At 38.2% G+C, this 576716-nt stretch overlaps 3 protein-coding genes across 13 annotated transcripts; 1 reads left to right on the top strand and 2 right to left on the bottom strand.

The window, feature by feature from the left end:
- Positions 1-203204: 203204 nt before the first annotated feature.
- Positions 203205-238434, bottom strand: ARL6IP6 (ADP ribosylation factor like GTPase 6 interacting protein 6). The gene is made up of 4 exons (XM_010985621.3): positions 237373-238434; positions 235794-235847; positions 224542-224674; positions 203205-204651 (listed from the first exon to the last, which is right to left on the bottom strand). Exons 1-4 carry the CDS (start codon positions 237860-237862, stop codon positions 204558-204560), a joined length of 771 nt encoding a protein of 256 aa, XP_010983923.1. The 5' UTR covers positions 237863-238434; the 3' UTR covers positions 203205-204557.
- A 153-nt stretch (positions 238435-238587) lies between these two features.
- PRPF40A (pre-mRNA processing factor 40 homolog A) lies at positions 238588-284706 on the top strand. Of its 8 annotated transcripts, none has more exons than XM_031451405.2 (26): positions 238588-239187; positions 240294-240425; positions 251852-251932; positions 253120-253150; positions 254955-254971; positions 264862-264972; positions 266375-266495; positions 266738-266791; positions 268426-268450; positions 268985-269359; positions 271415-271523; positions 272022-272086; positions 272406-272570; positions 273395-273503; positions 274361-274511; positions 275317-275450; positions 277860-277974; positions 278145-278236; positions 278342-278458; positions 278769-278906; positions 279188-279283; positions 281343-281429; positions 281525-281621; positions 281708-281769; positions 282410-282541; positions 283675-284706. In XM_031451405.2, exons 1-26 carry the CDS (start codon positions 238786-238788, stop codon positions 283765-283767), a joined length of 3111 nt encoding a protein of 1036 aa, XP_031307265.2. In that variant the 5' UTR covers positions 238588-238785; the 3' UTR covers positions 283768-284706. The 8 variants fall into 8 exon arrangements, with proteins under 8 accessions (XP_031307265.2, XP_031307264.2, XP_031307268.2 ...); XM_031451404.2 differs by having other exon boundaries at positions 278133-278236; XM_031451409.2 differs by having other exon boundaries at positions 238589-239061; positions 278133-278236.
- Positions 284707-287805: 3099 nt separating this feature from the next.
- Positions 287806-567045, bottom strand: FMNL2 (formin like 2). 4 transcript variants are annotated; one of them, XM_064484782.1, is made up of 27 exons: positions 566486-567045; positions 406820-406903; positions 385722-385802; positions 380462-380538; positions 371657-371740; positions 368337-368489; positions 351995-352103; positions 348375-348451; positions 346255-346348; positions 326937-327011; positions 322737-322847; positions 320000-320149; positions 318260-318361; positions 316109-316421; positions 315596-315802; positions 310503-310627; positions 309696-309898; positions 307891-308125; positions 306730-306798; positions 306544-306624; positions 305131-305260; positions 302442-302605; positions 300968-301069; positions 298562-298660; positions 297743-297866; positions 294184-294277; positions 287806-292301 (listed from the first exon to the last, which is right to left on the bottom strand). In XM_064484782.1, coding segments are annotated over exons 1-27 (3261 nt in total). In that variant the 5' UTR covers positions 566603-567045; the 3' UTR covers positions 287806-292300. The 4 variants fall into 4 exon arrangements, with proteins under 4 accessions (XP_064340852.1, XP_031307263.2, XP_064340851.1 ...); XM_031451403.2 differs by having other exon boundaries at positions 294231-294277; XM_064484781.1 differs by lacking the exon at positions 294184-294277 and having other exon boundaries at positions 566486-567044.
- Between the last annotated feature and the right edge of the window lie 9671 nt (positions 567046-576716).

Below are 576716 nucleotides of genomic sequence, written 5' to 3'. Positions count from 1 at the left end.
TACAGTCTTTTTAAGGGACTTGCACCCTGCAAAATTGGAATGTTTAACTGCAGTTATTTATGATTTATAAGTGTTAAAATGCCTATGGGCTAAATACAAGAAAATAATTTCAGTGTTTTTATTATTCTCTCAGCCCCATAACTCATATTTGAAGAAATTGAATCTCACATTTCCTTTAAAATTTACCCTTGAGCCAAGACCAAGACTAGAGAAATTTCAGACTGAAGAAAAGGAAACTGTTCAAAGATTCAGAGGAATGAACAAAAGCGAGTTCTAACAGAGAGCTTTTGTAACCTTAATAAATATATACATAGAGATGCATGCGTGTAATTTATCAAAGGGATAAACACCCTTTTCAGAGAAGAGTCCCTTAGAACCTCAAGTGTCTCCATGTGTCTTATAGGGCACAAGGAACACCACTTTTTTTTAATTAGTATACTTATTTTTAGAGCAGCTTTTGTTTAAAGAAAAATTGAGAAATATTGAGAATTCCCATATACTTCCTCTTCTCCCCACAAAATGCAGTTTCCCCTATTATTAATAGCTTGCATTAGTGTGGGACATTTGTTACAACTGATAAATATTGGTATATAATTATTAACTGAAATTCAGTTTACATTAGGGCCCACTCTTTGTGTTGTATAGTTCTGTGTGTTCTGAGAAATACATAGTGTCCTGAATCCACCATTACCATATCATACAGAATAGTTTCACTGCCCTAAAAATGCCCTGGACTTCACCTATTCTCTTCCCCTACCTCCTCCCCATGAATCCCTGGCAACCACTGGCCTTTTTACTGTCTCTATACTTTTGCTTTTTCCATAATGCTGTATAGTTGGAATCAGACAGTGTGTAGCCTTTTCAGACTAGCTTCCTTCACTTAGCAATACACATTTAAGTTTTCTCACTTCTTTTCATGGCTTGATAGGTCATTTCTTTTTATTACTACCTCTTTTTTTAAGACAGAAAGAGTAATTCTCAGAAAATTAAACCAAAAGACATTTATTGAGGGATATAAAATAATTCTAGGTGAATAGATGAATTTACCAGCAGGGTAAATATTTACTTGCCAGAAGTTGTTTATACAGGTTCTTCATACAAGAAGTCGCTACACAATTTTGTTAGAAAGAAATTCCAAATATAATAGCATCCCCAAAATAATGAAAAATGGCAGAAGCATAGCTAATACACATGGTCTTTCACTCCAGGTAATGATCAAATTCAAGTACCACTAGAGCAGAGAGACAGGAAGGATATAAATGTGCCTATTTTCAGAGACCTGTCCATTTGCAAATAGGTACAAAGAAGCTCAGGACGTAGGAAAGTAACCCATTTTCAGTTATGCCTGTGTCACTGCAGAATCCCCACCCTTACATAAAGGAGTTCCACGTTGTGCAGCTTAGATCTCAATAAATATTGCTAGAACAAGCACAGGACACTAGTTCCTGTCCTGACCCTTACTAGCTCTGATTTCAACGACTCACCTTTCCTCTTTGAGCTACCTTCATCTGTAGCATGGAGGAAACACTGCTGCCCCTCCGGATTGAGAACTATTGTGAGCGTCAAAGGAGTTGGAGACGAACTGAGGAGATAAAGGTGATGCAGGGCCAATACTAACAAACCTCTAAATGTTTACTCTGTTACTGTTGTAATAATAATGTTACTAATAATAATGATCAACTCCCCACCCCAACCTGTCTTCTAACTTCTGGCACTTATCCCAGGTAAGATGGCATCAGAGAGAACATCCTAAAGGAAACTGTTTAAGTAGGGAAACAAAAGACTCTGTGAACCAGAAAGTCAATTAGCATCATAGGAAAGGACAGTAAGTTATGCAGAAAAGAAAGTGTCAAAACTTTTCTGAAAGGGAAATTGCTCTGGTTGCAATGTGTAGACCAGGGGTGAACTACTAGGCTTCCAAGAAAGCAGACCAGTCAGAAAGGCAGAACACACTTCCTCGTGGCTGAAGGGCAAAGTAGCATGACCTAAGTGTCTCCTACAGGACAGTTTCACAGCAGCAAGAAAAGGGGGGGGGGGGGGGAACCTGGCTGAATGCTGAAATCTGATTAAAACTGGTTTCTTCCCATCACTTTAGCCATAGAAGTGCACTGCTCTGTCTTAACAGAGACAACTGTTGAAAGCACAACTATCCCTTAGATTGACTCAGATAATCCAAAATAGTCACATTAACTAAACCAAATTAATTCCTTTCATTTAGCTTATTTCTTAGGGAAGGGTAGGAAGTGTTACTAACATATGACAACAGAGGAATAGCAAACTGTTTAGAACTACTCTCTCCTCAAAAAAAAAAAAATTCACTTCTAGACTAAAAGGAAGATTTATCTTTGGAGTCTTGATTTGTGATACTTCAAAGGGAACCAAAAAATCAAAGCCTTAACAAATCCAGGAGAAAGCCCAACAGGAACCAAGCACACTAGGGTGATACGGTATTTGGTATACGCCTGCACCAAACAGTTATAACTTTATTCTCAAATGAATGTATAACCAAACCAAAAAAAAAAAAAAAAGGTAAACACTGATAGTCTACAAACAGCTTCTAATAAAGTTAAGAGTTATAGTCAAAATGGTATTAATTCACACTTGAACAAGTTGTCTGTATTCCAGACACAGAGAAATAGAGCATTAAAATAAAGAGATGAAAAGACATAGTCAGACACAAAACCTAGATAAACATTTCTTTCTAGTGGAAATAGAACAAAAACAAAAGGCAGTAAACAGAACTAAGGCCTCGGACTTCACGGAGTTCTGGCAGACGGTGACTGCCTGCGATTCAGCCCCTATCATTTAACAGGGTCAAAAGTACTCCTTGTGAAAAAGGGAACTGCAGCCCAGCTCATTGTTTGAGGACAAGAGTTGGAGGTGCGATAAAAAACACAGTCTTCAGAAAGGGAGCTCAATGAAAACTATTACCAACCACCACCTGTGGCTATAGTTTTGAGCCAGCTGTGGGATGAGGAAGGTAAGAAGATACACACAGAATCTAAAGGGCAGGGAATGAATCAAGCCACCCACTAACTCTGTGACTCTCTCTGAAATATCCTATCATGTGTGACAAAGAGGGCTGAAGTGACAATAAAAATGTGATTCTAAGCTAGCGACCCAGGGAATAAGAAAAAGTGAGAAGTGGTAGGAAAAAACTTCCCACTCAGAGCTAACCCATACACGACATTAACACAGAGGAACAGGAAATCACTATACAATTTTATGAAACAGTCTGACAAAGGCTGTGGACTTGATATATTTAGGATGCTCGAAAAGATAAATAAAGGAATAACTCCTAGTTAAGAAAAAAGAAATTATAATAAAATAGGGGAAAACAGGAAGGAACTCTAATTTGGAAAGATGCATGCACCTCAATGTTCATAACAGCACTGTATACAATAGCCAAGACATGGAAGCAATCCAAATGTCCATCGACAGATGACTGGATAAAGAAGTTGTGATATATTTATACAATGAAATACTACTCAGCCATAAAAAGGAATAAAATAATGCCATCTGCAGCAACATGGGTGGACTTAGAGATCATCATTCTAAGTGAAGTAAGCCAGAAAGAGAAAGAAAAAAACCATATGATATCACTCATACGTGGAATCTAAAAAATAGAAAAAGAAAAAAAAAAAAGAAAAAAGAGGATACTAATGAACTCAGCTACAAAGGAAACAGATTTGCAGACACAGTAAACCATCTTATGGTTACCAGGGGAAAGGGGATGGGAAGGGATAAATTTGGGAGTGTGAGATCTGCAAATATTAGCTACTATATATAAAAATAGATAAAAAACAAATTTGTTCGGTATAGCACACAGACTATATTCAATATCTTGTAATAACCTTTAATGAAAAAGACTATGAAAACAAATACATGTATGTATATGCATAGGACACTGCTGTACAATAGAGATTGACACATTGCCACTGACTATACTTCAATAAAAAAAAATAGGGGAAAACAAAGCAAATATGGAAGGAAATGAAAAGATATTTTTGAAAAGAAAAAATGGTCAGTGATGAAGTTAAGAGGGCCCAGTGAGAGATGAAACAGACATCAAGAGAATGAGAAGACTGAAGTGAGCATGAAAGAGTCCTCAAGAGGTACCAAGAGAGGCTCCAAAATAGGTTTCAGGAGAAGACAATGGAAGCTGTGGGTGGGGAAGCAATATTCAAAGAGAGAAAAAAAGGAGATATTACCAGAATCAAAGAGTATTCCATTCAAAATTGTGTTTCAAGAACCATGCAGAAGGAGAAAAGAAAGTCACATCCAGACACATCATAAAGGAACTGCAGAATATCAACAAAAAAGAGAAATGCTTGTAAGTAACCTGGGCAAAAACACAGTTTACCTACAAAAGAAAGTACACATAATAATAAACTATTATAAACTGTATAAAAGAGTAAAATTACCCTCCAACCTTAAAACCCTAAAGACTATTATTAGACCAGTGTCAGTGATGGGGAGCTCAATCTGAGACTATCCAGGGGCACACGAAGGAGACTGAAGTCGCCCTGTATCCCAGCAGAAAGGAACACACATCCTCTCTTTGGGAAAACGTTCCCAAGTTAAGCCCCAGGATGCTCACAGAATCATTTCCAAACAAATATGAACTCACAAAGTTAATCAAACCAACAAGAAATCAGATCATATGAGCAAGTGTCGGTCAAAATAAGAAGCAATCCCCAGAAACTTTATATACTTATGTCATTAGAATAAAAATTATAAAATAATAAGCATAAAATGTTTTAAAATTAAAGATGTAATCACAAAAATGAGCTATCAATGTTGCCAAAAGTGACCCGGCAGATTTGAAAAAGAACCCAGTAAATTTTTAGAAACTGGTTTTAACTTTTATTATTTAAATCAAAAACACAGTGAATGGTTTAAACAGCAGAATTCATGAACTAGACAAATTTTAAGAAATTACCCATGTGTGGCTTGGAGTTACAAATAGATGGGATAAGAACTGGAGAATAAAGACCTCAGCTTCCTTGTCCCATAGCACGTCTGAGGCACAATTATATAGTTCCCCACAGTCCCCACCCCACACTGGGAGTGAGCTACAGCTGCCCACAGCAGTAACCCATCCATTTATGCATGCTTTTCTTTTTTCACTCTTCCATGTTTGCTTTTCCCCATTTCATTACTTTTGCTACCTTGGATCACTTTCTATATACCATCTGCTGTAGGAAAACAGCTCAGCTGTGGCACGTGGTGACCTTGCAGGTATTCCTATAGGTAAGGACTTGACCTACAACTTAGCATTCTCAGTGGAGCATTAGTATTGCATCTAGAGCAAGAGAGGGTGGGAGGTCTGTCAGGAGCTGATACGAGACTTATCTCGCACTCACCTTCCTATGGGCTATCTTGCACTCACCTCCCTATAGTAGGATGATTTCCCACTACTTTCCGCGTTCTGATGAGGCAATGGACCTTCTGCTCTGGTGGCATCAGAAGAGAGCTGAAGAATATAAAAATCACTAGTAGCAGCCCAAGCTTGGACCACAACTTGCATTACAGTCTTCTGGGTCCTGTTGCTTCAGTGCGTTTGGACAAGGACCCAGAGGAGTTGACTCCTTGGCTTATTCTTCACTTCACTGTTTCATATAAGTAATCAACTGTCTGATCTAAAAGTGGCTCATTGTATCTCTACCATTTGACTCATCAGGCCTTGGCTTTGCCCTCTGTTGTATATGTGAGCTGGACACCCACCCCCAAGTCCTCCTCTTAGGGTCTGCATTTGAAGGAACTGAAACCAAGATAAGCAAATAGCACTCTTATAACTGGTCACAATATGGTCTTTAAAAATCTGGATACAAACGTAACATACAGATTTGAATTTGTAAATAGAGAGTGTATGTGAATGTGTGAAAGCAAAGAAAAGCCAAAAGGGAAAATCCCCAAAATGTAAACAATAATTACATCTAGGAAGGATTATTATGATTTTTATTTTTGTCTCTCTACTTTTCATAGCTCCTAAATTTTCCATCATAAACAGTATTGCTTTTACAATTTAAAAAAACTTCTTAAAAAAATTGGGGAGAATATTTAACATACACATTGTAAGAGTATTTAATTCTTTACATGTAGATGTTTTTCTATGTCACCATGTAAAATGCAAACAATCTAAAAGTGGACAAAGAACATGAACAACCTAATCACAGTAGAAATAGATGCTAATGAACGTGTGCAAGGAAGTTCAACCTTAATCAAAGCATTATTAACCAAATAGACAAAAATAAATTAAAACAGTGAGATGCCGTTGTTTGTTATTAAAGTGGCAAATTAAATGATCATATCCAATGTTATCATAAGTGCAGCAGAGAAGGCACTCTCATATTTTATTGTTAGGAGTGTAAACTGATCCAAATTCCTGAAGACATTTTAAAAAGCCTTACAAAGCCTTAAATGATCATTCTTTTAACATGGTGATATCACGCAAAAGAATTTTCCTCTGAAAAAACCCAGAGATATTTACAAAAAGTTCTGCAAAAAGTGTTATTTCTAAGTGATGGGATTATTATGCATGATTTTTATTTTCATTTTATTCTTTCCTGTAGTTTTCAAATATTTTCACTAAAGATGTACAGCCATGATAAGCAGAAAAACAAAATGAAAGTTATTTCCTGTTTTAAAAGATAAGTCATGAATCAACAATTAAACTCCACAGAAAAAGCACCGCCCTTGTGTTTTTCCTACTTTCCATCCACTAATGTGTACAGGGATGATATATATGGGTGAACTAATTTGCCACAGCAGGCCATGAGCAGAGAGAAAGTAGAACTCCCTGTTTGTTTCTCTGCCCTGACATGAAATCAACATAGTTTTTCTCTAAAATCAGAAAATGGAATGACTTGGCAGCAGAAGAACTGAAGGTAATTGTCTCTCTCTTTGGGTCTTAATACTCAGTTACATTTCAGATGTCAGCTCCAGGCTCTTTCTGCATTAACAACTGCTTATCTGCCATTGCTAAAACACATAATGGATATAACCAATCACCACAAGAAATAGTTTAGCACATGCTTCATTCTTCACACAATGGATAACACAATGAATCTATGAGGAGAAAGATAATGATGTTTTCTTCTCAGATCATGATAATTTTGACTTAAATTTAAGAGCCAGAACATTTTAATGTCAACTCTCTTCATTTGATAGATTAGGCCTTTTTTGTTCTAACACCAGTACTGAGATATTTTGAATTAATGTTAAGATACTGAACTCCTGGAACATGAGGTACTTTTTTGCATTTTCCAATAATAAAAAATAATCTAATAATGTCTTAGCTAAATCAGCATTTCTCATACTTTAAAGTGCCATATTTCATCAACTCTAAGATGCCATAACCTGTTAAGATGCATCATCATTTTATGTACTGTAAAAAAACACTGCAAAGTAAATGACGAGAAGGTGCATATCTCAATTATAAGATGCATACCAATTTCAGAGGTGTTCAAAGATGGCAGGGAGGGGAGTGTATCTGAGAATCTATGCAGAGGTCAGGTGTTTCAGCCACATTCAGTGCTCAATCAATTGGTTATTTTTCTGCATTCTGATTTCTGAAAGAAACTGAGGAGTTTATAAACATATGCAAAGCTTAACTAGTCAATAACTAGCAGTAGTAGTGAGACTTAAACTCCACATCATGTTATATTGCCTATAATCAGTGATGTGCTGGAGCCAGGCTCAGAGCAGGATATATAAGCAGGCTATTAAATTGTCAAGACTCTTGTGAGCCAGTTGTTACAGCCAACTATCAAAAATTAAATTATGCTAACTTGAAATTAAATAGATTATATGAAAAGTTAAGGTAATAAATATTCAGAAAGTATCACCTCCTAATTACTTCACTACCTTTTACTGTTATCTGTGCTCTGAAGACTACGTCCAATATGCCCTTAGAGCAGAAATACTAAATAGTAGTGAGCCATTGCACGACTCTTTCCAGTTCTGCGTTCAGTGAGGCCCTTCATAGCTTGAAATCAGCCATGGTGGGAATATTTACAACATAGAAATTGGTAATTATTACAAATCAGGCATTCCCCATCCCCAGAAAGTCTATTTTTAAACATTTACTAGCATAGCACTGCATACAATAACAAAAAGCAATAAAAAGTTTGGCTCCAAAATGGATATACCAGCTACATATTACACATTGATTTACATGTATACAAATGAAAGCAGTCGATCATGGAAAGAATAAGAGGCAGGAAGCTAAAGACAAAAATCAAAAATCTAAACATTGACCTTAAAACAAATTAAAAAGCTTTCAAATACACATATATATATATTGTGTGTGTGTATATATATATATTTATACAAGATTTGTATTATCTGAATTATTCAGGAGAAAAAAGATTACTTCAGTTTTCAGTTTTCAAATTTCAGTATTCAAATGCCTGAATGACCTTCTTACCTTGATTGCTTAATAAAATTCAGAATGCTACACACTGCAATTTTTTACCATATGGAACCTCTAATTTGAGTGGGATTATAATTTACCCATAGTTTCCCACTAAATGAGAGACAATATTACTATCATTTTTCAATGACAATAACCTGGCATGAATTTGACTATATAATGTTGTCCTCAGAATGATCCCACCCCTCTTATCTACAAACCAGTGAAATCCAATTGGGTCAAATAAAATTTGTATGCTGAATTCTGATGACTGAGGTAACAATATTTTAAAATTTTCTATCATTTCATGAAGAGTGATATTAAGTGATGTCTGTATAAAATAGGAAAAAAACAAAAACAAAAACAAAAACCCAAAAAACACAACCTCATAACATGTCCAATTCAGCGGTTCACCCTCCTTAGCCTCCTATCTGAGAACTTGGGTAACCTGAGGACGTTTATTTATGAGAATCCACGTAAATCCTATTAGGCTCTTCTTAATACCCTATGGCACTTTAGAGAGAATATATTTTATTTTACTTGCATTTAAATAATACAATTTGATAGTCTCATATTGTATAATCTCATTTCACTCAGTTCACTTTTTAAGAAAAACGAGTTGCTTGAAGCTTTTCTACAAAAGAGACCCTATGTGAACCATACACAAATAACTTGCAGAGAACCAGTTGCCATGGCTATACAGAAAATGTAAGACACAATTGCTATGAGGAATGTAGAAAAGTCCAAGTTGCAACCTGGATTTATGACACTAGATTTTTGATCATATGAATTAATGAAGACAATTCATCACCCAGCTCTTACCCAAGGAAACAGGGGCAAATACTTCTTTTTATAATTTTTTAAAATAAAGAATATGTGAACATTTATAACTAAATTATTAAAAAAATTAGTGATATCAATGTCCCCTGCATTTGACTCTGTCTTTGTTTCCTAATACAATATTGCTTCCTCCTCCTTAATGTAACTCAAGTTTTCACTACAGATTATTTCTGATCCTAGAGTCCTTAAACACTGGGTTTGTCAGTATGAACAAAGAGAAACAAAAGAGTGACCGAGCATGGCCCCTTCAGAAAATGTCAGCAAGCCCTTGTTACTGGGACAAAGGTTGGAGGAGAGAAAGTTGGGAGATAAACCTAGAAAACTACATTAGGACAAAGTCATGAAGTGTCATGAATATGCTGTGGTAAGAAGTTAGCATTCTCTTGTCAGGCAACCAAGAGTCACCAAGTATTATTCTTTAAATAGGGCACAATTTTTTAAATGCTTTAGAAGCGTCAGTTTGGCAGTTGAGCAGAAATGTTTGAGAGAGAAAAGCTTGTCTGAATCAAGGATACCAACTTCTTAAGACACCACTGAACTGCAGTTAATCTAAGTGAGAGACAGAAAGAGCCTGCACTGTGAAGCAGACTTCAAGAATCATAACATGGACATTCCTGTTTTCCATTTTAAAAGTTCAGTCATACTTGTGATACTTTAGGAGCTTTGTAGCTTTACCGAGGCGTAAAGAGTTATGGGTCTCTGTCTCACTGCCTCCCCACCCCCTGCTCCTCCAGAAGCTTCTCCCCGCACCATACACACCTCTGCAAGATGTAGATGCTAATGCTGTCTCCCCTGTCTCATGTATTTATTTCTTGGTAAGCAGCCCAGTAAGCCAGTCCACCTTTTCCAGTCCCTGGAATTCTGGAGAATAGTATTTTCTACATTTTATTACACATATACCTATATTTCTATTCCCTGGGTATAACTAGTACAAGCCTATTTTTTGTGTGTGGTAGGAGGTAATTAATTTTAATTCATTCTATGAGGTACCAGGGATTGAACCCAGGACCTCCTGCATGCTAAGCATGTGTTCTACCACTTGAGCTATACAAGCTTATTTAGAACCCTTTCTTTAGTTTCTGACAGATTTATTTGCTTTAAAATAGTACACATAAAAAAACCACATGCCTCACTTGTACATATATGATGCAGATCTGTAGCACCCTGAGAAAATAATAAAAGCGTTTCTCTTTGCCTCATGAGGACAGGAAGGCATGGAAGGGTTCCTACTGTAGAGAAATTTTTAAAGACTTATGTTTTGAAGAGGTTTCTCAAGAACTATACCTGAACTAATGAGAAAACACTGACTCAAGGGAAAGGAAACAGTGTTTTTACAAGAAGAGATCAGATTTCCTTCTGATTCTTCATTGAAACAGGATATTGTAGTTAGAAAAAGAATTAATGTGAAACAGTCAAAATCTTTTTGAGTAGATGACCTTCAAAGGGAATGATTTTCAATCTTGTTTACATCCCCCTCACATCAAAGTAATACCAAATACTATTATCAGCAGTAACAATAGCTCCTTATAGTAATAATTCTTATTTGGAGGATCTGGCTTTGGTTGGAGTGGTTCATATCATAATCTAGGGGTCGGAGGGGAAATGAGTGAATGTATTTTGAAAAAGCTTCCAGGTGAAGCTGATAGAACTTTCCACCACCACCCTACCTCTTCCATAAATGATTTCCCCCACCTTTGCCCTGAGTTAGTGTCTGCTTTAAGTCTGGTCCATCAGAAGTTGATCTGAGACCTGGGACTCCTAGTAGGTTTAAGTTGCATTTTGGTTGGAGTGGTTGGACCTGTATTCATTCAGACCCATATTCATATTCACATTGTACTCTTCTGAGATGAACTGAATTCTTTGTTTCTTGACTAAAGGCAAACTGGTAGACTAAAAATAAATTCAATGATAGTCTGTTTAGGCCTACACATTGAATTTTTAAATGTATGTTTAGTTGTCTTTAGATAGAGCATAGATTTTTCTAGTTTTCGATAATCACCTGTACTCTCTTACACCAGGTTTCTCCATTTATTTGTTTTCTATTTGGTCCCTAAAGGGATTTAGTGTGTGACTTCCTGGTTAAAACAAGATACTTTATAAAGACATAACATACTTTACTTTAAAAAGCAAAGGTTTTCTAACCAAAACTACATGGCAAGGAATACCAAGACAGAGTAGAAGTTTTCTCAGGATGTGTAGTTATTCTATTTCATTGTTTTTTCATCAACTCCTTCCACATCTACAGCGAGACTCAAGAGGTGCAGAGTGAGTTTGAGTCATCTAGATAATTAATGTAAGAGAACAAAAGGCCTTTGTCCTAGACCTCATGGGATGCCTGAGGTTTGGGTTCAAATGAAACCTTGCCATCAGTCTTGTCTCTATCACTTTCTTGCCATTGCAGGTTAGTCACACTGTTCCCGATGGTGTATAAACCCGACAGTATTCACTGACTAGCAAGTTGCTACAGACTCAACGTTTGTGTTGCCCCTAAACTTATACGTTAAATCCTAACACCGGTACAACGGTATCTGGAGCTGGAGGTCGTGATTAGGTCATGAGAGTGGAGCCCTCAGGAATGAGATTAGTGCCCTAATAGGAGAAACTTCAGAGCTCCCTTCCCCTCACTGCCATGTGAAAACACAGCAAAAGATAGCCATCTATAAATCAGAAAGCAGGTTCTCACCAGGCACCGAACCTGCCAGCACCTTGATCTTGGACTTCCCAGCCTTCAGAAGTTGAGGAATAAAATTTCTATTGTCTACATGCCACACAGTCTATGGTACTTTTGTTATAGCAGCCTGAATGGACCAAGACAGAAATTAAGAATTTTCTTCCCCTTTGCCTTATTGTCCTAGATCAATATTTCTGGGTCCTTAAGACACTTGTTTCCACACCCACCAATATTTTTTAAAGTTATAGGCCAACAAGATGAAATTATTTAACGTTATAGGATGCCAACAATCTAATTTTGTTGGCAGAATTTGACTCAGTTTCTGCCAAGGGATTATTATTATTAAGAGTGACAGAAAAGAATGTTATAAATATAAGGGAAAAGTGGGAATACATTAAGGTGAAAGCATGATTAACATGATATAGAATTCCATGGTCTACAGTACAGGTGAATCTATTCTAAGCCCTTATTCCAATACCGGCAAAATGTTCTGGTTCTACCCTTACCTTCAACACGTATAAGAAAAAATAAACCCCTCTGATTTGAAAGAATTTTAAAACATTACCTACTCTTTCCTGGAGGAATGCTTATCACTCTGTGATAGCTTTGAGCTGGCATGATTAATACTCCAAGAGGTTATTTTCAACCATGTATTTTCCCGAGGATTCAGGAAGCTATCATTAGGTGGGCACTAATTTTACCAAATAGTTCAAAAACCTCTCGAACAATTTATAAGAAGCAACATATTATCATTCTTTTCCACTTAATTTTGATTTTCAAATGTATTTCTTTATTACATATAAGCACCGAGTATTATAAAGAATACAAATGTTTCTTCCATGTATTCAAGAGTGCATAAAACAGGCCTTTACCTACTTTCATTGGCCCCAACCTCAGTCAGTAATGGAGGTCTCTCTCCCCTTTGTTTATGTCTCATGCGTGGGGAGGAGGTTAGACAGTGCCAGGCAGAGCATCCAATGGCATACACTAAAGAATGTTTTTCAAACTGTGGGTTTCAATCTATGACATCAATTTAGTAGATCACACCAGACACTTTTACAAGAAAGAATAAAATCGGAAAGAAAAGAAAACATAAGCCGACATCATAAATATTGTTTTTTATGAACATTTTGTGGTCCCGAGCCATAACGTAAAATATCTTTCTTATTGTAGGTTGTGAGCCTAAATTTTTTAAAAACAGTGCATAAGACATCGATGTGACTACTGCGTCTCCAGATGAGGTCCCAACACGGCCTACATCCTCCTTAAACTATCCACGAGGTCTCTTCAGTGCCAGACTTTTCTCAGTTACTCCCAGGCCTCATTCCGGGATGCACAAAAAGATGTGGCCACTCCCCCACACCATGAGAGGACAGCAGAGAGCTTTCTAAGGCTGTCTAACGTCCTGTCTGCCTAGACACGCCACACAGTTATTTCTACTCCACATGCCTTGAGTTCTTAGGAATTCAGGAGTGCTTCCCTTCATAGCTGGCTCTCTCTGGGCTTCACCCTTGAAGTACGGCATCAACTGCCACTGGCATTGAGTACCCAAACCCATCTTAGGGACTGAATTTCTACTCCCTCCCTTCCAACCTCAGGGACCAGAGTACAGGCCCACTTATCAGGAAGACATACTTAGAACTCACTTCCCTCCTTCCCTTAGACTCCTCTCTCCTCTCAGTTCTTGAGATTTTTATCTAGTCTGAGAGAAGAAAAATTGTCTTTGTCAGTATTTTTCACACCCATTGTTCGTGACATAACTGCATGCCCAAGTTCTTCAATGATCTGGCTTTTTATGCCAATACAAATGCCTGGGTTCTTCCAATTCAAAAGCATTTTTTCTCTCAAAATTATTGTTTTTCCCCTGGATTTACAAACCTTTTAAAACTAAAAGCCAAGAATTGACTGATTTTTCTATTCTTCTGCTATAATAACCTTTCCCTCAGGCAACGGATACCTGAGTTTTAGCTCTATAGGAAACATGCTGGGAGGTAAAGAGGAATGACCAGATATGAGTACTATTTCAAGTAATATTTCAACACTATTCCTAATTATTAAATTTAAAAAGATAGTAAGTTAATGCAACATTCAAAGATCTGTGTGTATTTGTATGATACTCTCACAGTTACCACATTCTCATATTCAAAACTTGAATGGAAGAATTCTTTTAAACTTTCCTTGAACAATGACATAATAATTTTTAAAAAACTCTCTGAGTACATATATTCCCTTTGGCTTCAGATTAGTGAAGCACTGAAACTTCTTGCTATGACTTGGTTTCTCATTTTATGTTAAACTGCAAATTTGGTATGATGCAAAATAATGTAACACTAAATTCTCACCCTGGGTATAAAATTTGAAAAAATAATTGTTTAAACTCCCCAATTTGTAAAAGCTCACACACAAAAAAGGATAATTTAAGAGCTGTCAGGCCAACTTTATTGTAAATCATGTATATGATATTGCCAAATAGATGACCTTTTCATGTAAACTGTAAGTAACCAATCTTTTTCTTCCACAGTTTAGTTATGTCTTGTTTTCTTCATCAGAATTGCACAAGAAGTTTTTCTTCACTATTATTATACTTTAATTTTGTCCTTGTATGTAAAATATGCCATATATTATTGATCAAGTGGTGGGGCTAGTGATAGTGCAGGAATAAGCCAAGATCAAAAACAATGAAAAGAAGATGTGATAAAAACCACAAAGGAAGATAATTAATTGCCATGACACCCTGTACTGATAAAACCATATTGTAGATTTATTCAGGCTTATGGAAAATTTAGTCTTGAATTATATGCATTTTGAATAATAGGTAGCCTTCAGAAAAGCATCCTTTGCATAAAATGCAAATGCCTAGTACTTGAGCTCCTTATAACTGTGGTAATGCATACTTCAGAGTTTGGAATTATTCTGATGATGGTTATTTTCCTCAAACTAGTATCAAAATGATTCAAATCACCTTATCTGTGGCTCCATTCTTTTCAAAATTCTTTCCTGCCAACATGACTTATCAGGAGTTGGGAAAGTGATTGCAGCTATTTAACGTTAACTACACATTGTTTTTAAGATGACTGTGACTTTTTGTACCATTTAGAAGAATGATGCATAACAGCTTTGTAAAGTTGCTTTTCCCACTCAAAAATCTGTTAAGAACCTATCAGTCACTGCCCTATTTCCTTGATTTATACTTAAGAGTCTTTACCACTACTTCATAAGTTAGACATTTATGTCAGTCAAGGTCCAACCAGGAAAACAAAAACCTTTCTAAGTATTTAAAACAAAGGTAATACAGAATAAGGATGGAAAGAAGGATTAGAGAGGCAATCAGAGGTTACAAACAGCAGGAACTGTCCACACAGGAGCTAGAGGAAATAGGGGAGAGGTATGGATTCCTGAAACCTAGGGTCTGAGCTGTCCTGGTGAAAGACAGGGGAAGAGGACAGGGCACAACCACTGAAGGAATGACACAGCAATCGAGGATAAGGTATAAACTGGTTAGAACCAACTTGGCCACAGATGGCAGTAGATTTCATTTCCAGTAGATCTTGAGCCTCATTATAATACTAATGTATTACATGGTAAATGATACACCCACTGGTGCCATGACAGTTCCCAGGCTGAACTGAACAGGCCAAAAAGTGGGCAGGGGCCCAATTCCTGGAAATTCCTGCCCCGGCATGGTTGGAATAATCCTCCCACTTTTGTTAGCATGTGAAATTACCGGCCCATAAGAACTAACCACCGCCACAAATTGTGGCCACTCTCCCTTCTGTAAAATGGACAGTATTCTGTCTATGGAATGTGTATCTCTTAGGGCTGCCTCTCTTGCTATCTGAGATAGCCTGGGACTGTGTATCTCCCTGAATAAACTTGCTTTTACTTTACTATGCCTCACACTTGAAATTCCTCCCTGCACAAGACAAGAACCTATTCTTGGGTAACACCAGCAGATGCCAGACTCACGGCAGGGCTCCCCAGGAGTTGCAGAGTGGCAGAAGAAACAAGCAGTGCCAGAAATGCCACCACAGTAGAGAAAGAAGGGGAGAAATACTCAGGCATCTCCCTTCCTCCAGGGCTCCAATCTCCTGCTAGTGCTTCCCATAGTCTTACCCCAGGACAGATGCCCAGGAAAGGCAATGGGAGGTGGGGGGAGGGATCTCCTACCAAATATAGAGAGAGAGAACCAAGCTGGAGGAGGGACAAGAAGGAAAAAAGAAATCTCCCTTTTTTTTTTTTCAAAGCAGCACAGCATTACCTCCCCCCCCCCTTCTCTTTGGATAGGGAAACCACCCCACCTCCAGTCAATAGCTGAGCTATGTGCATAACAAATAAAATTTGCATTCAGTCCCTTCCATGAGGAATCATTACATATAATCTCAGAAGACCATTTTCTGGAAGCTGGAGCTGCAAATCTCATCTACACCAGAATATAATCTTAAAAATAAATGTGAGAAAGATTTTAAATCTTTTTTTACTCATATATAAGGTTATTTTATCCTATAAGACTCAGTCCTAAAATGTTCTAAAATGTAGTTTTAGATATCTAGTCTAGCAATATAATAAATTCAGTATAATTGCTTCCTTTTGAATAAAAACCATCTACCACTTGGTATTAAATGGCAGCAGGAACAATGAGCATAATAAATTTTAATCACATTAACCTTTTAGTGAGTCATATGTAGGTGACTTTAGTCTCCAGATTTCTGGATTGATTTTTATATGGTTTATAAATGTAATTCTTAAAGTGAATAAGATAATACAGACTCAGTTCGTGCTTTTACATTGCCAATATTCTAATTACATATATATTTCCTGACTTTTCCTCTGTGCCATTAACATGACCAAACCTGCTAGAATTCAAGGAGCATGTGAATGACACTCCTTAGCTAATTGACAATCTCAGCAAATGTACAAATCAATTTCACTGATCAGCAAATTTATAGTTTCAGCAAACTATAAATTAAGAAGTGGGGCTATGACAAGCTTATTGATTCCTTGCCAACAATTTTCTCTAATATGCTGTTTCTATTCCATAAATTAAAATGTTTCCACTGTGTCCTCTAAAATTCATATTTAATTAACAAACTTCCCCACAACCTCAACTTTTTTTTTTTTACTAAACGTTGCCTTGTTTCCTTAAGAGAAAACCAGCTCTCCTTGTAGGTCTTTCAAGGGAAGACTGTTTATTCTCCAATACCTCATCCATTTCAGGGTCTGAATCAGGGTACCCCCAGCTCCTCACTGTTGCTCCAGCACCACACAACTCCTAACTCTCTTTTGTAAGCCTCTTCTCCTTTGAGGCTCACACATGCCATTGACTGTATTGTCCTACACTCCTGTTTATCAATGGGGACAGCAAGCTCCTAGTCAGCCTCCCTCATTCACTGAAGACTTTGGCACATCATCTTAACTTCTTCCACCATTCTAGCTATCTTCAATATCCATAGAGAGAACAATTCTCTGAAATCTCAGGACTCTGGCTCTTCATCTCACTCTCCTTCACTCACTTCAGCCATCTATTCCCATGGCAAGCTTGGAATTCATCATCACCTGGAACTGTCCTAACCCTAACATAATTTTCAACCTTTGATTCTTTAACGAAAGTATCTTACTCTTTTAGCTTGCTGGTTCATTTAGCCCCAATACACCAGTTTTCCCAATTCATTAGGATCTCTGGTTCTCAACTTTTTCTTTGCCAGAATCTCCTCTCTTCCTTTTCCTCCCACTCTAGCTTATATTTGAGGCCCAACATTTCAATGGCTCCATCATCTCTTACCTCACCATTCTTCTGAAATTCTAGCCCAGGAAAACACCGACCTTGGGTAACCCAAATGTCTACCTTCTCTGCATTTGTACTTGGACAACTGAGTTTTGTTGTATCAAAATCACAAAAATTGGTAGATTTGTGTCATATAAATTTAACATTATCTATCTCATCTGGAAGGTCAGCATCATCCCAAAATACCATTATACATTCTTAAGGATCTGCCCTGTTTAGCACTATTACTATTTTAAATATTCACTGCCTCAGACAGGTTGCTTCCCCACTTTCTTTCAACAGATGACGTCTCCTCCAACTTCAGGAAAATAAGAAAAGCCAAACAGAATGAAGCTCCTTTAGTGTCCAGTCTGTGACCCTATTTTATCTTTTCACTTTTCCCTTCTTCTCTCCTACCTCTTGTTACTACATGTTTTAGGACAGTAATTCTCAGTTTAGTTCCCAAATAAGCAACATCAAGGAACTTGTTAGAAATGCAAATTCTCTGGCCCCACTTCAGACCTACTGAATCAGAAATTCTGGAGATGGAATCCAGTAATCTGTGTTTTAACAAGCCTTCCAAGTGATTCTGGTGCATGCTTGTTTGAGAACAACTATCTTAGGCTGGTCCGGACCCCTCCCAATATCATATTTTCAGAAGGCTGGAGAAGTAGCACTAAACTTTGCCCACCTGCCACCACCTCATCTAACGCCTGGCTGTCTCAGCGGCCTCCTAACCCATCTCTCTACTTCAGTCTTGTTCTCCTGCAATTAGTTCTCCACCCTGCAGCCACTGTGATCCTTTTGGGTCATAAATTTGTTTGTGTCATTCTATTTCTTAGAATCTGTAAAAGTCTTCCCTTCACCACTTACATGCTATCCAACCTTTAAACTGTCTTACAGGCTTTTCAAGTTCTGGTGTCAGTCTCTCCAGCTTTGGCCTACAATCCATCTTCTTGAATTTTAATAGTTCAGGCATCCTGAAACCCTTTCTGTGCCTTCCATGCCATGTCTTTCCTAGTCTCTGGTCCTTTGTGGTTGTTGATTCTTCATCTGGGAACACTCTTCCTACTGTTTCATCCACTAGGTCTAGGTGTCCTTCATGTCTCAAGTCAAAACACACTTTACTGAGGCATCCTGACCTGGCCTTTAGACTCCACTGAAGTTTACTCCTGTACACCTTTGTAGCTCCATCTTCACCTTCTATCATAATTTCCACCTTTTTCTAACACCTGTTGTCTGTGCTAGACTAAAAGCTCCTCGAGGGCAGACTGTGTTCACCTTGCACACTGTATACCATATACCTAGCATAACACCTATCTCTGGCATAAGGTGGGTACTCAGTAAGTATCTGTTGAATGAATAAATAAATGAATGAATTTCAAAATATACATCGTTTTTGAGTCTTCATTTTCATTTCTTTTTAAAATATCCCTTAAGTGTCCCTTTTTCCCCATAACTCCTTCCATTACTCTTTTAAAGTCCTAGCCCCAAGTCTCGCAGTTTATGTGCAAGGTGCCCCAGAATGCCTTAGCAAACTCACAGGGCCACCATGAGATATTTTCAGTTGTCAAAGGAAGCTTAGCAACATCTATCATACACCACACAAACTACTACCTTGAAGGAGTTTAGAGTTTCAACATTAGATAACTGCATTTCTTTCCAAAAAGTCCTTTGTGAAGCTGGATTTTCACAGTAGCTGTGATAAAAAGGAAGTCTCACATGGTACAGAAATTAGGTAGAGGTGTCAAATTTGACTCAAAATTGGAGAAGATGTGCAGTGTCCAAATAGCACCAAGTTTTTAGCACATAAATACTCTTTAAGTTGGTTGGACCTAATTACTTAATAAGAAAAACTGTTAAGTATTTCCTTGAGCCCAGAGGCACTGTAAAAAATTATTAAAACACTACAGGAACTGAGAAAGTTTGTGAAACTCTGTCCTTGCCAGTTGTTAGTTTTTCTTCATGTGGACTAACCTGCAATCCTGTTTTATTTTTGTTTGTAGTCCCACTCTAGTAACTGCTTGTTAGGATTTCCTCTATCTGATTCACTGCTATTAGTTTTTTGTTTTTTATTTTTGACCTGGTTTCCACCTTTATTTCTCTCTATTCTACTCTATGAAATGATTCTCTATCCTTATATTAACACCATATGTTGGCTACAATGAAACATATTGTATAGAAAAAGAATTGGTTTTGGACTTGGTGTAGGCATGTAGGTGGGGCATGAGATATAAATGGGACTTTAAGACGAGGATCCTGATAACAGTGCACAAAAGGGAATGAAAGGGGCAAGAGGAAGCTGAAGACATAACCATTTCTCCCAGCAGCCTTCCTCACAAACTAAAACTGAAGGTTAGACTATAGCTTGGAGCCTTTGGCTATGATTTAAATTTCTTCCCATATTTTAAGGTCCCTTGCGTGTTGATATCCTGATAAGCCATTGTTACTCTTACTACCCACAAGTGGTTAAATACCTTCTATTCCCATCTTAAGACCCATTGACAAGAAGGGCTGACCCCAGCAAGACTCAGGCTGGGCTGGCCAAAGCACAATGTCATTCTGGTAAATTCTCCTTACTTTAACATCCTCTCCTGAGGAGCTTTTGGTATGAGGAAAACCAGATCCTCCTGGAGGCTATGGCATCCTCACATTCTCCTCCTTGAGCAGAAGCATCTCCAGGAACCTGGTCCACATTGCTTCTGTAGGCTGCAATCAGCAGCTAATAGTCTTTCATTGGACAAAAACCAACTCTCCCCCCAGAGTCTTGTACTCCAGTGCCTCCAGAAGGAGAACTGCAGCAAGGACCCCTGCTAAGCTGTTCTAGTGGGAAGAGCTCTGGGAGGAGGTCCAAGAGAACCGATTGTAATCCCTGTTCTGCAGCTCACTAGTTGTGAGACCTTGGGCACAACCCAGATACAGCCTCTGTAAGCTTTCTCAGATGAGTTGGTTAAATTAGATACTCTCTAGGGTTTCTTCCAGATTTAATTCTTATTTTTTAAATTTCAAGACATGCTAATTAAAATGAGATACAAACTTTACTTATCAAATTAGCAAAAATGAAAAGAATACTACTATTCACTGTTGGCAAGGCCTTTTACATTGCAGATGTGAGGTCAAATTAGTAAGAAACGAAAGGTGAACATTTGCCATCGTACAGAAAAACACATTCTCATGTGCATACTCTCAAGACTCCCCCTCTCCCACTCCCAAATTAACTAATTTCAAGGACATATGCAGCATAAATGCAATGATATAACTGTGTTAACGTACAACACAACATGGCTTATAACAATTAAAAACTTAGAAATAATACAAATATGCACAAGCAAGCCATGATTAAAGAAATTACAGTAAATCCATGCAATAGTACAATATAAAGCAACTTTATAATGTAGAGAAACATTAATAACATGAATAAAATTGAAAAGTTCTCTATATTAATTAACAAAAGGGAGTGATCTACTTAGTATTTCATTGATATCCAGAATGATCTCAACTTAGTTTTTTATAGATAGATAGATAGATAGATAGATAGATAGATAGATAGATAGATATAGCTAGCTATATCTATAATTACCCAGATCTAATCTGTCTGTGACTGCCAAATAAAGTCACATTATCTTTAATAGCCACATGACAATGTATGTGAGCACTTATTCTGCAGAAGTCCATGCTTCTATCATGTTTCCCATTCAGGAATATCTAGGACACTTGAAGGAACCCTTACTTCCTCCACAAATCAACAAGTGGTCCAGAGTAAGAAAGGTGGGTCCATGCCCAAGTATAACAGGCATGCAGGCTCCTCCCCTCTTCCAATACAACTAGGTCAAGTGCAAAATCTATAGAAATCTGAAGAGTGATCTTTAAAACCCAAACCTGATCATCCCCATTTCTCTTAAAAGTCACGGCTTGCCATTACTCTAAAAGCAAAGGTAAAATTCTTTAAGAAGCCTACAAACTCCTAAAGTCTTGCCTGGTATAGCTCCTTCGTGCCTACACAGCCTCAACACATACCATCCTCTCTTTACATTTCAGCCACCTGGGTCGTCTCTCAGTCTTTCATATTCTTCATGCTCCTTCCTGCCACAGAGCCTTTGCATTCCCATTTAATTCTCTTCCTCCAATGCCCTTGCCCCAGTGTTTCACCTAGTTAATTCTTTCTTATGTTTTATTTTTCAGTTTATCATTTTCTCAGAGAAGGATCCTCAAGGCTACTGGCTTGCTAAACTAGCCATATTTTACATGCTCATAGTATCATGTCTCTTTCTGTTATAGCACTTGACTACAGTTACAAATTTACATTTTAATAATATGACTTGATTAATAGAGAAGCTGTGTCTATTTTGTCCTCCTCCCCTGCTCCCCCTTTCTCATCTTTTTCTTTGGCTTTGGGTTCTTATGCCCATACGTTTCATTTACACCTAGAATAGTGCCTGGTATATATTTTTTGAATGACTAACCACAGTCTATTTCAGGATTCCTCCTAGTGGAGGTGGGGAGTCCTAAAAACCCACATAATAGAGAATCTTCACTCATCCTCACACCTGGAGCACAGGAACCTATCTCTCTTTTCATCCCAGAGAAAACAGAAGGTCTCCACTCACCCCAGATCAGGTCTGCTTGGTAGAGACATCCAATTATTTGGAGAAAACTAGGAAACTCTTTTCTCATCCATAAGGTGTGGCCTGAACTTCAAGGTCTAGAGACGCCGTGACAGTATTTTGTAGAACTTTCTCAAAGCATAGATTGTTCAGCCCTAACTATTATTCTAGATGAAATACCACTAGTCCTGACTCAATTCATTGTACAGTCTTCCTTCCAGGATTGATAAAGCCTCATGATCTCCTTCAAAAAATCTCCCGAGGACAAACAGCATTTTTCGCCAAAGGGCAGCCTAAATCCCCATGTAGAAAAAACAAATTATCTAATTCTATAGCACCCTAATTCTGCTAATGATAATCTGAATTAATATTACTAAATAGATTCAAGCATCAGCATTTGGACCACATATCTAGCCTCATCTGAGAATTCATGTAGCATCTACATGTATAAAATGGACACAATTTGGGGCAGGTATAGCTCAGTGGTAGAGTGACTGCTTAGCACTCACAAGGTCCTGGGTTCAATCCCCAGTACCACCCTCAAAATAAACAAATAAACATAATCCCCCCCACCAACAAAAACCAAACAAACAAATAAAATAGACCCAACTCATAAAAAGGAAGTTTTCCATAGATACAGGGCACACTTTCTATCATAGTTGAGAGAAACTGCTTACAACACTCCAAAATGGCACTTTCCTAACTTCTACAGTTCAAGATTCATTCTCCAGAGACCTCCCACTACATACACAAAGATGTGCATAGACACACACTCATGGAGAATTATTCCAGGGCTTGCTTCTCCTCACAATGAGTAGTCCTTGGACTCCAACTTAATCATAGCCCAAGACACTAAACAGAAGGAAGTGACAGTGGGAGACCTTCTGTAACTTGTAACCCCCGACCTAGCTCTCAGAGGTCAATGTTGTATGACCTCTTTTCAGTTTGGCTACACAACTGAGTGAGTTTCCCAGACTCTAGAAGAGAGAAGAGGGCTGAAGTAACTGTTTCTCTGGGACATTCTAACATATTGTTTAAATAATGGGATGTTTCAGCTCCCCTAGGATGTCTTCTGTTCATTGCAGAAAAACTAACTTAGTGAAACTTTCCGGGTTCATGACAGAAATTGTGTATTTACATACACTTTAAAATTTTTTTAAGCACAAGTGAAAAGTTCCCTAAAGAAAGGAGACTAAGATAGCCTGAGGGGCTCAACTATGGATGAGTAATAAATGAGTATCTCTTTTTTTACCTTTGATAGTTAGGTGATAGTTAGTAAAATGTTGAAAGAATGAGGTTATTTAAAAAAAAAAAAGTATCTTGAGGGAAAAAACTTAAATCTATGCAAGAAGTAAGTATTTCAATAATAATAATAGCATAGCATCATATTTCAAATGTTGCTAATATCAAAATACTACATTTACAACATTTAGTGGAAAATAGAGACAATTAGAAAGGATCACCTTGACAGCCCAGTGTTGGAGGGTGGTCTTCCTCTTTCCAAGTCCAAGACCTGCTCTCTTTCCACTATAAGATGATTAAGGTGTTTAATATGTTTCTAGAAAAACATCCATTCACAAGATTCCAGAGACGTAGCAGATATTCCCCCTGCTGAATATGTCATTCTCAGTTCTAGAGGGGTTTGAGAATTTGTATAAAAACTTTAAACCTTTACTCTGAAAACATAACTACTTTTCTGCTTGCAGAAATATTTCCAATTTTAATGGAAACCATCTTAATTTCCCTCAAGAATATGTATATCCTTCTAAATAGAATAAAAAATGCAAACAGGTAATTGCTTGTTGCGAATATAACTAAGAGAGACATTGCATAGGAAATGAATTTTTGCTAACAAAAATGAATAGATTCACTAAGAAAGCAAGCCTAAAGAAAATGAATTCTTACACAAACTTCAAAACACAAAGAACTGAATATCTCTCATTGAACATGTCCATCTGCAGTGAAGAATACACTGCCAGTTTAGCATTAATCTATGAAATTTATCCCTACAGAAACAGAGAACTCAGTTTGTCTTCTATAAACTCCATATGCACATGCCCTCCTTCAATAAAACATAGGCAGTTGCTTGAAACAAACTCTACCTTCTTTCAAAAAGTTAGCAGAAATAAAATTCTATACTAACTATACTCTTAAAACTATCTTTGAAATTTCACACAGTAGCAATCATTTAGTACTTAGACATATGACTGTGAAATTTATACATAGTTTCTACTATCCCCAAGCCATGGGATGTTTTCCTTTGCCATGTGGTATGAACAGTCAAAAATATTCGCAGCATCCTCTTATGGCTGTCAGGTAGTCAAAGTAACTAGTAGTTTAAAATAGTGATTCCATATCTGTCCAAGTTGAAGTGATTTTGAGCACTATTCTGTTCAAGACACCATATTAAGAACACTGGAACATTAGGGGACAGAATATAAACAAAAACCAGCCAAGGTCAGCCTTTTAATAAATTCAAAACCTCTAAATGAGGAAAGATGTAGAACTATATTTCTAAGACATCAGCAAGCAAAGGAGACATAAGGGAAGGACAAATAAATTCCATTTGGCAAGCGGGAAGAAAGGAGTAATTCAGGGAAAATGCCCTAAAGAAGCTTCCCTTTGAGTCAGATTTGGAAGACTGGATAGGCTTGATACAGAGAGAAAGGAAAGGCCATTCCAGGCTGAGGGGACAGCTTGATGAACAGCAGAAAGACAGGGAGGTGCAGGGCACACTAGGGAAAGGTGATTTCTTCTACTTGATAGGAACTAAAAGTGTAGAAGGAAGAGAAAGGAAGGAGTAGAAGATAAGTCTGGAAAGCTAGATCAGGACCACCAGATTATTAAGGGATCTGAGTATCATGGTAAGCCATGTACATTTCAGTTGGCTGAATAGAGGGCCATAGATAAGTTCTGAACAGATTAACGTAAGGTCTTTATCTTTGGAAAGGTTGGGAGGATTTGGTAAAAGAAGAAATATCATAGTAAATGGCTTTTTAGGCCTAAACTAGGTTAGGATAGTTGCAGTGGAAATCAAAAAGGGACTATTATAAAACAGCTGGAGTGAGAAAAAGAAATTCAAATGGCCAACCAAAATTTGAAAAGATGCTTAATTTCACTTATTAGGAGATACAAACTAGAACAACAAGGATATACAATTTCTCATCTCACTAGATAGGCAAAAAGTGAAAAATACTGGTAATACGCAATTATTAGCAACAACATGAAAAAATGGGGACTCCCTATGGTGTTAGAGGAGAATCTCAATAGACAAAACCTTCCAGGCAATAACTATCCAAATGTAAGGTGTACATTACCTACCAGTTACTCAAGTGTACACACACACACACACACATACACACATGAAAATATAATGTAGCTTTGGAAAACTTCAAAAACAGTCAACAACAGAAAACAATGATTGATTAGTAAATGACAGTATATTCATTCAATATAATTCTGTACAATCTTTAAAAAGAAAGAGGTAAATATATATGCAATGAAATAAAACGTTTTTATAACATGTTATTTATTGATATATTAAGAGGAGGTACAGTGGCAAAGGATGCAATTATGCTCCTAAAACTGAGTATGTGTTTGTGTGTGTACAAACACAATAGAGTCTGACAGATAAGACTAAAATGATGTGAAGCAGACGATCCAATTAAACTTAGAAAGTGGGAGTGGGAGAAAGAGAGGACCTGGAAAAAGAAAACTTGTACTTTTTACTTTATACAATTTGAAGCTCTTCAAATTTTTTACGAAGAAAAAGTATTAACTTTAGAATTTAAAAAAAAGAAGTTTTTAAAGAAGCAAAAATGTGGAGGGACAACAAAGCATTAGGAATCTTTCAGAAGGGCTTCAAATAATGTGACAGCATGACTAAATTACATTAATAAGTGAAATTTCTGAAGGTACTTGGTCAAAGAGAAGAAATTAAGAAATTCTACAATAATTTAACTGGTAATATCCATGATGGTTAAATGGTGCTTGTTTGCTGTTTGTTCGTTTGTGGTTTGGTGTGGTTTGTGTTTGGTGGGGTTTCTATCCCCTAGAGATCCTGGTACACAGAAATGCCAAACAGGACCAAGTCCACAGTCCCTCCTCATCAACATTCTGTAACATCCAGAGACCTTTTGTGAAGAATGGAGAAGAGAATTGCCATCATTCTAGTCTCTGTTTTTATGGGTTTGCATTTTTAGATTCCACATATATGTGATATTACACAGTATTTATCTTTCTCTGTGTGACTTATCTCACTCAGCTAATGCCCTCAGAGTTCACCCATTTTGTCACAAATGGCTGGATTTCCCGCTTTCTTATCACTGAGTAATATTCTGTTGTGTATGTATACCACACTCTAGGGGCTGAGGGTGAGGGAATTGGGGAGATACTGTTTAAGGGTACAAATTTATAACTAGTAGATAAGTAAGTCCTGGGAACTTAATGCACTGTGTAGTAATTATAGACAACACTGCATTATAAATTTCAAAGTTGCTAAGAAACTAAATCTTAATTTTTCCAAGCACATAAAACAAACAATAATTATGTAACATGATATAGGTGTTAGCTAATCATACTGTTAATCATATTGCAATATATAAATGTATCAAGTCAGCACATTACGTACCTTAAACCTTCACAGTTATCTGTCGATTACATCTCAATAAAAATCATAATTAATTAATTTCCCCAGAAAAAAGACAGAGAATTGCCCTCCATAGTATCAGATCAAAATCTCAACCCTTGCTGTATCTGAGGTACGATTTCTAGTTTCAAATCAAGAATTGGTTGTCATCTGATGCATGCTTCTACCTACATTTGAAGTCCAATCTTGGCAGCACCATTGTTCATAATGTGTCATAAAAGATAAACAGAATATTTATCTTCTGTGCATCTGTAATGAAGAAAGTACAACCAGAGCAAGTGGAAGAGAGGAAAGAAAATCAATGATGAAAGTAATGTCAGAAGCAGTTAGTGGTAAATGTCAGATTTCATATGTCTTGATATCACAGCTCATGTTTTCAAAGATATTTACTTTCCATAAAGCTACCTGAAAAAATTTACACTGTATCATAAACCTTCACAAATTCAGACTAATCGTGCATAAGACTGGTCTAAAGTAGCTAAAAATCAGAAGAATAAATTTATAATATATTAAGATTTGAAAGAAATTCAAAATATAAAGTTTCAGTGTTCTTGACTTTGTTAGATTATAAATTCAGTTTGTTCCCAGCAAAGTTCAGTTGGAAAATAAGTCCTAGATAAAAGAAATGATATGGTGGGAAGACTACTTAAAAGAAGTTTTGAATCAAGTTAAACCTTTGGATGACCACCTTCTTAAAAACAGAAGTTTTGTCCCTCATAGCTTCATTATCACTGAATTGTCCCTTAATATTGTGATTTTTGTTGAAATCAAGGTTCATTAAAATATACAGATGTACAACCTTCTTTTAACATATAAAAAATACTACAGAGGCCATTGCTTAGTATGTTACTCAACATCAACTATTTTGTTCTTTAGTTCTTAGTATCACAAGGTGCTGCCCAATTTATTACATACTTAACAAATGTTTGCATTTATGAGGACAACATAAAATTATACTTGTACATCATATATACTGATTTGTGTAAAATATATATGCTCTGAAATATTTGAAAACAACATATTCTCCTATTCAAAGTAAGTATACATGTTGAAATCTTGTTTACACTGCTGATTTGTTTAGCTTAGTGTGATACAAAGTTGTGTGAACAAAACACAAAATGTATTACAAAAATTTCTAAATTTGTTTATTTCTAGTCCATGATGTATATTATACATCCATCAGCAAATTAATGGGCAGAATCTCTCCTTTGAACTATCAGTTATAAACTAAAACAAGAACTGCGATATACTTTACATGATCAATCGGTATAAAATATAAATTTATTCACAGATGAACAAAGGAAAAAAGAATAAATTAAAACTATTGAAAAAAGATAAAACTATAATGGGTTTTGTTGCAACATATCAAATTTTCACATAATTTTATTCTAAAGTATACATTTACCCAACTTTAATATATACTTCAAAATATGAAATGATTCTGAATTATTTCCACTAATGACTTTTGAAACTTCTAACCAATATTACTCATTTCATTTCACACCTTGCACTCCTAAAGAAGAGCGGTGTCAAATATCCACCCTCACTCTGGATTCAGATGCCCTAAAGAATGGATCCAGGTCTCTGATCCCTTTATGTAGAAATGTAACACTAATAACTACTGAAGTCAGAAATTTTCTGTACCTCTTAACAGACAGGTATTAATATAGCTAATAAAAATTAACATTGAATAAACACTGATGGAGTCCCAAGGCATATGCCAAGTGGTTCATGGGTGTTATATCACTGAACCCTCCGAATAATCTCATGAGGTTGGTATTCTTATTATTTCCATTTTATATTATTTAGGTAGGTTAAGTACTCTACCTAAGGTCACAAAACTAGGAATTGACAAAATAATATCCAAACCCAGAATTTGGGCTGCAAAATCCACCGTCTTATTGTTACATTGAATTAGTACTATAAGAAATTGTTCCCCAAACTTTTCAGGAAAAAAAAAGTGCAAAAACAGGATAGGTAAAGAAAAAAAAAGTTATGTCTGAAAATTTCTAAATAACAGCTAAATAAAGTAAAAACTGAAAAAAATGTATTTCTTCATTCTATCTTGACATTTAGTTCATGTTTGAAGACTTAGATTAAAAAATCATTTGAATGAGGTAGAAAATATTAATTAAAGGAAAGTAATTTTTTAAGATTTAATAAAAATTTAGTCTTCACAGTTCATTCTTGTGGCAATTCCTGTTGCCTGGTTACCATAAGGTAGAGAAAACCAACCACATAAGAATTATCACAACTATACTAAAAATAATTAATATTTCTTATTTCTCTGTTCTACTCAAGTACTGAATTACAAAATAGAGCAAATAAAGCTATATGCCTAAAAACAGCCACATAATATATAAACTAATGCTTTCTTCATTCTTTGTTGAATCTTCTAACTTCCTAGGTATAAAAGTAATGAATTCATCTTTAGTGTCAGTGAGAAAAATATCTTATAGCATATGACCAGTGAGTCATCTAAACTATTCTGTTGCTGGTCATAGTGCTTTTTGATAAGTACTATGGAAATAAGAAATGACTAACATACAGTCAAGATAAGGAACATATGGAGGGGGGATATAGCTCAAGTGGTAGAGTGCATATAAGGTGATCACCTGTTGTTTTTGCTGTCCAGAGCTCCTCACACCTTTCTTCTAGTAACAAAACCCATCTTACCTGGGGGAGTTCACTTCTTATAGTTCAAGCAGAATTGAAGACATCCCAGATCACAGAGGTGGGCACAAGTCTCCTAACTGAACAAAGTTCATCTCTTTGGCTGCAGCAAATGGGGACATCATCCAAGAAGCCTAATCATACTTTTCAGTGAAATTACTTTATATTCAGTAATAGAGCTTTGGTGTCTGTCCTCTGGATTGTGACCTGTAAGGATACAGACTTGTGGTTACAATAGGTAAATTGCCCACCATTTGGGGAAATCTTCTTTGAGAATAAAATCAATAAACTGAAGAAGCAGAGCTGAGTGACAGAATGGCAACATGCGGAGCCGGCTCTTCCCTTGGCCTTTACAGTTACGTGAGCCAACAAGCTTCCTTGTTGCCTACGCTAATCTGATCTGAGTTTCATTTGCAAGCAAAAAAATTGATGGACACAATTCTCTCAACCATGGAGTGACTTAATTTCCTCTTGAATATAGTTATATTTATAAACCTGGGATTTATATTTTTTACACCACAAAAATCAACTTTACTGTATGATCGTTTAAAAGTCAAAATAGAAGTTAAAGAATTTTTTGAGTTAATGACTCAAAACTTTTCCTCTATTGAAAATCCTGCATTCTTCTGTGTATATAGTCAAACTTGCAATCTAAGAAATGTTCACTTTTAAAATCAGGTGTTGATTATATTAATCAGTTACTGAGGAGGAGCCAGGGATTTAAAGATGAGCTCTTTAAGATTACTACCAACTGCATAAAGTCATATTTCCTTTTATTTGTCTTTGAAGTATCTCAAGTGTCCAGTACTGGTAGCAAATTGGAATTCTGTGAGTAAACACACTCATGGCTGTATCTATACATTACAGTCAACAATAGCTGGGGAGAAAGATAATGGAAAAAAAAATCTCTTCCAAAAACTACCTTACTTCACTATTATGAGGCTTTAAATTCTATCAGCAGAGGTTTATTTCATTATGTTAAACCTTTCCACTTCCCTGAGTCCTCTTCTGAGAAATAAATAACACTGAGGCACTTAAATTTTAGTATGAATTACTCAGATAATTTTTCTCCATGACAGGAAAAAAGTAGGTGCCAAAAAGTTACAAAAAGAAGGTAAAATGTAAAAGGATCAAGAGAATGAGAAGAAAAGCCACTGAGAGAAAATATTTGCAAAAGGCATATCTGATAAATAAGTTTTATCCAAAATATACAAAGAACTCTTAAAGTGTACCAGTAAAAAGCCAAATAACCTTATTAAAATATAGGCAAAAGATACATAGATATCAAATAAGCATATGAAAAGAAGTTCAATGTCATACATCATTATGGAATTGCAAATTAAAATGAGATAGCACTACACGTCTATAAGAATGGCTAAAGTCCAAAACACTGATAATACCAATTGCTGGTGAGGATATGGAACAACCGGAACTCTCATTCATTGCTAGTGGGAATAAAAAATGGTACAGCCATGCTGAAAGATAGTTTGGCAGTTTCTTACAAAATTAAACATACGCTTACCATGCAAACCATCAATCACACCCCTTGACATTCACTCAAATGGGTAGGCAACTTATTCCACACAAAAATCTACACATGAATGTTTATAGCAGCCTTATTCATAACTGCCAAAACTTGGAAGCAATCAAGATGTCCTTCAGTAGGTAAATGGATAAATAACTGAGGTACATCCAGACAATGAAATATTATTCAGTATTAAAAGGAACAAACTATCAAACCATGAAAAGATATGAAGAAACCATAAATGCATATTGCTAAGTCAAAGAAGCCAGTCTGGAAAGGCTAAATACCAATTACATGACATACTGGAAAAAGCAAAACTATGGAGACAGTAAAAGGACCACTGGTCGAAAAGGGCTTGGATGGAGAGAGAGATAAATAGGTGGAGCATAGAGAATATTTAGGGCAGTGAAACTGTTTGGTAATGTACTATAATGGTCATCATGATACACACATCATCATACACTTGTCAAAACTCATAGCGTATACAACACAAAGAGTAAACCCCAATATTGACCATGTACTTTGATCGATAATGGGGTGTCACTGATGGCTCATCGATTATAACAAAAGTGTCAGACTGATGCTCTGGTGTGGGATGTTAATGATAGGAAAGGCTTTGCTTGTAGGGGGAGGGGCTGTGTAGGAAATCTTTGTACTTTCTGTTCAATTTTGCTGTGAAGCTAAAAACACTATAAAAAATAAATTCTGTTAATATTTAAAGTAAAAACAATAAAACAGATGATGACCAAGAGTCAACAAATGGTACGCATCACAATTTCCTTATTCTTATCGCTCTTCAATGGGAAGAATACAAGATTTAGGACCTACTATTTAGATAACAAATATTTACTGAAAACCTACTGTTTGGCTAGTACTGTGCTTGTCATCTTGAAAATAAAATATAAATAGCCATTTCCCACATGCAGCTTAGAGTCTAATAAAGGAGTAAGATAATAAAGAAATAAACATAATTAGATTACAATAAGTGATACAAAGGAAATAGATAGGGACCCAAGACAGAACGATGGTGGGGACAATCAAGAAAGAGAAGATACAGGCTAGCAGTTATAGAGATGTAGCACCAAACAAGCATGTTTATAACATGTGAGCACTAGATAATTTGAATATTGGTGAGATTGGTCCAATAAAATAAAAAGAAGTCTAAAATGCAGGAGAGAGGGAGATGGTAAATTATGAAGGATATCAAGATGGTATGAAAAGATGGAATCCAGAATATATGTAGAAGCCTTGCTCTTTGATAGGAAGGAAATTTCTCCATTACAGCAGGAGATGGGTATAAAGAAAAGAATATTTGCAGGCACCCTAGTGGGAAGGTATAAGCCATCCCTTAGATGAACAGAAATCTCCTTTGGGAGTATGTACAGAACAAAGGTAAAAAGAGATAAAATAAAATTCTGAAATCTAGTAAAAATGGTGCCACTTTTTGGCATGCAAAGAAAATGGCTTTTACTGTGGTAGCCCTTGTGATTTGAACCACGTCAAGAGAACAATTAAATCAGAGTTTATGGCTTTCAGAGATCATGCTAACAAAAGAAATGTCTGTTCATATGAATTAGACTGTATTTTCTCTGAGCTATTTAAAAGCTTGCCTTGGTAAGGTATATACTCGTTTCTTGAATAAACAGTAAGAAAATCAGCCACCATGGCTAGTGAGAAGACTAACCTGGATTTGGAATACCCACACTGGTCTGCACTCAGGGACACCCTCCATTGCGTAAGTCAGCACAACTGGGTAGACTAGGAGTTTCACCAACATCAAAGCCTGAAACAGTCTTGTTTCATAAGGCAAAGGGGTAGGAAAGAGGTGGACTGATATTGCCTCCTCTACGGTAGAGTTTTCTGGAACAGAGTGTGTGGACCTGAATAGGATTTGAGAGAGGGTTACAAAAAATAGAGAAGTAGGGAGTAACGGGAACTGAGGAGAGAGAGATACCTGGGGAGAGACAACACCCACTTGAGACAGCTGCTCTTAGAAGATCTGAGTGTATAAGACCCTTTACTAAGTCAGATAAAATAATTTTTGTTCCTCCAACATGATATGGCTTTTCTGAGATTCTTCTGGTCCATGTTTGATCTAGAGTAAACAAGGGAGACAGGAAGTATTTAGGGGAGTGACCAGCATTGGTTCACTCTAGTGGATTACTCTAGGCCAGACAATGTGGGTTACCAGGACTGGAGGGACTGAGCCACAGGTCCTGGGGTCAAAAATATGATGACTGAAAGAATTCTTGTCGCAGCTGAGTCACAGAAATATGAGGCAACATCTTCAGTGAGAGTTTTAAACAGAGAAGATATGAAATCATTTTTATAACAAATGGAAGAATGATACTCCAGTATAACACAGGTTGCTGGGAAGCATTAAAGCACATTTCAGAGAGACAAGTTTTGTTCTGAGCCTTGCCTCTGCCAATTATTAGATGTGGGATTTCTTTTACAATATGCTTAACTCCTTTGAACCTGAGTTCCTTTGATGGTAAAATGGGGATAGTAATACCTATAATACAAGGTTATAGAAAGGATTAAATGAGATTATGTGTGTAAGGCTCTTATACATATTAGATTCTTTTTAAAATATTTGTTTCTTTGCTGCTTTCATAGCTTTCAGGATTCTTAAGCTTTACTAAGCTGTAGGGTCTTTTATTTTTAGGTCAATACTCACCTGAGAGTTTTTTCCTTGTTAAAGTCTTAATACTAGGCAAGATACAAAATTAACATACAAAAATCAGTAGTGTTCTATACACTAACAAGAAATTACATGAAAAAGAAATTTTAAAAGGATCTCATTTACAAAAGCATCACAATTAAAAAACTTAGGAATAAATTTCACCAAGTAGGTGAAAAATCTTTATACTGAAAACTACATCGATGAAAGAAATCAAAGAAGACACAAAAAAATAGAAAGTTATCCTGTGTTCATGGATTGGGAAAATTAGTATTTTTAAATGTATATACTACCCAAAGCCATTTATAGATTTACTGAAATCCCTATCAAGATTCCAACGGCATTTTTTACAGAAACAGAAAAAAATTCTAAAATTCATACTGGAACCACAGAAGACTCCAAATAGCAAAAGCAATCTTGAGAAAGAACAGTAAAGCCAGAGGAATTCAACTTCCTGATTTAAAACTGTATTACAAAGCTCTTGTAATCAAAAGATTATGGTTTTTGAGAGCTATAAATAAACCCATGCATATGTGGTCAACCAATATTTGACAAGAGTGCCAAGAATACTCAATAGAGAAAAGACTGTCTCTTTAATAAATGGTACTGGGAAAACTGGATATTCAGCTGTAAGAGAATGAAACTAGATCCCAATCCCACACCACTTATAAAAATTAACTTGAAAAGGATGATTAAAGACTTAATTGTAAGACCTGATACCATAAAACTCCTAGGGGGAAAAAAAAAAACAGGAAAACAGCTCCTTGACATGGGTCTTGGCAATGACTTTTTTTTCTTCTTGGAGTATAATTGATTTACAGTATTATATTAGTTTCAGGTATACAACAGAGTGATTCAATATTTTTACAGGCTATATTTCATTTAAATTTATTACAAAACTATGACTATATTTTCCTAGGCAATGATTTTTTGGATATGAGAACAAAAGCACAAGCCTTATTAAAAAAAAATATATATATATATATTTATATATATCCAAAGGAAACTAAATCACTATGTGAAAGAGATATCAGCACCCCTATGACACAGCAGTATTATTTATAATCACCAAGACATGGAAACGACTTCAGTGTTCACCGACAGATGAATGGATAAAAATGTAGTGTATATATGTGTGTGTGTGTGTGTGTGTATATACGTATACGTATATACGTATATATACACACACACACAATAAAATATCATTTTTTTTTTTAAAAAAAGGAATCTCTGCCACTTGGGACATTGTGAATGGACCCTGAGGGCAATATGCCGAATGAAATAAGTCAGACAGAGAAAGACAAATACTGTGTGTTCTCTCATTTATCTGTGGAATAAAAGAAAAAATCAAACTCATAGAAAAAGAGATCAGATCTGTGGTTACCAAAAGCAGGGCATGGGCGTGGGGGAGTTGGGTGAAGATGGTCAGAAGGTACAAACTTCCAGCTGTAAGATAAATAAGTCTGGGGATGTGATGTGCAACATGATAACTATAGTTAACACAGCAGTATGGTATATTTGAAAGTTGCTAAGAGAGTAAATCTTAAAAGCTCTCATCACAAGGAAAAGAAAACTTGTACCTCTATGAGATGACGGATGTTAACTAAACTTGTTGTGGTAATCATTTTACAGTATATGTAAGGCAAGTCGTTATACTGTGCCTCTTAAACTTATACAGTGCTGTATGTTAATTATATCCCAATAAAACTGAGAGAAAAAAATTAGGGGAAAAAAGTATTAACATTGGACTATTATTTTCTAAATTCTTTCAGGCATTTTGAGCATTGAAAATTGTTCTGGGTATATGCAATTTTTTTTAAACTTTTATCACATTTGGAGGGGGTATAATTAGGTTTGTTTGTTTGTTTGTTTAATGCAAGTACTGGGGATTGAACCTAAGACCTTGTGCATGCTAAACATGCACTCTACCACTAAGCTATACCCTCCCCACCTTGGTTATATATCATTCTTGAGTCAGTGGACTAACCACTATATCCAGGCTATGTTTTTATTCAAGTTGGTCTTAGGACCTCTAAAAGTGTAAAGTATCAAACCAATTTCATTGAGATTTATTTCTACCTAGAAGACGGTATTTCCAGAATTAAAAAAAAAAAAAGTCTTCTAAAATACCACTATCTACTTGTTATGTTTATGTTTTAAATTTGTCATTGGTAAACTAATCATGAGGATACAATTTGGTGAAAATGCTTTTATCTGAAACAAACCAAAAAAATGGGTTTTTGGATTTCCAGTGGGGTTTTATATTTATTTGTTTTCTGAGTTATTTGACATTCCACCATGCTGCACCAAGTTTTCATACTTCTAGTACACAAGAATCACCTCGGGTGCATTTTAATAATTAAAGTTCTGAGGCCTTGACCCCAGAACACCTGATTCTTTAGGTCTAACACCAAAAATATGCATTTTTCACCAACATTCCAGGTAATATTAATGCAGATTAACGCTTAATGCTCATTTTGAGAAGCACTTGGAACCTAGACACAATGCACACTCCCTTTAGAAAAATTATTCATTTTTATCATGTAAAAAATCCAAAGAAACTTACATTTACTTTTGTACACAGACCATACTTGGTTCACTTCCAGAAAAAAAAGAAAAAGTCCTCCCTTAATTTGAATTTTTGTTCACTTTGAGTGTTACATCTTATGAATATATTTTACACAGAGTTTGAAATGTTAGTTCTACAATATTTTTCATGATAAAGGTCCATATGATTCATATATTTATATCACTAGAGGCTTTGACAGTTGTTTAAATTATCACTTGATAGTATAATAGCAATACTTTTACATTTTCCTTTGCCTATAAAAATATTCACTCTGAAGCACCCCAAATTACCAAGTCTCTTATACCTTTAGGATCTTTATGTGCAAAAGGAAGGACTTCCCGAAATTTCCTTGGGAATTTCCCCCAATGATACTTACTAACTACATCTTGTCTAATCCTTTCCATTGCTCCTGTAAGTCGTATTTCTTTACACATAGTAACAGAGGACATTACAAACATAAACTTGCAAGCTTATGTAGAATTCAAGCCAGATAAAACCTGGAAAACAACTATATGTCTTTCAGAAAAACGCCTTTCAGCAGCATTGAAAATGCATATTTCAGATACCAAATAGCAGATAAATGTAATGCTTTCCAAGATGGAACATAAGGTCTCAGTCTATTTTAAGAGGAAGAAAAGATTGGAAAATATCCCAGAAATGTCATTATGGGAACAGGTTGAACTACCCACTAGTATAAAAAGAATTTTTTTAAAAAAATCACATCACACATTTGGACACTAGAATAAAAAGTGTTAGATTTCATTAGGGAAAATATTCAAGTGAAACTAAGTTAGTCCTGAACTATAATTGAATACTACAGATTAGTAGATGGTATTCACAATCATGGGACCAGGAGGGACTTGGATATCCATCTGGTCATCTTCCTGTCTTCAGTCAAGTCCTACCACTAAATCATCCTAGATTAGTACACAATCTATCTCAGTTTAAATGCCTGTAGAGGAAGAAATTTTATAAATCCCTCATTTATCTGTTCAATTAGCAATGCACAGGTCTATTTCATTCAAATAAATTATCTTCTTTCAGTCAATCCAAAAATATTAAGACCCCACTATGTGTTGGTTTTCAAACTGGCCCCAGAAACCAGGGGCAGGGAGAAATCAAAGAAAGGCAGAGCACTACAGACTGGTAGGTGACAGGCTTAATAAGCAAGGGAACTTACAAGACTTGCCTTGGACAGCTACAAGACTAATAAATCTCTACACCCACCCACCAGAACCTTAAAAGCTTTTACAGAGATTTTAATGGCGTTCAGTCACGTATACCAATAGTCTCAGCAACACATTTTTCTCTCAAGGCTGCATCCTTGAAAACGACAACCACTGCAGGAACCAAGGGAAGAGGGTACATTCTAAACCCAGGGGAGGCAGATGAGGAGATTCCAATTGCCCTGGTCTGACTCACAGGTCAACAGGTGGTCATGTCCTCTAGATTAACTTGTCCAACACTACATCCAAGATACATCATTGCCAGAATCTTCATCCAAAACCTGAGAAATTTAATCAATTGCAGAGGCATCTTAGGTACATAAAGTCAAAGGGCAGATTTATTCCAATGAAGTAGACACTATGAAAAAGAGTGTATTTTTAAATGTTTGCTTGCACTACCCACTCCCATTTCAATATCCAACCATCTATAACTCCCAAATCATGGTATAAACATTACTGGGAACTTAAAGTGTTCAGCTCAGGAATCCTTGAATACTTGCTTCATTTGCAGCCTCTGAATATTTAATTTGTTGATATTTGATAGGCCAATGCTATTCACAAATCTATAACCTATAGATGCCATTGGCATGGATTTGTATTCCATCAGAGCTGACATATATATATTGTTAGAGCAGAGGGAAAACATTCAAACTTTTAGGGGCCCTCCTCAGCACCTCATTCAGGTGGGAGAGAATACTAGGCAGGAGATGAATTACAAAATGAATAACCACTACTTGTACTTACCAGAAGATCTGGGTTTTTGAAGAGGTAAGGCTTTGATGGACAGAAAGGAGGAAGTAGTGGCCACTCGACCAATTTTTGAGTTATGCTCTTGGAAGGAGATTATTTGTCCCCTCTATACTAATATATTCCAATATTAGAGCTTCATACATCACTGATGGGCCTTTTGAGCTCCTCCCTTGCTTGTCAGCAGAATCCAGCTCCTATACTCACCTCCAACTCTGCCTTCTCTAATATGATTCTGGAACAAAAGGATGAGGTTCTCCAAACACAGTATGTTTACAGGGCCCAGTGCTCTCATTCTATCACACACTTTCAAATGATTTGTCTTTGTCATGTTTCCCAATGTCAAGATGATCCACTATATATATTTTCCATTCATACCCAGGGGAAAGAGGTTGGGGAGGGATAAATTGGGAGTTCAAGATCTGCCAATACCAACTAATATATATAAAATAGATAAACAACAAGTTCATACTGTATAGCATAGGGAACTATAATCAATATCTGATAGTAATCTATAATGAAAAAGAATATATGTATATTTATGTATGACTAAAGCATTATGCTGTAAACCAGAAATTGACACAACATTATAAACTGACTGTACTTCAATTAAAAAAAAAAAAAGAGTAAAGTGAAAATAAATACATTTTTAGAAAAACAAAGAGTGAGCTAGTTTACCATCCAGAGATCATTGTTGAAAAAATTATTAAAGGATATGTCTCAGGAAGGAGAAAATTAACCACAGAAGAAACAAAAAAGTGCAAGAAGCAATAATTAGCAAAAATTACTAAAAAATATTTTGGTAACTCTAAATAAGCATTAAATACATATACAATAAAAAATAATATCTCCATGTTTAAGAACTCCTTGGGTCTTAGGCAAGCTTGTCATTTCTCTCACTTGCATAGAAATTCTAATCTAAGTTGATTCAAATAGCCCCACCCTCCCTGCTTATCGCATTGTTTCACCTTTGGCTCCTGAACAAGGAAAAGTCAGCTTTTGTTCTCTTGGTGACATTTGAAACTGCAACATTTTTGCCAGTCTTTTGTATCTAATGCTCATCTCATATTTTATTAAGATTGAGATTGCTGAGTAGGGAGATGGAGAGGGCATCATCAATATTTATTCCCAGTTTTACTTGATTTTTGAACAGATCCAACAACCCGAGAATGATGGCGATGTTTAAGAAAATGATCTAGGCTACAGTTTCTAAAGGCAAGATTAAGAGAATAATTTTATATTCAATGTTGTACCAGATACTTATCCAGAAAAAGAAAGTAAAAAAAGAAAAACAAAAGATATAAGGACAAAAAAAAAAAAGGAAAAACAAGATTACTTTATAATTACTCATCTAGAAAATCTACAAACTACTAGGAATAAGAGGATTTAGCAAACTTGTTAAAAATAAGATCAATATAAGAAAACCAAAAAAGGGGGAGCGAAAAGATATATGAAAATCAATGTTTTCATATCAGCAACAAACTATTACAATGTGATTTTCAAAAGTTCCCATTTTCATTAGCCATAAAAATTTTAAAGAGCCTAGTAATAAACTTAACAAAAGATGTTCAAGACCCATGAAGGCAATTTCAAAACACCGTGAAAGAAATAAAACAGATCTAAATACAGAAAAGGTAAAATATAATTTCATTAGAATGGATTTAGGCACACTGAGTCACATTTTACTAGGGCCAGTTTAACTATGCACAAGTATTAAATCATTTAGTCCTTAAAATTCTCTTATAGGGTGAGACCTATTACTACCTCCTTTCACCTAAGGCACAGAGAGGTGAAGTCAGTTGCTCAAGGCTGCACAGCTAATACAGGTTGCAACAGCATGTAAAGCCAGGTAATCTGGTTCCAGAGCTCCTACTCCTAAGAACAAGGATGAACTAACAGCCTCCCAAAAGAGGCCTTTAAAAAGATTAACATCTCTTCCTTAGGAGATGAGGGTTCCTACTGAACAATCTGAACACTGCTCTCCACTATCCCACATGTAACACCTGAAGGTGCACTGCCTGCCCAACACCTTCCTGGACACATGCCCTCAATTAACTCGACAAGAATGAGTCTCCTCTTTCTTTTATGCAGATCCAGGCAAGTACCAGCTTCCAGGTGTCGCACTTGAATGCAGGTTGACTGTAGAGAATCAGAAAAAGCAGGATGGACACAAGGGGCAAAACCCAAACATCTCTTTCTGGCCCAGCCAGGGTTCTGTCTCAACACAAGCTGCAGCTCACCAACAGGGGTCAGCTGTTAACTTATGGAGCAATATAAATGTATCCAGTTAATTTTAAAGTCAATACATCATAACAAGCCAATGCAGATTTCCAGAGGTAACTCATTAAACTACATGGCATAATTAGAAAGATAAACCAGTATCTTTCCAAAAACGGGGAAAAAAAAAAAAAACAGACCTAAATAAATGGGCACATACATCATCCCAGTATGAACACAGGTTTTCATGGCCCTTGACAAGGGGATGCTAAAAGTTAAGTGGAAAAACAAAGGGCCAAGAATAGCCAAAAAATTTTTGAAGACGTAGATCAGTGCCTGGTCCTACAAGATATCAGAGCATTGTAAAGTTAGAATAATTGAAATTGTGTAGTATTCATGTAGAGAAAGACAAACAGACCAATGGACAGAACAGAGAACCCAAAAACAGACCCGTGTATACTTTGACACATGTGGTGTATGACGGAGGCAGCATTTCAAGTCAGTGGGTAAATAAGAGAATATACACTAAATGACACTGGGGCAATATGTTCTCCACATGAACAAAAACAAAATCAAATCCTTAACTTATACTACATTTTAAAAATTTTCCAAGTAGACTAGAAACCTAAATGTGAAAAGCAAACTTTAAACTTTTTGAAATAAATATAGGAGATCTTTTAATGAATTCAGTGTGAGGGATAATTTTCTAAACAAGATGCATAAGCACAAACTATTTTAAAAATGGGCACATCTGACTAATTTAAGTTAAATATTCTGCCAAATAAAGAACTTGTTTTTTAAGTAATAAAACAAATCAGTCTAGGAGAAGATATTTCATGTATATGTGTGTATTTTTATACACATATATGTAATAATGCATATTTATAATATATAATTATATACAATCTATACTGGAATAATTATATTAGTAAAATATATTAAATTACAGCATTGTGTTGAATATGCAATATAATATTTATTTAATATGTATATTATAAATAATATATTATCTATAATTTATAGTATTTATATATATATATAAAGGATTACTATTCAGAATCCAGAAAGAATTTTTACAGACCAATTAAGAATGAGACAAAACCATACACCAATAAAATGGCAAAGGATATGAACAATTTATAGACTAAAATATCCAAATGTTTAACAACCATATGAAAGGCTCTTTGTTCTAACTAGTAATTAAGGAAATAAAAATTAAAAGAAATTGATTTTTCATATCAATCAAATTTGTAAATCTTAAATTAAGATCAAGTGTTTTGTAAATACAGGAAAACAGGAATTTTCATTATAGTATCTGCGGGAGTACAAATTGGTACGATCTCTCTGGAGTGAAATTTACCAATATCTAGAATATTTTAAAATGTGCTTATTAGCTCACCATCTAGCAATTCCCCTCCCAAGAGTATATAAGATACTAGGGAATTCTAGAGGAATTTCTAGAGAAACTCTCTTGCATATGCCCAAGAAAACATGTACAAAAATGTTTATAGTAGCAAAAGACTGAAAGCAATCTAAAATCAGATAAATCATAGAGTTTTATGTAATATAATGCCAGAGAGCAATAAAAAAATGAATGAATTATATCTACCTATATCATCTAGACTCATCTTGAAAAACTAACATTGAGTGAAAGGCAAGTTAGAGAATATTAAATATATTACAACATTGTCTAGGTACAGTTTAAAAACTTTAAACATTAAATGGCATAATCTATGTGCAAACTTAGTATAATGTTGCCAATAGGCAAGCTAGAAAACTAGCTTTCCACTTTATTATTGACTTATTTTGGGTAAATGTAATTTCTATTTCATGGAGAGTAAAGAGGGTTTTGGATCCATTACTGACTTACACTAATTTTTATTTTATTTCAATTTCATGGACAGTAGAGAAAGTTTATTTAAAAAGAAAACACTTCAGAAGACTTCATATCAAGTTCTTACAACTTAAACAAGTTTAAGCAAATGAATCTTTAAAAAGGCACATTATTTTAAAAGATGATGGAAGTTTAGTGAACCAAATATTTTACATTGATTATTCCTTACCTTCATCTTAACTAATTTTTTAAATCTTTCAAATAGTTATAACATCCCAAATTGAAGGAATGCTGTTAACTCATCTAATGATTTCTAGATTTTGCAAAACTCCAAGTCAAATTTGTGAAAGAAAATGAATTATTTACAATTTTAGCATTGTAACAGCATAATTTTAATTGAAGCAGATTTCCTTTAGCAATTTTTATTGTTTATTCCATGCATAAACATGACAACATTTCCAGTGGACTGAGAAAAACTCTGTATTTCTAAAACTATAAGTAAATTCAAAGCTGAAAGTTAATTGATGAAAAAAATGACAGTTCATAGCTTTTTAAAGAGAGTCTGGAATGTAAGCTTCACTAATTGTAGTTTCCTTGGAAGCACAGAGGTCTATATTAAATCTTGTGACATTTTAATCTATATTTAATTATCATAGATCAGCCTTCAAATGCCTGCTGATGAGAAAGAAAATCACACAGGATATGGTAACCAAGGAGTACAGAAAACGTTGCAAGGCATCTATTCCTTTGCTTCTGTGGTAAAACTAATCAATGTTCTCATGCAGTCTGTGAAAATAGATAACCTCATGATACAATAAAATCAGCCCTTCGGTATGGATCACTGCGTGAGAACCTCCACTAACTGTTAACAGCTACAGATTGCTTGAAAGCTTTTGTCTTCTTTGGGTATCACGTTACAGCAGCAAAGCTCTGAGGATGTTCATATTGTTGTGTGAGGGTCCCCTGAGACTACTGCTTCCATGACATTCAGAGTGATGGCCTGGATCCTTACAAATTGTAAGAGTCTGGTTTGCTGCCACCCATCATCTGCCTACCAGCCCATCCAAAGAAACTGCCTTTCCACAGTTGCTACTGAAGAAATGAACCACGGGTTTTCCTACTGCAGAGAAGGCCATATTATGAATCATATAACCCTCTATCTCCCTGGGGCCACAGCTGATTGGAAAATGGGGGGGTGTCTGACCCAAGGTAAGGCCACCTTTCAGCTGTCCAGTGGCCCTTAAGTTGGCTTATTATGAAAACCTTAATTGAGTTCATTAAAATCTCACTCCAGGGACAGAGAAATACAGTGAGAGGAAATACGGTGTCAGCAGTGGGAAATTAAAGTAAAAGATTGCTCAAATAGAAGTCATGAGGTGAAGGAGAGGACACCACGGGCCAGATCAAGTTATGAGGAAGAAAACAGGAGTGGTGGAGGATATTAAGAAGAAACACTGTAAAAGCAGCACATTTCAGCTGAGAGAGCAGTGGTGACAGCGGCCAGCCGAGTGTTACCACTGGGGAGCACTGCAGCAAAGCTCCACCACTGTGCTTGCTGAGGAAGACTCACCAGATACTGTCTGCGCAAGGCCCCACTTTACCAAATTGCGTATCTTAATCCTGAGCAACCGTTCTTTTTTAAAATTTTTTAATGTTTTTAGGTTTTAATGTTTAATTAGGTTAATTTCCTTATTTTTTTTTTTTTTAGTGGAGGTACTGGGGATTGAACCCAGGACCTCTTGCATGCTAAGCAGGCCCTCTACTACTGAGCTATACCCTTCCCCTTGAGCATCCATTTTTGTTACAGATATTCTTAAGTTAATACCCTATTACTTGATGTAGACTGAGTGATTTAGGAATGGAAACAATTGTTGCTTTTACTTACTAAGTTTTAAAGTAGGACAAGCACTGCAAAATTGATGAAACTCTATTACAGTCTCACAGTTACCTTCTCTTTAAACTCTTAGCTTACAGGATCTCCAATGTACCTTTATAATAACTTTTGATATTTACCACTACTTTTACGACAAAAATGGCAACTCAAACCCAGTGCGAAATACAAAAGTAAGCAAGAAACCTGAGAAGCTACTGTAATGTTTATGATATTCTCATTGCTACTCCATCATTCATGCCAGACTGGGATTTTTATCCTGGTGGTCTATTATTAGAAGCAGATAATGGAGAAGAAGAGTACAACACCCTTTAATTTTGTTGAGTAGCAGACAGCTGAGCCATGTCAATTATAAAAAAGAAAAAGAGAGAAGTATGCTGGCCCTATTTTTGAACTCAGTAAATATTTTCCATTTCTCACATCTGAACCATTCCTACGTTTAATATAACAACACCAAAAAAAAAAAGAGGGCAGAAAGCAGAAAACCTCAGAATTTTTTTAAGTGTAGCTGCACTAAGTGAAAAAATAAGGAACAGGTGACTGAACAAAAAATTCCCCACAATTGATACTGAATTCCCCAAGGAAGTTATTTATACTTGGGTCCAGAAACACATATTCGATTTTTACAGTTAAAAAAAATGCCATCAGAGTTTTTTATAAAGAATTCCTGTTTTTCATGCTTCAGATATCAGAGTCAATGATCCTGAGTGAAAAGAAATTTTTAAAAAGATTCTCTTTTTCTGAGATACATATAATGCTTAATGCTCACTTTTACTTGTTATTTCAAATTATGTAGTACCTACCATGTTTTAAAGTTTTAAGTCCTTCTTGTTATGCTTATGGTCATTCACAACATCATTCACTGACTCTAGATTATAAACGAAATTGTACACAGAATAGTTTTGTTTCTTTTCCTCTTCTTCAAATATAAAATGTAAAAAATTCTCCATTATTCTGTTAGCTCACATTTTCCAAAGCAATGATTGCAACTGATAAAGCATTTTTAATTATAAAACCACAGTAAATCAAACTAAAACAGAAACATGATATTGTAATTTAAATGTGAGTTTATCTTCCTGTCACTCAAACTTGTGTACACTTTATACCCTTGATACTCAGCTTTTCCCTTAAGTATAAATCTGGCACAATCAAAAGTTGACTTAAAAGTGTCACTTTTTCTGCCAAAATTTAACAAAGACATTGATAGCAGTATTAAAATTATTTTTATCAGTAACAACTGTGAACAGTTTTAGCCCAAGAAGAATTAATGTTTACTATTAAATTTTCATGTTAGCTTCATTTGATTACAATGACCCAGCTATGCAGCCATGTCAAAAATTAGTCTTTAAACAAGCATGCTTGAGAACAAAAGTGGGTAGCAAATTAGCAACAACCTCTATTAACCTTAATTAAATGTCCAAGCTGATTAAGACATTGTTTTTGTTGTCTGACTGCAGAGCCCTGCATTATTTATACCCAAAAGTCCTAAATACAGGCTCATGAGATGTTCTCAATAGTGCCAAAAATTACTTGATAAACTCCAGTAGTGATTTATTATTTTAAAACAAACTACGAAGTGTTAGGAATAAAATAAAACTACCTAAACATGGGAAAATAAATACACATTACACTTAATGGGAGAAAATTTTACATGTATGCCCTTCAATTTCTGAAACAAGGCAAGGATACCCACTATTACAGCTATTATTCAATATAGTACAGAATGTCCTTGTCAATAAATAAACTAGTTATTTATTAAAATACATATAAGAATTTAAAAGAAAAAAGCTTAGTCGATTAACAACTAACTGGAAGAAAATCAACAAACTACTAAACTATTAAAATCAATAAGAAAAGAAAGTGAGTTTACTGCATTTAAAATTCAACTGAAAAGTAATCATGTTCTTTTAGAGTAGCAGTAACTAAATAGAATGTATAATAGAAGTAAAAATCAATTTATAATATAACTCAAGGAACACTATAGGGTACCTAGGGATAAACTTAGCAAACTATTCATGAAACGTTTTTGGAGAAAATTTCAAAATCATGTCAAAAGACCAGTAAAAAAAGATCTGGAGAGATGGAGTAAGATAATATGCTTATAAATAAGATGATGAAATATTCTTAAAGTGCCAATTTTCCCAAAATCTATCTATATATTCAATAAAATTCATATTAAAATTCTAGAAAAAATAATTTTAGAATAAGGCATAGTGATTCTTAAATGTACATCAAAGAATAAAGATCTGTGAATAATTATGAAAATTAAAAAACACTCTGGAGTATTTACCTTTACAGACTTTACAACATACGTTAAAATCATGAAACCAGCATGATATTGGTGCACAAACAGGAAGAGACCAATGAAATACAGCAGAGAGCCCAGAATTCATGCAAAGTTAACATATGAAAGTAAAAGTATACAATCACAAGTCAGTAGGAAATGGACTAACAAATTAGTAGATAGTATTGAGAAAACTGGCTTATTACATGGAGAAAAATACATCTGGATACTTCCTATACCATATATGTAGATGAACTCCAAACTGGTAACAGACTTAAATATGAAAGTAAACATAAAGAGCTAAGTAGAACATGGGGTTGGATTTTTTAATAAAGTATGTCTCTACTACACAAATCACAAGAAAAAATTAATGGATGTATATTCTATATAAAAACTAAAGACATCTTTCAACAGAAGTAACTACAGTCAAAGTTAAAGAATGGTTCCATACTAAAAGAAATTGTTTGAAAGCAACCAATCCTACCCACAAGACCACCACAGAGCATTGAAAAGAAAATATCTGAAATAACTAAATTTGACAAAGAATAAATTACTACTATAATGAAATACTATAAATCATACTTAGAAACAAAAAACAGGAAACACAATAGAAAAATGGTCCAAGACTATGAATAGGAAATTCACTAATGGGAAAGGCCAAAGGAGTAATAAGAATATGAAGAGATGCTCAACCTCCTCAAGGATAAAAAGAAAAAAAAACTAATTTGAAATATTGTTTTATAGTCATTAGAATCGTAACAAATTGGAGTTTGAATAATATCAAGTGCTAGCGAGGATATAAGAAAATGTGAACACCCGTTGCTAATACTAGGAATGTAAGCTGGTACAGACATTCTAGACAGCATGAAATTATTCACTCTATCCAGTCCTGAACACAAACCTCAGAGAAACAGAATGTTCTATACTAGAGTGCTCCAGATATAGAACCATATTTTATACGGTCTAAACTCTAACATCTTTCCAGCAAGGAGGCTTTAGACTTTGCTAAAGAAGAGAAAATGGTATTCATGGGAATCCAGCCATTCTCTACCAAAGCTGGATCTTCTTATCTCCTCTTAATCGTTATCTATTTCAGTCTTCCCCACACATGTAAAAACACACTTTATCTTCCCCTAGCAATGGTAATTCAATGTCCCATCCAGTCACTGCTTGAAGCCCAAGTCCAGGATTGCTGAGTGAGATACAGTCTTCTCCATCAGGTCTAGATGTGGCTCCTCATGGGCCAGGATCCTATTAAACTAGAAGGACACCTATTTCCCTACATCCCACGTACAGTGGTTGAACAGGGACACAATGGTTACACAGTGAACACTCCCATTCAGAAAGGGGGTGGGTGGGGAATGGAGACACACAACAGACATATGTCTATAGCAATCCTGAAATCCTGTTAGACAGACATCATAAGAGTCCCTCCCTCCATCTAGGGGTAGATCCTTGAGTAGACCTCGATTCTGCTCTTTGAGAAGATTTCCATAGTTTTTTGCTTTCTAAAATAAATAATTAGATCTTTAGGGAGATTCCTCCTGTTCATTATTCAACTAAGCCACATATAAAGTGTTAGGGAGAAGATTCTACTTGAGGTCTATACCAAGACCTCAAAGCTGCCTCCTGCTTACGGTAAGTCAAAGGACAAGAATTATTTTAAGTTTCAAATAGTCAAAGTGATTTGATTCTGGGTCCATGGCTTCTTGGGCCATAAAGCCTCCTCAGAAACATAAGAAGTACTTAGTATTTTTACTTCTAATATTTCCATGTGCCATTCTCAGTCTTTTCATAGATCTCAAAATTGTCTTTGTTCTTTGCCTCTTTGCCCCAATGCCTCACGTTCTCAATTAAATACTGGCTATTGTGAGGCTCTCTGGAACAACAGATGAGAAGTTTCACCCTTAATGAAATCTTTTCCTGATTCTCTTTATTCAGCTGAGAATTTTTAGCACCTTCATCACTCAAAGTTTTCATTACTTTTTAATATCAACTCTTACACTGTAGGTATAGAAGCCATGATTATTTTTTTCAATCCTGCTGGGTCCTAGATATCTGAATTCTGTTTTCTTTCACTTCTGCTTGAAACTGCCGATTTTCTCCATATTCCATTTCTTTCTTATAATGCCTTACCAAAAATGGATATTAATAACCAATATAAGCTATTCAAATTTAATTTGCCAACTTCTTTCCCATAACTGCCCACTTAGTTGGCATAGGGTCTGTCTTCCAAGGTATAGCTGGTAACAGTTTAATCAAGTATTTTGTCAGGACATAAAATGGACCTCTGGTTGTCCAGCCTGGTGTATCTTTATTTGTCATATACAGACCAACTAGTAAGTCAAAACTACATGTTTTACACTTTTGTTTCAGCACAGTACCCAATTTCTAGTACAAATTCTTTATTTGTCAGGATACACTACGTTATGCTTTGGTATCGAATACTGAAATCTCAGCAGCTAACAAACACAACAAAAGTTTGTGCTTCCCCCATCATAATTTGATGCAACTGGGCAGTTCCCCTGGACTGTTCTCTGACCAGTGATTCAGGAACCCAGCTTCCTTTCATTTTGTGGTATTGCCACAGCAGAGTATCACTTTAGCTGCAGATTAGGGAGAGAAAGTGAACCAAGAATCTTACTGGAGATTTTAGGGTGCAGGCCTAGAAGCGTCACTTTTGGAAACATTTCATTGGCCAGAACCTAACTACAAAGAAGGTTAGGAAATATATGTCCTGGAAAAGGAACTAGAATGGGTGAGCATCCAACCAGTTTTTATCTCAACAAATTTTGCAAAATATGACAACAAAATAAATCATGTTTACTTTTCTCCCCTTAGGAAACAAACACTCTCAGTCTACTCTTTCCCTACTTCCGTTCTCCACCGCCTCCCCCAATGAGGTAATCAGTGTTAATACTTGGTGCATATCCTTCCAGATTACACAGATATAATACACATATGTATATGTATATATCTTTCCTTGTTTACCTCTCCATGATTCCCCTTCCTGCTCTTCCTAAGAAAAATGAGTATGAGTTTGATTGGCAAGATCCTCAGATATTGATTGAGCCACATTTACTAGTGCACTGGGCTACTACATTTTAAAGGCTGTGCACACCTATGAATATTCTGTTCTCCTGTCTACATCTTTTCTTCCACTCAGCTAAATACAACCAGGCTTCTAAGAATGTGAGGTTTCTAAATCATTTTCCTCTAATTCCCTTCCTCTGTCTGGTTATCATTCACTCTTTCTTTCACACCCTTTAACCTCTTCCTCATCAGCACTTTAAGACTTTATTCTTCTATAATGTGAGCCAGAGGATGATAAAACCCTAAGATTTGGGTTTAGAATTTTAAAGAAGATAAAAATATCATTTGGGTTTCTGGCCTAAGCTACAAGAGCCAACGCAGACTTACGAGAATTCTGCATTAAAGGTTGACTACTTGGTCATTTCTGAATCCCTCCTTTAATATTCAATAGCCTCTAGAACTCCATGAAAGAAAAAGGCTATACTATGCACTGAAGAATTCAAATGTTTATGCTGCCCCCTTGAGGTGTGCAGTGTGGCAGCCCTGGGAAGACAGTGATTGGCAGAACAGAGCAATGATTAGTGTATGTCTGAGTTCCCAGACATAATGCCACCAAATACCATTATAATCCAGTCCAGTCCCACAATAGACACTTTGTTTTGTTTTGTTTAATAGGAGGTGACGATAAACACATCATTCTGAAATTTGTTATCATTTAAAAGATTATACACATCTTCCTGGAAAATTATATCTAGATTCACATGTGTGTGAATACATATATATTCACACTGATATACATAAAGACAGTATTAATCGTCATTTATTCAATTTTTATTGAGGTATAGTTGATTTACAATGCTGTGTTAGTTTCTGGTGTACAGCATAGTGACTGAGTTCCACAGATATATATTCTTTTTCATATTCTTGTTCATTATAGGTTATTATAAGATATTGAATATAGTTCCCTGTGCTATACAGTAGAAACTTGTTTATTTATTTTATATATAGTGATTTATACCTGCTAATCCTAAACTCATAATTTATACTTCCCCCTACCTTTTCCCTCTCTGTAATCATAAATTTGTTTTCTATGTCTGTGAGTCTCTTCCTGTTTTATGAATAAGTTTATTTGTGTCATTTTTTAGATTCCACATATAAGCGATATCATAAGATACTTGTCTTTTACTTCATTTAGTATGATAATCTCTAGGTCCATCCATGTTGCTGCAAATGTCATTATTTCATTCTTTTTTATGACTGAGTAGTATTCCTTTGCATATATACCACATTTTCTTTATTGAATCATCTGTCCATGGACACTTAGGTTGCTTCTATGTCTTGGCTATTACAGTTTTGCTATGAATATTAGGATGCATATATCTTTTAAAATTCATGTTTCTCTGGATATATGTCCAGGAGTAGGATTGCTGGATCATACAGTAACTCTGTTTTTAGTTTTTTAAGGAATCTTCATACTATCTTCCATTGTGGGTTCACCAAATTACATACCCACCAACGGTGTAGAAGGGCCCCCTTTTCTCCACACCCTCTCCAGCATTTATCATTTGTGGACATTTTAATGATGGCCATTCTGGTATACAGTGATACCTCATTGTAGTTTTGATTGTTCTGATTTCCATTTCTCTGAGAATGAGTGATATTGAGCATTTTTTCATGTGCCTATTGGCTATTTGTATGTCTTCATTGGACAATTGCTTATTTAAGTCTTCTGCCCATTTTTGGATTGAGTTGTCTGGGTTTTTTTTTTTTCTTATTAAGTTGTATGAGCTGTTTATATTCTGGAAATTAAGGTCTTGTCAGTCTCATCTTTTGCAAATATTTTCTCCCATTCCGTAGATTATCGTTTTGTTTTGCTTGTGGTTTCCTTTGTTGTGCAAAAGCTTGCAGGTTTAATTAGGTCCCATTGTTTATTTTTGCTTTTAATTCTATGGCTTGGATAGACTGTACTAGGAGAACATTGCTAAGATTTATGTCAGAAAATGTTTTGTCTACGTTTTCGTTACACAGATTTCTAATGTTTCAAAATATAGCCAAGTTACCCTTCCAAATGTATGCATCTTATCTTAAAGTGACTTTTCCCTACCTGATCACCAAAATTTGATGTTACCAATCTCTAAATTTTTACAATCAGACTTGTGAAAAATTTGGATTTAATGATTGTTTCAAATTGCATGTTTTATTAGTGGAGTTGAAGACCTGCTTCATGTCAGAACAATGCAAATATTCTCCTAAATTCTCTTCCAATATTTTATAACTTTTTAAACATTTAAATGTTTAATCTAACTAATATTTTAGTACATGGTATGTGGATAAATCTAACTTTGTTTTCATTCAAGTGAATACTTATACTTAGTTTCAATGACCAAATAATGATAGCCTCAGCCAGGATGGAGCATGGAAATCTGACCCCATCAATGTGTCTCATCATTATTTTTGGAAGTCCTATAAACCAATTAATAAATCAATTAATTTGCTGCTGTTATCTCACAATGACCACCTGGTTTTTCTCTCCTATTCTTCAGTTCTTGTGCCCAAGCCAATACCCCTCAAGGCGACTTTGTAAAATTTTAATCACTAAATATTACATCATAGAATGTCAAGTGTCTTCTCTCCAGATTATTCCAAATTTGGACAATGTTGGGACTAGGATAGACTCAAAAAACAAATGTCCTCCTCCTCAACTTCAGTGACAAACCTTGTCATTTGGACACTGAGTCAAATCTCCTTTTTCCTCAGTCTTTTGGTGTCTTTCTTGAGTTGTTCTTATCAACAGAGAATCCCATGATGTCCTCATTAAAAAAAAAAAGTCTATAAATTCTGTCTTTTATTTATTTATGCATAAGAATTCAAAATAGATTTTCCAAAGAGGGACAGTTACCATATCATTGCCATCTGTTATTCTCAATGCCTTCTTTTTATGTATGAAATAAAATCTATAGATAAAATAACCTACCTATATATAGAATTTTAAATTACATACTACATTCAAATTATAATATATGAAAGCTTTAACTATATTTTAAAAGAAAAATAAATGGAAATCAGTTTATAATTAAAAAGTTTTGTATTTCAATATGAAAATGCTTGGACAAATTTATACTAAAAAAATATGATGAAGTAAGCTGATACTTATCTCTATTTATACAATCACAATGAATGAGACTACTCCACGAAAGTCTATTACTGGTGTTTTGTATTAGCATGTCCTTCAGTGATGTGATTTTCCAAAATAATGAACAATTCTTGGTAAGGTGATGAACCAAACAAAGTGTAATGTAATCTTCCCATGATTTACTCAGTAATTGCATTCTGGGAAAATTCAGTGTATACAACAACTTGCAAAAAAATTCTTGCTTATTGTATCTAAGCAGTCAAACTTGTAGAAACAGAATGTTAGATGCCAGGCACTGGGGAGAGAGAGAAATGGGGAGTTGCTGTTCAACGGGTACAACATTTCAGTTTTGCAGGATGAGAAAGTTCTAAATTTCTCCTATACCACATTAAGTGCCTATATTAACAATGCTCTGTTACTTCATTGAGAGGCTAGATCTCATGTTAGGTGTTCTTACCAAAATAAATAAATTTGGTCTATTTAAAAAAATTGTGTTTACATGTGTAAATTTTTTTTGCATCTAGCCTTAGATAGTTTAGATAGGTTGGTTTTTTTTTTACATTTTTTATCGAGTTACAGTCATTTTACAATGTTGCGTCAAATTCCAGTGTAGAGCACAATTTTTCAGTTCTACATGAACATACTTATATTCATTGTCACATTTCTTTCCCTGTGAGCTACCACAATATCTTGTATATATTTCCCTGTGCTATACAGTATAATCTTGTTTATCTATTCTACATTTTGAAATCCCAGTCTAGACAGGTTTTTAATATATACATGAATGTGTGGTTGGACAATCAATATTTATAGGAGTCACATGACAATTCTTCATTGTGTGGGAATGTCTCCATTGCAAATAATCTAGGATCTTTGGTAGCTACCTGTGGTATTCCCCCTCCTCCATCATTGTAAGAACATAAAAATGCCTCACAAATTTCCAAAATGCTCTCACAAATTTCTAAACACTCCATCAGGAGTGGTATCATATCTTTTAGGAACCACCAGTCAACACTACAATTTCCCTCCTCATCTGGGCTGTCACCACTAAACCAAACCCAAAACTCCCTCCTCAACTATTTACAAAACAAAAACTCCCATAATTAGCAATGGTTATTAAATCTACACTTTTTTAAAAGGAGAAGGGAAGATAATGTTTGTGCTAACAGCCCTGGGTGCAATTTAGCTTAACAAATGTGTTTTTGCTGTAATAATATAAAAATAAAGCAGAATACTCTTCAGTAATCAAAAGAAAAAATAGATTTTTAAAAATCTCTTCAGTGCTTTGATCATCTTGGATCTTTAGCACTTAGCACAGTGCACATAGTAAGTGTGTCACAAATACTAATTAAATGAATTATGTTACTGTTTCCTACCAGCAGACCCTTAATAGGTTTTCTTTCTCTCCTGCCTTTCAGTTTTGCTAAGCAGTATAACGGTTCTAAAATGTAGCTTCCTTTATTAAGTTGTTGGTGTTCCACTGTTTTTAAGTCACACATCTCCTTTAGCTGAAGTTCATATAAAGACAGTCCTCTTGTGTTAATAATAATAATATAAAATAAATATAAAATATAAATAATATAAAAATAAAGCAGAATACTCTTCAGTAATCAAAAGAAAAAATAGATTTTTAAAAATCTCTTCAGTGCTTTGATCATCTTGGATCTTTAGCACTTAGCACAGTGCACATAGTAAGTGTGTCACAAATACTAATTAAATGAATTATGTTACTGTTTCCTACCAGCATACCCTTAATAGGTTTTCTTTCTCTCCTGCCTTTCAGTTTTGCTAAGCAGTATAACGGTTCTAAAATGTAGCTTCCTTTATTAAGTTGTTGGTGTTCCACTGTTTTTAAGTCACACATCTCCTTTAGCTGAAGTTCATATAAAGACAGTCCTCTTGTGTTGCACAAAAATAATCATCTTTGTCAACTCTTCCAATGAGCTAACGTTCCATGATAAATTTAATTCACTCTACTATTTTAATCATTAAATTGTACTTTATGTTCATGTCTTGAGAGTGTCAATAGATCACTGGTTTAATGCAGTGTAATAAATGAGTTCTTAATTGATTATTGTTCCCATTAATCACTGCATTTCCACAAAGGTCTGTGAAATACACAGACATAAAGTGACCCAGAGCACAGAGTAAAGAATGGATGCCAAGCTCAGAAATATAATTTTGAAAACTCAGGAAAGATAAACCCTAGAGCATCACATATTAGATCATACTGATAGTTGGCATTTTTTTAACCCAGTCTGCACCATAAAGTGTAATTTGGTTTTAAGAAATGTCTATAATAAAAAAGTAGTTCCTCAAGGTATAATTCCCTGATCAAAATGGGTTTTTGCCCCTACACAGCAATAACGTTTCAAGACATCCCAGGTGTTTCAACGGATAGCCACTGATATTTCAAACTGTGACTATGTACTGCAATGCTATTTCTGCAAGAGATGGTGATGGTTATTTGGTATAAAGCAAGCTTAAAGTACTCCACAATATTAAAGGAAGAGCTTTTGGAAACAGTCAGCTACATGTTCCACTATCACTACTAAATAACCAATGACAGAGATATTCACCTATCCTTCTAAAATGCATTTTATTTGAAATGTCCTTGTAGGGGAGTGAAAAACAAATTCTTTTACTCTAGGCAGTTGACAAGAACACTGGAAATATTGAGAAAATTGTACTCATCTCTTCTGAATAGTAAATCAATTGCTTCACCTTATCTTGTTCTGTCATTCCAACACTCACAATGCTATTAGGGGTATCCATTTTAAAAGAATCCTTATCAATCTACTATACCACTGGGGAACTCAAAGGTTAGTAAGTCAAACTTAACTAAAGTCAAAAGGCTAGTACAGGGCAAAAACAGGATTGAAATCTCAATGTTTTGACTCCTAATTAAATGTTCTTTACATTATACCATTGTGACTCTGAGTACAAAGTACCCTAAACCATCATCCTCCTCTCTCAAAACTATAACCTTCTCTCTGTTCTCAAAGCCTGAAACCCTTGAAGGGTGTTGCATGTGAACTGTGTCCATGGCTGAGTGTACAGGGAATCATTAGGTTTCCTTCACCCCTATCTCCAGGACCTTTAGAAAATGCTTGATAAAATATTTTTTCATTTCATATAAATCGTTTAATGGTATATCACAAAAGTCCACATCTTATAATATATGACAGGTGAACAATGCTTTTATACTATGTTGGTGGCCAAGTCCCAACTTGTCCCCTGTGAGTGCTTTGTGGTGCTAGGGCCGGGTGTTTCAGTTCCAAATCTATCAGCGGAATTTGCCCACTGATGAGTCAAGTTTCACTTACACAGAACCCCTCAATGCTAACAAATGAAGTCATTTAGGACTTAGATCTTAGATCTGTCAAATAAAAGCCCTAATGAAGTGACACTACTGATAGAGCAATGACAGAATAGAGGCGGGTGTCTTGCTTCTCTCTGCTCCTGATTCCCCCCTTCTCTGGCCCTCTGTCTGTAGCTACAGAAGTAGGGAATAAAGCAAAGATAAAGTGATTATCCCTTAAAGTGTTGTCATGAATGCAAAATGAAATCTGATTCTAAGAAATTCTTAGAAGAAAAAAAAAATTCTTAGAAGAAAATGAGTTCAATAAACTGCTCATTAGTCTTTTGGCTAACTAACTTTTAGTGAATTGATCCTGCTCCGAAAGTACATTCATGCACCCGCCTCAGATGTGTGCATATTAGGCAGGCTCAGTCAATCAGTATCCTATTCCCTAACCATATATAAAATGCATGACCCATGCCAGAGTCCACTCTGGGAAGACTGTTAGATCTGAGGGTAAAGAAGCTCCCTCTTCCTTTTGCATATTAAGCTAAAAGGACCACACAAACCTATAGTCGTCAGTAGCCACTTTGTAGAAAGAGACTCTGAGAATGAAGCTAACACAGAGGAAATCAGAACCAAAGTACAGACAGAAATAAAATTTTAATTATATAGTTGAAAACACATAACAGGCTATTCCTGAAGATTGAAACCTGTAGACTTTTCAGCAGTATGAGGCAATACATTCTCTTTTTGAGATTAAGCTCTTCTGAGTTAAGTTTCTGCCACTTGCTGCCAAGGGTGGACTACAAGGCTATCGTAAAGCACTGAGAAAATTTTAAAGTGGTATACAAATGTTAAGGAATTTTTATTGTTGCCAAATAAATGCAAGAACTTTCCCCAAAATATTCTATTTGATCTATTCAAGTCTAATGATTCCATCATTCTTTAATACAACTTTCAACTCATCTGTCACTACCTGTATGTTGGATAAACCAATATGACCATTATACAAGTTTGAAATAAAATTTTAATGAAAACAACATAGAATTTTTCGAACACCTGCAAAGGCGATGGAAGAAATGAAAGGGTGATATGAATGCAGTATACTTGTGACATGGAGGAACACTATTCTGACTGCCAAATGCCAATGCATTAAATTCATTATGAAAATTATTCAGTTATTTTGACTAATAGGTGCTGCTGTGTATGTCCATGAATAGAGTTTGATTTTAGCAATTTATGCTCATCAGTACTCAAATTCAAAGATGACTAGTCTATAGCAAAAAATGCTTCTACCTCAAAGAATAGTATTATTATTCAAAAGCTCCTTTTCTGAAAATGATTGTATTCATATTCTCCAAAAAACTATTTTTTCACCTTTAACTCATCAATCACGACCCATGCTATCATCCCAAATTGTATTAAAGATTATTTTTATAGGAAAGCTCAATATCATGAATTTCAGTTCTTTAGATAATCTTTTTATATTCCAACTTTACTTTAGAAGAAAATTATTTTCAGGTCATGTTTATTTCATTTAGGATGAATGACAGTATTTATTTTAGTTCCTCATTCTGTATTCAGATCTCTATTAAACAGAGAAGTCGAGATTCACTTTTTGTGCAGATCAGTTTCTTTGGTCCTAACATTAAGAGGCTTATTTAGATGACAGAAAGCTATTTTCTAAACATTACAAATGTTGAATATGATTTTCCTCCCTCTTCACCATTAGCAAAGATACGAGGCTGGCAAAGCCACAGTAACTAGAGAAATGCTGCTGCTGGCCCCAGATCTCCATGAAGAGAAAGAGTGCAGTTGTAGAAGGAAATTTTGGTAGAGCTGTTCCTGCTGAACACAGACATACAGGCAGAGTGACATGTGGCGTCCTTTAGCCAAAACGCTTCTAATCCGGGATGAGAGTACAGAATACTGGCTCCCTCCTAAACATCCTGGAATCTCAAATCTGAAGAAGCAGATAGAAACTACTTCTCAAAGCCTGTTACTTAATCTTGTAGAATTTCAGTCAGAACATTCAGGTTAAATATTGACTAGAGGAAAGAAAAGCAGAATGGCGAGAGGAAATTTTATATCAAAGGGAAAAAAATGTTTTTCTCCAAAACCCAGAATGGCAATTAATTGCCCCTTTCTGAGTGTAGGACTCAGACTCAAAGAGTGAACTTGCAACTATGACTGAATTTTAACCAAGTTGCCCTGCTAGAATGGGCTTGGTTGTGTTATTCAAATCCTACCCATCTTTCCCAGCACAGCTCCAATCCCACCCCATCCAAAAGGATTCCTCTAATTTCCCCAGCTCCCTGTTGGCTATTCTTTTCTGAAACATAATGGTCCTTAACCTGTTACCTGCCTCCCATGACTCCTCTTTTACTTAGCTCTGTGTTATTGCTATTTATGTTCATGTTCTAGCTTCCCTGATAAATTATGAACTCCTTTAAAGAAGGTTTCCTGGCTAATTCAAGTTTTTAATCTTAGCCAAGTACCTTGCACAATATAATACTTCTTAAATGAATGACATAAAGGAATGAATGAATGGACAAATTGTTTAAGACTGACATTGACAAGCTGCTCCTTAAAGTGCCAGATAGTAAATGTTTTAGACTTTACAGGCCAAGAGACAAAATTGGGAATATTATATTAGTCCTAATATAACCACTTAATATGTAACCATTGTAAAAGTAAAGACCATGTTGGCTTTCACGCTGTATAAAAACAAAGAGCAGGAGAAATTTGGCCCACAGGCTGTAATTTGCGAAACTCTGATTTATATCATTAAAATAAAAGTATATTCATTAAGAAGGCTTGTTTTTAACAGATCACTTAAAATTACCTTGTTTTATTCTTGAAATGGTGTGTGGCATATAATTGGGACAAATAATAAGTAAATATTTTTGGCTACCAACAACCAAGCCTGATCATTCTATTCTTGTCTTACAGACCCATTTAAAACATCTTCAGCTCCATGCTTCTCTCTATGCTTTCCTTATTTGACTTTGTGCTGCAGCACTTTGTAAGGTACAGTTCACCAGATGCTTGAAAAGAAAAATTGTGTAATCTTCTGAGTATCCCCAATTGTAGGGAGAAAACCATGTACAGAAATAGAGACGTGGCAAAGGAAGGTAAACTCAGGAAACAGCAAGTAATCAAGTTTTACCACCCCATGGAGATTGGTGGTGGTTTTCAATAAGGCTAACTAGTACGGAGGACCAGGATGTACACTGGAATGCATTACCAATCTGTCAGACGAATTTTAAGTATAAATTCCTTCTAAGTATAAAGTACAACTTAAAAGGGATAGTCAAGTACAATTTAAAAGAGACCGTCATAGACTTCAACTTTGAGCCTTAATGGGGTACCTGGTAGCAGACTTGTCTTCCAGCAGTAACTAGAAAGCTTGACAGAATATATGCAGTAATTATTTTCAGGCCTGGGTAGTAGGCAAAGGAGGACCACGGTACCTATGGGAAGGGATGCAAACAAGATGGAGCTATGATCATCTCATTTTCTGACTGGATACACATTGAGGACTATACTACATAGAGGGAAAACACAAGTGGAGAACAAGAATATTGCAAATTAAGGAAATATAGATCAGAGTTCAGGGAGGTTTAAGACAGATAAAATGGATGAGGCAGAAACCAGAGAGAGAGAGAGATTTAAAAGACTCCAAAAATCTACATGGGAGCCCCTTTGACTCTTTTGCTAAACACTAATGGGGCACATGCATAGGGTAAAAACTTCACTAGGCTAGGCAAAGAACAACTAAGGAGCTGTAAGTTGAACAATACCCAGAGTGTGGATAGGGCTGGGAAGGATTTGAAATATGACTAGCTAGAGCAGAGAGACCTTGATGAACGGGGACTAAAGACCTCAGAGACTCACCCTTTAATTCAGAGCAAAACTCAACTAGAATAAAACTCCTCCAGATATGCACTATTAAGACTTAAAAATAAGCTTCAATATGATCAAGCTGATCTTAAGGTTACTTAACTGCCTGCTAAAACAGAAGTCACCACTTTTTTAAAGAGAAAACAAAATCCAGATCCTCAACCAGATCATTTGACCTATATATGTTCCCACTTTCTGGGTTTTACTGGTTGCACCCTCATACTTTAATCTAACCTGCTTTTCTGTTCAGATTAAGGCTGAACTTTTTTTAATACAGAGTTTCACAGGCTGTGTTGTGTACCACCATAGCCGGAAGCAATTACATCTGATTGTGTCTCATTTTGTGAAATTTACATTATTTATAGAATTCAAGTATTGTTAGCCTGACCCATTTATAAACATGATAAAGTTTTCCATCACCTTCTCATCTAATAGTTTTATTATCCATTGATAACTATTGCCTAGATCCACTAGTCCATCAGTAGTGGGGAAACGGTGATACTCAAGTCTACCACTCCTACATGTATTAGCTGGAATTATTTTGTAAAGAATTTTCCCATGTGTATTTTGTTCAGAGAATTTTCTGGTTTTCAGAATAATTAATTGGTTCCCCAGTATCCTCCAAAGTATTCATGGATTTTAACATATTTGATATATTTCGATCCACTGAAGTTTTTTCCCTTTCTGAAGGTAAGATTCTTTGGCCCAGTAAAGGCCCACGATGTTAGACTCTGATCCTTTTCACTCAATCCTAGCAGCTTTTAAAAAGTTTCTTGCATGCTTTCTTAAGATTTTCAGAGCTCATCTTGTATATGTCATAATCCAGATCTGGAATTAGATATTTCTCCCAGGATCCATAGTTTCTTTCAGTGGGAACTGGTGTTTAGAGACTACGATGTGACCTCAGAATGCTCATGGTTACTGTTTCTAAGTTTCTTCAGCAACTAGAGCTATATGAATCTGCATCTTAAGTGAAAATACATCTTGATTTCACCCTTGTAATTCTACAGCAAATTTACAATTTTTTTTACTTGATCTTATATTTATATCTCTTCTTTTTCATTGAAAATCTTGGTTCCTGATAAGTTAGATTACTTATTTACTTTAACCTACTACAATAACTTCAAAATTACATTAATAACATTTTTACTAAAACTATGATAAATTAAAACAGGTAACTGTATTGCAGTTATTTTTACTCTTGGTATATATTCCACTAGGGATGTACAGATATATTACTATGTTTTAAAAGTACTTGAAGTAATTCTTCTCTCAGTGGTTAAACTATCCATTCAATACACAGTTTCAGATTCAACTGTTCCATTTTGCTTTATATTTTTAGTTTTAAATTTTTTTAATTTTGCATTCTAATTATAACAAAATATTTACAGAATTCCAAAGTCAAATGTATTGATATCATCACTCATTTGTATCAGTGTTATTTCATATTCCCTTAATTTTTAATTGAAATGGTCTCTTATTCAGTTAATAAATAAATTTAGATGTGACAAACAAGGCATCCTTTACATACATTCACACCAGGACCAATACATTCCCAGCCCAACATTATCTTTGCCAGATGCCTCTAACTTCCCCATATAGGTAAAATTTTTCTTCATTTTTTGGTATGTTTGTGGGGTTTTTTTAAACATAAGCAACAAACATACATTACACATACATGTTTATATTTCCTCTATTGTGGGTAAAAGGTATTTTCTTAAACGATTGTTCTAACATTACTTTTGTTTATTTAACAGCTCCCTATCAGGTTCATTCCACATAGCTATAGGTAGATATGTAACTCTTTTACAGCTTCACATTACTCCACTGTGTGGAAATACCACAGAATATGAGGTTGTTTCCAGTCTTTAAACTGTTGCGATGAATAGAATTGGGTTTGCTTTTCCTTCTCATTGCCAATTTGTCTCCAGGGCCCTCTCCAACTCAACAGCCAACTAAACGTTTCTCCGGTAACCAAAAATAATAGTTGAGGTATCGAACATTCCTACTAAGTCTCCCAGCCCTTTGAACAGCCTCATCTTGCTTAATGGGGCAACATGACTGCCACAAGCACCTACTCCTCCAGTTTAACTATTATCCTAGAACTAACCCTGAAAGGAACTTTAGAGATTACCTTTATTTTCTAGATGAGGAAACTGCAAGCAGCTCACATGACTGTAACCAAGGTCTCACAGTGTCACCTAAGACCAGGTTTACCATGCAGTCAAGGAAGCTCAAGCTCCTGCTTCATTTGCACGGGCCACTTCCAAGACCCAGAGACAACCCCCAGCAATGTTTATATTACCATATGTTCCTGTGAACTTTTTAGAAGTAAATTACTTTAGCTGAAATTAGTTAAGACCACTGTCTCTTCCCACTCTAACTTCCCTATGGCATGTTTGTTTCAGGCATCAGTGGACATTTTTAAATCTGGCTAAGAGAATACTGAGTTAGGAAGGCACCACTCCTAATATGGATGGATCTGAAGCATGCCTCTTCTTGTTATAGTTAAATTCATTCATCAATTAATATATATATAAAAGTAAAAAAAAATTATTAATAAAATAAATGAGACAACTTAGATTAAAAATTAAAAGAACATTAAATAAAAGTTATACAAATGACTAATTAAATTAATAGAAATTATTTGGAAATTAAGAACTATAATGAAAAATTTCAGGTTCTGCCAAAAGCAATAATTCATTAAAAAGAAGAGATAAACTTTAAATTGATTTTCAAATACATTCATGGTGTGATTGATAAGTTAATTAACAAAGAAAAGTGGCTCACATGAATATTTTAGAAAAATTAATTTCTTGCCAATTTGACATAAAATACTACCACTGAACAAGATAACACAAAACAATACACCAGTAATACAAGAACAATGGCAAACCAGCTTAATGGATGTCATCAATTCAAGAAGTATTTAAAACTAGTCACTGCCCAAAAACTTTAAACCCCCTGAAATGTCACAACTCATATGAAAGAATTGGAAAACAGTTTTCCAACTTGATAGATTACTAACATCACATGATCTTATCATGACTTGAGAATGTAAGGAAAATCTGCTAACTCTAATAAAAGAAACCAATTTTGATCAAACATGAGAATCCTGTTCACAACAGATTATGTGATTAATCATTCTAAAAACTGAGGCAAAAGGAGAGTTTAAAGTAATCCAGGGTAGCTCCTGTCATTTTTAGGTAATCTTTATAACAATAATAGAAGTAAAAAGAAGTACTCTCTGTTCTAGATGCTATGGGGTAAATAAAAATGAGTAAGACAAGTTTCTGCTACTGATTTAGGAGAGTGAGATTATGATAAACAATGTTTGTTGAAAACAAATGTACTAAAAAACAAGAGCAATTCATATGTATTCAGAAAGTCACTGGTTTTTGTTTTTTTTAATAGCTAATGGAAGTGCTGGTTCTTAGAGAATGGAAATGATTTCAATGGGTAGGGATGAAAGATAGGTCATTTCAAGTAGAGATAATAAGATGACAATTAAAATGGAGGCAAAAAATTGTAGATTAAGTCAAAGAACAGCAAGAAAATCTGTATGACTAGACCAAAGGCTGTGCATTGGAAAGACATTTTAGAGAAATAATAGGTAGGGACCAGATGGGACATGAAAATTTGAAATTTCTTTGGCATTTCTGTGAGCAGAAAAATACATAATGTAAGACTGCTGAAGGAATGTCATTCAGGATGCATCATGGAGTGTGGATTTTGGGATAAAGAAACTTATGACAGTAAGAAGAGTTAGAAGACATTTACAGGGGCGAGGGTATAGCTCAGTGGTAGAGTGTGTGCTTAGCAAGCATGAGGTCATGGCTTCAATACCCGGTACCTCTGTTAAATTTTAAAAAAAATTAATAACTAAAAAACCAAATCTAATTACCCCCCCCAAAAAAAACAAAACCAAAAGGAAAAAAAAAAAAAGAAGACATTTACAGTGTTCCAGACCAGGGATGATGAAATTTGATCTATAGCTGTAGATGGAAGTAGAAGTAAAACTGTAAGTTTATGATGCACTGTAAGGTAGAAATCAATAGAACTTGAACATGGATTGGATATTGGCAGTGTGATTAAATAGGCAAGAGCGTTTCAAGTCTAGATACTGATTGCCAGGAGCTAAATCAAAAGTTCAAGCATTCCCTACGGTCTTTTTCTCTTTTAAAGTAATACAACAGCAAATTACATGGTTCTTCCCCCAAACTGTCTTTGTAATAGAGTAGGACCCTAGGGGGCCTTCCCAGGATAGGCCCCTCCCCCATACCCTCTGTTGTAGCTCCTCTTTGAAGCACCTAGATAACAGTATCTTATGCATACTTAAACTTTTTTAAGGCTAAATTTTTCCATGTAGCTAAATGCTAAATCAAAATAGTTTATCTTCTTCATGCTTAAAGTTCTGTTTGTATCATTTGGTTGTCTCGATTAATCATACCAAACAAGAGACACTAAGGGCCAAGATAGAAATACAAAATTTCAGGGGAAAAAAGAGAAAAGAAAGTTTCCAGGTTTTTTGAAGAGACAGAAGTGGTTGCCTTAAAGTTAATAAAATAGGATTTTGAGGAAGAAAAGCATGATTAGTTGAAAACTTCCCTAAAGGAAAATAGGAAGTTAGTACTTTTTGAGCACCTACTTTAGATGCCTCATCTCGTTTAATCCTCCCTACAACTCAAGAAACTAGTTTTCAAAGTAAGAACCATGAAATATTGAAAAATATATCCAGACTAACAGTTATTAAATACAGGGGAAAGGGGTTGAAATCCAAACCCAGATCTGTCTGGTTACAGAACCTGCTATGGAATACTGCCTTGCCAGCCTAAATTCTCCATGAACTATTCCATGAAAGAATCAGTTTCCTTTCCTACTTGTGGTCTGCTTCCTATGAACTTTGATGAATGGAAGGGAGTCTTTGAGATGCTAATAGGAAATTTGGGGGATAGGAGAGCATCTTAAATGTTCAGGTTTTTAAAGAAGTACTAAATCAAACCTTTAATATGTTAATATGCAGGGACTACTCAAAGCAGAGATATTGAATGCAGCATGTTCCAAAATCTTTTTATTCACGGAATCTTTCTCTCATGGTGCATTTTGTGGGATTGGTGTTCCTAGCTAGGTTGGACAATATGATCTGGCACTTCTGAAATAGGCTTAAAGGATGGAAAGTGGAAAGACAACTGTTACACATTCTTTTTAAAGTAGAAATGTTAGTGAAGAATATACAGCCTACTGAATTTTACTACGCAAGGAACAAACAACATACTTAGGAGTCACTATGAGAAAGGCACTTTCAAAAGTTGGAAAGCCTCAGGTTTCAGCAAATAAGCAAATCTTTCCCATGATGCCATGATGGGAACTTCACCAAACACAGTGTCTGATTCATCACACCCGGTCCTGTTTCAGGTGACTCTACCTTTGGCACAAACTAAAAGAAAGTGGTCAGCATTTGAAAGCAAAACACAAAAGTGAGTCAAAAGAAGGTAGCAGCACATAAAATTATAGAGATTTCCTCATAACTTTCATGATACATGTGAAATAGATGGTTTCCTTAAAAAAAAGGTATTTAATTATTTTTCTCTCCCTTCTCTCTTTGCATATTCAAATTACAAAAGTAATATATGATTGCTTAAGAAGAAATCCTTACTACAAGTATCATATAATTGTATCCACAGAGCTAGAAAAAAAATGTTAAAACCTCAGGGGAGTGAGAAAAAGAGTAAGGATAGAAACAAAAGTACTTTTTTTACTTTTCACCCTTCTGTACTGACAAAATAGGTTATAGCAGGTACAGCTAGTTGCTCTGTATGTAGTTGTAATTTGGTGTGCTTGTGGGAGCAGGGGAGTTCAGAGTCTTCCTACTGTGCCATCTTGGCCATACTTGGTAAGTATCTTAAATGTTAATTGCAAGCAGAATCTGAAACGTTGTAAGCAAATATTTTGTACTCTACACATTTTGTTACACTAAAATTTATTGGTCTATTTTGCAGTGTGAATGGATCTTTTATGAAGCGTGATTTTGTCATAGCATACATTGAACATCTGGAAATTATTGGTTCTCTAAGTCACGTGAATCTTCTAAATGCTGACACATTTCATTACATAATACCAAAAAAAATCACATTTGGTAATACCATCATCAGTATAACCAGAAAAGTCTTTTAATATTGGGCAGTTGTTCAGCTCATGGTGAAAGACACACGTTTTCCAAAATTCAAATTTTTGCCTGAAAGCTTGAATGCTATCTTTAGTTTAAAAAAAAAAAAAAATACTACCAGTGGTTTTCTCAAAGTGACAGATTCACTTCATTTGTTTTCAAGAAAATGTCTGTCAAATACCGAGTCTGAATAACAATAGTTTGTCAGTGGCTTTTTGAAATAAAATGGTATTACATGAAAAAAAAGCAGCTAGTTCAGGTGCACCTCAAACAATCTCAAAATATTTTCCTTGAGGCAACCAGAGACACCCATTGTGCTTTAAGATACTGCTTTACACTTACTTCTCATTTCTTCGGAAAAAATATTAAAAAGACTTGCATTCAAGGGTTGAGATTTAATAAAATTAATAGTTTTTACTGCTTTATCAATGACATTTAAAGTGAAACTGGCCGTTTTGGCTGTGAGTGACTAGCAGGAAAGAATACAATGATCATTATTGCAGTTTAGTGCTATTGCCTTGAATTATGCTGAAGTATCAGCAATTTAACCCATCAGCTTTTGAATCATCATGCCAAATGTCAATACAGGGAAAAGGGCAAATCACTTCTTAGTATTATTGTAAAAATAGTTTTAACTTCGTAGATTTCTTGAAAGAGATTTGGCAACCTCTAGAGATCTGTGGTTCATACTTTAAGAAGTCTGGTCTAAATGAACCAATAGGTAATCCTATCTTTCTTTCCACTGTGATTGGTTTAGAGTGGTTGGGAATCTGGGGGGACAGGCTAAGAAGGAGAGTGATGACTGTGATTGAGGAATCATATTTCCACACTTGCAATGGGCAGCCTTCTTAAGACCATGAGGAAAGCAAACCTGAGAACAAGCCATACAAAGTAGGATATACAGTGAGGACCTTCACAGAAAACCAAGGGCAGAGACCCCGTGGCACCTACTACTACACTAAACTTTCGGTTACACGTTTGAAAAACAACAGGCCCAAAATGGAATCACATATGTGAAGTCCCACATAATCAAACTGAGACTTATAATTTCAGCTCTCCCAGAGGTGGAATCTTAAACCAGTCAATCAGGATACTGATCCATACTAGTTAGGTAATTGCCTGAGAAACCCTTGCCATCCCCTAAAAATAACCAATCCATTTTTGGCCTAGTGTAACTTCTTTATTCCTGCTCCCTTCTGCCTATAAGTATTTCATTTTGTTCAGCTCCTCAGAGTACCATTCTGTCTGCTAGATTGGACACTGCTCAATTCATGAATCCTTGAATAAAGCCAATAAAATCTTTACAATTTACTCAAGTTAAATTTTGTTTAACACATGAGCCAAATAGTTTCTTCATTTTCAAGCTGATTTGACTTTGTCACTGTTCTAAACATTAAAGAAACAGCAGCAAATAAAACAGGCAAAATCCCTATTATCATGGAAACTAATTTGAGTCTTTCTCTTGTTATAGGTAATTTATCTCATTTACCTCTATTTTCTAAAGAGATATGCTTTGTTCTTATTCCTAATATTTTATTAATATTTTCTGATTTTAGTATTTCCTTTTTTCCTATTGTTTATGAAGTTGTCTCTGATCTCTTCTTTTTTTAAGAAAAGTTTGAGTGGTATACTTAAAGTATGTTTCTTGAACTATCCACTTTGGAATATATTTTCTGACTTTCTGCTAAAAAAGTGCACCTATATTTCCTTCTACCTCACACTTTTTCTCATCTCCCATTCTTTTGCTTTTTAGATTATTATTTTTATATTGTCTACATTTATTAAACTTAGATACTGCCCTATAACCACAATTCCAATAATTGTTGAGCCCTAATTCTAATTGAGACATATTAATACTCACTGGCAGTCTTCTAATATCAGTTTCCTTATTTCTGAGATCCTTAGCATGACTCGCTTCTTTAATGTCTGATTTTCATCAGGTAATTTTTTTTAAGGGCTAATTTGTGCTACATTCTTTTTTGCACAGTTGACAATATCTGTCTTTGATCTTTAATAAAATAAAAAATTGAGTCGAGACTTGTTCCTCTTAGATACCTGATGTTGTTTCATACACTCTGTCATTGAAAGTCACTGTGTCTGATGCAATCTAAATGTGTTAACTTCTTCCTTTTGCCTTAAGAATGGTTTCTAGATCCTTGAAATTCAGTAACTTCTCTAGAATAAAGCTTGCTATTGGTCCTACTCTACCATCTTTTTTCCTAGCACAGCCCTTCTAGCTGCAGTTTCCTTTATTTTAAGACATTTCTTCTACTCTGCCTTTGAATGACATTTATCTGATTCATTTATTCTTTTCTCTTCAGGAGCACCAACTGTTAGTTACTGGGTAGCAATGGGAATTTCTTCCATTGCCTGAGAAAATGAGGACTAAGACCTAGGACCACATTGACAATAAAAGATGCTGTACATCCACATTAAGCTCTGATAACAACCATAACAACCAACCGTTGGTACAAGACATCTCCCTGTGGAGTTCTTTGAGAGGACTGTTTAGCAGGACCAGCCCTGCTATCAGCAGCTAGTCAATCTAAGAGCCAGACTAGGGAGACAAGCCATTAACTTTAGGAGAGTCTAGTGTTCAGGAAGAAAAGCTACTTCTGCTGCTTTTCTTCCCAAGGGTCAGGGAAGAGGGATAGTTTGCCAGCCAGAATGACCGTGAGTGGGATGGAACTGCACTTCTAGGACATCCAGGAGAGTGCATATGTATAATAAGATATTAATTGCAACCCAAGTTCTTGAGTTCTCATACAGGTATGGCTTACTATACACAGAGCACATATATAAAATGGCTTGATTATATCCCTTTCCTTCACCCCCCAGTCTTTTAAAAATTATACTCTGGGGTATTTGTTGGTATTTGTTGTATCTAAACTTCCTTCCTAACTTGGGGGAAGCACATTGTGTGAGACTTGGTAGGAAGCAAATTCCTACCCACCCACTATGGCATCTAAGGGGAAGCAGATGGTTCAGCTCCCTACCCCTGCAGCCAGGGCACAGGCATGTGGTCCCGGCTCAGCCAGCTGGCTCTATGCCAAGGACTTTGAATCTGGAGAAAGTGATGCAAAGAAAAGGGACTGGCTAGAATTACTTGTGGTGGCATCAGCCATCAGCAGGGAGTCCAGTACTAGTCTCAAGCAGGCTGACTCTTTTACTACTAGAAAAACCAGAGTCAATGTCTATCACTTGCAATCAAGACCCACAGTTAGGATCTCCAATATTTTTTCCTTGTTTTTAATATACGGTTATCAGAGTAACTAAACAGTATGCATTAAATTAAAATAAAAACACAATTAACAGTGAAGCTGTAAAACATCTCATATACCTTGTTCTTTTTCCCTCATACACTCCTCTTTTCTTGACATCCCAAAAAGAGAACAAACATAGTTTGTTTTTATAACGAATAGATGCATAGTAAAAAGCCAAAATAGCAAAAATCCTTCTTTTCAACAATTTAAATTAGGTGATATGTAAATGAGGTTGTGTGTTCCCAAATTAGATTTTCCTAGATTTGTTTTATCATTATTAACCTTTGGCTTAGCACATAAGTGAATTGTTTCCAGGACTTGGATAGAGAAGCAAAGTGAAATGGTAATATTGATATACCCTTCATAATGTTAAGACTCATTTTGTCAAATCCATTCACATATTCTCCCCCAATCATAAGTCAATGACATCTACTGCTATTTTATGTCTTTTTTTCAAGGGGAAAAAATCTTTACCAACTCCTCATATTCTCACTCTCAAAAGTTCTGCGCCATTATCATGGCAATATTAAATGCCAAGCTCTTGTTTGAAAATACAGGCTATTTTCAGTAAGGTAGCTGAACTGCAGAGCAATCGATTCTCTGCCTTCAATGAGATTTAGACACTTTCGCTTCAATAAAAGTCTGTTATTAAGCCATCTCCCTTTCTAAAGTATTTCCTGGTGCCATTTTTTTTAATGACTCCCATTCTCATTTTACAAAACCTTCTTGAATCCTGTTACCTTGACAACAAGGTAACATATTATGTACTTCAAGAAAAGGAAGAACTAAAGACAGCAGAGTGGAATCCTGTGCTTCTCATCATTTAAGAACTAGGTTTAAAGAGCAGACAGTCATGGAGAAATATGATAGGCCAAGGAATATGATATAAGTGTAGTAAACTGAGGGAAACAACAAAGCCTATTTGTTGGGATTCTTTTCGGTGTCCCTTTGTCTTTAGACTTAAGGATGCTCCTTCCTTCCTGGTTTAGGGAGGGCACGTCTCACATAATGGTTTCTTGACTGTTTCAGGGGAGAAGGGTTGAGGTCAAAGCGACTTTCTTGCTTCTGCTGTTTTCTCTAACTCCTTCAGCTTAAAATAGTCAGTATGGCAGCGTGCCACGTTTTAGGGTAGTGTGTCTTGAACCCCTTCACCATTTCACTATGGAGCAAGCAATCGACTCACACTCTGGAGTCTATTTGATTCCAAGGGTTGTATTGCTTTTTGGTTGTTTCCAAATCACCTTTATTGTCAATATTACTAACATTTTTCACAATAGATTCCCCAAAGTTGAATTTTGAGTTTAAGGAAAAAAAACCTTTTTATGGTCCTTAAAACAGTTTAAGCTTGTTTTCCAAAACAATTCTACCAAATTAGATTCCCACCACAAATTTATAAATACAATATATAATCTCAAGAATTTTGTTGCATCTTTGTAGAATTAGACATTCTACAACTTAAAAAATATTTTATTAATATAGCAGGAAAAAAGTCATTTTATTATCATTTATTTTATTCATTAATATCCTTTCTCAGCAACTTCAAACTGGAAAGGAGATAGTACAATTTTAGAAAAATACAAAAAATAATAAAAGTATTTCCTTAATAAGATAGCAGTTTCTAGGGAAAACTTCTCCCCAAATCCTACAATATTTTAATATTTATAGCAGAGAAAAAAGTGAAAACTCATAATTGATCTCAAGTTTTCTAGAAGAAGAACTGGTGTTCATGCCTACATTCCTAACCTCTACACCTCATTGCCAGCTTTGCCATTTATTAGTCCAATGGACCTTGAGCAAGTTTGCCTTAGCTGTCACATCCGTACAGTGGGAAAGAAAACAGAACCTATTTCAGAGGTTCTTGTGAGAGGTGGGTAAATTTTTTTTTATGCAGAGCTTTTCAAAAAGTGCATGGCAAAGAGCAAGCTCCAAATACACCTTAGCTAGTGTTAGCTTCCATCATTGTCGCTGTTGTTTATCTAGTGCTTCTGAAAGTGTACAATGTGTACATTGTATATATACAAGATCAGGGGTGATACTCAGTTATTGTAGGGGGGACGAAGAGGTGTCATTAAATGGTACGAATCAGATGTAATGAGAAAATTATGCCTTCCTTTTTCAATTTTCACTTAATTCTTCTGATTAGAACAAGATTAAAGATTCAATTTTGGTGCCAAGAATGTCTTTATTATCTCTCCAAAAACTGAAAAATCTCCTATGAGAGAGAAAAATCTACCGAAGAGAGCAGGTTTCAGACTGGCAGGGAATAGTACTCAACTAGAATTTGATAAATTATTTTTTAAGCATATTTGTTTTCATAAATATCTTTCATTTCTACTGTTTTGCTAATGTTTTCATTTAAATAATATAAAGCTTTGTAGAAAATAACTTTAACTTAAAAATGATAGATCTATTTAAAAAAATATTAAGTAAATAACAGGTGATAAGCAGATGTGGCAAAAATCAAGAAGTGTCCTTGAAAGATTTAGTTTGGAAAAGACTACAATCCTAATACTCTAAATCAGAGGTCTGCAAACTTTTTCTGTAAAGAGCCAGGTAGTTAATATTTTGGGCTTTGCAGAACATGCAGTCTTTGTCACAACAATTCACAACAACTCTGCCATAGATAATATGTAAGTGAATGAACTTGGCTGTGTCCAATAGAACTTTATCTTAAAAAATACATGGCAGCTGGGTTTGGCCCCTAGGCCATAGTTTGCCAACAACTGCTCTAAACTATGAGAGAGATTAAGATCCTAAAATAAATGTTTGATTATAGTGCAAGTTTTATTTCCGAGATTTCACTACTGAAACAGAAAAATAATAATTCATTTGAGGTTGGGAGATTTTAAAAATAGTGATTCCTTATTAATCTCTTAAAAGGCTGTGGCAGGGATTTCAGATTTAAAAACAGCTTCAGAACTTTAAGATGAAAGAGGATGAATAAGCAGCACCTAAATATCCTTTCCTAATTCATATAAAAAAATACATCTTCAATAAATTTATGAGGTGATGGATATGATAATTAACTATGTTGTGGGAATCCTTTCACCAAGTATACATATATCAAATCATCATGTTGTACCTTTAAATATCCTACAATTTTATTTGTCAATTATACCTCATCAAAGCTGAAAAGAGCCCACAGTGTAATTATTGGTTTCCTAAAAGTGCACAGCAAAGTCACCCAGCTAAACCATTTCTTTAGTAATATGAATGTGTATATGTATTGTATCTTTAAAGGCCCAGCAATAAATAGTTTTGCTTTTAAAGATGAAAGATAATCTGAATATGATATCATAAATGTTTAATTTGTGACAAGCTCACCTTCACTGTAAGTGATTCAATTAAATTTATTTATAAGCTTTTAAAATAAAATATTTTAATTAAAAAAATTAAAAATACATGTATAGCATTTATCTGGCATGAGGCACTGTCCCAGCAGTTTACACATCTTAACTCACTTATCCTCCTAAAAATCCTTTGAGGATGGTAGTATTCTGTTCTCGTTTACATAAAAGGAAAGTGAGGCATTTAAAATACCTCATAAGAGGCAAAGCTGGTACCTGAACGCAGCCAGCAGGCTCAGGGCCCAGGTCCCTGTTCTGCTGCTGCTGCCGCCACTCAGCTGGGACATAGCGGTCAGTTGTGTTTTCCTGGAACCTGTAACTCAGCTTAAAGCCTGCTAAGTATGGCAGGAATTTTCTTGCCAGTGCAAGTCAGAGAAGTTCAAGGGCTTAAACAAGGAGGAATACTCCTTGAGCAGGAATGTGAGCGATGGAGAGCAAGTTCAGGCAACAGGTTCTGAAAGCTTTGGGGGCCCGAAGTAACTTGCTCCATGGTAAGCTGTGACACACAGAGCCTCAGACCGCTCAGGCCAAGGAGGATCTGGCAAGCTGTTCACAGTGGTTACATGAAGGCAGAAGCATGCTGGAGGATTTATTTCAAGTGCCTGTTAGGCCAGAAGGACATCCTATTACAACTAAATTAAATGTTGGCTTAAAACCTTAAAACAATACTTCCCTCCCAAGCTCAGAAGCTTATTACTTATAACAAACAAACAAAAAAAATGGCTAAAAATTGATCTTAAGGTTATGTATCAACGTGAGTAGTAGTTCATCTTCATAAATTCTGCCACTGCTACAGTTACGTTTTTGTAGAAACAATTTAAGAACGTGTGTAAGTTAGTTCTGATGCCCCTCAGACATGTCCCGTTAGCGTATAAGCACGGAAGACAACAATACCTAGTAGTGATTATGGAATTCAAAGAGGAAAACACGAGCCTACCATAATCAGCGTGAAGAAAGGCACGCCTTACACAACTCCCCTGCTCCAGCTATGGCAAGCATGACATGGGATGGTAACAGTGGAGCTACAAAAACAGCTTGGAAGGCTATTATCACAAATTGGGAAATATTAATCCATCCACTTTCATGACTGTCCAGTGACGCCTGAAGCAGCTGTCAGAGCGGCGTCTGGACATGTTGTGGCAGCACCGAGAACACCAGCAGTCCTGGTCCTCTACACTCCTCAGCCTCTGCTTTCCAGCTCCCTTCTGAATTACTACACTTTCTCCCCTCCCCAGTGCTCTCCCTTCCTCTCCTTCTCCCCACTCTCAGAACCTCTATCTTTCCACAGGAAGGAATGCAGTTGTCTTTCCTCAGACATTCACAAGAGAGCACACAAAAGAGAAATCAGAAGTCTCTACCTCGCCCAGTCTTTCTCCTTCCCACATATTCACAAAGTTGACTCTGTTATGGGAGGATGTTTCTGTTATCCTCTTAACAAATTGAACTTTAGGAAACAGGGAAAAATTACCAATGAGTATCAAGGATTAAAATAGTCTTTAAAATTTGACTTTTTAAAATAAACACCCTTTTCTAAAAATGAGGTTTAAGGAGGTTTTCAGAGACATATTCAAATTAACATTATTAAATTAAAATAGATAGGTGGTGTTTTTGGGCAAAGGATAAATACAAATAAGAAAAAAATAGGTAATACTGGAGTGAGTTCACACGAAAACACAACCCATGAGGTCACACATTTTTACGGATGCGCCACAAATTCAGATTTACAGGAGTCAGCTCAAGAGGAAAGCACAGTTTGTTACATGGTAACATAAAAAGAAATTATAGCAGCTTCTCAGAAGAAGCCCAGGTTATTTCTACAGACCATGGACAGAAGACAATATTCTCAACATTATTACAGGAAGCACAGTAAAAAGTTTCATAGTACAAATCTCCTACTATCCCCCAAATCAGAATTCATAACAAGTTATTCTACAAAGAAGTTCAGAAGTAGATGTTGAACAAAATATGGGGATTCAAGTGAAGAAACACTCAAAACATGTACAAATTACATAGGGGCTATGATTAGAGACATTTTAACTAACTTCGTTAGCTCTCCTTATACCATCAGAAAGCAGCTTTACTTAGACCCAGAGACCTATGTGTCAGCCACATCTCTGACAGAATAGGTCCTAAACCCATGACCCTTGGCCAATCACCTGCTGTCCCTGGGCCTCCCCAGTGCTTATCTTCTGCACGGAGAACATTCAGGGGAAATGTTTTTACTATCCACCAAGATATAGGCCTCTTATCTAGTGAACCAGGCTGGCCACTGGTGAGCCAGACCCCAAAACTGTGAGTGCTGAAAGTATACTTGCTTTCCAAGCTGATTTCTCTTTATATATCCTTATTTTATCCCTTATCAGACGTGAAAGCAGACTGTTTAATTTGTATAGCTAATCTGTATCATTCATTACACCTTTAAATTAGCCTTTATAAATATCAGACATCACACTGCAGCACTAAAAATGAATCACTGCATTGAACAAGAACTGAGCCAATTAAATACAGCATCACACTTTGCTTTGATAAAAAACAAATCCCAGCTAAAGAAGATCCTAGCATAGGAGCCATAATGAGATAACTCAGATTGAGGAGACAGCCTCATTATGACCTCCTGGAATTCTGTTATATATAATGATAGTGACAAAAATTCCCTTTCAGCATGATACATCTTAACCAGGTGCTTAATGCAAGGAGACTGTATATTAGTAAAATCTTATTCAGCTATTTGGATACTACTTGAAGATAAATAAGGCCCCCCCCAACACACACACACACCACACACACACCACACCACACACACACACACACACACACACACTGCAAATTACCGTGTCAAAATTTCTGTCAAAACTTACAACAAAGCTGGTTCTTAGACAAGGGATCTGGACAGGTACTAAAGAAGCTGTGGCCAAAATTAGGGAAAGAAAACAATAGGAGAAAGAAGGCAAAAAATCAATATTTGATAAGAATGATAAGAAGCTGAATATATGGAGTGTCATAGTTCAGGCACTGAAATAAACACATTAAATGCATTTCATTAACATTACTTCAAATTCATCCTATCATTCAATCTATAGCATAATCAGGCCAGAATGCATAAAAAGTGAAAGAACCCAAGTATTTTTTGTAATTTTGCAAATAACTCCAGTCTCCAGAATTTTCGTTCAAGAATCTGTTTCCAGAAAAGCAAGACTTTTCTCAGCTGTTTTCAGTGTCATGCTAGTTTGATTGAACCTTGGCAATTCCTTTTTTCACTTTCTTTAGAGTTTTGTTAATTAGTGCTGAGCGTTAGCAGAGCATACAGATAAGCTGAAAAATGACCAAAAACATGTTAATAGAGAATTGCCTATAATTCCCTTGCCACCAGTCAGAAATAATTGGTACCCTTCTTCAAGCTCTCCTGGGAGAATGACAAATCAAGAGGAAATGCCTTCTATTTCAAAGGATTTTTATCGACTCTGGATCATAAAGCATGGCAATTTGTTTCTGCTTCTTTATTCTAAAGAAACTTTAACAACAACGTTTCTAAAGGAGTACTGATCAAAGTCAAGGAGCTTAACATCTGTCAAAGTACAAATCCCTTGGCATGTAGAGAATCTGAGCACACAGAGCTGCTAAAGAGTCAGGCTCGCTCCTTCACAGAAGGCACACCATCTAAGCAAATCGCATTTTTTGGTATGAAGATGCTGCTGCACTCCAAACTGGCAAATGAAACAAACGAATAATCCATCATCATGTAGCAGTCAAGGTATAGGCTACTTACCTGTTGGAATTGACATAAACAAAGGGAAAAGGTAGATGCATTTTTTAAAAAGCCATTAACACAAAGAAATAACCTACCTCTTTTTGTTGTCCAAGCTAAAGGCATAATAAGCTTCCATGAAACTCAGAGACTACTGACCAAAACAGAGTGATGGATTGGCAAAAATCTTAGGAATCTATGTGTTAATAACAAAATATAGGATTGGTAACAACTAAATATTTACTCTTCTTGAATGTTTTTTAACTGTCCCACTATCCACAACCTAATATATCACCCACTTTTGCCAGTTCCTTCTTATGGATAACATATAAAGTGGCATTTTTACTATACTTTGTGCTGTAAAGATTTAGCCTTTCAAGGCCTGGGTCTGAGGCAGCTGCAATCCACCTTTAAGTGAGATTCTCCATGTGCTTTATTATACTTCTTGGAGAATTAAAACTACCACTTGAATTAGATACATATATTTGGAAATAAATCTCCATTCCACTTTATATACTAATTCTACAATTTTAACATTAAAATTTACTCTATTTTATAGCTCGCTGAAAGTCAAAATGGAACCATTTCAACATTTCAACTTCCAAAGAACTATAAAATACAGTAAATTTTAATTTTTGAAGACACAGAATTAGTATATAAAGTGGGAGTGAAACCTTACTTCCAAATATCCATATCTTATTTAAGAGGTATAATTATGTATCTTTTATATATAAGAAAATATTTAGATTATCTCAGTTGGGAAATTAAAAGTTAGCTACTATCATTTAGAATGCCTTTATTGAGTAGTAAGGTTTCTGTTTTAAAGACATCCAAAATCTTTTTTTACATAAATGAGTGTATCAGTTTCTTACTCTGCCAAAGGAACACATCTGATCCTTGTTTTAAATTTCACCAAATTATTTCTGCTTTTTGAAAAAGCTTATTATGACTTGCAGCCTGTCTATTGCTTTCTGAAACTATACTTTTCACCAAAGAGTGAGGGAATTCTTTTCGGCCTTTGGTTTTAATAAGTAAGGGGTGGGGGGATTCCATCTAAGCAGCTTACACATGCAATTTTTATTACAATGTCTGATACCATTCACTTTTAATGAGATTTCATAAAGTTAAGTTTTGTTCATATATACACATCATATGCATGACTCTTCCTACATACAGAGGTAATTTCTAAACATATGTTAGAATCCAAACAACTTTGTATATAGACAATCCATAAGGAGGCTCTATCAGGTTTCTGACTGGGGTAGTGTGTGTGATAAACCTTACTTTAAAGGAACCCAGTTAATAAGTATCCAAGTTTATAAAATGGATAACTTGGAGAATGATATTCAAAGACTCACTGAAAGATTTCCCAGTTTCTTTTAGTAGCAAATTCCTTAAGGGCTTTCATATCAGTAATTCAACCAGCATTTGTTGATTCCCCGCTATGCGCCAACTGTTCTAATGACTAACAGGGGAGAAAAGATGAGAAAATCCCATTATCTGTCCTCTTGAAATCTGATGGCTGAGACAAATCCATTAGGAAATAATAATAATGTTGTAATATATTATATATTTAGACTCTTACTTTGTCAAATAGAATTTAGGTCACCAAGTTACAACACCTGTGGCATAAGCGCAACATAAGAAGCACAAACAAAGCATAGAAGAGGAAAGAACAAATATGCCTCAATTTATCGTCAAATATATGAGAGCTTTGAATAAAAGAAGAAGTTTCTTATAGGTAACCCACAAACTGGAACCTGGCACAATGTCCAATCACAACTTTGAATATACTTATATAACTAAATTCTATAAGTGAGTTAATATCTATTAATAATTGTCAGATAAGTAGTTTATGCTATCTTACCATGTCTATTCTCAATCTAATGGGATGTTAATTTCCTAGGTGGCCATGCAAATGCCTATTTGAAATGGTATGTCAAAACATTGTCTTAGTATAGGGAACAAACTTATGTTTACCAGAGGGTAAAGAGGGTGGGAAAGGATAAATTGGGAATTCAAAAATGGCACCTCTTGGGGAGTGATGTAAATGTTAACTATCTTGATTGTGACAGTGGTTTCATTGGTGTATACATCTATCAAATTTCATCAAGTTGTACATTTGAAATATGTGTAATTTACTGTACAGGAACCATACCACAATAAAGGTGTTTAAAGAAAAAAAACATTGTCTCAGGAGAGAGCTCAGAAAAAAAAAATCATAAACTTTCTTGTGTCTTCTTCTCTACTTCCTCGTATAATTTGGGGGATTTTAATCCTTTGGGATTTCATTAGACTTCTAAATGAAGAGCAAAATAAAGCATTAGCCCTGCAAAGATTTGCTGGAATCATTATAGTTTGAAAATATTAGCTCCATGATTCAACCTACATATAAGATTGAAAAAAAATAGTTATGATTAATGCCTCATTTATGGTCTCTGTAAAGTCATTGTAGTCTACCTGGTACATTAATAGGAACTTGTAGTGGACATGTGTTTCCTTCTGACAAGAAGCAGAATCTCTTTGGGGAAGTACCACTGCTGTCCTTGGTCCTGATAGCTCTAGGAGTGAGCATGTAACTCAAGCCTGGCCACAGTAATTGGATCAGAAATGGCCATGTGATCCAAGTCAGGCCAATCAAGGTCATTGACAAAACTGGCTAGAGCTACAAAAAAAGAGGAACTAGCTGTAAGGATAATGTTTGTCTAGAGATGCTAGTGGCCATCTTCACCTCCCCACTGAAAGCCCCTACCTAGAATGAAGCTGATCCAGAGGAAAGCAGAGTCAAGAGATGGAGTAAAAGACTCAGATTACTGATAACCTGTTATACTTCTATAGGATAGAGCATGTTTGAAGCTAGATAATCCTCCCGAATATCCTGATTAAGTCAACAAATTGCATTTTATATATATATAGATACACTTACTTTGAGATGAGTTCTGGTAACTGCAACTAAGTCTTGCTTAATGCAGTGTTCAACAAATGTAAGTCTCCATCCCCTCCTTTCCTTTTCTCCTTATTTCTCTATGTAAGACTTGGAGGACTGCCAAAATGGATACATATAGACTATCAGACTGCATAACAACTATCTTGTGTGAGAGAGAAAATTTTTAAAGGAATAAATATTATTGCATCTGATATTTTTAATTACTAATTTTATGTCTGATTTGTTATTTACAGATAGAAAAATCACTGCACATCTCTAGTTTCTCTTTCAATAAAAGATAAAATAAATATCACAAATTTTAAAAAAAATCTCATTATGGTACAAGACAGATACACACTTTCATGCTTCACAAGCCTAACTATGGAAACTTCAGACAGCATAGACTACATTGTGCTATGTCAGTATTTAATGAGAACTCTACTGTTTTCTGAAAGTCCTAATTCCAAGATGTGGCCACTCTTTCACCTTTTGTGGCTTGAAAAGTAAATATGCAATATCTCACCTGTTCCTCAGGAAGTCAAAAAAATGATGTTTTTGATATTAATGATGTTTCCTTGCTAATAAACATTTGGTATTAGCTAGACGGTATATAAAATAAGAGAAGCCAAGGGGAGAAAAAAGGAAATAGAGCTGGTTGCTACAGATTATTCTAAGGACAAAATACAAAACCATTTGTGTTTCTACTGATGTTTCTCTAGCCGAAGGACAGTGGGTGAAAATAGGAAGCAAGCTACATTGTTGGGAAACTGTACCTTCATAATGTCAACACTTTACAGGAAAAGAAATCAAAAGGGACTTGCCTCCTTCCTGGCCCAGGTAGGATTTGAAGAGTACCATTTAATGAAGGAAAACCACTCTTTTTTTCAAATCCCCTCCTCTCTGTGATGTTCCCCTACAGACAGAATTTCCAAGAATATGCAACATATATTGTCTGTATATACTCAAGTCATTTCTCTTCTTTTGGTTTTACACCTCCTCTAGGTACACTGTCACCATTTCTTGTATCGCTGCCTACATAAAAGGAAAAGAATGCTCCTGCAGCCCTCATATTTGGCATAGACAATCTAAGCTTTAAACGATGGTATCAGTGTTCCCACAGGAAGCAAGATGTGCTTCCAAATACTCTTATACAATTAAAGAGATATTTGAGCAATGCTACCTCCTTTTTTTTTTTTTTTTTTTTTTGGCTAATTTTTGCCCTCTTTTTTCAGGGCGTTTGCTCAATATGTTTTTTTCTTCTTCTTTTTTTTTTTTTTAATGCTACATTAACAACCAGCATCAGAAAAGATCATGTGCAGCCTATCTGCTGCCCAAGTTAAGGTTCTGTTCAATATTTCAGTGTTTCCAAAAATGAAGCACTTCTTGTTTGGTGCTGCCTGTAATCTTGTTTTCAATTTCTATCTGCCTTGGGCATCTTCCTCCTGCCACAAATCCATATCAGCCTAACTGCAGCACAAGCAGTGCCAGATGCTAGAAATGCCATGATACCAAAGCATGTGACACAAGGGTGATCTGCTCTTTCCCTTATAATTAAATGAGAAAACTGAGGGTATATTGTCTCCCGCTTGGCCCCATCACAAATGCAGTCAACAGATGCCACCACACATGATTCATGTAAGTATGAAAGAAAGATGTAAATATGCCCCTTAAAATTTTTTTTCATTAAGGACTGGATGCCCATAAGGTTAGTTACTTTGTGAAGAAAAACAGGTGTTAAGGTAAAAAAAAAAAAAAAAAAGACAGAAACACCCAAGGTAACCAGCACTCTGTGGCCTCCGTCCAAAACCATGTCACACACTGGCCTCATGCTGTAACACACCTGTCATTTCCTATTGTGAGCCTCCCTGGCACTGAGTTGACAACAAGCCAGGATTAAACCCACCGGTAATTATTCACCTCATGTCCATCAGCCTGTTTTCTGAAAACTTCTCAAACCGCTCAGACTTGCCAGCGGCAGCCAATGTTTCCTTTGATAACTGCTACCTCTCAGCAAACCACATTCATAACAGACAGGCTATCTGAGAACACTTGCTTTCATCTCTGCACTCCCTGACTGCTAACGAGCTTCTCTCTAATAACCATTTAAACCCAACCATCACACACTGAAAGAAGGCTTTAAAAAATGGAAGCAAACAAACCAAGTGCTGCAAACAAGGTTTGCAATATAAATTATAAACATGAGGACACTGTGGATAAATTGCTGGTCATGCTGGGTACAAAGTGTAACAGTTTGGCTTAAGAGGACTAAGTACAACAAGAAACCTTGAATTTTACAATGTCACCACAAATTCAGTCCTTGATTCAGCCTCTGCTATTGAGTTTATTAATTCATCTTTAATATTATCAACTAACCTTACAAAATTATCTTCTCTCCTAAAATCGATGTAAACACCAAATAATCATCAGTTAAAGCTGCATTATCCTTCAAACATCTTGAAGGCTTGACGTTAGAGACTGAAGAACGATCAAAAGGAATTATGCAGCTACTAGCAATTTTCCCAGATGTATAAATTTCCTGTAAAAGGAAGTTCCAAATCTTCAGGTATGAATTCATGTTCTCAGGCAATTTATGTAGCATTTAATATCTCAAGTAACAATGTAATTATTTCATAATTAGCCAGGCCCACCTCTACTCACAAATGTATATCTGACATCTCTGTAAATTTGTATCTGCTGTGGGTTCCCATGGAGTCCTCAGCTTCCTATCCCTTACTAATAATCCAAAAGGAAGAAAATAAAAGGAAGAAGCAGTAACAACTATTCTGTTATACCTTCGGGTTGTACAGCATTTTCATCTCTCCTCAGTTCCATTCCTTGACTTTTTCCTCAGCCTTTAGCACTTAGCACATGACCGTCTGGACTTCACGACCTGTATTTTTCAGTGGCGTTGATAGCCTCCTTCCCAAGTCAGCCACAAATATCTCTGACCAACCTCGTCATAAAGCTCTGGCCCTAAGAAACTGAGTTCCATGAGAGAAGAAGTTAGAGTTTGCTAATTGTTGCAGTTCCCACAGCATTTGGGAAAACGATCAGCACATAATACACCACTGAGGCTTGAAAATCTTTTTGGTTTGAATGCAATGTATCTGAGACCCTTACCACAGCATTCTCTCCTCCCTGATCACAATCCTGCCATCTGCCTTCCTCCCCCTTTCCAGTCACATCTTCATTTTGCTCTTTTTTTTTTTAACTTAATAACCAAGCCTTTTACACCTCCTCTAGTCCATCATTGATCTCTCCACTGGCAACATAATCCCTACTCAGTCCTGGACTGCTCCTGAGTCACTTCCCTCCCAGTCCCATCACCACCATCAAAAGCCTCACCCTGGCACCTGCTGGCAAGCTTATCTCCAAATTATCTCCCCACATATACAAGCCCTTCACCTCTATTTTCTCTGTTTCTAGGCTGATTAGAATGCCTAGAAAAGATGCAGAAATGGTGCAGTGCAGTCCCATCTTGGAGAACTCCAAATGAACTTATTTGCTATCTCTCATCAATTCTTAGCTTACTCCCAGGGACTTCCCAGAATTTTCTCTCCTTAAGCCCCCAACTATTCACACTTCAAGCATGTCAGATTTGCTAAAGGTCTACTTCAAGAGGCTGATGTAACATGCAAGTTATATATAGTGATGCTATACATCAATGAAATACATTCCATGGAGATAAAATGGGGGGAAAAAAGATTTGAATTTCTCAATGCCTATTAATGTAATAGCCCAATGAAATCTTTTTTTGGTAGGTAGAGTTCAGTCATGTAGCCAACCCACACTTCAGTATGTGAATTTATTCCCAACAAAGGATTCATTTGAGAAGTTGAGTAAACATGTTACCTTAACTAAAAAAAGGGGAGGCGAGGGGAAGTGCTGACACATACTGTCATCTGTCAAAGGATGAGACCACCATTCAAACTCTGAAGCAAAAACCAAAGGCTGCAAAGCTTAACTGATTGCTCTCCTAGGTAAGGGAGAGAGAGCTATGCTGGTTAGCTACAGTCTCACTCTAATTAAGCAAACTGCTGATATTACATAGGGTTTTAAAATAGAGAGGTTGGGGAGAAGGAGATTGTATTAGTTACGAGGGCAAGAGTGGGATTACATCAGTCTTAAAAGGTGACTTACTGTTGGATAAAAAAAGGACTCGTGTTTGGTTACATAAACAAGAGTTGACTGATGTCGGACTTAGACTCAGGTTCACTGGAGTGAGACCACTGCTGATTGGCTGGCTTTCAAAGCATGAGGCTGTCACTGACTGGTTGGCTTTCAGAGGCAAGTTCACAGAAGCAAATTGTCATTAGTCAGCCAGATAGGTTTAAAACCAGTACTGGTGTTTCCTGGTTATCATGTCAGCTTTTTCTTGAGAGTGTGAAGACTTAAAATCTTTTTCATACCTAAAAATGTACTAGCTGTAGTAAATTTTGGTGTTGGTGGTATTTTTTTAATTCCATTTAGCATAACATACTATTCCCTCAACTAAGATAGAAGACCCAATTTGGCAGAGAGGCTTCACCGGGTTTGACAAAGTCTATCAATTGGTAGTGATAACCTACAGCAGCACACTGAGAGGCCCAGCAGGTTGGAGTGTCATCATTCAGGGGCAACGTTTGTTGTGGAGATTGTAACTGAACATCAGTACTATACCATATCTTTTCCGATTTTGCCCTAGAGCCAATAGCCACTCAGAGTTGACAGTTGGCTAGGCTGGACTCCATGGATGGTTATGGCAGAGATTAATTTTAACAAGAATAATTGAACTGGCTGCATTCTAAGGAACTGGCATCTAAAAATGACAATGTCCTGGATAGAATAAAGGGTACTCCTGGATGGAATAAAAGACAGCATCAAAATGCAGTGAAATCTTAATAAATTGAAACAGAGTGAAAGAATAAACTTTTATGTACAAAGAGGCAAGAAAGAGCACACATTTATATCCAAGAGGAAGAAAACTTTAATTGACAAATATGCCATTTTTTAATAACTTTTTCTCTGAAAGAAATCTAAATTTAATTATGAATTTTGCAATAGTGAATAAAATGTTTCCTAAGTTTAATTCTTTATGGTTATTAATTTAGTACTCAAAATATAATATTTTTAAAACTTCAGATGTAATATATCTTTGTCTTCAAAAATAAAGATGCCTTAGTCCAATAAATTAATACTTCTCCAAAAAAAATTATTATTGCATGCAGGAGTATTCACTTTTCTCTCAGGAAATGACATGTGCATTTTCCACTATTTTGAAAACAATTCTCAAGATCTAAGGCTATAATAATTTCTGAATCAAGTGAAACATGAATTTGAATTGGACACTTGCTTGGGAGTATAAGAATATGCTGCTTTTTAGTGAAGGACTCTGGCAAACATTTCAACATCTACATCTCAATTTATTTTTATCATCCTCAACTCATCACTACATAACCAATAATTCTCAAGAAGTTATTTTTGTAGCTTTGGTTTTTATTTTTTATTGCCCTCCAAAGGAAAATTATCACTGTTTATTAAAAAGATAAAGAGAAAATGGGGGTTCTAAGGAACTGATGGAATTCATTAATTTATCTTATTTATTTACTTTTTGCTATGCAATAATTCTTTTTTTGCCTTTTTTTAAATTGAAGTATAGTCAGTTACAATGTGTCAAATTCTGATGTAAAGCATAATATACATGTATTTGTTAATTTAAAAGATTGTAGAAATCTCCAGAAGTATTTCTCATGATTGTCAAGGGCTTGCTCAATTTTACTTTCACCTCAAATATCCAGTACTGAATCATATTTTAAAATTGTACATCCCTAGTGTTTTCTGTATGACAAAAAATCTTGGTATCTCTTCATCATCCATATGTGAACCAGAACTGTGCTTGTAATGACCTTTCCATCACAATGATGATTCTTTTTACTTCAGTTAATTCAGGGGACATTAGCAAGCACTTACCTCTATAGAGTCTTCTACTAGATACAATGATTGGAGAATAATTGACTATATAAAGACTGTAAAACTTGAACATGCACCTTGTCCATGGTAAGTGATCTGTAGACATGTTTGTAGACTGTTCAAATTGTCTTCTGTGTGATTAATAATTTTAATTAATAAAATTTCTTTTTCTCTCACCTGCGTGCTTTCTTTTTTATTTTAGCAACTGTGATAGTTTTTGTGAATATATGTAAACATATTTTGTAAAAGTCTAGAGATTACTTTTTCATACACTAATATGCAGGGCAAATAGTGCTTGTTAAATAAATAAAACTTGATGATTTATGAAAAAAAAATAAAGACAGTATAAAAATTTATAGATGAGCAATAACAAAATATAAGATTTAATATCAACATAGTACAAATTCAAAATATGAAGGTAAAAAATGTATCATTTATTCATTTTACTAAGCAAATTTCTTAACTTCTCTGACACTTATTCTCCATTTTTCTAAAATGGTGACATCTCTCATTTAAATTTTTATTATTAAAATAAAATACATTAGATTGTCAATTCAATTAAAGTGCTCATTCAATACTGGATGCATGACAAGTATTAGTAAATATGAGTAAACACATAGTAAGACTGCGTGTGGAAACCAGGGAGGGCTTCCTTAAGATGGTGAAATCTGAGCCAGCTCCCAAAGTAAAATACAAAAAGGAAAACAGAACATATTCCAGGTAAGAACATGAGCACAGCAACAAAAATGGAAATTTTCAAGACTAGCATTTAATTATATTCATCTTAGGAATTATGTACTATTGTCTAATTCTCATAAGACCATCTTAACTTTCTTTTTAATAATAATGAAGAAACTAAAGTGAGAGAGATCTTAAAAGAACAGCCTATTTATTACTTAGGCATCAGACAGACAACTGGATAAAGATGTAAGAGATACATAGATACAAAGATAGATAGATACAAACATCCATATATACACACACATGCACAATGGAATACTGTTCAACCATAAAAAAAGCAAAATTTTGCCATTTACAACAATATGGATAGACCTAGAGATAATCATAACAAGTGAAGTCACACAAAGACATATATTATATGATATCACTTATATGTGGACTCTTAAAAAAATGACATAAATGAACTTATTTACAAACAGAAAGAGATTCACAGACATATAAAATAAACTTATGGTTACCAAAGTGGAAAGGGGGTGAGGGAGGGATAAACTAGGAGTTTGGGATTAGCAGATTAAAAACTACTATATATAAAATAGATAAACAAGTTCCTACTGTATAACACAGGGAACTATATTCAGTATCTTATAATATAATGGAAAAGAATCTGAAAAAGAATATATATAACTGAACCACATTGCTGTATGCCGGAAACTAACACAATATTGTAAATCAACTATATTTCAATAAAAAATAAATAAATAAAATTTTAAAGATACCATTGTATAAAGCATCTAATATTTAAGTATAAATCCAATAATAGATGTTTAAGAGTTGAATACAAAAACACAGATATTTTTAAAGGCCTATATAGTAAATAGAAATATCATGCTCTCACATTTGAAGACTCAGTATTGTTAAAATGTCAGTTTTCCCAATATCAGTGCATATATTAAATGCAGCCTTAATCAAAATCCCAGAAGGTTTTAAGGAGGAGGTGGGGAACAAGCCAATTTTTTTATTTGCATATAAACTCAAAGAACCAGGTACAGTCCTTATTTCAAAAGTATTGAAGAAAAACAGAGCTGCAGAACTTATTACACTGCTATCAAGACTCAAGATATAAAGCTCCAGTAATTAAGATACTGTATTTGGAACACAGACCGATAGAACAGAAGTGATTCCAGAAAGAGATCCACTCTTTATGGTGAAAGAAATGCTGTGATGTAGGGAGAAAAAATATTTTTTCAGTAAAGGGTGTTCTGTTAATTATATACTTGCACAAAAATTAAATAAATTTTGACTCCATCTACATCTATTGATACAAGTACCAATTCTAGAAAGAATGTAGATCTAAATGTGAAATATCAAACAATAAAACATTTAGAAGATGAACAAAGAAAATGTTCTTAAGATCTGTGGTAAGCAAAGATTTCTCAAATAGGACAAGGTAAAAGATTAATAAATTACTATATTAAAATAGTGAAATTCTATGCATCCAAAGATACTGTTACAACAATAGACGATCACGCAAAGAAGTGAAAGGGAAATTTACAATTATATATCTGTCAAACAATTCAGATGCAGAATTTAAAAGAACTGCAAGTCAATATGAAAGAACAACCTATTAGGATAGTGGACACTGCACAGAAGAGATTCTCCAAATAGCTGATGAACATATGAAAAGTTGTTGGACTTCATTAGTCTTCAGGGATATGTAACTTAAAACCACAGTAAGATTTCGTTACACAAGACCAGAATAGCTAACATTTAATGACTAACAATATCAAGTTCTGGCAAGAACGGGAAGCGCCTGGAACTCTAGTACACTAATGTGATGGAGTATATTGATATAACCGTTTTGGAAAACCATTCAGTGATACATACGTATAACAATCAAACATATGCATTCCCTATGACTTAGAAATTCCACCCCTATATATTATATAGCAAAAGAGAAACAAGAATGCCTTCTATGAACATACACGAGTATTCATAGCAGTGCTATTCGTTGTAGTCAAAAATTGGAAACAATCCAAATGTTCATAATAAACAAATACAACAAATTGTGTTATATTCATATGATAGAATATTAAGCAGCAGTGAAAAAAATTACTGCCACAACAACAATGTTGGGAGAGTTTTACACATATAATGTTGAGTAAAAGAAATTAGACAAAAAGGAGTACGTATCGTACGATTCCTTTTATATAAAGTTTAAAACAGATAGAACTTAGAGATGGTTATGTAAGCGCCAGGATATTACAAGAAGAGTAATAACTGGGCGAAAGCACAAAAAAGTTTTCTAGCACTGGTAATTTTCTACTTCATAATCTGGGTGGTAGTTACACCAGTGTATCTTCTAAAAAATTATCAAGTTTAGGATTTGTGGACTTTTCCTCGTGTGTGTTATACTTCAATAAACAGCTTAAAAAGTAAAAAATGAGGGGGGCAGGGTATAGCTCAGTAGTAGACTGTGTGTTTAGCATGCACGAGTTCCTGCGTTCAATCTCCAGTACTTCCATTAAAAAATAAATAAATAAACCTAATTTTTAGAAAAAAGTAAAAAATAAATGTGACCGCAGAAAGTCTGACATTAAAGAAAGATTAACTCCTATTAGCAAGAGACATTAAGAACAGGCCTACATTATTTAGCATTCACAAAAAGAACACCACTGTTTTAGGCCGCATAGGAAAGGCATTCTGTTATAGTCAAGGGGACTAGAACATCTCTCTAAAGATTAACGAAAGTATACTAGAAGATTGCATTCAGATTAAGATATCACAATACCACAAAGAGAGCGCAGAGAAAGATTTTTTTAAGTTCAGAGGAAGTAAGTTTTGATACAGAAAATAAGAGTATCAAAGTAATTTTTCTATTGGAAGAAAATCTTGCCCAAAGAAGAAATACAACAAATTCATTACAGATAAAAAAGCCGTGATCTTACAGCCATCATCAATCGTCCTCTTTCCTCTGCTCTCTCTCCAATCCTACCCTCCCCTCAACAACTATAACAGCAACATTATCATCACTGTTCTGTTACCTCAGCTTCCGCAAGACAGCCACTCTTTGAGAAGTGGGAAACAAAAGTTCTAAATAAACACAAGATTTCTTGGTGACTCCTACTCAAGATGGTCCTTCTTGCCAAAACTACACTCATCAACCAAGTTTTTAGAAAGCCAGTTAGAGAACAAATACATACACAAAAGTTTGTAGTTTTTTCCTATTAAAATTATCTCATCTCCACATCTGTCTGTACTTTCATATACCTGCCTTTCACTAGCCAGAATATCTGTGTGGATAAAATTATGCATAAGTCTTCTCATGCTACCCTGAAAAAACAAAAGCAAAACAAAGCTTATTAAGCTGATAGAGTGAGTTTCCTTGCAAATCCCATTCCTCCTTTACGCCCAACACTTAAGAATAACAGCTTAAATATTTTCAATGTTTTTAAGAGACATCAGTGCAATTTAAAAGAATACAAAACTCTTCATGGTTTAGATATAGAAAGAAACCTATAAAAATGAAAATGAGTTGCAACTCCAAGCATTCTACGCACCAGGATTAAAAAACAAGTGTTGGTCTCTCGAAGGTCCACTACAACAGGAGAATAAGGAAAAACACTCCATACCTGTCAGAGTCTACACTCAGGCTCAACGTTGAAAATACGTGCTGGAAAAAGGTTATTCCTATCTGTGAACAGAGGCTGAAATGAAAAGCTGTTAGCCTTGGATCAGAGAAAGAATGAAGACTTCTAGGACTGGATGTATAATATCCCCAAGCCAATACAAGACATCGTTTTGAACCGGGAATTCTGAGAATTCAAAGGGAAGCAGCTGACAAATCACCAAGTACAAGGATTGTGTCAGGAGAGAGAAGAGACTCTCTCACTTAAGATGAACCGAAAGGTAAAATTTAAAACCTGACAAAGAAAGTCAACCCTTTAAATCAAAGCCCACAAACTCAACGAAAAGGAGAACTGATTCTCAAAGAAATAGAAACAACATGAAGTTTTTCAAATAAGCATTTTAATATCCTGAAACTGATCAAAGAAGAAACTGCTTCAATTACCAAAAACAGGGAATATGAAATAAAAACAGGCTGATATGACAAAAAGTCAATTACACGTGCTAGAAATGGAAAAACATATATAAAGGAAAGAATTCAGAAAAGATACACTTTAGACTGGATCCAGTTAAAGAATCAGTTATTGACCCACTGTTGGAGAAAGCACCCTTGAAACCTGGTTCCCCCCAAGATTTCTCCCTTGGAATTCTGGCCTTCTCTTTCTACATGCTCTCCTTTGCAGTCACATCCTCTTCAAAAGTTTTTTAAAGTTCTGCTGATGGGTTTCAAAGTTTTACCTCCAAAAAAAAGACCTCTACCCAGCAGACAGATAAATAGAATATAGAGATCTGTCAGATAATATAACCAGTTGCCTGATGGACACATTACCTGGGTGGGCTGTAGGCACCTCAGACTCAATGCATCCCAACTCAGCTCATTTACTTCTTTCTCTCCTTATAATCTGCTCTTTTTCTCCAGATTCTCTATCTCAGTAATTAACACTGCAGTTTATCCATTTATCTAAGTCAGGAATCTAAGAGCCATCCTTGACTACACTTTCTCCCTCTCCTGACATGGATAACTCAAAATAAAGTGAAGTACAGCACATGTTCAAATGAGGAAACATATCCTTAAAGAGTCAGAAAAGGTGTAACTCCACTATTTGCTCCTTCAGAGCAGAGACTATATTATCTTTGGCGCTGTACAGTTTCTGGCACAGCACTGAATGTTTAATGGATAATTTTGCAAAGAAACAAACAGACATAGAAATAAGGTTAATATTCAGGCAGCTGTGCTTTTCGTGGTCCCATCTATATAAGGTGTACTTCCTGCCCCTCTAGCACTTAAGAGAGACAATTTGAAGTTGAAATGACTATAAAAATAAAGATCAAATACAACACAAATAGAGAGGCTGTGTTTGGCTGAAATTGTGAAGAATAGTGAGATCAGAAACTCAGGTTGCAGAGAAACAGACCTGGGTTTAAGTTCCAGTGTCACCATTTAATAGCTGTGTGACTTTGAACAAGCAGCTTATTCTCTCTAGATCTTAATTTTCTCATCCATAAAAATGGAGACAATGCTAGCACCTCCCTCCTGTGTGGATGGAATGAAGCGATGCATGTGAATAATTTAGCAGGTTCAAGTTCCCAGCAAATGTTCTGTAAATGTTAACTTCTATTATTTTCATTATCCAATATGTGTTAGGTATCTCTGGGGTGGTTTCTCTCAGAACACTGGAATCACTGGCTGGTACTTAGCAAGGAAGCTCTGCCACAGAAATGCCTTCAGACAAACTAGGAAGCCTTAGAACTGTTCTGAGAATGACCACCTTTCAATTCTTTGTTTTTGTAATTGCTGTTAATTATAATTAAAAGTATCTGACAGTGCATCACAGTTTATCTGCTCCTTGTATCTTCTCCACCCATTTTTAGCCCCTAGGAAATGCCATCAAACTTCACTGAAAATGACCTTTCTTTTAAGAACAACACTGATTTATAGAGACAACTTTAAAAAGTAAGGCATCTGATTATATGGTTCAAGTAATCTTGCTTCTATGTTGACTCTCTTTCCACCCTGGGATTCACTGCTTAATTAAAAAGTTAAGTTATAGAAAGACAAAAACCCCATTCCACACTTCACCCCAAGCTCCTGAGACTGCCCTCTGCATGTTTAGTAAATATAAATGGTTAGTGAGATATGCACTTTGTTTACTTGCTCCCTGATCTATGAGCCCAGAGTGTGTGCCCAGAAACTATGTCAGACAGACCAGTAGGACCACTTTTCAGTATCAAACCTTTGTTTCCAAATCACATAAAACCTAGACTTTGCTTTTCCTAATTTACTTCAAACTATATACTTCAGGCTATTTACCCAATAGCACATTACACAGCAGTAAAAAACAAGTGAAGCAATAAACAACAATATGGATAAATCCTAGCAATATAAGTTAAACAGTAAATCCTGAAAATTACATGCCATATATTACCCCTTTTTATAAAGCTAAAACAACTATAATTACAATTTATAACTTTTAGGGCTTAGGTATACATATAGATGCACTAAAACGACATAAAGGGGACAGAAAGGGAGTGATGAACACAGGATCAAAGCCACTGATTACCACTTTTGGGAGAAGGTTGGAGATGGGCTGGAGATGAGAGAGAAGGCTAGAGTAGACTTTGCACAATTAGATGATGGTTATCATCAAGGTCCTTGCTTTTGCTTTGGGTTGCAAATTCATGGGTGCTTATCACATTATTAAAAATAACTGTATCAGCCTGTGTATCAGCCAGGATCCATTCAGGAAAACAGAAATCATACAAACTATTTTAACAAAGAGAATTCAATAAGGAGAATTGGTTAAATAAGTATTTGAGAAATTAAAAAGCTAAAAGAGAATGTGAAAGTTGCAGATACAGTAACTGCAGGAATAAGCTGTCATCTTTAGGGTTGGAAGAACAAACAGAAGAGGTCAGGATTATCAAATCCCAGAAGCTCAGAAGAGGGGCCTCATGGAGTCTGAGGAAGGGCTTCTACCTGACTTGTGCTAGTCGCTGGTAGGGGGCACAATTAAGCTAGTCCTGAAAATGCAAGAAGTAGTTGGAAACTGGAATCAACTGACTTTGTCAGGGCAGGAGGTCATTGTTGAAGTCCCTTCACCTCCTGCTGCCTTCCAGTCTATCTCTGCAGCCCCTCTAGGAAGCCAGCTGGTCAAGATGGAATACGGTTAGCAAAATCTCAGGCCCAGAAACAAGATACAGAAGACTGGGTTTGGCACTGAGAAACAATAGCTTAGTAACTGCAGCTAGACTGCACACCTGCAACAGATAGGTAGGCTAGGTTACGCTGTCCTGACAACCTGAAATCTCTAACACAACAAAAGTGTATTCGCTGCCCGTTCTCCACGTCCAGTGCAGATCAGCAGGGCTGCTCAAAGACCCATACTTACAGAAGTTTCCACAATCACCTGAACAGTGGGAAAAGTGGAATCATACACTTGCTTTTAATGCTTCTGCTCAGAAATACTACACATTACGTTTGTTGGTCGTGTTTTGTTGGCCAAAGTAAGGCACATAACCATACCAAATTTTAGAGGTTATAGGAACTGCAGTCCAACTATATGCTCAAAGGGACAAGAAAAGTAATAAAAATGGTCCATTCATGGGATTAATAATGAAAATGTGTCATAAACCAAAAGTTACAATTAATCCAGTTCTAGGCACCTGAAGTAAATACACACACACATATACACACACACTTTATATATATATACACACACACACACATATATATACACACTTTAACACCTTGTCATACTACACTGTTCTGTGGGAGCCACAGTGGCACATACACAGTCTCCAAGATAAGTAATGACCTGGATTACATACCTGCAACATTACCTTTAAAATTCTGTCTCCTAGACTGCAGCACTAAAGCAAGACCATGCTGATAATTTTAAAGACACTTCTATCAGATTTAAAGAAAACAATGTGACAATGCAAGAAGGATTGTCTTCAGCACGGAAAACTCTGAGTCACAATGTTGGTCCCCTTGACAGGGCTGCAGTGAAGGAGGCTGATTTGGGGTAGCAATTTAAATTAGTTTACTTTCAAGTGCCAATTTCTAATGCTAAGCAGTGGTTACTGGGTGATGGATCAGTTAAGTAACACTCATATCTCATTTTCCCGAATGGTGGCCATGAGTTGCCTCTTGAACCTCCAAGAGGCCACCCTTTTCTAATTGGTTATGTCCAGTAATCATTTCACCTTTATCTTTAATGAGACGAGTACACATTTGAATCTCCAAATCTCTCCTCTGTGTGATTCATTTTTTGAGATGTGGATTTGCGTTTTTCTTCTCCAAACACTTTTGAGTTTGGCCTGGATCCTTGAAGCAGTCAGGTACACAGAATGGAAGACAGCACATACCTGCCAATTTCACACTTCTAAAAATAAGTCTCTTAGATGAGGCAGAAAAAAATGTGGAAAGGCTTTCATTTTCGAATCGTGAGAGCTACTGTCTCACCCCCTTCTACTTTTTCACCAGCATATAGACAATAAGACAGTCTGGATGAGCCAAGGTTTGTTAGCACAGGACCTGCTAACAAGCAGTCAGATAGTCATGGTGTGCCAGAACACCTCGAAATGGCTCTCTCTCAGGCTCAAAGTGTTAAACCCCCAAACCCTGTCCTAAGCCTGTGTGTCAACTTGAAAGAGAAAGAGGACTTTATGCAAGAGGGCACATCATCACTAGAGGAATACTGGCACTTCCTGGCATCCCCCTATCTCCACCCCTAATAAAGCCAGATCACTTGAGTCCTCAGGTTACTTTTCAGATGCCTACTTTAGAGGTATTAGTCCCATGGTATCATCTCTTTTCAACTAATCATCTCCACACAGCGCCAGCAGGAGTGGTTTAGGTGCTGTGTTTGGCTGAATTCTGGAAACTTCAGGTGGCAGAAATCCAGTTCAGACTGTTTAGGCAGAAAAAGTCCATTCTGACTCACAAACCTGCAAGTGCATCTGGCATGACTGAATCCAAAGGTGCAACAATGTATTCAGAAAACTGGCTTCGCTCCTCTTGGAATCTGCTCTCCTCTTCTTGGCTTCATTCTCAGGTGGGCTCTTCTTCCAGTATGGAACAAAATTAGCTACTAGCAGCTCCAGCTCCACTCTGCCAGGTTAGAAGTCCCAGCATAAGAGAGCACACCTCTTTCCCAACAGCTCCAACAAAACTACAAGGAAACGTGTTCCTTATGCCCAAACCCTCAGCCATATGAGGATCAGAGTCTTGACTCCTCATATGGCTCCCTTCAAGCCTTGCCCATACCAGTGGGGCTGACAGTGAAGAAGTGGTAAGTGTACAAAGGAAAATCAGGGAATGAATGCAGGGAATGGATACACAAGCAAAACAAATCAATACATGCCCAGTTCCAGGATGGATGATTTAAGGATGCAGCTGACACTAAAAGTTCTCAGGCAATGTCTAGTCAGCCCCAGAGGCCTATTCAGTAACACCAAGAAGTGGCAAAAAATAAATTAAGAGTGTAGTAAAGGGAAAATAATTATAGTCTGCTTCATTTTTAATAGCATGGGAGGAAAAGATGGAGGCAGGGAGGGAATAAGGGATGGAGGAAGGAAAAGGAAGGGAAGGCAGGAAAGAGTGACCAAAATGTTGCCTTGAGACCTAAAAGAAGAGAGACTTCAAGCTCTGTGCCTCAAATTGTAAGAAGCCCAAATCCTACCCAAGGATTACTGTGAATTCCTCAGATGTTTGTGTTCTCATGGTGAAGTCACTAGATGGCCTGTGCTTCCTTTTCATTCTATACAATTCTTGTCACACCTTGGCTTCTACCCCTAGCATCTTTCTATGCACCAACAAAGGCAAAGGGATGAAGGCAAGTGACCCAGATCTCACTGGCCTGTGAATATTGGCTGTGATACTCCAACTGTCAGGACCTAGGAAACTGTCTCTTGGATTTCCCAAATTTGCAGCAAAGACCCACGCTGTCCCTGGAGTCTCAGTGCATATCCCTGTCCCCATTAATGCAGTGATGGGAGAGTCTCAGGTCCTATCAGCACCTCTGGAAAACAGCCCTTCAGCTTCCCTGTCACCTAAAGCCCCTCTCTCCACAAGGTTCAAAGTCAAGTCCTTAAAGCTACAGGAGGACCATAGCTTAGGCAAATGTCACCCCATCCTCCCTCCTACCCTAAGCTCTTAAGAAAAACTTTCCCCTTCCTTCATCAACCAAAACTCTTGAAGCAAGTTTACTCAAACAGATCTGCCCTCCATTCTCTTACCAGATAACTACACTTTCCCAGACACTTATGAATGCCAACTGAGACCCAAGCCAGGATCTCTGCTAAGCACTGGCAGATAGCAAACTGGCTCCCTGCTGTGCACAAAAGGTGTCTTTTTGAGTTAAAATATTTTGATTATAGTATCTTCCCGGGTTTCTTGTCTCACCATGAAACACTTAATGACTCTGATTGCTTTCTAAAGTATCTCATTCATTAACTATATGAGGCATCACTAATTTACCACCAGAAGTGCCAGATTGCGTTTTCCCCAATAAAGACCTTTTTTATTCATTATTTTGTCCTTTTTCATTATTTTTAGTCTTGAATATATTTTTTTTCTGTTTGGGTCCACAGCCCCAGACCAGATTATCATCTTTATTTCTAAATCTCTCTATCTCATTCTCTTTACCCAACTTTTGACGTAGTTACAAAGTACCAAAGTGGACATCACCAATTTCCCCAATGTAGTTGCATTACCTCATGCCTTTGAATGTTTTGGCCTTAAAGCTCATCAAGAAAGGAAAATAAGGCTCAGAATCAAAGGACAAGTACACCTTAGAGCATCCTACATAACCTGTGTAGCATGGATCAAATACACTATAGAAAGCATAGGAATGTAGCTCACCCATAAGTCATATGAGATGAGTGGAAAGCTAGCAGCACAGCACTAGATAAGGAATAGTAGGAATGGGAACTTCTACTTAGTCTAGGCGGTCACTGTGCAGAGCACAGAGGCACAACTCCTGCTCCAAGCATATTAAAGTCAAAAAAAAAAAAAAAAAAAGAATGAAAACCCAAAAACAAACTAAAGAAGCTCTCAGCTAAAAAGCACATTATTCTTTTGACAAAAGGTGGCAGATAAGCTGCAGAAATTAGAGACCTGTTTACTTTCTTTTCCCTCCAATGTACTGAAATAAGCTAGAAACAGCTTCCTAGAGCGCTCATTCTCTACTTGACAACGTTCTAATGAAATGTATGCTACCAAGTTACTTAGTTATTTCATGTCTCATCCACAGTGACTTATCAGATTTCACCAAGAAGACTTGGCAAGCAAGACTCATGCAGCAAATCTTTGGTAACTAAGAAGTAATATATTTTAATGCAATTAGAAATGGAGATTCTATGAAAATAAAAATTAAAACTGTATAGCACAGGGAAATATATACAGATCTTGTAGCTCACAGTGAAAGAAAATGTGACAATGAATATATGTATGTTCATGTATAACTGAAAAATTGTGCTCTACACTGGAATTTGACACAACATTGTAAAATGACTATAACTCAATTAAAAAATGTTAAAAAAAAAAAAAAGAAAAGAAAAGAAAAGAAAAGAAAAGAAAGAAAGAAAGAAAGAAAGAAAGAAAGAAAAGAAAAGAAAAGAAAAGCAAATGGACAAAAAAAATTAAAGAACAGGAAATCTAACCAGAACTAGATCAGATGTTTAAAAGGGCTAATTACAGAACTCAGATTTTAATTCGGTAAAGATTAACTGAGCCCTCACAATGACCTATGGTTCAAAGTCTTCCCAGGGAATACCAGAAAGATCTGTAGGGGGCTGCAGTCACAAAGTGTTCGGATTTCACTCTTTGAGGAAGGCCTGGAGAAAAGCAACCAGAGATGGTCTACTTACCTGGTTTATGAGTGAATTTGTTGCCTTCTTTGTTATTCATTATCTTCGCATCTTAATCCTCCCACCTCCCCCTTGTTATACAACAAAAGGTAAATCTTAACAATAAAAGAACATCTACGCTTTGTAGATGTATGACATATATATTTAATAAATAGCCTTTGATGGGAAAAATAAAAAGAAAGAAGAAGAGGGGAAAGGAAGGAGGGAAGGCAAAAGCGAAAAAATAATAAATTCAATATTCCTCACATTTTATGTAAAAAAATTACCACTTTTACTTTCTAAAGGGAAAAATCAGACTGCCAATATATTTTATCTTGACTTATTAATTTATATTTAAATTATGCAGGGGTATAAATATTAGATCATTTTTGTTAATACTTAATGCATCACTTCTATTAAGAAAGGACAAAATTATACAAGAACAGAATTGTTCCAGAAAACTTGGATATGTGATTATAGAGCTCTGGAAAACAGAAACATCTAAGTATTCCACAAGGGTATGGTTATAAAGTGGTTTTTCAGAGTCCTTTTCCCAAAGAACTTATATGAGAATTTTTGTTCATAATTCCATGCTCAACTTCCTAGTCCATGTTAAGACTAGAACCACAATGTGCTCACAGAAACTTGACTGTCTCTATATCCTACCATCCTACTTTGCCTTTCTTTAAAAGGTTACCTTCTTTTAAGGAGAAAAAAAAATGTCCTTTGTCAAAAAACTGACATTGTTAGAGGCAATCCAGCTACCTTTACAATGTAAAGAAAAATATGATTCCTTGAGGTATGGGAAAAAAGACATTAGAAAGAAATGTGAGTTTCAGACTTTGGAAAGTACAAATAGCAGTGATAAACATTCTGGTCAGTTCATTTTCTGACTTTGGCTTTAAAAGGTCAGATTTGAATCTTATCAGGTATCTGTTTTTCTCCTTATTACAGGCAAATAAAATCTAATATAAAGGAAGCTCAAGTCATCTGAAATTTTATAGCTTATGCTTAACATTGTGAAAATACAGAAATAAACTTCACAATAAAAAATGTTAAAAAAAAAAAAAAAGAAAGAAAGAAACTTCAGGAAAACCTGTGGATTACAAGACATCATGTATGAATTCTTCCACAATTTTTCAACAGTCATTGTATAGCAACAATGAGAAACTTAAGAGGAATTGAAACCAGAAGTCATGCGTGACTTTAAAAATGAATAAGAAAAAGAGAAATCATTTCGGGCTGGCATGTAAGGAATGCGAAGTCACCACTCCACCTTAACACCAAGTAAAAAGTCGGAAAAAAAAAAAAAAGAAAAATCAACAACTCTTCTTAGATCTATTTGCCCTGAAAATGGGAGAGACTGAAGAAGAATACAGAGAATCATAATTTACTATAGCAAAAATCCACCAGCAGAAACTGCTGTGGGAACCAGTGCCAAGGCAGGAAAACATGAATGGTAATTAATAAACTGTCAAAGGCTCAGTGTGGACCAGAGTCTGTGAGTTTAAAACTCCAGGGGGACTCAGTCAATGGGGTAAAGCTTTTATGAGTTTTATACCTCCAGGAACCAAATTATAGCAACAACGTATTAGATTATGTATGCTTATGTATGTGTATATATATTTATATTTATGCCAATGTATAAGTGAAGTGAATGACAGCAATGATACAAGAAATAAAAGGGAGAAATTAAGAATATTTTGTTATAAGTTACTGGCACTATGCATGAAGCAGTATAGTGTTATTTGAAAGTAGACTTGGATTAGTTGTAAATGTATATTGCAAACTCTAGGACAACCACTGAAAAAAAATAAAATTGATATCTTAAGAAAGGAGAGAAAGTGGAAGTATAAAAAAATGATCAATTAAAACAAAAAAGGCAGAAAAAGTGTGGAAAACAAATACAGAAACAAAAAACAGGGCCTGAAAATAGAAAATAGTAACATAAAAATAGAAAATAGTTGGATATTAGTCCAACAATATCAACAATCACTTTAAAAGTCAATGGTATAAATATACCAATTGAAAGACAGGGAGAGCCACGGTGAATCAAAAATGAGGCCCAACTGTATGTTATCTACAAGAAATCTACTTTAAATATAAAGACACATATAGATTAAAAGTGTGAGGGTGAGAAATGAGTTAAAAAATTTTAGTTTAAATATAATTATTTAAAAATATTTTTCAATAAAAAGCTAAAAAATCATTTAAAAAGTAAAAGGATGGAGAAAATATACTATGCTAATACTAACCAAAAGAAAGGAGTAGCTATATTAATTTCAGAAACAGTTGACTTCAGAGCAAGGAAAATTATCAGGGACACAGATGGGCATTACATAATGATAAAGAAGTCAATTCTCCAAGAAGACACAATTCTTAATTTGTATGCACCTAATAAAAGAGCATCCACATATGTGAGGCAAAACTGTTAGAACTACGAGGAGAAATAGATGAATCCCTATTATATTAGAGACTTTAAACCCATCAGTTAGAAGTTGGACAGATTAAGCAGGCAGAAAAAATCAGTAAGGACATATTTGAACTCAAGAGCACCATCAATCACTGGACATAATTGACATTTATAGGTCACTTCATCCAACACCAGCACAATACACATTCTCCTCAAGCTTACGTGAAACATTCACCAACATGTATCACATTTTTCTGTGCAATAAGACACACCTTAACAAATTTAAAAGAATGGAACTCATACAAACGCTGCTCTCAAACCACAGTAAAATTAAACTAGGAATCAGTAACAGAATGATAACTAGGAAATCCCAGAATATGTGAATATTAACCAACACACTTCTAAATAATACATGAATCAAAGAAGAAATCTCAAGAGAAGTTTAACAATATTTTTAACTAAACGAAAATGAAAACACAACTTACCAAAATTTGTGGGATGCAGCAAAAGCAATGGATCATAAACCTACATATAAAGCACATAAAACACAAAACTATAAAACTCCTAGAAGACAACGGAGGAGGAAATCTAGATGACCTTGGATGTGGTGATGATATTTTAGGTACAACACCAAAGGCACAGTCCAAGAAGGAAATACCTGTTAGGCTGAATTTCATTAAATTAAAAACTTCGGTTCTGTGAGAGACACTGCCAAGAGAATGAGAAGATAAGCCACAGCCTGGGAGAAAATATTTGCAAAGAACACACCTGATAAAGGATTATTATCCAAAATAAACAGAACCTTTACATCTCATCAACAACAACAAAAAACAACTCAATTTAAAAATGGACAAAAGATCTGAACAGACACTTCAACAAAAAAGATCTACAGATAGCAAGTCAGAAAATGAAAAGATGTTCAACATCATATGTCATCAATGTAAATTAAAACAACTAGATACCAATACATCCTTATTACAAGGGCCCAAATCCAAATCCAAAACACTGACACCACCAAATACTGGTGAGGATGAAGAACGACACTGCTGATGAGAGTGAAAAATGGTACATCCACTCTGAAAGACAGTTTGACAGTTTCTTACTAAACTAAACATAATCCTACCATACAATCCAGCAATCATACTCCTTGGCATTTACCCATGGGAGTTGAAAACTATCCACACAAAAACTTGCACACAGATGTTTATGGAAGCTTCATTCATAATTGCTAAAACTTGGAAGCATTCAAGATCTCCTTAGTAGGTGAATAGATGAATAAACTGTGGTACATCTAGACAAAGAGATATTATTATTCAACACTGAACAGAAATGAGCTAATAAGCCATGAGGAGATATGGAGGAAGCCTAAATTCATGTTAAATTAAGTGAAAGAAGCCAAACTGCAAAGGCTACATACTGTCTGATTCCAACTATATGATATTCTGAAAAAGGCAAAACTTTAGAGACATTAGAAATATCAGTGGTTTCCAGGGGTTAGAGAGGAGAGAGAGATGAGTGGGCAAACCACAGAGGATTTTTAGGGCAATGAAACTATTCTATACAAACTGTAACAATGGATATATGTCATTATACATTTGTCAAAATCCATAGAATGTATAGCACCAAAAGTAAACCCTAAAGTAAACTATGTACTTTGGGTGATAATGATATATCACTGTAGGTTCACAGATTAAAACAAATGCACCATGTTGTACAGGGAGGTTGTGCATGTGTGGGGATAGGGAGTATATAGGAAGCCTCTGCAGTTGCCATTCAATTTTGCTGTGATCTGAAAACTGCTGTAAAATAAAGTTTATTAATTAAAAAATGAATAATAATGCAAAGACAATTAAAATTTATTGGGCAAGCACACATCCTCCAAAGAGACTAGCATACAGATTTATTAAATCAACAACCAAAAAGAAAAAAAAAAAAAAAAAAACCAAAAAACCTACCAGATAGCAAGTACTGTCCAAGGTACTACGAGTATAGGAGTATAAAATAAGTGAGACCTAGGTCCTCTCTAGTGGAGTGAGGATATAATCACATAATTATAACACAGTATGAGAACTGCTACAATATAGATATGTGGAAGGTACTATGGAACACAGAGAAAGGAGATATAATAGGGTTTTAATATTTAATTTATCTGTTGAATTATGGACACTACCATCTGTAGAAATGAGGTAGTACTACAACAAATGAATATGTTAATTTTTACAAAATTTACAGAGGCTTAATAGTAATATGAAGAAGGGGAAAAAACCTAAAGATAAATTGGTACTTTAAAATTCTCCATCTAGCTTCCATTGTCCTTCCAGGGATGAGAGTTACCTCAAACACAAATGGTTTTAATTCCCAGACATTTGCATGTAGACTGTCATATTTTTTTCCTATAATATAGCTCAGTGCCTCTCAATGTTTAGGAAATTAAGAATTAGTATGCAGGGTTACAGACCAAAAAATATGTATATTATGTATTGTAAGCAAGCTATAGAATTTTCTAGGGTTCTTTTGGCCACACAAATTTACTGGCCTTATGTGACGTCATCTTGGCCCTTTATTAAATTTGTTTTAGGTGTTTTCCCAGAGGATGTTGACAGTAGAGCAGACTCTAACAAGATAAAATAAACTGTATTCATTTAAATTTAAAAGAAACTCATTTTGGGGGAAAGTATAGCTCATGTGGTAGAGTGCATGCTTAGCATGCATGAGGTCCTGGGTTCAATCCCCAGTACCTCCTCTAAAAATAAATAAACCTAACTACCCAGCAAACCCCCCCAAAAAGACACTCTTAAAAAAATAAAAATAAACTCATTTTTAGATCTTCTGAAATAGGTGATTTTATGCTAAGACTGGGATTCAAGTATCCCATATAATCTGACTCGAAAATGCATAAAATGTCACATGAAACCAAAAAAAAAAAAATTCTCATCACTGAGTGCGCCACTGGCTAAAACATGTACACATAAAATTCAAACTAGTAAATAAGTAAGTCAAAAAGAGCTTTGGCATGAACACAAATGTTGACTTACCACTGATAGAAACGGAAATGTAGAAAATTACATCTAAGTTACCATTCCTCAAAGACTATGATATTAAATACAAAACTGCTAAACTTCATCTATGTTCTGGCATTACTGTCCCCCAAATTTTGTACAGCACATTCCAAACTCAGTCATATCCACACTATTTTTTATGAAGATTGGCTACTAATACTTGCTTGGCTCATCATAAAATTCCTTGCAGGTTGGTGTCAAGACTTTTTCGATGACAACATGTTGAAGTTAGGATATCAGTATCTAGCCTGATTTCTGCTTGTTCTTATAAGGTCAAGGTAGGAAAGTAGGAAGACAGGGATTGTTTATTTACTTACAAGTCATGCAAAATAGCTTAGAATTTCCCAAACTATGTTGTTAAAACATCAGTGTCACAAGATATTCCATGAAGAGTTCAGTGGACAAACGACTTTGCTAAATGTACACAGCACGTCCCCTTCTTAGAGATTCACATTAAAATATTAGACAACTCTTAGAAGCACACAGTAAAGATACGTGCTTCACTCTGTTTAACCAGTGTTCCCAGACTTACTTGATTATAGAACTGAAGGATGAAATGAATCACAGTATGCTTATTGGACAAAACCTAAAAGCAAACAAGCTACAGTCTTCTGTCCACAGTGTGTGCTATAAACCAATTAATACATAAGCAACTCATAAGTAAAGAGATTCTATCAGGGTAGAATGCAGAAGTTGTGATTGAAATGCAATTTTTTCCAGGTAAGAGGAGCCAGAATAGTGGAGGAAAAGCAAACCCTTCAGCAGGAAAGGAGAATGGTCTTAGTTTGGCAGCTGCACAGACAGGAGCTCTTTCTATATTATTTCAAATGAGTGCCTGCACCCAGGATTCCATCCTCAAAGGGCCTTTAAATGGTCTTCTTCCTTTGCTGAGAGCTCCAATTCCAGTTGCACTGTCTCTGTGTTAGCAAGCCAGCATTTTCACTCTATTTACTTGTGTATTTTTAATATTCCCTGAGGCAACCCTCAGCTGTTTTGCCTTCAGACACCATTACTGTTTTGGTTAGAGTTCTGGTTACAAAGTTGCATGGTGTTTAGTGGTATGCCCCGATACCATTTTCCCATAAGCCTTGTTATTTTTAGCACACAATTTTTCAGAATAGGAGGTTTTCCAGGAACATAAATTTCACGTTCTAAGAAGAACTCCTGCAGTTATAAATTACTCTCTTAAAAGAATGAATGCATAGTATGTTTTGATTATATGGGCTGTTGTTATGTTGTTTCTCTAACTGCAAGGATGCTGAGGGAGGAGAAGGGTTAGGAGTTGATCAATTAGCTCTGTTATGGTTTAAACGACTTCAGTATCCTCCAACACTTCCATCTGCATTCACTCAGACTTTTTTTCTATTTCTAGAAAAATCATGCCCAACTTAGGGCTTTTGTAGATATCCTCTTTCTTTTTAATCAAGTTTCAGCTCAAATGCTACCCTCTCAGAGAAATCTTTTCTGATCACCTAAGGCTATCCCCTCCCAAGCTTCTGTTCTATCACATACCTCTTTTTCATTGCCTTCCTAATACGTATCATTTGCTGATTTTTGTTTGTGGCCACTCAGACCCATGAAAGCCTGGACCATATTTGCCTTTTTGAATAGAGAGATGAAGCCAGACACCAGGGTGCTCACAGCTGGAGGAATGGGCACAGTGAAAAGGCCCCAACCCATAGAATCCACAGTCTACCTACCTATGTTCCTAGTCTCATTTCATCCTGCTTCCTCTAACAGCTTCTCATCACAGCCCTAGCCATTACTGAAAATTTAAGAGGAACAACCAGTGCCCTAACTTCATCTCAGGCCACACTTCACCCCTGCTTGTTCACTGGTAAACTGCAAAAATATTTCTTGACTTCATGATGTAATAAAAGAAAAAATACAAATTGACAAATTAAGAGATTTTTCCCCTGGTCACTTAAAATAACCCTTAAATAGTTGAATCTAGTCAATTTGTTTTGTTGTCTCCTATGCTCTTGCGCTCACCATCAGATTGGCTCTCAATGCATATTGCTTATACCATACTTTCAAGTTCTTCTGTTTTCTGTGTCTTCTTATGGAGACTTCTTCAGCTGTCTTCCCTGTTAGCTTTGATGTTTTTTAAAAATCTGTATCATTTAAAGACGATAGTATAAAAACAAGTGGAGTCAATGGATGCCTCAGTGACTCAAACAACTTGAGTACAGTATGTTCTAGTAGAAACATTTGTTTCAGAATAGATAATAGATAACTGATTGAACGATCTTAATATCCACATTCAGAGTGTTTCCATAGCCATAGAGTCTTATGTCTACTATTGGCAAAAAAAAAAATGATAGTAAATTTTAGTCTCTAGGATTATTACTTTACATACACCATAAAATTCAAAATTTCCCCTTTTTTCCTAATCCAAGCTTCAAATTTCAAAGAATGGTTCTCCAGAGAAAAGAATTCTCTCTATTCTAGATATGTAAAATCAGAACTATGCTTTAACTGGAATTCACATTTAGATAGTTTTTCCATAATAACAAAATTACTAATTAAGCCATACGCATCCGAACCAGGATATTCATGGGTATTTTGGCCTACAAGGAACCACGGGATATGAAAATATATTTTAATTTTTTAGTTAAAGTTATCATTTAGGTAGGTGTCATACAGCTATAATCACAGTGACAGATACGGGCAGTGGTTATAGTTGGTACTTTTGTTCCTTCACTTAACATCACTGAATAATTTGAGTCAGTTATAATGTTCAAATTTAATACAGATGAATATTTCTATCTAATTAATATACAAAAGTTCAGGTACATAGCACGCTGTTCTAACTCAACAGGAGCTTTAAACGCCACCAACTCCCACGGCTGTGTCATTATCACATTCTAAGGGGGCTACAAAGTTGTTACTCTGTATATTGCCTCATAAGTAGAAAGAGAATTTGCTTCTCTGAATAGTAATTTCAAAGGTAAACTATACCTTTAAAATAAAAATATTGGAAAACTCTGAGCCTAGTGCAGCTGCAAATAAAAAGATTAGGAAATTAAATGTTCCCAGCTACAATAATAGATGAATTCACTATAGATTAAGCATTCTCTATTAACTGGTGCCATGGGGACTAGGTGACTTAGCTGTCAAGAAATTTCCCATGGGGTTGCTAGGCACAAATCAGTCCGACGCTAATGAATCTCATCCTATTTACCTCACTTCTAAAACCATTGTATAAATTGGTTCAATTCTACATGGAGGATGAACACAGTTAGTGAGCTGAGGGATAAAAAAGGACAGGAAGAGCTTGGCACTAACACACATAGAGTCTTACATAGAGAAGTTTTCACCAGATGCACTGCACAAATATAAGCTAATAAAAAGTATTTGTTATTATTATTGTTATTATATTAGTATTATTATTTGATGATGATGATGATGATAAATAATGCTTATTCAGCTGCTAAGATGTATCAGGCTTTGTTCCAGTAGGTGCTAAGTGCTATGTATGTCAACTCACTACTGTAAGAGCTACCTTAAAGATAGAGAAGATGTAACATCAAGAAATTAAACAACTTGTCAGGGATCACATTGTCAGTGAACAACAAACCCTGAACTCCCTGCTCCAACTCCAAAGTCTGTCTTCCTCGCTGTCATAATACATGACTGCGTGGAACAGATAAACATTAAAATCTAACGGGTGAAAAGTATTAGTTTCCTTCTAATGATGTCAGGGCATGTGCTTTCCTCTCCTCAGTGGATTAAATATGAACAAGTATAATAGATAAAGAGATCCAAAAACAGTATCCTTACACAACTGCATGTTATTCAATCTCATGGAAACATGAGATTAAGATGATCTCTAAGGTCCTTTCCAGTTCTCCAATTCTTCCTGACTTTCATCCCAAGTGGGTTTCCTGTAACCAAGTTAATTTCTTCAACTACATCAGAATCAGAGAGCCATCATCCTGCTTCATGCAGGCTTCATCATCTACTGACATAATAAACTGCTGGTGTGAAAATTAGCTGCCCCCCTGCCTCTGCAATATTTTCTAAAATTCCAGACATTTTAATTTTTTCTTGTGCTTTCTAAAGGGCGGCGCTTTCTCCTTGTGTATTTCCAAAGTTCATGGGTCAAACTGTAAGGAAGGTGAAATCTGGCCATTGACAGAGCCTATGAAGGACCTATAGCAGGCCTAGGTAAGGGAATATGAGGCCACAGGCCCCACAAAAGCAAACCAAGGGACATGGAGATGGTCAAGGTCATAGTTTCATGGATAGAACAAATTCAAAAAGAGTTGTTTATAGAATGCTCTCAAAGTCTCTGTGCTCTGTATATCAAATTTATCTTTAATAACTACTTTAAATCCAATAAATATTAAATTGTTACAGTTGTTGCCTCCTAACTGAAAATAAATTACTCAGTTTAGTGAGGTTTTGTCACTTGGCCTGATCTACCTGTAAACACGCAGGGCCAGCAAAGTCATGGTCAAGGAGACAAGCCCTAATTGCCTTCTTTTGCCCTCTCTGTAGATAAAAAGACTTTAAAAAAAATCAGTGATGTGGAGAAATGGTCCATTCTTTAAACTGAAGTATAACAAACTATAAAGTGCACAAATCTGAAATATACAGATTTGTGGATCGTTACTTATGTATAACGCCCTTTTAATCGCTACTCTTATAATCATGCTGGGATCTAGGATGTCTCCAGCACCACAGAAGGTTCCCCTGTGTCCCGTCAAGGTCAAGACCCCCTACCAAGGATAACCACTGTTCTAACCTGTATTTTCATGCATCCATCTTGCTTGTCTTTGAACTTTTAAAAATATAGAATCAAACAGATATAGTATGCATTCTTTCCATCTGACTTCTTTTACTCAACATTGTTTTTAAGATTCAGCTATGTTGTTGCTTGAATCAATAGCTCATTGTTTTTTATTGTTATGCAGGTATTCTATTCTTTTCTGTAGAAGGATATTTAAGTTGTTTCTAGCTTGGTGCCTCTCTGGCTACTGGCAATATGAACATTCTCATACAAATAATTTCTGTTGGGTAATGCCCAGGACTGAAATTGCTGGGCCGCAATGTAGGTAGATATTAGCCTTTCATAGATATTGTCAAACAGTCTTCCAAAGTAATTGTACCAATTTGACGCCTACTAGCGGTGTATGAGAGTTCCATTTGCTTCATATACTTTACTGGTATATTGATCTTAAAATCAGCTGAGAGCAAGAACCTTTCTCAAATTTGCTTGTGACCGCTAAAGTTCTAGTCATTCTCCAAATCCAATTACAGTCTTTATTTTCCAGAATTAAAGCAACCAGAAGTGTTTGTTCAGTTAGTTAATCTGAACATCAGTGAAATGTAGAAAATTCTTTTTTATTTCAGATCAAATATAAACATTTTCTGATAGCATCAAATGTCCAATGGAAGGGAAAAAAATGAGGATTCTATTGGATGTGTTACACTTGCTTCTTTACCAAAAGTCTGTGTATTTCAGCAGCCTGGCTGAAACAGTTTTCCATGAGAATTAAGCAATTAGGTGATTCTGTTTTTTCCCTTTGCAAACAAATTTGCCTTTAGACAGCACTATGGGGAATCAGAGCTCCTCCTTCACAAAGTCAAGTCCTGCTTTATCCCATCCGTCTTCATTAGCTGCCACAAGGGCTAATGCAAGAAAGTTCCACTTTCAGCAACTTATTCTTGAACCAATTTGATTATGAAGGTTGTGCACAAAGGCCCATTTGTCAAAAACATAGAATCTACATGGTTGGGAGATAGAAGGGTCTAAGAAAGTGACAGATAAATAAAACATTCCCTGAAATTAGCATAGATATGTCTGTGCTACCTCACACTAATTTAAGAGTACACAGACACTGCATTTCTCTAAAATTCTTACAAAATAATTTGCTTTCCCCTGGCATATGTCATATACAAGAAATATATGTATATCAGTCTGATTCAGCTTCAATTACTACTCTTCCAGAGAAGTTTCTTTATGACACTACTTCCTCAAAGTTTGAGTGTTGATTACATCTGGACAGTCTTTCATGTCCAACATTTTTTGCCAAAAATGGTGTCCAAGAGCATTCTCCTAGATGATCAAGCAACACAGTTCTTCAGATGTTTGATGTCTCTTCACTCTCTATTTCCATTTCTGAAGAAACTCTTTGCTTCTGTAAGTACAAACACAACCTCTCTGAAAGCTTGTTCTTTCCATCTTCTCTTATAAAGGTGAGTCTCACCTCAAGAATGTTGTGAAAGCACCTACTATAGAACAGCCACAGAAATTGCTTTTCTTTAGTCCAAAGCCCTTTTATCTTTGGAAAGATTGTGTACCAAAATACCATGATAGGCTTATTTTGGTTCATCATGATGGAATCCCTAATTTTTCATCTTTTAATTCCAGGGTTGTGTTTGCACGGGTCTCTTTGCTCTACTCTATCCTCACCTGCTTCTTTCTAATTTCCTGGCCCTCCACACTTCCTCCTTTCTACTTTTTCCTTCTTATCTTCACTTAAATATATGGGCTAATATAAAACCCATTTTTCAAAACAAAACAAATTCTCTACCCTCACCCTCCTCTTCAGTCCCTTTTGTGCCTCACCCTTCCATAGCCAAATTTCTTGAAAAGGTTGCCATGATTCTATTTTCTCACATCCTAATCAGCTTTCAATCCACTCAGATCTTCCTCTGTCCCCATCACTCTATGGAAAGTTCCACTCTATGGCAATGCTCATCATTAACATTCGTGTTGCTAAATTCAATTAATAATTTTTAGAACTTACATTACTTTACTCTCAGTGGAACCATTGACCAGTCCCTCCTTCAAGAAGTACCTGGTCTGCCTGGCTTTGCAGCATGATTATCTCCTGATTTTCCTTCTGGTTTATACACTCCCTTTTCCTTTGCAGCCTCCTGTTCCTCTACCCACTCCTTAGAAGCTCGTGTTCCCAGGGTTCCCTGCACCTTCTTCTATTCTCACATCATACCTACTCCCTAGACATTCCCATCCACTCATATAAATTCAATTAACAACTACAGCACTTGACTTTCCACAGAGTAGCAGGGACAAATGCAACACAGATTGTGAGGTGATAGGGATATGAGAAAACAGAATATTGCCAATCTTTTCAAGAAATACCCTTATGTAGGTACCTTTCAAATCTCTCTCTTGAAGCTAGACCTATAAATCTAATCCCTGCATCTTCACTCAAACTCATTATCTTCCCATCTCTCCTCAATATTTGCTTCCAAATTTTTCAATGAATGGCATCTCTATCCACTCAGTAAGTAAACCATATTTTGAATGATTTCATTGTCTCCTTCTACTGCTTCATCCTTCCCAGTCACTCAAATTGTGCTCATTCTAAAAATAACAAGTAATTTCTTATTGAGTGATTACTATGTACCAAGTGCTGTGCAAAAAGCTTTTACACACATTATATAACTGAATTCTGTACTATTCTCATTTTTAGAGATGAGGAAACTAAAGCTTAGAGATGTTAGCTAACTTGCCAAGTTGTTCAACTAAAAAATATGAAGCCAGGATACAGAAAGCCAGATTTTTTAACTATTATGTTGCACAGTCTCCTAAACACTTTTCGAATCTGCACAGCTACATTCCTAAGATAAGTCATTATCACCATTCATTCATATTCTCTCTCTCTCTCTTCACCTTGTTTGGATTCCTAAAACATATTTTTAATGTATCTCTATCAATCTATTCTATCTCTATTTCCACATCAAAAGGAATCTTTCAAAACATAAACCTAGCACAGGGAACTATGTTCAATATCTTGTAATAACCTTTAATGGAAAACAATATGAAAATAAATATAGGTATGTATATGCATGACCGGGACATTGTGCTGTACACCAGAAATTGACACATTGTAACTGACTGTACTTCACAAACAACAACAACAACAACAAAACCATAAACCTAATCAATTCATTCCCCGTTTCAAAATCTTTTAAAGGCTTATTATCCTTCGTGGAAAAATTCAAATTCCTTACCATGGTTTACAAAACCTTCTGTGATTGGACCTCTTCAGTATGTCTCCTGCCACTCTGCTTACCCTATACATCAGCTGTGCCAAACTTGTTTATGTTTCCTGTGCATTCTAACCACAAGGCCATCAGACTTACTCTTTTTTCACAAGAAACAATCTGCCACACCTACGCCATTGTCCCCTGGCTGGATCCTGTGGTTCCTTCAGATTGTCACTTCACCCATCCCCAGGAGACAAGTCAGGCTCCTCAGCTATGTGTCCCCACTGTACCTTGTCCTTCCTCTATCACTCTTTATTTCAATTGTTTATTACAGTTGCTTTCACTGTTCATTTTAAACTCCTTCAGGACAGAGATAATGTTGCCCATTTTCCATCATACTTCAGTGCCTAGCACAGTGCCCAACACAGATTACCTATCTAATAAATATGCATTGAATAAATTAAAAATTAATTAATTAATTGCTCTTCTTCTCTACTTTTTCCCTCCAAAATCATGTTAACCTTCTCCAGAAGTCATTTGTTTGCCTCCACCAACAACTCCTGAGTTAATTTTCCAAATACCCATGCACCGTGCAAGACATTGCAAGAGGTACATGAATGACCAAGACAGAGTCCCTGCTGACCAGGAGCTTATGATCCAGTCAGTTACTTCAAACAAAGTCCCAAGTAGCTGGGGAAAAAAAGAGTAAAATATGATTAATTCCACCAGGTTTATGGGTGGTGTCATTTGAAATGAAGCTTTGAAAAGTGAGCAGAATGGAGATGGTGGGGGTCCTAAAGGTAGACAGAATCTTAGGAAGAAAACAAAGCTAGGAAATGAGAACTATGAAAACTTGAATGGCAAGGACTGTGGGGAATATGAATAATCTAGTTTGTCTAGAGCTTAGGGAATGACAACTGGGAGTAGATAAACCAGAAAGATATTTTGGAGTCACATCAAGAGAACCATATACATATTCTGTAGCCAATAGGGAACAGTTTGAGCAAAAGAGTGATGTGATTGGAGCTGGTTTTTATGAATATTTTCTCTCATCGTGTGCAGAACAGATTAAGGCAGGAAGACACTGGAAGTGAGAAAATTTCCACACTTCATCAAACCAGAAGCACCATTGTTTGATTCAGCATTGAAAAGGAAAAGTAAGTGTCCAAGATGGAGAATCTATTAAGAGACTAAAAGTGAGCAATGTGGTCTCTGCCCTTGAGGTCTCTGCCCTTGCTACTATAGTAGCAAAAGCAGAGGGTGTGATGAAGAATTAAAGTGTGATGGGGGAAACACAGAATGGAAGAACAAACAATAGTCTAAAACTTGGCACTGGTCTAGGAAGGAACACAAATCTTTCCTTAAAAACTGAACTACAAAGCAATTCTTATATAAATTGGTAGTCTGAATCACACTATCAGTGTGATCCAAAAAAGCCTCAGACATATTTAAGAGAAAGGGCAAAAGAGACACTGTAGAGTTGGAACTTACACTACTTGGCAAACAACTTGATGTGGTGGGGGATGAAGGAGAGAGAGAGGGCAAAGTGTCTAACAGTTTATCCACAAGGACCAGGGTAATGGCAGTGCTTGTGGCAGACAGAGAAGTCAAGAGTAGATGCTGTTCAGGAAGGGACATGAGTATAGTTTTGCACAGCTTGCTCTTTAACTTTCCTCTTGGATACCCAGATAAAAGTTTATAACAGGAAAATGGAAATGCAGATTAAGAATTCAGAATTATATTATTAAAAAAAAATCAAATCCTGTATGTTGTTGCTTATTGGCTGAATACAAACGCATAGAAAGGGCTGTATGATAACTCTTAATATATTTATATTATTTGAATTTTTATAATGATTATGTGCTCAAGTATTATGTAATTTTTAAATTCTTGATTTAAAATATTTGATACTAGAGACATAGATTGAGATATCACTGGCAAAAAATGACAGTAGAAGATGCAAGAGAGGGTACAGTTGGAGAAAGACACAACTAAAAAAGATAAAATAAGTGGTCCAAGGATTAAGTTTGGAAACATAGTCTTAGAGAGTGAGAAGAAGACAAGACCAAGGAAAGAAGAAAATATCTGTTCAAAATGTAAATGAAAAACCAATAATATGAAACATCACATAAAACAAAAGAGAAGTTGGGAGAGGGAAACAGAAACAAATTACTATGTGTCAGACATTGTGTTAGTGACACAACAGAGACAGTTCCCATTTTTGAAGATTCATTATTCATCAGAAACATGCTAAGAACATTATAGTAATAATTGTATCTTCCTAAGTAACATAAAACTTCTTGTTTGGAGATGTGGAAACTGAGGCTCATAGATGTCAAAATATAAGATTTCACAGCTAGTTTAGTTGAAGAGTCCAAGTTCAAAGCCAGTTCCAAATTCAGAGACTCTGCTTTCTGGCCATTTGCTTTTACTTGGAAACAAGGAACAAAAAGCTACACAGAAGTAGTGAAAATGGTAACTAACAGAAGGCAATTAGATTGACTGTTTACAAAATATTCACTGATTTTCAAGAGCAGCATTTCTGAGACCAGCATTTCAGTGAGTAAAGGAAGTGAAGCCCAAATGTAAGAAATTAAAATGCAAATAAACCCTTAGCAGTTATATGAATAAGAGTAATTTTTAAATTCTTTAATGTGGTATTAAAGAAAGGATTATTTATGGTAGAAGAACTAAGAGAGGGCACACAATTAATAAAATGATGTCCTGGAACAGATGAGGTCATGATCATAGATGGAAGATCTAGGCATAGAAGATATTGCATCTTTAGAGAAAGGAGTAAAAGAGAAAGAGAGAATGAACCTCAATGGAAGGAATTGAGAGTTCTAGTGATGGCTTCAAACAAGAGTGGCTGGTATAGGGTTGGAAGCTTGAGGAATTTGGAGAAGATTTTAAATACTCACTGTGAGAAATATGATAGAAAGTCAGCAACATGCAATCAAAAAGTTGTTAAATGGCACAATGAATATGAAAACAGCATGGATTTTATGGTACTCTTATCCAGATTTTTAACTTTATTTTGCAATATACAATAGTCTAATATTCTAGGACAGCCTATAGGAGTTAAAAGGTTCATCATTACAAAACAGGTGATGAAGACAGACATTGGGTATGGATCTAGATTTTATCCAGTCTCAAATCAAACCCTGGCTCTATATCCTGCCACTTCTGCTGGGAATTGTATTTCATCTCTAAGCCTCAAATTTTTAGTCTGAAGAATCAAGATAATAGTGCCTACCCCCATAATTTGCTGTGGGAAATGAATGTTTGAACAACACACTATTTAGCACTCAACATTATAATCAAAATTAAGTGAAGGGAGAATTAAGAGAAGTATATCAAAGGACTAAAAGTAAAAGATGAGTCCAGGAGCTAGTTAAGGATGAATGATGGAGTAAAAGAGCGAAAAGATGAGGCTGTGGTTAAAGAAGGAAATTTCAAAATCTGAGATTTTACAGGCAAAGCAGTTTGGACTGATGAAGCCTAAGTTCAAATCAGGTAAGTAAGCACTTTTTTAAAATGGAGGCCACTGGAACGGAAGCATCTGAGAATCTGGAACGGGAGTATAAAGGTATTACCAAGGGAGGTACTTCAGGTCAGGTAATGAGAAAGACAGAGAGACAGGTGATGCATTAAATCATTAAGAATGGTAGGAGAAGATACTAACTACTACACATAAAATACATAAACAACAAGTTTATACTGTATAGCACAGGGAACTATATTCAATATCTTATAGTAACCTATAATGAAAAAGAATACGAAAATGTATATATATATATATATACATATATATACATTTTCAGTCATATATATATATATATGACTGAAACATTACACTGTACACCAGGAATTGACACAACATTGTAAACTGACTATACTTCAATTAAAAAAAAAAGAATGGTAGGAGAATGTATATATGTTGTTTGTAGGTGACTGAGACAAGGAATAAGAGAAAAATGATATAAAGGAACTTCAAAACAAGAAATTATTAATGGAGAGCAAAGAGTATATAAACAGTCTCCCTGGAAGTAGAATGTGAGAAAAATATTGTCAAGAATTTTGAAGGATTCTGAGATTTAACTCTACTTGCAAGTAGCAAATGAGCCTGCTACACACAGCTTAAGGGTACTGTCAGAAGAAACAAGATTCCTTTATGTCTATACAGATAGATACACAGAGAGAGATTATACAGATATATAGATAGTTTTATAGCAATAGTGGTAGCCAGAGTATTATTTTCTTGAGTCATTTCAGGACATCCAGTTCCCTCATGGGGATATGAATAGGGCAACAACTGCACGGTCAGTGGGTTGAAAATACAGAAGAGGAACCCTGAGCTTTGAGAACCTGAACCTTTTATAATGGGCAGTGAACATGCCTGACCTTTGTTCTGAAGGGAGACACTATCTCTATCTTCCAAGGCTGTCTGCTATACAAATATCCTTGAAAATATGGTCTAGAACAAAGGCTGCCAGTGCCTCTACTCACAAGACATGCAGGAATGCAAGAGACCGATGGAGAGTTGTCTCCTAACGAGTATCTATTAAAAAAAGATCAAAAAGAAGTATTATCAGACAATAAAGAGAGTTCAATTAATGCAAGGAGATTAAAAATAGAGTCACTATATTTACACAGTTTAACCTCATTTCAATGACAATTCCTTCTCCTAGGGATTGTTTTTTCTCTAAGGTAGTAGGTTAGGGCTCGGGGCTTATTCAGATTTCCCCCTCCTTTGCTCCCACACTCATCCTCACCTGTTAGACACAGTGTTTCTCAGGCTCCCTGTTTATTCATTCAGTGACTATCATCATAAAGCATGCCACTTAACAATTACAGAGAAGCTCCTTGCTACTTACAGAATTCTGGCTTTGTTATATTACTCCCTTCTGCTATCTTCTCATCTGTGTATTAAATTACTGCCAGCTCTTAGACTCTCTTAAGAAACATATTTCTTGGGAACTTCCAAACTGACACGGAAATTCTGTTTATCTGAGAGTTGAGATAAAAGACTAGAACTGAGTTACGCATTTCTTCATGAAGTGAAAGACTATGGATGGTTGAAATCCAGAAAAAGAAAAGCATTATCATAAATTTGAAAAATCACATATTAAAAGCAGCATACCAGCATCTTCTATGATCATATAAAACATTTAAAATGATTCCAAAGCAGCTGAACTTACCTGTAAGATAATTTACCCATATGATACCATGAATTTTGCAAATCATAGCATTTTCACTGCAGAATACCAGAAAATCCCTAAGAACATGAAGGTTTTGTCACAAATCCATATTTAATCTGCTTTGTGAAAAACATCTGGGTTTTTATGATCATCTACTGCTAAACACTAAACGGGCCTAATGTCTAGAAGATTAACAGAGTTTTACTTTTCATTTGGAATAACACTCTCAACTTTTGTTATCTTTCTTACCCTTCCAGAGAGGCTAAGAATAAAAATTAAACTTTATTCTTTCCTTTAGGCAAGGGCAGTTTCCTTTTTATACAGGCAATAATAACGGTCACTGTTCCCCTAGTTTGACATAGTATGCCAGGTGTCAGAGTAAAACCAGACTCTGACAGTAGCTAAAGCAGTAAAAACAGATTTTTATTCAGAACTATTGCAATAGGAGAAAAAAAGATCTCAGTATAGAACTGGGCTCAGTTCTGAATACAAGTTAAAAATGGGAAGTATACAGCCCAGGAGAAGGGTGGAGGAGGGGTCAGTGAATGGAAAATTAACTCAGAGGGTTGCATAGTTCTTGGTACACCAATCTAACAGGATCTTGCTGAAGGCAGGTCAGGATGATCAGACATCACTGGGGAGGTGGGGGACGTGGAGGGATTTGATCAGATATCAAGAGTGGACTATTCTGGCTAAACTGACTAAACAGAATTCTTGCTAAAACTAGACTCTACAAGGACGGAGACAGAAGCCTAAGGGTCAGGTTTAGTGGAGCAGAGGGCTCAGAAGAGCCTGACTATAAAGCTTGGTCAAGGAGAGAACCTTTGTCACAGGCACTTATTTAACCCTCACAATAATACTTTATAGCATATTCTGTTACCTTCCCATTTTAAAGATGTGACACTGAGGCACAGAGAGGTTAACGACTTGCCCAAGGTCTAATGGTTAGTAGGAGGTAAAGCCAGGATTTTTTAAATTGAAATATAGTTGAACTACAGTATTATATTGGTTTCAGGTATGCAACATAGTGATTTGATATTTCTATAGATTATGCACCATATTAAGTTATTACAAAATTATGGACTATATTCTCTGTGCTCTACATTACACCCCTGTGATTTATTTTATAACTGGTAGTGTGTACCTCTTAATCCCCTTCAACTATTTCACCCATTCCACCCACTCCTCTCCCCTCTGGCAACCACTAGTTTGTTCTCTGTATCTATGAGTCTGTTCCCTGCTTTTAAAGCCAAGATTTGAATCCAGGCAGTCTGGTTCTAGACTGTGTGTACCTTGCAAGGACAGTAGTACTAATAGTAACATTAATTGAGCACTGACCATATTCCAGTCACTGAGCTAATTGTTTTGCATGCTTTATCTCACAGAAACCTGAAAACAAACCTGTGAATTGGCTTCACTATCATTCCCATATTACAGATGACAAAACTGAGGCTTCAGGAGGTCAACTTAGATCATAGAACTACAGTGGCCATAGTCATACGACTAGTAGTAGCAAAGGTGGGATTTAAACCCAGGGATTTTTTTTTTTACTCCAAAGCCCATACTACTAACTTTCTCTTTCTGACCTTTTTTTTTTTTTTTCCAATGATTCAATATGTATAAAGCCTCTACTAGGCATTGTGCAAGGCACTAGGGCTATAAGAGCAGGAAAGACCAAACTTTCTGCCTTCATAGAGATAAGCAGTCCATGGGAGAGACAAGTAACCTATGGCAGCTGCAACCTAGAGGAATAGATGGTCTAATAATAAATTTAACATGAAATAGATTAACAGGAGAAAAACAAATTCAATTTTGTACAGACAAAAGCCTATAAAAATATGAGGCTCAAAGACGGGACCAAAGCAGATGGCTTTCTTATACCTTTTAGACAAAGAAACAATAAATCTGTGGGGAACTGAAAAGACAAAGAAGTTTGGGCTTGGGGTAATAAATTAGTGAAGAAGTAACAAGGTGTGCTTATATAGGCTTCTCAGCCCTTAATGTCCTCTCTCTGGTGACAGGGATGCCTTTACCCTGCTGGTACAGGAAGGGTACCTTTCACATGGGATATTTATTTCCTACCTTCAAAGGGACAAAGGAGGGTCAGAGTGTGTTTCCTGCACTGCTTGTTTCTCAAGTAACTTTAATTCAAAGTGAAGTAAACCAGAAAGAGAAAGAAAAATACCACACGACATTACTCACATGTGGAATCTAAAAAAAGACAGATGAACCTATTTACAAAACAGGAACAGACTCACAGACACAGAATAGGAACCTTTGGTTACCAGTGAGGGGAAGAGGGTGGGAAGGGATAAATTGGGAGTTTCAGGTTTGTAGATACTAACTACTATATGTAAACAACAAGTTTATACCACATAGCACAGAGAACTATATTCAATATCTTGTAGCAAGCTATAATGAAAAAGAATATGAAAACAAATACATGTATGTATATATGAATCTATTATGCTGTACACCACAAACTGACACAATACTGTAAACTGACTATACTTCAATTAAAAAAAGAAAAAATACTATGAAAAGGAATATACATATGTAAAACTGAATCAGTGTGCTGTACACCAGAAATTAACACAACACTGTAAAGCGACTACACTTCAATAAAAAAAATTTTAATGAAAAAAATGATCAATATGCCAAAAAATGGCATATTTTGGAGTGGCACATTCTGCTTCCCTGTGCCCCTGATACTTTATCACCCTGCCCTGCCTTTAGCAAGAATGCTATCAAGTCAGATTAGTCAGACTCTCTTATCTTTGATGTTTCCTGTTAGTAACTTTCTGTCCACTAACCCCCATCTGCTCCTTGCCTGTAACAACCACTTGTCCTTGTTGTACTTGGAATGGAGCACAACCCTACACTGAGGTCTGTCTTCCCCTATCACAGCAGTCCCTGAGTAATATTTGCCTTCACCGTTTTAACCTCTGCACAACTCTGGTTTTCTCTGACACAGATCAGTCTGGAAATGGCGTGAGTTGCCTAAAGAAGACATCCACCTCTAGAATAGTTCAAGGAGAGGCTGTGAAAAGGTGGCAATCCTAGAGGTTGTCCAGAGACGCTGCTCGAGATTCAAAGATGATCTCCTGACCCTGACAGTCTGCAATTCTAGCACAGAGCTGGCATCAACACTCTACTAGTTCTTGCAGCTTAACTGCAATCACTTTTCTGATCAGTTCTTCAAATTGAATTGGAGACTGTGTATATTTGTTTGCAATAATTTAGAAGTACAATTAGTTATTCAAGAAAGAAATTCATTCTGTTCTCCAAATTTATTATCCTGGTGAATCTCATTCTGATACTGAAAATGAGTTGCTCTAAATTAAATGATATTGGTTTTGATTCCAGATTATATACTTCAGAAAGTAGCACCCAGGATCTCTGAACTTCAAATCCAAGGACTTGGCCTTTTTAGGACAATCTCAGACCATAAACAAAGCATCTAATATAATACGCATTTTGAAATAATTAATTAGCATTTCAACTACTTTATAATTCAGGTGTTTTACTAGTTCATAATGCTAGCCTTCTCTCATGTTCCCACACTCCCTTTGCTGATTTATTTGCCTGTGTCTCAGATTCATTCTGCACCCTTCCTCCGCTCTGCATCACTGGAGGCTGATTCATGCAATTGTACTTCCCAGGCTCCCTTGACAACTTTGGTTTGGCCAATGGGAAGCACTGGTGAGAAACTGGAAAACAAAAGATTGGAGGGTGGAAGACGGGGTAAGAAGAAAGTCTCTCTCTCTCTCCCCACTTCTCCCTCCCCAACTCCGTCCCTCCAACTCTCTCTGATTTGGATGGTATTTCCAGCAGCAACTTGGCTCTTCTATGGTCCTAGCTCCTGCCAGTTGCCCTTACCATGGTTACTGCTCCCATCAGGCTGCCTGGCCCTTGGAGTCCTGACCACTACTTTCTCCCTTTGTCCCTCCAGTAGTGGGGTGACCAAGATACAGTTCCTGTTCCTGGTCATCTCTGGGTTGCCTCTCTGTCTCCTCTGAGTGTGTGGGGGCATCAGGGGGCAAAATATACAGAACATAGTGTCTGCTTTACTCCTTAGCTTTTCCAGTACCCTTGTATCTGAAAACCAATTTCCTGTATTGAATTCTGTTAAACTATCTCTGTGTTTTTATTGTCCTGGCTGGATATCACCCCATTTTCTAATTTAACAGAGCTTTCATATAATTCTGAAGTGTGTGTTTAAATATTGAGTAGAAATCACCAAAAGAAGTTATATTAATTTAAAGAAAACCTATTTTTTCACTTGGTCTACATTGCAGGTGATGGCTTTTGTAGCCTCCTCTCTTCCTAGAAATCTAGTGTAAAGCACGTCTCCACAACATAAAATTGGCCATTGCATCATCTTATTCTTGAGCACTCATTACACCTTGAAGTGTCAAAGATTTCATTTTGGATTCTCATATTAGACTTTAAATCCAATTGAATTAATATGAATCCTTCAATAACAAAATCTATTTGGAAAGTCACTCACAGGAATCCCTTTATCTCTTTTATTTTCCATTCTTTTTTTTTTTTTTTCTGACTATTGCCTTTTTCTCTTTTCCCCCATGGAAATAAAAGAACATGATCAGAGCAACATTTAAACAGCCCATCAACATGACCTCTTATATTCCTTCCTGTCATAAGAGGGACATGTTGCCATGGCAACTCTGGAAGAGACAGTCTTGACTTCCTGCACTGCAATCTCCAAAAAGAACTGTCTTTCAGCTGGATAGATATAACTATCTATCCTCAGGTGGGAGTCCTGACATTGTTTTATATAGAATTTCTCTCTTTAATGTGAGACCCATGTTGGAAGGACTATTATGGATTGATTGTCCCCAGCCCAGAGATGTGTGTCAGATGGGCACTATTCACCTGCAGACCATTTTGTGCTCAGTTGTTCTCATTCTGCTAATGCCAGGACTATTATACTGCCTCAGAATCATGAGTTTTGACAATTACCAGTGCTTGAGCCTTTACTAGGTAAAATTCTCAGAAAGAGTGATCAGTCGAAACCCTCTCTCTAAATGGCTGTTATTCTCTCATCATTTCCTTTTCTCTGACCATTGGCCTTTTCTGTTCTCTTTTTTCCACTTTATATTTTCTTAACACTAGACTCCAGTCTCTGTGAACTCACTCTCTGACCTGAACTGAAGAACAGTCCATTGGCTCCCATGTTAGGCATGACTATATTTATAGCAGGGGAACTATATCCAGCTGAGGTGAAAGGTCACCAACTTTGAGAGTGGAGAAATCAAGAAGAGGGGACAATCTTTGTCACAAAATCCAAATTACAGCAATGTCTGTGTTGGATGTACCTAGCTCTTCCTCCCAGACTGCTACTGTTTCAGAAGCCAGAAAGAAATCAGGAGGAAACGACAGAATCTTTCTTAATCTAACCCTGTTTTTGTGTTGACCTCCCTAGCAAGTTGTAAATCCTAGACATACTAGAGGGTCCCTGCATATCCCATCACCTGCCTGGCTCCTACCCTGTCTTCTCTTTCTTCCTTTAGCTCTAAACTGGAAGCTGAAAGATGTACCAGCACTGTTCTCAGCCCTTTGTGTGCATTTTCTCCTCTCATCTTCACAAAATCCAGCTATATTACTGATGAGAACAAGTAGCTTGCCCAAGATCTCTGAAGTAGAGAGCTACAGAGGCAGAATTTGAATCCCAGGTAGCCTTATCCAAAGGTTCTTTCATATACAACACATTGTAATGTATCCCCAAAGGAGAAAATCTGAAACACAAAATGAAAAGAGTCTATTTACTTATCCAATTTCCCACTGACCTATAAGCAACGTGAGTGAAGGGATCATTCATAGTTACTTCTGTAGCCCCCATGCCTGGCACATTGGAAATACTCAATAAGCATTTCTGAAAGATGGCTAAATGTTTTAATTAATGCCCACTTTTCTTCTTTTTTCTGAGCCTGAATTACTGCCAAAACCTCTAAAATGACCTTTTCATCTCTATTCTTGAGATCTCCTCTAACTGAGATTCCACAGCAAAACATGATTAATTTGACACCATTATTTAAAAAAAAAAAAGAACAGCAAGGAAGATTTTATTCAAGACTATTGCAATAGGGGGTCGAGACTGAACTCAGCTCCGTTGAAACAAAAGTGACACTATTATTTTTAAATTGCTCAATAGCGCCCCATTAGAAGGATAAAGTACAAGTTTTTCTTCTCTTATCTAAGAGTTTTATCTCTTCCTCCTCCAGCTCATACCGTACAACCTATATATTGCCCCTTTGCTGAATTATTATCGAAGTATGAATTACTGACAGCTTCCCTAATACAGATCTTTGAGCTTTTGTGCATGCAATTTCCTCCACCAGGAAAGCCCCAGTCTCCTGCCACCACATAAGCACACTCCTCCCTTGCCTTATTTGCCTGGCAAACCCCTATCCCCCTCTTATGAACTGAATGTTTGTGCTCCCCACCTCCAAATTCTTATGTTGAAGCTCTTCCCAAACAACCCCAGTGTGATGGGTATTAGGAAGTGGGGTGTCTGGGAGGTAACTCGGATCAGATGAGAGTATGAGAATGGAGCCCTGGTAAATGGGATCTTGTGCCCTGACAAGAATCACAAGAGAGCTTGCTTCCTTTCTGCTCTCTGTGAAGAAGTGGGTCGTCTGCCACCCAGAAGAGGTACCCTCTCAGAACCCGACCATGCTGCCCCCTGGTCCCAGACTCCGGTCCCCAGAACTGTGAGAAGTAAATGTCTGCTGTTTGTGAGCCACCAGCTCCATAGCACTTTGTTATAACTGCCCAAACTGACTTAGCCGCCCTCCTTCAAGAGTCAGTTCCAGCAGCATCTCCTTGGAATGAACTCCATTCACGAGTTTCCTGAGAACTCAGTGCTTTCTGCACCTCACACAGAGGTCCACCATGGAAATGTTATATTGGTGTTTTCACTGTCTGTTCCCTCACTGTTTTGTGAGCTTGCTAAAGGCAGGACCATGCCTTTTCATCTCTATGTCCCTAGGACTTACAAGAGTGTTTGGTAAGCCTACAGAAATCAATATTTGTTCAACATAAGAAAGAAGGAAGGAAAGGAGGAAGGGAGGGAGGAATGACTCTTAATTTGTTGATGAGAGGAACCTATGGGAGCAGTTATGTAGTGAATGCATTTGCTCTTTAAGTCAGGGATGCGAAAGAAAGCTGTGATGGTCTGCAACACTGCTTGACATGACTAACTCAAGGACTATGTGATAATAACACTGATTAAGGAAGTAAAATCAGGGAAGGCAAGGGACAGCAAGATAAATTTTTATATACAACTTTATCTCAAGCTGCCCTATCAGGAAGATTCACCTCCAAACCTAACAGTATGGCAATACTTCTGAAATCATTAAATTTATTGTTTTGTATGTTTCTTTTCAAGTAAAACTATTTTGAAATACAAAATCATGCCTGCTGCAAAGAATGTGATATAGTCTTCTCAATTGGTTTTTCTTACTGCCACTAATCAAATAACTCACTTAAGTACATAGTTCTTGGGGCTGGAAGCAAAAAATATACTAGATTTAAAGAAAATCAGAAATTAAAAATGCTTACATCTCTGGTTCTAGGGGAAGAGGGATTATATTTTGCCTATTATGAAAGGCCCAGCTTGTTTTACTATCTCCAGTTTGTAATGTCTAATATTAAAATGTAATGTGGATAATATCAGCAGAAATCTGGTTATACTGAGTAAATAAAAGACAACAAACTTATAACAGTATGATAAAGCAACTTGTCCTGACAAAATCTAGGGTCTGAGACATTGTTTAAGAATGACATTTTTGAGACCAATAATAAAGGCTATAAAAAATGTCATAAATACACGTTCCTCAACTCAAAAGAAGGTGGAAAGGAAATTCAATGCCATGAAGAATTTATTACTACAAATTGGACAATAAATCTCATTTGGTCTTTATCAATATTATAATTTGTCATTTTTATGTGGATATGTTGGACGGCTTTTCTTCTTCTTAGTGCTCCGGTAGTTTGATTTTTTTTTTTTTTGGTAGATTAGAGCATTTAGCATAGCAGATGGTACAGCTGTTGGTTAAGTGATGATTCTAGTCATCTATTAAGAATCTACCATGTTCCAGTCACTTTCTTAATACTATTTCTGATCTTTACAACAGTTCTTAAAGGACAGTACAATCAGTGCCTCTGTATATAGATGAGGAATCAAAGATTCAAACAGGTTAAGTAATTTGCCTGTGGTTCCAGAGTTCACAAGAAAGGACTTGGAGCTTGGACTCCGTGGAACTCCATGGGACTCCATGAGACTCTAAGTCGCACACCTGTCCCACCATCACTCCCTCTGGGATGCCGCCACCGCTCTGAATAAAATACAGAAGAGCATGTCAGCTGCTAAGCAAAATGTGTTTGAAGAGAACGCCTATTTCCATCAGAATATTGGGCTGGACTGTACTTCAATTTAAAAAAAAAGAAGGAAAAAAGAAAATTGGGCTGGAGAAGCCCATTTTGAAAGTCCAAACAGATTTTCAAGGAGGAAAATGCACTGATGTTAAGCTATTTAACATAAACTATTTAGAAACTTTTTTTTATTTTCATGAATATGAACAAAAGAATAATGAGAGAGACCAAAGAGGTTCCTGTAAGACTAGGCACAATGAGTGATCTTTTGTAACTAGACCACGCAGAGGTCCGAACCTACCTTAGCTACTTACAAAACTAAGAAGGGAGACGGTGATCTTTTTGATACGTCAACTTGGCTAGGCTACAGTCTCCAGTTTTTTAATCAAACTCTAGTCTAGGTGTTGCTGTGAAAGTATTCTGTAGATGTGATTAAAGTCCACAATCAGTTGACTTTAAACAAAAGATATTCACCTGGATAATCTAAGTGGGGCTGATTTAAAACCATGAGAGTGGGACTGCCATGGATAGCAGCTGCCATGCCCAAAGCTGTAACATTTGGTAGCTTTCTTATACTTTCTTTATGCAATAATGGCGATTGTCTCTAGCCAAGCCACATAATCTTAAATACTACTAATTTCACTAATGAGAGACTAATTGTCAAATCCTTTATGCTAATTAATTAAACACTAATTTCATCTGTTAACATTGATTTCTAATCTTTATAATGCTGATTAGCAAAATGTTTAATGTTGACCAGAGGTAGTTTCAAGTGCTTGCAGTAGCCACCTGTGGAGAGCAGCCATTCTGATTAAATGCTAACTCACCACCCTACTGCTAGAACATAGCCTAAACTAACATTAAACCCAAAACAACATTGCTATGATGAAGTATTCTGGAGTAAACTGTAGACACCGTAACAAGTATTTTGAACAAATATCTAAAAGGGAACTCAGGTTTCCCCTAAGATACTGTGCTGCTTTTGGTGTCTTCAGGTTGTAAAACCCATTACTAGCCAGCAAGCTAGCATGTATGAGTAAGCCTGTCTACATCTAATTATTTCCCCAAAACAAGGAAAATTCCTACTTCTGGACCTTGATAGGCTGAGATAAGCAAGGACGACACAACTCTCTCCCTTTGAACAAGTTCAGACTGTCACTTTGGTGGAGTTTTTCTTATATCATTTTTAAAGTCTGTGAAAATTTAAATTTGCACTCTTTGAAAGAATCACTTAAAATAATAAGTTTCACGAGGGAATATATAAACCACTGAAAGTATATTTATCAAATTAGATCCATTTCACATTCTTAGGGAAATATATATATATATAAAATATTTATATATATATAAAAAATATATATATATAAAATATTTATATATATATATTTAGTCCAAACACAAAGTTAGTGTGACAACCTTCAGCCATCAGAGATAGGAGTATCTGGAGAAAAGTAAAGAAGTATGGGAGTATCCTTTTTGTTCCCGAATGTGAAAAGAAGACAGGCAAAGAAGTGCCAAGCTATATAGTGGGTACTGGCAGATTTCACCAAAACTCTCCATCAAACACCTCATTTCTTATCTTTACAGAAGCAAACCTCCACAATTGAAGTCTGGGGTTATTCATCAGGCAGACAGCACAGAATGTGTTTCCGTTGGCCAAATGTCACAAAGCATAATATTAAATCATGAGCTTAGGCACCAAAGAATCAGACAGCTGGTCTTCCTCCAAGCTCCCTTTTCACCTGATCATCAAGCACTTGATAGGAGCCTATTTGTTTGTGAAATTCCATGGGGAGAATGACACAGACCCTGCTGGCCATTACTTTCCCCAGACTCAATAAGACAATCACAATAGGCAAAGGCCCTTGTTTGCTGATTTATTTCATTGACATTTATTGAGCAGTTGCTACTTGGCAAACTCAGGACAAATAGGTGGGAGCTCAAGCAGGTGGAAGAATAATTCCAGCTACTCTCAAGGTTATCACAGTCAATTGGGGAAGATAAACACAAAATGCATTAAACTAAACGAATAAGCACATTAGATGTGCATACACAAGGTATGTGTTTGTGAAGATCAGGAAAAATAGGGCTGGAAAAATTGATCGTTTCTTCCCTAGTTTTAAGATTATGGTCCATGGAACTGGCTCTGAGGTCCTTGCCACTTGTGAAAAATCTGTTTGTCACCTACGTCTTCAGTCTTCATTGTCACCCTTTTCTCCCTCATACTCAACACCAATGCCCTGAAGAAATCTCTCTGGATTCCCAAAGCACTAACCCATTCCATTTCTCTTTTACATTAAAAACCTCCATGATCTAGGGAAACTAACATCAATCAAGTAGAATGAAACTTCTTAGGCCAATTCTCACCAAGGAATAAATTAGTGATGTGGCATGTTAATCCTCCCAGGAGATGAAGAAGTATTAAGGTAGAAAAAAATTTTAAATCAATGGAAATACACTCAAAGTTCAGGAAGTACTGGTTACCCTACAGGCTGACAGGTTAAAATAAAATATATGTTGAATGCCTACAATTCAGTTTTTCCCAAAGTGTGATACACATCCCTTCTGCTATAACCCTGATGGTGCATAAAATTATTTCAGGTGTCACGTGGAAAATATTTTTATTTTAACAGGTATGTATATGTGTATATGTGTACATGTTTCTGCTGTTACTTATGTGTAATTACATTAAAAATAAAAGTAACACACAAAACAATGTTAGCTTTGTGTTTTAAGGCCAGATCATATATTAAAAATAAAACTCTGACCCCTAGTCTATACCAACCAGCTTAAGAATCCTACCTATTATCTACAGTAACCAGTCCAGGAAGCCAACTTACTATCCACAAATAAAACTTGTAGGAAATCAGATCACTATCTGCATCAACCAGTCCAGGAAGCCAAACAATAACCCCTGCAAACAGTTGTGTCCAAATTGGCCAGGACCTGATTAACAGTTGACAGCTTCCCTAATTTTTGCCCCCATTTCCAACTTAGGACCAACCAAAGAGAGCTAAATATGCACCCCTAATCAATCACATAGATTGCCCCAATTCTAGTTAGCCCACCTACAACTTCCCCACACCAACAGCTTCTAATCAAGGTACTCCTGATTTTTTTTTCCACTTTTCCATTTCACTGTCTGACTTTGAGTCTCTGCCAAACATAAGTGATGGTAGCTGACTCTCCTGCTATAGTAAACTCTGAATAAACAACTTTTGCTTGTTCTCATTTAAGTGATCTTCATTCATTTCCACAAAACAAGTCTCCTTCTAAAATAAATGTACTTAAATGTGAAAAGGGAAGTTAAGTAAATAAAAATCTAATTAAATAATAGTACAGATGGTATATGAATATTACAAAAACTATCACAGTGGTACACAAACGAAGGAAGTTTGAAAACACTGCCTTCTGTGCACATTTATGCTGGATGTTAAACTACACACAAAATCTTGCAGGGAAATGCTACGACAAGAGTACACGGGGCATGCTCCCGTCTCAGACCTTTGCACTGGCTGTTTCCTCTGCTTGGAATGATTTCTCACACATCCACAAGACACACCAGTTCTTTTCTTTGGTCACTGCTCAAGTTGTCGTCTTCCCTGTGAATTCTTCTCTAACTATTCTGTTTTTTCATAGCAATACCCTCTATCCTATCCCTGCTTCATACACACACAGAATCTTCACCACCCTTTCTGTTCTATTTTCACCACAGCACTTATCATTATCCAATATACTATGCACTTTATTTCTTTGCTTCAGTTTACTCCCTCAACTAAAAGGTAATTCCCAAAAGGCAAGGATTTTTCCCCTTCTTTTTATTTTCCTTCAATGCTGAACCCACAGCACCTTAAAAAGTGCCTGGCACTATGAAAGTCTTTGATAAACATTTATTAATTGAGTGAAAGTGGGAAGGAATACCATCAGCTTTAAAATTAGCAGAACCCAAGCTGTGGTAGACATGGAGGTGTGCCACCCAGGTCCCCTTCAGGGGGCGACATGTTGTTCTAGCTGTCAGCTCCTTAGGGTTTGCCTCAGCTGCAGAAAGTCACCTTACTCAAGGATACATCTTGAAAAGGCAGCCAATATCCTGTATACAGCTCAGCAATTTCATCCCAACACAAGATATTACTCTGACGGCTAGAATGCGCTCCAGAGCTCTCCCTGGTGTTGGCCACAGCTTAGCGGTGCCTGTATCCCATGACGCTCTTCTTCCTGGGCCCAAACAATCCTACTTCCCCGCAGGCCTCCTCCCTTCCTAGGGTGTTAATCATTAACAAATGTCCTCCATATCAAATTCCATCTCAGCATCTGCTTCCAGAGAACCAACCTGCAACACCAGCTAAGTCCTCCAGAATCCAACCCATGACATCCATTAGGATTCTAACTTTCTTCAGCTTCCTTCTTCCCCAGATTCCTCAAGGAGGCCCTGACATGTTCTTAACAGCCAGCTCAGAATCAGCTTGTACCTCTCAGGGCCTCTACACACTTCTGCAGATCTGTGTGGACAGGACCTAAGAATCATTCAGTGTAGCACAGACTCCAGAGATGAAGTCTCAGCAGGCCCCAAGGATCCTGCCATGTGGGGACTCTCATCAAAGCTTTCCTTCTACCACAGTGAAATAAGAGATCTTCGCCTTGCTGCTATTTATCTTCCTTCCCAGCTGCGACACTCAATATGAAAGCATTTGGTTTTATTCGCAATGTCTGTCTCTAGGTTACAATCCTCAAAGTCACCTCCATGAGTTTATAGCTAACAGAGCTCAGAGTCTGGCTTCAGGACTCTCTAAATAAACAATAGAGAATTGGTAAGAATAATTACAGCAACTAATCCTTGGCTTCCTAGTGGATCCCACCCATTAATAATGCCACCATAGGCACCAGGCTGTTAAACTGTGGTTGCACATGTCCTATACCCAACTAGCTACACTGGGCTGGGAAGCAAATTACTAACCAATCATTGGTAAGTGCAATTTACATTCAGTATGAATTTCTGCCAGATTCAATCCAATGACCTAGGAGTAAAAGACTTAAAGGCCTATTTATGAATCTCTTAAGGTACAAAAATATCATTTAAAGAAATAAGGTTTTCTTCATTCAAGGAGACAGATTATAAAATATGTTTCACTAGGTATTAAGCTAGCAAGGAAAGTGCAGAAGGCACTTTTTAATTAAAATCAAATCATATGGGTGATGACTTTACAGATAAATTGGTTACATGGCATATTATGGCTATTCTCTTCTCACTGAATTGAGAACAAATTTGAATGAATCACAGAAGTCCAAACAAATTTCTCACAGTAGACATAAAAGGAAAAGAAAAAGAGTCCAAAGTATTTGTGAAAAAAACATTGTGCCTTCTCAGGCCTCCTTCCTATTTTGTGCTCTGTATAAGGTACTAATAACAGCTTTGCCTGTCCAGGAACTTCTGAACTGACACTGGTAGGTTTTTGGAAAACCTTATAAAGTTAACTACAGTGTTAAATATTCTATGAGTAAAAAAACAATAAACAGTTTTTCTCCACAACTTGCAGGGGTAGACAGCCTCAGTGTCCAGCTAGGGACATCCCAATGGCAACTAGCTCACTGACATGAATGGGGACAATGCCTTGAGACTGTCATCACTCCTTCATTTGAGGGCCTCTATCATCCACTTGTCCCCAAGACAGAGAACCTCCTTTTTAGTCACAATCCAAATGGTTGGTGAGGATGATGGGACTTGACTATCTAGGCAAGTGACTAAAAAGGAGCCGTACCCCAGTCCACAAAGGATAAAGTCACGGCATCCTCAGACAGGCGGCTCTTCCATTTTGGGAACTGTGGCATGGGGAGACTGGCATAAAACAGCAAGGGAACAAAAGGCTTAAGGAGTCCATACTGACGCCAAAATAAGTATGAACATCTGAAGAGCCACTCCCTACCAAGAGATATCAAAGATCTAGTTATTTAATTAAATGCAGTGTTAGAAAAAGCACAGATTCTTCATGGAGGAAGTCATCGTAAACGTCTAAAAGTTTAGCTAAGACAGAGAAAGGCTGTAAAGACACGAGCCTGAAGTCAACAGAAAAGGAGAAACACTGGCTTCACCCAGCTCCCTTTTCCCACATGGAACCAATAATTTTCACTGTGTGAAAAGAGCATTATAGTGTTTTTGCAATGCAATACATTTAGTTTCAGATCCTAAGAATCTATTCTTTTCAAACTGAAGATGAGACTCTATTAGTGGATCATGAAATCGATTTAGCACGTTATAATTAAGTTATGGGAGAGAGCAGGATAGAATAGAATAAAAATATCAGAATGCATCCCAGTAAGGTCTCATCTTGGAACATTGTTCCAGCTATAAGTATACATCTATGTATGTATATAATCTGTGAGTATGTATGTGTACATTAGTTAACAACGTAAAATGTGTTTATTAGTCGGGGTCTTTATAAAAAAAAAATTAAAAGCCACTACTCAAAATCAATCAGGAGGAACTACTAACACTCACTCCTTTACCACCACACAGATATAAGGGTCTGGATTTCATCTTCATGATTCTCACATATAGCACATCCACAAGCAGACTGAAAGTCCCTTGTGGGCTGCACACCCTACAAGGCACAGTGGAGGGAAGGCCAGTGACCAGCTCATTAGAAGACCTACCTGGTTCTCCATACTTCAGGCATTTCCACTAAAAGAAGGAGGGGTGGAGAGAGGGGAGGGAGAAGAGTGGACAGGGAAAGAGGAGGAGGGAGTGGAGTGGAAGAAAGGGTGGAGTGAAGGAGGAGGCGGGGGGAGTAAGGGGAGGGAGAGGAGGAGGAAGAGGAAAAGAGGAAGGGGGAGGAGAAGAGGGAGGAAGGAGAAGTTTTCTGTAGGCACCAAACACTCCCCATAATGCAACTAACACTTCAGATACTTTCAAGTACACACTATGTATCTAACACCCATCTTAACACTCAGTGCCCTTGTACAAACACCTCCTATTCAAAATGCCTAATAGCATATTTGGTACTGAGGCAATAGCTGGACTTCTAAAGTTTGTCTGATTTCTCACCATGTACCTATATGAAGAAGAAAAGTTCATACATGGACTTTGAGCAGAGCAGAGGTCCTCAATCCCTCAGGAATTCAGAGATCCATGAACTGGAATGGGGGAAAAACTTACCTCTTTATTTTTTCACGAATATTTTATTGATTATTTAGCACTTACTTCTATTATAAATGTAGGCAACAAACCACGATAAAATTAAGAGAATCTGTAATTTTGTCAACAATAAAATCATGGATATTTTCACAGTATATTAGTGATTGCAGACTTCCAGAAACACTGTTTATATTCATTGTTACTTTAAAATTAGTGTTGTTATTAGATTTTCTGCTACATCTTGTTATTTAATGTGTTAATAAAGGACATAAATGTAGTTTTTTTATTTTGATAACTATTGCAGTGTAATTAGTTTCTTTTGTAACTGTGGGTATTTTATTTTATGCACTTATAGCATAATTCTGTGGAATCAATAGGCTTCTCCAGACTATCAAAGGGATCTGAGACATTAAAAAAAAAATGGTTATCAGAGTTCTGGTCCAGATGGCAGAGTGGTAGGACCACAAGCTCATCTCTCCTCACGACTACAACAAAACCACAACTGAATGCTAAACAACCATTGAAAAAAGACTGGAACCTAGCAGAAAAGACCTTCTGCAACTGGAAACATAAAGAGGGAACCACAGCAGGATGGTAGGAGGGGCGTGCCTGCGATGTAACTGGGCCCCGTACCCCCTAGGTGGGCGACCCACAAGCTGAACATTTGTTAAGTCTCAGGGGCCCTCCCACACGAGTGAGAGCTCTAAGCCCCATGTCAGGCTCCCCAGCTCAGGTCCTGGTATTGGGAAGAGAAGGAGACCCCAGGACATCTGGTTTTGAAGGTCAGAGGGGCTTGGCTCTGGGAGCCTCACAGGACTGGGGGAAACAGAGATTTCATTTGCTTGAGAAGCATACACAGAAATTCACGTGCACCAGGTCCAAAGGCAGAGTCAGTGACTTCATAGGAACCTGGGCCAGGCCTGCCTGCTTGGCTTTGGAGGATCTCCTGGGGATGTGGGGGGTGGCTGCAGCTCACTGAGGGGACATAAAAGGTGGTGGCGGACATTCCAGGAGTGTTAATCTTCATGAGCTTTCCCGGAGGCTGACATCTTGATTGGATCATTAGCACCAAGACCTAGCCCCACCCAATAGCCTGTAGGGAAGCCTCAGGCCAAACAACATACAGGGTGGGAACACAGACCCACGCATCAGCAGGCTTCCTAAGCCACAAAGACCTCTAGACACAGCCCTACCCACCAGAGGTCCAGGACCAAGCTTCCCCTAGCAGTGAGGAGGCACTGACTCCTCCAGGAAATCAGCATAAGCCTCTGGTTCACCTTCATCCACCAGGAGAAGATACCAGAAATAGGAGAACAATAATCCCAAAGCATGTGGAAGGAATCCACAAACACACAGAAAGATAGACAATATGAGGCAGCAAAGGAATATCTCCCAGGCCAAGGCACCAGATAAAATCCCAGAAGAAGGAATAAGTGATGAGGAGATAGGAAATTTGTGTGAGAAAGAGTTTAAAGTAATGATGGCCAAGATGTTCAGAGAACTCAAGAGGAGTACAGATGCACAGAGTGAAGTTTTTAGCAAAGAGCTGGAAAATATAAAGAATACCCAAACAAAGTTGAAGAACAAAATCACTGAAATGAACAATACACTAGAAGGAACAAAGAATAGACTAAATGAGGCTGAATCAATCAGTGAGCTAAAAGATAGATAAGTGGAAATCACTACTTCAGAACAGAAAAAAGAAAAAAGAATAAAAAGGAATGAGGATAGTTTAAGAGAACTCTGGGACAACATGAAGCACTCTAATATTTGCATTATAGGAGTCCCAGAAAGAGAAGACAGAGAGAAAGGACCTGAGAAGATTTGGGGAGAGATAATAACCAAAAACTTCCCCAACCTGGAAAACGAAATAGTCACCCAAGTCCTGGAAGCACAGAGAGTTCCACACAAAATCAACCCAAAGAGGAACACATCAAGGCATATTGTTGGCCCCCAACTGTGGGAACAAAGGAACAAGCCTTGGGCCGGAATGGTAAACAAGTTATAAAAAGCTGCAGACTCAGAGGTGAGAAGGCTGGTTAGCCAAGGACGGGTAAGATCCCCAGAGGGGGCAACCTAAGACAGGCACAGCCGCCTGAGTCCAAGAAGAATATTATGAAGCAGCCGTTTCTCATACATTCTGCCCTGATAAGCTGTAAGGCTCGCTGGTGCCAACATGAACATGATTTACCAAAACATAAAGGGTCTTCTGACCTTGAGCCAGATGCTGCCTGTTAACCATTTCCCTTGTCATTCTTCTTTGCTATATAAGACTGTGCAACTTAGTAAAACTTCAGAGTAGCCATCAGCTGTCTCCACATACGGTGTGTATGTGTACATGGTATCGTGACACCGACACATATAGTCATCAAATTGACAACAATTAAGGATAAGGAGAAAATATTAAAATTAGCAAGAGAAAAGCAATGAATAACATACAAGGGAACTCCCATTAGGTTATCAGCTGATTTTTCAGCAGCAACTCTACAGGCCAGAAGGGAGTGGCATGATATATTTAAAGCAATGCAAGGGGGAAACTTATAACCAAGAATACTCTATCCAGCAAGGCTCTCATTCAGACTTGATGGAGAAATCAAAAGCTTCACAGATAAACAAAAGCTAAAATATTTCAGCACCACCAAACTAGCTTAACAACAAATGTTAAGGACCTTCCCTAGTCATCAAACCATAAAAAAAGAGAACAAAAAGAAGAAAGAGGGGAAAAAAAAGACCTACAAAAGATTGCTTTGGCTGTTCGGGGTCTTTTGTGGTTCCTTATAAATTTTGGAATTGTTCTAGTTCTGTGAGGAATGTCATGAGTATTTTGATGGGGGTTGCGTTGGATCTGTGGATTGCTTTGGGTAGTATTGTGGCCATTCTGATGGTGCTGATTCTTCCAATTCAAGAGCACAAGAAATCTTTCCATTTCTTTGTGTCATTTTGGTTTTCAGAGTATAGGTAACCTCCTTGGTTAAGTTTATTTCTAGGTATTTTGTTGTTTTTGATGTAATGGAAATGTCTCTGCCAGTTATAAAATTCTGGTTTTTGAAGTGAAAAAAAGAGTGAATGAAGGGCTGCAAATGGCAAAATGTCCTTTTTTATGGGTGAGTTGTATTCCATTACACACACACACACACACACACACACACACACACACACACACACACACACGTACTGCATCTCTATTACCTATTCAAATATTGATGTGCACTTAGGATGCTTCCATATCTTGGAAATTATAAATAATGTTGCTGTTAATAGCAGGGTGTATGTATCTTTTTGAGTTAATTCTTATTTTGTGGTTGGCTTTATTCCTTTGATAACTATGTAAGTTCAAAAAGCTAAAGCTCTAAACATTCTTAGAAACAATGAACAGTATATATATATGTAAATTTAAAAAATATATGTGCAGTGAAAAAACAATGATCAAGCCATGAAAGACATAGAAGAAACTTAAAAGACATATTACTAAATGAAAGAAGCCAGTCTGAAAAGGCTACAAACTGTATGATTCCAATCAAATGACATTCTGGAAAAGGCACAGCTACAGAAACAATAAAAAGATCATGGTTTCCAGGGGTTTGGGGAGAGGGAGGGAGGAATGAATAGATGGAGCACAAGGGATTTTTAGGGCAATGAAATTATTCTGTATGATACTATAGTGGTGGCTACATGTCATTATGCATTTGTCAAAACCCATAGAATGTACAACATCACGAGTAAACCCTAATGTAACCTATGGACTTTGGTTAATAATAATGTGCCCCTGTTGTTTCATTGATTGTGCCAAATATGCTACATTGATGAGGGATGTTGAGGGTAAGGGAGTATATGTGGGTGGGGAGGGCTATGTGGGAACTCTGTCTTTTCTGCTCAATTCTGCTGTAAACCTGAAACTTCTCTAAAAATAAAAGTCTATTAAAAAAATGGTTATGTGATTAGAGAGACATTAGAAAAAGCAATGCAGAAAGGTGCATAATTATAATCCAGAACAGTCAGTCAAACGGGTGGAACCAGAATAAGTTATTGGGGCTATTTACACTGGAAACACTTAAACTGGCTAAATGCTCTTAAGAACACTTCCAAATTCTCCCCACTGGCAACACTAATGGGAGACTATGGTGAAGAAACCAACACTTAGTCACACTGGCTGCCTAAGACAGAGCTCCTCACACTCAAGCCCTGGAAATGGGAACAAACAAGCTTGCATCCTGGTGTCAACTATGGCCACCAATTTGCTACATCTGCAGGGCAAAGGCCACAAATGCAGTAGCTATGATGAAGCTTTAAACTGCCCCCTGAAACCTAGCAAACTATGGTCTCTATTGGACAGATCCAAGGACTGCCAGGAATTCAGATCTGGGAGAAACCTTCAGCCATGTGACAGGCACTATGCTTCACATATTATCATGCAATCATCTAAGTTCATCCTATAAGGAAGACTCTACAATTGTAACTTCCATTTCATACCTTGAAGAAACAGAGGCTTAGAAAGGTCCTTAGACTGCCCAGAATCACAAAGCTATTGACAGGCGGAGTAAGAGGGTTCCCTGCCTCCTTCTCCAGACCCCGTACTTTTCATCACTCTGCTAGTGCCCACTCCCCAACTTCAGCAGGCGCAGGCATTTGGAGCCCAGAGAAGTAAAACTGCCTACTTATTTAATATGGCTGTACACATTGCAAACTATACTTAACGCTAGCAATTCAGAATATTAGTCATCTCAGATTGTTCTAATAAAATGCCATAGACTGAGTGGCTTAAACAATAAACATTTATTTCTCACAGTTCTGGAGGCCAAGATTATTTCTAAGATAATATAAAATTATTTCAAGGTGCTCGCAGATTCAGCTCCTGATAGGAGCTTGCTTCCTGGCTTGCATATGGCCTCCTTATCACTGTGTCCTCACATGGTAGAGAGAGAGCTCTGGTTTCTTCCTCAACTTATAAGGACACTAATTCCATCATGAAGGCCCCATCCTCATGACCTCATCTCAACCTCATTACTTCCCAAAGGCCCCATCTCTAAATATCATCACATTAGGGGTGAGGACTTGTTGACCTGAAATAAACAGGCTACCAGATATTTCTCCAGCAAAGATGGATTTATTAAGGACCAGCAGAGAATTACAACTTGGGATCTGCAACCACAGAGAGCCATGCACAAGTGCCCCCATGGCAAGGAAAGGAGAATGCTTTCATAGAGAGGGAAAGGAAACTGGGAAGGCTATAGAAAACAGAGGGTCCATGTCTTTTCATTGGCTGAGAGCTTGCCAAGAAAGAACAGTTTTCTTCTTGGTCGGTTATCAACATGGGATGTAAGAGCTCCCCCTTCTGGTCTCCCAACTCTATTTAGTTGAGGTTTCTGTTTATCAGTTTTTTAACAGACTTCAACAAATGACTTTGGGGGAGACAGAAACGCTCAGAACACAACATTCAGCTAAGTAAATTTTGCCTGGGAAAGATCAGAACACAGAAGCAGGGCAGCAGAGATATTCTATCCTAACCCTACAAGTAAACAGGCTTAATTTCCAAGTCTGCACCATCTCCTCAAAGAAGGCAGAGATCCTGGAATGAGAGGATACAGAGGAAAGACCACATCTACCCAAGAACACTCTCCCCAGGTGTATATTGGGAGTGGGGGTGGGGACATAGACATATAAGAATAGGTCTTAACTAGCACAGACACAGGTCCTAGCACTGTTCCCACAATCCTTTCAGTGGTTCTTTCTGGTGTCTCAGATAGTTTCCTCATACACAGGTGCTGATCTGTTGATCCCTGTGTGGCTCTCTTTTCTGATACCTTCACCTGGAACCCCCATTGCCTTGATTTCCCTGGACTTTCAGCTCTGTTTCCTCAACTTGGGGTATCTGCTGGGCTCTACGTGGGTTCACCCTCTCTGTGCTGCAGCCTGGGAACCTTCCCAATGCAGTAAGCCAGGACGATTTTTTTGTTTTTCATCTCTCAGGGATCACTTTTCTTTACTGCCTGAATGAAAACTTGAAAACCATTGTCTCATATATTTCATCTTGTTGTTGTTGTTGTTGTTGCTGTTATTGTTGTTGTTGTTTTCTGGTGGTGGAGGGGGTAATTAGATTTATTTATTTATTTTAATGGAGATACTGGGGATTGAACCCAGGACCTTGTGCGTGCTAAGCGTGCATTCTACCACTCAGCTATACCGTACCTCCCTCCCCGAGGGTAAATCTTTACTCAAATTCTTTAGTCAAAATTTCTTACTGGATGCCACTGACAATTGTTTCCTGTGATTTGACTATAATCTTTACTAAAGATGAATTTTTTAAACTAGAGTTAAAAAGACTTTATTTCCTTACTGCTTAACCTTATGTTAAACCTCCATTATCTAAGATAACCTAAGAGAATACCCAACATAGTAGGAATTAAGAAACTGTAGCAGGTTGGTGAGAAATATTCACAGCCAGTAATTTTTGCATCTTTGAATCACACTTATTTGTCCATTGGGGTTAAAGTAGAATGACAAAAAAATTAAAATTAAAAAAGAAAGAAAAAGAAACTGACTCCAGAAGAAATATTCTATCAGTCCAAAGTCCCTAACTACTTGCATATGTTGAGTCACAAACTTCTTTCTCCTTTCAAGTCAGTGGGGTCCTATCAGTAGAACTGATACAGCTACTTACTTATCAGGGATGCTGAGAAGATAAATCTGAATCAATTAATCCAGTGGTTTCGGAAAGTCCTATACTCTTGCTACATCATGAAAAGTACCCAGAAACCACACTAATGATGTGCCGTTGAATTCAGAAAATGAGAATGTCAACATGCAACATAAAAATGAAAGATATCGCTTAAAAAAAATGTACTGCATCCATTTATTCTGCCAGGCAAAGTTGGGTTCCTCTCATTTAGGACAGACTGCTTGGTACATACCAGCTGAGTATATATTTTGTGGGTAGCAATAAAGTCTTATTAGTATAAAATCTCATTACAACTAATGATGCTTAAATCTCTTTTGAAGTAGGTGAGGTTGTCTTGCTTTAGAAAGAGTTGGCAGGCAGATGGATTGATAGTGAGGAGAATTTGAAAAGGTAAATTGTGCCATTAGTGATTCCCAGTCTCTGCAGCCTGCTCTCCTCACAGCCGCAGCCACCTGACCTTCAGCATCAGGTCCCTTCTCTCTCCAGCCACAAGGTCCAGGGGTCTCAAAGTGTGGCCCCAATCAGGAGCCTCAGCCACACCTAGGAATTTGTTAGAAATGCCCATGCTTATGCCCCACCCCAGAATCAAACTTTTGTGTGGGACCCAGCAATCAGGGTTTTAACAAGCTCTCTAGGCGATTCAGATGCATGTGGACTGCTGCTCGACCACATAATCTTATTCATAAGTTCTCACAATTCAGCTGTCTCATCTCTTGGTTTGCTTACTTGCTTATCATCCGTCTTAGCCCATGCAGGCTGCCAGAACAAAATACCACAGCCTGGGTAGCTTATTAACAATAGAAATGTATCCCTCATTCTGGAGGCTGTAAGTTCAAGATCAGGGCACCAACATGGTTGGGTTCTGGGAGGGCCTTCTTCCAGGTTGCAGACTGACAGCTTCTCACTGTGTGCCTCACAAGGTGGAAGGGGCAAAGGGGCTTTCTCCGGCCTCCTTTAGAAGGGCATTAATCCAATTCCTGTGGGTGGCCCTCATGACCTAATCATCTTCCAAAAGCCCCACCTTCTAATATCATCACCTTGGGGTTTCAGAAGTGTAATTTGGTGGGGACACATTCAGACCACAGGATTATCATTCTTTCACTCTGACTACATATTAGAAACACCTGTGGAGCAATTTAAAATCCCTATGCCCAGGATAAGAATGAGACCAAATAAATACAAATGAGGGGGAAGAAACAGGCATCCATAATTTTTTTCTCTTCCCCAGGGATTCCCACGCACAGCCATGGTGGAAAGCCACTGTCTGGACAAGGCCTGACCTCCAGCAGGATGTAGCTAAGCAGCACTGCCCTACACTCTGGGACTCAGCCCCACACAGTCCTTACAGACAGGCTTTTGATGTCCCAGTTCTGGTAACTGGACTCATGTCTCCTTCCACTGCCCAGGCCCCATCTTGTTCCCCTGTTGTGGTTAAGTGGCTTCTGCTAATATCTCTGTCTTGGTAATCTGACCAGTACTACAGTCCCATGGGAAGAAGTGTGCTGACTTTGGGGTCAAATACAGCTGGTCAAATACACTGAATCCCAACTCTTCCACTTAAGGGCTGTGTGACATTTGTCTAGCTACTAATAGTAAAAATCACGTGAAATCCCACTACCTTGAGATAACCACTAATTTAATGTTTATGGCCAACCTTAATACATTTCTTTCTACACACATATACAAATGTATACACATATAAAATTCTATATAAATGAAATTCTTTAATACATGTTTTTATTAGTGCAGAGATCTCCCCTAGTCTCCCTTTTTCTCTCACTTCATCCTTAACGTTTTACTTCTTCCCTCTGCCTCAGCCAGGAAACTATCGTTCACAAGCTAGTGTGATCTTAATTCTTTTGCCATGTTTGCATAACCATATGCAAATACAAACATACATAGGGGTTTTTCCTCCCATTGTTATTTTTAATATGATGTATATACATATCAAGTTCCAACTCAAAAATACATCATATAATTTCCCTCCAAGCAACTAGTATAGTGCTATATAGAACTAATACATTCTTTTTATTGGTTATATACTATTGCATCCTAAGAATTACATTAACAATGCATTAACAGGCATTAACTTATTTCTAGAAAAAAAATGTTGCAATTAACAAGGGGCAGGGGAGGTACACACATATATCCTTACACACTGGAGCTCTGTTTCTATAGAATAGTGTTTCTGGAGTAAGACTGCTGGGTCAGATTAGATGTATATTTTTGCTTACTACACATAATGCCAGATTATTTTCCAAAAATGCTGTACAACTCACATGTCTAGGAGCAATGCACGACAGTGCTCTTTCCCACATCCTCAAAAGCAGTGGGTGTTATCGGGCTTTTTAATTTATGGCAATTTAATCAATGGCTGAAAAATGGTAACTCGTTGGTTAATTCGCTTTTCTCTTATTACTACTGAGGTTTAAAAACTCTTTCAGATGTTCATAAGTCATTTTGAATTTGCTCTTGTGTGAATTCCTATTCACAACTTTTCAAAGTTTTTCTGTTGGAGGGTTTGCCAGTTGTTTTAACAGTTCTTCACTTATTAAAAGGTATTTCTCTTTAGTCCATCTTATACAATGCATTTTTTTACAGTGCCTCATTTGCCTTTTAATTTCATTTATGAAAATTTTGTCCTACAATTTTGTAAGGTAATCATATATGTCTGTCTTATTTTATAGTGTTTGATGTCCTTGTCTTGGTTAAAAGGGTCTCCTTAATCTGGATTTTATTAATTTTCATCTAAGATTTTTTATGACTTAAAACTCAGTATTTGGCATAACTTGTAATTATTTTTATGTATTATATAAAGTAAGAGATGTCCAGCAGATGCTCTCAGGACCTCCTCCCTTCCCCTCCTAACTCTAGGAAATTTCCTTGTGCCCCAAAAGATTTTCAACTGCCAGGGTCTGAATCTCTGTGCCTAAAAGCTTTTTGTCAGACTTTCAAAAGGCCATTAGATCCATGCTGTCCAGGTCCACAGTGCTGGGGAATTAACACCATTACCACCTCCATCCAGCAACACTCCTCCAAGGACTCTCCAGAGTTGGTGTAGAAATACCCAGACCCCTTGACCAGAGCCAACTACATAATTCACAGGACTCAGTGCAAGATGAAAATTCAAGGCCCAGGGGTGCAAGCGCGGAAGTCAGTCTTTGGTTCCCATGCACTGGCTGCCCCAGCCTGAGTAACAACTATCCCTCAAGGGATTGCAACCTCCATACCAAGAGGCAGTCTGGATCAAGGATCAAGAATGGGTGAAATGCCCTACCAAACTGACCACAAAAGTGCCATGCACTGTCAGCCCAAGGCAGAGATTTGTGCATCCAGACCCAGCCATCACACCCTCACCTATATCACAAGTCAGGTCACTGCCATTGACCAAAGGTGGCAGCTGCTGCAGGCAGATCCTGAGGAGGCAGAGAAGCAGCAGGAGGCAGGGTCTGGCATGATCTGAGACAGCCAGTTCTGGGAATGCCCTACTGTCTCATCAACCTTTACCTATAAAACATAAATTCACAGAGAAAGAATTAAGAATGCCTAGGGGCTACATAGAACATTAAACCCCACTGCACTGGACACAGGCTCATGCAGCCCCCTTGCCCTTGACCCTCAGCTGGGATAAGTCTGAGTTACCTGTTTTACCGTACTTCCTGACTAAGCTCCAGGTGCCCAGTCTAGCTGGCTTAACAGTGCACGTTTTTTGGCTGCCTTTCCTTTGCCTCACTTCCCCATTCTCCTATCAGTGTTTTATTCCTACCAAATTAACCTACTACTTGGAATCCTGGCTCAGAATCCACTTCCACAGGAAACCAAATTAAGACTAACTTTATTTTCTTCCAAATGAATAGGCCAGCTGGGGTTCAACAAGAGCTCTACCAGCTGTCTGGGCATGAGATATTCAAATTCACATCCCACTTAGCATTTTCCAGCTTTCTAATTTTAACCATTCTAAGAAATATTAAGTGATACCTAATTGTTCTTTTAATTTGCATTTCTCTCATTAAAAATAATTTTGAGTGTTTCTTTGTATACTTATTAGCTTGGGGACTTCCTATTTTGTAAACTATCCCTATTATATATAATCTATTTTTCTCTGAGGTGGCTGTCATCTTGTTAATTTTCAGGAGTTTCTTGCTACTCAAAGCATTAATCCCTCATCAGTTTTAGACATTAGAAATATCTTCTCTCATTCTGTCACCTGTAAGCTTTCTCCATGGTCTCCAATAAATAAAAGTGTTTAATGTCAAATTAATACATTTTTGGTCTTTTGACTTGTGTTCTTATCAAATTTATATCTAAGGACCTAAATAAATTCACAGGTAAAACCAGTGTATGTGCTAGGCCACTGGAGCAGTAACTTGTGCATGACAACATCAAAGTAAGAGAAAGATCATCTTCCTCTGTAACCCTCTAAGACTTTGGAAACTTGCCAAAAGTGCCCAGAAGAATGCCATGGTCCAGTGAGTTTAGTCCTGGGCTCCTGAGCCAATCTCCAACAAGGAAGAAAGGATTACCACGACTGGCTTTAATTTATTCATGTATGAGGGAGTGCTAATATCCCAAGTCAGTGACTTGACACAGTGGAGGCAGGAGTGAAGGGATACTAAAGAAAACCACAATGCCCACTACAATAATCTGTGTGAAATTTTAGTTTCTTTTATTCCTACTTTACTTAGTGTTTTATTAGTAATGACTTCTATATTGCATTAAATACCTTCTTAGCATCCACGAATATAATTTTATAAAGTATATGCTTTCTTCAGCCAATGTAATGAATTACAGTGATAAATTTCCTTATAACAAGCTGTTCTTTTATTCCTGAAATAAACCATTTTTGTCATAATGTATTATTCTTTTGATGGACTGCTGGGCTTATAATGGCTAATTTCTTTTAAAAGTTTATATTTGAGTAAATAAGTAAGATTGGGCTTTAGTTTGGGGTTGTTACTTTTGTTATTGTAGCTACTGCTGTTGAAAAATTTTTTATCAGGTTTTTACAGTATTAAAATTGTGCTGGCTTCATAAAAGGAATTGGGGTGCTTCCCATAATTATTCTGAACTCTAGAATAATTTTAATAATATTAGAATTATCTGTTCTTTAAAGGTTAGTTGGAACCTAGCTGATAAATCTGGTCCTGATGACTCTTCTCAGGTGGATTTTTAATAAGATTTCCACTCTCTTGACAGCATTTGATTTGTCCAAGCTTTCCATCATTGTGGTATGTTTAGGTCTCTTGTATTCTGCTGGGAATTCATCTAGATTTCCTAAGTTTTCAGATTTTTCTCCCATAGAGTGAAGCATAGTTTTGTGTAATAATTATGTCACCAACTTCAGTAGTCATCTTGTATGTTTTTATTTTCCTCTTTTATTTCTTAATCAGGCTCATAAAGGAATTATCTATCTAATTGGACTACTCAAATAACCAGATTATGGATTTATTTATTTATCATTTTATTAAAAAGCTTTTAACATTATTGTTGAATGACAGGGGGATGTTGAACAATATCCTCTGAACCAAGGAGGAACTTTAAGACCAAAAACTGAAGCTGGCAATTCCCCAAAGTGCAATTATGAAGTTTATTCTGGGTAACTCACCTACAGGCAGGATAGGGCCAACAACAACCCAGAGGGATTCGCAGCTACACCCTAAACGGGGTACAGGGAGACTTAAAGGGGCCAAGGCTAAAAACAGAATCTGAGTACTAAGGAAGAATCACTTTCACACCTAGTTTTTCCCCCCTCAGGGTTCTCACAACCATTTTTCCTCAAAGGCCATTAACCATCTGCATCAGCAAAAGGCATTCTTCCAGTTTTCACATCATATGGAGGCAAGGGTAAAAGTTTTAACAGGGAACTTTTCTGGCTTGGGCATATTTCTCACGAGTAAGCTGAAGCTCAGTCACACTGAGGGGAGAGGGCAGGACTGTGGGACTAAGAGAGGCCTGATCAAATAGTCAGAATGGTCCAGTCGCATGATAATAAACTCTCTCTTCCCACATTCTCTATTTTATTATTGTCCTTCTTCTCTAATTTCTTAAGATAGGTCCCGAATTCCTTGTTTTTCAGTCTGTCTTCTTTAACTGTAAGCATGATTGAGATTGTACATATTTTCTGAGTCCAGTGTTGGCTGTATTCCCAAGACTTTCGGATTCACTGTTCTCCCTTTTATTGTTTACACTGTAGTCTGCAGCCTATAATCAGAAGCTTGTTTAACTTAATTGTCAAGACCGAGATTCTTCTTTGTCTTTTTGTTTACTTTTATTTTATTGATTATGATCAGAAATATGGCCTACAAAGCTCTGCAAGTTTAAACTGGCAAAAGGTATTTAAGGAACTAAATGCTAAAGTAATTGGCCCTGAGTACAAAGTAGGGTATCAATGCATGATTGGGATGAGAAGAGATGGCAGATGACAGAAGATAGAAAATGCCTGTCATGCATCACTTCCACTTCAAAGCATTTAATATTTGAAACTCAGGCTGGGACTGGGCCTTGTAACCAACTGACAGATTATCCCAAAGAATGACAGCATGATGAAGTATTGAATTCTTCAGTCCTAAGTTCCCCATTATTGAATTTCTTTTATTTATCCTGAAGGTACACTATTACACTATTCAGAGGTAGTGTAATTTATCAAGAAAGAAATCAGGCTCTGAGGTCACACTGTCTGTTTCAAATCCAGACTTTATCCTAACTGGGTATGTGTAATTTCTTTTTTTTTTATTTGAATTAACATTTATCAAGTGTCAGCTGCTATTTATTAATTTTTTAATTTTTAAATGGAAGTACTCGGGATTAAACCCAGGACCTCACGCATGCTAAGCCTGCACTCTACCACTGAGCTATACCCTGCCCACTGCTTTTTTTTAAATTGAAGTATTATTCAACCTACGTCTTAGTTTCCTTTTCTAAAATACAAAGATAACAATAGTAACAAAGCTAATATGATAATACATGAAATAATATGGGTGTTAGAACTCTCTGAAATCTAATTCAGGAAATAAAAAGGGGGCCCCCAAAATTGCTGATTTTAGACACAGATGGATCTAGATGTTCAAAGATGCCCGCAGGCTCTCTCTTCACCTTTTGACTCTGATTTTCTAAGCTCAAACCTCTCTTACTATAGAGGAGTCTCCTTCATCTACCTATGGAATATAGCCACAGGCAGGTACACACCTGAATTATTCCAATTTAGCAACCCAGTAAAAACACAGGTTATCTTTCTTCAAGAATTTCTATATCAATCCCAGGGAATAAATTTAATTGGCCCTCCTTGGATCACGTTTTGATGCACAGTAATCAATAACAAAATGAGATCCTCTCATTCTGGATTAATATGCCTCTTTCTGTGGCTGATAAGAGTAAGGAAAAACCACATGGATGTGAGAGGAACACGTCCCCAGAGGAAAGTTACCAGAAAAGGGAAAGGAAAGGGTGCACAAAAACAACAAAAAAAGGACTTCCATTACAATTTGTAAAACACTTAGCACAGTGATTAGGTATAGTAAGGACTTAATTCATATCGTCAGTCTTATCCTCCACCTATGAAACTTCCTGATGTTATTGGATACCATGCAATACCTGTGGCTCCAGACTAAATTTCTTTCAGTCCTAGAGCTAGGATTGTTCCCCTGCCTGTGGCCAACCTGCCACTCACTAGGTCTGGTTCTAGTTTTGAGACTCTTCCTAACTGCTCCACTCCATGCAATTAAATCCTGCAGAAGGCATGTAACTGTGTTCCAAACAATGCTATAAGTGGTACTGAAAAAAAAAATTTTCTAACATGCACCCTCTCCATAAACTTGCTTTATTAATATCAGGCTTAATTATCAAAATTTAATTTACTTCTGTTTATATTGGAATAACTGCTACTTGTGTTGTCCTTTCACTGTAAAGAACTAGCAGAAACAGAAGAAACAGATGTTTTCAAATTCTGGAAACAGGCAGCACGAGACTGAGATTTTTTAGAAAAAGAAGCCAAATGAGATGAGCCCTAAGATCACCCTGGCCATCTGCCCGTGAGTACTTATTTGAACATGACAAAAAGGAAAAACTGAAGCAGATCATAGCAGTCATATAAATAGTAACAAGGCTACAGACTTATATTGATAAGTATAATAAATATAAATGGTTAAGTACTCCATTAAAAGCAGAAGATTTCCTGGCAGGATTTTTTTTTCTTTTTTTTCCTTTCCTTGTTTTTTTGTTTTTTTTTTGTTTTTTTTTTTTGCAGTTCTAGGGATTGAACCCAGGACCTTGTGCATGCTAAGCTTGTGTTCTACCACTGAGCTATACCCACCCGTTCCAGGATTTTTTTAAGCAATATTCAATTTTACATTGTCTATAATAAACTCATTTTAAATATAAAGATGCAGGTTAAAAGTAAAAGGATCATAAATGATATACTATTTTACCACAATCAGGAGAAAATTAGAGTTCTCCATTAGCATCAGCAAAGTAGGCTTTAGAATACAAAATGTTATCAGAGGTAAAGAGAGTTCTTTAAGAATGATTAAAAGGTTAATTTGTCAAAGAAGACATAGTAATCCTAAATATGTCTGTACATAATTACAGAACTTTAAAATACGTAGAATAAAACTGACAGAACTGAAAGTAGGAATAGACAAATCCATAATTACAGTTGAAAATCTCAACACTCCTGTCTCATAGTTGATAAAACAAGTAGACAGAAAATTAGCAAAAATACAAAAGACTTAAAAAATACTATCAATCAATTTTTCTTAATTGACAGTTATAGAACACTGAACCCAAAATCTGCAGAACAGACATTCACTTAAAGTGCATATAAAAACTCTCCAAAATAGCCACAGATAGGTCATAAAACAAATTTCAATAAACTTAAAAGGTAATAAAAGTATTTTTGACATAGAAGAATTAAATATTTTTTAAATTACATAAAACATTACATAAAAACACCAAAAAAAAAAAAAAAAAACTAGGACTAGAAGGGAACTTCCTCAACATGGTAAGAGTATTTATGAAAAAGAAACACAACTGACATTATACTTAATAATGAAAGACAGAAAACTTTGTTTCCTAAGATCAGAAACAAGACAAGGATTCCCACTTCCGTCAATTCTATTCAACATTGCACTGGCAGTTTTAACCAGAGCAATTTTCCCAAAAACAGAACAAAAATAAAAATTAAAGTCATCCAATATGGAAATTAATAAATAAAATTATCTCTATATAGATGACATGATTTTACATGTAGAAAATCTTAAAGAATCTGCAAAAGTCTATCAGAGTTAATAAACAAATTCATCACAGTTGCAGGATACAGATCAACATGTAAAAATCTGTCGTATTTCTACATCAATAAACAATCCAAAAAGAATTAAGAAAATAATTTCATTTACAATACCATCAAAAATATGAAAATGATTTAGGAGAAATCTAACCAATAAGCTGCGAGACTTGTACACTGGAAACTACGTAACATTGATTAAGGACGTGAAAGAAGACCTAATTAAATGGAAAGATGTCTATGTTCATAGACTGGAAGGCAATATTGTTAAGATAGCAATACTCCCCAAAACAATCTACAGATTCAATGCAATCCCTTTTGAAATATCAGTGACATTTTTTGGCAGGTGTAAAAGCAGATCCTAAAATCCATATGGGATTTCAAGAGACCCCATATGGTCAAAAACAATCTTGAAAAAGAGTAATAAAGTTGTAGCACTCACACTTCTGGATTTCAAAACTTACTACAAAGCTACAGTAATCAAAAGAGAACAATACTGGCATAAGGATAGAGATATAAACCAACAGAATAGAATTGAGAGTCCAGAAATAAAGCCATACACCTATGGCCAACTGACTTTCAATAGGGGTGCCAAGACCATACCGTGCGGAAAGAATAGTCAACCAGAAGAATATACGGTAAGTCTTCATAACCATAGATTTAGCAATGGATTATTATAAATGACACTAAAAACACAAACAACAAAAGAAAAAACAGATAAATTAGACTTCAACGGAATTTAAAACTTTTGTGCATCCAAGGACACTATCAAAAAAAGTGAAAAAATAATCCACAAAATGGGAGAAAATAGTTACAACTTACATATCTCATAAGAGTTTAGTACCTGGAATATATAAAGGACACTTACAACTCAACAACAAAAAGACAAAAAACCCAATTTAAAAAATGAGCTAAAGTCTTGAATAGATATTTTTCCTAAGGAGTTATATAAGCAGCCAACAAGCACATGAAAAGAAGCTCAATATTATTAGTCATTAGGAAATTGCAAATCAAAACTGTAATGAGACACCACTACACATCCACTATGACGACTATAATCAAAAAAACAGAAAATGTGTTGACAAGACGTGACAAAAATTTGAACCCTCGTACACTGCTGGCAGAAATGTAAAATGGTGCAGCCACTGTGGAAAAGTTTTATGAATCCTCATACAGTTAAATATAGAATTACCATAAGACCCAGCAATTTCACCCTAGGTATATGTCCATAAGCATTGAAAACAGATATTAAAAAAAAAAAAATTCACCCACAAAGAGCCGAAAGTTGGAAACAACCCAAATGTCCTTCAGCTGATAAATGGATAAACAAAACTGTATTCACATAGTGAAATATTATTCAGTGATAAGAAGTGAAGTACTGATACATACTACAACATGGATGAACCACCAAGCCATTGTGCTAAGTGAAAGAAGTCAGGCATAAGAGGTTGCATATTGTATGATTCAAGTTTCATTTGAAGTAATTAGAATAGATAAATCCATAGAGACAGAAAAGATTAGGGGTTGCTAGGTGAAGGGAGAATGGGGAGTGACTGCTTTAAGGGGATAGGGCTTCCTTTCAGGATGATCAAAATATTTTGAAACTAGAAGTGATGGTTGCACAAAATTCTGAATGTATTAAATGTCAGTGAATTGTATGCTTTAAAATGATTGATTTTATGCTGTATGAATTTTACTTCAATAATAAAACAAAACAATAGCAAAAATGGAAAATCTTCCATTATTTGGAAATTTAAAATAACACCTTTAAATAACCCTGAGCCAAAGAATAACTCAAAGGAAAATTAGAAAAATTTACTTTACTTTTTACTTTAACTGAGTGATAATAAAAACGCAGCGTATCAGAATTTGAGATGCATATCTAGAAGTGCTTAGAATAACACTTTTAATTTTAAATGTTTGTATTAAAAATGTATAAAAGTCTAAACCAATGATGAAAGCTTCTAGCTTAATAAACTGGAATAAGAGGAACATATTAAATTCATAGTAAAGAGAATAAGGAAAACAATAAAAATAAGAATAGAAATCAATAAAGTTAAAAATTAAAAAAATAGAAAAAAAGCAATGTGATCATAAACTAGTTCTTTGGAAAAAATATCAATAAATTTCAAAAAACTCTAGCTAGTCTAATCCAGAAAAAAAGTGAAGACACAAATCAACAGTAGTAAGAATGAAAGAAGGGACAGTATTACAAGTGTTATTAATATTAAAAGGGTACCAAGATTATCATGAATAATCCACACTAATAAATTTGGCTATTTAGATGAAATGACAGATTTTTTAAAGACATTGGAAGGCTGTATTTTACAAAATTGGTACAACAATAATTCTCAACCCACATGCTCTTTCAGAACTTTCCTGTCTGCCATCAAGAGATGGAGTCTGTCTCATAATCCTGAAACTTCGAAGACCTTTGCAACTGCTTTTACTAGCAGAATACCACAGAAGTGGCACTATGTAACATCAGAAGCTAGGTCATAAAAGATAAATACAGCTTCAACCTGACTGCATCAAAATATTAACGTTCTGTTCTTTGAAACGTAGTATTCATAAAATAAAGACAAGCCACAAACTGGGAAAAAAGATTCACAATACATAACATTTGACAAAGGATTTGTATTCAAAATATTTAGAGAACTCTTAGAACTCAATAAGAAGACAATTCAATCTAAAAATGGGCAAAAGATTTGAACAGACACTACATAAAATAGGATATACAAATGACCAATAAGCATATGAAAACATGCTTATAAAAAGTAGTCATATTATTCATTATATGACATTCTATAACAGACAAAACTAATCTATAATTTCAGAAAACAGAAGAGTTGTTCCCTGAGGTCAGGAGTTGCAAAGGCAGTTGACTGCCAAGTGATATGAGTTAGCTATTTCAGTTTGAACACTTTTTATATCTTAAATGAAAATAATTATACACTTTATGCTCTATTGTTCTATTGTTATGTTGTATTTTTGTTAAGTTTACCTCAATAAAGTTATTTGAATGTTTACATCATTAAAGTAGTTTAAAAGATAAATTTAGGGATTTGATACTTAGCTTTTAAAACCTAATGAACTATTACAATGTTAACACATAGCATATACTACATATGAATAAAGCTTCAAATATCTAAGGTATTTTTCCTTAGTACAAGAGCTATATTTTCCCATAAAGTGAAACAAAATAATTATCTACAAATTAAAAACTTTAACTGTGTTTTTATATATCCTCGATTATTGCTGTACATAAAAAATTGGGCACATGACCTAAATAAGGATCTGGGGAGAAAGAATAACTTTCTACATAGAGCCATGAAACACATTTGGTGTCTTCCCAGGACACTGCTGTACTTTAGATACTAGAGAAATGGAAGGGATGGCAGGGAGGGTGGTTTTTCACTAGGTTCATGCATCACAGACTACCAATACTACTTAAAATCTACTCCGTCTTCTTCCACTTTCTTAGAATTTTCCTAGCGGTGCTCACCAGAAAGCAAGCTGGCCTCACTCACATCAAATCCAGAAGTGAGAGAGAAGTGTGCAATGACTTAAGAACAGCGCCTTCTGCAGAGATGATTATTTATGTTACTAAATGAAGAGACACCAAAAAAACGGATATCACTAAACATGGTTTTATTTGAATGTTTAAAAGATCAGTGTATTGCATTGCTATAAATTAGTAATAAAATAGCTAACTCTAATATGGTTCTTATTATGAGGAAGTCACTATTCTAGGTAATTTATGTCTACTAACTCACGTTAATTCTCACAGTAAGTACAGAAGGCAGGTTCATTCTTCTTATACCCATTCTACAAACAAGCAAATTGAGGCACAGAAAGATTAAGTAACTTGCCCAAGGTTATAAAACCAATAAATAGCATAGCTGGGATTTAAACTCAGATAGTGTGACCCAAAATCTGAACCCTTAACCACTATTCTACATCACCTCTCAGTGTTGATCATATCAGCATTTGACACCTATTAAAAGCAAGGATCTAGAATCTGACTTGTGTACTTCTGAGAAGAGTTCTAGATTACTCTCCTGGCCCATTAGCTGCACTTAGGTATGTATAAACAATTATATTGCAATCTATTTCTATATACACATGCACGTTTGGACAATATATATCAGCCAAAGACCTGAAAACACAGGAAGAAGGCAAGGTAAAAGGTGATAGCCAATGACCACACAGTTCACCCAGGAGTTCTTGCCACACATCCTAAAAGCCTTCTTCCTCGTCTCATCTTCTATAGCAATTTCTTTCTACCACACTCATGCTACATTCCGTACACTGCATTTAGTACTGTAGTTATCTGTGCATTTCTCTTAATGCTTCTACTCCAGTATAAACTGGGGCCACGTCTAAGACATATAATCTAGTTCATTATCTTTCATGTAACAGCTGCTAATAAATGTTTATTGATATGTTTCCTCTGATACTTATAGGTCTGATTCAGCAGAAAGATATCTGAAAACAAAACTCACTACCAATAGTAGTTAGAACGGGAAGGAAAATAGGTGAGCGCAATAGTTTGAAAGCACTATTTTAACTCCAATCACACCACAGCAAAAAGAGCTGAAACAGATCTTGATTTTCTCCTGCCTCTTCCATGAACTGCGTGACTCATCCAGGAAACTTGGTTTGACAGTTTTAATTAAATATAAATAGTATAAAAGTCTTAGCTTTATACATAAAAGTTTATGTTTATAGTACCAAGCATAAAAGACACAATAAATTCATCCTTTCCATGTATCACTTCTTCGTTTTATCCCTGCGGATTAGGCATCACAAATTAAATACAGGTAAAAGAATAAAAAGGCCTAAGCATACGAGACATTACGTGTACCATGTAAAAACAGAGAGCAAATATTGCCATGTCTTCCCATCATGAAAGTAGAACAGAAGAATTTGACACAACATTGTAAAATGACTATAACTCAGTAAAAAAAAAGTAATAAAAAATAAAAAATAAATAAAATAAACAAAAAAAAGTGAGAAAAGGTAGACTGTAAAAAAAAAAAGTAAAACAGAAATCTGGAACTTCATGTGGAATTTCTCCACCTTTAAACGTTGAAAGTGAGGTCAAAATTATAAAACACTGTATTCACAAATATTGAAGTCAAACAAAATCTGTCTGCTGTTCTCTGCCATCCAATAGGTCATAAATTTGCTACCTTTACATATCTACAAGGACAAAGAATGCTAACATCTGCCAGACGACCTGAATTTAGTATGCATAAGCAAATACATTTCATATCGATGTGCGCACACACACATTTTGTGGCACACACATGGTTCTTGCGATGTATTGTCAGAAACCACCTGCCTCAGGTATTTCTCTTCTGATTATTTTCCAACATGATGACATGAAGTTAGCTAATCCCAGCAGGGGGAATTATTATATTAAGTTTCTCCTCCATTTAATTAGATAACTCTTAAACACAAGGTCAGTCATTCCACCTCAGCCACTCTCCTGTGTTTTTAACAACTGCCTTTGTGCCCAGGTGTCTTGGGCATGGCCCTCTTCCACACACACGTACTTTGCCATTTTTCATCTGGCTCCTTTCTTCTTAAGAGTTGAAATAACAAGAGAAGTGACAATTTTTTAAAGGCTTATTAAGAGCCTTTCTGCATATGTTCTGCTTAATTAGCTTCTGTCAACCTTGATTATACTCAAATTTTTCAAATTACACTTTATTTATATTTATTCTGCTTGCATGAATAATGTGAAATAACAGAGGACAGCTATTGTTCTGAGCTTTTCCAGTGAATAACTACTATACTGTAATAAAAGGAATTATCAAAATTATAAAAATGCTAACCCAGAGACTATTTAATGTGAATATATTTCATACTGATGAACTCCTGTAATTGCTGTGCATGTTTAAGGGAGGAAAGGTAATTTTTCTCTGGCGTAATTACTCCTGCTGACTGCTTTGGAACTTCTTAACACGAAAATAACCAGTGGGGAGAGAAGCTTCTCTGCTCTGTACTTGTGCTTCCCAGATTCTGGTGTGCATAGGATCCTGTAAAACTCGGTAATGATTCAGATTCCCGTTGGGCACGTCAATGCCCCCAGTCCTAAGTGTCTCTTATCCTCTCTAACCCTCAGTATTCTCTTGCATAAAATGGGAATAACATCTACATTAAAAGTATTTGAGAATTTAAAATAAAGTAGAAGCAAAAGTCAGCACGGTATCAAACAAAAAGCGCCTATACAGTCCCAAGATTTTGACTCAAGGAGCCCCGTCCCCCCGGCATCCTGTTGCAAGTAGTCTGGGAACTGACTGTATTTTGAGAAATTCTTCCCTTGTCTCTAGACTAACCACTCGGCCAGGCTCTGTCACGGCAAAACCCATTAAAAATTCCCGAGAAGTAAAAATAGAACCTGGGTAATAAAGTCTAACCTTTTTCTTCTCCTTTGTGTTTAGTGTAGTTTCACTTGCTCATAGGGTGTCTCGTGCGGAGGTCTTGCCCTTCAGACCAGAGTCCTAGTGAGAACTGCAGTGCCAGACACTTGCCTCTTGGCTCGGCCGGGAGCAAAGAGCTACGCGGGCCACAGCAATCAAGATGGCGGCGGCAGGCCGTGTGCAGAGGCGCTGCCCCGGGCGCTGCAATCTGGAGCGGGACCGCGCACCTGCGCCCGCAGGCGGCCAGCGAGAGCTCCGCCCCCTCCCCGCTGACGAGAGCTCTAGAAGGCAGCGCCGCGCAGCCCCTGAGGGAAAGCTCCGACACCAGGGCGCAAGCTGGGACCTCGCCATTCTTTGATCGAAGGAGGACGCTTTCCTCTGCTCCTGAGCCAAACTCAGTCGTGTTCTACTGTCTTGAATGACACCCGGCAGAAGGCCCCTTGCTGGGGACCGACTCCAGAAGGTAGGTAACAGCTCGACAGGAGAATTACCTGTGGAGCTTTTCAAACTATTAATCCTTGAGCTTCATTCCCCGAAATTCTAGCACTGAATCTCTGACAAGAAGCCTAGGCATTCTGAAAGTTTTGAAAAAATGATTCCAATACTAACCGGAATGGAGAATCATTACTTCACAGCAGTAATCTCCAAATATTTTTCTCCATGTCTACAGTGGAAAAAAATTCATCGTATGTCTGTAGTATATGAAATATAAGCCAGTTTTACTGCACTCTGTATTATATACTCTAAAAATATACAGAAGTGGAAATTTTAAAAATAAGATAAAAGAAAAATATTTTAAACTTTGTTTTTATTTACTAATGGCATCAAGACTCTTTTGCCATCAGTTAAAAAATTATTTTTAATAAGATTCCAGAACATTGGCTCTTAAATGTTTGCTAACTATGATAGATGGCTTCATCATACCACTAGCTATGATTTCATGGCAAAATATACACTTTTTACATCTCAGAATAGCTGAAGGCACAATAGTCACTCGATATATAACCATTTATCTGAAAGACATACATCATAAGTGATAGCAGATTTAAATTCCTATTTCAGAGCGCCTTCTTGAGAATTCTAATCTTTGTCGCTGACTGCTTACTAGACTTACTGGATCTGGTTAGGTGCCACTGTTTCTGTCTTGCCGTGTGGCTGATGAAGTCCTTGTACTAGGAGTCAGAGAAGTATTCAGGCTAATATTTTCTTCCTGTCTGCTAGTGTTTGTGTGATTAGTACTACTTCCAATCAACAAGGCTTTCTTCAGGAATTTTTTAAGACTACTGCAATGCCTACTAGGGGGTCTTAAAGCTCTACTGAATATCCATATGCTTGGATCATTATAGGCCACCGTTGCCTTCAGATTGATTCAGAAGGATATAGGCTAGGAATACAACCTGGTCACAGCTAAGCATTCCTCTTCTGTGAGAGTCCTTCGACAGTCCTTGCCACAGTTCAGGGGAATGGCCTCTGCTCTCCCTATGATCTGATAGTTCAGGTTGAAACTATGAGATCCTCCAAGTTGACTTGTTTCAGAATCTACCCTGGTAGCCAGAGTCTCTTGAAGTAACTCCATAGGCATAGCATCTGGGGTTTTCACAAGGACATATGTAGTTCTAAGATCACCATTCTCAACCAAAAGCTATGGTGTCCCCATTAGGAAATTATAGTTCCTCAAGTCCAGTTGCAGCCTTTTACTTAGTCATTTTTACCAGTAAGCAATGTTGCCTAGCAACCTATCTGACTTACTACCTTTATCAGGACTCTGAGAAGCTGGAAAGCTAACAGAAGGGCAAGTTCTTATGCAGAAGGAGAAAAGCTTTACTAAACTTATTCACACCATTGTGGATACCTAATTTTGCAGCAGTTAGTTTAGGTAAAATCAGAAGATACAATCTTTAACTTCACTTAACTGAATACACATGGCACACATCAAACTGCAGTTTTCCAAAAGCCAACAAACAAGTTAGGGTTTGTTGCCTTTGTTATCCCTGCCTTGGGGATGCTAACATTCAAATAACTTATGTACTATACAAAACTTGGGAACATTTGATGCATGGTCTGGACTGAGGAAGGATTGTGTTATTTGCATATTAAATACTATATTTTCTTATGTTTTAATAGACGTTTTTTAGAGCAGTTTTAGGTTCACAGCAAAATTGAGAGGAAGGTACAGGGATTTCCCATATACTTTCTCCTCCCACACATGCATAGCCTCCTCCATTTTCAGCCTCTCCCACAAGAGTAGTACATTTGTTACAATTAATAAAGCTACAGTAACACATCACAATCAGCTAAAGTCCATAGTTTACATTAGAGTTAACTCTTGGTGTTGTACATGCAGTGGGTTTAGACAAATGTATTATGATATGTATCCACCTTTATAATAAAAAATAAGAGTTACGGAGAACATGGTAAAATTCTTTGTTATGTGAGGCTTTGACACACATTGTAGGACATTTAGCTTCTCTGGTTCTAGCTTAGTAAAGCCGATAGTATCCTCCCTCTATGGAACATTCAGAAAGATGGTGGATATAATTTTCTCATATTTTGGGGTTAAAAAATAGAGGTAGACAGATAATAGATAGATTATAGATAAATATAGATTAGATAGATAGATAGATAGATAGATAGATAGATAGATAGATAGATAGATAGATAGATAGATAGATGATAGACAGACAGATAATAGAAGATAGAAAAATAGACAGCTAGGAATACTAACAGTTTGTTGAGCTGCCCCTCACACTCACTGGGTTAAATCACCTCCTTTTTGGAGACGCTATTCTTAGCCCTAATGATCTACCATCCTCATTCAATCACTCTTATCCTCATTCTCTGTGCACTGTTTTTAGTGCGTATTGGCAGGGTTTTTTTGTTTGTTTTGTTTTGCTTTGTTTTTTTTAGGTTCTTGTAACCCAGTGCTTCTGAAACTGTAGCGTGCATATGAATCACCTAGGGATTTTGTTACTCAGATTTTACCTGAGACTTAAGGAAGGCACCAGCATGGACTCCTGGTGGTGCTGATGCGGCAGGAACAGGGACCACAGTCTCAACAGAGAGGCTCCAGCCCAGCGATTCGCACACCTGAGTCCCATCAGAATCACTTGGGGAGCCTGTAAGCCAGCTGATGCCTACAGTGAGGCCATCCCCTTCGCCTCCGAACACCCCCTCTTGCAGACTTCCTTCTCCTGTAAGTCACTCCACCCAACACACCCACCGCACTCTTTCAAACCAGCTTAAATGTCTCTTCCTCAGAGCTCTCAGCTTGGATAAGACCTGTGTCACACTGCCTTTGGGCTGCTATAACGAAAATACCACAAACTAAGCAGCTTACAAACCACAGAAATAACACTGCTCACAGCCGTGGAGGCCAGGAAGTCCAAGGTCTAGGTGCCAGCAGGTTCGCTATCTGGTGAGAGCCCACTTCCCTGCAACCTCGCGTGCTGGAGGCGGTGAGAGAGCTGTCAGCCTCTCATACAGGAGCACTAGTCCCAGTCGTGAGGCTGAGCCCAAAGGCCCCACTTCCAGCACCAGCACACTGGGCATTCGGCATTAACATATGAACTATGAGGGAACACAAACACTCAGTCTATAGCTGCCTCTTCGTCATAGTCTCTCTCAGTACCTTAATCTGTACCTCGTGACACTCATCAACATTCCAGTTAAATAAAATGTGTAGATCTCGGTTTGTCTTCTCAGATTTCCCTTATAGCCAGAATCATGCCTGCCGACTTTGTTCGTTGCTGTATCCCCAGTGCCTAGCACTGTGCCCTGCACATGATAAGAACTGAACCAATATTTATTTATCAAGTAAATAAATCAGACTTTGTAAATATATATCTAAGTTTGCCAGTGTAATGCCAAGTAAACTAAAGAAATGAGATTCCTGCATTTCTAAACTATATATAGGAGATATATTCTTATTATTTAATCTCAATCTGATACTGTTAACAACATTACTAGTATAGTCATCGAAAATCAAATATTAAGCACCCATTTTGTTGGTCAGTAGATGATGGTAAAAAAGATAGACTGGACCCCTGACGTAACAAAGCTTGTAGTCTTGTAGGGAATACAGACATTCAAGGGTTTAGGGTTCAAGCAATTCTCAGCAGACGAATGTCATGCATCCTCTTCTTTTCCATAGTGGGGAGGAGGCTGAAAATGACAAGTGTCAGACACTGATCTAAGCCAATTCATATAATTACTTATGTGCATTAAATCTAACCATTTGGAATGGATTAAACAGAGCATATGAAGCATACAATGGGGGTCCTAAGGCTAGCATAGGGGAAGTGGGAAGTTTCTCTAGGGAAATACATTTGAACTGAGACCTGAACAATAGTTGATCCAGGCAAAGGGTGAAAGGTATAGAGATTTCAGGCAGAGGGAACAGCATCTTCCAAGACATTATGTCAGGAGCCTAAGGAAGAAGACCTGGGTGAACAGAGTACAGTGGGGCTGTAGCAACTGTGTAAGATGAAGCTGGAGAAAGAAACAGGAAACAGGTCATGCAGGAACTTGTAGAGAATTTTGAACTTGACTTTGAGTTCAAAACAAAGTCCCTAAGTAGTTTTAAGCCGGGGTATAATGTGTTCTAATGGCAATGCTGGAAGATCTTCCTGGCTCCGGTAATGATAATTATATCAGAATAAACCAGATAAGCCTTTGCTTCTCCTAATGATTATTATTTCATTTTTATTTGGTTATTTATTCCTCTGAAGTTTTCTGAACCATAAAATAGCTCTGTTCTTTGTAAATTACTTGGTGATTTATTCTGAACCTTGTAATGCTTAGCTAGAGGTGTTCTGATATTTATGGCCTTCAGATCTCCCCCAAATCTAATCAAAAATCCATAATTCAATCAATCAATTGTTTTCAGTAGGGCATACTACCTTAAAATGTTATATTGCCCATTTGGTAAAAAATATTTTAATTAAATATTAAAGTTGCAAAAATTAAAATTAAACTATATTTCAAAAGGCAGAAAAGTATCTTAGTGTCTGGGAAACCATACAAATGACCATTAAATTTGAGGAGAGAAATTTTACTTATAAACATCGAAACCTGAAATTGTTATAAAATTCTAGGTGTTTTAGGTCATCAGTGCTGTATACCCCCTCGTCTCCATACAGAAAACATGTACTTTGATTAAATCTGGATTTAGATGCAACAAAATGAAGAAAACCTGCTTCTCAGCAGCACAATTCTTTGTAAGGAAGATTTTTTTTTTTAACTGAAAGAATATTTGTTTAACTATTTAAGTGGGTAGGGATGGGGATAGTAAGTGTGAGACACCTTGCCCAAGGAGCATGTTGTAGACAACTGGCAATTCCTCCTTTGCTATATCTGCTTTGCACTAAACCAGTGGTTGTAAATTCTGTCTAGCTCTACTGATCCCTTCTAATGATAAATACTGGATAATATCCCTCTAACCTCCAGAAATTAAATTATTAGATAATATTTCCTATCCACACACATTTCAAGCAATTCAATAAAATTTCCTAGATGTACTATAAATAGTACAAATAGTTGCCAAATAGAGTGACAATATTTAGGACATGCCTTATACTAAAAATTTATTTGTTGCTTATCTGAAATTTAACTGGGTTTCCTATATTTTTAATTGTTAAACCTGGCAACCCTAATTATAGAAAAGAACATAATATTTGAGTAGCGTTTGAATGTGTATCTGCTCAGCCTTGACTACACTATAATAATGAGGTAGTCAGATGCTTGTGCCGATGTTAGAATCACCAGATTGTAGTAGCTATAAATGCCAACTGATATGGGTAAGTTTCATTTGCCTCTCAAATGCCATGAGTTGTATGGCCATTAATGATTTGATTTTCTGAAATGACAATACTCTCTTAAGAAATTTTAAGACCAAACAAGCCACCAACTTCTTTTGGTTTGCGTAATATTGCATTTCTCAAAAACCTGGTGTATATTGAAATCATGACACACAACATACACACAAACACACATATGCACACACACACTTTAGATAAGTTCTAGGCTCAGATAATTACAGAATTTCTCACTTACGTGAACATCCAGAAGGACATTCAATAGTCAAGGAAGATATTGTGTAATTCTTTGCCATGTGAAACTTTGCCACCCATTATAGGACATTTAGCTTCTCTGGCTCCAGCTCATTAAACCAATAGTATCCTCCCTCTGTGGAAACTGTCTAAAAACACTCTCACAGGTTTCCCCTAATTAATGGTAGCAGTCTCAATGAAAGTACTAATTTAAACCATACATAAAGGGAAAGTTAAGAGAGAATTTTTCTAGGACAAATGAGGGAAGAATTTGGAGAAAGAATAGACATAAACAATTGGAATTTGATCAATTTCTTCTCTTGGCACATCATAAAACCACTAGTTAGCCTACGAAATCTTCAGTAAAATATCCATTTCTCTGTTTCTGAAAGCTAGAATTGGGGAGGAAGAAATAGGCTCTGAGAGTATATTCCCTCTTCCTCTTCTAGGACCCATGATGTGGGAACTGGGAAGAGGGGTGGGGAGGCAGTGTCATGGGGAGACCGCCTTTGTGGTTCCCCCAACTTTGCTCTGGTTCTGCCAGCTAGTGCTGAAAGCCTCTGCTAATACGGCGGTTGCCGCATAATCATTGTGTGTGGTTTTCTTGGAATGATGTAAAACTTCACTCTAGCCCCTCTATCAAGAAGGCCCCTTTTAGAAATGACAGCTGTGTCCCTCATGGACCTTCCAGTGACACAATGCCCAACCCCTTCTCTAGCCCACAGCCCAGAGCTCCTGCCCCTCCTGTAATCATCTGGGTTCCTTCATTTGGAATTCTCTTCCACACTGTCCAAGGATCTTAGATAATTGGAGGTCTTAGTAATTGTGCTCCTCCTCCACTTCCTAGATGCATTATATCACAGTCACTTCAGGAAGCATATGTTACTCCATGGCCTCCCTGTATTAGACATGTCCAAACCCCAATGAGTATATCTGTCCCTCGGTTCAAACATACCCCCAAAATCTCAGAGGACTAACGTAAAGCATCTTCTCTTTTCCGTAGTGGGGAGGAAGCTGAAAATGACGTGTTGCACACAGGCCTAAGCCAGTTTGGATCTTCTTAGAAGAAATCTGTAGTCTTCTGCAGTTAGAGGTAGGTAAGGACTGAATACTTCCTTCTCCTCAACCTTGCTACCATGTGGCACGCTATAATAAACTTGCTACTGATACGTGCAACTGTTATAGAAGACAGGGAAACAGGTTTACAACCTGTACTGTAGGTTTAGTAAAATTCAAGCTTTCTTGTCAACCATGCATTGAAAGGTTCTCTTGAAGCAGATGCTATGGTATTCACTTAGCCTTCTGGTCAGAGTCAAGTAACAAAATCTTCCATTAGGAAACTGACAACAGTCTCTCGATTTCCTTGGAATCCTAAACCTAGGGGATGATTCCAAATAGCTTAAGCTCTTGAATTTCCTGAGTACTTTATATGCTGTTGATACAAGGGAGAAAGTGGCTGTACAATATTACTGGTCTATCCACACATCCTGAGCACTATTGATTTCACTAATGAAAATTTTCTAATATTCATTATGCTAATTAACAAAGATAAGTAAAGCCAATGTACCTTCTAAGAGTGGGTTCCTGATAGGCAGTCATTCAAATGTTAACTAACAACTTTGGGAGTGTGCATGCCCAATTAGGAGACTTCAAATACTAACTAATCACCCATAGGGTTAGCAGATTAAAACTAATTAATATGCATATATCACACTCTCTGTAATGAAGTACATTGAAGTAAATTTAGATAGAGGAATCAGACATCCTGGTTGACCTATTTTACAGTCCAATTTTACAGCTGTTTTACAGAGATAATTATAGTGTCCCCTTTAATTTTCAAAAGTGTCTTAGGTTGGGCAAAAACTACGTAATCACCCTACAAAGGTATTCCTAGTTTCACGGTACATTTTCTGAGAACTCTTTCTCCATACAACTCTGAAGACATTCAAGTTGTGCCTGCAGGTTCTGTAGCACATGTAGCATTCTGTGGGTAAGAAAATGCTAGCCTGCCCTGTTTGGAGAATACCCCCAACAGATATGAGGAACTCTGTAGGAGACCCCATCCCTTGGCTTTGGAGAGATCATTACCCCATAAGAAGGAAGTGAAAGTAAACCACTCTAACCACATTTTCTAATAGGTCTTACCCTCTGTCTCCCCTGTTCCCTTCCTAGTTCGAATTGGAAGACCTGGGCAAGGCAGATGGTTGGTGTTACTGCTGGTTGGTTATACACTGTCCCCGGGTTTTAAGCTCTGAAGGCAGGAGACGGCCCTAATTGCTGGCACTCTTTGGGAATATGCAATACTTCCCATCTTTGGTCATCAGCTTCAGACATTCTAATTTTTAGCCAGCAGTTCCACAGCTCCTGCTCTTTCTCTAAATTCTGGGCTGTCACATCTTCTGTGGTATCCTTCAAGAATGCTAGAAAATAAAATTTGCATGCAGAAGGATCTGAGAAAACAGGAACACTCCCTCCCACATGCACACACACAAACATCTTGACACACTTGTATAGATCCATGACCTCCAAAATTCAAGTGAAGACATTTCAACTTTGTAGACGGAATGCTCATTTTATTCCCAGGTTTCTGGCAACTGTACAGGGAGGAAGGCATCCTGGAGTAACTGAGAGGTCGTACCTCTTAAAAACACTGTTCAAAAAGCAGTTTTGAATCCACTCTTGGTCCCACCACTGTGATTGGGTACCCCAGCTCTCTTCCTTTGAATATCTTACCTGTGAGGGAATGGTGGCAATGGAAGTGGAAGTAGTCGGGGGCAGCTTCACATAGGTGGCTGGAATTTGGGCATTAAGCTCATATTTGAAGGTAACTGGGGCCGTCATAATGTACCTCAGTTTTCCTGACAGAGCCAGCATTTTTTGCACAATTAGCCAAGTATTGTAGTTCTTCATTTGTTATGGTTGTTGTTTTGACCATTTCAGACATGGATTTTCACCCTGGGTACCCAGTTCACTTAGAGTTGTCCTTAAGAGTGAAACATTTGATGCAAAAATTTTAGTAACAAAAGGGACCATAGAGATCATGTATTCAGCTTCTTTAGTTGAAGAACATTGTGGTAACAGAGACTGAAGAATGAGGATCTAGTGTCAGAGAACTTGTGTTCAAATCTCCATCTACCATTTATTAACTTACTGTTAAGAGTTTCTCCTCTTTTTTTTCTATATATTAACATATTGACTTTATTCCACAAAAAGTTACATTTTCCCTAATATGAATTATGGCATCTTTGTATTGATAAAAGCATTAAAAATCAAGAAAGAAAGATTAGAATATTGAGAATATGGTAGAAATAATTTACTTTAATAATTTTTATCATATTACATTCTCCTCTTAGCAATGAATAATAATAATTACCATACAAAATTATTTGAAGATTGAGGTGTAAAAACTTATCACAAAACTGTAAAAACAAAACAAAATAAACCATAAATGTACTCTGCAGATGATTAAATACTGGCACAAAGGAATCATAAAAATTGTCCAAAGTAACACACTACTTAGGGAAATAATCTAGGTCTTCAGACTTGAGTAATGATAACTGACATTGATTAATTGTTGACAGTTCCATGCATTGTGCTAAGCCCTCAATACACACATTTAATCTCATTTATTCTTAATATTGTATTAATATACTCATTTTCAGATGAAAAAACTAATCTTAAAAGGTTAATACACTTGTCAATGCCACATACATAGTAAGTAGCAAAGATGTATTTAATAAAAGTTTGCCTAACTAGAGAACCTGACCTCTTGTAGCTAAGTCAGCAGACCTCAAATTTCCATACCAAGATCAAATTGAAAATACTAAGCCACATGATTCATCTAGGCTAAGTTTGAGAACCATTGTTAGGGGCAATTGCCTCATTTAACATATGGAAAACACGTAGCACAGTGCTTGAAAAAAGTAGCTATTTCTTACTTCATTCCTCCTAAAATGGTTTACCAGGAGAATTGTTCTGCCATCCCACGTGGGGTAGGGGAAAGAATGAGAGGGAGTGCAGGTGGAAACCAGACATATGGTTAATATGCAGTGAAGTAAAAGTTGTAGAGCACAGAAAGAATGCAGTGGCTTATGTGATGGTGAAGGAGGGTGGGAGTTCACACATACAATCAACCCAAAACCCTTCCCATCAGGACAAAACTAACCTTCCCAATGGCCATGCTTACATAAATATAACCACAGGCTGACACAGAAATGTACTTTCTTCTCTTAAGGCTGGCCTGGCTGCTAGTTTTAACCTAATGTCTCCTGTATCAAAATAGGATCGGTGGTTTGAAGAAACCTGTTACTCTCTATACATGCCTCATAATGTCCCATGTTGGCTTTGAATTTGAGTTAGATAATATATTTCATAATCTATAGTTACTTTAAAAATGAAAACATGCCCAGGTTTCTTGCTTTACAGGGAGGAGTGTGAGAAAACTAGTAAGTCTTTTTCCCAACGTTGGTGAAGAACACAAGTAAAAGTGTTCCCAGCAGAGGGCTGGCTGCCTAACACACATAAAAGCCAGTAGGATGGCACCAGGTTTTGAGAAAAGAAAACCTTTATTGCAAGGTCAACCAGCAAGGAAACAGGAGTCACAGCTCAAATCTGTCTCTCTTATCTGGACCTCAGTCACACTTTTCTGAGTTAGGGGAGGAAGGCTGGTTTGCAGAAACCTTGGCCAGGCAGGTTTCCATTGGAGGGCTCTGGAACTTGGCCCTTTATGGTGAGGTGTGGTAAAGCCGCTTTGGCCCCGGTCTTCCTGGGCAAGGGACCCTTTGCTTCTGAAAGCATTCCTGCATTCAGATCATGTTCTGGTCCTTTGGCTCTTGTAGGGACAGAAACATTGGTTCCAGATGTTGTTTGAGGTCGAATTTTTGAAAAATTTGTTAAAACCAACCATGGAAATTTAATAAGCCAGTGATACAAGCTCAACAACAAAAATAAAAAATGTATATATTAGCAATATTAAATCAGAAAATATAATGGAGACGTTTATTCCATTCAAAATCATAGTAATTAACTCACCAATACCTGGGACTAACACTAAAAAGAAATAGGTAAGACCTACATAAAGCAAACTATCGAACTTTACTGCAGGCCAGAAAAGTAGACCTAAATAAATAAAAGGTATATTATGTCCTGAATGTGAAACTTCAGTAGTACAGAGTTGTCAGTTCTTCCCCAGTTAATCAATACATTCGTGGCAAGCCCAATAGAATAGTTTGTGGGCCTTAAAAAATCAGACTTAGAAGTTCATAGTGAAAAAGCCTAAGATTGTCAAAAACATTTGGAAAGAGCAAAGAGGGAGGGTCAGTCCTAATTGCTACTAAGGCATACAATAAAGCTACAGTTGTTAAACAGTGTAATGAGGAAACTAGCCAATAAGGGGAAAAAATAGTCTAGAAAATTACTTGTGTGTGTGTGTAACTAAGGTGAAATTTCCAAATCAATAATTGAATTTGGAGCAAGTGACTACTCCTTTAGGCAAAGATATAAGTAGTTCCCTACCTCAGATCCCACACAGAAGTTAATTCTACCTAGTCTGAAAAATGAACCAGGAAAAGAAACTTAACAATTAATAGAGCAAAATATATAGAATTATTTTTATTTTGAAAAGGAAGATATTCTGAATTGACATACAAAATCCAGAAGCCATGAAAAAAGACTGACCAATTTGAATACATAAAATTTTAAATTCTGTTTTAGTAAAAGATACCATATGTAATATTAAAAAGAATCAAATGACTTGGAGAAAATACTTGCAACATATATAACAAATAATTGTTACTACAATACATAAAGGGCTCTTGCAAATCAATAAGAAAAATATCAACAACCCAATAGGAAAATGGGCAAAAGATATGAATAATCAGTATGCAAAAATAATGTACAAATAGTCAGTGAACATAACAAATTATTCTCTACTTCTTGAGTAACCAGGGAAATACATAATAAAGCAGCCATAACAATCTTATGTATTTTCCTAAGGTTAACAAACATTTAAAAGATTGATAACAGGAAGTTGTGGAGAGGATGCAAGGAAATATGCACTATTACATACTGTTGATGGGAGTAAAAACTGGTAAAGCCTTTTGAAAAGGTAATTATTAGTATCTGCAAAACTATAAATGAACATACCCCGAAAGCCAGCAATTCTGCTTCTATGAGTCTAATCTAAATATTTTCATATGTACTAAAAAATCTCCACTGCAGCACTACTTGTAAGTACACACAAAAAAAAATTTTTTGAGGGAAAAAAATTAAATGTTCATAGGGAGTTTTGAAAAAAATTATGCTATGGTCACAAAATGTACATGTATCAACAGGGATAAATCTCTGATTATATACTTAAGTGAAAATGAAGTAAACAATACACAATGTGTTGTATGCAGTATAGTTTCTTTCTTTTGCAGTATAGATGTGTGTGTACATATGTATATACATATATATGGTTTTACATATATATATGGTTTCTTTTTTTTACAACATAGATGTGAATGTGTATTGAGAGCAAAGTGAATAGAGAAGAGCTTTGACATTACATCCTAAATGCTTCTTTATTGTTTGACACTTTTACAATGAAGAAAATTAATAACATGTAAGAAAAATTAGTTAAAATTACATATGTGACTTTAGTTATCACATATTCCCTTTCTCCTGCATAACAACTGAGGTCTAGTGAAACACCTTGGACTTGGAGCCCGTTTGTGAATGGGATTGTGTGGGAGCAGCAACCACACTGGCCTCATTCACACAGCGGATGCTCAGTAAGCACCTGGGTTAGAATTCCAGCTGTGTTAGGAGAGCAGCAGCCTCAAGTGCTTGTTATTTGCCAGACAGTATTCTTAAGGGCTGTAAACACTCTGTTACTGCTGAAGAAACCAGTGTCCAGGGCTAGTATCAAAGTAGAAAGCAAAAAAGAACTAACGAGGCAAATCTGTATCCATATTTTATACTGCTGCCTCCTAAGATGGTTATACTCACACATGATCACTGCTACCATGCCTGGATTTCATCCTAACTCTAGACTGGGCAGGAGGAACAGGAAGGGCAACTTTACAACAATCTCTTGGTTAGCCTGCTCCCTCTGAAGGGTGATGTGTTTCTGTCCCTGCACCCTGAAAGAAGCCCAAGGCTCAGGGGTTGGGACAGATGGCTTCAACTTTAAGCAGAGGAGAGGTCTACATACACCTGCTAAAATGAATCCCTCTGGGTTTATGGGAAAGCCTTCACTTCCTTGAAGGAACAAAGTAGCACCCAGGCCCAGAGATTACAGAGGAAACCAGTTATTTTTACTACTTCATTTGTACTTTCTAATTACCAATTGAATTCAGTGCACATGAAAGAAAACTAATGATAGCGAACACTCTGAGTGTTTACTGTATGGACAGTATTATTTTTAAAGCTTAGAACTATTATCACATTATCTCTCAAAAAGATCCTATAAAATGGTTATTATTATCCCATTTTTACATTTAGAAAATTGAATAACAACAAAAAAAACATACCAATACCAGCCGAAATCCACAGTTATAACAATTTATTCACATTTGTCAAATCTACTAAATTCCACCCCAAGCCCAGGCCCCTAATATCACCCAACAAGTAGCAGCATACCAGTCCTCAGAGCGTTCTCTTGTATTGTCTCCAGGACCCCAGTCTGACCTTTGCCAGCAGTGTGACCTTTCTCAGGACACATAATCCTCCAGGGCTTTAATTCCCTCATTTGTGAACTGGTATAAAGAATCCTTCATTTATAGGATGGTATGAGGGTAAGACAATATTTGGACACTGCCCTAGCCCACTTGCTTTAGGACCAATTAACAAAGTAGATTTATTAATTTGTGTTCATTCAAGGTAATTGTCAATAGCCCTCCTCCGTCACAGCTTTCTCACTCCTTGCCCCGGGCTGGAGTTTCTTTGAAAGCCTATGCTTCCTTGTACCAAGCTCAGTGCTTGGCATATAGTAAATGCTTAATAGTAATAATGTACTAGAATAATAATAATTACTATGATTGAGAAATGACCGTGTCCCTGCCAGTCACTGCACCAGGCACTTTATATATTTACACACACAATCTCATGAAATCCTTCTTTATACCCTGTAGAAGGGTATTTGTGACAGCCCTTGTGTTGTTCACCAGGTCTTTCCAGCTCTCCATGGTAGTACTGCAATTCCTGGCCCCTTGTGGGTGGCTGCAGTCAGTGGTTCTGGCCGATTTATGAGCAGAAGTGTTTCCAAGCCAGAGCATTGAACTGCAGATAAAAATGCCCTCCAAAGTTCTTTTTCCCTCTCCCTTAGTGATGAGAAATGTTCCAAATATTGGTTGCTCTGTCATTCTGGAGTGTGGCCCATGTGGTATAGAGAACTTAGCCAGCAGTGACGAATGTGTAGCACAAGCAGGAAGCAAACTTTTGTCATTTCAGGCTATTGAGATTTGGGGGGTTTTACCCCCAAATGTACAATGTAATCTATCCTGACAGTATTATTATTTCAAATATACACAGATAAGGAAACTGAGTTTCAAAAATATCAAACAAATATAAAGCTTTCCAAGAGCACATAATTAGTTAATACTAGAATCAACAGTATAATGCATATACATCTGACTCCCAAGCCCCTGGCCTTAACCCTTAGTTTACAGAGGCTCTCAGTGGCTCTTGAATGGATACATGAAGGAATAAATGAATAAAAGTGAAATTTATCTCACAAACTTGCCTATACATATTAGTTTAGCTTTACACTCTGGATATAGTTCTCCATATATCATCATTGTCAGATAGCAACCTGGAAAAGTCAGACTATCTGTAGCAGAGACAAAGTGCTGTCTCTGCCCAGGTCTGATTCTAAACATGGCTACCATCAAGAATGGAGACTATCCCTCCCTATTCCACTTGACCTAGGGAAGAAGGAAGATGGAGGGAGAAAAGAAGGAAACCTAGAAGCTGTACCCAACATCTTGCCTTCTGACCTTGTCCCAGAGGAAGCCTTGACTCTGACGTCCCCAGACTGACATGGTGGGAGCTGTCCCAGTGGTACCAACATAGTTCTTCTTATGAACATAATCTATAGGGCACAGTAAGTGCCTGGCTGCAGGGCAATCCACTGCTCCTCAGCACTGTCACAAGAAGTTTGGAGAAACAGGCTCTCATTATGGTTACCCAGGAAAACGTCTGTGATATCAGGGAATAATAGTCTTGGAATATGTGCAGATAATTCACAATCAGTAATCCACATAGGAAATCAGAAATCATTTGTATTCGATAAACAACAAAAATGGAAGGCTCTTTCTGACATTGAGTAATGAGCTCAGTAAATTGTCAGCTTTTATAATTGGTTCAATCCTGTGAAAACTTTTTCTTAAATAACTTTTTAAAAACATCTTCCACGGGTTCAATCCTGTGAAAACTTTTTCTTAAGTAACTTTTTAAAAACATCTTCCAGTTACCATGTGCTTGGGCTTTGACCAAGCCATGCAGAAGTGGCCAATAGTGATATTGACCTGGGCTGAATTATGTTCCCCCAAAATTCATGTGTTAAACTCCTAACCCCCCAGAAAGTGACGTGATTTGGAACTAGGGTCATCACAGATGTAATTACTTAAGTTAGTGTGAGGTCATATTAGACCAATACGACCACTGTCTTTACAAAAAGGAGAAATGTGGACACAAACATGCGTATAAGGAGAACAGCATGTGAAGATGAAGGCGGAGACTGGGGTGATGTGTTCACAAGCTAAGGAACGCCAAGTATTGCCAGCCAACCACTAGGTGAGAGAGAGGCATGGACTAGATTCTCCTTCATAGCTGTCAAGAAGAAGTAGCCCTGCCAGACTTCTACCTCCAGAACTGTGAGATGATAAATTGCTGGCATTTTAAGCCACTAGATTGTGATACTTTGCAATAGCAGCCCTAGGAAACGAGTACAGATACGATTATATAAAATTTCATACCATGTTGGTTTTCTCATCATAACTGAGAAGAAAAAGGGACAGCATCCTACCAGCACTAATATTGAAAAGACAAAACACTTATTAGAGTCTATCATCTTTTAAATATGATGTACACTTCCAAGGATAACTCTGTACACATCAATTGCAAACATTCTTTAATTTACTCAAATTGCCTTCCTTTACTACAAGGAAAACACAGCTGGCACCCTCAGAAAATATGATAGCATGGAAGTAATTGGGTAAAGAGTACTAAGCATTGGATTCTATTTTTTCATACCCTTTTTTAAATAGAAATTTGCATCTTAGTTAAGATTTCTATGCTTATTGAGCATGTTTTTAAATTAGACCCGAAATTCTAAGGAAAAAGGAAAAGGAAAGATGTTTTTGTTAACTTTAAGACAGATATGGGAACTAAAGAGAAACAGTTCGTACAGATTACCCAGGACTGCTTACCTTTACATCCCTTTGAAACCAAGCAGGACCCTGCGAGGACTTCCCAGGTACAAAAGCCCCTTGGTTTTCCCTGAATTCCAAAGAGCAGGCTCAAGCAGTTAATGATTAGAACAACAGTCACAGGACTCTTGAAGGGGTATAGATAACAATCTGATGCATATCTTTGAGTTGTTCTGGAGAAACTAAGACCCCAACCCAGTAGAAGATGGTGACTATAAGCTAACCACAAGTATGTAGACCCCAGACTGCTTGGAACCAGAAGGTTGATGGCTGACATTCCCAAAACATCAGCCTGTTGCCTCACCACCAACCAATCAGAAGAAGGTCCATGAGCTAATCATGCATCCTACAACCCTCTCCGCTAACACTGTCTTTAAAAGCTCTCACCTGAAAGCCATTGGGGAATTCACATCTTTTGAGGATGAGCTGCCTGTTCTCCTTGCTTGGTGCCCTGCAATAAACCCTTACTTTGCTGCAAACCTGCATCATAGTTTGGCTTTCTGCAACATGCACACACGCCCTGCCTTTGCTCTGTGTTCAATGTGGGGTCGGTAGGGAGTGGGGGTAGGGGTTGCATAGGAGTAAAGTATAAGCACGTTCAAGTTTGGGAAGAGAAAAACCTAACATGTTTTAATTTATTAGATTTATCTATTTTCTAGAACATTACACTTTTCCAATGTAAGAGCAGAAACTACATGTATATACTGTATTCAAGTTAAGTTAGAAAATCCAAATAAAAGACACATGTCTAAAAGGCTGACTAGATAGTAAAGAAAGTTGGAGGAAGTGGTTTCTGCCCTGCTACTGCTGGCAGGAATGTGTTTAGCACCTTTATTCCAACTCTCAGTGCCTAATCACACTGCATGTTAGAGACTGCTCTCTGATATTTCACTGCTGTTAGTGTTGAGATGACATTAACTGTACTGTTTTCCCACTTCCTGGGACAAGATCAGGATTGACATTTCCTTGTTCCTGAATATTACAGTTTTAAGTGCTGGTTCTTTGCTCTTGAGTGATCTCAGACCCCCTTGAGTAGCTGATAAACATTATGGACCCACTCATGAGAAAAATGCATAAGCATAAATATGCCCAAAATATGGGAAATAATTTCAAGGGTTTTCTGAAGATCAAGGATGGATCTCAGGCTAAAAATCCGTACTCAAAATGTTAAACCCCACGCCCTACACATTTCTAATTTCTAATTTCAGTTTATCTTCAATGTCAGCTTAAGTATCACCTCTTGCAGGAAGTCCTCCCCTGACACTCCAGCCCAAGCTGATTATTCCTTTCTCTGAACTTCTACTGCATTAGTTAGTATCCACCAACTTAGTCTTTTATTGATTTCTATTTTCTTCCTTCTTACTTTCTTCTTGCCAACTGGATCATAAAGTCATTGAGGAAAAGTGCCTTGTCTTATATTACAGCAACTAGCCGATACCTCAGCATATACTAGGTGCTAAACAAATATTTATTGCATGATGACTTATTTCCTTCCTTGATACACAGTTTCCTAATACACACCATAATTCTTCCATCGTTTAGGAAAGAAAGGGCTGTAATATTGTGAAATTGTTGCCGAGTCCAAGTGCATTCTGCTCGCTGCACTACAGGCCAGTAAATCAGGAGACGAGGTGCTGGGGCAAGGAATAGTGACTTTATTCAGAAAACTGGCAGACTGACAGGATGGCAGACTAATGTCTTGGAGAACCATCCTGCTCTAGTCAGAATACAGCTCCTTTTATACAAAAAAATAAGGGAGAGGGTGTGGTTGATTGTTGTAATCTTCTTGCTGCAGGCACTTTGTTCTTGCATCTGTCCCCTTGGGCTACGTCATGGTGTCCCTGTAAACCTCCAACAAAACAAAGGTTATTCTCTACTTTAGTATGGTAAGAAAAATATATTTGGTCATTCAGGCTCCTGGCCAAAGCTCCTACAACACGTGTAATTTCCTAAGTGATAAGAGCTAAAGGAGCACCTTTGGTTATTATTCTTAACAAGCCCCCTTTCAACCACACCTGAGTTTATGTTAATGAAATGACTTTTGGAAAGCCCCTAAGAATGGAGGACGCTATTTGCCAGAGGAACTAACTTTGTGATTTGAGAGTTGGAACTTTCAGCCTCACCCGCTGGTCTCTGAGGAGGGGAGATGGGCTGGAGATGGACTTAATCCCCAATAGTCAATGATTTAATTAATTACGCCTGAGTAATGGGATCTCCATAGAAAGCCTAGACAAAGGGATTCAGAGAGCTTTCAGGTTGCTGAACACATCAAGGTGCCAAGAGGGTAGTGTTCTCAGAGAGGGCATGAAAGCTCCACACCCCTTCCCCCTTACCTTGCCCTGCCCATCTCTTCATCCTGGCTGTTCCTGAGTTATTAGTCTTTATAATAAACCAGTAATCCAGTGAGTAAACTATTTTTTTTTTTTGAGTTGTCTGAGCCACTGTAGCAAATTATCAAACCCGAGGAGGGGGGCATGGGAATTTCCAATTTACAGCCAGTAGGTCAGCAGCTCCTTTGACAGCTTGGACTTGGAATTGGTGTCTGAAGTTGTGGGTGGGGAGGCAGTTTCATGGAACTAAGTCTTTAACATGTGGGGTCTGTGCTAACTCCAGGCAGTAGGTGTCAGAAATGAATTCAACTATAGGACACCCAGTAGGTGTCCACACAAAATTGGAGAATTGGTTGATGCGGGTAAAACCCTCACATATTTGGTGTCAGAAGTGTTGGTGAGAGTAGAGAAAACGAAGGAGGTTTTCTTTTAGAGGCTTTCATAATTCTATATAAAGTGTAATTGAATAGTCAGCAGCTGTGAGATTAACAGGAAACTCAGTTCTATACTTTACAGAATAGTATCAGCCCTATAAGAAAGGAAAAACATTCCCCAACGCAGAAAGAACCCATAGCACGCAGAAACAGAGATTACACTTGGGTGAGACCTACTTCCCCACATCCCCTACAGAGAAGACAACAGACTGAAAATGATTGATTAGTGAGAAACTAATTCGAGCAGAAATTTCTTTACCATATTCACTAAGCAGAGAATATGTTTAATGAGTGTGGAAAGATACAGCATGCCGTTGAAATAGGTGTTCTGGTCACTCATTTCAACTAATTGGGTGTAAATGGAAGCTTGTTTTTAAGTGATGTTAAAGATCAATATAAAAAAAAAAGTAGGTTGTAACTCTCATATAGAAATGAATGTGAATACATGCTAAAGCTTTTCTTAATTCTTTAATTGGTAAGATGTTATAATCTCTTCAAAGGAGAATTCAAAGAACAGGCACATTTATAGATAAGGAATATTGAAATGAATGTGCTAATGGAGGCAAAACTAACTTAATTCCTCAGTGAGAAGAAAGTCAATTGAACCTCTACAGGACAGAGCTTGTATGTCTATAGACAAGAATTATTTTGCATTGTATCAATTATCTACAAATTTTGGAGCTGTGAAATAGCTCCTGTAGATTTGATATCAGATAACCTGGGAAGATGTGCTCAATATTTAGAGATCTCCTTCAAAGATTTAGAAAATATACACAAAGCATGTCCGTTTATTATTCTTAAGGCATTTAAGCATTGTTTGAACAGAACTGCCAACATTATAAGTCTGCAAAAATTAGAAGACTCATCCAAAGCAATCGATCATTGGTGGCAGTTTGGCCTTCACACGTCTGAGCTGCATAGAGGTGGGCCACACTGTGTGTGTTCACCCTTAGAATAATTCCTACCAAGATGATAATTCTCTCTTCCCAGAGAGTTCAGTGATCTATCCTCTGTTGTAATTATCTCCTGATAATAACTCTTGAAAACTTTATAAAAAAAACATTCTATTGTGTTCATCTTGAATATTGAAAATTTTATCACTTGGTAAGTCATCTTTATAAACATTTGCTTACTTTAACTTTAGAGTTTTTGTAAGTGTTCAGTATGTTAAACTAATTAAAGAGGGAGGCCATTAGACTGAGGTGACTCTAATGCTTTGGTGGCTTGTGTAAGCAAACCAAAACTGAAGCCTGAAAATGCCTCAGGGTTGAGAGATTGAAACCAAAGGACAACCAATCACAAATAGCCAACTAGGTTTTAAGCCATAGCCAGGCAAATAACTTCCTATCTTTGCTTCACCTTCTGTATACAACACTTCCCCCTGGCTCCTGTTGGAGGAACACTCCTAACCACTACCATTTTGGTGCAACCCAATTTGAATTGATTTTTGCTCAAATAAACTCTTAAAAAGTCTAATACCACAGTTTATCTTTTAACAAGTATTACACTTCCTCTGCATTTTACATTTTACCTATATTTGTTTCAAACCAGGTTTATTGTAAAATGTAAACCTGCTTCATTATCTCTCTGAAAATTTTGAATTTTAAATTAAATCCTCCCAAAGGTAAGTTTATCTACTTACTTATTTTAAACAACCTTAGAATGTCATGTTTCATTCAATTTTTATGCTTTTTTTTTTATGTTAAGAAAGAGACAACAGGCCCCAAATGGAGTCACTTGTGGTAAGCCCAAGTCATCAAACCAAGATTTAATACTTAACCTAACTGCAGTTTCAACATCCCTCAGGAATATAATCTTAATCAGTCAGTCTAGAATGTCCTGGTCAGCACTTGTGAAGTAATCCACCTGATAGAATTCTTTCATCTCCTAAAGGATGGTGACCTTGTCTGAAATAATCCACTCTTTTTCTCCTTCTGCCTATAAAAGCCTTCCATTTTGTTTAAGTCCTCCAAGCTCATTTCTTTTTGCTATATACGATGCTGCCTGATTCTTGAATCATTGAATAAAGCCTATTAGATCTTCAAATTTACACAGTTGAATTTTTTTTTAACAGATTTGGTGGCAACAGTGAGATCAAAGGAGACTTATGCCAGTTTTGAGGTCACACAAAACACAGGCATGGTACCTACAAACATTTTTAGGTTCTCTTTCTTGCTTTTTCTGAGGCCCTGTGGTAAGTTCCTCTCAGTTCTGAGCTTAAATCCCAATATAACTGGACTTTCACAGTTCCCCATTTCACTGGAAACCTGAGCCCTTGGTTCTGTCCTAGATTCCACAGTGGGAATTGCTGGTGGCAGCTCAAGTTCCACGTTTGTTTGGAATCAGTCCACAGTCCCCATTCCTTGGGTTCTGCTGGTTCCGTTCTTTTCCCAGTCCCCAGCTTCCACATTGGGAACTGTTGGTTGTAACTGGCCAGAGTTGGACCTGATCTAACTTAAAAACTGGATTGGGTTCAGAACTGGACTGGGTCTGGTGTTGGACTAGGTCTGACTTGAGCTTGAGTGGATCCAGTAAAGGCTATTGCTAACGGGGACCTTGGAAGCCAAAAGGGGAAAGAAAAAAAAAAAAAGGCAGCAAAATTGGTGGGCATGGGTTGAGCATTTATAAGCTGTTAGAGTGTTTGCCACCTCACTCTAATATTCTCATGTTAGGGTAAGTAGGTCACAGAATGGGTTAGATTGACACTCGGTCACCTGCCAAACTTAAGAAAATTTCTGTGTAGCAAGGTATACTGTGAAATCATGCACAATCCCCAAGCCAGTGGCTTTTAGGTGTTAGTTTGGCTCTGAGAGACCCAAAGTCTTAGCTAAAAGAGATGGAATCCTTAAATTCTAAAGAGTTAAGCACGCCACCTTCTGGCACACCTGCTTATTTTATGGCTAAGAACTAGCGTCCTGAAAGTTATAAATTAAAAAATGGCAAAATCTTACTAAAAGCCACCTCGAATTAAACCTGAGAACTTAACTTGGTAACCATCAGTTTGGGGGCGCCCAAAAATTGTGAGACAGAAAGATGGGTTGCATCTCACTTGCAGTTAGATATGGCTGGACAGACATATGGGTTAAACTCCATTTATAGCTAAGGGTCCCACCAAACTGCTGCCAGCCCTCAGGGAAATTACCACAGCCATGATGAGGAATATTACAATTAGATAAGATCATTTAAGAAGTGCACTTGAAAGTAAGAGTTCTCAAATTAAGCAAGCAGAATAGGGTACCTATTTTAATTGGTATGCAGAAGCCTCCAAAAGGTTTGAGAATTCCAAAATGGCTTCATTAAAAGACTCACTGCAAAAGGCTAATGAAAAATTAAAGATGCAAGATGTACCTAAAAGCAAAAACAGTAAGACTGACACAACTCCTACTACCTCCCTCTATCCTCCTTTATTTGAGTATTTATTCTAGTAAGACCCTGTCTGAATTGCCTTTACACGAAAGTCCACCATGTTAATGACCTTACAGACACCCCCATATCTACCCTCGATGGAGGGTGCCTCCCAAATTTGATGAGACTCTGAGGGATGTTATGGTAAACTGCAACCAACAAGAGAAAACTCAAATTAAAATTAATGAAGAACCTTGCCAATTTTTGGTAGATACCGGAGCTGCAGAAGCGATCCTGGGAAAACTGGCAGAAGCTGGCTGAGGTGAGAATTCTTACCAGAGTCAGCCCTCAGATGTGTAGTACTCCCCCAGGAATAGGAAAATGAAGTGTCTTCTGAATCCTCTTTAGGGATGTCTCTTGAGTCCAAGAGGTTGTTCATTACTGCTAGGAATACTTAGTTTATCCCAGCTGAAACCTGACAAGATATTTTAAAGGATTTTTTAAAGTAGCTCTGTGGTCAGAATTTGGTCAGAAATTGGAAGCTGATATTCAGAGCCTGGTAGGATTTTTTGGTCTTATCCCTTAAGCTAAAATGAATCGACATACCCAGAAAGAAAGAAAAAACCTTCTAAAGTCTTTATAAAAAGATTTATTAAAACATTCTAAAGGTAAACAGTTCTAAATCCAAAATATATAATTTTTAAAAATTTTCATCTTAGTTAGAAATCTTCTCCCTAATACAAAAAAGCAAATTAAGGATAATGTAGTTGCATGGGTGGATCAACCCACATGTAATTTAGGCTGCAACCCAATTCTTTGAGGAATTGAGGGCAACTGTCTTATCTTATAACTCTTTGCAAAACTAAAAATGCAACTCTAGAGGCAGCTCAAAGTCCACCTATTCCTTTTTTTGCCAATCCCAAAACCTCCCCTATTCATCTCAAAAGGCTTGTAAGTATTGTAAAACTCCTGGCCTTAGAAAACCAAAGTCCTTCTGGAGCAACTTAGATTCTTTGCTTCTGCCTTTGAGTTCTACATATTCTACAAACTTCAGGGGAGTAACTCTTATTGTTAATGGATAGAGGGACCCCTAAATTAGGAAGCCCACTAAAGTGCGGGTCCTTGCTGCTAGCTGTGAGAAAATTCACATAGCAGAGACAGAGGGACAAAAAAGGAGTTTATTAGGTCACATTGCCACAGACAATAGCAGGACACACAGAGGAGGTGACTGTGTGAGCACCAGGAAGGAAGTGCAGGGTCTTTATAGGGAGGAGGAGTTGTGAACACAGTGGCTTCAGGGCTGTGTGATTAGCTCGTGCATAAGCTTTTGATTGGTTGTAGGTGAGGTAAGAAGTTTAGGGTCTGGGAATGGTGGTAGGGTTTGACTCCTATAAATTGGGCTGAAACATGCCAGCCTGAGCTATTGTGAGATTAAGCATTACCTAGGGCTATTAGTTTGTTAGGGCAGACACACCCAGTAAAGAACGTACCTTATCTTTTGAGGAATGACAGGCAGATATCTGACAGCCCAAGGATGGGGCGAGGGGGGAGGTTACTGGACTTTGATGGTTGTCAGTTTGCCCCACCATTTCCCCAAATCTTTTGGTAACTTGAAACCTTAAAGTTTTGCTCAGTTAAATTACATGATGGATAATTATTAAATATCTAAATCATTTCCAAATAAGATAAAATACTGAAACATTAGTCACTGAACATAAGTTTATCAAATGTTGGCTTAATTTTACAGAGAAACTAAATATATTTGGGTATAATAGTAAACATATTTCGTGCCACACTAAGAAATTTGTAGGGGACACAAGGCAGGTCAGTGTGCAGGCAGTAAAAGGATTTACCGAAGACTATGAGGATTTAAGAAGAAAGGGGAGGTTTAATAGACACGCTGCAACAGGCAACAGCGGGCCACACAGATGAGAGGTGCCCGTGTGAGCCCCGAGGGTGAACGTGCAGGGTCTTTTATTGGGGGGAGGCGGCCATGCACACAAAGAGTAGGGGGCTGCATGATCAGTTTGTTCACAGGTACCTGACTGGTTGTAAGATCTGTGAAGGGAATAGGATTTACCCCTCTGATAAGGATAGGGATGTGCTGTAAGACCTATGAGACAGGCTATTTCCTGGGGCGGTTACTTTTGTTAGGGTAAAATCAAGAGAAGATGTTTTTATCTTGCAGAAATGCTGGTCTGCGAAGGGTCACTGCAGTGAGGAGTGGGTGTTAAGGTGTCAATTAGCTCCAGGCACATGGAGAGGCCAGGAGTGGGGGTTTCACGAACTTTAGAGCAGCTTCAGAGAGTGCCAGTTGGCTTTACAAAATTTACTGTGAGAAACCATATGTTTATAAAAAATGTAAAATATATTTTCTGCTCTTGATAAGAGATTGTAAGATTTTTCTTTACCTTTTAAAATAATCTGCCTAGAAACAAAGATTCTGTGTTATGCCCAAAATAATTTCCTATGTTTTCTTTACCAGGTCTTTGATTACTTAAGAAAGATAAATCTTCTCTATTAAAAAAAAAGCTAAGGTTTGTTTTTTTGACAAATATTTAATTTTCAGTATTTGCCTGAAAAGTCTTTGTCACTATGGTTAAATATATAATTAAATATTTCACAATGACCTATGATCCTATTTGACTAAGTGCTTTAAAGCCTTTTTGATATTTTGGGCAAACTTCCTCCAAATCAAATTCTAAATAAATTTGACCTTGAACTAACTTTGGGATTTTCCACAGGGCCCCTGGAACATCTCAAAAGATTTATTCTCTCTCTTTATAAAAAGGGAGATGTTAAACTAATTAGGCTTATTTGACATGTTAAGTTACACAGAAAGCATTGTCCAAAAGAAGTAATGCCAAGCTTTCTTTATATTGTATTTATGTTGGTGGTGTGTGACACAATGGGGCTGGCCATGACATGGTGACACACGTGGGTTGGTATAAGAATTTACCAGAGATTAAGTATAAGAACAGAAAGGAGTTTATTAGGGGTACACTGTCATAGACAACAGAGAGCCACACAGGCAAGGGGTGTCTGTGTGAGCACCGAGGGCTGGTTATTGGGCTGTTTTATAAGGTCAGGTCACAAGATGCCTGAGTGGCTTATGCACAAGGCTCTGATTGGTTGCAGGTGAGGTAATAAGTTTAGGGTCTGTGAAGGGTGGTAGGGTTTATGACTCTGATAAAGTGGGCTGAAACAAGCCAGCATTACCTAGGGCTATTAGTTTGTTAGGGGAAACATGCCCAGTAAAGAACGTACTTTATCTGTTGAGGGAACACAGGCAGACATGAGAGCCCAGAAATGGGGGTCATTGGAATTTGAAGGATGTCAGTGGCCCCAACAATTGGTATATGTTGTATGTGTTCCAGAAATTCTTGGAAATCTGATATGTCCTGCTATAATGTTATCATCATAATTCCATATATCATCTTAAAATGTCACAGAAATAACCAAATTTCCTTATCCATTCCATTGTAATGAACTGTCATCAAATCTTTGATATTGGGCATCTTTAAGCCTTTTGTCATTTACAGAGAGAAATTGTTACCCAACAAAAGTTTGTATGACTGAAACACAGTGAGGCCAAACAAAGCGAGTTTGGAGCAGAGAAATGTTTACTGCAGGGCCAAGCATGGAGAATGGGTGGCTCATGCCTGAAAATCCTAAACTACTCAATGGCTTTCAGCAGCAGGTGGGGGTGGGGGATGTCTATAAGCAAAAGTTGAGGTCAGGAGTACAAGGTGTGTGACTTTCTTCTGATTAGTAACAGGGTGGTATTCCAGGAGTCTTGTGCTCAGCCTGAAGTTGCCATCTTCCACGTAGGTGGAAGCCTTAGTTCCTGTAGAACTCAGAGATATTGTTAAAGATGTTGTTGTGTATATTCCTTGAGGTGGAACCAGGACCCCACCCCAGGGCTGCACTACCTTTTGACTCTTCCTCCCTTGTCTCTGCATTCCCTCCCTTTCCTGATTCGCAGCTGTTTGAATCTGCTCTTTGAAACTCAGGGAAGATCACAGAGGCTGAATGAAACCTATTTCCTACACACGAGAAACAAGGGAGAAGGAAAGGATTTGCACCAGGGAGTGAGACAGGAGAGAAGGAGGCAGGGCACAACCATTAAAAAAATGACACAGCAATTAGCACCAAGGTGGTGGAAGATTCAACTCCCAGTAGACCTTGCGGCTCAAGATGGCAGGAGATTCGACCTCCAGTGGACCTTGAGCTTCATTATACACATAGTGATATATTAGCATGACAGACCCACAGGCACGATGACAGTTCTGAAGCTAACCATGAAAGGTCAAAGAGAGGCTGGTGGCCCAATTCCTGGGAATCCTCACCCCTTCCCCAAAGCAGTCAGAATAATCCTCTCACATGTTAGCATGTAAAAACTAGCAACCTCACACCTCTTGGCCTTTCTTTGCCTTCTGAGATGGCTTGCACGCTCTGAATAAATCTGCTTTTACTCAACTATGGCTCACTCTTGAATTCTTTCCTGTGTGAAGCCAAGGACCCTCACTTGGTGGGGCGCATCCCAGGGACTCAACTGAGACCTGGGACATGGCCATCCTCTTGCACCCACCCCCCCACACACACTTTTTCCTGTACCACAGGGTCCTGCTCCATTTGATTATTGTTTTACTCTGATGCTTTGCAAAGTGTTCTGCAAAATTATGTCTTCTTCAAGGAGAATCATGGAAAGGACTGACAAGTGCAAGTTTCTGGTAACTTTAAGGCCACAAAATGGAACAGAGTAAGAATTTCCAGAACTAATTGAAAAACTGGATTCAAAATAAGTATTAATTATATGGGACTGAATGAACTGAAGAAGATGACTATATTTTTAAGACTTTTTATTTGTAACATTGCTGGTTTCTTAATGTTTTGCTTTTCCAGATTTAAAGCAACTTTTATTCTTAAGCCATCTATGACATGCAGCAATTTGGTAGAATGTACCTTTGTAAACAAAGATGAAGCATTTACCTTCTCTCCCTACTTGATCCCTCCAGGATTTGGAAACTCTTAAGTATTCTTTTCATGGCAGTAGAGTTAGTTATTTGCATTAGTTTAACAAGAATCTATTCTCTTTGTAACAGAACACAAAACCATTGGCCACAGTCCCAAGACTTCGACTGGATTGTCGTATTTGAGAGAGATGTGCATAGACTCACAGATGACAGTTTTAAGAAAGTATAGTTGACTTTACAGAGACAGTAAAGCCCCTTGAAAAAAATCTACTTGGTACCTTGCCTACCAGGTTCCAACAGAGCAGTCTTAAAGTTTATATGGTTAATCACTATTTTTGCTGCACTTATGTAAATAATCAGGCCAAGGATAATGCAAACAAATTAGTTTTACTGTGATTATCCTTGGAAAAAAGAAAGGGAGATAATTGTAGAGAGAAAAATTATGTTTGCACCTTTGTAGATATTGTATTCTAATCCTGTTAACAGCTGTCTTTGATGTTTTATTATATACCTGTAAATTGGACTGGATCCTGCATTCTTCTAGTTTTCTCAAATATCTGGCTATGACTCTGTAAACTAATATTTCTAATTTTCTCCTGTCCTTCTTGGAATCCCTAAGAACAAAGTCTGCCCTTGAATTTTTTTGCAAGGGATACCAAGTTCTCCTCACTACTCAGATGGCAGCAGACTTCAGGGACTTGAACATTGGAAGAAGGCTCCTCCTGACATCTAGTCCTAAGCAAATGTTGGAGACCTCTAAATCAAAATGACTGGGAAGAGAAGTAGCCAGCATTGAATTAGATTGCTTCCTCCCAAGACACCAGATCAAGACTTCATGCTATAACTAAACATGAAACCCTGTCTTCTTCTATTTCTTTCCTTTATTCTGGCATTTGCCTGGAAAGATAATGCCATCACCCATGTCTCCCAGGCCATTGCTAAGGGTGATACATTTTCAGACTGTTGGATTTGTCATCAAAAACTCTGATCTGTTTATGATGCTGGCGTGTCCCTCCCACCCCCACCCCGTCCACTTCCCTGTCTCTGATTAACAACCCCAAACTTAGGGAATTTGCATCCAGGCTCTAGTGCAAAGAAAGGGACACAAGGCAAAGGTAACCAGAATAAAACTGCCTGTGTGGTCTGCAGATCCCTAAAATGTTACTGGCCTCCATGGCTATCAGCCATAGATTCAAATGGGAATTACCTGGAGGCATTCAGGATTCAGGATTCATCCTTTGGCAGGACCTTACTTCCTTGATTAGGAATAAATATAAATGATGTCATCACATGAGAGACTCTTCTTAACAATTGAAAGTACTGTGGAATCTGCTGTTAAAGCAACAGCTGCCCAACAGAAATCCTTAGACATTCCAGCCAAAATTGTTCTTGATAATAGGATAGCCCTTGATTAACTTTCAGCTGAGCAAGGTGTCTGTGCTGTGGCCAACAGCATCCTGCTGCACCTAGATTAACTCTTCTGGAGAAATTGATACTTAGCCACATAAAGTTATTGAACAAGCTACCTGGCTTATAAAGTTGACTCCTTCAGTGGGGTCTTTCTTTGACTTACTTGATTTTCATTGGTTTGGGCTTGGGGACCATGGCTCCAAAGTGCACTCCCAACATTGGGAGTTATCCTGCTTATAATAATAATAGTCTTCCTGACATACTGTATTCTCTCAAAACCTTTAAATGCATGCTTGTCGCCACTAGCCACCAAGCAAATGATCGTCCTAAGACGGGAATGTCAGAAAAGGAACAAAGACAATGACTGACTTAAAAATTGTGAACATAAAGTTGTGGCCTGTGAATATTAGAGAGATTGAGCCAAAAACAGCATGACCTGTAAATACCATGTGAAGGATCAACAAAATCTGTGAGAACATCATAGCAGTAATGTCTTACATTTTGGTCACATCTCTCAGATAAGCTGAGAGTCTCATCAAAATGAGGGAATTGTTAAAAAAAAGAGACAACAGATCCAAAACAGAGTCATATTGTTGCTGAAAGATCGGCCCCTATCCCTGATGAGCCAAATAACCCAGAGACAAGGTCTTGGAGCTTAGAAGAAAAGAGGCAATTTTATTGCTTTGCTGGGCAAAGGGGACTCACAGCAGGCTAGTGCCTTCAAAACTGTGAGCCCACCTTGGGAATGGGGTGGGGTGGTTATATAGCCATAGCTCAAACAATACAGCATTGATAACAAGCAACAGAATCATTTTCTCATCTGAAGACTTAGTATGGCGACATGATGCCTCCAGGTGAATAACTCTATAGAGGCCAGCGGTTAGATCTCTTTATCTTGTAAGCACCCAAGGTGTGGTCTTCTTGGTAATTCAGGCTGTTTTGTAAGGTTACAGTCCTGTGACCTTCTCCTTGGAGAAGGACTCAGAGATCAAGCTTGATTATTACTTTCAATTACTGGAATGAAGTAGAAACAGTAAGAGCAATAGCTTTAGTTTTAACAGTGGGCCTGGAACTGTGAGTAGCAACCGGTCAGTCAGGTCAGTTGACTATTTTAAGGGTAAGCGTAAGAATAAACAATTTGTTAGCCTAAACGTTGCCATTTTATTAATCCTCCTTCAATATGTGCTAAGCCCACATCACCAAACCAAGACTTAATACCTAACCTAATGACAGTTTCAACCTCCGCCCGGAATGTAATCTTCACCAGTCAGCCTGGAATTTCCTGGTTAGCACTAGTTTGGGAAACCACCTGATAGCTCCCTAAAATCCCCCAAAGGAAAATGACCTTGCCTGAAACAATCCACTCTTTCCCCTCTTCTGCCTATAAAAGCTTTCCATTTTGTACAGCTCCTCAGAGTTCCTTCCTTCCTATCTGCTAGATTGGATGCTCCCTGATTCATGAATCATTGAATAAAGCCAATTAGATCTTCAAATTTACTCAGTTGAATTTTTTAAAAAACAATTCTTAGGCCAGTGTTAATATTCTGTATTATTATTGTGTAGTCTAATTTCTTGAATATATTTATAATATTTTACCACCCACACAATTTTTTAAAATCACTTTAGAAAGTATTTATTACTCAATTGCAATTTCTTGAACTTAATTCTGTTCACAAACTATTGTAGATTAAAAATATCTATTGGGACCAATTGAAAGGTGAAGAAATTTAGGCATGGTGATTTTATATTTTCTCATGTTATCATTCATCTCAAATGGGAGCTTATGTTTAATTGATTGACTTTGGGTACCAGCTAAGTCTAAAGATGGGAGGACAAATCCAGAGTTTAGTACATGGATAAAAAGACAATCTTGCTTCTTTTAAAGCACAATTGCCTCTCCTTCCTTCTCCACCCTCACCCACATATCCATTTGAGTGTTAATACTTTGCTTCTTGGATTACTGGACTTGCATCCTGGAATACTGGACTAAAACTTCGGGGACAGACTTAACAATAGATAATCCCTGAACTTGAGTTGATTTCTTAGGGGAAAAAGCTGGCTAGGCACATGCTTTGTTTTGCAAAGTGAATTATGGACAGAACTAAAGGGCTTTAGAAAACAGATAAGGTTTTGGAGGCTGAGGAATAGATTAAAATATGGACATAAGGATACTGTCAGCCAGAAAGAACATTTGGGAATAGATCAAAGATGTAATATAGAGATTTTACTAAGTATCACGGTGGTATATGCAATCTAAACACTCTTCTCCATTTCCCATTAAATCTTCAGTAAAAACCGACATTATTTGGCAGGGGGAGAGCTATTTTTTAAGTGTGACATCTTGCTAAAAAGCACAGTTAAGTGGGTTTGGGCAGTAGCTGCCCGTGAGCCTTACCAAGGTTATATATTAGTGATAAGTTACACTGGGAGGGAACATGCAGAAAGAGTGATACTCTGCAGACTTTTCTGAAATACTGATAAGGTTGACAGTGTGCACTGCTGAGCACCTTTTGGGGGTTTTGGATCAGATCCTTTGTCATATTCATTTTGCCTACTTAAAGAGATTTACAAGAGATAGATTAATCTCATTCTCCAATAAATCTACACTCTATTGAATGGTCATAGTGCTTCTTCCTTTCAAAAAGTACTTTATAAATATTAATCCCCATATTGTGCCCATAAATTCAACTTTTTAAATAAAAGAGAAATGACAGCTGCTTCCCATTCATTATCATATTAGAAATTGGACATTTTCCGAAGAGCTCGATTATGTATGAGGAAAAATAATTTTCCCTCTACCCTTCTAAGCTGAATTCTTAGCTGAAACCCCTGGAGTAAGAGATTAGCCAGAGAAAAACTAACAGAAGCTTATTAACATGTATACATAAGAGATACCCAGGAAAAATGAGTCACTCCCCTAGGTGCCTTTAGAATTCAGGATTAAGTACCATCTTGATAAGGAAAGGGGATGAAGGATATAGACCTCTTTGAGGACAGTAAATGATTTTTATAAAAGATAGAAAGATAAATGGACCCTTATAAGGATACATAGGAGGTGTGATAGTTTGTGACAAAGTTGGTCTGCATGTGGTGTCAACTTTTAGTCTCCTGTCCTGTGATAAATTAATCTTACCTGGTTGATGAAACCACTTCCTTGGGAGAGGATTCACAGCCACTGAGTTCCTTTTGGAGGATTTGTCTTTAGATAGATAAGGGGAGTTAAAGAAAGCCTCTCCTTGTAGCTGCTGTTTTTCAAGTGCCTGTGGCTCAAAATAATCAAAATACCAAAGCAGTATATTTTGGGGTGGAATATCCTGAACTTCTAAAGTCATATTTTGGGGTGAGTATTCTGCTACCCTTCAACTGCAGATACAACTTCTACCTCTTGGGGTAGGGAGCCCCAAAGCTGAAAAGCCCCAAAGCTCCAAACCTTAAGTCACAGTGGTGGACTCCATTAGGCATGTGGAATTATGGATGAGTCATCAGTTCTAGTCCTGCTTCAGGCACTTGCCTAGTTATGTGATCCTGAGGATGTCTTACTTCTCCAGATATCTGTTCTCTCATCTTTAGGGATAAAAAAAAATCTCTTCTTCTACCAATTTTAACTAGCTGGGACCCTGTAAATTAGACTAGCCAAACATAGATTAATAAGAGAAAAACAATAGATGTTAATTAACATGTGCATTGCCCAGGTGTACATGGCAAATTCTGTGAGTGACCCAAAGTGGGAGCTGGAGCTTGAATTTACATACCAACAAAACAAAAGGCGCTTGGGGCTTCTGGGTGGTGAAGGCATATTTGAGGAATGTGACCAAGAAAAGTATGGTAAGCAAGGGTTGTTTAGTAAGGTCTGTTGTGCAGATTTCAATATGCCCTTCTCCATTCGTAAGAGTAAGAGAGAGAGAGACATCTCTACAAATGGATGTCTTATTTATAAATGTATATTTCCTTTACAAAAGAAACTTTGTGCCCTGTTTTTAGAACTTTCTCCAAGTCTGCTGGTTCTCAATGGCCTTTAGCTCAAAATAATCCATATGCCAAAGAGGCATATTTTGGGTGGCATATTCTGGTACCTTTCACAACCCCTCCTCTGCAACAGAGACCTTCTTTTGTATTCATTTTACTTGAGGAACAGAATGTAGAATAGTTTACTCACAGAAAAATTTAGTGAGATTTTACGGTGCATGCTTAGGAAGTTAGGAGATTCCTGCGCATAACTGGAGAGAGAAAGGGAAGTTCCCTAGAAACAATTCAGGGAATTCCCTGGAGGGAGACAGAAGCTAGAGGGTTTGACTGCTCTTGACTGAATGGAAAGCAGATAAGACCACGGTGGTGAACTTCTAGCAGTCTGGGTTTAAAGCTCAGCTTTGCCTCCTTTAGCTGTGTGATCTTGGGCAAGCTACTTACCCTTTCTGTGCTTCAGTTTCCTTATCTGTAAAATGAGAATAATAATAGTATTCATCTAATAGAGTCAAATTTACAAAGTCCTTAATAAGTACTGTATACACCCCCCTTTACTATAAACTTTCCTCTTCTTGAACTTCGATGAGGCTTGAGAGAACAAATTTGGAAGGCAAATTTTAAACTTATTAGCTGAGAGGATAGCAAATAAACCTTATCTGTCTCCACTGTGCAATTTTCAGCAGAGTTCATATAATTCACTGATGATCTTGTGCATGCTAACTTTATTATGTTTGTTTATAAAAGAACATTTATAGTATCAGTGCTGAATGTATAGGCCCTATTTTTCTGAAAGTACCCACTTGTGGAAGATAACTTCTTTATTGAAGATAAATCAAGAGATAACCACTGGGACTGAGTTTCACAGGGTGTCTGTTATTGCTGTGAAGGTAAAAAATAAAATATAAACAAATTGCATTTTGAAAGTCATGATTGGGTCTGAGAAAATCATATTAACCAAATTCATAGGAGGCCAATTCAAGGGCTGATAAAGGGAGGTATGTCAGAAAAGTCTGTCACACAATGAGTGTGTATATGACGATGAATGACTGAAAAATTGTGCTGAACACTGGAATTTGACACAACATTGTAAAATGATTATAAATCAATAAAAAATGTTAAAAAAAAAAAAAGAAAAGTCTGTCACAAAGCCTAAGATCACTCAGCAAAACACATTATAAATCAGAAATCAGTGTATTGATTGAGAGGCAAGAATTAAAGAGAAGAGAATCGAATAAGCAAAGGGGATATTTCAGCAAAGTATATCAGTCTGCTTATTGAACTGCTTTGTAGGCTCAAGAAATACTTCTTTCTCCAGAAACAGGACTGGTCATCAGAAGATCACCCTTCTCCCAGAATGGTAGCAGAGACACAGAATGGACACATCTTTGACTCTCAAGACTCCAGGTAAGAGGAGAATAGGGTAGCAGAGAAGAATTTACTGCAGGTAGGTAAAACCTGTGTTTGAATCCTGACTCAGCTGCTTACTGGCTTTGTGAATGAGCAAATAAATAACCACTCTACCTCTTTGGTTTATCAGTGCATCAAATGGGGAAGGCATAGAAGCCGCTTTATAGGGACTGAATGAGACAATAAGTGTAGTGTTTCGTACAGTGCAAGGTACATACGTTCAAAAAATGTTAGCTGCTGTGGATCTACCACACTCCTATTATGACATATCCTTGGTTATAATAAAATTAATTGCATCGTGGCCTGTATTATATCATTTACACTTTACTCTCCTTAGTAGAATTTTGAAGACTCCCTAGTTCTTTAATGAGCATGAGGCAACATAAGTGGTATATTTATAGTTCATCTCAGCCAGGTAACTTCAGAGAGATGAACAATCTTATCCATCTCCTTTTTTTGTTGTTATGAGCTTTATTCTATTTAAAATTTTAATCACCCTCATTATCATGTCACTTTTTCAGAATGGCCTTCCCTTTTGTCGTTCTCAAGTCTCTTGGCTTCAGGAAGGCAAAGCCATGATTTTCTTTTTTTTTTCTTTCTTTCTTCCTTTTTTTTTTTTTTTTTAAGTAAAAGCAAGTTCATTAGAGAGATACACACTCCATAGACAGAGTGCAATCCATCTCACTCAGAAGGGAGAGCGGCCACGAGGTGTGGGGGTGGGTAGTTTTGATGGGCTGGGTAATTTCATATGCTAAGAAGCCATGATTTTCTTATTGCCATTTATCTTCAGCACTTAGCATTGGGCCAGGCACATAGTATTTTTCAAATAAAAATATAGCCATATTAGTCTTTCCTAATTATATAAATAGCCGTCCTCTCCTTACAAGTCCTATATTGAATTTTTTATTTGGAAGTTACAGATTTTTTTTTCCTAGTCTAATATGTGCTTTATTTGACTTCTTACTCCAATCACTGTTTTGTTCAAGTTGTTCTCAATCTCTTCTAGCATCTCTATTTCTTTAGAGGCCTTTTCAAACTGTTCCATTTGTTTATCTCTCTCTACTGTTAAGCCTGGTTAGATGTGCAGCCATTTTTTTTCATCTGCCCTTGGGACTTTGTTGTGGCTGATACCTTAAGTGAGGATGGTTACGAGAGGTTGAAGTTCCTGTGGGCTGGTAGTGTAGCCACAAGAATATTGTCAGTCCTCTGTCAGGGCATCAGGATGAAACCGCTCTGCTGTTCACTCTTCCACCTCCAGGTGGAGAGGACGATCCCACCACTCCGTTCCTCCTCCATTTCCTGGACCATGACCAGCTGACCCTCTCCTGGGAGGTCAAGGATCCTTAAGGCCAGCTCTCCCCAAGATCTCAACATGGAATGTGTTGTGCTGGTCTCAAGGTTCTCACTGGATCCAGAGGGGAGAAAGCCCTGTAACAATCTCCAGCGGGCACCTTCTGGAACCTACGTGCCCTGTCTCAGGAGCTGCTAGGTTTAGGGTAATTGGGGAAGACAGAGTCAGAGGTCAACTTCAGTTTCACAGAGTGACATTCTTTGACCTCTTAGCCAAATTCTGAATAGCAGTCATATTTTGCAGTTTATTATGACTGCAAACTTGTCCAAAATTAATTATTCTCACTTATTTGGTTATCTTGAGAACAAGGGAAAAGAAAACTATATAAGCTGGGAAAACAGCATGAGACAGAAACTTTGCAAACTGTCTTTTTATTTTCTTTCACTAGACACAAATGATTGCATCCTGAATAGCTAGCTGTCAGTGCTCTTGAGGACAGGGGCTTCTCTTCAGAGTCTAAATTAGTATTTAGCACATGTATGTGCTCAATAAATGAACAAATAAATAGGTTAATGAGTGAAATGATGATGTAATTGAAAACTAGGAAGATTTTGGTCATATTTTTGCAGTTGATAAAATTGCATAAATTCATTTCAAAATTCATTTTTAATCTAAAAGGCTTTTGTTCAGACAACACTTAGGAGGGAATCTCAGTAAGTGAAAGAGATGAACAACTATGGTTGAAATGAGCATAGAGTACCCAGGCCATTCCTGTTTGGGTATCTCCGGCCACTGAGAGGGCTCCCAGAAGACTTTTATTCTGGGGGTCACAACACTGCAGCAGACAAACAAGTCTCTTAAATAACTGTCGTACATATTTCAGCTACATTTACTTTCTTCTTTTTATTTTTTCTTTTTCTTTTTTTATTAAAGTATTACCAGTTTACAGCATTGTGTTAATTTCTGGTGCACAGCATGATGTTTCAGTCATACATAAACATATATATATTCATTTTCATATTCTTTTTCTTTACAGGCTATATAGTACTGAATATAGTTCCCTGTGCCCTACACATTTACTTTCAGTATCAACCCCACCATCTGCACCACTGGATTCAATGAACTGTATCAATTATTGAGATGGATTAAGTAAACAAATGGGTCATTACTTTTATGAGCAGCCTAAGCTAGTCATTAAGTCAAAATGATAAAAAGTCAGACGATCAAATATAAAGCTAGGCAACAATTTCAAAAGAAAGTTAATCAATTATTAGAACTTAACTAACTGGAATCCTTGATAAACTAAATTTTCCTCCACATTCATTCATTAGTAAAGACGTAGATGGTAAGGTGATATGCGAAAATCAGTCAAAAGCACTTGTATGTTATGTTGTCTATCCAACACAGCTCTTAGAATTATGAAGGATACAAAGATGTATAAAACATGGCCCTTAAAGTTAAGCTTTATACGTATACAAGCTTTTACAGTTTAGCTGGGAAGAAAAAATTCACAAATATGAAAACGTCTGTAAAGAATTAAGCGTTAAATTCTATGTAATTAATTTCTTCAAGCAGGTAATTTAATTATTTTAGGACTATCCTTTATTCTTTAGGGCTTATATTCTTTATAAGCACCATTAAGCAAATAGCTTTTCAATGCACATTTTTAGAATACACACTGGAGTCAGTTAAGATTGAGTTCAGTCTCTTATGGTTTTATAGTAATATAACTGTACCATGAAGTGTAAAATTTAGAGTGATAGCATTGAGTCATTATTTAATCCACAAACATCAAAGTTCACATCAGTCAAGAATTTTAGGCAAAAGTGATAGAGTGAAGCCAAGCCGTAGGCACCACACACTGTTTTGATTACTGTAGCTCTGTACATTACAGTGTCTTTTCAAGAGACTTTTGCTGTTTCAAAACAAAGCAGGGCTACCTGGAAAGGATAAGGGCTATTAAATTATATATATATATTTTCCAGCTTATTTTATTACTGGGGAGCCAGGAAAACATCTTTGATTTATTGGCAGTCCTCTTAAAACATCTTGAAATTATTTCTCAATTCCTTGAAGAAACAGACTTCTTTCTTTTATAGATATCTTTTAAATGTCAAAAATACCAGAAAACCCCATGCCTCCAGTCACTTTAAATCCTACTGTTGTTTGAAAAAAAAAGTTATATAAAACTATGAAAGACTCCTTCTTCTCCTCACTCTCCACTGATAACCAGTTTTTGTATGAATTCTTTAAAATTTTTAATATGCTTATACACACACATACCATTTGTTAAATAAATACGTTTAAATTGAAAAAACTACAAACACCTAACAGCCTTATCATAAATAATCTCCCCAGGTATGTAAGTATATATCCAGTTTACTCTTTGAGAGTTGGAGTCATATCCATTGTAAGGATATTCCATAAATTGGTTAACCATTTCCATATTAAAAGACCCAACCTCTTTTTGTAAAGGCAATACTGCCACTATTGTGTTTTTATTAGTGTAGCCTGTGCTGCTGCTGTCCCTGAAGCGAGGATCCTCTGCTGCAGTGCTTGCAACCTTGCCTGCCCACTGGATCACCTGAAGAGCCTTAAAACACGTTTATGTCTGATTCTACCCCCAGAGATTGATTTACTTGACCTGGGGCATGCCTTGAGCCCTGGACATTTTTTGAAGGTCCCCAGGTGACTCCAATGTATAGCCAAGTTTGAGAAACACTCCTTTACAAAAGGAGAAGCTAGAGTACGGCCACCAGCCCTCACAGGACTGTCCCATTGCTAGTGGAAGGAAAGGAAGGGAGAAGGTGGACAGAATTTCAGGGTGAGAGGACAGACGGAACATAAGGGAGAAGACAAATAAGTCTACATAACATGGTGAGGAGCAGGTTGAAACAAGCAGGCACACTCACAACACGGCTTCCCAGTAAACCTGGCCTGTGGCCCCCAACTGATCTGAAATTGAGGAAATTTTCTTTCCTTGTCTCTGTCTCTCTCCCTCATGAAAATGAGGAATCCTCACTGTCTTAGTTCAAGTTGCTATAACAACATACCATTGACTGGGAGGCTTAAACAATGGAAATTTATTTCTTAACAGTTCTGGAGACTGGGAAGCCCAAGATCAATCGGGGTGCCAGACACTTCAGTGTCCAGTGAGGGCCCTCTTCCTCTTGCAGACAGCCACCTTCTTGTATTCTCACATGACTGAGAGAACAAGCTCTGGTCTCTTTCTCTTCTTAAAAAGGCACACTGAGCCCATCATGGGGGCCACACCCCCATGACCTCATATAAACCAAATCGCCTCCCAAAGACCTGACCTCCTAGTACCATCATAATGGTGGTCAGAGCTTCAACATATGACTGGGGAGGGGGACGGACACAAACACGCAGTCCATACTAGTCATAAGCTCACAATTTTAGAAGCTGCCATTGTGACAGCCCTGGAGGTATGCCATTCAGATCTTCCTTCAAGAAAGCAACTGCTGTTAAGAGTTGTAGTTCGCTCATTCCCACCAGTTAACTTTGGGATTCACAGAAGTGGTCACGCTGAGACACTGCTTTTCCTGGGCTGCTCCCAGCTAAAGACACAGCAGAGGTAACAAAGCCAGCCCATGGCAGGACTCTTCTAATGGACAACCTTTATTCTGGGACTCCCTGAGGGTTTGTGAGAGCTGTGCTGAAGTCTGAGGTTTTTACAGCCCAATCCTCCTCCCTTTCCCCTCTTTTCTCTCATAGGGCTCAGACTGTATCACTCTGCTTCTTCCCACTCCTTCACCCCTTCATCTTTCACAGGCATTTCCTCCAATAAATTTCTTGCACTCCTAATACTTTCTTGGTATCTGCGTCTCAGAGGACCCAAACTGACACAGGATGGGGCCTCAAAGATAATCTAGGCACATATAAATTACTTCTTAGCTCAGGAATCTGAGGTTCAAATGATTTGCTGAATGCCACAAGGCTCCTATGTGGTAGACCAGGATTAGTGATAAATTTCACAATCCACAATCAAAAGCTTTTTCTAACAAAGTAGGAAAGATTCAAAATAAAGGTGACTTCTTTGGAAAATAAAGAACCAAAAGTGATAAACACAAAATTACAACAATTTATACTTGGTAAGAACACTGAAAGCACTCACGAGACCCTCTAACCAGGTATGTTTGCAAAATATTTGTAACAGGCAAAGCAAACACAGAGGCAGGAGCAAGAAAGCAAAGGACATTAGGCACATCCAGAACACCTGGGCACAGTTTCAGGTCCTCTCTCTGTCACACAGATATACTTCTCCAAAATGCAAACGACCAAAATACATGTGAGATATCTCAGTCCTACTGAAGCCAAGTATAGTGGGTTAAATAATGCCACCTTGCTCCAAATTCAGGGCCACCTGGAACCTCTGAATGTCACCTTATTTGGAAGTAGTGTCTTTGCGGGTGGTAAGGATTGAGATGAGATCATACTGGGTTAGGGTGGGCCCTAAATCCAATGAAAATGTCCTCACAAGAGACAATAAAGGACACATAGAGGAGAAGATACTGGAGTGATGATGCATTTACAAGCCAAGGAATGCCAGGAATCATAAGAAGCTGGAGTCAAGGAACAGTTCTCCCCATGAGACTACAGAGATTGTGGCCATGCCAGGACCTTGATTTTGGACTTCAGGCCCCCAGAACTATGAGAAAAGAAATTTCTGTTACATTAATCTATAAAATTGTGGTAATTGTTACAGCAGCCGTAGGAAATTAATAGGCTGGGACACAAGTTTACTGAAGGGTCACACAGCAAAAAACAGACTGTGTAACCAAATACAAAAAGGAAAACCATCAGTCTATACATTGTGAGAAAACAATGTAAAGAAGGATATCCCAGGGGATTTTTTGACTGCAAAGACCACATTATATTAAAGATCATAAGATAGCATATTCCATTCCTATGTTGGTCACACAGCATGGCACACATTACACATGAGCCCATCCATACACAGGCCTGTGTATGGATATACACCCATATAATATACATGTGATATATATAAATATAATATATAAGTATATATACATATTATGTAATATACATAGTAAATATATACATATCCACACAGACCTCTGTATGGATATACACACATATAATATGTATATTGGATATATACCTATATAATGTACATGATAGGTACACATCCACACACAGGTCTGTGTATGGATGTGCAACTGTATAATATACACATTATATGGCTACATATCCATACACAGTTCTGTTCTATTATGTATGTATATATATGTATATATGTATATATTTTATGTGTACATATTATATAATATGCATATTAAGTATATGCAAATCCATACACAGATATGTGTATGGATATGTACACATATATACTATACATATTATATATTTATGTATATTATATATGTATATATTTTTCTTATGTGTATGTATTATATAATATGCATATTAAGTATATACAAATCCATACAGATATGTGTATATATAATATACATATATATACATATCAATACATTAATATGTATATAATTATATATGTGTGTGTATATGTGTGTGTGTGTGTATAATATACATATATATATATACACACAAATACAAACACAGACCTGTGTATGGATGTGCACCTGTATAATAGAAACATAATACAGGGATGTGCACCCATAAAATAGACACATTATACGGGTACATATTCATGCTTAGGTCTGTGTAGAGATGTGTGCCTATATAATATACATATTATATATGTATATATACATAACCATACACAGAGGTGTATATATAATATATATATATATATATAATATACATATTATATATACTTATCTATACACTGAAATCTGTATGGAGATATATATATAAATAAAATACATGTTATATATGTATATATTATATTGTACATGTATATATATATATATTATATATATAGAAATCCATACACAGACACGTGTAAGGATGTGCACCCATATAATAGACACATGATACGGGGTGCATCTCCACATCCAAGCCTCAGTATAGACAAATTATACAGGTGCACATCCATACCCATACCCAGACCTGTGTATGAATGTACATCCATATAATATACATATTATATATGTATATATATTATATTATTTATGTATATATTCTATGTATATATACACTATTATATAATATACATATTATATATACATATCCATATACAGATGTGTATTTGTATATATAAATATATAATGTAATATACATATTACATATACACATATCAATATACAGGCCTCTGAAGGCACACCCCATGTCACGTGTCTAGGAGACAGGGTGTGCCTCCAGTCCCACGCCTGGGGGTAGAGGCGCACCCCATGTCATGTCCCTACAAGACAGGGTGCCCCTCCAGACCCAGGCCTGGGGGTGGAGGTGCACCCCTGGTTGTGTCTCTACCCAGACCCAGGCATGTGTCGTGTGCACACTTATCATGTGTCTATGGGAACGAGTGCTTCTCCATACACAGGCCTGAGGTGGAGGTGAAGTGCATCCATATCATCTGTCTGTTAATCGGGGGAACATCCATACACTGGTCTGGGTTTGGATGTGCACCTGTATCATTTGTCTATTTTCCAATTGCTCTTAAATACACAGGTCTGCATTTGGGTATGTATGTGTGTGTGTGTGTATAATATGTATATTATATAATATATATGTGTATGTACCAATTTATAATATATATACATATTTAATATGTATATTATGTATATAATATGTATATACACTGACGTGTATGGATATATATATGTATTGTATGTACTCATGTCTGTCTATGGATATGTATATATGTATATTAATGTGTGTATATATACATATATATTTTGTATACACATATAATATACTGTATATACATACTTAATATATAAAATATACCTATATAATATGATATAGATACATATTGTCAACTGAAATTAAAGCACGGCCTAAAAGTTGAGAGTTATGTTTTATTTGGTGAAAGGACTTCAGCCGGGATGACTGCCTCTCAGATTGCTCTGAGGGACTGCTCCGAAGAGGTAGGGGAGGAGCTAGGATATGTAGGAGCTTTGCAGCATAGACCAGGTAGATGGAACAATAAAAGATTACTTGTTTTCTAAAGAAAACCAGGCATCTCAAGTTAAAAAATTTAGTGCTTTTCTATGTATGGGGGGAAGCAAACATTTGGGCTCATTGAATTCATTCCTTTGACCAGCTTCTAGCTATCTAGGGCCAGTATCTTGTCCTTTCTTATTCTGAGTCTGCTCAGAGTGCACCACTGTGAGTGGCTGCAGAGGCTGGGCTGCAGGCTTCTCTTCACTGGAGGGTGGCAGCAGCCACTGATGACTTGATGGCTTCAGCATTCTTTGGTTACTGATATGGTTTGCAGTATTTTTTGCTCACAATATAAAATATGTATATTATATAGGTGTACATGTACCCTCAGGCCTGTCTAACTTAGTCCTCAGCTCATATGAGGGACAAACCATCTTTTTTTGTTTTTTGGGTTTTTTTTGTTTGAGTAAAAGTAGATTTATTTAGCGATACATTGAAAAAGCAAGAGAAAGGCCACGGAGGTGTGGGGGTTGGGTGTTCAAATTAGAGTACAAGTAGGTACACAGTCCATAGACAGAGTGCGGGCCGTCTCCAAAGAGGAGGAGAGAGGGGGCAGTGGCCACAAATCATCTTAAAGGATAAATTTCTCACCCAATCTGCCCCCGATATTAGACAAAAACTCCAAAAGGCAATCCAGGAACCCAGAGTAACTCTTGGTAAATGCTAACCATTGCTGCCACAGGTTTTTGTTTGTTTGTTTGTTTTTAATTGAGATCAGGTACAAGAGGCCAAGCTCAGGAGAAGGAAAGAAGGAAAGAGGCCAGGCAGGCCCAGGTGATTATAGCCCTTCAAGGGCAGCCACCATCCTTATGTCCTTGGCTCCCAGTGGCCTAAGACAAGCCTGATGGTCAGTACACCATCTGCCGCTGACCTGGTCAGTGGGCCAAGAAATGTCCCTGTAAGGACAAACTTTCAAGATCTGCCTGTTTTTAGTTTAACAAGCAAGGTCATTGGGTGGCCCTCTGTCCTTCGAGCCAAATGGCCCATGGGGGATAACTGGCCTCCAACCTGCAAATGGTTGTCCGGGACTAAAGAAGCCCCCTCCAGTCAGCCATGATGCAAGAGATCTTCATCACTGGGTTGGAGCCACAGGTACAAATGGATGTGGCAGGTAGGACAATCACTCTGTTTTGGATACTGGGACCACCTACTCTGTCCTAACTTCCTTCTCCAGACTCTTTTCTTCTAGATTCTGTACCGTCATGGGAGTCACAGGTAAACTGACCTTAAGATTCTTTACTCATCCCCTTTGCTGTTTATGGGATGAATGTGCATTTGCACATTCTTTCTTATGCATGCCAGCATGTCCTAGCCCGGCTTTAGGCTGAGATCTTCTTTACAAGTTGGGAACCTGAGTTATCCTGGGAGAAAGTCCCCAAACTTTCACCTCTTTACAACTCTTGTTGCTCTCTGGGGAAGGAGAAAAACCTCTGGACCCAGAGGCCTGGGAGAATAAAATTAATCCTGTTGTCTGGGATCAAGGTATCCCAGGGTGAGCAAAGACAGCTGCTCTGGTTGTCATCTCCCTCAAAGATCCTACCTGGTTCCCTAATCGAAAACAATATACGACTTATTTATCTGCTCCCTTACTCGAGAACGGGCCATCCAACATACAATCCAAAGTCTTCACTTCTTGGCCAAGCGGGGATATCAAGTTTCCAGGTCCAAGGCCAAAGTGGTCAAACAAGAGGTCACTTATCTAGGAGTTGTTCTGACTCCTGGAAACTGTAAGCCTTTCCCCTGAACAAATTTAGGGAATCTTACCACTCCCTAATCCCACTACTGGAAAACAGCTCAGGGCATTTCTGACTAACAGGTTCCTGTAGGCTTTGGATCCCTAACTATGGGTCCATAGCCCAACCTCTAAATGACAGCTTACAGGGTAAGGATGACTCAGTACCTCTCCAGTGGGGTCCTTCCCAAAAGGAAGCAATGGAAGAATTAAAAAATCTCCTAGTAAGATCCCCGGCCTTGGGGCTTCCAGATCCCACAAGGCCCTTCCAGTTATATGTTCATGAGAGAGGAGGAATAGCCTTGGGGGTCCTCATCCAACGGCTGGGTCCTACCCAACAGCCTATAGGATACCTCTCTAAGCAGCTAGATCCCACTGCTTGAGGCTGGCCTTCCTGCCTGAGTGTTGGGAGCTTCTAAGCTTCTAAGCTAACTCTGGGAACCCCTATACAAGCATACACTAACCATCAAGTTTCTAACCTTTTAAAAGGCAAGGGACATTTCTGGCTCTCAGATGCTCAGCTTCTTAAATATCAGGCATTATTACTAGGTAACCCAGACATCCCTGTCTCCGTTTGTGGGACACTCAATCCTGCTACACTATTACCATCACCTATGTCATGAGACCGATTCATTTCTCTAGGAGCTAGAACAGATTTCACCAACCCCTGGAAAACCCTGATGAGATCTGGTTCACTGATGGGAGCCACATATTCTTGTGAACCTCTTTCCAAGCAACACTCTGGTGAGACTCTTCCATCACCCTAGGGGACTATGGACCCCTGTTAGACAAACCTCTTCCTTAAATGTCTCCTGGTTAAAATCTTTTCTCTTTTAGGGCTCCCACCAAACTGTTTCAATACTAATTTAAAATGTCTCTTGATATTAGGGTCCCTCTTTTTACTCATCCTTTATTTCACTGGACTAATACTCCAGTATCTGCTTTCTGAAACTGACCTTCGCTCACATCCTGCCCAAGGATAGCCAGATAGTCTGGGACCCCAGTGAGCTCCATCATTGCCCCAGATCAGCAGGAAGTAGCTAGAGTGGTCTGCGCTCCCTACGTCCCCAAGATTTGAGGTCCTATGACTAGAAGGGGGAATCTTAGGTAGCTTAAATAGAAATGATCATTGGGCAAAGGGAGAGGAAGGGGAAAGGAAAAACCCAGAACATAAGAAACCTGAGCTTTCAATCAACCAGCGCGCAGGGAAACTGAGTCAATCAATCAATCAATCAATCAATGACAAGGCCTGGGGGTAACTCTGAGATGGGGTGCCCCCCCAGGCCCAGGCCTGGGGGTGGAGGCGCACCCCATGTCTTGTGTCTAAGAGATGGGGTGCCCCTCCGGACCGAGGCCTGGGCGTGGAGGCACACCCCGTGTCGTGTTACGCATATTCATGGAGACCGAACTCGCAGTTTGCATAGATTGCCAGGGACTTAGAAAAGATTAGTGCCAACTTAAGAATGGTTGGGAAGGGGTATGTAGGTGGATCTCTTAAAATGGATCCAGCATGTGAGGATATTGCTGAGCTATCTTAATGATCACAGCAAAGTCTTCATTGTGAAAGGGGCTCTGAATAATCAGGTAGACAAGATAATGTATCCTGTAAATGTTAGTCTCCTTCTGTCAAGCCAGCTTAATGGGAGGATAAACAAGGTGCCAGGATGGCCAGGATGGAGTCCACAGGTAAAACTGAGCTTTCAGAGACTTTCCTGTAATTCCTCCCCATGTTCACCCTCTATCCCCCTTTCACCAAGAGTCTCTCTTAAGGTTATCATATCTGGTAGCCAACTAATTGCATTAGAAGGGGTTGCATTTCAGCAGTTTTGTCCTCATTGGTAGACATATCATGGTTTTAGATTTGCGTTTCTGGTCTATACCTCTGGCAGCACCACCAGTTATGGATTTACTGAATAGTTTGCACATTATCGTGAATTCCCATACAACACTGCTCTGGCCAAAAAATTTACTACACCGAAGAGGTCAATGTACTTAATTCTTGTTTTGTTAACCTATCTCGTATCAGCTGCTATATCCAGAACACTGGAATAATCTACTGAGGACTTAGTTATGAATGAAGCCAGCTGAGATTTAAAGTGGGATTTTTTTCAGGATGTACTCTGTATTTTTATCAAACAACTGACTTTTGATGCTGTTTCTCCTATTCCTACATTACACAGGTCCAAGAACTGAGGTCTTTCACTATTACACCCAATTATACATTCAAAAATCTTTTGCCTTTTGTTCCTCTAATGCTGGATTCTGCTGTTTTTTAAAGATTTTCATACTTAAGGAAGGAGCTCAAAAAAAAGTTAGTTCAGAATTGGAGGTTCAAACCGTCACATGATTTTTAGGTTCTTTATGCTACACACACACAAAAGGTTTCTAAGTTAGTTGGGCTGTTTTACCCTTATAATACAATTGCTGCCACACAATACGAGCAGGGAAGACTATAGAGGGAAACCTGAAGATTCTCTGGAGTGTGTTCTTGCACTACCACACATGGTAGCAGAGAACCAACAAGAGTTTAGACCTGTCAGAAATAAATTTGGTCACTCTATAAGGGAAGAAACCTACTTTGCCAAGGCAATAGCCAAAACAAAGATGAAAGAACAGATGAAAAGGAAGGAAGGGCTCATGACCAGGAGCTTAAATAAGATAGTAATTTCTACCTGTATGTTCTTGCTGTCATCTATAACATATATTTTAACAAATTTCCATCTCTTTCCTGTTGTTTTTATTAAAATGACTATTTAGTGTAATTTTGTAGAGTATCAATTAGAGAATGTGGTAAAACTAGAAGAAAGAATATAACCAAGTCCTGGCCTTGGACGTATTACACAACAGCTGCATCGTTAGGCATGAATTACTCTTGGAAGTCTCAGTATGAAAGAAACAGTATATGTGTAAAACCGAACAGCCAAGAGTGAACTGTAGTGAATATATTTTTTGGTTGCTTGATATCCAGTCACCCAGCCCGAACTGCAGATGCTGCTTTCAATTACAGAAGCCAAAAGGAGCAGGCACATGACTAAATCTTGGCCAGCTGGGCAATCTCTCCAAGGACTCTACACCTTTACCTGATCTTGCAAGAACGACAGGAAGGATTAGTGATATCATCCTGACCAGGCTGTTCCTGCTAGCCCACGGTCCCTTTGCTCCTTTGCTTCTTCGTCCTTGACCTTCTAGTGCTTTCTTGATTCCTGCCTAGCACTTCAGAGAGTCACTGTATATCCTTCCAATAAATTCCTTTTCCTGTAGTCAGATGGTAGCTGTTGCTTACAACACAGGGCCCTGATATAATCAAGAAAATGGGCAGAAATGGAAAATCTCTTTTAAGATCTGTTTTACCAGAAGTCTATCTTTTCAAAGAACTCATTTTGGGTATTGGATATTGTTACTGTCTGCATGTCTGTGCCCCCAGGCCCCACCAAATTAATTTGTTGAAATTCTAACCCCTAATGTAATAGTATTTGAAGAGATGGGGCCTTTGGAAGGTAATTAGGTCATGGGGGTGAAGCCCCCCATGCTGGGATTAGTATCCCTCTAAGATCTCTCCCCACCGAGGATACAATGAGAGGACAGCTATCTGTAAACCAGGAAAAGGGTCTTCACTAGAACCCAACCATGCTGGCACCCTGTTCTTGAACTTTCAAAACTCTGAAAAATGTGTTTGTTGTTAAGCTACACATAGATGAGATAATCTGAGTCAGTATCATAATAAAGAGATGGATTCCAGCTGCTAGGCAAACTCATCTTGACTCCTTTTATTGGAAATAACAAAAATCACTATGAACACCAAAGCCAAAGGAGGATTTATTGGTCCATATAACCAAATTTCAAGAATGACAGGGTCACCTCTGGGCTTCAGGGACTAGAGGAATGTCATTAGCAGTATCCATGTCAGCCTTACTCCTTTCTACTGAGTTGTCTAAACCCTGGCTGCCAGCAATTCCTGGGCTTGTATCTTCCCAGCTTCATTTATCTTAATTTCAACTTGAAAAATCTTGGGAAGACACTAGCCTAATTTAAGTCATGTCTCTTCCTGCTGCAATCACTGTGGTCAGGTAAGATGAGGAACTAAGATGAGCCCATCTTTGGTTAGGTACCTATCCTTTGTCAATCACTCTGCTAAGAAGTAGGATAGTTTATATTTGGACCCTATGTTAGACTGGAGAGAGGAGAGTTATTTCCCAAGAAAGAAAAGTACTAGACCAAAAGAAACAGTTTCAGAAGTATTATATATTTATATGTATATTATGTATTCATAATATCTTATAGATATTTACATGCGAAGGGTCTACTATATTTTTCTTAGTCATAAAACACAAAGATCTGGAAGAAACTATCCAAATTTGACACCGGGTAGGTAGGTGGGGCTTGGTGGGGGTACAGAGAAGAAAAACTGATTTTGATACTTGTACATTCCTTTGCAATAGAAGCACCCTTGATAGTCAAGGTTAGGGGGAAAGGAGGAGGTGGAGAGGAGGAAGGCAGGGAGTGAAAACAGATTCATTACAACTACTCTAGAAGGAATACTTAAGCTACGGGATTTGTATATATATATGTATATATCTTACATACACAACCCCTCCTATATTAATCTCAACACTTCAGATAATTTAAACTGGAGCAGCATTTGGTATTTCCGAGGAAAGGCTTTTGAACAGTAAAAAAAAATTAAGACCTTTAGAAACATCATTAAATCATTTACTCAGTAACAACACTTAGTAGATAACAGGAACACACTGCACATATTCATTTCTCATTTGGCCTGAATAAGCAGTTTTGCTACACAATGCTAACATAATGTAGGTTTTTCTATCACCAGGAAAAAGTATTTTAAATAGTCCATCTTTCTAAAATTGAAGTGACTATTCTAAACAGGTATTTAGAAGGGAAATGGGAACAATTAAGGCTTAATTACAATGAAAATAATAACAAAACAGCAGTTACAGAAAATTTAAACAGGAAAATTACAGAACTGTATATGAAAAAATTATGCATGTACACATATTGTATCAAAATACCTTTTCTATTTTGGTGACTAAATTTTGGAGATAAAAACAAACTAGTTCAAGCATTTCTGAATATAGAAATTTAAGGTTTATATTAATTAAAAGCAAAATATTAGTCTGTTGAATTAACCATATATACACCAAGATAAATACTTGGAATTGTGAAAATGGAAAGTGAACATCTTCAAATTTCTCAATATTTTCATAGCTTAAATAATTAAACTTTTTTCAGTCATTTTTTATTAAAAATAAGTTTACTTAGTTTTAAACTCGGGCCAATGTGCTTTTCTTAAAAGACAAAATACTTAACTAAAAATGATACTGTTTGTACCAGCTAAAAAATAACATTTACATTTGTCTAGATGTAACAATTTTAAAAACATACAAATTCAACATATAGTAGGAAAATATGTAAAAAAACACATAAGGAATTATGCCCCATTAAAAATATAAATTCACCTTCTATTGATTCTATATCAAAAACTAAATATTCTGATTTAAAAGGAGTTTCTATAAAATGTCAAATAGGCATTGTTTGCTTTCCTAATACAATGAATAAATAACAAATATTTCTATCTCAATTAAACAATACTTTCAGTATTTCTCAGCAAAAATGTAGTATATACATATACATGGGAAGGCAAGCATTGTCCTGTATTCAAGTTTTAGAGTTTGAGTTCTACTAAAATGTTTTCTACAACTCAAAAAGGACAACACACACAAAAGTAAAAAGATGAGGTAAACATCTTACACTTTTAAGAATTACTTGAATCTTAATATTCAGATATTCCCAATGCCTAGGCTCTACAATGATGCTCAAAAAGTCCTCCATAATGAATCATCATCATCATCATCATCATCATCATCATCATCATCATCATCATCATCATCATCATCATGACAGGTATCTGAACCATATAATGAACAGCAGGTTTCTTGGTCTTCTGAGTAGGCAATGATCTTCCCTGTTACTACAAAGCAATCAAGACTAAGTTTTGTCAAGAATATTGCTTCAGTGTGGGTTTACATGAGGCACCACGCTACAGTAAGAGCAGCTACAATGCCGTTCAAAATTGCCATGCTATAGCCCATGTGGAAAGAATGTCCAGTCATTTTTCTAGAGGGGAAAAAGAAACAAATGAAAAAGGAAAAACGTTAATTTGGTAAAACAAAAACATCAGTTTTTATTGAAAATGGTAACAATTTGGAAACATGTTTCCCAAATGTTTTTCACACATTAATACACAAGTTAAAAAGGAATACTGGAAATCTATCTGCAGGACTAGTAATAGATCCTAAGCTCTCAGTCAAAAACTGTCCTGTTTATCAAATATAATTTTTCAGTGTCATTACTTAGAGCAAAGTGCTCAGTTGGATCCCTATTAACTTCTTCACTGTGCTTCAGTCACATATGTGTACCACAACCTAATTCTAAGGTTTAAAATCTTATTACATTAACAAGCATGTTCTTTCATTAATTAGCATTGTGTTTCCTTACTTTCTTATTCTTATTTACTTAAAATACATATTATTTCAAGTCACTGTCCTGTTTGTACCATTGTTTAGATTACATAAAGGAATTCTACTTTTCCTTTGGGCACTAAAAACAGCACTTCTCCATATGAGAGTCATGTCTTACATAAAATCAGATTATGTCTTTCATAAGTATTTCAGATCTCAACCTAACTGGTTACTTAACCGAAGTGGCTTTCAGTGAGTTCCTAAATATCAGCACAGACATTGTCATATGATTAGTGCCAACTAGCTTATGTGTACAGATTTTCCCTGACATTTGTTCCCTCTATCTTGCAGCAATTTTACTTTACTACATTTTCTTTACTAACTATATTGCAGTAATACTCTTGGCTTATGTTGATAAGGATGAGTCATGCTAAAAAGAAGAGAGTAGTGTCCAATTGGTGTGAGCAGCAGAATAGAATCTTATCACTGGAGCAATCCAAACAGAGGACACAGAGAAAGGCACCATGCTGGCAGCAGTGAGAGCCCAAAGTCTACACCCTGGATTGAGAGGGTCATCAGGCTCCTGTCTTCTTTCCTAAGCACAGATCAAAGCTAGGGAAGTCCTGAGATCAGAATTTACATTTGAAGAGCACTTCATTATAATGCTTCTATTCCTGTAAGATCAGTGGCAGAGGGTAAAGAAGATACAACCCCTCTACATTCACCCGAGACTACAGAAGACCCTGATGCTTCCTGCTGGCCCTGTGTTCTGTTCCATGGGAGTTATTTATTCTCTCCAATCTTACTCACCTGGGACTAGTTTAAGATGCTTCTCTTTATTGTCTCAACGAAAAGTGAAAATAATGAATTTTTCTAGTTTGTTAACTTATCAATAAAAGACACAACAGTGTAATACATAAATCAACCTTAGTGATGTGTTCAGCATATTCCCTTATACTGAAAAGAAAATAATTATTTTATTTTTAAATTTTTATTTATTTAAAAAATTTTTATACATTGAAGTACAGATAGTTACAATGTGTCAATTTCTGGTGTACAGCACAATGTCTCTGTCATAATTATTTTCAAAAACACATTTTTTAAAGAGACATATTAGTTAAGAAAATCTGTGAAATCATGTTTGCTCAGATAAGACCTAGAATTGATACAGGAAAACAGGGTGCTGGTCTAGGAAGTATAATGCCTCTGATGCCTGTTCTGTGCTAGTGCTTTATACGCATGATTTTAGTTAATTGCCACACAAACACAGGAAGTAGATTATATCAGTTCCACTTTACACATAATCTTACTGTGGCTTATAAGAAAAGTAATTTCTCCAAAACTCACATCAAACAAGAAGCAGTATGAAGATTCAAGCCCAAGTATTTATGATGATAAAACCTTCTCGTTTGCCCCTAGTGCCCGCTGCCTCCCAAGAACCAATGAAAATGAGAAGCATTCTGGGGGATGGAGGGTAGCAAAAGCTCTGTGCTCCATGTCCCCTAATGTTAATCATTGTCAACCGCCCACTTTGGCCTAAGTCCTTATCCCCCAAAACAACTAGCTTTTCCTGTTAACCGCCACTGTTAAGAGTTACCTCCATGACTACTTACAAGGCTTAAAAAAAATATGGGGATTCTGGACAATTTTCTACTTGATTATGAGCTCCTGAATAAAATTCACATAGCCAAAGGAAGAAAAGAAAAAAGGTGATTCTCATGTGCCATTGAGGGTTAATCTACCTAGCTGTATTACCAACTATACGGTGAAATAGATACACTAAATGCTTTGACCCTTTAATTTCCCCCCAAATTTATTTATTAGTGAACAGGAATTTATTTTTAAATTTATCAGCATTATCATCCCTTGTAAAAAAAACAAAACAAAACCAAAAAACTACTGACTCAAGAATATTTAAATTCATACTAATATAGCTAATCACGGACAGGAGTTAAGTGCTCTCTTTTACTAGTTTGTGACCCCACACTCCCATAAAACAGAAAAAAACCCAAAGTACAACTTACTAAACTTTAAAAAATTATAATAACTACAATGTTGGTAAGATTGAATTTTACTGAGATATACAAGCTCAAACTGCTCAGTGACCCTTACAAATCAGGCAAAACAAAGAATTTTAGTGGCAATGAAGAAATGCTTGGTCTTTCTACAATCTCAAATGCACTATACTCCCACTAGGAACACTGTAGCGGTTGTCACACATGTACTGCCAGGCAAGGGACTAAAAATCCTTGTGGAATCACTTGCCTTAAAGCTCCTTTTTAAATACCCACTATGATTTTCCTCCCTAAGAAAGATACGGAGAACCCCTGGCAGATTTTCCTTCCTAAGACTCTTAACTTGTGATCTCTGAAGCGCTATAAAAAACTGAGGGTTATCTTGATTCCCCTTTGTCAAACTTTTTGTTTCTTGTAGAAAACATGTTTTGAATTGAAAAATAATGACTATGGTGCCTATTTTACTCAATCTCTCTTTAAATGTATGCATTTTACTTTTTAAAGTATAAACAGTAAAGTGTAAATGCTTAACATAGTATACAGATCAATGAATCTTTATCATGGTACACACCCTTAATGTACCTGCTACCATCCAGGTCATAAATAGAACATTTCTAGCACTGCACAAAGCTCCTTTGTTCCTCTTCCCTGTCAATATGTACCTTCCCTCCCCCAAATCCTTAGATAATCACCATACTGTCTGCTATCATGAGGACTGGTTTCACTTGCTGTAGAAACTACACCTACATGGCATAACACAGCATATATTCTTCTGTGCCTGTATTCTTTCACTCAGTAGTATCTGTGAAATTCATCCCTGTTGTTGTATGTAGCACCAGTGTGCTCTTCTATATTGCAGTTTAGTACTTCGTTGTATAAAAACACAAATTTATTCATCCATTCCACTATTGGGCATTTTGGTTGTTTCCAACTTGGTGCTCATATAAATAGAGATACTAGAAACATGATACTACGTACACATCTCTGGTGGGTCGTAGGCATCTGGACTCATTTCTCTTGGAAAACCCTAGGGGTGAAATTGCTAGATTATAAGCTAGATGTAAATGTGGCTTTAGCAGAAAGCACCAAACATTTCCCTAAATAGCTGCCTGCTTTACACTTATACCAGCAATGTATGAGTTTCAGTTGCTCCACACTGTCACCAACATTTAGTATGTCTTTTTAATTTTAATGGGCCTGCAGATTATGTTGTTGTTTTAACATTTATTTTTCTCATGACTAATGTATTTACTACTCATTCAGATGTCCTCTTTTTTGAAGTTTTTGTTTGTCTTTTGCTCATTTTTCTATTGGTTTATAGAGTTCCTTACACACCCTATATACAAATCCTTTGCCAGAAACATGTCATAATCATCTCTCCTGTTTATGGCTTTTCCTTTTCACTCTTTTAATAAGATATTTTTTGATGAACACAAGTTCTTAATTTAAATAAAGTCTAATTTGTTAATTTTTAAAAATAGTACTTTTTTTGTGGGCTTTGACTACTCCAAGGTCATGAAGATATTCTATTTTCTAGAGAAGTTTTAACGTTCTTCCTTTGACATATAGGTCTGTAACTCATCTCAAATTAATTTTTGTATATGGTGTAAGGTAGAGGCCTAGGCTCATTTTATTCCTTATGAATATCTACTTGTTTCAGCACAATTTATTGAGAAGACCATCTTTTCCCCCTTACTGAATTACTGTGGTGCTTTTGTCCTAAATCACTTAAGCATGTTTGTGTGGGTCTGTTTTGGGGCTTTCTAGTCTATTCTTTTGTTCTGTTTGTTTATCCCTGATTAAAGCAACAACTTTTCTATATAGCAGCATTTGCCAATTAAAAAAGAAGTTTATGCTAAAAGGCCCCTTGTAAAATCAGAGGAAAACTACAAGATCTTAGAAATGCAACTAATAATAATGTGCAAGACTCACATGAAAATAACCGTAAAACTTTACTGGAGATGTAAACAGACATCCTGTATTCATGGAATTGAAAAAATTATTGTTAAGGTGGCAGTATTCCCTGAATCGATTAATAGATTCAACGCAATTCCTCAAAATTATAACTGCTTTTTTTTTGCAGATATGAACCAACTGGTCCTACAATTCATATGGAAATACAAGGGACCTCAAACAGCCAAAACAATCATGAAAAAGAACAAAATTAGCACTCACACTTCCCAGTTTCAAAATGTAATACAAAGCTACAGTAATCAAACAGTGTGCTACTGGCATAAAGACAGATATACAGATCAATGGAATAAAAATTTTTTTTCGTTCAGCAAGTTTTTATTGAGCACCTACTCTGTGCTCAGCACTGTACCAGGTGCCATGGAGAATATAAGAGAAGTATAAGATACAGTATCTGCCCTCAAGGAGCTTACAAAACTTAAGCAGGAATCAGATGTACATGTGACTCAGGCAGCATGTGAATTGTTTGACCTCTCTGAGCCTCAATTTTCCAAAATGGAAATAAAAATAAAATAAAACCTACCCCTATAAAGCTGTTAGGAGACACAGGTGTCTGGCACATAACAAATGATCAATAAATGTTAGCCACTATCTAGTATAAAAAAAAAAAAGCTTAGCTACAGATGGGATTTTTTAAAATTCTTCTGATGTTCTACTTTATTTCTCCCTTCCTTCTAAGTAAAACACCTCAACATAGACCCATTCCAAAACCAAAACAGAGGGGAAAACAATAACATTTTACAAGCAGACCCAGGAGGTGGATGGAAGAAAGAGACTGACAAATTATAGGTCTGTGTATGTATGTGTGTGTTTCTGCTTGGTATTACCCTCTTCCTACAAGTTTATAATCACCTCTCCCTTTATAATTCACTAGTGAACTTAAGACTTCCAGTATTTATATCTAGATTTTGTAGCCTGCAAATATTCTTTCTAGCAATATATCTATATTGGTATTTAACTGTAACTTTTAAGTGAATAAGTCATAAAAGAATGATACCTTAATTATTTTCATTTTCCAGGAATGGAATACATTTGAAATTTAAGATTCCAATGAATTCAGTGATTCTAGCAAGTTAAGTTGACTATACTCTTAACTCTGAACCACAATTAAAGCACTGAATAAGCCACTGCCAAAAGTTTCAACTAAACTATCTTTGCTTTTTTTGAGACTGTTTCAGGCAAATTTCTCTTTATGTTTCATGTTGTTTATTGTTTTTACTCTGTCCTAGGCTAACTCTGAATTGAATCTCTACACCATAGACTCTTTCTTGAAATATTTATTTCCATACCATATTAACTCCTACACCACCTTTTCCTCACATATATTCCCACATTTCAGATATGCTTTTATGACAGATTTCTTGCAATTTAATACAGTAACACCATTGCCAACTGACTTTGCTTTAAGCAGAAAGCTCTCTGCTTGCCAGAGTAAGAAATTATATTAAGGGTCTACAATAAAAACCAATTGGCTATTTGTTCCTGTGTCTGACTGGCTCAGTAGGAGACAGGATGAACTAATTTGTACTAATCTATTCTCTCTTCACAAATCTGAGCTACCTTTTATTTATCATTCCATCCCTAGCCAAGAAATCTCTAATGCCTAAAGAACATTAAGTTGTGTGAAGTTTGGTTGGAGTAACTATCAGTTCTTTATCTGGAATCAGAAGTTCTTAACCCAAACCCAAAATCTGAAAGAAAATACTAAATACCATATTGCAATCACTTACAAAGCATTTCTTTTATGTTTCTTTCAGAAACACAAATGATGCTTTTATATTCTTTTGTCCTAAAAATTACTTATTAGAAATTGCTAGAGGATGAAATTGTGTGTATTTCCATCAACTTTACCAGTATTATTTAACAACAAAGGGTTAGAATTTCAAAAAGTAAGCTTTCCTCCCTGAGGAAGTGCCATGTCTCTCATTAAGGGAAAAAAACATACATTACATCACCCCTTACTTTATACTCTGAAGTCCTTTATTTTATCATTTTTTCAATTCTCTTTCCATTATTTTACTTCACCAAAATTTACAGAATGAATTCTCTATATCAGACATTATATATGGGGACAGAGAAGCAAGAAACAGTATTGCCTTTGAAGATGTGTCCAGTGATATAGTATGCTAAGTGTTAAAGATTTTTAAAAATTCTTTTGATAGCATTACCTGGAAGACAAAGGAGCCATTTGGCTTGTAGAAGGAGAGATTTTAAAGAAGAATCAATATTTGAGCTAAAATTGAGTCGGAGGAATTTAGAGTTCTAAACAAATAACGATATGTGCAGAAGGAACACATACGGAGAATAATGCAGGAAGTGGTTAATAGTGTGGTATGGTGAGACTGAGCAGCCTGGAAAGCTAACTTTCCTTCTCCTGGGGTTTAAACATGGCTCCACTATTTACAGGACTACTTTAAAATCTAATTCTCCATTTTTAAAATAATAATAATTCCTCTCTTTAGCATTCCTGTGAAGACTAAATGAGATAATATTAACAAGCACTTGTTGCAGTGCCTCACATTTACTGAGCACACAATCAAAAACACAACAAATGTCAGCCATTTTGTCCTTGACCAGCTAGTCACTGAGGGAGGAGGAAGAACTGAAGATGATGCCAGGTTTCTCACCTGAGTTACTGGCTGGATGAAATATCATTCACCATGACAGGGAACCCCAGAGAACACACGGGTTGGTGGGAAGGGGGAAACAATGAAGTCAATTTTACATATGCCAAACTAGAAACACCTGTAGAACACTAAAGTAAAACTCCCAGCAAGCAATAAGAAAAACCAAAAGTGAGGTTCTCAAGAGAGAGGCTCAAGATAGGTTAGATGGACTCAGAAGTCTTTAGCCAGACCTCTACTTCTCAGAGTAGTAGCTGAAGAAAAGGGATTCTACAAATGGGAAGCAGTAATGAGAAAGCTAGGAAAGAAAAAAACAAAAAAACCAGGAGGGAATGGTGTCACAGAAATTAAAAAAGAAAAGCATTTTGAAAAGGAATGATAAGAATCCACAAATGATAAATGCTAGAGAGGGTATAGAGAAAAGGGCACTGTTAGTGAGAATGTTAATTTGGTGCAGCCACTAAGGAAAACAGTATAGAGGTTCCTTAAAAAAATAAAAACAGGCTTACCATATGATCCAGCAATCCCACTCCTGGGCATATATCCAGAGGAAACTAATTCAAAAAGATACATGCCCTCTCAATGTTCACAGCAGCACTATTTACAACAGCCAAGACATGGAAGCGACCTAAATGTCCATCAACAGATGAATGGATAAAGAAGTTGTGGTATATATATATATAACGGACTACTACTCAGGCATTAAAGAATGAAATAATGCCATTTGCAGCAACATCAATGGATCTAGAGATGATCATACTAAGTGATGTCAGAAAGAGAAAGGCAAGTATCACTGATATCACTTACATGTGGAATCTAAAAAAACGACACAAATGAACTTATTTACAATACAGAAACAGACTCACATACTTAGAAGAGAAACTAATAGTTACTAAAAGGGAAAGTGGGGGATAAATCAGGAATTTGGGGTTAGCAGATACTAATTACTATATATAAAATAGATAAACAACAAGGTCCTACTGTATTGCACAGGGAACTATTTTCAGTATCTTTTAATAACCTGTAATGAAAAAGAATATATAACTGAGTCACTTTGCTGTACACCAGAAACACACAACACCGTAAATCAACTATACTTCAATGTAAAAAAAAAAAAAAAAAAAAAAAAAAGGAATGAAAGCCATTTCAAATAATGGATTAAAAATGAATGTTATATGCTATAATTAAGAGGTTTGCAGTCAACTCAAGGAGAAAAATTTTAGTGCAGGAGTGACTATATGACACCTGTGATAGCAACTACAGTCACCATGGATACTGGGACTATCTCTTCTCTAGTCTTCCAAGATACTTACCTTTGGAAAGATTCTGGCATGAGGATTTTTTCTCCAACACAGGAGAAACTTGAATGTTTAACAAATACCCTAACAAGAATGCTGGATATAAAGGGAAAGATTGAAGATATATAAAAAAGGGAACTGGGGGTGGGGGATCTAAAGCACAGGAAGTAAAATTAGATTTGGGCAGGGAGAACAACACTTCATCCTTTGAGGGAAGAGGAATGAGTGGAGTGGAATGATGAATGTGGATGTAAATTAAGTTTGGAAGAAGCAGGAAGTTCCCTCATAATAACTTCACGAAACTGTAAGTGGTCCACTGAAAACTAAAGTGTATGTGAAAATCTGGAATAACTACAGAAAAAAAAGGGAAAGGGATGCAAGATGAATGAACGGATGGACAGACGGATAGTGCTAGCTAATAAGAGTCTAGTTTAGACTATGAAAGTCGTGAACTCTAGTTATTCAAATCTTAGTTTGGATGATTCGCCTCTGCCTCACTATCTTTTTATATGGAATACCACAGCGCAGCCCTTGGTCTATTTTGGAATGAATTTAAGGTCTTCTGCCAGTTTGACATTTCACTAGCTTTGCTCCAGATTCTCTATTTGATCTTTCTTTGACCCCTGTAACTTAACAATTTTACAGGACAGGCACTTCATACTTCTCTGTACAAGTCCTGGTTAAAAAGAAGCTAGTTTTCCTCAGGGTTTCAATCACTTCTAACAAAGTTTGATTTACTTATTACTCTGGCTTTCCTATTTTTACATTTCAATTAAAATTATTTTCCTTACCACTACCTTATATCTCCTAGTCTATTTCTTAACCCTGAAAAACACTTCCCATACTTGGCAAGGAAGTAGCCTGAAGACTCAGAATCTAAAAGAAGAAGTGAGTAAAATAAACACAATGGGTTTTATAACTTACTTTGTTATAATTTTAAACATCTTACAGCTTAAGTTGTAAGCTTTCCTGCTTGTTCAAATAATCTTTAGCTCACCTTTCATTACTACTTTCTCATCACCATTCATCCATTAAAACTCAGATATTTGGTAAAAGTTAATGTTTATCATTTAGATGTGAAGTAATTATTATAAATTAGTATATTAGTGTAAAATGCAATTTTTAGAAATGTGTGTCATATCCTTAAGACCATAATACTAACCAATTAGAATGCAACTATCTGAACAGACAAGCCCACTCCATATAAAAAATACGTATTATATTATATATATATAAAATCACACACACATGTATCTGGTTTTTTTTTACCAAAAATTAGAAATCTTTTGTAAGCAGTATCTAAGTTCAGAGTGGTCTCCTAAAGAAGGGGTTGGCAAACTAGGGTACATCGGTCCTGCTACCTATTTCTTTTTACTCGAGCATTGCCTCACTCATTCCTCTACATATTGTCTATGGGTGCTTTGGTGCTACGTGGCAGAGCTGAAGAGTTGTAACATGGACTATACGGCCCAGAAAGTCAAAAACATCTACCACTTGGCCCTTCACATAAAACGTTGCCAACTTTTATACTGAAGCCTTCCTATACTAAGTGTAATCCATACATCAGCAATATATTGGCGTTGCCTAGGAATTTCTTAGAAATTCAGAATCTCAGACCCCACCCTAGACATACTGAATTAGAATCTCCATCTTCAGCTAGGTCTTCTGGTGATTCCAAAAGCCTCAAATAAGTACTGATGTTCACTATTTGGAAATATACAAATTAGCAATGAGATTTCCCAGGAGATCATTACTTCAGAAATCGATCCCAGTTGCTTTCTATGTGAAAGCTTCAAAGTTACTGTAGTTTCAAAGAAAAAAATGTATAGGTTTAATGAACACTTATAAAACTCGTTTCACTGTATCATCAAGTTCCTAAACAGATTTTACAACTTCTTTAAAAATTTTTATGACAGATAACTCAAATAAGTAATCAGATAAAAGAATATATAGGAGAAAAAAAATTCTCCCATTTTTCTCTCTGCCTTCTTTGTGTATATATTTACCTTGCTAGGATAGTGGTTACGCATTGGATGTATTGTGTAAGTGTGTATGTATATATACATTTGTATTTCAAAGTAGCCTATTAGGATAAAATACAGCAAAATATTTTTAGAGTGAAATGCCAGAGAGTAAGACTAAAACCATCATATTAGCTAGTTTACCAGATTTTAAGGTATAGATATATTTGGGTGGGGTTATTTAAAATAAAGTTTTGCAACTTTTAACTTTCTAAGTTATATAATTCTGTGCTGTATGTATTAATTCTATAATCATAAAAAAATCAATAAGGGGAAATTTTAAATCAGTCACTGTCCTAGCAAATACATTTCTCAATTATTATTAAAAATAGAAAATGCTATTAAAATATAAAGTCATTAGAAATGACTGTACTGACTTCAAGGTTTCATGATAAATCTGAGGTAAAGATCTGGATAAACATTTACTTAAAAGATGTAAAAGGTAAGGAAAAAAGTAAAACGTATATACATAACATTGAGCTGTAATGTATCATTCTTTAAAAAAAACCACAGAAGCTGTGGTGAACATTTTGAGCATTTGCTCCACTGCTTCATTAGCCCCGTAATGAGTCTAATGATGTACATGAGTAAGTATCAATTATGAAGTATCCATCATCTTAACGAAGCAAGTTGATTTATTAATCTACACAATAGTAAATAAACCATGCTACAATAGAATACAAAGATTTAACTTAAAGGGTTTCCTCTTTTTTTGACAAGACTTATTCTCCTTAGCACTATATTTAGTTTCGTAGCTATACTGCCAACTTCTCTGGTCCAACTTCTGCTTCCAAAACTTAAGTATAGTCTTTATGATCTCTTTAATCCCTTCTGGATCTTAATTCAGTAATAATTATGCCTTCATATATGCACTAATGTCCTTCATCTAAAATTATACCAACTAGAAGTTTTCACAACCCCATGCTTTGCTGGTGTGATATTAACTAACATAATGACCTACAGGCCCTGAAAGATCCTAAAAATAAGCGAAGTTCTTTAACATGGATTTACAAATGAATACATTTAAGATATCTTATTGTACAGTCAGAGAGAAATAAAGATGTATCTGGTTGGACAAAACTGCGTATTAACCTATAATCTACTTATATATAGCAATCTACTTGGCTGCAAATTGAAGACATGTTAACTTTATTCACCATTATATCAAGGCAGAAAAATGCCTGAGGACATCTGTCCTGGGAACTCTCTTGGTTATTAGACAAAGACAAAGTCCTTATTCATTAGAAAGTTAGGCCAAAAAGTAAAAAAAAAAAAAAAAAAGTGCAAGAAAAATGGGATTCCCAAGCCTTTAGACTTCATGAGTTGGTAAAAAAACAATCTTTTTTTTTTTTTTTTTTTTAAAGAGAGTAACTGACACCAAAGTTGCCAAACTTTTGTTTTGCCAAGAACAAAGTTTGAAAACCACTACCATCTACTGTCAGCATTATTTCATAAAAGAGCATCTTAACATTTAAAGGATAGAAAGGGGGAAAAAATAGAAAGGATAAAAATCTCATGATAAATTAATAATTACTCAAGAAAAGACAGTTGGCAAGCAGTGGTAGGCCATAGTCAGACATCCAGCTTAAAAAACATCTCAATTAAGGAAAGGAAAGTTCTGGGACTACTATATCTGCTTTATCATCTGATATATGTGTTGCTTTAACTAGTAAACTTATTACCTGAGGGTAGATACTGTTTTTACCTCATTTTGGAGAGGAGGAAATTAAGGCTCAGAAACACTAAGTGAATGACCTGCTCAAAGGTTCTGCTAGCATACGGTGAAGTCCAGATTTGGAAGCCACCTCTTCTGATTTATAAGCCCTTTTTTTAATATAGCAGGCTGATTCATAATTTATGAAGACTGTTGAACACACAGAAAGGGTTCCAAGTTAAACACTGCCAACTGCTACCTCTTAGGTATTTTCTTATCAGTGCTGTTCTGTGCATACGGATACCTTTGTCTTTTCAGCAGCCCATTCATAACACATTGTAAATAGCAGAAGCAAAGGCCATGGTAAACAAGTGCAAAGCAAACACTCACTAGCTATATTACTTTATGAAAGTAACAAAAATCAAGAATATTTAATATGATCTCTTACAGGATTTTGTTACATCTAAGTCTCCATTCAGATCTGTAATGGAATATATTTAGTAAGACATGCATATATTTTAACCCTTTACTTCAAGAAGCCACAGTGCAGTGCCATTAATAGTGACAGCATTACAAATGATAGCTCCCAAAAGTCCCTAGATAATGAAACTTTATGATACTCAAATATAAAGGCCAAGTTCTTGATCTCTTTTGTCAGTAGCTTTTCTTTCCTACTGCAATTAGCCATCTGACATCTGTTTCATCAGTCCATGGCAATAAAGAATGTGATTTGACAAAGAGGCAGCTCTCCAAAATCTGTATGAAAGAGTCATAGTATCAATTTATTGTGTTCAATGTTAAATCTAGCATGCTTGGAAAAGAAACTTCTAATTCAAATACTAAATCACCCAAGAAGGTCTTGACCTTCCAGACTTCTATTACTGTCCAAGTTAACAACTCATATAGCTCAGTGGTAGAGTGTGTGCCTGGCATGCACAGGTCCTGGGTTCAATCCCCAGCACCTCCATTAATAAATAAGTAAGTAAATAAATCAACCAACCAACCAACCAACCTAATCACCTCCCCCTCAAAAAAATTAAAAAAAAAAAAAAACCTCGTAACTTCTTTTCTATTGTAATTTTACTATTCTGTTTGCACAGTATCTTCTTAAACCCCAAGAGCTAAAGCCTTGAACGTCAATAAGAACAAGAACTTAGAGAAAACCCTTCAATAACAAAGAAAAATAAACTTAATGTGGAATAGAAAAAGAATATTATATTACAGCAATGCCAATTCAAAATCGGGAATCTTCCAGGATTAAGTATTCTATTCACTGTCCGCCTCCCTCCTACAGTAATAGTAACAACAAACACACATTCACACACAAATGTAATGGAGATTTAGATATGTCAGCATCCAATTACACATTCACAATTTTACACAGGAAATAACACATGCAGAGTATTAGATCACATGTGTTAATTTTTAGTTTGTAAAATAGTTACTAAATCCAATTTACCAGAAAGCAATTCAAATGAAAATCAACTGTTCTCTTTTCTTTTTTACGTCTAATTTATTTTGCAAATACCAAATGGCACTTTAAGGCAATATAATTTTTTAAAAAGCTGTGTAGAAATAAATTTAAATTGAACTAAAAGCATGTATTTGTTGACACAGTGTGTCCTGATATTTATCAAATACCATCTGTGGTTGGAAGAAGAAATAGGAAGATGAATAACTCAGAATGATCCAAACAAAAAGACCAACAGCATCAGGAAGGTAGCAGAGTCCCTGGTTTGTATATTAACTATGAAATACTACAGATTGCCACCCAAATTCTATGGATTATAGTTTAGGCAGGCTTTAGTGAAAAGAAGAAGTTCCTCTTTACCTTGGCACATTCCTAAAAATCATGACATAACACCAATAATTATAAAGTTGTCCTGCATTTTGACCACGAGCCCCACATCAAATAAGCCATAAATACAACCAATAATACATTTAAAAGCAAATACTAAACTTCAAACGTTTCTAACAATATAAAATAGTAAATATATGCCCTTATATCTATAAAATGAGCACCCAATTGTGCCTTCCAATCTGCCTCATCTTAGGAAATGCACAGATGTGACCATTTGAGAGGCACCTGAAGTACAAATACTAACTCTGACTGAGTAGAGTTATAATAAAAGTATTATTATTTTGCTTGATTTCTGACAATTCAAAATGGTACCTGCTGAATAATTCTGAGGGTTTAGGTCTTGTTTAAAAACTATCTATGGAAACTTAAAATGATGTCTATTTTTTCTTTTAATAAATACTGCTTGTTATATCCTTAATAACTTTAGCTACAAGCATTGGTTTTTTTCCTCCTTGGAAATAAAATCTCTGTGGGTATTTCCAGCACAATTTCCTATCTCTACAAAGTTAACTTCTTGGCTTGAATGTTATAGGAGTACATGCTGTTAAATCTGAACTTTGATCTAAATAAGATCAAATAAAATCACACCAGGAGTAAGACTTTTGTAATTATCACTAGCAATTGTAATGAATACCCTTAACTTCTTTAAGACTACTGGCCCTTAAAAGAAATATATTTGCCCATGACCTTTGCCTCTATGTAAAAGCACTATTAGGTAGACAAATTTAATCACTTGTTTCACTCATTTTCATACCATTGTTACTGAATATTTTGACTCTTTATTACAAATGAGCTGTCTACACCCTGCTTCTTTGAGATCCATCACATACATTATCATTTCCCCACTAAGTTTATTTTTAGACATTAAAGTAACAATTTTATCCTCGCTGAGACCTATTATAATCATTGAATGGTTTTTGTTTTTAGCATGCTACCTCTAAACCTGCAGCTACATCACTGCACCACTAGATGGGGGTTGTGCACACGTAATGTGAAATGTAGAGGTCATTCTAAAGTGGAGAATTTTTGTTTCTGGGAGAAAACGATGAACGAGGGAACAAAGAGTAAAATTTTAAGAACAGATTTTAATTGGATTTGGCAATACTGCATGGGCAAAAATGCCAGACAGCAAAAGCTCACAGTGAGTGCCTCTGTCAATAAAATGATGCTGTTTCAATCAGAGAAATTTTTCCTGTTGATTCATTTCATAATGAAAAGGAGATGAGCTAGCTAGTATGACAAACAAAAACAAAAGGTCAGGCGCTAGGTATGCTAAGTGCAAATTATTTGACTTTGTGCAAGGTACTTAAATTCCTTGGGACCCAGTTTCTTCATTTGTTAAAAAAAAAATGTTGGACCTAGACTAATGAAAACCCCAAGGGTGACTTAGCAGACTTAGTTCTCCTATAATCTTTAATAGGAACATCTAAGACATTTCCAGTAACCCTAGAATATTCATTAAAAAGGTGTACTTGTTAGGAAAAACACAACTTCCAGGCACGTCTCCTATCCAAATCTAACTTCCTCCCCAATCAGGAGGACTTAGATAAAAGTTCTGGTGCTGCCATCAGTCCAGCCTACAAAGAATCTGAAGATTCTTTCAAGCTTTGAGTTCTCTCTGAATGCAGTATCTCTGCATGGGTAGGTCACACAGTTAGACGCATTAACTCCTAGAAACTATAATTGAAGCAGATCACCATAATGTTAAATATTGATTACATACACACTGTTATATTTGCCTACTTGGAAATCACTGACAAAACCCAATGTATGAACAGAGGAAAGTAATGAGGAGGGAACTAAAAATGTTGATTAGGTAGTGGAGAAGAGCAGGATAATGAATTATAAAGTAGCAAGAAGTGGCCAATACCTACATAGATACTACCCTAAGGAATCTAAAGTTAACTGCATCTGCCTCTTGTTCTCTAACACTTTCACAGATTTTCAGAAACAACTAAGAAGATAATTTAAAAGTACTATTGATCCAAATTTTCTTTTCCACAGAGTCTGCTTCCTAATACAGGTTTGCGTGTGTGACATTGCATATACCTTTTAACTCAACAAAGTTTGCAAAGTCAGCATGACAACCATCTTTCTTAAAAACATGTCTTTTGAAGCCCATTAAGTATCTGACTGAAAATATATCATAAAGTTCTTTAACTATCTTGTATTTCATAAAGGGCTTGTGTGTATGTAAAAGTGAAAGTTTCTAAGCTATATCTTTCTGGATTATGTTTGCGTCCATCTCCTTACCCCCAAATTCATGTCAAAACCTTACCCTCCCAATGTGATGGTATTATGAGGTAGGGTCTTTAGGAGGTAATTAGGATTAGATGAAGTCATGAGAGTGAAGCCCTCATGAATGGGATTAGTGCTCTTGTAAGAGTCACAAAGAGCTTGCTTCCCCTCTCTGCTCTCTGTCTTGTGAGGATATAATGAGGAGGCCATCTGCAACCCAGAAGATGGGCCTCACCAGAAACTGACCATGTTGGCACCCTAATTTCAGACTTCCAGTCTCCAGAACTGTGAGAAATAAATTTGTTGTTTATAAGCCACCCAGTTTATGGTAATTTGTTACAGCAGCCTGAACTAAGATAATATCTAACAAACATGGAAGAGTAATTCTGAAAAAAATTTTAATGAATATAAGGGTTTTATTTCTTAACTCCTCTCATGAATTCTTGATCCAAATTGCTGATTTCATTAAATGTCTCATCTAGTATTTACTACATATCAATAAGGATTATTATTTTCTTCCCTTGAGGAGTTCATGTTTCTAGGGGAGTACAACTAATTTACAGCCATAGTAAACACAGTCATCTCAATTTTTTTCCAATTCTACTAGTTTAAAAACAAACAAACAAAAAGCCTATATGTTTAAAATCTGCAAAGGAGAGCAAAAGACTGCTTTTTAATAAACCAATTAGACTTGATTACTTTCTTCACACATGATATTCATGGAGTTAGAGAGTATTTTTAATAATAATCTTAATCTAAGAAAAAATAAAGAGAAAAGTCTCTTCATTTTATGATGTCTTAATTAGCTTACCTTTCTTTAGTTTCTAATTAGTTAAGGAGACCTCTGTTTAATAAATTATCTTAGACCCTAGCTATTATTTATATTAGATTTCCTTTAAAAATTAAATTGACGTATATCATGACTACTCTTTAAAGTGCACTTAAAACATTGAAAATTTCAAAGAAATACTAAATAGAAAATGTTCCAATAAAAATGTTAAATAAAGTATATTGTGACAAAAATTTTCATTTTTTCAAAATATGCAAAGAATGGGAAGACATACATTAAAATGTTGGCAGTCACCTTCTCTAATCATGAGTTTTTTCCATTATTTTCTTTTTGCTTTTTAAATTTTCAGCAAAGAACCTGTATCATTTTTATATAGTCAGAGAAAATATTTACATTAACATCACTATTTTAGGTAATAAAAGAACACGTTAGTTACAAAGATACTTTTATAAAAGTATGATGCTGCAAAATAATAAAATATATCAATCTGATTTCTAAGAAGATAACGTCTGAAGATTTCAACTTTCTCAAAAGGTAGCAAAGTTGTTTCCCTGTACAAGCACTCACTCTACTGGTGATACAGAGAATCTACTTATTCTGCCATTTCTGAAGTAACTGCATTATTTTCTACAAGCACTAGAGGGCAGGGTTCTCAACATAAAACAATTCCACAATTATCATTACAGTGTATGTTTTTTGGGGGTCTGTTCATAATGTGATCAAATATCACTATATTTATTACATGTATTTTTTGGACTGTGCTTCTGTTAAACATATGATAATTTTTAGTAACAGTCTGACTCCCATGAGCTATTTAATAGCTGATTTATCATACATAAAATTAATTTATCCCCACTTACATACTGAAAGGAATTCAAACACATACACACATACAATATACATATTTCAAAACTTATTTTTAGGGCTGTATTAACAAATATGTAATCGAAGTCTCTGATATGACACCAACTCATATTAAAATTGAATGACTAATAAAGACATTGAAAACTGAGGTCCATCACTACTCGTTCTAGTTTAATAAAAAAATGCAATGATATTTTTTGAGAAATTAGCTAAATGCCCTCAGAATTCCAGATCTTTAAGGAAACAAAGAAATGCTTTTCTCTAACTCCAAAAGCTTCTAATGTATGAGGTTTATGAATTCTGGTGGAAGAGAAGCTGAGAGGGAAAATGACATTCCAGGAAGAGAGAACACCAAGAGTAAAGTCATGGCATCTCAAAAGTACAGTTTACTTGGGGGATGTCAGGGTAATTTGCTACATAGCTACAAGAGAGGGTGCACTGGAGAAATAAGCTGAATATAAAGTTGGAAAAGTAAAGTACAGTCCCTTGGGGAAGAATTATTATGCTGTATTTGGAAGTCAGACTTTATTTTGAAGGCAATGGGAAAGCCACTGAAGACTTTTAAACAAGGGAGGGGTGTGACTAACATCTGCTTTTAGAAAGGTAATAATATACAGGATGAATTAGAAGAGCAAGACCTTGGAGTAGAGACTAATTAGTCAAGTACACTGACTTAAATAGGGCAAAAACACTGTGGGTGCTAAGACTAAGTATTCCAATAATGTTTCAAAAGGCAAGAATGACTGGACTTGGTGAAAGGCTGAACTATACAGTGAAAAGGGGTTTCAAGTCTTGATAAGTGGGTAGATACTTATGTCTTTAAGAAAGACTGGAGTTTTAATAATTTTAAGTGCCAGGTACTCTCTGAAATCCAAGTTGCAAGATCTACTGAATACCTGTAAATGCGGGACTAGAATTTGAGGAAAAGAGGGACATAAATAAGAAAAAAAGTAGTTTGTGACTTACAAAAGGAGTCTCTCTCATTGTATCATCTATATTAGACTCACACACCTTGTTAAAGTAACTGATGTCAATGAGCAGCAATAAAATATGTATCTGAACACTTAGCAAAATTAACTTTCCAACTGAACAGTACCCATGTAAACTATGGGATGGTACAGCACTATTAGGTATAACTTAGTCAATTTAGATTATTAATTAATCATTATCTACTCAAATACATACACAAAACATTTATTGGCAAGTACATGATTTACACTACATATACAGATAGGGATTAAGACATTTAAAATACATATACACATTTCATCTGAAGTGAAGCCAAAATTTTTAAAGATATCTTTATAAGACAGAAAAATCAGTTTACTAATGATGAAGGCCAGGAGTAACAATGATTATTAATAACTATCATCAGTATTAAACTTATTTACAGAGTCCCTCAAATGGATTTTCTTACTTGATACCTACAAGTTGTCCATGGGGAGGGCTGGAGATGGCAGTAGTAACAACAATAACAATTATAATACTCTGATAACACACATATCATTAACAGAATTTATTTTCTACTCTTCGTCTTTTCCCCCCTCCCTCCACCCTCAGATTGCAGAATACACTAGAGGTCTTAGATGCTGTTATTCGGAAATTTATATTTAAAACCGGAGCCTTCCCAACATAAATAGACTAGATTAGAATATGGACTACTGAATTTTCTAGAATTCTATGAAACAGAAAATACAGACCAAAGGAATTTAATACTGTTCCACTATGAAATGTATGTAATCTGGTCTAGACATATAAATTGGATGCCATACATCGTTGCTAATTACTACACATAGTTTAAATCTGAGGAAAAGTTTAATCCAATTATTAGGTTATTATAAATCTGACTACTTATGCATGAATCTTGTAAAACTTTCACATTACTAGTATTAAATGAGCCTTCATAAACTATTTTAAATAAAATCCCATCCCAAAAGGACAAATAGCCATTAAAATTTCTTTTTAGATCATTTCTGGAATTTAATTTTTTAAAAACCCACTCCATTATCTATGTATGGGAGATTAAAATACTCTTCTCTACTTATCTAATGGCTGAGACAAGCTGAAAACCTTGAGTCATCTGTATTGTATAGATTAAAGACTGGGGCCTCAACATATTATCCTACAAATAAGCAGCCTCTTGTTTCTATTTTAGTATTTTCAACAGAGTTGGAATGGGTTGAAAAAGAAACAAGAACAGGAATACTTACTTGAACCTAGCAGGTGAAAGAGGAGTAGGAGGAAACATTCCTGGTTCAAAAGAATCAAAATAAGTCACTGTCCAAGAAAAGCTGCAGCAGGAGAATCCGGCAGTTAAGGATATTATGAGTAGAGTCCAGAATCCTTAATGGGAAAAGAGAGGGGAAATCTGAATTATTAACTCTAAATCAATTTAAATTAAACCAGGAGATCACCTTCAGATGATCGTATGTATTTCTGATATTCTAAATTATACATAACTGATATAAGGTATGTGAGTTTAGTAGAAGTGAACCCATGTGGAAGTGTAAAATACTAAGAACAACTAGAAGTCATATCAAATACTTTAATTCAGTTTTAATTTCCTATGTGAAAAAAAGAGTACAAATTCAGCTTAAGGATGTAACTTTGATTCACAAAATTCAAATATAGGAAAAAATGGTTCAAACTCTTCACTGGTAAATGTCCTGACGTTTTTCATTTAACTTTGTGAATCACAACTTGCTGCCTCCTATTACTTAGTACAAAGTGATTCCTTTCTTTCCACACCATGCACTTTTGATATGAATCAACTTTAGAGTGTTTACTCTTTACAGCTTTTTTATTAACATTATAAACTTAATTTGATTCTTTAACCTTGCTCAGTATATAAACAACAATTTCCAAGTTCTAAATGGGTTGGGAACCTAGATTTTATTTTCAGTCAGACTGAAGCTTTATTTTGAAAAATAAGTCAAAAGCACAATACTATATGGGCTGCAAGGAAAGAGAAAAGAGTTGAGAAATGGAAGAATGTGGGGAATAAACAAGGTTAAAATAGAGGGAATAAATTAAAGGATTTCAGACAGTTTACTAAGCCACCACTACTGATAAGTGTGTGTATCTCTGGCCTCAGCAGCACAGAGAGGAAGGAAAGGTTGAGAAGACTACAGTAGAGAATGACTTATGAATTACAAAATTTCCTAGCTGCAAAGGTATCTTTATTTTAGCAAGAAGCAGGAAGAAATGTGTGCATTTAACTGGTTGTAAGCCATCTGAAACCCAGTAACAGACTGATCAAACTGGTAAGTTAAACTCAGAGCAATGAAGTATTAGAAAAACAAAAAAACTGTAGCAAAGTATTTTTGAAAGATAAACTATTTTTTTTTCTCTTGATAGTCCCCTTTCCTTTACCTTCTTTTAAAAAGATAATGGACTTTGCGTTCACTGCCCCAGAAGGATGTGGCAAAGAAAAGACAAACAGCCCCAGTGTCTCTTTGATTTTTATGTTGCAAAATAATAAAGGGAACAATGATAGATATAAGCACGAGGAGGGTAGATAAAGACAGAATGTCTTAGACAGCAAATATAATGACTGGGGTATAGAACAAAATGTTTGTGTAGAACAGGGAGAAAAGAGTGAAGGTTTTATCTATGGGTGGGAAAAATTCCCATTTTGAAGAAGTGTGTTGTGTGTGTATGTGGGGAGGGAGTAGTGCTGCTGGGGCTTCCTGGTGGAGCCACACAATACCAGATTGGAGCTGTGTACAGTATCTTGGCAGGTGGGCCAGAGCCAAGCTTGCAGGTGCTTCTACCCTAAATGGGGCATAAAAATAGCAGGCGGTCACATGGCTGGAAGGTGGAACCTCTGAAAGGGCATCCTGACGAGAATGCAAAATGATTCAGCAGTAACTCATTTGAGCAAACGTCTTGAGGACCAGATTGCACTCCCATCCCAATATCCTTGCACAATCAGCCTCTAGAATCTCAACCAAACCTGGGGCTGAGTGAACAAAACCTTAGTAAAGACTGAGGCACAAACTTCCTGTCAACCTGGAGACTTGGGACTACTGTGGAATGATGGAAATTTGTAAATATTTTAAAAAGTGAGAAAGACACAAAATAACAAAATGTGAGGCTCTCTAAACCCATCAAGCTTTTTTACTCTAACAGAACGCCCATCAAATTTAATACTAAAATATCCTTGAGTTTTCAGAAATGACTAATCCATGATCTAAGTGCCTACCTCACCTTGGGCATTTTAATTATTTTATATTCATTCTGAAGTAATCAACAGTTACATCCCTGACAAAAGTCAGGTCACGATGATAGTATGTTGCAACACTGTGGTCTAGAAGTGCTCGTGCTTCTGAAATTACTCAATTCATGTGTGAACAATCAGAAAAGCCACATAAATCGGCAACTTCCAACTCAATTTTTAACAAGTTCCTACCTCCAGAATCCTGAAGCAAAAATTTGACAACTAATATTTTGTAAACTCATTTTACCAAGAGTTAAAAAATAAATTTCGTTTAAGAATTAAAATAATTTTTAAAAGGCACAAAGGCATATAAAAATTAAGTTAAAGTCTTCCCTCCCTAATTTACCAATTCTACTTCTAGAAGCAATCAGCTGAGAGTACTTTTCATCTTCTATAAAAGTTTAGGTATCTAGGAGCTAGTTATAAACATGAAATGTACAATATGTATATATTTTCTGTTTATCTTCCAAAAGTGGGATTCTCACCAGAAAAACTGTCCTGCACTTTTTTCCCCACACATTGTTGGAAGACCTTTCATATCAGTACATGTAGGTACAATTCCATTGTATATTTTTATTATTCCAGTTTTTCACTATTAAAAACAATGCTGTGAGTAATATTCTCGTACTAAACAATACAGTTATAGAAAGGTATCTGTTACTGCTGTATCATAGTACAGAGGCCTTTAAATAAATACATACACCCTTCTTTCTTCTCTATAGTTCAATTTTCATCAGTTGATGAAATGATGCAAATTCATTTCTTGTATCAACTGTAACCTCTTGGACTCAACGTTTTCACCTAAAGCAAAGCAAAGCATGTATGGAAAATCCCTATTCTAATCCCTTGGCTGGAGTTTTATATTCACTTATCTAACAGCATATTTTTGGGGGAGATGATTTATCAAAATACATGATTTCAGTTTCAAAGTATAGTTACTTTTCTAAAATCATGCTGGCAGCTTTATGTATTTCTATAAAAGCTTCCAGCAAAGAAAAATTGTATGTTCTAAATATTTTAATTATATTTAGCATTTCAGGTTCACAGGGATGAGATGACTTCTGTAAGTTTTATGAACTCAGAGATTTGGAGTTATCTGCACATATTACGTCAGCAGAAAAAGCCAGAAAAACAAAACAAAAACCTCCCCTGTTGCCACTGTGAAAAAGGTTTCTTATTAAAACAATGTTAAGAAATCAATTACACATTCTTCATAATATGTATTCCTGCCATAAGTAATAATAGGACTAAATGTGACAGCTCACTGATAATTTCAGAGTCCCATTTTAGAGCTTCTGATACTTGAAATGTGTAAATAAACTGTTACAGTATGAAATACAATGCAATAATAGAAAAGAATGTAGTAGATGTACATATACTGATATAGAACGAACTCCAAGATATTTTAATAAAGCTGCAGCCCATGCATGGTTCCAATTATGTTTTCTTCAACAGTGACAAAACCACATTTTAAATCATCATATATATGATACATTAAATATATATAAATGAATAGAAAAAGATCTGAAAATACACACAAGCAGATTAGTGGCTACCTTTACTTTAATTGTTAGAATTCTTTTCCCAGTAAGACTGTATTACTTATACAATTAACTTATGAAATTAAAAATGAAAATTAATTTAACATTTAGGTAACTTTAAAAGTGTAAAAACTGGCTACTAATAAAAGCCCAGATGTACTCATGCATTAAAATTAATAATTTTTAAATGCTTATATAAGCAAATTTTTGCAACTTCAACAGATTTCAGTTTTCTAACTTAGGAGGATGACAGGTATTTTAAATGATGTAGTATTCTCTCTAAAGTAAACCACATTCTTATGATAGCTCAAGTTTTTAAATCCCTTGAGCAATGTCAAAGCAGAATGCCAGACAGCCCTGGGATCTTCAAACTTAATTATTTCCAAGTGCGGAGCAGAGGAATGGGGTCTTTCTTCCCATGTGTCAGTGCCACCTGAACACAGTTGGGTCTCCACCCAACTGCCTATCCACCTGCAACTCAGTCTGCAGCAATTTCACTCCTCTTCCTTCTGAAAAGGGCAAGGAATGGAAGGGGACATTCTGACAGATGAGTACCTAAACTTGAAAAATTAGGAACATCTCTAGTTTCTAACCATGTTAAATCACCATATTCACATGGGAAACTTGAAAAAAAAAACTTTTTTATTATGGACAGTTTCAAACACACACAGAAGTAGAAGGAATACAGTGAAACCCCATTTAATCATCACTCATCTTTCAAAAATTAATTCATGGCAAATGTTGTTATAGCTATAGTCTCCCCTGAAGCTTATAACCTTCAGTATACTAATGAAAATAGTTATCACTATCATCTGGTTCCAAAGTGCCCTTATTTTTAATCATCTGATGAACAATTTACAAAAGAATAAATAACCAGTGAAAATAACTGTTAGAAATTTTAATAATTGTGATATAAATATAGCAAACCCAAATTTTCATTCTCAATTTCCCTGGTTAAAAAAAAAATACTAGAAATGAGCATGTCCTCTAAGTGCAAATAACTACTTACCAGCTTTATGCATGAATCTGGAACATAACCGTCTTGTAAATACTGATTCCAAGCTTCAGATACATCTCTAATTGATTTTAGCTTATCATTAGTTTTGCTTTTTCTTTTGCATTTGCATCAACAAAACACAATGCTTGAAGCAATTTTAAAAATCTTTCACAGCTCAGAAGACATGGTAGACAACTATCTTTGCTCCATAATTTGCAAAATATTTTCATTTTTATATTTATAAACACAATTTGAATGATCAATCCAATGATTTTTGTTTCATTCCTTTCCAATCACCAGCATTTGTCCACTTACAGTGTCAAACATATTAAAGCGAACAGATTTATAAAAGATGAAAAAGACTGTCATACATTCTTTCAGCAAAAGGGAATGGTTCGTGTTTTTGCATGAAGTCCTTCTGTTGAATGACTGATTGGATGAAAATACTACAGTTTTCCAAAAAAAGAGCTAAATATTAAGTATCTACAGCTGTGTTTGCCGTCAGGTCTCTTTCACAACTACACGACTCTGCTGTTGTGGCATGAAAGTAGCCATCCATAGACACAGAGAGAGAACATACTCTGACATAATAAAGGCCATATGTGACAAACCCACAGCTAACACCATACTCAACAGTGAAAAGCTGAAAACATTTCCTCTAAGATCAGGAACAAGACAAGGATGCCCACTCTTCACTTTATTCAACATAGTTTTGGAAGTCCTAGCCACAGCAATCAGAGAAGAAAAAGAAACAAAAGAAATCCAAATTGGAAAAGAAGTAAAACTGTCATGTTTGCAGATGACATACTATACACAGAAAATCCTAAAGACATTACCAGAAAACAACTATGGCTCATCAGTGAATTGGTAAAAGTTACAGGATACAAAATTAATATACATAAATCTCTGGCATTTCTAACAACAGGAAAAGAAATTAAGGACACAACTCCATTTACCATAGCATCAAAAAGAACAAAATACCTAGGGATAAACCTACATAAGGAGGCAAGGGACCTGTACTCCAAAAACTATAAGCCACTGATGAAAGAAACTGAAGACAGCTGAAGAGAATACAAACAGATGGAGAGACAGACCATGTTCTTGGATTGGAAGAATCAGTATTGCTAAAATGACCCTACAACTCAAGGCAATATACAGTTTCAGTGCAATCACTATCAAATTACCAACAGCATTTTTCACAGAACTGGAACAAAATATTTTAAAATTTGTATGAAAACACAAAACCTCCCAATAGCCAAAACAATCTTGAAAAAGAAGATGAGCTGGAGGAATCATGTTCCCTGACTTCAGAATGTACTACAAAGCTATAGTAATCAAAACAGTATGGTACTAGCACAAAATCAGACACATAAATCAATGGAACAGCCCAGAAACAGAAAGCCCAGAAATAAACGTATACACTTATGGTCAATTAATCTATGACAAAGAAGGTAAGAACATACAATGGAGAAAAGACAGTCTCTTCAGTAAGTGGTGCTGGGAAAACTGGGCAGCTACAAGTAAAAGAATGAAATAAGAACATTCTCTAACACCATATACAAAAGTAAACTCAAAATGGATTAAAGACTTAAATGTCTTTAGGATAGACTGGATACTCTAAAACTCCTAGAGGAAAACACAGGCAGAATACTCTTGGACATAAATCACAGCAATGTTATTTTGGATCCATCTGCTAGAGCACTGGAAAAAGCAAAAATAAAGAAATGGGACCTAAATGAACTTAAAAGCCTCTGCATAGCAAAGGAAACCATAAACAAAATGAAAAGACAACCTGGAAGGAAATATTTGTAAATGACTCAACCCTGATAAAGGACTTATTTCCAAAATATACAAACAGCTCATACAGCTTAACATATTTAAAAAAACAAAACAAAACAAAAAAAAAACAACCCAATCAAAAAGTGGGCAGATCTAAACAGACATTTCTCCAAAGAAGGCATTCACATGGCCAACAGACAAATGAAAAGATACTCAATATTGCTAATTATTAGAGAAATGCAAATCAAAACTACAATGAGGTATCAACCCACACCAGTCAGAATGGCCATCATTACAGTCTACAAACAATTAATGCTGGAAAGTCTGTGGAGAAAAGGGAAGCCTATATTACACTGCTGGTGGGAATGTAAACTGGTGCAGCCACTATGGAAGACTCTGTGGAGGTTCCTTAAAAAACTAAAAACAAAGAGTTACCATATAATCCAGCAATTCCACTCCTGGGCATATATCTGGAGAAAACTCTAATTTGAATAAATACACGCACCCGCAATGTTCACAGCAGTGCTATTTACAATAGCCAAGACATGGAAACAACCTAGATGTCCATCAAAAGATGAATGGATAAAGAAGTTGTGGCATATATACACAATAGAATATTACTCAACCATAAAAAAGAATGAAATAATGCCACCTGCAGCAACATGGATGGACCTAAAGATGATCATGCTAAGACAGAGAAAAAAGAATATCACATGGTATCACTTATATGTGGAATCGAAATAAAGTTATATGAATGAACTTATTTACAAACCAGAAATAGACTCAGATATAGAAAACAAACTATAGTTACCAAAGGCGAAGTGAGGGGAAGGATAAATTAGGAGTTTGGGATTAACAGATACACACCACTATATATAAGAGATAAACAACAAGGACCTACTGTATAGCACAGGGAACTATATTTAATATCTTGTAATAACCTATTATGGAAAAGAATCTAAAAAACATACACTTGTATAACTGAATCACTTTGCTGTACACCTGAAACCAACATAACACTGTAAATCAACTATATTTCAATTAAAAAAAAAGAAAGTAGCCATAGACAATATATAAAGCAATGGGCAAGGCTATGCTACAATAAAATTTAATTTATAAAAACAGGTAGCAGGTCAGATTTGGCTTGAGGGCCATAGTTTGCTGACCTCTGCTCTGGAAAATTCCGTAATTATTTTCTTTTTACCATAGTTGAGAATAACTGATGCGTAATATTAAAATAATTCCTAATGTAATGAAATAGCAGAATGTTTCAAGCTACAAGAAAATAAGATCATTAAAATCTTAAAATGTATCTTGGATTTACAAAAGGGGCCAATGGACCAATATGGTAATTTCAAAATTAAATAAACTGTATTCTATCAAAAATATCAATTTTCTCTTTATTCTCTGGAAGGTTCCCTAAACAAGAATAAAAGTCATGAAATATCAATCCTTACAAATGGAACTACTCAAAACTAAAAACTAAAAAATGGGTCCAGTGGGCCCTGATCACAGACTGAGCATTAAAGCATGCAGCCAAATAAGTGACTGTTGATTTGGTAGATAAGGGAAGGTCTGAAATTTTACAAACTTAAAAAAAAGAAAACCTTAAGGGTTTTTTGTTGTTGTTGTTGTTGTTGATATGCCTGGGTTGGGAAATAGCGGCATCAGCATCACTCTGAAACTTAAAAAGAAATGCAAAATTTCGGTCTCCATCCCATACCTACTGAATAAGAAACTCTAAAGCAGGTGAAGCCTAGTAAAATGAATTTTAACAAGGTTTCCACAAAATTCTGCTTTCAGCTAAAGACTGACTTCATTAGCCTAAGAAACATCCCTCCCGATGACCAAAGTTGGGCCAGGCAGTACCACACTTGCAATAATAAACCAATTTCTTGATATTTCGAGGTCCCAAAGTCTGGTTCTCATTACTGCTTTTATGTGTTAAGAGGAGACCTGTAATGATTTAATGACTAATAGTTTAGTTGCACACTAATAATTCTTGCTAATAACCTATATACTGTTTCTGCCTAATTACCATGCCTAAACTATCTCATGGCATAAAAATTCTAATACATACTATAGAGTTTTGCATTAAAAGCAAATAGTTTACAGTGATGGATGCAGGACAGTTGGGAATACCAGGTGAAATAACATATGTAAAAGATTAACAGTTTTTTGCATACTACAAAAGTTCAATAGTATTGTTAATTGTTGAACATGTTACTTAACACTTCCATAAGCTTAAATTTGTGCTTTTTTTTTTTTAAAACAAAGTTTTCCTCATTGGGAGTTACAGTCATTCGTTATAAACAATAGAGAGTAAAAAAACAAAACCAAAAACCTGTAATTCCAAAACCCAGATAACTGACATTTTGGTTGTATCCTTCCAGGCTTTTTGGGCTTTTATTTTTCTCTTCTTTAGTCATTGTTCTTTTATTAATATGAGTAAGTAGTATACACAGTTTTACAAAGACTGTGCTACAGAATAGGGTAACATATTTGGGAATTTTTAAATAAAATATTAGAGTTCATTATTTCATTTAAATGAAATATTAGACTTATTGTTAAAAATTCATTAACAATTTGTGAAATTTTAAATGCAACATTAGAGTTACATTAAAAGGAAATGTATTATTTCCATAATAAGCTGTGGGCTCAAATTACAAAGTTCATACATTCACTACGAAGTTCAAGTCCATGATTTCAATCATCTTTCATTGCAAGGAAGAAATTGAATGAGTTGCTCTCAACTTGTGTCTTTGTAAGAAAATGAGTCACTTCCCAACACACCCTTTCTCTTGGAAATTTTTACTGTGTTGCTAATGTTCTAGATCATGAAGTTATGATGGTACAGAGTCTCACTGATCACTTTGCAGAAGAAAAGAAATAAAACATGATCTCTTTAAAATTAGCTGGCTTCATCTTTGAACTCAGTATATGTGCAAAAGCCTGGAAACATCTCCATCATCAAAGTAAATGGGCAGCTAAAAAATGAGACAAGCCCTTGACATTGCAAGATGCAAGAAATCTGCTCTAAGCTACAAAAGGGACTTAAATGGTTAACTATTAACTAGATGTCAAGGAATGAGGCATCAAAGATCAAGTTTAAAAGCTTTTTAAGACACTGAAGGAATGCTGTAAACTCTGATTATAATTTCTGTATGGCACTGATTATTTACAATGTTTATAAAAGTACTAGCCCTACATTTAAGTTGGTATCAATAGTCTTAGATTAAGTATTTTCTGGTAAAGGATTTTCCTTAGGTATTTATTTCAGGCTTGCCTCAAGCAAAAGGTCATTTTATCATACCTTATATTGAGACTAGGGAAAAAATGCAAAAATTAGAAATAAGATTGTGTGAAATGTAGTAAAATTAGGAAAAATGTGACAGATACAAAACCCAATATGCAAAAATGAAACAACTCAAAGTCATATATGATAGTGCAATCAATTTGGTTGGAGAATAACCTTAAGGAGGAATGACTGGAATGTGACTTTAAATAAACTGAAATAAATTTTTATTTTATTAATCTTCCTAAAAAATAGGCTTACAGTAGTGGATGGTTTGCAGGACAACTATAAAAGGAAAGCCCTAAGAACTCTGCAGTGTGACTCCTATGCCACTCCTGATTGTTCCTGAATCTTGAAAGTGAATTCACATCATTGGCAAAGACTTACATAGTAATCTTCTTATTTGCTGTCATAGGTATCTATCAGGCATACCTAAAAATAAGACTATTAACAAGTAAAAAAGGAAGCAGAGCAATGACAAAGCCCTATTATGTTTTTTTTTTTGGTATTAAACAAGCCATTCCTTCAGATAAGTGCCACCCATCCTTTTCATAAATGTGAAACCTTGTCAACAATTAAATAGCAAGTTAGAATTCATGCCTAGTTCTTAAGATTCTGTTTCTACGACATGAAGAGTTGACAGATCCATAAATGCTAAGAAAAGCCTTATAATCTCAGTTGTTTTTTCCAGATGAAACAGTATAGCAACATACACGAGTAACTAAAAAATACATGTTTTTTTCATGCAAGAAGTTGAGACAAGCATTGACATTTCCTGGGACATGCAGCAAGCTAATTTGCTTATAATTTGAAGATAAAGGTTTCCCCTTCTGCAAAATCAGGTGGATATACCTTGTATCACCATGAGGACATTAGCCTTAAAGAGGTAGATTAGTTTAGCTAAGACTAGAGGGAGGAAGTAACATGAGAGCAGCACATCATCCCCCTCCCTGCCCAATTCAGAGTGATTGGCCAAATAAATTATGGCAAACAGGAGGAAAATATGCCAAACAGGTAAAGTTCTGAACACTTCAAAATCATTTCGGCAGAGAGAAATAAAGATAAGTAATCCTTGAATTTTTCACTACAAACCTGTCAACTATAGCATTCTACATACTACAGAAACTCAGCTCTGACTCTTCCCTAGTCATGATTAACCCATTCAAGTATGTCCAATGATTTTCTTGTTTTAGAAACCAAGTGGCTTATAAGAGATTTGAACTTAAATTTCTCCTGAGGTCTGTTTAAGATGTTATCTTTAGTAAGTTTGTGAGAAAAAAAAATTTTTTTTCCTGTTTGTTTTTTATTCCTAGGAAGAAATGTAGACTCTTTCAAAAGGTAACTAAAAAAAATATTAAAACACTGGGTCTTCATCATATACAGTTGTGTTCAAAATGTATTCCTGTTCTATACCTGTGCCTGGTGTACACACACACACACACACACCCCATACATATATGAAGAGAAAATCTCATAAAACTTACCACACACATATACAAGTGAAAAAGACTGATAATCAGTTTCACAGGGAATATATTAAATATTTAATCCAAAATTTTGTATAGTTTTAACATGACCTAGAAAAACAAAAGTGAGCTCAAAATCAAATCAAGTGACAATTAAGTCCATACCTAACAGCCCAGTGTGTACATCATCTTCATTCTTCAAATTCTCAGCATGTAACTCTGTAAATACAAAAAGGGCTTGGGTAAAATGGATGATTTTATAATTCGAACAGCAGCTCAAAGGCTGGAAAGGCATTGTGGAGTTGCGGGAAGTGCTCTGGAGTCTGAAACAACTGGGTTCAAATTCTGATCCCACTTACTAGCTATGTGACCCTAGGTAAATAAATAATAGATGTCTCTATGAGTCCAATGCCATGTATATAAAATGAGAAGTTTTATTCCTTAGGCTGTTGCAAAGACATTTTATGTAATGCAAATTACTAGGTTCTGAGTTCAGTAGCTTTCTCAATTCTCCAAACTAAGCACAGACCAACATCGTCTGCAATGGACTTCCACTTACCAGGTTTTGTGACTTTACAAACAAAAGCAATCTCTCAGAGCAAAAAAGAAATTACCCACAAGACAAAAACTCCAAATTGCAGCAAAAAAATGGAGGAGAGTTATAAGAATGAAACACTGGCACCTAAATATTTAACACTGATAGTTTACACCCAATACCATTGTATGAAGAGGTAAAACTCTCACATTAACTTGTCAATCTGTCTTCTGTATGAAAATCAAGCATGGTAAGCTCTTAGATGTTATCTGCAGCCCACTAAGGGCTTGGAAGCAATGAGGAAAAATTAAAATTGGTTTAATTCTATATAGTGAGATAAAACTAATGCTACAGTGACAATGTGTCGAGTGCTTTCATACAACAAACTAGGTAGTCTTTTCTGTTTACATTTTTCTTTTTTAATAATTTAGCCTAAAACTTACCCACCAGCGAGAACTGAGATTTTAAACTCAGGTCTGATTCTTTCCACTGCGATATAAAAAATCCAACCACATAATACATCCGTATAAGCTCTGGAAAGCCTTTCAAGGCACATCTCTTTCTATTCTAACCTGGACAATATTTCAACTTCAGACATCAGAAAATAAAACCATTAACCTTTTGAAAAACAACTGCCTAGCTCCTGCAACAGAACCTTACCACTACACTGGGTGGTAAACCTAATACAAAACCGAGGGACTAATTATGTTACCTATAAAAGTATAAAGTTGGGCTGTGGGAGGGAAATCTTTGCCCTTTAGGAATTCTGTTAAGTGTACAGAGAAATCGGTGGATTGCACATCTTTTGACTATTTGTGGATTAAAGTCTTTGAACGTGGATCGCCTATTTTAATTATACAAACCTTTCGCCATCTTCCTTTAATGATGGTTTTACATTTTGCTTCATTTTGTCAATATTTTACCTTAAGTATTCACCGACTTTAAGATATTGCTTCTTCAAGACTACCCACTTAATAAAGACCCATTCTTAAAATAGTCCCCTGATCGGGGACCAAGATCCGTTTAACGGTTAAGGGAAGACAAGGGAAAACCAAAGAAAGACGCAGGTAAGGTCTCTGGATGGAAAGCGGCTACCAGCTTGCGGGGGTTTGATGGGGAGGAGGAGATGAAGGCGAGAGCCACGTTCAGACTTAACTAAAGTAACTAAAGTAAACGCTGGACAGACTTTTAAGGCTTGGGATTTAGTACCTTTTACGATCAGGTAGGTGATGGCGAGCAGGATGGCGAGGAGGACGGCGAACAGCAGAGAACATAAAATAGAGAGGACCTGGACAGGCCACCGCCGAGCCTGGGTTCGGCAGCCCGCGTCCGCCGAGAAGATGCCATTCCGCTTATCCGGGAGGACCGGAGACCCGTCCCCACCTGGCGGGAGTAGCGAGATCTTTCTAGGTTCCGACGACGCCCCAGCCGAGAACTCCGCCCGTAAGTCACGGGCCACTCGGTCACATCCCTCCTCTTCGTCGACTTCACCCTCACCCCAACTGTCTCCCTGACTGAAAGTGGAAAACGACGGCCGACCGAAAGGGACAGGGGTGCCACGACGGCGAAGCCTCCCGCTCTCCACGAACGACATGGCGGGAAAGATAGTGAGGCCCGCCGAGGTCAAGCGTCGCCCACGAGCCCCGCCCCGCGCTCGCAGAAGCCAACCAGCGGCCGCGTCCCCCAAGGCCTCCACCATCCGACCCCGGTGAGCAAGGGTACGCGGTGAAACGGGGAAGGTGCTGTGAGGCCCCAGGAAAGTCTGGTGGCCCTGGACCAGAGCTGGAGGAGGTTTTTGGCGCCCCCAAACAGTAAGAGGAAGAGGGAGCGGGAAAGCGCGCGGGGAGAGGTGAGCCGAGGCCAAAAGCAGCGGAGTCTCCTCCCCTTGCGGTGTTTTGTCCCTGCCGGAGACCTCCGCCGTTACCGCGTCACCGCCAGGCAAGTGCGCGCTTGAGCAGCCCGAAAGCCACACCTCCCCAACGCCTGGTCCTAGCGCCCGCCCATACCCCTCTAATTCACATTTCCGAACCTATTTGCTTTCTCCCTTCTTTCCCTCTACGCCTGCACGCTTCCCCCGCTTCCCTCATTAACGGCAGCTTACTGCCCAGCACTCTCGCCTCCCTTAACTGCGCATTCCGCTTCCCCCTTCGCATTGTTCTCCCCGCCCCTAGCACAACTTCCCTCCACGCCGCTCGGCACGCCTCCTCCCTCCCCTCCGCCCCGGCGCGCACTCACCAGCTGGTGCGTACAGAGCTCGAACCCGCTCCTCACGACCCCTCCTCTCGCCTTCCCCGCCCCCTCCCTCCGCCTCGAGCCCTGCGCGCGTGCACCTGGCCCCAGCCACCGCTAACGCTAGAAGCTGCTTACCCCACCCCCACCCCACCCTACCCCGCCCTACCCCGCCGCACCCCACCCCTGGCGGCCTCAGGTTTGTGGGGCGTCCGTAACTCGGGCGGGGGGGTGAAGGTGGTGGGCCCCCACTGCCCCACCCACTGCGGGGTGAGGCGATCTAAGCTCGGGAAGCTGGAACACTGTCGTCTTCCCTTCCCTGGGGGAAGTTGGTGGAGTTTTCCCGGCTGAGGACTCGGCGCAGAAACTTCTTCCGTCCCCCTCCCCCCCTCCATGCAGGCGACGCCGAGTGAGGCTGAGGCTGGGGGCGAATCGCCGAAGAGCTGCGTGTCGGCAGCGCAGCCTGATTGGACGGCGGGGAAGCCTGTCAGCTTATTGGCCCCGCTGATCCCGCCCCGTAGCGCAGGGCAGCCTTTAACCTTTGGCCCCAGTGGGCGCCAGCCACTCAGATCGCTTCTTGTTGGTATGTGTAGCGGCAGCGGCCGCCGGCGGAGCAGTCTGAGCCCGACGATGAGGCCGGGGACGGGAGCTGAGCGTGGAGGCCTCATGGTGAGTGAAATGGAGAGCCATCCTCCCTCGCGGGGTCCCGGGGACGGGGAGCGGAGATTGTCCGGCTCAAGCCTCTGCTCCAGCTCTTGGGTCTCTGCTGACGGCTTCCTGAGGAGACGGCCCTCGGTAAGGGATCAGTGGGGCAGGGGGAAGGCGGCACAATGAAAAACGGAGTCAGAGACAGGAAGCTTTCTCCAAAAGGAGAAGATGAGAGTGGACGAAGGAAGAGCTCGAGATGGTGGGATATGTTCCGAGGGAGAGAAATGGAGGGCGGAGATGCACAAAGGAAAGGAAGTGGGACCCTGGAAGTTCCCAGTGGGTTTGGCCTAGGCAGATGCGCGGTGGAGGTGCTGGGCCCCGGGCGGGGTGAGCGTTTTTGAGAGGTAGGCCTGATTTAGCAGGTTGAGAGAGGCAGAGACTTGATTCTGCAGACTTTAAAAGAGGCTGCCAGAATCTCTTACCAGTAGTTGTTGTCTGCAGCAGGAAAACAGTTGGGAGAATTGGCAGGGAGAATTATCTGGCTTTAAGACCAGGAACAATGGACACACAAGTAAAGAAAATAGTTGTCTTATAAAAACGCGTTAAAATGCGTGGATTTGTCGTTTTTCATTTAGGGTCCGGGAATGACAGACCTCAGTCTTCGAAAAAAATATTTTGGTAGAAGTAACTTTCTCTGTATGAGAGGTTCTATTAGGAAATAATACGTTTATTTGTTAGAGGTGTGTTGTCCCTTGGTACCTAGACTGCTTTTTAAGGCCAGCCCTCATCTGAGTTAATTTGTAAATTCAGTGTTTTAAAGCTTAAAATCAGTTAGAAATGCATTTAAGAATGAGTAGCGTTGTAAAATAAGAAGAGCTGACTATGTGTGGAGTAGGACAGAGTTGTGGTTTCAACATAACAGTTTTTAAGTTGGCTTTTACGTGCATTTCTTCCCAGTTTAGCAAGCCAATTAGTAACTGAGTAAGTTGGCATGCTTCTTAAAAGCCAAAACTGTAAAGTAGCTGTCCGCTAGATTTTTACTTTCTCCATTTTGTTCAGGAAATTGGTCATTTGCAGGCTTGTTATAAATACTGGTGCAATGCATTTTATTTAAGACAGTAAGGTATAACTAACCCAATAATTGAATCGCACATGAGCCGAGTATCATGCCATTCACATAACTGATTTGTTGAAGTCAGATTTTTGAAAAGCATTTGTTACTTGCTAATTTTTAAATTGTCCCTCTTTTTCAGATGGGGCATCCTGGCATGCATTATGCCCCAATGGGCATGCACCCTATGGGTCAGAGAGCGAATATGCCGCCTGTACCTCATGGAATGATGCCACAAATGATGCCCCCTATGGGAGGGCCACCAATGGGACAAGTAAGAATGTTTTGTATTATTTTGTATTTATTTGTTTACTTTTGCCTGTGGTATTCTGTGTCAAAGAATTTCAAAATCTGGGTCAATACTTGCAAACTGTTTTAAGTTTTAGTTTGTCAAAATAATGGTTTCAAATAAGTGAGATGTTGAATTACACTAACCAAATTTTGGTTGTAATGAAAAGTCTTCTGTGTAAGAGATTTGCTTTCTACAGCAACAAAACTGAGTTGTTTGTTTGTTTAATTTAAAAGTAGCAATGTATATCTAGGCCTTTTAGTTTAATGACTTTTTTCCCTAAGTGTGTCAATTGAAGTTAACATTCTAAGAGTAAACGTCTGTTATGTCAGTGTAATTTATGTCAGTGGACCTTGTACATGCATAGAGTCTGAAAATAGTAATTGTTTAGGTGTTTGGCTTAGAATGAATTTTATTCCTGAAATAGCTTCCTGCTGTGTTTGGTGGGGGTAGAGGTGGGACGATTCTACTCTTAATTTGATTCTTCTTACGACAGTGCCAAATAAGTAGTTCATTTTTCACTTACACTGTTTTTTTTTGTTTGTTTTCTTAAATGCTTGTTGCTTCTGCACTCCTGCTTCTGAGCTGTCCCTTCCATCTCCAGCATAAATTGTAAACAAACATTTTGTGGGAGTGATTTGAACCAAAAGGTTTTATTGCTGACTCAGTGAATTAAATAGAATTGAATTCCCAGAGAAGCATCCAAGAAAGGTAACAGGTTCAGTTACCATGAATAATTTTATGCCCCCTGTTAGGTTCTATAATACACATATCCTTTGGTGGTTGGGTTCTTTCCATTTAAGTATCACAATAAATCATCAAATATTTAGGCTAACAGGATACTTTGGAAAGCCAGTCAGTTAGGTATGATCTTTCTGCTAATTGGAGTATTGCTTATTTTGATAGTTGTTTAAGCCTTGATGGATTGAGTTATTGGTGAAATTGTAGTAGAGGAAGGAGCTTGCTCTGTGTCTCTGTTTTTACTTAACCTTAAGAGTACAAGGGCTTAATGTCAAATGATTTTCTTCTTTTGTATTTGGAATATAGCCCTGAATTTTGTATAAAGATCTTTATTCAGAGGCACTAGGCCCAAAAGATTCTACCTATAGGAATTCTTTAAATAAAAGGACCATTTATTTTGTTACTCAAGAATAACACAAGTTTTAGAACTCCCTAGGTGATGGAGAAACCACTCCGATTCCTCTTCTGTTTCTTTCCATCTCTAAGCAGCAAGGAGCTCTTCTTGTTTTCTTAGTAGAGCTGCTCTAACTAGATAATGAGCTTTAAAAAATATTTATTCTTTAAATGCTCTGGTTCTTATTTAAAATTAGTTTCTTTCCACAGAAAGATAAAATAAAACAATTTGCTACTGCCAGATGCTTCTCTCTTTTCTGGGGCCTTCTGTTTCCATTGGGCCAATCAAGGTAAGTTTTGCAAGGGATTGACCTGCTTACCCTTGCTGAATTGGTGCTGTTGCACTACCAAAACCAAGATACCAGCTAGTCATTTCTAGTAAAATGCAGATTTTATTTTTTTTTTAGGCACTCACACGTATCTCATTGACATAAGCTGGTCACAGTTTGCTTTATGGCCCTTTCTCTTTAACTATATAGTGACCATCTTCCTAGTAAGGTTACTTACTACTTAGTATACATCCATTCAAATACTCTGAATTTTACCTTGTGGTTTTCTTCTGCTTTTTTCCTAGGCCAGTATATGCTATGTGCTTTTAACTGTACCTGGCTATTTAGATGTTTAGGAATCTGTCTCTTTCTGTTGGCTCCTGTTAGAATAATGAATGAATGATTTAACAGTCCAGCTCTGAGAGACTCAGAAGAATCCCTGTTTTTTCCCTTAGCTTATTCCTTTTTTTCCCTCTTGATATCTAACAAATATGGGGCCCAAATCTTGGTAAAACAAATTCTTATTTTAGCTTTGATAACAGGCTGTGGGAGCATAGATAATATAAATTATCATGTAATCCAGAAATTAATTTAAAGTACTATAAACAGCTACCTTAAAATAAAAGTTGATAATTAGCAAAATTAATTGTTTTTTCTGCATCATTTCTTCTGTCTACCCACCGTCAGAAGTATTAATGAGTAGTAAGTGGTCAGAGATAATGAGAAGAAGCAGGGTGCCTTTACAGCTCGCTATGGTGACACAGAGTTGATAGAGTTCTGCCATCCAGTTTAAAAAGTTAATTCACAAATGCTTTAGACTTTGGGACTGAAGGTTATGAGTACCTTCATGTAAATTGCCTAGTTCACATTACGATTGCATTCTGGGACCAGCTGAGGATGAAAATTGGTGGCGGTCTTACTTGCAAAATGATTATAGTCTTTGGAATGTTACTGAACATGACATTAAAACTTGTTTGTAAAATGATATGCAGACTGGATATAATAACAATCTACAGAAGCCAGAGCTTGCACTTTCTGACATGCAGCAAATTATTTATATTAAAATAGTGTGTTTTCTTTTGTTTTAATTCAGGAGATAACCTAGAATGCCCTTTATAGAATTCAGGCTGAATCTATTGGTAGTAATAAATATTTAGAAATTATCAAGTAGAGCTTAATAATATTCTTTCAAGTTTATCTCAATTATCTATCCTTTAAGTTAAACTTGCCTATATCTTATTTTATGTTAATTTCATGTAGGAAAGTTGTGCTTCTGCTTTTACAGAATTATAGGATCTTACAGCTGGGAAAGGGACCTTATAAGTTGTATAAATGTTAATATATGAGCTAAACAATAGTTTATCATTGGTTGAAAAACCATAGTAGTAAAATAATTTTCCTGCGTGGTAGCAGTAGTCAAATTTCTAGTAGAGATTTGTATTAAGACATAATTATGTGTGAAGCTGTCATCTTTCTCCGTGTGTATAATAAATAATGTTTTGCCTTTAAAATATTTTCACTTCTTTCTCGTTGTCTTTTCTATCATATAAACCATCCTTATTACAGATGATTTTGCCTTCTCTTAAGCCCCGATAAGTTTACCTGGCTCCTTTTTTCATTCTTAATTTTCTTTTTTTAATGAGAAGAGTAGAGTAAAAGACTTGTGGTCCCTTTCAGCTCTAACAGCCTATGATTCAGTTTAGGTCATTTGATAAGAATAGGGGATATCTATATAAGATTTTATGGGTTAATATTGAAATAAAAGAACAGAAAATTGTTAGTAATGCCTCCTTAATTCTAATTATTCAACACTTTTCTTTGTTCAATAAACTGATAAATGAATAATTGTTCTTTACAGACAAATTGGATTTTCTTGTTCTCATATTGAGTAAGGCAGGTTTTTATACATCTTATTTCTATTCCTGCTGCCATCTGAGCTTAAGTCGTTACACTCCTATGCCTAGGATATTCTTCATAACTTTTGAGCTGTTTTTCTTGCTCCAAGCCTGCTCCCCCTAAAACAATTCTCTTAGATTTCAGAAGGTTATTCCTTGCCTAGAAACTTCTGGTGTTGTTCTGTGCCTATAGCATAATGTCTACATTCCACAACTTAACTTTCAGTGATCTCCCTTAGTATAATCCAAGGCATGATTCTGAGCTGCTGGTCTTAACATTCCCTATTTTGAACCCAGACTTGTCTTTTCATGTTATCTTGAGTGATTATATTAGTTGACAACAGAGCTTATGCTGTTTTTCTTGCCCTCCGCCCTCCTGCCCCCAGCTCACCATGATGAACTTCCCTTTACTTATCTAAGTTCTGCCATTTCAAGTCCTGCCTTCTCCAGGAGGTCCTTAGTAATAAATTTGCCCAGTATACACTTACCCTCCAGATTATTAAAATAAAATCATATGTGTTCTGCCCATAACTCTTACTATTTCACTTATTTTGGCACTTAGTTACTGATTTGTTTCATGGCTTGTTTGCTGTGGCTTCCCAATAGGTAATAGATTGTAAGCTCGTAGAGGGCAGGGCCTATATTCTTTATGTTTAAGAAGTCTGTATGTGCTGAGCACAGTTCTTGGCACATCATAGGTGCTCAGTAAAATACTTGTTGAATGAATGAAATAAACACATATACTTGTTTTCTACAATATAAGCAAGGAAGTTAGTGTTGCACATGACTGTTTTCAGTACTTACTTATGACTTTACATTGTTACCATTTACTGTTTTCAGTGTATGCCTCTACTGTTGCTTTTTCATTTGTCAGAAATGGATGATAAATAGGATGAAATACATTGTTTTGTTTGGTGAATAAAACAATTGCTTACATCCACTTCAAATTATAGGCAAATGTATTTCTGTCTCTGTGGCTTCATTGGTGATCATCTCTTTAATTTTTACCACAAATTTTTCCATACCCTAGGGAAAAATAATGATTTGGAGTAAAGGCATTCCAGAGAAATCTAACATATTGGTATCTTAGGTTTATCTGGCTACTTTGATAAATTGATTTGTTGCTGTTGCTTTTGAATTACCCTCACTTTTGAATCCTTTCCATTGAGTTGGACATTAGCCAGTAACAGAGACTTTTTTCCTAAGGTTATCTGCTCATAGATTATTGAATCTATGTAACTTTCTGTATGTGTTTACATTACCCAGGTGAGTACATTTTAAAAAATAGATTGACCCATACCTACTGTGTTAGTGTAACTTTTGGGCTGTGTTTATACTTAAATTTTGATAGGTTTCACTAATAATACTAGAAGATAAGTTTATTTTGCTTATCTTTAGATAGCAAATCGTTTAAATATGAACTCATCTATTCAAAAACTTCAGCTTGATTAGTGTTTCTGCGTATATGGGGATTACTTGGAGGGATCTAAGAAGACTGTAACTTTATAAAAATAAACTATACCCCTTCCCCCTTTGCAATTCAAAGGGCACAGTATTTTCTAAAGATGCTAAGAGGTCCTGCAGAAGCCTTTTAAAACTTTTTACTCAATGTTTCTTGGTTTTATTTAGCCATCTTCCCCTCCCCCACTTCCACACTACCTTACCCCCTTGTTGTTTGTTTTGCTTTGTCTAGCACATTGCATGGAATTAACGTTCCATGAAATTAGCATTTTGTGAGAAATGGTAAATTGGGGCCACTTATCCATTTGGTCTGCTCTTCAGGAGAAAAAGGCCACATCGAAATAAGTATTATTAATGCACATAAATTAAGCAGCTTGTAGTGTGCGACAAGTGTATTCATTAAGTAGTGGAATCAAAAAGGAAAAAGAACAAATCTCAACAGGTTAACCTATTGGTTAAATGAGTTTGTTAGATGTGCTGATGACGTGACTTCCAATCATCATGAAGTAGTATATCAGTAAGATAATAAAGATTTGGCAAATATGTATGAATCCATAGCTGTGTACTAGTTTTTGTTTTTTACCTAGAGAAGTAACAGGTCTAAGTTGTAAAGATTTTTAAGTAGGAATGAATAGGTATATACTGTCTCATATAAAGTTGTCATTAGTCTTTCATTCTTATTTCCTATTTTCATACCTTCATATTTCCATTGTCAGTTGTCAGTAGACAGTATCCATTTTAGTTAGTAGAAATTCTTCTTGGCTGTGATATTAGTATAAAGTTGAATGATGTATATACCCTGCACACAACGAACTTACATGTATTACTTAGATGCCTAGCTGAACTGTTTACTCATCTTTTAACTGCTGATTTGACTGTCATGATACTTCTAGACATGTCAAATAATCATGTTTCTTTTGCTTACTAAAGAAAATTACTTGTAATTAGTGGTTAATACTGATGTAGTATTTTGCATGATGGGCTTGAGAGAAAACCTACTTCTATCTGCTTCTTTCTTACTTGGTATGTTTCTTACGTGGTATATGATCTTGGTATATGTTTCTTTGAGCATCAGGTATCGAGAAAGTTATTACTTCTTTGAAAGGTGTTTTTTTTTTAAGTAATAGCAAGATCATTACATATTTATGACCATATATTTGATAAATACAATAGAAGATTACTTTCTCTCATATAGATATAAGGACTGGTCATAAAGTCTACTACAGTGTTTGAGTTTCTGTTACGTCTGTATAACTGTCCTCTGTAGTAGTAGTACATAAATAAATTAAACATGCTCTTTGTCCTAAAGGTGCCCACAATTGAGAGGAAACTAAAAGTTTTATGTAGAGAAATATATAATGACTTAGCTAAATAAACAACTGAATCTAGTTTAAAGGAATTGGGGAAGGAGATAGTAATAGTCTTGTGTCCCTCTATACTTGTGTCTTAGCTTGTGTCCAAAAGGAGGCTTAGATGACTTTTTAGAGTAAGTTTTATAAAGTCTTTAATTCTGTGTGACTAAATTGAGACACTACAATTTGTTTGTGTATCCCAGTATGTTTAGAGCTTTTAAAAAATCAAATGATACAGTTCATTTTCATTCAGCTCCTTTTCTAAGTTTTTGTGTCACATATCCACACCCAGTGGATATCTCTTTATATTTTCTGTACCCTCATTTAAGAAGTTAGTTTGGGGTTTAGTAAGTGACAGTGGCCTAAGTAGGCTAAGTATCAGTAACTAATTTAAACAACTTGGTCCTTTTTCACATAGTTTTTTGGTTTTTCTTTTTTTTAAGTTTTCAGGGACTAGAATTGTGATCCTAAATCTGTGTTAGAATTATATTTTATCACCATGTTTGTGTATCAGTTGAGAGATTCATAACACCCTATTGAATTTGATACTCCTGACTCTGAAAAGTGGCTTGGCTAGTTGGATGTCCAATTTATGGATAGGAATAGTAAGGCCTAGAAACTTAAGTGAATTGTAAAGTGACGTTGAAGAGGCAGCTCTAAATGTAATGCTTAATCTGGAATTGACTTCTTGTTACATGTGTTGAATTCTGTTGAAGGTGTTGGTTTTACAGTATTTATTAGATGCCTTTAAAGAACTGAAGTGCCTGTATAACAGATAGCTAGGAAATAAGATAAGGGGCAACATGAGACTTTCATTATATGAGTTGAAGGAGAGCAGTGGTAATAAAACAGTTTTCATTTATTGAACACTGTTCTAAGTGCCTTCCTATATTCATGTTTATCCCATTTAAATTCTCTACAGTAGTCCTATCAGATGAGTGCTGTTTTTCCCCTTTGTTGGAGGTGACGAAATTGAAGCCCAGAGAGGTTAAGTAAATTAGTCCAGGATCACACAGCTGGTGAGTGGCCAAGCTGGGATAGGAATTCTGGCAGTCTGATTCCAGAGTGTACTTAATAATTGTACTAGGCTGCTTCCCTGTATTGCAGTATGAGATTATACCATTGAGCCATGAGATTATATCAGTAAACTAACCTCCTTAGAATCTGAAGGAATAGTGTATACTTCAGTAAGTCTAAACTGTCCAAGTTGAGAGAATTTACCAAACTAAGTAATTTTGAATACTGACATTTCACTTATTAAATAGTAAGATTTTAGTCAATGTGGTAACAGTTTATGCAAATATTGCCAACTTTTTGCTTATCTAAATGTTTCTTATGTCAGAAAATGACAAGTTTCTTGAATTTGTATGTAAATGTAGATAAAGAGGATGTAAGGTTAAATGATTGCCCCAAAACCCATGCACTTACTTGTTAAAGACATGCTTTAAACAGGTATTTATATTTATTTCCAATTGAATGAATACTTTGATTCAAAGATGTATTTTTGTGTTTATTCAAAACTTAATTTTTTGCATTCACTCATGTATTTGCTTATAAGATAAGTTAGTGGTATAGGAAATAGTTATTTTTATATACTCTACTTAATATTGATAGCCTCTATGGAGTGTGCTTGCAGGATTTGACTTTAGCACATTGGAAAGGCAAAAGAATCAAACTTATTACAGTTTGCAGCCATAGTTTTGCAGCAAGTTTACTTTTTAAAAATCAACCAAATTTAAGAGTTAATATTTAGACAAAAGATACGTTATGTCAGCAGGAAAAAACTTCAGTAAATAATTATAAAGAAAAAGAATTTTGAGGTGCCCATGTGAAGATGTACACCTTTATTTTCATATCATAATAAAATTGAGCTTTATTTACTTTACATTTTGTATAGCTAATTTGCTGTAGCATCGATAGGATTGCTTCTATTACTATACCTTTTTTAAATAATTAAAATATCTAGAATCATATCTTAATTAAAATATTTAGAATCATATTGTGAATCATGCTTTTTATCTAGCAGGAATATTCTAAACTGGGATGCTAAGGATGACTGAGCAGATTGTATGGTGCTCTGTAGTTTTTACCCATTTTAAACTTTTCTTCAAATGGGTGATTCTTCTGAAAGCATCTTGATAATTGATTTAACTTTTATTATTACAAGAAGAGAAGTAGAAACATATCACACACAAATCATTGGCTACTTTGAATAAAGTATATCAAATAGTACATCTGAATTATTTTTTAAAGGTGCCAAAGTGTTTATTACATTTAGATGTTTAATATTTTAGGCAATTTAGCTTATGTCTCGCAGACATGTTTTTCACCCTGGCCATTCTTTCTCTGTCTCCTAACAGCTAAAAATTCTTAATTATAACATTTAATATATTTGTTAAAGTAGCTTAAATGGAAATTTGTGAAGCTGTATAAGATTAGTGAATTTTATAGTGTGCTTCACATTAAGCTTAGTTTGAATTACCATTTTGTAACCTTAAGAATGGTCTGGCTTATGAAGTTTACTGTGACAATATTGTAGCAACTGTGTTAAGAATTTTTCCCTTTGACCATTTTGAATCAACATCTTACCTTTGAACTTAAGAGCTCATCATTAATGAGACACTCCATTATATTATGTTCCATAAGTGAGGAACAAAAACCCTAAAATGAGAAGTCTACAAATAAAGCTGGGACACCAGAGGCTATTCCCTCTATGTGAAGCAAAAGCAAAAAGGGACAACAAAGTAACTTGAATATCTCAACTTTGGTTATTGGGCAAAGGGAGGGGAAAATCACTTCTGGGGATTTGAACCATAAGCCAGTTCTCTCAAGCTTGCAGCCTGGATCCCCATTATCAGTGTGGTGTTAAAACAATAAAGAAATATAACTTAGAAATTTTTAATGTTCTCAGATTGATGGTACTGCCAAGTGACTGGCCTGAGTCAAGAAAAATCCTCTGAAGAAAATTCAGTTTCAGTCAGATGGGTTGTCATATGCATCTCTATGTTAGGTGTACCTTAGAATTAATGAATAATAGAAATCATAATATTTTTATCAAACATTTTCTTCAGGCTTTGGGAAACAAGCTTTTTTTATGATGCTCAAGCCTCTGGAAGAACTCTTAATTTTATCAGATTCTTGTAATAACTTTTCATAAGAAACAATATTTTGCATATTTATTTTTTTGTCCTTTGGTTTTGTGGTAATATCACAGTTTTGCTTTAGAATTACATTAATGATCTATTTACTTTTAGAATATTCATGTACGTAGTTTAAGAAACTTGCTAATGTTTGTCGGGTTGAACAAGCTTAACTAGTTAACAGAGATGCAGAGGGAAATTTTAGCTTTTAATTTGATGTTAAATCTCATTTTATAACCAATACCATGAGTTCTAGTCTAAAGGCAAATTTTTTAGATGTTTTAAAGTTTGAAGTGTGGGAAGAACAATTGAGAGAACTGTCAAATTCTCTACTTTAATGACTTTTCATGTGTTGTTTGCAGTGTCATTAACCTGGTCTAGTAAACTTGTTATATGTAAGCTTGTTTGTGCTTTGTTTTTAAGTGGGATTTGATTGCTGTGTATCTTATGAAGTAGTATTTCAGTTTGAAATTACATTCATTTGTAATCATTTGTACTGCTGTCAATGTGGAAATGTTCTGTTGTATGATGGAGATTTTACCCCACTTTTTTTTTTTACCCCACTTTTTAAATGTCTTTAATTCCTGTGAGAAAATACTTATTCATTTTTCTCTTAAGTTTTCCAATTTCAGTTTTTCCATTTAGCTTTGAATTCTAGTTTTTGCATACGTTACTAGCATTTGGTTTTACCTACAGTCCTTTTTATTTATTGGAGGTATTGGGAATGCTAAGGACCTTGTGCATGCTAAGCACGCGATCTGCTAGTGAGCTGTACTCTCCCTCCCAGGCCATTTTAAATAGCAGGCCTTTTTTGTCTTTGTTGCCCACCAAGCTTTCCCCATAATTAGTTACTTAGTACTTAAAGAATTCAAATAGACTTTGCTCTTAGCCTAAAGCAGAATTAATTGTGAGGGTATATCTACTAGGGCAAGAAGGAGAAAAAGCCTAGCTCTAATTCTTTTAGTCTGGGTTTTAGAGGCTTTTCAAGTGCTTTGTTTTCAAATTCTGTACTTAAAAAACAAAACAAAACAAAACAAAACTTATTATTTGCCCTTGTGTTTCAAGTTCTAGGCACGGTCTTCTTTCAGGTTCTTATTTACTGATGTTGAAACAATTTACCATTTTGAGGAACAAAAAGACTTCTGTGTATTTGTTTCTTTCATCCATTAATACTATGCTACTTCATTTTAGTGGTAATTTAGCCTAGTTTTGCTTTATGAGTTGACTTTCACAAGTAATAAATGTCAGTGTTGGAGTGTTCCCTTTTACTTTTAGTAGTAGGATTTATATATTCATATTGACCAATAGGCTTCTTTTTTTTGTTCTGATTTCTCAAATCGTTCATCTAATTTGAAACTGTTGAATAAACTGGTTACTTTGTTCTAGTACCTGTGATTGTTGTAAATAATTTTTATCTCCCTTCATGTTTTTCTCACGTATTAAAATCAAAATTACTATGTGAGATTGTACTAACATACACAAACATTGGGTCAGAATCCTTTGGAACTTTATGTTAATCTTCATGATTTTTATTCATACATGGTAGCAAAGATTAACTCATAGATTTGAATGGCAATCATTGGTAGATGAGATTAAGCTCCCAAGCTTGCTTTCTTTAGATATGCATGTATGTGCTTTATTTTTTCTTTACAAGAGAAAGCATAGATGTAATTTGAGTTTGAAAGTTTTTTAATGTATTTGTTTAAAGTCACTGAATTACAATCACTTTTGATCTAGAATTTTTTAAAAGACCAGATGGCTGTAAATTTATTTAATATAGATATTAAAAATCAAAGATGAGAAATATTGAAAAGAAATCTTTGCCTTGCCAAAGAAGGGAGAAAAATATGTGTTGAGTTAAAATTAAAAGATTATTATTCTTAAATTTAGGTTAGAAATGACATAATAATCTGAACTTTTAAATTGTAAAATAATTTTGACTATACATGTAGATTATGATGTAAGTATTAAAATAGATTGTTGACAGATAAAATACTTCATTCATTCAACAAGCACTTACTAAGCATACTATCCACATAGGATAGTGTTTACTGGGTTTTAATCTTAAGTTGTACATGTTAGCTTTAATAACCAGATAGAGTCTTAAAATCATATTAAGTGCTTTGGTCTTATAGTAACCTTTTTTTACTTTTGTTCTAGATGCCTGGAATGATGTCTTCAGTAATGCCTGGAATGATGATGTCTCATATGTCTCAGGCTTCCATGCAGCCTGCCTTACCGGTAATCTTGTGAAAATAACTGTTTTCTGTGATATTTTAATTACTTTTATATATGAAATAATGTGTATTTTATAGGCAGTTTTGTTACTTTTTAAGTGCTTCCTGAGAACTATAATGTAAGGTGAGAATTACATGTACTTCTATTTTTAGTTTCTTGAATGATAGGCAGTTACATTTTCCCCTATATTTATATTGTAATAGATGTACATCCTTAGTTACTAAGTTAATTCTACATTAAATAAGACTAGAATTCTAAAAAGCGTAACTTGTCAGCCAGAAGCTTTTCATTGGTTTTATAACATTCTAATCTTAAAGAGTAGACATTTTGCTTTACTTGAGTACTAATTAAAAATTGGTATGATGTGATTTAATACTAGATCTTAGATTTAGAAATCAAAGATTTCATTTGAAATCTACATTTCATGAGATTTCAACTGTGGCACATTACTTAGAAAAATCCTTGAATAGTTTTATCACCCTTATTGGATAGTACAGCAATATAAAAATCATTATGATAATTCAGATTAGCATGACTTACTTCTTTATTACCTGATAGCCTACTGGTTGTTTTGAACAGATATGGCATACTCCAGTGGGATAGTAAGTTTGCAGAATCTTACCCAAAGCCCCTAGGGCCAGATACATTTCAAAATTTTTTTAATGTTGTAAAATAATACATTGCCTGTGATATATAATATGCATACATTTTCCATGGGGTCTTGAGCAGTGCTCTTTAATTTCTAACACAATATTTCTAAAACAAAACTTAACAGATACACTGATGTGGGATAAATCAGGCTATAAAGAGCTCATGTCATTCAGTATAGATTGTGCCACTATAATGAGTTTTGGTGCAGAACCAAAAAAAAAAAAAAAAACAACTTGATTCTCAGAGCTTTTTGGATCTTAGAATTGTGGGTAAAGGGTTGTGTATCTTTATATAACTGATGATCATGTAAAAATAATACTTAAGAGTGCTTCAGTAGCTCCAGGTTACTGAGATTTTTTACAATTTATAGCAAGCTTAGGGAACTGAGACAACTAAAACTTAACTAAGAATCTTTGAGCCACAGGCTTGAGAATTACTACATAGGGGGAACTGATTGACTAAGTTTAATGAGGCTCTTATATAAAATATAGTTTAAGCAAGGTGAATGTTGTTAACTAATTTCATTTTTCTTCTTACAGCCAGGAGTAAATAATATGGATGTAGCAGCAGGTATGTATACCATATATGGGAGTATATATTAACTTCATTTGGACAGTAGCAACTGTATTATAGTGAGGAACAAGGCTGTGTTTCTCAGGCTCTGTAGTCAGCTCTTGATTTTTTTTTTTTTTTCGCAATGAAAAATAAGAATAGTGTTCATAATTAAATCCATAAGAAATTATCACAATTTTAGATGAAGAGTTCTGGGGCCAAATTTGGTCTACAGATATACTTTGGCCCACACAATGTTTTTAAACTTTATGCTTAGTTGCTAATGTTTACAGTCTGCAGGCTTACATAGAGATTGAATTTTTCCTTTTACACAAAGATTGACCTTATCTTGAAAAGCTGGATGATCTGAATTTTCGTTATCTATTACAGTGATCTCTCAACACAGTAGGTACTCACAGAACATTTGAATGAAAATTCTGGTTAAGTCCATGTATATACTCCACAAACATTGTAGGATGGGATAACAACTCCATACTTCAGATACAGATTGTGTACTCTCAAACTTCTGGACTACTTCACTGTCATTTTTCTAGTACCTAGGTGGTCCTTGTAAACAGTGCAGGTAATTTTTTTTTTCCAGCCAGTTACCTATTAGTGTTTATTAAGATTAGTGTAACTTTAACATGTAATAATAATGCTTCAATTATACTTGAGTAAGTAATATTCCACAAAAGTTAATATTCCACATGTTGACCTATTCTCTATGTTTATGTCAAAACATTTTTTGTTTTAATATTATGGGTTGAAACATGTTTAAAATGCACTCTGTGCTTTTCTGCAGATTTATGTGAGCCATAATTGATCTTTTTAAGATGTTTCCCAGATTTCATTATTTAAGCTATAATGATGTTCTGAAATACCTTAGAATAGTATGTTAACCTTTCTAGCCATCTGCAGCTTGTTACTATTACCCTAAATAACCCTGGGAAATTACTTCAGATTTCTTTTTTAATTAGTTTTTAAATGCTTTGATTCTGTTATTGATGTTCCATACTAGCTTCTTTTGACTGCTCTCCGGGTATATGTATTACTTAGTTTTGTTTCCTTTTTACACAGTCTTTTGTTTTCTTTATTGCGTGTGGTTTTAAGCTACTAGTTTCTAAAGTTAAAGATTATTCATATGATCTTTGTGACTAATGTGAATTTCCCCTTATGTCTTAAAGGGGTTTTGGTAATGGTTTAGGATAGTACCATCCAGTAGAACTTTCTGCTGTGGTGGAAATATTCTGTAATCTGCACTGTTGTGTACAGTACCCACAGCCACATGTAGCTATTGACTACTGGAAATGTGGGTAGTGCAGAGGAGGAACTGAATTTTAAAATTTTATTTAATCTTGATTATTTAAATTTTAGTTTAAACAGGAGTATGTAATGGCTAAAGGATACTGTGTTGTACAGCACAAGTCTGGAAACTAGATAGTCGAAGTTGCCAGAAGTCTAGAACATAGATTCAGAGGTCTGAGACAGTACTGTACCTAAGTAATATAGCACAAAAACAGGAATTAGTCAAGATAGACACCTATAATAGCAAGGAGAGGAGAAACAGAAGGTAAAGGTGTGAATACTTCTCATGGCTCCAAGTGAGTTTACAGACTGAAAGTTCAAAGTAAAGTGCCAACTTAATTCTGAAAATGCTTTGCACTATAGCTGTTTATTTTGTGGGAAGGAGAAAGCAGTCTTAGGATATTTAATGTGACAGGATAGGGGGGTGAAAATAATATGAATAAATATTACAAAACTGTTAAATGAAAGCGTGATTTATCACATTATAATATTGTTCTCTCCCGATATTTTTTTTTAGGTGCAACATCAGGCGCAGTAAGTATCTTTGGAATATGTTTATTTCATTGTCCTTCTTTAGCGTATTATATTGATCCTTGTTTCTGTTTTAGAGATTGTCTACTAAGTTGAACCCTTTTCCTTTCTTTCCTATGTCAAAGGTTGAAGAACTTTTTAATAGTTTATTTTTAAATCTTACTTTTGTAGGACTTAATGAGAGGTATGGGAATCAGATATATTATCAGTTTTTACAAGGATTTGAATTCTCCTTATCGCAATTAGAAGGGAAATGACTTGTAGGCACACAGTAATTGATAGTTTTCAGTTCAGCATTACTTTGGAAAGTACTCCTTTATATTACAAAAGTGTACATACCCTTGTTCATTACTGTAAACCTAGTGTAGACTTTTCCTAATATATAGTAGTTTAAAATACTTTTTTGCTTATACCTTCCTTAACACAGCATCAGTATGACAAAAAGAATATTCAGAATTGCTTGGTTTTTGTTAGGAACGGAGAGAATGATACCATTGTACAGCCTTTTTTCCCTCAATAGTTGATTTTAAGGTTGTAGTCTTCTAGTTCTTGTTGTTAATGCTTTATATACTCTTTACTCATACATTTTTATAGTATTTGGGAAAATAATGGAAGCCTGAAGTGTCACTTAAATATGGCTATTTTATGTTTGTGGATAATAGCGCTATTCTTTAGCCTCCAGAGTTTTTTTAAATTCCTTAAGGATCAGTGAAGAGTTTATGTGTGCACTCTCATTTAATCACAACAACAGTCCTGAGAGGTAGCTGTTACTCCCATGTTATGGTTGAGAAAATGCAGAAAACTAAATTAGTTGTAAGTATGTTAATATTTTAAATTTTGGGGGAAAGAATTGTGAACTTTTGAATTCAAAGAATTGTATTTGAATATTTTAAATTTTCTTTTATCTTTTACTTTAAAAGCTGAATGGTTATAAAATATCCATTTGGTATTCTTCCATTATAAGTATCTGTTTATATTTTTGACTAATGATAGCTTCATGTTTTTGCTGCTTATTTAAATACATGGACTCACTAGGAGAGAATGAGGCAGACATAAGTTAAAAAGAAGAAAGCAAATTTCACCCTAAGTTTTCCTACTATGAGAGAACCGCCATAGTTAGTATTTTGGTTGTATCAGTTGTCTGTAAAACCTTTTCTTCCTCACTTAATGAAAGTATCTTTTTTGTCATATATTAAAATCTCACATATTCTGGCATCTATTTCTGAATTTTCTTTTCCATCTCTTCTGTTTCTCTATTCCTGATCAAACATATTTTTTATGATTAGAGTGGCACATTTTTATACCTTTTAAATTCCCTATCCAAAAACATTGGGTTTTTTTTTTTTTTTTTTGAAAACTTGCTTTTTTTAAAAAAATTTATTATTCTTTTCAGACTTCAGGTACACAAATTAAGTTTACTTGTGCTTTTCAGATTATGGTCATTATTACTGATCCATGGAGAGTCTCTCATATTTTTTCTCTTTATTCTTCATCTTTACTCCAGTCCACCCTCCCCAGTAGGTGCTCACTTTGATATACGTCATAAGACATTTATCTTATGTCTTGTGGGAAAGGCTTGTGAATTTTTGTGTGTAGCTTTTTGTGTGTTTTTCTTTCTTTTTTCACATTCTTCATTTATATTTTATTTTTTATTAAGGTATAATTGACATAGAACATTGTTAATTTCAGATGTACAGCATAATGGTTTGATATTTGTATACATTGCAAAATGATTATCTAACTAACAAAGTCTAGTTAACCCCTCAACCATACATAGTTATAACTTTTTTTTTCGCAGGAGGATTTTCAAGTTTGACTCTTGGCAACTTTCAAAGATGCTATTTAGTACTGTCACCTGTAGTCACTATGCTATACATTTTATCCCTCTTGACTTTTTTATTTTATAGCTAGAAGTTTGTACTTTATACTCCTCTACCTTCACCCATTTCTCCCACTCCTGCAAACCACCCTTCTTCATGGCAACTACAGATCTGTTATCTGTTTTTATGAGCTTGGTGGGGTTTTTTTTTTGTTTTGTTTTGTTGTGGGGTTTTTTGTTTTGTTTTGTTTTGTTTTTGTTTGTTTGGGTTTTTTTGGCTTGGGTTTTTGTTGTTTTTTGTTTTTGGAACCTCCATACTGTTTTCCATAGTAGCTGTGCAGTTTACCATCCCCCACCAGTGTACAAGGGTTCCAGTTTCTATGCATCCTCGCTAACGCTTGTTCTTTTGTTCTTTCTTTCTTTCCTCCTTTCTTCCTTTCTTCCTTCCTTCCTTCCTTCCTTTTTTTCTTTCTTTTTTATAATGGCCATACTGACAGGTGTGAAGTACTATCTCATTGTGATTTTAATTTGCATTTCTCTGATGATTAGTGATGTTGAGCATCTTTTCATATACCGGATAGCAATTTTTGTTTCTTTTTTGCCCTTTCTGTAATTGGATTATTTTTGGATTTTTGCCCTTGATTTGTAGGCATTCCTTACATATTTTGGATGTTAACCCCTTTCCAGATAAATGGTTTATAAATATTTTCTCCTATTCCAAAGGTTATCTTTTCAGTCTGTTTCCTTTACTCTGTAAAAGCTTTTTGGTTTGCTGTAGTCCCCCTTGCTGTGTATTCCTAAACATGAAGAACTAGTTCAAAATTAGCTTCCTTTTAAACTCTTAAAATAAGCATTGGGTTAAAGACAGCAAAACATGGCTCTAACCAGAACTCTGATGAACATCGAATGTAATTCAGGGTGTGAACACGTACCTGGCAAGAGAAATTCCTGAATCTCTGATCTGCAGTCAAGCAGACCCAAGAGAGCTGCTGCCCCTGGTTTCCTTTGCTGACCTTGCCATTCTTTTTGCCTTCTGCAGTCAGAAATCCAGGTTTTACCTCTCTTCACATTTATTAGAGTTAGTCAACTGGTTGGATCTCACTAATCAGTCATTCTGATAGGCTATCAAAACAGAAATAACTTTTTTCCACCTAGCACCTGCTGCCAGTGTTAAGCAGATTGAGGTACTCACTGTAGGCCTCCCTCAGAGCTGCTGGTTCAGTTCCAGACCACCGCAATAAAGTGAATACCACAATAAAACAAATCACATGAAATTTTTGTTTTCCCAGTGCATATAAAAGTTATGTTTCCACTACACTGTAGTCTTTTAAGTGTGCAGTAGCATTATGTCTAAGAAAGCAATGTTCATACCTTAATTAAAATACTTTATTGCTGAAAAATGCTAACCTTTTTTTGAGCCTTAAGTGAATCATAACTGAAAGATCACTGATCACAGATCACCATAACAAAGTAAAAATAAAAAAGTTTGAAGTATTGAAACAATAACCAGAATATAGTACAGAGACACAAAGTGAGCACATGATTTTGGAAAAATGGCACCAATAGACTTGCTCGATGGAGTGTTGCTGCAGACATTGGATTTTTTATAATACCATGTAAATAGTTGTAAATACAATGTAAATACTGTGTAAAGTTGCCAGTGTGCGGCAAATTCAAGGTTTGCTTTTTGGAACTTTCTGGAGTTTTTAAAATATTTTCAGTCCATGGTTCGTTTAATCTACAGATACAGAGGGCCAGCTGCTCTAGTCAGGTCTTTTATGTCTGTTCTATGATAGTGTTAAATATTCTCTGTTACAGCTTTGTGCATCCTTCATTCTGTTAGGTTATAGATATTGTATGAAATTTGGTGCTATTTTGAATCTTTCTATAGTACTTTATATGATCATTTTTCTGTGTGCTTATCCAGCAGGTTTGCTGAACTCTTGTTGCTTAGTGGATTTTCTGTGTATGTTATACTATTACCCTCAAATGACAGTTTTGGCTCCTTCTCTCTTGATCCTCATATCTGTGTCCACTATTATTGTGTCAGCCAGAACCTCTAGTACTGTGGTGAGAAGTAGCAGTGATCAGCTGGCATCTTGTCTTCTTTTCCTCTCCTAAAGGGAGTATGTATAAAATTTCTCCATTAAATATGATGTTTTTATTATAGCTTTTTGGTATATAATCTATATTAAGCTGAAGTTTTCTTCTATTTCTGGTTTGCTGATAGAATTCAATATGTACTTATTCTTAAATTCTTCAGTGTTTTTTTTCTGTGTCAACTAAGATGATCGTATCATATTTCTTCTCTAGTCTGTTAATGTGAAAGTACACAGGTGGATTTTCTGAAACTGCCATTTTTGCATTACTAACATGAACCCTAGTTATTCATTATGTGTGCTTAGGGTATGTATATGTGCACACGTGTGTTTAATTCCTTCTGAATTTGATTTGCTAGTATCTTTTTTAGGTTACTTGTGTATGGGCAATAACCTCTCTTTTCTGGTCCCTAGAATAACTTGTATAAATAACAAGTAATTTACTTCTTAATGCTTAATAGAACACAACTAAAAATTTAAGGGACATAATATTTTTTACTGTTTTTGTACTTTTCCAGTTTTAAATTTCTTTTAATTTTTTTCCCTGATATTTATCTGTTTTCTTTAGGTTTAATAATTATTTAGCTTAAATTTAAAAATCATAATAGCTATCATTGTCCATGTTTCTTTTTCCTTTGGTGTTTGTTTGTTTTTGATGCAGGGAGAGGGTAGCTATTCAGTTGATTTCTGCTGTCTTTACTTCCTTCTTGGTTACGTACTCTCTTACTAATTTTCTAGCTTCTTTGCTCACTGGTTTCCAGACATCCTTAACTGTGTTGCTTAAGTTTTGACGTACAAGGTTTTCATTGTCATTTAGCTCTCAATACCTTGGTTTCTTTTTCCTTCATTTGGTTTTTTTTTTTAAAGGTCATTAAATGTTTGTTTTTCTTGGTTTCCAGATGTGGGATTTTTTTCAAATTGACTTTACTTTTTAGAGAAATTTTAGATTGATATGCAAGGTGAAGAGTTCGCAGATACCCCCTTATTCCGCATACATTCAGCTTCCCCTACTGTCAACCTCTCTCACCAGAGTGGTACATTTACTACCATCTGTGAACATGCATTGACACATCATTATTACCCAAAGTTCAGTTTGCACTACAGTTCATTCTTGGTGTTGTGCATTCTATAAATTTTGACAAATGTATAATTACATATATCCCTCATGATAGTGTTATACAGAATAGTTTCACTGCCCTAAAAATCCTCTTTGCTCAGCCTCTTCATCCCTGTCCCCACCTCCACCCTCATCCCCTGCAACCAGTGGTCTTCTTACTGTCTTCCATAGTTTTATCTTTTTCTGATGTCATATAGTTAGAATCATATGTAACCTTTTGTAATAATAGTATATAAACTTTTCCAATTGGCTTCATTCACTTAGTAATACACATTTAAGTTTCCTCCATTTTTTTTCATGGCTTGATAGCTCATTTCTTTTTAGCACTGAGTAACAAAATAATTATAATAGTGGTGAATAATATTTTTTTTCTGAATGCGCCAGTTTATTTATCCATGCACCTACTAAAGGACATCTTGGTTGCTTCCAGGTTTTAGCAATTATGAACAAAACTGCTAAAAACATTGGTGTACAGGTTTTTGTGTGGGCATAAGTTTTAAACTCAATTGGTTAAATGCCAAGGAAGATGATTGCTTAATCATATGATAAGAATATGTTTAGTTTTATAAGAAATTACCAGATTGTCTTCTAAAGTGGCAAAGTTCATTTTAACTTCCCACCAGCAGTGAATGAGCGTTCTTGTTGCTTCACATCCTTACTAACATTTGGTGGTGTTGGTGTTTTAGCTTTTTAGCATTTTAATAGATGTGTAGTGTATCTTACTTTAATTTACAACTCTGTAATAATGATGTTGAACATCTTTTCATATATGTATTTTTGCACCTGTTTGTCTTTTTTGGTGAGGTGTCTGTTAAGATATTTTACTCATTTTTTAATTGGGTTGTTCATTTTCTTAATTGTTAGCTTAGAGTTTTTTGTATATTTTGGTTAACAGCCCTTAATCAGATGTATCTTTAGCACATAATTTCTCTCTGTGACTTTTCTTATTCTTTTGACTGTGTTTGGCAGAGCAGTTTTTAATTTTAATTAAGTTCAGCCTATCAATTATTTCTTTCATGGATCATGCCCTTGAGTGAGTTATTTTTTGTAAGGCATACCTTTTTGCATTATGATCAGAAAGCACAGTCTATTAGATGTTGAGTCTTTTCATTTTATTAAAGCTTCATTTACATTCTATTTCAAGACCAATTTAGGGGTATTTTATGTGCTGATAATTTAAAGTTACTTTGTTATTTCTGTATTTGGCGTATCTTTCATCTGCTTAATCTACCTAAGGAGAGGGGTGTACTGAAATCTTTAACTGAAAAGATTAGTCATCTTTTTCTCCATATTTTTCTGTTGTTGTTCTGTGTATTTCAAGGCTAATTTGTGAATAAATGCATATATGTTGAGGATAAGTTTTTGAAGTGTTTAACTCTTTATCAGTATAGAAGGCCCACTTTTACCGTTACGGTTTTGCTTTAAATTCTGTATAGGTGAGACATATAGCAATCATAGCTATTTTTATTTCTTTTTACCTTGTAACAATTTGTTATGCTGTGAATAGACTATTTTTTCCATTTTTATTACTAGCTAGTTATTGTCAATTCAGAGATTTTTGTGTATTTCTTCTGTAGCCAGCTGTATTACCAGAGTCCGTGGATAATTAGAATAGTTTTTGTTGTTGTTGTTTAACTAGATTTCATTTGAGTCTTTAGCACTAAAGGCAAGAGAATTTATCTCTTTCCCAGTATTTATACCAATTATTTCATTTTATTGCCATGCAGTATTTGTTGAATCAGTGGTTGCAGACTCATGTTTTGGTTATGGTTTTAGTGGAAGTGGCTTTTGAATGATTCTTATTGGTCTTTGATAAATTGTCCTTTATTGTTTAGGTGTTTTTCTTACTGTATTATTTCAGGATTTTTGTTTTAATTTTTATTTTTTGAATACTTCTGAATTATGATTTTCAGGAGGTAATTTGATCATAAAGTCTGTTAGTGTGATCTATTAGTGTAATGTGGTGTTCTCTTTCAGTTTATTCGTAGAAATAATTTCTTTTTTATAGATTTCCCAAAATTGAGCCACCATTGCATTTCTACAGTAAATTCTACTTTGTCAGAGTGTCTACGTTGTAGTATTCTCCTGGCTAATACTTTGTTTAAATTCTTACATTTATATTCATAAGTAACAATGTCAGCCTCTTTTTGGGGTACCTTTTCTGTTGTGTTCTGTTATTAATAAAGAGCTTTTCATCTCTTTCTATGATCTGAATTAATGATGCTGTAATTCTCTGTTCTTTAAAGGTTAATGTAGAGGGTTCTGCTGTAAAGTCATCTGGTTGGGTATCTTTCAGTTGTGTCTGTGATAATTGGAATGTTCATTGTGATGTGTTTCTTCTTGGTAAATTTTGGTAAAGTAGTTTACGAGGAAATCATTTCCTCTAGATTTTGAAATTGATTGTGAATCTGTTATGTGTCTTTGGTTGTGCTCTTCCTCGATTCTGATTTTATTTTGACTTTTCTTATTTTCCTTATTTAGAGTCGTGAGGCGATTTTTTTTGCCTGCTTAGTGTTTAGATTTAGTCGTTTTTTCCCTTCCAGTTTCATTCAGTGCCCAAGGTATTGGGAATGGCCTTCATGTAGAGAATTAATACTAATTTCATTCCCAGCAGTAGCATGAGACTGCCCTTTTCATCACACCCTTTTAACACTGTACACAAATAGTCTTTGTCGTTCATTTGATAAGTAAAAAGGTGTCATTTTAATGTGTGCTTCCTTGATTTACTAATGAAATTGGACATCCAGTTATATTACCTGTATTGAGTTCTGTTGATGGCCATGTCTATATTTCCATTAGATTGTCATTTCTTACTGATTGTAATAGATTTTTGTATATTATAGGTAATTTTTTAATCACTTATTTTGCAAATATATACGCACAGTTTATCATTTGTAAAATTGTTAACTTTTGATTAATTTCTCAGAACTGCCATTTGTGTCATTAATTTTTTATTAGTAGAATAATTGTGTCAGTAAGAAAATAATTTTGGGAATGGTGTTATGTGACAAAAGTGCAGAGTCATGCTAAGGCTCCAGTGGACGGAATATCTTAATAATTCCTGCACCACCCCAAAGCAGCTAACCTTAAGGTTAAAAGTAATTTCCTGGCTTTGGGTCATTTAGAATTTACCTTTAAGTCTTTCTTAAGTTTTCCCCAATTCTGCAAGGTCAGTCTAAGTCTCTGATAGGCAGCATTTACTTACTGCTCTGGAGAGGTCTTACGTTTAAAAAGAAGTATTAATTTTGTAGGAAAATGAGTTTATGAATAGACTATGCTAATATAACTATCAATACTTAATAACTACTTACATAAGTCATACTTTGTCCTATGAAGATAAATTTAGTTGAGGTATTTATTAATGTTTTATTCCACTTTTCATCTTATACTCAGCATTGAGGTACACTTGTTTTAAATTTTTCTTTTTAAAATATTATTAGTTTTGACCAGAACAAGATAAAAATTATAGTTTTACATTAAGTTTCAGATTAGATATTTTTGAAGAAAAAGAGTAAAAAAAATTATCTGGTAAATTACTTTTGTCACTTCAAAATTGACTTCTGTAAAGGAATTTGATATATTGGTTAAAACATTACTACAAAATTTACATTCCTGTCTGAAATGATTCAGTTTCTATTGCTGCAAAGAGTTGGAGCCTTGAGCCTTGACCCTTAGTAGGACCTTTGGGCTGGGACAGTGTTGTAGTGAACTTAAGCTAGCTTACCTTGGGCGTGTTACTTTCTTGTGCACCATATTCTCTTCTATAAAGTGGAAATAATAGATGGTACTTCTCTCATACGTTATTAAAGAAAGTAACTAAGAATGGATGCAAAGCAGTTAGTACAGGGCTCAATATTCAGTGGTTGGCCAGGAATTTTTCTGTCCTTATTGCTAATTAGACTGTGCCTGAATACAGTAAACTTGAAATAGTATTTCAAAGTGGGTAAAATGTGGTTTTTAAAGGCAGAAATTACTGAATTGTTCTAGTTTTATTATTTATTTCCTGAATCACTGTGAGCAAGTTAGTAACCCTTCTAAGTCTTGGTCTTCTTATTTGTAAAATGAGGTTAGTGATTATACCTGCTTTGTACTATAGTTCTAAGATTCAAATAAAGTAACAGATAGTGAATATTAAATTGCTTACTGTTGTTTTACTAGTTGACATACTTCCCCTCTTTCTTCCCATTTTTGGTCAAGTGTGCATAGTCCCTTTTTTATTTCATTATCTCATTCGTTTATTTCTGGTGAACTTCCTCTTTGCTTGATGCCCTTTAGCAAAAGTGACTCACCTATCTTGTGCTGAGGCATTTGAATTCATGTTTTATCTCTGTTAAATTTCATCTTGTTGATTATTAAGTTCTGATTGTCATCCAGAAGCCATCTTTTCTAATTTTGACAGCTGCATCTTTATGGCATGTCAATTTAGAATTTTGTCCAACTTGACATAAATATTCTTTGGGTTGGTGTTGTTGAGCTTATGATCAGTTCACCTGTACTACATTAGCATCTCATTCATATATTCTCTTTTATCCACAAGGCATAGATTTGTGTTGCTTGAAAGATTGTTTTATGTGCAGGAGTTACAAGCAGTCATATCCTTATAATTCTGAGACTATAGAATGAAGAGAGATCCTAAAACCTGAATGGATCCATACTGCTTTTGAGGAACCTTTAACGTATTTTATTTTTCAGTTACATTCTTACTTGCATTGATGAATTATTCTAAATGATTTAAACTGTCAAAAGTATGCCCATTTTATCCTTTTAATTTCTTTATTGCTTTCAAACTAATGATACTGATATTTGCTGTCAGTGGTACTTAAATAGTTTACATCTTTTTATAATTGTTTTTCTTTAGAAATCAATGTGGACTGAACATAAATCACCTGATGGACGGACCTACTACTACAATACTGAGACTAAACAGTCTACTTGGGAGAAACCAGATGATCTTAAAACTCCTGCTGAGGTAAAATTTTGAGGGCTGGAAATTATGAGTTTAAATAGATTGGGCCTTTTTTTCTTTCTTTTCTTAAGGTTTTTATTGGTTATTTGACTTCCCAAAGAATAGTACTGCCTTTATCAGAAAAGGATGCTACAAAGGCCTTGAGAGGAGAAGAGCGTTTTATACAGACATACCAATCAGCAAAACACAAAATTCATTCCCTTCTATGGACAGACCAATTTTATTTACTGACTTTGCACCTGCTCAGGAACCCTTGTCAGGTGGCATCAATTTAAGAATGGTCATTGAAAAAGTAAATTGAAAGGACAAAGTACTTTATTTCTTCTTGCCCTTTATTTTTTAAATTCACATTTCAAACTGTTTTCCTTTTTATAGCAAACCTGAGTGATTTCGAATGTCTTATACTGGGTTCTTAAAATTTTCCAATGAGGTTGGGGTAATGGATATGAAATTAAATTAGAAATACAAAATACTTCCATCTTTTAGAATGGGAAATTCTGTCTTTGGAAAATGCCTCCCCCTAAAAAAAGTATTATATTTCATTTTATGTTGTAAACTTTACCGTTCAAAATATATGAATATCAAAGTAAGACTGAAGGGATAAACTGAGTACAGAATATTGCATGTGGTTTAATTAGGAACTCTGGAGTCCTAAGTGAGAGTTGTTCTGGCATTTCAAGCTGTATTTGAAGGTTTTTCCTAGTTGGCAACATACCTTTTTTTCCTCCTTTTAATTAAGTATTTGAAGAGGGAAAAATATTTTTCAGGCCACCACACTAATATAGAACAGCAATATTTGAGAGGAAGTTGGTACATACTATAATTTTTTTATTTATCCCAATATTGACATAGATATTTGCCCAAGACACTGACTAGTTTTGAGTTTTCAGTAGCATTCTGATACCACCCTAATGGGTTTTGTATATTAGGTTTTTAGTATATCATACATGTATTGCATCCTTACATAAAGTAGTTCATAAAGGTTTATAATAAGTTGCTTATGAAAATTAGATCTAAGCATGAAATCTAAATCAGCTTTGCTTTCTCCCAAATTTATATTTTTCCTGATTGTGTTAGTGTTTGTGAAATACAGGTGGTAGTTTTTACCTATGATGGGATGTAAATGGCAAGAACACGTAGGATTTGAAATTCGGATGGACCTGGTGGTTACCTGGTTTTGAATCTTGTCTCTGTGCTTTAATGGATATATTATCCTAGACAAGTATAATATACTCAAATAATTTAACATCACTTAGTAAGTATCTTATAATTGATAGCTTATATTATCACCATCTCGCAAGCTTTAGAATTGTGTAGGTTGATAGTATCTAGTAAAAACAATGATGTGAATGATGAAAATTACTAAATCTATTACTGTTAATTGAAGATTTTTATTTGATTTTAGCAACTTTTATCTAAATGCCCTTGGAAGGAGTACAAATCTGACTCTGGAAAGCCTTACTATTACAATTCTCAAACAAAAGAATCCCGCTGGGCCAAACCTAAAGAACTTGAGGATCTTGAAGGTAAAACAGGAAAAAAATAATTTTTAATGTTACTTTTTTACATACCTGTGTCATTCACATTGAAACAATCCTTCATAATTAGGATTGTTCAAACAAAGGCCTTATTTTTTTTTTTAATTAAGTGATGAGAACGTTTTAAATGGTGTAACAGTTTTATGGGCTCTTATTTTTTTTGTTGCTCTAGATCTCAGTTCTATAGATTTTAAATAGATTTTTATTTGATTTGATTCCATTGAAACTAGGATACCAGAATACCATTGTTGCTGGAAGTCTTATTACAAAATCAAACCTGCATGGTGAGCTGCTTTGATAATTCATTTTCTGTCATTATTTAACATTTTTAGAGTATGTCACTAATGTTCACTAACAATAATTGGATAAATCTGCAGTGAGAAATCTCTAATTCAAGGAATTAGGGTTATATTATAAATGAGCTTGAAGCTTTTAATGTTATACTTTGACTTTTTTTAAACAAAAAACATTATTTACCATTGGAAAATTGAACCAGGGGCATCATATACAATATTTCTAAGGACAACTATAAGTGTTTGTGCATACATGGAATATGTGACTTAAGTCATTGAGCAGATGACCTTGAACCTTGAACTCTTTGAACTCTTATTAGTTTAAATTTTGTTAATATTTTGTCAGACTATACGTTTAATGCTGATTTTATTTTTGCACAATATTGCAAAATAGTGTATATGTTTGTTATGGGAGAATTAAAGTAAATAAAATATCATGCCTCACTTACAAAGGGATGATTTTCCAACATCCTCAAACTGTTCAGAATACCCCTGAAAAATCTAGAAATACTACCTAATATAAAACCAAGGACTTAAAAATAGCAGAGATTATGAGTAAGTGAGAATTTAGTCCTTTTACTCTCACTTGTAATAGAATCTGGTGTCATAAACTATCAAGTTAGACACAACAGACTGTAGGAGAATGGGACTTCATAAAGTGGTCTGCCATGTGTAATGACATCTAACAGAAAAGAGAGAATAAAAAATTTTTGAAGGCATTGTGGTCTTGTCTGTTTTACCTTTTTTCCTGTGTCATCCTCATTAGCTTAGATGGTCATTGTATCCAAAAAAATTAATTTCTATTAGTAACAATTACCCCTTTAGTATGTTTTGTCAGCCAACAACCCTAAACAGATTTTCGGAAGTGATTTCCTTTAAAAAGGGCTAAGTTTTAAAAATACTTTCATAGAGTTAAAGCTTATATTATCAGTTACCTAGAGCACCTCATTCCCTAATAATGGTAAATAAATGAGAGTTTTGTTAACTCTAAAGAAAAATTTACTTTAGAATGAGAGCTGAAATATTGAGTGCAAATCTTTAAAGTTCAACTTAAATTTCTATACTAGCTTTGGTTTCTATACTAGCATTGGCTAATAATAATATTGTAGATAGGTAGATTCCCAGTTCATTCATGTAAGTAATATCAAGCTCATTTCTGATATAACCCTATTACAGATAGTTGGTGTGTGTAACTATCTATCTACTTGTCAATGCTAGTATATATGTTTTGGAATTTTATAACATAAATTAATCCCATTTTGAATTTAGTATCTTTTAAGAACAATCATAGTTTAATCCCTGGGGAAAATACTATTCCAGAATTAAAGCAGATACTTTTAGGGAGTTTTTGTAGTAGCCAACTGCCTTTGAGAAAGTAGCATTATGGGAAGAAGCTTTCCTAAAAACTGCTGTTACTTAAGTTTTTTATTCTTTAATTGCTGCCCTGGAGCTTTGGAGCAGGCATTTGCTCTGTAAAAGTAGTGGTGGTGGTGGTATAATTTTTTTTTAAGGCTGCTAAATTTTATCTTGCTATATGGAACTTTTATCTCCTTTTAAAGTTTGTTTTCAGTGATTGTATTTAAAAACTATGTAGTACGTAACTTTTCTTTTTTCCTCTTTAATAGCAATGATCAAAGCTGAAGAAAGCAGGTAAGCAATTTTGGACATCAATACTTACTTACAAATTTAGTGTCTGCTATAACAACATCCTTGTTTTAACTGTCTATATAAATAATATTTAACATGGGGTAGGCCTAGTGGTTTGATGTCTTTAGGGGATTAGGGGCAAGGAGAGGAATATTTTCTCAAGGTACACACATGATGCTTTACTAAACAGTGATTATTTGAATTTGGACTGCATCCAAACAAATTAAGACTATTTAGAGAAAAGTCCAAAATTTGAGTTAATTTGGGAAGGGCAGTTAATGGGCTTGTGGAAATGCAGAGTGTTGTGTGAGTGCCTGCCATACATTATCACAAATGTTTGCTGAATTAAAGTAATCCAGTTTTATTCTGTGGTTTTCTTTCTTTTTTTTTGAATTGCTTAATAGTTTGGCAGCACTGCTTCTTTCCCCTTTTAATAGTTTCTCTTATTCATTAGATTTTATGATAATGAAAAACTAGCTTTATTTGGCTTGGTTATTCATAATGAAATGACTAGTTTTCTCTTTTTTAAATACATAGTAAGCAAGAAGAGTGCACCACAACATCAGCAGCCCCCGTTCCTACAACAGAGATCCCCACCACGATGAGCACCATGGCGGCCGCAGAAGCGGCGGCTGCCGTTGTTGCGGCGGCGGCGGCAGCGGCGGCGGCTGCTGCTGCGGCCAATGCTGGTGCTTCCACCTCTGCTTCTAGTACTGTCAGTGGAACTGTTCCAGTCGTTCCTGAGCCTGAGGTTACTTCGATTGTTGCTACTGTTGTAGATAATGAAAACACAGTAACAATTTCAACTGAAGAACAAGCACAACTTACTAGTACCCCTGCTGTTCAGGATCAGAGTGTTGAAGCGTCCAGTAATACTGGAGAAGAAACGTCTAAGCAGGAAACTGTAGCTGAGTAAGTTAAGTAACTTTGTTTTAGTAACTTGCAAATCAGTACCAGACTTTATGAATACAAGAAATTGCCACTTCAGTCTGTAGCCGTTAAATGTCTAAATTCTTTGAGAATCAAAACATAAACCTTTAGATAATGGATAATTTTTGAGATTGAGTTTTGTGGAATTATGCTATCAAACTGTTACAGAACTAATCCACAGGTTTAGGAAGCAGGCTTGGGGATTCCATGAAACTTGATTTTAAAGGGATGCCAAAAACCTTGGTAATCAAAATGTATCATATTGTGATGCAGTATTTTAAATCAAAATCAATGCAAAAACTCAATGATTAATAAAACTTTAAGTTAAGACAGGATCAGAATTACTGATTTTCTGTTTCAGTCTCAAATATGGCCTAGCACTGCAGGGAAGTGCTATAGTTTGATATTCAGCAATCAAAAATCAAGATAACTGTTAGTGAGATTAAGTTGAAGGTAAAATAGCTGCATCCCTGAGTTTACAGTTTGCATGTACTTGTATGATCTGGTGATATTCATGTGACTGCTTTATACAACTGTAAAATACAACCTTGAACTATGCATCTTGATTTTAAAGATGTCCACATATATTTTTAAAAATGTTAATAACTACGATGTCAAGATCCAAACATGATCACTCATCTTAATATTTAAGCGTACTGCTTTCATCTCCCTACCTCCTTTTATAAACTTGTTTATTTTTTATATACATTTCCAAAGTGAAAATAGCTTTATAGTTTTTTCTGATGTTTGGAAATTTAAAGATCTGTCTATATGGTATATTTGAAAGGCATAAAGGAGTGATAGTTATTTTGATTATATCTTTCTGCCTTTTTTCTCTGCACTTAAAATGTATGCATATTTTAAACTTATAAATATACTGCAGACATGAGTACGGATACATCCCACATCATGTTGAATGGTGGCATGTTATTTTAGTATTAACATATACATAAATTTAAGTGTTCTACTGATTGACATTTAGGTGTTTTGGAATAATAATCGTTTACTCTTTTTATGCTTATTATATTTTTTCACAATAACTTGTTTTTCACAATTTTAAAAACAAACAATTGTTTCCTGCTTCCTGCTTCCTGTTTCCTTATTATAGTGCCTAAGTCATCATAATAAGCTTTGGTTTTAAAAATTACTTCCATATAGATCATTTACAGCTGGCAATTTTTGACTGTGCTCTTTACAGTATTTTTGATAATTTTAAATACATTTCACAAAGTAAGGTTACTTGATTCAGTTCAGATGGTGTGAATATGTTGGTATTTGTTGTTGTTGTTGTTAGTATGCACTCCAGTATCTTCCCCTAAGCATTCAACTTAAAGGGGGTGGAGGGGTTGTTTGTTTTTGGATTTTTCTGCATTCTTTTTATATAGAAAGAAATGTTAAAGATTATACAACATTTTCATATAGAGCCCCTAAAAAAGTATAGCTGATAATTCTTGAGTGTATTCTTCAAATAGTAAATAGTTCGATTTTGTGGGTCATGTAGTCTGTCACAATGACTCATTCCTTTGTGGTAGTAAACAGTCAGCCATGATCAATATGTAAGCTCATGAGCAGGGCCATGTTTCAGTAAAGCTATATTTATGGAAATTGGCAGCCAGGTGGATTTGGCCTTGGGTCATAGTTTGCCAACCCCAATTTAAATTGATCTCTACGTATTTTTTATATTTTATGAACACTTATCCAAATCCTCATTTATTAAGGCACTAATATAAGGACATTGAATAAGATTTATCAGCCTTTTGAAAGTATTAAGTTACAGACTAGTGGAACTAGTGTTCCAGTGTAAATGTTTATTTTGGCTTTTTTACAAGGTCTTAATAACTGAATGTTACAGAAAAAAAACTGTTTTACCTTTATTTTTTATGTTCCAGTAAATGTGACTTATATGGGAGACTTTATTCTAAAATTGTCCAATTTTATCTCAACATCAAATACATAAATAATAATTAGAACATTATTTTCCTAAATGAGGCAGTTGTTTATTTAAATTACAAATATAACATATGAATTTCTCTCTAGTTTTACTCCGAAAAAAGAAGAGGAAGAAAGCCAACCAGCAAAAAAAACATACACTTGGAATACAAAGGAGGAGGCAAAGCAAGCATTTAAAGAATTATTGAAAGAAAAGGTATTTATATTATAGATTTTTCATATGACATATAATACGTATCTAATAGCGGAAATTACCCTTTAATGCAATTAGTGCTTTAATGCTTTTATTAAAAATACTAATCTTATAAACTGTTGTCACCGAAAATGAGCTAAATTTGTCTTGTTTCTATTGAATTTCTTTTGTGAAACTGACTTTTAACCAAAAAAAAAAAAAAAGTACAAGGTAACTTACATAGCACAGGTTTTTTATTCATAACAATTGTTTTATCCTCTAATCAGTAGTCTTAAGAAAAAATACTCGTGCTCTGTTTAAGTTTCAGTTTAAGTTTTCTTTTTTAGTCTATGTATATTACACAGATTTGCCTTGCTTCAATAAATTATTTTTTTAGACCCTTCTCAAACTCTTGCAAAGGGAAGTGCTTGATGTTTGCAGTGAGTATTATATTTTGTTCCCTGTTGTGTGACTTTTACTGTATTTGTGCGAAATTTTAATTTTTCATTAAATGGTTTTCAGCGGGTACCATCTAATGCTTCATGGGAGCAAGCTATGAAAATGATCATTAATGATCCACGATACAGGTAATACTTTAAATTTTTTTTTAAATTTACTTTTCACCTTGAGCTTAGTAAGCCTGGAAAATTCAAATTGTGTAAAATAATATAAATTTTCACTCCCATTTTCTTCTGTTATTTTGGATACCAGTAATAAAGTTGTTTTATGTCTGATAGTACAAATGTTAGTAGAATTACTTGTAAAGTAGAAATTTTTCTCTGTAATCATTTATCTTTAATAACCTACTGAAGTTTTCTGAATTTCTGAATGAAATCTGTTGTTTTTTCAAAGTTCTAACAGTTGATCATCTTGCCTTCATTTATTCTTACATATTTTTCTATTTAGTGCTTTAGCAAAGTTGAGTGAAAAAAAGCAGGCCTTTAATGCTTATAAAGTCCAGACAGAGAAAGAAGAAAAAGAAGAAGCAAGATCTAAATACAAAGAGGCTAAGGAATCCTTTCAGCGTTTTCTTGAAAATCATGAAAAAATGACTTCTACAACTAGATACAAGTAAGATTTTTAGTGATGATAATGTATGATTGCTACACTTTTTCTGTGTCATACTTTTTGCCAAGTCTAGTAACTAATCCAGAGTTAATGCTTATTAAATAGAGCTATGATTGTGAATGTGGCAGTTTCATAAGGTAAAAGATAAGTCAGTAATTAAATGTGGAATCTGTAGACTTTGAGTTCTTGACTAGAACAAAATGGGGGAAAAGATTTCACTTAATAATCAAAGTTTGACTCATTTCTCCTTAATATAACAATCAAAAGTTTTTGTATTTCTGGAATAGAAATAGGCTACTTTCATTATGTATAGCATTTTGAAAATTCACTTTTATATAGCACTCTTTATTTTGGAGTGCTTTATTTAAAATTGTTGATAACTCAGTATTAACATTTTTAGAATAGGCTATTATGTTCATTTTCCCTTTGTGTTTTCTTATTTTCCTCAGTTTTACAGAAAAGCCTTAGTGAAGAACTCTTCATTTCTTTAAATAGCCATATTTTATCTGTTAACTAAATTTCTAACAGTTTTTTGAAGTCTATAATTTAGTTCCATGGGCAGTTTGATAGTCTGTAGCTAACCTGAGAAGTAGAGATAGTCTTAACAAAACACCTTACTCATTTGGAATTACCCCTCTATATCTAAGGAGAAATCAAGGCCTAAGCTGTTATTTTTCTTAATTATCCAAAAGTTTTCTTTTATAATATAGTCATGAACTAAAGAGTGGAAAAGAATAGTGGTTTTAAGTTTAGTATAAAATTAAAGTCGTTTAAAATTAATTTTTATTGTATAATGTCGGGTAACATTTACTCTTTTTAATGAATAGAAAAGCAGAGCAAATGTTTGGAGAGATGGAAGTCTGGAATGCAATATCAGAACGTGATCGTCTTGAAATCTACGAAGATGTTTTATTCTTTCTTTCAAAAAAAGAAAAGGTATTCTTCACTCTTATTGGTATTTTTATATAAAACAAGATGTTTCTTTTTTCTAATTGAGTTACTTTATTACATGATCCATTTTTGTTGTTTTATCGACTAGTTTATATGGTGCAGCAGAGCTATTTATTAGAAGTTAGGCTTAAAAATAGCACCTATATAGTTAAGTATTGATGTGAACAAAGTAGGTAGAGGTTTATGCAACTAATACTTAAATTGTCATTAATTGGCTGTTTTATGCCCACTTTGAAGAATACCCTTTTTTCTTAGCTCATTAGGTTTAAAATATACTCAGTATTTTTACTTACTGTGCATTTATTTGATTCTTTTATCAGAATGGCAGTAAAGTGTAATTGTTACCATGAAATGTATTTGTAGGACAGTATTTTAAAGCACCTCTTTTGCTCATGTCTGTTTTGTTATGCACTAAGTTGTGTATTATGCAGTCTTTCCAGGAGACTTATAGAAGTGTCAGTATTATTAACAAAAATTTGACAATAACTGAAAGTGGTTGAATACATTAGCATTTACCCATTGTGTGATTTATCTGCAGTAACTTTAGTTTAGACTGTGTCTATAATGCATGGTTGTGGAAAGAGATTTTGTAAGGGAGCTGGGGAGAGGGAGAATTCCAGATTCCGGCTTTAGAATAGAGGTAAAAAAAAAATAGAACTTAAGTACCAAGCCAAGAAGTTAGGGAAGAGCACTGGAAATGTCAATAGTGTTGGTATTTAAAGTAATTGGGTAACGTTTCAAATTTGGTAATCAGTTAGAATGTGGAGAAACATTCACTAATTGCTGTTCAGATATAATACTTTCTTTGAACTTTAAAATATACTTTCATACTTAAAATTTAGGAGCAAGCAAAGCAGTTGCGAAAAAGGAATTGGGAAGCCTTGAAAAACATACTTGACAACATGGCTAACGTAACATACTCTACTACTTGGTCTGAAGCCCAGCAGTATCTGATGGATAATCCAACATTTGCAGAAGACGAGGAATTACAGAGTAAGAATGATGACTAAGTGGGAGATAGTACAAAAAGTAGTCCAGCTGTGAAAAATGCTCTTTTTTAATGAGATCAGAAACTGAATTTTATATAATTGTCCATTCCTGAAATAGTGTTTCATGTGCTTCCAAATAGGATATTTCTTTCTAATTGAGTTTTGTGATTCAGGACAAAATATTTTTCTCAAAATCTGAAGTTAGCTTTATCAGATAATCCTTGAAATATGTTTATTAGGTTAAGCCTGAAACTGTCCTTTGCCATTATATGTGACTTACTGGGAAGCAAATTAATGACCACATTTTACTCATGCTGCTCTCTCGAGGTTAATGGCTTTAGAAATTTACAAAAGGCAAAAAAAATGCATTAGCATCATTTTACAGTAAGCTTCACTAGGTTCTGTCTTTTTCTGACCTACCTGGTTGGTTTTTAAATTATAACCTTCTTGATTACCCCTCTGAATACCATGCTGCAGTAGATTTGAGATAAGGCCTAGCATTCTATACTTTGAAAAGCTCCTTGGGTAATTCTGATACTGCTGACAAATTGTGTCATAATAATTTTATTTTTATTGTGTCATATGCATTGTCTTTGTTTCATCCTTGGATTCAGAGTATCTTATTTTAATGAGGTCATTTTGAAATTTTTCCTTAAACATTTCCTATTTAGATAATTAAAAGTCATATTTGAGCTTAAATAGAAGTATTCTGGTAAAATGAATTTGAATTTTGTAGGAAGTTACTTCAAAAAATTAAACTGTTCACTGTTACTTGACATTTAAATTTTTTTTTAACTGAAAAATTCTAGACATGGATAAAGAAGATGCATTAATTTGCTTTGAAGAACACATTCGGGCTTTAGAAAAGGAAGAAGAAGAAGAAAAACAGAAGAGTTTGTTGAGGGAAAGGAGACGACAGCGTAAAAATAGAGAATCTTTTCAGGTAATTAAAAAAAACTGCTTTCTAGCTTTATTTTATAATGTGGCTAGTGAGCTTTAACAGTGATAGAAACAATTTGGAGAATGCTGATCTCACAGATCATTAACTTGGGCTTTGCACAGGATCCATACACATTTAGCTCTTAAGTTCTACAGTTAGTTATGAATGCACTCAAGGAGAGTAGCCATTTCAGATTAGGGGAACATAAACTGTAGCAGACTTGGTATTCAGAGTGAGTCCTGATAGATAATGCTTCACTTGGGAAAGAGGAATAATATGAGGGAAGACTGAAAGTAAAATGTGGGATGCGTCATTGATACTAATTGGTTATTTTTGGCTCTAGAAAACCATAGGGAAGGGTGTGGTATAGTTATGAGGATGGGCCATAATTTCTTAAATACTATACAGAGGATCTAAAATTACATATACTTTATATAGGCCAGTGGCTTATTTTTACCTCCAGGTATCACTTTTATACTCTCAGTAATGGAGACTATCATGGAGCAGTGAATTTTTACATTTTATATTTCACCAGATTCCCATTTCAATAATAATATAGTAGTTGGAATTAGCTGATTGCTTACATTTAAAATTTATAACCTCTTAATTTTTATGACAGCCTTATCTTATGAAAGTAAGTACTGTTTTTGTCATGTCCATTTAAATAGTTAAGGAAATGGGCTCAGAGAGGTAAAGTACTTGCCCAAATTCAACTACTGAGTAGTGGAGCCAGAATTTGAATCTGTGGCATCTTTTAATTATAGGGTCTCTTTCATTAAACATTGTATTAGGCTAAGCACTAAGTTACAGTGGCTTAAATAAGTTTTATTTCTTGAAAGAACAGTTGTTTGGTGTAGGGTAGAATACCTTGTCATCCCCTAAAGCAGTGGTTCTCAAAACTTAGCTTGCTTTAGATCACTTTAAAGTGCTTTTAGAAAACTCCCCACTGTGCCAAAGATCATTAATCATCTTAAACGTCACAGCCAATAGCATTATTTCAGTCCTAATTCTGTGTAAAAGCTTAACATTTACTACTGTTGATGGGTTCCTTTTATTATCTTAGTGGTTTCCCGAGGGATCAATTCAGAGTATTATTAAAACCAGGGATTGTTACCGCACCCAGAATTTGATTCGGGTCTCTTTTAATTCATTTTACTGATGTTCTGAATATGCCTTTTGACAGGAAGGATAGTAGCAGAGAAAAATTACTGAGCTGAATATCTGCAGCACAACCAATTTAACATGGTAACACCGCCTGTATCAATAGTGATCAGAAACCATGCCAGACACATGCTAATTGGATATAAAGCCATATTTAAGGCTTAGCTAAAAGACCTGTGTGGCCTTTACATTAGGATTTCTTCTTCACATTTCTTTAGTCCTAGTAGTATTGAACTTTTTGTTATATTTTCTGTGGCCCAGATTTCCTTATTTTTATTGTATTTTATCATATAGTTCTCCTTATTTTAAACCATTGCAAATTCTTCATAAGAGATATTAAATCAATCAATATTTTTAAAATTTTATTTTTTTGGTAATATTCAAAATAAATATTCAGAATATAACATTGTGTGTTATATATGGCTGGCACATCTCAGTTCAGATTAGCCATGCTTCATAATACTTACAGAAGCTACATTTGACTAGTGGCTACCATACTGAGCAGTGCAGGTACGGGAATTTTAGGAGCAGAATTTGTACCGTAATTTTTTATAGACATTTGTTTATAGGATTAACTCCCTAAGGATTTGGGGAAGCAGGAAATGTGGAACTTGCTGAGGACTAAAATCCCAGTATGTTGCCCTGAAGGTCAGCAAATAGTAAAAAAAAGGGCAAAGAGGAGAAGAAATTGGAGTGAGAATATAAAAATTTAAGTTATAGTAGTACTGTGAAAGAAAGGAAATAGGTTTTGAAATTAGATATGGGGGTTGAGTCCTACTCCCCAAACTATTAAATGTATCACTTTGGTAAAATTGTGTATCTTCCTCTTAGAAAATAAAATCAAATTAAAAAGAAAATGCCCAGAACACATTAGGTATTATATTTTAAAACTTTAAACATGATTACATATTCTTTAGCTTTTTCATTTGAGATAATATCCAATGTTTTGACTTTATTTGCACATAAATTTTTAAACTGGAAATGATGATCTACCTTAAAGGTCAGCAAACCAAAACTTGGAAAGGTAATTACTTTTTCAAGGGTTTTTTTCTCTAAAAGTACAAAATAATTTTTTGCCAAATAGCAGATTTTACTTTCATCTAAGAGCAAGTATTCTTTAGAAGAGTTTTAAATGTTCCGATGTTTTTAATGTGTATTTTCATCTATGTTAAACTGTTTTTCTAATGTCCTTGAAGATGGCTTTTCAGTATATAATGGGTTTATTTTGTTACTGTTGTCCCCTTCCCCCAGATATTTTTAGATGAACTGCATGAACATGGACAACTGCATTCTATGTCGTCTTGGATGGAGTTGTATCCAACAATTAGTTCTGACATTAGATTCACTAATATGCTTGGTCAGCCGGGTGAGATTCTTTTCTTTCCTAATTTGTAGTTACGATAGTTGAAATGGGACAGAGGGAAAGGTGGTTGTGTTGGGGGGAGGGGGAGTGCTTTCTTTTGTTTTATAAACAAAAAAAGTAATTGCAGCTCTTTGATTAGAGCTAGCTTTTGACTTCTTTAGTTTTTTCATTAGGATCAACTGCACTTGACCTTTTCAAGTTTTATGTTGAGGATCTTAAAGCACGTTACCATGATGAGAAGAAGATAATAAAAGACATTCTAAAGGTAAACAGTATACTTGCTATTAAGTGTTCCTCTGGAGTTTATTTTTAAAAATACTGTATTCCTTTGATTTATGTTATTAATATTAACAAGATTTCTATTTTTTAGGATAAAGGATTTGTAGTTGAAGTAAATACTACTTTTGAAGACTTTGTGGCAATAATCAGCTCAACTAAGAGATCAACCACGTTAGATGCTGGAAATATTAAGTTGGCTTTCAATAGTGTAAGTTATCATCTTTATTGCTGTAAACAGATTATTAGTACAGTTTTTAATAATGTATGTAGGCCATTCAAACAAGGGAATAAGAATAGGGCTTTACAGACTAGTGGACAGTCTTCCAGGGTAAAGTGTAAAAGAAAGTGTATTTCGGTGATGCTGATGTTATGCTTCCTTTGCTAAAATTAACTGGTGTTATAAGTTGGCCCTTAACTTACAGATGATGGGAGAATACTTACAGAATAATGAATTATTTCAGTTAATTCACAAATTACAATTGTACTATTATAACTAATTAAATATGATTTTTAAAAAGTTACTAGAAAAGGCAGAAGCCCGTGAACGTGAAAGAGAAAAAGAGGAGGCTCGGAAGATGAAACGAAAAGAATCTGCATTTAAGAGTATGTTGAAACAAGCTACTCCTCCAATAGAATTGGATGCTGTCTGGGAAGATGTATGTATACTACTAAAATTTTTCTAATAAACTGCTTCCTTTACAACTGAAGATTTAAGTAATTTCTTTCCCATTTTATAGCCTGTAGCCACAAAGATAAGCTGAAATTATTTGAAGAGTATAAAGTCAGCTTGACTACACTTAGGAATACTACAGGGAAGGAAATAAAGGCTTTGAGAGGAACTGGGCTGTCACAGTTTTTGCTTGCTATGATACCTTTTAGTCGTGTTGGTACACTTTTCTATGTATTCACACATTTGTTTCCTATCTAAATTTTTCAGATCCGGGAGAGATTTGTAAAAGAGCCAGCATTCGAGGACATAACTCTAGAGTCTGAAAGGAAACGAATATTTAAAGATTTTATGCATGTGCTTGAGGTAATTTTATTATTCTCCTACGTGGCTGAAATATTACAAAATATATAAAAACAAACAAAAATTGAAGAATTCAGAATGATCAAAGTGTGTTTCTTAAATTACACTGCTTTTATACAAAAGTATTTACTACCTGGGATGGCATTCTATAGAAACTGCTTTTAAGTGAAAGAAACTAAGCTTGCATGGAAATAGAGATTTGTTTATGGAGACTATTCCTACTTTTTCATATTTTTACAATGTTATAGAAATTCAGCAATTTAGCAGTCACATGGAATGGCTAGTAAACCTGAAGAGAACTTAAAATCTTATAAAAGCAGATAGAAAACAACTTCTAAGCACATTTCAAATACTATACTACGTTAGACAGGGGTGTTCTTTAAGTGGAATAAGGTAGTAAGTTTTTGTTAAAGTAATGATAAAATTGCCAGTTGCTCTGTTAGCTGAATTAAGGGTATTTTGATGAAGATTTCAGGTAGGCACTTGTAGATAGTAAGTATGGTTAATTGACCAGTAGTTACTGAATAATAGTATTTGGTGCCTATGTGGGCCAAGAGCTGTTCTAATTGTTTTACACATGTTACATATATGAACTTAATGCTGACAACGACCCTATGAAGTTATAGATGAGCAAACTGAGGCAGAGAGCAATTTGCAGGGAAGGGATTCCAACCCAGGTGGTTTGACTCAAGGGCCAGTGCTTTTAACAGATATGCTGTCAGTTATAAAGAAATTGATACTTTACAGAAAAGCTGAAAGCTAGCACGTACTTAATAATAGAGTGTTGCATGGTCATGGGGTATTGCAGGTCACTTAATACACTGTTGACTATTTCATTGGATTTATTTTTCTTGAATATCAATGTTGACAACAGTTAACATGTACCCACATGTATTGTTTATAGTTTCCCAGCTGCCTCTCCGTCTACTTCTGTTGGTCTCTAGATCTTTCCTACTCAAAATATGTTTCATATCAGCATCTGCATTACCTGGAAGCTCTTTAGAAGTGCAGGACTTAAGGCCCCTTCGGCAGAAATCCTGCATCAGAATCATTTTAACAAGATTTTCAGGCACTAAAATGTACATTTAATTTTGAAAAGCTCTGTTCTAGGTAGTGTCTTAACATTTTCCCCCAATTCAAGAATCTTCAATAAGATTCATGACCTGTGCTGAGAGTCAAGTGGTGAGGTCATAAATGGAGCTAATGATGTAGCATAGGGAAGGGCTGAACATACTGGAATATGTTTTGGATCCCAGTAATCTGGGCCTTGAGGAAGAAAGGGAGAAGAATTGGCATTCAGTGACATAAAAAAAAAAAAAAAATCAGAGTCCCTTTACTAGATTTTTCATTTCCACTTACTTGTAAAGTAAAACAATTTTCAAAGCCTTAGATATGTTTGGAGACGAGGAGCTTTTGCTGCAGCATTTCCTATTTGTTACTAGCCTGGTAACTGAGTTAGTAAAAGAGTTAAAAGAGGTAACATTTCTCTTTCTGATTTCATTTGGATTAGTTACTAGATTGCCTTTGATGTCTTAAGTTTGACTAGGAAGGGAATGCCACATGGGTTTAATCAAAGAATAGATTTTGCATTTAATTTCTGAGACCAACCTCCTGTATCTTAAAAGATAGTTCTGAGGTAGTTGTTTATCTCAGTGCTGAGCCCAGTGTGCTAACCAAAGCCACATTCACCAAATCATGTGTGAATGTAATTGTATTTCATTATTTCTGAAAGCAGTGGACTTTTCTAGAGATTGTGCCTTTATAAAGAAGGGTATCAGTTGTCTCTGCTGAACCCACACTATCTCACTGCTACAAAAAGTATTTATTAATATTTTTAAACATTGTTGTGTTTAGAAGTCTAAATGAGTGAGTACAGGATAGTTAAGGAACAGAAGAGAACATTTTAAGTGATAATTCTTTTCAGTTTCAAGAGGGGAATACGTCCCAGATATGCAAAATGAAAGCGGTTTTACTCTGAGAACTTATTTGTAAAGCTAGTTATTCTTTTATGATCTGCTCTGTCAAGTATAAACTTCTGAAATTTTTTTCTTTTCTCCTGTAGCATGAATGTCAACATCATCATTCAAAGAACAAGAAACATTCTAAAAAATCTAAAAAGCATCACAGGAAACGTTCCCGTTCTCGATCGGTAAGGAAGTTTATTTAAAAGTGCACCACACGTGTATTGAAAATTGAAATATTTGTTAGTATCATTACAAATTAAACTTTATTTGTATTATTTAGGGGTCAGATTCAGATGATGATGACAGCCACTCAAAGAAAAAAAGACAGCGATCAGAGTCTCGTTCTGCTTCAGAACATTCTTCTAGCGCTGAATCTGGTAAATGTATCTTTTAACTTGATTAAAATCATTGACACTTGGATGTCCTCAAATTCTGACTTTTTTTTCTTTTCATCCTGCTTTAGAGAGAAGTTATAAGAAGTCAAAAAAACATAAGAAGAAAAGCAAGAAGAGAAGACATAAATCTGTAAGCAACCTCTTAATTTTCATCCTGCATCTCGGCTTCTGCCCTTAAACTTCCTCAGTGGCTTAGAGCCTGATTTTCTATCTAGTCCTTTGTAGTCAGTGCAGGCCAGGGCACCTAAACGCAAGATTCGTATAGTCTGTTCACCTTAATCTACCAGTGAAATCTTCTGGTGAGCTTTGGGGAAAAAAATAAACAGTGTTAAGATTCCCACTCTGGTTTTTTGCATTAATCTTAGAGAATGCCCCTAGCGTGTGTGTGTTTTATACTGATGTATTGCAGCTGTTGTTGAGAACCACAGTTTAAATGTCTACACAGCTTCTTCCTCTACTCTCAGTTCTCAAGATTCGTGTATCTTGATGTGTACCTAAGATTCAAATGTACCTTCATGTCTAATTTAGTGAAGCTCATAGTGGTATTTTACTCTTATCAGAATGTCAGTCATCCTTCCCATAGGAAAGACCATCATCCTTCTGTGAATCCTGGGAGTGTAGCAGAATCCTTGAGGTTCACAATTCAAATTTCACCACTCTAGGAACACATACCCTGTTATAATATGTAAATATTACCTACATAAGGATTTTTTAAAAATTAGAATGGTTTCTTCATCAAGATGCTTTTTTTTTTTTTTTTTTTTACACAGGACTCTCCAGAGTCAGATGCTGAACGAGAGAAGGATAAAAAAGAAAAAGACCGGGAAAGCGAAAAAGATAGAACTAGACAAAGATCAGAATCAAAACACAAATCACCTAAGAAAAAGACTGGAAAGGATTCTGTAAGTATTTATTTAGAATTCTTTCATACCTGTATTTTCAAAATACAAAAGTGTCATTTAACTGCCTTTCACACAAAATAGTTTTCTAACCTAAGTGATCATGAATGACCCAATTTAAGCATCCTAAATTTTATATTCCTTAAAAAAAAAAAAATTCTGTAGCTCCCCAGTAACTAATCATTAGAGAGGAGAGGTGAGGGCAAATGGATAGGAGGATCATATAAGCCAAAGCTACTATTTTAATATCAAATTACAAAATTAATCCTTAGTTTCCCATATGTGTGTGTGTGTGTGTGTTTGTGTATGCCAGAGCGCAGTAACATGCCTTTTTCACCTTGCCATTCCTTCTACCAATGCTGTGGGCTTAGCAAGTGTAATACCGCTGAATCACCAATTGAGAGTTTAAACTGGTCCTCCCTCTGGATATTTGACTCAGTGGGAATAGGGTGGAGGTTTTTGTTTTTTTTAAAGCTGCACTGGTGAGTCTGATGCACATCCGTGGCGAGGAATGAATGTTTTCCTCTATGCTTGCTTAGCAGCTTAATAGTTTCTTCCTGACAGTAGGTTAAGTGAAATCTGTAAAGGAGAAAGGAAGAGAGGTGAACTGTCTACTTTTCAAAGATAATTTTCTCACAGATAATGCAGTATTTTTATTTTTTAAATTTTTTTCCAGCCTAAGTGTTGTCCTGCTCATAAATCTTGAATGCTTATCTGGGCACAATAGTATGATTACAGCATACTACTTTTCTGTAATATAAAACACTTATAGGACAACCTAGAATCTGAAAAATTAACAAGGATATAATACCTAGGAATAGAACACCCAGCTTCCATTGAATGGAAACAAGATGTTTTACATTTATAAACTGGTATGAACTATTCTCCCTGGTCTACATATTAATGTAAACCAAGAAGTAAACAGAAGTCTCAGAATTCCAAGTATATCCCATAATATAAGCAAAGAGTACTTAGTTAATCCATTAACAGGCTTTTAGGAAAGAGGTCAGTCTTTAAATCCTGTGGTGTGTTTGTTTCTGTAGAAGAGAATCTATATAGGTTTTGGGTTCTTTTTTCAAAGTTTCATCACTATTTAACGTTTTGAGTACTGACTTCAAATGTAATTTTATTTTCAGGGTAATTGGGATACTTCTGGCAGTGAACTGAGTGAAGGGGAATTGGAAAAGCGCAGAAGGACCCTTTTGGAGCAACTGGATGATGATCAATAAATTATACCAAATATGTTTACAGTATGATTTAAAGTCTAATTCAGACCAGGGACTCTATTTTAAGTTCAGTTGAAATAACACTGGGTTTTAATTATATCACAGAAAAAAAAAAGTGCATTTAAGTATTGTTATTGTGGACTTTATAAAAGCAAAGGAAATTGAAAATAACTTTTGATTCTGTATCAAGAATCATATTTTCCTACGGTCATAACTGTCTTTCTGTGACCCTTTCATAGGGCACTGCAGGATGGATTAAAGGTGGCAATTTTCTGATAACTGCAGATGTCTCTACTTTGTTCTAAAGTCTAAGTCATGAGGTGATTTGATTTACTTTATAGAAGTTGGATTTTGAAGATATAATAAAAAATTTTTGATATCTAGTAGTACAAAAAAAAGCACCAGCAACTGATAAAACTGCTTTTTTGTGCACTACCCAACTGGTAAAAGCCGACGTGATCTTTTATGGTGAACTCAGAAATGGGTGTTCTTAATGGAAACCTGGTAGACCCTTAACTGTAGTGGTGCTAATGAGCACTACTATAATAAAGCCACCATTATTTTTTATGAAACATCTGAATACATTTTAAAAAGGCTATTGTGAGGGCATTATTTTGAGGTGATGTTTAAAAAGTTAACATCAAATCAAATTGTAAATTAGTTTAAATATCTTGCCTTAAGGACCTACTAAAGAATGTGCCACCAAACTTTAGGTGATGGTTGCAATATCCTTGTCTAAAACAAAAATCATTGTTGACGTAAACAATTTAACAGTTGTCTTTTTTTTTTTAATCCGATCTTTTCTCTTGCTTTTTTTCATTGAGGAAGTTTTTACCTTCCCTATTCACTGAGAAGTATTGACTTCATGGTACACATTCTAAAGCATTTCTGATTTGAATATTTTTGTACATTTTTTATCAATTATTAAACCTTCTCTTCTAGCGTGTACTAGTATTTATTTCTACTTAAACTGCTCAACTCTAAAAAAAAATTGTATGATCACTTAAAGATTAAGATACTAAATCCCTGAAATTTTGCTTCTTCTTACCCACAGAGCTAAGTTACTTTTCTTTTTTTTGATATTTAAGATTATTAATCAGTGCATTTGAGGCCCCTGTATTTGTTTTTGATCCATGAATTTCCTATAGAATACTTTAAGAAAGGCAATGGTTTGAAGCTAGAATACTCTTTACATGCTAACTTTTGAAGGTTGGTAATGTACTTTATACTATTTTCCTTCAGTGCAGGAGATTTTTTTTTTAAAGTAAATAAGTAAATTTTAGCACATAGTCTTTGGTATTATCTTAGGTGTTTTTTTTTTTTTTTAATTTTAGACATTTTGGGCAATCCTATTTTAAGTTAGGATTTAGAAGAATAAAAACTTCATTTTATTTTTCTTTCACCATCCTAATTAATTTGAAAGTGGGACTGACCAGGATGACTCTTTCCCATCCCTGCCTCCTGTATTTGAATCAAATCTAGCATCCGCTGTGGATGAGTGAGAGGGGAGGTTGTTTCTGAACTTCCCTCTGCTAAGTCATTTTTCTGCTGTGAAATATGACAGGACTTTGTGGAAAGTGAAATCCCTATCTTTAGAAAATGTGAAATAATCAATCGCTTGCTTCAGGTTAGTCTCCTATTGTATTAGAACCAAAACATTATAACAACTTTGGCAACAGGGAAGTTGCCTAGACTTAATTTTCAGAGGTCTCATCATAATCATAGTTAATATTGCTAATCATGTCAAACACTTGACATGGAAGTCAGTAAAACCTTTAAAATATGCATATGATATTGGCAAAAATACTAGTGATATTTCACAAGAGAATTTAGAATCTGTAAAACTTTGTTTTAATTACTTCCATGAATGATTTTTTAAGTAACTTTAAAGTTTTGATTCTTCTATTTAAATAAAAAGTTATTGATGTGTTTTAGCATGTCCTCAAATTAGATTTCTGTATTTCTTATAGAGACACTGTCTTACCACAACCTTAAATCCCTACAAGACAATACAAATTCAAGTTTCCTTATAGTTCACCCATGAAAGTTATCTGACCTAAAAGCCAGTGAAAATATTGCAACTCAAAATACAACATCCTTGTTATGAAAGATGTAACAGAAGTAACTGTAATCCATGTCTACTTGTAATAAACCCATCCATTGGCATTTAGTTGCCAGAAAGATACTATTGTCTGAAGGTACAAGTGATGGGAAGATTTTATTAAAGCAAGAGTTCTGAGTGAGTATTTTAATCCATTTGATTAGGTTTCTAAACCTTCAGTCTGGTAAAAGTTGAAATGTCTTGGAATGTTGGTTCTATTAAGAGTTGAACAGATAGGTTCAAAATGTGTTCAAATAAGAAAGCGTGCTTATTTTCAGATACACACAGTTAAGCCTCAGTCTCTTAGGTAAATGTTGAGGGCTTATCTTCCCTCACTATCATTAATATTAATGAACTCTTGGATTAAATTCACTACTACATTTAATATCATACTTAATAGTCAAAATCAAAACCTCAAATATTTGAAAGTTAAGTATGAATTCTTTGCACCTTTCCCACGTGTATTTAAGCAGCTTAATACTTTTAAATAAAAGCAGTGGTCCCACATTTTTTTTAAAGTAGTGACAGCATCTCATCATAATTATCCAAAGTATCTTCAGCATGTAGAGTATTCATGTCTTTCAATAATAAAAATACTTTATCCCTCCCAGTAAATTTGAAAATTACCGAAGTATCACAGCTGTTTTATCTTTTGACTTGCTAATTGGGCCTCATTTTATAGAACTATCAAATGAAAAGGATTAGCCTAGAATAAGGCGATCTTAATTTACAGTGGTAAAACTGTAAACATTCTTCAAACATCTGTGTACATTTTTCTGGAAAGAAGGTCCATAGTTTTCATTCATTTACCAAAGGGTCTGCATCCTGTGTTCAGCATTTTCCTAGATGATCCTAGTTTCCCTCCAGTGTTAACGGTCAACTGAGTGCTGACTGGGCAGCCACTTTTATTTTTGCATCCAGAAAGGGGTAGCCCTTTTAGATTAGGATTTTTATTTAAGGCTTGGATGCTATTTAAGAGAGAACTGTTTTTAAACAAATAGGACCCAGAGAGGAGTAATGAATGCTTTTTTATGAGTTTATAGGGTATTAAAGTATATTATGTAATTTAAATGTAAATTACAAAACTAAAGAGCTAAATAAACATTTCTAAAAGCAAAATAAGGCAAAGCACATTAATTCCTTATGTCTTAAATTAGAATTTTTCTTTTCCCTTGTATCTCTTAGTACCAAGTAGAATTTTCTTCTACATTCTCTATGTAAAACTGGACTCATTTTACATAAAAGAAAAGCAAAATAACAGTAATTTTCACTGAACTGAGTTCTAATAGGTTTATGGTCTCATTCTATAGTTCTGGTAATGGCATGTACCAGTCTAATAATTCTTACCTTCCTTATTCTTACCTTGCTCTTAAGTTTTTCAATTGTTTTGACTTAAATGGTGGTCAGATTCCTTGGGGGCGAGGATTTGCGTTTCACTCACTGCTGTATCCTGTGAATAGAATAGTGCCTGGCACATAGTAGGCATTTACTGAGTGAATGTAAAACGTTAGTTGACAGATGTACTCATCCAGCATCCATGGTACCCATCATCTGTATTAAAGGGCTTAAAAAAGAATTGTTGCAATAAACCATATAACTCAAAACTAAAGCCACATGCATAATTGAAGTGCACCGAAGAGAAATTCTAGTGACTGTACCTCAATCTTGTTACTTCATAAACGTCCAAAAGCTTGTTACATGAGAACATACAACTTCCATGTGGTTTTTGAACAGGAAAGGAAATCCCTTGTGAGGTTTGAAGCATAACTTCTTTCATATCATATATTACCATAGTAGGTTAGTAGCTTTTATTTGAAGAGCTAACATTTGGCTAGATCAGGGTTGACCTTTAAAGGTCCTAATGAACAAAAGAGCAAAATTCCTATCTAAATTCTAAGCTGAAAACTAATCATTTCAGGCTATTTTTGACAAAGGGGTGAATAATGGTGAGCTAGAAACTTAAAGGTTACTGGAGCGGACTTAAAAGGTGCGGTGGGAAATGAGATGATTTTGCTCCAATTACCCACACACTTCCCCTTTGCCTTCCATTTCACTTGGTCTGTCTACCTGGCTTAAGTTCCTCACCTGCAGCAGATTTTCTGTGCTTTTTAAACTTGCTACATCAATGCTGCTTTCGTGACTCAATATGATCTAATAACAAGGCCATCTCATCATTGTTAGTGATTGGTAACTGTTCATCTGATGGTAATGGCCCTCAGTTTAAGGTTGATGTTTGCATTTCAAGGGAACTGGCTCACTCCTCACTCCAGTTTTCAGTCCAACTGTAGAGTGGCTGCCTAGTCACAGACTCAAACTAAGCCATTTCTTGATGCTGTTTTTTATCCTTCTTGCGGTATCTAAATGTGCTATTTATATACATCTTTATTTTTTGTTCCTGCCTGCAAACTTTTTGGTAGGTGTTGATCTTTTGCCTACCTCTACAACTAAAGACTTGTTCTGAAAGGTGAGTAATAGGGGGGATGTTTCTACTTTCTGTGTTTGTAATTGCCAGATTTTCTCTTCTGTTTATATATTGTTCTGATGTAAAAAAAAAACAAAACCTCAGTTATATAAAAGTAGACCTTTTGTAAATAAATATAATTTATTAGAAAAAATGGCATCTTTTACTAAGTAACTGGATTTGTGTCAACTTTTTCCTTTGAGCACTGTCGTGCAGCAGTTCTGTGCTATGAAATGAGATGCCCACCCACATTGTTTTCTCAGTGTAATACGTGCTTTTCTCTATAAAAAGTTAGTTCAAAAAGTTTGTCAATACTTACTTGTTCATGCATTTATTTCTTGCTTCAAATTTCTTCCTAGAAATAGATGGGGTATTAGTTTTCAAAGAAATGTAAGATCAATCCCTTTTTATGAAGTGGGCTGATAATTCACCTCTGCACATAAAAACAAGTACATTAGGGCTAAGAAGCATTTTGTTTTATCAAATTTAAAATTGAGATGTGAGTTATAAAGCTACTACTACAAAAGTGTATTTTACAGTGTAAAACTAGACCATTCTACACAATGCAGTATGTTGAACCTGCAGAATCAGTGATTGGTATTACGTCCCTTTTTATCTTCTGAGCAGTGTTGTGTCAGCAGCGTCACTGGGCGATCACTGCAGTGTCATTGCAGTGAATCTCAGTGGAGTGAGGGCTAGATCTGTGGTCACAAAGATTGGGAGTGGGAAACAAAGGGACTTAGGTCATTAGTAAATCTCTTTAAAAATAAGTGTTACTGTTTTATAGTGTCCTAAACCTAACCATACTCGGTCTCATTGAACTTACTACTGTAGTTTAGGTTTGAAAATGTTAATATTCTATCAATTCAGAAAGACCTTCTTTCCTTTACCATGAGGCATTTGTCCTGGTACAAAACAGAGAGTCTGCAGAATTTAACTTTTCCCTCCCACTTGATAAAATAAAGCTTCAACTAAGATCTGTTTTGGAGATACTGCAAATTTGGTTCCAGATTATTGAAATAAAAGTGAATTTTTTGGTTCCCAGTGCATATTTACACTATACTATAGTTTGTGAAGTGTGGAATCGCATTATGTCTTTAAAAAGAACAAAGTGCATGCCTCAACTAAATGATTTATTCCTTGAAAAATGCTAACGTGACAATGCAGGGTTGCCACAAACCTTCAATTTATTAAAAAAAAAAAAAACAATCTGCAAAGTGCTATAAAAGGAGGTACGCCTGTACACTGTGTAACTGGTGCAGCAGAAAGAGCTCAGAACCGGAACAAGGACCTAATGCAACAATAATTACTTAAAAGACTTTCTTATACCCTTCTAACTTGTTTTCAAGCCCCCTAAGAGATTTTTAAGTGAATTACAAATTTTCTTGCTTCCCTTAAAGAATGTTAAATGAATGTACTAAGAAGAATATACTAAACTTTTCCAATGACTTGGAATTATTACAAATATTACTGTGTGTGTGCAGTGGGGGTCAAACTGCTTGTACATACCCTGCCAACCAACATGGCGGTTAGGTGCAGGGTGCCTCCGTGCAGTCCACGTGAGGCCTGCCTGTGTATACGAAACATTCTCATTAACAACAAATGGCAGTATCTCACCAAACAAGAGTGCTGTTTTTCTGGAAGGAAGAAAGTCAACTATGACTCTGGAGATGTATCACTCAATACTAAAAATCTTTGGTTCCTACTTTCCATACGACAAGTGAGCAAATGTGTGTAGAGGGAAGGGCTTTTCTTAAAATGTGCTGAATATATTTAGTTATGGATTTAAGCACAAGACACCTGCTTCTAGATGATGAGGGTGGACATAAAACTGGCAAACCCCCCAAAAATATACCATTGAAAGACTACAACATATTACAGAATAGTAGTGTAAATAGTTTATTTGCTCAAATGCCATGAAAAGACCAGAAAAGTAACATGAACTGCTTTTATAAAACATTTCTAATATTGCTAAGAAGCAGACCCATTAAGAGACAAAACAGAAAAGAACATGCCAACATTACTGTCTATTTGTCAATTAATAAATAGGCAATAATTTTAACATGTATGTCCATCAGCACTGAGCTTTGGAAAACAGCTGCTTGTGGTAAAGGACCAGCTATTTGTGTTACATCTCATGGTCAAATTGGTTTTTTCATCAAAATGAATGTTAAGTCAACAGACAAAATCTTGGCATGTTCTTTTTAGAGTACACATTTATGAAAATGTGCTAGCAGGTGGCAGTTTAATTTTTCTGTAAATAGATACGCTAAAGTGAAATGTGGTAACTGATCCCTAAACTGTCCTTGTAGTTAAATATATATATTAAAAAAAACTATAAGTTAAAATAACATTCAGATTGTATAGCATAGGCTGATGCATTTTTAAACAATATTTACAATATTACCCAGAGGCTTAGGTGGGAATTAAAGAGAAGTGTAAAAACCATAAAAAAACTGCACCAATTTTATAGCAAAATATCTGTACATTTAAAAAGAGATATATAACTACACATTATCCAAGGAAAATGGGACCTTCACCAAGGAGTTCACATGAGCACAACATAAAATAAGAAATTCAGTGGTTAAATACTATACAATAATCTTTACAATTAATATATTGATGTAATGTACCAAGAAGGTAAGCCAGAAGCAGAATGTATATTATGAAAAGTACAAATTAGCTTCAGTCCAGTTTTCGACTTTGGAATGGATCGAGTGCCCTGCCAGAGAGGAAGGAAAAACAGCAGTGGCTTTGTTGGCCGTTTAGTCCCGTTACATACCATATAAGCTTAATCCCGAGGTGAGTATTTCAGCAATTTAACTGCAATTTCCCATAAAGTAACCTGGGAAATACGAGAATTTCTTAGCTTTGATAAGTGATGCCAAATATATCTTCTCCAATCTACAAAAAGGAAAAAAACAAAAACCTGCGATTGTCAGAGGAGAATTAAGGCCAGGTTACTAACACTACGCTAGCAGAAGTAATCTGGAATGCTTGTTGATAGAGCTAGTGAACTTCTCCCTGGCTAGCAAGGCACTGATTTCTGTTCTCAGGATTGACCCATAATGGTCCTCAGAAATCCTAATACTGATTACTGAGATGTTAATTTTAGTGCTAATAAACACATCTGCAGTATTTTTAAAAAGCTGCCTCTAGCTGAAGAACACAGTACTGCCAATAAGTCTTGTACAACATCCGTGTGCCATTGTATCCTTGCATTCATTCATACCAATGAATGTCTCCCCCAGGGCATCGTACCCCAGCACAGAAGTAGGACATGAAACGAGAGCTGACTGACTTCTGTACCTCTGCAACTGCATCCTGTTTGTACTTTGCTGGGGCTTGGTTATAGACAGAAAGAGTTTATGGCGTGACTTTTTCCTTCTTCTATGTTGCAAGCCCTTAAAAATAGAGAAAGTTGATGGGTATGGTTGAAACACAAAATTAAGTACTTAAAAGACATCTCAGCAAAGGATGCCCACAGCAGATGCATCCATGTTATTTACAACTTATCAGGAAACCAGGGTGGGCCATCATGGGACAATCACAATGGCAGGTAATGAATATAATATGAAATTTCTATTTTGGTTAAAAAAATTGAATAACATACTGGTGTAAAAAGATACGTAATCAAATCAAACCCTATTGCTTTGATTAATCTGAGCAGGTACTTCCACTTTATAGGCACTTGTTAACAAAGGTTGAGAGAGCCCATCATTTTTAAATTCCTATGTGTTTGCTAAATCTGAGCCCTTAGAATATTTTATCTATGTTCAAGGCTGCAGTTAAATGGTAGCACATAAAATTCACGTGGACAGTTTCATTCATGCACACCCTCTATTCATACAGGCAGGTCTCAGGTTCACATGGTTATTTCGGCACCATTAACAGAACGCAAGTTCTGATCATCAAAGCGCCGCCTGACACTTCTCCTCACCGCATCGGCTCGTCTGTATGGTTGGTTTCTAAGATCTGTGGAGAGGAGAGCACCAATGAGAGAACTGCGACCTCTAGTATCATGTGTCTTAGCAAGATAAAGGCCAGCTGGCAGCCAATCAAAGCAGCTTGTGCAGAAGAGTCAGCTAATGGGCCCTTCAAACTCACTAAGTATTTGAGCCAAAGACATGTACACAGCCTTCAATATTTACAGTCAGAACAGGATGTAATACTGGTGTGATTCTGGATCTTTTAGAAAAACACATGAGTGGAGATTGTTTCTGTCACTGGCCAGAGTCTAGCTGAAGTCTTATTTTGAAACATTTCTTCCACTGGAAATAGCTGTTGCTTAGTTGTTTTTCTTTCTAGAAACCTGACTACCAACAACAATTGCAATGAATTTTAAACTGCAAAATTAATAAAACAGGCTATCCTGTCCTATCTTATCCGAAGTTTTAATCATATAAGGAACTTACGCTTAGTTTGCAGACACGGCTTCCGTTATTTTTATGCCATTAAAATTAGCCGAGTTCAGTTTTTTATTTTGTAAATTAGAAATGTAATACTCAAGCACTGAATAAAAGTAATCATTAACTCAAAATAATACTCCATTCCTGAACATTCTTTCCTGCCACCCAAACTGTTTGGTTTTCATTAGACGGGAAAGGTTGCATAGGCCCTTCTGCATTCTCCAATTTGCACTGCCAAGGCACCACAGAACGCCTAGTCATAAAAAAGTGCCTTGTTGAGTGAGTGAATCGATCACGGCACGTCCATTCAAGCAGGCATTGCTGCAGAGGGATGAAGTGCGATGAACAAGGGGAATTTTATCTTATGCAGGCACTCTCAGCAGGAAAGCATGCTTTCTTGATGAATAAGGCAGGCAGTCTAGCCGACAGGGATAGCCTCCTTTTAATGGAGTCAGGACATAGTGAAAAGAAAATTGAAGCTGGCTTTGTACTTTTCCCGCTTGTCTTAATTAGTTACATTTCCCTTTCATTAACTTAGTATTACTGGCTTCTGCTTGGAAACATTCTACCTTTAGAAAGGGAAACACAAACAAACAAACAGAATTGAAATAGCCAATCTTTTTATCCCTTTTTATTCAGTAGATTGAAAATGGATGGGTCATTTTCCTGGCTCCTAGAATGTTTGCTACCACCCTCCTCCAGGACTTAAATTTTTAAATATGGTTTCCTGATACTTAAGTTGGTAATTAACATAAATACCAGGGTTTCTGACTTCTCTTGGAAATCTGGAGGATCTCCAATACTGAGCCCAAATTCCTACAATGGCAAAAATGAGCTGGAGCTGAGAAGTGCTCAGTTCAGCACAGTCCCCACCAGCTCTTGACTCATTGGAATCTGTGGCCCTGCCCTAGTCCTAAATTCAAGCAAAGAATAGTTTTGCATGCCCTAATTCTCTCGAGCCTCTGCTTCCTCTCCCAGAGTGGTAATGGAAGGTCAGAATTCCATTTTTGGCTAAAGATATGCAGTGACCTGCAGTTCGGTGATTCCTGAGTCCTCTGAGCAATTAGTTCTAAAAAAAAAAAAAACCCTAATCCTTCTTCAAAGACTATACACCATGTTCCCTGGCCAGGACTTGCTCTCAGTTTCTCCAGATAAAAATGAGGTTAACCAAATAACTAGAAGGCCAAGAAAGGGTTAAGGGAAAGACAGCCTAGCACCCAAAGCAAGTAGAATCATCAGCAAATACCCCTGCCCAAGCCATCACACTTGAGAACATGGAAGCAGACCAAAAAGAGTCCAAGAGAGAGGCTCAGCCTCACATCACTGGGATGTGAGGTACAAAGACGTCTCCCCGGTCAGACTCTCACCAGTATTACCCTCAGCCATAGATTGAAACCATTGATCTGCATACAGAGAGAGGAGGAAGCTAAGTAAAAAGTGATGCTTGCCAGCTCTGTGTATCCTCCACCACCGGTGTGCTAGAAGAAATCCTTACCCTCGAGTGAACATTTGGAAATTTAGTGATATTATTCTTCTTTAAAGCTAAACAGAAAAAAACAAAAACACAAAATGATGGTTAAGTAAAAATGGGATGAAAACGGAAAGCACTTTAACTTAGTGAATAACATTCCCGGGCATGTTAGGCAACAGAAGAAAGCAGGAGGCCATTACTACAAGAGGTGTTAGAGAAAACCAGGGAAGGAGGGGCGTGTCTTCCCACCCAGCCCTCTGACCACCCACATCCAAGCTGCTTTGAAGTTTGGCTCCAGAACAACAGTCCAGTAGCAAAACTGACAGTAAACATTAGCCAAGTGGACAAGAGTTTCTAGCCTTGTTAATAAGCACTGGCAGGTAAGCACACTGCAGAGCAGGCAACAGCACACCACATCCTTTGATATCTTCAGAGACAGGAACATACATAACAAGTGCAATGCACAGAAGAGTGAACGCCACAACATAAGCAAGGACCCTGTTCCATGTCAGTCTCAGCATGGGAGTCGAACAACGGCTAATTCACATACTCCAGTCAGAGGGTGTACTTCCCTGGTCACTGTTCTAATAGCCTGGGCACTGCAGAGAAGTCTGTTCCTGATCTAGCCCAGGCAGTTAACTTCTTGGGAAAATTTGATCTTTTTTTTTTTTTTTAAATTCTAAGAACAACGGCATTTTCCGATAGAATGTGTTTGCTATTAGTATTTCTGGGGCCACCATCCTGACCAAAGAAGCAGATCCAGATGTGATCTCATCACAGGAGAAATACCCTGGGTTTGACATGGAACAGAGCCACCAGTGACAAAGCATGAATGAGATAAGACAGTGGGAGCTCCTAAGCCTTTGTTTTCATCTCCTGCCTCACAACCTTGCTCCAATGTGGAACTGCAGATGGCCGAAATCTGGGCATGATACTCAGAAGGAAGAGGTGAGTATAACGCAGCTAAGGAAGACCCAATTTACAGCTGTGTGCAGTTCACAGCTCCTTTTGCAAACTGTTTTGCAACTTTAGAGCACGCTGTATTCCTGAGTGCTTGTATAGCCGCTCATTTTACTGTCAAAGCCTGCTGAGCACAAAAAGGCCAGTTTAATATCTGTAAATCTGCTTGAACACAGTAAGTGCTCAATACACATTAGGTATAGTAATTATTGTTATTACTGACTATCATCTTGTGTTCAAAGATATCAGCCCAAAAATCTTACAAGCAACCTAGTTGGTCCCAATCCTGATTCTCAAAGAAGTTTTCATTTTCTGAAAACAACTGCAAGCAATTCTATTAGCTCAACTTGCACACACCATCACAGCCATGTGGATTCATAGATGCACTGAAAGTCTAGTGAGTAAGCAGTAATGAATGAAATGCAAAACCACGCAGCATGAAGACAACATAAAACACAACACGGTGAAGACAGCAATTCCATGCTAGCTTCTAGCATATGGGGTGGCCCTGACACACATACAGAGGGTCATTACAGGTCAAAAAATCTATAGCAACCTTTTAAGAGCATCAGGTGAGAAAGAGTAATAGTTTAGTAATGGTATTCCTCAGTGAGAACAGGTTCGCAGAAAAATCGAGAGCCACGCTTGGCGGTGCGAGCAGTAAAGGGCACAGTCTTCAGCACTGCATCGAAAATGACAGCCAAACAAGACAAACAGGAGAGAGTAAGAAGCCAAGATCTACTGCATTAGTACACGGTTAGTGCTTTGTTAATCATACCTGGGGTGGGGGTGGGGCGAGCAGGGCAAAGGGGAAGGCAATATATATATATCCAAGTTGAGTTCATAAAGCCTAAAAGAGTTACTCAATCTTTACTCAATCTGGGGCAAGGCCGTGGGTAGAAAATGGAAAATACTCCAAGGAGAAAAAAACCTGCTCCACGAGCAAATATTCATTCACCTCCTATGGTAGATCAGGTCAGACAAATAGAAAGTATACATTTCACAAGCCGGGTGTCACTAAGATGGAGAACAGACTGAGGAAAAAGGAACTCTAAGTTATTAGTGTGCCTAGGCTGGATGCTTCTCTTCCTCCAAGTCATTCCTACTATGACAGTGAGGCTAAGAGGTGCTTACCCAAGGAGATCTGTTCCTGGTCTTGCTGAGGGCAGAGCTTCTCCCTCCATGTGGGGGAGGCAAGGAGACATGCTAAACAAGGAAGCTTTATCTGGGAGCATCTGCAAGTCACTGCAGGGTGAACGCAGACAACGGCGGGCACAAGCAGGCAGAGCACGTCTGCACCCTATGCAGAGACCGGCGCTTTCATTGGCCACTTACCCATCCTGCTGGCTGACTCTGGGCAACTCTCTACTGACATCCTTTTTAGTGAGTTATTCACCTGTTTTATTTTCTTGGGTCTGAGGTGATGGAAAAAACTGATTTGGGCAATTTGGGATCTGTATTTGCAACGCTGACTAAGCTATTAATAAGAAATGAGAAGTCAAAAAGTCTAAGAGTCATATTTTTTTAAAAAAATGAGGATGGGGAAGTGTGAATGATGACTGGCTATTTGATATTCAGGAACTATTAGGGAAACGTGTGATAATGGTACTGTGGGTGTGTTTCTTTGCTTTATTAGAGTCCTTATCTTTTGAAGATACATATGAAAATATTTCCATAGGAAACTGGATATGCTTCAAAATAATCCAAGGTTGGGGACCAGGGTGTAGGTAGAAGCAGATATGTAACAAGATTGGCCATTAGTTGAAAACTGTTGACAGGTGAAGGGTACACAGGAACTCATACTGTTCTCTATATTTCTGCATAAAATTTCCTACAATAAAGTTTTAAGTATCTTGGAAGCTGCTAAACAATATTCCTATGCAACAAACATGAAAGAAAAGTCACTAGTAGCCACTGCCCCAAATTATTGTCCTCATCTTTAACAGGAAATGTAGCAACTCTGAAGAACTGGTTTGAGCAGAAAGCATTAGGCTACAACTCAAACAGACAAGAACCAAGCTGGGTTAGGCACCATTCCTGGCTGAGAGAATGGCCATTCCCCAACCCTGGGCTTCTGGACTGTTGGTCCATTTGCATGTAAGCCCCAGCTCCTGATTTCCTACGGTCTTCGGTTAATTTGAATGAGTAAAATGGTTTTTAAAGAGCATGTTGCTAAAACATGTGTTGACTGTGGTTAGTACAGTCAGGTCCTGGCCATAGTATTACTAATGGCAGGTGGACAGGAGTGGCCATGAGGGAGCAGTGGAGTGTGGTGACAAACCTAAGACAACGGAACACCATTAGGAGAAGGAGCCCTTAGTGGAATCTCAGAGTTCTGAGAAATAAAGAGATTTTTCAGAGAGAGCATGCTGGGGTTCTGGGACAGGCAGTATTCGGCCACTATAAATGTACCTCAAATACTGGCACGGAGTTTCTCTGTACAATTCTGGATCTGAATAAAGTCAACTGAAGGACGTGTAAACCCTGGACAAAAGCAGTAGCAAAATCTGGAAGTGGCCCAGTAAGGGTGAGGCCAGTGGGATCTCCATGGGTCTCGATGAGGAAACAGCTTTTACCTGTGATAATATCTTCAATGGCACCATCTTTTCCTTCGTATACGTGTCTATTATCTTTAACTTGTCGCCTTCTTAATTCTGCAATTAATTCTTGCTGCTGCCTCTTGGATTTGTGGGAAGGAGACTGAGAAGAAAGAAGAATGACAGAGATAAGTGGGACCAGCACCCACTGGAGGTTTGAGAAAATCCAAACTGGGTCTGAGGGTCTTGTTCCCAATAAGCAGCCTCAGTCCAAAACACACGCAGCACCAGCATGAACAGAGGACAACTCAGAAAGCTTCTGAGAGGAAGAACCTTGTCACTGAGGACGCACAAAGCCGCAGCCGGCAGCAGTGAGAAGGCTGGACCCCACGCCAGCAAGAGGCAGCTGGTAACAGCCAGCGACTCCTCACAGTGGTGCTGGCGGTCACGATGAAGGAGACTGACCTGACAGCCTTCACGGTATTCACCCGTGCTGTTTCCCTCCACGGAGTGCTCCCTCCCGGCCCTCGAGCCGTCAAGGGCAGCACCAGTGGGGCCCCATGAAGCCTCCCCGTCCCTGGACACTAAGCAGTCCAGTCATCGGGTTACACCCAATGGAGATTCAAGTTCCCCATCTCTATAAACTTGGAGACTCTATACAAACGTGCTCTTAGCCTCATCTCCCTGGTTGCTGAACAAAGTAATGAATGAACACAGCCCATGTGCCAAGTGTCCAAGCCCTAGAGGGACGTGGTAAGCATCCGTGCAAATCCGGCTTTCTGCCCCTCTGGCCAGCTTGCCTCAGAGCAGCCGTCAGGGCCTCCCCCGTGGCCGGCCCAGGGGCCTGGCACACCTCACCTTTGGATCCTGCTGCTCCAGCAGGGCTTCCTGCTCCAGGAGTTTCTCCATTAGTGCTTGTTCCTGCTTCTTCCTCAGCTCGTTCTCCTCCTCGGCTTGCTGGATAGATCAAAAGAAGCAAAAGACTGTGTCAATAGAAATGCCAGCAGTCAACACTTTTACAAGTCACTCTTAGAGAATCCTAGGCGAGCCAGGAATGAGAGCAAAGGGCAGGTTTAGAAGATTTACACTTTATGCTGCAGGTGACTCTGAGGTTTCGCTGTCTGTCTGTAGCACAACTCTTTAAAATCTACTTGTTGAAATTCACCTCTTCCAGGAGTCCTTTCCTGATACTCCTCTCCCCATGAACGCTGCTTCTCAGCCTCAGTCCCCCAAACGGGGTGGGGACCTCTGCTCCTGGCAGCTCTGCTCAGTGATCTTCATGTGAGACAGTTTTTTTCTGGAATCTGTCTCCCTGTCTACAGCGTCCCTGAAAGGAGGGTCTCAGATTCCTTTCCTTTTGCCCACTGTTAGGGGAAATCCTCCATTCTCTTGCCCCTGGTTTCCTCAGGGGCCTCACCGAGTGATCTCTTGGGTTCTCTCCCCACAGCTCACTCCTTCCCAAGGGAGACAGAGTGACAAGCTTGATATATTAGGAACAAGAAATCCAACAGGACTTGGATTTTTAGCTCAGCCCTCCTGGGCATTCTCTTTGGAAGCCAGCCCCCCAAAAGCAACTTCTAATAGCCCAGCTGTGTATTGCTAAGTCAGCTAATTGAGGGCTGAAGTATCAGCTCCCAGAGACACACCATGTCTCTCAGTCCAGCTCTCATCCACAATAAAGTTTACACTTTGATCTCTGCTGCTTTTGTGTCAAGTTTCATTTTGGTTCAAATATAGGAAAGGAAAAGGAGAGGTGACATCCTAAAACCCTAACATCTGCCCACCAAGCCCCTACGTTAGTGTCAGGCTGGGCAGTTAGTCACTGTGGACCATGTGAGGGCAAGCAGAACATCCTGGAACATCACTGCCTGGCAAGCGCCTCACGGAGCCAGTGAACGGGACCCCAGGAAGAAATGGTAACATGGAGGAAGCACACTGACAGGCTCTGGCCTGTGACACCCACAGGTCACCAAGGACAGCTTCTCTTTCTCCTCTGCTCCACGCACGTCCCTGCTCAAGTGCCAGACTTTGAGGCCAACCAGAGCCACTTCCCAACTGGTATTATACAATCTAAAAATAGCACGTATTTTCTCTTTAGATCTTAGACTTACAACTTTGTATGTGAAGAAACATGGTCCCAATCCCTAACAAGAGCCACCTGGAGCCACCCTGCAGCACACGCACATCAGCATCCCAGGAGCCCCAGAGACCACACTTTGGAGACCAGTGGCCTCCTCATTGCTCACAGGCCCCAGTATCCTGCACAGGGACCTGGTGCTGTATTTGTGTTCATCCTCAGCCCAGATGCTCTCCTTCTGCTATCTGCCTATGATGTCACCACTACACTAAGCCACACTGAGAGAAGATGGCTTTTCAGTTTCAGTCAAAGGCCCAAGGATGGTTCTCCACCCATCAGCCTCTTGTGGTGGTGAAAGGACCCACTGGCTCCAATCAGATGTTTCTCAAAAATGTCTGTACCCCTGCCACATCCACCCACCTCTGCCATCACTCTCCGCCTTGCTCCACCCTCATCACCAAGGTTGTATGTAGGCAAGCCTGGAGAACACAGACCGAAATGTCTCCTGAGTGCACTGAAATCCCCTCACGTCCTCTGTCATTCTTCCTCAAGGGACAAATTCTTCTGAGACAGGCTTTTTCCTGGATCACTTGTTTTTTTGAGACCATGGTCCTGGATTATGTCAAAGAGGGCCTCCCATTTAAAGGAAGACAAAGAAATCCAGACAAAGAAACAGGGAGCAACTGTCCCTCCAAGTGCCTTCTTTCAGTTCACACTGGAGAAATCACTAGTCCAGAAGCCCACGGCCCTGGACAGGACCAACACAAGCAGGCTCTCCCTGACCTCAGCTACGGCACCCCTGCCACGGGCCGGGGCTTACTCCTTTAACCCTCCATCTTCAAACAACTCCACTGCAGGCCAGGTCCTTCAGTCCTTCAACCTGCCTGCGAGGGTGAACGGTCAACAGGGCAGCAACGGTCCTGGAGCATCTCATTTGCCCCAGGGGGCAGCCAAGAGCTTTTGTTTCAGGGCCGAGCCCTCAGCTGGCAGGGTGGAGACGGGAGCATCGCGGGCGCTCAGCCTCTGTGGGGCCAGAGATGCTGTCTCGTCCTGACTGCGCCGCTCTGCTGCCCAAAGGCACAGGGGAGGCCTCTGCAGGGCCGCCGAGACTCAGACACAGCGCGGGGAGGGCCCCCTATGAGGAATGAAGCCCAGGAAGGCTTGAAAGGACCCAGGCTCCTGGTTACCTTATAGGCTTTCACAAACCGGACAAAGACGGGAAAGAAGACGGAGGGTGGCGTTGTCTTGGGGTTTTCTCCAAAGTACTTCACCACATCATCGAAGGCGTCCTGTGAAGAAGCACATTTCTCTTCAATGTCACGAGTTCTGGAATCTGAACTTGACGCTCTGGGAAAAGAGCTGCAGCGGCTCCCACAGCCCTCTTGCCTCCGCCTCCCTCTCCTTCCCATGACTCTACAGCCTCGGCTTCCTCTGAAACCCAGTAGTCGAAGGCAAGAGTGCTGCCCAGGAATTCATCTCTGGGACCTCCTGCCACTTCTACACACCCACCCCCCCCAACACAAGTGAGGAACGACTCCTTTCAGGAGCCTCTTAAAGCCATGGCTGGACTCCTTAAGGCCAGCGAGGTCAGAGGGCATCTTACACAAGGCACTCAGATGCCTGATTCCAGCTCACTGCTTCAGCACTAGCTCCACACCAGGGATGCTCAAGTCCCCACCTGAACCCTCCCGCGACACAGGACAGCCAGCCTCACATGACAGCCACTCCACCACGTCTGCTTTCTGAGTTCCCACAATGCTCTCCCTTCCCTTCTATGATGATTTTGGCTGCTCTTCAAAGTGTATAAACTTGACCCCCCGTGTAGTATGAGACATCGAGGTCAAGGCCTATGGAAATCCAGCACACTGAGAACACTGCTTTGCCGAGCACAGGCCGACACACATTGGCTGAAGTGAATACAGGACCCACATGGAGGGAGACTAGGAGGGGAATGGGAGGTGTTGGGGGCGCCTCTAGAGAAGAAGGTAAAGACCCCAAATTAGAAGAGGACAATGAATTATTTATTCAGTGGGCACCGGGACTCAGGGGCTGGGTCCTGCCCCCTGGGTGAGCAGCCTGGGCAGGGACAATGCCCCAGGTCTGTCCCCAGTTCTCCAACCCTGACCTTCTGTCTCAAGACCTTCTTATCCCTTTTTAAAAAAGCACTTTTAAACTTTTTAAAAACTTTAAACCTTTTCTCAGCAAAAAGGGAAGACACTGACAATTCACTTTTCTTTTTTGAGGGGAAAGCTATTATAAATTAAACTCTTTGACCATCTATGCAACTCTGAGGTTCCCTTGCGGAGCCTCACTGATTCATTTTTAAGGAAGGGATTTCAGGCTCCAAACTATCTGATTAATTCTTTGCCCCTTCTACCTAGGACCTAGAACCCAGGAAAAAGTGAACACCTAGGACCCAGGAAATAAATGCTGATGATTTGTGTGACTGGTTTTAAAAAAAACCAAAAAGGCAGGAAGGGGGCATCTCCAGGTACAACATTCCAAAAGATCCCCAACCCCCTAAGAAACATCAGCTACCTAAGAAATCTATCCTCAGCGGACAGAGGGCAATTTTCTCCCAAAGCCAGGGCCAGCGCCCCAGGTGGCTTTAAGGGGTCCAACCCCTTCTTCTCCGTGGGTGGCAGGGGTGCAGACCCTCACCTGTGCGATCTTGGCGTCGTCCTGCAGCTTCTTGAGTTTCCCCTCGTTGCTGAGGATGAACTCCTTCAGCAGCGTGTTGTGGTCGTGCATGGTGTACTCCCTTTTGGTCAAGTCCATGCCCCTCTGCAGCTCCTTGACGTCCAGTAAAACATTCTCAAGGGAGACTGAAGTAGAGAATGTAATGTTCCCATGACTTCGACTAGGAAAGTCAAAGCCCCAGTGAGTCTGGCCGGTAAGCCAAGCTCACAGTGGATTCCGAGGGTTACACGAGGGCCTGAGATCTAGTCTCTGGCCTTCGGTGCAGAGATCCTTTCACAGCAATAATTTACCAAGTGCTCACCATCAAGCACTGCATTAAATCATTAATATGCACTAATCCATGTGCACCATCAGCCCATGTTGCCAAGGAAGGAAAGCAGCACAAAGAGGTTCCGTGGCCTGTCCTGGGTCACACAGGTAGGAGGTGGCACTGAAGGAGTTCGGGTAACAACTGTGGACTCCAAGTCCTGTGCTTGTACACAACTTTTCCATTTCTCTTACAGGAGATGATGACCTATTAGTTGGTCTCTAGGCTCAGAACTTCCTTTACTGTGACAGGCCCAAGAGATTATCCTTTCTCTACCATTTTGAATTATCCTGCAGTTCTGTGGCTCTCCAGCAGGGAGCAGCATTTTACCTAATGAACTGTAGTTGTATCGCCCACCAGGACCCAAAGCAACCTTGAACAGCTTCTTTTTGCTAAACAACCCTTCAGGGCTTCAGAAGGGTTTATTAGTGTGAACCTTTCCACCTGCAGTGTGGCCACTGTCCCAGAGCAGGTTCACTCCTGCAGGTGGTGTGGGCCCCATCTCTGGCTCCCCACTGCCTGCCTCAGCCCTGCACATGGGTGAATTACAGAACAACGTGGCATGTTTTCCCTCACTACATTCACACTATCGTCTTTCATCTTTGACTCCTCAATGCTCAGGACAGTGCCAGGTACACAGCAGGAACTCAAAAAGATTCACTGGATAAACCAAGGAGTGAGTGAATCAATGAGTGAAGGGATAAGGAATCCACGTCAGCTCACCTGGGCCCCAGAGAGAGAACACAGAAATCAATCCAGCCAGAGGGTACCTCCATCTCCCCATTCTCCCCTACTGTTTTTTTTTTTAATGTTTTTTTCTTTTTGGTTTTTTTGGGGGGGGGGGATAAATAGGCTCATTTATTTAAATATTTATATTTATGGAGGTACTGGGCATTGAACCCAGGACCTTGTGCATGCTAAGCATGTGCTCTACTGCTGAGCCACACCCTCCCCCTGCCACTGTTTTTTTTTTTGAAATGACACTCTGGGGGAATCTCATTTGGGCCAAAAAACTGCTACAGGAAATTTTTAAATTTTTTTTCTTACTTAGAATTGTGATGCTAAAGAACCCCTAATTTAGACAACGGGAAACCTGAAAGGAGGAAAATCACCCCACTAGAGGAGAAACCCTGACAGCTGCCTCAGTGAGCCCTGAGCCGGCGGTAGGTCTGTCACACCCGGCACTGCAGTCCTTCCTGGTCAGAATGTCAGTTCCACCTGCCTCTCACTCTCCTCTGGGGCTTCAACAGCGTCTATCCCAGTAACAGGGCATCATCTCACTCACTCATTCATCTGTTCATTCTCTCATTCATTCTCTCATTTGTTCCCAACCATCAATTTGCCAGGGGCTAAGGAAATTAGAAAGACAAATAAAACTTGATTATTCCCATAAGTGTGCAGGTGCCAGTGGACATGCATATTGTTAGAATAAAATGTATTAAATCTTGTATGAGAGGGCTGTATGGAGTGCTCTTTAGTAAGAATACAGAAGCCACAGCCATGGGCTCTGAGGAAGCTGGAGAAAGCCTTGCCCTCAAAGATTCAATTCAGTAAGTCTGGAGTGGGTCTTAGGAATACGTATTTATAACGAACACTTAGGCTGCTCACGGTTCAAAATCAGAATTTGAGAATCACGGCACGTAACCAACCCTGGGGTCACTCTGCATCTTGCTCCTTTTTCTAGCCTAATACTCTTTTGAGAGGACGTGGTACACTGGACAACACACCGTATGTGAAGATGACCTGGGTTTGACTCCCGCTTCTATCACTTTCTACCCATGTGACCTTGGCAAGACATTTACCCTATAAAAATGTCAGTTTTCTCATCTGTAACATGAGGACAGCCCAGCTATCTCAGAATCAATGATGACTTAATAAGGAAAGGCATAACTGTCACAGCAAAGCAACCACCAAGAGGCAGCGGTAACTGGACCTGTGCTCAGGCTAAACACGGAATGTTTAGAACTTTCACACCTGAGCCAGTTGGGACAGCGCAGAACTTAATTCAAGTGTTTGCTGGGGGTGAGTCTCAGATTCTCATTCTCTTATTTCAAATGACAGCAACAGAATAAAAAGGGCGATGGATGGAAGAGGGAAGGCGCACGAGGCCCAAAGACCTGGATCTTTACAAAGAGGACACTGCCATCACCTTCACATCCACGTCTGCCATTGCTTTCAGGAGCGGGCAACACTACAGCTGATGTGTTTGCAGTCAGAGCCTCCGATGTCCTAGCCTTGCCTTTACCGAGGGGTTCTGAAGAGTGTTGTTTAAGCAGGGAATGGTTCCTCCATGATTAAAGGCATTCCCACCCAAGAGTAATATTAACACCTGAAATCAAGTACCTGCAGCAGCTTTCTCCACATAATGAAGCTCATTATAAAACAGGGACACCTGGTGATATTTTTCTTTGACCACATTGGAGATATAGTGCAACAGTGTTTGCTTTCGGTCTGTTGACTTGGTATCTAAGAGCTGAAAACCAAAGGGGACAAGGGTTAGAGTAAAATATGATGGGAGCAGTCCCCGCCACATGCTGCTCTCCCACACAGAAGGAATACCTGAGCACAGGTGCCCCAGAAACATTCCCACAAGAGAGTCAACACTGGATTTGTTCTTGGGTGAACCAGCCCATTGATTATTAAGTGACAAGAGGACTTCCTGACCAAGGGACATGCTCAACTTTAGGGATGACTCTGAGCACCTTGGACTGTTCACACATCTCTACTCACATGGACTCCTCCTCTCCACATCTGCAACAACACCTCCCCCAGCTTCCAAGCAGAAGACCCCAATCTCAGAGCTCTCCCAAGTGAAGGCAGAGCAGAAGCAAGTGTGGGGCCAGTGGGTGGGCACGGGTGCTCCCCGTCCAGTGGGGCTCCTACGCCGCACTCTTCACTCTTCACGGCCGCACTCTCGCTCCCCAGCCTGAAGCAGATGTGCTTGATGGACCACAACCTTCCAGGGGCTGGACGTGTGACTAACTAGACACTCCGTAGCAAATTACCATGTTGTCCCCCAGGCTGGGGATTCCCCCACTGCCCCACTGCTCCTGTGGAAGCCGCGTTAGCGCGGTACCGCCCGGGGACAGGGCTCCATGGAGTATTCTCTCTAGTCCTGTTCATCTACATCAGGGGACTCTGAAAAACAGAGCACCCTTCTCCATCCAGGAAAAAAAATAAAAGTTTTGGAAAACACAGAAAAGTATAAAGCAGCAGCTTGAAAATAATACCTAATTCCATTCAACCTCTATTAATATCTTAACCTATTTCCATTCAGTTTTTCCTACATATTTTACTTAAAAATCAAACTGTGCATAAATTTATGCTTTCTTTCCTAAACACAAATTTATCTATTCAAAAATTCTTCACAGATATCCTAACAGTTGAAGAACAGTTCACCATGTTAACTATTATTACAGTATATATGACCATTTCCCCAAATGTCGAATCTTTGCATTGTTGCTAATTATTTGCAATTAGAAATAAAATAGAGCATCCATAATTCAGACTCTTGAGGAAAGATTCCTAGAAATGGAAATACTGGGTCAAAGGGTATGAGTATTTTTAAGGCTCTAAGTGCTTGGTGCCAAATGGTGTTCCAGAAAATTTGCACCAACTGATCCTCCCACTAGCAGGGAATCTTCATCAAAATATCTCCCCCCACTTCCAAGAGCAGACTCTCTCTGCTCTGGGACATCACCTTTGCCAGCTGTTTTGTCTGACATAGAGCTCTGGTCTTTCATTTAGTCCACTCACCAGATCTAAACTCTGAAGTTTAAATCCATAAACTGCTCCTCGTTTACTGCTATTCATGTAGTTCCCAAGGGCCAAGATGATCTGCAAAGAAACAGAGAAAAAGCCCATTGGCACACATCCCAAGCCAAGGAGCGCAGCTGGCAAGCCAGCTCTTCCACTCACGTATATGAGGAAAACTTCACTTGCCTCCAGAATTTTCTTGAGTTTTTGGGACGACTTTATAGAGACAGATGCTGCTATAATTGAGTGCAGTTGCTAGATTCCAGTCAAAGGAAAGAAGGAGGAGGAAAAAAAGACATGTTAAAAATGGGAAACTCTAATTGACAACTAAAAATTAACACAGAAGAAAACAGGCCTGCATGTAGACCTTAAACCCTCATAGCTGAGATTCTGTTTTTTTTAAACGTAACAAATTCAAGTTGTTCTGTTAGGTCTTAGGTAACTTTGGCATTACATGCAAGCTCTTCTTTAAAAGTACTTGAAACAAGAAGTATTATCAGAACTAGCTTATCATAAAATCTGTAAGCAGTGAGACTCAAAAGTTAGGAGTCAACAGCGTCTTGTAGCAGAACTCAATGCCCTGCCCACCAACTCTAATCATGTAACACAATTCATATTTTTAAATCAATGGAGCTAGTCAAGAATGAAAACAAAACAAAACAGCAAAGAAATATAACCACCACGCAGCAGTTCTCAGAACATGTTTTGGACAGGCATGCTACTATCATCAGTAATTAACAAATATTTACTTAGAAGTAGAACTGGGAAAGAACCTTTTATGATACTCATAAGTCTCTACCAGAGTAACATGAAGACACAAGAAATGGCTGGCTCTTACTTCTACATGACCACAGCGTACTGCCAGACACTCCTAAGGAAGAAGACTCCCATGGCAAACTGAATGCTCCCAACGAAAGTCATTTAAACCTGTTCACTCAAGACATGGGTTCGTTTTTAGAAATGAAGTCACATTTTCAGTCTTGCCAACCTAGCCAGAGGATTGGTACCTTAAGGGGGAGCCGAGGGTACCAAATTTGAGAAATTGATTTTCCTTGTCCTCTATATCAAAGTGTCCTTTGAAAGCCAGAGGACATCTGTAGACACAGAAAATGGCATCCTCTAGGGAGAAGAGTAACGTGAACTATGGAAATTTATCATTTTCAAATTTAGTTGGCGTACACAACGTGAAAATGGTGGTGAAAATAAAAATGCAACCTTGAAAGTCCTGGGAAGGAGTCTTTAGAGCCCATGATATTAAGTACAATTCTGGGAGAGACTTAAAACAGCAACCACAACAACAATTCTATCACTTTGGACCCGCTCCTGTGCCAGAGTTGGTCCACTCACAGGAGTCAGCATCTGAATGCTTTCAGCAAAGTTCCCAATGAAGGCCATGATGGTCATCTTCTGCATGAGCCTCTCGATTTTACTGAACTGCATCATGAACCGGTCTTCATCCGACAGGTGTTCCAGGGGCTTCCTTTCCCGCTCGTAGAGCCGAAGCACCTTCACCTCGTTCTCCGTTGGCAAGAACCTCATCAAACATTCCACGAAGTCCACAGGCAACGTCTTCAAGTCGAACCTGAAGACAGAGGTGGACATGTCAGTGTTAGAGAGGAAACCTCCTCCCCTTTCAACCACACCTCCATCTGGTCCAGCTCATGAACCACTAAGTTGATGAGTTGATGTCCACAGCTAAACGATGTCTACAGATGTGAAGATGCCCCTTGGTGCTGGCTCCTGACTGTGTGTCAAGCACCTTCACTGGTCCTTCCTGGAAACCTGGACTTTAACCACACCTGCCAGGCTCAGGTTTTAGGCTATCAGGATAGCTCTAAGCCTCTAGAAATCAACAGTGAAAGATAGTAGGAAGAAGCAGAAGGAAGGCTGAAGCATCTTGTGGTGAAGTGGTGCAGACTTTTTAGGTATGTGAAGTACTGCTAATTAAGGAGATAAAATATTATATACACAATTACAGAATATCTGGTGATCTCTGTAAAATATTTCAGTTAAACCAATAAGCCTGGGATATTTTTTCTTCTTTAGAAAAAATACATCCAAATGCCTATACATTATGGATATTTTGGCTTAAATGCATACACCCCTTGAAGGAATGCCAGGTTCTTGTGGATGTATGCTCAGTTTGAACTAAAGAGGTATTTAATACAATCTCTATTTTATTCTCTGGAAAATCTTTGTACAGCAAAATAGAATTACGTTTGATCATCATGACAAACAAGATACATAAAGATTAAAAATCAGAATGCATATCAGGTTGCAACATCAGAAATCTGAACAAACTATAGAATGCACTGAACTATTAGATCATGATCCCGGCCGAGGACGTGAAATTGGAACAAATGGTTTCTCAGGGTCATTTACTCCTCTAAGAGTCTCTGATCAAACTCTATGAAATACCAATTAATGATGAGTTAGTTCCTAAAACATCTAATGACATCCTTATCATATTTGAAAGTCACCATGATGACCATAAGAAGAGAGGAAAGATGCTTTGGACAGGGGAGTAAATAAAACTAAAGCCTTCTTTACAGTTCAAGGATAAAAAAAGACCTCAGCTTGGTTTAAAGTGTCCTGAAAGTGCTAAAGAGCAACAGGAATCACATTCCTGTTGTTATGAATTAAAATACGAGTCTGTATCATATTTGCATCTGGCAGTGAATTGTACCATTCCACAAATGCCACCGAAGTTGTACTCCACAAATCTGGGTAAAATTCACATTCTCCACAGAAGACTGACACTTTCACCCTTTTCTTAGTATCTGCAGTACTTTGCTCAACTTTCCTTTTATGTAAGCATTGCTGTGGGCATATAGAAGAGTGCAGACCAAGATAATAAATGATGCCACAATCTAGCTGTTTTTCCTCTAAAACCATTAACCACTCATTCTAACACAGCACCCCTGAGGGTCCTTTCTGGCCCACCCCTTCAGTGTTAGCATTTTATTCACATCTGAGGTTGCATGTACGTAACAAAGGGCATCTCTTTTGTGTGGATATTGAGAACTTCTCTGTCTTTTATCTTAGATCTTGCCTCACTATTGAAATATTTGTTATCTATAAATTCATAATTTAATTTCCATTTGTATCCTAAATTTACCAGGATATAATTTTCTAGAATGACCCAAACTTACACATGAATAGCTTTACATATCTCATCGGCGGTCTTTCCGGCTTTCCTTAAAGTTATGGCAAGATTTTTGGCCCTGTTGGCTTCGAGTAACGTCACTTTGTTTGATCCCTTCTGTGTGATCTTCTGTTTGCTTGAAGAAAGATCAATGGCAGGACCTTGGGCTTTTGTCTTAAATATTTCCTCAAATTCATCTACATTTAAATCCTGGGGCAGAGAGGAATGAAATAGGCAAATTAGATTATACTTAAGAATGAAGTCAGGAAGCCACCATTTAGAGTTTCTTAAGCATCAGAAAAGTTATTTTTTCTACTGAGTACCTTGCTCTATTTCCTTTTTTATGTTAGAGTTGTGTAACTTATGCCATGTATACAGACAACAATGTCTACAGTAGACAACTGGTTCCAACCAACCAGCCACTTCAACTGCCTTTCAGTAACTGGCTTGTAGGGATGACCACGAGGGACTGACACTACCCATGAAACCCGCTAGTGAGTGTGATTATTGACTCCTTTTTCACTTACAGTTCAGTAAAGGGTTTTTATGCCCTTTAATAATTAAAGGACAGGGATTGCATCAGATAAGTATTTCATGACACACAGTGAAGATGTTCAAAACTATTCCACTTTAATAAAACTTTTTAAACATCGTTTTAGAACCACCTTACAAAATAGCATCCAATTTTATTCTCTTCTTTACATCAAGGCACTTAAAACACTAGCTTTTATTCTGAAACTTCCAGATTAACAGAGCACCAATTTTGGCTTTGCTGTAGAGAGGGCCTCCTGTTTCTGACCAATGGGAAAGATACCTCCAGAATTCGCTCGTCATCAATTTCGTTGAAGACTGTGCCGTTGATCTGATTTGGCTTCAGGGCAACCCAGTTAAAAACTGGCATTCTGAATTTCGTCTTGATTGGCTTCTTAATTTTCACAGCTACAGAGGTCAGAGAGAATGAAATTATGATTCCACCAAGAATCCCATGACCCTCAAGAACAACCAGACAACAACCCTTGCAGATGACACTTTAACACTGGAGGAAGAGGCGCCCAAGTGTTTTTAAATACAGAAAACATCACGCAAGGCTTTACCCAGAGCAACCTGAGTCATCATTTGGTTGACTGACACCACATTGTGCTAAATACACAGGCCTCAAAGCCAGGGTTTTTGCTTTTTTTTTTAATGCAGGCAACCAGATTGCTGACGCAGTCACAGTGTCAGGACAATGTTTAGGACAGACAAAGCGCAGGGGAGCAAAGACTATTATTCATGTTATTAGACAGCAGAGAGGGCACATACTCTGTGTGACTTAGTTTGACATTGGTGAACTGAGTCCAAGTTTGACATCCTAAATTCTTGGTTCTAGAACACACATTTCCAAACAAATCTTAAGATGATCAGAGACTGCAGATAGTGTCTGCCCAGACCACCAGGAATGTAACATTGAGAAGGCTGACATTCAGCCAGAGCAATATATTCCAGTGGATGGTTTCGATGATGGGGATTATGCTGACTGCTGAGTTATTCCAAACAGACTAAGGGCCACAAATGGCCCAAAGTAGAAAATGATTAAGAAGACACGAGGGGTACTTAGAATCTGGATCTGTAGTGCTGTTCTGAGACGGGCCACAGTCCCTGCCCCCTCTCTCTGAAGAGCCACTTCTCCCCCGGAGTCAGCTATGTGCAACTAAAAGGTATTAAGGAACCCATTAAAAATACTGAAAACCTCTTAAAGAGGAAGGGCTCCACCTTTGAGGGGACGAGAGTGGGGGAGAGCCAATTCCTCTTACTTTGGGGACATGAGCTAAAAAAGGTGATCCACTGAAAGTTCCATTAATTAATCACACACCATAGAGAAGTCTTCCCAAACCAATTAGCTGTAAATAGTCACCTTCTTAAGTCTGTCCTGGGATGCCCACCACACTACTAGGAAAACAGGGGAGAACTTCAGTGCAGAACACAATAAACCAACACCCAACTGGGCTTTTACCCGGCCGCCCGCCTTACTGAAAAAACCAAGACAGACGGTGCCTCTCATTCCTCCAGCGTTACGAAGGCCACATAAACAGCAGGAATGTCGTCTGACAAATCCACACAAAGGCATGCAGGAACACAGAGACACAGCTTTTGCCAAACCAGACCTTTCACCACCAAACGTGACCTTAGTCCCCACTACCCAGTGCTGCGCTCCATTTTGTCTCTGCTGCCCACGTCCTCCGTGGGACAAAGGAACAGACCTTTTCTAGTCTGGCACTTCAGCCAAGTTGAGAGAGAAGTTTGGGGGGGAGGGGGGTGCACCCTCTTTTTGTTATCGGAGGTGACAGGTCAGTGCCATCTCATTGCATCGTCCCTCCACAGACAACGCAGGCCTCAGGACACTCACTACGTCATTCCGCCCGCAGCCACCCTACTTCTAACTCTTTAGCAAGATGAGGAATAAGCCTGAGATCAGAACACAGGCAGAACAGCTCCCTTCAGAAAGGCTGTCCTGACTCTGACTGGGGAGCTGGGGGGTGGGTTAGCGGAGGAGGGGTCTACAGGTGACCACAATACACACGGTGTTTCCAGGGTTGAGGCCACAGGATGTGGCTCTACATGATTTGGGGGGGGGGGGTCCATGGAGAGAGTGGGACACCAGTGGGAGGGGACTGGAAATGCAGCTCCCCCTTGTACTGGGAGGGAGCTTTGCATTTCCCCTCAGATTAACCTAAAATCCTTCTAGAGTTGAGGCCTTAGATCCCACTACAAAAATTAAAAGAAAAAACTCTATTTTTCTTGGGAAGAGAGGCACATGGCTCCTAAAATCAGGATGTCTGCTTAAAGGGCCATCATCTCTTCTACGGGTTCAACTAAAACGTGTGGGCAACCCTGGAGGGGCAGTCAGTCCGCACCAAGCCTCCCCACAGACACAAAGCAAATGCAATGGCTGGATGGGCGATGGAGTGGAAGATGTCAAAGCACAGTGTGACCCACAGGAACACATGGCGAACACTCAACACACTCAGAGAGGAGCAACCTACAGAAAAGCTTGATTGGCCCATCTTTTGTGGAAGCAGAAAGAACAAAGAAAACACGAAAAAAATTAGATTCAGTTAGCGTCCAGGTCCAGTGGCTCAGCAGTTCACACACGTAGTACAGAATTCTGTGCTTCTTGGACACATTTCACAAGGCAGTGTGGAACTGAAAATTCATTTCATTCAGGCCTGCCTTAAAGACTCCCTTATTATTATTTTTTAAATAATTTTTTAGGAGAAGGGGGAAAATAGGATTTCATTATAGAGCTCCCAAATAGCCATGTGGAACTGTGGTAGGTATTCCATAAGATAGAAACAATTTTTTTTTAATGAAAAATCATCAGCTGAAGTTCCAAAGCACATTCTACCAAAGAGACAGCAAAGGCTGCAGACTCCCCAGGGCTCTGTCACTGATGACCTGACTGGGAAATGGGAGTCAGATCGCTCTCAAATGCACGTGTCCCACTACTGATATTTTCTCTATAAAATGCAAAGAAAAGTTAACCAGATAAACTTAGAGGACCTCCCCCTGGCCCCTTGGCTTGGCCACCAAGAACACACGTGCGCATTGCCTGTTGACAAGATAAGACATCCTGGTGCCTACAAACCCAGGGGCCCAGCGATGTCACAGGTTTCTGGCTTCCCGGGAGCCCTTGGCACATCATCTCAGCTGTCTCTTGGCTCTATGAGGACATCCTGATTCTGTCTGCCCTCTTGGTTACAGAGAGTGTTACTGAACACACTGGCAAAACAGCTCACAAAATGGGCTACAACCACCAAGTATTAATGGCCAGATTAAAGATAAGTAATGAGAAGAGATTAAAAGCCTTGTAGAAACTGCCTGATCTCAAGCTATCGAAGACTCAGAAGGATCTTATAATTCTTACATCTTGTAAAACAGAACATTGTGTAATTGTTTAATGGGCGCTTACGGCACTCAAGAGGAGTTTCTTCCATCCCACATACAGTCCTTCAAATTTCCTACGACACCAAGGGGACGACTTCCAAAAGCAGCAACCCTGAAGGTAGTGGCGAGTGATCCACTGAACACAGAGTTCCTCACCAGAAAATGGAGGCAACCCACAGAGCCAACAACCTTGAAAGATTATGTCTTGGGAAGAACCCAGGCAAAAAATTTAACCAGAGATGACGAGACTCATTTGGAAGGGAGCCCTGGACCCGCACCTCTCAGCCTCCTGGCTCTCCTGTTCAGTTCTGAGTTCCAAGTCAGAGCTCAGGCGAAGGTGAGCTGAGGCTGTATCGCACAAGAGGTTTTGCCAGAGAGAAAGGAATCAGTACTAAAGGAGAGAAGAGCCTCCAGAGCAGACACGGCTCGTGCTGAGCGTGCCCGGGGGCTACAGGGAAGGGCTAACCAAGGAGCCCAGGTGCACCTGACAGTGACGAGTTTTCATCCTCGGTCACTGAAAACAGCCTGCTGGTGGGACAGCTTCCTGGGGCTCATTGAGAGGTTTTCTGTTTTTTTACATCTCCCAAACAGGCAGTCCCACGAGGACACTCCTTTCATTTTTGTCCTTCAGAAGCAATAAAAGCTCTAGAAGAAAGTGGTAGACGAGGGAGACCTTGAAAGGTAGAAATAAGTCACTGGCTTATGGCCAACATGGCTTTGAACAGGCATCTTGTTTGACAGTTTTACAGGCACTAGGATGGGAGTCAACACCACGGACCTGCTGTGGAACAAGTTTGTTGTGGGTGGTTTACTGGTATCGAAAAGGGCTTCAGTCACTAGAGGGAATCAGTCCTAATGACTGGCTGATAAAACTGCTGATGGGATGGACACGCTAAAAAATAGAGACTGGGATATCTTTTACAGCTAAGACTTCAGCTTAGACTTTGGGCAAAAGCGTCTGAAAACTACTGCAGCCTTGGAAATGGAGACCATTAGAGTGGTAGTAGTTCATCAGAAATAAGAGACCTCACAAAGGCACGGAAGTGGATGAGGAAGCAGAGTTATCCAACGTCACAGCAATAGTTCTGGCAAGCTCTGAGCAATTCTGAATGCTAGGAAGACACTCCACTACTGGGAAAATGGCTTGCAGTATTTTAGAAAAAGAGTAAAAATTCATTTCCATAAGTCAAAAATAAGAACTTACACTTCAAAGCGTTTGAGCAACTCTCCTCCTCTCACCCACACCCACCCTGTTTTATTTCTGGTGAGGGAGGTATGCCACATGCCATCCTGGGCAGCAGGAGGACCACATGCATTATTTGGATGCGTGTCAAGGCAAGAGATACTGCTGTTGGCAACACTTCTCCTGCAAGCTTAACCCCACTATAGTGAATTGTGATGCCCCAAATGCTCAGAAGAAATGCCTGGAAGCCTACATCAGGCAGTTACCCAGAAAGGCATTTTCCCTTTTATAGATGCCACTGAAAATACCTTCAAAGAAAAGAGCCATAAACATCAGAAACACGCTGTGTCAGAGCTTGAACTATCGTGTTTGCTGAACCCATGAAAATGTACTGATCCCTAAGAAGGTAACCTGTCTCTCTTCCCTTTTCTAGGTGGGAAGATGTCTGAGATCAGAGCTTCCTGCTACAGAGTGACAAGGGCTACTGAGAGAAAAATGCCTCTTGTGCATGACAATTTCCCTTTTTCTGGCTACATTAGCAGGAACATCCTTTTTTTTTTTTTTTTTTTTTTTTAATGGAGGTACTGGGGATTGACCCTAGGACCTCATGCATGCTAAGGGTGGGTATAACTCAGTGGTAGATATAGTTCCCTAGCAGGAACGTTCTTTTGCTAAGAGGAGATACATGTGATTTTGCAAGAGACCTAGACTTTGAGAAAATGGCTTTAACCCTCTGAAGGTAAGGGAAATGAGTACTTGTGTTAAATATCTGGATCTTAATTAAGTATCTGTGCTCTCACCTGCTAATCCTGAGTTGAAAACCACCGTGGGTGAAGACGTCCCGGGCAGTGGGGGTGCAGAGGGGGGAGGGGGTGGTGGTAAAGGAGGAGCTGGCACAGTCTCCGCTGCAGGACCCGGGAGAGGAGGAGGGGGCGGAGGGGGTGGGGGAGGTGGGGGAGGTGGGGGAGGGGGCGGTGGCATAGGTGGTGTGACTGGACCATTTTGCACTAGCAAAAGAAAAGAGACAAATTGACTTTGAAAATAGGGGAATGGTTTTTCCTGTAATATGTCATGTGTACATAAAGTATCTGAAAACAAAACACTGAAAACGACAAAGGGTTTTTTTTCCAAACACTACAAAATTTCCTCACTGACAAATGGGGATTATTCTGCAACGTACGTAAAATGAAGATTTATAACCTTAATCTCAAAATGTAAAAAGTGCTTAAAATCAGTAAGTAAATGAACAGTGGGTAAAAGAAGAAATACAAATATCCAAATACCATCTCAGTTTTCCTGCCAAGGCTTCTTACCTGCTTCAGGTGCATCTGACGATGGAGGTAGTGGTGGTGGGGGAGGGGGCAAGGGTCCTGAGGAGGCAGGCCCCATTATTGGTCCCACAAAGTTACCCGCGGCCACTTCGGACCCCGTGGGCAATGTGCCAGAAGCCACGACCGGCAGTATGGCAATGTCCCCATCCCCTTTCTTCTGAATTTTAATGGTCCCTTGTTTCTCCAGCTCATGAATCTTTTTTTCCAGGGTAGACTGTCTTTGAATGGCTTCTTCTTTCTCTTTGACCATTTTCCTTAACGTGTGAACCTGGGTATTTGCATCTTTGTAGATTTCCTGCAAAAGAGCCCATGGTCAAGAGTTTGTCTTCACATGAATTTCATACCTCTTACCATTAGATTGTCAAACTGCAGATAAAGAAAATGACAAGAAAGAAAGAAAAGAAAGAAAGAAAGGAAAGAAAGGAAAGAAAGAGAGAAAGAAAGAGAGAGAGAGAGAAAGAAAGAAAGAAAGAAAGAAAGGAAGAAAGGAAGAAAGGAAGGAAGGAAGGAAGGAAGAAAGGAAGAAAGAAAGATACTCATCTATCTAACAATTCTGTGGAACTCAGCCGGAACCTATGAAGTCCCACTTGTTATCAACTGTTCACTGGTAATCCGTGCAATACATTCTAGTAACTGTTCCTGTTAATGTAGTTCCTTCCATGAATAAATGCAGCTAAGTAAGTTTTCCCTGCAGGTGAAGAGGAACAGGGCAGAGATGACCCACAATAACCTTATAGCTGGCTTTGGAATATCCTGAGGGGATTCTGGTGCCGCATGTTTTCATTTCCTTTCACTTCTTTTAAAATTCATTTGTAACTCTGAGATACGTATCAGCTAACCGTAGACAAAAGGCCCCTAGATCAGACTTGGATAGAAATCAGACTGGGATTTAAAAATCTGCAAATCATGGAATAATCCACTCCTGAGTAACCAGGGGCTGACTGTTTTGAATGCATTTCTCTGGCCTTCACAATGCCCCCTTGACCAAGCTCAGGACAGCAACTGTAACATTTTCCCTTTGGTAATGCAGTTAACAAAACAGGCCAATGCCTCCCTCCACTAATTGCTTATTTCTGTCTAGGTTCTTAGCAGAAAACAAAGAAGTTACAATTTTCAATTCAAAGGCCATCCTGGTTCCTTTTATAAGGGACCCACAGAGGTTCTAGTGAAAGGGTTTTATGGAACTTACTTGCTGGGCCTTGTACACGTGATCTCTCACCACAAGCCTCCAGCAGGCAGGGAAACATTCTTCATACCCTGTCTATCATTAATAATCTCAGAGTCTGAACTTGAATTGAGTCCATATGCTACAACTTTGTCTCGCCGGAGTGCCAGAAAATAAATTTCCTAGAGTTAACTGTAGGACATGTCAGAATATCAAGCAATACACACAGACATGATAACCATCGTGTAAAATGTGCCATGTCATTACCAGTGGTGTCAAAGCCAGCCATTTGCCTGAAAGCCCCTCCAGGCATTTCAGTGTTTTTATGTTCCAGACAATTCCAACATCCATTTATGGATGGCACTCCATAAATATCTGACCCGTAAGGTAAAACAATGCCGAAGCCAAACAAAATAGCTGGGATTATCTGATAGTAAAATGGATTGGTTTTGCTTTTTGCTTTGTCTTATCAAGCGCTCTCTCTCGCTCTCTCTCTCTCTCTTTTTTGGTGAATGCCATTAGGTCTTGCCTGTGTTGTGATTCCACTGTTTCCATGGCAACCACCAAATCTGGTTTCAAACAGAGGCAAAGCAAAGAAATACAAAGAAGCCCAAGTCCTAATAAAAATAAATAAGTGGCAAGAATTAAATCCACGCTGTTTTTATTTCCAACCAAATGGATGATGCACAGAATCCACTCGGACTTATCCAGATGGGACAACACTGTTACTCCCAAAACCCATGACAGGAAGTACGGAGCCCACAGCTCGTGACCGCACACACATGTGAAGACATACTCTCACTACGTGCACTTTTCATCTGAGTTTCACCTTGGAACTGGTTCCAGTAAATACGCTGCTTGCACACATTCCTCTGCCATGAGCACGTCCCGGGTTCTAGCTACCAGGCTGACGCTGAAGCATGTTCCCTGCATTGCCCCTCTGGGGCGGCTGTCATCATCACACTTACTCGAACAACATCCAGCTCCTTGTTCCTCTGCATGAGCTGCTTTTCCAGTTCCACGATCTTGGACATGGCTTCATTCTCCGTGTCTTGCAGTTTTTCAGACAACTGTCAAGTTTTGAAAGGGAAGATGTATCACGACACAGGATCATTCTGATCATATCCTTGGTTCTCAGAAAGTGTAGCTCAAAGACCACTTAGGGGCCCAACGGAGTCCTGCATGTGTTCCCCAGGTTGTTTTCTGGAAATGTTAATATTTACAAGGTGATTCTGAACACACACTCCTTTCTAACAGGAATTCGCATATAAGGGATCCTTAATAAAGCCCATACGTCAGCTCCTTAGCACTTCAACATATACAGTGTGTCTTTCTCCCTTTCTGCAGGGGCTCGCAAGCGTACAGAATAGTAGGTGAGGGAGGAGGATGAGTCACCTTTCCCTCCCTAAGGGCCATTGGGCAAAAGCTTTTGAACATTGATGACCCAGAAAACGTGGTTCTCTTGTTACAGGTCACCAGCTGAAAAAATACCACTGCTTGTTTTGACCCACACTATCCAAGTAATAAAAGTCATCTTGGAGGGGCAGTTCAAATAAACAGCTGGCTGCCACAACAGCAGGTTCTGTAAGTATAGTCACGCAGTGCGGCTGAGGCTTCAGAAGATGCGGTGAGCCACCAGCGAAACAGTTACTTTTACCAAAGGCGCTAAAACTGGGCAATTTTGGATCTTTTACATCTCGCTGAGAATGATCACATGTAAAGAAAATCAGGGAGGCGAGGTGAGGAAGAGTGGAGATGCATGCTGATCAGGTTCAGAATATAATACAAATATTTTAAGGGAAGAGACCAAAAGAAAAAAGGGAAGAGCTTATAAATGTTCTTCCTAAGCAGGTGCCAACTAAGGCACCACAGCACTTACAAAGGGAGGGGTTTTAGCAACTTGGCTTAACCACAAGCCATGAAGAGGCTCATTTTCAGAATGATGAGAAAAGGGGAAGGACATTAAGCGTAAGTCATTCTCTTAACTAAGAAAATGTGGAGAAAAATCAACGGACCATTCAAAAAGAAAAATCACATCCCTCCAAAAAGAGGCAACTCATTTCACAATCAAGGACACTTTCAATCAGAATTCAGGAAAAGAATGTGGTCCTCACAATGTTTGGGTTTTTAAGCAGCACCATATTCCTCCTGTTCACTATACTCAGAGGACACTCTTCTTGAAAGAGGATATATGGGAAAACCTTGCTGACTTCCTTGAAAAATCTTACCGTTGAGATGAACCTATTTAGGACCAGAGTAATCACAAGGCAGGGAAATGCAGACCTGCGTCATGAGGACACCAGGTCAGCCTGTCCAAGGCTTATGTGGGCACATTTGGCAGAAGGTGACTCATATTCAGAAGAAGATATTTCTTCACCAAACTGACATATTTGAGTTGTATTTCCCTCCAGGTATTGCCAATCTTCCAACTGTCCTGTGCTTACAACTAAGATGGCCAGGAAGGAGATCTGGATGCAGCAGAAACTGAGCAGTGGATGAAGGCAAGGCAGCAGGTTCCACCTAGTTTTAAGTAACACGTCTGCCTTCTTTGAAAGAACCCAGACTGGCTTCTGCTCTCTAACTGTCTCAAGTTGCAGCTCATTCCTCTGTTCCCAATCCTTCCGTTTACTGCCATAAAAGCTAATGTTTATTCTGTTTTGCACCTAGTTGAAACGTTAGCAATTTTCCCTTTTATGAGATGTAGTTACATGAGAGATGTTTTCTTCCAGTTCCTCCACCCTCTCCAAGGCTGCATTCTTGGTTTCGGCATCTTCCAGCAGAGCCCCCACGTCAAACACGTTGTCCAGGTAAGCCTGAATCTGTACCTGCAGCTTGTCACTCTCGGTGTGTTTCAGCTTCTAAAAATCAAAATGCAGGAGAAGGCAGTGTTAGCATATCTGCGGAAACAGAACAGTATTACCCAATAGCCTACATATTTTGGTTTGTTCCCAACAGTCCAGTCTTTTCCAGGAGAGGGTTTTCTATCTCATGTTCTATGAGAGAAATCTGGAGTAACCATCTAAGAGGGTACCATCAGACTCCTTTCTGGTGATTACCCTCTCTCAAATGTACACACATTTCCTCCCTAATCCTTCCTGTAGATATATTCCCCATGCAGATATATCCCAACCTAAAACATTTTTGATACTGGTGAATTCAAGACAACAGAAAAATTAAAAGCAGCTTCAATAGGAAACAGTAGTCACAAGTAACATAAAACTTGAGGGGTATCTGTGTGCTTGAAGAGACTGGAGTGGGTGGTATCTTGCCTGGGTGGGGTGGTAGTTCCAGTTGGGGGTGAGGGGTATGTAGGAGGTGGGGCAGATAGAGTATATCAGCCTTGGGGCTTATTTTAGCACTAACTTCTAGAACCCACCCTCCATAATTACTTAGCTAAGACACTGCCCCAACATGAGGAGCTCTGGGCTTCCAGAGCAAAATCAGGAATCTTTCCCCTATTTACTGCATTCTAGGGCAGGCATCCCAAAGGAAGCTGACCAGCTCTAAGATAAAATTAGAGGTCAAGTAAATCAGTCAATCTTTCTTACAAGTACTGTAAGTCATGGCTTTCCCTGGGGAACAGATCAGAGGCTAGAATAGCATCTGGCATGTGGATGATGCCAATAAACATTTACTGAACAAGTCAGAAAAAAAAAAAAAAAAAAAACAACGGTGATTTACAAGGCGGGGTCTTTGTCAACTAATGAAGCATTTATATATTATCTGCTGATTCTATGATTCCTCTAACCACTTCTATCTATCAAAGTCCAGAACCAATAGGCCAGGAAGTTAGAGAAATACGGTTTTGGGAAAAAAATTTAAATTTTTAAAGGAATTCCACTATACAAATAAATTCTCAGGAAAACAGATTTTCTCCTAGGTCTAATCTAGAATTCTGCAACTTAGCTTGTTCTAAAGAAAGTATGTTCCATCTTAGTTTAGGAGTCAGAACTGAAAAAGATTTCTGAATAAGGGCAAAGTCTAGGAAAGAAAACGAAGAAGCAGCTGAGGGGGATTTTTCACAAGATTCACGGCAAATAACAAGTGCTGATGCGACTGCCTGTCATTGTACCCTGGAGCCTGAGATGAGCTCTGTGCCGCCATCACAAAACTGGACCCAAAATATCATTAGGAATACACCCCATTTTTATTCAAATACTGCTACTCTCACAGCAAGTAGAGAAAGAAGATGGACAAACCTTGATTTCAAAGCAGGAAAACACCATTGGATACAATATTCTGTCAGAGATATTAGTGGGTCTTTAAAAAGGAAAGCCATTCAAACAAACTTTTCAATGGAAATCTATCATGGCTCTACCTGAGTAGTCTTTAGGCAACATCAGGCCAGTCAACCCAGAGCTGCCCAGCTGGTCTGATCCTCAAGGCCATGTGCTCAAGAGTAACCAACTCTGCAAGCCCACTCTGAAATAAACTGAGGGTACGGTCTGTGTAATTCCCTGGCTTCACCCTTAACAAAGATGGGCTGGTGAACTCTAGAGCCGTTCAAGGGAAATACTTCTATTTCCTTTGTAGCTAGAAACAGCCTTCGAATTGAGGTCAACAATTCTTGTCCTATCACGACTGGTCTTTCAAATTCAATTGGTCCATTCCTTATGGACCAAAGGAAACCAAAACTGCCCACAAGTCAAAGGACAAGAGTATGTCCTGTGCATGCACAGCTACCTAGGTCCATTTACAATTTTCACATCAACTTTCTGTTTCTTAGCTGAAGAATTTCAGGGAACTGGCTGAGCACTTCTATAAGGGAACATGAGGAAAAGAAACTTTAGACCCTCCCTTCTCCTAAGAACTGAAAATAGAATTTCTAAAGCCACAAACACTTTAAGCAGAATTTAACAGTTACATGAGGAAGTCTCAAGTGTCCATTTCCTCATTATTTTTTGATGCTCTAAGCATTTATTCATTACTCTATGGCAGTCTTGGTTTGACTTTCCCTGCCCAGACGGAGTCCCAAGAGTAACCAAGAATGCACATTACCCAACAGTCTGGATGAAGAGTGTGGTGAGACTTGACCCAGACAGAGCTCAAAAGCAGAGGAAAGCAGGGGCTGGGAGTATAGCTCAGTGGTAGAGCACATGCTTAGCATGCACATGGTCCTGGGTTCAATCCCCAGTACCTCCATTTAAAAAAAATTCCTCCCTCCCAAAAAAAAAAGAGGCAGAGGAAAGCTGCAACAAGGCTATAAAAGGTTATCTGACTCTGGTACTACAGGGCTGCTGGCAGAAGACAGTGTGACGTCCCAGAAGGTCGGCAAGAATCCAGCTTCTCTGGCAGATCACATCACTCAGATTAGTTCTTTCAACTAGCACTAGAGCAGTTGACTGCATAGAGCTTTAAGCATTCTTTGGCCACTGGAAATGTATCTTTGAGGGTAAGCAATAAATCAAGTCTCATATTGGAACCAAAGGCTACAGTTATACTCACATCCAAGTATTCGTCCAGGCCTAACTTGGTAAATTCATACTGGAGGTGAACTCTGAAATTCATGTCTTCTACTGAATGGACTACAATATTAATAAACTGCATAGAGGCCACCTGAAATGAAATTGTCAATAGGTTAGATGGGCTCCAAACTTGTTTTCTCAGTTTAATCACAGGCACATACTTTCAATTTCATAGATCTAAGCTCACTCACCAATTTCCTTTTCCTTTGTTTATTGGGTCTTTAAAAATATTTTACAATTTTTAAAAATTCAGAAGTCATAGAGGTACCACAATAAGATACCACTTCACATCTAATAAGATGTAGCCATCAAAAAGAAAGACAGTAACAAGTGTTGGCAAGGATATGGAAAAACTAGAACCCTCATCCACTGCTGGTGGGGATATAAAACAGTGCAGCCACTTTGAAAAGCTTGACAGTTCCTCAAAATACTATTCAGAGTTACCATATGACCGAGCAATCCCCCTTGTAGGTATATACCCAAGAGAAATGAAAACATACATCCATATAGAAATTTGTACACAAATGTTCATAGTAGCATTATTAATAATAACCAAAAGGAGGGGGACACCAATGTCCGTGAACCAATGAATTTAAAAAATGTGATATATCCATAGAATGGAATATTATGCAACGGTGAAAGGGAATGACACATGCCACAACACGGATGAAGTTGAAAACATTACGGTAAGTGAAAAAAGTCAGTCACCAAAGACCGCATATATTATGATTCTTTTCATGTGAAATACCCACGATGAGAACATCCATAGAGACAGACAGTAGGTTAGGAGTTGCCTAGGACTAGGGGTGGGAAAATGGAAAATGACTGCTAGTCATTTAGGGGGCAATAACATGTTCTAAGTTAGATTGTAATGATGACTGCACAACCTACAAATACACTAAAAGTACGTTGAACTGTACACTTTAGATGTCTAAGTTAGATGGTATATTAATTTTATCTCAGTACAGCTATTTTTTTAAAGATTTATTACAGGTACATTGTAGAAAATCTGAAAGTGATTATCATTAAGAACATTTAAATCACCTATAAGCATATCACAAGGTAATCACTTCTAGAATTTCATTACAGGCCCCACCAGACCAACAGGATGATAACAGAACTTTTGATCCATCTTCCCATTGCAAATAGCCAACCAGTTTCCATCCCACAAAAGCCCTGGATTTACCACTTTCTTCCCACAACTGCTTCAGTGGCTCTGAACTGTCACAGAAAAACTGGTCCCCGGTTCAGTAAATAACAGAATAGAATTTAACATACTTATTTTATTTCCAAGAGTGACAGTCAGTTTATTTACAGTAAAAATATCTTACTAATGCTTTCCCTCTATGGTTACACAGAGACCCTTGTAAGGAGATCTAGACTCACACTTACTCTAAAAACTGCCCTTTTCTTTCTGTCTCCCAAACCTCACTTCCTTTATCTTGTTTAAATTGTTTTTATCAAGTTAGATTCTTCTTTGAGTATATGTTACACACTGGGTATCTTCAGAAGACATGTAGACTGTCTAAGTTACATGGGGACTCTGTAGCAATTTACTAAAAAATTACTTCAGGTGCTATGGTTAAATAAGCAAAAAAGATTTTGTCACTGTTGTGTTTTCTTTTGCATACATAAAAAGGTCTTGTGCTACATTCGAAGAATTCATATTATGTTTCATAAAGAATATGATGTTTGGTAGGTTGTACAACTTAATTGCATTCCCAAGACACATTATGAAAAGCCTCATTTTCTGGGGAAAAAAAATATGGTTGGATTTTGGCATCTTTCCATCTCTCTTCTGAAAGCAAGTATAAATGATCTGTTGAGTTTTATAACACGCCTGAGAGGCAACTATTTGCCTGATGGCACAGGAGCCAAGCGCACAGGACCCATATACTAGCACCTCTAAATGAGGTTCCCCAATGCGGGTACAGAAGAATAGATAAACTGGCAGGCAGTATGTTCACATTTGGCAACAAGGCAAATGTTTTAAAAGGCCTGAAATCATTATAATTTCAGTAGAAACTCAAATGGCAGAAAGCTCTGGTAGGTATGATAATGAGTAAAGTGGGCCATGTGTAATACAATAGGGAATAGTGTGGACTGTGACAAACTGGAAAAGATATCTTCAGACTTAAGGAATAGGGAATATGTGGCTCCAGCAGCTGATAGTCTGTAAGAACAGGGGCCTAGTGTTATCAGAAATTTTTAGGGCTTTTGGGGGGGGGGGGGAGCAAAGGGGAGGTAATTAGCTGTATTTATTTAGCTAGTTATTTTAATGGAGGTACTGGGGATTGAACCCAGGACCTCCTGCATGCTAAGCGTGTATTCTAACCACTGAGCTTACCCTCCCCCAACAGAAATTTTTAGCTTTCAAGAGAATCAGAAATTTGTATTTTTAGGCACAATTTCAAAATTGTTTGGACATCACTTGCAGACTACACTGACAAGCCTGTATGTTGGCTTCAGCCTGGCAGCCTCCAGTTTGCAACCTCAGCTCTAAAGGAACAAATAGGTTCCCCTTGTGAAATCAGAGGATAGAAACTGGTTGGGTGGGCCAGGGCATGACTTCTTTATGTATCTGTCACCAATGCCAGTGTTAGCCTTAAACACTCCAAAAAAAAAAAAAAAAAAATCCAAATAACAAGAATTAAAAATTCAATGTCAAAATATTCCTTGTTTCAAATTTATTTATCTTTTTAAAAAGCATGTATACATATGCTTTATGGAACAGAAAATCTCTATAAAAGATTTCAACTGATACTGATTTTGGAAAGGGCTGAGGACTAGGATGAACATAAAATTTGAGGACCCAGAAAATATTTTTTCATATAAAAGGGTTAGAAATCTGCAAAGCTATGTTCCGTGTTTTATAGTCACTGAAGCAATTCAAATGAAAACTGCTTGGCATCCTGAGCATGGGTTTTAGAAGACCTGACAATGGAAGGACTGAATGGGATATCTGCTCCAGGCTAGAAGTGATCTGGGGAATCAAGCCCAAGTAAAGAATCTCACAGCTTCAGAAGTTCTCTCAGTCAACTGGATCAGGTCAAAGAAAGCAGAGCTGGGTGCACTCAAGAGTTATCTGGCTCTGGAATTCCTTGACAGTAGATTCCACCTTCAGTCCAGGATAAAGATTTAGGTCCATGAATTCAGAACTGCTTTTTGCACCTGAAGATGACTGTCCTGCCACTGAAACACATGTTCTTGCATGTGATTTACCCTGCTAAGGAGACCTGTGGTATGATCATGGCCTCACAGAATTACTAGAGCAGGAAATCAAGGGAGGAAAAAAATCACTGTTGTATATTAATTTGGGGGATACGTACAGTCAAGTCTACAAACCAAAGCACATTAATCTTTGAGACTATAGCCTGTAGAAGGCCACTGGCTGGGGCATGCAAAAGGCCAAACGGTCAACATTCTTGATTTCTATTTTAAGGGTTCTGATGCAGCACTCCTGACAGCTAAAGCTGGCTGCTATGGCATTTATACCATGTTAACTTCCTTTTCCCCCAATGCATGGCTTCACTCCTTATTAGCTATACAGTTGACCCTTGAACAACATGGGTTTGAACTGTGCAGATCCACTTACACTTGAATTTTTTTCAATAGTAAATACTAGGTACTACACGATCCGTGATTGGCTGAATGTGTGGGTGCAGAACTGCATAACCAGAGAGCCAAGTGTAAGGTAACGGGTGGGTTTCCCACTGTGGCGAGGGAGGTGCCCCTAACCCCCTGCATTGTTCAAGGGTTAACAAAAGAACTGTGACTGGTACTTTCAGACTTTACTATAGTGTGTATTAAAGGATAAAACTGGAGGGGAGGGAGGGTAAAGCTCAGTGGTAGAGTGCATGCCTAGCATGCACAAGGTCCTGGGTTCAATCCCCAGCACCTCTATTCAAAAAATAATCAAATAAAGGAAAATAATAAATGTTTTAAAAATGAAAAAAAAAAAGAGAGAGAGAAGACAATAATTGGAAATAAATGCCATAAAGGTAAAATACAGATTAAGAGAGCCATCTAGATTGGAACTGTAGCATATCACACTCAGTTTCCTGTCCTTTGCAACACACACACACACATATGTATGCATACTATATAAATATAAATGGATTTAGGAAATAACGGCTAAAACTGAGTTCACTTTATTGAATGCAGTACTGAAATAACTCACCATAAAATCTATGTTATTGTCCTCATTCCTGAAATGTTCCATCAACTTCTCAAAGCGCTGTTTTTCTCCACAAACCTGAAACACACATTATCATCATGCATGTGAAATTCCAAACATAAGCACTCTAAAATTAGATGCAGAAATTTTAGCATTAATAATTATTTCCAGAAAATCTATTTTTTCCCTCTCTTGTACACTATTTTCTTCTCTTCTAAACTAGTTAATGTACAAGTAGAAATGTGAGCAAGGACCAAAGCTGACTCTTGGTTTCTCTTACATGCTCTCTCAATATTTTGAAATCCATAAACATGCTCTTCTTTCATTTTGTTATCTCTGTTTGTCTCACCATTATTTTCAGATGACACTGAGAATCCCAGAATATTGCTTATGGTTTAAAAAAATGGATGCAGTTTTCCTTTTTACAGATGTACTTTTGAAACAGACATGCAAAAAGATTTTAATAATTTTCTATTTAAATTCCCTGAAAATTAAATTCCTTTTAAATTCCTTAAAATGTTCATATCAAGTCTAACCAAATCAAGTAATTTTAAGCATAAAATACAACACAAAAACTTTGGGAAGCTATCTAACCCGCTCAGGGTGAGTACAGAAATTTGCAGTAATTTGTGATGTAGCACTCTAGAGGCCTAAAATATACGCATGTAGCTCAAATTAATGCTTTCACTGAACAGGTAAAATAAGCAGATAAAATACTGTGAACTCCAGGGCCCCACAGCATTCTGCATATGTGTGGAATTAAATACATGGACTTAAAAACATAGAGTCAAAAAAAGATTACTTTGTAACCTACCAAATAATAACTCTCTGAAGACTTACTCCCAAAATCAAAGAATAAACTTTTTAATTTAATTCTGTCAGCATCCTTGTCTACATCCTTGTCTACCTTTTTTGGAGCAAAGTCCCACATCCACTGGTTTATTCATTCCACCTTCAGAAAATATTTACCCGAACACCCATGGATTACGTGTTGTATAAGTAAGACACAGCCTCTGGTCTTAACATTTTGTGAATGTAATCCAGGTCCCACATGCTTAACTACATTTTGTGATTCTCTTTGTGATCTTAGGAATACTCCAACCAATCCTAAATCCTAAAGATTTCTCCTAAAATGATGTTTCATAATGCTACAATGCAGCCATTTAATTCTGTCATATTAAATTCTGTGATAACTCTTGTATATTACATGAAATACAAGAGAAATCAACAAACAAGTTCTTATACTCACACACATTTTTGTGAAGAGATTATTCAATGAAGGCAGAACTTTTATGTTTTGTTCACTACTCTATCCTCAGCATCTAGAACAGTGCTTAGCATGTTGTAAATTCTCAATATTTGCTGAATTGCACTGAAGAGAGGATAAACAAGTAATTATGTGAAAATACCCTTAACAAAAGGGTGAGTGACTTGCACTCTCCATCACATTTTAGAGTGAAACAAGAACCATCAGACCACTGTAGTCAGGGACTAGGAGTGAATCTTTAGTGCTGGTTTCTGAGCCGAAACTGTGTGCTGGTGAGTAGTAGCCTTTGACCTCCGAAGGTCTTCTAGTCTTAAAGCAACTTAATTTTCTCAACAAATTCAGACCACATTTACCACATTCTGATGACAACTACCTATTGAGCCATACCCGCCTTAACAAAAAAAATAATTACAGAAAACAGAAGGACAGTGCATGGGCCCAGTCTGGAGAAAATGAAGGAGGCTCCAGAAGGGAGAATTTCAAGTAAAGCCTTTAAAAAACCATGTGTGTCCAGTTCCACCCTAGACAGCCCAATTCAGGGGGCCCAGGAGAGGCTGGGATGGCATGAGCGCATACAATTAGAAAAGCACTGTGGACCATTTTGACGCTGAGAACCAGAGAGTTAAAGGATGCCATGTTCTGCCCCCCTGGCCCCCACCAGCCCCTCTAAAGAATATGCTGCAAGTTCTCGGGAAAAAAGGCTTGCTGAATGGGGTAGGGCAGTGCAGGACCAGTTCCCTAGACCGTGACATTAGTCACATCTTATGCCCAACCAAAGGCACAAGTGTTCCTAGCCTGCTGAAAAAAAAAAAAAAAAAAAAAAAAAAAAAAAAAAAAAAAGCCCAGTGGGTGACAACTGCCAAAGCTTGGTATAGAAAAGCTCAGAATTACAACCTGAATTTTCCTTGAGAGAAACTTCAACCTAAGAGCCTGTTTCCCAGAAGGGTGGTTTACTATAATCTGTTTTGTGAGGTGGGTGGTGGCAGGAGAAAGGAAGAGAGGTGGTCCTGGATCTGGGGACAGCTACCAGCTCTCTTGAGAAGCAGGCTGTGATGAATGTTCTGCTGAGCAGCCTGGCACTCACTGAACGAGAAAAGGCAATGCCCTGAGGGAACAGTGATGATAGACACAATTCCTAGCAGGGCAAGACCTCTCAAATCAAAGAATGTCAGAAACCTGGAAAGCACCTCTGGTACCCTCAGTTTATGAATGAGACTGACACCCAGACAGATCAAATATCTCCCACTTGATAAAATGTCAACAGAGGCTAGAACCAGGTCCCCAACTGCCAGCCTGATGTTCCTTCTCCCACACAGCCCAGAATGTTCCGATACACATATTCCATTTAAGACGATAGTAAAAGCATTCCAGAATTATCTGAGACGCCAACAGAGATGAAAAATGCTGTTATCAAAAACCACAATCATTACATGGGTCATGCACTTGATGTGCATGCACCAGAATCTTCCATGGAAAATCCATTTAGAAAAAAATGGCTGATTCCTGGGGTCTAAGTCATGATACACTGAATGAGAATCTCCATGGACAGAACTAGGAATCTGTGTTTTTAAAAAGTACTCATGCTTGTTACACAGTGGTTTATACAAGAGGAGACTAGCTGATTAAACCCTCAGCCTTTTTGACTACCAATTATAAACTGGAGAGCAAGATCATTAACTCTCCAACTTTTTCAATTGCCAATTTAACTACTCAAATAAAGTCACACAGTTACTATAACTGAGTATCACAGGAATGTAGCAGGGATTGGCCCACTGTTCCTGCATAGGTACAATGAATAATAAAGTAACTTCCAAATAATCAGGGATTGTGCCCAGGGCATTAAAGAAAATGGATTCTATATGGCTGAGGAAAGCACATGTAGGCAGCAACAAAACTACACAGATTGTTAATAAAAAGGATGGCATCAACCCCTGAACAAGCAATATTAGATTAATCTCAAGTTGAATATTGTAATAACTTATAAGGAAAAAGAATATGAAAAAGAATATGTGTGTATGTGTATATATATATATATAAAATTGAACCACTATGCTGTACACTAGAAACAAACACAACATTGTAAATCAACTATACTTCAATTAAAACAAATTTTTTTCAAGTTGAATAAAGATCCCCCAAATCCGTGTGCTAGCCTGGTAGATAGAACTGAAATAGACATTAAGAGGAGCCTTGAATAGATGCCGTTCTTTAAAAAAAAAAATCCCTCATTCTGTTAACTAATCCATGCTGAGAACATATGTGTTATGAAACATAGTATTAAATACTTTCAATCTTTAACAATAATAGACTTAAATATCTCCTGATTTACAGCTCCTATGAAGTTGGTGAAAAGGATCCAAACATACACAACAAGGTGCCAACACAGATGCCAGCTTGGGGAACCGTGAGAGACTGATCACTCCCCTCATCCACCGTGAGAACAAGAAGGGCCCCTCCCACCAGCTCCACCAAGCCCCTCTCTGGAAAGGCTGAGTTAGACTGCGCTGCAGTGAGTCTCAACCAATGAATTCAGGGTGGGACTTTCTGACATTGCTCCATAGGAACAGTGGGGTTCCTGAGCCCTGCTTCATTTCTGCTTAAAAAAAAAAAAAAAAAAAGGAAGCATGCAAACCAGATTCACATTTGTTTCTATGTGACTTTAGCAATCATTAAACCAGTGTATACTACAATCCCACAGGAAATGGGAAGATATGTTTGGGAAAGGCTGGTAAAAGTTATGTCCCACATCAAAGGAACGTTGTCTTAGCTCTTACAGCTCACATCTGGACCACCTCCACACACTTGGTTCAAATAATACCACCATGGCTGAACACGCCTCTTCTCCCCTTTGAAACTGGCCTCATTTAGAAAACTGATGGGGATAAAGGGAGCAAGACACTGATTCCCAGTTATTTTCAGAACCTACACAGTGGCCTTTGTGGGGATGCTCTCAAGGGCTTCATCAAAACGTACAGAGGGGCCAGGAGCACTTTTGCATGTGTGTATTATTGCACATTATGTATTGGTGCATATAACTTCCACCTGCCAACAAAGACCAGACATTGTATGATCCAAAAACTTTCAAGTAAAACCACTGTACTATTGCAACTGAAATCTATTATTTCTCGACTTTTCTAGTCACTGGTATTTCTCATCCCCCCATTAGCTTTGACATCGATTTCCTGTATCATAACAAATAGCCACTGGAGAAGGTAGCATAGGGGGTGAATTGAAGAGACACAGCTACAGGAAGGCTGAGCAGAGAAACTGGAGAGGAGCCCACTCCATTGAGAATAAGATGTCCCACTGCTAGCAGCCAGGGCTACCAGAAATTAGGTCCACTAGGCAAAAAGAAAAAAAAAAAAAAGAAAAGAGTATATGCTCTGGAAAAGCATGCTCTCCACTGTACAACTGAGAGGTATCTTCATTTATAAATCATTTATAAACCAGTCTCATGCAAATAAATTCACTCACCCTGATTAACACCGTGTGAAGTGAAAACACTCAGGCTGGGATCAATCATGGACCACAAAGTTGTCTGCAAACACAGGTACCCATCCACCTGTCCCTCTGGAGTCCTGCCTAACACAGGCAGCCCTCTGTACCTGTATGCTGTAACACTGGTGAGTGTGAAGGGATTTGAGGGCAGAAATGGGTTTATGTAGAGTATTAAATAGAGGACCATAAAACCTAGGTTACAAGTCATAGCACCACCACTAACCTGCTGTGAGCTTGGGCAATTCAGTGAACCTCCCCAGAATTTGCTTTTCACATCTATTGATTTCTAAGCCTTAGATTATATTGTCAATTTTCAAACCCTTTTCTGGGAAGCTGTAAGGGTTACAGAGGAAAGTTTTGGGGGCTCAAAGGATGGGAGGGGGGCCTGGCAAGGACAGAAAAAGCACAAATAAGTAAGGTTCTTGAGACTTCTATCCTCATTTATCTAACTCCGCTTTATTATACTGAAATGACTGGTAAGATTTTTTGGAGGGGTGGGGAAAAAAAGTTTCACTGAAAGTTTTCATTACTAACAAAAGTTTGAAAAAATCCTCTCACTCGTTATCTTGAAGCTCTAAAATTCTTATCCAGGTCTGGCAATATAACATGATATTCCCAAACTGAGCGGCTAGGAAGCTCTACATAAAGCAAATTTAGAGAGATGCACTTGGCTCTGCAGGCCCTGAGTACCAAGCTTGAGGGCCGAAGTGCTATCCCACGTCATCTGGCTCACTCTGAATCCTGCCCTGCCCAGATAAAACAGACTACACCCATGACAAGCAAGATACATTTTCACCTCAAGGAGGACTGAAGCAAAAGCAGGGCTTCTGCCAAAAAACAACTCAACTCTTTTCTCCAACATCTGTGAAAGACATTTCTGAACAATGTCCCAAACCATCTGGATAAGCTGGGGGCCCTAAATGCAGAAGAAGCAGTGGCTTAAAGTGTCTCTAAGGGTGGATAGAGCTTAGGGAACGATTTCCCTAAAAACTAGTAGCAGAGAAGATGGTTTCACAAAAGCCTTGTAATAAAGAGTATTATCTTGCTAGCCAGATGCTGAAATAAATAACAGATCGCCGGCCTTCAGTCACCTCTTGGTCCCCTGCAAGGTCAGTGACTGTCTTTGGCTTCGTCCAGCAACAGCTCCCAGGGCACCACACAAAGTCTGCAGCCAGACTGAGGCCTGACTTATGAAGTGGCTATAAAATACGTTTCTGGATTAGTTATATAAAAACTAAAGGCCCCTCACTAAAGTGTTTCCTTCTTGCCCCGGTGCCCGGCGACGGCCTCAATGCGTTCTTTTTCTCCTCTCACAATAGGCCCCTGTGATCTGCAGGGCTCCCTGCAGAAGGCGCCGTTTTAAAGGCACAGTCTATGACGACTGATTAGACTAGCCTTCTTGGGCCTGCCTGGGAACAAAAGTTCCGTTTTCTTTTCAGGGCCGCATGAAGTCAACAGTTATTACATCGTTAGTCCTAGGTGAACAGCATCTTTTACCTTCCACCAAGAGCACTGGCTGTCTAAGGATTCCTGACGCCATCATGGCCCAACAAAACCACTTTTCTAGAATGTTCTGTGGTAGTGGGGGTCTATTATCTTTTTCCCCTGAGGTGACTAGACATTTCAAACATGGACCCCCGAATGGCTGCTGTGACAGAGGCAGATCACTCAGACCTGCCGCTGGCTCTCCTGTCTTCTTGGGATTTAAAAAGCGGAAATCTTCATTAGGCTGAAGCATTCTGAAACGAAACCACCTGGTCTTGCCCCACTGAAATAAAAACTAATGAAAGCTAAACAACTAAATGGATTCTACAATCTATCCAACCCTCCTTCCTTATAAATTAATGAAACATTTGTATCAACCTGGGACTGACAGACATCTGATTATGAACTGAGGTTTCACCCACATACTGCTAAACACCCTTGTGAAAACTTCAGTCACTTTTCCAGATGTTTCCAAATATCCAGATGTTTGGCACAAGGCACACAAAGCATCCAGACGACTGTTTTACTTTCCATGCATGTATTTTACTGTACTGAATAAAGAATCCTGACAAAGAAGCCAAGGGCTAGTAAAATCCCCAGAGAAGGACTTGCTGACATCCTGCACCTTAAATGAGAAATGCACTTTTATCACTTTCCTAAAAAAAGATGATCTTCATTAAATTCTAGAGAGTAAGGCTCCACAACACAACTCCTCCTCAATGAAATCTTTTGGAAATACCCCTCATGTCTGACGTGAACCTCTCTGGCTTCAAGGCAAGACTCACACCTCTTGGCCATCAGGAGGGAGACATACGGAGTCTTTTAAGGCTTCTATTCCTACAGGAAGACCAAAATACTTTCTAGTTCTGCTACTTAAAGAGATTCGTATTTAAATAGCTAAATGATGAAGGCCTTCAGTCATCTCTGGGACAATCTGCCAGTCAGATCCCTCGACAGCAGAAGGCCTAACACTACCCTTCATTTCATTCATATCTCCTCTCAACATCATCCTGTGCACACACACCCAATTTGCTTGAGCCAGGCAAGGGAGGGAACACAACGACCCATTTCTAGTGGTCACCACATGTTCCCTAAACCATCGCACCAGCACATGGTGGTCTCACCACAGACCTTGGGACCTGCTTAGGGGGCACACGTCAACCCGTGCTCTCCTCCTGCATAAATCACAACAAATCAAATTAAATCAAACATGTGCTAAGAATTCAGACCCCTGGAAGACGACTCTTTGTTTGCTAGATCAAAGAACTCAGTCCATAAATAGGCAAATGCCCGAGTTTGTCCGCTGCCCACTCCAAACTCTCATTTCACATCTCCTCTAGTTTCTTCCGTGCTCTGCCTCAGTTCTGTGTCTTCCTTAGGAAGACCCTGATCTTAGCTTCCCATAACTACTTCCACCCAGCCCAAGATGACAGCAGACAACAGACTTGGGCAGCAGTTCTTAAAGGGGGGTCTTCAAACACTGAGGGCCCCCAGACCCTATGACAGGGTCTATGAGATCAGAACTGTTTTTATAATAATACTAAGATGTTACCTGACTTTTTCATAGAGTTAACACTTGCACTGGTGGTGCAAAAGCAATGGTAGCTGAATAAAACTGCTGGTGCCTTTGCACAATTCAAGGCAATGGCACCAAATTGTACCAGTTACCACTGTATTTATCACAGCCATGCATTCTCAAGGTTTTTTTTTTTAAACAGCAGTTACACTTGAGAATACCCTTGACAGGGGGAGGGTGTAGCTCAGTGATAGAGTGTGTGCTTAGCAGGCACGAGGTCCTGGGTTCAATCCCCAGTACTTCCATTAAAAAAAAAAAATTAATAAATAAATAAACCTAATTAACATCCTCCCCAAAAAAGTTAAAAAAAATTATTTAAAAAAAGAATACCCTTAATAACACATTAAAAAGTATTAATTTTATTAAATTGCAATCCCTGAATACACACCTTTGTAACATTGTGTGATGAAATGAGAAACCTGCATAAAGCACTTTTGCTGCACATTAAAATATGGTTGTCTTAAGGAAAAGCACTTCTGTGATTAGTCTAGCTACAAGATGAACTAGCCCCTTTTTTGTTTTTGTTTGAAAGGATGACTGACAAGCAAGTTATTTAGACTCATACACTTGGCAGTTCTTTTCTTGAAAATGAATGAAATGAGCCTTTTATTTTAAAGAAAACAATTGACAATATTTGTTTCCAATGATAAAAATTGAGCTTTCAATCAAAAATGAGAATTTTAGAAAACTTGTATCCACCCCTCTGTTTGAGTCTGCTCTCTCATTTATTACCTTCAGTTCAAAACTAAGAATCTGACCTTGGGCATTTTCCCATCAGTAAAAAATTGAATTTAATGAAAAAAACAAAGTTAACTTTCTTCACCTAAAAAAAAAAAATCCCAGATCTCATCTGTTCATTGTGTTGCCACCTTCTTAATTAAATGTAAACTATCTGAATAGATTCATGTTGTCCAGTTATGTCCACCTCCCATATTCAGTGAATCACTCGGTCTCTTGTTGACTTTTCTTCAACTTCATGGCTTCACATCCATGGCCACAGCCACCAACTTAGTCCAGGGCCCAGTTTTTTAATGCCTGAACTACCTATCTTCCAAACTCCAGCATCTCTCTCTCCTCTGTAATATTTTTTATGCATAGTGTTGATACTTTTTAAGATTTTTCAGAACTACAAAAATGCCCTTTTCAGATTTTCACAGGATCAATGGAGCAGATACAAATGCACTTTATAAACTGTAAACTACTACATAAGTATCAGTTGCTTCCCTCTCTGTTTTTCATTTCCCTCCTACTTTTATCTGTCTTCTAGTTGAGATTCTTTTCTATTCACAGTGAAGATTTTCAGAATCTCCACTATTCATCAGAACCTTAATCATGCTTGCCTCCGGTCCTGCTTTATTCCGTAACATGGGCCCCAGTCAGATATTTTCTCTTGTCAACTAGCCCATTTATTCTGACATGCACTGCCCCAAACACAAATTTCATGCGAATCTCTCTTCCCAGAATTGCCTTGACCGACCAAATCAAGTCTCTTCCTTTATAACTGTGCTAAGACCCAGCCTCTCTCTCTAAGCCCCATACAGACAGCCCAGTTTGTCCTAGATTTTATAAATAACTTCGAACACTCCAATACTCTACCCAATCAATAACTGTTTTGATTAGGTTCATTTTTTGGCAGGAAGCTGAGGGTGTGTATGAATATGTGTAGAAGATGTTTAGTATGTGACAATGTGTTACATAACACTGACCATGAGCCTTGGAGTTAAATGGATCTAGGTAGGACCTCCAAGCGTGCCACTTACTAAAGTACATCAGCAGGCCTGTATACTCTGCCCTCTCTTTCCTTATTCCTACTTCACAGGGTAGATTTTAGAATTGAAGTAATATATGCTAGCCTGCTGGCACTCAGCAAACCAAAAATGGTGGGCCTTACTATTTCTATGTAAGCACATGTCTTTCTATACACATAACAAACACACCAACTGGAATAAAATGCAACAGTTTCATGAACTCAGTTCATGTTTACTTTCTGAATGATTGTTCCCTAGTTGAAAAGAAACCAACCAAACAACACCCTTCTGTATTGACTATGGAGCCCAAATAAATAACTTGTTTATATTTTTAAAGTATTCAAATTTCAAATGAAATTTGAACTTGATTCATACAGGGAGTCAAGCTCAATAAGCATATTCACTGGCAAAAACAACTCGAACATCAGTTTAAGTTATAAGAGGGAAATATAAACATGTAAATGGAAACACACTTCTAAAAGTTTTGAATTGTTAAGTGTAGTATACATTTGGTCCTTTCTTAACTAAATACCTATTGAAGTCAGCTCTGTCTTTCTCAAGGCAATGGAAATTTTGTGGGACAAAAATCATGCCTTTCATTTTCTGTCAAATTCTCCTGATCCTTTAAGAGTGCTTCTTCCCTGGTAAGAAATATATTTGCTCAACAATTCCCTAGAACTTCCAAAGAATTCTGATTTTGTTTATTAGTTCTAAAGAAAAGTGGTAATGATCAATGCCTTTATTTTTGGAGAGATGTTACACAAAAAATAACTGAGCATCTTTAGAAAGGACAAGAGAAAGCAAGTCAAATGAAATGTTCCTCAAAGAGAAAATCTCACCCTGTATCATAGAGACATTTGGCCACATGAGGCAAAATATGACTCCCAAAGCAGTAGAAATAAATACACACACAAATTAGAAGAAACACAGCCACTTCAAATCCTTTCACTGGTTTCCCTTTACAGGTTATTATGCATAAATAGATCTTTCTACTCTTACTCACAATACATGCACACACACAATTTACATACACACAGATCCACACATATGACACATATATGATTTATCTTATCCTTTTTCTAGTTAACAGATCTAGCACAAGAATTTTGGTAATTAATTTAATGGCTCTTTTTGAACTTAGAAGTTTAGTTAAGACGGTTAACATGGCCCTGTCTCTGGGGCTTAGCTACTACTTAGCACTAGGTTTAGTAACAACTACAATAACCTATAATTCAGAATTATTTGACATCTAAAAACAATTACTTATATTTCCACTTAATGTAAAACTACTTAAAAAATAGCTAGAACAAATGTAGAATAGTGAAGTGTACTTAAGTCTTACGATACAGACTTTAAAAAAATACATATCCTTACTATGTGAGTCAGGGTAGAGCGAGAGAGAGAAAGAATAAGTAGGCTGTTCTTTCACACAGAAAAAGAAACCAAGCTGATCCTAAAGCAGACCTTTCACCTTTCTCTGCAGAAATAAACTGCCACAAAATGGCACCCAAATCCTGACAGGGAACTGAAAACTCCCATTCTAACAATGGCTGTCGGTGACACCATCAAAGCTAGAAGAATTTTGATTCCAATTCTCTTATCAATCCACAACAGAGTGCATCACACCATCCTTACAAGCCCGCGGCCAGAACCTCTTCTAAACAACAAAGAAACCCTTCCCAAGTGAAAGCTCTGCCTTCGGGACTGTGCCAGCCTCTGCTTCGGCCTCTCCGGGGTCTTCAAGTAGCACACAGCTCTCACTGCTTCGTCCTCAGGGCATCCATGGTTTTCTTCCCAGAATATGGTATCGGGGCACACAGGCCAGTTGTTTTACAGCTGGCAGAGGGCACAAGTTTTAGAAATGGCATTTTTAATAAATAAAAACAAGGAGTCAACACCCTGATTTTAAAAAAGTGGCTGCTACAATGAAATCGAAGATAAAGCTGCCTATTGTACAAAATTGCACTCAGGCTTGTGGAGAGAGAGGAGGGTCGAATGACAGTCAGCTTGAGAAGCAAAGCATCTCTACCAAGGCTCATCAGACACCATGATAATCTCATTACCTTCCTGTACTTCCTTTTTTTTTTTTTTTTTTAAGTTTCCTGGGCCCCATTAAAGTCAAGTCCTGAAGATGTTAGAAGTGAATGAACACAGCAGCAGAGCGAGCAGACGACTGTCAATGGAGGAAGAGGCCCAAGGAATTGGAAATATGAATGGCAAAATATCTGAAACACATCTCAGACCCCAACCACACCCATCTGTCAAAGTGACTTCATGCTGAGACCACCCAACTGGCTTGTGGTACAAAACTTAACAGCCATTTCTTTATTGAGTCGATCTAAATAGCTGATGCTTGGAGGAGACTGAGGAATCCATTTTCTACTACTGTTCCTTGCTACCTTTAGTTCCCAGGGCACTAGGACGACTCTGGAATAAGCAATGAGGTGTTTGGTGATCTGCTCCTAATGTCCTATTTCACCTTTTCTCTTCTCACAGCCTGCCTTCGTTAAGATTGGAGATATAAGGTAAACTGAAGCGTTATGACAATGTCATCTTCTTTGTATAAAATGACATCTTGACCTGGTGTGACAGGCTGAATAAAGCCACCTCCCAAAGATGTCTACATCCTCATCCCGGTTACCTGTGAACATTTACCTTACACGTCAAAGGCACTGTGCCTACGTTAAGGATCTAGACGGGGGAGATTATTCTGGATCATCTGGGGGGCAGGCCCAATGGGATCACAAAGGTCAGTAAAGGAAGGAGGCCAGAGGATGAGAGGCTGAGAAGGCCCTGGAGCCAAGGAGTGCAAGCAAGTTCTAGAAACTGAAAGGGCAAGGAAACTGATTCCTCAGAGAACACCACCCTGTAGACTTATTTTATTCATCTGACCAAAAGAACTGTAAGATAATAAATCTGTGTTGTTTTGAGCTGCTAAAGTTTATGGCATATTTGTTCCAGCAGTGGTAAGAAACAAATACACTGTGTTAATTCTTATTTATCCTAAAGTCAGCCCAGGCACCCTTTCCTACAGGAAGCCTCCCCTGAAAGCTCGTACCCCATCATCTGCCCTCCTTCCCCCTCCTCCTTTTGCCCCGCTGTTCCTCCTCTTCACAAAGCACCTAGCATTTACCTTTATACAGCCTAGTAGGATAACCAGAAATAGTCATCTGTTTCCTTAACTAGATTGGGATGTTCCCTCTTAAGGGCGGAACCTCTGTCTTATTCATCTTCTTATTTCAGTGTCAATGTTCCTGACATCTACGGGCACTCAAATACTCATGACAATTTTTTCCAGTAAGTTAGCATGACTCAACCCTAAATGACCAGCAGGATACTGCCTTCACTTCCTTACTACATGATAAAGACACAGATGATTAAGAAGTAACTGGTTCATTACCGGAAGCTCAGAAATCCTATATAAATGCTTCTTTCTCCTCTAAAAAGGATATGAAAATATTATTTGCCCATAGTACACTGGCTTCAAAGTAGTAACCACTCTTTCTACCTCCAATGAAAAAGTTGATACAGTTTTCAGTCCTGTGGAGAAACCAAGAATTGGGTTGAGTGAAGAGAGAGAGAAAACAGAAGAGGAACAGCCAGAGATGAACAGATAATTCTCCAAAAGTTATTGAGGTGAACTGTATTTTCCCAAGATGCCCACAGCAGTCTCTCCCACTCCACATGTCCTTGTGCACTGTGACCCTCCCACTGCACCATCAAGAAGTGAAGTCACTGCTTTCCCCTTTGCATCTGGGTTGGTCTTAGCGACTCACTTGTAACCAACCAGCAGAAGCAACACTGATGAATTCCAAGACTAGTTCAGAAGACACGTTGTGACTTCTGTCTCTTTGAATGTCTGCTCTCCATGCTCCCTCCTGGGCACTCCCTCTTGGAAGCCAGCTGTCATGCTACGAGATGCTCCAGCCACATAGAGCTCTACACAGAGGGAGGAACTCTGGTTGACAGGCTCCACTGAGCTCAGTCTTCGAGTCATCACCGCCCAGAAACTAGATACACCAGTGAAGAAGCCTTCAAGGGAACCCCTGCCCCAGTCCGTCGCATCTTTCCTGATGAGACCCCAGATGTGACGGCGCAAAGGCAATCATCCCTGCCGTGCCCAGCCTGACCTCCTAACCTACAGAATCCATGAGCCTAATAAAACTAAGTTCAGAGTAATTTATGATGAACAAGCCATAACTATAACACTGAATACACCATCCAAAGGATAATCATGGTGACTTTGCTTCCTGATCCTCGAGAGACGGACTGGTCACAGTCCAGGTGAATTAGAGCAATCTAATTCTGGGCCAATATGGTGAAAGTCACAGATGTTCTAGAACTGTCACTTCCAGAGTTTGAGATTTGAGAGAACACATTTTTTATAGTTCAATAAGAGACTGAAAACAGAAGTACCCTTTCTTCTATGCTGAAATTTTTTTACCACTGAACGAGTTATCTGGATGGTCTTGTGCTCGATTTATAATGCTACACCCTTCAAATATTTGAGAGGTTAGATTAGATGGGATTAAACTCAGAGGGATGCTGGAAGCACACCAGAGTGTCTGCTCTCCTTCCTGCGCCATCGGACCCACTGTAAATAAAAGTTGACAGGCTTTCTTAAATCAACTTAATAATGTGGAGCGCCTGCGCTCTCAGACGTCCAGTAGCTAAACCACGTCAGCTCACTTAGGAAGCCTTCTAGCAAAAGGTGAAGAGAAGAACGGCGACTGCCAAGAGTGCTGTGCACGAGAGAGCTGGTGGCCTTGAGGGACTCATTTTACAAGGCTCCGTCTGTCAGTGCTGGAAGGTCAGACGTGGGAAGGATTTGGGCCTTTTAAGAACCAAACTGAAGCCTCAGGCTTATTTATTAAAGCCAGATACTGTCATTTTGGAAGCAGATGAGAACACAGTTATAATCAATCTGAAATCCTGATGAATGCCACGTGCATCTCCCAGGAGCCTGGGGGAGCTGGTGCACAAAGCCCTCAGAGGGTTTTATTAGTAGTGTCAGAGAAAGCTAGTCTGCTGCACTCTATGCAGCCTCAGTGCCTTTTCCCTTTGATTTCAAACAGGAGTTTTTTTTGTTTTTTGTTTTTTTTGCCAGACTTTTGGGGACAGTTTCTTAAAGGCAATTTCTCAGATATGTCAAAAAATATAATGGAAAACAGTAGGAAGACTAAGACAAGTTGAGGAGAGCAAGGACTAGGTAGAAGACCTCAAAGTTCCTAAGGGAAATTGGACTAAAAGGAGTGTTCCTAACTCCAAACTGGGGGCCAGCTGACGTCCTTAACCAGTACGTGTAATTTTCTGACCCAGAGGTTTGATAGCCACGGTCCATGTCATTTGGGAGAGAAGAAATCGTGTTTGTGGTGGCCAGGCTTCAAGGGCACAGCCTGAGCGTCTAGCCACATTTTAGGAATGTCTGCCCGTTTTCCAGTTTACTTTGTCGACTCTGTGCATGTCTTGACATCTTTCCCATCAACCCTTTCTTCTGTATGTTATAGTCAGTTTCAGCTTCTTGCAAACAAGACTCTGAAACTAATGCAAATACCAACAGAGTGACCTTTACTTCCAAATGTATTTTTTTTTTCTGTCTGGTAGAACAAATGCTCCAAAATAGCTATTGCCAGGTAACTAAGAAAGCACCAATTTAGGGAAGATGGTAATCTGTCCTTCCACGTGGTTAAATTAGCCAATAAGGAAAAACAGATGAATCCTTGTTCTCACCCTGGTCCTCAATTTGGGACCATAAATTTTCATGAGGAGATGTTTCAACACCAAAACCAGATGTGTTAATTCCCTTTATTAAAAAAAAATGTTTAAGGGAAAAGAATTCAAGGAGCATAATGGATTTAGTCTTCATCTACAAACTAGACTCAACATTTTCAGGCATGTCACAAACTATGCTTGGTACAAGTTTATTATCTGAATTTATGTAACTAAAACTCATTAATCATCTTATACATTGAGGTGATTTATGTGCTTGCTCAGTGACGTAGGGCAGGCTCAGGCCCAAGCCCCCAAAACCCACCAAAAGCGGGAATGTTAATTCTTCCCGCCATCAGCTACCATTAAATTGGAAATGCTATTTTCCTAAAACATGTACTTCAGACATTATGAGACACGTAGCATAAGAAGTCTTTGCAAAAACATAGAAAACCACACTTGCTGGGATTCTGAATATTAACTGAAATATGAGAAATCAATGTAATCATACATTAAAATCTATCAAAAGCTAAAAAATACTTTCCTTTAATTTACAGTTGAATTAATTAGAGGTGGTCAAATAAGACAGAATGGATTTGTTGGATCAAGAAGTAGAGGGAGAAAAAATCGTGCTACATACTTAAGATGTGTGGTCTTTAAATATGCTGTTAGCGTCTGCTACCACACTGCAGCAGTATGCTCAGTTACGCTCTGCCAATGATCCAAGACCAAAGGGTCTGGCAAGCTAACGCATGTTACTTTATCTGCAAAAATAGATAACTGATGTCTGATGTCAACCACACCACCACCCTACGCCACTCCCAGCCGTGAAAGCAGGGATAATCCCTGTATCCTTCTTAAGAAGATGAATGGAATCCCAATGTCCCAAAGCAATAAAAGCTTTAAAAACCATCTTATGGAGGGCAAAGACTTCTTTGGCCCGACTCCCTAGTACCAAGGTACCTGGGATGGTGCTCTCTCTGCCACGGGCAATTCAACAGGCATTTCTCACAAGATCCTATCTGCACAGGCATCTGAGATCATAAGGACAACTTTTCTTAATCAGCAACAGCTGGCTCCCAAACTTCCCTAAATCCAGAAGATTCCACTGACATTTTTGCTCAAATAATTAAAGAATACACTTTTCACTATGATATATCAAAAAAAAAAAAAATCAACTCACATAAAGATAGGCAAAAAGAAGAAAAGGAAAAGATTTAAAAAACTCTGGCCTGCGGGTAGCTTTATGTTTTTGTTTTTGTTTTGTTTTAAAACAAGATCAAAACAAACTAATGCTTCTTTCATCCTCAGACTCAACAGGTAAATAAGGCGATGATCTGGATGATCTTTTGACCTGTCCCTAAGAATAAAGTTTCTAAGGAGCATGCTCCTACTCTGTCCCCACACACATGGCTATTAGGACAGTCCTCTTCTTGGGCTGCCTACATGGACACCACGGCTTGAGGTGAAAGCAAGCCAGGAGCACCCACAGAACCAGCTCTGTCCTTGTCCCTTCTCCCGCTGGCATGGTTTGTTTTCTCTAAGATGCAAATGCCTGTCCAAGGAGAAATCAGAACTTAAACACCCACCATAATTCCTAAGAAATTACAGAAATGTGGTTAAAGCTCTACAAATTCAAGGTCAAAATTTAGCTTCTCTTTACTACTAGCCAGCTATTAGCTTTAGCAGGAGTACATTTTTTTTTCCAACTAAGCACACACTATGCCCTAAATGGCTAAATCACATACAATTCTGACACCAGACAGTTAAAACTCAATTCTGCCAGTATTTATGTGCAAATTATGCATAGGAAAGGCACTCTACCTTATTTAAGAGAAAATAAATTTAACATTCATCTCATGAATTACTGGCTTTAATGCATACTGATTCTATGCAATTATAATTTTAGGACATAATTTGACCTGCAGTAGTAATCAGTTGCTTGTTATAATGTGGCTTTTATTATAACAAGGATCACTGATAACTGTATAGTAAGTGCTTCCAGCGTGGAGAAGATTTTGCACGTGATACATTCAAAATATGATCTAATGATAAAAGATTTGAGAGTGATATTAGCTTTATATGCTGTTTTACTTTCATATTTGACCCATCTACCCAAACACATATCTCCTTATTTATAAACATAAGTTTTATGTACTGATGTATGATAATATAAAAACATTCTCTGACAAGTCTTATCTCTACATTCTCCATTTGTTTTGGAAGCCAGAATATGAATTTAAAGGTTCCCTACCATTTTTCATCATTTTCCTGGAACCCAAATCTTTTCTCTACGGTTGAATATATTCGGTTCTGTCCACGGTTGCATTAGCAAAATGGATAATATCAAAATCTTAAGGCACTGGGGAGAGGAAGGCAATGCAAATAAAGGGGCAGGAGGGCTGTTTTCTCTATGGACTGCAGCGTCTTTGAAGCCTGACAGCCCATATACAGGATTATGGGTGGCTCACTGGTACATCTGTCAGTGGGGGTGGTGAGTCTAATTAAGGGGGTACAGGGTGGGGAGGGGCTCCCAGATCCTGCCTAATACAGTTTATCCCTCAGCAGATTCACACACAACTGGGCCCAAACATCACCAAAAATGGAAATTCAAAATCAGGAGCACCAAATCTTGACCCTGGCTCTACCACTATTCTGACCACAGGACCACGGGCCAATAATATATTTGACATTTTAGTTTATTCTTCTGTAATATGGCAGTATTAATATTTGTCTTATTTGGTTCCTGTAGAACCAAATGATTTAATGTGTGTACCTGGCACAGCCCTTGGCACACAGTAGGACTTCAATAAATGCCAGCTCAGTTCTACTCCAGAGGCTCCCAGGAAAGATAAGTGTCTGGAAGTCCTTCTGAGATCTGACTTTTAATCCAGGTTGGGTTTTTTGTGTGTGCTGGTGGGGGGTGGGGGGAATTGAGGGGGATTAGGTTTATTTATTTAATTTTTTTTCTAATAGAGGTATTGGGGTTTGAACCCAGGACCTTGTGCATGTTAAGCATGTGCTAAGCATGCGCTCTACCACTGAGCTATATCCTCCACCTCCACCCCCAGTTTGGGTCTTAATCCAGAAGCATCTGGAATCAAATGGGATTGCCAGGATAAGGCACAACCTGGCTGATGGTCCCACTGTAAGCTGGGGCTCCAATGTCTTCAATTACTCTGGTAACATCCCACCTCAATGTAGCCTCAGATGTTAGACACATTACTAGGGGAGGCAGCCTTCTAGACTATGTAAAGCTGCACACCACCACCAAGGGAAACTGGCTACGATTTCCGTAGTGATACCCTGATACTCTGGTTCAAAATCCTTGGTGTCATATTATCTTCGTGTAACTGTTTCTTCTTTTGTAGTCAATTTAGTTTCCATTTCAATCAAGCATGCCCAGTGGCTGTTGTTTTCCTGTGACCAGATCACCAGATTAAGATGACTAACTGCTAAAATCAGTGTCTGTATTTGATATGTTTCTCATCGCATCCAGCAAAGCAATGATCATACATCTGATCTGAGGAAAATAACTACAATGAAGGAGTTGGTGAAATTTACAAGGTGGATGCTCAAGTAACAACCATAATGAAAACTTCGTACATTCAACAATATCTGCTTTCAAACTTGGCTATTCCGTGTTCTCCAAAGGAAAGCGAGTCCTGCAAATAGTTTTTAACTCTCCTTGGAAATGAGACACCAAGGGAAGCTTAATGCATCCACTTACAATATTTAGACTGAGTTCATTACTTCTCCCTCAGTGACATCTTAGATAATTTACTATTATACCCTTTAGGCCCTAGAATAAATGAAAAGGTAAATCATGGTGATGGATGTTAACTAGACTTACTGTGGTGATCATTTTGCAATATATACAAATATCGATTTGTTATGCTGTACACCTGAAACTAATATAATGTTATATGTCAATTATATCTCAATAATAACACACACACGGTAAACCATTCTGTTCAAAGATGTCCAAATAGAAGATGTTTGTGTGAGCCTTCTTTTTAAAACTATAGAGTATCCTACCTCCTTAAAGTTGTCAAATGCTGATAAAATGATTTCATGCCCGCCTCTGACAAGACAAACGGCTGCCAACAATTCTAAGACAAGGGCTTTTGTTCTGTCAAAACAAGAAGAAAAAAATACACAAATCAGTGAAAGTGAACGAATTGGCTGATTCTTCTATGATGAATGTGATAATAAAATATTTGTCCGTGTATGTTTTTTCAAACTTTTACCAACTGAGGCATAGTTACATTAAAGCCACGTGCATTTTCAAATCTTCACCAACTTCCACGTACGTGACTTACCGAGGGTAGCAAATTTGGAAGGCATGTTTCCCCCTCCCAAGACTACAAATTACTCACAAATGAAAATTAATTCTGGGAAGATTAAGTCTTTAGTTCTATCATCAGATGACTCAGTGTATGCTCAGTGTACTATGGTTGGAAAAGGGTTTTTACTAGCTAAAGACAATAGGAAACACAAGACTATTCAGGGAAACCACCCACTGGTTAAATATTTTCTCTGGTTTTAATAGACTCATGGACGTAGAAAATAAACTGTGGTTACAAGGCAGGGAAGAGAGGTGAGGGGTAAGGGACAGATTAGGAGTTTGGGATTAACAGATACACACTACTAATATAACACAGATAAACAACAAGGACCTACTATTTAGCACAGTGAACTATATTCATTATCTTGTAATAACTTAAAATGGAAACAAATCTGAAAAAGTATATGTATGTATATGGATAGCTTAATCTCTTTGCTGTACACCTGAAACTAACATTGTAAGTCAACTACACTTCAATAAAAATAAGAATTAAAAAAAATATTTTCTCTGGTCCTAGAGTCAGAGGTATAACATTTGCCAAAGTTCAAAATCAACTGAAATCAATGTCCTACATTTCAAATCTGCTAATTTGTGATGGCTCCATAAAAATCCCCTACAATATGCAAATTTTAATCATTTTTCCCCCTGTGCAGGAGATTTGAAAGGAGCTGGATTACAGCTGTGCTAATACAAGGGTATTTTCTCTGACTGAAGAAAACAAAACTCCATCTGAAATATTTTTAGAAGGAGAACCTTAGGGATACTATCTAAGTTTTCAAATACAACGTCAAGGACAGCGCTGTTTCTTCACAGTAAGATTACTTCAGTATTTCATCTTTTTTCTGGAATAAAAGCTATTGCCAACCTCTAAACGAAGAATGTTCTGATAATTCACAATATCAGCTGTCTTAAGAAAAATGAATAATGACCTCCCCGTAGTGAAAGCAGGAACAAAGATGTGTGACTACTTGGGGTTCTGGTAAACTAAGGAAGCAATCACAAAAGTGCAAAAGCTTTTAATCAGGGGAAGTCTAAAATAATAATATTCAACATTTAAATAGGATACACAGTTTGCATTGCACTCTGAATCAGAAAGGATCTAATTTATAATCATATTTTAATTGAATTAAGTTTTCAGATACACAGTCTATATAGAGAGATCTGATAAGAGGGAGTAACACGTGTGAAATGCAGAAATGCACTAAAATGGAAAACACATGACACTAAAATAAATTGATGAAGACAGGCTTCTAGACGTCATCTGTGATGTGAATAATACATGGCACTGGCCTTTATAGGAAAGTGAATACGGAAAGAAATCTGCATGCACAGTTATTTTTATTTTGTGGGGTTTTTTTTGTTGTTGTTGTTTGGTAATAAAAGCTACATGTGTAAAGGTTGCAAATGATGTGTGGAGAAGGGGTAGTGGTTTTCGTTTGCTTTCAGCAGTAAGTGGTGTGGCTAAGTCTGTACCAAGACTCTCCTGGCCACAGTCCCAACAACCTGGCAGCTCCACGCTCTTCACTCAATTTTGCTACATTTGCAAGGATGCTGAGAACCAGGCCTCAAGGGGAATGAAAGCTTGAAGTAAACAGTGAAGGGCCATAGCTATCACCAGTTGCTCAAACTCTGCCACACGTGAAAATCTAACAAAGCTGTAAATAAAATTCTACGTAGCCAAGGAGTCTGTTGGCAATCTTAATTTAAAAAGTTGTACTTGAAAGTTTCCAAACTCTTATTTGGTTAAGGGTCAATGAGCTCTCTGCTTTCCTAATTAGAGTTAGATCTGTATTTTACAAAGCCAGCTTACCTTGGATTCTTGTTGTTCAAGCTTAGTGCAATCTCATTGACAGCATGTGGATGAGACATGACCATGTTGAAACCATACTGAAATTGATATGGAAAAAACAAAGCATTAAGAGTCAATTGAGGGGACTGTTGATGTTGATGAAAAAACAAAAACCTAAAGTTTCTACCTAATGTAATTTTATACCATCATAAATGTACTTATGTCTCTAGCACATCAGTGTCTGAACATATTTCTCTATGAAAAATTTCAGGAATGATGCTATTATCAAGGCACCATATTCCCATTCTCTACGAATAAACTACATGCTTCTCTTTGTTAAAAAGGATGAAAAGGCTCCAGCCCACTGATTCTCCAACCCGGCTGCTTGGCAAAATTACCTGGGAAAGTAAACAAAATAAAACACCCATTACCCAGGACACACTCCAGGTCAATTTCTTTTGAATCTCAAGGACAGAGCCCTAGCATCTGAATTCTTTTAAGCTGACTTCACTGCGCAATGAGAGTGGACATCACCTCTAGTCCCTTCCCTGGGCAGTGGCTATCAGGACCAAAAGCCTGGGAAAATCTGCCTTGCTCTGAGGCAAGTTACTTCATCCTTCTATAAAATGAAGTAAGTTCAATAAACAGGACCAAGAATCATTCTTGATTCTTCTGAGTTGAGGATTTGTTCTTTCTCCTCCAAACTCACTCTCAGCTCACGATCTTATTTCCAGTTATGCTGAGAAAAAATAAGCAATCAGAAAAAAAACTTCCAAAAGCTCCCACCAAATCAACTCACCCACATAGATATGTGGCTTCCCTTCTCACTTCTTCCTGGAGGTGAACTCTCCCATGAGCCCAACTAAGGCCATTCCTGCACTTGAGCTCTTGATCCCATTCCCTCTCACCAACTTGAGAACATTATATGCTCCAGCAATTCTCCCACTCCATCATTATTTTTTCCCCTCTCTGATTCAATACCATTAGCATAAAAACATGATGCAAATTCTTACCTTTTTTTTTTAATGGAGGTACTGAGGATTGAACCCAGGACCTTGTGCATGCTAAGCACTCACTCTACCACTGTGCTATTACCCTCCCTTGCAAATTGTCTCATCTTAAACAACAGCAACAACAAAATCTCTCTTAATCCTACAACCTGTGTCCAGTTACTGCCTCAATTCTCTGCTATTCTTTTGCAGCAAAACTCCAACCACTTATGGTCTCCAATTCCTCTCTTCCTGTTCTCTCTCAACACTACTTCAATCAGGCATTTCATCCCCACCACTCTGATGAACTGCTACCGAGATTACCCATGACCTGCACTTGGCTAGAGCCCCTGGAAAACTCTCATGACTTAGCAGCAGCACTGGACACAGCTAAGTACTCTCTGCTCCTTGAAACATTTCCTGTACTTGGCTCCTATCTCTCTGGCTATTTCTCAGTCTCTGTAGCAAATTTTTCTTCATCTCTCTGACATATGAACAGAATACTCTAGAGTTATTTGGGACCTCTTTGCTTCTCTGTCTACCCCTGCTGATTTCCTTGACTCTCCTGCCTTTATATGTCACATATTAACTCCCAAGTTTGTACTTCCAGCCCAGAACTCCAGACCGGCATATCCGACCACCTATTTAAGATCTCTATTTGGATGCCTATGGACATCTCAAAGTTAACATTCCCCAAACTGAACTTCCAATCAGGTCTCCCAAATCTACTCATCCTGTAGCCTTCCCTATCTTAGTAGATGGCAACTCCATCTTACAGGTGCCCAGGACAAACACCTTGGAGCAGCCCTCCACTCCTCACCACAAACCCAAAGTTACTGTCTTTACCACCGAACAAAACCAGGATCTGGCCACTTCTCATCACCTCTGCTTCTATTATGCTGATCCGTACTTCCATCAACACTCACCTAAATTAAAGCAACAACCTCCTAAAAGGTCTACCTCCCTTTGTCTTTGCCCCCCAAGATCAATCCTAACACAGAAGCCAGAGTGATCATCTTAAATTCAAGTGTCAGATCAAGTCATACTTTTCCTTAGAACACTTCAATAGCTTTCCACTTATAGTAAAGCCAATGTTCTTCTACCAGCTTAGAAAACCCTACATAATTAGGACCCCATTTTAACTTCAGATTTCATCTTCTTCTTTCTCCTTCTTATTCATTCTGGCCCAGCCAACCTGACCTCCTTCCTGGGCCTTGAGCACATTAGACCTATAGTGCCTCAGGGTCTTTGCACCTGCCTCCTCTCTGCCCCGAATCTTCTTTCTTAAATATCCCTTACCTTGTTCTCTCATTCCAGTTGTTACAAATCTGATTTCACCACTCATTAGCCATATGACTCTGGGCTTCTCTATGTTTCAGTTTTCTCATCAATAAAATGGGGAGAGTAATATTACCAATCTCAAAGGACTGTTATGAGGCTTAAATCAAGTAATAGACTATAGTAAAGTACTAGACTGTAGGAAGCACTATGTGTTTGCTTTCATTTCATCACTGTTATTATCTGAAATTCTATACAGTTTACCAATTTAATTGTTTATCATGTCCCCCCTCAATATAAAGTGAGTTCCATGGGGCACTTATTTATTTGATGCTATAGTACTTGTGCCTAGAACAGGGTCTGTCTAACAAGGCTCAAAAAATATTAATAGATTGAAAGAATAAACACGCGTTTCCCTTCTTAAACTCAATCTGGCACACTTATGTTGGGTTTAAACTCTAATACATCCTATGTATTTACTGTCCATTTCAACTTGGACCCATCTGTAGCATCTCTATCAATGGAAATCAAATCCGAATTTCTAATTTGAACTTTTTGTCTAATTCTCACCCCAGTTTGCTTTTCCTAGGTTTTTTTTGGGGGGGGGGGGGCGGAATTAGTTTTATGTAGGTATGTATGTATATATGTATTTATTGACTGATTAATGAAGGTACTAGGAATTGTACCCAGGACCTCATGCATGCCAAGCACTCTACCACAGGGAGCTATACCCTCCCCTCCCTCCCCAACTAGACTTTCGACGCTATGAGTTCACCCTAGATACTCCAGGCTCTAACTCCCGCTTTGTGGTTAGCATGAATCCTACACACTGTAGCCGCTCCCGGTGTTTCTCAGAGTAGGGATAATCTGCATCCATCATCTGAAGGAGGACTCTGCCTTTCTAACAAGAACCCTCCAAGTGCTTCTTATGAAGATTAGGAACCAATGAGTCCAACCAACAGTAATTGCAACTCCTTGCCTGTTCATCATATAAGCCTTTGAGAAACAATGACCTACACAGTGTGTAAGTCTGTTCATTCCTAAGGTTCTAAAGTTGTTCCATTATTGCCCACAACCAGTGGCTTACTCAGTCTTTAATAGTCACAAACATTTACCAAGTCATCTAGACAAGTTTGTCAATGTGGGAGGAAAATTTCTTCCCTTTAAGTACATTATAAGTTATAAATGCTAATTAAAAATATAAGGGCCATAAATTATGAGCACAAATATGATCCAGACCTTTTTTTTCAATAGAATCTCATTAAATCCTGACATTTATCTCAAATAGAAATAATACAAAGAAACCAAAGAGAACAAGATCTCAGTCTAATGAATTCAAATTTTTTTTAAAAAAGATCAGAAAGACAAACCTACCTGATAATTCATGATGGCACGTAAACACATGATACAGACATGCACGTCATCTTTTTTACTCACTAATCTTGAATTTTTCAGGGTTCTTCTGCTTGGCAAAGTATTATACCTACAAATAAAAAAAGGAAACTTCTATAAAACTATAGACTACTTTCTATGTGTAGGCAAATGCACTTAAAGAAAAAAAAGGACATTGTTTTCTCTACCTTTGCCTATACCTAAATGTGGATGGCAGGTCAAACCACCACCAACTAACCCATCACCACCAAGCTGTTTCCATAGACCGTGAGGCCTGCATGATTCTGTGTACTGGTAATTATCACATCAGGCCAGATACCCACGGACAGCGCACCTCAACTCTCCTCACAGCATGTAACAAATCGGATTCTACGTGAAACTCATCAATAATCCAGGCTCTCGTCAACAGGCCAAGCTAGATTTGCAGAGGTGATCTGAGACAACATGCATGTAGACTGCAGTTGTAAACAAGTGAAGGGGGAAAGCTTAGCTTATTTGCAGACCTTCTATCATCTATCCCATTTTTATCATCTGACCCAATTTTAATGGTACCTTCCCTTCCCATCGTTGCTCTCAGGAGTCCCTGCTTCGGATTTTAAGCCTAGGCCAGGTCATATATTAGCTACTGTGATATCAGCCTGTGATACTGAACCTTAATAGTATGCAAAACTTAAATAGTATGCAAATACCTCCGCAGCCTGATCCCTCACCTAAAGCCCTTTAAGGCAGCTGAAACTGAGACGGAAATCTGCCGACATTTCAAAGGGTTATGATGTTTCAAATGAGGGTTCATTCTGGAGACCCTATATTGCTAAGCCTTAGTTCTCCTTTCTGCAGATTTATGAGAGTCTGCAAGTTATAAAGCAGTGACTATGTAAGATGGTACAAGTCAGAAGATGGTAACACTGAGGGCTTCAGTGTGAGATTAAAATGACTGCCTCAGAGGGGAAACCCGGGAAAGTTTTCTCCACAGCTCCAAGCTGAAGTGCAAGCACGTTTCAAAAGTTGTCAACTCACTTCCCACAGAGTCAATGACACAAATGTTCCAGGAAATAAGCTACAGGCCTTCCTTCTCCTTGAATTAAGCTGATTTTTAAAGTTTAAGGAAGCCTAATTAATACTAACTGCTTTCAAAAGTCTCACAGGTGCAGGTTAAGAGCGGAAAACTGAATTGACAGGTATGTCTGCAACTGTTCAGCTGAGCAACCCTTTTACATTTTATTTTCTATTCAAAAATTACCAAACAGAAGAAAGATGATTCTTTCATGTAAGCCTATTAAGGAACCAAATAAATTTTTGAAAAGTAGTTCATCAAGTCATTTGTCTCAATACACCTGACTGTGTAAAAACCTGGTTTGCTTACCCTGGTTTTAAGGAAGAATGCTTTGAGGACTTCCTGCTTTACTCACACTGGAAAATGACATTTCAGTAATGGAAGTTGGCCTAATTCAGTTCTGAATGCAGGAACAGGTAAGGAAACACATTCAGATTTTGGTGTTAGGAAGCCCAATGTCAGTGTCTGAAATACAACCTTAAAAGGTGCCACTTTGCCACAGCCCAAGCATGACTGCTAACACCTGGACAGAAGTCTCGCCGAGACTGGTGCCTCCGCATACAACCACCACACCACTAGTCCGACCCAGAATGTCATCTTCGCAGTCCACACCTGAAGTTTCTTCCCTTCCTCTGCCAGTCTTCACTTACGTTAACCTCAGGTTTGTATGTCATTAGTGGGATCACTTGTTGGCTTTGTAATAGTTGATTAGAGACAGTTGTCATTTCTAACTAAAAGCAATGGCTATTAGTGTAAAAAAGTCATCTAAGGTTAAAAAAAAAAAGTGTCATCAAGGGAATCAATCGTCATTTGCTGAATTATATTTACATGCGGTAGCAGTGACCACAGAAGATGTACCTACACAAACAAACCACTATTTAAGGAAGCTGGGCCAGGTCATTCCGCTTCACTTCCAAATAAATGTTCCTGATTTCAGAAAGGAGACCAAACTTACACATCTAATGGTGCTTCCTAAGAGGTGTAAAGTAACAAAACAGGTTCCTGCCTTTTATTTATTAATTCAGTTCTTCAGCTATACTGTAAAAAGACTCTAAGAAGGCAAAATACTTATATTATTTGGAGAAACCAGTAAAACTTGACTATAATAACCTACTTAGTGAATACTAACACAAAGGGCTTGTATTTGTTGTAGTAGGTGGTTAATCTCAAATGTATTTTCTGGATCAACTTTTGGAATGTATTTAATACGAAACAGCACATGCACACTTGTCAATATTTAAGGAGTTTATAAAGTACATAATACATAAGACATCAATAAATAAAAACAATGTGTATTTTATTTATTAATGATATTCTATCCTTCAGAACAATAGAGCTAGCTTTTTTCCTGAAGTGAATGATATCTGGAAAAAAATCCATTTTTCCCTGATTTCTGGTTTATATAAAAAGAGTGAGAATTAAAGGAAACATATGAAATTGTGTTTAAATTCACAGCATTACAATAAATTAAAAAACACCACCTATAAGCAGTGACAGCAAGAAAACCATAGCACTGACAGCTGAAGATCTGTGATATTTACATCAACCTTTCCTGACACAGATGAGGAAACTGATGCCCAAAGACATGACATCCACAGAGCCAAGTACAAGTAAGAGCTGAGACCAGACCCCAGGTCTCCTCACTAGGAATCAGGACAGTCACTCTCTACAAACTGCTTCTCAGCTTGATTCATCATCTACCTATCAGGTTATCATGTAAAAAATCTACTGCCTACAGCCATATGTGCTGATGAGTTCCTTGTCAAATGTCCGTACCCTGTCTTCCCGACAGCATTTTTCTGCCTGGGTCCTATATAGGTGTTATTCCCCCTCCCTTCCAATAACGATTTCACCATACAGGATTAAGGCTTAGTTTGCAAGAACAGCGGCATCTGAGCATCTTCTTCAGGATACAGTGGCTGATCCACTTGGCAAGCAAAGTTTTCTCTTTAACTCTATCCTATATCACTTATCAGGCAAGTGAGCATTTTTTTTTAACTTAATAGGAAACTTTGCTCTATATTTTGAAATTCTCATTCTTAAAAAATTTCCCCCACTAAGTAAATGCATTCCTGATAATAAATGTCACAACTCTTTACTTCGGCAAAAACAAAGTGTTTGCAAACAGCTTAACTTAGGATCACCTTAAATGTCCAAGGCTAGATTTCAGAGACTGTGCCACGGGTCAGCACGGATACTAATCTACTCTTCAGCATGCACATTTTGTAGAGTTTGACAATTTATGTGATTAGAGATTTGGTTTATTTGCTTTAATTATCATCTGAGTACCTTATTACCTTTTTCCTTCTGGGACATGTTTTAAATTCAGCTCCTAGGCACAGTGTTGATACTATCCAAAGAACATGTCCCCATGGACCTGTTTAATAGATTCTCCAAGCTGAATCTAAAATTCCAACAGAATTATGGCTAACAACCTTATTGCAAACATTTTCCACAATAAGGACACCTGGACAAGGTGAGCAATCCACAAGAACTGGCCCCTGGTACTCTCTACCAACCATAGGAAATCAAACTAAATCTCGTGTTTAAGCCCCAAAGTTAGTTTTATTACGCATCTACTGTTTATCTTAAATGTCTATGAAGTACTAAGGGAAAATAAAAAATCAAGTGTTGCTTCTGCCACCATCTAGTTTAGGAAGCAAGAGATGATATCACTATCCCCTGTATTAAGAGGTGCTCTGTCTACAGCTAGCCCACCCCTTCTGCTGCATGCACATTCTAATGTTTAAAACGAATTTAGTAATAGTACACACACCTACACAGCACAATATGGTGGAGTGGTAACAGTCACACCCCAAAGGAGAACACTTTTTTGCAAAGGATCATACTTAAAATCCTCATATGACCTTTTCTCAATGAAGCCATATTTGATCGAGTTAGTATATATCTACTTTTGGTAAATGTCTTTAGGCATATGAAAGTTGTTTTTAAATGAAGCTCTAATTCAGCGAGTAGGTATAAAAGGACTGGACACATTTGGGATAAGTATCATAAAGGTGACATACAGTGAACGTAACTGAACATGAACTGTAACTAACACATTTAAAACACACTATCTTGTAATTCTTTGAACAGTGGAATTACAAAATACTTCCATCCATTATTTTATCTGTACTTTAAACTTTGTATAATGGATGTATATTACCTTCCAAATAAAGAAAAAACAAGTGCACAAGAAACCAACTCCTGCAGATGGTCTAGGTTTACATCCATCTAAGGACAGAAAGCTAACTAGAACATGTGATAATGCTCTCCCCACTTTAATCGCCCCACAGAAGAAGGTCTCCTAGAAGGCTTCTTATGTGGAAAGCTGGTTCTTAAGTGGAGAACCATGTTTAGAGTTTCTGCGAAGAGGTCAAATTCCACCACAACACATGTAGCAAAAGAACAAAGTATCATCAGAACAACTAAGCTTAGAAAATTTTACTCCCTGGTGCCACACACATCCACTTGGATGCCAATAAACCTGAATAAAATGACTAACAGTTTCCATAGAAAAAAGATAAGGGTAAGTGATTAGTGATCTCTGCCAAGTATACGAGTCACACTGATTCACTTAGGTAGGGCTGGAAAATCACAGCAATGATCCATCACCAATTCAAAACTCAAACAGCTCAAATGAAACTAGCCACCCCAGCCAAATACTGCATGTACAAGGTGCCGCTGCACAATCGTGTTAACACAGGTAAATATGATGCAATGTACTAGCTTTAAAATGGTAGATAAAGGCCTGAATCCAGTTCCCTGCTACAGCCCTTTAGGCTAAGCTCTCTCCACCTTTCGCAAGCGCTGGCCATCCCACTTTAGCTATTTGAATAAACTTTCCACAAAGACCTGAGCTTTACAGGGATTACGTCGGTGACTCAGTAGGAGGTAAGGGTGCTTCTGTGGAAAACTAATATCCTTGGCATGTGTTCCATTACAGACTATACACAGTGAAACCAATTACTGTAGTATTTTCTTCCTGAAGTTACTATGAAAGGTCACAGAAAACAGAGCCAGATTGGAGACTGTCCCCAGTTCACTGTGATACATTTAGAAGGCCCCCGTGGGAGGCAGCACTAGCTTCCTTGTGGTCTCCTATGATTACTGAGGCAGGTAAGCTCTAGTCTTGCCCCAGCTAATATGTCTCGAATGATCCTGGATTCTGTCAGCAGCTAATGGTGTATGTCTCCTCAACTGAGGCTTGAAGTTGGCTTCTTTGCTAATGGTTTTCAAATTTCAGGGTACATCACAGCTTTGTCTAGAAGGAGGAAGAGAGGCTTAGAAAGACCTTCAGCTCCATTCTGCCCCTTCTCCGCCACCTACCAGGCTGATGGTTTGATTATGGAACTCTTGAGGGAGGAAAAGCAGCACAAGTTCAAATGTCACCTAGCTAGCTGTTCTTACTGAGATTCAGCCATTTTTCCTAAATAGATGACCCCCAGGTTGTTAGAAGACTTTAATCTCTAGAGTTCCAAAAAGTTGATTCTGGCATATTTTGCCCATCTTTCCATTGTTTCTATGGATGAGGGCATTTTTCACTGACATCCTCTAATGGACATTTCCTGCCTGACACATTCACCCTGAATACATGTAACAACCCTTTCACGTTAAAGGGAACCGTCAAAAAGGTGGTGGAACAATTACAGTTCTCTGGTGACTTGGGGCTGGATCCATGAGACATTAGAATCAGAGAACTACCTCAGATTACAAAGGGAAAACAAGAGAACACAATATTTACAGAGGGAGTATGACTCAAAACCTGGACCACTGGGGTGGACTACGTGCCATCCCGAGAACCTCTGTTCTACCAGACAGGCAAGCAGAGCTCTGAAGCTCTGGACGCTTGGACACAGAAGAGGGGTTTCCCAGACGCAGAAAACAGTCCTGAGTCTAATTTTTGGAGCTCCTGCCATTTGTGGTAAAGATAATGGGGGGGCGGATGGATATTTAGGACTGTTTTTTGAGGTCTCAAGAGTTTCCAGGAAACTCTTTTTTTGAGAGGTCATTTTGACAGAAACATCACCAAACTTTTCAGGTCCTCTCTTCTACCAACTATGAGAACTGCCTGCTACCTTGTCAAGCACGAATGAAAACAAAATCTTAACCTCACATTCAAAGATAAGACACTATCTTAGAAGCGATGCCCGGTAAAACTTACCAAGGTCTGAGCATGTGGAAAAAAACAGATGCCAAAGTTGACGTCAGATCAAAACCAATGAGAAATGACTAACCACTTGTATTAATTTTATGCACCAGTGGTTACAAGTTACACGAAATAATAATAAATGAAGAAGTTATAGTCAATGCTAGAGGGAGTAAGAAGCATGAAAAACCAAGCAATTTCTGCAAATATCTTTTAAGAAATCTACATAAGACATGTCTTGTTTAGTACTAGAGTCACAACTCTGTCACCTACTCTCATTCATGGCAACAATCTGCCAGGAGCAGGTAGTGAGTACCTGAACCTACATAGCACTGGCAACAGGTGCTGAGAAGAAAAAGAGTATTTCAGTTTTGAAAGCCCATCAGAATGACTGATTAGTGATCCAGCCTGTTGACATATTCTAAGAAACGTGAAGGCAGGTAAAAGCTGGATTTCTGACTGCAGAAGGCAAAAAGAACAAGGTCAGCTCTTTGGGAAACCAGGGGGAGCGGCTCTCTTGGGTCTGCCTGACTACAGGTCAGAGACTCAGGAGGTTCTCTTTCCAGGTACGTGTTCACAGCCTGAAATACATTCAGTGTTCATCAGAGTTCTGGTTAGAGCCATGTTTTGCTGTCCTTAAACCACCACTCATTGTAAGAAAGTTTAAAAAGAAAGCTACAACAATTTTGAACTAGCTCCTTATGTTTAGGAATATACTAGACAAGTGGGACTACATCAAACTAAAAAGCTTCTGCACAGTCAAGGAAACAGAGTGAAAAGGTAATTCTATGGAATGAGAAAAGTATTTGCAAACCATGTATCTGATAAATGGTTAATATCCAAAATACATAAGAAACTTCTACCACTCAACAGCATAAACAAACCAAAAAACCCCCAAATAATCCAATTAAAGAATGGGCAAAGGACTTGAATAAACATTTCTCCAAAGAATACACACAAATAGCCAACAGATGTATAAAAAATGCTCACTAATCATCAGGGAAATGTAAACAAAACCCAAACGAGATAGCATCTCATACCTGTCAGGATGGCCATTATCAAAAAAAAAAAAAAAAAAAAAAATCCCCCCCCCAAAAAACCAAGAAAAACACCTGTCTACAAGAATGTGTATAAATTAGAACCCGTGTACACTGTTGGTGGGAATGTAAAGTGTACAGCCACTACGCAAAACAGTATGGAGGTTCGTCAAACAACAGAACTTCTCTATGTAATGATCCAGCAATCCCACTTCTGGGTATTTATCCAAAAGTACTGAAATCAGGATCTTGAGGAGGCACCTCCACTAACCTATTCCTTGCAGCCTGAATCACAATAGCCAAGAGGTAAAAACAACCTAAATGTCAATCAACAGATGAATGGATAAACAGGGATAAAATACGGTTTAAAAAAATAATGATGTGGTGTGATAGAGGCATTAGCTGATGCTATGGTTGTAATCACTGCAGAGTATAAATGGATCAAATCAACACGCTGTACATCTTAAGCTTACACTTTATATAACTGTATATTACTGCAGAGCCTTGAATGAATGTTTCCTCAACTGCCCTAACCAGGTTTTCTCAGAGTCCAGCAAAAAGGTATTCTGCGGACTTTCCATGCCAACATTTGTGAGATTTGTAGTATCTAGATTCTAATGGCAACAGGAAAAAGGGCTTATTTTCCCCCTTACAAAAACTACCTTCAAACAGTAACTATTCAATTATTAAACTAGTATCTGTCTATAAATAAAGACTAGTAACTAGAGCTCCCCTGGAAGCTAATGTAAGGGTTCAACCTAATCAGAATGCAATGCCAACTGAGTATGTTACATCATTTGGCATAATTGTACCAGTCTTTTATGGTTCCAAGGTCCAGGCTAATAGCACTTAACCAAAATTTGGGGTTTTAGGTTTCCTCTCCTTTACCCTTCAGACATGACATCACCTGGGCATATTTTTTCTATCAATTAAACTCATAAAATACATGAATTTAAAAAAAATGAGCCAAGCACTCTACTGTCTCTACAGCCAAAAGAAACAGAGCTGGCAGAGTTGAATCCAGACAGTTCAAAGTGGGGATAAAGGGGGAGGGGGAAACAGAGACAAAGACAGAAACAGAGACACAGGGTGAGGGGTACACAAAACCCCTAATGAACCTTTTTTAAAATCAGCCATTGAAATTTTGTGTTCGTCTCTATTTCCTATTAGAAGACCAGGTAACAGCTAGAACAGAACCTGTAAATCAAAAGGTCTCAATACATGCTTTTTGAATGGAATAAATGAATCAACAGGCTGCCAAGTGATCATATGAATGGCGGGCCATTATTAGTGTGAATTTTCTGATTCTCAATTATATTCCCTTTGTCAAAGGCATTTGCCATGGAGAGGCTAATTAATCAGTATATACCCCTATGTGAAAAGGATCCAAGGAAACCATCTAACTCTTACAACCTTTCAATAGAAATATTTGTTTTGTTTTGTTTGTTTTTTGGTGGGGTGGATAATTAGGTTTATTTCTTTATTTTTAGAGGTGGTACTGGGGATTGAACCCAGACCTTGTGCATGCTAAGCATGTGCTCTACTACTTGAGCTATATCCTCTCCCATCAATAGAAATATTTCTATGTTCACCCGAATTTGGCCCCTTTTTTCATAAACCTTCAACAAATCATTGTCAATGAGCTAAAATGACAATTCCATAACCTGGCCTTCAAGATAGTACCTAAACTGGCTCTAAACTTCCAGCCAGATTCATCTACTCACTGTTTCCTAAACAAACCATGCAGTCTCCCCACTGACCTGCTGCTCATACCACTCTCCCTGCCTCTCCCCTTTCTTGACCACTCCTCCCAGTCTTACTAATGGTTGTCCCACATGCAGACCATGTCTCCTGACTCTTCCCTCGGTCTGATTTGTTCACTCTACCCTGTAAGGTCCCATATCATTAGTTCTGGTTATACGCATGTGATACTTAATATGTGTCAGTGTTTATGTGCATAAACACACACACACTTTTTCTCAATCAAATCATCCAAAAAGACACTGTGACACAATGGAAAGAAGTCAGAAGACTTTGATTATAAATCCTGCCTCTGTCACTGACTACCTATGGATAAATTCTCTGAGCCTCGGCCTCTTCATTTGCATAATGGGGCAAATAATTCTTGAACACCTCCCCAAGATTTCATGAAGATAGAATGATAAGTATAAAAAAGCCCTTTATAATAATAAGTCATGAATCATGTACAAATATATTATTTAAGGTATCTTTCTGTATCCTCGGCACTTGGTAAAACTTCCTCCACATGGTAAGTGTGCAATAAATGTTGCAGATGAAGATACTAGATCAGAGCTGTAGAAATTTGCTGAGTCATTTTCAGTATTTCCTTCAATCCTAGATAGTTAACATTTATTGACTACTCACTATTGTGCCAGGTCCTTTATTAAAACTTGTTAATTTAACTTCACATCACGTGAAGCAGGTCCCAGATCCTATAACCTCCGGTGATCCGGGAACCCGTGAGACAGACCTCCAACCATGCACTTGTGAGGTGACTTGTCTCTACATTTCCACATAGCCTCTTTCAGTCAGTTTTCTGTTGGAGAAAAGACTCAATAAAGAGGTGAACAAGTGAAGTCAGTGTTTCTCAGAGTGGGAAATGGTTGACAAATCTGCTGGTTTGGTGCATCCACAAGCAATAGTGAAAGCTATCACCATTTTCACTGGCAAGGCCATTAAAACAAGCTCTGAGCTGAGAATTTGAAACATTCTCAACCCAAGTACATGTTCCACTTTTTACAACGCCAGATAGAAGAGAAATGCAAAAATCTGTAACACAACAATGTAACACTTTTGCTTGTTTCTGCTTTTTAAAAAAGTGCTGAAAAGATAAAGGGAAAATTTACCAGTATAGATTATTTTTGAAAAGCCTAGAAATACAGAAAATCTTTATTGTATAGATGGTTACTGCATTTTCTGCAGCCTCAGATCTTCAGGCTAGCAGGTTAAGGAGTGTCTTCAACAGCTCTCCCTCAAAAATAAAACTCAGGTGTTGGCTACAATGATCATCCTCTCATTATTCGTTTTTCTCCCGCTCCTTTACAGTGTTTTCTCTCCTTCTAAATGAAGTGTTAATGAAAATTTTAAGCAGCATCTGCCACCTCATCTGGTGAACAGAGAAGTCAAACTTTGAGAGTAACTTTTAAAATGGATTTTTCTTTGTAGTCTTCCTCCTTTAAGCTGGCAGCTAGGGTAAATTCTTCAATATCCTTCCAGAGAGAAAATTTTGACTCAAGTTAAGGGAAAAGAATCCATGTAGAATAAAATACAGATTACAACACTCAATTATGAAAACTATAAAATATCTGAGTTGATTTTGTATAATCTGGGGGGTAGAAGAAGGAAAACAAAATAGAGATCATTTCAGAAATTACATTCCTAATTTATAGAAGTTAGAAAATAAACAAAGCTGAGTTCAGCCTCCTTATTATGAATCAAGATAAAAAGTGCCTTAGCTTCTAACTATAGAATTCAAAGTTTTTTATGTGATACTATAATGGTTTAAGTTAAAAGGTTAGGTGATCTTCATCCCCCAGCAACTTAAAGTCAAGGTAAAATGCTACTGTTGAAATAAAAACTTGTAAGAACTTGAAAGAGCTCAACTCTTTTAAGATACCACTTACTTTATGAGCAAACTGGTGCAGAGTTGGTGTTCCCAAACCTTCAAATAGGATCACTGTTACAAAGACATCAGGAAAACTGCTATGAACACAAGTACCCATTGCAATGAAGGCCAATGAACCGCACGGGACATGAGCCTGTACAAGGAAATGGGCCTGCAGGAACAAGGTAACTCCTTAGAGAGTAATGTCTAAGAGCAGGGCCTCACAGGTCTCACCAACAAAAAGGGCTGAACTAAAGGACATCTGAGATTCCTTCCAGATTCCATCTTTTCTGTTTCTACTAACAGGCCTATTCCTCTTCTAATCAATCAGACATAAAACTTTGTTTTAGCACTCTGACTACCAAGTCAATTCTGGAACGTCCTTGTATTTGGCTTTTGTTCTAAGCTTCAGGTACCTCATACGTAGGTCCAAGCACCAGCTGCCTCAGCAGTCTTTCCCTTCAATCAACATCCAGGACATTCCCCAGACCCTACATGTCCAAAAAGACAGACCACCTCACGTGATTGCCCATTCCACTGTCTCCCAGATAAAAGCCAGTTCCAAAATTCAAGGTTCTTTATTACGTGGCCTTGCACTCTCCGATCCATGAGTATATATTATCTGTGTTTTATGTCAGTTCTACAAAACATCATAAAAACAAAAACTTGAAAAAAGTTCACTCATCATCTCCCTTCAAATAGTCACTATTCTCATTCATTCCACTTTACTTTCAAGTCTGCCCATTTGCAAATAGGTGAAAGTAAAACTGTATTAATAGAAAACTTTTTGTTTTACTCTCGTCATTCATTTAGGAAACATTTTTCACATTTCTACACGATTTTATTTTCTAATAGGTATAAAACATTCCAGCACATTGATCTGGGTCTCTACTAGCACATCTTTGGGGAAGGATTAGCAAATCTTCCCCTACAAGGTACAACTTACATAACTCCACATGGACATCCCGATACTCAGTGTATTTACTGGGGGCAAAAAAATTATCCTGTGAACATGCAGGCAGGATAACATGGTGTGGAAGTAGGGGTCAGGCCACCTCACTTCAAATCCTATCTCTATCACTCCCTGTTTGATCCCAGACAAGTGGCTTAAACCCTAGAGGCCTCAAGTTTACTGGGGGAGAGAGCAGTAGCAGTATCTATCTCACAGAGCCATTGTGAGCAGTGAATAAGCACAGAAGACTCACAAACAGTGCCTGGCACACAGTGGACACTCGACAAAAGCTTTTTCCCCAATAAAATTATATGAATGCTATCAATCTCTTTGTGCCCACTTAAAAATTATTTTTAAAATTACTCCTATGAAAAGCATTGCCAGGAATGGGATTACTGCATTAAAATGGGCAAACAAGGATCTAAATTTGAACTCTTCATGTAAATCCACTGGGTATATAGATGGTAAATAGTAGATGATGACTAGTTACGAAATGCCATTCCATTCAGATAATCATTTCAAGAAGAGCAGTGAAATCTGTTCTGAGAGATCTTAGAAAGAAATAGAAATAGGAATTAAAATATTAAAGGAAATGTGGATCTTAGTGTCCTCACCACAGTGGGAAGGTCAGTTCGGATGACCTGCAAGGCCTTCCCAGCTTTGTATGTCTCTGACCCAGTCTCTCCTTAGACAGCCCTCCACCCTATCACGAAGACCACAAAGCCTCTGTCCCAGAAAGGACAGGTTCTTTCCTCTTTCCCAAACATGCCTGATCTTTGATCTAAGATTTTGCTCATCTCACTCTCTGCCCTTTACCTCTACCTGGAACAGCCTCTTCTCACCCTGAGGATCAACTCTGGCCATCACCCAAAGTCCCACTTTAAATCTGACCCCTCCCTCTAGGCTTCCAGTGCTCCACCCCTTTCCTTAAAAACTTAGAACATTGATTTTTTTGCCACTGCTTATTTAAGTTTAACAGCATTAACTATGACATTCTTAAAAATTACTTTCTCTTGCATCTGAGTTAAAGCAACCTTTGCCTTCAGAAATCTAGTATGCACATATATGCATGTACAGCATCATTTAATTTAGCTAGATCTATAGCCAGGTTAACAGACAGCTATCTTAACTGAAGGCACACCAGACTCCAAGATTATGAGGCAGCACAATCCAGGTTTCTACCGCATCAGTATCAACATTCTTACCACCAGTCAGGCTGACAAATTTATGATAATACAGAATCTAATTGCTGATATAACTCCAGGTGAATATCATGTCATAAAATGCTTAAAGATCTATTTTAAATAGTTAAAAAATAAAGTCTAAATACAAAGAGAAGAGTGCATTATTAGAATATTGTTTAAAAACAGAGCACTTTCCCTTTTTATCTTTAATCAAGCCCCATTCATAAAGTGTTTCAGATTTTTCAAAATTTCATTTCATCCTCCAAGTTTAACCAATCCTTTTTGCCAAGTGATATATGGTAAGATGACTGAGTCTACATTATTATCTGGAGATAAAGATGAGGGAACTCAAGCTGCATTTGGATACAGAAGACACATTCTAATCAAACCAAGCCACTAGAATAAATCATCTCTATAGAATGCAACTTATTATCCTTTTTTCCTTTCCAAAAAAATGAAACAAAGGAAACTAATATTAATAAATGCAATATACCCTAAAGGTTCAAAATCTTAAAATGAAGAATCATAATATGATAACAGTGTATCAAAGTTTATAAGGCACAGGGCTTTACCCCAGTATAGGCAACAACACGAAGCCATGTGGTTATCACGTTACAATATGGAGAGAAGTTGCCACACTCTGCCACCAAGCACTGCAAGCTCTCTTGGGTGTCATTTTCACCTATGACTTATGAGATTTTCTGGTTTGAAGCCTCATTATCAGTGTGTAAACTGAAGCTGCTCCAGAGGACAGAGAAAAGCAGCTCTGGAGGCATTTGAACTGAGGATACTCAGGCAGAGAAACCAGTCTGGTGGTGAGGCAGGAGATGAGTGGAACCAGAGGAGGAGGAGACAGTAGGACAAGAAAGGACAGTGGAGAGAAGGAGAGGACGATCAGAAATGAGATGGCGGGGGGGAGAGGTATAGCTCAAGAGGTAGAGTGCATGCTTAGCATGCACAAGGTACTGGGTTCAATCCCCAGTACCTCCTCTAAAAATAAATAAATAAACCTAATTAACTCCCCCACTTAAAAAAAAAGAAAAGAAATGAGATGGCAGAATGAAAAAGAAGGTCAACAAAAACAAAGCCAGGAAGTGAAGGAAGTGTGGGCAGCAGGGAAACAAAGGGCAGAGAGGAAGGAGAAGGAAGAGAAAAAAATGTCAACAACCTTTGGGTACACAAAACGCTACGTGTACCATATGCCTGTACTTCTGATTGTTGTTTTTTTTTTTTTTTAAAGTCAGAGATGTTATCAAGTGACCAAAGACAGAATTAGAATCTAGGCACACAAGAGCTGGAATCTCACAGATACACATTGTTTAAAAAGAGAAACAAAAACCTAAGCTTCAGGTCAACAAGTGGCATGAAAGTTACTGCCATGCTGGTTTTCTTGAGTTACTAGAGCCCATGAATGAAGGAATTTACACGCTCCACTCCTGAGCTGGAGTGTTTAAATACAAAAAAGAATGTGACGTTGGTTTCTTAGTTGATCATCTTCAAACATACCTGCCAACCCGAAATGTCGTAGTCCCAGAGTTTCTCAAAACAGTATTTCCATCATGTCTCTCTCCACACTTTGGGTCTATTTTTCCAATTTAAAATGAATTCAGGCAGGATCTACTTTGAGCCAACGTAAAGCAAATCCAGCTGGACACTGATGTCTGTGTACCATGTGTCCAGGGTCCAGGATCACAACTCTCCTTGGACCTGGGATATTTCCCATGATTTCCTGACCCTTCCACTCTACCAGAAACAATGTACTCTCAATGAATAGTCTTCAATTATGTGAAAATAGGCATAATGGATCATTAATCAGAAAAATGAATTCTTGTTAAAGTGGTGGTTGGCCAACATTTGACGCTTTCTAGGTTAAGAAATGATGGAAAAGCAAATTTAAATTCCTTACACGTAATTATAGCTATACTAATGCTAAGAATTTCCATTCAAGGAATAAGGTGATTAAGAAATTCTTCAGGCACAATTGGCCTTCCTTCAACTTCCAAATCAGCCCCCATACTCCCCTGTCCACATGTAAAGTTGGTGCATATAGCAGGTTATATAGCCTTCAACCTATTGCAAACATCATGAGATGAACTGAAATACAGCTCTTCGTTATTACTGAATCAATTATTCCAAACCCATCAATATTTTTTGGCATTTCCAAACAAGAAAAATCTGAATGGTTGATAGTAAGTATCAAATTCAAATATCAAATCCCTCAGCAGAGCTGAACTTCATTATTAACACTTCAACTTTTTATGACCAAAACCTAAGTCAAAGGGACAAGAGGCAATTAAAGGACTACCAAATCTGAAAGGTCTGAAAGCCACATATTCACTGATCACAACCTGACACGTGGACTCTGCTACAATGACCCAACACACTCAGTGATCCTAAACACTGAGCCAAACAACGACCACACGCCAGATCAAGCCTGAAGTAAGTGAGATAAAATTGCCAAGCTAAAAAGAGTAAGTAACATTTGGGAATGAGGGGCTTATTAATAAAAAATTTTATTAAACTCCTAGAATATAGAAACCTTTATGAACTTGCTCTAGATGGTATCTCTGTCTTGACAGGCAGTTTTGATTTCTCCACCCACGTACATTAACTCTAAATTATAGAAACACAAAAATATTTTTCAGTGAATGATTGTTGCTATGAGTGAAGGAACAACCTCAATGCTATTACGCCCATTAGTAACACATGTGGTCATCACACCTTCTCCCTTAACGTGGTGGTAATTCAGCCAGGAAAGACCAGAGAAGGAATCCTTAGGGAGAAACAGAAGGTTGACCATTGAGAGCACACCCAACCAAAGGAATACTGCTTAAGCATCTCACTAATAAAAATGATCACTACAGCACCTACGACTAAGAATGCATCCTACAGAACACACACCTGAGCTACCACTGGATGAAAGGAGTCAGGCTTGAGAGTAGCAACAAGGAGTCCTTGAGATGCTCAGATCTCAATGTGCTACCTCCAGTCAGGAAACAGAGCCTGAATCATGTTATCAGCATCTCCCTGGTTTCAGAAACTTATCTGCCTATGGAGAAGACTCTGTTGTATCATTTGGCAGCAGAATTTTCTTTCTGTGCTTAATGAAGGCGTGGTATTTGCAGAAAGCTATTTAAAGCTATAGAGTATTCCCCAAGTGATGATCCCATGAACTCCCAAAGAATCACGGAATCATGGACAACCCAAGTGCTGTGTGGCAAGACATAGTGATACATGGCCCAGGATCCTCAACAGAAGCCAGGGACCCTGCTGTCCCAGACTGTCCTACTACATCTGCCTTCCTTCTGAATAAAGACACTCACCTCAGTGCAGAATGTCTTCCCGAGCGGGATACACTGCTGCCCACAGGGGAGGGCAGGTTGCTCCCTCTGTGCAGGTCCTCAATAGACCTGCTCCAGGGCTTTGATTTGTCCACCGAGCTCTCCACAGTGCTTTCCATGCTTTCAAAGTCAAAACTGAAACAAAAGAGAAATGCCATTGAAGACTGAACAATTCACATGAAGACATGGATGTGCATAACTTGCTCCTTCCTCTTATACATCTGCACCTTAGTATGAATAAGTTTGGCAAACAAAGAAAACTAAAAAGGAAATACAAAAGAATTTCCATGGACTCAGTGTTCGCTTCAAAAATACAGAACGACAAATAGTGACGTGTTATTTGTATTTTACCTTAAGGCTTGCTAACTTACCAATTACTGACACAGCTATGGTGGGAGGGGAAGAAAGATCTTAGAGCTGTCTTCATTTTGCTTTAACAAGTCAAGATGTTAGGCTTATACTAATTTATTCTTACCCACCAATTTTCACTGAGCATTTTCTCCTAGTGTGTTGGCAAGTGTACTTTTCCAACCATATGTGATACATTACTTGCAAAGTTATGAATTTGCTTTGATTTTGGAATCTCTTCCCAATGTGGTCCTCTTTAAAGTAGGACTGTTGTTTCTCTGACATTTTTTGAGGTTACAACTCATGCTAACCATGTTAGAATAAATGGCAAGTTAAGGTGCTCATTCTTGTACAATTTTAGGAACAGATTTTTAAATATACAGGCCTTTGTGTTCTAATGCTTTTTTCCCCTTCTAAAGTCAGTACCTTTATTTTCTCAGGAAAAAAAAAATTTATCAATTGGTTCTACCCATAGTTCCACCAAGTAACACCTGATCAGGGAATAGACAAAATGCTGCTATAATTAATATCATCTGGAGGATTCTGGAGGCTATCATGGAAGAAATATCAATAAAACATACTGGAAATAACAAGTATGACTTTTTATAAAAGTTTCACTGCCAAAATAAAATATTTGGTTCCAACAACCATCTGTAAACTAGGTGATGCTCTCCCCAGTTAAATACTAACCAAGAGGACAGAGTTGATGTATAAAGTCATCGAATTAGTCTAAAAATTTTGTCATACCTTAGGATACAGGAAGCAGATGGAAAACAGATAAGAGGTGGAACTTATTGAGTAATCAAACAGATTCTTAAGCACCAAAAATAGAAGCCTATCATTGACATTGGAGAAGGTAAGCCTAGGGGCATCCCAAGATCACTCATGTCATTAACACTCTCGCCGAGTCACTCTGCAGCCCCCATATGTTCAGCTGCTCAGCATCCTTACATTCTGCTCAGCTCACCCACTGCTCTCACTGAGTAGAAGAAACACACACTTTGGTGAAAGCTTCTGTTTTAGGGATGGTGTGTGAGTCTGTTGTTTCACATGACATGGGCTAAGAAATTGTCACATGCCAAGGAAGGGTAACAAGTTTTTTCAGCCCATTTAGTTTCAAGAAAGAAAATAAATTATGTATCTATATATAATTTTTCATCTAATTAAAGCAAAACAAAACTTAAACCAATAAGCAAAGGATGTACAGCTAATGTCAAAAGAAAAAAAAAGTAATTAGGAACCAAATGCTCTGAGTTCTGATCTTTTGTCGTCTTCGCTCTTAGGCTGCAAACTAGGAGAATCTCCTTGTAATAGCACTACATTCTCCCACTAGTCTTATGTGAGGGTACACTTGGGAAAGCTGGTTCACAAGTTCTGTTGTGATGGAGGTAAAGGCTTAATTACAGCAAACATATAACAAATAGCATGCCTTTCTTTCCCATTATTCCTCAAGTTTCTTAGCCTTTCCTCAATTCCATAAATATTCCTCCAGATTTTAAAATATGCAACAGGGTAGTGTTATTCTGTTTTGTCGTATAATATGAAATATAAGGGAGATTAGCAGTTTTTGATGTAATGGAGGTAGACAAGAAACAGCCTTTGGAAGAGCATGCCATAAAAACTAGAATTATATTTCAGAGGACAATTTCTCAGGAAGATAAGAACGTGTCTGTTGCTTTTTCTTATTATATTTCATATAATATACAAGAATTATCAAAACTGAAACTAATCAAGCCAGTTTCTGTTAATACTTTCATTTCAGCATCTACAAGGTAGGAATAATTATAGCTTTCATTTCATACATTCTCAAGGAAGTGATGAGGATTATAAGATCACATATGGTTAGGTCTTAGAACGTCTTAAAAAGTGGGGCAACATAAAAAACAAGCTACTGCTCTGAAAACAAGAGTTGAGGGAAAAAAAAAATACCACCTAGACCGAACTGTCTTCTAGTCAAATTAAAAATACAGTATTATTTCCTCAATGTGTGTGTGTGAATTATCTGTGCATCCTAGAATATTTTTGGATTAAAGGAGGGAATGGGGAGAAGAGAATGTCTCATTCAAATGTACAGGTTTTGTTCCTGTTGTAAATCTTTCCAAAAGCCTAGTAAATGGGAAAATTTTATGAATCAACAAAAGCAAGGTGAAATAACTAAATCTTTTTTTCTGCTCTGCTCCAGTTTTGTATCCTTCCCCTTAGGAAGGGGAAGTCAAAACAAATACAATATAACTAACTACTATACATAAAATAGATAAACAACAAGTTTCTTCTGTATAGCACAAGGAACTATAATCAGTATCTTGTAATAACCTACAATGAAAAAGAATATGAAAATGAATATATGTATGTACATGTATGACTGAAACATTATGCTGTACACCAGAAATTGACACAACACGGTAAAGTGACTATACTTCAATTAAAAAAAAAACAATACAAATACATGTAAAGTAAAAAGGAAAGCCTCTTGCTTACCCCCCTCTTCCTTCATTCCCACTGTTTGGTATCTATTTCTGCAATCATTTTTTCCATATTTGCTAGTACATACAAATATACACATATATGAAGTTTTTTCCTAAATAAAAAGGGAGTCACTCTTCTGTATCTTCCTTTATTCACTCAATAATATACCACATACCTCTTTCAGTAATTGCTAGAGCATTCTACCATATGGATATATGTAACTTGAGCACTAAAGAAAGCATTTCTTTTTGAAATAAAGAGTCCTTTAAGGGTGATTTTACTCTCCTGTTTTACTTCTGCCTTAAAAGCATTTCTAATAACAATTATGTGATTTGCTTTTAGTTACTTGAATAGAAACAAACCGCCTTAAACCTTACCACATGTGCTTCTGGGAGTCTCCCCTCAGCGTGGTATCTAATTTTACCACTGAGTTGCATCTTCTGTGACCACATAAAGATTTTAAAGCAAAGAAGCCAAGTTTTACTTACGTTACTGCATACTGCGCAAATGATAGATATTCTACCAGAACATCAAGACCTTTGTTTTCTTCATTCAGAAACTCTCTGACCCACCTGTTGTGGGGAAAAAAAAAAAATCATTGGCAAGGTTCATCACATGCTCTAGCGTGAAAAGGACACAGTGAAAACTTATTTTTCCACCAGACACTCACCACCTGAAAGGAACTGTGGAATAAGGCCTAGACTCTATCACATGAGGTAGGAGCTTTTAGATACGGCAACCAAGAAAACCACAACATTTCAACGTGCAGAAAAGGGGGGCAAAAAGTATCCATGTGCCTTGCTTGTATTCTACTGCTTAGGAGACTTAAGATAACCTGTAATAAACTTTCTAAAAAACGAACTTGCTAAATGTACTTTTTCCACCATAGCTGATCCACTGCCTGCCTGTTTAAGGAGCCAAGACTGCACGGGGAACCAGGCAGACTGAGGACATGACGACATAACCACTGAAATCCAGGCATGATTCCAAACGCACATTCAACTCCTTGCTGGCACACTAAGCTGTAGAAAACACTAAACTAGCCAATGAGAGACCAGTGTTTATGGGCTTCTGGAAATTCAGTAGGGATAATGATTTGCTTAATTTTTTTCCATGACTGTTAAAACCTTAAAAAAAAAAAAAAAGTCCCAGGCACCACACACCATCAATGCCAAGACATGACAAATATCATGGTTTTTAAAAAATTCATTTAAAATAATACTACTTTGTGTTTGAACAGTGGATTTGAATGTAGTTCACTGAGAATTTTTACACATTTTTATTTGTCCTTCAGAGTAACTCCTAGAAGATGAAGCAGAGTGGTCAAACACAATCTTCAGGTGCTGAGGATAAACACCTCTTACCCCATGTTACAGATTTCTCTCAGGTCATCCATCTTCAAAGAACATGGGATACCCCCATTCAGTCTCCACAAGGTTTGAAACTCCAACCAATAATTAAAAAATCTGCTATTACAGAAATGAATCTTGGGGTCCATCAGCCAACAGCATTCCAAAATGTTTGCCTTCCTCCATGAACACCAAGTCAACAAGGCCCACTGGCTACGGACATGATGGCTAGTATGGAAATTAGTTTTGAGAGCTATTAGAATAACAGTGGGATCATTCTATTGTGTGTCTTTAAGGATGAGCTGTGCATTGAGGTTTTTGTCTTAAAGGAAGAAACAAATCTGGTGGACTCAGAAAGCCTATTTTTAAAGTTTTGTTTTTAAGGGGATGTTTTGGGGTTTTTTTTGTTTTATCCTCAAGCTCATCCTCTTTCTAGTCCTAACATCTCCACAATGGAAACTCAGCTTCAGCAGGTAGTTTCAGAAGACAGTAAGGTAGGAAAAGTAGACAGCTTACCTCATACCTTCCCCCAAGTGCCTCAGATAGGCTACCACAAAATGTACGCACATAACACAGCCACGAGGAAGCATGAAACACCTCATCTGAAAGAGACTTGGAGTGGAAACACTACCTGCTGGGTCTCACAAAGTGGCTTTGTTAGGCGAGCAGAACTAAGGGAACTGGCTCCTAGTAGAGGCTGAAGTTTGATTTCACAACCACTCCACACATGATCTCACAGCATCTGCTTCTAGACACTTATTTTCACTGGATTTATTTTAAATTACTCCCTATGTGGCTAGGTCTCAGGAGACACTGGACATTTTTAAGTGCTGATAATGAAAAGCTTAGAAGTATTTAATTTTTTTTTTTCTTTTTACAACTGGTAGGAGACTAAAATAAAGCTGGAACTCACTACTGAATTGAATGACTAGCTGTGTGCTCTTTAAATTCAAGCCCCCTTAGCTTCCCTGAGGTTTCTCCATTCATTGGTCGGGTCTATGGGCTCTGACTGCAAGATTTAAACCGGCCCTCAGTGGCGGGTGCACAGTAGGAGTCCCCAGAGCTGGGCGTGGGGGCTGTCTTTCTAATAGGAAAAGTAACCACAGGGTCCAGATTTTTCAAAGCAATCTTGGTTTCATATAGTCTGTCTCAGTAACTCATAAGAGCATTAATTTAGGAGTTGAGAAGAACAGCCTCTGTAGTTGCTTCTGGTTAATTTCCCAGACACTACCTCTAAAAATCAGAAACGGTCCAGGACACCTTAAGGACCTGCTAACACCTCTAACTTACTTACAAAGTTCAGACACAAACTGGATAGGAAGCAAATGACTCACAGATATTTAACCAAAAATAACAAGGAGGAAGAAAGAAATGGTAGGAAATAGCCAGTACAGCGAGAGCTACAATTTTCTTGACTCAAAGTGCTGATAAGCATATATTTTGATGCAGAGATAAAGTCCATTAATTGGCTTTTATTTCAATTCAATGCCCCTCCCCTGACTGGCTCACTTTGAGTCAAAGCGCCTTAAAAATAAATTTCAAAGTGAAAGGCAGAAGCCAGCTAGCTGCTCAGTTCCTAAGAAGTCAGCCAAGCATGTAACATGTCCTGCCTCTGCGAGACTTCATTTCACTTTTAACCTCTTTTTCCATGCTGTGAGATCTTCCCTGAATCTCTGATCTGGCCCAGACCCCTATAGGTGATTTAGGGAAGAGTAAGCTATAAATCCACCACAGCTGACTACTGTACCCCACTTTGTCAAGCGAGATGAGGTTAGTAAAGTCACATCAGCAAAAAAGGCTATGGATTATAAGGAAAAAGCAGCCTTCACTTTTTCCCCCGTCTGCTCACTCCCTATCCCTACCCTACCTGGGATATTCTGTATGGGAGAGAACAGAGGTGAGGGTGGGCTTCTGTGGAAAAGAAAGAATATGGAAATAAAATCAGGAGAGACGAAAAAGGGGCAACTTTCAAAGCAGTACCTTTCATCTAAAGGCATAAAAAAATGGATGCCCCATTCTGCAGATTTATGTACATTAATGACATATCATAAATCTAGGGTTCCTGTAGAAAATTTCCATTTTCACCTCTGTGCAGGCTACACACACTTTAATATATTGCCAATATGCAAACAGTTTCAAACTGAGTGATTACAGGTTTTGGAAAGTAGAATTATTTCTGACGCTGACAGCATGCACCATTTACTGACTACCTTACAGATTTGATGTTATTACCATATATTGTCAATTTCAATTTAGGCAAATTCCAAATCAGCTGCTTAGGCGCTAGAAGACACAGTGATAATGAGAAATAGCTCTGGAAAAAAGCTTCAAGGAAGGGCTGTAAATGAAGATGCCAATAGTTATTGTTTCACTATAGACAGGTCAAAGCTTTGTTTCCAGATTGCTGTTGTTTTCTCTCTGCCCCCCTAAATCTTAGAACCTCATTGTTCTCATCTAGAAAATTAAGCCTCAAAGGACATTTCTGGCTTAAATTTCTAAGATCGAAGAAAGCAGACCCAAGACACACAAGATAAAGGGATAAATGGTGAATTCTCTCGGTCAGTCTCCTTCAGAGAGATGCTACAGGCATCCAGTAGGAATCGCAGTTGCTGACAAATCATGAAAAAAAAAAAAAAATCACAAGAATCAAGAGAAAGAAGGTAAGCATCACCCAGATTCACTGTGGGCTACCAATCTCTTCCACCAACAACATCACAGACTAGTTCTCAGAGTATAGCCCATGTACCACCTGGGGTCCCTGAGGCCCTCTCAGGAGTCTGTGAAGTTAAAACCATTTTCATACAATTACGAAAGTAGTTACTTTTGTCACTGACACTCGCACTGATGGTACAAAAGAAATGTGAATAAAACTGCTACCATCAAAAATACGCCCTGTTTATTGTATGTTCACCCTAAGCATTTAGGAGGAAAAAAGAAATCAGCTTCACTTAAACTGTCCTCAGTGAAGCACTAAAAATCACTAATTTTAGTAATGCTTCCTCCCTGAGTATACACCTTTTTAATTTTCCGCGTGATAAAAATGGGAAACCCACATAAAGCACTTCTGCTGTCTGCCCAGGAACGACGACGTCTTAAGGAAAAGCACTAGTGCAGCTGCTGGAGCTGGTAACCGAACCAGCCACTTTTTTACATGGAATATAAAATGACGGACAAATTATGGTTATTCTGTCTCAGGTGTTAGGCAGATATTCTCAGAAGTGAATGAAGTGAGCCTACCATTTTGAGGAATACAACTGACAACACTTGCTCTCAATGAGAAAATTTGAGCTTACAAGGAGAAAAATGAGAATTTTGGAACACTTGTATTCACCACCGTGAGTTGGACAGCTTCCCAGTATTTAAAGTATATTCTGATGAGACTGATGATTATTAACAAATGTGACTGTTTTTATAGTATAGAATAAAATGTATTGACATTTGATAGATCAGGATGACTCAGGGAAACAAGCTTTTCCAAATGACTAATTCATGATGCTACAAAATTACCATGGGTATAAACACCCATTCAAAGTGCAAGACAACACAATGGATTGAAGTATAATAGGGTACAAAAGCTCACTGATTATGGCTTCTGATTCCACATGACAAGTAACTTTAAGAAATTACCACTTCTTGGGGAGGAAGGGGTAGCTCAGTGGTAGAGTGCATGCTTAGCATGCACAAGGTCCTGGGTTCAATCACTGGTACCTCCACTAAAAATTACCACTCCCCCACAAAAAATAAGTAAATAAAATTTTTAAAAAATTACCACTTCTTGAATTTTGGTGTAGTATCAAAGAATATCTACAATTATCTGAAAAGATTACTTAAAAGCTCTTTCTTTTGTCAAGTGCATATCTGTGTAAAGCCAGGTCTTCTTCATATATATCAACTAAAACACATTACAATAAACTGAATACATACAAAGATATGAGAGTCCAACTGCCTTCTATCAGTGAGACATTAAAGAGATTTGTAAACATGTAAATTAATGCCACTCTTGTCACTAATTTTTTTTTTTTGCTTTGGAAAATAGTTATTTTCATGAAATATGTTATTTGTGCTATATTATGTTCATCATTTTATATTTACATATTTACATTTATTAAATATTCATTGTTAAATAAATATTAAATGTTATTAAATAAGCACATCTAAAATTTATCAGTTTAAATTTCCAATACAGTAACACTAATAAATAAAACCCACATAAATAAAAATTGATTGGAGTTCAAATAAATTTAAGACAGTCAAGGAATCAGAAAATTTAATAACTGCTCGGTTAGATAACAGGCTTTAGATTTGTACATCTCCAGGGTCAAATCTCAGTGCTTCTGAATTACATGGACTTAACCAAGGTATTTAATTGCTGACTCTGTTTCCTCATCTGAAAAACAGAGGTTCAGAGGTAAAGGGTAATAATAAAAATATTTCTGTAAGAAATAACACATTTAACTTGCCCAATAGAGTGCTTAACTACATGATAAAATGATTACACTCTTGAGGATGTCCAAAAAAGCACCATCTAAGAATCAGTTAATCACAGGGTAGCTTGACACACACACTCACACCACACATGATGTGGCACAAACCTAGCCTTAGCTATTCTTCTGTTTCCTGTCAGCCTGGCCCAGCCAGCACCGTTTCACAAAGTGGCCAGGCTGTCCAGGAGAAAAGACACGCACACAACACTCCTCAGCTCCTTCCTTTCTCTACACGTCTCCCCTCTCCTTGCTAACCTGCACATTCTGCCTGCAACCTCCTGCCCACTCTTATCCTCCCTACCATTGAGATACACTGAAAAGAGCAGCTTTCAGAACCTCTATGACCTTGCACTCAGGATGAAAAGTAATTTTCTATCATAATAGGCAGTTATACTAAAATTAATTACCTGCAAGGAGAGAGAGAGAGCCTACACCTCAGTTTCATGGACTAAAACCCGTCAATCTACTGGGCCCCCAACCATCACCACCACTTGAATCTGATCACCCTGACATCCAAGGCATCCTGACATCTGCCTCCTCGCACTACACAGCCAATGTGTTCTAACAGCGCTTGGCTCCTTTCAAGGCTATTTCAAGTCATTTCAAGGGCGTGGATAAGCCATAATCCAATTTCTCTCTATTATTATAGTTCCTAAGAGTAAGTGAATGAGATTATTTCTAGTCCAATTCTTATTTCAATTTGGCTCAAAAAATTAATTTTCTTTCTTAGATGACTGCTCCATTTATAGTTTTAGGCTGATATCAAAACTCAGAATAGGCCCTTTGCTTGACAAAAGCTGTAGTTTGGAATGTTATCTGAGGAAAGCCCCAGATTTTAACCTTGACATGCAAGCATGTGCCAAAAATAATTTTTTTTCAGGACAAGTAGATTTTAAATGTAATTCTTTTAATTTCTGGGAATCACCAATTCCTAGGTGTCAGGGTCACTTTAGACAGAGAAGGTAACATTCTCTGCATGGATTTCCTTAGGGACACATCACACAATACTGTTGAGTTATTATTTGATACAATATTATTTTCAACAAGAATAACAACAAATAACATCTATCATATGTTGAGTTATTACTTTATATTAAACCCTATATTAGGTCTTTCCTAAGTTATCACATTATTACAACATTCCTATTAAATAGTATTATTCTCATTTTATAGGTGAGAAGGTAACTGGGTCACATGGTAAATAGAGAGGGTTTATGTAACTTATTTAAGTCAAAGAGGGGGGCATGGCAAAAGTATGAGCCATGATCTCTAAGGCAAATGGGCACCCAATTATATTTTTAGTCTGGTACCCCAAAGAGTGCAATAAAAATCTAGAGATCCCCTCTACAGCACCCTGCATTCCCAGAACTCCTCGTTGTAGTAACTGATGATTTTCACACTATTGAGTAACTCTTCAGAGGTTTTCCCCATCAAATATGGTCAAGCCAATTAATTTCCATAAAGAGTCCAGTTCAGGTTTGGGTTTTCAGGACAGGCAAGATAGGTCAAAATCCTGGTGTGTGGTTTCATTCCATATAAGGTTATGCCAATAACTGATGATATCACACAACCAGACAATGCACTTCCTTGAATTTCTCTGCTGCTAAAACCAAAGCTTTCAGAGTGTCTCACGTAGGTAGTAGACAAGGGAACACTGCAGCTGGTGAAGATGAAAGAAATGTAAGACTCTTTCAACATGCTTAGAGTATCCTAAACAACAAACCACACCAATTGCTTGCAGATTTGCACTGGCTTCCACCCAACCAGAGCTCTTCTCTTCATCCAACTTTGTATTGGAAATGATCATCTTGCTTTGGTATTTGATGGTCAATTTCACATTACTTCAGCAATGCTTGAAGAGATGCTTTTTGACAATTTGTAGAGATCTGGGCTGCAGCTCATTTTACCATTTTCATTCAAGAAGAAGTGCCAGCAGTATAGGGTTGAACCTTACCAAATGGAATCTAGTTCCTTATCCACAAACATTGGAAAGCATTTCAATTTCCTAAGCTTCAGATGCCGAACTGTATTAAATCACCACCTCTCTCACCCCCAATAGACAAGCCTCATTGCTTTGATCCCTGAGCCCTGATTATCTTATTTCCTTTCAGGGGAAGAGCTGCCAGATTAGACTACAGAAGTAAAAGAACACAGCATTTTGAACAAATCACCTGGTTCTACAGCTGTAGACTCTGTGAAAGTCACTCACCTTTTCCAGTCCTTAATTCTTTTAATCTATAAAATGAGGGACCAGGTAACTGTTAATTTCTTTGTTACAGTTCACTTTCACGACACTGTGATCCATTCTTCTACAGCCCATTTTCCAGGACAAAGGTGATTATCAACTCTAGGTTAGATCAGTTCATTTTCTGAATACTTCATTTTTGAGGTGACAAACGTGTGAAATTATCCTTAAGGAAGTGAAAATTCTCACCCAAGCTCTGGAACTGCAAATTAACCTTTCATTTCTATGACCTAAAAAAGCTTATTCTGAAAAAAAATAACCACCTAAATGGCTTATACCAAACACAGTCCAAAGTAGAAGTTAACTGTTATTTAGGTAATATATTTATCCTACAGATACTCTATAAAACAAAAAGGTAATATACATGGAAAACTTCATTACGAATACCTGTCACAGAGGAAAATTCTGAGAGATATAAAGTCTATACTCTTTTCCTCGTAAACTTTAAAGAATTAAAATCCAGAGGGGTTAAGTAATTGTCAAATGTTAAACAGGCACTTTAGGAAGAATTGAAGCTATAAAATACCAATATCATTCTGCTTTAGAGATAAACCATCTTACTTGAATGTGCTGTACAATTCTGCCATCTCAGGAGGAAGGGTGTGTGTAATGAACTTGTACTTGCTTGAGGCAAAGCAACCATGCTGTTGCACAAAAACCTCTTAGAAATGCTTAGTGCAGAGATTCCCCACACTTTACCCAGTGTGGATTTATACTTCATGGTCCTGAAATTCTGGCTTGAAGGAAGAAGAGACTCAGAACAAAGTATTTAAGTGCAAGGAGGTGTGTCAAGTGACATCACTCCAGCTTCTGTCCCCTTCTGGCCAGGGAATTAAAAAAATAATGAAGCAGCTTTGACTAACCAGCTTGAAGAACTCCAGTGAAGGCTTCTAGAACTCCCAGGATCTCAGTCTACATTACTTATCGGGGGTTCCTGATTTCCCAGGGAATTACTATGCACACAATACCACTGCATCCAAGCAAAGGATTTTAGAATTGTTATAAGCATCCCAAGTCAAGGACTGTCTGTCCTGCTCTGACTGATTCTTGTACAGTGAGCAATTCGAGAATGAAAACAAAGCTTCCACCCATCTAAACCTCAGTCTCTTAACTTACAATGAACAGAAAGGAAGCTTAATTCTCTGGATATGATTCAGTCACTTTGTAAAGTGTCCAAAAGCCCATAGAGCTAAAATGTGAAATGGGCACACTTACCCAATATGGTTGGTTCTTAAAGAAATTTCCAGTTCTCTTAGCACTTGTGTGGATTCTTGAACACGCCGTCTGAATTTCTATAATTCAAGAACACATATTCTTAAAAACATTTTAGTAACTGCTAGAACTGCAGCTTACTTGTAGTAAGTTTAACAGAATATGAAAGTATCTGCTTCTAAAGTGGGCTTCTCTCACATTTCTTTCTGCAAAGCACACAAGTTTCTCATCATAAAAATCAGCTTATGCAAAAGGACTGGGGGAAATTACTTATTTCACGTACTAAGTGTCCTTAAGTAAGTAGACTGTTTTTCCCTGTCCCATAATACAGCAGTCAACACATCTATGTGTTGGGGCCCCTGAAACTACCCATTTCAATGATTCTCTAGGGCTCACAGGACTCAGCGTGTAGTTATCCTCATGGCGAGGATTTACTACAGCAAAGAGAGACTAGGCACAATTAGCTAAGGGAAAAGGTGCACAAGGTGAAGTCCAGAGGAAACCAGGTACAAGCTTCCAGGAGTCTTTACCCAGAGAAGTCACAAATGACAATACTTGTGAAATGCTGTCTACCAGGGAAGCTCATTAGAGACTTAGTACCTGGGGCTGATCACTTAGCACTCTCTGCCCAGCACATACCCAAAGTGCAGCCTCCCAGAAAGAAAACAGGCATTCAGCATAAACCATGCGGTTGGCATAAACAGGGTGGCGCAGTGGGCCATTATGAACAGGGTATGGTGGGAACCAAGTTCCCAGTTGCAAACCAAAGGCCAACCTTGCAAGTAGGCCTTTTTAAGGTAGCAATCTCCAATTTACTATGTTCATTCTTTTCTGCAGGACCTCACTTGGAAGGTCCCTCCTCTAGACACCTCCTTTTTACTTCTGGAATGTCCTTTCTCATTCCCTTGTCTATCAAAATCCCACCTGTCCTTCCAGAACTCCCTCAGGTCTTCCTTTCTCCAATGAATCCTCCTCTGATAGTCAATGTCCTCACCTCTCTATCCTCTCGACTCCAAATAATCCTCAAGGTATCACTAGGTTGCACTGCACATGAGTTCTCTGGAACATAGTTTCCTATGAGACATTTATTTCCAGTAACTGAAGCCTCAGGCTGGTCTGGAAGAATGTCATTTGGTGTGCAATGCCTTCTAAGAAGAGTTCTTTGCTCTCTGTGCTCCAGACCCAAACCACCTTTAGGTTACAGCGTTTTCAGGAAAAGCCTTTGAGAATTCTGGCCATGACTGCAGTTGAATCAGGATCATCCAACTCCAAGGAAAGGCATCCATGGACAGGAAGGAGAGGGGAAAGCTGGCCAGGAGGAGTCTAAGATGTGGAGAGGGGAGAGCACTGCCCTGCCCCAGGTGGGACCTGCTACCCCAGGGAGGATACCTGCTCATACTGGGTGGCTCCAGTCACCCTCTTCTCCTCTTCTGAAGGCCCTTCATTTCTCCGACAGTTGCTTTGCACTAGGGAAAATAGCCTCAATTTCCCCCTGGAGGTACCCTAAAGACCTTCTCAGGTTTGTAGCATCCAGGATATAGGAAATAAAAGCATCCTTGATGCAACGAGAAAGGGAAAAAAAAAAAGGCACCCCCTCTTTTGTCAAGAAAAGCTTAAGAAACAGCAGAGTCATCTGTAGTTTGGAGGGACTTCCAAGCCCAGGGCTTCCTGAAGAGCTTTCCAGCAATGAAGACCACTGATGAGGTGGGTCTTTGGCCACACAGTTGAGGAAACCATTTCCAGGTATGCTGGCTGCTCCAAAAGGGCCACATCAGAGTCACAAGTCTTGGGCTGTCTGCACATGTGGCCTTTAGAAGATGACTCGGCATTCCTAGCCATGCATTATGCAGAGTCCTGACTCATTCCCTGGAGCTTGTGCTGGTCCCTTAATTCTGCCTTATGCTTCCTTAAGGCAAGGTCCTCCCTCACCTACATCGTGAACCACATGGTACCCAGCATAGCACTGAGGACCTAACAGAGTACAAAAGAGCATCTAATTGGGTGGAGGGTACAGCTCAGTAGTGGTAGAGTGCATGCTTAGCATGCACGAGGTCCTGGGTTCAGTCCCTAGTACCTACTTTAAAAAAATAAAAATTAAAAAAGCTTAGGAAAAAAACAAAACAAAAAAAGAGGATCGGCTGAAGGACTAAGAGATATATCAAAACAAAACAATTTAATCAAAACGCTGAGGTAACAGGGATGACAACAATAGCAGGTAACATTTATTAGGCATTTACTGTGGGAGGCACTACACTTTGGAAACTGCAGGATAACTGAGGTAGAACTAAACTGACTTTGCCCTGAATTCTATTCTCTTGGGGACTGTTCAACTTTCAGCTGGACTCTGAACCACACAGAAGCCTTGGCATCCACTTCCCTCAAACATAAACAGTGAGTGGCGACACTCTGCACATTTTTTTTTTTTTTTTGGCAAAGGGAGGTAATTAAGTTTATTTATTTGTTTATTTAATGGAGTACTGGGGATTGAACCCAGGACCTCGTGCACTGAGCTACTACACCCTCCCCTCACCCCCACCCCAACTTCTACAATGGAACCAGCATGCTCTAAAACACTTCAAAGGGAAATCACATGCCTGTGGGAACCAGCAAAAAAGAGCTGGGCACCACTGATTAGGAGCATCCACCTTTTCCCTGGTCCTTTCTGCAAAAGGCTGGCCCAGGGAGGAGCCCATGGAGACAGCTGAGCCCTGGAGACCTGTCTAATAGGTTTAATTTTATGACTGCAGAGCTCAAAGGGGACCAGACTCCTTCCTTCATGGCCTGTAGCCTTTCTCCAGGTCAGTCATGAGCACTTCCCCACCCCAGGACAGACTGAGAACTGCCTGGTATTAAACAAGGAGGCTGATTTGGAGAGTTCGGGTCACAGAGATATCTAATTTAGGCTCTTCCTTCCCTGCCCTACAGGGTTTCATTTAAAACTACTTGGAAGAAAATCTAAACAGAATATGCTTAAGGATTTTTTTTTTTAAAGAAGACAGCAAATTAAGTATCTTCTATTCAAGGTGAACAAAAGATTAATGAATGAAGTGCCTGAAGACTCCAGATAACATTAAGGGAAGACTGCTCAGCCTAGACTACCTGGCTAATATTGAAAGCTTGATTTGAAATCTCTTTTTCCCCCACCATCATATAGCTGAGACTCATAGTAAATTCATTTTAACTGCTAGCCATGTCTTATTCCAAGCAAAATCTCCTTTTTTTCCAGGCTTTAAACACGACAATTACACCGAGTGGAACCGATCACTTCCTACCGCCAGCTGCCAACAGAACTCTTACTAAAACAGGGGACGATTGATCTGACATCCAGTTTATTTTTTTCTGAGCTGAATGACAGATCTTAAAAGATGAGGCACAAGCCAAACAAGGCCATTCAGGTGAATATACACGGTAAGGGCAGAGATTTCAGAAATGAAGGCAGCCCAGACAGACATCCTTTGTCTTGGGCCTCTTCATAAAGTTATTTGCAAGGAAGTAAAACAGAGGGAGCAGCTGATTTGCTGCTGTTTTTTCATTTTACATTCTTTGCCTTAACCCAGGCATAACTGTTCCAAAGGAGGGCTGGGACCGGGCCAGGAAGAACCCACTGCTTCCCTCCAACCATCTTCCTCCTCAGGGGCTTTGGAGCTGCAATCTACAAAGCACTTGAGAGAAGTTTCCATTTTTAGTTTTCTTTTTAAAGAATCTGACAAATGTTGAGGTAACTGTTGGGAGACAGGCCATACTCTGTGTGAGGGAAGCTCTCAGTCTTGTACACAAACACCGGCTTTTCTGTCCACTCAGCTTGGGGTGAGTGTGCCTATGGCTGGGGTCGGAGCCAGCCAGCCAGAAGGTTTCCAAGTTGGGGGATTTCTGAAAATATTTCTCAAATAGAATCTTGCTGCCCTGTGCGAAGGAACAGCCCAGAAAACCACCTGGGTTTTTCTAGGGGCTTGTATTTTGTGTATACGGGTGCACCTTCCTTTAACTCTCTCCAATCTGATGGAATGGAAGGTTGCTATATCCTTGGGGAAGGGGAGCAGAAAGGAACTAAGAATTAAGCAGCTGTCTCAGGAGGGGGCCTGACAGCAGCTCTTTAAAAAAAGAGAGAGAGACACGTGTGTGATATATTGGTGAGGAGGGGACATACGAGGATCCCTTGACAGGCACATGCTTAGAAGAGGAGGCTATGTCATATTCAAGTCACACATGGCATCTGTGTGACAGCAAAGGTCCACAGCCCATTCACATCATCACTCCTAGATTTTATTTCCACTTGTCTGCATAGTATCCATAGGACACTGGGCCAGGAGCCGTCCAAAAGGAAATAATAGCTGTTCTCCTTCCCTTGATTTCTTTTGGCAGAGGGGAGGGTGGAGTTTACAATGGAAGCAGAAGATGAAAAAAATAAAAGATTAACAACAACAACAAAAAAAGATTAACAAAAATATATAAGAACCAAGAGCCCTGGAAACAGTGGCTAACTAGGAAAAGTGTGCCTTTCTGCTGTCATGAGTCACACACTCAAACAACAGAGGGAATTCAGCTCCAGATATTTTCTCTGCAGCCTTGAAAGCAGGAGCTGTGGAAGGTCAACTGAAAAACAAGTGCTGTCTGGTGCCGAGCCCTTTACCCATCATGAGCAAGGGCAGCTCTGCCCTGAGTCAGCCCAGGACTGATCCAGGCCCGCAGGGCTGTGCCAGGCTGCATGCTTTACCACGAGGCATCAGTTTAGACCAATTGTGTGGCTGCACAAAGCAAGGCTTGTTTGTAAAAGGAGAGAGTCCACTGAGAATGGAATCAGCTCTTCTCTCCTCACCTCCTTGGGGCCAGGGGCACGGCTGGGGCCAAGGAACCCACTAAAAGCATCAACACAGGATGTGAGTGCACAGCTGGGATGACAAAGCCCCAGTGATGTTTTTCAAGGTCTCTGGAAATGCACCAAGACATGAAAGACAAGTATTCCCTTTGCTCGGCATGCTCTTCTCAGGGCCTGAACACCTCCGGCCAGAACTTACTGCCTTGTGTAATAACCATCAGAAGGACATGACTCCCATCTCAGGAAAGTACTTTTAAACACACTCCCAAGCGAGGATGGCTTTTTTCTTTGCCTTCTCGTGCTGTCGGGCTCCAAAGGTTGTTTTCCTGGAGGCTCTGGCAGAGGCTACAATGCAGAGGAAGGAAGGTCTCCCTCCAGTGCAGGAGGATCCTACTCTGCCTTCTCATAAGGAAGCAAAACCACCATGTGGAAACACACACATCTTACCTTCCTGGTTACAGCTGGATCCAGATAGCCTTTGAGCTTTTGAATGTAAGTATGGGGAGGGTTCTTCACCTGGAATCGTTCCTGCAGGAAGCACAAAAGCACAGTAAAAAGCATGAAAGCAATGAAGTATGAAGGCATGACAGTCAGCCACATTCAAACAGATTCATCCCGCTGATCCCAAGCCAAAAACGCATCCATGGTATCCACACTGCGGCCCTTCAAATAGTCATTGGTTTTCAATCTTTATAGTAGGTGTTATTATCCCCTCTTTCCCAGGAGAAGAAACTGAGAAATTCAGCCCTTCCCTAAGATGACACAGCTGATCAGTAGTACAGGTGGATTTGAACCCATGTCTGCCTAACTCTAGAGTCTGACTCGCTTTCTCTGTAAGGCTCTGCAGCAATTTTTCTGGGAATAGTGTTCTGCCCAACATGCACTCAGGGTCCTCTTCTAGCAGGTCTTCAGTCTATACATATTCTTTTGAGAATCTTCAGCGTTGGTAAATCTTTTTCTTCTGAGTATTTTATCTTTGAAAATACCAAAATTCAACTCAAACTAGATAAAACTAACTTGTTTCAAAAGTGAGTAATGGGTCCAATGCTAAGAGACTGCAGTGAGCATGTGTATATTTGTGTGTGGGCACGTGCACGTGTGTGACCATTAGGAGCTCCTAAGGCAGGTCCCCAATCAGAAGACACAAAAATATACTGAAATATCAAAATAAGCATAGTATATTATATATATATAATACATATACTTCTCAAGGTGATATCCAAAGGTAGATCTGGGATGGGACCCTGAGAGTCTGCATTTCTACCAAGTTTCATGCTGATGCTGTGGATGGAGGGTCCACACTTTAAGAAACTCATGCTCACGTGTATCAGGTTTTAGAGACTATAGTAGAATACGCTGTAGGAAGTTGGGTAAAACCCAAAGGCCCACACTATAAAATGGTAAGTACTGTGTTATGTTCATATAATGAGATACAACATTCTGAAGAAAAAGAACAAACTGTACTGCATCGTCCTACATGGATGGATCTTATAAACCTGATGTTGAGACAAAGAAGCATGATTCTTTTTACACAACAGACATAATTAAATATTAATGGTTAGGGACACACACACACACACACACACACGAGGTTGGGGAGAGGTAAGGAATTTGCATAAAAATGATAGTCTGAGGACCAAGGTGGGGGAAGAAAATACAGACTGATCCTGAGAGGCTGGCAACGTTCTACTTCCTGATCCCAGTGATAGTTACTCTGCTGCTGGCATTATCTTACTTATGCTCTTCTTCAGTTTCACAACCTTATCTGTATATACGCTATATTTCACACACAAGGTTTACCTAAATCAGCTCTAAAAGGAAAAAAAAAAAGATGCATCAGGAAGTCAAAACAATTCTTATTAGGTTCCTTTCTACATAGAACTCAAAAGATGTTTTGCTAATAATTCTTTTTAACCTAATCATTGCTTACGCCAAAATAGAATTTTTTAGTATTTCACAACCCTGACAACTGGCCGGCATGTTTAAGCAACTTGTTGATCCCATATAAATTTGTACTTCTTCAACACACGGAACCACAACATTCTTCCTGGTCCTTTCAAGCCTTGCTTGCTTACAGATTTAGAAATGTTACAGATCCTCTTACTATTATCAAAAAGATCATCTTATTGGTGAAAATATATGTCTTATTACTGTTTAATACTACTTTAAAATAGAGGAAAGTGGCCTATAGTGAGACACCTAACAATATCTCCCTTTTATTTAAAAACGATCATGGTAAATTTCATAGTAAACAAACTCTCAACAAAGCTGTTGAAAAAGAGTCAGCTTATTATTCCCAGTAATTCTCCCCAATTTTCTATCCCACAAGCAATTTCTAAGTAACAATTCATGACTATAAGAGATAGTCATGATTATCTCTAGTGCCATGTCTATGTAACAGGTTCCATTTTTTTTTCCTTTAACACTGTCACTTCACTGAGGAATCAGATAGGCTACAACTGCCACAGGGTTTTAGCAACAGCCCAGCTGAGGGCTAAAATAATCACAAAAAGCTCCCCCAAAATGAACTGATAAGCTATCTGGAAACCAGTTATTTCTTCTAACCTTGTGTATGCAACAGCTGATGCCAGAGATATATTAGGATATAAATAAATCAATGGTTTTTAATAATACAAACCCACCACCCAAATTCTTAAAAGTCCCATGACCAGTGATAACTCAAACTGCTCTATTCTACTATAGCAAATACTACCTACCTCTAAATATAAAGTTTCTAGCACATGAAATTCAATGAATTATAACTCTGGCTAATGTAGAATTACTTGGTTGAGGATGAGAAATTTTAAATCTGTAGGCAGCTGTCGAGTGATTTCTACTGTTTATTCTTTTAGAGAATGTCTTCATACCATAAGAGCCATATTTATTCCTTTAAAGTAAGAAAATCTGGCTCAGCAGCACATATAACATACTGATATTTACTCAGTTAATTCATTTTTGACAGTCAATAAATGTAGCTTTCTCTGTTTCTTACTTAAGATTGTGGTCCCCAGTGGGACTTTCTCAAATAGACACATTTGCTGGTCCTGCTGACTTGATCATCTATCCTCATAATTAGTTGCTTGAAATCATGGACAAGGTCTAAATTTAATAAACTCATACTTTTCAAATGTGCTTAGCATGTGCTTTTATGTTTTAGGCACTTTTTTTTCCCACTCATTTGAGAAACTTACTAAACTGATTTCCAAGAAACAGAAAATGAAGAAAACTGATGCTTTAAAACACAATAGGTCTACATCACAGCTACTTCTCAAAGAACTCAGCCTGCCTCCAGGAATTCAAGTGAAACTATAATGGAGGGAAAATACAAAGCCCCAGTTATTTTCCTAAAACTGAAGGTTGTTTGTCTAATCTCAAAAGGAGCTACTGTTTCAGTTATAAATTCAGCACCTGGCTCAACGAGCCTTTTCTGTCTGTCTGTCTGCCTTCAACATGGCCACGTGGACAGTAGAAACATTTGGAGGAATACACTGGAGATTTCAGCACCTTGTCAAAACACATTTATGTTGAAGGACTTTGGATGGATTATTGGCATCATATGTATTAAATTAATATTTTTTTCTTCTAAGTATTAGAATTTTAGATTTTGCACTGAAACCCAAAATTGCCTTGACTGGCAGTTTTCCATCATCCTCACTAACAGAACTGTTTCACATCCTACAAGCTATTTTCAGTAACTAGTTACCTGCTTGTTCAACATCACTGATATGTAACAATGGGTCTGGGGGCGGTTAATTATTCTCCATAAATATTCAAAGAACAGAGCCTAAAGCCATTTCTTAACATCCAGGACACTATGCCAACAAACTGCATCAAAAGTTTGGGAGGTGGATATAGCTCAGTGGTAGAGTGCATGCTTAGCACACACAAGGCCTTGAGTTCAATTCCCTAGTACCTTCATGAAAGAAGGAAAGAAAGAAAGAAAGAAAGGAAGGAAGAAAGAAAGGAAGGAAGGAAGGAAGGAAGGAAGGAAGGAAGGAAGGAAGGAAGGAAGAAAAAAAATACTTAAGCTTAAAAAAAAAGTACTATGGGAGGAAAGAGAGGGGAAAATAAACCTTAGAATCTTCATTAAGCTTCTATGTCATTTGCAAATATTTTACTTTAATAAATTAGAGTGTTATAAATTCAATTTTCTGGTAATAACCAGAAATTTTCTTCTCACTGCTAAAAGTAACTTCATTTATACAAGCCCAGGAGCATAATTACCCTTTCATCTGGGGTTGTAATTCTTGTTTCTCAAAGATAATTAACTTATCTCGTCATAACACTTAACAATTTACCATACTCTTTAGACCTCTTAACTTACTCAAGCCTCCCTATCTGCCAAGAGGATATTCAATCCATTTTATAGATAAGGAAACTGAGGCTCAGAGATGAAGGGACTTGCCTTAATCACACACACCAAATCAAAGATGCAAACTCTTTGACACTTGTTCTTTTCACTACGCTGTACTAAGTGTGCTCATCTTGCTTTTGATAGTTTAAGTTTTTAAAAGACAAGAAACATATTCTACTTTTCTTTGAGTCCCAGTATATAAAATACTTGGCACACAGTCCTTAATAATGTTCAAAGAATTAAATTTCTCTTAAATGTCATACAAAAGTCACATCTTTTATAAATTACAGGTGAGTGTTTAAAGCTTAAAAGTACACAAAGAGATTGTAATCACCCTGCACAGGACAGACACCCTGTGGGTTCCATGCCAGATATCTCAGCCAAACTCACATCACAGCTAAAGGACATCTGCTGATAAGCTTGTATCCTCTCATGGCTCTGAAACTGCCTAGTGCCTTCCACAATTATACATTTCTCATTAACTCAGTCCACTAAAGCTTACATTAGCCTCCCCTCTCCCCACCAGCCACCAGGAAGGTGTTACTCTGCCTACACACAGGCCAGCCCTGCAGATAAGGAAAAACCAAAGCACTGACTGGATTCCACTCAATGACCAAGATTCAAGTCTACTGCAACCCAAACTAGAAAACCAGGCCAATCTCAAAGGAGCTAAATGGAGGGGCTGTGACAGAGATGCGCCAGGTTCCTTGGGTAAGTCAGAGAAGAAAACATAATCAGCTGTGCTACAACACGGCCTTCTCTACTAGACACAGGCGGGCAGCCTTGGGTTCTTCCGAAACAGCTGAACTATTTCTCTGGGGCCTCCCTCCATGCCCCCTTTCCCCACCTAAATCTAATAAAGTTTGTGACTGAAAGCCTTTCTGCACAAAGGTTTGGAATTGGACATTCCACTCATCTAGCAAAACATTTCTGATCCTTTGCATCCTCTCTATCCAAGTGTATAATTACACAAGAAATGACTTAATTGAGGTTAATTTGGCATTGGCTGGACTTACAACAAGAATGTTATACGCATTTCCACTCCATAAATTCTATTTGGATAAGCAACCCCAAAATCAAAAAGAATGTCATTCAAGTTTATCTTATACCTTAATATTCTGAAGTTTAAGGAGAGAAATTATACTGAGTCTTTGGGAAATGAATGGCTGGAGGGGGACACATGTAGTGTTGAGTTTCTCTCCCTGTTTGGGATAGTCACAAGATCACTGGTTCTATTTCAGCAGTGGATTAAGCAGAGATATATAAACTACTTAAACACCCTTAGGGATGAATTAGACATTGCCATCATTATGCCATTACTAATGTTTCATTATTCTGTTCCTGTAATAAATTCAGATAGTGAAAATCCAAAGGGCTTTGTTTTTGTGCACATAAGCGCATTAGCTCACTACCTTTGAAGGATTTTTCTTCCTAGAAGCTGAAAGTAGTTGGCCTTCCTGTCCCAAGGCTGAGTAAGCGAACTGTAGTCTCTAAATGAGCTATAATTACAACTAGCATCATTGCCATCACTGAGTACTAATTCGCAGGACTTATCTTGGTGCTAAATGTTCTTCAGAGCTACGTTGACAGAAATAACCTATGTCCTTCAAAGGTTTACCCTCTAAAACAGGTAATGCAGACATGAGTAGATGAGAGGAAAAGACAAAAATAAGAGATTGCATTAATATTGCATATAGACATAAATGATTTACACAGAATAAGACACCAAAAACTAGCACAAGTGCTGGAGAAAAGGGGGCTCACAAGACCAGAATCCAGGTTCCTAAGCAGGAGGGACTGAGGTAAGCTATAACATCTCAGCCCTCCCAGGGGTAACAATTTATACAAATAGGAAAAAAATTTACACAAAGAGACAGAGATTTCCTAAGGAATGGCGAGTACCAAAGTCCCAGAGGGAATGCATATTCATGTTTCCCAAAAAAGAGAAAAACCAATTCCGAAACTTCAGAAAGGCTGCCAGACAACTATCCCACCAACAGAAACTATGTGTATGAAAGAAGAGGACCACTGAGAGAAAATGAGGGGGAAAAAATTAAGACTCTACCTACTTACAACAATAGATGGCCAAGAAATCGCATTCAGACAGGATTCTAATTTGGGATTCCAATTTTGTCTAACAACTACCAGAGGCAGCTAAGGCCAGCTGTGCCACCATTTAGAAGGATCCCTGTGGTTATTATTGGATGAAAACATTTTGCAAGACAAGTCCCTGCCTCTGAACATCTTAAATTTTGCTATCACATTTAGCTCTCCTGTTTCCAGGCACTAACGTGAAAAATACCAAAGCGGGGAAAAAAAGCAGACTTTATTTTTGGTGATCATTTCATCCTTTCATTCATCAAGAACACATTATGCAACACAGCGTGTAAAAAAGCACACAACGAAACAAATTCAGTTCCAAAGCGTTAAATCTCATCTCTGAGCTACAACAGACATTTCTGTAATACAAAGTAGAATATGATAAGAGCCATATGTGATCCTCTGGAAGTTCAAAGAAAGGTAAGGCTCTTTCCAACCGAGACGATCAAAGGAACTTCCTTGAAGAAAGTGGCTTTTGAATTGCCTTTTGAAGGACAGGCAGCACATAGATATCCTGGGACAGTGTGAGAGGCAGGAGACAGAGGGGTTCTCCAGATGGGGGAACATGGGAACAAAGGCAGAGAAGCACATGTGCTTGCAACTTCAAGGGGTTTAGCCGGGTTCCAGGAACACAGTTTATGAAAGGCAGTGGCACAAAGAATCTAAACGGTGAGTTGGAAAGGACAATGGCAGGTGTCAAATACTAGGCTAATGCGTATAGAACAGACAACAGGGAGTCAATAAGGAGTTTTGAATAGGTAGAACATACAGTTAATACCATATAACTCCCCTTTCTCCATTCCCAACTTGAAAAGTTGGCCATTTCTGCACTAGACCAGACGAAAAATCTACATGTCAGATTCATTCCACAGCCACAGTTTCTTGGAGAGCTGTGAAGCATTCTTCAGCTCTGAATATGAAATCATTTTCCTAGTCTGAGAGGAGAGGACAACTTTCCAAGTGTTCCATTACAGCTCTCAGACTGGAAATAACTTTTGATGAGACTTTTCCAAATGATTTCCTTTATTTAGACTAGTGAAAGCCTCTTCTAGTTCACCAGGTCTTTCCTAATCAAAACATCCTATAATTCATTCTCTCATACGTAATATTAATTGGGCTTCTTTAATCCTACTAGTAGTTTATCATTTTCTCCAATTTAAAGTATTTTAATTGAATCTGTTGAGTTTGTAAGGAAGGAGGCCATACTAATAAAGTTTATCTTAGACGTTATCCTAAGCAAAGACTGAACCACAGCCATTGCGTGCCACGTAGCAACATTCAGTAAGTACTAAGGTCATTGTTATTGTTACTGAAGATGTAAGAACTGGCAGAGTGATGGAAGGTCAGATATATACTGGAAAACCTTTAAGAGAATCTTTAAATCCTTTGCTCTGTCCCTTCAAGAGCCATAGCTTTCCTTTCTCTTAAACTGGCGTTTCTTAAAATACATACTACCTAAGACCTGCATCTAAAGAGATTGAGGATGTTTGTTATATTGCAAAAATTCTCTGATCCAATCACAAGTACTCAGGAATCTGCATTTTCTTAAATTCCCCAAGTAGGTCTTCAGTCACTAAAGCTTATTCATCATTGCTTTAGATTATACTTCCTACTTTGGATACCTCGATCTCTCTCTTTATTCAATCCACAAAGAGAAGATGCATATCCTTGGTAATCAAAGACTTAGGAATATTTTTAATTAGGTTTAAAGACACAGACTTACATTATAAACTATAGTTACAGTCTATGCTTTCATGAAAATTTTGCAAGATCCCTGGGGAGTACTCTTCCTATAAGAATGCAAGAAGTATAAAAATGACTCATTGTTTCTTCATCTGAAAAATGGGAGTATGAAACCCTTTCTCCCCCATTACCACATATCTCAAAAAACCCTTGTTAATGATGCCTTCCAAATAAGAACAACATACTGAAGATCTCATACAAATAAAACAGAGGGAAAAAAGAAATAGCAGTTCTGAGCTTGATCAGGGCAGGATAAAAAAGAAGAAAGAATAAGCCTTAGATTTTTCATAAAAGCAATTATATATTTCAAGACTTAGATAACAGCACTAATATTTTTCAATCACTCAAGAATTTGAAAGGATGGCAAGCTCTTACTTTAAGGGTTGCTTTCTTGACTGCAGTTACATCAACTGGATTCCCTGAGACTTCATTTGCCCTAATTCAAACAGGGCAAATACATGGGTAAAATTCACAGAATTTCAATAGGTGCTTCCTGAACTTAAAGAAATGTGGTATTTATGAAGGGCATAGTTTATGTAAGTGAACCTTCAAAACAGAAAGCATGAAAAGAGAGAAGGAAGCTGCCTAAAGTCAACAAGTGTCTGACACAGCAAAGAAAGCATCCTTATAAATTTGTAGATACTGACAGGCATATGTAGAATAGATAAACAAGATTATACTGTATAGCAGGGAAATATATACAAGGTTTTGTGGTAGCTCACAGTGAAAAAAATGTGACAATGAATATATGTATGTTCATGTATAACTGAAAAATTGTGCTCTACACTGGAATTTGACACAACATTGTAAAATGACTATAACTTAATAAAAATGTTTAAAAAAAAAAAGCATCCTTATGAACATAACACAAGGAGTGAAATAAGTGAAAAGCTATCAGATCTTAATCATTCCCTTACTACTTCCTTTTGTTTACTTTACGCAAACACTTAAACATAAACACCAACCTCAAAATTCTAAACATCAACATTTTTCCATTGCTGTTGTTTACAATACAGAAACCATTAAGATACTGTTCAACTGTAGACCTTGATTTTGATTAAATGCATCATATAGATAGTACAAACCACCTTCTCCATCCTAGGGGATCAAGGAAGTGGTGGGAGGCTGTTCAAAGACAGTATTTCTCTGAAAACTATAAGAAACTTTTATTTTTAAAATGTTATCATGTAACACTAAAAATCATGAAATACTTAGGGATAAATTTAACAAAATATTTGCAAGACCTGTACACTAGAAACTTCAAAACATTCCTGCAAGACACTAAAGACCTAAATAAACAGAGATGTCACATTCACAGATCAGAAGACTTAAGGTATCAGTTCTCCTGAAATTGATCTACAGAGTCGAAGCAACCTCCATCAAAAGCCTTTAGGCTTTTCCCTAGAAACTGACAAGCTGATTCTAAAATTTATATAAAACTGCAAAAAAATTAAAATAGCCAAAATAATTTTACAAAAGAACAAATTTGGAGAATTCACACTACTCGATTTCAAGACAGTAATCAAAAGAGTGTTGTAGGGATAAAAGGACAGAAATATAGATCAAGAGAGCAAAATACAGAGTACAAAAATAGGCCCACACATGTATGGCAAATTGGTCTGTCAAAGATACCAAGGGAGCTCATAAAAAAAAAGGAACAGTCTATTCAACAAATGGCTGAAACAGTTGAATATACATATGGGAAGAAAAACAGTGAATCTCCAGCCTTACCTCACCCACGTACAAAAATTAACTCAAAACAGATCACAGGCTAAATGTAAAAACAAAACACATAAAATTCTAGAAGAAAACATAGGAGATAATCTTTGTGACTTAAATTGTGCAGATTTCTTAGGCCACAGAAATTCACGAACCACTTATAAAATAAAAGAAACTGAATTCTATCAGAAAAGCATTTGTTCTCTGAAAGACACTGTTATGAATATGAAAAGGCAAGACACCAATTAGAAGAAAATATTTGCAAAATCTAGTCTGATAGACTTGTATCCAGAATACCTTTTTAAAAAACTTCTATAGTTCAATAAGACAAACCACCCAATTTTTAAAAATAGGCAGAAGATCTGAACAGATCCTTCACTGAAGAAGATACCCAAATAGCAAACAAGCACATAAAAAGATGCTCAACACCATAAGAGATGCAAATTAAAACCACAGTAAGATACAACTCCATGTCCACAAAAATGGCTAGCATTAAAGAGACAGACAATACTCAAGGGTTGGTAAGGATTTGGAACAACCGGGATTCTATGACATTGCCGAATGGGAATGCAAAGTGGTCCAGTAACTGGTGAATTCATCGTATGTAAAGTATACCTCAGTAAAGATGATTAAAAAACAGTATCTCAAAGTAATTTCTTTAGTAATTTTACTTATTTAGTTTGTTACTGAGCACAGTTATTTTAAAAGCTTTTCTTGATAATTCATTGGTTTCATTTGTTATAATTAAAAAGAAATCCACAAGCCAAATAGTCAACTTTGTCAATTAATACTTTTGCAAAGAAATAAAGCACTCCAAGGGGGCCCAATAAACCACTTAGTTTCAGTTTCCCAAGCATTTACATCATAAGTCACTTGTAACTCTATTTAAAGACCTTAAAATCTGGGAATTGTATCCATTTTTCATCAAGGTCTAAATGTACCTCCATACCTCAAATTATTACTGCAGCTTCACTGTCATGAGATATGCTTAACCACTATCTTCGTCCAATCTACCCTACCTCCCCTGACTCAACACACATCTTCATTTCCCAGATACTCACCTTCTAAAACATAAGCACAAAAACAGTGTGTGCTAACAACCTGAAAACCTAAATCTTAAATCCACGTTCTTATCGGATCTTTTTATGGTTTCTCCTTAGATCTTCCATAATTTCAAATTTAACATAATAAACATACACACATACTCCCTCCTTTCTAATCAGTGTCTCTTTCATCTTCTGATCACAAGATTAAGATAGTTTCAAGATGCGATCCACATGGTCAAAGCGAGTTACTCAATCAGGCTCTCAGACAATGCCCGACAAGGATGGGCTGAGAAGGGAGGTGGAGGAAGCTCCTTTGAAACTGGTTGTTGCTGAGGACATGTGCTAGCTGTGACAGAGATATACACACACAACGCCCCATCAACTATGCCTGCACATTTTATAGGATTTTACACGGACTTAGAACATTGTATCTGACAACACAAGCACAGGTCAACAGCTGAGTGGTTGTGTCAACATTCTTATGAAGAGGTAACAAACATCTGCATATAATGTTATTTCTAGTACCTGAAGATGCTGCAAGCCATGATGGTCTTGTGCACAGCTAGTACCACTAGGTGGACACAGTCTCTGCCCCTACATGCTGCTGTCCCATTTCTTACAAATCCTAACCATATTTCTAATTTACTTTCCTTCTGTCCCCTCCACCCCCAATAGCTACAGTCTAACTAAAAATCAAAACCAATTCCTATTTCTGCTATTTCAGTGAAATCATCAAAACACTATTTTGCTACTACAGCAGGGATAAAGACAACAGACACCTTGCTTTCCTCAATGACTTCAGAAGATAACTTCTTAAAACATATTACTTGAAAGTTCATCAAGATCTCCAGGGAATGCTACAGATAAGTAGGAGAGAATATGGGGGCTGAAAGCAACTCAATCTTTCCAGAATTTACATTTAAGACGATGTCTTACTCTTCCTTCAGTCTCTTCTTTTGAAAGATTCAGCACTACATTTTCTAAAGCACGATGGTCACAGCATCCAGCACATGACTCTTCCCAGTGTGTCCTCAATAAATTATTTAATTAACAAATGGATTGATGAAAAGAGCCACAATCACATAGTGATCGGGGTCATTCACTAGTGATTTTTTTTCAAAAAATGTTTCCAAACCATTATGGCATTTTTCAGAATATAAAAATTTTCAGAATTTTTTAGTATCAACTCAACCACTTGCTGGATAATTTCCAGAAAGCATTTGACTTTTCTTTTTCATGCAAGTTAAACAAAAACAGCCTTCCACAGCAAAGATCATGAGTTAAATATCTAAGTGTTAAAACAATGCAGTGTTTGTATTAGTTGAAATTCTTGGCTAACACACCTTAATAAATCACTTAAATTATTTTCTAACAGACAGTGTCAAAGGTCAACCTCAGTCTAGCCCATATGCATTAAATTGGCTATATGATTCTTCATTTCTTGTAACAGCATTCCCAAGTTTACAAGAGATGCTCATAGAATAAAGGTTCTTTCAAACAACATACCCGAGCTATCCAAGCCAGCTCGGGCAATTAGTTCTTTTAAGGGGGTTGGGGATATACAATTGTATTTGTATTACCAGGCAGGAAGGCAGGCAACATGACATTCATTTTGGCAAAAGATAACCTAAACTCTTCAAATCATGCTGAACCCCAAGCTTCTTGCTCTGGTTGTTGATGTCAAATAGTACTTCTAGACAGCATTCGCATCAAGCCGCCAAAAAGGACTTGTTGAAAAAGGAATCATTCCCCTCACCCCTTTAGCTAGCCTTCTCCCCGTTTTTTGCCCCCCTCTCAATCCCTGTGGGAGAGGCCAGCATCTTTTCTCCTCACTGTAAGAAATGGATGACAAAGGGAACCTCTGGAAGAGGAAAGATGTTAACTCACTTTTGGATTCAGACTCAACCCTCCACAACTCCAGAGATACTTAACTCTAGAAAGCTCAACATACACAGAGTTGGCATCTGCTCCTCTAACTGCTTCTCTAGTGTTTTAGAATCAAGAAATCAGAGACCTGGAGTCGGTCTTAATGGAAGAGAAATTGCTTTCAGGAGGAAAACTGAAAGAAACTTGTCTTCTTTTTAACAACTAACCTTAATACCCTTCCTCACGTTTGGAGACTAAGAAAAGGAAGACAGTCCCTTTAAAATCTCAAGCAGAAGATAACCCAGAGACAGTTTTGTTGTTATTGTTGTTTTTCAATTTGGCAAAAATTTATGCCCCAAAGCCAATTCATGCCGGGCCTGGTCCACTGCCGTAACTCAGAAAAAACTGGTACTATCAACCACCTAAAAGAGTCTTTTCCCAACTCCAAGTATCACACAAGCTGTCTGTTTAGGGAAAACTCAGACCCAGACCCTCTCACTTTACTCCTTGCTTTCCCTCACCTATACAACTAAGTGCTTATTCAGTGAATAAACTAATGAATATACGAACAAAAGCAAGTTTTAATACTGAATACAACCTAAAACGAAACTATCAGACTATCAAAATTGGCAATTGTAGCAGAGAGTAGCTGTTTACTAAACTCTTTCTTCTTTTTCCTGGGTCTTCAGGTAGCCTGCATTTCTCATCCTCCTTGGCAGGTCTAGCCAAAGGAGTAAGACTGCAAGTAATACGTGCCACTCTCAAGCCTGGCCCAAAAAACCCTCCTGGTGCGCACCCACATATTCTTTCTTCCCTGCGGCAAAGTTGAAGCTTTATGTTAAAAACAACCTCAACTGGGTCCTTGATTAATTCTGTAGAATTTAACCCCCAATTATCAACACCACCAACTTGGACTGTTATGTGAATGACAAGCTTGTTATGTAAATCACTAAGCATCTTGGCATCTGTAGAGGGTTAAATGGTGTCCCCTACCCCCAAAAGATATGTCCTCATCCTAACCCCCGAACCAGGGAATGTGACCTTCTTCCTTTTAGAAAAAGAGTCTTTGTGGATATGATGAAGTGAAGGATCTTCAGATGAGATCATCCTGGACTATCCAGGTAGGCTCAAATCCAGTAATAAGTTTTCTGGAAAGAGAAAGAAGAGAAGAAACAGATACAAGAAGGGTTTGGAAAGGCCATGTGAAGACGGAGGCAGAGACTGGAGTCATGTAGCCACAGCCAAGGAATGCCTAGAGCCACCAGAAGCTGGAGAAGACAGGAAGGATTCTCCCCTAGAGCCTTTGCAGGGAACACAGCCCAGCAGACAGCTTGGTCTCAGACTTCTGACTCCAGAACTGTGACAAAATACTTTGTTGTTTTAAGCCACCAAGTTTGCTGTAATTTGTTATGGTCACCCTAGAAATCTAATACAGCATCTGGTATCTAACATTACTCTAACTGATCCTAGAAGTTCCTAACAGATAATGTATCTACACCAAGTGACTTTAAATCACAGTACTTTGCACATCTTTAATAGGAGGCATTCTGAAGACACAAAAGCACAAAAAGATTTATCCTTCATCCAGTAATTTAAGTCAGTAATATTTTAGTTAGTAATGATGCTGGTAATTGTTATTTTGAAACTTGTAATATTATAGGAAAAGACAAATAATTTATGTTACGAATCAAATATTTCAATGAAAAAAGCAGTCACTACAAAATAAAAAATAAGTAAATTAATATTAAAAATTGATTTGGAAATATCAATATGAACCATAATTTTTTGGACATACATTTTCAAGGTCTAGACACTTAAACTGAGAAGCAAATTCATCCAGCAGCTGTAACAACCTAATAATATGACAATCTCCAATACCATCCCCCACTAAAAGGAATAGGGCTCCTTGGAGAAATATAATATTCTAGGTCAGGGGCAAGGAGAGTACAAGCTAAGCCAAAACAAAAACCCAAACTATTTTGCACCATAAAACAAGCTTGTAAAGATTAATAGGGTCATCTCAAAAACACAGAGGAGCCAGCACAAAAGAGTTCCCAAGTGTCAAAGTGCTGATAATGTGAGCCTCAAAAACAAACAAACAAACAAACAAAAAACCTATTCATTGAAACACATTGACTCTGAAAACCCATGGATTCTAAATGATATTTACAAAAGGAAGTCAAAGAAAACTCATTTGCCACCTTTTGAGCTATTTGTGAAGCTAAACCATTTCTTTGAAAAATGACAACTGAGGGAAAGAATTACAAGAATAAATATATTCCAGGGTAAACCAATACCAGGTAAAAGCTCTATTGGCTGGCTTAATGTTGAAGGGAAATAAAATTATAAAATCTTTTCTTTTTCCCTACAACTCCTAATGAAACTGATTCAGCAAAAAACTACCGATTGGTTTTAAAACTCACTAGGTACAAGGCTGATAGGTAATTAGATGTATATATGATGCCAAAGTAACACTCCACAGATTCCATTCTGCATAAAGGAAAAACATTATACAACAGAGGAATTAGGTTGTCATCTGATCCTTTGATCTATATTATCTTATGGCGAGACATCAGATATTATTTGTCTCTTATGATATTCCAAAGATGTTCACCATCAATCTATCATGTCTTGACACCTAACTTCTGGTTAACGGAAATTCAGGAGCTCAGACTCATCTAGGAAACTATCAGGTAAATGCAGGAAATAAAACCTTCTATAAAATGGCTTGCTTGGTCTCATGAACACCATGAACAAAAGCCTGTTCTAGGTTAAAAGAAAATTAAAGAACATAATAGCCAGATCCAATATGTGACTAATTCTGGGCTAGATTATCATTTGAACAACATTAGGTGGGAAGAACGTGAAGGAAATTGTGAAATGTGAACTGGGCAATGGATGATATTAAGAAATAACTCGCTTTAATTGTGATGACTTCATCTGGATACAAAAGAAAATTGTCATTTTTGGAAGATGCATAGTGAATTTTTTAAATGATAAACTAGAAAACAAAATGTCAAACAAAAAATCCAACTAATACATAGTCAAAAGGAGGATTACACAGAATAGAAAGACCAAATAGCAAAATGATTTTTAAAAAACTAGGGGTTTGAAAGACAGACTTTAAAAGGAATTCAAAAGATCCCCAAACCTAGTAATGATTTAAAAATAAATACCAATTCAACATATCACAGAGTTATGGAAAGAGAGTAAAAATTCAAACAATTTAACATCAAACAGTATTAAATATAGTAATAACGTCAGCTAGCCAGAGGACTGAGTAAGGGGGAAGGGGAGATAGGCTGTCTGCTGACCCAACAGCTGGAAAAGCCCCAATGAAGTGAGTGTGGCTAAATGTAGAATCAAAGCCTGGAACTTGGGCATAGAGGCTGAACGCAGATTAAGTCTGGAGTCTGGGAGCAAGAGGAGTCAGGGTAGAGTAAGGGGAAGGCTACTGTTGCATCACTGCCTTTTCCTTCAGCTTCTTCCCCATATGTTGCCCATGTGCTCACTCCAGTGACTAACATGGCAGCCATCACTCAAGCAGGCTACAGCCAACACTCAGGTAGGGTACAGCCCACCCTCCCCACCATTTATTTCCCCTGGGGCTCCAAGGACAAGCCCTCCCTCACTACCTGGAATCTGAAAGTCTACAGGAAATAATTTATCAGTATCCAATAATACTTGCTTACCTGGCAGACAAGAACTCTAACTGGGTCACAAAAACATAAACAGTTTTAAAAAGAGAGAGAGAGAGAGATGTGTGCTCTTCAATATTTTAGGAAATTTGATTCCAGTGGCAAATTGGCTTAATAATATGTTACCCAATAAGGAACTTCCTTGTCTTTTAAAAGAAATAGTATTAGAAAATAAGTAAAGGGTTTAAAACTAATTATATTAATGATTAAATACATTCAAATGATATGGGGCAGTTGAGTCGAAAAAGATGAGAGGGCAAGTCTCACTTTAATAGAGTAATGGAGTATCTTAGGGGAGTGGAGTATTTTAGTGCCACTGGCCTGACCCAGCACTGGCTGAGTTGGCAGCAAGGGCCTTTCCCAACCAGGACACGTGCCAAGCCTTGAGGGCTGCAATCTGATCTCCCTGAAGTGCTTAACACAGGAAGCTGAGTCTAAGTGGGTATGATCCTGCCACCTCTTCACTCTCCCCTTCTTTGTTTTTATTGTTTTTAATCTCCTTCTCCCATTTCTTTCCATACAAGTGAAGGAGGGGAAGACCCCCATCTCTCACTAGGGTACCATACAAAGCAACAGCCAGCCACTAGAAAGCAAGGTCAAGCCAGGCCAAACCACCCCAAAAAAATAACAAAGTGTTATCACCAGCAAAGCCACAGGGAAGCCTTCTAACCCAGCTCAGGTGTGGCACTACTAACGTTTTTGAGACTGGATTATATATATCATGGAGTCTACACTCATTCAGTATTAGTCATCTAAACGTCCCGAATTTCTGACTAACCACTTCCACTTACTTATTCAGCTGATGGCACAGTTCCGAACCATCACCATCATAAGTTCTATAGACCCTCCCCACCCCAACATACCAAAATCACCTGAGAAGTCACTGAATGAAGTCTTGATGACAGACCCTTACCTACTACAATTTTTGTTTCAATGGATTGTTTCCAGGCCCATAATAATTGAAAGGGCTTGTGACTGGAGTTTGGAATTGGTGTTCTTGTCTCACTAGCCGAGGTGGCCTTAGCATGGGCCTAGTCATTTATGTTCTTGAACCTCAGTTTCATCATCTATAGAATAAGGTGTTTAGTGAACAGGTAGGGGAGGCAAAAGGATTTCTTCTTTATTACACATGCTCCAACACAGTTAATCTTTTTTTTTTTTTTTTGATAAGTATGTGTTAACTTTTCCTATAGAAAAAATTTCAAGAGTGGATTGAAATAAATGGCCTCTAGGAACCCTTTCAGATATAATGATCTGAAAGTCTTAAGTTCATCCAGGATCTCTGAAGCTCCCTATATGCACCCTTTACCCTTAACTGGTGGGAAATAGTTAAGACCCCAAGCCAAACAGTGCAGCACAGGGACCGTGTTTAGGAAGCTGGGAAAATTGAGGCAGGGGTGAGAGTGAGGGCTTTCTCTCTCTGCATAGGTAGAAAGACCTCTGAAAGAGCCCTCTGACTGCCATGCAGCTTGGGGATTTTCATCTGCAGTTGTTAAAAGAACTCTATTTCCAGCTTTTTACTCTCATACAGTCATCTCATGCTATTATAAAACTACCCTATAAAACAGAGTCCTCAAATTGATGTCCACATAGGAATCTGCCTACTTAGTACAGCACAGAAATTTTTCTGGGATGCACCTTACACCACCCAAAACCCAGCAGGGAAGCCTTCTTTGGCTTCTACTGTCCCACTCAGTTATACCATTTTCCCGTGTGTAAGCTTTGAGACCCATTGGGAGCTCAGGTCATCTTTCTACTTATGCAGTAATCTAGAAGGGCTAAAAGACACAGCCAGAACACTGCTACTCTAGAAAGCTCTTGGGGATGGGACTCAATCCCTTCAAAACTTTTATTCTGCTCCTGAAATTAGCCACAGAACTAGATTTTCAGTAGACCACAGGGAGGTGGAGACAGAGCTTCATAGCAGCTCTGCCTCTATAAACTCCTTCTTGTCTACATCAGGCACCCTTCCCTCTTTAAAGAATTTTCCAGAACTGAGCAATAGATGTTTAGTTTCACTTATCACAAGCAAGTTACATCAACAGGTAGAGGAAGGTGAAAAGGATCAACAAACAGTAAACCTCTACCTCCAGGCTACCTTTCCCACCCACCTCCTTCTCCCTTCTGCCTTCTCCTCCTTGCCCACTGTCTCCGAAACATGACTGAGCTATTCTCTCCCTCATTCAACACACTTTCAATAAGCACCTACTATGTTTCAGGCACTAAACAAGGTATTGGAGGTACACAAATATCAACATGGCCCATGGCCTTAACTCATTCTTGGTCGAAGAGACATATTTAAATAATTACAGAACAAAATTACAAACTAATGCAGCCACATCCAAGTGTGGAAAAGCTGATGCTCCCAATGAAATGGTGAATTATACTCAACTGAATTGAAAGCTGGATCATGATAAAGCATTTATTCCCACCCTCCACATATGCTTCCTTAAAGAAAAATAACAGATGTGATGCACTGACTTGCATACTGTCCATAGCAGACAGAAAATTTAAGTGCTATTCTCAGTGCAAACGTAATTTCTGTTCATCCAGAATGCTGACATAATTTATGCTCACCTTGTTCAAAAAGAAGACTTAAAAAGAAAAAAAATCTTGTAAAGCTTTTGTAAGTGAGGAAATCAGTGTGGAAGGAAAATGTGGGCAGGAAAAAAATTCAATGAAGCCAGGGATGAGGCTGGTAAACGAAACATATGCCACTAAGATACTGTGTATTCAGTAAGGGCAGACCACAAATTTGGCTTATGGCATTCCAGCAGCCGAGGGAAAAAAGGAGAAACATGACTAGTTCCATGATTCATAGTGTCCACATGATAATTTTTCATGGAACTGAAACCTGAAGTAGTCTCTTTCTGGGTCCGCCAAAACCCTTAACTCTTGTTCACATACTTTCAGAATTAAATTTCTGTAATATCCTATTTCACTTTGCACACCTTGCCTGTAATATGTATTTTAAATAACAGAAAATATATCTGTATTATTTGCTTTAAAAGAAATAAAATTAATATTTGTATTTGGCAGACCGTTTGTGCACAAAGCACCAGGGGCCAGGGAAGGTAGTGTGTGTCAGGAAGCGGTCACAGCGCGCCACAGCCTTGTTTTAAGTCTTCATAAGGAAGACAAGAGGTTTGCCTTGACGTTTTCTTGCACTGAAAAATCTACTGCTGTGGATTTTCCTGATAGCGTCATGCCACATGTATTCAAACTTTAGTATGTCTGGGTAGTATATGATGACTGATTCAACACAATAAAGTTCTCTGAATCTTTGAAAACTTGGCAATACAAATAATCATGGTTCCAATATTTAATATCTAGACTCCTTATCAGGAGAAGCAGTCATACCAGTTATGAAGCACTTATGATATGCCAAGTGTCAGTCTCTGTTCTTTACACATATCGCCTCCTATCTTCAAAATAATTTAAGGATGTTAAATTTTCTATAAATTTTACAGATGAGGAAAAATGTAGATTGTTAAGTAGCAAATATCTTTATTTTTTAATTTTATGTTATAAATTTTCAAAAGTCCACGTAACTTGAGAGTATGCTATAATAGACCCCCAACCTATCCTACCAAAATTCAACAATTAAAGATTTTCCCACATTTCCTTTATCTATTGCTTTTTTTTGATGACATATTTTACAGCAAACTCCAGTCACATCATTTTACCCCTACATTAGTATACATTTTGTAAAAAATAAGCACAGATTCTTTCATAATGGCAATGCCAAAAACAAACCAACAAAGTTAATGATAATTTCTTGCAATCATCTAATAATTTCTTTGGAGTCACTAGTCAAATATCTCCAATTATCTCAAGAAGTCTTTTTATAGTTAGTTTGTTCAGATTAGGATCCAAAGGAAATTCACACATTTAGTTATTTCTCTTAAGATCTCTGACCCTCTTTTCTCCCTATCTCCGATTGCTGTGGAAGCAACTACCCCATCTTTTGAGATATAATTCACATATCATAAAATTCACTTATAAAGTGTACAATTTTATTAGTATATTCACAAGGCCACGCAACCATCACGCACAGAGAACCAAGGGAGCTGTCTCAGGAGGAATTATAACAGTCCCCAGAAATTTTCAGTGTGCAAGGGGTGTGGGGAACACAATCACCCTGAAGACACCCACGGCACAAAATAAAAGAGCTGATATATAATATACAGAGCCTATCTTTACTTTAGAGGGTAAGCCTTCTAAGCTTAAAACAACTGGCCTGTACTAGCCCCAGAGTAAAGTTCCCCCCAAATTACTATCAATTACAACAAAATACCATATACCATTTAAAAAGAATGAAGTAGAGACACATATTGACAAAAATAAAGAATACATGTGGGTATTCACACATTTTTTAAAAACTGAAAACATACAAAAAGCTGGATGGAGGTACTTCAAAGTCTTACCAGTGGACCTCTAAAGTATAGAATTTGGAGGGTAGGGAGAAAGAAAATGGAGAATTCCACTTTTTATCTTATGTCTCTCTGAAGAGTCTGAATTTGTTATGAGTTAACGATAAAATAAAAAAACCTGAAAAGTTGCTAAAATATGAAATAATTTTTTAATCAGCATAAGCAATGTTTCTTTATAAACAATTCACCTTCTGGCATGAATATACATCAATACACACAAATAGGGAAGCCAGCTAAATTAGAGGACCTGCTAATTATTATTAGAGGACATTCTCGAATCTAATTCAAGAAGAATAAACTGCCATGTAAGGTAAACAGAAAAAGATCAGCTGAACTTGGTTTGCCCACTTCACCAGATTTACCAGAAAATTTAACTACAAAACATCTGAAAATAAGGGAGAGACTTAAAATAGTGCAAGAATAAAGAAGTCATCTTCTAACTTTTCCTTCAGTCATAAGAAATAGGAAGGCAAAGATTCACAAGACAGAAATCCATGCATCTCCTGGAAAAAGTCTGACATATTTAGGGAGGAAATCTAGTTCTCCTCCCTCATTATTTCTTGCTGGAAGCTTCAATGTTTCTTACCTGATCACAAATAAGTTCCCACTTTTTCTCATTGTCATACTGCCGCAGTAACCTGGCTTTGTCTGGGGGTAAGTTCATAGCATTCTGTTAAAAAAAAAAAAAAAAGAAGAGTTATGTCACATTCCACAACAGACTGCTAAGTGGGAAATTCACAGGGCAGACCAAAGAATACTACTATGGTTCTTCTAAGACTTTAACTCCTAGCATCTGATTAAACAGAAACATCCTACAGAAGTCATTTTAGCATTAAATCGGTTGAATGAGAGGGAATAGACTCTGAAGTCCTAGGCTAGGACATCGAAGTGGTCTGCTCCGAACTACAGGTGTGCATTTCAGCAAAGGTAATGCATTATTTCTTCATTTAATAGCAGGTTCCCAGTCTACTTAGCAAAAGGTCAGAGGTTATTGTTGAGAAGGTTTTGTCTCAATTTTTTTCCCCAGGCACAAAAATCTTTCACTTGGACAGCGGCAACTTGATTTTGTTATCCTTCCCAAAACTGGCTTAGAAATCACAAACCAGTACCAGAAAAGAACTCAGAAGACCATGTGTCCAGTTTCCTGCCACCAGGCACCTATTTTATTGCCCCTTGCTTCCCTGGCTACCCCAAACTGAGAGTATAGATGCTCTCTTTGGCAATCTTTCCTGTACTTCTTTTTTTTAAAAATTGAAATATAGTTGACATACAATATTGTGTTAGTTTCAGGTGCAGTACATAATGATTTGACATTTGCATTTATTATGAAATGATCACCACAGTAAGTCTAATAACCATCTGTCCCTATGAAGTTATTACAATATTATTGACCATATTCCTTATGCTGCATATTATATCTCCATGACTTATTATATAACTGGAGGTTTGTACCCCCAATTTCTTTTTAAAGTACTGCAGCCCCACCAGACACAGAAAACATCAAAAGAAAACTCAATGAACAGAACCATTGATAGATAACATTAACTTTTACTCACTTTGATAGACAACTATGCATAAAAGAACCAATGGAAAAAAGGAAGAAGGAAACAATATAACTGGTTTTTATTCCCTCCGTAAGATGACAGCACTCCTTCAGGACATATGTTAACATCAGCAACTGCAATTCTCAGTTCAGCTATATTGGTTTATGAAGTTGAGTTTGCAGTGAGAAATTGACCATGAGCTAATAAAAGAGATGTCTAAACACCAGTCCTCATAGAACTGTCCTCAGTCAATACAGCACATCTTCTGAACTGGTACTCATGGATTTTCCCTAAGTACATTCACAAGTTACTAGTCAAGTGTTCCAAGTAACCAATCATACACATTTTCAAGATACTTGGGTTGGGTCTGGGTGAGATCTTTGGGCACAGCACATGGCAGACTGAGAGAACCCAGAGGAAATTCCTGTCTGTTCTTTTGTCTCCCAAAGCTCCTACGCTCTAAACAACTGAGCTAACTAAGTAGTCTGTTAGTATCTTACATCTATTAACTGTCCCGTCTAACCCCTTGTATCGACACTCAAGTCCTCTAAATCATCCCTGTCTCATAACAAACAGGACTTGGCTTACAGGGCGAAAGCTCCCCTTGCCACCATTCCTGTCTCATGTCATCCAATGAAACAAATTTAACAGGGGAAAGGGTGGGTGAGTTATTCTGTTTTAATAGCCCAGAATTAACCTTTGATGATTCTGAAAGATACAACTCAAGCATTTTCCTCAAAGCTCAGTCTAGCATCCAGATTGGTATTCCTAAGTGGGTAGTAGCTGTATACCACTTACTAATTTGAATCTAACCCATTTGAATCTAATAACCTGTCTTCAGAATATTAATTTCTTAATAACCCCCAAAGCCAACAACATAATTAGAAGAGCTTTGGACTTCAGAGTTTTCAATCATACTGCCAAGGCTTCTCCAAAGACGTATCTAAATGGGAACAATATTTTTATATAGCCTATCTCCATGGAATATCTACTTGAACTAGAATAGAAAAGAGCTACTTATATTTATTTGTAATTACAATTTTACAACATTCAACAATCACCCCTGGGATAGGGCAAAGCAGAATTCCACGTGTGTCCTTCTGAGGGAGCCCAACATCACAGACCATTAAAAGCAGTCCATCATTGCTTATTTGCACCCCAGGGATGGATTATTTCTTCTTAAACTGATTTTGACCCTCACGTTAGTGCTCCTGGGTGTGATTATGCATAAAATAAGGACAAAAAGATAATGAGGTGGGTTAAATGAGTTTTTCTACCAGTTCTTTTCAATCTCCCATGATAGAAAGGGGATAAGACAAAGAACTCCTGAACTCCTACATGGTGCCGGCCAAGCACTGTATGAGGCACTCTGCATATAAAATTTCCTCTAATCTTCATAACAAGCCCATGGGATAGATACAGTTTTCCCCATTTTACATATGGGAAAGCAGACCTAGAAGTGCTTGCTCAAGGGTGGACAGCTTGACAAAAGAAAATAGGACCTAAACTTAGCCTGTTGGACTCCAAGACAAACACTGAAAATGCCTCCAAGCTTTTCTTTTTGCAGCAAAGCAAAATGGCACATAACTGATCTTCTGTTAGTCCTCTGCAAGACACTTAGGCAGAAGCAGTTTGCAAACATTGCTACAGAAATTAGATGCAGGCCTGGTTGTTACTGTAAAGAGAAAGCCAAGATGCTCCTTTCCAGATCAACTTTCATTTTGATAAAACAGTCTTTCATTCAACCAATGTTTATGAAGCACCGCTCTTGTACAAGCACTGTGTTCCACAGCACAGCGGGAACCAAACAGATACAGTCCCCACAGAGCTTCATATTATATACAGTGAGAGAAAGATGAAACAGATTCTACTTTTCAAACTCTGATAAATCTTGAGAGATTATTAGAGAACAACTTTAGATCAGATGATCTGGAAATACCTCTCAAGGAAAAAGTAACAATTAAGATGAGTTCTAGAAATGAGAAGGGGCACACCAGGAGAAGAGTGGGTGGCAACATTCTGGGCAGAGAAAACAGGGAAAAGAGCTAAGGCAGGGAACTGGCGGGCACATCAACGAGCTGAAAGCGAGCAGCGTGGCTGGAGAGAGAGTGAAAGTGGGGCATGAGGGGAAGACGAAGCTGGAGGGGGAGCAGGCTATTCATGCCCAGCCACGGTGGTCGGGGCCAATGCTTTTCCTTTCATCTCAAGTGCAACGGGAAAGCAGTGAAGGTTTGTAAGCAGGAGATGACATAATCAGGTTATGTTTTACAAAGATCACTGTGGGTGCTCTGCGGAGAACTGATGAGGGACAGCAGATGTGGAAACAGGGAAGCCAGTTAGGAGGCCAGGGCAGCAGTTGGAATGAATGGAGGTGACTTGGACGAGGCTAATGACACACCACCCGAAGTCAGGTGGACAGATGTCAGAAACATGTGAAACTGACTGGGTACCTTAAGGGCTGAGGGAGGATGTCAAGAATTAATACCTCGCTTCTACCTTGAGTCACTAGGTGAATGGTGTTCTGTTATTAATGAGAGGGGCACACTGCAAAGGCGGTGCAGATCTGGAGAAGGCGGTGAAGAACAAGATTTTTAAATGGCCCTGTTTAGGCCTATTATAGTGATGGGACATCCAAGAGAACAGTCAAGTAGGCAGGTCAGAAGAAAGGTCTGCATCTTTCTGAAGGAGAAGAGTCTCTTAACAAGGGATTCTTTCTGAGCCTCATGACTAGTTACTGTCAGAGTTGTTCAGCATCAATACATCAAAACGAAAACTGCACTTGGTAATCATTCACCAAGCATCTGCAATAACCCCTTCCACAAGTCAAGCCTCTGAGCTGTTCAGGCAGACATTCCTCAGCTTATAATTCTACAGAGACCTTGAGGAAGCAGCTCCATTTAAAATCAGACCCTCCACAGAGACCTGGCTCAAGTTCAGGGATGTTGGGATTAGCTGGCAATAACTGCCCTTAGACTTTTAGAGCAAACTCATTCTTTTTGTGCTGTATAGGGCAGGACTCTGGAGTGCACGCTCAATGTTTGTGCAGGTAATTCCCAAGAGTCCAAGCTATTTTCTCAGGAAAATATTGGCTCTCTCCAGGCCCCTTTACTGCCTGGAAAAAAATGGACTGCCCTTCTGTTTGACTGAAAATGTACCGCCTCCAAGTTGTCCTAACACAGTGACGATTCTACCTTATCTAGACTTAGTGATATCTTCACATAAGGCCCTCCTTCCCTTCCTTTCCTCCATCAATCCATCCATCATGTACTGGTGTCAGGATACTTGCAGTGCAGGCACAGGAGAGAACTTAATCATGAAGTTGCTGCACTCTGGAACACGCCAAAGGTCCACTGAAGACTTAAGACATTTGAGTGGGGAAGTATAGTGGAGGTTACTTATTTTCCAGGTTGTACAAGTTCCTAGTTCAAAAAAGAGATCATCCAAAACCATTTTTTCCTGTAAGGAATGTCCCTTTCTCTCCTTTCAACCTGGCAAACTTTAAGAATCAGCTTAAATATCATTTATCATTAGAACCTTCTCCCAGCTACTCAAGAAGACACACTCTCTCGCTGGCTCTGACAGCACTGCATACATCTCTCCTTTACAGCACTTCACACACTGTACCCTAACCATCTGCCTAACTCAACTCCCCACTGCACTAAGTACTTCAAGGACAAGGATTTCTTCCATTAATCCCTAAGGTCTGACGAGTATATGGCAATCAGTAGGCACTAAGCAGGTCGCTGAGAAAGTGAGAAACAAATCAACTCAGTCATACTGTTCAATCTGAAAATATCCTCGCTGATTTAGCATTTACACTTCAGCTACTAGCAAAGTCTGTATACCACAGAGCACTTCTGTTTCTTACAAAATCTCAGTCAACAATAACGTCTATTAGTTATCAGTAACTAGCTTCCGAACAAGAATTCGTGGGGGGGAGGGAGGGATCAAGTTCAATTTAGCAACATTTCCTTGAAGAGAGAAATATTTCAGGCATTCTTCTGCTACATATAATACAGTTCATGGAGCCTGAACTTTGTTTTGTTTCTGTTGCCAGTAAATTCAAATCAGTATTAAATGTAATAATAATCTAACCCAAGGAATCGTTACATTTATGGTCAATATACTGGTTTTATCCTTACCTGTGCTAATTCACATTGTTTTTAAATGTGCTTTCCATCTCAGAATCTTAAAAACAGAAGGTTTAATGGCTAAATAACAATGGAATATGCAAGTTTTGGGGGTACTTCATGGAGAAACTAATGGTTACAAAGAGCCTCAGAGTCAACACTTCAGAAGTGATACTTAGGGATTACCACATACAACACAGTTGGGGTGAAGGTACCCAAATCGTTCAGAAGCAAACAAACCTATGCCCTAAGAATAGAGTTTTCTGGCCTCAGCGCTTTTAATCCTGACAACAAAAACTTGCAAAATATCCCTGTTTTCCTCTGATATTCTCAAGGCCTCTGTTGAGAAACCCACAGCAATACACAGACACAGGAGTTTGAAAGTGAATCGTATCAAATAACACCCTATGTAATATACCTTTGTTCTTATAATCTCTAAATTAAAGCTTTCAGGTATTAAGGCCCCAGATTCTACAACAGAAACTCCTGTATTACATAACCACCTGCATAGAAAGAAGAAAGAACACGGATTTTACAAGCAGTGTTGCTTATGGAAGGAAAGATGTAATGAGAAAGAGCTTAGGTAATCTTTGACAGTTCTTGAACGATAAAGGTATAAATGCTTTACAGAAACTCAAAACAAGAAGCCATTATTATTTTTTTTAATGTGTGGTAAGAAGCACACAAATATAAAAATGTGCCCTTTTAACCATGTTTAAGCATACAACTCAGCTTGTGTTAACTATAGTCACAGTGTGTGTAACAGATTTCTACATCTCTTTCATCTTGCAAAAATGAAACTCTATACCCACTAAACAGTAACTCCCCTTCCCCCTACTCCCCAGAACCAGTACTTTTTGCTACAAAAAAGCAAGGAAAAGTGATGGATTCCAACTGGATGACTGGGCAGCACAGTAACGAACTGCATTTAACGAGGCAGCGTGCGGCAGGGATTCAGTAGGGCTCTGCAGTTCGACCAACTGGATTCCAACCCTGACTTTACCACCATTATTGGTGATCTTGGGCCACACAACTCAGATCAAAAAAGCAAATCCAGAGTTGAAAAACCCAGTAAATGTAATTCAAAACTGAAGGTCAGAATCCAGTCGGAATCAAAGACTAAGGATGAAAAACAACAAGATGTACCACTTCCTGGTGGTCTGATACATCTCAGGCACTTAGGCTCTTTGCATTCATTATTCAATTTAATCTGCTTTATAATCCTGACAAGCAGGTATTATCTTCTCCATTTAACACAGAAGGAAACTAAAGGACAGGGAAGTTAAGTAGCTCTTCTATGCACAAGATAGGTGGCAAATTCCGAGGCTCAAAAGGGAGGTCTGTGTAGCCACCCTCTTTCCGTGACATTTAAGCTATGATGTTTCTGAAATATGACCTGAGTGAAGCAATCCAACAATTCTACTTGAATAACCAGAGACAGTCACTAGCATGTAAGGGTAAGGTGAAAATGTACCAATGTATTAATATTTTTAATAAGTTATTAACATTTTTAGACAAAATACTGGCATTTTAACAGAATTCTTCAATTTCTTTAAAATTATAAACTAGACTCCCCAATCCCCTGCAAAAGTTACAGGTACTGTGTCAATTCAACACTTAATAAGTCCTGATAAATATCAAATGAAGGCAGATCTACAAAATAGGAGGTAAACTGAGGCTTCAATGACACAGAGGAGAGAAGATAAATACACCCCTACACAACTGAACATGTATGTAATATAACTGAGCCACAAGGAAAAAGCCATCACTTTTTCTTAGGGCAAGCAGGAAATGCTATGGACCAGGCCTGGATTTGCAGAGAGAGAACAAAGAATGGCATTTACTGGCACAATATGGTTTTTAATATTCGGGCTCTGGAGATGAGTAACATGGGGTGCAGTCCTATCCCCACCACTCATTAACAGTGTAATCTTAGGTACATTGTTTAAACTAAACCCCAGTTTCCTCACTTGTAAAAATGGAGATGACAGTGGCAATAGTGATGAGGATGATGATGGTAATGATAGTACCTGCCTCACAGAGTTTGAGAAAAATTAAACTGGATATTGCACGTAGTTAGCAATAAGCACACGGAAAGCACTCAGTATGTTAGATCTTATTAGTCTATTTCAGGTGAAGGAAAGTGTAAACAGAGGTATGAATACAGGAGAAAGCAGAGGACTGTGAAACACACAGAATAAACCAGCGGGTAAGGAGTGGGCAGTGTGAGACCAAGTTAGAAAAGCGGGGTTTTGGACACCAGAGCACAGACTTCAGACTTACTTGACATGCAGTGGTAAGCCATCAGCCAAGGAAATGTCTAGAAAAAGCCAGGCCTGGGGTCCTCAAATCACACTAGAAATCTGTGAATTCCTCCCAGATTGCCATTTTTCTTTATACCATTATTGAGACATCAGGTTGAGTCACTTGATACTGAATTATGTACCAATTCTCCTGTGAGTTCACTTAAAACTGCAACATCTGAGGCAGCAGGAGGGTGGTTGCAAATTCAACGCATGTCCTGCCCCTCTCTTCAACTAAACTCAAAGCCATTCCCTCCATGACCTATGTTCTTTTTCCAGGCAACTACCTGCCATTCTAAATTGTCATATCCTCCTGGAGGATGCTTCGGAAATACAGTCAGCTTCTCTCCTGGCACAGGACTCCGGCAGCCAGCCAAAGAGTTCCCCACAGCAAACCATCATTCAGTCATCTTTCATTGTCACTGTTATTTTTATTTAATCATTGAGAGTATTAGCATCATTCATTTGCCAGTGACAGCCAGAACAGGAGAATCAGCCTGCTCCCTGATCTAGTTATGTCTTCAAAATAGAATCAGACTGGAAAGCTATCCTTTCAGGGGAACCTGTGAGAATGAGACATCTTTCTAGTCTCCCACTCACAATTTCAGTTACAGCCTGATTTCCTGGGAGGCTTTAAGGATTGAACTAAACACGAATGACTCCTCTGTAACTTTTTTATAATCTAAAAAGTACAGAGCTGGGAGAGAACCTTGTGATATTTTAGTCCTCTTCTGTTTTTCAGAGGTGACCAAACAGACTCAAAAAAAAAAAAAAAATGAAGACATTGTTCAAGTTCATTTAACTGGTTATTACCAGAGACAGAAAAAGAATCTTGGCCAACATGTCTTCTATTCTTTTTCCATTATCATGAAAGAAAGCCCACTTACATCTATCATGTGTATGTGTACATGTATGTATAAAATCCAATCAGATAATGCATGTTGAGTAGTTAGCACAAAGTCCTACACACAGTGAGCCCTCGATACATGTTAGACATCATTACTCTTGTTTTTATCATTGTAAGGAACACATGGAATTACTATTATGCTCTGCTTCTACTTTAGCAAGCGTCCACCTTTCCTAACTACAGGTTTTCTTACTACATAATACTAAGTACCTGCACTTGGCACTGTCTCTATCATTCCTCCTGGACTTGGGGCTTTGTACTCATAGAACAATTAATTTTATTTGTAAAATTATAAACATCTAGCAACTTACAGGTTTGTTTTTTTACCAGCAAACACAAATGAAACAAAAACTTCCCAAAGTCACCTGTAAATTATCTGCTGTTTTAAATTAGTCACACTTTTACTACCTTTTACAAATGGGAATGAACAAGCATTGATTGTACACATATTTATGTCCGTATCATTTATATTTAGTTGCCAGGCCAGAGTATCATCAATATGGGGTGAGGTGGGTGGGAGCCCATATTATCTACAGGACAGAAGGGCACAGCTCTAATAGTCTAGGCCAAGTTCTCCTGCAGCCCATCTTTCTGCTACTCGCTGTATCGCTAGCTTAAGGGATTCAACGCCCAATAGATGCCAAAGCCATACACCCCTCCTCTAGCCATCATTGCCAACTCTTGAAATACAGATTCATACCATATTCAAACACAAAAGGATTAAGTGGAAAGAAACAGTCATTCAATCTCTTTCAACCTCCTATCTGATTTTCATTAGAAACCTGATGCCTGATGTCTTGACATGTTCTGGAACTCAAACAGTGCTTTACCACTTGTCGGCCAACTGCTGTGCCAAGAACAGTGTCTACCTGCACACACTTGTGTACAGGGATGGAGAGTGACACAAGGAGCCACATTTAACATGCTCGAGCACCACTTCGTGGGCAACCACCTGGCAATATAAGAGCAAACATACTGACTGCTAGGCTTGCAGGCACAGAGCAAAGTGCGTCCAAATCCAGAGACAGGGTTCTTCATCTACTGATAAATATTGACATTCTACGACATAAAATTCTTTAAGAGTAAAACATTTGGATAATTGAAGATATCAAACTCAAATTACAAGATATTAGACAACTGGATTCCACCACAATCCAGCTACAGGAGCGTGGTCTCTATCACCTGCTGATCTGAAACAAGTGTGTTTTTTTACCCTGCCCAATTCTCCTGGAGGGAGTGCAGAACAGGGATGATTGTTTAGTGAGTACAGAGTTTCTGTTTGGAGTGATCAAGAATGTTGGAAATAGGTAGTGGTGATAGTTGTATGACATCAATTACTTAATGTCACTAAATTGTACACTTAAAATAGTTAAAATGGTAAACTTCATGTTAGAAATACTTTACCACAATAAAAAAAAAAATTTTTTTTTAAAAGCAGAAAGTGGTGGAAGAGTCAGAGGATAGAAGCCAGAGTGATACAATGTGAGGAGGTCACCAAACAATGCAGGCTTTGAAGATGAAAGGGCCACAAGCCAAGGAGTGTGGGTGCCTCAAGATGCTGAAAAGTGCCAAGAAATGGACTCTCCCCTAGAGCTTCTAGAAATGGGGCCCTGCTGGATTGAAGGGCTTGACTTTCACCTAGTAATGCCCCTGTCAGACTTCTAACCTCAAGAAGTGTAAGATAATTACCCTGACTTGTGTTAGGCCACTAAGTTCATGGTAATTTGCTACACAAGCAATAGAAAATTAATCCTCTAAGCTGACAATACTTTGCACCCCCCGAGCCCAATGCATGGCTTCTCTTTTCACAACACCAAACGCAAAAATTTTCACATCCACGTCTCACTGCCAATGATCAGATGCATCGTTTCCACCTTAGACGCTGTAGGTTCAAATCGATAAAAGGTAGCACTTAATCACAGTAGGAAATGGAAATCTTGGGGGACTAAACGATGTTCTAAATTACTGACATATCTAAAAATAAAACTACCAGCTCATGAAGATGACATATTATCAAATAAAACCCTATACTCTCTATACAAACACACAAACACTGGCACAAGGTAGGTTTCACTGCAACATTATGTTTACCAGTCTTAATAAGCCTCTGTTTCAAGAGATTTATAGTGTCTCGAAAAACAAGCCCAGTCAACACAAGCAGAAAAACCAAGTCTTGCACAGTAGGCCTGCCATGTGACAAGTCCTCACTGTTCTGCCCCTGATTTTCTCCTCCATTAACCTGCTACTAAGCTTTTTGGTCCTTACCTCATAGTTGCGGAAAAGACCATCAAGTAAACTTTTGTATCTATGTGAATGACTTCCTGGTATTAAAAGCACTACTTCAAGTACAGTTTATTATACATCAGTTAATTCAAAAAAGCAATTAAAAAATAAATTTAAAAAGAAAACATAAAACCTTGATAAACAACTTGAAGACTTTACTAAGTAAAATAATACGTGTGCAAAATACTCTATTTTACTGTTTTGCATTATATTTGAATGCCCTTATTTATTAAAATACTGTTCTGATTTTAAAGTTAACAAAAAGCACGATTTTTATAAGTCAATATCAACCAGCAGCAAGTTAATTCACATATAATGTCTAATGGGACACTTTTATATTTAAATTTTTAAAAGCACTTAAGATGTCATAAAAACTGAGTAATTCCCAAAATAACTGACATTAAGAACAAAATGATTCAACAACTTCAAAATCTTTCTGAAGGGACCACTGGTCACATTCCATTTTATTGATTTATCTTTCTGTCCCTTCAACATCATCCTTGGACAGATGTCCTCTTTATAGTCCCAGCTTCCAGCAAAGAGCCTAACACCCAGGTGGTACATAATAATTGCAAGCCAAATTCTGATCAGCCACACAAGCTACATTTCAATAACTAAAAACATCAGCCCTCCAAGATCTTTTATATTCTTTTTAACAAATAAAAGATTAGGGCCACAAGAGAAGTGTCAGGCAGTCATAATCTATTTGCAGGTGGTTATTAAACACTATAGAATATTAACAATATCTATTTCAGTCCTGTAATGTAAAAAAATATATATGAATATGCATATGGGTGTATGTATGTATACATGTATATTTAAAAGGTCTAGAATGTAACTTCTCCTCTCATCCTCCAGCTGGTTCCTGACCTGCCCATCTTATAGCTCCCACTCCATCCTCCTCCTCCACCAAAATCTATGCCTCCATCTAGGTCCTGGGTCTTCCATAAATCATGCTTAAGAGTCGCCTTTTCTACATATTATCTCCAGTACTACAGTTCACCCTTGAACTGCAATGGCCGGCGGCAGGCGGAATTTTTCTGCAGTCAAAAACTCATATATATCTTATAGTCAGCCCTCCAAATTCATGGTTCCACATTCATGGTTCTGCATCAGTGGATTCGACCAACTGCAGATCACGTCATTCTGTAGTATCAAATACGAAAAAAATTCCGCATATAAGTAAACCTGCACAGCTCAAACTCGTATTGTCCAAGGGTCAGCTGTACTTGATTTGGAGACCAAACTCGATCATGTATGTTGTTTTGCCATTTCACGTATGTAGGCTTCTTCTCTAATGAGAAGGAAAGTTTCCTGGCATACTTTGGTATCTTCTACAGTACTTACTTAGGACATGGGCAGACACATAAAATCTTTCATAAACGTTCATGAGTTAAGTAAACACTCCCCAAGTACTGGGCAAACCAAAACCTTCTGATGTTTGGTATACGGTACTTTAGACTTCATATATTACAAACATGAACTCTCAAAGATACTTGGGTAGGAGGTATCTCTTGTTTAAGGTGGAGGTTTTCAATCTTTACTGTTTCTATCTAGGAGAGCATTAGGTTCATGTGAAATAAAATCCACGTCATTGGAGTTATTCCTGGTTTTATACGCTCACAATACAGTGATGCGTTCTAGGCAAAGTGCTACCTAAGAGAATGATCTGATCTAAAATGAGGAAGAATGGTCACATGTGCACTGCATGCACCAAGCAAAGCGGCAAGAACAAAACACCTTCCAGGGAAAGCAAACACCTACGTTTACTGACAATGAATTTCTGGGAAACAGGCCCCAGGGTGTGCAATTTTAAGTGCTAGATTTGGCTGTGGGCAAGAAAAAGGAACGAGAAAGCACACAAACAACAGAGATTTAAAAAGTAGGGGGCAGGTGTGGGGAGGATCTGACCGGTATTGATTCCCTGCGCTTCTCAGCTGGGTAAACCACAACAGTAGGCCTGGGGGACGTGACCCTGGCTGCTAAACTCAGCACACCCACTCAATATGTTCTGGATGGAAACACTTTTCTATTTCCTACAAAGCAGTGTTATGCTTCTCCAAGAGAGCTATAAGTATTTGGCAAAATGCCAAAACACGACAGTGGCCTCTTAATCTCTGCATTCTTACATTCTGTAACAACTCCATTCTCCTCACTTGAGATAACCAATTTATCCTATTGCAAATTAAACCTCAAGTTCAAGTCCTAAGGATCCCAGTGATAATGCAATATAATTTATCTAGTAACCTCCACCCAAAGAGATTGGCAACTCGAAGTGCGCCTGATTTGGATCTGTCTTCTTCCAGAGAGAAATTCAACTTCAAGTGAACTCCAAGTGTGAATGAACCACCGTTGGATATGAAGCTTTAAGAAGTGACAAGGTCAAGAGAACTTGCAATTTGTGACTTAAACAACTACCTGGTACTTACCTTACCTCTTAAGTGAATCTTTAAAAACTGGTCCTGACATGCAGCCCTCCACACACGTTCCTATCTCAGGGGTCTGTGGGCTGGTGCCGCTGCTGTGTTCATGCTATCCAGCGGGCCCACTGACAAATATGGCCATTCATCCTCCCTTTCTCTTCTATACATATATTTATAAATGGTAAGCACAATATACCCTCTGTTCTTCCACATGGTTGGCCAATAAAGACTCTGTTTAACAGAGAGGTGCCATGCATACCATGCATGATTTTATAATGAATAGCATTTATCAAAATATATTAACACAAAAGCCATATTATCATAACTTAATCTTTAATGACTCTGAATACACTCCAGGATTTTACAATGTCTTCTGGTCATCCCTATAGCTTTGTGGTTGGAATTACCAAGGCCTGGTTAATTCCAGTTCCGAGCAGTTCATTTTGTCAAGTAACTCAATTTCTCCAAGTATCAGCATCTTTTTCTGAAAATGAGGACAAGAGCTTCCATATTAGGGTCACCATGAAGCATGTACCTCTCACAGCAGAGACACATGGACAGCAGTGTGGTGTTTACAGAAAAGCCAGTGTCCAGGGACAAAGATTCTGGCCCTCAGTGTAAAACAAAAACACCCCACAAAACTTGAGTTTATATGCTTGAACTGAAACTACTTGCTATATGTTCACTAGCAGGTCACTTAACTTTTTTTAACTTTAGTTCCCTCATCTATAAAATGAGGATGCTAACTACTCCAAGGTGGGTTTCCAGAAGAGGCTTTATGCAGTAGGGTTGCCACAAAAACTGAAAATTTAAGAGTGAACAACGTCAAATGTGGCATTAAATTTAGTGCCTGACATAATAAGGGTTCAATAAACTTGTAGATCTGAGTACCAGAATCCAGTATAACCAAATTCAAGAAAGGGGAAGAGTGGAAGATGGGAACATCTTACCTTCTTAACATACTGTCTCAGAGTTGCTCAACACATGTGTAAGAATTTCTGGTGCTATAAATACAATGTATTTCAGCTAATAGTCCAAATGATGAACTTAAGAGAAATGTCAGTATTTGTGGTTCCCAAACTGAGTGCCAGGGCATGCCAACACACACAGGCAAAACCCACAGGGGAGTTGCAGGATTATTTAAAATTTTTGAAGTAGGCAACAAAACTCACAATCTACTAATACCACACAAACTACTACCCTGAAGTAGTTCACAGTTTGTATTTTAATTGCACTACATTCCTTTCCCTAATGGTGTACCCTTGCCAAGTTGATTTTTTTTTTAAGCAGTTGATGTCATGGGAAGAAAAATAAAAATTCAACAAGAAATGAGGATGATAGTATCAAATCTGAGTTTAAGGTTAGGGAAGCTGTGCAGTGCCCAAGAGGTACATTATATTTATATGTAACTAATTTTTTTTAAAGAATACAATGCAAGTGTTTTCCTTTCAATTTACATGTAATTTTTTTTTAACAGTGACTTTTAGGACATAAATACTTAGCAAAAGGAGCATCTTAGGTATTCCCTTTGGCCCAGGGCACCATGAAAAATTACTGAGACACTAGGGTCACTGAGAATTGAACAACTGTGAAAATCTTTGGTCTCAATGACATCCACCCTCTCCCCGATAACACTTGATGACAGCTTTCTGGAAGTATCCTAAAATAAAAGGAACCCCTCTAAAGAATTTTAAACTTTCATCTTAAGCCATCTATGAGAAATTATTAAAAGAATTAGATGAAACTGACTTGAGAAAAGGATACATACATGTTTTTCAACTAAATAAATAAAATTTGGTCATAAAAAGAGATTTCTCTGGGAGTTCCACTTAAACTGTTACACAATATGTAACACCCGAATCACCCTGGTCAATAAACTTCATTTCAGACAATTTTTTTTTCCACATGTAATTCCTAACGAAATCTTTCAGGCTCAACACTGCTTCAAAAGCACAGAACTTAGTTTTGACATAGAGTATTATTCTGAAAGGCCCACTGTCCTGGCAAAGTGATTAATAGTGCTTTTCACCCTTAAAAGTACTCCAATTTGAAAGATTAATTTTATGATCACCTTAACTTCAAAAACAATTACATGCTGAAGAAGGTAAGATAGGATTGTTTATTTGGAGCTAAGCAAGAATGAAAATTGTAATACTGGATTTTAGTTTAAAAAAAAACCAAATTCAATAGCAGACAAAGACCAGACTGGGACCAGATGACCCCTAATATGCTCCTTCCAATCCTGAGGTCCTGCGACTTTGAAGTCACAGCAGGGAGTGGGGAGGGTGGAGAGTGAATCAGTACTTCTGGTGGCCGAAACTAATGATGAATTAGGCTCTGCGCTTTGCATACTGTATGCATGTTTTAATAAATTGTTAATAATAATTAGTAATTTGTAATAACTAGTAACTAGTAATAACTTGGCTTTACCTATTTAAATGAAGAAAATACTGTAAGAAAAGCAATTCAGTTACTCTTTCTTCTTAAAAATTTTTGTGTTTGTTTGGGGGTTTATTAGATTTTTATTTATTTTTTATTTTAATGGAGGTACTGGGGATTGAACCCAGGACCTTGTACATGCTAAGCACGTACAATACCACTGAGCTACACCCTCCTCCCACAATTCAGTTATTCTAAATTCTCATCCGTTCAAAAGTTTTTCATATTTCATTTTTTAAATAGCTACAATTGGATCTTTTCACTAATTCCACCAATTTTTTTTCTTGTAACTCTCCAACTTGCCCTTAAGTAAATTCAATTGCTTTTTTCATACAAAAACACACTTAATACACCAACCTTTATTTGCTTCCCAAGAAATTCACTGACTAGAGAATTTTCACATCTCCTTTTCTCTAAACATGAAAGACGTAAGGATTTTTTTTCTTCCTCACAAAACCTCTCATGCCTCAGGGTAAAACAAAAATAAGATCTTTGACTTAGTAAAATAGAGACTCTTAAAGATGAAGCATATTCATGTCTTACTGTCCACGACATTCAGGCCAAAAATACTACAAATAATTTCAGCTCAAGAGACAGAAATATCATGAGATATCTTCACTCCATTTCTGCAGAACTGGGCTTCAAATGTGATGGTATTTCAAGACAGAGTTAATTCACTGGTTTCATTCTTGCTTTTCCTCACACCTTAGTACTTTCTACAACGTGGGGCCTAAGATGAAGGTGAATGAAAGGGCATTTCTCTGAGTGTCCTCAGAGCACCAGCATGCAAAGATGCACACTCCTATGTCCCAGCCCTGAGGAAGCACTGACTCAGAAGCCCTGGAGTCTGGGCCCAGGAATCCACATCTCTTACACATCTCGAGGGGAATCCTCATATACAACAGGTTTGAAGATACGATTTTTAAAAAGTGCCTTCGTGCATGAGAGGCTGAGATTCAGCAAATAGCCCATTTACTCTTTTCTCACAGTTTTGAGCACAATGCATATACATTTTCTAAAAAACATAAAGTGAGAAACAGCAATGGGGGAGATTGGCTGGACAGGTTTTTCAGAAGTCTCCCTGCACATGGACAGGAGGAACCATGGGAAAAAGTACAACTCAGAAATGGACCAACTGCACCTCACTGTGAAAGTGAAGTCACCTACCAGAAGTGAGGGTAGAATCTCAGTTGCAAGGGAGCATCTTGGCTCTTAATTTTATGGATTTTTCCTTCTAGACTATATTTTCCCCAAATTTGCAGATTCTTAGTAAAGAACTCACATCAGTTCATTCCTATCTGCAGTCCCCTCTTCAGCCAGCTTAGAATCTACGGTCCAGGTAAATAATATTCTTGATGACACACGAAAGTATTTTGCTCCACTAGCTGTCTTTTCAGCACAACCATCTGACAAACCCCCAAATCTAGACAAACTTAGTTACCAAATCTGCCCATCTGGGTACGGAAGCAGCATAGCATTGCTACAGAATACCACCAACAGGTTAACTGGTCTACTACAGAGTGACAATCACCAATCTCAAATGGCCCTCAACACGGCCCATCCAATGGTCTTCATTTCTCTGGCCAACTCACTCTGCATACACACTCCATCAACCTTTTTCTGTCTCTTCAAACCTCTGTCCCCTCTCCTCACTCCCTCTTCAATCTATACCTCACAAATGAAATGAACGTCCTTCCACCAGGACTCTCTCCACTTCCTGTGATGGACTGTATAAACCTACCACACATCTGCACCCTCCTCTTCTCTCCCCTCACCAGAAAATAACTGAAGTACTTTTTCCAATCTTTGGAGACCATCCCCTCCTGTATTCCCCACTCATAGGGCCACTGTGAAAAATGAAGGTTAGATCCGTGAATTGCAAAGCACAAGTGGCACATTAAAAATTATTCAATAAATTGTAACCATTTCCACTAAAACGGTTTCTGATGGAGCTGTGTTCAAGCGGTAGCTCCAAGAATGAAAGCATCCCACATGTGACTAGGAAGAGAAAATCAGATAAGCATATACTACAAACAAAATTCTCACGGCTACCACCTTCCCCTAATCCTGGGAAATAACCCAGACTCATCTCCAAAGGAAATCTTACTTTGTAGCCTAGCATGAGAACTGAAAGGTAAAAAGTTAAGGCACCGGTATTTTCTTGCCTTGCTGATTTTAGAATTACTCAGGACTACTTTGAAATGGTGGAGTACAACAGTGAAAACTAATTCTGTACATTTCTCTCCATCCTTGCTATCACACACTCAGTTACTGGTTTCTCTCTTAGGAAACTAACTTATGAAATTTAAATGAACCAGAATATCTGGTCACATTTAAAGTATATACTGTACTTTGCTGCCAATATCTAAATCACAGGGTACACAGGAAGCCAATAGAGAAACAGTACAGCACACAAATTCACAAGACCCATATAGTCATCTTCCTTCTAGGTGAAGGAGTCTTGGCAATTAATTAAAAAAAACCCAAAAAACAAAAAAAAAAACCTAGACAAATATATACAGAGTGAAACAGAATACTCAACTTGTTAAAGCCAGAGACACTATCAGGCTCTTTGCTCATGTCTATGTAAATATTCCTAAAACCCTCTCACTCAAAACCTGGACAGCCTGCGGATTCCACTTCTCAGGCACCTGAGTAATAAGCTCACTGGTCGGGGTTGGAGCCTCTTCCTGCTGCTTGTTCAAGATAATTTTTAAAAATGCACAGAGACTTGGTTACCATGTCCATCAACCCATCTAGAGCTCTCAATATCAGCTCATATAGAATTCTGTTTTTAAGTTATAAGCCATGTCTTTTAGAAAAGCTAGAGATACATTTTTTAAGCTACCTGTTAGGAAGGCCATCCTTCAAGTCTCACTGAATGTAGGGAACAGCTGCCTTCTTCCCTGCCCCCTGCCCAGTCATTTTATGAAAGCAATTATATTCTTACAAAAATCTCAGAATAAAAAAAGTCCCTAAATTAAATAAATTTAGCTTTATTAAAGCATATTACACCATGAACTACACTAGTAAGAAACTACCCACGTACATGGTTTGATTACAGGGGCACCACAGACCTGATGAGATGTTTGTATCACCCAGAAAACTCTTAACACTGTGAAAATGTTATGAGATATGGAAGATTTCATGTAAGAATCCTAATTTCCACTTTCTCATAAAAATCTGAAAGGTCCTACAACTCTGGCCTCCTCGGAGCAGCCCTCTTGGTCAGGGCATTTCCTCTCTGGCTTGCCAAGGACCCAACCCTCCCTTCTGCCAAAAATCCAGGCAGTTTTACTAACTTAAGGACCTACCTTACCCCTATATACAGCTGAGTTTTGATGCCCGTTTTAAGACACTGTTAGGGCCCTAGGGTACAGCAGAGGGTAGGGGATGGGTTTTACGCATTCAGCAGCTGTTGATTCTCCAGCAGAACAAACCTCAAGTGGCTTCTGAGGAAAGGTTTTGAGTGGGTGGATGGGAGGGTTTAATTAACCAGGTGCTCTGGACCTAAGCAGAACCAAGGAGGGGAAAAACAAGAACAACACATTTCACCCCCCAAGTCAGTTTTGCCCAGGGCCAATCTTGTTTCCCTTTTTGATAAAAGTCATGTTGTAGAAAGGGAATCAGACTGATTTCTTCATCTAACTTTAATTGAGAGGACAATTTAGTTCTCACTCTCTCTCTGGCTTTCTGGGTGGGCCAGAAATAATCCAGCGATCTTTATCACAGTTTGTCAATTTTCCTCTGGGTGTTGCCTATAACAACATGTTATCTTCAGACATTCCCCCACCCAAGTGATCCTGCACTCAGTCAGCACTGTCTGATTTACTGTTCTGCTTTTATTAACATCGAGTGAGCTCTAATAACATTGGACATTGCTACACAGGTCACAGCTCTAACCCCCTGACTGTGCAAAAGAGAAAGCAGACTTCCTCCAGCTGGAAGGAAACTCAGATGAATTCTTTAGTGAATCTAGAGTTGGGTTTTGGGTAACACAGTACAACTTAATTCTCCAGTAACCAGTATCAAGAGAACCAAAAGCACCAAACTGGACCCGGAGATCGTCATACTAAATAAGTCAGAAAGAGAAAGAAAAATACCACATGATGTCACTTATATATGGAATCTTAAAAAAAAAAAAAAAAAGACACAAATTGACTTACTTACAAAATAAAAACAGACTCATAGACATAGAAAACAACTTACAGTTACCAGAAGGGAAAGGTGGGGGTGGGTGGAGGGATAAACTGGGAGTTCAGGATTAGCAGATACCAACTACCACATAGAAAACAGATAAACAACAAGGTCTTACTATATAGTGCAGGGAACCACATTCAATACCTTGTACTGGCCTATAATGAAAAGATATGAAAAGGAATAACTGAATCACAATGCTGTACACTAGAAATTAACACTGTAAACTGACTATACTTCAATAAAAAATTAAAGAGAACATACAACTTTCAAAACAGTTGACTATGATACAAAAAAAAGACAAAAAACTCCATATGCTGCTAGCTGATACATGCTTACACCAGTATGTCTCATAAATCACACATTTTCTAGGCTTGTGCCACAGATGAGATTCTTGTTAGAGTCACAGTCTTGGAAGATGACAGCTGAGTCTGCCCACCATCTGCTGCCAGTAGAAACCTACTCGCACTCAAGCTTCCTCCCACAGGTTAGAACCCACTCAGGTTTAAGACACACATCTTGCAAGAGCCTGTACCAGGTCCGGAGCAACCTACAACCAAGTCAGGAAATCCTTTCACGAATTAGGTACTTTCTCACTTCTTTCCTTCTAGTAATTTCTTGGATGTAGATTTTAGGTGGCCCTAGTTATTAACTAAGTCATGGTTATGAAACATTCAAGAGTTGTATTATACGAAGTCCTAGACATCAGGACCCCCAACACCCCCCCAAACACTCTGCTGTCCTCCAAAACAGCAAGTCAAAGCCCTGCAGACAGGGAGGCCAGGTTCAAAGCAGTCATCCTCAGGACTCCTGACACTCATTTAGAAACAGACGTCGATGCAAATTCTCACCATTCAATTGTTCACTTCATTTTTCTGGAGCTTCACCAGCTTTTCAGCTGTGAATTCCAGTGAGCTTGAAGAGACATCCTGAATACTGATCCTGTGCGATCTGTACTCGCATCACTAACACTCTTTCAACAGGCAGACTTTCACTCCCTCAACAGGCTTCATGGGAAACAGAGCTCACCAAGCTCCCAGAGAAGAAAAGTCGTTTATTAACTCCTGGTTTTTCTATTGAAAGAATGCCACTGGCTCTTCCCATCCTGCACAGGGTATAAACAGCCAAAGGCTCCTCTTCCCTCAGGCTTATTGCCTTACAAGAGCCATATATTCCTCATATAGGCCCTTCATGTTTATAAAGATGCCAAATTTCCTCACTAAGTTGATTAAGGGCCCATTCCTTCTCTTTCTGAAGTAGGGACCATTTGCCATGTTTTCAATAATGCACATCAATGGTAAGGTCTTTGAACATTCAGGTAGGTTTACCTATCTGTTTTCAATTTTAGTTCCTTTAATGATCCCCAAAACTCAGTATTCTCAAAATTTTCAAGAAAAAGAGGGTTTGGAAAAACACTCCTACTGTAAGAATCACAATATATTTTCCAAAAATTATGCAGAACAGAATGAAAAAATAAATCACACAAAAACCATGCCAGCAGCAAAATTTGAAGACAAAGAATGAAATGCAGACCTGGAAGACTAACGTAATAATGCTATATGCTGTGGCAACTTAGAAATAATACAACTAAAAAAACCCAGAAGATAGGAGAGTGAAAGAGGAAAACAGAATTAGCTCATTGATTATTGAGCTTTCTAAAAAAAAAAATCAATCACTAGAACAGAAATGCAGACCTTCCTAAGTACCAAAACTAATCTTTTAATAAATTAAAGAACAAAGACAATACATGCTATAGAGAAGCACAGAAATATAACCATTCTTTTTTCATAATATCTCATTATATTATGTGACATGCAAAAGAGTATCTAGTGTATGCTACCTGGTAAAGCAGAATTCTAAGATAGCCCCCAAGATGTCTGCTCTCTGATGCACATGTCTGGTGTCATTTCCTCCTCCAGAGTGTGGGCAGGAATTAGAAATATGAAATTCACTCTGTGATTAGGTTACATTTTATGGCAAAGGTGGAGTGATTATTGTAGGTGGGTCTGATCTAATCAGGGAAGATTTTTAGAGCCTAGAGTCAGAATAAAGTAGTCAGAAAAAATCAAAGCAGCAGAGACCCTCTCCTGTTGGTCTGGAAGAGGCCAACAGTATGTTGTGAAGAGGGCCACGTGGTAGGGAATGGTGGGCAGCTTCTAAGAGATGAGGGCTTCCTTCACACAATCACAACAAAGTGAATTATGCCAACACACAGTGAGCTTGGAAGAGGACCCTTGAGCCTCAGATGAGATCATGGCCCTGGCCTGTACCCGGATTTCAGCCTAATAAGACCCTGAACAGAGGACCCAGCCAAGCTATGCCCAACCGCTTGACCCAAGAAAACTGTGAGATAATAAATGTGTTGTCTTAAGCCACAAAGTCTGTGGTTATTTTTGTGCAGCAACAGAAAACTAGGAAATATACCACCTTTCATAGAAGAAAGGAAGAGATAAGAAAATACTTGTGTGTCTACTGATTTGTGCAAAATGTGTGTGTGTGTGTATGTGTGTGTATACATACAAGAAGGATAAATCAACAAGTAATGAGACTATTTACCTACAGACAGTGGGAGGGAATGGGGTGGAAAGAATGGGGGAATGGGGAAGAGGAAGAAGGGATGAGGAGGAAATGACACTTTTTGTAAGTGCAGCTTCTAGAACTATGGCAACATTTCACACAGCCTAAAAATAAATAATTAAAATCTACCAGGATGTGGTAGGAATCAAAATAAGACAGCAATAAGTAAGTCAGCCTAACTGTATTACAAATGACTAACAGAAGCCCACCAAGTGGAATAGAGAACTAGCCCAAGAAACTTTGGAGACACCATAGTTCGACTAAATATTTTAATGCTGAAAACAAAAGAATTGTCCACAAATGTCATATCCTAGTTAGTAAATTTGTTTCTCACAGGGATATGTGTTAGCATTCTGAAACTATTTTATATGTAGTTTAAGATTGCACAAATTAGTAAATATATGGGGGTTAATGAAAGCCAAGTTCCTCACTTTCCAAGGAGTTAGAAGTAAGGGGGAAAGCTACAATGAATCCTGCCGTTTATGATATATAGATACACATGTGTAAGTAAACATATGTATTTCCTAACTCTACCTACTGAGGGGGCCTAGCAGTAATGTGTCAGCAGCAGTGGGCACACCTAGCACCCATATGTGGTTTCTATATACTTTTCTCCAATAAAGGAGCTTTACTGGAGCTTTATTAGAGCTTCTTAGAGAAATGGCTGATCCCAGGGCTGGAGCAGGAATAATTCAGGATGAGCATGGAGCATTTTATGCTGTCAAAAAGTTAAAAATGGCTCCTAAAAAACAATGGGTACATGTCAAAAGACACAGGAGCTAAACTTAAGGGCTCCCAATGGCCAAATTTGGAACAATCTAAGCAACACAAAAAAAGTGGTAGTAACAGATTATAATTCATAGAAAAATATCCGTAAGTCTGTACTGGTATAAATAATTGAATTAAATAACGAAGGGAGAAGCAACAGCTCTTCCTCCCAGTAGAATTCCAACTAATACATGAAGGAGGAATGATGGAAATTTTTAAAAAATCACTATTTGGCAATCACCACAGAAATAACTGTTTCAGAAGGGAATTAATGCATGCTAAAATTGATGAGCAAAAGTAACATAGCTTCAGAACAGCTACCCATGTCTAGTTTAAAACACTAAACAAAGCATCCAGGTCAACTGGCATTTAGTATATGCTACCTAAAGGCATGTTTGTGCACGCACAGGTGTGGAGGGGGAGGGAGGATGTGTCTGTCCTGTCACCTTAACTAGGAGCTGAAGGTTGTTAGGGCATAAACATCTTCTCAATCTTCATAGTCCCTATGCCTGGTAATGTGATCTTCATAGAATAGGAACATGATAAAACTTAAAGATGACATGTGCCTATTACATTAAAGGAGTTACCTAGAATAACAGTGGAACTCACAGACTCTCCACACCTCTTGGTGTTGTTTTTAATAAAAGCTTTTCCTAAAAGAACTTGGAACTCCCCTTAACACGAAGAGACTTTGTCAAGTATGGAATGATAGAAGTCGTGGGCAGACAGCACAGCCAAATAAGGTGTTCCAACAAAGAACTTCTAGGTGCTTTGTACTTCTGAGAGCACATTTTTTTCCCTTCTATTAATCAAATTGAGCTAAAACAAAAAAGCTGACTTTGTAGGAGTGACTCGTGTTCCACACACACTATCTACACCACAATAGGTGTACAGTAAGTACTTGTCAAATAAATAAAATCTGCATGGTCCTGATCGTGTGCTTTCAGAGCCAAGAGTCCCATGTCGCTTTTCTAACAGCTGATAACCTAGGGCTTCCTTTGACAAGAGCCAAGGGACATGGGAAAGGGCATATCATAAAGCTTTTCATTTTGAATCAAATTTAAAGAGCAACCTGAAATCATCTTGCAGTTGTTTGGGCAAAAATTCATTCGCCACAATGAGGTTAACATCTTTAAAACAACTGTTAATTAAACCCAAATGATAATTCTTAGATCAAATGAATATCAAATGATAATTCTTAGATCAAATGAATATCTCTCTGTGGAAGGAGAGAAGCTAGCAGCAATTTAAGATTTTATTTAATACCATGTGTTTCATAAGCCAAATTCAAGAGCTCCTGAAACACGAAAAATACAATTACACATCAGCTCTGAAAACACCACAGCATTATAATCATGGTGGTAGTTTCCCTATAAACTTGCCTCCCATCTCACTTCATGCAGTTTATAAACCTTATTTTACAACCAAGCTCCTTCTATATTTGATTGCTTTTTGCCAGCTTTGCCCCTAGTTCCTAAATAGATTCTTGTTATTTGGGGTCAGATCTTAAGAGTGAACTAGGAAGTACAATAACACAGAGGCGAAAGGCCCTTTATAATTTTGGTCCAACAAAACACCCTACAAACAGAAAAGCTCACAGCGTCCTGAAGATGGCCCCCTTCCCCCTGCCTCACACTGGCTGGCCCTTGTTTATTCACTGTTGAATTTTCCAGAGGCCTCAGTCTGACTTACCCAGTGCTGCATCCGTTCCTAGGGTAGATCATCAAAAGGATTCACCAGGAACTGCAGTTGGCTTTCTCTTCTTATAAATCAACAGTGTGTATTTTCTTTTGTTTTTTACTAAGCCTGTGTCCTCACCAAGCAAAAAACACATGTAAGCCAAATGATTTGGTACTACCTGCAACGGGTATTTATGGTTTTCTAAAAAAAACTGCAAAATCCTAACCACTGACTATCCTACAAGCCCAAGTTAAAAGTGACTTGGAGGGAGGGTACAGCTCAGTGGTAGAGTGCACATGCACTAGGCCATGGGTTCAGTCCCCAGTACCTCCATTAAATAAATAAATAAACAAACGTAACTACTTCCCCCTCAAAAAAACTAAAAATAAATAAATTTTAAGTGGCTGAGACTATTCATTTTATCAGCACCTTAATTTCTCTTCTTTCCACAGTACATATTCTTCTAGAAAGTTAGGACAGCTGAGTTTTTAAAGGCTCTGATACCCTTCCTTATTAAAAACATTTGCAGAATCCTGAGGCATTCTGTCAAGGGGAAAAGGATATTGAACTGGAAGTCTATCAAACGCGGAATTTAAAATGAGGACAAGTTTGATGAGAAAATAGTTCCTCTTCCTCAGAACATCTTCTGAAATTGCTCAACAATCTCATGCTTCTTTAAATTCTTGTAGCTCTCACAGGTTGCACCAGACTGTCTATAACTTATTCTTACAATGCCTACTTTAATCATTAATTGTTTCTAATCATCTAATCATTGCTTCACCATGTACCTCTTGTTAGTGTAATGACATTATCCATTCTTTACAGCCAGGAAACATCTACTATCCTACCCATGACTATGGCTGGTATCATACTGAGTACAGCAGTAGTAGGTACGTAATTCTTGTTGTACTCAGTTTTCATGAAAACTGTTAGAGAAACAATGAAATAATCTTGCTCAACATAGTGACAGTGAAGAAAAAAAAAAAAAAAACAGATCACTAACATCTCAGCTATTTTCTTTTTATCACCAACCCATGAAAACTGCTTCTTGGTTAAAACAAATTTCAATTAGGAAGTTCAATGAAATCAAGTCAAGGAACAATATCTGATCTGCTTAGGTCCTGAGAAAAATGTAGTGTCAGAAGGAACAAAGGATGATTAACTCCCCAAATGCTAAAACACCAGAGCTTTTAAAATACCAGATTCTTGTCTGAATCAAAGTTAATGAATTCAACACAAATATGGAAAATGATGAAAGATAGAGGATTTTCCAGATTCTACTCTGACCATGAGCATCCCACTTACAGAACATTAGATAAAGATGGAAGAAAAAAATGGTAATTTCAAAGCACTTAAACTAAAATCATTCTCCAGTTGATAAAAGCCAAACTGTAATGACAACAGAGCATATCTATCACTGGGACGACAAAGCCAAAAACACTGAACTAATTTCCTCACTAAAAAGCATTACTGAAATATTTCTGATACTCTGCTATTTTAGCAAGTGATTGTACAAAAATCTTCCCTGAAATGAAGTTAAATCCATAAGCTTGAATTTAATCTATCCCAGTTGCTTTTGAAGGTAGAGCTCATTCTAACAAGAAATTATTTAAAACAAGGAAAATGATCCGAGGGTGGAATGAATAGATGTGTTATGCAATGACCACGAGTTGAACAGGCAGGACCATCTCTAAGCCAGGATTTATTAAATGCCTCTGATCCTCAAAGCCCCATCAACAGGATCAATGTTAAGTTCCTATTCCATGTTACTAATTAAAAAAAAAATCAATATATCGTTTCCACAGTATTTAAGTGATTAAGTAGAAATACATACTTTAGATTGGTGTCATTCTGTTGTGCTACAGAGTTCACTTTTTTTTTAAATTTTTTTTTTGGTGGGGGAAGTAATTAGGCTTACTTATTTATTAAATTTTAGAGGAGGTACTGGGGACTGAACCCAGGTCCCTGTGCATGCTAAGCATGCCCTCTACCACTTGAGCTATATCCTCCCCCTCCAAGTTCACTTTTAAAACCATCCTTAATAGTCATCATGAAGATAAAATACTTCAAGGGAAGACAGTAAGTAACACAAAATTTGAGAGATTAGCAAGTGGGATTTACACGACTGAAATTTCTTGCGGCCCATGTGGGTTAACTCTGGTGAGTGATCAAGAGGACAAGAGCTTTTAACTCACATCCACTGTCCTTTCACAAAACTGAATCAGGATAGAAAACAGCAGCATCATGGCAGGCCAGCAGCCACTCAGCTGATGTAAAATGTTTTTCCGGCCTAAGCAGCAACCCCAGTGCCCCTACTCACCCCACCCCGGCCCCCTGACCCCGGAATAACTGTGCAGCAAATTCTCTCTCCAGTTTATACTTGAGCAGAAAAGGGAGCTCATAAATCCCAGGAACTTCCTCCTTAAATCAGGACGGCTTCTTTGCCAGATGCTCATTTTCACTGGCTTTTTTCACATAACAATGGGAGGTGGGGGTGGGGAGAAGATGAAAACACACTCACTGCACCAGTGACTTCCCAACAGCAACAGCAAGCAGGAGGCAAGCACAAATATCACCCACTTCCCCTACCCCCACCTAACAGCACAGGAAAGTAACACAGAGGGCTCAAGAAACAGCAGCATGAATTGAAGCAAGTAGCAAGCAAGATGGAAGGAATAAAAATAATGTAACACATTTAAAATGATTTCTTCCATTTTTGGACACAGCCAGATACTACTTGGCCAGCTACATAACACATTGGCCTTTCCAGCCGCACCCATCAGTGTTTTTGTTTTTTTTTTTTAATCCAATGTTCTGCTCACATACTGGTCCATCAGCAACTTGCTTACAGCCTGATAATTTTCCTTTTGGTTATTTATTTTCAAGTCTATAAACTGTCTCCTGAAAATAGTCTTCTCTAACATGTAAGGCAAGGCTAAGTGCGATTCCCAAGTTCAGGCTGTGGCTCATCGCCACGATGTGGAATCCATGGGTTTTCTAAATTACACCCCCCACACACGCACAGACACGCATAAATCTGGACCTCAGAAGCTGAAGAAACGCATCTGTGACCTGTGCATGCAACAGAGCCCTTAGATTCTTGGCTCACAAAAAAGTCAGTTCAGAGGCCAAAGACTTCCAGGAAAGTTTATGTTTGAGAACATCATAAACTGTGGCAGTAAAGTGCTCACAGAATCTGTCCGAGCAGGGTGGTATTAAGTTTTTAATTTTCAAAGAAGAAACGAACAGAAATAACACAGACCTGCATTTTACTTCCTCTTATCCTCCCAAACCCTAACCTCCTCCTTGACCTGACCCCTCATTTTAAACTCATTCCCTACTGATGCTTTATGTTTAATTCCACTGCACCCATTCCTCCCTACCTCCTTCCTTTTTTGTAAGTTTCCTCATCACCTTTATTGTGGCAAAATTAACACTTTAAGACTTTTCTTGTACAAGTTTTCTATCTCCCCCGCTAACGGGCAAAACTAGAGACACGGCATCTGATTTTCTAAATTAGGGACAACTAAAAGGGTCTGTTGCACATCCTCTTTGCTAATTTCTGAGTAGTACAAGATGCTAGTCAAAACCCCATTCTATTTGTTGTGGTTTATCACTAAAATACAGGTAATGTTGTTTATATCCCCTAGTGGCAACACTTTCAGTTTTCACTTCAGTTAATTTGACTCAAACTCTCAGTATATGACAAGGTTGTTTTTTTTAATTAAAACTATCGAACTTCTGACAATGGAATATTTGGCAGGTCATCTTCACATCATGATCTCCTAAGCTCAAGATGTAAACTATGCATTTTTTAAAAACTTGTTGAAGTTTAGAATGCTCACTATAATCAATGAAATACCATCAATGTATAGGGATAAGTTTAGTTTCTACTTGGTACATCCACCTCCTCAAAGGAGTGTGGCAAGCAACCTTCTCCAAGCCCTTCGGTTCTAGAAGCCTTTGCAAGCATCATTTAACACACATGCACTGTAAGCACAGAGGATCCACAACTATCCTGTCAGCTCTGGGGTCAGCTGTCGTGTTCATCCTGGTCATTCTTTCACGCTGGTCATTTTCCTTACACATTACATGCTCTATTGGTTTGGGTAGCTGGTGAGGGCTTCCTCCACTGTTATGTAAGGCATTTCTACAGCTGGCTCCTCCCCACAAGGGGAAGGCTGAAAAGCAGACTCCTGCACAGTGGCATTCAGAAGGGATGAAGAGCAGGAGGACAGACAAGCTGGGGCCCCAGAACTGCCAAATAAGAACAGCTGAACTCCAGGTGTATTATTTCCTGCCTTTGGGGTGCTGCTTTTCCGTCTGTTTTCCCCTTTCTGTTTTGACAGCCAGGAAACATTGTGCTGCTGTTGCTCCTTTCCCTTCAATTCTTCCCCACTATGGGAAAACACCTGCTATTCCTCCTCCTCATCCCTCAAAACTCCTTTTGGGTTAGAGAGATGTTCTCGTGGCTTTAGCCTGTGAGCAAGAATCAAATAACAACTTCTATACTGAAGGGCAGGGGCAAGTGCCCACCAGATTCTCTGAGTCACCAACCCACAGCATCCTTCACTTCCTCCATTCCAGGGTGCAGCCACTCCTACTCCCTGTCCAGGGGACTCCTCACCTGCAAACTGCTTCCTGCTTCTCCAGTGGCCCCATCTTCTCCTTATGGGAAGGAATATCATAAGAGTGTTTTTCTGACCCCAGTTGCCAACTATCTTCCAGAAATTTCTTAATACTTCTTGCCCCCTAAGGATTCCTTTCCTATTTCCTATGGATTTATTCTTGTGTCATTTTGATGGGAAGAGAGATAACCCATGTAAGTATGCATTATAAGTACGTCTACCCTCTAGATAGTTCCACAATATCCACAAGCCCCTATCTCTCTCCAATTGACACCAATACCATGTGCTAAGATTCTGCAGACTGTTTTAAACCAATCTAACTTAACTCACAGGCATTAATAAACTAGTTGTAGAGACAAATTACATAAATTACAAGAAAGTACTGTAATTAAACATATATATGCATCTCTCTACATATGTGTGATGTGTGTGTGTGTGTGTGTGTGTATAAAAATGCATTCTGGATCCAAAGTAAATATACATGAGCAAACTCTTTGATCGTTATCTCAGTATCACTCATTTTTCTTGTATGACCAGTGTATATCCTGGAAAAATAACACTTTTGATTGAGTGTTCCTGGTGTGACCAAGGCTGCAATGCCAATAATACAACTAGCCTTAAGCAGCTAAAAAGCTTATTTGCTGACTTGCTAGCTCTATGGGTTCCAACATCAGCCTAACCTCTCTCTTGCCCTCAATTGTCATGTAATGAGATGACATTTGCTGCTACCACCCACCGGCAAGCTCTTTTACAAGGACCCAGTAGAGGTAGACTGCTTCATCTTAAAGTGTGAAATTTACTTTAACATCTATAAATCACAAACCCCAACAAGACCCAGCATAAGGTCCAACCCTTTCACAGTACTAAAATGAAACACTTTTGCAGATATGTGAAAAATAAATTTCTAGAAGGAATGACTCATCTAAAAGTGTTTTTCATTATGGTTCAAACATACATAAGTATAGAGAATTCAATGCATTCCCCCAAGAACCCAGACCCACCTCTTGTCAAATCTTAACCTTTGCTACATCTTCTTCAGATTTTTCTCAGATATGTTTTAAAGATTATTTTCTGATAGTCATAGTATGACTAGATCAAGAACTAAGGGGAGAAACCATTAGGAAAAGGTTCTATTTTTTACTTAAGCTAAAATCTGGAACAGAAACTATTATCCTTCGCTTACTTCCTAATATTCTTAGCTCACACCATTATCACTAACAGAAGATGATGTAAACTCTATATTTATTTGGAGACACTAAACTGAATGACTTATTTGAAAATCAGTATTAGGTTTTAGACAAAATTAAATCAATTCTTTCACCTAAGTTCCCTACCTATGTTTCAGAAAAATGTCTATGTTCTTAAATATCTGTAATTTATGATTAATGAAAAATGGCCATATTTCAACTTTTAGAATTAAGCTGCTTTATTTTTAAGTACTGAGTGCAAAAGAAGAAAGCAGGCAAGTTTAACAGTATTTCAAACAAGGATATCAGAACTGCTATAACCACAAAGTCCCTCAAGGACAAGTTTCCCCTGCTTTTGAAAAACTAGATTTATTCAAAGGTTATCAGAGGTTGATACATTTATGTTCTGACATCATTACTGACATTAAAACTGCCTAACATGGTATATAAAGAGCACAGGGCAGGGGCTCAATAAATACTCAGATATATTTATTGCTTGGATTATACAGAAGAAACACTCAACAGCCTATTAAAGTAAATACAACTTGACTAACTCACATTGAAGAAAAATCAGTATCTTCAGAAGTTTACTGACAACTCATTTCTATTATATTTTGCTAGAGGACCTGTAAACTCTCCAAAAACAAGATTATATAAATAACAAGGCCTACTGATGCTGCGCATGGTGAGAAAGCTTTTTCATTCAGAATCTGAAAAAGTTACAAGAAAACAAAACAACACAAAAAAGGATGTATTCTTCCCCCGCAAACTTACAGAACTCAGAAGCCACACCCTGTGCCTCTTAAACCCCTGTAGAAAGTAAAGCCAGAATATTAAGATTTGTAACCCATAAGGATGTTCCAAAGACGAACTCAAAGAAACATTAAATTATTTTCAAAATCCTGATGTCTTAATTCCAAAAGCCAAATAAAGTAAGTTAATAGTAAAGAGCTGAGATAAAGTATTTAACCTTCAATTCAAAAGAAAATTCAATTGACCAGAAACTGTCCTTTTTTGGAGTAATCCCAGCTAATTGAGGTTCTATTGTTTAGGGCAGTTCATAATAACCCTGAGAGGTGATTTTTGAGTTAAAATGCTTAGAACCCAGTCCCCAACTATGTAAAGAAAGAATTAAATGTTGTTAAGTACAAAATTTTCCTTTAATAGAGGATGGCAGGAAGCTCATGTCTTGTGACACACACAAGCTTGCCATGTGGCAGGAAACATCCTGTAAATCAGTCTTGCAGAGATTTGCTAATTCCAGAAGGAGAGCAAATACTAAATAGCTAAAAGGTGGTCACAGAGGCAGATCCTAACACAGGCACACTAAGGACATCAATCCAACGGGCTCATGGTAACCATGGGAAAAGCAAGGTCCATGGTGATCCATTCATCTTAAGTCTTAAGATATCTGTGTTTGGCCTTTTCCATGAAATCAGTTATTTCTAAAGATGAGAAGTTTACCAATTATACAATAAAAATCTTACCTTTGAATACTCTCAAAAATTGCATGTTCCTCCCATGTCTCTGAACAGACTGGGATGTTGTTTAACAAACAAATAAGTATCTTTTTAAAGCTTTCTCTTTGCAGTGAATTCACTAAGCTTCCTCTCAAACTGTTCTTTCCCTTTAGGATGGGGGGGAGGGGAGAGTCTCTTGCTAGGCAGTAAGATTGCTAGGCAAATGGAACTCCTGTCTCACCCTAACCCTGTAGCCCCAAATAAAGAACAATATCCTTATTCAAAGAGTCACTGGATTTCCCTTCATGGAATACTCTTACCATACTTACATTAAACATGCTTGATGTTTTAAATTTATAATATTTGTTTGGAGGAAACATTTTCCATTTTCAAACAACCATTAGATAACTTTTCAAAATACACTATCATTTTTAAGTTGAAAACTGCCCATATCACAGTATTTTAAATTCTAGAATAAGTTTACTTTAAAAATTAAAATAACAACGAGCAAACATCAAATGCCATCTGTTCTTCTACCACTGGTGAGCAACCTTGAACGTGACCATCACTCATATTCAGGAACTACTAAGAAAACCCCAAGACACTGCCACAACCAGCTTTTTTTCAAGGCATGAAGCTTTAACGCACCAGAGACTCCCAATTCCCTGAGAACACCTAGTTTTCTTTCAGTAAAGTAAATCTCTTCTGCATCACGGCTTACAGCCCGAACCCTAAAGCCACTGAACTCTCTCTCTGTAATTCAGCTTGCTCATTGAGAAAATGGCAACATGAACTCTCAAAATTATGTAAGCAAAAAAAAAAAAGGTGCTGGGTGCCAAGATCTCGGACTGAGGCAAATATTTAAAGTCCTTTTGTAAATGTTAGGTATCTGATGGAAAAACTGAGAAACTCTGGACGTGCACACCAGTGGCACTGTTAAATTCAGCATGTGAGGGGGAAGAAGGCCAAAGTAAACCACATGTGAAGTGACTGGAGCCATTACATTAAAAATTGCTTACTTGGGAGGTTCTGGTAATAGTTTGATTCAAAACAACTGCCCAGTGTCGGGGATCCATTCTCTGGCCCCAGCTCTGCAGATACATTAAGCACCAGTGACTCACACCTGCATCCTCTACAAATGCATCATTAGAGTCCTGCATCCTCCTTACACAAAAACAGGAGCCTGGATCCTGGGTAGTTCTCCCCTCTGCACGGAAACTGTGTATGCATTTCTCAAGAGACATCACATTTTTGTAGCTATTAAACTACAAATAAATAGCTTCAAGAGACGAATCATCCCTATAGTCGTCCAGAAACACATGCGTACAGTAACAGTGCTGGAGTCTTGGCAAGCTTTCTGCTAGTAAAGGAGGGTTGGAGAGCGAGGATACAGTAATGAGCTATTAAATGCAAATAACGTCGATGCTGAATCCTTCCCTGGGGCCCAGCGTTGGGGAGGGAGGGCAAGCGAGACAACTGGAGAGGACAGCAGTCTGCCTGGCCATTTGCTTTTCAGTTCCTGATGACAACTCGTAAGGGCCCATCCCTGGGAAAAGCTCTGAGTGTCCAAGACTAGGTTTAGGAAGTCTGCCATGCATGTCATGTGACAAATGCAGGGACAGAATCCAATTGTAGTGAGCTGAACTGGACTGAAAACCTCTTGAACCCACAAGCAAAAGCTAGTAGAGCTCTGTCACTTTTTTGTTTTTTTAACATGTCTGTAGTTCTGGTTGTGGAAACAGTTGATTCTAATTTTAACCAACACCTACTACTGTTTCAGCACATTCCTCTGGTTAAAGGAACGATGACTTTCCAGGCAGTGACTACAATGACACAGACGTGAACTTGGAGAACGAAGCTTCCAATTTTCAACCACTCCAAGATGTTAAGTTTTTTTTTTTTTTAAGTTAACGTATTGTGAAGAAACATTGCCCAATCTTTATGGAATTTCTATTGCTATAAGATTATACCATAAGATTCCTATTAATAGCCTAAATACAGCTGACACACAGAAATTTTGCATCCCTGGCAGGGAGAGATGGATTTCTTTTTCTTTCTTTCTTTCTTTTTTTCCCAAATAGGAGAAAAGATTCCTACCCACAGTGAGCCTGTAACCACAGAGGTAAGCTTCCGACTCATGAAAGAGAAGACCATATGAGAGAGCTCCTGTAAGGCCTAGAGAAAGACGGCTGCTTCTTTTTCTTAATAATTCATCAATAACCTCATTTTACCCAATGTTTTATAATACCATAAAAGAGTAATGACGGGGACAGTACCAGGAGAAGCAGCAGTAGTTACACTGGTCACAACAGCAGCGGGTTGCAGCGGCAGACAACGTGTGTAAAATGCCAGAAACTGTTTTAAAGGCTTGATTCATTTAATCATCACTAGTACTCTATGAAATTGGTATCAAGGATTATTCCCATTCTGTTGATGAAGAAAATAAGCTTTAGAGAAGTTTACAAAAAAAAAAAAAAAAAAAAAAAAAACCCTACCCAAGTCACTCAGCTATTAGAGGGAAAAGCCCAAATCAAATCCGAAATGTCTAGGTTGAAAATCTATACTCTTAATCACATGGTTTCACACTCAAAACCCATCAGAGCTAGTGTTAAGAATAAACGATCATCAACTTCCCCCACAGGCTGACAAGTGTCCTCAGAGAAGAGTAAGAATGAACGTCTTGCATCACATTACCACTAATTACTGTATGGTATGAGTCCTGCTGACTTGGGAACAAACATGCTGCCTGAGACACGAATGGAAAGGAATCCATGCACATGCAGTCAGGCTGTGTCCTACGACAAAGACAGAAGACAAATACTAGCTGGAAGGAAAAATCATATCCTCTCCTTAAGAAGATTTATATGGTAAAAGAAAATACACAGTTCCAGTTCTGTGGATTTAAGTATTTTGAAAAAGGCACACATGCTAAGGCTTTGTATTTCTTCCTCTTGAAGCTGAGTATTCATTTAGGTATTTGAAACTTTTACAGCGACCTGTCATTGACTATTTACATAGGCATCTGGCAGGGAAAGTAAGACGCTGCCTCCTGGGTCCTTAACAAGGCTCTCCTGTGCTCAGTGTAAGCGAGGTCACCTGAGCAAACCCACTGGGCTCCTCTCCATGGTGAAGGCAAGTTCACAATTGAAATCAGTTTGTATAAAGTTGGCTGAGGCAGTTTGATTTAAGAGGCAACTTTGAGAATTACCCAAATGGCTGAATGGAGTCATGAAGGCAGGCAGCAATTCCCCAGGCTAGCATTAAGGCTTTTTTTTTTTTTTTTAAATGCAACTAATTTTCCTCCAACAATCTACCAAGAATGATCCAAATGCAGTAGATTGAAAACAGTATCTAAATAAAGCTGCTTCGTCATGATGCTGATTTCCTAGCAGATCTGATGTCATCAGTTTGATTTGAGCAATGGAGATGGTCTAACTGGACAACCTTAAGTGTAAAACAGATTTCTAACCTGAATTGCTTAGTTTAGATAATACAGTTTGCAGGAAGGCTGTATCTATGCCAGTGGTTGTCAACTCGGACTACATGTCAGAATCGCCTGAGAAGATTTTAGAAAATACCAGTGCCTGAGTCCATCACTACTTTGATTTTTAAAGCTCCCCACTTGTAACTTACATGAAACCAGGGTAAAGTAATTAAGAAGGGCCGATATTGTGCTTTTTGGGTGTTGAAAGTGCTACATCAGTCAGAGGCATGATCCAGTTAATCATTTGAAAGAAAATGGATGATTATGAAGGGTGGGGTGTGTGTGTCAAAATTTAGTCAATTAAATATTTTAAGACAACACAGCACAAACTAGCTATTTTCAATTAAATTATCTCCTGGGGGATCTAAATCTCAAGTCAACTGGGTAAGCAGTAGGTAAATGCAAACAGAGGTATTTTACCTAGAACTATTCTACAGAAAAGATAATTTTAAATACATAAATCTGAACTTTTCGTACAGGTAGTGTTTACTTTTCTTTACATAGCAATAAAAGAGTACGTGCAATAAATTTATTTAAACACCCACACAGAGTCAAGCTGGCTATGCAGAAACACATACATATGCTTAAAACCTGCCAACAAATATGGGAGATGTTCCTACGTATACATGCATGTATTTAGCAAACTTCGATGAATGTGCATAGAGAGACTTCAAAACTGTGCCTAACACAAAGGCTAACATTTTGTTCCTACTATACTCAAAAGTGAGTCATCTAACAGGAAAACACCAGGCTCCTGTTCACAGGCCCTCTGGAGGTCTCAGTGGAAAAGTGAGCTGTGCACTCAAGTCTGGCAGTACTTTTTTAACTGTGTGCATCTGGATTTGGTGTATGGTGTATACTGAAAATGCCTACTGTCATGAGTCCTCGATCACTGCACAGACCAGTTAGCCCTTGGTAGAAGGTCATCATCCCAAAGTTACTTTTGATACAGAAATGATCTAAGTAAATTATCTTGGGTGCAATTCCTGATTCTAATTTGGACAAAGAACAACAAGAGTATTATTAGATTTGTAAGTTGTAGTAGTCAGATAAGATCTACTAGGTCAACAGGCAGTGTAGTCTGATGTATCCTTTTTTTTTTTTTCCACTTTTTTTTGGGGGGGGGGTGGGTAATTCTGTTTGTTTATTTATTTTAACAGAGGTAATGAGTATTGAACCCCGGACCTCATGCATGATAAGCATGCACTCTATCACTGAGCTGTACCCTCCCTGCTTGATGCATCCTGAAGATTTGGGTCTGTCTGCTCAGGGTCAGCTACACCACCTGACTCACTCTGTGGGATCCAGGCTGAAGAGGCTGGGGCATATATTTCTCACAACAATCACAGGGGCAAAACAGCCCAACAATACTTAAGGTGTCCCGTTTAAAGTATCTGCTTGCGTCACATCCAGTTATATTCCACTGGTCAAACAGGTTATAGCCCAAGCCCAAAGGAACAGGAAAAATACTCTCATTAAATATAAGTCACATGGCAGAGGAGGGAACTGAGACATGAAAATAATCATCTAATTTACAGCATCCATGATCCACTCATCTACCAGTTAAAAAACAAACCAAAAAATGGAGGGTTAGTGCAAAATTGATAACATCATACAGACTAAAATTGCCATATTTTTTAAAGTTAGGTGGAAATGAAGATGATGTGCTCTGGAACTATAGGAGGAGACAAAAAGTGGTTCTGGTGACAAAGAAGTTGTTGAAGCATATGTAAAACAGTGTAAATAAAACAGGTTTATGAAAATAGAATGGAAAACATTTTTTTAAATTAATGTGTTTTGTGTAATACTTTGTTTATGACTAATTCTTAACATACTTTCCATTATTTTATCTACATTCGGAGAAGTTTATACATTTAAAACTTCTGTTTGGAATCTCCTTCTTGAGAAAATAGGATATTGCCTTATTTGGGAGTTGCCTTATTTTTGGATTTGCACAGTTTTTATTTACTATATTTGCTTGAAAATTCACGAGGCCACAAATTTTTATCTGGTCTCTCTACTTAACTTGGTCCACATAAACTTCTTAGTAAAATTCATCTTTGTCTTCACGATACCTTCCTGAAATTTAGCTTTCATGCTGCACCTGTCTTTAAATAATGGATATTTGTTCCAACAACTCAACATTAAACACTAATGAATTTCAATGCAGAGAACTAGTTCTTACTATACTAAAAACAAAAACACTCTACCACCATAATATTTCAATGATGCTTTGTAATTTATTAATTTGCTGTATTTTACCTCCTTATGCTGAGAGATACTTTCATCACATATTTCAGACAATGTAACCTCAGTCCCCAAGGTCCCCCGAAGACCCCAAAGGAGCCTAAAAAAGCAGAACTGTTTTGCCTTTAACTAGCTTATATACTGTGGTTCTGTGTAAGTTTTAATTTGGGAAACAAAGGTTCTGCTATTTTAATCTTTAAACCACCAATTGTGAATTATCAATGGTGCTTAAACTGGTTTAAAGCAAGGGCTCATCCTTCCTGAGATTTCATTTAGCAGACTGTGCTGACTCAGTAAGGATTACACGTGGCGTGAAGGAACAACGGGGCATTAAATTTAGAACCTGCTATGTTTACATACACAGTTTGTGTGTATATATACACCATGCACTACTTCTTTTAACTAAAGACACCTTTACTGGAACCATGTCAGACCAAAATTATAAAGGATCCAAGTCATTTTTATATTGTTATTGCCCAACCTATACTCAACGTCCATCTTCTGCTTCCCTCTGCCTTTTTTTGTCAGTATAAAATTATGTAAGAAACACCTATTTGGATTGGCCAGGACCTGAGAAGCTCCAAATAGGCCAAAAACCTATCTGTTAAGCAATCACCAGACAATTTGCTCAAGATCCAGTCTTGTTTACTGTTTTGTTTTGGTTTTTTTTTTTTTTTGAGACCCTAACTTGTCATGATCTCTGACCTACAGTGAGCAAAGCTGAAAGAAATCAAAGAATGAAAACACAAGTTTGAGGTGGAGTGGGTAGCCTAGCATCAGAACCTGGACACCATGGTTTGGTTTTTCTGGGAGTGGGAGACTTTCCAAAGGTCATCAAATCCCAACTTCTCATTTTATAGATGGTTAAGAAACTTTCCTAGTTCATATGGGTATTCCTTTAGCTCCTACCCATCCCAAAATTCACTACGGAAAATTTCAGTTCCAAAAGTGAAAACTAATGATGATTATGCTTTTCTCTAATAAGGAATTTAAGGTGCTAGCTATCAGCCTATAATCCCTGTTAACTAAGGCAACCAAGTATTTCCTTGATTGTCTTAGATCAATATGATCAATTTTTGACCTATCTTTTCCACAAAATAAAGCATTCTCATACTTTTTGTTTCTAACCAGGGGCATTTTCATGCTTTTGGAACTGAATGGTGTTTAAAATCCTGGTGTTCGAAGATTAAGACGGTAAAGAGGATGTTACACAAATGATCAGTGGAACTTCTCAAACAGGAAATTCTGCCCTCAAATTAGACAGTGGGCTCGTCTCTCAGCCCAGAACCCCTCCCATGAGTTAGTTCTTAGAGGTGAGGATTCCATGGTCAGCATAATTATTTTTTTAAAACCCCATTAACACCTGTCAGACACTAACTTCAGGCAGGGTTTTCAGCCTAGATTAGAGAGTTCTTGTGGAGCCTGCTATTTAGTAACTGTATGACCTTTGCGCAAGTCAAATGCCATCTCTCATCTATAAAATGGTGGGAATACTTTTCCTTTGTAAGACAATAAATAGAAAACAATCACAAATGGCTAATAAAAATATATCACCAAATAGTAAAGATAGCTGGTCCTTTAAGTACAACCATTCCTAGAATTGCAAGCTTGGGGCATTTCAGTCAGCTGCCACCAAAGACTCCTTGAACGAAGTCACGTTGTTGACATCACTCACAGGCTCCTTAGGATACCATTTAAGGCAGGAACCTCGAAGTGAACTGTTGTTTTGTTCATAAAGAGGAGAAGGGATTACCCCACCCACCAAGACCATGGCATGGCAGGTCCCTACTCAAAGGACAGCTGGCCTTACTAGAAATGTATAATCAGTCAAGATGCTTAATCTAAAATTGAGTTCATTTTCAGTGTCAAAACCTCAGTCCAAGAGGTTGAATGTCTACCCTCATCTTCTCAATATTCACATCTAAAAATTAAAAAGAAAAAGAAAACCAACAGCTTTCAGAGTTGTTTAGAGGCAAACTAATATCCCAAAATTTACACAACAGCTCTAAGGCATTATGTTAGCTGTGTTTTTATACGGGTGTGAAGATAAACCAGATATAGATCCAATCATGAAAATTTTCCAGCATTCTCTTACCATGCATTTTACATTTGATTCAGTTACCAATTTTTGATGATGATTTCACACATTTCACTCATTTTCACATAAGTATTCAAGGTGAGTCATGTACATACGGTTTTCTTCATTTTATAGAAAAGCAAACAGGCTTGAAAAGATTAAATGACTTGCCCATAGAGAGTAAGCTGTAGAGGTGAAGCTCCAAGTTTTTATTCTACCCACTCAGTTAGGTAGCCTCCAAAAAAGACCAAAATCCCTGCCATCAACTTAGGGATACACCTAAGACAACAGTGACACCCCTTCAAATAGCTGTGTGACTGTTTACCTCTGCTTCCCAGCCTTCAGATGAAGAACTGTTATATAAAAGCTCCATGGTTTACTCTGACCCAACTAGTGATTTTTAGTCCGTCAACAAAGCTCAGTCTAAACATGTATGTGAAGTAAGTTCTGACTGCACCTTAAATATATAAAGTTACTTAAGTTCATTTTCCATTTAATTACAATGCTTTGCATTCAGAGGTAGAACTTCTCTTTAGTCCATATTCAGACAAAACACAACTGTGAATCACAGAGCTAGTGGCCTTTCCTGATGTCGGAGCAGAGTGACATAGGGACACAACCACTAGGTAACATGCTGGCTGGGAAAGCAAGACGGGACAAGAGCAATGACAGTTCCTTGGTTTGGTTTTAAGTAAGTGTAGCCTATGATTAAACAAACTCCTGAAGGGCAGAAAATCCCAAATGTGCTGAAATACACAAATATTCATGGTCCAAGAAATTCAGCATGTGCCTTTCACACACTAAGAGTTTCCTCACAGAAGAATAATGTCAATATTTTCTATGGAGACCTTTCAATGCTAGGTCTGCATATGCAACATGAAATGAGGAGCAAATGCTTGTTCAGGCAGTCAGAACAAAAATGAAATCTTTGGCCCTGATTTTTTGGATATTACAAGCAAAGGTAACTTTGACTCATGTCATCCCCACAATTTTCTCGGTTCTCAGAATCACCATGTATTATATGTGTATTAGACCATCTCACAGTAACAATAAGCACACCACAAACAACAGTTTGGAGACTCCTTGATCCTGTTTGCTGTTCCCACAATGCAAGGATGGTGACTCAAAACACACACATACAAATGCATGCATACCAAGAAAACAGTTCACACCAAAAACTTCCCTGGACTTTACACAAGGCACAAGTTCTTTTATTCTATTACTGTATTCTTTCCTACCTAAAGTGGTCACAAGATCACAACCTACTACATAGATTCCAATCTTGACTTAGTTTGAGAAGAAGAAAAAAAAAAAAAACTTCACTGGGTCTCATTATAATACACAGTGGACCCCCACCTAGAAGGAACCTGTATTTGAGGCTCTGTCATGTGCCATTATAGTTTCCAAAGGAGGAACTTGTAGTATTCGCAACTTCCTTAAACTTCTATTTTTAAAACACTACATATATCATTCCTCTTAATCCTCTCATAGCCCTTGAAGCAGATACCATCATTTGCACCACTTTATGGATGGGAAACTGAGGCTCAGAAAGGTCAAGTAATTTGCCCAGTTCCATCATCAGTAACAGAGCTGGAATGCACAGGCAACCCATGTGACTGCAAAGGGAACGTGAGCACTGGCATGGTGATCACACAGCATAGATCCATGAGCCCTCGTCTGAGTCAAATGTAATTCTGAACTCACAATTCTTTAGGAATTTAGAAGAATAATAAACATGGCGCCATGTCCTCTTTAACCCTTACAGCCGTGTCTGGGGCAGCTCTCCATAGTCAAAACAGCAGCAGAAGAAACGTTCAGACTAAGTGGGATAAACCAAGACTGTGAGCAGCTTCCCTTTAGCTGAGGTCAGGGTGATGGTGACAGCCAGGTGAGCTGAGGTTTGGCCAAGCTCTGCCAACCAGTGAATAACTGTGAAAGAAAAATTCTTTTTTGAAGCTTTTAATCAGAAATACGTACCAATGCAGGGTTGTGGGCCTGCACAAAAAAAGCACAAATCGAGCTACAGGTGGCCAAAGTGCTTTTTCACACACACTAATGGGACATCTAGAGCCTGCTGACCTTTCACTACCAGGAATCAGAAGGTACTACATCAGGGTACCTGAAGACACTTCAGGACACCACTGTGAGGTTTCTATTTCAATAAAGATTATGATACATCTGATTCAGAAAGCCTCCGCTACCGTTCTGCAGAAAGGTTAGATTAATCATAGCAATGAAATCACTCTTTTTGACTGTATTATCATAAGAATGTCGCTATTCTACCATCACTTTGTATTTGAAAGGAAACTTATCCTTCTTGTGGGTGGTGCACAACCCAATTCTCAAATGAGAGCAGATTCCATCGACTATTCTCAGTATTGGCTATGCTCTGGGATCCCTGCCGCCTGCGGCCCATGCCTGAGACTGTGACTGAGTCAGTATGGGCCCAGTACAGGCAACTGCCTGGTATTGGGAAATTTCAAGAGCTCCCTGAGCACTTCTATTACACAGCTAAGTTTGAGAGTAGCTGGGTTGAAATACACACCAAGGTGGGCTCCTTGTCTCAAAGAAATGGCCTGGCTATGTCAGAAGCGAAGAGCCCTACTTCCCAATATATATCAGCATTATTCAGAACCCCAAACAAACTACTCTAACAGGCCTCCAAGTGATCCCACGTAAGGAAAAGTTCCTATTTATAAATTTCAGGGAGTGTGAGAAGGCAGGGTTAAAAGTTTCTAAATCTAACGGCAAGGAAACAAATGTTGGCTCCAGCTCGGGAGTGGGGGCCGCTACAGAACCAGACCCAGGCGCCGACCCTCCACCCCCAACGGAGATTGTACTGAGAGCTCATTCTTTTGCTTATTTTTGGTCCCTTGCTTTTTTAAGGCACCCTGCAGTCAAGTGCTAGGTACAGGAAACTAAAGAGCTTTCTGGTAAATAATTTGGCTTTCTTTGTCAAGAAGAATAAATAGATCTTACTTGCTCAATGTAAACAGCCTCTCACTCCTCAGAGGATCAGAATGAGGGGCGAAACAGCCTCACTTTGTTGAGTAAAAAACGTGCTTTGTAGCTGCATTTTCCCCAAGACAGAATGTGGTTCCAAACTGTCAAGGGAGTTAAACTCCTAACCCTTGGATGCTCAAATGGTACAAAGGGCAAAAATGAAAGGCTGGCTCGGATAAAACTAAGACCACAACAGCCTCCAGGACTTCTCTACACGCTCCCTCGCTTTTTCCCTTTTTTTCTAATGGCACAGCTTGGGAAATTAATTCTTCCAAACAACCTAAAGTTACATTCCTTGCCTCTTTAGACATGAAAGGGAGGTCTCTAATGTGAAGCCAAACATTCTCTGACACTTCTACAGAACAGGGTTTGGTCCTACCATGAGACATCAAGGGCAAGGCCAGTTAACTGTTAGCAGGAAGCCAATACTCTTTTTTTTTTTTTTTTTTTTAAAGTTACATGAACAGCCTTCATTAAAAGAACATGCAGCTCTAAAGTTCCTGCTCCAGTTCCCACTTTCAAATGAGAACTGTGTTTGTTACAGTTTCCCTGACCAGATGGCAAAATAGCTAACTCAACTCCTGGGTCTCCCATTCATGCAATAACCAGAATATATGATTCACTCCTCCCTGGAACTGTATAGGACCATTGTAATCAGAGAATACAATCCAAATCCTGCATATGAAGCTGGAATTAAGCCTGCACAGAGAATCTAGAAGCCTCACTGTGAGAAGACCATATCATACATATAAACCTTTATTGGCAGGACTACGTACTCATTATGGCCATAGGAGGAAAACAGGTTGATAATCATGTTTTTCCTTACAAACTATTATCTCTACAGTCAGTTTCCAATCTAGAAGAAACTTTCCATCTCCTCTATAGATATATTTCCACCTTTACTGGCTTTTCCTCTGCTTTCTTAAGACCTAAGGACAATGTCTTGGTTGTCAACCATGGTTGACAGTTCATAGATAGCAACCTTTTAAAGACTTTCATCTAAAGCCTGAAGTGATGTTCTAAGAGAACCACCAATAATAATGGCTAAGCGAGGGACGGTCTAGCTCAATGGTAGAGTGTGCACTTAGCACGCACGAGGTCCTGGGCTCAATCCCCAGTACCTCCATTAAAAAATTTCTTTCAAGGGGAGGGTATAGCTCAAGTGGTAGAGTGTATGCTTAGCATGCAGAAGGTCCTGGGTTCAATTCCCAGTACTTGCTCTAAAAATAAATAAGTAAAACTAATTACTTCCCATTCCCTCCAAAAACAAACAAAAATAAAAAAATAAAAAAAAAAATTAAAAATTTCTTTCAACAATGAATTGTTTTTAAAAAGAAAAATAATAGTTAATATTCATTAACTGATTACTACGTAACAGACCTGTTCTAAGAAAGATGTATATCATCTGAGATTAAGGAACACACTCAATTCACACTATGACTGAATACGCAAAAATGGAAATAGAACCCAGGTCTCTCCTTACCAGGCACATGCCCCCTACACTGCATTATTCTGCTTCAGATATCACCCACCTGTAACACAGCCACCATCATCCCCTACAAGAGAGAGGGGAAAAGGCAATCTCTAAACCTAAGAGCTATTCAAATCCATGTGAAACTTTTAAAGCAATAGTGCAGACACAAAGTAAGGGCAGGGGGAGGAAAGGGAAAAGAAATAGACAAATTGAGACATTCACTTTCAAAAAGCTTTAAGAGGAATAAATTCTCCTCATTGGCAAGTCTTGTGTCTCAGTTTAAAGTACCATGTCAAATCCAACAGCAGGTAGCGCATCTGAAATTTGGCACAGAGCCAAATGGAGTCTATCAGATTGACCATGGTTCCTTCTCTATGATGGTGCGATGCTTCTCTAGGATGTCCTCTGGATGCAAACACTGCTCCCATCTTACAATGGAGGAAGCTCAAGGACTAAAAGATTCACAGCAAAAAAGATTATGGCCAGAAAAAAGAGTAACAGGAAAGATTAGAACATGTACCTTCTGCCTCTTAATTATATGATCAATTAAGCACAGAATTTAAAACTGGTGGTCCTTCCGAGAGGCGTACAAGGACACATGAAGTTCAGCACTGCTCCGCAAGCCTCCCAGTTTGACCAACCACTAGGAGCCCAGGCAAGAGTTACGGAGGCCATGAGAGTGCATGGGAAAGCACAGGAAGGGTGTAGAATGAAAGAGAAATGAAATGGGAAAGACCGTAGACCCAGGGCACACAAACATTTAGAGGGCACGGAGAAAAAGAAATATTGACCAAGAAGGCTGGAGAAGAGTAGTCAGAAGTGTAGGGATACCAAGGAGAGCTGGGGAAAGCATTCTGTGTCATCACTTAGGGCATGTAGCTTCCCAAGGCAACACATTCCATTTTGATTCAAAAGACACTGCTTGCCTCCTAGGTGTCACACATGATAGCAAGGAGGCCTGAAATAGCAGGTGTGTGGAGGGATTCTCAGATCACAGGGTGAACAGTAGGGGAGAAGGCAGGACAAGGCAGAAGAGGCCAGAAGGAGGCCAGCCATGAGAGCTTCATACATTTAATTGCCAAATCTGGTCAAAGGGAAAGAAAAATCAGGTGCTACAGTGAAATCCAGCTCACAGCACAAACAGGAAACTCCTCTTGACCAAGAAAGTAACTGACTCTTGTTAATTTTCTCCACCTTCATTTTTTCACATGCTATTATAAGTGGTCATTTATTCAAAAGGCCATAAACCATTGTGCATATGATGCCTAATATATTATGTATCATTATTATTTCATTGATAGTCTAAAATAAGATACCAATTTCAACCAAAGTCATCAAGTTACATTAGCACTTCCCACTGGATGAGTTCTCTTTAGGCAGCTCCCACCAACACATCACCCATTCACTAATTTTCTTTTGAGTACTTCTTTTAGCCAAATATTATTCTAGAGGAGTATTCACATCGATTCTTCAAAAGAGCACTGTCGAACAGAATTATAGTGTGAGCCATTTACGGAATTAAAATCTCTAGTTAAAAAAGTAAAATGGCAGAAACTAACAACATTGTAAATCAACTATACTTTAATTTTTTAAAAAGTAAAAAGGAAGTGAAATTGATTTTAATATTTTAGATGTGTTGGTTTAAGTAAGGCATATCATTTCAACATGTAATCAATATAAAGCTATTAATCAGATAATATGAAAAAAGAATGCAAAACTTGTTTTCAAATCCTGAGCATATTTTATCATTCCATTCCAATCCAGATGCTAAATTTTCATCACATATACTTGATTTATGTTTAGAGCTCATAAAACATACAGTTGGAAAAAGTAAATTCACATATCCAACCTGCTCCAAACATACATGAACGTTTTCCATTAACTGAACTGAGTATCTGCTTTTAGGTTTAAATTAATGAAGATGAAATAAAGTGAAAATGTTTACTCCTGAGTTCTACCAGTCACATTTTAATGCTCCATAGCCGCAAGAGGCTAGTGGTTCCTGAACTGGACACACAGCTCTAGATCCATACAAATTTACTCTTGAGGAAACCACGCAGGAATCTCATTACGTACCAGGAGAGGTTGTTTCTTAGTGAAAGGCCTCAAGGGAAGTCATGAAGTCAGAATTCTGCAGAATCCCTCAAATAAGGATATCACTGTTCAATTCAAGCCATGATTACATTGTGTTTTCTCACTCAGGGGCTAAATCAATTCCTTACATGATAACTTGGGTTAGCAATTTAAGAGCCATAGTACAGATGTGGGTGGGAGCTTAGGCTCTGGAGCCCAATTGTCTGGGCTTAAAACCTAGACCACCAGCCATGGGACTCTGGGCACAGAGCTCCACCTCTCTGTGCCTTGGGTTCTTCACTGGGAAAATGAGATGATGATGGTGGTGGTGATGATAGTAGCTACTAAATAAGGTGACTGAGGATTAAATGAGCTAAAACACAAAGCTGAGCACAGTGCTTAGCACACATTAAGAGCTCAATAAAAGAATGCTATTGGCGAGCACCACCTCTCACAAGAAAAAGTGCTCTCAGAAGTAACGTGCTACATGGCAAAACCCCGCTGCATGCACGAGCACACACTGGAAAAAGACCACAATTCTTCTGCTATGAAAATGTCAAGCAGAATAGACTCTATATTGTTAATAACCTCCACAAACAAAATAATGTATGTACAGACAGTTCCTTACACAGTGCATACTATTAAAAAAAGAGTTCACAGGGTCAAAAAAGATGCAACATAACTACACAGGCATGAGCCACTGGACAAGCTCCATCAGCCTTCCATCTGCAGAAAACAGAGGAGGGGAAGAGGCAGGAGAGCGGGAGAAGGACCACTTACCAAATAGAACAAACGATAGTCCAAGTGTAAGCACATGTGGTCTTTATTAAGTTTGAGGAGTCTGGTTACATCTATTTTGAGATTTTTGTGTTTTTTCAATTTCAGTGTGCCAAAAGGAATGACAATCCATCAAGAGCTGCTGATGAGCAGGTTCAGCACGGAGAGAAATGTGTTGGCACATTCAGGAAAAAAAAAAAGTGAGATGGTGGAGTGAATTGACAAGGTCCATGATTCCACCTCTTGCTGGGGGAAAAAAAGAGCCACATTACCAGAAAGAAAGGAGAAGTGAGATTTGGCCCAGGCATCAGCTTACTCAAGGGTTAAGGTATAGTTGTGTCAGCCCAGGGAAGAAATAAGACTAGGGGCAAGGCCAGGAACACTAGGGCTCCCCTCACTGCAAGAGCAGCCCTGCCTCACGTGGCCCCTCTGGCTGTAAGTGAGGCTTCCCAGGCTGGGGGAGGGGGGTGGCAGGAAGAAAGGAAGAAGGAGTAATGCTCCGCAGCGCCGGCAACTTCAGAGACACAGTCTGAGCGGCCTGAGACTCAGGAAGAGAAGCAACACATTCAGTGGCACCAACCCAACCCCATAGAAAGATGTAAGAATTACTGCTGGCGTTCTGCTCACAGCACCTCGAGGGGACAGCAGATGTTGCTCTGTTTCTCTGGATCAAGATGAGAGCAGAAGATCTCTTCTATCAAGTACAAAGGAGGAAATCTGGAAGAATTTATAATGCTTTAGATATCACTAGCTGAGGAATATCACAGTTATCGGCCGTCAACACCACCACCTTCTTTCCCCACTGCCCTCAATGCTAAGGAAAACTTGAGGGGTCTTCAATGAGGGAGAAAGACTAAGAGGGCAAGCTGTTAACAGAATGGCCTGGGGCCATCTTTGTTTCATGAGGTGACTTTAGCGCAACACGTCTTCAAACCCAGTTACTGGCCAGATGCTCAGTTTTGATGACTCAAATCCAAAGTGGCCCAGATTACATCTACCATTAATCAGAACTAAAGTGGTGACTGGGATAAAGGTTTAAGGGAAAAAAAGAGAATTTTAGACTCTTCTTTGAAATCATCTCAATTTAAGAAAATTTTTAAGAGAAAATCAACTAAAGAAATCAAATTTTACTGATAGTGAAAAGTTTTCTTCCAAGATAAGGTGGTTTGCAGAACTACAGGGAGTCACTGAAAGGCTAGTCCAGCCTGGCCCATCAGGAGGACCTCCTCCCTCACTGCAGCAGGGAGGACACACAGGCGGCCAGACGGAGGGGCCAAAGGGCAGGACTCAGTCAGAGCTCACAAACTGTAAAGTGCTGTATTGTTTTCCGGGCTTGCATATGGCTCTTCTAGGCTCACCCAACATTATTCTCCTCATTTATCCATTAGGAACTCAGGCTCAGAAAGACCTAGGTCATGGGACAAGTTAGAATAAATCGAGGATTAGATCCCAAGGTTCCTAAATTCTTGTCTGGTGCTTTTTTTCCCCACAACCCCAAGTTGCTTCTTGAAAACAACAAACCGTAACTCTATTTAACAACCTTCTGAGTAATCATTCTGGTTCCTGTCACAACCTCTCATCTCCATCCTAAACTGGTATTTTAATCAAGGACAGTCTCCCCAGCATACTGGTATGTTCCTGGAGCTGAAAGGAAATTCTAGGGAACCCCTTTTCTTCACTCTGGGTACAAGGCCACTGGTGTCCTGGGGTCCGGGCACTAAGGTAAATGTGTTGACATCATTCTTCCATGGGACAAACATGACCTCTCTAAAGAACAGCAAGGACTTCCAGTCAACAATGCTGAGCCTTCTGCTCCCGATGCATGCCAACTGTTTAATTTGAGCAGAGGAGGATAGATACATTGTCAGAATCTGGAATAATTACTAGCGTTGAAGTGAAATATGTCCTTAAAGAAAGAGGAGCAAAACCCATCAAAATATACCACTGTATTTGGACTCATATCTAAAAGTCACGTTCAGGATACTAAAAGGATCAACTGTCTCCCCTCATTTCCATGGATTCCTTCCTATCCTTGGCCTTTATCCCACTTGAACCACTCCATCCATGTAGCCTGCTGATCTGGAACATCCTAGCAGCTTACTTACAAATCTGGTGAGCTCTGCTCTTGGGCTCCTCTGCACTGCCTACTACACACTCAATAACAAATAACATGCAAACTTTCCCTCTACTCTTGTGATACAGTCTCCAACACACCAGGCTGTTCATATCTCAGTGCCTCTGCACATGATGTTCTCGCCTCCAAAAATGCCCTATCCCACAAGTCAGAGGGGAAACCTTTTTAAAACTCTGTTCAACTCCGTCTCTGTGAAGCCCCCCTGACCTCCCTGCCAGACTTTATCACTCGCTCTGGGCCATGAGCCCTATGCTTCTTGTTCATACCTCTGTGATGGTACTGATCACACTGATACACAAGTCTTGGCAGAGTTCTCAACTAAGCCGTAAACTGAAAGAGGGTAGCACGTATGGCTCTTTTTTCATCCTTGTACATCTGGTGCCTAGCAGAGAGGAGCTAGATGAGTGTCTAACAAGTAAGGTCACCTTCCCAATTCTATAAGCTTCCTGAGGCCAGAGATAAGAGCATTTTTTGTACACCCCCCCACAGAACTGAGAACAAATGTCAAAGGCATAAACAGCAACTACATGCACACGGTAGCTTATTTCTCTACAAAATAGGACACGCAATACCCAGAGAGGCTCTGAGTGAAATGCTTTCAACCTCACCAAACTAGAGGATTTAGCATCTGAACCTCCTCCTCACGGACCAATCTGTTTCCACTTCATTTGCGCTAACTCATTTTACACTCAATCAAGTCTACGTTAAGATTCAAGGTTATCCTCTTGGGGCAAGGACAGTGAAATGGAAATAATAAAAGCTCATCAACAGACAAATGCCAGGAGAAACCTTCTAGAAAGTGTATCCTGCTCCCTTTTCCCCAAAATAATTTCAGTGGAATGGACAAAGTTCAGTTCATAAAGATGCCATTTGCAAGGAGCTAGAGAAACCTTGAAAATGATCATTCCCAGCGAATGGGAGCCAAACAAGAAATGTCTGCATTGAGTTTTTAGAAAAATAATAAAGCTAAAAGAACATGTTTCAGGCTGGCCAGAGAAAATAACAAAAGGACCTGCCTTTCTATTTTTTGCCAAACAGAAAAGCAAAAGAGGGGAAAAAATAGATACAGTATTTGAATTTTAACCACCATAGGGCAAATACCTAATTTGAATTTAAAATACTCTTCTCCAAGGGGGAAGGAGCCAGAGAGAATAGAAAACAATATTCAATTAGTTATTAACTAATTCAATTCAAGTTAAAATTCTGGATGAATGGTACTGGTATCTCCAGGATCCCTATTAGAAAAAGATAGAGGGAAGCGGACAGTCTGAAAGCTGCCTTTGCAAGCTCACTGCTCTTCAAGTCCGAGCCATAAGAATAGCAATAAATTCTAAAGATGCTTTTATTCACATTTCACCCAAGATGGAGGAAACATCCACCATCTATTTTAAGCCTAAGTAGAGGAACGTCAAAGTCACTAATGAGTCTTGCCACCTCCTGGTACCACTTATGCAGAACATGGTAGGCACTCTATTGAAGGCAAACTGTACTCAGGCCACAAGTGTATGACTTAGTTCTCTGGAGCAGATGGTACTTTGTTTGCTTTGGAGCAAAAGCACCTTGGATCTTAATCCCCGCTCCGCCTCTCCTAAAATGTGTGACCTTGGGCAAGTCCCTGAACATCGATTTCATCAACAGTAAGATGGGGTAATGAGCCCTATCTCCCAAGGCTGTATTGTGAGGGCTGAGTTAATTCATGCTTGGCATACGAAAGGTGCTCTTTATTATTTAAAGAAAGTCAAGAAAGAAAAAAATGTTTACTTCCGTAAGTATTTCAAGTGCAAGTTGCAGACATACAGTCTTTCACCCAGAGCGATGACTCTCTTTTGTTTTCACAGCAACCCTTTATGTTATAAAACAGGCAGGTTTGATCATTCCTGTTCTAACAACTAGAAATCTGATGCACCAACTAACCAGCTGGCTCAAGGTCACCAAGCTCAGATGTTGTACCAGGAAAAGAGCAGCGATCTCCCAACACCCAGCACAGTGCTCTTTAGAGGACCATGAATCTGTCGGACTACAAACATCCAATTGTTAATGAGATTTTTTTCCCCTAAATTTCAAAAGAAACATTCTTTATAAATCTAAGCACAAGGGCTCTATTATGAAGAGAGAGAAAACAAGCCAAGAATTGGAGGAAGCTGGATACTCTATATTGCTCTGTTTATGTGGTGGCAGAAACACAAGATCCAGGTTCAAGACACAACATTCGCCCCACAGCTCTGTGACCCTCCACAAGTGAACTAACCTCAGAGTCTCTTTATTAGCCAAATGGGAATCATTGCTGCTCCATCTAACGCACAGGGCTTTGTATGATCAAATAACAGTATATAGTTTTAGGAACCCAGAAATTAACAAGTACTGTTTTGGTTCCTTTATTTGTGCTTGTTCCAAGCAAACTTATATATGAAATGAAGAGAAAATAAATGTATACGACAAGCATGGATCTGTTCCTGGGGAGCTTTGGAAGGTAACTAGGTCACCTACACCAATTAAATCAGCATGTCTGGAGGTGGTAGCTGGATACACGTCTTTTTTTTCAAGATCTCCCTGTGATTCCAACATACACTAATTTTTGGGACCAATGATCTGGGCTATTCCCCACTCAGCATTATCTTATCCCTTTCTCACTGCCTACACTAATTTATGCTGTGGCTCCTTTATAAGACTAGTGCAGCGCTATGCAATATGGTAGCCAACAGTCCCACGTGGTTATCTAATTTTGAATTAATTAAAATAAAATATAGTTTCTAGTTGCACCTGCCACATTTCAAGTGTTCAAAAGCCATACGGGGCTAGTGGCTGTGGGCTGTACCAATACAGAGCATTTTTATCATAGAAAGTACTATGAGACAGCACTGCTCTAGCCCATACTTCTCTTAATTACCCAACACAAATACACAGGAATTCATTTCATAATTACGTACCACCTTCAATTATTTAAGTATTGAAGGAGCAAAAAGTCTTGTCTCTAAATCTGGGCTGTCCAATACAGTAGCCACAGCCACCTGGGGCTACTGACACTTGAAATGAGGTTAGAGGGACTGATGAACTGAACTTTTAACATCAATTTTTAATTCATATTTAAAAACAGATGTTGACTTCAGTTACTGGGCAACTTTAGTGCTCTACTTTTTTGACTCCACATTTTATAATCTAAATAAAGATTATATATTTCCAATGAAAATTTAGCATCCAAATTGAGATGTGCTTTAAGAGTAAAGCACACACCAGATTTTGAAAACATGGTATTTTTAAAAGAATATAAAATCTCAATCATTTTCATACCAAGTGCATGTTGAAATGATACTATTTTTGATACCGTGGGTTGTTTTCATATATTAACAATTAAAATACCAAAAATCTGGACTTTTTACCATTATTAAAAGTAATTTCACTTGTGTCTATCTTTTAATGGGGCTACTGGGAAATTTAAAATTATGTAGTTCACATAATATTTTTAGTGTATCAATTCTTTGAAGCCAAGGATTGTATTGCTCCTGTTCTCTACAGAGAATGCCATGGAGTGCAGAAAAGATATTAGACAAATATTGACTCAATTTAATTCAGTACTAGACCGAAATACCTTGATCATGCCTAAGTCTGGTTATACTGGAGTGAATATTAACCATATTTGGTTAATATTTGTGAGAAAGTGCAGATTTCCATCCAGAAGAAATAATGTCTGCAGGAACAACTTAGTAGTAACTTCCTTCAGCCTTGGACATAATGGCAGCTTAAAAAGATTGAAGCATTTGAAACCAAATAATTACATTAATTGTCAATGTTTTAATTTAGCTCTAGATACATAGCATATGCTACTCTTTGCCCCTGTTGGTCTCCCTTGGTTAGCTCAATCAGAATCAGTTATTATCATCCCAGAACCAACTGAAGAGCACGTGACCATCAGATATGCAAATAAGCCCACTGAAAAAAAGAAAGAATTTTCACACCTTACTCAATGTATGGAATATTTTTGAAATTTAGGCAGCACGTAGAGAACTGACTTAAACTGAATCAGAGACTATTATTAGCATGGTGACTATGGTCAACAAGACTGTAGAGCACTCTTGAAAGTTGCCAAGAGAGTAAATCCTAAAAGTTAGCTTTGTAATGGTGACAGATTGTAAGTAGGCACTGTATAGATCATTTTGCAATGTATACAAATATTGAATCATTATACTGTATACCTGAAACCAATGTTATATATCAATTATGCCTCAATGAAATTTTTTTTTGAAAAAAAGACTATTATTAAAGTGCCTAGCATAATTCATCTTACAGTTCTTAAAACAAAAGATAGTAATACAAAAATAAATGCTTCTGTTTCATTTGGTGACTAGAATCAGAAGGAAATTTTGGTAATTTCCAACTCAAGCGCATCACTGCTGTGACACCTTCCAGCTCACAGAAACATCTGTTATTTTTAATACTGCCTCTTCTGGTCCAGGTTAAGTTCATTGAATTACTTACAACAGGTAGAGTCCTATCATAATAGGAACTCTAAAATAGCCAGTTATATAAAGCTGTACTCTCAATAAAAATTGACATCTTCCCTTTCTGCCATAAAGTTGATAGAAAATTAATGAGAAGTAGAACACTGAAAGAATCAAAAAATATTTTGCCTCGTTAGCTTGCCAGTAGTTTCAGTTTATGCTATAAGATAATCCCCCAAAATGGGAAAAGGCAAAAATCAATTTCGTAACATAAATCCAATCATTTGGACTTAAACTCTCCAGGGGGTCTAGGAAGTAACGTAAAATAACAGAGACTCCATTTCAATCTTAACAAAAGCAGAAATTAAAATCATGGCGTATTCATGAAGGGCCTCATTCCAAAAATGCTTAGTTCAGTGGGAATTCAGATTTTCAGGTACTCTTTGGATTCCAGTCATCAAGAAGGACTAGTGATCAGGACTAGCACTGAAAGCACAGAGTTCCCTCTGCATGTTCCCAAGAATTAGTCATCTTCCCTCTTTTAAATCTTTTCCACAGCAGAATTTGTGATTTGATACTTCAGATTAGGTCCCTGAAACACAGAAAAGTTAAATAAAGTAAATCTAGAAACAGAGCAATTTTGCCCTCTTAACAGATTATTTCCAATTATTGTATTATATTGTGATTTTCCCACTTCCTCCTGGGTGCACAGACTCTTTGTCCATCTTTGAACTTTCCAAAAAGATGATGCCCAGTTGGGTGCCCTTACTTGTATTACACACTTCCCACAAGAACCGCTCTTTCTCTCTAGATGTAAACTTACCTGCAGAAAACTGGCATTCGTTTCTCAAAAACATCATTTCCCCCTAATGTCTCTCACTAGGAAAAGACAGATCATTCACCCCTGCTCTCAAGGAGCTTCCAGCACATGCTGTGCATGGGTTGCTCCTATCAGCATCACCCACAGGGTCGTTAAAAAGCCAAACTCCTGGGCCCCATCCCAGGCCATTCAATCTCTCTGAGGATGAACCCCAGGACTCTGTCTTTCTAACAAGCACCCTAGGATGACTCGTCTAGACGGGAAGATCAAATGCACTCACATAAAAGTTAAACAACAGTAATTATGAGAAATTCCAAATGTGGAATAAAGATGGTCAGTGTCACAGTATTTTACAGGAAGGATGGGCAGAAATACAAGAGGGTGTTCTGCTTTGGCAGGGACAACTCAGGCAAAGGTGTTGAGTCAGGAATGTGCAGAACGGAACAGGGGACAGAGGGCAATGGCAATAAACACATCTAACCAGAACATAGAGTTCTTGTTCAAGACCAGGATGAGAAGGAGTGATTAAGGACCTCCTGCAGAGTGACCTCAGTGGCTCGCCAAGGAGTATTCTGAGCCAAGGAATGATTTATCAAAGAGAACTGTCTAGCAATTATGGCAGTGATATAAAAGTTGGAAGGGAAAATAATCTGGAGGCCCATTCAACTGGGTTAGAGAACCACAGGCACAGGAGAGAGAAGCCAGCCCTCCTTTTCTGGTAGATAAAGATGTCCACAGCCTAATCCCCAGAACCTGTGAATATGCTACCTTACAGAGTGAAAGGGGCTTTGAAGATACGAAGATATGACTAAAATTGAGGACCCTGAGACAGGGAGATAGATTATCCTGGCTTATCTGTGAGGGCCCAGTCTCCATCTGAGTGCTCAGAGCTAGACAACCTTTTAAGGCCATGGCCAGACGAACAGACATGGCAGCATGAGAAGGACTCAGTCTCACATTACTTGCTTTTGAACACGGAGGAACCAGGTCATGAGCCAAGAAATGTGGGCAACTGGGAGAGGTGAGGAAACAAGCTCTCCTTAAAGCCTCCAGAAGGAATGCAGCCCTGGCAACACCTTGATTTTCACCCAGTGACATCCATGTCTGACTCTGACCTCCAGAGCTGTAAGATAATAAATGTGTGTTGTTTTAAGCCAGGAAGTCTGTGGCAATTTGTTATAGCACCACAGAAAACTACCTCTCCTGATCCTTTTTCCTTACCAAGGCCTTCACTATATACTACCCTCTCAGACCTACATCCACCTACCACAAAGAGTTATGGAGAGATCTCTGGAGGTGAATACAGAGTCCCAACTCTGTAACTGTCACTAGCTTTAGAGATTTAAGTCATAGGTAAGAAGAAGGGGTAGTTAGGCACCAGTCTGGTTAGCTTATCTTCACCTAATAACAGCTTTTTAAGACCTCTTCCCTTGTATCACTGATTTCCAAAAACAACAGGAAACCTTAGAGCACATCCTTATCATTGCAATTAAGTTAATATTTAAAAGCATCTGTGTTGAACTGGATAAAGATGTGGTACGTATATACACTGGAATATTATTCAGCCATAAAAATAATGAAATAATGGCATTTGCAGCAACACGTATGGACCTAGAGATGATCATACTAAGTGAAATAAGTCAGACCAAGACAAATATCATGATATCACTTATGTGTGGAATCTAAAAAAATGATACAAATGAACTTACTTACAAAACATAAACAGACTCAGACACAGAAAACAAACTTATGATTACCAAAGGGAAAGTGGTGGGGGGAATGGGTAAATTAGGACTTTGGGATTAACAGATACAAAATACTCTGTATAAAATAGATAAACAACAAGGACCTATTTTACAGCACAGGGAACTATATTCAGTAGCTTGTAATAACCTATAATGCAATCTGAAAAAAGAACATGTATATATATGTATATACATAACTGAATTGCTTTGCTGTACACTTGAAACTAACACAACATTGTAAATCAACTATACTTCAATAAAATAAATAAATACAAAATAAAAGCATCTGTTTCTGTTTGTCACCCCTTTTTATCATGAGCTCCACAAATAATTCTCCTTTATTTTGCTAGATCCTAGCACAGGGCCTAGGCTATAGTATTTGCTTAATAAATAGACAAGTTTTAACGTTCTCAAAGTTACCTCCTACCCTGTCCAACTTTGACACTTTCATTTTTTGCTCACAACCCTTCCAATTTATTTCAGATATTTATCAGACTCTGATTAATAGCAGATTCCATTCTTCAGGCACTAAAAGCCACCTATAATTATAACCAAAATATGGTAGCAAGTATACAGTGTCTCTCAAAAATATTTTAATAATGAAAACACCATCAAATGATATTCCCTACTGGTAAGCACTTTCAAAATACACCGCCTGACTCTCAATCCTTTGTGGCACAAGTAAGCTGAAGGGCAGACTATACACAACTGGGTCTTGATTCAAAAGGCACATTCTCCAGAATCCAGTTTATAGACAATGTATTAAATGAAACATTTTTCTGACTTCTGACTTACTGAAGGGTAAAGTAAGAGATAGAGGCACTCATTCATCTGATTTCTTCAAACCTCATTTACTAAATCTATGATTCTAAGAAATGAGGTTAATGACGTCTCCCTCTTCCTATTTACAGGATAGCTGAAAAAATGATTAATATAGGAATTTATCAAAGAAACATAGATCTACAGAGAACTTAGATAAAGAAAAACAAAGTTTCTGGCTCTATATGTTCCTCATCCCCAAACCTTCTCTTCCTGTATTTATTTAATGTCCTGTCTTTACATTCAGATGCATCAATTATAGGAAAAAGGCAAGGATAGAGGTTGAGACTGTAAGACCAGACAATTCTTCTGAAGAATTATGCTCTAAAGGGAAGGAGAAAAAAGGGTGGTAGCTAACAGGCCACTATAATTGGATGATAAAGATGGTTACTAGCAGACATCATCTGAAAACATTTTTACTTTCTTAACATAGGAAAGAAACAGTAAGGGGGGAGGGTATAGCTCAGTGCCTGCCTAGCATGCACAAGGTCCTGGGTTCAATCCTCAGTACCTTCATCAGATAAACAAACAAACAAAAAGCTAATTACCTCTCCCACCAAAAAATAAATAAATAAAATTAAAAAAAAAAAAAAGAAATAGTAAGATCAAGGTGGATAGCCATCATCACTTCACTCAATATTTACTGAATGCCAAAAACAAAAAACAAATACACCATTCAAAACACATGATGCACCAAGACACATGGAACTTACAGGGCATTACCCAGCGAAGAAAGCTGTGACATGAAGTACACATGGGTGCACCCCCCCCACGCCCCCAATGATGTCCCACCCTCCAAGGCCCAATCTTTCAGAGCTACAGCCTCATTTGCAAACAGGAGCTTCCCTCTCCCTTATAACCTAGCTGGCATTGTCCTCTGGCACCTCCACCAGTGTGCTTGTCCTCATTTTCTGTATATAAATTTGTTTTGTTAACACCATCCTTTCCTCCAAAGGGCTTATCTGATTTGATTCCTTTTCCTTGTTTTCTCTCCCTGAGGCCATGCTCCTCTTACCTTTACAAGGTAGCCAACCCCCATTCCCAATCCTCTAAATGGCACTTTCCTCTCTGCTTCATTGTTTTCTTCTGTCTGCCTTCTGGTGCTGGGCTTCCCCTCACCCTACCTTCTGGCCGCCCATATAACAGAAGGGTTGCCTCCCCACTCCAAGGGTCCCCTCTGGGGAATCTCATCAGAAGAGAAAACCTTTGAGGTAGGCTTTGAATATGAACAGGCCCTCTGTGTGCACCAGCTTCTACCCCCTATAGCTAGAGACTCCCCACAGAAGCCTGGAGATCCTCAATCATCTGCTTCCAAGGAAGGTATCTGGATAGGGTCTTCCTGTCCTTTCAGATGCATGAGATGTAAGCTTCTACTCAGGGTGTGGGGGTCCTCCAGGGACACTGCTTTTTACATCTGAGAAGAAACAGCTACAGGTGGTGAGTGCTTCCCCCAGGGGTCACTGCCCCTTCCTTGGTCTTTCCTCTGATTAATTCAGTGGCATTAACAGCCACCTTAGGTCCCTTCCTCAGGCATGCTGATTAAAGTTCCAATCATTCAGTGGCCCTTGAAGACATCAAGCTTGAGCTTAATGAAAAGCTCCTGGGATCTCCTTAATGTCCACATTCCTTCACAGCTAGCCAGCAATGAGCAAATCTGTACAGATGGCAGCAGAAACAAGACGTCATCTGACATAGGCTCAGAAAGCATCTGAAGCCAAAAGCGAGCTTCCTCTGTGCCTTTTTGTTACCTGTGATCCTACAGGATCTGAACTGTTCTTTTTCGAGTGAAACATTACACCTACCCCAAGAGAGATATTTTCAACTCAATGTGTGAGGATTTTCACCTAGGTTTCTCCAAGAACTAGTGATAAGTCTCAGGTCTTAAATTTAATACAAGACCAAAAAAGATTGCGAAAATACTGAAAACGAGCCGTCTTTATCAGTTTATTGCATATCCTTTTCCCAACTACAAAGGAAAAAAACCTACTCTGATATTATTAACTTGTTAATTTCCTGCACTATGGTATCTGAGCCATTTAAGCTTTCTCAAGTATTTTTTGCTGCATTATCCAATTGTTCAAGTTTTTGAAACCATTTTCTTGGCTCCGTAAGAGCACATTTTGGATGTGCTTACTTTCCAATTCGGCTCCAACGCCTTTTTGTTACAAAGAATGTCTCTTTTTTCACTTTCCACTCATAATGGCTCTACCCTCAAAGAGACAGCATGCGAGGGACAGAAGGGCACAGCAGTCTGAGCTAATCCACAGCTCAAACAGATCACTGAGATCGGCACCTTCCACACTCCTAACCCTTCAATAAAAGTGACTAAACCAGAAGCAAAACCAGAAGCTGAACTTTAACTCCTTTTGTTTGTTTCTTCCTCTAACAAAGAGGCTAATAAGCAGTAAAACAGCCAGAAGGCTGGGCTGCAGGAGGGGAAAAGAACAAAACAAGCATCCTGCAATCCACAAACTGGACTGTCCCCTCTCTAAGACGATTCTAGAAACACCCTTCTCTCCACCAAGTGTTAATAATGTCCAGTAATTCACATTTCAAGTGCAATGCAGAAAGCTCTTTTTAAATATGTGTGTATATACACATAAAGGGTACTTCATAGCAGACCGCTCCCAATTAAGGAGTCTTGTTCATAATCACACAGGGTCAGCCAGGCCCCAGAATCCACTCCTGACCTTTCATTCCGCCGTATATTCTTTCTAATCCTGCCCCACACTGAGGCTAAGCTCTGGTTTACACTTGGACAGAGAAGCTAATTCCAGCCCTGCTGCTTCCCTGGGTGCGATCAACCACTAATTGCATCTCACCTGGCACAACTCCCCTCCCATCTGGTCCTGACCAGAGTCTGCAAAGGCAGCCCTGGACCCAAGGCAGACCCTCCTCCGCAGTTAAAGTAAGTGTTCAGTTACTTCCCCCACATCCTCACACTGCCTCTTCACCTCAGAGAGACAGAGAGAGAAAATATATTCTGAAGGGTCCACGTGGGAACCATCTCAGGGTCACATTTGCCCCATTACAAAAGTGTTTTCAAGAACGCTTTTTTTTTTTTCTATTTTGCACAAATTCCTACCAGCCCACATTTTACTTTGTAAAGAAGTTTTTCTCCATCAACCCACTGTGTAGTGGTTTCTGCCCACAAAAGTGGCAGCCCAGCCTCACCCTCCAGTGGTGACCCCAGGAGCAAAGTGTGTGTGTGTGTGTGTGCGTGTGCGTGTGCGTGTGCGTGTGCGAGTGTGTGTGAGAGAGAATGAAAGACAAAGACCAGTTTGCTGTTCTGAAATGCAACCAAGGTGGGGTGCTGGGCAGAGAGGCTGCCTTCTGCCAGCATTTCCGGTGATGCCTTTGATGGTTCAATGAGCCATGCTCCTGAGAATCTGGTTTCAATGATCAGAGACTTTCCTTCAGAGTCTGCAAGTCCCTTAACCATCTCTCAGGAGTGGAGAGGAAAGGAGATTCTAACACTTTGAGTAACCAAAGCTGCAAACCTCCTCACTTAGGAGTGAACGAAATGAAGTGGGCAGGGGAGCCCTATAACAGGTCGGGTGACCATGGGTACTGTTCTGACATCAGAAATCAAATGAATGCACAAATGAATGGTCCAGAGACTTCAGATCAAGGCTGGGGAGTCCACTGGGAAGAGTCCTCTTGGGTTTGCAGGGAGATGGCCTGTGGCCTCTGTTTTCCCACCTCCATTCTTTTCCCTCCACCCACTCCCGACTTGCCCCACATAGGCCTGGACTCAATAATAATAGAAGGGCACATCCCCTCCCCACCAAACTGAAGTGCAGCCTGTAGACAGAAGTGTCTGATGGCTGTGCTTCTTTCCATCAGGTCTCTAAAGCCACCTTATTATGTTAGCACACTGAGTATTTAAGAGCAAATCACTGAGGTCAGATTCTGGCTCTGCACTTCCGAATAGTAACACCCTGGGCAAGATAGTTCACCTCTGTGCCTCAGTCTCCCCACCCGTAAATGATGCTGAATAACAGCCCTAACATCAATTAAGTACAGATTGAACAAACTAATATGCATAAAAATCCCACTCACAATAAACATGAGCCCATGAACTGGAGAACTGTGAAAGACCTGAACATAAACACACATTCAATGTATTTTGGAACAATATAAAAACTGGGAGGAAAGAAAAAAAACAATGCCAAAAGTTCAAAGTTAGCACCTCCAGCAGAATATGGGGGAAGACATAGCATTTTAGTAGTTATCTGATGCCATGGTTTTCAAACTTTTTTTTTTTTTAAGTCCTGGAACATCTGTTCAGCAAAATCCTACTCCAAGTTCAGACAGCAGAACAAAAGTGGAGCTGCTCCAACTGAGGCTGTAAGGATAGGGGTAGGGGTGGGGGAACGACAACCTAGGGACCCAGTGACATAGCCATATCTGAGAAACACCCATCACCATGAGCAACAGGACACCCAAAGCAGGGAGCCAATATCATGAGTTTGTCCTGTTTTTCCAGATGACAACATTGATTGATTCTGAAGTAAAGAGGTGAGAGGCTGAAGACAAAGCTGGTTGTGAGATTTCGGTGAGTGACAGGCAGGAGAGGATGCAGGGCTGACTTATTCAGAAGTGGGAGGAGGGTGGAGGAGGGAGGTGGGAGAAAGGGGACAGGGTGGGGCGGGGGGTTGGGGGGAGTTGAAGATGACTACCCCTTGGCCTAAGTATATGTATGTATTTGGTATGGGGTGTTATGGATACGAAGACTGACCAATCACTTTTTTTTAATGTTATTTATGGGGGGGAGGGTTCGAGATTAGGTTTGTTTACTTCTAGAGGAAGTGCTAGGAATTGAATCTAGGACCTCAATGCATGCTAAGCATGTGCTCTATCGCTTGAGCTATACCCTCCCCAACTCAATCGCTTTATAACAGCAGAGTTTGGGGGGAATGGTTTTTTTGAATCATCAGTCTAGTTACAGGCAGATTTTTGGTTTTCATTCTTAAATATAACACCAAAGCATATTACTAAAGTTTCAAGCTATTCTAAGTACAATATATGAAAAGCAGGTAGTCCTTGAAGGTACTGTTCTATCACTCCTCACTGTAGAATAAACACTACAGAAGGAAAAATGTAAGCTGGTTGCGTCCTCACATTGTCATTTTAAAGTAAGCCTGTGTTCTAATTAAATCCTTTCTTTCAGCTTTTCTTGTGTCTTTTCTTGTGTCTTTTCTTTCCCATTAACATAAAGCAAAGAGGAATATATGACTTTAACTGCAAGTTCTGATTAATACAGGTTTGAAATGGAGATAATTATCCGTAGTGTATTTGTCTCATTTTTCTCCTAAAGCAAATATTAAAATTAGTTTTTTTACTCCCTGAGCACTCAGTGATTGAAACTCCTTGTGGGGCATTTTTCAAGAATTAGTTGATTTCCACATGGTTAACTGAGAAGGCGCTATAGACAGAGACGTTAAAAGAGTACAGAAGTGACAATGGGTAGATGTAGAATAGGGTCATCACTCAGCCTTGAAGTATGTCTGCATGAGATAAGTTTATACCTGGGGTGCAATGTCTGACAGTAGTGATCATTCTTTAGACCACTGTAGGAAAAGGTAGGGATTTTATGTGGTCTGTCAAATATGCTTTAGCAAATAGATTTGACACCATATCAGAGTAGCTTCTTCTATAAGCAAATTTCATTTTGAAAACTTTTGGATTTTTAAATAGCGCTCTCTATTCTAAAAAGCCACAACTCCTACATAAATCCACTTGCACTAAGTGACTGGGCAATGAAAACATGACTGAAGTAGAAACATTTACTCTGCGCAACCCCACAGACCCGCTCAAAAGGTCTGGACCTCAATGGAGCATTTTCCCTCCTCTCTAGAAGCTAACGGCAGGTAATTTCAAATGTCTGAAAGAGACATTTACTGGGAAAACCTTGACTGGTCCTTCCCTGCAGGCTTGGGAGCCCCACAGTCCCGCCATAAAACTACAGATTATTTTGAGGGGAAGGGGTCAAGAAAAGAACTGAGAAATCTTACACTGTTAATTAATTTTACAGAAATCTGTAAGATGGTGGGGAAATCCTGAAAAAGGATCTTATATCCCAAAGCCTGTGAGTGGAGCGAGAAAAAAAGGGGGCAGGTGGGTGGAGGTAGTCCCAGACAGTCTGCTCTCTGCCTACAATCATGGATTAAGCTTAAAGGTCACATCTCAGAGGCCTCCTGTAGTCAACATCCCATCGTTCAGGAGGGAGAAACCAAAGAGTAGAAGAAAAAAGTAAAGAAAAAGGAAAGGAAGAAGTGTACCTATAAGTGGAGGGCATCTAGGCCTTTCTAGCAACTAAGAGGCAATAAGGCATTTATAAGAAGAGACACTTGACAGCCTCTCTCTGGTGCTCTTGCCTGGTGAGGACAGTGTTGAACTTGACTACTGAGTGCCATCTGACCCAATGATACTGAGGTTTCAGTGTGCCTTTGGAGGGCACAGGTCTTCCACCTTTTTCTTCACAAAGCCATAGTGCAAGGCTTAAAAGCACTAAACCATTCTGTATTTCAGAGACTCTTCAAGGGACAAGAGTATGAGAGAAAGAAAATCTAAGCACATGCACTGAATCATTTATCTGGGGACAAGCTTATAGATCGGATCAAAGCAGCACTCCCCAAGGATTTTCTTTTTTCAAAATTTTTTTTCTTACCTAAGTGGTCATGGACCTACTGTTAAATTCATCACTGAAAAAGGTGCAAGGCTTCAAGAGAACTGCAGAGCCTAATGTCTAGGTGTTCAACAGATGCTTTGATGACCACATCCAGGTTCAGAGAGCATGCTCAGTTTAGAACACCGTACTAAAAATTCCCCAAGAGAGAAAACCCCCAAGAATTGTACTCCACGTTTCACCTGTCCTTCCAGGGTCAGTCAAAAAAGGAGAGGTTTCTGAGTAAGCTCCTAGTCTCACTGGTGTGACCGACGGGCAATCTAGGCTTGTCCCAACAATTCACATTTTGTGTCCCCAGAGGATTCTTTTTTGTTACTCCTGTATGAACGTCGCTAAAACTCCATGCAAGAGACAAAGGTGCCATGTCCTTTAAAACACACACACGCATGCATATCAGGCCCAAGCAAGTATAAACACTTGCTTGACTAATGCTTTCCACAAACCCTTTGAAGGAATTCCATAAAAGGGCAATACAAACCAATGGTATTATCCAAAAAAATTGAAATCAAGCAACAAAATACCTAAACACTAAAGACTGCTGAAACAAATACACAACAGCCTTTTGTTATTTACATTTTTCCCCCAAGTCCCAAATGCTACGTGCAAAAATCTCTGCTGCAAAATATTTATTTTCAGCAACTCACTTACAGATGCAGCTGGGTGTTGTTTTAACAAGTTCAATAGGTGAAGGAGAAAAGGTCTAGACACATTTACTACCATGAGTACAACCTGTAGGCTTGGATGCAATAATGTTTCATAGTGATGAAGATATCACCTTTGAAAAATCTATTCTCTATAGAATTACAGGTAAGTAATAAAACCAATTAGAGTATGGAAACCTTGTTAGATTTCACAGGTGTTGTCAACTGAATGCCAGCAGTGTCAGGTAATTCAAGAGATATCCCACCGTTACACACTGGCATACTATCTGTGTAACTGGCAAACAAAGATGGCGCACATGTCATAAACAAATGGATGCTGAATCATGTGGTCCAAGTATAGAATAGGGAAATCACTGGAGGTGAGGGAGAGAAGGGGAAAGGGCACTACTTAGGAGCAGTCATTGAGGCAGAGGGTGATATAGACTGAATTAAGAGGTGGGTGATGGAGAATATAAATGGGATGGAAATGCATTAAAGGGACATTTCAAGTAGGGAAAGACGGATGACACACTGGCTGTAACAAAGGGAAAGAGTGGGCCTCGGTTATATACTACAGATTGGTGTGACACTCATTGCTATTTAATAATCCACTTTTCTATTTCTTATAATTAACAAGAAAAATTTAAACATTCAATTTCTACTATCATCTAAAGAAAATCTAAGACCATTTCTTTAACCAAAAATAAGTTGAATTTATTCATACAGCCTTTTGAAGATCAAGAAAACTCTTTTTTTTTTTAAAGACTCTCCTCTTCTTCAGGAAGAAGATCATCACTATACTGGGAAAATGTAAACTCAGCCATCCAGGAAAGCTTAACTGCCTACAAACTCCTGTGATTCGATTCACCACCTCTCCTTCTCACCTTGCTTCTTTTAAAAACATCTTCAACAGTTTACCTTTGTGCAAATGAAGGATACATCAACCTTTTTCAACAGTTTACCGTTGTCCAAATGAAGCACCATTGTGCTGGGGATGTATATTTATAAGAAGAGATATCTGTAAAGGTGTGTAGAAAAATCAGCAAGAGTGTATTTCCCCCCTCCTTAAATACCATACACATATATGACGTACCTTACTTATCTGCAGTTTCTTTGTTAATGATGGTCTGTAATCCACTACACTGAAACCACTGCTAATCTCTTCCATTTACTTCAGAGCATCTTTTATTCTTTCTTAATATTTTAAACTTTTCCCTCCTTAATGGAGGCACAGGGGATTGAACCCAGAACCTTGTGCACGCCAAGCACATGCTGTACCACTGAACTATATCCCCCCACCCTCTAAAAGCATCCTTTCAATTAAAATCCTTAGTCCAGTTGAATTTCCTAGAGTAAAACCAACCAACTACTTTTCATTTTCAGCTTCAATTCTCCACCTGGTACTTCACAAAGATGCTATATTTAGTTTCTCTAAGAGCATTTTTTAAAATTATGTAAAATTTCAAACAATCACAAAAGTAAAGCAGCAAGTATACCGCACCTCTGTGGACTTTGTATAATCAACATTTTTCAATCTTGTTTCATCTACCCTCCCCCAATCCAGTACTTTAAAGAGAACTTCAGACAGCATGTCATTTCATCTGTAAATGCTTCAACATGCATTCTGAGAAGGACCTTTTTATAAGCCATCACCCTCAAGAGAATGCTTAGTTACTATGGAAACAATTTTTTTTTCTATGGCATTCCTGAGTATTAAAAAATGACTTTATTATTTGCTTAAAAATAAAGGCTACTAGTTAAAACAGGATTTCAGGGACAGTCCATATGAGTCCAGTCCAGTCAGACAGAATGAATGCAGAAATCATTCACTATAATGCCAAGTATGAACTTGGCAAAAATAAAATTACTCACACATTACATACACCACACACATGGTCTAATTTCTTGTAAGGTTGGAAAATAAATTAGTAAAGCTGGAATGAATACCAAAATCTGTTCAAGGCTGGAACTTCCCCAGAAGGCCATTGTTTCAGCTACTCTGGTCACTCAGAAAGTGTCATGAGTCAGTTTTAAAGATCAGCTGTGCTGATTTGGAAAAAGGATCATTGTGTGTGTGTGTGTGTGTGTGTGTGTCTGTGTGTGTGTGTGTCTGTGTGTGTGTGTGTGTCTGTGTGTGTGTGTGTGTGTTGGGAGGGAGAGGGTGGTACTAGGCTGTTTGTCAACCAGCTGACTAGGGGCCCTGAGGATGGTGGATGTGGTAATTACATGGAAACTAAGTGCTAGGAATAGGTCTACAGTGGTGGTTCTCCAAGTGTGGTCTTCCTCAGACCAGCAGCAGCACCTGGGAACTTGGTAGAAAGGCAGACTTTCAAGCCCTAATCCAGACCTATGGAATCAGAAACTTTGGGAGTAGGACCCAGCAATCTATTCTTTATCAAGCCCCCCCAATGATTCTGCCATTCACCAAAAATTTCAGAATCACTGGTCTAACATGGTAGCCACTAACCACATCACTATCTAACTTGTAATTTAAAATAATTAAAATTAAACAAAATTTAAAATTCAGTTAGCTAGTGGCTACTGCATTGGTCAACACAAATTATAGAACATTTCTACCACCGCAGAAAGTACCAATGAGCAGCAATGGTCTAGAGTATTTAAACAGAACTTTAATCTTACAATCCATAGAACACAATGCATCTATAATTCCGGCAGACCCGAACGTGAAATTCTGACTCTGGCTGGATATCAAGAGCCTGTAGTCTCCAGGTGTCTACTGCATAACTAGATTCCATAGTGGGAAACATCAGGGAATTGGGGTAAAGAGGAAAGCATGGTGACTGCTGCCCAACTTGGCCACATAGGACCGGTCTGGTCCACAGAAAACAGACATGGCTACACGCAGATGCTGAAGCCACTGTCTTCACCAGGGACTTTGTAAAACACAAATGGGAACAGGTAAATCTCTCCATCTCTTTAAAGAGATGAGGCTCTGATGCACCAGGACTGAAGATATCTGTATAAACTAGCTTTAAGTTTTGCAGACTGGGATTCAATGAGACTCCTGGGAGGTTTCTCCCTCCTCCAGGGAGGCCCCCACAGCAGCAGGGGAGGTGAGAAACCTCCCTCCAGTGGCTTTGCCAGAGAAGAATGTGACAGGACCATCTGAACCATTTGTGATACCCTCAGAGATAAACCGTAGAAGTCAAAAAGAGGACTGAAATGCTGCCTACCATCTACGAGGGCCCAAGGAGTTGGCAACATTTCAGAATGCTGGTATGACATTGTGTACATCTGGGCATTTGCTAGAAATGCAAATTCTCAGGCACCACTCCAGACCTATTTAATCAGAAACCCTGGGGGTGGAGCCCAGCAATGCGTGTTTTAACAAGCCCTCCAGGTAACTGTGATGCACGATTAAGTTTGAGAACCACTGCTTTAATATATAAATCTGCTCACATCACTTTCCTGATTGAAAGCCTTCAGTGGCTTGACATTGTCCCTACAATAAAGATCAAATTCTTCCAAATCATTTATTGTAGAAACAACTACCCTCAATGTGAGAACTGAGGGGTGAATAGGGACTAAACAGACAAATGAACAGATAATGGGTCAGGCTGCAGGTAAAGGTGTGAAAAAGGTGTAACTGGCAAAAGGAATAGCATATGAAAATGACTAATGAGAGAAAATGGCACACGGAGGAAACTGGTAACATTCACAATGATCAAGAGATAAAACGGTGAAGGTAAGTTATCTAAACACATGGTGGCAAATGATACTTTCTTGTCTTCCTTTCTCAGGTGTCAAAATTTTATTTTATCTGTTCCTCATCCAGTCATCCTGTTCCCCTTCACCAACCAAAAACTCTGCCACAACACAGATTTAACATACAAAACTCCCTAGCCACTATTTCCTGCTTAAAAACCCTAAATGGTAAGAACTTACACTCTCAATATCTGATCCTGTAAATTATACACAAACTTCCAATTGACCTTTAAGGTTCTCACAATTACTCATTTCCCATCACAGTCCTGCATCTACTTTAACTGCAGTGCCCCAAGTCTATCACCTTTTGCTAAAACTGGTTCAAATCACAGCTCCTCCTAGAAAATATATACTACAATCAGGCAAACTCTTATCACTCCACAGATCCTCGGTATTTAAATGTTATATGTAGGTGTTCAAATAAATATCAATCACTTGCTATATCATAAAACTCAAGAATACTGATAAAGACACACGTATCTGTACAATAGTTGGACTTCCTCAAGTGCAAAATTGTTCCTCTTCTCAAATGCCTCATTTTCAAAGAAGATGAATAAAATAACTAAGGTCAATTCCAACTCTAAAATTTTATTACCTAAAAATCACGTTCAGTGCTCTGCGTGTATCAGATAGTCTGTAAACAGTGTTAAGACTCCAGAAAACACACTGCTGGGTCACAGAGGACCTTGCCTTACCCATATCTCCCTCTTTGAAAAAGGCAAAGTAAAGCAGTTCTTCTTTGATTCCCACCTTTTTAGAAGTTTACATTTCAGCCACATTGTAGGCCAGTAAGATTTTGCCATATTTCAGATTTAAGTAAACAGGATTTTAATCATCTCTCCGTGATAGCGTTCTTACTGTTCCCATAGAAATAGTCTCCCATTTCTGGTGGGGGAAGACTAGAGAAAATGCTTCGAAGAGAAAGAATGAACTCTTGTCAGTGTCTTCTACATGCAGATTCTCCCCTAAGGACATACAGCTGAACAAGAATGTGTTCTCCACATGGCTCCATCTTTAACAAATTAGTTTTTTGGTTTGTTTTTTAACCATAAAGTTAGTCACTGTTGTGAACTACAGATACATATTAAGGAGGGCTTCTGAAACTGATGTCACAGGAATCAAATCCTGTGAAGACAGTTTCAAGTTCACCTTCCAAGAAAAGTTTTTATTCTAAGGCAAAAGGAAGCATTCCTGACCCCAAACACAGCCTGTGATGCCTTATTTCCCTTGTCCTTATCAGCAGGGTGTTTGTCAAGGAGGACATGTTACTATTTACAGCTAACTATTTACATACCAACAAGCGGAAGATGCTGGTTCTTTGCAAGCATAAAGTCACAGACAGCACTTTTATCCAACTTTTCTCTTTTCCATGTCTTCCAACAAGCAAGCAACTTCACGGCTGAGCTTGGTATTAAACGCCACATTAATATCCAGTAAAGCCCCAACTCTTCCATCTGCGAAGGCATGCTGACCCAAGGGTCTTACAAGCCCACTTCTCACTTTGTGGCTCTTCCTTAGACGTTCTCAGTAGAGAGGTCCACTTGGGAGTATTACAAGTTGATTATCTGCTTTCTACTAGTGGTTAGGATGCTGACTCTTCTGTCCAATTCTACAAAGCATGTGATAAAAATTTATTTATGGTAAAATGACTCTTAAGTACCCACTATATCATACACCCGTAACTTTCAGGGAGTTTAGGAAAAGAGGTAAACGCTGCACAAGAATTATAGTCATGGCACACTAGAGCAAACTAAGTCAAACATAAACCTTCTCCCCATCTCCCCAAAATAAAAGGGTCCAAGCGATATTCTTTCCTCAGCTAGGATCAGTATGAGAGCCTCCTTAGCAGCCAGTGCCCTGATATCTTTAACCCCAAAGACATTGAAGAAAGGACCGAGTCCTTATTCTGTGCCAGGTACTGCAACAGGCACATCATATAGTTACTCATTTAGTGCTAAAGAACAACCTGCAAGCTAGAGGAAAAGAATCCCAACTTACAGATGAAGGTTCAGAGACTATGACTTCCAAAGGTCACTTTCATATATTTCAACAAAACACCTTATCAAGTAAAAGTGCTTGTTTTAAAAACTGTTTTCTTATTTAATTGCAACACCCATAATATAAAATAAAATGAAGTTTGGCTTGACTAAAAAGCAAAATACACACACCCAACAAAGACTTGTCTTCTCTTAGGAAAAATAAATCTTGAACCTAACCTAACAAAGCATTCAGTTCCTGACCTGAGCTATTTTCGGGGGGGGGGGGGGGGGGGGTGTTAATGAAGTAGTTAGATTTCCAATTATCAAACTAGCAGTTTTTAAAAGACACACAGCAATCTTAACATAGTTTCTCTCTGATTATATCTCATTTTTGTCAATTCCCATATTTTACATGATAATTTCCTTTTCTTCTGCACTATGAAACTTTTTTCCCCTAAATGCCAAACCTCCTAAAAAGACAGGGGTATTAAATCTAGAACACTTAAATTAGCTATGGCAACTCACACACACAAAATTAAATTAAATTCCATCTATTTTATAGAGTAGCCAAGAACTTAAATGCTTTTATTTCACTTGGTTTTCAGTAACTGAAGAGATTTTTAAACTGGGTTATGCTTTCAATCCCAAATAAACCTTCTTTATTGATTTTCCAATCCCGAGTACTAGAAACTTAAGTGTGGGCAACAAATGATTATGGCATTTCCATAAAATAAAAAAAATTTCAGTTTATAAAAGAGTACCAAATAACAGCAGGTTCTCCATACAGCCCTATAACCTTATAGATTCAAAATAACATTAGCCCCCTGAGGCCGGCAAAACCTGAGCCTGACTGTTTACTCGGAGAATATGTGGCTAAACCACGGAGCCCTCCCTGTCCATACTAAGCCCAGAAACAAATATGGCTTCCCTTGCCAGTAAAATAGAAGCCACAGCCAAGGCTCTCAGGGCAACGAAGACATGCAGATCAATTTTCACTAATCTATATACTACATGTCCTCCCCCAAAAAACCTAAATTCTCAGCTTCTCTTAAAAAAATCTGAAGCTCTCTCAACACTGGTCCTGCAGTTCTGTATAAAGCTTCAATACCTACTTTCTCCCCGCTTTTTCCAGAGACTTGATCTCTCCACTAGACCCTCAGACTCAAGTCTGCATCACCCACTCAGGTTAACTGCATGGCCCTTGCACACATCTGAGTTTGTGACTCTCCTGATTCTAGATACAAGAGGAAGATGGCCAACTGCTTTTGATTTCTGAATGACTGTGTCCAGAAGGCGGATGAGTCAATGACACATGACACCATTTCCTATTTACTCTCTACTGAAATCCAGTGTTGAACAGGACATCTTACTCTCTTCAATGTCTGTGTGGTCTTATTTGAACAAATTTCCCACTTTCTATCCCAATTTCCCTTTTAATGTGTCAAATGCTAGCACACGGGCATTCTGCCTTCTCATTTTGGAAGGAAGAGAAGACAGACTTCAAGGGCAAATTTCACTAAAAACACCTTCCAAAATTTCCACATAACTCTCATTTGTCATGGCCAAATTTAAGGCAAACATCCCTCTTGTTTCAAGTATACATTTCATAAAGGCTCTGGATTTTTATACATTCTAATATGTCTTTTGCAATGGATGTCTGAGATACAGAACTGAGTAAATGATCTCAAATTGGCCTCTTTTAAGAGATAAATCCAAGAAACAACCACAAGGTATTGATATTCAAGGCCCAACTATACAATTCTTGTAGATGTGATGACAAACGGCACAGAGGGGACTACTATGTCATTTTTGTTTCTGTTGATTGGGATTTTTACTAATGGACCATGGTATCCTAGCTCTTCTCATTGTCAGTGGAGTTACAGAGAGTTTCAGACAAACATACTATAAAAAAGCATAATCAGGATTTATCAGTTTTCAAAAAAAGCTACATTACAGCAATCTGCTACACGTCAGGAAAGGCCTCATGAAGTCAGGATCACTTCTGCTGGGCTGGAGCATCTTCTCCACCACAAAGACGGCTCACTGTCATCATTCCAGGGCTTGGCAGCTAGAGTCAGTTTCTCTTCTCAACTTACTCTCATTGTCTTTCATTTGATCTTTACAACAACCTACACAAACAGGCATGGTAAGTAGTAAAATACACCCCAGGAAGTTGCTGGCTTGATTTCATCTCAGATACATAGCGACCAATCTAATGCCTAGCCCCATCATATCCAAATACTGTCCAATCTAGATTCTTGGAATATATAAATGTAGGCAGAGGGGATGACCTGTCCACCAAGATTCCTACTTCCCCTTCATACTGTCAGCTTGTCTGTCACTGGGAAGTGGGTTTCTGTCCAGGACTTTATTTCCCAGGCCCTTTGAATCTAGGTGGGATATTGGGACTACTTCTCAGGACCAGAGACACAAAGCGGAATTGATGTACATCTCTTCTGGGCAAAGAAGTGGAGTGTCTTCACCCTCTCTTTCCCTTCTGCTAGCTAAACACAAAGGAGCTGAAAGCTGAAGAGAGAGTAAGACACAAGAAGAAAGAAGTCTGGCAACCCCCACACCTAACAAGAACATCTACACCAAGCTGGAACTTGTGCAAACTAACAATAGGCCAGTGAAATTCTGAGATACACTACAGCAGATAGCATTTAGTTCCTAATCTGACATTAGGTTTGTCACGGGGTGAGGCAGTGGGGAAAGATCTGAGTTATCAAGCACGGGATTGCAATACTGCAGTGTGTTTTCCATTTGAGATATCTTCACTGAAAGAGGTAAGAGGGAAAAAGCAAACAGGTCTTCTGGGGGTAGGGCCATTTTTTGTACACGTTCATATAGTGAGCGAGTGGAGGGAAGGGAACTGGTAGGGAACGATCTCGGGGCTCAGGTGGGTCCAGGAAGCATGTGGTGGGTGGCAGCCTCTTCAAGTCTCTGCACCCAGACTTACTTCTAAGAAGGGAAAAGTCAGGCTCCCTGTAATGCCAATCAAGTACATCACACAATAAAATACTAGAATATCACAGTGATTCGGCTGAGGACATAACGACCAACTTAATTTGTTAAATTATTCTTCTTTTCTCTCAGTCCCTGATGATTCAATAAACTATATCTCTCAGTCCCATAATGAAGAAAATTAAAATGCTTTAAGATGTATATTCAAGAGGGACAGTCTAGAACCCTTCTCTCCACCTCTTTTTACCACCTTTCAGACACACAATGCACTATCACTTGTTTGGTTTCTTTTTCTTTTTTTAACCATTTACCTAATATCAGTTTACATATCACTAACTAGCACGTAAAAGTATCTTTTCGGTGATAGTACTCAGGAATTTACCATGTTTAACGACAAATCCTAAGCACAAATGATGGACTAGAAGAAGATACCCAGGTGTAATCAATGTGGGGTATCTCAATATATTTACCTCGGATATACACAGAACTTGAACTTAATCCCAAAAGATTTTTACATAACCCACCCACTTCCCTTTAAACAAATGTGTGAGGAGAGTACAATCAAGGGTTTATGTGTATAGGTATGGTGCTGGGGAGGTTATAGCTCAGTGGTAGAGTGCATGCTTAGCATGCACGAGGTCCTGGGTTCAATCTCCAGTACTTCTATTAAGAAGTAAATTATTAAATAATCAAACCTAATTCCCACCTCACCCCAACAAAAAATAAAATAAAAAAATTGTAAAAGGGTATGCATGTACAGGTATCAAAGAAATCAAAGCCACATAATTGCAGTGCCTTCACAGAGACATGAAGTATAAGAACACCTTCTAGACTGTACCTCTGATCTCGTCTCTCTTCGAGACTGACCAATGCTTCCGCCCTCCTAGGCCGTGACCATGCAGTCTAGATACTAAATGCTAGAGCCTGTTCAGCACTGCTGAGCATGTGCTTGTGGACTCTGGGCATGAAAAACAAGCATGTGGGCGTGCTGCTTGGAGGGACCATCCCAGGGATTAGTATCACATTCATGCTAATCCTGCAGCTGGCCTGGCCAAAGAATTCCACCCAAATCCAGGCCCCGGAACTCTGAATAGGCAGCTTATGCTTTCCGAAAGGGGCATGAATAATTAAGGGAGCTAAGCCTACCTGCCTAATTACAGCCAATCACAAACCAGATGGCCACCTAAAGCCGACTTCCAGCCCACTGGGGCAAGCAGGACCTGGGCTGGTTAATAAAGCCGCTGCTGTGCTGTGCAGGGGCCCGTCAGTTGTCTGGGAACTTCCCGCCATCACCAAGGGGCCACCTAATCACTGCACACAAACTAAAATCAAAGGCCAGCAAGGATCCAGATGACGCTGAAGCTGAGGGAGCACCAGAGCTCCTGTGTATCCGATAAGATGCATGAGATCAAATGTCTAATTCCTGTAACATACTCAGCTTGATTCAAAAGGATTAAAACCTCAAAATCAGATTTCGCTGCCATGAGAAACACGAACCCTAAACATGCAGTTTTCAAAGAGCCGCCAGATCGTATACAATCCTAATGCCTTCATCCACCTACAGCCCCTGGCACTTGTAAATTTTAAAGGCGGTTGATCTGATGGGGGAACTCACTGTACACACTTTCCTGCTATACAACACAGTCTGCACAAGATTTGTATTTCCGACCCTTTCCCTTCCTTGTTGCTCTAGGTCAGGGTGGGTTTTTGTTAATAGTTACGATGGTAATTACGAGCCAACTTCCAACAGCTTGAGGAGTCCTTCTAAAAAATTCAATGGAATAATTACAGTTAAATTTCTACTGCTCAGTTTTGCTATCACCAGCCAACTTTTCCCTCATAAACATCCTTCTGTTTCTACTCAAAATGGGCTTTCTCCTTACATGACATTAATAGAACCAGTTTCCTCTATCATGTTAGTAATAATTCATTGTTTGGCCTTGCATTTGAGATTTTCAAAGTTAGGGGAAAGGAGGGTGGGACACAAATTTTCTCCAGACTACATCAGACTAATTTACTCCCACTGCCATCTACAGAGCTTTTTTTTTTTTTTTTTTTTTTTTAAGAAGGGTGGGGCCAACAGTGGGAAGGAGCAGAATAATCCAGTAATCAGAGGAAGGGAAATGCTGACCCTGCTTTATCCATACCCCTCTGATCACAGGCTCAGTCAAGTAGCCACAGCAAACCTAATACAGGGACATGTTTTCCTCAAGGACCCCCAAGGCCATTACTTCCTCAACAGCCCCATTTACTTTTTCCCACTCTTCCTGTCATCTCTGAGCCCAACATCACACCCAGAAGCATTTAATTTCATGGTCAGGCCAACCTTGATATCCTTATTCAACCACAGTAAGAGTCAATCCCTCCACCGGACAAGACTTCTTCCCATTTTCAGCCAACCCCACAGTCTGGTGGTGGAAGGGAGGAGGCTGGGTTTATTTTTCTTTCCTCCAGAATGAGCACATCAATTTCCTTCACCCACCTTTTGATCTTTTGGCCCAAGGACATATGTATCCTAAGTGGCTTCTCCTAGTAAAATGAGTTCTTACAAACTGGGGTATGGCACTTCTTTAAGACAACCTGCACTCTGTTGGTTGGGTTACAATAACCGAAAAGCGTCTAAGGCAGTGAATTACACAACAGATGATAAAGGAGTTAATAAAATTATTCTCATGATTCTTTTTCTGACTCTCTGCTTGGTAGCACACAACTTCCCTTTCCTTCATTCGTTCTAGAGCCTCCTGTTTTTGAATACAGAGATTTGAGAATGAGCCCTTAGGAGAGGACATTAAGTGACCTACCACCTACTGAGAACTTGTTAGGTCCAAGATCAACTCTGGGCTGAGGATACACAGAGCCTTACTCAATGCTAACAGCTCTACACAGTGTCTGCTAGCATAGAACTCAAACTCAGATTTGCCTAACTCCAGAGACAATGCCTTGTCTGCCATCTGAAAACCTCCCATGGAAGCCAGCCCTCAGCAGCAGTAGACTGAGGCTTCCTCTGTATTCTTATACCACAGGACTCAGGAATTTCCATGGAGCCTTCTCCAGTTCTGTCCCACTCCTCTTTAAATCTGTTAAGAGTCCCAAGAAAGCCTATGCTATGTAAACCTCAGAAAGAACAACCAAAGACTTGAATTTATTTATGACAACTCACAAAAGATCTACTGGCGATGGCCTGGAAGTCTACTCCCAGAAGAGATTTGCCTTTCTTCAGGCTTAAAGGTCGTGCAAGGTACAAACTGAGAGTTTTGGACAGTCTTCTGCTGATGCATCTGGAAAACAAAGGGAGGAGACAGGAAAAGAACAGGAGGCAGCCAAGTTCCTTTAGATGTCTCACTGGGCTGTATGTGTGTGTGTATTTCTTGGTGCATCTTTAGAACAACACTGTGAGTTAAGATGGGTGTGTGGAACCTTAAGAAAACTGGAGTGATTCTCTCACAATGCTTCCACTCCACTTTGAATTCTTGCAAAATCAGGAAATGATTGAATCATGGGGTCAAGCTTCCACATGCTCAATCAACACAGGCAACACCAGAATGAAAGTAAAGTGAAGATGAAAACTCAGAGGCTCTTTAAAAAATGCAACCACTGATCCCTATTTATAAGAAAACACATACCCAGCACACGAGGACCCCACTTCCTTTTATACAAATATTAGCCAAATACTGATAACAAACGATAGCACAAAGCCTATTTCATAACATTTCATATACAAACAGAGGAGGAGGGGGACTCTTCTCAAAAATATTCAAAACACTTTCCAGATTTAAAATTTTCAGAAATTAATCTTTAAAACAGGCACATTAATTTCCCTATTTAATCAAGGTATCTCAAGTTTTACCTAATAACCATACAAATTATACTACTAAACCTAACAATGGCACATTTTATGCTTAAGTGACTAATTCAAAACCACATTAGTTTCAAAACATGTTGCTCATTTACTGTGGCAGCTAGAATAGACTGTGTTTCATTTCATGATATGATCCATAAAAAAAATTAACCTTTTTCCACTTCCTGAAAAGCAGAGCCTCTTGGATTAATTGTGCAGAGGCAACAAGTTGGTAGACAAAACACATTTTAAACTTTAGGTTACTGGGACTCTGATAAGTAATCCTAGATTAGCTCAATTTCTCTTAAGTCTAATTTTCTTTTTTTTTTTTTAGGTTTGTTTATTTGTAGAGGAGGTACTGGGGATTGAACCCAGGACCTCCTGCATGCTAAGCATGCACTCTGCCACTTGAGCCATACCCTCCCCTTCCTAAGTCTAATTTTCACACCATTATCTCAATTGAACTTTACAATGAGCCCATGAGGGTGAAAATTAATTTCCTCCATTTTTGGAAGAAACAACAGAAAACTAATATTCAAGGAAGATAATTTAAAGCAGTAGTTCCTAAAGGTGATCTCTTTTCTATTGTGTGGTAAAGAAAACAATAATTGACCTAAAAAGGACCATTATTTTCCAGATCCCTGCAGAAAGCAGAAAAAATTCAGCTGAGCTTTCAGCCTCAAAAGTCACTAGGCCCTTTGTAAAGCAAAACACAAAACACAATCATTCAAAACAGATGCAAGGCAGTCTGGGAAATGCAGTTTTAAGGTCTACTCAACCATCAATGAGCAAAAAAAGTCAAGAGTTTTGTAATGCTTGGATTTTCTGAAATAAATCCTCAATCAAACCTATACAGAAAGATAAGGGATGAATGGAGCTGAAAGCAGGTATATAAACATTAACTTGCCCTACAATGTTCGAGTCTTCAACCTACCCTGTAGACCTGGGCTCTAAGCCATCCCGAGGGCCATTAGGAAATGATATTTCACTTTCATCTCAACTAACTGACTTGAGTAAAACACATTCAGCACAATGTTCATTTAGCCCAGAACAGAACATTAGCAAAGTAAAGGACTGAGCGCACACACAGGTGCATGGTGGTGAAGGAAGGTGTCTACTCCTTTTGCAGAGGAAGAGACAAAGAATCGCATGCTCCAAAGAGAGCTAACATGAGAACACGTTTCCTCAACTCAGGCAGGTGATAATCTCTCAAGTTCCACAAGGAAAATGAATACCACCATACTTCATGAGTGAGAGGCTAATTAGTCATTGTTTGATAAAACCACTATTTAAAAAATCCCCAAATAGCCAACTGTTCAGAGAACACATCTGCTGCCACATATTTTTTTAATGACTCAAGACTGATATATAGATGCAATACACACATGGAATTGTTGAGCTGAATGAAAAAGATGGAGATCATTGAGTCCAACACCTTCCTTTTAGAAAGTAGAAGAAAAATAGACACTTCAACCAGATTAACATAACATTCATGGCCCTGGGGGAGCAAAATCTGATCTTGGAATCCTATCACATGGTGTCAATTCAGTCACAAATCTGAGAGAATCAACTTCTAAAAACCTAGGAATTAAAAATGAAAGAAAACTCCACCCGAACTGAAGGCAAGTTGAAGACAGGTACCACAAAAAATCCTAGAAGGTAAAGAAATAAGAACTGGGTCATCTAAGAGATCTGTCAATAAACACCAACCACACTCATTTGGCAATGGTTCTTTGCTGTAAGTCCACAATAGTTGGCAAATTCAAATACTATGCTATTATCCCTTTTTTCCCTTTAAATTTCAATAAAGCCTCTATCTCTGAAAGGGTATAGAGAAGAAAAATGAATGGCTGGAGGCAGGGACCTTATTACCAATTTGTGCTCCAGTCCTCCCAGTAGGCCCTTCACCGGTCTCTGCTAAGGGAACAGGAGTTTAAACGCAACATAAGGCAGGGGCATCGGCTCAGGAGGGGACAACTCCGCATGGTCACATCTGGATGGATACAACACACTGCCTTGGGCTTTAACCATTTTCATGCAATAGTGTTAGGTAAATCTCTAGAGAGACCAGAAAAGCAGCATCAGACATTAGGTTAGGATGTATGTGACATACTGTAATAAACAGGAACACTTTCTACCCCAACAAACTGATTTCCAACCAGTCATTAATGATTTAAGACCAAGTCATGTTACAGAATTATAAAACACAATTTAATTAAAACACAGGGTGGTCTTGTTTCAAATTACTAGAATTTCCTCACCTTCACAACACACAGTATAGCAGCCCCCTAAAAAAGAATTAAAATGGTATCATCTCAGAAAAGTTTCGAGACAAGTCTCTGAAGACTTGGCACTGTATACTTGATGTATCTGGAGTGAAAGGAAAAGGCTCTTGAATTACAGAGATGAGATTACTTAGAAGACACAAGAAGAAAACAAATGGAAAACACATGACAAGAAAAACATTGCAGCAACATAAGCAGCAATGAGGCATACTTCAATGGCATTTTAAGCTTTAAATTAAACTATACACATTACTACAATTGCTCCTTTGTTTCCAGGAGAAATTTATGCATAAAGTAATTGTAAATTGTCATTTGCTTACTTTTTTGTCCCTCCCTCTCACTAAACCATAAACTTATCTAACAGCAGGAACCATGCCTCTGATTTATTCTTGTCTTTACTGTTGTCCTTTACTGACAGGAGTCACTTAAAACATCTTTAGATAAATATTTTACCAAACAAATGCAAACATTATTTAAATTTCATAAAATGCAAAGTTGGCAAAAATGGGGGGAAACATGTACTCTCACACACCATTGGTAATGTAAATCAGTAGTACCTTTTAAAGAGTAGTTTGGAAATATGGCAAAACAGCAATATCATTTAAAAACAATGGCAAAGTTTCCATTATATATGCTGTTAAGTGGAAAAGACATGGAGTGTAATCCTATATCGTTTTGTTTTAAAGGTAGTGCATACTTAAACTCTGCACATGAGGCAACCACATCCAGCCCGAGAGTGTACCGTGCACAACTCTGGGAGAATCCTTCCTGGTGTAACCCAAATGTAATCCACATCTCCAATCCCAGGGACCTTGCTTGAATACTTCTCCAATTCTAGAGGGATTTAAAAAAAAATTCTGTCCTTCTGTTTCCTCATCTATAAAATGTAAATAATAGCTTTTCTGAAACTATCCAGTAGTGAGCATGTGTGAAATATATCAGTGCTTCATATACCTCTGTGTTTTCTAAGAAAAATACATCTCAACTTCAGCTGCCCGTGAGAATCATCTTGGGAGCTTTTTAAAAACCCCAATCAATTTAAGAAGAATTGTCAGAAAAGTATTGTGTAATAAATAAAAATGTTTCATAACTGTAATTTATAGCAATCCTACCAACATTTATGATACATGCACTGGAAATCCTTACTAAGCCTCATTTATTAGCATTAATCAACAGCACAGAATGGAACAAAACTGTAAAACTATTTGCAGTTACTTGATCTCAAATGGTTCTGTTTCCAGTCCCATTACTGCAGTAGCATGTGGTGGTCTTACCTAGAAAGTAAGATATCACAGGCCTATTTTTTTAAATAAAGCTCCATATTGGACTTTTTGGATGAAGAAGCCCTAGAAAATTAAGTCAGAAAACTACTGGTATTTCATCTAACTCCTTACAGAACTTTGGAAAACTGATTGAACCATTCTAGGCCCCAGTGTCTACATATGTCAAACAGGCAGGCTGTGCATTAAAGTTTGCTAAAGTTCCTTTCAGCTTCGAAAATGTCTCCCAACTAAACTCTAATTCGAAAAGATATATGCACCCCAATGTTCAGAGCAACACTATTTACAATAGCCAAGACATGGAAGCAACCTAAATGTCCACCAACAGATCAATGGATAAAGAACTTGTGGGATATATATAAAATGGAACATCACTCAGCCATAAAAAATAATGAAATAATGCCATTTGCAGCAACATGGATGGACCTAGAGATAATCATACTAAGTGGAGTAAATCAGAGACAGACAGATATCCTATGATATCACCTATATATGAGAATCTAAAATGATACAAATGAACTTACTTACAAAACAGAAATAGACACAGACATAGAAAATAAACTTATTGTTACCAAAGAGGAAAGTGTTGGGGTGGGGGGATAAATGAAGAGTTTGGGATTAGCAGATACAAGCTACTGTGTATAAAATAAACAGCAAGGTCCTACAAGGTCCCATAGCACAGGGAACCATATTCAGTATCTTGTAATAACCTATAATAGAAAATTAAAAAATAAAACAAGGAGCTTAAATTTTGGTTATACAAGAAAAAAATCTTTTCTAACTTAGAACTAGGGAAAAAAAAATGACATCTGTAAGGTTAAAATCAAACCAACATCACAGACTCGGCACTCTCACCAATGCTGTCTTTGATCAACGTTTCCTGTGAGTATCTGATGAGTGCATGTTACACCAGACACCATGTAAAACAGAAAGGAACAGATTCCTGACCTCTACAAATCTGGGAAGGTATTTTATAAATGCAACTATTTACACACACACATACAAAGCAATTAAGTTCTGGAGCAAGGTGGTAGGAGACTACATGACACAGTGAGCTGCACCGACCAAAAGCAAGGTCAGTGCGAGTCAAGATACAGGGCAGCAAGTAGTCTGGGGTGGAAATGTGGCAGGAGGAAATATTTAGGGAACTACCAAGTACCAGAAACTGTAATTAGTGCTTCAGTTTCATCTAATTTGAACCACACGGCAATCCATGAGGTGGCTAGCACCACTGCACAAGAACGTTATAACAGCTCTTCATGTTAATAGCAAGCCTGAGGCACCACACCACACTGATAAAGAAGGCCTACCCCAAGGAAGGGGGCGTTGAACTCAATCCTACATATGGCTTTCTCCATTACTGGAAATTGCATCTGCATAGAGGCAAATGCCAAGAAAGTCTCTTAAACTGGGTACCTGACCCATTCTACTTGCCAAAGAAATGTCCCTAAATAAATTAGGCACAAGCTCTGAAAGAACTGTTTCATTCATGTGCAAACTCAGAAGGGTAAAGGTTAGAGCTTCAGCCCTGAGTCCCCACAAAGCTTCCCACTGCCCAATCCACACCATCCCCTAAAAAGAGGTGTCTTTCACACTCCTGAATCCTCCCTCTTCTGGCTCCTTAAGTTCAGCTCTGCAGCTCAGGCCAAGACTTAACGCCTAGGACTTGAAGGATCTAGTAAATATCAGACCAAAATGTGGTTCTAACCCTCTGAGAGCCAAAAAGACAGCAGAGGGCCAATTATCTGCATTTTCTCAGATAAGGACAGTTCAGAGGGGTTGACAATTCTGACTCCGAAGACACAATGCCACTGAGTGAACACCATGGACTCCCATGGCCTCAGAGCAGAGGCTGCCTAAGCAAGAGGAAAGGCCTCCCCCACGGTGTCACGTCATCACCAATGCTACTCAGTCTCTAAGAGCAAAATGTGACTAAGCTTGACACCGAGTTCATGAGTGACAGCAAGAAGCTGATTAAAGCAAGGCAAAGAAGCCACACTAAAAACTCACTGATCAGGAACAAAGGTTTTTGTACATTTCAGGTATTCTGGGTGCCTAGCACTCAGAGGTGCCCAAATGCTCTTGCTGAATTTCTAAAACTAATCAACATAAATTACTAAAGACCTACCACGTTCTCATCTGAGTCACAGTCAACGTAGGTTCCTAACCCGAATTTTGCTTTTCAAGTCTATAATCCAAAGCAAACACATATGAGCTGGGGCAAGGAAAGAAAAAGCAGTGGAGTTTCAAGTTAAGCAGTTTCCCCATTTTTAATACATTCAAATCATTCTGACAGATTACCCTGCATACATATACTATACAATTCCTTCTGGGGCATGTTCTTATGATCTTTAATAAGTTAAGATGCCTTCAGTTGGATGAAAATCTGCCAGATGAGGGCCATACCTAGTAGAATAATAAGATGGTAGCCCCTACACCAAAAAAACCAAGAAACCAGTATATATATTTTTTTCCATCTTTTTTTGGGGGGGGGGTGATTAGGTTCATTTATTTATTTATTCTTAGAGGAAGTAGCGGGGTTTGAACCCAGAATCTCATGCACGCTAGGCATGTACTTTACCACTTGAGCTATATCCTCCCTGCAAGAAGCCAGTGTATTTAAAATGAGCAAGCATCAATTATTAAATCCCAAGTACATTGCAGACTAAGTACAAAGAGACAATTTTTCCTCCCACCAGAATATACCAAGTAGTATTTATTAAATATAAATGTGAACATACACCCAGCATGGGGTCTCCTCATTTATACTACCCAATACTTTCACAACCTTTCTGTGCCCAAAGGACAGAGGGAAATGCTAAGCGAAAACTAGAGTGGTAACTTCCCCTTTGAGGCTAAAATGGAATTAGTATCATGGTTGGCATGTTCCAGTTTCCCCCATTTCCAAAGAGAGACTGCTTTTGGTGGGCAGCTGAACTCAATCACTGTACCATCCTTACGCGCTTGCCCCCCCAGAATTCTAATACCCTAAGAGATCAAGAGACCACCCCCTAAATAGAGAAGGGGTCTCAGGCTTCAAAGGAAGCAAGGTTAATAGGCAGTCCCCCGACAGTCTTAATATATCCATTTGCAAGAGAAAAGTAACAGGACCAGGCCAAGGACAGGACACAGGGCCAGGGACTGGGTCTAGTTCCTTCCCCAGATCATGCGAAGCCAGGTCTCCCAGACCCTCACCCAAGGACCTCTGACCAGAACACAGGACACCCCCACCACCTCCAGCCCCCAAACCTACACCCTTCTCAGGTAAGGGACCTCTAGCATCAGACTCTAACTCTTGGGTGTCCCAGCATATAGACCAAAGTAAGTCCACAAAAAGGTGTTTTACTCCCTGTGACACTAAGTCAAAAGGGAGAGTGAATGAGGGATGAATCTTAGATGGCAGTGCCACACAGACCACCAGGATGGATTTACTGGAGCTACTGAATACCTTACTAAGGCATCTAAGAGCCTGGCTAACAGCCTTGACTCTTTCCTAGAGGGCACAGGCTTACTCTTTCTGATCTTTCCACCCATTGGCTAACTACTGCTTCCTCTACTCTTTCTGGTCTCATCAGATGCTTGAGAATATTTAGAACAAAATGTTCTGATTCTGACTCCACCGTTACTAGCACTGTGACACTGGTCAAGATACATAATTCTTCTGTCTTTCTGTTTCCTCATCTATAAAATGTAAATAATAAGAGTACCTGTCTCAAAGGGTGTTACAAGGAATCAATAAATTAAATAAGTTGACCTTCACTAAGCACTCAGAATAGCACCTGACGTGGTGAATGGTATATTTTAAATGTATGATAAAACTGGAAGATAATTTTTTTAATTCTTTTTTTTTAATTGAAGTGTAGTCGATTAGTATTAGTTTCAGGTGTACAGCCAAGTGATTCAGTTATACGTATACATACATAAGTATTTTCAGATTCTTTTTCATTAGTTTATTACAGGAAATTGAAAATAGTTCTCTGTTTTGTAGAGTAGGTCTTGTTGTTTATCTATTTTATATAGAATAATATGTATCTGTTAATCCCAAACTCCTAATCTATCCCTCCCCACCGCTTGCCACCCACTGCCCCAGTAACCAGTTTGTTTTCTATGCCCTGAGTGTATTTCTGGTTTGTAAATAAAATTTGTATCTTTTTTTTTTTTAGATCCCACATACAAGTGACATATGATATTTGTCAAAAATGAAAGATAATTTTAAAAAATGGTTTCTTCCTCATCACAGCCAGCTTTTTGAAAACCTGATCAGTCAGGTTTTCCTAGTTAGAGGAGGGAAATATAGAGAAGTTAAAAATTGAGACAACTAGAGCAAAGTCTCTTTTAGGAACAATGGAAATGCTCTAAAATTAGACTGTGGTGATGGTGGCACAATTCTGCAAATTACTGAAAATCATTTACACACTTGAAAATGAGTGAACTTTATGGCATGTAAATTATACCTCAATAAAGCAGTAAAAAAAAAAAAAAAGTGAGACAACGACCTATCAATCTAACTAAATCAACTGCTTAGTCAAAATAATGGAAACCAAAATTCTAAAGTCAGCTGGGGTCTGAATCCAGGATGTAAAATGCTCTTCCTGGGCACAGGACAGCACCAACACGTGGGACCTCCCCACATCGGGTATCCATGACTCTGATAATTGGCCAAACCCGGGAACAAGAGAATCGCTCGGAAGCCTTCAGCTTCTGGGAAGAATGTTTCACACAAGCACAAAACAATTTCAGCGCCTGATGACTAAGAACACATGCCTCAACAGGAAAGTACTTTCCCTGAATTTAGGCTTATTCCCCTAAACGTAGGAGGCAACAGTCTGACCTACGTTCAGGCCTCCTGAGATTTGTAAAGGCGATTTCAGACTCAGCCTGCTTGGCCTAGGACAGTTTATTTTGACCTATTCAATCTAGTTTCCTCATCAACAAAATCACCTATTTTGTAGGTGTTACTAAGGATCAGAGACAATAAACGTCTGGCAACTCACGTATAGCATGTGGAAGGCACTCAGCATGGCAGAGTAATAACAATTACATTCAAACATAAGAAAATGAACATGAAGGCAGTCTCATCATACAAAATAACAAGGCATTTCAACCTTTCCTCCACTTACCCACGCTTACACTATTCCTATAACTTTATTCCCAAGTAATCTCCTGTACTCCACTAACTCCGTCCAAAAGGTAATCAGCTCCACGGTAGCTGAGGTTCAGTAGCAGGTAGGCAAGCTGACAGACTTTGAGTCCTCTTACATTTCTAGAAGTTTCAAAATGAATTCCTATGAGGATGAGTTTAGGGAGTCTGAACATCCCGACTGTGTACTCTTGTCCATGTTTGTAGATTTCACAAAGTAAGCAGCCACTCCTCCAGCCCCACTTTGCGGGCCCTGTGAGTGGACACTAATATTTCACAATCGCACCCAAGTTTCCCAGACATAATAGCACTGATTTGTTGCCCCAGCGTGGCCGGACAGTTATTAACTGCCCAGAAACAGCACAACAAGGCTATGGGGCTTAACACTGTCACAGACAAATGAAGGGAATTAATTCATGGCTGGTCATCTAACTCCTGTTGTTGGCTTTGGGATTAGGGAAACCATAAGAAGGTCCATAATAAGCCGATAATTTATTTTTCAAACTCAAAGGCCATTCATTCAACTCCAATGTCTTTAGAACCAAAGACTTTAATGAGAGCTTTGCACCCAATGACAAGAGAACTCCAAGCAACGCCAAAAGAGGAAATGAGTTGGTGAGGGCAGGGTGGGGCAGGGCAGCTACTCTTTCATTTCAGTTTTACTATCTGACTTACTAATAACAATGCATACAGTATTCTGCAATTTCAAAATGATCCACATCCGTGATGCACCTGAAAGTTGTCAGCAAACCTTGCAGAAAGATTAAGCAACCAATGCCAGACATCTCAGGCTAAAAACAGGCAAACCTGAGTCAGAAACCCAGGTATCCTATGCTTAGTCTTGAGCTCAATCTCATGCTGCCTCTACAACTGAGAAACAGAGAGGAACCTGGTCAAGTTCTTTCCACCAGTGGGTTTCTAAGTATCTTTACAGAAGCACTGCTGTCATGGAAGTAAACCCCGGCAACCACTACCGTGGAGCTGAATTACACAGACATGGATAAAGTCCCTCGGCCCATTCAGTTCATTCTTCTCTTTGCTCTAGTCTGCAAATCTCTGCGTAATCAACTGGAATGACTATGCAGCTGAGCTGACTGGCAATTTTTGGACTCAGGCATGATTGGTCAGCTACTTCCTGAAACACAGATGAACTCACCACTGATGCCCAAAGGCCCAGTGTCAAGTGTAATCTTCATCACCTCTGCCTTGTAGGACAAGTATCCAGTCTCTGGGAGGGGCCTGATTAAGAGCTGGTTCTTTCAGGTAAGACTCAGAAATAGATGCTTCTTTCCAAAAAGAAAAAGGGAGTTAGTAGGTCAAAAGGGAGTCAGTAGGAAACAGATATGGGTGTCTTCCTACTGGTATTTTAAGTAATATTTAGCTTTGGTCTTAGAAATCATGCTTATAAATGAAGCTCCATAAGTTAAGCTTTTAAAAAAAATCAGTTCTATAAAGAGCTTCATTTCCCTTAGAAGCATTCTCTGTATCTTCTGAAAGTTTCTATAATTTTTGGTGACCAAATCAGTCTTCAAACAAAGCACTCATTTTTCTTCTTATTCTCTTTTAAATACTCTGGTGTTTAGAAACCATACTCTGTCATCTCTCCTAATGGGGTATTTTAAGATTCTTTTTCAAAGGCTTTGCTAAATCACCACCTTAGCCTCTTGGTAAAATTGGTCTTTTAACAAACTAGCCTGTAGGGGACAAGTTTTTTAATTAGTCTCAAGCTTTCCCTACCCCTTCAAAGTTTTCCGAAACTACTTAAAAGCCTCTTAGCCTTAGGGGAAGGAAGATAAATTAGATGATTTTGCTCTGTCTCTGTTGTTTGGCATGGCATTGGTCTAAACCATTTTTGTCTCACCAGAAATTTACTTCTTACAAGCAGACTCCCTCTGGTATCTTGCAGCATCTAGCGTGTATATTTGCTGGTGAAGTTGCTCAGAGACCCGTAACAGGTATAGGAAGCCCCTTGGTTTCCTCCTGAGGTGTCCTCAGGGGGCGGCTACACAACCTTTTACTCTGCCTTTTTCCTTTCTGTTGTTCAAATTCTAACTCTTCAGAGAACTGGTAACTTCAAGATGGATCCAGAAAGATGCGATTAAAAATAGTTGTTTGAAGGCAAAACAGGATTATTCACTAACAAGCAAGGATACAAGATGACATATACATTCTGTTGAAACAATTTAGCATGCAAATCAACATCACAAGATTTTGTGTGAGATACCACTTCACACCTGTGAGGATGACTATTATCAAAAAAAAGAAAGGAAGGAAGGAAGGAAAGAAAGAAGGAAAGAAAGAAGGAAGGAAAGAAAGAAGGAAGGAAAGAAGGAAGGAAAGAAGGAAGGAAAGAAGGAAGGAAAGAAGGAAGGAAGGAAGGAAGGAAGGAAGGAAAGAAAGAAGGAAAGAAAGAAGGAAAGAAGGAAAGAAAGAAGGAAAGAAAAGAAAAGAAAAGAAAAGAAAAGAAAAGAAAAGAAAAGAAAAGAAAACTAAGTGTCAGTAAGGTTTTGAAGAAACTGGAACCCTTGTGTATTGCTGATGGGAATATAAAATGGTGCAAATACTGTGGAAAGCTAAACACAGAATTACCTCAAAAAGTTAAAGACAGAACTACCATGTGATCCAGCAATTCCGCTTCCAGTTATATACCCAGAAGTAATGAAAGCAGAAACAAACACGTGCACAGCACTGGTCAGAGCAGTACTATTCACAACAGCTAAAAGGCAGAAACAACCCAAATGTCTATCAAGAGGTGAATTAACAAAATGTGACACAGACATACTATGGAACACTATTCAGCCCTAAAAAGGACAGAAATTCTGACACAGGCTACAACGGGAATGAATCTTGAAGACATCATGCTATGTGAAGTACACCAGATACAAAGGACAAATATTGTATAATTTCATTCAAATGAGGTGCCCAGTAAGAGGAAAATTCTCAGGGACTAAGAAGTAGAATAGAGGTTACCAGAGCCAGGGGAGGAAGGGAGGAAGGAATGGGGAGTTAACACTTACTGGGCAGAGATTTTCAGGCTGAGATGACAGTTCTGGAGATGCACCGTGGTGACAGCTGCACAATGCGAATATACTAAATGCCACGGAATTGTACACTTATAAATAGTTAAAATGGTAAAATCTGTCTTATATGTATTTTACCACAATAAAAAATAAATATGGCCCAATGCAATGTTATGTACATAAATGAAGAGGAAAAGGAAATGACCAGATGAAAGGCAGTGGAAAACTAATGGGTGACTTTCCTAGGTTCCAACTGTTCCAAGAGCTGCTGTAATTTTAATAATCAGTGCATTGACTCACACACTCAATGGTGCACAAAGAAACAGATGAGGCAGGTCAAAGTACCAGTTTAGGTTCAGTGAGATTCTAGCACTGACTCAGTGAGACACATGGAAGGTGAGGTTGGACATAAAATAGCGGCAAACGTCGATGGGAGCCGAGCAAAGGAGGAGACGTAACATGTGCTGCCACATTTTCTTTCTTCTCATCTTTTGCCTTGAAAGCTAGCTTCTCAGTCCTAAGGCTCAAGGTCCTGGTCATCTTGGCTGTACATGCACAGACTACAGGACACTGCTGTGTCTTCATATCCAACAGTCTCTGTGCCCTAGACTGCCTAACACCCTCTCGGCCCCACCATGAGCACACCACACCGACCAGCAGTCAGGCTTCCCTCTGCCCCAACACTCTAACCAGCCAGCAGATTCAGCTACTAGAAAGCCCAGGAATTTTCTGTGTGTGTCAATGTCATTCCAAGAACTTTCAACCCCTTCCTGTTCAGCCAGAACCTTGAACTTTCGTATCTGGAGACTTCAAGCACAAGTTCAACACAAATCTTAGTCACCTCTCCATCACTGGCCTCTGAGGGGCAGAAGAGGGGCACAAATCATCCGGATTCACAGATAAACTCACGTGTTTTCTACTAAACTTCAGGAACCACACTCCTGCCAAATTTGTGAGTCAATGCTATCTCACGTTTGCTCAGGTGACCTAGAGTTCCCTAAGGAGACTGGGATGATAAAAGGCAATGTAGAAGTCAGCACAGAATTGGAATTCACTGCAGATACCCACAGAAAACAACCTATACCTGAATCATTAAAGCTTGACTACTCAGATCCACAGATCCAAGTCAAATCCTGTTAATTCATGTCCTCTTGAAAACAGACAGCCAATCTGGGAGACACTGGGTCTATTTTTCTAGACCCGTGAAACATTCACACGTTAGTAACCACTGGTTGCTCTAATTAATTGCCTGAGACACACTGGTAGATTTCAGGGTTTGTTATAGTGTTGTGTTTTCTTTTTTTAATTTTGTTAGCTTACTTGACCCACATTTTCATGCCTTGGCTGTAATACTTGGAAAATTAGAACTTATCCCAATAGAGTATAATTAAAAGTTAAATATAGCAACTAAAATCATAGAAGTGCCACTGTGTTGGTTTGGCTAAAGTCAGCATAGACACCTCTGGATTCAAGCATTTCCAAATGCGATGCATTTGCAAAGTCTGTAGCTGACAAATGAGCAGTCCACACCCAACACATTCGATGATAGCTTTGGTCTTTCACTTCAACTGCTTGAAAAACAGATTCCCATGGAAGTTCTGCCAAATATTTAGCCAGCCCTCTACAGCGAAGCTAGATAAGGTGGAGTTTCTTACAGAAATTAGAAAATCAGTTCATTCTTCATCAAAGAAGAAGACAAAATACTAGTTACTGGTTACTGTCACTGTGTACTAATCTTGCTTTGAAAAGTGAAGTGAACATCACTTCTCAAAGTCAGCTCCAGGAAAGTGTAAGTACATCAAACCCCCTGCCCTGTCCCGGGGGGCATCCTCCGCCATCTTTCTCCTGCTCTCATAGATACCCTGATAGGAGAACAGCCCTGCCTCTTCTCTTCCAGTTACCTAACAGTATCAGCAGTGCCTCTGAGATGTGAACAGGACATCTACACAGCTATCCCTCCACTTACCAGTCTCTTGTAGTTTTACAGACCTGAAAATCCCTCCTCTGTCCATGTTTGGCAGATGCTCCAATAAACAGGGTTCTTCCAAAACCCAAGGAAGCTGAAACTGAACATCCATTTTCCACACTCCCAACATCAGACAGGCTGGCAGCCCTAGGAAGGGGCATCTGAATTCAGGGCTTGCACTTGTCTGCATAAAGACTGCTCTATTGTTGCCCCTGGTGACCACATTCATTTTGGCAGAAGCGGTGGTGGTAAGTATTTCTCTGGAGAGTCAATTCACAACCCAACCAGGTGCCTTTGTTTCAAGAAACAACTTCTTGGTAATTTATCTTGAGAAAAGTCTCCTCTGGAAGTTTACAATGCTTAAAGGCAGCACTCTCTCTCTCCCCTCTGACTTCTACTACATATCTCAGAGCCCAAAACTGGCTCATTTGGAATAAACAATATCCTTGGAGTAGGTATCAAGTTTAGAATAGTTAAGAGTGGAGAAAAGATTCTCTTGAACCCAGTATATTAGTTAGTGGTTTCAATCTTCCACCACCTACCTCAAAAATAAAACAATGCTAGCAAGCTCCACCTGTGGGGTGATCATATTCTAAGTTGCCCAAATAGAAAACACCCAGTGGGAGAAAATAGCATGCATATATCACATTTGTAGAGTGACTCACAGTTTTCAAATATACTTTTAGGAACCAATATACAACTTTAGCCTTATGACAAGCCTGTGAAGTGAGCTGAGTTTCATTATCTCTACTGCACAGGTAAGACTCAAAGAGGTGATGTAACTTGATGTCTTCAAAGCCTGGCAGAGCTGGATAGTGAACTTAGGTCTTGACAAATTCAAGCTGCTTCTGCACAGACTACGTCGTCCTCAAGCAAAGAACCTGCATGATCCAAAAAGTCTTCCATCAATGAGAAGTGGGTGTTCACTTTAACATGATCAGTCTCTGGGGTTATTTTAAAATCCAGTAACAAAAGAAAAATTACAATAGCCAAGACATGGAAACAACCTAAATGTCCACTGACAGACGACTGGATAAAGAAGTTGTGGTGATATATATATATATATATATATATATATATACACACAATGAAATACTACTCAGCCATAAAAAATAAAATAATGCCATCTGCAGCAACATGGATGGACCTGGAGATCATCATTCTAAGTGAAGTAACCCAGAAAGAGAAAGAAAAATACCGTATGACATCACTTATATGTGGAATCCAAAAAAAAAAAAAAACTTATTTACAAAACAGACTCACAGATATAGAGAACAAACTTACAGTTACTGAAGGGAAAGCGGGTGGGAAGAGATAAATTGGGAGTTTGAGATTTGCAGATACTAATTATTATATATAAAACAGATTAACAACAAGTTTCTTCTGTATAGCACAGGGAACTATATTCAATATTCTGTAGTAACCTATATATATATATATATATATATGTATACATATGACTGAAACATGCTGTACACCAGAAATTGATACAACGTTGTAAACTAATTATACTTTAAAAAGAAAAAGAAAAAACAGTAACATAAAGGAACTGACATAAAGCTGTCACTGGGAGGCAAAGTTCACATCTCTGCTGTAGGCTTTCCTTATCAAAGCTTAAAATAACCTAAATATTACTGACCTACAGCAAAGCTGACTCTGGGTTAAGACATTATGTACTGGGATTTTATAATATTTTATATGCTTTAGGCACAAAGTTTAATAAGTCCCAGAGGAATTCAGGGATCTTTCCACAGAATACTTCCATGCATATGGTTCATGTTTCCCTGAAAACAATGGCGGTTACAAGACACTCAGGGAGCTCTATCACTTTATTAAATTTTTTTGTAATAATAGCATTACAGCTAACAACCAGTGAGTGAGTATGGCTCAAAGTTAATGTGAGTGTTTATGAACCGGAGTGACAGGGATAAAAAGTAAAGACTCACCTTGACAACTGAAACAGCTAAAAGGGACTGGTAGAAGCTGGTAGAGTTTTCAAGATTAGAGCTTACCTAAATTGGGCTAAGACCCTTCAGCTCACATTCTGACTTTGAGGTGGGCCCTGGCATCTGGTTTGGGAGAGCCCAGTCATTCACCTCTGCACAACAGGCTACTTTGTGCCAGATATCACGGTGCAAGGGACAGGAAAGTTCTTGCTATGGGAGAGCTGATAGCTTCACGGGGATACTAGAAAGTTTCCAGACCTAGAGAACAACCTAGCAGTGGGGCAGTCCACTTCCACCTGGAACGTGTCTCCAAGGGCAGATGACACTGGGCAGGAGCTTTGATGAAAGCTATAGGCTATTTCATCAAATAAAAGCTACTATGGGAGGGATTCAACCAGGAAGTAAGGACAAAATCATTCCACTGTCAGTGGGATTCATTAAGCATCATGAACTTTTCCAAATGAAAGCAGTGGATCAAAACAAGGAAGAGTCTCTATTAGACCATAGTAAGTCAAGGATGCAACCCTGTCATCTCTGGGATAATTACTAAAAGAAGAGTAAAAGAATTAACAAGTCAACAAACAGGAAAAAGGAATTGATTCTTGCTGAACCCAAAAGAAGTCAAGAAGGAAAAAAAAAAAAAATAGGTAAGTCAAACAGAAAGCAAATTGTAATACGGTAGATAAAATCTCAAATACACCAGTAACTACATGAAAGGTAAATGGAAAGCTACCCAATTAAAATAATATACAGAAACAAAGGTTGGGAAGAAAGGAAGGATCCAAGTACATTTCAAAATACACAGAAGAGGGTAGTCGCCATCACTTGGGTCTGTCACGCTGCCCTCAGTAAAGAGCCTGCCAAGCTTTCCAGCCCAGTCTTGTGTGCATCAGCATCCGTATCTTTCACAACTCATTTGTTCGCCTCCACGCACTGTTAGGAAAGCAAATCACTTCATTGGAAAAAGCCATAGAAAACTCTGCTGTCTTGCTGATTCTTTATTGAGAAAGCCCTTGTTCCTCCCTGCTAGGAATAATTCATTTAGTGCATCCTTGCATATGCATATTAAACCCTGCATTGTATCTAGACCATCACATTGTTTGATTGGAAACTGCCTAACAACTTTTCTGGGGGACACCACACTCATCATGGAAAGGGATTCTTTTCTCCTGCCCACATTCCTTGCCCCACCCTCTCCCCCTCCCTCAAGCCCCAGCCTCCAAGTACCAGGCTCCATTAGTACAGTAATAGAACCACTACTGTTTGGTTAGCAGTAATGAGTTCTGAAAGCATCAATGCAGTGCTTCATGGAGAAGGGCTACTGTTAGGTGCAGCGAACTTTCCTGGCATCAATCAACTGCAGTAGATGGTGGTGGCCTTTTCTTAAGCTTGTCAGGAATGGAACGAAAAACTGCACAAACTGTCTATGCTCCTGAAGGACAACACGTTGTGGCTCAGACCATCAAAATGACCAGTGACTAAATGCACGCATTTCTAATGGAGGTTAGCTCTACTGCATGCTTGTCTTAAATCCTGAGTATAGTTACTGTCCTAGTGTTGAGAGGTAGTTTCTGTTGCTGCCTGCTCACTCCCAAACATTATCACCCACCTTGACTTCCTAAAAGCCTCTCCTACAAAGTTACCCTTTATTCCTTTATATCTATAAACTCTTCAAGATAGGTATAAAAACAGAAAGACAGAGGAAAGAGAAGGAAAAGGAAAAGAAAGGAAAGATGAAGGAAGAAAGGGAGAAAGAATCCAGTAAAAGAGCTTTGTCTCAGCCTTCTGCCTCCTGGGTTCAAGGACAGGACCAGGGGATTAGCTGATTAGCATTCCTGGGTCTCCAATTCCTCATGAGGCTCACCAGGTTAATTCATAGAAGGCTGCTGTCATTCAACTATTTTTGACCTATAACAGCAGCAAATTCACAGGATTCAAACTGATGGCATTAGAAACATTTGATTGCTTGTTTAAGAAAACATGGAAATAAGTTCCCATTTCAGTTTAGCTCTCTGACCATCTTCTCAAGGGACAAATTTCTTCACCTTTAAAACACGGCTACTAGCTAGAAGTATTCTGGTAACTTTATGCTCTGGTCAATCCAAATTTTTCCAACTTTCTCTATCAAAAGATCCCTCTAGTTCTTTGTTGGAGGCAGTAGGAGTTTTGTTTTGTTTTTTGTTTTATGTAGGTACAAAGGGACTCCACTGATGGATGAAGTAATACCAGGAAGACTATTCCCCACCTCTTCCCTGAAGATGAAAACAACCTCAGTATCATTACCAAGACCAGTCCAGGGCTGTCTCGCCTTTTGCACAAAAAGGAATAAGGAGGGGAAAAAAAAAAAGAACAGAACACATCAATACCTGAGTTAGCGTGGAGAAGTTATGAAAATGAAGAAAAGATAAAAGGTTGATACAGGAAGTAGATATGGAAGAAGGAAGAGTGACAGAAGGAAATGAATAAAATTTTCCATCAGTCTTTATTTTGCTATTTGCCAATACTGAATCTGTTAGAAATGCCTGTTCTAAAACTGCTGCTTCTTAATATGAAATAGAGAGTCTCTCTGAATACCTAATCATTTAGCCACAGAATTAATATATATTAGACTAGAACTGAAAAGTCTTTCCTTTCTCCTGTCCTATATGAATTTTCTTGTCATTAGAAAGACTTATTTCTCTTAATAAGGGCTCTAAAAAGAAGTCAATCCAGGAAAAAGTTAAAATTAAAATAAAATGTAATAGAAGACTGGCGTAAATTCTGTTCCTAACTTTCTAAAAAAGCTAGTGTATACATAACATGCATGGAGGAAAGGAAAAAAAGAAGAAATCTAAGACAAGAGGACAGAATCAGAAAATATTCTCTTCTGAAGGACACTCAAACTCAAAGATTCATATGGAAACTATCTGTCCTCCCTCACCCTTCTAGCCTGGGGAGAAAGTCTATCTTTCGGTTTTCCTTCTGTGCCTTATTTAGCTATGAAAACAATACATAAGGATGGCCTTCACGGGGTTCCCAATGCCACCCACCCGGAGCTGAGAGACAATACAAAAGCGCAAGCACCAGTCTCATTTATACAGGATAAACAAAGAGAAAAGAAATTAACGAGTGCTGACACCGGAAAGGAAATGGAAATTTACAGTTAGCATTCAAACTGATAAAGAATCACTGGGTACAAAATTTTAAAAAGGAAGAGATTACCTCCCCAAAAGACAATCTAACTGAACGTTTGACTTCCAAATGACACTTGGGATGCATTTATGATCTCAGCTGTGGGGCCACTATAATGGGGTCACTGCCCCTGACCACAAAAGCTACACATTAGGGCTAACACACATCCCTGCTCACCTAAAATGTTCATCGGGGAATTAGCTGTAAGCTCAACTGAAAGCTCGAACTCCAAAGGGTACAAAGTGTGACATCAACAGAATACCACCATGTGCTCGGCTCACTGGAAGCTTGGTCACAGAGATGTCATTCCAGTAAAATAGACTGTTCAGAGTGCTAGGATTTGGCTAAGATTTAATGTGGGTAAACGGAGGTGGAACTGAAGGCACAGACAACACCAGGCCCCAGCTGGTAGACAGAACAAATGATCAGGCCCCAGTGCACGAATGAAGACATAATCATATTTAAGATTACAGAGAAAAGTAGTTGGCTGGCCCCTGGCCTAGCTCTAAGTGGGTTAACCTTAAAGAGAGCCTCTTAGGAAGAGGGAAGGAGTGGATTTAAGACTGCCTTCATTCATACATTATTTCTCTCTCCAGAATAATACTGTCAATGAAATGAATGGGCATTACGAGCAAAGGTGAGCAATGGGCAGATTCCTAAGGGAAGAGTGTATTTCTTGTCCTGAGCAAACATCTATTTCTCTTTCAACACTCTTCTTCCCACTGGCGGTATGTAAAATACCTACCACTTTACAGACACATACAACCAAATACACAACCAATATGTCTGCTATTTACTCAGGCTTTTATTAAGAAGCACAATGCCAATTTCCCTTCTCAGAATCCCTCTATTTCTCCACTCTTACTGAAAACTTATCTGTCTGCATCTAATTCTCTCTGGACAGCATATTTGGCTGACAATCCCTCAGGAAAGGAATTGCAGATTAACCAATGGCTTCAAATGTTTCTCCTAAGAGGAGAGATTTGCTGGGGATGAGGTGGGAGGGAAAGGAAAATGTTTCCTTTAACGAGTGTTGCTTTAAGTAATCCAGACCCACCTGGGGGGCAGGTGGCTTGCTCTTCTTTAACTAGAGGTAATTAATAGCTACCAGTACCCTGGGTGACTTTGCAGCAAACAGGTAGAAGAAATAATTTTGAGCAAGGACACAAGTGCATCTCTAGGCAGCCTCCCAGCTGCCCTTAAGGCCACACTGTTTACATTAGTACTCTCTCCTAAGGGGAGGCTTAACTTAGTCAAGGACGTACTTCACTGGGGAAGACTGATATTTTCACCCAGAAAAATAAGTAAACAAGAAGCTTGCATAACAGGAATAAAAACATTTAATGATTCACAGTGAATCCAAAGAGCCATGTGTGGATGGACATGGGGGGAGGGAGGGTGGTCAACCAGGCTTGGGCCCTTGACCCACTGCTGAAGCCACAAGGCCAAAGTCAAGATTGAGCCAGCATTCTTCCTCAGTCAGTGAGAAATCTGATCAGCCACATGTTGCTCAGTCAGGCCTGAGAATCCTGGGGCCCTAGCACAATGGCTCTCAGAATGCTACATCCACTCAGTAAGAATCTGGACCAAGAGCTGACTCTCCTCAGGGTCCTAAAGGGCTGATCTAGAGACATTAGAATAAATGTAGTCCTCCCCAGGGACAGTCTGGTCCATCAGTGACTACAGCTGTACTGCCACAATGAGATGCCAATGTTAGCTCAATGAGAGGACGGTGTGATGTGTGAAACTTGGGCTCCACTGGGAAGGGGGAATTGCAGCTAGAATCAACGCCCATGTGTGACAGGAGTTTGGCACAAAAGCACGGTGCTCACAACCTGTGTTCCATGTTGACAGCAATAACTTGGGAGTGATAGATCTTTTCTGAAAGCCAAAAGATGAAATTAACTAGGAAGCAGAGTCCATAAACACGGCTGAGACAGAGCCTTAGCTTATTCTTTCTACCCCCATCACCAGTGCTGTCATCTTGTTTTCTCTCTAAAAGCGTAACTTTAAAATCATCTTTCTCCTCATTTTGCCTTAAGTTCACACACCTAGTCTGTTACTGAACATTGTGGCTTCTGTCTCTGAAATATTTCTCTGGCTCAGTTCTTCTTGATTTTGATAACCTTGCATTCATCTGCAGGGGCAGCACGGCATGATGGTTTCAAATCCACCCCCCGACTGTATAACCCTGGGCAAATTATTTACTCCTCTAAGCTACCACCTGAAAATGGTCATTAAAGAGAGAAAGCACATAAAGTGTTTGGCACACACTAAGTCCTCAATAAAGCATCAAGATCAGCAGCATTGTCATAAACCAGGTCTTGATCTCTGCTTAAATGAACCATACCCATAGGCCTTCCAGCACCCAGAGTCCCTGCTAGCAGCCCTGTGGATGCCAACTTCAGTTAACACTCTCAATTACATACACATTAAACAGGAAGTTTATACCACAGGCTGTAAAACCATCACCAATTGCCTTTCCCATGACCTCCATCCACTCCTTTCCCTAACTTCCTCCACAGTCAGGAAAACTTAGTCCTAGCTCTTGATCTCCTTTTTAAGCTTCTAGAAAGTGATCTCAGATCACAGTTTGGTCCAGGGCAGGGGCCATGATTTCACCTCCTTTCTCTACCTCCTTACTCAAACAAAACAAATAAAAAACATTGCTATATATAGAAATTAACAAGTGGTACTATAGCATCTTTATACTAAAGTTGGTTTTGCCAGTTGCCATATTCCTAATCCTCTACAGGGAGTAAATTTTTAGGCCTTGTACATGGCAGTTAGATTTGGGCAGAAAGCAGCTAATCATTTGGAATAATATTTTGATTTCCTTGGAGCACCTTAGCGTCTCGTTATATAAGTGAAGCTAAGGGTGGGAAAGGATAACATGTACCTCCTAGGGTTCCATCAAAACTGCTTCTTGACTTACAACTTGAAAAGCCTGAGAATAACTTGATGAAGTTCTTAACTAGTCAACTTCTAACTTTTTAAAAAGTATCTGCTAAGGATTGACTTTAGAAATCAGTACACAGCTAGCATTTGTCTCAGGTCTGGCAGTCAGAACTATTTCAAGGAAAAAACACAAAACTCATATATAATTCCCGAATTTCATTTGACTCCTGATTGGTAAGAGTCTACATCTTGGCAAAAACCAACAGGAAAGGAATGCTAAGCCGGCAGTTAACCATCAAACGTGAAGCTGCAAATAATGTCATTTCAATTCGCACTCCCCAAAAGACTTTAAATTCATAAATGTTTTATAAACCAATTGGCAAAGCTTCCTCACTCATCCTAAGAAATATAATACAAGAAAGACACGGAAGAGAACGTTAGGCTGTGATGAAGAATATGAAGTAGACTCACTGTTTAAAGTGTTTGGGGAAAAAAAATAAAATTCTTTGAAGATAAGAAGACCTAAGTGGTATGCACTATAACCCATCACAACTATTCAATATCTGTCAATTATTCTACAAGAACAAGCTAATCCAAGGCTCTCCGTTAAGTAATTTTCAAATATGTACCTTACTCTGAATTGAAAGCTACATTAGTCCACTTACCCAGAGAAACTCTCCAAATCCCTCCCCAGCCCCTGCCACCCTCCCATCCTTGTGCGTCACTCAGAGATGAAAAGTAATTTTCCAACCCAGGTTACTGAATCTCTCATCCTATATAAACACATCCCTCAGGCACCCCTAAAACTGAACAGGGACTACAGTCATCCATAGTTGCTTTCATCGACTGAGCACCTATTATGTGCCAGGTAGTGCACTGGTGACTGTTTTTTAATTAAATCATCCCTGTGATAAATTTTCTCTGCCTGGAAAATTCATTTCTCCCAGGAAGTTGAAGGGAAGGTTAAGATCAAGGGGTGTGTTTCTAAGATGGATGAAACAGACCAATGAGGCTAACCCAACTCATGAAAAGTGTACCTGAGTGGCTTCTGAACACAGGGAAGAGATGGCTGGTGACAGCAGCAGAAGGAGCCAACAGACTCAATGTGGCAGATCAAAATTCAAATGTCAAAATGCTGACAAACATGGGGAGAAACACAGGCTCTTCTCCATTTAATGCACAAGCCACTATCTGACCACTGGGCCACAATTCAGCAGAAGAAAAGCTCTGGGGACTTTTCCAGGGAACCGAGGCACGTGAGGAGGGAAGGAAAGCATGAAGAAAAGAGACTAATTACCATGCAGACTCCATCCAACTCCCAGAGAGGCCCTGCCCATGTCAGCAGGCAAAGCTGTGCTAACACTCCGCAGTGCCTCAGGCTACATGAGTTTTTCCCCCAAATGACTGGGGGAAAAAGAGCATAAAAAGAAATGGTATCTGGTAACATTAAGCCCTCATATTCCACAGATGATATGTTCATCCTATTACTGAGAACTCCCCGAGGGTAGCAGGCATTTAGGGGAAGTGACCTGCTCTGTCCTTAGCCACCACTCATTAATTACCTATTATGTGCTGAGCGCTATGCAGTGAGTTTAATGCACTGTTTCTAACGTCACAGCAGCCCAGTGCAGCAAATAGCAGTTTACCTACTTTTTCAGGTGAAGAAACTGAAGCTTAGAGAATTTTTTTTGCCCAAGGCTACAAAGTGACAAAGTATAAACAAGTGAATGACTCAGAAGCCTCTGCCTTACTTTTTCCCTTTCCGCTCCCCATTCACTACCTTTAAATCATTAATAAAAATGTTTCTATTACAATCAGGCACTAAACAGTAATGGGAAAAAAAGAGAATGATGAACTTCAAATTAATAAGAAAATAAGGTCAATGAAACATACACTCAAGATGGGGCAGTCTGTGGTACCTGGAAGCTACTACGGTTAAAAGCATGAACTCTGATGTCACAAAGGCTTGGGTCTGGGGACCCACCTACGACAGCGGTATAATGCAGGGCAAGTTACCCCAGCTCTCTAAGATTCACATTTCTCAACCGTCAAATGGAAGCAATGATGGCAAAAGCAGTGATTCACTCTCTAACACCATTCAGATCAAAATTATATTACCATCATAAAAGTCAGAATCTAAAAGGAGCGGGTGTGGGCTAGGGAAGGAATTCAAAGTATCTTCATTAACAGAGCTTTCCAAGTGTCTTCAACCACAGCATTTAAGACACCTGCAGTAAGAAATGAAATGGTGAGTCTGTACCTCACATGAATGACTTTCTTCCCCTTGCTCCTGCTGTCACACCACCTCAAACCAACAGAGGTCTCACGTTGGCCAGGGGCAAGCTTACTCTATGCCTCTCGCTCAGATGCTCCCCAAAACGGGAGGTAATTTTGAAAAGTGAGGTCCCCTCTGGGCCAAAAACAACATGCAGGTCAACAACCTAAGCCTATATTCTGTAACACTGGAACTGAAGGAAAAGGATTTACTCACGTTGCAGACATTCTGGAGCACTGTGGGACAGATGGATAACATGCCTTCATAGAAATACAAAATCACAAAATTTCAGAGCTTGAAACAGCCAAGAAATAGTCCACTCCAGCCCCTTTCTGAGTTAAGTCCCAAGAGGTAAGACTTGCCCAACATCTGTTCTGAGGCTAAATTGTGACTCAGTGTTCTGATTCTCAGGACAATCCTTATCCCCGTCCATCCTTCCACCTTCTGAGTAACAACTTAACATATGGTACCATGTATTCTTAAAGATTTTACTGTTATATGTAATTTAAACATCCACCAATATCAGCAGCATTCTACATAAACAGGATGTCTAATTAGACAGCCAAATGAACTGTTCAAAATCCTACCACAAGCCACAAAGTTAAGGCCAGAGAACCAGGAATCAGGGGACTCAAGTACTAGTTAGTCACCAGTTTTCAGATCTCAAATCACTTTGCTTCAACTGGGCCTTTGCTTCCAGAACTATTAAAAGGAAGGAGTTGGGCCAGCTGGTCTGCAAGGTGCTTCCCACATCTGAAGCTCTCAAATTCTCAATCTCCTGGCATATACAGTAGACCCAGGAAAACTCAACAATGTCTTTTTCTTTTTTTTTTTTTAAGTCACACACACACCCCCGTGAAGTCACAGGCATCATTTAAGGAAAACTGTGTCAAAGCAATGCTTGCTTTGGGGTTTTTCCACAGAGGTAAGCTCTGTGTTTTCCAAAGGCGAACAGTTCCCTTTCTCCGGAATGAGGACAGGATGTTGGGAACATGAGTCATTCTGTTGACATTCTAGGTACTGGTCAGTGAGAGGACAGGAACCAGATCGGCTTCCTAGAGAGGACAGAAGAAAAACTTGCTCTGGGAAAAAAAAAAAAAAAAGCTTTGAACATCAGAAGCACCTTTGCTTCCCGAGACTTTCCTAATCCAGCTCACCATTTAATAGTAATGCCCTCATTTCGCCAAAAAGTGAATGAACTTACTTCCGGAACCCCAGAGCCCAAACAACGAGCAACGAGATGCTCCACGGCGGACGCGCAGCTTCCCAGTACCAACAAGGCCGCCAGCAACCTGCTCCTCACTCTGTTCCCACGCCCCTACCCCTTCTCCCCAGCACGTCAGAACAGAGTCAGAACAGAAACGTGCCTTTACCAAACACTCTCTTCAGGGGCAGGAATGAACAAAGACCAGTAAGAACCCCTGACAGGCTTTTAAAAAGGAGGGGCGGGCGAGGAGGAGCCACAGCTGCAGTACTCAGCACTCAGCCCCGTGTACCTGGCCCTCCCAAACTCAGCCCTTCAAGAGTCATCAATACCGACTGTCCTCCACCTCATGTTATTTTGGAGCCTATGTTAGAAAATACCACATCTGACCACCTCGTCCTCCTTTTCTCAAAAAAATTTTACTCTGTATATCAAATATACATTTCTATTTATATGTTTATCAATACATATGTTCTCCTGTGCCTCCTGTAGGACAGTGGCTGATGGCACCCTAACTCCCCACTGGGTTTAACAGTGTAGATAATAGGGCCCTTGTCCCACCTTTCCCATGCTTAATGCCATCACCAGGCTGCTGTGTATAGTCTAGGAAAACTCACAGATGACCTACCAAAAGTTAGTTCTTCTGAACCCCTTACCTCAGTCAGAATTCTATGTAGTTCCCAACAGGCATTCACTCATTCATTCACCCATCGCTGTCAAGCTAATGACACAAGCAATGGAGATCATTTTAAGGGTTGACGTCATAAGAAGAGGAAATGACACTATCCCCAAAGCTTATGTACACTCTTTGTTTCTTCTAGTTAAATTCAATTTGGTGTCCACTTTCTCCATCATTTTCTTCTCAGTCATCAGATCTAAGTACCTGTGACCCAATGCTGCACTATGTGTGGTGACGAGATACAAGTTAATTAACCCAAAAGGCACAATGTTTACATAGGAAAGGAAAAGCTTGTCAATTAATATCCATTAAATTGGTCGAACAACTGACAAAATGCAGTGCAGGAGTTGCATTTATTGAATGAGTATTGGTTCATTCAATGAGCACGTCCTGGAGCCATGGGAAGATACAGAAATAGAAGTCGAAGACATGCTTCAATGTCCAAAAATAAGTGGGCATGGATTGATAACTCATCAATATGGTAAAACCCCTTTACGTTCATTTGGTTTTTACAACCCTGTTAGCTAGAGACTTGTGCAATTTATTTTAGAGACAACAGAGCCACATGTGTGAGGAGAACTGAGCTGAAGCCAACCTGAGCTTCCAGGCCATCCAGTACATGAGGTGTCACAACTCCACCCTGGGCAGAAAGCATCCCAAGAGTACCTCACAAGTCAGAAAGAAACCTGAAGTTGCAAAAAGAGCTTCCAAAAAACAAAACATGAGAGTATGCTAAAGGGACACAGGAGCCAACTGGGAAGTTTCCATCAGACAAAGCTGGAATGATCTGAACAACAAAATAATGAAGAATATAACCCAAAGAATAAAACAAATATCCACATTAGGAATATGTATAGTTTACTGTACAGGAATTTATACCATAATAAAGGTGTTTTAAAAAAAATATGCACGAGTCCATACTGATATAAACAAACTACTGAAGAAGTCAAGGGTGGAGGGGCAGGAGAGATGCATCTCCCATGCAGCATTCCAGGTAGCTGACATAGAGTCTCCACTCCCAAGGCAGTGGAGCGCAACTCCCCACTCCTCAGGCGTGGGCTACCCATAGTGACTTCCCGCCCAAGTGTGCACAGGGGGCATGGACGGGTGTGGGTGTGTGTGTTCCAGCTCACAGTGGAAAAACCTGGCCAACACCACCTCTGCCAGGTGATCAAGGTCAACATCAACAGTGATGTCTTGACAGGTGATGAAAATGGCACTTTATCTCTGCCCTCTTCCTCCCAAAAAGCCATAACCCTAGTCTAATCGTCAGAGAAAAACAGGAAACAAATCGCAAGTGAGGGGCAGCCTACAAAACACCTGATGAGTCCTTCCCAAAACTGTCAAGGTAATTGAAAACCAGGAAAGTCTGAGAAACTCACAACCAAAAGGAGCCTTAGGGAGACATGACGACTAGATGTCACATGGCATCCTGGATGGATCCAGGGACAGAAAAAGGACGTGAGGTAAAGACTAAGGAATAAACGTATGGACTTCAGTTAATAATGTATCAATACTAGCTCATTAGTTGTGACAAGTGCACCACATTAAGGCAAGATGTTCATAATAGGGAAATGGGGTACAGGGTTTAGGAGGAACTCTGTATTATCATCTCAATTTTTCCTTAAATCTAAAACTGTTTTACACTAAGAACTTTATTTCAAAAGAGAAAACTTCAAGAGGAGGGAATGAGAGAGAGGTGTGCAGGGAGGACAGGTGGGGCTGGGCCAGCCCACTTTGGCAGCAACCAGCCATCGTTGCCCGGTTCTGCCCTTCACTCTCGTATCTTCAAGAACAAGAGAACACCAGCGACGGTCCTGAAGACAGAACCCTGCTGGGGTCCAAATCTGCTTCTTCTGAGAGCTGGACCACAGAGGGTACTCCAGATTTTATTTGGTGGCCAGAGGTGTAAAGGCACTGCTTATTCTTTTCAAAGAGAGAAAGGAACCCCAGAGCCTACTTCCCAAAACCCCACTTGGAATAAGGGGATCTGCCTGGACGCTGAGGTCCACCTCCACACCCTCTCCCCCCGAGAGCCTGCCTGTTGACATCTCTTTGCTTTTTTCACCATTATGTATAAATAAGAACTACTCTTGGCATTTGTGGGCTTTTAAAGGATCGACACAACAAGTGAAACTTAAAAACAGTTCTTTTTCCCTGTGCACTTCTCTTTTCTGACAGTTTCCCTAGCCTCGTGAATAGCTTAGCAGGTCAAACTGATCCTAGTAACCACTCCATCAAGCACCTGTCAGAAGTCAATTTGAGATTCAAAGGCAAGAGGGGGGCACCTGCAGAGCTGCAGGGAGCGGAGGAAAGTCCCAGCCTGAATCGGCGTCCTTCCCCCTCTGCCGACCTGACAAGCACACCCGAATCCACAGCCAACCTGAAAAGGCAGGTTTCACATGAAAACATGGACACTCCTGACATCGTCATGTACTTGACCTTTGATATCCTGCACTGATTTAAGCTAACACTCTTACCTCCCAGCTCTTCCTCTTTCAAGATCAAAAAGGAAGAACTCCTCAAACATAAAAGGACAGCCGGGATCTCACCTCAACTTTGATAACTCATCTACAGGTGAAAGGTAGTGGGCTGCGTGCACAGAAACCACTGGAACCAAGCACACCTCTTGTGCCAATGAACTTGGTGAGATGAGGTATTCAACATGAACTTTTAGGGAACTTTACTAGGATACACATTTGTTTTCCTTGATATGATACATTTAAATGAATGGATTTTCCTAAAAGCACCAATGAACTGTGCAGGGGTTTCTGTAAAGTAATACACTTTTTGAAACTGATAAATTCCCCAAACTTCCAGAGCTGAAGTTCCCCCACTCCACCCCACACTGATGTCCACAAGTGCAGTAGCGTCACAAGCCCAGACCTGCTGAGAGCTGAAATGACATAGTCTTGCAAGCCCACGCCTCTTGTGGTACAGGAAACCACTTCACAGTATAATTTCCAATGTTTTCCTCTTGGTCACTTTATTGGGAACTGAGTCACAGAACACTTGCAGCCCAATAAAGGTTTAAGCCTTTTGTTGGCATTGTCTGCCCCATCATTTCTCCCTGGCTGTGGTTTGGCAGGGATATACAAGAAAAAGAGAAAAGAAAATGACAAAACCTGTAAAGTCGTTCTCAAGGATGGGTGATTTTGCCCCCCATCCCAGGCCCATTTTGGCAGACATTTTTAATTATCAGACACTTCTGATTATCATCACTGGGAGGACCACCCAATGGCATCTATCTAGTGTATAGAGGCCTAGGTTGCTGTTAAACATTCCACCTACAATGCACAGGCAGCCCCCACAGCACAACAGTCACTTATCCCCAGACACCACCCTAGTGCTGAGGTTAAGAAGCTCTTGCTCTAAAGCCTTAAAAAGAAGATTGCCTAAGAAGGCATCTTAAGTAAGTTTCACTGACTCTTCCTTACTCCTCTTTGCAGCATTTTCCTTCTGGCCCCCTAAAACATTAGCTCTGCCCACCAGGTCCTGTCTTCTGTCCTCTTCCCTTGAGACTCTACCTGACTTGTTTTCTGACCCACTTTCATTGACTTCCATCTCCAACCTCAGCCCATGATGTCTTATTTTATCATTGTTTACATGCCATGATTGACCTCAAACTCAACTCATCAGAAGTTTCATCACCAGGGCCTCTGGGCCAACTCTTTGCTCCCTGCCCTATTTCAGTAAATGTCTCACCACTTTCCCCAGCACAGGGGAAATTCCTCCCCGTCTGTCCAGGCACACCGTTTTTGCTCAGCACTGCATATCCAATACCTAGCAGTTTGTCTGCCACATAGAACTCATGCAAACAACTATTAAATGAATAAACCCAGTATTAGAAACATGAACGTCATTTTTTTCTTTAACTCCTTCCTCATTTCCTACCGTCCAAACCAAGTCAGCTGTCAAACATTATGGATTCCACCTCCAGGTGTAGAAGCACCAACACAAATGCCTGCCTGAAAAATTATAACAACGTCATCCATCCTCACACAAATACCAGCTCCACCTTCCTCAAGCATAATCCCCTTTTGTTACGACATTCCCTCCCCAATCGTCCCAAAATCTTTCAACTGCCTATAAGATTCTTCCAGTCTAAACTTGACACTGGCATTCAGGATTCCATGTGTCCAACACCAGCACCTTACTCTCCTACTTGTCACTAAGACCATTAAGAGAACATTGAATCAATGACCCTCACCCATGTCCAGAATCACCAGCATCTCTAAAAAAGACACAATAGAGACCATTCTTGGCTCAGAACTCTCCAGGCTCCCCTTACAACCAGCACTTCAAACATACTCACTCATGTCCTGTTTTGCCCCTTTCCACTCCTTTACCCATCAGATCCACAACTTTTCTTTGGCATAATCACTTGGCTTCCGGTTTGATATCTGTCAGTATTCAGCTTCCACCACTGCCCCATGTCAGGTCTGGGATACCAGTACCAGCACCCAGGGGATGCCTCATAAAGCCAGCTAAGCCATCTGCTGCCCTGGGCACCACCATGCTTTCCTACCTCTGTGACTGGTACCTTCTCTCTTGGCTCCACCTCTGCCTCTCCATAGCACACTTATTTCTTCTATACTCATCTTAGTGACATGGCTCCCTGAAGCCTCTCCTAATTCTCCTGGTCAAACCAAACAGAATTGTTTGCTCTTCTAAGTCATCTGGTCACTTTTTACTGTTTTAAAAATTGGGATAGAATGACATGTAACATTAGTTTCAGGTGTACAACATGTGATTTGATGTTTGTATATACAGTTGACCCTGGAAAAATGCTGGGATTAGGGATACCGACTGTCAACACAGTTGAAAACCACACGTAACTTAGAGTTGGCCCTCCATATCCACAGTTTCATGTCCACAGATTCAACCAACTATAGACTGTGTAATACTGTAGTATTAGCTATTGAAAAAAAGTAAGTGGACCCACACAACTCAAACCCGCACTGTTCAAGGGTCAACTGTATTTTGAAATAACCATCCAAAGTCTAGTTAGTTAACATCCATCACCACGCAGTTACAAAATTTTTCCTGTGATGAGAACTTTTAAGATCTATTTTCTTAGCAACGTTCAAATATACAACAGTGTAACTAAAGTCACCATGCTATACATTACATCCGAGGACTTACTTATTTTACAACTAGAAGTTTGTACATTTTGACCCTCTTCATCCAGCTTGCCCACCTCCCGCCTCTGTCAACCACCAATCTGTTCTATGAGCTCGGTTTTATGCTGTTTTGTTTTTAAATTTCACCTGTAAGTGAGGTCACATGATATCTGTCTTTCTCTCACATTTTATTTAGTTTAATGCTTTAAGGTCCACCCATTTTGTTGCTAATGGCAAGATTTCCTTTTTTGTATGGCAAATATTCCACTGTATGTATGTATGTGTATATACATACACAGGCATACACACACACGCACACACACACATCCCCTACATCTTCTTTATTCATTCATCTATCGATGGACACTTAGGCTGCTTCCATATCTTGTCTATTGTAAATAAAGCTACAATGAACACATAGGGGTGCGTGTATCTTTTTTAATTCACGTTGTTTTCTTCGGATAAATACCCACAAGTAAGATCACTGGGGCATATGGTAGTTCTACTTTTAATTTTTTGAGGAACCTCCACACTGTTTTCCATAGTAGCTGCACCAGTTTACATTCTCACCAACAGTGCACAAGGGTTCCCTTTTCTCCACACTGTTGCCAACACTTGTTATTTGTTGTCTTCTTGATAACAGCCATTCTGACAGGTGAGAGGTGATATTTCATTCTGGATTTGATTTGCATTTCCTTGATGATTTGCATTTCCCTGATGATTAGCAATGTTGAGCATCATTTCATGTACCTGTTGGCCATCTGTATGTCTTCTTTGGAAAAATGTCTGTTCAGGTCCTCTGCCCATTTTTTAATCAGATTGCATTTTTTTGCTATTGAGCTATAAGAGTTCTTTATGTATTTTGGATGTTAACCCCTTGCCAGATACATGCTTTGCAAATATTTTCTCCCATTCAATAGGATACCTTTCATTTTGTTGATGGTTCACTCTTTCTTAAAGTACCACGTTGTACCTTGTATTACACTCATCAAGTTCTTTTTACCTTTCAGCCAACTCCACCACTTACCAGCTGTGTGACATCAGATAAATTAATTCTCTACATTCTTTCTTCATCTAGAAACTGGAAATGATACATGTCTCACAGTCATGCAGAGAAGATTAAACTGGATAAAATACGCATGTAGCTTAAAATAGTGTCTATGCTCACAAATGCTAGATATCATTCATGTTTTATCTTTCAAAGGGCTTAGACTGTAATTGCTTAAAAAAATAGCACTTGAATGTGAATTTAATCATCCAGATTACAATTAAAGCCTAGCAGGAAAGAAACTAGTATTTCTTGAGGATCTACTATGTGTACCCTGCAACATATAAAGCACCTCACTTCCTATGTAACTTACAGCTCTCACATCTCTTTGAACTAGATATTATTCCTAGTTTACAGACAGGGATCAGAGAAATTAAGCATTTGCCTCAAGTCATATAACTAGTCTGACTGCAAATGCTACGTTCATTCCACTCAGACCACTGCCTCTATAATGTGGAATCTTCCCTACTCATAGGCCAGACATTTACGTAGTCCAAGGAGACAGTGATTAAGTACCAGGCTCCCCACTGGCAAGTTCTCAGGCCACAGGACAAACAGGCTGAGGCTTCTTAGCAATGACAGCTCTTGGGCAGGAATAACGAGGGAACCAGAAGCTTAGAGATGCTGTATGGTGGCCACTTTTCTCCAGAGACCTTACCTTGATAGCTGGAAGGACTAATAGAAAGAAGAGGGGGAGTAAGGGGGAGGGGAGGGGTTGGGGGGGACAGTAAGCTGCGTGTCTTGGCCAGGAGGTGATCTGAGGCTCACACACAGCCTGCAAGTGCTCTCACCTCCCCCAGCACATCTCAGTTTATTTACTGTCTTATATCGTGCTGGAAAATTAAACTTCTCCCTTTTGACGTTTATTCTGGAAAGTTCATATACAATTCTGGCAGGTAATTCTGACATCCAAAAGCTCAATTTATTCTAAGTGGCTCAGAGAGTTAAAGAGAAAGATGAATTATTCACATAATTTCCCTTAATTTCCCCCGCCATTCCGCCCATCTGGTTTCCATGCAAATTGTCCAGGTGAGCCATCTGTGCTTGTGATTTTTTTTTTTTAATTCCTCAAACCCAGTTACCAAGTTCTTCCATTTGTAATTTTTGTTTTTAAAAAAAAATTCTCAGTTTTCCTGAACATCCCAGGTGAAGCAGGATTCGGTCAAATCTAACATCCTTAAGTAGAGCAGTGTTAAATCCAAAGCATACATAACCTTAGCATATCACCTTTCATCAGCCAATTTTAGAACAGTGCTAATTGCTATTTTAAAGAATGAACAACATCTTCAGGATGAGCCTCAGAAAGAAAAATATATTTAGTCTAGAAATTCGTGGAATACTGAATATGCCAAGTGCACTTGACCTCCACAGTGTTACGATGGATTCCTTAAGTGAGACAGGCATTTAGACAGCTTCAGAAGTAAGGATGGGGGGGATATGCAGAGGGGGCCACTAGTGTTTTAGAACAATGCAATGTAGGTAATGCTCTTTGAATAACTGTTACTCCAAATGGCGAGTAGAAATGTCACCTGAGGTTGAATTTAAGACATAACGTCTACACAAAAAGTCATTTTCCAGTTATTTTAAATCTCACTTTAACTGTACTTGAAAAGGGGCTTGGAAAATGTCAATGAGATAGGAGTTAAATTTTGACCTCAATAAAAACATACTTGTTAATTGGGGGAATAAAGAAATAGGACAATGTCTGAATTCTGAAATACTTACAGAGGCACCAAAATGTGCCCCACCAGGATCTATGTATATGCCAGGACCTATGGGCATTCGGTTACACTTTAACTTCAGAACTGAGCAGGATACGTAGAAATGACTTACCAGAGCCACAGAAGCTTAAGCAGCAGACTTGGATTTCATTCTTACTTGGCAAGCATTAAAACAATGAAATGGTCAATGACAATACTGTCCACTGTCTAAGATCAAGAAATTATGAATCAGTTCTCCAAATTTAGTAGCTAGACTCATTCTTGGTTGACTTTTTAAGCCAGCTCAGCTCAAATAGCAAGTATATAGCATATGACTTCTAAAGCAAAAGAGGAAAATCATTCCCTCCCATGAAAACCAGAACTGTATCCAGCCAAGTTCCTCTCATTTTTCCAATGTGGAAATACTTAGTGATGGCTGTTCAAACGCTTAGTCTAGATCTAAGACACTAAAAGAAATGAGAGCGAGGGAGAGATGCAAGAGCGGGAGTTCATTTTTGCAGAAATGCCATGATTCGACAGCAAGGCTCACATTTACACAACCACATGAAAGACTTCAGAATCCCATTTACTCTCTGTAACGATGAATATGCCTAAGCAACGACTTTCTGACTCCAAAGCAGCTCATAAGAATTATTTAAAAAAAAAAAAAAAAGATTCCACATGACTGTTTTGCTTTCACATTAAGAAAAAAAATTTTTTTTTTCTTTTACTTCCCAAATTCATTTTTCCTAGTCATTGCACAGTTGGGTCTTTGGTTGAAGCATATTTGAAAGAGGAGGGTGAAGCCTGGGCCAATTATCCAGAGAAGAACAAGCTGTCTTCCGTTAAAGGCCTATAAAAATAAATTTGGCTTACAAACAGGAATTCAAGGAGATTTCCACATTGTCCTCTCATTTCATGTAGCCTGGTGATTTTTCACTCCTCCCTACTTTCCTCCAAATTCGCATAGGGTGGGGGACATTGAACAAAAATTCTAAGTAGATTATTGTAGTCCAGCTGAACACAAACACAGGTTTCAAATTTCAAACCAAAGATCACATCTAATTTTACTTTTAATTTTAAGAGAGCAATCCAGATGGTAGTTGAGGACCATTGTGGAAACACAAAATTGGAACTAGTTTTCTAAGTGAAGCTAACATACCATCTGGGGCGTAATCAAGCAATGAATCTCATTTAAACCCAAGGTGCCTTGGAATGGAGCTCTTCCTCTCTGGATTAAGACATTTCGTTCAACCACTCGCCTAGAACTTGTTGGCCCTCGTACTCTTGGTCTTCTGTATCCCAAGCACTACTCATCTCTCTAAGTCTTGTGTGGGGTTTGCCACCTCATGTCACACAGCACCATGGCAACTCAGCGTGAACAGACAGACATTCCTGAGTCTGAAAGAACACTCAGACTGCTAGTACAGACTGAGCAGAGGAGGGCTTCTGCAGCAGGGTTTTTCTTCTGTGAACCAAAGAATAAGAAAGGAATTTTGACAGATTTCATAAAAATTACAGCTTTGGGAGAAAATAAGACAAACCCATCGCTGGCACTAATAACATTTTGGTTCAGCCAGAATAACTTTTGGTGCTATCAGAAAATAAAACCATTAGGTCTGTTCTTCATAGTCAAACGAATTGAAAGCAGGTAAGTTTGTCAGTCTCAAGAGTAAGAAAACCATTCCTGAAAATTGAGTTTTGCCATTTTCAGCAAACAGGTGTTTGCTTACCCTCAAAATGTATTTTGCGTCATTTCAGCACATCTATAATGGCCAAATAAAAGACAATTCCTACCAAACCTTCCAGGGTATCCTGTGAGAAGTTATTTTTACTTACAAATTTAAGTACAGTATATTCCAAAGGCAAGGGAAAAAAAAAACTTAACTGATAATGTTCTGTAAAATAAACTATTAACTGCACATTTATTTCTTAGTGTAGGAGATCAAGTTGTCATTCTTCATAGAAATATATATCTGTATAAAAACAAAATTTTTTTCAAGAATAACTATTTCCACATCAATCTACTATGCCTACAGGGGTTCCAACGGACTATCCTATAAATGCCAGCTCAAATGGAAAACAGAGCTGCCAAGAACTAAGTGGAGTGTATGTCACAAGTTGGTGCCACACTTCCAGCACATAAATGAGAAGTGGGGACATCACAGTTGAAGGCTGAGATCAAAAGCACCCAAAGCATTGCTGGGGAACCCAATACTAACTATGAGTAGTCAGAAATAATCCACAATTGGTTTGCTACTTGGAAAAATTACATCAGTTTAAACCTCTGAATCGCACTATACACTAAAATTAATTCCAGATGAATAAAAGTTAATTCTTTAAAAAAACATTAGTTTCTAAAGCTAAAATAAGTCATGTATTTTACATTCAGTCTTTAGCAAGGACACTAATCTTCAAAATAACAACAAAAGTAATCAGAAGCTTAAAAGTTTGATAATGTAAAAAGCTTAAATTTCTGTAGGTCTAAAATGCAGACCCTAAAAAGGGAACTGGGAAAAAGAGAAACTATATGAGTTATCCGTTACAGGTGGTGGCAAACTACATAGCCTGCAGACCAAATCCAGCCCGTGGCCTGTTTTGCACAGCCCTTGAGCTAATAAGAATGCTTTATACAATTTTAAGTGGTGGGGAATGAATCAAGAGGAAGATTATTTCAGGACATGTAAAAACTACATGAAATTCACATTTCAGTGTCCATAGTGGAGCACAGCCATGCTACTCCTTGGCCTATTGTCTGAGGCTGCTTTCATTCTAAAACGGCAGGGCTGAGCAGCTGGGACTAAATCTACAGGGTCTGCAAAACCTGAAGTATTTACTATCTGGCCTTTTGCAGAAAAAGCCAGCTAACCTCTCATCTATTATACAAACATCTTATGCACAAGAAAAACAACGAGGCCCAATAAATAAGTAGGCAAAGGGAGATTTTTAAAAAGAAAATTTTAATTGGTTAATAACATAGAAAATGTTCACTTTAGCAGTCAAATTAAAAGAATCTCTTTGGCCTATCAAATGAGGAAAGATTTCTGGAAACGTCAACCCACGATGCTGTCATGAGTACAGTGAAACAAGGGCTAACTCACTGCTGGTGGCACTCTAAAAAGGTTCCAACCTCTTGGAAAGCCATGAGGCAAAAAGAAACAAGTCTCAAAAAATGTCCATAACTGGCTTCTCATGTATCAAGGGACATAACCTGGAACATGGACAAAGATATTTATTACACTATCACTAACACAATGAAAAACCAGTTAACAAGTTAAAAAATATCCCTCAGTTCTGAGTTTTTCTTCAAATTTTATTATATCTGAAATCAAGGTAGATCTTATAATCATATACATTCAATGCAGTATTTATTTCCTGATATTAAAATCATGGTATGTCTTTTAATCAATGGTGTCTTATGTATGCTTGATTACTACAAAGAGGCAACTCATAGAGTTCCAAAGAAAAGACTTCACTGACAGACTGACTTACAAAGATGTAGGAAGGGTGAAGGGAACCAACACGGGATGTTGGGGCAGAAAGTAACCTGAAGACACAAGGGAAGGAAAGCATGCTGCTGACGACCTGGCAGATCGGTTCCTTGGTGGGACACAGCCACCGCCGAAACACAGCAGAGAAGCAGGGAGGGCTCAGGGTCCTGACACCTGGCATCTCTCCTCTCCCACCCGCAAGTCTTCAAGTCTTCCCACTGGCCAATCCAATTAAAAGCCTGGAGGATACAGTTAGTACCACTGCCCACCCAAGGAGGGCAGAGAATAGATTTGAGGAAGGAAAAAAGGAATAACCATATCAATTATTCTCCCAACTTTTTATATGTGTTTGTTGTGAACCCTCAATCTATCAGAATCTCCCAGAAATTCATGACCAGTTTCCAGAGTGTTTATTTGGCATTCTCTAAGTCACACTTTGAGGGTTCATAGTGAACTGGCCCAAAAGGCACAAATGGCTTAATCAACTCTAAAACTTCCACCTTGAGGAACAAATCACAAGACATAGTGCTGTACAACCTAAATGTCCATCAGCAGATGACTGGATAAAGTAGTAGTACATATACACACACAATGGAATACTACTCAGCTACAAAAAAGAATGAAATAATGCCATTTACAGCAACATGGACATAGAGATTATCATACTGTTAGAGCAGGCAGATAGCTAGATATGAGCAGAGAAAGGGGGACACAGATCAAATGGCAGGAATTGGGCAGAAAGGAGGGGCACAGGCCAAATGCAGGAAACCACACATCATGTGAGCAGCAGGATCCTTGGGCAGAGAAAGAAAAGCTGGAATCTTTGGGCTGATAAGGGACCACACCTTTTGGCTTGGAGACCAACAAAGAAAGGTTTCAGGCAGGAATTTTCAGTGTCCGAATGTAACCTTTTACTCATTATGCCCTCATTTCAATAAAATTAGCCTTGCAGATCAGAAGTACCCATCATGCACCGACGCCATGACACTTCTGATCCAGACTAAATAAGGACAAAAATCCCTCCTCCCTTTGGGAAGGTGGAGTTGGGATGATAATCAGGGAATACGACCCCAAACCCTTCCCTCCCCAGTGAATATTCTGCCCATTCATTTTTACACCCTATGTAACTAACTTGCCAAAGAAACTCAGGGCAGCTGCTCACCTGAGCCTGCCCGCTCTCCCCTGAGAGTGTGCTATCCGTCCTTTAATAAATCCTCACTTTACCTTTTTAACCTCTAAGTCTTGTCTCTGAATACTTTCTGGGACGGGACAAGAACCTGGAACACCAGTTGCACCTATTGGCGACAATACTAAGTGAAGTAAGTCAGAAAGAGAAAGACAAACCACATGATATCACTCTATGTGGAATCTAAAAAAAAAAAAAAAAAGGACACAAATGAACTTACTTACAAAACAGAGACAGACCCACAGACATAGAAAACAAACCTATGGTTACCAGGGGGGAACAGTGTGGGGAGGGATAACTTGGGAGTTCAGGGTATGCAGATACTAAGTACTATATATAAAACAGATAAACAACAATGTCCTACAGTATAGCACAGGGAATTATACAATATCTTGTAACAACAGCCTGTAATGAAAAAGAATAGGAAAAGGAATATATAAAATATATATGTATGTATATATTTTATATATTCTGAATCACTGTTATACACCAAAAACTAACACAGCACTGTAAATCAACTATACTTCAATTAAAAAATATATATATACATACATATATAAAACATTCTTTTAAAAAAAGACATAGCACTGTAAATCAGATTGGAAGTTCGTGCATTAGAGCTCCAAGAACAGATGGTAACTGAAGAAATAAAACAGGAAGAATGTGGTTACCATTGCTACAGTATTTATTCATGCCTCAGCTTAGCCAAGAAAGGGAAGTAACAACCCTTTCAAAATCAGGGTGTGAAAGTCACCAATATCCTATATGCTTTTGTCCCCAACGTCACATATTTTCTTGCCGTAGGTAAATACTTAATTAACTTAATCATTATAATTTGGCATCACAAAGGAGAAAATAAATCTGTTTTACTTTCCAAGAGGTATGTAAGAATCCAGAGTTAAAAACCTGAGTGACTTAAGACAAGGTAAGTATCTCCCTCATGCCCTGTGAATCTTTGGGGAGAAAACAAATAAAAAACAAAACAAAACAAAAACAAAACAAAAAACACTCCATTAATACTAACTCCCAGTTCAGTCTGAATTGGGAAACAGCATTTAGACTAACCCAAGACGTCATGTCCATTAACACTTGTCCTTTACTCATGGTTCAGTTTCTTTTGTGTTCATTGCCTCATATTGCTGGCCACCTTAATTTTGATATTTTTAACAATTATTGGTTTTGGTGAGGACTGAAGTTATTATTTTCATTTAAAAAACAGCCAGGAGCCCTCTAAATGCAAAGGACAGTCACAGACATCCACGAAGTGACCACCTCAGTAATTTTCAATATCTGGTTCACTGGCTCTAATGGCACTTTAATTTACAAATCTTTTTTTAAAAAGTGACACTAACTTTTTATTTTGAACACTTGTGCACAAACTATCATTCACAAGGTCCTTCAACGGCATTAGAAAGTCAGCAATTAAAAAAAGCACCTGTGGTGATCTTAGGCACTTGCATTATTCAGCTATATTATCAATAGCCTTCTAATTCATGCAGAATCAAAGTAACCATAACATTCCTTTCGTCCTTTATCTTGAGACATTTAAATTGATCCCTAGCCCACCAGCATCTTCCTTCTCTGTAAGCACTAATCCCAACCATGGCTTTTCAGCTCTAAACCACAGGACCAGGAAGCACAAAATGAACTCCACTAGAATCCTTATGAATCTTCATCATCTAAGTAAAGATGATCAAGTAGAGGCTTCCTCACATTCTTAAAATATTAGCCTAATTATCAGGACATCAGGACAGTGAAGCTTTTCAATAAGGAAGAGCAAAAAAAAAAAAAAATTATTTGTTTGTTTTAAATATGCAAAGTCACAGGCATTCCAGGCAGATAGGAGGAAGGATTCCTTGATGGTCAACACCAGTAATGACTTTGAAGGGAAGGTTGAGGATGACGGTTTTATTTTTAAAACACAGAGATCATTACCTTGAGAGTCCTCAATTAGGTGTGATGGTAGAGATTCTAGAATCCTAACATAGCTCTTGGCTCTACAAACAGTAATATTTGCAAAGCTTATCATGGGGTCATGGCTCTCTGGGTTTATCAGGATGGGGGTAACAGTACCTAGCTCAACAGGCAGACATGAGGAACAAACATAATTTTTAAGTAATCTTAAAAGAAGTACAATGATTTAAGTCATCTGTTACAATTGCTTGTTTGGCAGTCAATGATTTTGATTGTATTGGGCAACTGTTGGAATCAAATCCAGTCCACAGCCCACCTACAAGACAAAGTTCAAACTTCCTAGCAGACAGTGCTCTCCATGGGCATCAGAAGAGCAAGAGAGCCTGGGGGAAGGTGGCCTTCAGGAGAGTAATTGAGTTTCCAATAGGCCCAACCCAAGAGATCTGCTTTAGAAGGACAAAGCCCCCAAGCACAGAGCAAGACTGCTACCAGAGGACAGTTCTCACTCATTCCATGGGGGTAGAATGGCCAGCAAGGAGTTTTCCAATGTACCCCTCGATGTTATATTCCTTGCACTAAGTTCAGGACAAACACTTCACCTGGTGCTTTCTGCCCAGTTAATCAGACCTCCACTCACAGGTTCCGTTAAAAAAAATTTTAAAGACAACTATGCATGGAGTTCAGACTCAACCATGAACATGAACTCGACCTCAGCTTTTGAATGCAGTATCAACAGGACACCTAGGTTCCCCCTGGTAAGTCATCATCTTCCTCCATTAGGATTATTTTATAATTTTGTTTTCTACTTCATACATTTTTAGAATAAATTAAAGAATTTTCTATTTTGTGACTGAATGACAGCTCTTAGTTACAACCTAGTAGGCTTCAACTTAATCATACCTCAGCACTCAACCAACTGGCAAGCAATTAAATTTAACGAACATTTATCAAAGTCCTGCTACAAACCAAGGCCCTAGGCTGGTGCCTGTCACTGAGAAAAGCATCTGGGTACAAACTCATCCAATACGGATAAAACAAAAGCATCGTTTTCAACAGCAGCGTGGTCTGGGCGTTTGGCAACGGCACAGACTTTACAGATAACCACTTGGCCTTGAGTATTTGACCCAGACCTTGGAAGGCATTTATGTGGTGTGTTCACCAACAAAGCAATAAAGAGCTCATTCCTATTTCCCAGGAAAGGGTTTCACTCCAAGATAAGCCACACTTTTTCCTGAATATCTGGGAACCAGTCCTTCTTCATAACGTTTTTCTTTTAACCTATCATCCCTTAAGGTTCCTGGACAAATGGTGAAGAGGGAAGACAATTCAGGGAGAAAGAACAGCAAACTTCATCCACGAGAGTCCTCCAGCCTTCTGAAGCAACAAAGTGTATCTCTATCTACTGTTGAGAGCAATTAAATACACTCTGAAACCAGAACCACTTCATACGGTATTACTACTTACTGTCTTTAATTAGACTACAATGAATCTCTAATACAGAAATGGGGCAGGGAGGATGTCCAAAGTCAACGATTTATGGAAATTTGCTTCTGAGTTTGTCCGTGTTAATGGAAAACAACTCTCTGTGAGCAGTCCCCAGGCCTCAAAGCAGTAATATTAAATCAGATAAACTGCAGAAAGGGTAGGATCATCAAAGTCCAGAGGGAAGAAGAATAGGCATATTTAAAGTCAAGGGCATGAAAATCAAAGTAAAATAATTAGTAAAGGAAACTGATAACTAAAAAGTGATAAATTGAAACCTAAATTTTGTTGAATGAGTTAATGCACGGATAGCCCAACTACTTACCACCTGCACAGACTCTACCAAGTTAAGAGGTATTTAAAAAATCACACAGCTTATCGGCTACTAAGGTGTAACATTCTCAGAGAGAAGGTGAAGACTCGAGTAGCAACAGCAGAGATCTTTGAATAAGGAAGTATCACACAAGTGAGCTAAGGTAGGTTTTCAGCAGATCACATTCAGGTCCTCAGAAGAGCCTTACATCCAATCAGGCCCATCCCACCCACACTCCCACTTGCACATCAGGGAGGAAAGCTTGCAGCAGGATCACAGTGCAGGGGGACGACTCCGGGCATTACTTCTTGCCTTCTGTTGAGACCCCTGGTGAATAAATTCCAAGGTAACCACCCATGATGGTGTTCACAATACATCTCAGCAAGCACATCTCATGTCCTTGCTTCCCTAAAATTGTGCTGCCTTTGCTTGTCACCAACTGTGGAACTTTTCCTGATACCCTTATTTCTAATTTCTTCTGATCTATTACCGAGCACCTTTCCTCCCAAGAGAAGGAGCGGGCCTGACCAGACTTCTGTGAGATGCTGACAGACTGCTGCCTGCAGCACTGAGCATATGCCACTCAGACTTAGTGAGAAAATAGCATATCCAGGAAGGGTGAAAGAAAGATAAGACACTACTGACAGCCTTTCCTTACAATTCTGCAGCCATCCTGCTGAGACATTTTCAGATAGCTCTAAGTTGGTCATTGGAAGCAAATCCACAACACAAGTGCATCTTTTAGGCCTTTGGAGCGATCATTTTGATAGTTCCCATAAGTCATTTGAATAAAAAACTTCATGAACAAACTGTAAAGCACATGACTAAAACTCCAATTAATAGTAAAAAGCAAATAATGCTGACAAACTGCTACAGTGAACTTTTACAGAGATCAAATCAGTCGAATGTAACTCTGTCCTTCAAACAGACAGATCTATTTTGTCTTACCCTAACTTTTCCCAGCCAGGGTGCCTCCTCTCCCAATGGAGGTCAGGAAGGGGTCCTCCTTAATTCAAACTCACCAGGACAGTGAACATTCTATGACTATCTGCTCTGATAACATCTTACACATCCCCAGAGCATGGTTCTAATCACAGCAGTTTAAACAGCTACCCTAGATCCCAGCAAGGTGCTGCTAAAAGGAAGAACTGTACAGTTTGCCTTTCAATTTGTTTTTATTGGAAGCATATTTGTGAGAACACTAAGAAGTAAAAGGCCTCAGCTTGAGCTTCAAAGCTGCAAGCATTTCACAAACCCACCCAGCTCATTTTCCCACCCCCAGACCCCCTCCCTCCTGCCTTCTATGGTCAGGATTCTATTTCATCTTTCCTCCCTAAGAGAGAATGTACCTGTCAACTAATGGCAAAGGCAAATCACTTCACTCCTGATGTAGATGCTGCTTCTTGCACACTTGTGTGCTTCTAGCACCAAAAGCAAATGCTTCATTGTTCAAGGGTCACTGTTAACTCTTCCAGCACAAACGTATTAGCAGAACACAGGAGCAAACCCAGGCTCTGTGGGAAGGGGTGTCTTTCTGGAGCCTCTGGATTAAAATTCTCCATCACTAGGGTCACTAAGGGGTTACAGCATGAACTTTGGAGTTTCCCGCTAAGAATTCTTCCTCTAACACACTTCTATTAGTCATATTAAAATGGATTCGTTTATTAGGTCAGCTGACTACTATTTTAGGACCAAGAGATAAAGGAGCGTCATTGAAGAAATAACAAAACAAACTTGGGGTGAAGCTTTATTTCTCTTTCTTTGGTGGGTGCAGCAGGACAAGCCAACTTTAGCTGAAGGTATGATGCCCCTGCACCAGGAGTCTTCACTGTCCAAAGTCCAGGTACAAGCTTCCTAAGAACTGAGACACTCCAAGCTGAAGGAGAATCTGAGGGACCCAGAAAGGCTAACTCCACTGAGCCAGGGAGAGAGGCACCCTTCTTTAAACCTGATGATGCCTGAAGGATGCTCAAACCACTTGTTAAGCCTGAGGGGAAGCTCTGCTTCAGTACTAAGGGACCAGCCACTGGTCAAGAGGATTCTGCTGCTCTCTTGTTAATGTCAGCCATCTACCAGACTACACCTCCCACCTGCTACTTCTACTTAATCATTCCCTGGTCTGGCCCTAGAGCCTGGCCAGTAATACTGATATTACACCCCATTACCCAAATTCTACCCCAACATCCCCAACTTCTACTGGACTCCATGAGGACTGGTAACCCAGACTCCACAGTAAGGACAAGGCATGACAAAAAGAAATACAGGAAATGTGTAAGCTCAACCACTGTAGTCAAGAGAAAATGGCTTTGGAATCCTTGATTCCAACCTGGGTGCTGTTATTAATCGGTCACAAGACTTTGAGCAAATTATGTCACTCCTCAGAATCTCAGCTTCCTCATCTGTAAGAGATTAAAATCCCTACTTTGCCAAGCTGCTATGAAAAACAAATAAGGGCATACAAAGTAGGCATTCAGTAAGTGGTAATTAATATTCCCATTATATCAAAGGGCAATTCCAGATGCACACCAGCCAAGACTGAGAATTCACTAGACACCATTCTGACAATACAGCTCTAGAAATGTAAAGGGTTGAGATTTGTATAACATATGGTTGCTATCCTGATGCAGAAAAAAAACATACACAACAGTTTTACAAATTCCTAGTTTATGATGTCAAAATTCTCTAAACAAAACAGATGCTAATGATCAAACTGCATGATGACTTCTGCTCATTTCTTCACCATAAATAATCAAGATCCTCAAAGATGACATAAATGTTCTAATTTACTTTCTCTACGTTTGAGGATGGCAAGGAGCTTGTCAGTGACCTTCTTGGGTTTCCAAAGTTAACCGTTATGGTAATTTTCAGAAGGAAAAGAGCACCAAGTCTGCTATAACCATTCTGGAAATATAATAACACTTTTATAATTATACTGTTATTAAGAGCAGCTCTTATATTTACTATATTCAGAGCTTTATATGGGTAAGCTTGTAACACTCTGCATGAAGAGCAAATAAATGATTATCACTGCAAGAAACAAATTACGAAGGGAAAATAAAATTTATTTCAGGAATGGAAGCTGCAAAATCCAAATTTAGAGACTAACACAGTATTGGTTCCCAAACTACCAGAAAGGGAGAGAGAAAATACTACCTCTCATGAGTCTATACCTAACAAGTTTCCCCTAGAATTCTGGAGCCCACTTTCTTTACTCTTTGTCAAGGTTCCTAAGGGACACAAACTCAGCAGCATCTCTCCTCCCAGAAATTAAGACTCTCCCCTTTCTCTGCCCTCCTGGTCCTTTCTCACCATATTCCTATCCTTAAGAGCCCTAAGAATGCAGTCAGAGCTGAAACCTCTAGTGACCCTTGTCCGGCCTCTGTTGGCTCCAAGTGCTCTGTGCAGATAGGTGGACTCCCTTCCAGCCCCTGCTATGTCCTGCTTCTCACGCTAGGACCCTGAAAGCACTGAAGAGGGTCAGAGGAGACCTCTCACACTTTATTAACAGAAGCGCCTGAGCATCTCCTACTGGAGAATCCAGGCTAATTCACTGCAGGATGCCCAGAGGCAGTGAAAAAGTAAAGGCACACACACTTTCCTTAATGGCAGTCTCCCCTTGCATCCTAAGACCCATCTGCTGCAGTTGGCTGGCACAAAACCTCCATACAAAAATGGAGCATAGAGGGAAGGGTCTAGCTCAGTGGTAGAGTGTGTGCTTAGCATGCACGAAGTCCTGGGTTCAATCCCCAGTACCTCCACTAAAAAAAACAAAAAGAATGGAGCACAATCCTCAAGGTGAGTCAACTGTTTAGGAACCTTCATGTGCTTGGGTTTCCATTAACTATGCCATCTCCGAGCACATTTATCTCCTATTAAAGTGTTTCAAAGAGTAGAACAAAATCATTAAAACTGCTATGCAAAGATCTATTTTGCTAACTCATAGGGAGTTACATAGTTTCTTGAAGTGACCCATTTAAAACAGTACTTTAATTTCTTTTCTTTTTTTTTTTTTTTAAACCAACACAGCAACTGTGTTGAGTACAGCCGCCAGGAAGTTCACAGAAACTGTTCTCACTTTCCCAAAACCATGAGATGCACTTTCAAAAATAAAACAACTGTTATTTCAGAATCCAGAATAAAGGTCGTGACTCTGGTGACCGCATGCAGAGTGGGAACCTCAAGGGCAGTAATATTAAACCATTTTCCATTCTGCTGTTTTTGCTGAAGAAAAGAACTTCAAATAAGATCTCTGCTGTGAACAAAGATATTCAAACAAGCTCCTCTCAGTGCTGCCCCAGCCACGAGCATCCCTGGAGATCTGGCTTCCCCTTCTGGAAGAGGCACAGGACAAAGGATGCATGTGAGCTAACATATCATGAAACTCCTGCCCTGGGAAGCCCTGGACACCGACCTAAGACAGGAAAAACACCATGGCTGAAACTGCAAAGTTCCCTGCTCTCATAATCATTTTTGCTTCTCAGGCTACCAGTCTTTTGTGAACTATAATCTTAAGTCATATCAATCCCAGGTACTTAGGGAAATCCCACAGCAATTCAGAAAATGAGTCAGGTGTTACCCAACTGTGACAACAGCATGGAGCACTCAATATCCACTGACAAGATGTGGTGAGATTAGCGACTCTTGGTTTCAAAGCAAGGCTTCTTTTACACCATTTAAAACAAAGGGAAGGGATGGAACCTCTACTTACCAGGCACCTACAAAGAACCATCCCTAAGCATCATACCCATTCTCCCACTCAGTCAGGCTAAGTTCCCACTTTGCTTGTGAGAAAACTGAGGCTCAGTTTAAATAATGTGCCATAAACCACACCGTCAGTAACTGATGATGCCAATATCATTTCATTGTTACTACCCTTCGCGCTCTCACATGGGCGTGCTTTCACGGATCCTGTAAAGTAGCTGTAGTGCAATAAACCTCAAGTAAACTAACCTGCATATTCATCTATAAGCCAACTATATTGAGTACATGGGGCAGGAAAAAAATTTTCCCCTCAGTGATTTAAAAAATAGCAAAATTTTCTCCCAGAAAAGACTAACAATGCAACCAACAAGGGCTTAATTTCCAAAATATACAAACAGCATACTGCACAGTATCAAAAAAACAAACAACCCAACCAAAAAATGGGCAAAAGACCTAAACAGACATTTAACCAAAGAAGACATCCATTTGACCAACAGGCACATGAAAAGATGCTCAACATTCCTACTTACTAGAGAAATGCAAATCTAAACCACAATGAGGTATCACCTCACACTGGTCAGACTGGCCATCATCAAGAAGTCTACAAATAACAAATGCTGAAGAGGGTGTGGAGAAAAAGGAATCCTCTTACACTTTTGGTGGGAATGTAAACTGGTGCAGCCACTACAGAAAACAGTATGGAGGTTCCTTAAGAAACTAAAAATAGTTATCCTATGATCCAGCAATCCCACTCCTGGACTTATATCTGGAAAAGATGAAAACTCTAATTCAAAAAGATACATGCACCCCAATGTTCTTAGCAGCACTAATCACAATAGCCAAGACATGGAAACAATTTAAGTGTCCATCAACAGATGAATGGATAAAGATGTGAGGTATGTATACAATGGAATACTACCCAACCATAAAAAAAGAATGAAATATTGTCATTTGCAGCAACATGGATAGACCTAGAGACTATGATATTAAGTGAAATAAGTCAGACAGAGAAAGACAAATATCATATATCACTTATATGTGGAATCTAAAAATAATACAAATGAACTTACTTTACAAAATAGAAACAGACTCATAGACATAGAAAACTCAGTTACCAAAGGGGAAAGCAAGGAAGGTAAATTAGGAGTATGGAGTTAACAGATACACACTACTATATATAAAATAGATAACTAAGGATTTAGTATATAGCACAGGGAACTACATATTCAGTATCTTGTAATAACCTATAATGGAGAATCAAAAAGAATATATATATATGTATAATGAATCTGCAGTCCACCTGAAATACAATATTGTAAATCAACTGTATTTCAATAAAAATTAAAAAATAAATAGTCAGTCTTTTTTATACAGTTAGATATGAGCTCAGCCTAGAATGGATATAACCTCTAGAGTAACCTATTAGGAGACAACCAAAGGGAAGGGGAGAGAGGATGTGCGTAATTCCAGGTAAGAGGGGAGACCTGAGCAAAGGTGTGGAGGTGGGAGAGCCCAGGACGTGGAAGAAGAATGAGCCATTCTTTCAACCTCACTCTGACTTCTCCACACCAGGACTGTGAAACCTTTTAGGGTTAAAAGTGCCTCAAAAACTTCTGAGAAGACACTGCATACAATTAGGAAAGTGTGGATACAATATTGTCATCTTAATAAAGATCAGATAGAGAGAACTCATTTGAAGGTGTTTTCACTTTTGACAAAAGACCTCAGCTGCTAGATGGCTGCACAAGCAAAAAGCTTTCCCAGCAGCCAGCTGCCAAGGTTGACAACGGGCTCCTTTGGCACAAACACAGGGATCCGATTTTGCACGTACAAATGCTTTGTTCATTCAATCCATGGTTACTGAATGCCTTCTAGGTGCCAGGCACCATGCTAGATGCTAGGAATACAAAGATGAACTGACTTTATTCTTGGCTGCTCAGGAGGAGATGACCACAATAAATAAAAGACGATGAGTGCCATCAAAATAGCAAATAGGGAGTGACTAGTGCCAATTAACTAGGTCCATGTTCAAAGAGGAACAGCAGAAACATTTTTTTAAATCCTCCTTTTGCCCGCATCAACACTTATCTCTCATATGGATGCATCTATTTCTAATTTATGTCTTTGCAGACACTTTCATAAAGCTACTGCATTCTTGTCCATCTCTCCATTTTTACCAATTTTATACTTTTTTCTACGACGACAACACCTGAGAGAAAGAATCAACTAAATCAGGGTAAGCGAAAGTCCTTCAAACAAATGCCTTTCTATCAGTTCTGTATCACTCCCCACATTTATATGCCCTTTATCTAAGAGAGTCAACTAAAAATTGTCAACTCGGAACACACAATAAAGTCACCATCCTCCCAAATACTTAAAACTTCTCTTTTCAGCAAGTTTTCCTAGCATTCCATCTACCACTGCAAAAGTAGAAACATGGCAGCTCGCTGGTCCTGGGAACAGAGAATTATTTCTTAAACCTCCCTTCTAGCACTACTACATCTTCAGCATGTTGTCAAAATATTTGGGTTTTAAAAGGAAAACTAGGGGAAGGGCATAGCTCAGTGGTAGAGTGCGTGCTTAGCATGCAAAAGGTCCTGGGTTCAATCCCCAGTACCTCCATTTAAACAAACAAACCTAATTACCATCCCCCCCCAAATAAAAGGAAAACTAAGTAAAAACGATATGTTAAACACCCTTAAAAATACTAGATACAAGTTTAAAAGCAAAATTAAAAGAAGTAATAATGGGATATCAACCATATCCAGATATGACACTTCATTTAGTTAAGCACTGATCTATTTATCAAGATGGCCCAGGTATCTGACTCTGAGATCAGTAAAACAAAGTAACACAATTTGGTAATACATATGCTGCACCACAAACATTCTTAGTTTAAATAAAGTTATTGCACTTCATAGTGGCACTGATAATGGTCTGACAGATAAATCAGCATAACCCAGTAACTGTCTGAGCTCCCACATCCCAGCACCTGCTCTGAAGCAGGAGACTAGCTTCTGTCTTAAATGGCTTGTGCCTATGCATGGACATACTGCATAGACCTTTAAAATAGCATCATTGGTCTCTAAACAAATTTCCCTTCCTCATCAGCAGAGCTCAACATCATTCTGCTGATCTGTTTCCATTTCTCCTAAACGAGAGCCTGAGAACAGACACAGCAGGACAGGCAGCTGGGTTTCACCTCCTTTCCTCTGTCTAGGCTTGTTTCCTGGCTGTTCCATTCAGTCCCTCCCTAGTCATCCCTCCCAACACCTGGAATAGGTCTCGTCCTATCTCACCTGCTCCAAGGCACACCTCTTCTCACTCTTAAAAATCTCTCTAAAAATCCATTCCATGAAAACTCTCATTAATAGTCCTCACTTCCAACTAGCCCGTTAAAAAGGATGCTGATAACACATGACGTTTGTGTAATCATAAACAGTCGACAGCATCTCACAGTTAAGTTCTCAGTGAATCCACTAACAAAACAGTAAGGCAGACAGGCCATCATTACCATCCCCACTTCACACATGAGGGGCCTGGGAGCCCGTCCAGAACAAAAACCACACTGGAATCATTTATGTATCCTCAGCAATTCACACAGACAATGCTTAATAAATAAGAAAGCAAGAAAGAGATTTGGGGTGGTGGAACAGAACAAACATTATGTCTTCTAATTGCTAACCCAAAGCTGAAAATACAAAAGAAAAACAGAGTAGGTTAAACATGAAATCAAATACATATTACAAATATCTAGTTACATCCAAATGTGACCAGCCTGACAGATTTATAAGTTCAAATTGGGATAAGGATATATAGTTATTCCAGACCTAAGAAAAACACAGGAATCCTGAAAATGATGTATCCTGTTACTTCAGATGTTTCCACAAATGGAAAAAGATACTAAAGTGTTAAATACTATACACAGCAGACTCAATTCAAACATTCTTTTTAAATGATCCTACTTAAAAAGATGCTTGCATATAAACTTTCACCCCAAAGCAAATCAATCCCTATCCAGACTTGGTGGAGGTCTGGAGAGCTGGTGAGATTGTTTATAGGGTAAATAGGGGCTAAGTGTATCTTGCATCTTTCAGTTTGAAACTTTGAGGAGACCTGAGAAACATGTGTCTGAACAAGGATAGCATTGTGGGTCATTACTGCAGGTATCAATCATTTTGGCAATCCAAAGTGAGGGATTGAGGGAGTTCTCAAGACAGATTTATACAAACGAATGCAAGAATGAGCTTTTATTGAAGTGCCAGCTGCTTCTTCTACAGAGTAAGACCAGACCTGGGCAACAGAACTTTCTGTGAAGACAGACATGCTCTATATCTGCACTGGCAATACTGTAGCCACCAGCCTCATGTATCTCTTGTGTACTTAAAATATGGTTAGTGTAGTTGAGAAGCTGAATTTTCAGTTTTAAGTTTAATTTATTTACATTTAAATAGCCACATGTGGTATTGGTGGCTACTATATTCGAGAAAACAGTAAAGATGGAAAGGAAATGCATCAAATTCCAACAAGAACTCTTTAAAAAAAAAAAGGATAGATTCACTCCTACATGTCTAAAAATAATATCAGAAACTTATCTAAGAATTTTAATATTGACACAGACCTTCAAGATCTAGCAAAAGCAAGTCTTGTCCAAGGTCAAATAAAGTCTAACAGTTACAAACTAGTATGGCCCAACATTTCAATCTCTCTCCAAGATCACAGCTTGCCTAAAAACTCAGCCATGAACCAGATGAAAAAGACAATTAGTATTTACAAATAGTCTATTACATACCAGCCACTGTGATAGTTCTTTACAACTGCTGTCCTATTTCCTCCTCACCACAACTCTAACAAGGAGTCATCACCACTTCTATTAAGTAACTCTAGAGAGATCAGCAAAAGCAGGATTCCAGCTCAGATCTACGCAATTTCCGAGGGCATGTATTTCCACAGCACTACACTCTCTCCTTCTCAAGATCTCTATCAGTCCTCTTATCCTCAGACTTTCATTAAAATGGTTGATCACATGCCTTCCAAGTTTCCAACATTTGATACTCTCCACCTAGAATGCTAGACATATTAATTGGTGTCCTACCCAACCAAGTATAAGATAACCCCCATTCCCAAGAAAGCCTATGTCCAGCCTTTTACAGATCTTACTACCTTCAGCTCTACAGTAGGGCTGCCTCTGAGATGGAGAGCCATCAAAGAAAGCTTAACACAGCCAATATCTACTCATTCATCCTCACCAGTGTCTGGAGGAGGTCACTGCTTTCAGCAGTAATTTCCCTTTGCCCCTACAGATAAGGGAACTGGCAGTTGATCACCCAAGGCCACACTGCACGCTGTGCCTGATCTCCCCATTCCTCAGACACCCTGGCTCAAATCTCCTTCCTCAACTCCCATCTGATCTCTAGTGGAATTCCCAAGGGCAGATCCCTTTGACTTCAAAGGAACCCTCCCCTCTCCTCTGACAGTACCAGAGATGCCTGCAGAGCTCAAAAGATCCCAACCCTGGAAGCCTCAGCTAGAAACGAAGTGAGAATAACTCCCAAGAAAGTTTATGCCCACACAAAAACATGTGCATGAATGTTCAAAGCAGCAGTACTCATAACAGCCAAAAAGTAGAAACAAGTCAAGTGCCCATCAACTGATTAATGGATAAAGAAAATGGGGTACAGCTATATAGTGGATTATTATTCAGCCATTAAAAGGGAATGGCGTATTGATAATATGCTACAACAGACGAACCCTGAAAATGTCCTGGAATAAGCTAAGTCTCAAAAGGCTACAAACTATGATTTGATTTACATGAAATATCCAAAGTAAGTAAATCGATACAGTAGAGAGTAGAAGAGTAGTGGCTAGGGGGAGGGGGAACTGGGGAGTGACTACTAACTGGTAAGGGGATCCTTAATGGAGTAATAAAAATGCTCTCCCGGGGGGAGGGTATAGCTCCTGGGTTCAATCCCCAGTACCTTCTCTAAAAATAAATAAACCTTAAAAAAAAAAAAATGCTCTCCCACTCAACACTGGTGATGGATGCACAACTCTGAATGTATTAAAAATCACTGAATTGTATATTTTAAAAGAGTGAATTTTAATGGGATGTGGATTATCTCAAAAAAGCTATTAAAAAAAAAAAAAAAAAACTCCTAAGGTAATCGTAACAAAGCAATGGCAGGAACCCAGGTGGGATATAACCCAGCCCAGCTATGTTTAAACTTAATTAAAATGAGAAAGCCAAATGGTGACAGTTTCAAGAAGTCTCCCCTAGATTTAGCTTAAGACTTCACAAACTGTCTTTCATTGAAACCTTAAAAACACAAAGTCAAGGAAGAGCAAAGATTATCTCTAACTGATAGATAAAGAAACTAAGCCCTAGGAACACATGACTTTAGATGACCCATGCACAGTGGAATATTAAAAAAAAAAAAGAGTAGGGGTGTCAGAAAGACATTATAGTAAGTCTTCTTGTCAGAACTAAATATGACATTCCCAGATGCCATTTTTCACCCTAAATATGAATGGATTAGACTAGGTCATACTCAGTCACTGAATACTTGCCACGTGCCAAGTCCCATTCGAAGCACACACACTGTCTTATAGAACTTAATCCTCATAACTCCCTATCTTCAGGCATGAACATGGGGTCCTGCTCCAGTACCTCCATCCATTCCACCACTGTCTGAAGAGATACTGCTAGTCAGCAGTGAATGGTGGGCAGGACTTGAAATGTCAGGCCTCCAACATCTGGTCAGTGCCCTAGACTTAATCTACTGCTTCTTCACTAACTGCAAACAGGTAAGATCTCAAAGCTCTTCCTCCATGAAAAGATTCTATAACAGCAATAGGTAATACTATTCTTGGGCACTAGAAAATAAAACTCAATTCTCCAGGGACTTAACTTATTGTAGAAACAATACACACATATATGTTATATATATATATATAAATATATATATATATTTATTTATATATATAAAAATAACATTCTCACATTCACCAATGGTAGCTCCAGTTCAATAGCAACAGTGAAGAGTGGTGACCACCTCAAGGCCTAAAGACAGGAAGTGGGGACAGAACAAATGCTGGCAACTCACTCCTGCTCTCTGATTTCCACTGGCTAAACCCAACTGGACGTAAGAGCAAGGGCCTTATGATATAGTCTATAAAGGTGGGGGAGGGGGGTGCATAGAACAGAATGAATGGAGAATGAATCTAGGGGCAAAGGAAAATAATTAGCACATGGGATCATAAGCACACTAGAAGATTATGTGGCAGCCAACTACCTTACCTAAATCCATATTCAAATGGAAGGAAAGTGGATTTCAATAAAAGGCAGTGATGGGTTCCCGTAGAAAATCAACTGTAAAGCAAATTCTCACAGTCCTTCCCCACTGATCTGTCTGTAGTTATTAAATAACCTGAATTACGCCTGAATAAATGTAAGATCATTACAGTTAAGACTTTGCAGCTAACTACTTCATTTTCATTCCAGTTATCTACCTCTTTTTCAAAATCCTTGGTTGAAATAACCCACTAAAACAACAGTCTTCTAAACTCACATATTTACAACTGACACAAGATCAGTACGCAGCTTTCTGGAACCGTCAAGATACTTATCTGAGCAGGAATGTTTGAGGGCTAAAAATCACAATAAATAATTTTCATCCACACATTTGTTACAAAAATATTACCTGGTCCTGATGACCAAGACCCTCACTCATATCCCAAACAGGATAGTCAATCTCCCTTTTAGTACTCAGAAAATACAATGCCTCAGCCTCAAAGTGGTTAGCCCTTCACCGTAAATTCTGAAGAGCAGGGTGAAAGATTCCCCTTTGCAGCCTCTCTCTTTAAATGCTAAACCAGTTCCTAAGTGTCTTCATTCAAAAACTATTCATTTCATGACTATTACACACATAATTGAGATGTTTTCTACACTGAACATCACCCCAAAGGGAAAAAGCACCTAGAAGCAAAGCCTCTGTATATCCAGAATCATATAGATTAACCATTGTTTCAAATATTTGTTCCCACTGTCCACATAACCAATCACAACCTCTAGGAAATTCTATTATTTTGTATGCAAAGAACATTTCCTAGCCTACTTCTCAAACCCAGAAAACCCTCATCCAATCATGTTGCCCTGACTTTTAGTGCAAAAAATACTACAGAGATTAATTATGCTTCATAAATTAGACTGGACTCTCATATCCCAGATTTCTAAGAATTAAAAACAATTATCTCCATCTAAAGATTTCCTTTAAAATTCCACTGGGCTAAAGTGCTTCGGAAACACCAAACCCAACTCTACTCTTCTATCTGCATTCTGGTACATAATCAAACTCCCAAACTGTTCATGGAGAAAATCTTCCACTAATTATACCTGTTATGAGGAAGAAGCCTTCTCCCATCACCATTAAATGGCCAAAGAACTTCTTTTAAAAGACTAATTCTCAAAAACCTCAAGTTGAAGAATTAAATTTGATTAGTCTTATAACATTTCATGTCACCCATAAGGAGATCAGCCAACTTTTAACAGAATTTTAGAGGCAGGGGAGCAACAAAAATAACTTGTTTAAGGTATTTTATGGAACAGAAAACCAGTGCAGAAAGATGAAATGATTCACTCTACTAAGTCATACAACAAGTAAGCGTCCAGGTAATTAGAACCCCAACCCTTGACTCAGGTCCAGGGCTATTTGACTTCGCCATATTCCTGGGTATATCCAACTAAGCCCAAAGACACTCATGGTAAAGTAAAACAGCTCATGTCTGATTACCAGACACCTCTCCTTGAGGTCAAAATACTCTTCCTATCAAATCAGCATCTGCCTCTTTCTCAGATTTTATCAGCCAACAACCACCACCAAAATAGGAGCTAAACTGTCTTCAGTGAAACTAGAGGAAGCAGCTCCATCTCAGATGACTGGAATTTGAGCTGTAATTAATCTCAATCCATTGAGAGGAACAGCCCTTGTCTTTAATTGGTATTAAACCGCCAGAGTTCAGGCTGTCCAGAGGAAACTGCAAAGTTCTCTAAAGTGCAAGGTCAGTCATAAAGACCTTGACAAGTTTAGAGCACGATGGGGGAATTCAAGGTCTTTATCAAGTGAGTGAGCAAATTTCAAAGAAAATTCTCCACTAACATGTGGAAGGCACTCCAGAAATAAATTGGTGAGATGAAATTCATTCATCACCAACATGGGTCCTTTGTCAGATGTGGTAATGAACTTCCTCCCATAGAATCCTACATCAAACTAGAAATCTAAGAATAAGCCAAAAGCTCCAAATAACTATAAAGAGAATAACTATCAATTCACAACGGATGCTGTAAGAATTTAAGCTGAGGGCAGGCAACTGATCAAATTTTCAAAAGAATCTTCCATATAATGAACTCATTATAAACCATAAATCTGCCTCAAATACTAAATTAGTATTTGTTGGTAGACCTCTAACTATATTTCATCCCTACAGAGTAGGCCAGTAATATGTGCTAATAAGTACATGCTTTTGTATTAACAGAAATACTTTCATCAGCCACAGGAAAACCCTTACACTAAGATGTATATGATTTCTCCCCACTGAATTGAGAATTCTTTCCTCCCATATAGTCCACTCCATGTGTGAGCTTAGAGAAGCAGTAAATTAGTGCTATCTGACTTACCACTAGAAGGAAAAAGTCATCTAAGATAAAGAAAAAAATCAAGTATTCTTCTGCGGTAGCCAGTCTCCAAGATAGTCCCCAATGGTCCTAGTCTCTTGGTACAGTGACCACCCACAATGCATAGGACTGACCTGTGTTACCAAAGGGGTGTCACAAAAGTGATAGCGTAGGATTTTCAAGGCAAGGGAATAAAGGACATGGCAGTTTCCATCTTACTGTCCCTCAGATTGCTTGCTTACCCTGGGTAAATACAACTACCACGTTGTAGGGACACAAGAGCAGTCCACTGAGAAGCACCAAGGCCTCCTGGCAATATCCAGCAGCAACTTACCCACCATGTCAACGAGACACCTTTGGAGTGAATCTCCCAGCCCCAGTCAAGCCTTCCTACGCCAGAAGCCTCTTCAAGGATGACCATCTTATGAGAGGCCCTGAAGCAGAACTACCCAAATTCCTGACCCATCAAAACTGAGATAATAAATATTTAGTGTTGTTTTCAGCCTCTAGGCTTTGAAGTAATTTCTCACATAGCAACAGATTACTAATATACTTTTCCTGATTAACTCAACCCTCAGGAAATGAAAACACAGCATCTTCTATTTTTAAATGATTTTTAAGTTTGTCCTTTCCAATAGTCCAAATGACCTCTATCTGTTCTTGATCAACTCTTCTCTGCAAAGAACACAGCGTCCCTAAGTGGCCACCACAGGTGCTATCATTTACTAGCTATCCTCTTTACAGTATCAATAGATGCTGAAGTTACTTCTGAAAGTCCACTTCAATCAACATACAGTCCATCCTAATGCTAATAAAAGCTCATATTATTTGAAGAGATATGAGGCCATAATTGTGTGTTCACCAATAACCTGCAGTTACCTGAACTTTTGTTAACTAAGTTCAATCAAATCCCTGTACTCCTAATGCCTCTCCACCCATCCTTCTCCACAGTCTTCATCGTCTACTCCTCACTCATAATACAGAGAAAAGAAACGAGCAAAACTACAAAATCGAAAAGACCCAGGAGAGCTCAAGATTTGCAGATACTAGCTACTCTATATAAAATAGATAAACAAGTTTCTACTGTATAACACAGGGAACTATATTCAATATCTTGCAGTAAACTATAATGAAAAATATGAAAATCAATATATGTGTATATATGTATGACTAAAACATTATGCTGTACACCAGAAATTGACACATTATAGTGACTATACTTCAATAAGAAAAAAAAATTCTATTGCTCCCAACATGGAAAAAAAAAAGACCCAAGAAGATGCATATAAATAACAGTCCAACATTTGTTATAAGTGCTTTATCATCATGAAGTATTTATTATTGATTTTTATAGTGCCCCTAAAAAATAAGCTTCCCTTATATTTAAAAAAAAAAAAAAGGCAATGGCTGTTTTCAAAGGAACACAGAAGCATTAAGAACCTTGACATTCCACATCCTTGCATTCTTTCACACTAATTCTGACGACATGTGCCCCCCTAGGGAAAGAGAAATGCTTTCATGTTAACTACGTACATGTTCAGTCATGGAAGGCTAAATTACATGTCTCAGTGGTTTAGACCACCAGCATTCAGTGTTTGCACAAACGAACCTCTACCTCCTCTACCTACCTACCTATGAGCCTTCCTAACCTACAAATTTTGAGGATTAACACGGGATGCAAACAAACTGAATAAAATGAAATATCAAAGCCAGTACATTGGGAAGTAGACATTACTGTACAATGAAAGCCACACGTAAGGTGAGTAGACTGTGATTTAACTGTATAGCAAAAACTTGTCCTTGTCTTCTTTGCCAATCAGGCACGTGGCTTTTTTAAGTACTGACCTGGACTTTAGACAGGGAGACTTTTCAGGTTCAGTAAATTATAACCAAGTAATGTTGAACCTACCACCCTATGGAAATGTAATAGGAAGCAATTAATGAATTAACCACTATTGTCTTCTCCCTTTGTGACAAGATGGTGAAATAAGTCCTGAATATGCCAAGCTTTCTCCAGTCCTTACTGTGTTTTGAAACTACACAAATAAAATCCTTAAAAAAAAAAAAAAAAAAAAAAAAAGAGGCATGATTTGAAGAACCACTTTAAGATACTAGAATACCGTCCCTTTCTCAACTGGATACTTTATTTCAGAAAACTAAGAAGCATCCCATTTAGAGCTACAACTAAATTCAAAGACGCCCAGACTGAAAACACACAAAACGAAAAGGCTTAGATATATCTCTGGAGCAAAAGGGGAAAAAAAAACCACAGCAGATGCAATTTTATGACTTTTTTCCCACCAAAATTGAACTTTTTATATAAACAAGAGGTGGATAAAGCTCTAATATTCAAAAATCAGTAGAAAAATGTTAATTCTCCAAGGAATTCTCCTTTGAAACTCAAAACCAAAACACTTATAAAACCATCAACAGCAAACTTCTCACTTCCCATGTGACTGACTGGCTTTCGATAGTTCTTCTGCTTTGAATTATTAATCCAGTTTCCTTCTCTCATTTCTTGCCTCCCCTTTATTAATTTTATTAATTTCTTTCTTTTCAAATAAGCCTTAAGAAACAACCCAAAGGCAGCCCAAAGACCACATGTCAACCTATTCCATCCTTAAGAAACAGGAGAAGCCAAGACTTGTGTGGGTTTGACATTCCCTTAAGGAAGAACTAGATGCTATTTTCTACTGCTTAAAAAATAAGCTTTCAAAATGAAACCAAAAATGTGGCCAATGTCCCTAGATTTTAACTGTAGGAACATAAAGTCTTGGATCAGGAGTTATTTTGCTGACTCTGTAGCAACCAGACCCTGATAAGAGTATTTTGCCCATTTCAGGAAAAAAAAATTTTTTTTTAATCATCTAGGAAACAGAGGCCAGAAGCACTATAGGATGAAAGGCTAAAAGATAATCTTCTCTATGAGGAAAAAGATTATACAAACTTTACTTATTAAAGCTTAAAAAGAGAAGGCTAAAAGGCACCTAAATCATCTTTAATTCCACAAAAATTTATATACGAAAGATGGCAACTAGATGTTCCCATCACTTCCGAGCAGAAAATAAATGGGCAAAGCCTTGAACCTCAGCAAATGGGCCCTAAGAGTCCTGGTTCCTGTACAGTAGGTAACCTAGTTCAGGAAGTCTCAAACTTTAACATGCATACGAATCACTTGTGGAGTCTTATTAAAATACAAGTTGATTCAATAATTAAGGAGCAGGAACTGAGAATCTGCACTGATTTCTAACAAGTCCCCAGGTGCAGCTGATACTTCTAATCCTGGCACCATACTCAGAAGCAAGGAGCCAGACCAGAGCAGTGTGACAGTCCACTCCAGCTGTCAATTCAGTTGAATAGGGTCACCACAAGACCACATGCGCTACAGCCACTAGGATGAATCAGGAAGCCAGACCAAAGGGAAAAGATCCTGTAAACTTTCCCCAGCAATGAGCTTTAAGATGGAAATCACAAAGAACATCGAAAAGTAACTGTCCAATAACTGGACTACAAAATATCTTTGAACCAAGTGCATAGTCAGCTTCCTGGAGCCTCGAGGTGTGGTTATTAACAACCTGGTTGAGAGGAAGCAAGATGAGATGATCTCACACACTTGGAAGACAAACTGATTTCACAATCCCATTCCAACCTGTTTTACAAATTCTCAGCACTCCTGGGGCTCCAAGAAATTCTCCAGTGACGCCTTGGAGGTGGAAATTATTGCTTAAGAACTTTGTCAACTAAAATATGGCACATCCAAGTGCAAAGGCATTAAATGTGTAGAAATAGGACCTGCTTAGATGCGATAATCCACGTTTTTTCCCAGCCTCCCTCTGAGCAGTTTCCAGCAATTAGCCACATTTTCAAAGATGAAGAACATGAATGCCTACTAAATGCCTCAAGTCAAAACTGACAATACAGTTAGAGTGTAGCCTCCTAAAGAAGCAAAATAAAACCATTGCTCAGAGCATTTTAAACAGGGGCACTCTACACTTGAAGCTGCAGCCCTACTAGGAGTAATATCTGTCTAGACTCTGCATCTAGAAAGTATGTTCTTAGGCTTAATCTAGCATGAGGCACAGAGTATATGTTCAATAAACACTTTAACAGAGGCAAATGCACTATTCTTATCCTAAAGGGGAAATCTCAACATATCCTTGCCCTCTAGGACACAAGATACTCTACCCAATAGGCCAAGTCTGCTGGCTGCACCAATAATCTTCCAAATTCCCAGGCTCAAAGAAACAGAGTTATTCTTTTCTTTCCACCATTCTATCAATCAAGGGTTCTGAACCTGGGATCCATGAACGGTCAACTGTCTATGAGTGCATTTCCGGAACTGCTTGTAATCTGTATATGTAGATCTATCTACAGAATTCTCTTGGGCTAAGCATTCACGGCTTTCCTAGGAATGTCAAGAGAGTCCTTGATCCAAATAAGAACCAATTTGAATCCAAGTCCCTTCTTCCCAGGCACCACTCTCAGGCCTCCCCTTCTTCATTCTTACAGACTCTGGTCTTGTCCTGTCTTGTCTGTCTCCACAGTCCTTCACTGCCTATGGCAGCAGACTTGTGACTGGGCTTTCCAACTCTGACTTTGTCCACTGTAAGCCTTCATAAGATTGCTCACAGATAACATTCCTAAAACATAACTTGTATAACAACTCCTCTTGTCATTTCAACACTCTAGTTCTAGCCATACCAATGACATGCAGTCCCTCAAAACACCATACCTCGCTGCCTTTCCCTAGAGTGTCTTCCTCCAAAACTGCTCTCCAACTCTCCCTAAGCCCAAGCCATCCCATTCACCTTCCACTCTATAATTCAGGAGTCAATTTTCTTCAGTTTCTTTGCTAATTCCTTGTCAATCTCTGTCTCCAAAGAACATACACCCCCTGCGGACTGCCATTAATACATACTTTTATTACAGTATTTACTATGTGTAAGTACATTGTCCTTTCATCTCTGTATACTCCAATATAGTGCTCAGCATACCATGGTCACCCAGTAAATCCTCACTGAATGAATCAATCACACAGTATGTGCTGGGCACACAGGTGTGCAATCCCACATGTGAATCGAAAAGTTTTCAAAAATACTTGTACTTTATTTTATATCTCAATTTTCTGAATCCTAACAGCTTAAATAAAATATTTAGGGTTCCAGGAGGGATGTCCTAGATGGAAGGAAAAACCTCTCAATCTCTCAAGAATCTGTTAACAAAGGTTACTCATCAGAAGAGACGATTCTGAACCCTAAGTGAGAACACAAAATAGTCCAGCTAAAAATTTTCTTGAATCAAGCTGGATTTATTTCAGATACTAAACAAAAGCATCAATGAAGAAACTCATTTATGTAAGATCAAGGTCACAGGCTAATTCCCAGATCTGAGTTAGTCTCTGAGAGTTGCACAATTTACCATTTTGCTAGGAAAAGTACCCAAAACATATCTCAATAGATTAATTTATTGAAAATACTCATCATGGAATTGCTTCAGAAATACTGCAAATTTGTTCTTGCTGCATTCAATTGTCCCAAGATATGTTTTGTGTTTACTAATGTTTTGGTTTCAAAGCCGGGCTCTCTGGCCGATATGACAACAGGCAATGGCAGAACAAGAGAGGCTTTGGACAAAACTGCCAACATTTCCTTTCACTCACCCCTTAGGTAAATCTTCTGTTTAATAACTCCATGTATATCCTGTAGGCCTTCATAAGGAAAAGCAAAGTTTGTCAACTGAATTTTAACCTTGATGTTTACTGATCTGGTAGAAACTCCCAAAGGATGTGAAATTTTTCACTGAAAATGACCCAACATGGTCTAAACATTCAAGGAAGCCCATTTTTCCCCTCCTTTTGCCTTCCCTGGCTAAACTCACTTTCCCATAATTAACAGACCCAAAGGGAAAAAGTATCTAAAGAGAGGAGTGGCACCTGAGGCTCCTCAGACAACTCCCTCAGGAGCAACTCATTAATACTTAATACACTCAGGCAAAGAACCAAGGAAACCCAAAGTTAGGAATTCCAATGGAACAGAATTAAGAACAACAAAGATCAAGAACTAACTTCAAGCAATCTGGTGTCTGCTATGGCAAAATTCATGAACAGTTGTTTATCAGGTATCAGATACCAAATGTAAAACTCAGCCCACCACTGAGGCTATCAAAATGCAGGCTTTTCTGAAGCATCCGGAATGAGTATCCTAGAAAGCATTTTAGAAACCCTTAGGAACAAGAGTGTTAGTTCAGCAACTGTTGAGATTAGCAAGTATGCTTAGTAAAAAGCACCCAAAGAAACTCCAAAGGGGAATGGCAGAGTCTTATAATTCAGTCATCCTCCAACATTGACATTTAAACAGGTTCTCAGGAAATGAACAACGCATAAGAATGTTAGTATCAACTCCCATTGAGCTATATAATTCAAACATCTATCTAGAAATTTGAAACAGAAGGTTTTCAGAATCTGATTTTTTTTGCTTTTTTGGTAATAGCTTTATTGAGATAAGTCATATACTACACAATTCACCCGTTTAAAGTATACAATTCAACAGTTTTTAGTATATTCAAGAGTTGTTGGGGGGAGGGTATAGCTCAGTGTTAGAATGCATGCCTAGCATGCACAAGGTCCTGGGTTCAATCCCCAATACCTCCACTGGAAAAAAAAAAAAAAAAGAGTTGTACAACCATCACCACAATCAGTCTTGGAATATTTTTATCACCTCAACAAGAAACCCTGTACCCTGTAGCTGTCACTCACCACAAGAGCCTGCCTCCCCAGGCTGACCCCTCCCCCAGCAACCACTAATTCACTATGTTTCTATAGACTTGTCTGTTACCAGTACTTCCTATAAATGGAATTCTATAATATATGGTCTTTTGTGGCTGGTTGCTTAAGACTCTCAGCATAATGTTTTCTAGGTTCATCCATGTTGTAGCATGATAGCACGTCAATCCTTTTTACCGCCAAATAGTATTCCACTGTATGGATATTCCCACATTTGGTTCATCTATTCATCAGTAGATGAGATTCTGACTTTTAGAGAAAACAGTATTAAAGTCAATAACTAGGTAAGTGAAATTTGGTCAATGAAGGGGTTTCCCGAAGTCAGAATAGGCTCAGCTTCAGACACAATTAATCATAATCAATGATTATAGATGATTATAAATCTCTTACAGCATTGGTACCTCTCGCATCCCAAAAAAAATAAAAAAGATTAAACCACCAAACACAGAATTCATTAGAAGACACTTTAGTCCTAGCTTCCTTAGCTGTAAAATATCCCCAATGACTGCAGTCAGAATTAAATTCCCTTCAGGAGTTAGCTTGTTTTACCTGGTACTGAGAAAGAAAATGAAGCCCAGGAAAGAAAGTGATTTAAAGGTTACGGCAACAATTAACGGCAAAGTTAAAAGTCAAATCTAATTCTCCTAAATCCCATTTTCTTTTTAACACTCTAAACTGCTTCTTTAAACTGTATTCAACATCATCCTAAAGAAATGATTTAGAAGGTGTGCCCAGACTCAGCTACGTGGATAATCTTGATGAAACTTGAGAGGAAGAGATGACCATCCTGAAACTCAAGCAATAAGCAACTAGCTAAATGAACTGTGAAATGCCCATCATTGTAACAATGTGCAAGCCCTCAGAAATTCTAATTAAAGAAAAGACGTTCATGGTGTAATGCACCCAAGAAAAGAAAACCATACAAGAAAAACACACACCAAAAGAGTTAACAGTGCTTATCTCTGGGCAATGGAGTTAGAAATGTTTATATTTTTTCTAAACTGCATTTCCTAATCTTCCACGATGATGATATATTATTTGCATTAGTCGAAAAAAATTACTTTTAAATGTGTTCAGCATTCACATGAGTGTGAACTGTTATATTCTATTTGATAATGTTACAGTAACAAGACTTTGAAATTGAGTATAATTCCTCTTTCCACATTATTATGTACAAAAGAATTTCCCTCTACCAAAGCTCTCTGCAGGATTTATTCCACATCAAGGCTCTCTGAGATGTTGAGTAGTATTTATTCCTGTTTGCAGATGGTGAAGTTAAAATACAGGAGATTTTCGGGATGTGGGGGGCACAGTTGGGATTAAAATCCCTGGGTTTAAGTTATGCCAGCCCTCATAGTTAAACCGTAAATCAGAAACATAAACCAAGGAAAAGGGATGATTTTTTTTAAGAACAGTACTACCTTGTGAGGTCTACAGATGTAAAATTTAGGCACACAGAAACAAAATATCAAACCACCTTCCATTGTGATATTTTACTATTAAAATCAGGGAGAGCAGACATGAATAGAAACACAGACATAATAAATGAAGACAATCATCTATAAAGTTATCAGAAAGTTAAAAAGTATACTTGAAAGAAAGCAAAAATACAGCCCCAGAAATCACCTTCAAACAATTTGGCACAGATACTCCCCAAAAGGCTGTCCTATGATTTTAGTGTATTTTTTCATTTTTATCTTAGTTAAAGTATTTCACTGAGTTAAAGTTGAAGATACCAAGCTAAATTTCAAACAAAAACTTGCAAAACTTATTGTCATACAGATTCCCACCACATGTGCAAAACTCAGGAGACATAAATCAGAAGTTATTAAAGAATAAAAAATGTTTCTTTTACTTTGTAAATAAAAGAAGTGAAGTATTTTCCAGATAAATGTTTTCCTAGAAAAAAAAAAAGTGAGGCTATAGATCCAAAGATACTAATATACTTGCTACAAGTAAGACCTCTTCTCAATACACTCTTGAGTTTTAATTCTTCTCCACTATTTATTATGCAGTCTAAAATTTTAGAAAGCAAATGTTTCCAATCTCAGCATAACCACAAGGAATAGAAATTGGCAACTCATCAAAGACCTAAGGAGTAGTCTGAAGATCAAATCTAAAGAGTAAACAATTTCTTCATTGTGAGCTTTAATGAAGTAAGGAGTTTAAGTAATATCTGACCAGGTTGCTTTAATACTGTATTACAAACAATTTCTGGAATTTAATTATCATAGTGGATCTTTTCCATCTAAAATAAGAGAACCATGTTTTAAAAGAATAGACTGGTATAGAAAATGGAGTATAATCCACTTAGTAAAGATAAGTATTGTTTTATGAAACTTGTTTTTTATTTGGATTTCTAGAACTTGTACATATTAGGCCATGAATGTAAAGTATATTGTAGCTTAAGTTGCAGTCAAGAGTTAGACAATGAGTCAAAGAATAATCTTAATTCTTTCAGAATCGGCCATGAAAATTTACTTTCAGAAGATAAAGTATAGATCACTTATTAACAAGAAAAAAGTCACTGATTCTAAGAAATGTCACCAACTATTCTCATTCACCTTACTGTGAACTGAATCTCATACAGTCTTCGGAAGAACAAGTGAGCTCTCTCCAAAGAACAATGATGCTGTTAGTGGCTTACAGAACTCCCTTTATTAAGCTTTGGTGAAACTTCTCCTTTCTGATCACAAGAAATTAACACAAATAGTGCCACTCCTTTTCAATAAGCAGTCCTTAGGGTTTACAGCCTGCAGCTTCTTGAGGGATGTCACCTTCCTAAGTAATACCTATTCCAGGCTTGCCCCACCCTCACCCTTACTCCTACCCCCACATCCACCCTCAACCTCCATCTTCACCAAGAAGTACAGACCAGAGTAGCTGAATGTGTCCTCTCGAGTCAGAGTGCCTGATTCAAATCGTGCTCAACCATTTATTAAGTAAACTGTTAAAAATACCAAAGGATTAATCTGAGAAATACACACAGAGCACTCAAGAGTGTTTAGCCCATAGAAAGCTCTCAAAAAGTGCTAAAGATTATTTGATCCAACTCTTGTAGAAGGAGCAAAATCTTCACTTGAGCAAATAAACAAGGTCAGACAGAATCCACAAAATTTCCTTCTTCCAAAACTACTCAATGGCTTTATAAATGGTGATAAAAATAGCTGGATATTAAGAAGTCTTCCCACCAAAATCAAGAATGGATTGTATAATCAGTACCGAAGCCAAGACGGTCCCTTGTATGTCTTGCCTCACCACTGGTTAGGTTTCTGTGAGCCTCTAGTGTCACGTCAATATATGAAACTCTGTTACGTATATTTCTGTTTAAAGATATCTTACCTTAATATATATTGTTGATTCATTTCCACTGAACTCAATCCAAAATCTCTTTAAGCCATGTCTGAACAGAGCTTATCTAATACACATATTTTCTCCATAAGCACATTTCAGTCTGCTTGCACTTGGGAACACTAGACAGCACTTCAGCACTATGCTTGGAGGCCATTTTACACAGCCAAATCACCAACAAAAAACACAAAAAATGTGGAAAACAAGGCACTAACTAGAATGAGAAAGGACACTTGTTGACATACAGCAGAAACAAGAAGCAGGGCATCATCTGTCCTACCTTGGCTGGGAAACTGCTCAAGTGACTTCCATTTTTCACCACCCTGTGATCCATCAATGACCACAAAAGTGCTGCCAAGAATTGATTTGGGGATTACAAATACATGTTACCGAATAGCAAATTTGCAAATCTAAAATCCATGAATAATGAGGACCAACTGTAAATGATTTATGGTACATTCACTCAATGAATATGATTCAAAAGTGAAATGACCTAGAGCTACATGCATCTACATGAACACCTTTCCAACCAAATGCATCAAGATTCAAAAGGATACATGGGTTATGATGCCATCACTATAAATTCAAACAACTGGAATTTATTTTTGCCAAATGTGTATAGGAATGACAAATCCCAGTGCAGCGTAGGGTTCCTCTGGAGAGGGAACAAAGATGAGGACAGAGAAGCTTGGACTGTATTCCTTTAGATCTGTGAATATTTTACCCCCTACTCCGTAATAACCAGGCTATTTCATTAAGAACATATCCATTAGAACAATTTCTCACAGTGAAGTACACATGCTGCAAAGTACACATGTACTGTGTGCTGCATTAAACTGCACGGAAAGAGACTTCTGCAAGAAACTGCAGCACATATTTGGAGCAGTGATGCAACCCATTTAACAGCATGAGAGACTACAATGATTACAAGGGTCTGCACAGAAGGAAAGGAAGCCTGTAAGAGAGATGAAATGGAGAAAGACAAAGGGTCAAAGTTTTATTTCTGGATACACACTGTGTATCTGCAGCTCTTTGAAGTGCACAGGAGTTTCTTCCCAGAAGGACGACATGCATTCCAGGATGGAACAATCCCAAAGCAAGCTTAGTCATTGGGAAGTAAGGAGAAAAACCTTAAGCCCTGAAAGAATGATTCCTAGCGTGGGGAAGAGGGTTTGGGAAGAAAACTTTTGAATGGAAACTAGCCTGAGAAGCATAGGTCCAACAGCCAAAGACTGGAGGTGACACATCAGGTCTTATTTTCACTGGGATAAGGCAGTGGTTTTCTTGGGGGTGATGGGAAAGACATCATCTAACTTCCAATTTTGTTTCTGCTCAAGAAAAATAAATGTTTTTGATGCTATTATGTTTCATTTATAATTCTCTCCTTTGTTCACTTTTGGCAGTTACCATCGTGAACGTTAGGGTAAAGTCTAGCAACCCGCCAAAAATACCAACATCGTGATTGATGTGTGATTCAAAAAAGCTGTCAAAAGGGATACTCCAGAACGAATGAGTCACACGGCTGGGCTGGGCATGCTAATATTTTTGTACCATGTTATAATCCTTTTCATCTGGACCTTCTTAGAGTTGGCTTATTACTTCCTTTCATGCAATTCTAAGCTAAGGGCTACAATAAATGGTAAAAGAAGCCTGACAGATTGGGTTCATAACTTCATTACTGAAATCCAAAAATTAAAGCTATTTGATATGGAAATAGAGCACCAAGAAAAACATGCACATAGCTTCAGCCCACCAAGACAACTTAAGAACCCTCAAGGGTCTGAGAACAGAGAGAATGCTATCATACTAGTCTGACGGTTCTAGCAAATATTCTTTTATCTCAGTAACTTTAAAAAGTAGAATGCCACTATAAAATTTAGGGCAAAAGTGACATCAGCTGAGAGAAAAAGAGCAATTTTCCTCACTGGAAAGTGAGGAAGAAAGAAAAGTGTATAAAAGCATCTTCAGAAAATTCTAAGCTCTCATTTCAGGATGGTGGTAGTGTACTGATTTGACTGGGATGGGCCTTGATTTCATAAGCTCCATCTCATTCAGCAAGATTTACTGTGTAGGTAATAGATAATCAAATACATAATAAAGAACATTCTGAGGGGGGAAAAAAGCAAGGGGTTACTGGGATAATCCTACCTGTAATGACTTGCTACTTTGTTTCCTAGATCCAGTCAGGTGGCATTGTATTCTTCATTTGAAACAAGGACAAAGCTTTTATTGGACAATGCTCTGATCTCAAACAGAAGGCCATCTATACACAAGTTACACAAATTCTTTTTTTTTTTTTTTGCCACTACTGGAATTCAGAATAAAGTCCAAATGACCCCATCCATCCCACATTGGAGCTAGAACAACACAAAATTTCAACCACAGTTTCTTCACAGCCCCAGATGGTCACGACCTTGAGTGTATTTTCTCATCTGAACTAGCTGCCTGGTGGTCACACTGTTGTACGCTGCATGGGAGCTGTCTGCTCTAATTACAAAAATGCTAACACTTCCACTGGCACTGAAATGGAATAGTCCAATGCCCTGAAACAGGCTTTTTTTTCCCTAGGTAGGACAAAATACACAGAAGTTAGGATAAAATATCCAAGGAGAGGCCACATACAATGGACCAGACCTTTGGAAACATTCATCCATGAAAGGAGGTCAGTAAGTACAACCCTAAAGCAGAAGCACAAACCCAGCCACCATCAGTTCGGTTCCAGTGCTCTTCACATTTGTGGCTGATAACAGCTTCACTAGTTATTCGTGAGACACACTGGAGCCTCGTGACAGTCCACAGCCTAGCCCCTAAAGTCAGTGCTTTAATAAAGGCAAATTAAAAGGGTGCAAAATAATTAGCATCACCACTTTTCGTGAAGTGCTTCCTTGAGTGCCCCAACTTGGCTGCACTAAGCAATGTCACTTAATATTCACAACAATCCAAAGAGGTAGCTCTTCAGTTTATGTGACATCTGTGGTTACCCGGGCTTAGAAAGATCACCCAACCAGTGAGCAGCAAAATCCTGATTCCAACTCTGGTCTCATCCCAAAGCCTGTGCTCAGCAACAAACATTTTTCAAAGTAAGCCTTTTTCTTTTTTTTTTTTTTAAGCAATTCAGTTAAATGCCCATTCTGGGTCCTGATGGTCCAATGCTATCACTTCCTAAGATAAGCTTTGTAGCAAAGGCTGTAAACTTTCTAGGAAAGTGAGCATAGCAGATACGTCCTCGGTTTCTGATGCGTGCAGCCTGGAGGATTAAGCCTCATAGCCTACTACTCTTCAGAGGAGACTCCTCTACCACCTGCAAGGTCATCCCTGGGAATTAGTACCTTTTACCAGATTCTTCTAGGTGGTTGGCACAGGCACACTTACACACACCTGAATTTGGGTATAGAGCAGAATTACTTTAGTCTGTATTATATGAATTACAACTTTCAGCCAAATTAATTAACTTGTCAAGATTCACCAGCTTAACCTAAATTGTTACAAGACTTGAATCTTAACATGCTCTTCAATAGCCCACTACATACACAGCACATACATATATGATATATGCCTTTAAAAATGCTATTGTTTTCACTTTTTTGCCTAACTCTTCCACTGAGCAATTAACTCCTCCAAGGTAGAGATGATGTTTGGATGCACCTTCATGTCCCAGCATCTTAACAGTGCCCGGCTGGGAGCTAACACCCAGACAAAACATTTGTTGAACAAATGAATGGGATTGCATGGGCTTTATTAAAATAAGCAACCCCCCAATATAAAGCCTACTAATACAAGATAATAACGGTGTCCCCTCACAAGGAAGTCCAAGCCTGTGGGTTATCACTGAGGGCTGATCAAAAGGCTTATTACATAGCCTTCAAACTGTAACAACACAGCCATTTTACTAGGGACATTAAAAAAACAAAAAACAAAAAACAAAAAAAAACAAAGGTTCAGAGACAGTTGTCTGAAAGAGAGCCTTCAGAAAGCCTTCAGAGGACAACTGTCACCAGAAAAAAAGCCAATTTGATCACAAGCTTACTTGGCCTTTACTATTTCAACAGTGGACAGTGGCTTATTCATCCGGCTCTTATTTTATCTTCAATTTTTTTTTTTTTTTGAAGGACATATAGTTACTGTTGGTTCTGGGTATATACTAACAAAATTAATACAGCCTGAAAAGTTACTCAACTTCTCCTCACAGGGCTTTCAGTTTACTCTGAACCACTACCTTTACCTGTATCTTATTTGTATTACATTTCTGTAACTAAGAGTCAAAACAGTATGTTAGGAGGATAGCTTTAGAGTCAAAGTTTGATTTTCAGCTCCAGTATCTCCCAGAAATGTGTATCCTCAGGCAAGTTATTTTACATCTCGAATCCTGAGTTTCTTCCAGATGAAACAGGGATGATCCCTACCAGATGAAACAGGGATGATCCCTACCTTTCAGGTATCCTGAGTCACCTTTCAAGTTTAGGGAAATAATTAAAGAAATGTGCAATAAGTGACCGAGACCGTTATTACTGCTGTCCATGCATCCAACCTACATTTATCTTGAGGGCTGTCTTAAAATCCTCACAAGAAATAAATACACCAATATATATTTAAAGGTTTAATGTGCTACTAAAGGAGTACCTCAATAGTCAAGAAAATGTGAGGGTTCCCACCAATTTTCCAGTCACTGCTAAAGGTTTGAGAGCTACAGGGAGAATGGACGGGATACCCTGACATCTGCACATAGACTTTTCTTCTGTGGCTTCTCCTTTAGTCAAGCTAAGAGGTTCTCAAACTTAAACACGCATAAGAATTACTTTCTAGGGTTGTTTATCTAGAATTGTGTGTACTGTAACCTTTATGGGCAACTGAAGGGACTTTAAGGGATAATTTTAACCATACCTACTTTTATCTTATTTTTAACCTCTGATTCAAACCTGTATAGAAAATTCTCATATGGACTATCTCATTAAAGTAGTGACAAATGAGCAGTGACAAATGAGCAAAATGGCACAATATAGAATAAAAAGTGTTACCTAGCAGTGGTTGGGAGCAGGCAGGCATCATTCTACTTCCTATTCCGATGAAACTGTTTCTGAACCCTCAAAATACTCAAATGACTTTCCTTCTGAACCCCTAGAACTTAGTCTCTCTAACTCTGTTGTGTCTGTGTGTGTCTCACATCAAAGGATAGCTACTGCATGAATTAATGTATTTCATCTAGAGGGTATAGGAAGAAAAAGATGAAGCTAACATCTGACACCTTATAATTAACTTGAAAATGTAATAGTGGAGGACAGCAGAAACAAGTAAGTTCTCTCACCAGACAGGCCTGGATTCCAATCCTGCCTCCATCCTTGGGAGCGGTCACCTTATCACTCTGAGCCCCACTACCTCAGTAGTAAAAAAAAAAAAGATACTATCTCCCTCCGAGGGTTGCCAAGAGCATCAGAGATAATGGTCATAAAGCAGAGAAGACATCAACAGCATCTTATTTGACACAGGAATGCCCCTGGAGTTTTAGTGACCTAGGACCTAGGATTGGCTCACCAACCTCACCACTTTCTTAGGTAATTCCAAGCCACATATCCTCGGGTCCTATTTGCCTCATTTGCTAAGAACTCTTAGAATCACAGAAGATCATTTGAAAGCACTTTGCCAAGAGCAGAGCCCTAAAATGCCAATAAGGAATGCTGCTCACTGAAACCTGACTCACTCCCAATAGCAGAGGGAATACCATGAAGGACTTTTTTACTTTAAGACACCCCTAGGCTACTGTGCTACTCCTCACTTGATGACAGGGCATCATGACACACCCGTCTGCTTCAGTGACCGTGAAAAACCATGGATTTCCTTTGGCCATTTCCACTGCCCTCTTCCTCTTCTCTTAATTCACCAGCTTTCCATAAGGAGTCAGGCAAAGCATGATGATGCCAGCTTATCATCACTGAACGCTTAGTGTTCTTGGGCACCTACTACAGTCAAGTGATATGGGGGATACCAAGATGAGTGAGAATCGGTGACAAAGTGTCGTTTCAACACAAAGGCAAGTTATGTGCAATTTATAGTCAGCCCAGTAGAGTCAGTTAAATAGGCCCCTGGAGCAGTTACTCAATCCTCAGGCCTGTTTCAGTGGGTGCCGTTCTCTGATCAAGTCAGTAATTACCTGCAAAGACCCTTCCCTGGGCCAAGCACTGTGTTGGAGAAGAAGCTTCCAGGATCTGTTAGATGGGATCCTTGTCTTCCAGTAGCCCACAATGTGAACCAGCAAATAAAACAAGAAAATCAACAGATGGCTGAGAGTGTCATAAGTGACTATAAAGCTACACATAAAAGGATCCCCTTATTTTAATCACACCTCACACAAGATGATATTTAATCCAGGGCCTCATAAGTAAGAGAAATGATTCATACTCTAAAGAGATCAAAGAAAGGAGAGTTGTTTTTCCCACCTCCCTCAAGCTGGTGTGGGTCTGCAAGGACAGGGAGAAGAGGTGGGACTTCAGAAGAGCCTTGACGGCTAGCTATAATTTTAACAAGCAGAGAAGCAAAGGGGTACATAATATGCAGGAGCTTCACGTGAGAAAAGACATAGTGAAGGGAAAGTACAAGCCTGTTCTGTGGACAGAGATAAAGCAAACTTCACGTCAGGGTCTTATAAGGAAAAGAGAGAAGGTGGGTCTGGCTAGACTGTGGGCGTCTTCAGTGAGAAAGCAGGCAGGGGGAAGGGGTTACAGAAGATCAGAGGCCAAAGAGCCTCTCAAACTAGTCAACGTCTGGAATAATCTAACAGGGTTTTGATGGAAAATTGAACTGGAAGATGAAATTCGCAAGCTTATACTTTTTAATATTTCAGAAGAACCATCAAGATGACAACAGCTAAAGGCTGAAACTTAGGCTTGAAAGTCAATACACAAAACCTATATTTGCAAGTACCTAATTCCAAGTATTGAAACCCAAAGGGGCAAATGCTCTTTTCCACTCTAGAAATCCCTCCCCGACTCATGCTTTATTCTAGAAACACAAGTCAAAATATGTTCTTCTCAGTATTACAAAAAACAGAGATACTATACAAATACAAAAAAACCCCAAAAAAACGAAAACCCCAGCGTTGTGTTACCAATGGTGATAATAACCAAAGCAGCAGATGATGCTGTAGTGGCAATATTTCCTAATGGCTAGGTCTACTTGGACTGAGGAAACCTCTCAAAGGAAGTGGTGGAAACCTCACGGTTAGAGTCATTTACAATTAGACCACGAGGCACGATCTTGTGGCCTATTTTCTTCCAAGGAAGTCTGGCCACTGGGAAAGTAAGTTCTGGTGAGCGACTGTGGCTGGGGAGGCAAGAAGTCAAGTCAGAGTATGTTTGAAGGGAAACAAGGAGACTGAAATTATGATTCCTGATTTCAGGGCTGGTTACAACAGTGTGTACAGTTTGGGAAAATCCATCAGCTGTGCATTTATGATACAGGTCTGTTTCTGTTTGTATATTATCCGTCAATAAAAAGATTTTTTTCAGGATGATTAGGAGAGATTATCACAAAGAACCACCACCAAAAAAGCAATTTTTCAATTTCTCCATGATTAATAGAAAAATAAATGGAATTTCTAATGATTATTGGGGAAACAAAATATAGATGTCTAATATTAAAGAATTACTCCATTAAACGAAGACTGAGACCTGGTACATTCACAGATGATGTGGAGATTTCTAAACCAAATAAGTCCTTTCCAAAAAGCCTACCCTGAGACTCAAAACTTTTACAGTGAAAGGACATTAGAGAGGCTGGTCATTGGCAACCTGACTGGTTCCACAAACCCAGGAGGCCACAGTTCTAAAAAGCCTCTCCAAGGTTCACGTCTAGGTGGCCTGATTAGTTGGCAACAGAATCATGATTTTGCGATAAGTCCTGGGGAATCACCAATGCCAAGTTTGCAGCATCGTGTAAAACTGAATGAATTGGCTTCCTAGGTTCATTAGGCAGAAGTCCTTGGGCATAAAGAATCCCAAGTCATCAAGATTATCACTAAAAACGAAAAGTTTCCTTGGAAGAACCACAAGGCTGACCATATTGGGGACTTGAAGGGACAGAATTGAAAGTGACCTGCAAACGTATTCACGGGATTCTTCACCTTTGCACACTGGTTCCCCAGCTTTCACAAATGAGACATTTGATGGTACTGAATTCACAGAGCAATGTTGTCATGGTGCAGATCCAATCACGTTCTAACTTCTCCTTCTATTAGTTACTCTAATATTTCCTTCTGCACACACATACACACACACACACACACACACAAAGAAAAACATTATTCACTGAAGGCAGATGAGATTATTCTCAATCTTCCTGCCTCTGTCAAACAGCCATAGTTTTAATCTTCTGACCAAAAGAAAATTCCATTGTTCTTTAATATTCTCATTGAAATCCCTACCTTCTTTTTTGCCCTGTTCCCAAGGACAAGAAAGTTTCATCTGCTCATAAACCAACTACCAACATTTCCCGGAAAGATTTACATTTCTAGAAAATGAGACAATAATTGCTTCTACCCTCTCAGTTCAGAAAACTACATACACTGTCCCTCTAACCCCAAATCACAAATGCTAAAGATTATGAATGAGGGGAATGTCTATTTGCTTATGTTATAACTATTAAAGAAATAACTGGAGTCTTGCACTGAAAACAATCAGCTCATTCTTGACCTAGCATCCTATTTATCTTTCTATTCTCAAAGCTAATTGCTCATATAAGCATGCCAATTTGCCTTGATTATAGGATTCTTAATAAATGAATGTTGTTTACATTTCACAAGTGTATTTGAATTTCACTCCGGGAAGCCAAGCTCATCAAGTCTTTGTAAGTGGTAAAACCAGAGATCAAAGCAAAAGGCCTGCACTGAACCAACAAACAATTAGGCTTGAGAACAGAGGCCTAAGCAAAAATCCAATTGATGTAATGATTGTTCTACCCCAGAAGTACACCTCAGGGTCACTGTTCACTCTTCAGCTATAATATACAGAACTTCCTCTACAAATTGTCATTATGATTATTTGATGGTCATTTCTTAAAAGCACAGTTAAATAAGTAATATTCAACAGGCTTCACTCCATCTCTTCTCTATGTTTCATCTTGGTGTTTTTTGTTGACTCAAATATCTTTAGGAGCCTTTTTTTTTTCTTCTTTAAATCCTTCTCAACTTTGCCTAATTCCTCTATATTTTCACTGTGGTTTAGACTCTTATGCTTGGCCTTTGGGGCAGATAGGAAAAGAAGGAAAACCACTCATGGCTCAAGCACATGACTTCCAACCAGGGCTACACATTTAACTATCCCAAGAGGCTTTTAAAATTCCTGATGCCCAGGTCACACTCCAGACAAACTTACCAGAATCTCAGGGAGTGGGACCCAAGCATCTGTCTTTTTTGAGGGTCTCAGGTGAGGTCTATACGTAGCCAAGTTCTAGAAGCATTGCTTTAGCTTGTCAACCCCTTTGTCACCCTCCCTTACATAAAGTGCTGAGCCAAACTTCCACTGGAAAAAAAGAAAAACAAGGAAGAGAAAGCAAGTTCCTGAGCAAACTGTCAACTCAAGGCAGAACTTGAAGCAGGTGAGAGTGACCAGCTCCAGGCACAGGACCCATGTGTGAACGACCTGACACCTTTCCCAAGCTTTGGGGATAAACCAGGCCAGGAGCATCATCTACCACACAGAAGTCTGTCAAGGGAGATGACAGTAAAGTCTAAACACCTCAAAGCTTTCAGCTTCTGTGGCAATGGATATAGCGACTTATCAACGCAACAAAGCTTCTTCAGCAAAGAAGAAAGTGGACTAAGGTTACATGTGAAATAAGAGTCACTAAAGTCAGTTCCAGGCTGCACAAGAATGCTGAAGATGTGGTCAGGGGAACAGCTTTGGTGTGCCCTAGAAACTATAAAAAGTCTGTGATAAGGTGCCCACCCAAGAGTTCTGATACCACTGGTCATGTTTCCTTTGTCAGTTTTTTTAAGAATGTGAAAAGAAAGTTCATTTCTGTCTGTCTACATCAAATACATTCGATACCACCAAGGAGGAACTTGGTGTTTCCCAACTGAGGGATTCCCAGCCTTCCTGGTCCACATGTGTGGGCCTCAGCTGAATCAGAGCTCATGAGGCAGCACTCTGGCCTACCAGCTCTTCCCTAGACATTGCTTCCAAATCGTATCCTAGCCGCTGGCAACTGAGTAGTCCTTGGTGATATGTTGAAAGCAGGGAGGGTTTGAAGATCACCCTGCAGTATGAGCAGACACCATTTTAAAGGGAAGAAAACAGGAGATGAGTTACCTCTGCCTGCAGAGTTCAAGTAGGTGAGAACCAAGAACGAAGCCTCTACAGAAACCAGGACCCAGAAGTCTAGGGATGCACTTCTTGCAATGGAGGAAGGTGGAAAGGTATCCCCACTGTGGAGTGCAAAAGCCACTCTGAGATGGGGGGCCTGCCAAACAGCTGCACAGCTTGAAACCCACTCTCCCTCCTAAGCAGTTCCAGTCTGTTCTTTTATAAGGATTCACTGATTTATTTCTAGGAGGATTCCAGGTACCAGTGCTCTCTTGCAAAGAAGAGACAATCATCTGGAATCAGTGCCTCTTTCACCGGCCACTTTTCACATCAGGTACAAGGGCCAGGCAGCCCACTTCACCTTGGCCTTACCCCCAGCCCTAAGAATGACCAGAAGCACAGTTCATGAAAACCAGATCCTTCAGGCAATGGTTTTCATAAAGTCAAGTGAATTTCCAGAATAAGCATGAGCCTATACTACTTTTTTTCTTCTTTAAGCCCAGGAAAAACCTCCAAGGAGACCCCTCCCCACTCTCAGGTGCTCTAATGCTATGCCTGAAACCTGCAGGTAGCAGGCTCACCCCAAGCACGGCACCACCCGAAGCCAACAATGCACTGGCTAGATCCTGGGTTTGGAAAGACCCTTCAATTATCAATATTTTTCATACAGCTCCTGTCTGAGCAACTCTAATGGGAGGCTCACTCCCCATTTTTTGACAGCTCTAAATGTTAGAACACTTTTCCTTATGCTTATGTGACTTTCAGTCAATGACCCTGGAAAATCTCTCTAGATCACACAGAATAAAGCTACACTCTTTTTCTACACAAAAGATCTTCACAATGAAAAGTCAGCTAATGGACCACCATAATCATGCTCCAGAAATTTTACACTTCCAAGTGCTATGATTTCAAAAGTCTCATGACCACCCTAACAGTTTTGTCAAATTGTATTCCTATTTACAGAGGAGGAAAACCACAGGCTGGAGGAAAGAGTTGACTTGCCCAAGCCGGTGCAGCAGGTATGATTTAGGAATTAGGTTTCCCACTCTCGGGCTGATGCTGTTTGCTAAATCAAAGGCCACAAGTGAAAGTAATTCTTATCACTTAAGGGTTTAAGGGCACGTGTACCTTCTCTCCCCCAGGTTTCATCAGTTTACCTTGCTGCCAGTTTCTCACTGGAGCCAAACATTTGCAATTCAGAGGACAGCCTTTGATCAACTCCTATCCTTGATACCCAAACATATCTTCACAGTTTTTATTGGTATTATTGGGGGCGGAAATGCACCCTGAGAATGATGAAAAGCACCATCCTTAAGCATACAGTCCCTGGAGAGTAAAACAGCTCAGGGGGTTACTGCCTAGATGAGATTGTATGGGCTCAAAGTGACAACACTCCACCCAACCCTCTTTTCTATCTCCTTTCCCTCTCAACAGGAGAAAGCAAGTGAGAAAACAAACCAGCCTGCATCCGATAATAGCCTGACTACACTCCCACCCATCCATCTGCTCAGCACACTTCATGGCAAAAGCTCTCCTTGGAAGTGATTGAAAGGGAATAACACCTTGCAGAGGGAAAGAAACTTAAATGTTAAAACTTGACCTTCCTTGTCCCTTTCACAAGTAATTACATTTGGAGTGTATGCATTGCATGGATGGACTGTCTTTCCCTGCTGATTCCGGAGACCTAAACTTCCCAACTGCCTTGAAAGGAAAAACTGAAGAGTATACTTTTGAACCAAATCAATATTTAACTTCATGCCTGAAAATAGAACAGCACAGTGAAGATGCCAAAATGGATGACATCTAAAGAGAAATATCAAATACACTGCACTTGGGTCACTTCTAAGAAATTTCTGCCAATTTTATAGTTTGAAACTTGCACTTAGCAGATTGAGGATTTTAACAGCTTTATTGCTGGTTCCAGCCCTGCTTTCTTTCTTCCTTTCTTTCCAGTTCTAGGTCTAAGGAAGCATAATATAATGGAGGGGGAGGTAGTGATGGGGAGCAGAAATCCAACTCTGAGTTAAAATCCTAGATTGGTTATTCAATAACTGCATGGCTTCAGGCAATTTAGGTAATCTTAATTTCCTCATCTGTAATGTTGCTGATCGCTGGCGTTACTGAGAGGATTCAATGTAAGCATAGGGTACATTCATAGTAGATGTTCAGAAAACGTTCCCACTTCTTCATCAGTACAATGACTACATTCAACCTCAGGCCAAGAAACAAACTGAAAAGGACAATGACTCAAATTAATCACACACCAAAGCGGTTCCTGGTACTAAACATAATACTGCCCTAAACCAACACTTCCTAACCTGTCTTTTTAAATCTGTTTGCAGAGAAGCCTGACATCTGCTATCTCACAGATATGGCAGCCAGGATGGAGGGCTTACAATTATCTTTTCCTCTGAAACTCAAAAAGGATCCTTAGGATAGCTCAACAAAGGAATTGAGGGGCTTAGATTTTAAGTCGTCAACAGGGACTGTAAGTCAAAAATTAGTGAACAATAAAAGGAGAATCTAATGTCCAAAGCAGTATTCTTGGATAAAGACCATCAATTGCTCACAACACCCAAAAATCACCTTCATCGCACCATCTTTGAAAATAAAGGACATGGAAGTGTGTGTATGTATTCCCAACAATTAGACAATGTTTAACAAATACAATGGAGAGCCATATGGATAATAAACATATGGGACCCCCAAAATATAGGCCAATGTTACCTGTAAAATACACATAATATATACACCTTAAAGGAACAAGATTTAAGTAGATGATTGAATTTATAATTTATGAAACACTTCTAGAGATTGTAACAAACATGGTACACAAAGGCGTATCAACTTACAGCTCTACCTGATAGGAAGGTCCAAGGATGCAAATAGTTAAATGCACAAGGAGTCAGTAATCTTTTTAAATATTAGTTTTATAACTATTATTGTAATAATGCTGAAGACAAGTTCAGAGTGGGAGGAGATGCCGTAGGAGGATTAAGCTCCTAAAATGTGGATCCAGTTTTTACTAGTCACTAATTACAGGAAGTTCAGTAACTCAAATCTCTATTCACAAATCCCATTCTTCCCCATAAAAAACTTATTTTTTAAAGTTTATCCCTCCACTAATCTTAACTCAGCTATCTTTTACTCTCTCATCTTCCCATTCATACCAATTTTTTAGATACATACAATTTAAGTCGTATGGACCGATGAAGATTCATTGAGTGGGTTTGGTCTCTTAAGATTTTCCAGAAATAGATGGACTGCTGTCATTTACATTTTTATTTACTCTTCCCCAATGTTTTAAATATTCTAGAGTTGGGAGGGGTAGGCTAAAAGGAATGTTTTCCATGCCTGAAATGGCTCATTAATTATTGATGTAAGCCATACTTACAATGAGATGCTTGTATATTTTTCTGTACAGTATTACTACCCTGTTTTCCTCCCACTCAGATGATCTTTATCATATAGGAAAATAAAACTAATATCAATAATGCCAACATGATTCCTACTGTCTCAGGGCAGCGAATTCCTCCATATATATATACTTTAAACATTACCAACTACAATTTGTCCTTCGAGCTTGAATTAAATGGTTTGAGCTGATTTCTTAAGCAATTCATGAAGAAAAGTACAGTTGAGAGCATCACATGCACCACTTCAGAAAAAAACTGACAAGAGAAGTCACCATTAACTCTGTACTTCTATCAGCCCATAAAGAAGATTCCATTTAACTCCTTACAGGTTTTTCAAAGAGCAGCTGGGGCTGACGAGGGAGACTTACATTAACCACTACATCAATGGTTCAAGTGTATCCCTAACAAGAGAGCCCCAAGCTGAGACTTTCCCAAAAGCTTTGTCTCAGTCCAAAAAAGGTTAGCCTAGTATTGTTTGGTTTTGTTATTTGTCTGTTTCGAAAGGCTTAAAATATTGTAAACAATTAAGAAAGGAACCACATCCAGTAATGGTATGTGACACACAATAGAGTAAAAGTAGTCACAAAACCAACCAATGCCCCAAGGAGCTTGTGATGTAGAATCATGAGTTTCTACATACTAAATTTGTGACTGCTAGACTTAATAGTAACACAAATCCACCATGTTAGCAAAGAGGCATTATTTTTCTAAAGATCAATTCATTCCATGTGTTATTAATCAGCAAGGTAACTGAAAGCTCACACAAAACATGATATCCCAGTTGAAAACTTAATTGCATTGTTATTATCTGACTTTTCTGTGTCACTGGCCCTTCTACTTCAAGTGTGTACATACACACACTCCAGCACAGCATGGATGGAAAGACAGAAAATCCAGAGCTAGGAGGGAAGAACCATGTTGTCTGGCAGGAAGACAACAAATTTAGAATTTAAAAGGTTTGTCCCTGGAAAGACAGGTCAAGTGTGCACCCAGGCTGCCTTGAAAACTAATTAAGCCTATGCTGTTTCATTTCAGAGTGTCTCATTCTGCACAACAGTGGGAGCAGCTGTGGGAGATCACAGAAGATGCAAAGCAAGGCAAGCAGCCTCATCTATCTCCCGACTGCCACAGCAGTTTCCAGGTGGCATGAAAAAGCTTCCAGAGAGCACAAAGCTAACCTGCCATCTCCAAACGCTATTCCCTATATCAAACCAGCTCCTTTATAAGGCCTGAAGAAAGGCAATTTAAACGTCCCAGTGATTAGACTCGGGTCCTTTCCCAAAGTTCTGAGGTTACATGCCAAAAACGCGCACGCAGACGCAAAATTCAGTTGCCTCGAGCCCAAGTTTCTCCTGCTGCCTAACACTGTGGAGTTCAGGGGTAACTAGCTAGGGAAAGGGAAATATGCAAATGTAAGTAATAAGGAACGCGTCCGATCTTGCCTGATCCCTTCCAGCATCCCTTACAAGAGGCTGGGGCACTAAAACTCGAAGTTTGGGAACCAAGTGCTGTACAGACTCTGGCTGGGGTGAGGGGAGGCCGCCACACCCTCCTGAGCTCACAGCACTGACAGCCTCTGGCTGGGAGGGGCCCAGAAACTTAGTCCCAGAGGAAAAGGAGAAAGAAGGGAGTCTTCAGTGTCTCACATTTGAGAAGCTGGAAAACTAGGAGAAGCGAACTTCGGGAGGGAGCCAGGGACCTGACTGGGTGAGCTGGGGGAGGGAAGGGGTCGCCCTTGGAGTCAGGACAGCTCGCAACACGTCCCCGCAAAACTGCACATTTTTGTGGTTTAAGATTTAGGACCAAAAGGAACGCGCTGAGGCGAGGCTTCTTTCTCGTCTGGGTTTCAGATGTCTCCCTCCTTGCTTAGGGATGGGGCCGCCGCACTGCCGAGGGTTTCCTTCTCTCCCTTTTCGGGGAGCTCCCCTCCGCCAAGCCAATACGTCCGCCTCCAAGTTCGCCTTAGCGCACAGCCCGGCGCGGCGCCCCTGGCCCGCCACATGCGCCCGTCTGCCCCGGACCCCGCAGGCCCCGGCCTGGGCGCTCGCGGTATGGTCCGCGAGGACCCAGGGTTTGCAAGGATTTTTTTTTTCTTAAACAAAAAGCCTTAGCAGCTCGTCGTCCCCTCCTCCCCAGTCCGCGCCACCTTCCCTTCACGCCCACGCCGCACCTCCCGGGCACACGCGCGGCGAGATGCCTCTCCTGCCAGACAATGGGTTCGGGGCCGGCCAAGCGGCCAACCCCGAGTCACCGGCCCCATCCCGGGACCCTGAGAAGGCTGAGCGCACGGAGGTCGAAAGAGGGAGGAGAGGAGGCAGTGGAGGCCACAATGAGGAAGGTGGGAGCCTCCCCCTTGGGACTGGAGGCTTGCTCCAGACGCAGGGAGAAGGGGAAGGGGCGGGGGTCAGCTGCACCGCCCGGCCGGGGGCCCCGGGGCCCTGCTCCCGGCCGCCGCCGCGCACTCACCAGCACGATGGCAAATCGCTCCTCCAGTTCACCTGGCTCGGGCATCGGCAGCTTCAAAGGCACGCTGTGCGCCCTAAAATCAGTCTGCTGCGAATCCATGCTCCCCGCGTTGCCCATGTTGGCTGCACGGCGGGGCTGGGGGCTGCTCCGGGCCCCTGGCGTCCGCGTCGGAAATCAGAACAGCTCCCGGCGGTCGGCTCCCGCCCGCTGGCGCGACCTGCCGGGTTCCCCGCCCTCTGCTGCGCCCCGGCGAGTGTGCAGAGTGCGCCGCTCCCTAGCAGCGCTCGAAGCCGAGCCACCCCCCGGCCTCCCTCATGCTCCCCTCCGCCCCAGCACCGCCCTGGCCTCTTTTCCTCGGGAAGGGTCGTCAGAGCGCCGAGCGCCTATCTGCATGTTGCTCCGCTGGCACGCCGCCCCCTGCCAGCGATTGCGGCCAGCGGGCGCGTGGTTGATCCGACTTGGTCTCCCGCCCGGGCCGTGGCCGCCGCTGACACTTCAGCTCAACGCCGGCGAACACGACGCTTGCTCGGCCAGCACCTCGAGCAGACAAATGCGGCTCCGCGCTCCCGACACAATGCCCCCTCTCGCCCGGCCCCCGCCCCCGGCCCGGCTCCGCCCACTCGCCCCGCGGATTGCCGGGACGCGTAGTCTCGGCCCAAAGTGTCCGCGCGCAGAAACCACGCCCGCTCTGGAGGGCCAGGCGGGGTTAGGACCCGCTTGAAACAGGTAGTGTGCACACATCTGCAAAGAGTTTGTCACTTTTGACCATCCCCTCACTCCAACAGAAGAACTACCTCGTCTACGTTATTCTGACACTTAGTAGGCACATTTGGCAAATGAATGAATAATCAATGATTGAATGCACGCGTTGTGATTTAAATTAAGGACCCTGATACTGCAATAGGATCTAGTTCAACAGGAGACCTCAAGGGTATATTGGGAACATCCTATTTCATAAACTGGGATGTGGGTCCAGGGGTGCTTGTTTTAATGTTCTACCTATGTATGTTTCAATCACATATATTGAAATATTTTTATAAACAAACATATACTTTTATGGATATTTATAAATATGCACTATGGATAGATAAATATACAGTCAGACCCGAAGAGTTGGAATGAGAAGGATTCAATTCAATTCAAAGCAAACACCTGTCAAGTAGCTATTATGTATGTTACTGTGTTCCTTAGCTAGAGAAAGAGGATTGCTCCTGCTCTGGAATACTTTCCAATCTAGTGAAGGAGAAAATTTACATAAATAACCATGTTTTGTGTGAGACAGAAATAAGGACAGAGTGCTTGGGGAGGCTTTGGAGATGGTCTTTGGCTATAGCTATCTTATTCCTCTAGAACAATCTTGTTCCAGGTGCTTTTCAGACTATAGCTACCCATTCCGAAGCAATAGAAATAGAGAGAAACAGCCTTATAAACAACTCGAGCCAGCTGCTCATGTTGTAGATTTCAAGGACACTCACCTGGTTGGCTTGTGGCTGACCTCCTGCAATCAGTCCTTTTTTTAGCTTAAAGCAATGTTTCTTAATCCTGGTTGGTGTATCAGATTCACTTGGGGAGCTGCTTGTTAAAACTGCACGCACCATGGGCCCTGACTATTATCAGAATTTCCCTAAGCTGAGAGCTGGGGCCTAGGCAGGTGTATTTTTAACAAGCTCCCCAGGTAGTTCTGATAAGAAACCAGGATTGTTACTCTCATTTAAAAGCAACTGCTTCTGGATGAGGTAACACACTCAACTCAAGCATCAAGGACTATGTTTCATTCAGCATTATAAATCCCAAGATGCCTTGAGCATAGTCGTTGTTCAGTGACTATTTGTTGAACTGACAAGTGACTTTTACCAAAAGCCTACAGAGCAGATATACACGCAAATACATTGGGTGTGTATAGTCTCGTAAGTAAACCACTTATAATTATTTTTAAAGAAGGGAGCCAGTACAAATAAATTCAACTTAAAAATCTGAATAAATGCAATCAATATATCTAAAATTACACTTTTTCAGAGTTAATAGTAAATGTGTTAGCAATCAAAGAAAGAAAAACAGGGATACACACACCCCAACTAGTGAAAATGAGTAAGAAAGAAAAGCAGTTAGTTCAGACCAAGTGAGACATTTCTGACCCACAAATGTATTTATTTTCTCTGTAATCTCTAGACATATACTTTGGATCTGATTGACTCACAAAACCACCCACAGGGTTGTCCGCCTAGATGGAAAAGCTGGAATTCTTTTCTGCAGTTGAGAAATCCTTTTTTTTATTACATTTATGACTTCTTCCAGCCATATTCCTCCCAGTAACCAGAACCTTTTCCTCCCCTTAAGTCTTATCACATTTAAACAGCACTTATATAATTTCTCCCTTCATGCTTCTATAGCTCATAATTTGTATTTCTCTCTTTTTTTTTTAATGTGTTCCAAGTTTTATTTTTTGGTAGGGGGAGGTAATTAGGTTTATTTATTTATTCTTAGAAGAGGTACTGGGGATTGAACCCAGGACCTCATGCACACTAAGCCTGTGCTCTACCACTTGAGCTATACCCTCCCCTTATCACATTTAGTATCTCTCACAATCTCACACTTTGAGAGGAGCCAAGGGCAAAGCATACAAATCCAGGTACCAAAAGAACTTATCTGCCATTTCAAGGTTTGCAATTTCTAACATTTCGTTATTATCTATGACTATTATTGAGTGCAAAAATAAACAAAACACTCATTATACTATACAATTTCTGTAGGAATTTTTACTAAAATCTCATTGGAGAATTTAACCAGTGTAATAAGGTGGAAAAACAACCAACCAAAAAGGCATCCAGTTTGGAAAAGATGAAGTAAACCATCTTTATTCACAAATGACTTGATCTTCTATGTAGAAACTCTTATGGAATCTATAAAATAGTAGAACTCATATGTGAGTTTGGCAAGGTTTCAAGGTACAAGATTGATATACAAAATTTAAATATATTACTATGTAGTAGAAATAAACTTTCCAAGATTTAAATTTAAAATACCATTTAAAGGAACATAAAAAAAATATAAAAACATAAAAATTTTCCTTTTCCCAGGGATAAATCTTACAAAAGATGTAAAAGACCGGTACACTGAAAACTGCAGTATACTGTGTACATAGGTCAGCGGACTCAATGTTTTTAAGATGCAATTCTCCCCAAATGGATCTATAGATTTCATGCATTCAGAAACAAAATCCCAGCAGACTTTTTTGTAAAAATTGACAAGCGACTTCTAAAAATTCATGTGGAAATGCAAAGGACCTAGAGTAGCCACAACAACTTCGGAAAAATAACAAAATGGGAGGACTCACTCTACCTGATTTCAAGATATCATAAAGCTACAGTAATCAAGAGAGTATGATACTAGTATCAAGATAGGCAGATAGATCAATGGAATAGAATTGAGTGCTCAGAAAAAGGCCCACATATATATGGACAATGGATTTTTGACAGAGGTGCAAATGGCAACTCAGTAGAGAAAGGAGAGTCTTTTCAACATATGGTTGAAATAGTGATTGTGGAGGAATTCAATATTCACACATGAAAAACAAACTTCAATACATACTCAACACCATATACAGAACAACTCAAAATGGATCAGAGACCTAAGTGCAAAACCTAAAACTATACAACTTCTAGAAGAAAATATAGACAAAACTCTTTGCTACCTTGGGTAAGGCAAAGATTTCTTAGATATACCAGCAAGGAAAAAATGGATAAACTGGACTTTATCAAATTTGCAACATCTGCTCTTTGAAAAGCACCACTGACAGAATCAAAAGACCTGCAGACTAAGAGAAAATATGAGCAAATGATATAGCTAATAAAAGACTTGTACCCAGAATTAAGAATTCTCAAACTTCAATAAAAAGAAAACAATGACCAAAGATATGAACAAACACTTCATACAAACAAATATATCCATAGCTAGCAAACACATAAAAAGATGTTCAACAAGGAGGGGGAGTGTATGCTTAGCGTGCAGGAGGTTCTGGGTTCAATCCCCAGTACCTCTATTAAAAAATAATTAAATTAATAAACCTAATTACCTCCACCCCTCAAAAAATAAAATTTCAATAAAAACCTTATTTTAGAAAAAAGGTGCTCAATATCATGCTTCATCAGGGAAATGCAAATAAAACCAAAATGAGATTCCATCATACACCTATTAGAATGGCAAAAATTAAAAAGACCACCCCAAGTGTTGGCAAGAATTTAGAGTATCTAGTACTGTCATTCACTGCTAATGGGATTGTGATATAACCACGCTGGAAAACAACTGGATGTTTCTTAAAAATTTAAACATACACCTACCATATGATCCAGCCATTCCATCCGCGGGTATTTACCCAAGAAATATGAAAGCATATGTCCAAACAAAAACTTTTACATAATATTCATAGCAGCTTTATTTGTAACGACCCAAAACTGGAATCGATTCAAGTGCCCATCAACTGATAAAGGAGTAAGCAAACGGTGGTATAGCCACAGAATGGAATACAAATTGGCAATAAAATTATAAACTATTGATACGAGCAACGTGTTGAATCTCAAAATACTTAGGCTGACTGAAAAAAGCCAGACCAAAAAACTGTATGTACTAAATGATTCCATTTATATAAAATTCTAGAGAATTCAAACTAATCTATAGGAACAGAAAGCAGACTAATGTTTGGGGAGAGGGAGCACAGGGAATTTTCTACAGGTCCCGAGGACACTTTTGAGGGTAGTGGTTATGTTTATTAACTTGATTACATGCTGGTTTTAGGGGTGTATACATATGTTAAAGGCATCGAATTGTAAACTGTAAATATGTACAGTTTATTGTTGGTTAATTATATCTTAATAAAGCTGTTACAAAAAAAAAAGTCAAGTCAATCATTTCCTCTCTCCTTTTTCATCAAGAAATTTAGAACACTTTCACTCAAATTTCTTCCCTCCTACTTTCATGTTAATGTTGTCTATTATTTTAATCCCTCTTTATTTAATCACGTTAGCCATTAGTAGGAGTAGTAGTAATACTAGCATAGACGATCTTTATTTCTGTTTACCGATGTGCTTACCAATTCATTTGCTTTTGGCATGCTGCTTTTTTCTTCCAGATTAGTTTTTCATTTTCCGTAAGTATATTTTTTAGTGTTTCTTTCCATATGAGTTTGTGAATGACAAAAACTATCACAAAACGCAGATAGCATTGTATGAAAAGTCAAGTTCAAGTTCAGACTATTATTCACCATCCCCCCCCCGTCACCTACTTTCTCCCTCCATCCTGTATTCCCGTACTGTCACCTCCTCCAAAAGCCTCCTTAATAACCTGCTTTAAAAATGACAGGTTGGGAGGGTCTTAGCTTGTGATATCAACAACATGACAACAACAAAGGAATGTGCTGCTGACTTGTCGTGTCTGCTTTTATTCCAGGGAGTCCTCTTAACTTCCCAGCTTAATATTAACTGTCATCCAGGAGGGCGAAGGTTCCTAAGCTGGGCTGTGTGGGAAGCCCTGGTTGCCCCGTCCACACCTGCCTCCTCTGCAGATAGACACAGCCCTCACAGCCTCCAAGTGTACCCATCCGGCACCTTTCAACAGCTTCCAAGTCTAAGAAAACAAACCCTTTTAAAAAACAAAAGTGTTTTTTTAAACAAGAAAGCCCAGTTGGGACATTTTTCTTTCTAGCTGCAACTACTTCAACTAGAATAAACAGCACTGCAGAATGAGAAAGAGAAAGAGTGGGAATAAAATCCAGTTCCATGGTTATATATTACACACATTACGTATCTCGATTTACAATTTTATTTACTTTCTTCATTTGTTCTTCGGAGAGTTAATTTTTAGGGGAGAACTGGAGAACCTCTCTTTTAAAAAAATTTTTTAAGTTGAAGTATAGTAGATTTACTATATTGTGTTAGTTTCTGACGTACAGCATAGTGATTTAGTTATACATTAATATATATATATATCTTCTTCTTCATTATAGGTTATTACAAGATACTGAATATAGTTCCCTGTGCTGTACATCAGGACCTTGCTGTTCATCTATTTTATGTATAGTAGTTTGTATCTGCTAATCCTAAACTCCTAATTTATCCCTCTCTTCCCCCTTTCCTCTTTGCAAAACAGAGACTCACAGCCACAGATATCTTTCTGATTACAAGAGACTTCTCATCCTATAAGAGGCAATCAGATTTTCTGAAATCTGTCCTTTCTTCCCTCTTTGGCTCAGCCCAAATATGAATAAATGCCCCTTTTTTGGCCTTCAGAGAAGAAATTTTCACAAAATCATGATTATTCTACCTAGTGAATTTGAATCCTTTGCCTTGCAATTTAAACACTAAAGGCTAGTATGTGGTAAGAACATGTGCTTCGTGGATTTAACCCATCTCTCTTGCTTACTAAATGATCATGGGAAAATTCATTCCCATTTTCAAGCCTCAATTTCTGCATTTACAACATAGAAATTAATACTTACCCCACCAGTTAACTGTCAAGATTAAGGGAAATAACTTACATAAACCATCAGGATCGTGCTTGATGTATGATGAGACAGATGTTCAAAAGGAGGTATTTTCCTCCTTGTGTTTTCTTTTCAAGGTGATAATGAATTTCATCTTGGGCTTATTATTGAAGGAATAAAAATTTCTGCAGTACCTGAATGAGTAATGGGAAAATATGTAAATACATGGTTTCAGATAGCAGGAAGATATATTTACATAAAGCAAAACATGAATTGCTTTGTAGTCCATGAGGGCTTTCTAATGTCCCAGTTCTTCCAATGATAAAGCTCTATTCTGGTCACTCTGTATACTAGTAATTCAAAAATTAATGCCACTGTCAAAGAAATCCAAACAATATTTCCCAAATCTACCTGATAATAAGATCCACCTGGGATGCTCACTGAACATACAGATTCCCACATGCCTTCCCTAGAAATTCTACTTCACTTGGTCTGGGGTGGGCCCAGGAATTCCTATGCTTAACAAAAATCCCAAGTGGTTCCTATTTTAGGCAAGTTTAGGAAACACTGATTAATTGCTTGGGACTGGGGAAATGACTCATCTGCAATTAAGCAATAATGCCTCCACTTAAGGAACAATGCCAAGTTATTTTAAAGCCATTGGATAATTATAACATATACCCTGCTCTAAATATTGAATTAGCTATTATTTCAATCAGAGGGATTGTTCCTTTTAAAATACAGGTACAATTTGTTTTACTTTAAAATATATCAGCAGTTCTTCATATTTGAATTCACATTTTTTAGGTTTTGAAGGGGAAGAAAGCATCATTGGTTCTATTGTATAAACTGTCCTCGACAGATTGAGGGGCAAGTGTCAGGTGTTCAATTTTGGGGTGGAATTTTAGTTAGGCAGGTTTCTTCCTGTCCCCTAACTCACATTTATGTGCAAAAATAGAACATGCCAAACATTACAGTACTCATTGAAGAAATAAAATTGTCCAGAGCTACTGAATGCTACCTACACCATTTAATTTTCACCAGATTAATTTAACAAACAAATGTTTATTGTATTATATCATTTTAGCTCCAATCATTTTCCATACACAATTAAGATCAAAGAAAAGTTCACTGATGGAAGGAAGAGGGAGAGGGCTGGGCAGCTAATTAGGGGGGGAAAAAAAAGATCTCCCTCAAAGGATCAAGCCCTTTGCCTGCTCTGTAATCACTAGTTACGAACACCTGCAGAGCTCACCTCTCTCAAGAGAACTGAACTCTGCTAACCTTATCCAACTGTACTAGAATAGTGCTTACCACAGGGGCCAGGCAGGCCTGTCTCAGGTCCAGTTCTCATTGCCTGCTTGCTTTGTTTTGTCAGTTTTAGGGAGTGGGACATGTTTGTTTAAATTCTTAAAGAAACAATCCAAACTATTAAATTAAAATCTTTGCAAAAGAAGCAAGCCCCAAAAGCAAAATATTTTTTTCCCTAAATCTCTATTGCATTAACAATGATTAAAAATGGGAGTTCAAAATATTAAAAATGTAATGAAGCTGTGGGGAATTCATAACCCAGACAGATGTGGCGGACACCTACTTTTTCACCTGTTCATCATCCCTTCATCTTGGAAGAGCACCCTCACCTTCTAGGAACTGCTTTTCCCTCCACTCCATCCTGTTATTAACAAAGGAGCTGCCATATTTCCTTGGTTCTCCTGGCCACAGTTGACCTGTTTTAACCCCACACTTTCGGGCTTAGCAATAATCCTTCTGTCTCCCCTCTGCTTTTTGATTTTGAACTAAAAGTATCAGGTTACATTTTCTCAATGTGGCTAAAGCTCTAAGCTCTGAAGTTGAAATGTGGTTGATGGCAATGGTGACTGACAATCAGAGAAAAGAAGCAGATGAAAAATGAGGTGCAGAGATAGGAAATGGAAAGAAAGTTCTTCCCAGAAATCCTACTCATACAAGAACAAGGCAGTTGGTAAGTTGGACACAGTTTTTTAAACTCTCGAAGTCTCAGTTTCCTTGTCTGCAAAATAAGGGCAATAATAGTATTTACTTCAAGTAGTTTTGGTAAGGAATAATTGTGATAATTTATATAAATCACTGAATCCTGGACCCAACATAGGAAAAGAGCTCAATAAACATCCACCACTAAGCACCCCTAGGCATGAGGCTAAGAAATGATAAGCTGCAAGAGTGGGAACCATGTTCAAAGGACGTGATGTATAAGATTTCAGATACCGTTTATTAGAAAAACATCCCCACATTAAATTTGGCAGCTGACTAAAATTTCAACAAAATTGCTGGAAAAAACCTCAAGCATGGCAAAAAGTGGCCTACGATTGCTCAGGGCCTAAAGGAAACCCCAGAGCAGGGTTAATAATGATAATAAGAATAAATAAATTATTTGCCCTGAGTGCTAACTGGGGGCTAGGCAGGAAGCTAAGTGGTTTACATCCAATATTCTGAATACTACACTAAATGGCTTAGGTTTTATCCTTATTGTTATTTTACAGATGAGGACACTGCTGCATAATGTTGAACTATGCCTTCAAGGAGACTAGTCACCAAGAGCCTGGCATTCCTAGTGCCTTTAGGGTGATTGGGCAGGGTATTTAAAAGACTTGGCCTTTTTTTCTTTTTTTTTTAGATTCCCACATATGAGTGATATCATATGGTATTTTTCTTTCTCTTTCTAAACTCATCTACAAAACAGAAACAGACTTGCAGACATAGTAAACAATCTTATGGTTACCAGGGAAAGGGGGTGAGAAGGGATAAATTAGGGAGTTTGAGATTTGTAAATGTTACCCACTATATATAAAAATAGATTTTAAAAAAGTTTCTTCTCTATAGCACAGGGACCTATGTTCAATATCTTATAATAACCTTTAATAAAAAAGAATATGAAAATGAATGTATGTATCTACATGCAGGACTGGGACATTGTGCTGTACACCAGAAGTTGACACATTGTAACTGATTGTACTTGAAAAAAAAAAAAAAAAGACAAGGCTATTTCTCACTTTTCACTGTCACTGGTATCCATCAGCTGCCTTGGTTATGAGTCAGTTGCAAAGTCAGTAAAATAGCCATTCCTTCACTAGGGGGATTAATAAGCATATATATTTCACTTTCCCAGGAGTGTGGGCTCACTCCATGTTTCCATGTCAGCCCTCCGCTCTCCTCTGGGCAGCACTCCCTTGCTTCCACTCGCAAGTGTCACTCTGGAATTGCTTTCTTTCCCAATGGGAAGCCTATAAGAAACTTTTGGATAAGACTGAATTACCATCCAAATCTCTTTATTTCTAGTTTTTTGGAGGTTTTTTGTTTGTTTGTTTTTGTTTTAGCCTGTATTTCTTGACTGCCCTTGGTTCCTGTGGCCTTTGGCTTAATCTCAATTTTTGCTTTGCCCTGATTTGTGGGATTATTACACGTTCTAACTGGGACTGTTTATTTGTCTAGCTGTAGTTACCCACGATCACAGCTTCCCAGAAAATGTCAGGTCCATCTGTGTCCTAAACCAGCATGTTCTGATTTCCTGCCTCTGCCTTGGCACCCTTCATCCTGATCTGTCATCCCGTATCCTTGACTTCCTGAAAAAATTTTTTTTCCAACTAGCTTTAGGTTCTAGCTGGAGAACAATGTGCTTCACAGTGTGATTCTCAGTCCATCTGCACTTGAATCATCTGGAATGATTTATGAAAATGAAAATTTTTAGCCCCATTGTCATGAATCAGAATTTCTATGGTA

The sequence above is a fragment of the Camelus dromedarius genome, chromosome 4 (genome assembly GCF_036321535.1).
Source record: "Camelus dromedarius isolate mCamDro1 chromosome 4, mCamDro1.pat, whole genome shotgun sequence".
Classification (NCBI taxonomy): domain Eukaryota; kingdom Metazoa; phylum Chordata; class Mammalia; order Artiodactyla; family Camelidae; genus Camelus; species Camelus dromedarius.
Note: the sequence above shows the minus strand (reverse complement) of the source record. Positions and strands in the feature narration are given on the sequence as shown.

Excerpts from the sequence above, each read along its gene's own strand:
- PRPF40A (XM_031451404.2), top strand. The coding sequence starts at position 238,786 with ATGCAGGCGACGCCGAGTGAGGCTGAGGCTGGGGGCGAATCGCCGAAG. Across the intron at positions 251,933-253,119 it reads CCATGCAGCCTGCCTTACCG|CCAGGAGTAAATAATATGGA; the intron begins GTAATCTTGTGA and ends TTCTTCTTACAG. Across the intron at positions 274,512-275,316 it reads AGAAGACGAGGAATTACAGA|ACATGGATAAAGAAGATGCA; the intron begins GTAAGAATGATG and ends GAAAAATTCTAG.
- ARL6IP6 (XM_010985621.3), bottom strand. The coding sequence starts at position 237,862 with ATGGTGGAGGCCTTGGGGGACGCGGCCGCTGGTTGGCTTCTGCGAGCG. Across the intron at positions 235,848-237,372 it reads CACCTACCTGATCGTAAAAG|AGTTACATGCTGAGAATTTG; the intron begins GTACTAAATCCC and ends TTGTATTTACAG. Across the intron at positions 204,652-224,541 it reads CTTTCACCTGCTAGGTTCAA|AAAAATGACTGGACATTCTT; the intron begins GTAAGTATTCCT and ends TTTCCCCTCTAG.
- FMNL2 (XM_064484781.1), bottom strand. The coding sequence starts at position 566,602 with ATGGGCAACGCGGGGAGCATGGATTCGCAGCAGACTGATTTTAGGGCG. Across the intron at positions 315,803-316,108 it reads GTCAGATGCACCTGAAGCAG|TGCAAAATGGTCCAGTCACA; the intron begins GTAAGAAGCCTT and ends TTCTTTTGCTAG. Across the intron at positions 292,302-297,742 it reads CATTGAAGATATTATCACAG|ATCTTAGAAACCAACCATAC; the intron begins GTAAAAGCTGTT and ends TCCTCTCCACAG.